General features: G+C 43.8%; 8 protein-coding genes, 2 long non-coding RNA genes and 3 other non-coding genes across 23 annotated transcripts in view; 6 read left to right on the top strand and 7 right to left on the bottom strand.

Annotated features, from left to right (window-relative positions):
- The first annotated feature begins 6,482 nt into the window (after positions 1-6,482).
- LOC129604338 (uncharacterized) lies at positions 6,483-13,345 on the top strand. Its single transcript, XR_008695135.1, has 2 exons — positions 6,483-8,785; positions 9,671-13,345. It is a non-coding gene; the product is annotated as an uncharacterized LOC129604338 (long non-coding RNA).
- A 50,470-nt stretch (positions 13,346-63,815) lies between these two features.
- Positions 63,816-66,159, bottom strand: LOC129604337 (cellular tumor antigen p53-like). Of its 3 annotated transcripts, XR_008695134.1 has the most exons (7): positions 65,679-66,159; positions 65,422-65,533; positions 65,055-65,179; positions 64,890-64,972; positions 64,734-64,804; positions 64,397-64,512; positions 63,816-64,209 (listed from the first exon to the last, which is right to left on the bottom strand). XR_008695134.1 is itself a non-coding variant. In XM_055510306.1 (6 exons), the coding sequence occupies exons 1-5, from the start codon at positions 65,820-65,822 to the stop codon at positions 64,425-64,427; spliced, it is 768 nt and encodes a 255-aa protein (XP_055366281.1). In that variant the 5' UTR covers positions 65,823-66,159; the 3' UTR covers positions 63,816-64,209; positions 64,391-64,424. The 3 variants fall into 3 exon arrangements, 2 of the variants coding, with proteins under 2 accessions (XP_055366281.1, XP_055366280.1); XM_055510306.1 differs by having other exon boundaries at positions 64,391-64,512; positions 65,422-66,159; XM_055510305.1 differs by having other exon boundaries at positions 65,422-66,159.
- A 41,036-nt stretch (positions 66,160-107,195) lies between these two features.
- LOC129604322 (uncharacterized) lies at positions 107,196-303,562 on the top strand. Its single transcript, XM_055510199.1, has 2 exons — positions 107,196-109,625; positions 285,119-303,562. Exon 2 carries the CDS (start codon positions 293,502-293,504, stop codon positions 295,908-295,910), a length of 2,409 nt encoding a protein of 802 aa, XP_055366174.1. The 5' UTR covers positions 107,196-109,625; positions 285,119-293,501; the 3' UTR covers positions 295,911-303,562.
- On the top strand, positions 161,336-161,408 carry trnav-aac (transfer RNA valine (anticodon AAC)). Its single transcript has one exon. It is a non-coding gene; the product is annotated as a tRNA-Val (tRNA).
- Positions 162,749-162,821, top strand: trnav-aac (transfer RNA valine (anticodon AAC)). Its single transcript has one exon. It is a non-coding gene; the product is annotated as a tRNA-Val (tRNA).
- LOC114858799 (uncharacterized) lies at positions 171,594-177,509 on the bottom strand. Of its 2 annotated transcripts, XM_055510200.1 has the most exons (9): positions 175,457-177,509; positions 175,104-175,248; positions 174,304-174,991; positions 174,143-174,219; positions 173,926-174,062; positions 173,620-173,823; positions 173,293-173,531; positions 172,994-173,212; positions 171,594-172,886 (listed from the first exon to the last, which is right to left on the bottom strand). In XM_055510200.1, the coding sequence occupies exons 5-9, from the start codon at positions 174,060-174,062 to the stop codon at positions 172,666-172,668; spliced, it is 1,020 nt and encodes a 339-aa protein (XP_055366175.1). In that variant the 5' UTR covers positions 174,143-174,219; positions 174,304-174,991; positions 175,104-175,248; positions 175,457-177,509; the 3' UTR covers positions 171,594-172,665. The 2 variants fall into 2 exon arrangements, with proteins under 2 accessions (XP_055366175.1, XP_055366176.1); XM_055510201.1 differs by lacking the exon at positions 175,457-177,509 and having other exon boundaries at positions 175,104-175,430.
- LOC114859332 (uncharacterized) lies at positions 201,716-204,342 on the bottom strand. Its single transcript, XM_029157393.3, has 4 exons — positions 202,572-204,342; positions 202,347-202,475; positions 202,002-202,146; positions 201,716-201,892 (listed from the first exon to the last, which is right to left on the bottom strand). Exons 1-4 carry the CDS (start codon positions 202,823-202,825, stop codon positions 201,716-201,718), a joined length of 705 nt encoding a protein of 234 aa, XP_029013226.1. The 5' UTR covers positions 202,826-204,342.
- trnav-aac (transfer RNA valine (anticodon AAC)) lies at positions 205,726-205,798 on the top strand. The gene has a single exon. It is a non-coding gene; the product is annotated as a tRNA-Val (tRNA).
- LOC114859061 (synaptotagmin-2-like) lies at positions 235,173-308,060 on the top strand. Of its 3 annotated transcripts, none has more exons than XM_029156934.3 (9): positions 235,173-235,191; positions 262,009-262,224; positions 268,399-268,559; positions 271,585-271,722; positions 272,149-272,316; positions 272,803-272,970; positions 273,634-273,751; positions 274,047-274,180; positions 303,569-308,060. In XM_029156934.3, the coding sequence occupies exons 2-9, from the start codon at positions 262,029-262,031 to the stop codon at positions 303,782-303,784; spliced, it is 1,299 nt and encodes a 432-aa protein (XP_029012767.1). In that variant the 5' UTR covers positions 235,173-235,191; positions 262,009-262,028; the 3' UTR covers positions 303,785-308,060. The 3 variants fall into 3 exon arrangements, with proteins under 3 accessions (XP_029012767.1, XP_029012766.1, XP_029012768.1); XM_029156933.3 differs by lacking the exon at positions 235,173-235,191 and adding an exon at positions 252,846-252,992; XM_029156935.3 differs by lacking the exon at positions 235,173-235,191 and adding an exon at positions 252,847-252,992 and having other exon boundaries at positions 271,594-271,722.
- Positions 259,736-262,013, bottom strand: LOC114859062 (uncharacterized). Its single transcript, XR_003786461.2, has 2 exons — positions 261,215-262,013; positions 259,736-261,138 (listed from the first exon to the last, which is right to left on the bottom strand). It is a non-coding gene; the product is annotated as an uncharacterized LOC114859062 (long non-coding RNA).
- Positions 308,061-308,449: 389 nt separating the features above from the next.
- On the bottom strand, positions 308,450-333,333 carry LOC114859059 (protein phosphatase 1 regulatory subunit 12B). Its single transcript, XM_055510202.1, has 12 exons — positions 333,193-333,333; positions 328,592-328,707; positions 326,562-326,652; positions 326,311-326,490; positions 326,111-326,207; positions 325,942-326,030; positions 314,127-314,143; positions 313,874-314,003; positions 313,531-313,635; positions 313,393-313,443; positions 313,258-313,308; positions 308,450-311,152 (listed from the first exon to the last, which is right to left on the bottom strand). The coding sequence occupies exons 2-12, from the start codon at positions 328,609-328,611 to the stop codon at positions 311,018-311,020; spliced, it is 966 nt and encodes a 321-aa protein (XP_055366177.1). The 5' UTR covers positions 328,612-328,707; positions 333,193-333,333; the 3' UTR covers positions 308,450-311,017.
- A 1,915-nt stretch (positions 333,334-335,248) lies between these two features.
- On the bottom strand, positions 335,249-354,864 carry LOC114858754 (immunoglobulin-like and fibronectin type III domain-containing protein 1). Of its 3 annotated transcripts, none has more exons than XM_055510190.1 (27): positions 354,507-354,862; positions 353,780-353,843; positions 352,121-352,180; positions 350,327-350,449; positions 350,078-350,217; positions 349,906-350,005; positions 349,736-349,778; positions 349,468-349,639; positions 348,948-349,068; positions 348,479-348,754; positions 348,031-348,399; positions 347,807-347,917; positions 347,409-347,546; positions 347,063-347,170; positions 346,290-346,414; positions 344,828-344,969; positions 344,408-344,701; positions 343,655-343,951; positions 342,644-342,823; positions 342,431-342,559; positions 342,052-342,360; positions 341,697-341,782; positions 341,432-341,624; positions 341,041-341,337; positions 340,639-340,965; positions 339,517-340,539; positions 335,249-335,387 (listed from the first exon to the last, which is right to left on the bottom strand). In XM_055510190.1, the coding sequence occupies exons 2-26, from the start codon at positions 353,823-353,825 to the stop codon at positions 340,535-340,537; spliced, it is 4,191 nt and encodes a 1,396-aa protein (XP_055366165.1). In that variant the 5' UTR covers positions 353,826-353,843; positions 354,507-354,862; the 3' UTR covers positions 335,249-335,387; positions 339,517-340,534. The 3 variants fall into 3 exon arrangements, with proteins under 3 accessions (XP_055366165.1, XP_055366166.1, XP_040927433.1); XM_055510191.1 differs by having other exon boundaries at positions 335,252-335,390; positions 344,408-344,659; positions 354,507-354,864; XM_041071499.2 differs by having other exon boundaries at positions 335,252-335,390.
- A 63,622-nt stretch (positions 354,865-418,486) lies between these two features.
- Positions 418,487-576,716, bottom strand: part of LOC114858214 (metabotropic glutamate receptor 4-like) — a 168,978-nt gene continuing 10,748 nt past the window's right edge. Inside the window, exons 2-13 of one of the 4 annotated variants that reach the window (XM_055510197.1) lie at positions 559,418-559,519; positions 535,335-536,294; positions 473,944-474,160; positions 440,395-440,530; positions 439,064-439,186; positions 438,475-438,629; positions 438,164-438,304; positions 432,633-432,833; positions 427,348-427,484; positions 425,684-426,619; positions 423,249-423,495; positions 418,487-422,532 (exon numbers count right to left, since the gene is read on the bottom strand). In XM_055510197.1, the coding sequence (XP_055366172.1) occupies positions 422,495-422,532; positions 423,249-423,495; positions 425,684-426,619; positions 427,348-427,484; positions 432,633-432,833; positions 438,164-438,304; positions 438,475-438,629; positions 439,064-439,186; positions 440,395-440,530; positions 473,944-474,160; positions 535,335-535,880 (2,877 nt within the window). In that variant the 5' untranslated portion in view covers positions 535,881-536,294; positions 559,418-559,519 and the 3' untranslated portion in view covers positions 418,487-422,494. The remainder of the gene's footprint in view (positions 422,533-423,248; positions 423,496-425,683; positions 426,620-427,347; positions 427,485-432,632; positions 432,834-438,163; positions 438,305-438,474; positions 438,630-439,063; positions 439,187-440,394; positions 440,531-473,943; positions 474,161-535,334; positions 536,295-559,417; positions 559,520-576,716) is intronic. The other 3 variants (XM_055510196.1, XM_029155137.3, XM_055510198.1) reach the window with 3 other exon arrangements.

Here is a 576,716-nt window from a genome sequence, read left to right as displayed (position 1 = left end):
GCTCTTTTGGGCCGATCACGTCTGAAGCCTCTCCTGTTGTTTCAGCCAGTGTCTTTGTCAGAGCACGTCTTCTCTGCTGTTGCTCTTTCCTTGTTTTCCTTTGCTGATTGTCATAAGCAGGTGTCTGTGTCGGACACACATGCTTGTATGACGGTTTCACGGCCTCTGAAGCTTCAGACACAGTCTTTTCCTGCTGGTGCAGAGCTTGTAGTAGCTGGTTCATCTGATGAGCCCAGAACGTGATGGCTGCAGACGTTGTGGGAGTCGCTGAGGCCTCCATGCTGTGGTCTGTGTCCTCCAGCTGCTGTGGTATAAGAGCTTCCACCCTGTTCTGGTTGTTGGTCAGGCGCTTCTTCTCCTTCGGTTCTTCTGCTGATGGTGGGAAAGGAGTCCAGATTCGGATTTACCCTCATCGCGCTCAGTTCTGCATTAGGACAGAGAGCAGAAACAATGGGAGTGTTTGCTCTTGACATGATATGTGTGTGTGTGGTATGTGTGTGTGTGGCAGAGTGCAAACAATTCTTCCCCAGAGTTGTTATCTCCTTTCTTTTTTCTGGTACTCTCATCACTCTTTTGTTTCTTTTAGGGGTTTAGTTTCAATAGTCTTTGTTTTTTCAAATCTTTTCTTTTGTCTCTAACTTTTCTTTTAAAGGTGCATATGTCTTTTACACTAAGCGATTCTCCTTTTGAACCCATAACCAGTTTCCCACTCGTGGAAACATGAAACGCCCTAATAACCATATTTACTTTTTACTTTTAATTACTTCTACTTTTATAATGCTGCAGTCTGGTGGTGGAGACTTAGATCACCCCGAACCCATCTTTCAGAGTCCCGGCGGTTTCCTGCCTTAGACTTTTTTGTGTTCCGGCCGGAACCTTTTTTCGAAATTTCTCTTCCACGGACGTCTCCGTAGAAAGGGAACCGCTCAGATCAGCGACAGCGTTCTCGGAAGTGCTCCCTCACCGTCAGGCCCCTCTAAGACCCGGGTCCCTCGTATCTCAAAAACACTTCCCCCTGCAAACGCGCTCCGTATTTCAGAAGCCGTCTTTATTTCCTTGTCCACTCCCGTTGGACTGCGCTCAGATCTGCACACTGGTCTGTATCCTCAGTACAGACAAAACAAGCTCGGTTCCACGAGCCAACCCTTAGCAACCACCGTCTCGGCCACCAGGGCAGACTTTGACCTAATTAATTTTACCCGAATAATAAATTTTAATATTGTAATTTTTTCCCTAATATTAAATTTTGAATGTTTTCAGCCAAATAGTCGTTTTAGAAATATTATCATCTCTAGTCCTAATTATGTTCTCTTTTATGTTTTAGTCTAGTAGGGGATGCTTTAGAATTAATTGTAATTTGCCTTACTTTCCCTAAACCAAATGATCAGAGACAAAATACCTGAAACCAATTTCAAACCCGTTTTCTTTTTTTTCTTTTTTTCTTTTTTTTTTCTCCAATAAGTCGCGACAAAACGGAATCTCTCTCACCAGGCCAAGTAGAGGTTGAATTTTGTGTTTGTTGGATCTCGTCAGAGGCGATCCAGACGGGTGAGCAGTCCTCCCACTCAGAACAGCTGTAGAGGTTTGGAGGCTGAGCGACCCTAGTCCTCAGGACTATCGTCCTTGGTCACACCGTCCAGACGACCTGCAGCGGATCCTGTTCGTAGACGCCAATTTCTGTGGTGGAAATTTTCCATAAAGAAGCAGATGAGAAAGAGTTGTCCTTTTGTGCGATTTATTGAAAAAATAAAGAAAATAAAAATAATGGGGAAAGCAAATAAAAAGCATGGATGTTGATCGTGCACATCAACAAACCAAAAACCAGCTGGGGAGATCAGTGCACACACCACTACCACAGGTGTGATGCAAAGAGCCCACGATCCTCAAGTTGTTTCTGCCTTTTAGCTTCTCTGTCCAACTAGGGTGGAATGTCTTTCTAACCCAATCAAATTACATGCACCATCTCCTCCCTGTCGCAGTGTGTGTGAAGATATTTACATTCTCACACCTGCATTGCTGACGTCCAACTATCTGTGAGAAAGGAGCACCAAGTCTCAACAGACAGAGACACAACTCCCTGACCTTGGGTTTGGGAGCTAGAGTTGAGAGTCTATCAGGCAGAGACAACCATTGAACAATCTAGGTCAAATGTCAAATGCATGCAGTAAGACAAAACATTAGATATTAATTGCAGAACATAAGTCATAAATCATATAATAACTGCATAGAAGTAAGGAAGACACATAGAAATAAGGAAGAGACAATTTTTGCCATAACAACCACGGCATATGCAACTGTACATTTAGGACGCATTGAGCTGTTTGACAGTGTTCTGGCATCAGAACATGACCATTGGAGGCTGTTCTGAAGGAAACCAATGCTTAAACACTAAAACATAGTTTTTGAGGTTTTCTGGTCATACGAACACTAGTTTAAACCAAGGCAATTGAAACTGTGCTTTTATGGTGTATTGAGCTGTTTTAAAGTTGCCTGGCATCAGAACATGACCATCTTAAGCTGTAATGTTAGAAACCAATGCATAAACACTAAAACATCTTTTTTTAGCTTTTCAGGTCATAAGTACACTAGTTTAAACCACGGCATATGCAACTGTGCTTTTAGGGTGTATTGACCTGTTTTAAAGTATTCTGGCATCAGAACATGATCATTAGAGGCTGTTCTGATTGAAACCAATGCATAAACACTAAAACATTGTTTTTGAGCTTTTCAGGTCATAATGTGGTAAATTCTGTTCCTCCTATGGAGTTATTTCTGCCCATTGCAACAAATGTCAAGTTGACCGTGGTGTCAGATTGGCCACTAAAACAAATAAACTGCTGCAGCTGAGTAAACATGGACTTTCGATGGACACGTAGGCACTTGCTGGTTGCATAAACAGCACAGCTTAAAAAGTGGGCATTGGGAGATGTTTCTTAGAGTGCTTCGCAGAGGGTCTGCTGCAGACACCCAGCTGACCTTTTTCGACCTCTCAGTTCTTTCTGCAGAAGAACAAGCGGGTGAATTCGGCCACCACCTCTCTCATGATTATTCTGTGATTGTACTATTTCATTCTATGTAATAAATTCATGTGTTAATGAAAATGTGTTATGTGTTAATTTGAGCATAAAAGTTGAGTCTGTGTGAACTCTCTAACAATGTCGGAACATCAAAATACACGACAGAATGGCGTCACGAACACAGGCGTGAGGAGCCGTGTCCAGAACCAACATTTGTCCGGACTGGCCCGGACGCACGACCGTCGTCATCATTGAAGGTAAATAGCGCTTAAAGCTTTTACATGACGATTCTCTGTGTTCGTGACAGTGTGAGCAAATGTTGGTAAGATTAGAGAAATCTGATCATTAAATTCTGATTTGGCTGCTTCTAGTAAAGTATCTGTGTGGGAGAGACAAAGAGAGGCGGTGGAGAATTTACCTGTGCCTATATTGCTGTAAATAGCTGCTTTGCATAACCAACTGCTGTGTGTGTATGTGCTATCTTGCGCTTGGGGAAAAATGACATGGCCTATTGACCTCTAGAAGTTACGTAGGTTAACGTGAGGCAGGCGACGTTGGGAAAATCTAAAGTATGGGCGTTGTAGTTTGCATTCGGATAAAATAAATTTAAGGCTGTGTAAGTTCTGTGTCGACGCTGGAAAATTTGGTCCAGGTATTTAGCAGGGTCACTGAACCATACCTCGTTGAGCGGCTGTTAAATTAAAGGGAAAGACGTACGGTACCGGCGTCGGTGGACAGTGCGGCCTCGGTGCAACGGGTTGTGGAATTCGGTAAATTTGACCTGCTCGATAGAATCGAAATTTATTAGGCACTGTAGGCTTGTGTAATGTATTGGGGATCTACATTAAGCTTGAAACGGATCAATCCAAGTGTAGAGCTTCCCAAGGTTTGTGAGGCCTGGTAACATAGGGATAACCGGTAAAAGCGCTTTTTGTTTATTGTGTGTTGAACTGCAGTGTGTTGATGTGTCAGTATTGCGCAAGTATAGTTAAGTTGGGGTGAGTATATGTTTAGTATATGTTAATGCATTTAAGGATAGTGTGATAAGTGCTAAGTTGTTGCGGTGTTAATAATAATTAACAGGTGTCGAGGTAATAACATTTGAGTTTGTGTCGGTAAAAAACCTTTAGTGTGTGTTAATAATTGACAGTGTGCGTTCCCTTTTGGTCCTTTGGAGCAGAGAGTGTGTGTGTGTGTAACGGGGGAGATAAAACCTCGCTGTTCAGTGTCTGTGTGTGTGTTTGTTTGTTTTTGAACAGTCTGGGGAGAGCCGTGGGGTAAGTGCTGTGTAGATTACACTTTCGAACGTTTTGATCATTCTATCATTTTTGATAATTCTAATATTTTTTAGTGTCCTGTGTGGACATTGGGGTAATCATTGTTTGAAATAATCTGCGTATTTTAGAACGATGTTTCCACACTGTGGTTGGGACTGGTCAAGCAGGTCACAGAGTGTGTGCAGATTGCGGCCTCCTGGTTTGGTTAAAAAAGAAAAAGGGGGGAGGAGTGAATTGGGACTCCAAATTGGGCCCGGAGACGTTAGTTTTGTTCCTCTTCGCGTGTTCACTTCTCATGTGTGTGCGTGTGAATGTGTGTGTGTGTGTGTGAATACTGCCCAGAGCAGGAAGTCAAATAAGTCAACTAAGTAGGATAAAACACCTATAATAAGTCCATTAACATTCATTCCTGGTCGGTCCATTTAAGTATGTCATATACTCTTTTCTCAGGAGATTCAGAAGTATTCAAAGAAATAGAATAAGCGGACGCATAAAGCTACGTCACCCTGGCCAACAGAGGGGACATTTGATCTGAGGCAGTGGGTTAAGATCAAATCTGTGAAGTTAAACGGGAACGAGAAAATGCAGTGTTGCATTTTATTAGCTGTGTAAAAATGATGGGCAAAAAGACGGCCCAATGTTGTAATAATCAATCTAATCAGATCACTATAATTAAGTCTCTTTCAGATGCGTCCCAGATGGATGCAGAAGAAACAAAACCTGGAAGGACAAAGAAGCCAGTTCACCCAGTAGCTGGTCTAGAAGGGACAGACAGGGCAGTGAAAAGGGATGAATTATTAGAACTGCCCGACGTTTTTTAAAAAAACAGAAAATATCAATTGGAAATTCCTGCAGTGAAAGTGACCTGTGTGACAGAGCAGTTAGATCACTGTGGGCTGGGTCAGATGAGGAATTAGTGTGTGTGGGTGACGAACAGGTAAATGAGGTTTCTGATGGACGTCCTCCGCTGGTCAAAGGGGCAAAGCGTCAAAATCTGCCCTGGCCTTCAAGACCGTATCAGAAGGATCTGAATGACACTGTGAGACTGTGCAACATGTCAGTAGAACAAATAACTGACCATGTGATTCATGCTGTTGAGCTGCATCAAAAACAAGCAAAGGAGGCAGTGAAAGAAGCAACACGCCAGCAGCAGCGAAAAGAGGGGGAGAAAAGAGCTCAACCAACCAGCGTGCCTCAGAGCCCACCTACACCACCAGGCATGGCCACACCTCAGGTGATGTACATTCTAGCAGGAGGGTGGACAAGACGACCTCCTATGAGGAGAGGAGGGACTCCTCCAGGCCGAGGAGCAAGACGAGGATGCTGTGGAAAAACTGTGAACTGCTTCCAGTGTGGGAGGTATGGACATGTGCAATGCCAGTGATGGAACAAGAGTCCACCTGGACGGCCAAGGAAGGCTGAGGCTGAAGCAGGGCCACTGAGACAGTGCAGGCTGTCAGATATGAACTGTGTCAATGGACGTTATCAAAAGCCAAAAAGCCAGAGGCCTCTGAATCTGTGTTCTCACCTTGCTGCACACTTTAGTACTTTGAGACAAATATCTAAATTTTTAAAAACAAAATAAATAAGTCGAATTGGTGAAAATAACTCAGTCCTTAAAGCTGCCAAAAGCTTAAAATAAATAAATGAATAAAATAAAATAAAATATTTCAATTTTACAAGGAAAGGGAGAGGTATGGAGAATATTTATATTAATAAAGTTCAACTTTATTTCAAAATAAAGTTCCCAATTCACTCACTCTGCTGTTCAAATGCTTCACCTGATGCTCAGTGGTTGACTGTGTTTTATCCTCCAAGAGGTTTGGCTGTATGTGGGTTTATATGAACTTTCTTTAGTAAGTTAAAATATTTTAGTTGTAGTTTTTATCCATAGTTGTTACAGTATGGTGTCATTAGAGACTCAGATAGTCACGGGGGAAATTACAATTAGATGCAGTAGTTATTGTGGGGTTGTTTGTGTTTCTAGGTTTATTGCTTTGTGCAACAGGTTCAACAGGTTGTGTTATGTCTAATGTGTCATCTCTGATAGGTTGTGAGAATGCAGCTTATTTAGTCTGTATGTTAATTTCGTCATAGAGTCACTTAGTGCATGCATTTACAGCAATTCCTGAATTAAATAAGTTTTATCGCAGTGATTCTGTGTTCTTCATCAGGTTAGTCACTGTAATGGAAAAATTTTACCTTAGTGCTATTTCTTATCCAACACACTCATCATGTGCTGGTTAGATGCAATACTGAACATTCTTACACAAACAAATAATCTCTTGTGCCCTGACGTACATCAAGTCTAAACATCTGATGTTCCATTTGACTGACTAATAATTTATGATATATGTTTCTCTTTTACACCCGGACTCTGGCTCCTTCCTATCTGACTCCCCACCAGACCCAAGGCTATTAAAGCGAATGCATCTTGTCTTGGAAGCTCGGTGTTCCTTCCTTTGGATAACAAGACATGATGATGCAGAAGTGAGAAAGCAAACATTCTCACTCACAGCAAGATAAGGTGGCACAAACAATGTCATTGCTGCAGAGAGACATTCCACCAGAGCCAGAGAAAGGGGTTAAAAGGGGTTTTTGGTTTGTTGATGTGCACGATCAACATCCATGCTTTTTATTTGCTTTCCCCATTATTTTTATTTTCTTTATTATTTCAATAAATCGCACAAAAGGACAACTCTCTCTCATCTACTTCTTTATGGAAAATTTCCACCACAGAAATTGGCGTCTACGAACAGGATCCCGCGGCAGGTCGTCTGGACGGTGTGACCAGGGACGATAGTCCTGAGGACTAGGGTCGCTCAGCCTCCAAACCTCTACAGCTGTTCTGAGTGGGAGGACTGCTCACCCGTCTGGATCGCCTCTGACGAGATCCAACGAACTCAAAATCCAACCTCTACTCGGCCCGGTGAGAGAGATTCCGTTTTGTTGCGATTTATCGAAGAAAAAAAAAAAAAGAAAGAAAACGGGTTTGAAATTGGTTTCAGGTATTCGGGTTTACTTGGTTCTGATCATTTGGTTTAAGGAAAGTAAGTGAAATAACAATTAATTCTAAAACATCCCCAACTAGACTAAAACAACGACAAAAGAAAATATAACTAGGACTATAGATGATAATATTTCTAAAACGACTATTTGGCTAAAAACATCCAAAATATAATATTAGGGGAAAAAAATTATAATTTTAAAATTTAATATTTGAGTAAAAAATTAATTAGGTCAAAGTCTGCCCTGGTGGCCGAGACGGTGGTTTCTAAGGGTTGGCTCGTGGAACGGGCTTGTTTTGTCTGTACTGAGGATACAGACCAGTGTGCAGATCTGAGCGCAGTCCAAAGGGTGTGGACAAGAAATAAAAGACGGCTTCTGAAATACGGAGCGCGTTTGCAGGGGGAAGTGTTTTTGAGATACGAGGGACCCGGGTCTTAGAGGGGCCTGACGGTGAGGGAGCACTTCTGAGAACCCTGTCGCTGATCTGAGCGGTTCCCTGTCTACGGAGACGTCCGTGGAAGAGAAATTTCGAAAAAAGGTTCCGGCCGGAACACAAAAAAGTCTAAGGCAGAAAAACGCCGGGACTCTGAAAGATGGGTTTGGGGCGATCTAAGTCTCCACCACCAGACTGCAGCATTTCAAAAGTAAAAGTAATTAAAAGTAAAAAGTAAATATGGTTATTAGTGCGTTTCATGTTTCCATGAGTGGGAAACTGGTTATGGGTTCAAAAGGAGAATCGCTTGTGTAAAAGACATATGCACCTTAAAAAGAAAAAATTAGTTACAAAAGATGAGATTTGAAAAAGCAAAACTATCAAAACTAAAGCCCTAAAAGAAACAAAAGAGTGATGAGAGTACCAGAAAAAAAAAAGGAGATAACAACTCTGGGGAAGAATTGTTTGCACTCTGCCACACACACACATACCACACACACACATGTCATGCCAAGAGCAAATGCTCCCATTGTTTCTGCTCTCTATCCTAATGCAGAACTGAGCGCGATGAGGGTGAATCCGGATCTGGACTCCTTTCCCACCATCAGCAGAAGAACTGAAGGAGAAGAAGCGCCAACCAACAACCAGAACAGGGTGGAAGCTCTGACACCACAGCAGCTGGAGGACACAGACCACAGCATGGACGCCTCACAGACTCCCACAACAACTGCAGCCATCACGTTCTGGGCTCATCAGACTCACCAGCTACTACAAGCGTGTGTGTCTGACACAGACACCTGCTCATGACAATCAGCAAAGGAAAACAAGGACAGAGCAACAGCAGAGAAGACATGCTCTGACACAGACACTGGTTGAAACAACGGGAGAGGCTTCAGACGTGATTGGCCCAATAGAGCTGCATCCGAAGATCCAGGAAAGGTCTGTCAACAACTGTCCCATTGAAAGGCTTCACCCACTGGCGCTCACATGAGACTGATGGTTGGGGAAGGAGGAAGGTGACGGTTCCTTTTCACGTGACGTACAAGACGGTACCGCAGACACACACACACACACATTCATACACGCAATGAAGAAACACGCTTACAGCTGATACACGCTCAAATTCATGTTCATGCTTATCTGCTCGCAATGAAGAATCGCTTTTTGCTTAAAAAAATCCCACAGAGTGATTTTAAAATGATGACAAACAGCTAAATGACAACTGCTGCATGACTTTACAGTCTGATGGGTTTAATCTATTTTAACTTGCAACAAATTCAGTAATAAAATCCTCCATGTTTCTAAAAAGATTTGCGCACACTATAGGTTTCTCTGGCCAGACTAGAAGACTGAAATCAAAACAAAAAACAAAAAATTGAAAACAAAACAGACTATAGAAAAAAACAAAACCAGACCATAGGAAGACTGAAACCGACTGAAACAGACTATTAATGACTATTAAATGGAAGACGACTATTAGAGAGAAGTAATAATAATTACTGTACGTACCAGACTATTAAACTATTAAAAACTTATTCTTTCACTGTCTTGTGCAACATCTGACAGCAAGACACCTTAAAATTCATTTTTGATTTCAAACTTATGCCCAGAAAAATTTTAAGGAAGAGATCTCATGTGTAGTTTAGGTATTTGATTGATTTCCACTCCAGACGGAGTGCAGGTTACATCTACAGACATTCTAAATAATCCCTCTTTTGTTGGTGTTAACTTCAGCTCAGCTGTGCTCTCATCATTGGCTGCTGAGGGGGGGCTGTCTGAGGCCCTCACACAGGCTGCATCACAGCTTGTTTATGATTTCACACACACACACACTGACAAACTGACCTCAACTTCCCTTTTTGGGATGAACACAGGTCTGCGCTTGCGATTTCTTTTACTAACGAACAAAAAGATTTTTGATGTTTATTCTACAGTTCCACACGTCCCTCTGTGAAAACATGATGGAGACAGATGCAGGACGTGGGTCCTTTCGTGAACAGATGTCAACGGGGTGGAGACTGGTGAACGACTTCCGACCCCATGTGACGTATTTACCCACACTACATGCTTTTGTTTTTTTTTTTATTTTTCAGAGGACGCTCTGACCCAACACTCAGCCTTACAGGAAGCCCTGCTTCCCTGTGGCTCACACACAGACATGATGTAGGTTCGATCAGAGGATGTGAACCAGTGGTCATCACACCTGAATCTGACCACAGACCATGTAAACAACATCCATCCATCCATCCATTTTCTGAACCGCTTACTCCCTAGTGCGGGGTCACGGGGGTGTTGGAGCCTATCCCAGCTGTCTACGGGCGAGAGGCAGGGTACACCCTGGACGGGTCGCCAGTCCATCGCAGGGCAACACATAGACAGACAACCATTCACTCACACACTCACACCTACGGGCAATGGAGAGAGGCCAATCAACCTAATGCACGTCTTTGGACTGTGGGAGGAAGCCGGAGAACCCGGAGAGAACCCACGCAAACACGGGGAGAACGTGCAAACTCCACACAGAAAGGCACGAGGTCCGCCTCCGGGAATCGAACCCAGAACCTTCTCGCTGTGAGGCGACAGTGCTACCCACCGCACCACCGTGCCGCCCTCATGTAAACAACACCACCCTCTTAAAGGAAGCCATAGATGGCGTTACTGCAGACACCACTAAGCTACTGAAACATTGGATGCTACAGGCCACAAAGAGAGCCTGTCTAAATTACAGTTTATTCAGACAAAATTATTTTCTGGGTCATTGTAATTACAGCTGATGGCAAATCCATCTCACCCAACAGAGTTAAAGCAATTTGAAACCTGCCTAAACCGTGCACGTTAAAACAGCTGATATCTTTTCTAGGTCTTTGTTCTTATTGTAGGAACTTCATTCCTAACTTTAATGTCTTTGAGGCCCCACTCAGGGTTCTGATGCAGACGTCTTCATCGTCCACTTCTTGTCTCACGTGGACGTCTGAGGCTGAACAACGTTCACTGACCTCATGCTTCCTCTTCAGTCGGCTCCTACTTTGGGTCTTCCTGATCTGACCCTACGCGACCTTTCACTCAAACAGTGGATGAGAAATCAGGTTGTACGACTTCTGTTCTTTTGTCCTCATACTGTGTCTTTGATTCTTTTGGAATAGATCACATCTTTCTACAGCCCGATGGCTTAGATGCAACACCACCTTGCTCAACATGCTGAACGTTACTATCAAGAGGCCGTCTTGAAGTCTAGTGCTTTGCTAAGACACTACTCTGCTCAGGCTGCAGAGTTGATCGCGTTGACTGAAGCTAGTAAACTAGCAGAAGGAAAGTCTGTTACCATCTACACAGACTCTACAGATGCTCTGTGGAAGCATAGGAAGTTTTTGAAGTCCGATTGCAAACCTATTTTACATCATGATTAGGTTCTGCTTTGCTGGACGCTGTCCTGCTGCCTACAGCTAATGCTGTTTGTAACCGTCCGACTCACAACATCAGTGACGACTTTGTTTGTGCCGACATGCAGCTGGTCATGTCACTGCCCAACAACCCCTCCCTCTCCTGATCCTCATTTCCCTCTCCAACTCTCTCTACCTTTCCTCCTCTCTCTCCCTGTGCTTTAAACATTTTCTACCTCACAGGAACGCAGACTCTGGCAGACGAATAGTTCCACCTGTAGCCATGGTCTGGTTTGGGCCTGATGACAAGCTGTGCCGCCCAAACACCTTTTCCCCATAATTCAGATTTCCCAACAGGTGAAAGCAGGTGACAAGACCATCACACCATCCAACCAGGGCACTGGGCGATCGTTAAGGACTTCAGGAGGAAGCATTGGGACTCCAAACGGTGGCAAGGTCCCTTCCAGGTCCTTCTGACGACCCACACGGCTGTGAAGATTGCAGAAAGAGCAACTTGGATCCACTCCATAAAGGAAGGTCCCGGATCCGACAGACGACCCTCCATCTACATCTCACGGAGAATTCACCACTAAAGAAAAGAATTAAGAAGGACGACCCTCGCTGTGCTCACACACGCACTGAGGCGAGGCTGCGTTGACCATTCAGCTAAAGGTGTGAGCCAAGCGCCGCCTGAAGCTGCACCGGTGAATCACACTATCAGACCATACATCTACACACACGTTCCTGAGAAAACACACACACGAGCAGCCTTGAGTTGCCGACGCTGGACGACGTGTAGACTCTTCACATCACAGGAGTGACAGTGACTCAGACGACATTGGGAGGAAACCTGGCGGTGATAATGAATCCCAAGTGTCTCTGTGATCAGCTGATCACAACCTGAAGAACTCCAACGAACTGTCAATACTTCAACACACAGGTTGGAAACAATCTAACGCTACTGTTCAACAGGATGAAGCAGATTGTTACAAGACATCAATTGTAACCATGCTTTGTTAAACTTACATGGATTATTGCCTTGATCATATGATGTTTCCATGTAACTTTACACAATACTTTTGAATGAGAAAATTCACAACAACAACAACACTGAGTTAAATATCCTAAAGTTGACTTGGTGTTTAATTTGCTCACAATCACTTTATTCACTGCTACAATTAGTTTTATCCTTCATATTTCTATGTTCTATCCTACAGATGAAAGACAACACAAGCGGCAATATGCATCATCATTCTGGTTAAATCCCTGATTCTCTTATTCATTCTAGACCCAAATCTACAATTAAAGATCTGAAAGTTATCCCACTGGTTAGAGGTCTCATCATGCGTGCGACCTCAGCAACACTCTCGTATCAAATGGCACAATGAACTATGTTCAAAAACCCCAACTCTAATTCACGTAATGACTTTGACGATGGTCTTAGGCTATCCGATCACAAAATATAATCTGATACAAATATGATTATGGGCTTATTTTCTTCACATGCTCATACAGAGGTTATTCTTGTTTAACTACCCACCAAAACAGTTCCCAACCTTTGTCCCTAAGTTACTTGCATTTTATGTGAAGGTGTATTTTTGAATTTTGACTTAATAGACTTACTGTTTCATTTGTAAGGGTTGTTACTACAAAATGCAATGTTTGAAAATTTTTATTATTTTAGTGTTTGATTAATGTGTAATCAAAAGGGGGGAATGTAATGGAAAAATTTTACCTTAGTGCTATTTCTTATCCAACACACTCATCATGTGCTGGTTAGATGCAATACTGAACATTCTTACACAAACAAATAATCTCTTGTGCCCTGACGTACATCAAGTCTAAACATCTGATGTTCCATTTGACTGACTAATAATTTATGATATATGTTTGTCTTTTACACACAACTCGGTGTTCCTTCCTTTGGATAACAAGACATGACGATGCAGAAGTGAGAAAGCAAACATTCTCACTCACAGCGAGATAAGGTGGCACAAACAATTCTATTGCTGCAGAAAGACATTCCACCAGAGCCAGAGAAAGGGGTTAAAAGGCAGAAGCAACTTGAGGATAGCGGGCTCTTTGCATCACACCTTCGTGGTGTGTGCACTGATCTCCCCAGCTGGTTTTTGGTTTGTTGATGTGCACGATCAACATCCATGCTTTTTATTTGCTTTCCCCATTATTTTTATTTTCTTTATTATTTCAATAAATCGCACAAAAGGACAACTCTCTCTCATCTACTTCTTTATGGAATATTTCCACCACAGTCACTAAATCTTAATCCTTCTTGTTTAGCTGTCAGCTGACATCGAGGGTGTAACCTTGAAGTTTAGATGCTGTATAAGGTTCTTAATTTCACTTAGTTTATTAAGTCCCGGTAAGGATAGATAAGTAAGGGTAAGAAATGATTTTTAGGGGTTGTACTAATGTGCCCATCTTAAGTTAGCGATTCGATTGTCCTCACTTTCTAAATTAGTAATATGTATAATCACTTGGATGCAGTATGTGTGTATGGGAAGTATGAAAATGAAAATGAATGACAGGAGACTTGTATGTGTGGCGTCTGCTGTTAGACTATTCTTCTATTCTGTTTCTGTTGTGTCTCATCCCAAGTTGGCGAACTTATTCGAAGGAGGCCTATTGGTTCAAAAGTTGGTGTTTGAGTCGGTTCATATGTTGAATTGGAGTGTAAATAGCTTGCGAAGAGGATGATCTCAGCAGGATTCCTAGTGGAGTGAGAGAAAAAGAGATGGTAGCATGGTACAGTATGTGAGGGAGGAAAGGAGGTCAATGAGTGAAGGAAAGGGAAAGTGTGAATGTTGACAATAGAGAGATGAAACAGTGCTGTGTACCTTGCATTTCAGGGTGTAGCTTGTAAAAAATATGCAGAACGCATAAAACTAACATTGCATAAAGCTTTGCTTGACAGAATAGTGTTTAATGCATCAACCAGTGACCTACGTTTTTATGTAAAACAGATAATTAACAAACGCAGGAGTGCTGTGCTGTTCCATTGCAGGAAAGAAGAGGTCAAAGAAGATCAAACTCCGGATCACTGATGGGCCCTGAGTGACACTGCTGACTCATTTAGCAGAACAAGGTCACAGGCTAGCCTTTCTAAATTATAGTTCTCATAGAGCAAGAGGTTTCTCTCTTAGCTCACGTGCACGATAAAAACCCTGAGCTCATGACAATGACATGACTGACTGATATATGCTCTATGGACTGACCATGACACGTGTCAATGATGTTTTTTTGTTGTTGATTTTATATAATGAGGATTTAACCATTTTCATTCTGCATCTCAGTGTGTTGTTGTACACAGGAAGCTCACATTAACAACTTCAACCCTTCTCTTTAGGCGGAGCAGCAGTGGAGAAACTGTGTCAGCATAAACACCTCGCTTAAACTGATTTTCTTGCCTAACCGAACCGATTTCTCTCCTAACCCTAACCTCTGTCCACAGGTTACTTCAGTATCAGAAGAGGGTCTTCTATCTTCTGACCTGCTACAAATTGGTTATTTTATATTCTCTGATTTTCTGATTTCTACATGACGGCCTGGGATAAAAAGTAAACTATATGTTCTATTCAGTCTAACCCTAGCTCTGTAGGATGGTTTATGCTGCACTATGGTGCAGAGCTTTCTGCCTCTCAGCTATCAGCTCTCAGGTCAAGCTGGAGCACCAGTCTGAGGGGGACAGAGGATGACGCAGCAGAGGAGTGCTGAAGCCCTGGACAGTCTGGAAGCGAGTGACTCGGTGTGAGGGCCACAAGTGAGCTGGGCCAACTGGGTCGGCTAGCAGAGAGGCTAGGCATCAGATGAGCTTCCTAGGACAACGCAGAGGGTGCAGTGCCACAACTTCCAGAACAACCATGATGGAAGAGCCACTGGAGCCGAAGGAGCCGATGAAGAGTCCAATTAAACCAATTCCAGCTAGACCAAGACTTCTCACCCACCTAATATTGTGGGGCTGCACGGACCAACACATCTATAGGAGGCGGAACGACGTGGCAGCACAGACCTTCATGACTGACTGTTGCTGTGTATGAGGATCACCTGTTGGAGCTGAAAGAAGAGCCTAGGCAAAAGGAGACGTCCTAGGCAAAGGACAAGCTGGAGCTGAAGTTAAAACCTGGGGATCCGGTGTATATCAAGGGGTTTTAGGAGAACATGGGACCAAGCCAGACAAGAGACCTCAAGAGAAGTTCAAGTTAAAGGCTCTCCCACCTGGTATCATCTGAACCACTGTGTTAAAGTATCAGAGGGGGAAATGGGGAACCCTAAGATTGATGTTTAGTAAAAATGGTCCAAGTGTGTTTGTAAACTTGTCAGTAATTTGTTTTTGTGTTTATTTTTAGAGGCAGGTACCGGATTCACCTGTGAAATGTTCGGAGGTCATCAAGCTGGCTGCCCTGAAAATTCCTGTATTAGCAGTAGGATAAGTTTGGCTATTTTAAGTGATTTATGTGTCCACATTGCTAAGGTTAAACGAAACTTAAAATGGGTTGGGACCTTGCTATCAGTGCTTATCACTGGTTTAAGGCAGTAAAGTAAATTGGGCTTAGCTTTAATGGACGTTTGTCTGTCCATTGAGGGGGAAAGTTTGTAGTAAATTCTGTTCCTCCTATGGAGTTATTTCTGTCCATTGCAACAAATGTCAAGTTGACCGTGGTGTCAGATTGGCCATTAAAACAAATAAACTGCTGCAGCTGAGTAAACATGGACTTTCGATGGACACGTAGGCACTTGCTGGTTGCATAAACAGCACAGCTTTAAAAAGTGGGCATTGGGAGATGTTTCTTAGAGTGCTTCGCAGAGGGTCTGCTGCAGACACCCAGCTGACCTTTTTCGACCTCTCAGTTCTTTCTGCAGAAGAACAAGCGGGTGAATTCGGCCACCACCTCTCTCATGATTATTCTGTGATTGTACTTTTTCATTCTATGTAATAAATTCATGTGTTAATTTGAGCATAAAAGTTGAGTCTGTGTGAACTCTCTAACAATGTCGGAACATCAAAATACACGACAATAAGAACACTAGTTTAAACCACGGCATATGCAACTGTACATTTAGGATGCAATGAGCTGTTTGACAGTATTCTGGTATCAGAACATGACCATTAGAGCCTGTTCTGAATGAAACCAATGCATAAACACTAAAACATCGTTTTTGAGGTTTTCAGGTCATACGAACACTAGTTTAAACCAAGGCAATTGAAACTGTGCTTTTATGGTGTATTGAGCTGTTTTAAAGTTGCCTGGCATCAGAACATGACCATCTTAAGCTGTAATGTTAGAAACCAATGCATAAACACTAAAACATCTTTTTTTAGCTTTTCAGGTGATAAGTACACTAGTTTAAACCACGGCATATGCAACTGTACATTTAGGATGCATTGAGCTGTTTGACAGTATTCTGGCATCAGAACTTGACCATTGGAGGCTGTTCTGAAGGAAACCAATTCTTAACACTAAAACATAGTTTTTGAGCTTTTCAGGCCGTAAGAAAACTAGTTTAAACCACGGCATTTGCAACTGTGCTTTTAGGATGCATTGAGCTGTTTGACAGTATTCTGGTATCAGAACATGACCATTGGATGCTGTTCTGAGGGAAACCAATGCAGAAACACTAAAACATAGTTTTTGAGGTTTTCAGGTCATACGAACACTAGTTTAAACCAAGGCAATTGAAACTGTGCCTTTATGGTGTATTGAGCTGTTTTAAAGTTGCCTGGCATCAGAACATGACCATCTTAAGCTGTAATGTTAGAAATCAATGCATAAACACTAAAACATCGTTTTTGAGCACTAGTTTACACCACGGCATATGCAACTGTGCTTTTAGGGTGTATTGACCTGTTTGACGGTATTCTGGCATCAGAACATGACCATTAGAGGCTGTTCTGAGGGAAACCAATGCAGAAACACTAAAACATCGTTTTTGAGCTTTTCAGGTCATAAGAACACTAGTTTAAACCACGGCATATGCAACTGTACATTTACAACACATTGAGCTGTTTGACAGTATTCTGGCATCAGAACATGACCATTGGAGGCTGTTCTGAAGGACACTAATGCAGAAACACTAAAACATTGTTTTTCAGCTTTTCAGGTCATAAGAACACTAGTTTAAACCACGGCATATGCAACTGTACATTTAGGATGCATTGAGCTGTTTGACAGTGATCTAGTATCAGAACATGACCATTAGAGCCTGTTCTTAATGAAACCAATGCAAAAACACTAAAACATCGTTTTTGAGCTTTTCAGGTCATAAGAACACTAGTTTAAACCACAGCATATGCAACTGTACATTTAGGATGCATTGAGCTGTTTGACAGTATTCTGGTATCAGAACATGACCATTAGAGCCTGTTCTGAATGAAACCAATGCATAAACACTAAAACATTGTTTTTGAGGTTTTCAGGTCATACGAACACTAGTTTAAGCCAAGGCAATTGAAACTGTGCTTTTATGGTGTATTGAGCTGTTTTAAAGTTGCCTGGCACCAGAACATGACCATCGTAAGCTGTAATGTTAGAAACCAATGCATAAACACTAAAGCATTGTTTTTGAGCTTTTCAGGTCATAAGAACACTAGTTTACACCACGGCATATGCAACTGTGCTTTTAGGGTATATTGACCTGTTTGACAGTATTCTGGCATCAGAATATGACCATCTTAAGCTGTAATGTTAGAAACCAATGCATAAACACTAAAACATCTTTTTTTAGCTTTTCAGGTGATCAGTACACTAGTTTAAACCACGGCATATGCAACTGTACATTTAGGATGCATTGAGCTGTTTGACAGTATTCTGGCATCAGAACTTGACCATTGGAGGCTGTTCTGAAGGAAACCAATTCTTAACACTAAAACATAGTTTTTGAGCTTTTCAGGCCGTAAGAAAACTAGTTTAAACCACGGCATTTGCAACTGTGCTTTTAGGATGCATTGAGCTGTTTGACAGTATTCTGGTATCAGAACATGACCATTGGATGCTGTTCTGAGGGAAACCAATGCAGAAACACTAAAACATAGTTTTTGAGGTTTTCAGGTCATACGAACACTAGTTTAAACCAAGGCAATTGAAACTGTGCCTTTATGGTGTATTGAGCTGTTTTAAAGTTGCCTGGCATCAGAACATGACCATCTTAAGCTGTAATGTTAGAAACCAATGCATAAACACTAAAACATTGTTTTTGAGCTTTTCAGGTCATAAGAACACTAGTTTAAACCACGGCATATGCAACTGTGCTTTTAGGGTGTATTGAGCTGTTTGACAGTATTCTGGCATCAGAACATGACCATTAGAGGCTGTTCTGAATGAAACCAATGCAGAAACACTAAAACATCGTTTTTGAGCTTTTCAGGTCATAAGAACACTAGTTTAAACCACGGCATATGCAACTGTACATTTACAACACATTGAGCTGTTTGACAGTATTCTGGCATCAGAACATGACCATTGGAGGCTGTTCTGAAGGACACTAATGCAGAAACACTAAAACATTGTTTTTCAGCTTTTCAGGTCATAAGAACACTAGTTTAAACCACGGCATATGCAACTGTACATTTAGGATGCATTGAGCTGTTTGACAGTGATCTAGTATCAGAACATGACCATTAGAGCCTGTTCTTAATGAAACCAATGCAAAAACACTAAAACATCGTTTTTGAGCTTTTCAGGTCATAAGAACACTAGTTTAAACCACAGCATATGCAACTGTACATTTAGGATGCATTGAGCTGTTTGACAGTATTCTGGTATCAGAACATGACCATTAGAGCCTGTTCTGAATGAAACCAATGCATAAACACTAAAACATTGTTTTTGAGGTTTTCAGGTCATACGAACACTAGTTTAAGCCAAGGCAATTGAAACTGTGCTTTTATGGTGTATCTAGCTGTTTTAAAGTTGCCTGGCACCAGAACATGACCATCGTAAGCTGTAATGTTAGAAACCAATGCATAAACACTAAAGCATTGTTTTTGAGCTTTTCAGGTCATAAGAACACTAGTTTACACCACGGCATATGCAACTGTGCTTTTAGGGTATATTGACCTGTTTGACAGTATTCTGGCATCAGAACATGACCATTAGAGGCTGTTCTGATGGAAACCAATGCAGAAACACTAAAACGTCGTTTTTGAGCTTTTCAGGTCATAAGAACACTAGTTTAAACCACGGCATATGCAACTGTACATTTAGGATGCATTGAGCTGTTTGACAGTATTCTGGCATCAGAACATGACCATTGGAGGCTGTTCTGAAGGAAACCAATTCTTAACACTAAAACATAGTTTTTGAGCTTTTCAGAACGTAAGAAAACTAGTTTAAACCATGGCAAATGCAACTGTGCTTTTAGGGTGTATTGACCTGTTTTAAAGTATTCTGGCATCAGAACATGATCATTAGAGGCTGTTCTGAATAAAACCAATGCATAAACACTAAAACATTGTTTTTGAGCTTTTCAGGTCATAAGAACACTAGTTTAAACCACAGCATATGCAACTGTACATTTAGGATGTATTGAGCTGTTTGACAGTATTCTGGTATCAGAACATGACCATTAGAGCCTGTTCTGAATGAAACCAATGCATAAACACTAAAACATCGTTTTTGAGGTTTTCAGGTCATAAGAACACTAGTTTACACCACGGCATATGCAACTGTGCTTTTAGGATGTATTGACCTGTTTGACAGTATTCTGGCATCAGAACATGACCATTAGAGGCTGTTCAGGTGGAAACCAATGCAAAAACACTAAAACATCTTTTTTGAGCTTTTCGGGCCATAAGAAAACTAGTTTAAACCACGCCATATGCAACTAAGCTTTTAGGGTGTATTGCCCTTTTTTAAAATATTCTGGCATCAGAACATGACCATTGGAGGCTGTTCTGAAGGAAACCAATGCAGAAACACTAAAACATCGTTTTTGAGCTTTTCAGGTCATAAGAACACTAGTTTAAACCAAGACATATGCAACTGTACATTTAGGACGCATTGAGCTGTTTTAAAGTAGCCTGGCATGAGAACATGACCATTACAAACTGTATAGTTAAAAACCAACGTACAAACACTAAAACATCATTTTGGAGCTTTTCATGTCATAAGAACACTAAATTAGACCACGGCATATGCGACTGTGCTTTTAGGGTGTATTGACCTGTTTTAAAGTATTCTGGCATCAGAACATGATCATTAGAGGCTGTTCTGAATAAAACCAATGCATTAACACTAAAACATCGTTTTTGAGCTTTTCAGGTCATAAGAACACTAGTTTAAACCACAGCATATGCAACTGTACATTTAGGATGCATTGAGCTGTTTGACAGTATTCTGGTATCAGAACATGACCATTAGAGCCTGTTCTGAATGAAACCAATGCATAAACACTAAAACATTGTTTTTGAGGTTTTCAGGTCATACGAACACTAGTTTAAGCCAAGGCAATTGAAACTGTGCTTTTATGGTGTATTAAGCTGTTTTAAAATTGCCTGGCACCAGAACATGACCATCTTAAGCTGTAATGTTAGAAACCAATGCATAAACACTAAAACATCGTTTTTGAGCTTTTCAGGTCATAAAACACTAGTTTAAACCACGGCATATGCAACTGTACATTTAGGATGCATTGAGCTGTTTGACAGTATTCTGGCATCAGAACATGACCATTGGAGGCTGTTCTGAAGGAAACCAATTCTTAACACAAAAACATAGTTTTTGAGCTTTTCAGAACGTAAGAAAACTAGTTTAAACCATGGCAAATGCAACTGTGCTTTTAGGGTGTATTGACCTGTTTTAAAGTATTCTGGCATCAGAACATGACCATTAGAGGCTGTTCTGAATGAAACCAATGCATAAACACTAAAACATCGTTTTTGAGCTTTTCAGGACATAAGAACACTAGTTTAAACCACGGCATATGCAACTGTACATTTAGGATGCATTGAGCTGTTTGACAGTATTCTGGTATCAGAACATGACCATTAGAGCCTGTTCTGAATGAAACCAATGCATAAACACTAAAACATCGTTTTTGAGCTTTTCAGGTCATAAGAACACAAGTTTACACCCGGCATATGCAACTGTGCTTTTAGGGTGTATTGAGCTTTTTGACAGTATTCTGGCATCAGAATATGACCATTAGAGGCTGTTCAGGTGGAAACCAATGCAAAAAAAACCTAAAACATCGTTTTTGAGCTTTTCAGGCCATAAGAACACTAGTTTAAACCACAGCATATGCAACTGTACATTTAGGATGCATTGAGCTGTTTGACAGTATTCTGGCATCAGAACATGACCATTAGAGCCTGTTCTGAATGAAACCAATGCATAAACACTAAAACATTGTTTTTGAGGTTTTCAGGTCATACGAACACTAGTTTAAGCCAAGTCAATTGAAACTGTGCTTTTATGGTGTATTGAGCTGTTTTAAAATTGCCTGGCACCAGAACATGACCATCTTAAGCTGTAATGTTAGAAACCAATGCATAAACACTAAAACATCGTTTTTGAGCTTTTCAGGTCATAAAACACTAGTTTAAACCACGGCATATGCAACTGTACATTTAGGATGCATTGAGCTGTTTGACAGTATTCTGGCATCAGAACATGACCATTGGAGGCTGTTCTGAAGGAAACCAATTCTTAAAACAAAAACATAGTTTTTGAGCTTTTCAGAACGTAAGAAAACTAGTTTAAACCATGGCAAATGCAACTGTGCTTTTAGGGTGTATTGACCTGTTTTAAAGTATTCTGGCATCAGAACATGACCATTAGAGACTGTTCTGGTGGAAACCAATGCAGAAACACTAAAACATCGTTTTTGAGCTTTTCAGGTAATAAGAACACGAGTTTAAACCACAGCATATGCAACTGTACATTTAGGATGCATTGAGCTGTTTGACAGTATTCTGGTATCAGAACATGACCATTAGAGCCTGTTCTGAATGAAACCAATGCATAAACACTAAAACATTGTTTTTGAGGTTTTCAGGTCATAAGAACACTAGTTTCAACCACGGCATATGCAACTGTGCTTTTAGGGTGTATTGACCTGTTTGACAGTATTCTGGCATCAGAACATGATCATTAGAGGCTGTTCTGAATAAAACCAATGCATAAACACTAAAACATCGTTTTTGAGCTTTTCAGGTCATAAGAACACTAGTTTAAACCACAGCATATGCAACTGTACATTTAGGATGCATTGAGCTGTTTGACAGTATTCTGGTATCAGAACATGACCATTAGAGCCTGTTCTGAATGAAACCAATGCATAAACACTAAAACATCGTTTTTTAACTTTTAAGGTCATAAGAACACAAGTTTACACCCGGCATATGCAACTGTGCTTTTAGGGTGTATTGACCTGTTTGACAGTATTCTGGCATCAGTACATGACCATTAGAGGCTGTTCAGGTGGAAACCAATGCAAAAACACTAAAACATCGTTTTTGAGCTTTTCAGGTCATAAGAACACTAGTTTAAACCACAGCATATGCAACTGTACATTTAGGATGCATTGAGCTGTTTGACAGTATTCTGGTATCAGAACATGACCATTAGAGCCTGTTCTGAATGAAACCAATGCATAAACACTAAAACATTGTTTTTGAGGTTTTCAGGTCATACGAACACTAGTTTAAGCCAAGTCAATTGAAACTGTGCTTTTATGGTGTATTGAGCTGTTTTAAAATTGCCTGGCACCAGAACATGACCATCTTAAGCTGTAATGTTAGAAACCAATGCATAAACACTAAAACATCGTTTTTGAGCTTTTCAGGTCATAAAACACTAGTTTAAACCACGGCATATGCAACTGTACATTTAGGATGCATTGAGCTGTTTGACAGTATTCTGGCATCAGAACATGACCATTGGAGGCTGTTCTGAAGGAAACCAATTCTTAAAACAAAAACATAGTTTTTGAGCTTTTCAGAACGTAAGAAAACTAGTTTAAACCATGGCAAATGCAACTGTGCTTTTAGGGTGTATTGACCTGTTTTAAAGTATTCTGGCATCAGAACATGACCATTAGAGACTGTTCTGGTGGAAACCAATGCAGAAACACTAAAACATCGTTTTTGAGCTTTTCAGGTAATAAGAACACGAGTTTAAACCACAGCATATGCAACTGTACATTTAGGATGCATTGAGCTGTTTGACAGTATTCTGGTATCAGAACATGACCATTAGAGCCTGTTCTGAATGAAACCAATGCATAAACACTAAAACATTGTTTTTGAGGTTTTTAGGTCATACGAACACTAGTTTAAGCCAAGGCAATTGAAACTGTGCTTTTATGGTGTATTGAGCTGTTTTAAAATTGCCTGGCACCAGAACATGACCATCTTAAGCTGTAATGTTAGAAACCAATGCATAAACACTAAAACATCGTTTTTGAGCTTTTCAGGTCATAAAACACTAGTTTAAACCATGGCATATGCAACTGTACATTTAGGATGCATTGAGCTGTTTGACAGTATTCTGGCATCAGAACATGACCATTGGAGGCTGTTCTGAAGGAAACCAATTCTTAACACAAAAACATAGTTTTTGAGCTTTTCAGAACGTAAGAAAACTAGTTTAAACCATGGCAAATGCAACTGTGCTTTTAGGGTGTATTGACCTGTTTTAAAGTATTCTGGCATCAGAACATGATCATTAGAGGCTGTTCTGAATAAAACCAATGCATAAACACTAAAACATCGTTTTTGAGCTTTTCAGGTCATAAGAACACTAGTTTAAACCACAGCATATGCAACTGTACATTTAGGATGCATTGAGCTGTTTGACAGTATTCTGGTATCAGAACATGACCATTAGAGCCTGTTCTGAATGAAACCAATGCATAAACACTAAAACATCGTTTTTGAGCTTTTAAGGTCATAAGAACACAAGTTTACACCCGGCATATGCAACTGTGCTTTTAGGGTGTATTGACCTGTTTGACAGTATTCTGGCATCAGTACATGACCATTAGAGGCTGTTCAGGTGGAAACCAATGCAAAAACACTAAAACATCGTTTTTGAGCTTTTCAGGTCATAAGAACACTAGTTTAAACCACAGCATATGCAACTGTACATTTAGGATGCATTGAGCTGTTTGACAGTATTCTGGTATCAGAACATGACCATTAGAGCCTGTTCTGAATGAAACCAATGCATAAACACTAAAACATTGTTTTTGAGGTTTTCAGGTCATACGAACACTAGTTTAAGCCAAGTCAATTGAAACTGTGCTTTTATGGTGTATTGAGCTGTTTTAAAATTGCCTGGCACCAGAACATGACCATCTTAAGCTGTAATGTTAGAAACCAATGCATAAACACTAAAACATCGTTTTTGAGCTTTTCAGGTCATAAAACACTAGTTTAAACCACGGCATATGCAACTGTACATTTAGGATGCATTGAGCTGTTTGACAGTATTCTGGCATCAGAACATGACCATTGGAGGCTGTTCTGAAGGAAACCAATTCTTAAAACAAAAACATAGTTTTTGAGCTTTTCAGAACGTAAGAAAACTAGTTTAAACCATGGCAAATGCAACTGTGCTTTTAGGGTGTATTGACCTGTTTTAAAGTATTCTGGCATCAGAACATGACCATTAGAGACTGTTCTGGTGGAAACCAATGCAGAAACACTAAAACATCGTTTTTGAGCTTTTCAGGTAATAAGAACACGAGTTTAAACCACAGCATATGCAACTGTACATTTAGGATGCATTGAGCTGTTTGACAGTATTCTGGTATCAGAACATGACCATTAGAGCCTGTTCTGAATGAAACCAATGCATAAACACTAAAACATTGTTTTTGAGGTTTTCAGGTCATAAGAACACTAGTTTCAACCACGGCATATGCAACTGTGCTTTTAGGGTGTATTGACCTGTTTGACAGTATTCTGGCATCAGAACATGATCATTAGAGGCTGTTCTGAATAAAACCAATGCATAAACACTAAAACATCGTTTTTGAGCTTTTCAGGTCATAAGAACACTAGTTTAAACCACAGCATATGCAACTGTACATTTAGGATGCATTGAGCTGTTTGACAGTATTCTGGTATCAGAACATGACCATTAGAGCCTGTTCTGAATGAAACCAATGCATAAACACTAAAACATCGTTTTTTAACTTTTAAGGTCATAAGAACACAAGTTTACACCCGGCATATGCAACTGTGCTTTTAGGGTGTATTGACCTGTTTGACAGTATTCTGGCATCAGTACATGACCATTAGAGGCTGTTCAGGTGGAAACCAATGCAAAAACACTAAAACATCGTTTTTGAGCTTTTCAGGTCATAAGAACACTAGTTTAAACCACAGCATATGCAACTGTACATTTAGGATGCATTGAGCTGTTTGACAGTATTCTGGTATCAGAACATGACCATTAGAGCCTGTTCTGAATGAAACCAATGCATAAACACTAAAACATTGTTTTTGAGGTTTTCAGGTCATACGAACACTAGTTTAAGCCAAGTCAATTGAAACTGTGCTTTTATGGTGTATTGAGCTGTTTTAAAATTGCCTGGCACCAGAACATGACCATCTTAAGCTGTAATGTTAGAAACCAATGCATAAACACTAAAACATCGTTTTTGAGCTTTTCAGGTCATAAAACACTAGTTTAAACCACGGCATATGCAACTGTACATTTAGGATGCATTGAGCTGTTTGACAGTATTCTGGCATCAGAACATGACCATTGGAGGCTGTTCTGAAGGAAACCAATTCTTAAAACAAAAACATAGTTTTTGAGCTTTTCAGAACGTAAGAAAACTAGTTTAAACCATGGCAAATGCAACTGTGCTTTTAGGGTGTATTGACCTGTTTTAAAGTATTCTGGCATCAGAACATGACCATTAGAGACTGTTCTGGTGGAAACCAATGCAGAAACACTAAAACATCGTTTTTGAGCTTTTCAGGTAATAAGAACACGAGTTTAAACCACAGCATATGCAACTGTACATTTAGGATGCATTGAGCTGTTTGACAGTATTCTGGTATCAGAACATGACCATTAGAGCCTGTTCTGAATGAAACCAATGCATAAACACTAAAACATTGTTTTTGAGGTTTTTAGGTCATACGAACACTAGTTTAAGCCAAGGCAATTGAAACTGTGCTTTTATGGTGTATTGAGCTGTTTTAAAATTGCCTGGCACCAGAACATGACCATCTTAAGCTGTAATGTTAGAAACCAATGCATAAACACTAAAACATCGTTTTTGAGCTTTTCAGGTCATAAAACACTAGTTTAAACCATGGCATATGCAACTGTACATTTAGGATGCATTGAGCTGTTTGACAGTATTCTGGCATCAGAACATGACCATTGGAGGCTGTTCTGAAGGAAACCAATTCTTAACACAAAAACATAGTTTTTGAGCTTTTCAGAACGTAAGAAAACTAGTTTAAACCATGGCAAATGCAACTGTGCTTTTAGGGTGTATTGACCTGTTTTAAAGTATTCTGGCATCAGAACATGATCATTAGAGGCTGTTCTGAATAAAACCAATGCATAAACACTAAAACATCGTTTTTGAGCTTTTCAGGTCATAAGAACACTAGTTTAAACCACAGCATATGCAACTGTACATTTAGGATGCATTGAGCTGTTTGACAGTATTCTGGTATCAGAACATGACCATTAGAGCCTGTTCTGAATGAAACCAATGCATAAACACTAAAACATCGTTTTTGAGCTTTTAAGGTCATAAGAACACAAGTTTACACCCCGGCATATGCAACTGTGCTTTTAGGGTGTATTGACCTGTTTGACAGTATTCTGGCATCAGTACATGACCATTAGAGGCTGTTCAGGTGGAAACCAATGCAAAAACACTAAAACATCGTTTTTGAGCTTTTCAGGTCATAAGAACACTAGTTTAAACCACAGCATATGCAACTGTACATTTAGGATGCATTGAGCAGTTTGACAGTATTCTGGTATCAGAACATGACCATTAGAGCCTGTTCTGAATGAAACCAATGCATAAACACTAAAACATTGTTTTTGAGGTTTTCAGGTCATACGAACACTAGTTTAAGCCAAGGCAATTGAAACTGTGCTTTTATGGTGTATTGAGCTGTTTTAAAATTGCCTGGCACCAGAACATGACCATCTTAAGCTGTAATGTTAGAAACCAATGCATAAACACTAAAACATCGTTTTTGAGCTTTTCAGGTCATAAAACACTAGTTTAAACCACGGCATATGCAACTGTACATTTAGGATGCATTGAGCTGTTTGACAGTATTCTGGCATCAGAACATGACCATTGGAGGCTGTTCTGAAGGAAACCAATTCTTAACACAAAAACATAGTTTTTGAGCTTTTCAGAACGTAAGGAAACTAGTTTAAACCATGGCAAATGCAACTGTGCTTTTAGGGTGTATTGACCTGTTTAAAGTATTCTGGCATCAGAACATGATCATTAGAGGCTGTTCTGAATAAAACCAATGCATAAACACTAAAACATCATTTTTGAGCTTTTCAGGTAATAAGAACACTAGTTTAAACCACAGCATATGCAACTGTACATTTAGGATGCATTGAGCTGTTTGACAGTATTCTGGTATCAGAACATGACCATTAGAGCCTGTTCTGAATGAAACCAATGCATAAACACTAAAACATCGTTTTTGAGCTTTTAAGGTCATAAGAACACAAGTTTACACCCCGGCATATGCAACTGTGCTTTTAGGGTGTATTGACCTGTTTGACAGTATTCTGGCATCAGTACATGACCATTAGAGGCTGTTCAGGTGGAAACCAATGCAAAAACACTAAAACATCGTTTTTGAGCTTTTCAGGTCATAAGAACACTAGTTTAAACCACAGCATATGCAACTGTACATTTAGGATGCATTGAGCTGTTTGACAGTATTCTGGTATCAGAACATGACCATTAGAGCCTGTTCTGAATGAAACCAATGCATAAACACTAAAACATTGTTCTTGAGGTTTTTAGGTCATACGAACACTAGTTTAAGCCAAGGCAATTGAAACTGTGCTTTTATGGTGTATTGAGCTGTTTTAAAATTGCCTGGCACCAGAACATGACCATCTTAAGCTGTAATGTTAGAAACCAATGCATAAACACTAAAACATCGTTTTTGAGCTTTTCAGGTCATAAAACACTAGTTTAAACCACGGCATATGCAACTGTACATTTAGGATGCATTGAGCTGTTTGACAGTATCCTGGCATCAGGACATGACCATTGGAGGCTGTTCTGAAGGAAACCAATTCTTAACACAAAAACATAGTTTTTGAGCTTTTCAGAACGTAAGAAAACTAGTTTAAACCATGGCAAATGCAACTGTGCTTTTAGGGTGTATTGACCTGTTTTAAAGTATTCTGGCATCAGAACATGATCATTAGAGGCTGTTCTGAATAAAACCAATGCATAAACACTAAAACATCGTTTTTGAGCTTTTCAGGTCATAAGAACACTAGTTTAAACCACAGCATATGCAACTGTACATTTAGGATGCATTGAGCTGTTTGACAGTGTTCTGGTATCAGAACATGACCATTAGAGCCTGTTCTGAATGAAACCAATGCATAAACACTAAAACATCGTTTTTGAGCTTTTAAGGTCATAAGAACACAAGTTTACACCCCGGCATATGCAACTGTGCTTTTAGGGTGTATTGACCTGTTTGACAGTATTCTGGCATCAGTACATGACCATTAGAGGCTGTTCAGGTGGAAACCAATGCAAAAACACTAAAACATCTTTTTTGAGCTTTTCAGGCCATAAGAAAACTAGTTTAAACCACGCCATATGCAACTATGCTTTTAGGGTGTATTGACCTGTTTGACAGTATTCTGGCATCAGAACATGACCATTAGAGGCTGTTCTGAAGGAAACCAATGCAGAAATACTAAAACATCGTTTTTGAGCTTTTCAGGTCATAAGAACACTAGTTTAAACCACGGCATATGCAACTGTACATTTAGGATGCATTGAGCTGTTTGACAGTATTCTGGCATCAGAACATGACCATTAGAGGCTGTTCTGAAGGACACCAATGCTTAAACACTAAAACATAGTTTTTGAGGTTTTCAGGTCATACGAACACTAGTTTGAACCAAGGAATTTGAAACTGTGCTTTTATGGTGTATTGAGCTGTTTTAAAGTTGCCTGGCATCAGAACATGACCATTAGAGGCTGTTCAGGTAGAAACCAATGCAAAAACACTAAAACTTCTTTTTTGAGCTTTTCAGGCCATGAGAATACTAGTTTAAACCACGCCATATGCAACTTTGCTTTTAGGGTGTATTGACCTGTTTTAAAGTATTCTGGCATCACAACATGAACATTAGACGCTGTTCTGAAGGACACCAATGCAGAAACACTAAAACATTGTATTTGAGCTTTTTTTAGGTCATAAGAACACTAGTTTAAACCAAGACATATGCAACTGTACATTTAGGATGCATTAAGCTGTTTTAAAGTAGCCTGGCATGAGAACATGACCATTACAAACTGTATAGTTAAAAACCAATGCATAAACACTAAAGCATTGTTTTTGAGCTTTTCAGGTCATAAGAACACTAGTTTACACCACGGCATATGCAACTGTGCTTTTAGGGTATATTGACCTGTTTGACAGTATTCTGGCATCAGAACATGACCATTGGAGGCTGTTCTGAAGGAAACCAATTCTTAACACTAAAACATAGTTTTTGAGCTTTTCAGAACGTAAGAAAACTAGTTTAAACAATGGCAAATGCAACTGTGCTTTTAGGGTGTATTGACCTGTTTTAAAGTCTTCTGGCATCAGAACATGATCATTAGAGGCTGTTCTGAATAAAACCAATGCATAAACACTAAAACATCGTTTTTGAGCTTTTCAGGTCATAAGAACACTAGTTTAAACCACAGCATATGCAACTGTACATTTAGGATGTATTGAGCTGTTTGACAGTATTCTGGTATCAGAACATGACCATTAGAGCCTGTTCTGAATGAAACTAATGCATAAACACTAAAACATCGTTTTTGAGCTTTTCAGGTCATAAGAACACTAGTTTACACCACGGCATATGCAACTGTGCTTTTAGGGTGTATTGACCTGTTTGACAGTATTCTGGCATCAGAACATGACCATTAGAGGCTGTTCAGGTGGAAACCAATGCAAAAACACTAAAACATCTTTTTTGAGCTTTTCGGGCCATAAGAAAACTAGTTTAAACCACGCCATATGCAACTATGCTTTTAGGGTGTATTGACCTGTTTAAGAATGCCTTTATTAGTCCCACAGCGGGGAAATTCCCATCAGCAGCCAGGTTACCCGGCGCTAGTCCGACAGTGGAAGCAAATTGCAGTACAAACAGTAATAAAACGCACACACATACAGTATCACACAGTACAAGTGGAAACCTTGCTGGAATTTTTTCTTGGGTTCATCAGGACAGATAGATAAGGTCGGAGAGCAGACAGTGACACTGTAAGGAGGGGAGGGGGGGGGGGTGTATCTGAATCAGTGTAGTGAAGTGTTGTTTATAGAAGTATGACCGAGGCCGACCAAGATCTTTACAGGTCAGTCCAACAGTTGTCCTTGAAGGGAGTCACAATAAGGGGAAGAGGATAGATAGAGGCACAGCTGGTGAGCTAGACTGGACCCGGGAAGGGAGGGGTGAGGGAGAAGGGACAGAGTAATACACAGCCAAATTTAATACATTTTAACAATCCATGACTAATTTGTCTAGATCAATACTCCAATCGGTCAGAACTCAGGGCTTCTTCGCCTCTTGTGGGACCATGGGTCACCCGTGACATCTCCTCAAGCCTGTCAGACAAGGCTGTCACCATATTCACCAAGTGTTCAGTCTGTCTGCAGATGTTATCCCTCAGTCTCTTGTCTTCCTCCGTACGGGCTGAGATCTTATTAGTCAGTCCTGTAATCCGGGCATCCGAACGGGCTGAGATGTTACAGATCAGTCCTTCAATCCGGGCAATCCTCTGGTGTAATTCCGTCAGCCGAGTAACCATGGCCCCCGTCGGTGTTTGCAGCTCCACAGCCGGTGGACACGCCAATGAGCCGGCCACAGATTTTCCAATCTTTCCAATCTTCCGATAAAGCAGGGCACCACCAAAGCCAATCATGAGTAGCCCTGTTATCAAAGTCCAAAATATGAATAGATCCTCTGCATCCTCGATGGACAGAGGCTCCAGACACAGGGGGCACCAGGAATCCCACGCGTCCCGCACGTAGCCGGAGGCAAAAGTCCCCAAGGGGCAGAGTGGTTCTCCCGGAGATTCTTTCCTTTGTGAAAACATTTTGTCCAATGCGCTGAGTGACCAGTTGATTAGCTCCATGTTCAAAAATGTTATTCCAGAATAGCAGATCAGGGTGCTCAGAAAAAGACAAGACAAGGACACTGCAAGCAAAAGCAGAGTGGGAGCAGAGAGAAAACACGTCTGCACTCCTCGAGAGGCGGAAGTAGAAGAGAAGTTTGACAGTATTCTGGCATCAGAACATGACCATTAGAGGCTGTTCTGAAGGAAACCAATGCAGAAATACTAAAACATTGTTTTTGAGCTTTTCAGGTCATAAGAACACTAGTTTAAACCACGGCATATGCAACTGTACATTTAGGATGCATTGAGCTGTTTGACAGTATTCTGGCATCAGAACATGACCATTGGAGGTTGTTCTGAAGGAAACCAATTCTTAACACTAAAACATAGTTTTTGAGCTTTTCAGGCCGTAAGAAAACTAGTTTAAACCACGGCAATTGCAACTGTGCTTTTAGGGTGTATTGACCTGTTTTAAAGTATTCTGGCATCAGAACATGATCATTAGAGGCTGTTCTGAATAAAACCAATGCATAAACACTAAAACATCGTTTTTGAGCTTTTCAGGTCATAAGAACACTAGTTTAAACCACGGCATATGCAACTGTACATTTAGGATGCATTGAGCTGTTTGACAGTATTCTGGCATCAGAACATGACCATTGGAGGCTGTTTTGAAGGAAACCAATTCTTAACACTAAAACATAGTTTTTGAGCTTTTCAGGCCATAAGAACACTAGTTTAAACCACGGCATATGCAACTGTACATTTAGGATGCATTGAGCTGTTTGACAGTATTCTGGTATCAGAACATGACCATTAGAGGCTGTTCTGAATGAAACTAGTGCATAAACACTAAAACATAGTTGTTAGGGAAATTGTTAGTTCCCTTTGTAAATCCTAAATAAAGCAGACACAATCAGTTGAGACCTTCTTCAGGATTTTACTTGCAAGGAGTGAGCAGTTTACAGCAAAGGCAACTTCCTCTCACTGAAGAGAAGACAGGGATTCAGCTCATAATAAGGATTGCATTCTGGGAGGTGCATCGTCACACAGAACGTGGGAAATATTTCCTGCACAAAGCAAGCATTGGGCAAATCAGATAAGGATACTACACACCTGTACTCCCTATTTCTTGCAGAGCAGAAGGGAGAAAACTTCAAGGCAGCTAACAAGGCTTGAGCAGATCAGCAAAATAAATTCCAACAATGTTTCAATGATTAAATGCAGTATTTCTCCAACATTTCCCTCCTGTTTAACATTGAAACATTCATTAAACAATCATGTATACATTTGAACAGCACAACGTCTTTTGATTTTGAGTGCAGTCATCATAAAACGTGGAATAAATGTTAGAACATCGGAGGTAGGGTCAAAAGCACAGAAGCACATATTTACAGCTTAGGGTCCATTTCCTTCGACATCGTGGAGGTTCTCTTCACAGTTATCAAGCTTTAAAGGTGTGTATAGTGTATTTGTCCAGAGTGCATGACTGCGCACACCCCGAGAAGGCCTTGATTCACCAGCCTGATGATCATGGCCCTCAAACAGGGAATTACGCATAACACAATCAGTAACAGAACCAGGAGAAACATGAGAACCGGTCCAAAGATCTTCAGAATGTCAGTCCTTGTGCCAGACCTAAACCAATCAGAACAGGATTTGTCCTTCATTACGTCAGCCGCCAGCACATTGGATATGTGCTGTAGGTCACGGAGTGCCTGTTGAGTCATTCAGTAATTTATGGTTTCAGCTCTTAGCATGTTTGTTCCTACCCCCAACCTTGGAAATAGGGATAGTGCCACTTTCTGGCCTGTAGTCCAGAGCTTTTTGTCCATGGGAACGTCTGATCCCCAGATCCGATCACTTTCCTTCAGGTCGATCTCTCGCATAGTCGTCCCTTGGAAGTCGTCTGCTGTGGTGTCATCACGTAGGAGCCATCTGAAACATAAACAGGGGCACAGCGTCCTACCCAATTGGGTGGAAGATGCACATAGATTGTGTGCCTACAAACATAGTTGATATCAGACTGTGGGAGGGTCCCTATGAAATCAGTACCATCATAATAAGTGACACACTGAACCAGTAAAGTTAAGAGTGCTCTGTCTTCATTTAACAATAACACAGATTAGTGTGATACTGGTCAGAAGGTCTCTCCTCATCCTCGATGAGGTTTGGGAGTGGCCTAGCATCAATCAACAGTACAAGGGCAGTTAGTACAACTCCTGTGGCTGGACAGTGTCCCCTCATAGTATCTCTTTATGAGAATGTCCCCTAAGTGAGAGAAGGTACCGCTGGTTTCTTCACTGCCGTTGAGACGACCAGTGCTCTAAATGCTGCTGACCCCCTTTGTAGGCAGACTTTTCCCCTCCCTCGGTTGGGTTTTTTCTCACGGACAATACTACTCGGTTGCCTGTACCTGTTGTCTTTTACAGTGTGTGTTGTGTATCCACCGGGAGATGCCTTCGACTTTGCAGGCTGTAGGTGTTGTCAGCGTCACTCTATACGGGCCTTCCCACCGGGGTGAGGTCCAGTTCTTGCGCTTTATGACTCTGGTGAACACCCAGTCACCAACCTGCAGTGGTCCCTCCTGTGGGCAAGGCACATCTTGAAAAGCATTTTCAGAAAACATTTCTTGTGATGTTTTAACACCTTTGACATATGGAAGGCATTGGAAGGGTTGTTCGAATCACCTTCAAGGTTTTCACCCCTAGTGTTCTTTAATTAGCTTCACTACGAGGATTGAGATCAACGATCAGTCACAGTGTTCACAGAGATCATCAACTGTGCCAGGCTTCTACAGGAACTAGTTTCCTGCGGACACAGCTGTCTGAGCAAACCAACCTCTCAATTTTGATCTCAATCAGACACACAACACAAAAGGTCTCTGAGACTTCCTCTAAGAAGTTAAAATTCACTTAGAGACCAACAAACAATAACACTTATTTATATAGTCTGATTTACTTCAACTGATCACAGAGTTTACGTTAACACCGTTAGGTTTCCACTTTGCCGCTGCTTCAATCAGACAAACTATCATTAATCTATTTTACGAGGACCCCGTCTTCTTTTACCTCGTGACCTTGTCACGGAACTTTTCTGAAGACCCAGTCTTCTTTTACCTCGTGAGCCACTCACGGAATTCTTATGAGGACCCGGTCCTCTTTTACCTCGTGACCTCATCACGGATCTTTCTGAAGACCCAGTCTTCTTTTACCTCGTGAGCCACTCACGGAATTTAAGATACCTTAGGATTTACTCTTTTCATACTCGCCTGATCTGTGTCCTGGCCCTGGTTCAGGATCCCGTCACCTCGCCTCGTCGGACCACCAGCCGACTTCTGACCTGGGCAGGAATTCACCTCCCAGGATTTTCTGCAAGTTCCAAACCTGGCTGTGCACAGACTTCAGTCGCCGACTCGATGTCCCGGCAAAGAGAGGATCTTGGGATCCCGGACGAGCCCCCAAATATGTTAGGGAAATTGTTAGTTCCCTTTGTAAATCTTAAATAAAGCAGACACAATCAGTTAAGACCTTCTTCAGGATTTTACTTGCAAGGAGTGAGCAGTTTACAGCAAAGGCAACTTCCTCTCACTGAAGAGAAGACAGGGATTCAGCTCATAATAAGTATTGCATTCTGGGAGGTGCATCGTCACACAGAACGTGGGAAATATTTCCTGCACAAAGCAAGCATTGGGCAAATCAGATAAGGATACTACACACCTGTACTCCCTATTTCTTGCAGAGCAGAAGGGAGAAAACTTCAAGGCTATAGCACAGCTAACAAGGCTTGAGCAGATCAGCAAAATAAATTCCAACAATGTTTCAATGATTAAATGCAGTATTTCTCCAACAATAGTTTTTGAGCTTTTCAGGCCGTAAGAAAACTAGTTTAAACCATGGCATATGCAACTGTGCTTTTAGGGTGTATTGACCTGTTTTAAAGTATTCTGGCATCAGAACATGATCATTAGAGGCTGTTCTGAATGAAACCAATGCATAAACACTAAAACATCGTTTTTAAGCTTTTCAGGTCATAGGAACACTAGTTTAAACCACGGCATTGGAAACTGTACATTTAGGATGCATTGAGCTGTTTGACAGTATTCTGGCATCAGGACATGACCATTGGAGGCTGTTCTGAAGGAAACCAATGCTTAAACACTAAAACATAGTTTTTGAGGTTTTCAGGTCATACGAACACTAGTTTAAACCAAGGCAATTGAAACTGTGCTTTTATGGTGTATTGAGCTGTTTTAAAGTTGCCTGGCATCACAACATGACGATCTTAAGCTGTAATGTTAGAAATCAACGCATAAAATCTAAAACATCGTTTTTGAGCTCTTCAGGTCATAAGAAAACTAGTTTAAACCACGGCATATGCAACTGTACATTTAGGATGCATTGAGCTGTTTTAAAGTAGCCTGGCATGAGAACATGACTATTACAAACTGTATAGTTAAAAACCAATGCACAAACACTAAAACATCGTGTTTGAGCTTTTCAGGCCATAGGAAAGTTATTTTAAACCACGGCTTATGCAACTATGCTTTTAGGGTGTATTGACCTGTTTTAAAGTATTCTGGCATCAGAACATGACCATTAGAGGCTGTTCTGGTGGAAACCAATGCAGAAACACTAAAACATTGTTTTTGAGCTTTTCAGGTCATAAGAACACTAGTTTAAACCACGGCATAGGCAACTGTACATTTAGGATGCATTGAGCTGTTTGACAGTACTCTTGCATCAGAACATGACCATTTGAGGCTGTTCTGAAGGAAACCAATGCAGAAACACTAAAACATCGTTTTTGAGCTTTTCAGGCCATAAGAAAACTAGTTTAAACCACGGCATATGCAACTGTGCTTTTAGGGTGTATTGACCTGTTTTAAAGTATTCTGGCATCAGAACATGACCATTAGAGGCTGTTGTGAATGAAACCAATGCTTAAACACTAAAACATAGTTTTTGAGGTTTTCAGGTCATACGAACACTAGTTTAAACCAAGGCATTTGAAACTGTGCATTTATTGTGTATTGAGCTGTTTTAAAGTTGCCTGTCATCAGAACATGACCATCTTAAGCTGTAATGTTAGAAACCAATGCATAAACACTAAAACATCGTTTTTGAGCTTTTCAGGTCATAAGAACTCTAGTTTAAACCAAGACATATGCAACTGTACATTTAGGATGCATTGAGCTGTTTGACAGTATTCTGGCATCAGAACATGACTATTACAAACTGTATAGTTAAAAACCATTGTACAAACACTAAAACATAGTTTTTGAGCTTTTCAGGCCATAAGAAAACTAGTTTAAACCACGGCATATGCAACTGTGCTTTTAGGGTGTATTGACCTGTTTGACAGTATTCTGGCATCAGAACATGACCATTAGAGGTTGTTCTGAAGGAAACCAATGCAGAAACACTAAAACACCATTTTTGAGCTTTTCAGGTCATAAGAACACTAGTTTAAACCAAGGCATTGGAAACTGTACATTTAGGATGCATTGAGCTGTTTGACAGTATTCTGGCATCAGGACATGACCATTGGAGGCTGTTCTGAAGGAAACCAATGCTTAAACACTAAAACATAGTTTTTGAGGTTTTCAGGTCATACGAACACTAGTTTAAACCAAGGCAATTGAAACTGTGCTTTTATGGTGTATTGAGCTGTTTTAAAGTTGCCTGGCATCACAACATGACGATCTTAAGCTGTAATGTTAGAAATCAACGCATAAACACTAAAACATCGTTTTTGAGCTCTTCAGGTCATAAGAAAACTAGTTTAAACCACGGCATATGCAACTGTACATTTAGGATGCATTGAGCTGTTTTAAAGTAGCCTGGCATGAGAACATGACTATTACAAACTGTATAGTTAAAAACCAATGCACAAACACTAAAACATCGTGTTTGAGCTTTTCAGGCCATAGGAAAGTTATTTTAAACCACGGCTTATGCAACTATGCTTTTAGGGTGTATTGACCTGTTTTAAAGTATTCTGGCATCAGAACATGACCATTAGAGGCTGTTCTGGTGGAAACCAATGCAGAAACACTAAAACATTGTTTTTGAGCTTTCCAGGTCATAAGAACACTAGTTTAAACCACGGCATAGGCAACTGTACATTTAGGATGCATTGAGCTGTTTGACAGTACTCTTGCATCAGAACATGACCATTTGAGGCTGTTCTGAAGGAAACCAATGCAGAAACACTAAAACATCGTTTTTGAGCTTTTCAGGCCATAAGAAAACTAGTTTAAACCACGGCCTATGCAACTGTACATTTAGAATGCATTGAGCTATTTGACAGTATTCTGGAATCAAACATGACCATTGGAGGTTGTTCTGAAGGAATACGAACTCTAGTTTAAACCAAGGCATTTGAAACTGTGCTTTTATGGTGTATTGAGCTGTTTTAAAGTTTCCTGGCATCACAACATGACCATCTTAAGCTTTAATGTTAGAAACCAATGCAGAAACAGTAAAACATCGTTTTTTAACTTTTCAGGTCATAAGAACACTAGTTTAAACCACGGTATATGCAACTGTACATTTAGGATCTATTGAGCTGTTTTAAAGTAGCCTGGCATGAGAACATGACTATTACAAACTGTACAGTTAAAAACCAATGCGCAAACACTAAAACATTGTTTTGGAGTCTTTCAGGTCATAAGAACACTAGTTTAAACCACGGCATATGCAACTGTACATTTAGGATGCATTAGGCTGTTTGACAGTACTTTGGCATCAGAACATGACCATTGGAGCCTGTTCTGAAAATGATGGGAGGGCAGAAGGACGAAAAGGCCCAGAAGATCTGCTCCTGCTTGCTGTCTGACAACGTGATGGCGTACATGCAGTGCGCTTTGTTTGGCGCAATCTCCAACATGCTGCCCTGTCACGCAAACAGCGACTTCACAGAGGCCGTGATGGCTACCATCGGGAGTGACATGACCAAGTTCTCTGACGTCGTTCGGCACCAGAGCGCGAACCTGATGTTGCAGCTGAGTAAGATGACGGACAGCTGCCTGTACATCTCGGGGGTAGGTTTTGCTGGACAGGATGAAGGTAACTCTCTCTACTTTGGAAAGGTTTTTACCGGAACCGAAGACAAGAGACCCCCTCAGCATCAGACGACGAGGTTAGGGGTTTTTACTTCGGTGACGCTGGGACTCTCCCAGAACACCATGATGAGCTCCCTCTTGGCCATTGCCATGAAACAAAAGCACGATCAAACTGGCAGTAGCGTGCAGAGCACGCTGTCTAAAGTGTGCAAGTCTGTAATGGTTACTAAGGTGGCGATGGACATGTCATTCTACGCTCGCTATCATCACAGGTTTAACGCTGGCGAATTCACAGAAGTCGCTCAGGTGAAAGCGCTGAGTGACCCCCGCTACAATAACGTGATCCACGAGGAGACTCTGACCAGTAACAGCAAGTATCAGCTCACCGTGTCCCTCGGCGCGCTGCCCATGTGCCCGCTCACCCTGGCCATGAGCATGAGACAGGCGGTCATGATGACCATGGGATTTTTGTGCGCAGAACTGGCTCGTGTCATCTACGCGCCAAAAGTGAATGACTCCAATCTGTGCAAGCAGCTGGTCTCATGGCGGCTACATTCAAACACGGAAAAGATGAGGAAAGCACCAACGCATTTGAAGCGTCTTATGGCAACTTCCTAAAGCTGACAGGCTCGGCTTTCAGCCCCCCATGTAGAAACGGCATCAACTTTCACGAACTTGATGATATGGAGTGGTTGCAAGGGGACGACAGCAGTCTTCCAGATTACATACACAGGTCACTGAATATGATCGGCGACACTAAGAAGGAGGTACGTAGAATAATGCAAGAGAAGAACGTTTCCTACAACAGGGTTTTGTTCATGAGTGAGAATGGCGTAATGAAATTCGCCTCTGTGTTTGCCAATGAAGAATACATGATCCATGCACCCATGATGGCGGCTTCGAGCATGAGAATATTCTCAAACAACAGCAACAGCTACGGCTCTGTGAAACTGTGCAAGCAGGGTAGCTTCAACCCCGTGAAGGTTTTCAGCAACAGGTGCGTTGACACAAAGCTGTACAGTTCCCAGGGGTTCAGAAACTTCGGCTGTCTCTCCGAGAAGACCACCATCGATGACATGGTGGACAGGATAAAGAGAGAGGTTTCCTGTGTGATGCCCAGGATTGATGTGGCTCGTATCAAAATGATGACTCCTCAGTTCAATGAAAAGGATTTTGGACTGCTGGTGTCTGCCGTCAAAAACAACGACATTGAGGTGACTGGACTAGAGGAATCTTGTTTTTCTCACTGGTCTTCTACGGCTACGCCTCATTCAATTGCTGTTAAACGAGCTGGAGAGGAAATAGAAGATGGCCCAGAGAAGAAAAAGGCCAAGGGTGAGGGAGAACTGTTCATTTATGACACTGACACAGAGGATTTTGACTGAGTCAGATGGCTGTTGTGCCGGTGCTGCAGAGTGCATAGATTCTCTTGTGTGTTGAGCAGTAGGGATTAACTAAAAACACAACTAAATAATGTTACTTCTGTGCAGCTTGTTTTTTTTCACATACATACTAAAGAAACCAATTTGGTTTCGTTTTTTTTTGTTTCTACCCATTTGTTTTTTCTTTCAGTTTGGATATAAAATAAACATGTGAATGATGAAGAACGCTAGTGGAGGACTCTTTATTACATGTATAAATTCAATACACACACACACAAACACACAGAAGTTAACCTAGAATTTATTTTTGTCGCCTGTGACAACTTCCATCCACAGCTGGGACCGGCAGGAAATAGTCCAGCTACCTGCCGTTGGACTATTTAACTATAACCACTATACTAGGTTGGAAAAATACATTTAAATCAATCCAACCAAATATATAAAATAATGACGTGAATGATGAAGAATGCTATTGAAGTAATTACATTGTAATACAAAAAAAATTAATAAAAATAAAAAATAAATAATTTTTGTTACATTTGTTACCTGCATAAATATGTATGTAACATAATCGGTTTATAAATGCATTAAGAAACTGAATTTGTTTTGTACAATTTAGGCTTGGAGGACTGTTTACATGTCAGGTTCCATTCACAGTGATAAAAGCTAAATATTAAAAACACAGATAAAAGCTGTGAAAAACAGGCAGAAGAAAAAAGGGAAGCTCTGTCCACAACATTACATTCTAAGAGAAATCAGAAATGTAAACCTTTGCGGATGGACTATTTAACTATAACCACTATACTAGGTTGGAGAAATACATTTAAATCAATCCAACCATTTCCATAGCTGGGTCCGGTAGGAAATAATACCTTAGGTTGGTTCATTTGAGAAATATGAAAAAGAATCCAACCATATACAGCGGAGGGGGGGGGGGGGGGGGGGGTGGGGGTAGTCAAGCCGCCTCATCCAAAGTTGGATGAATTAATTTACTGGGCTTGTGAAAAAAAGGCAGAACAAAAAAGTGAAGCTCTGTCCACAATGAAGAGAATTGTGGAATGTTATATTATTGTTTCATTATTTTGTTCATTTTTATCTTAAAAACACTGCCCAAGTAAGAAGGACTTTTATTTTGCCTTGATTATAAGTCACTGGGTGAATTTGAGCCCGAACAGAAACAGGGTCCTGTGTTGTTTATAAACATCACACAATAAATAAGAACATTCTGAAAAATGTTAAAAAAACATTACATTCTAAGAGAAATCAGAAATGTAAACCTTTGCGGATGGACTATTTAACTATAACCACTATACTAGGTTGGAGAAATACATTTAAATCAATCCAACCATCCCCATAGCTGGGTCCGGTAGGAAATAGTACCTAGGTTGGTTCATTTGAGAAATATATGTTTCTCAATGTCCAATCTTGACAGAAAAACACAATACACTAGTTGGGTATGACATTATTTATTAGTATTGGCTGCTTAAAATATTAATATTACAGCTGTTCTTCGTTAGTTTAGCGTTTGAATGTTACTCATTCACAAAAGCAGAGTAAAAGCTTAAAGTAAGAAGCGTTGTCGTTTGTTGGGTGTCTAATTTGTGTTGGTGTGTTATCAAATTGATGAAGATTGTGTCTTCTTTAGCTATTGTTGTGTCTATTTGGTTGTGCTGCTTTTAGCCGCACTGTGTGCCGCTCTCAGGGCCAGACATCATTACCTACATTTACACCCACATTAACGGGTCTAACAGTGATTCAGAAGCGTTTCACGTGCCGAATCAGCAATCACAGAACACCAGCAGCATCAGACTCGTGGACTGAGCCGGCCTGGGACGATTCCATCCTGTAGCAACGGACATCGTGTCTTTGACCACTGTGAATATCTGTTACAAGGAACAAAGCAGAACCAGTCCGGCCCCAGTGACAGCATGTGAAATGATCAGATAAGAGCTGCGGGTGAGATTGGAGTGTGAAGCTGTGTGAGAGGCTGGGGGGGGGGGACCCTGTGAGCGGCGGTCTCCCCTGCTGCTGCCGCCTATAAGACCGCAGGCACCCAGAGCTCAGGCCACAGAGCCATGAAGGTAAGAGCTGCTCTCACGCCGCCGCCTGGGACCTTCAACCGAGAGGGTCCGGTCCTTTGTGTGTCCTCTGCTGTACGCGTGTTTCCCTGTCAGATTCTAATACAAAGAAAGTTATCTAATTATCTGGACATGGTAAAAAGTATGGAGACATTTCTGACAACACGGCTTTAAACCGTCCTTTTTTAATGTGACTGAAATTCCTGTACATTAGATGCTGAAAACTCTCAATGGCCCTAATGAGTTGCTGAGGCCCCGAGTGAGATGTCTGAACTGCTCTTTCAACAAAAGCCTCTAAAATCACTCCATTATTAGCACATAACAACATAATCTGAACATTGATCTTTCTATCATATAACCTGACTTTGAGTTCTCTGCTCCTCTTCAGGCGTTGTGTGCTCGCGTGTGCGTGTTCTACTACACCGTACTTCTAGCCAGCTGGCCGCTCTCCGCGGACGCAGCCAGGCTCCGCTGTGGCTCGGATCTTCTCAGCGACCTCATATTCGTGTGTGGGGACCGTGGCATCTATTTGGGTTAGTCTCACGTTCTACTCCTTCATTTGCATAACAATCACGTAGCTGTTAATAACACTTTTAAATCCACAGCTAAATGCTGATTCATCACATTCTTAAAAGGAATATTCAAACAAACGACTGCATTGCTAGTGTTTTCCCGGTTACTGTACCCTGCCAGTTTAGAGTCACACAACAGATACGGTCATGGTCATCAGGTCCATGCAGAAAGGCCGCAGCTATTCTGAACAAGTTATCAACAACAAAACATCATGTATTTACATGAACAGTAGCCTCAACACATCCGTGTTGCAGTGGGATGATGGGGACAAGCCCAGCTTTTATTAGCAACCTCTTTCTATACACTTTTATAGAGTAGAAGTGGGGCTGAGCCAAGCGGACCGTTCACTGTGACCCTCTTGAGAAAACTGTATTATTATTATTATTATTATTATTATTAGTCTCTAATTTCTCTATCCTAATCTCCCAGATAATTAAATACACTGAACCCTTTTACCTGTTTAACTTTTCCCCGTTGTGGCCAAGGCCATTTTCTCCATCTGCTATCAGCGCAGTGCCCATCCACCACCCGCGTGCTCACCAGGACACCGTGCCTCAGCCCGCGATAGCTTCACTGTTTAAAGTCTCGTTATCGTGCTGCGGCTCAAATGAGAGCTAAATCTTGATTTTGATGTATCTGGGACTTCACTGAAGCAGATGTGTGCAGATGTTGTCACTTTAGTATTGTACAGTTTTAGCAGTGTTAGTATTTTTTTTATACATGCTCTGCTCTCGCTGTGGAAAAATACATTTAAATCAATCCAACCAAATATATAAAATAATGACGTGAATGATGAAGAATGCTATTGAAGTAATTACATTGTAATACAAAAAAAATAATAAAAATAAAAATTAAATAATTTAAAGATTTTTGTTACATTTGTCACCTGCATAAATATGTATGTACTATAATCAGTTTATAAATTCATTAAGAAACTGAATTTGTTTTGTACAATTTAGGCTTGGAGGACTGTTTACATGTCAGGTTCCATTCACAGTGATAAAAGCTAAATATTAAAAACACAGATAAAAGCTGTGAAAAACAGGCAGAACAAAAAAGTGAAGCTCTTTCCACAATGTAGAGAATTGTGGAATGTTATATTATTGTTTCATTATTTTGTTCATTTTTATCTTAAAAACACTGCACAAGTAAGAAGGACTTTTATTTTGCCTTGATTATAAGTCACTGGGTGAATTTGAGCCCGAACAGAAACAGGGTCCTGTGTTGTTTATAAACATCACACAATAAATAAGAACATTCTGAAAAATGTTAACAAACGTTACATTCTAAGAGAAATCAGAAATGTAAACCTTTGCGGATGGACTATTTAACTATAACCACTATACTAGGTTGGAGAAATACATTTAAATCAATCCAACCATCCCCATAGCTGGGTCCGGTAGGAAATAGTACCTTAGGTTGGTTCATTTGAGAAATATAAAAAAGAATCCAACCATATACAGCTGAGGGGAGGGGATAGTCAAACCCCCTCATCCAAAGTTGGATTAATTAAAATTCAGTGTGAACATGAATTTATTTTTTCGTAAAATTTGGCCTTGAAGAACCTTTATAACAGCTATAAGTTCCATCTGAACCTTTTCGCTAAGATCGTCTCAAGCGTGCAATCGTGACTGACAATTTATAGGCAAACGAGGTAGCAGCAATGGAGAACTCCACCACGGCGCTGGACTATGATACACGACGACTTCACCGGGCTTGTGAAAAACAGGCAGAACAAAAATGAACCTCTGTCCACAATGAACAGAGTTGTGGAAGAATTATATATGTATAATTATCGTATACATAATGTACTATATACATAGTACACTGTATGGCATAGTTACAGCATGTCTGGTTGCGAGTTGCATTACAACGGGGGCTTCTGTTTATTAAATTCTAATGACCGATACATGAGGAGTCACTCATGGGACTGGAACAAATAACACCAAAGACTTGCTGACGTGTTACTCTTTTGCTGATTTGTAGCTCTTCTGTATTGTTAATCCTCAGCCTCTCCCAGCTCGCCCCCGCGTCCGGCTCAGTTTTGTGTCTCTAACTGTGCTCATGATGTGTTTCATTGTAGACCATGATCTTTGGCTTCTGTTTATTATATTCAAATGACCGATGCATGAGAAACTATGCTCCACTGTCTTTTATAACCTTCATTAGTTATACTTAGGCAAAATTAAAAGCAAAGGGGCTAGCTGCTGTTGGACCAGTCTGGTAAATTCTGATTTTGAATTTAAAATAAAGTAGAACAAAAATACATTTGTTTTGAGTGTCTTTTGTGTTTGATGATTTATTTAGAAATTAGTGATAAAATGTTGCCTTTACCATCTGTAATGTCTGTAATGTTTACTTTGGTTATACAGGAATTACAATTTGTCTATTCATCTTCTGTTGTAGACGTTGTGTAGGTTTGTAGCTATTATTTATTTGAATATATATTTAATTTATAACCAAAGACCAAGTTAGTCTCAATGTACAAAAATGCTGTTTCTAGCAAAAAGGACACAGGAGCCAGCTTGGCCTCAGACAACAAACTTTACATTACATTACAAGTTTTGGTACATATTAGTAGCTGTCAAGCAATTTCAATTTAAGTGACTACACACACACACACACACACACACACACACACACACACACACACACACACACACAAACACACAGACACCTGTAATATTTCAAGTGGGGTGTGAGGTGTATCAACACAGCGCTTTTTGGCTTTCGGCATATCTGAGTCGCTTCTCAGACTCTTTGAACTTTGCTTGAATGTGACCAATGTGCAGTTCCAGAGAACCCTCGTTTCTGGTCATGTTCCTCACTCTTGAAACGAGCATAGCCCTCTCGTACAGGACAGTCTTCACTGAGATTTCTCCTACGCCGACCAAGGCCTCCAGGACCGTGAGGTCACTGCGAATCTCAAAGTACAGCTCGCTTGCACAAGAATCCCAACTCCATTTCCCTGAATTTGAGTCCAGGTGGCGGCGGACGCACTCTATCGCCGCATCGATGACCCCTTTGCGTTGGTCAAAATTTTTAGGGGCTGACGAGAGGCTAAAATCTATCGTCTTTAGTGCATCGGCGCAGGCATCTCCAACGGCCCTGGGTGTGACAGAGTGCACCTTGTCTAGCATACGCGCCACGTAGGCTTTCGCCTCAGACCAAGGCTCCCCGTGGCTCACGCCCGGCCTGTTCTGAGTCAAGTTTATAAAATCCATCAAAGTGATGGAGTCGCTCTCCACCTTGGAACACATTTCTCGCCACACATCCATGTAACGAACGTACAGGTCAATGTAGCGCTGAAGGATCATCCTGAGCGCCTCGCCGTCAGTGTAGCACGTGTTCAGGGCTTCCTGGATCGATGCAGCAGCTGGGCAGCGCTTTCCCCATCCCCGATGAGGTTCCTCCTCCTGGTCTTGGACTGTCTCTTGCGCCTGTCTCTTTGCAGCCAGACGAACCATCTCCCGAACTAGGTTGTTTCGTCCCATTGCAGCCTGAACCATGTAGAAAACATGATCATCGCTCGCGTGGACCCGGAGCTCGGGGTACCTCTCCAGGACCTTCTTGAAGCCGATCATGAGTTCTGAAACGGTCTTGGTGTAGCTGGTCAGGACCCGTCTGTAGTTCTCAGCCGCGGATTTGCAATGCGCCTTGTAGGCCTCGCAGCGCATACACCTGATCGATGTATCAGAACCAGGCGTGAATTTACGGTCCGCGCACTTACTGTCTAAGGCTGTCCTTTTCCATCCATCCAGCGGGGCCTGAATTGTGACTCTCTGCCATGCAAGGTGGTCAGGTTTGGCTCCAGGAGCATCATCATCATCATCATCATCATCATCATCATCATCATCATCATCATCATCATCATAGTCTGATCCAAAGTGGCCTATTGACATGCTCTCCTCCGTGTCGCTGTTCTCAAAACGTACCATGTTACAATCAGGAGGGTTTGCTGGCGTGGAAACCTCTGTCGACCTCATACTGACATCATCGCATTCTTCGTAACCCACAGAGTGCGCTGGGCCTTCAGAAACCCCTGTGGACCCCTGTTTCACGGCGGACGTGGTTTCAACAGCGCTGTTGTTCTTATCATATTTGGTAAAGATCTCTTTCACCACCCTGCTCAAGGCGTCTCCCAAGGGAAGAGAGATAATATCATGGAACGCATCTCCCCTCTTCCAGAGCGAGAGGGGTGTACTTGGGGTCGCCATAGCGACGGCGAGAATAAACCAGAGTCGATCTTGTTGGTCCCTACTTGGTCCAAGGTAGCCGGACCTCTATTTCGCACTTGTGATAAGTACATCTTTTATGTCTACACTTGTCTCAGGATGGGAAAGTCGCAGCTGACGAGCGAGGAACTCTGCTACCTGTTTGGTGGCCGCTGCAATGTTTTTGCTCGCCTAGATCCAGAATGGGCACGGAGGTTCACAATTAGATGCCGCCTCTCATACCAGGCAAAATTAAAAAGGTGTCTCCTGCCACCCTGTAACACAGTTTCTTTAGACAAACTGTACAGGGTGCAGACTGCTGAAGGCGCGCTCTTGACGGTCGACGGCAGAGGCCGCGTGGTGCAAATTGAGTATTTTGAAGAACCCTGCGGCCCCAGCAGACTAGCTGTCTCCGGGGGTAACGAGCTCGCGGTTTTCAGAGAGACCCTGTGCGTGTTTTCGGACGTGGCTTTTAGGATGGAAAGCCACGGAGCAGGAGCCTCGCCTTCGCTGGTCATCTCTCGGCGCTCCGACTCTGCACACTGCACCTTGGCGGGCTTGTGCTGTTCACACTGGCGTGGGAAGTGTTACACGGTCAAGGAGCGTGACATTCGAGGCCTGAAAGTGGAAAGTGGTTACATCTACACGACGGACGGCCTCTCCCTGTATACACTGGTGGCCTCGTGGAAGACCGGGGTCCGTTTGATTTTTGACGAAGGCTGCAGACAGGAGATAATTCACACGCTGTGCGCTCTCGCCATGGGTGACCCCAACCTGGGGCTGGAATTTAAACTGAAATGCGTTCTGCCCGACGCGGCGAGAGCGTTAGACTTGAGAGACCTGGAGCCTCTGAAGCTGGGCTCTAAGCCGCTGGATTTCCGCGGCCCCTGGGGGCAATCAGCTGAACCTAAGGATCTTCCTTGTGATGCAGATGACGACAGCGGACCCCGTGGGTGCTGCATTCGCGAGGGCCTGGCGTCCCTCCGAGACGTGACCAGACTTCCCTCGGCGTTCGCCATCCTAGCCGAGAATGAGAACGTGGTGGTGCTGAGGCATTTGTTGAGAGATGCTGTGCTCATCGTGCCAAAGGAGAGAGCCAGCGTGGTCATCGATCCGGTCCAGCTAAAGACCAACGGCAGACGTACGCTCCCGGCTCCCGGCGGGCACATAACGGAATGGTTTCCTTGTGGACACTCGCTGTTCAGAGTCGAGAGGGGTCTCCCAGGCGTGCCGCCCGCAGTGATTCTTTGCAAGCCTCAAAGTGCAGAGGAGCAGCGTGGGAAAACGGCTCATTGCAGATCCAAAGAGGTGCCGACGCTACAGGTCCTAAGGAGCGCTGCCTATGACAGGGTTCTGCCTAAAGGGTTCAGGTCAAAGATTCACCTCTTCAATCAATCTGTGTGTCTGCTACCTGGGACCATGGATGTCATTGGCCCACGTGTGCTAGGATTTCCAGCGTGTGTCGCAGTTTTGTATGCGTTTAATGCCTTTGATCAGCTCACCGCCGAGAAGTCACGCAAAGTGAGCGGCCCCGTGCAGCTGTCGTTTGTGTCCTCGCTGAGCCTCAGAGAGTCCCAAGCCCTGCTTTTGTCTTACATGTGTCTGGAAGAGTCCTTTGTGCCCTCGGAGGCAAATTTCATCAGTTGGGAAGTGAAATCTCATTCTGTTCTCACAGAACTCAGAAAGCTTGTAGCAGCAAACCCGACCGTGCACTCTGGGCTGGGCGGTTTGAAGCTCTCCCTCGGTGAGAAGATAATGCGAGCAGACCTGAAAGATGAAATTTTACGCATCACAGACCAATTAGCCGACAGCGAGGCGAGTGTGGAGGACTCTGACGTGGAGGAATGCGAGGACAGAGGTGAAGAAGGCAGCGTCGCGAGCAGGGAGGATGAGTGGGACGGGAATGAAAGAGAGGACTCTGGCGAGAGAGAGAAGCAAAGGGAAAGGGGCTTTGAGGGTAATCACCATCCCAAACATTACCAAAACCACCACCAAAACTATAGCGAGGAACATGAGGACACAGAGGGCGACGACAGGGCTTTGTCAAACCTATCCAGACTCATCCGTGCCTCTCCGGGGGTCGGTCAGAGAACGGGACATTCGGTCCTGTTTGGGCGCGGAAGGGGCGGCGATGCAAGTTTTAAGTGGATCACAATCGGGATACGGACGCTGGGCCTGCTCAACTTGAAAATACTGAGGGCTTGCGGCCTGTTCGACACGAAGCACGGGTGCGCCAGAGCCGTCTTGAAGATACCAAACACCAACGGGGTTCAGCCAGAGCCCCGCTGGCTAGGAAAACCCACGTTGCTCACGGACGACTTGTGCGTCATCGTGCCGGGTCGAGAATCCCAGGATGCCCTGCTGCCGTGGCATCGCAACGGCTGCTTCTTTCAACTAAATTACTCTCCTGAGTCTTCTGAAACAAAGGGGACCGGCCACTGCGGCTCCCGCCTAGAAATGTCCAGGATAGAGCAGGCCATCCGTAGCGAGAACGCCAGAGGCTACGAGGAGCAGAAGCTCTCTCGTCTTTTCAGGGCCTGTCGCAAAAAAACCCATCAGTGGATGATTGACCTTGAGATGGACGAGCCCGCCTTGAGATATGTCCGTCGTGAAGAGCCCCTGTGCAGGAGCTCTCGGTTCCGTTCGCAGGGGCAAAGGTCCCCCTCAGCCGTACACTGCACCATTGGTGACGGAGAGTTTTTTCCTTCAATCGAGGTAGCGAGACAGGCCGATTTGGAGGAGAGCGAAGCGGACGCGTTATCCTACCCGCTGCCAGAGTACAATCTCAACCTCATCGTCAAATCTTCCCCCAGTCCTTACGCTGTTGCCAGGGCTGACAGGCACGGGGGCGAATGCGGCTCGGTCTACGAGGCGTGCTTGGATGAGGCTGTGCTGCTGGGACACTGCGCCAGAGTATCTGTCACTTGTGGCGCAGAGAAGAACGTGACGTGAGCGCATGTCTGAGTTGGTTCTACAGGTCTGTGCATCCTTGCGTGCCGGACATGAAGTTTGGAGATCTGATGCTGGACTACGAGTTCACCTTGCACGGCAGGGGTCGGCTGTCACCCGTGTACGCTTTGCTGAGCCATTTGGCGCAGAGTTGCCGGGTCAACTGCTTCCCTGCACACAAGTTAATCACCCTCACCAGACACAGGGGAGCGTCGGTGTGGACGCGGGGCACCGACGCTCCGTTCCACCACACGCAGAGACTGAGGACCAACACGATCGGAGCCTTCTTGTGCGCCCAGGATCACAGATTGGCACCTCTGCTCTCGAAGTGTTGTCACCCGACGCCAGTGGATCCCTGCGAGCTGCTGGAAGGTTGCGAGCTGCTGCCTCGCGGAGACGAAGAGGAGCTCCTCCTGCGAGCCTATTCTGGGACGCTCGGCCCCGTGTTTGAATTTGAGAAGGTAGAATGTTTCCCTAACAGGGTCAAGACCAGTCTGGGTGACTGGACGTTCCTCCGGCTAGTGAGTCGGTCCCGCGACGTCAACCGGCACCCGGGCACTACGGTGGCGGATGGCCACACCATAGCGTTTGCGTCTGAGTCTCCTCTGTTCTACCTGAGGCACAGCGGGCCCTTGGTGCAGAAACTGGAGTCTGTTGCTGTGGTGGTACAGAGCAGCTCCTTGTACCGAACCGACGTGCTGCTCAATGAGGACCCAGAGTGGCCCGATCCAGATTTGATAGCCGAGGGAGACCGAATAAAGTGTAGCAACAAGAAAACAGTCATTGATGCCATTTTTATGCGTAGCGGAGCACGGGATCCCCTGGAGGGCTTTGAGGCAAACGAGAGATCCTGGCATAAACTCATAGGAGCTCGGTGGACGTTCAGAAAATCTCCAGACTGTCAAGATAGAGACTGGGAGCTGCAGTACCCGCTGTCCGAGAGCCTGACTGCAATAGGGCGCCGGGCTTCCGGCGAGGCCACAGTAAAGTGGCTCTGCCTCGCTCCTCCTGTCAGTTTCACGAGGGCAACAACGGCAGACTGCCTCGATGAGCTCTGTCGCATGGAGCTGGACTCTCGTACGGCTCAAATCAAAGACCCTGTGGCGTGGCGAGGTTTTGCCATTCTCTGTTCCAGAGTACTCGCGTGCCCCACTGAAAAAGTGTGGACCAGAGGTGTTTGTAAGGTAACCAACAAAGGACTGCGCGCGTTCGCTTGTCACGCTCTGGTGCCTATCGCTAATCTGATAGTCATAGTCGGGAACGGACAGTGGTACGCTTCCTCCCGCTGTGCTGACACGCCGGATGACATGCTGGTCTTCAACAGTGAGGTGTGCTCGGCCTCAGAGTTTATCGCAGCCCTGGCGAGTAGAATGCTCTCTGGAGAGGTACACCTAGAGTTGGAGATAAAGTGCCTCCAAACCGGGCTGTACAAATATTTGCAGCGGGCATTGGCCTGGTTTGCTGGAGCTACTGGACCTTTCAGATCACGAACGGTGACCGTGTTTACACCCGAGGCAGACTTTGTGACAGAGACCTGGACTCACACTTTACCGCCCGGTTTAGATGTTCTGAAAACAAGCAGCTCGGGCTACCTGGTGTCCTGCCAAGAGCCTTGTGGAGACGGGGCGGATGTGACTGTTTTGCTAGCTAGATCCCAGGAGATCACGCGCGTCAACTCTGCCGGCAACCTGGTGTTACATTCAAACCCGGAGACCTTGAAAGTGTCTCAGATGAGAGGGCAGCCGGGGGTGCACGCCGTCATCAGGACTCCAGTGGACGACAACACGAGCAGACAGGAGATTCACGGCTGCGCCGAGGTGCACGTTCGCTGTGATCGCTCACTCAAAGAGTACTGCAAGCTCCACGGTCTGCCAAAGGGAATCCGAGGCCCAGAGACCTGGAAAAGACCACTGCCGTGGTCAAGGAGGGACCCCGGTTCCTTTTGCTCCAAAGTGGCTGAACTTAGGTACAGATGGGAATCGGGGAGAACTGATTTCACAGTGGCTCTTGCACGTGACAATGAAGGATGGTGCAGCGGAAGGAAAACAAATTGGTCTGGAGACTGGAAGAGGTCCTCTGATGGGAAATTGATAGCAAGGAGAGACAGGTTTTGGTACCTGATTGATGTAAAGGAATCTCTTGCCAGACAAGGCTGCGTGGAAGTCACTAGCTCAGCTGAATTCAACTCGCCTGAATGCCATAAAGAAAACCTGAACATTGAGATCAAAAACAAATGTGGTGAGTCTGAGGAGACTGATTCTGATTGGCAAAGTGACACGGCTGAAGTAGAAACTGAAAATGAAGAAAAAGAAGAACAAGAACAAGAAGAAGAAAAATCCCTGAAACCCATCACTGTCAACTGTGAGTGGCGTGAGATGGGAGTTTCCAGTTTCATCATACTCAATTCTCGTCTCCAAATTGAACTTGTCCCCAGTTTACCTTGCAGTGAAGGACACGTGTTTTTTGAACCTTTACACAACGAAAACAACCAAATTGAGATGAGATTGGATGACAATGGCAAGCTTGTAAGGTATTACAAACCTCACATGTTCTTGTCCCTGACTTATGACATTTGTACCGTGTTGTTGTTCGGGTGCGGCCTGAAACCCGTGTTTGAGTGCCACTCGTCTGACACCACGGAAACAGGATTCTTAACCTTGCGATGGCAACTCTCGCCCTAGCTGACAGACTGTCGCCCAGTGCGCACCCTAGCCGGCCCAAAATTGTGTTTGTGGTGCGGCAGGGGAGAGAGGAGATGCTGAAAGTGGCTCGTGAGATCAGTCGCTGTGTCATTGCGACAACCGGCCGTAGACAGAGAGCAGGTGCGCTGGCCTATGCATTTAGGGAATTGCCTCTCAGCCTAGAGAGAGGCATGTCAGTCTTGGACTGATACTGGACAGTTTACATTGTCACATTACGCCTCGCCCGAGAAGTTCACACGTGAGACCGGCGTAGCTGCCTTTGCTCAACTAACGAGACTCTGGCCGTCGGTTTACAATAGAAGCGACGTGAAACACCCCACGTGTTCACAGGACCCCAGATGGATAGGACTCATGGTGTGTCTAGCCGAGTGGCAATCCCAGAGACACATTGCAGACGCGGTTGCTCCAGGGGCGCTTGAGGCCCTAACGTTGAGTCTCGCAAAGACCAGAGGATGAGAGTGATTGAGCTGTACGACTTGGCTTGCAGAGCAAGGATGCTGGGAGAGCTGGACCCTGGGCCGCTGAAACACTTTGTGGACACCTTTGAGGAACCCAAACGTTCGTGCTCAACACCCGGCGAACCTGGAGATGAACAGGTAAACGAATACACAGTGTGGCTCACCGCGCGAGGCGTAGAGAATGTTCACTCTATACCTAAAATACCAAATCAACCGCTGACGCTCTCATATGTGTGCATGGCGATGATCGGCCCCGTACGCAGGTACACAAAGAGGTACAACTTTACGGCAGAGAGAGTGGTGTTGTTCAAGCACTTGATAGCTTCAGGCTTTCCCATTGAGACCGCGTCGAGCCTGGTGAAGAACGTGTCCACTTCCAAAAGAGTCTCTATGATTGATTTGCCGCTAAACGAGGGAGTTGAGCTACAGTTGAAAAAAACTGTTCAACCAACCACCTATAACAGAAAGATAGCTTCCCTCATATGGTTATTCTCACACATCACCGCCTACTGCACGCTACGCCAGCTAAGTCATGGATACGTGCGAATGGGAGACTCGCCAGAAGACATGGCCTGTGACGGTATCTACGTGTTTGACCAAGATCACTTGGGCTTCAGATTGTCCCGAGACCCTGAGCTCCTGCTTGCCTCCGGCGATCACAGATCATCGTCAACAACAGCAGCAGCAGCAGCAGCAGCAACAGTGGATTCTGCAGCAACAGGAGCTTCGGCATACATGCCCTTCTCACAAATTCTGGAACTGCTTGCACTGCGGGACAGCGCTCAGGAGAGACTTTGTCGATAAAGTTGTCAGAGCTGGCACTGAGCGTTCTTATGATGCTCTGGTGCAGTTTGGCCACGCTCCCATAACCAGTATTGTTAACCTACAATGGAAACACGAAGCTCTGGAAAAACACTACAAGAAACGTAAAATATTCTCAAGTCAATTACGAAAAGCTACTCAACGAATATGTGACAAAGACACGACGACTGAATTGTCAGAAGCTGGATTCTGATCAACAGCAGCTTGGGACAAAGGCTAAAATCAAGTGGAAAAGACCTGTCTGCATGCAGAGGAACAAAAACAAGAGATCTGGGAAATTGTCAGAGTGATAGAAGGAATGATTGTCTGTTTAAATTCGTTTCAATGTTTCTTATGTCTGTGTTTGATTAAAGATCTTGTGTGTGTCACATCTTATGCTTGTGTTCATTGACTTTTATTGTGTAGAATATTGGGAAAATAGCAGGAGTGGGAATAGCAGACAGGAGTGAAAGCCAACTCCCCATGTCTGTCTGTTCACAAAGCGATGAAATGACAACACAGGAGCATAAAAAGTTAGACCGCACAATTGTATTTACTTGAAAGCTAAACTAAAAAAAAAACATACAACAGAAGTTAGGCTTGTTCAATGCAAGGGGGTCCGTGTGGGTACCCGGGAGTATGTCCCCTAGCCTATGGATGTGCGTTTTAAAAACACCCCCCTCCAGTTTTTCAGCACTGGTGGTTTAGAAACTTGAAATATGCTTTTAACCCTCACGCAGCTCTCATTTTTAGACCCCACGAGGGCAACGGAGGAGGGTTTTACATCTGACCCCACAAGTGGGTGAGGATGTGCAGTGGGGGGTGGTGGTCGGGGTCACGCCGGACCCCACGAGGACACCGAAAGTGCAGGTTGGGAGGAGGGGGTCACGTCGGACCCCACGAGGACACAGAAAGTGCAGGTTAGGAGGAGGTAGCTGGGGGTCACGCCGGACCCCAGGAGGAAAGCGAACATGCAGGTTAGGAGGAGGGAGGTGGGGGTCACGCCAGACCCCAGGAGGAAAGCGAACGTGCAGGTTAGGAGGAGGGAGGAGGGGGTCACGCCAGACCCCACGAGGACACAGAACGTGCAGGTTGGGAGGAGGGAGGAGGGGGTCACGCCGGACCCCAGGAGGAAAGCGAACGTGCAGGTTAGAAGGAGAGAGGTGGGGGTCACGCCAGACCCCACGAGGACACAGAACGTGCAGGTTGGGAGGAGGGAGGAGGGGGTCACGCCAGACCCCAGGAGGAAAGCGAACGTACAGGTTAGGAGGAGGGAGGAGGGGGTCACGCCGGGCCCCAGGAGGAAAGCGAACGTGCAGTTCGCTTCCTGGGGTCACGCCAGACCCCAGGAGGAAAGCGAAGGAGAGAGGTGGGGGTCACGCCAGACCCCACGAGGACACAGAACGTGCAGGTTGGGAGGAGGGAGGAGGGGGTCACGCCAGACCCCAGGAGGAAAGCGAACGTGCAGGTTAGGAGGAGGGAGGAGGGGGTCACGCCAGACCCCACGAGGACACAGAACGTGCAGGTTAGAAGGAGAGAGGTGGGGGTCACGCCGGACCCCAGGAGGAAAGCGAACGTGCAGGTTGGGAGGAGGGAGGAGGGGGTCACGCCAGACCCCACGAGGACACAGAACGTGCAGGTTGGGAGGAGGGGGTCACGCCAGACCCCAGGAGGAAAGCGAACGTACAGGTTAGGAGGAGGGGGGAGGGGGTCACGCCAGACCCCAGGAGGAAAGCGAACGTGCAGGTTAGGAGGAGGGAGGAGGGGGTCACGCCAGACCCCAGGAGGACACAGAACGTGCAGGTTAGAAGGAGAGAGGTGGGGGTCACGCCGGACCCCAGGAGGAAAGCGAACGTGCAGGTTGGGAGGAGGGAGGAGGGGGTCACGCCAGACCCCAGGAGGAAAGCGAACGTGCAGGTTAGGAGGAGGGAGGAGGGGGTCACGCCAGACCGCACGAGGACACAGAACGTGCAGGTTAGAAGGAGAGAGGAGGGGGTCACGCCGGACCCCAGGAGGAAAGCGAACGTGCAGGTTGGGAGGAGGGAGGAGGGGGTCACGCCAGACCCCAGGAGGAAAGCGAACGTGCAGGTTAGGAGGAGGGAGGAGGGGGTCACGCCGGACCCCACGAGGACACAGAACGTGCAGGTTAGGAGGAGGGAGGAGGGGGTCACGCCAGACCCCAGGAGGAAAGCGAAAGTGCAGGTTGGGAGGAGGGAGGTGGGGGTCACGCCGGACCACAGGAGGACACAGAACGTGCAGGTTAGAAGGAGAGAGGTGGGGGTCACGCCGGACCGCAGGAGGAAAGCGAACGTGCAGGTTGGGAGGAGGGAGGAGGGGGTCACGCCGGACCCCAGGAGGAAAGCGAACGTGCAGGTTAGAAGGAGAGAGGTGGGGGTCACGCCGGACCCCAGGAGGAAAGCGAACGTGCAGGTTGGGAGGAGGGAGGAAGGGGTCACGCCGGACCCCAGGAGGAAAGCGAACGTGCAGGTTGGGAGGAGAGAGGAGGGGGTCACGCCGGACCCCAGGAGGAAAGCGAACGTGCAGGTTGGGAGGAGGGAGGAGGGGGTCACGCCGGACCCCACGAGGACACCGAAAGTGCAGGTTGGGAGGAGGGAGGAGGGGGTCACGTCGGACCCCACGAGGACACAGAAAGTGCAGGTTAGGAGGAGGTAGCTGGGGGTCACGCCGGACCCCAGGAGGAAAGCGAACGTGCAGGTTGGGAGGAGGGAGGAGGGGGTCACGCCGGACCCCACGAGGACACAGAAAGTGCAGGTTGGGAGGAGGGAGGAGGGGGTCACGTCGGACCCCACGAGGACACAGAAAGTGCAGGTTAGGAGGAGGTAGCTGGGGGTCACGCCGGACCCCAGGAGGAAAGCGAACGTGCAGGTTGGGAGGAGGGAGGAGGGGGTCACGCCGGACCCCACGAGGACACAGAAAGTGCAGGTTAGGAGGATCCACAGGTTGGAGGATGGAGAATCTCTGTCTGGAGAAACTGTGTGTGTGTGTGTGTGTGTGTGTGTGTGTGTGTGTGTGTGTGTGTGTGTGTGTGTGTGTGTGTGTGTGTGTGTGTGTGTGGGAATACAAGGAGGGCCGTGACGTTGTGTGTTTCCAAGTTGGAAACTTCCCAGGTTGGAGAAAAAAAAAAAAATACCCAAATTCAAATGCTTTGCTTTATTTTATTAATTATTGTTCTTTTACATATTACACTTTGTTTGTAAATAGTGTTACTACACTGACAACAACAAAAACATCAACAATAGTATAAAACACACGGAATATTATTAGTATTATGATTATTATTATTATTATTATTTCATTTGCTAATGAACAAACAAATTATCTTCAGGAGCGAGGGGCGCAGTCTGAACAGCAGAAGAGCAAATGTCTGTGGCAGATGTATCTCTCGCACCGATGGCAAACGTTGTTTGTTTTGCGGTCCCTCGCGCGCGGACAAATTTGACACCTTTTCCTCTTGCCCTTTTGCGCCCGGTCGCTAGCGGCGGAACCGAGGCCGTCGTGTTCTCCTCCGTCACCCTCATCGTCCCCGTCGTCACCCCAGACGAGGTCTGCGGTGAGGGCCTGCTGCCGCTGCCGCCGCTGCTGCTGCTGCTGCTGCTGCTGCTGCTGCTGCTGCTGCTGCTGCTGCTGCTGCTGCTGCTGCTGCTGCTGCTGCTCCTGCTCCTGCTCCTGCTGCTCCTGCTCCTGCTGCTCCTGCCGCTGCTGCTGCCCCGAGTCCGGAAGAGCAGGACAGGGAGCGGGAGGAGGACCCGCACCCCGAACCTCCTTCTGAAGCGTCCGCACGAGCGAGGCGGACGCTTCGCCGCGAGGCGGATGGCGCCTTCTGCGGATGAGAGGAGTCACGAGCGCCTTGCCCAGCTGCTCTAGAAACACCCTCCTCTTGCTGCGGTTGCCGGGCATCCAGTCCGGGTGGGCCTCCCACCACACGACGAAAGCGTTGTAACAAGACACGTCTAGGACGTTGTGAAACACCGCCACGGGCCAGCGCGCCGTCTTTCTCCTGCAGCTGTAGGTTCCTATCACCTTGTCCAGGTTGTCTACGCCTCCCTTGGTGGCGTTGTAGTCTAGGACGGCAAAGGGCTTTTTGTCCCGCCGTCCTGCGTCGACGAGGAGGACGTCGTCGGCGGCCGTGGCGGCCGAGTGTAGCGTGCTCATCAGGATCACGTTTTTGTTTTTCTTGGGCACGTAGGACACCAGGACGGTGCTGGGAGTGAAGGCAAACGCGGAGGAGAAGGCGCTCCTGCCCTTGACCGAGAGGAGCGCCGGCGGCAATTCCGGCTTGTTCTTGCGAACCGTACCGAGCATGGTGAGCTCCCTGCGCAGGAGCCGCTGGCCCAGTTCGTAGGAAGTGAAAAAGTTGTCGCACGTCACGTTGCGAGGCCCGGCGAGCCCTTCTGTGACGTCCAGCACAACCCGCTGGCCCTGCTTTTTTTCAGAAGCTCTCTTTTCTCCTCCTCCTCCTCCTCCTCCTCCTCCTCCTCCTGGCTTGCCTGTGTAAAGCTGCATCTTCCAAGCGTAGCTGGACTTGGCGTCGCACGCCACCCAAAACTTGAGGCCGTATTTTGCTGGCTTGCTAGGCATGTACTGTCTGAAAGAGCAACGACCTACAAAAAATAAAGGTGAGATTTTTAAAAATATATTTTTTTGTGTCTATGTGCCTGTGTGTGTATGTGTGTGTGTCTGTGCCTGTGTCTGCATGTCTGCGTGTGTGTGTGTGTGTGTGTCTGCCTGTGTTTGTATGTCTGTGTCTGTGTCTGCATGTTTTTTTTTTTTTTTTTTTGCTTTACCTCTGAAAGGTACCAGTTGCTCGTCCACCGTCACGTTAGGACCCGGGTCGTAGAAGCTGGGCAGCCGCTCCACCCACGCGTCCCAGACCTCTCTCACGGCTGCCAGTTTGTCCGTCGCTCGCCTGGCGGGTCTAGTTTGGCGATCGTCGAAACGCAACAGCTTCGAGTAAGCGTGAAACACCTTGAGCGACATCGTGGCGCGAAAAATGGCCCTGCCGCTCTCGGCGTCCCACAGGCTGGCCACGCCGGACAAAATCAGGAGGCCCAAGTAGGCTCGCAGGTCGACCTCGTCCATGCCCTTCCAGGCGCTCCCGAGCTTTCGAGAGCCCTCCAGGTTGGTGTTCTCCAGGACGATCCTTTCCACCGCCGGGGTCACAATCATGCGGAAGGTCGATTCAAAGTCGACCGCCTGAGCCGCCGCGTACTCTGTGGGTCCCTGGGCAGAAAGAGGACTAAGAGGGACGTTCCTCGCTTCCTCGCCGTTGCGAAACACAGCGGAGGACCATTTTATTTTCCCGTCTTTAGAGATAAAAGTTTTATCTTCTTCTTCTTCTTTTTCTTCTTCTTCATCCTCATCCTCGAGTTCTATTTGCTCCAGTCTTTGCACGTTTTCTATTATTTCATCATCATCATCATCATCATCATCATCATCATCATCATCATCATCATCATCATCATCATCATTATATTCTTCATCATCAACTTCTTCATCTGAAGTGTCCAGCCTTAGATCACATCCCTCGCTGTCTTTTTGTCCTTCATCTGTTTCTGGTCCTGCTGTATCTGCTTCTTCTGCTTCTCCTTTTTCTTTCTCTTCTTCACTTGACACGTCTTCCTCAGATTCCTCTTCTGGTTCAGAGTCGTCATTAGATTGGCTTAAAAAAATCTGCTCTAGAACCTGTGCGGCGGTGAAACGAGCAGCGGCCATGAAGAGAGAGCGCAAAGCTGGCAGACAAGCTGGCAGGCTGGCAGGCAGGCAGGCGTCTCCCTAACACCAACTCATAAGTAAGACCGGTTTTCTCTTTTTTTGTTTGTTTTTAGTCCAAGCTACGTGAGGGTGGTGAAATAATTTGCAGGTGAAAGCACACACAAACACAAGTTTCCAAGTTGGAGGAATCTCCACCACGTTGGAGGAATCCTTCTGGTGGGATAAACTGCCACGTTGGAGGATTTTTCACGTTGGACAAACCCAGGTTAGATGATTTTTTCCCACCACGCTGGAGGAATCCTTCTGGTGGGATAAACTGCCACGTTGGAGGATTTTCACGTTGGACAAACCCAGGTTAGATGATTTTTTCCCACCACGCTGGAGGAATCCTTCTGGTGGGATAAACTGCCACGTTAGAGGATTTTTCACGTTGGACAAACCCAGGTTAGATGCTTTTTTCCCACCACGCTGGAGGAATCCTTCTGGTGGGATAAACTGCCGTGTTGGAGGATTTTTCACGTTGGATAAAGTGGAGAAAATGTGTGTGTGCGTGTGTGCGTGCGTGTGGGGTCTTGTTTCCAAGTTGGAGGAATCTCCACCACGTTGGAGGCATCCTTCTGGTGGGATAAACTGCCAGGTTGGAGGATTTTTCAAGTTGGATAAAGTGGAGAAAGTGTGTGTGTGTGTGTGTGTGTGTGTGTGTGTGTGTGTGTGTGTGTGTGTGTGTGTGTGTGTGTGTGTGTGTGTGTGTGTGTGTGTGTGTGTGTGTGTGTGTGTGTGTGTGTGCGTGCGTGTGTGTGTGTGTGAGTGTGTGTGTGTGTGTGTGCTTGTGGGGTTTTGTTTCCAAGTTGGAGGAATCTCCACCACGTTGGAGGAATCCTTCTGGTGGGATAAACTGCTGCGTTGGAGGATTTTTCACGTTGGACGAACCCAGGTTAGATGATTTTTTCCCACCACGCTGGAGGAATCCTTCTGGTGGATAAACTGCCAGGTTGGAGGATTTTTCATGTTGGATAAAGTGGAGAAGGTGTGTGTGTGTGCGTGTGTGTGTGCGTGCGTGCGTGTGGGGTCTTGTTGAGGGACGTGAGAGTGGTGGTGAAATAAGTCCCCCCCCCAGGTTAGATGTTTTTTTTTGTTGGAGAAATCCTTCTGGTAGGATAAACTTGGAGGAGCTTGGAGGATTTTTCACGTTGGATAAAGTGGAGAACGGCTCCGAGTTCTTTCGTGGTGAGATGATTTTGGTTTGATGCCTCTGGCAGCGATGGAGATGTGGTGCCAGAGAATACGAAAAAAAAAACAAAACAAAACAAAAACAAGGTTAGGGTCGGGGATCGGACCCCCGGTCAGACCTGCCACCTTCCCACGGTCGGCGTCATATAAACCCCACAGAAGACAGAAGAGGATGGCTACTCTTCCCGTCCCTCTAAACTGAACAGAGCTCACCGACATGGACGCAGAGACCTCTAACTTCCTTAACGGACCGGAGCTCGTCGCCGTCGCTCAGATCTTAGAGACCTTCTCTAAAGGCACTGGAAAAGCCAGAGACAATGACAAGTTTGCTGTTTGGCGAGACGCGCATCCTCACGTCTCGCAACGCAGACCCGTGGGAAATTGGGCGCTCCTGAACGCCACCTGGGAGGAAATGGAGGTCCTAACGGGGAAGATCTGGGCCTCGTCCGGCAAGGGGCTGGTGCATCTGTGTCGCGCGCGCGTTACACCGTGCGAGGGAATAGTTTTGCTGGCCGACTGCAACCCCAGTCCCCGGAAAGAGTCGGGGGACGGCGTTGTTCTTTGGGGTGCAATCAAGACCGTGAGGGGTCTGAAATTTTTCTCTCTGGTGGTTTACAATGGAGTCTACAAGATCCTCTTCGAGCCGGTGGCTCGCGACGACACGGTCATGGACACCACCGCCCCATATTGGTCCGACCCTTACGGGACGGCGTTGGACCCCTTGAGGCTGATCGGCAAAGTTATCGCCGAGGACCGCGCCAGGCTTCTGAGTCCCCCCCAGGAAGACGGAGTGCGCTTTGAGGATCTGTCTGCCACGAGGTTGCTGAGTGAGGTGCGCAATATATTCAATAAATATTTAGCATTTAATCAAAAGTTTTGCTTATTTGGTCTTTATTTTCTCCCTCATAATATAATATAATATATATATAATATAATATATCAATCAGTGTGTGTGTGTGTGTGTGTGTGTGTGTGTGTGTGTGTGTGTGCGCGCGGAGCATGGGGTCGTGTTGGACCTAGGGAGGACGTGAGGGTGGTGGTGAAATAATTTGCAGGTGAAAGCACACACACACACACACACACAAACATCGAGTTTCCAAGTTGGAGGACTCTTCACCGCGTTGGAGGAATCCCTCCGGTGGGATAACCTGCCACATTGGAGGATTTTTCACGTTGGATAAAGTGGAGAACGGTTCCCGAGTTCTCTGGTGGTGAGATGATTTCGGTCTCTCTGAGGTTTTAATATGAATATGAATATGAGTGCATATGAATGCATTGTGTACCCCTTTCTTTGATTACTGTTTTATATTTAATAAATATTTAGTATTTAATCAAAAGTTTTGCTTATTTGGTCTTTATTTTCTCCCTCATAATATGATAATATTCAAATAATGTGTGTGTGTGTGTGTGTGTGTGTGTGTGTGTGTGTGTGTGTGTGTGTGTGTGTGTGTGTGTGTGTGTGTTTTTCTTTTTTATTTTACATGTATGGGGAGCGTGGCTGCTGCGGGCACTGAGGCCTGCGCTATTGTGTCAACGCTATTCCACCAGTCTCAATGTGAGGAGCGCTGCGGCGGAACCTATTGACCAGTCGCCGCCTCATTTCCAATTTTTACACAAGTTTACACAAGTTTTCCCTCGATTTCCCAGGTTTCCCAGGATTTTTCCGAGTTGGAGGATCCTCCTGGTGGGAATAAATTGCCCCGGTCGGAGGACTTTTTCCACGTTGGACAAAGTGGAGGACGGTTCAGGAGGAGTTGTTTGGCGGTGAGATGACGATGAGCCGGTTGGAGGATCCCTCGCTGGTTCAGATTTTGGGTTGGGTGCCTGTGTGTGTGTGTGTGTGTGGGGGGGGGGGGGGGGGGGGGGGGGAGGTGCGGCAAACCTTAAAAGTCGCAGAGAGAATACGTCGCAGTACCACTTCACCTGACAAGCTTGGAACGAGCGTTTATCCACAGTCTCGTCGAAAGGTTCCAACGCTATGGCCTCTCAAGAAGAAGGTGACCTGCAAACCGACGGCTGCGCGGTGTTCGAGCCGCGGCTCGAGCGGACCACAGACTGTCTGCGCCTTCGCGTAGAAGAAGAGGGAACCCCGTGCCCGTTGGATCATAGCGGATTCCCAGACCCGGAAGGAGGCCTAGGCGGAGGTCTGGAGTGCGACTGTTTGTGTGGGAACGCTCTGGCCTCTGAGGGTGCCTTGAGGGACTTGTTGGACAAACACATCCTGGCCAGCGACGGACGGTGTGCTCGCGTCAAGGCTCATTACAGACACCGCCACCTGCCACCGGATCAATTGGCCTTGGACCTGGGCGAACTCAGGTTCGCCCACGGCATGGTGGCGTTTCCGGACGCCCTCTTATTTGCCAGCGGTGGCAAATGTTACCTGCTAAACGTAAAGCGATGCGTCATCTGTGCCGGCGCGGGGAGACGACACCGCGACAGATGCAAAGAAGTTTGCGAGAGATTCACGGCGTACCTGACCGACACCCAGCTGGACGACGACTACGGGCGCAAGCCTCTGCTGTACACGAAAAGGCCGAGCGAGAGGAGCGTGGTCGGCCCTCGCACTGCGGACAACCTGTTCAGGGAGCTGGGCAGCCGTGAGGGCATGTCGTATGAGCTGGACACCATAGACACGTGTGTGATGCGTGCGGCGTCAGGCTTTCCCGTTTCGTAGCGGGTGACAACATGCTGAGAGAGCATGTGTATCACGTGCACGTTGCCGGAGTGGAGGAGTGTGACTTCCTGGCGAAAAAGTTCTCTGGCAGAGAAAGCGTCCGGAAAGCAATGATAGGCAAGGAGCGTTACAGAAGGGGCTACGTGGCGTTCCCCGAGTTGATGCTGAAGGAGGCCGTGGAAGGCCATGTCGGCTTTGGCTACGATATGCCCTGCGTCGCGTGCGGCTCGCGGCGGAGCGAGAGCCACAACCAACGCTGCGGGATACTGATGCTGGCGCTGCTGCGAAAGTTGCTTCGCGTCAAGTTTTGATGAGCCGAGAATCCCGTTGATGAAGATTAAAAAAAAAAAAAAAAAGGGCCGTATTCAATTTCTTTCTACGCCTGCCTCTGTTGCTTTACGCGTACCGATTAAATTATACTGTACGGAATGCGCCTTGTACTCCTTCATTTCATAACTGTTTTATATTATTAAATAAACTTTTGGCATTTAATCAAATGTTTTTGCCTGTTTGGTCTGTTTTATTTTTCGTTTAAAATGGTCAGCCCTTGCACGCAGCTGTCTGCTTGCATCATCATCATCATCATCATCATCATCATCATCATCATCATCATCATCATCATGTTCGTCATCATCATCATGTTCATCATCAGTGGGCCTGTGGCACGGGTGGAGGTAAAGGGGAGGAAAGGAGAAGGAAAAATAAAAAACAAAAAAAATGGACCCCGGCAAGACGCCTGACGGGGAGGTACAGGGGGCTGGGGTAGCGCCTGACCCCGGGAGGATGCGGGACGGGGAGGTACAGGGGGCTGGGGTCGCGCAGTTCATCTGAACTCGATGATCGTGCAGCCTCCTGCTGAGGGATGTTGGCCAGGAAGCAACACTGAACATAACCTGCAGGAGATAAAAAAAAAAAACTATTTAAAGGGCTTTGTAGTTAAAAATAGTAAAGCCCCACTGAATCGTTAATACGTTACTGCTCAACGTATGCCCTCAGACTGATGGCAGGAATTAATGTAGAAACATCAAAGGGAGGTAAACAATGATTCATAGTCATGATCGTAGATGTTCGTACTCGTACATGGCGGTTAAAAGAAGGCAGATTGCAACTAGTCGCTGTCGCTTCGTTCTGCTTTTTGCAAGACGCGCTTTCCACTGGACGGCAGCAGTTCCTTAGAAGCCCTGGTTTTGTTTTTACTGTGGAGAGAGGAAACAAACAGTGACCATGCAGAACAGAGATGGGACACGTCTGGTTTAAGGGAAAAAGTATTTAACACTACAGCTATGCAATGCTGAAAGTCTCATGCAGCTGTTCCGTAGCAGCTAATGTTTATCAAAGTGACATCCGATCACAGTTTCTGTGTGTGTGTGTGTGTGTGTGTGTGTGTGTGTGTGTCTTGTAGTTTAAAGATACTTACGCCTCTTTTTCAGCCAGTTCTAATGCATCATTTATCTTTTTTAACATGTTATAGCGCTCACGGCCTTTAACCTGCAGAAAAAAAAAGGATTTAAATTGAGAGCAGCAATTCTGTGACAACACTAGTTTTTTTTAAATACTTTGTGTGTGTACTAACTGGCAACATAAGTACTTCCTCCTCGTCTGTGCTTGAGCCAGACTTCCTTTTGCACATATCAGGATCTGTTGCTGGGGCACTTTCTAGAAAAGCAAAACGTGATCCGTAAGATAGAAGACAGTCAAGGTGCAAAGACAAACCCAGCATTAATAAACAAACACATACTTCTTTTCTTCACTTGTTTGGCCCCTGTCTGAAGTTTGGCACTATTTGCCTCCTCTGTTTTACGATCCCTGCCGGGACACGCGCAGACACGCACCTCGAAGCATCTTCGGCCCAAAAGTTGTCCGCTAAAAGACAGTAGAAAAACATTTACTAAGGCTGCAAAAGCTATCTTTGAGGTGGGATAACAGTGATGCACAACTTCAACTTCAAGTTACATTTAGAAACAAAATAAACATAAAACAGGCAAATACATAAAGCAGGAGATCAAGTTACACCACGTCCACCCTCGGTTTCCATGTAACACTACTCTTTATCCAGCAAATACATTTCAGCTCACACCAATCCTGGTAGATGAAACCATACGTACTCTGAAGTCTTAAGGGTCAGGATGTGGTGAGGATGGGTCTGCGGTTCATGCCTCCCATGCAGGAGCTGTTGCACATGAAGTTGAACAGGATTGTGGTGATCTCTGAGCCCGGCTGAAACACATGCAGGATAGTAGTCGTTTAGTGCACGGGTAATTTCAGGGATGACAAACCGTGAAAGCGGAACGAGAGGCACAACAGAATGATAACATTTAATTGCTACGTTAGGGGAAAGGTCAGAAGTGAGAGGCAGTGATACCTGGGGCGGCTCATAGGGAACAGTCACACTGTGCCTTTTTGTGTTGTGATCCTCAAGATACTGAGGCCTTTGGCTGCCCTCCGCTCTGATCAAATGACTGCAATGGTCTGCAGCTGAAAAGGAAAAACCAAAAAGCCAAAGCATCTCTCTCTCTCTCGTTTTCTTTTAACAAACATTTTAAAACAGAAGGTATTATTTCACTGAAACGCTTTTCTTACCGTCTTCTTGTAGACAGCCATTACTCTGAGAACCGCACCGTGTGGAGGTTTACAACCAGGCTCAACTCCCCCGCAGACCGGTGGACAAGTCGCAGGGGGCGGGAGCTCCTCGACAGACCACCCTAACCTCAACTAAACCTGCCAACAGCAGCGCGCTGATCAGTGACTCGCTGTGGAAACATCGATGCCACTGGCTCTTCACACGCAGCGACTCGCTCTGGGCACGAAAATTTAGCAAATGGCCACAATGAACAAGGCTGCACACGAACACCACAATGAGAGCTCTAAAAGAATGGGTTTCTAACGCGGCAGCAAGACCCCGGCAGGACGCTTGACGGGGAGGTTCCGTGGGCCGGGGTCGCGCCTGACCCCGGGAGGACGCCTGACGGGGAGGTACAGGGAGCTGGGGTCGCGCCGGACCCCGGCAGGACGCCTGACCCCGGCAGGACGCCCGACGGGGAGGTTCCGTGGGCCGGGGTCGCGCCGGACCCCGGGAGGACGCCTGACGGGGAAGTACAGGGAGCTGGGGTCGCGCCTGACCCCGGGAGGACGCCTGACGGGGAGGTACAGGGAGCTGGGGTCGCGCCGGACCCCGGGAGGACGCCTGACGGGGAGGTACAGGGAGCTGGGGTCGCGCCGGACCCCGGCAGGACGCCCGACGGGGAGGTTCCGTGGGCCGGGGTCGTGCCGGACCCCGGGAGGACGCCTGACGGGGAGGTACAGGGAGCTGGGGTCGCGCCTGACCCCGGGAGGACGCGGGACGGGGAGGTACATGGGGCTGGGGTCGCGCCTGACCCCGGGAGGACGCCTGACGGGGAGGTACAGGGAGCTGGGGTCGCGCCGGACCCCGGCAAAACGCCCGACGGGGAGGTTCCGTGGGCCGGGGTCGCGCCGGACCCCGGGAGGACGCCTGACGGGGAGGTACAGGGAGCTGGGGTCGCGCCTGACCCCGGGAGGATGCGGGACGGGGAGGTACATGGGGCTGGGGTCGCGCCTGACCCCGGGAGGACGCCTGACGGGGAGGTACAGGGAGCTGGGGTCGCCCCGGACCCCGGCAGGACGCCTGACGGGGAGGTTCCGTGGGCCGGGGTCGCGCCGGACCCCGGGAGGACGCCTGACGGGGAGGTACAGGGAGCTGGGGTCGCGCCTGACCCCGGGAGGATGCGGGACGGGAGGAACATGGGGCTGGGGTCGCGCCTGACCCCGGGAGGACGCCTGACGGGGAGGTACAGGGAGCTGGGGTCGCGCCGGACCCCGGCAGGACGCCTGACGGGGAGGTTCCGTGGGCCGGGGTCGCGCCGGACCCCGGGAGGACGCCTGACGGGGAGGTACAGGGAGCTGGGGTCGCGCCTGACCCCGGGAGGATGCGGGACGGGGAGGTACATGGGGCTGGGGTCGCGCCTGACCCCGGGAGGACGCCTGACGGGGAGGTACAGGGAGCTGGGGTCGCGCCGGACCCCGGCAGGACGCCTGACGGGGAGGTACAGGGAGCTGGGGTCGCGCCGGACCCCGGCAGGACGAGGGACGGGGAGGTACAGGGGGCTCGGGTCGCGCCGGACCCCGGGAGGACGAGGGACGGGCCTGTGACGAAGAAGAAGGGAGGGGTGACCGAGCCGCAGCGGATCCTGCGACGCGTAGGTGCCTTGTGGCCAAAAAACGTAAAAAGAATCAAAAGTTTCATTGTTTGTCTCGTGGGGTCAGACTGACCCCCTCGAAGGCTGCGTGAGGGTTAAACCACTGCATGATTATTATAAGCTGTAATGTTAGAATCCAATGCAGAAACACTAAAACATTGTTTTGGACCTTTTAAGGCCATAGGAACAAAAGTTTAAACCATGACACTTGCAATTGTGCTTTTAGGGTGGATTGAGCTGTCATACAGTAGCTTGGCATCAGAACATGTCTATTATAAGCTGTAATGTTAGAAACAAATGCAGAACCACTAAAACATCGTTTTGGTGCTTTTCAGGCCATAAGAAGACTAGGTTAAACCACGGCATTTGCAAGTTTGCTTTTAGGGTGTATTGAGCTTCATACAGTAGCTTGGCATCAGAACATGTCTATTATAAGCTGAATTGTTAGAAACCAATGCAGAACCACTAAAACATCGTTTTGGGGCTTTTCAGGCCATAAAAAGACAAGGTTAAACCACGTTATGACCATTATAGGCTGTAATGTTAGATACCTATGCAGAATCACTAAAACATCATTTTGGAGCTTTTCAGGCCATAGGAAAACTAGTTTAAACCACAGCACTTGCAATTGTGCTTTTAGGGTGTATTGAGCTGTCTTACATTAGCTTGGCATCAGAACATGATCATTATAGGACGTAATGTTAGAAACGAATGCAGAATCACTAAAACATTGTTTTGAAGCTTTTCAGGCCATTAGAAGACTAGTTTAAACCACGGCATGACCATTATAGGCTGTAATGTTAGAAACCAATGCACAATCACTAAAACATTGTTTTGGAGCTTTTCAAGCCATAAAAACAAAAGTTTAAACCACAGCATTTGCAAGTGTGCTTTTTGTGTGTATTGAGCTGTCCTACAGTAGCTTGGCATCAGAACATGTCCATTATAGGCCGTAATGTTAGAAACCAATGCAGAACCACCAAAACATCGTTTTGGACCTTTTCAGGCCATAAGAACAATAGTTTAAACCACAGCATTTGCAAGTGTGCTTTTAGGGTCTATTGAGTTTTCATACAGTAGCTTTGCATCAGAACATGTCTATTATAAGCTGTAATGTTAGAAACCAATGCAGAATCACTAAAACATCGTTTTGGACCTTTTCAGGCCATAAGAAGACGAGGTTAAACCACGGCATGACCATTATAGGCTGTAAAGTTAGAAACCAATGCAGAATCACTAAAACATCGTTTTGGACCTTTGCAGACCATAAGAACAAAAGTTGAAACCACAGCATTCGAAACTAGGCTTTTTGTGTGTATTGAGCTGTCTTACAGTAGCTTGGCATCAGAACATGTCTATTATAAGCTGTAATGTTAGAAACCAATGCAGAACCACTAAAACATCGTTTTGGGGCTTTTCAGGCCATAAGAAAACAAGGTTAAACCACGGCATGACCATTATAGGTTGTAATGTTAGAAACCAATGCAGAATCACTAAAACATTGTTTTGGAGCTTTTCAAGCCATAAGAAAACTAGTTTAAACCACGGCACTTGCAATTGTGCTTTTAGGGTGTATTGACCTGTCTTACAATAGCTTGGCATCAGAACCTGACTATTATAAGCTGTATTGTTAGAAACCTATGCATAAACATTAAAACATCGTTTTGGAGTTTTTCAGGCCATAAGAAGACTAGGTTAAACCATGGCATGATCATTATAAGCTGTAATGTTAGAATCCAATGCAGAAACACTAAAACATTGTTTTGGACCTTTTCAGGCCTTAAGAACAAAAGTTTAAACCATGACACTTGCAATTGTGCTTTTAGGGTTTATTGAGCTGTCTTACAGTAGCTTGGCATCAGAGCATGACTATTATAGGCTGTAATGTTAGAAACCTATGCATAAACACTAAAAAATCGTTTTGGAGTTTTTCAGGCCATAAGAAGACTAGGTTAAACCACTGCATGATTATTATGAGCTGTAATGTTAGGATCCAATGCAGAAACACTAAAACATTGTTTTGAACCTTTTAAGGCCATAAGAACAAAAGTTTAAACCATGACACTTGCAATTGTGCCTTTAGGGTGGATTGAGCTGTAATACAGTAGCTTGGCATCAGAACATGTCTATTATAAGCTGTAATGTTAGAAACAAATGCAGAACCACTAAAACATCGTTTTGGTGCTTTTCAGGCCATAAGAAGACTAGGTTAAACCACGGCCTGACCATTATAGGCTGTAATGTTAGAAACCAATGCAGAATCACTAAAACATCGTTTTGGACCCTTTCATGCCATGAGAACAAAAGTTTAAACCACAGCATTTGCAAGTGTGCTTTTTGTGTGTATTGAGCTGTCTTACAGTAGCTTGGCATCAGAACATGATCATTATAAGCCGTAACGTTAGAAACCAATGCAGAATTACTAAAACATCGTTTTGAAGTTTTTCAGGCCTTAAGAAGACTAGTTTAAACCACGGCATGACCATTATAGGCTGTAATGTTAGGAACCAATGCAGAATAACTAAAAAATCGTTTTGGAGCTTTTCAAGCCATAAGAACAAAAGTTTAAACCATAGCATTTGCAAGTGTGCTTTTAGGGTCTATTGAGCTTTCATACAGTAGCATTGCATCAGAACATGTCTATTATAAGCTGTAATGTTAGACACCAATGCAGAACCAATAAAACATCAATTTGGGGTTTTTCAGGCCATAAGAAGACTAGGTTAAACCACGGCATGACCATTATGGGCTGTAATGTAAGAAACCAATGCAGAATCACTAAAACATCGTTTTGGACCTTTGCAGGCCATAAGAACAAAGGTTTAAACCACAGCATTTGAAACTGTGCTTTTTGTGTGTATTGAGCTGTCTTACAGTAACTTGGCATCAGAACATGATCATTATAAGCCGTAATGTTAGAAACCAATGCAGAATCACTAAAACGTCGTTTTGAAGCTTTTCAGGCCATAAGAAGACTAGTTTAAACCACGGCATGACCATTATAGGCTGTAATGTTAGAAACCAATGCAGAACCACTAAAACATCGTTTTGGGGCTTTTCAGGCCATAAGAAGACTGGTTCAAACAACAACACTTGCAATTGTGCTTTTAGGGTGTATTGAGCTGTCTTACAGTAGCTTGGCATCAGAACAAGACTATTATAAGCTGTAATGTTAGAAACCTATGCATAAACACTAAACATCGTTTTGGAGTTTTTCAGGCCATAAGAAGACTAGGTTAAACAATGGCAGGATCATTATAAGCTGTAATGTTAGAATCATATGCAGAAACACTAAAACATTGTTTTGGACCTGTTCAAGACATAAGAACAAAAGTTTAAACCATGACACTTGCAATTCTGCTTTTAGGGTGTATTGAGCTGTCCTACAGTAGCTTGGCATCAGAACATGACCTTTATAAGCTGTATTGTTAGAATCCAATGCAGAAACACTAAAACATTGTTTTGGACCATTTCAGGCCATAAGAACAAAAGTTTAAACCAAAGCATTTTTGCAATTTTGCTTTGAGGGTGTATTGACCTTTCATACAGTAGCCTAGCATCAGAACATGTCTATTATAAGGTGTAATGTTAGAAACCAATGCAGAACCACTAAAATATCGTTTTGGGGCTTTTCAGGCCATAAGAAGACTAGGTTAAACCACGGCATGACCATTATAGGCTGTAATGTTAGAAACCAATGCAGAAACACTAAAACATTGGTTTGGACCTTTTTAAGCCATAAGAACAAAAGTTTAAACCACAGCATTTGCAAGTGCGCTTTTTGTGTGTATTGAGATGTCTTACAGTAGCTTGGCATCAGAATATGATCATTATAAGCCGTAATGTTAGAGACCAATGCAGAATCACTAAAACATCGTTTTAAAGCTTTTCAGGCCATAAGAAGACTAGTTTAAACCACAGCAGGATCATTATAAGCTGTAATGTTAGAATGCAATGCAGAAACACTAAAACATTGTTTTGGACCTTTTCAAGCCATAAGAACAAAAGTTTAAACCATGACACTTGCAATTGTGCTTTTAGGGTGTATTGAGCTGTCTTACAGTAGCTTGGCATCAGAACATGTCTATTATAAGCTGTAATGTTAGAAACCAATGCAGAACCACTAAAACATCGTTTTGGAGCTTTTCAGGCCATAGGAAGACAACGTTAAACCACGGCTTGACCATCATAGGCTGTAATGTTAGATACCTATGCAGAATCACTAAAACTTCGTTTTGGAGCTTTTCAAGCCATAGGAAAACTAGTTTAAACCTTGGCACTTGCAATTGTGCTTTTAGGGTGTATTGAGCTGTCTTGCAGTAGCTTGACATGAGAACATGACCATTATAAGCCTTATTGTAAGAGACCAATGCAGAATCACTAAAACATCGTTTTGGTGCTTTACAGGCCATAGGAAGACTAGGTTAAACCACGGCATGACTATTATAGGTTGTAATGTTAGAAACCAATCCAGAATCCGTAAAACATCGTTTTGGAGCTTTTCAAGCCATAAAAAGAAAATTTTAAACCACAACATTTGCAAGTGTACTTTTTGTGTGTATTGAGCTGTCTTACAGTAGCTTGGCATCAGAACATGATCATTATAAGCCGTAATGTTAGAAACCAATGCAGAATTACTAAAACATTGTTTTGAAGCTTTTCAGGCCATAAGAAGACTAGTTTAAACCACGGCATGACCATTATAGGCTGTAATGTTAGAAACCAATGCAGAACCACTAAAACATCGTTTTGGGGCTTTTCAGGCCATAAGAAGACTGGTTCAAACAACAACACTTGCAATTGTGCTTTTAGGGTGTATTGAGCTGTCTTACAGTAGCTTGGCATCAGAACATGATCATTATAGGACGTAATGTTAGAAACGAATGCAGAATCACTAAAACATTGTTTTGAAGCTTTTCAGGCCATTAGAAGACTAGTTTAAACCACGGCATGACCATTATAGGCTGTAATGTTAGAAACCAATGCAGAATCACTAAAACATTGTTTTGGACCTTTTCAGGACATAAGAACAAAAGTTTAAACCACAGCATTTGCAAGTGTGCTTTTAGGGTGTATTGAGCTGTCATAGCGTAGCCTGGCATCAGAACAAGACTATTATAAGCTGTAATGTTAGAAACCTATGCATAAACACTAAACATCGTTTTGGAGTTTTTCAGGCCATAAGAAGACTAGGTTAAACAACGGCAGGATCATTATAAGCTGTAATGTTAGAATCATATGCAGAAACACTAAAACATTGTTTTGGACCTTTTCAAGACATAAGAACAAAAGTTTAAACCATGACACTGGCAATTCTGCTTTTAGGGTGTATTGAGCTGTCTTACAGTAGCTTGGCATCAGAACATGACTATTATAAGCTGTAATGTTAGAAGTAAATGCAGAACCACTAAAACATCGTTTTGGAGCTTTTCAGGCCATAAGAAGACAAGGTTAAACCACAGCATGACCATTATAGGCTGTAATGTTAGAAACCAATGCAGAATCACTAAAACATCGTTTTGGAGCTTTTCAAGCCATAAGAAAACTAGTTTAAACCACAGCACTTGCAATTGTGCTTTTAGGGTGTATTGAGCTGTCTTACAGTAGCTTGGCACCAGAACATGACTATTATAAGCTGTAATGTTAGAAGCCAATGCAGAACCACTAAAACATCGTTTTGGAGCTTTTCAGGCCATAAGAAGACAAGGTTAAACCACGGCCTGACCATCATAGGCTGTAATGTTAGATACCTATGCAGAATCACTAAAACTTCGTTTTGGAGCTTTTCAAGCCATAGGAAAACTAGTTTAAACCACGGCACTTGCAATTGTGCTTTTAGAGTGTATTGAGCTGTCTTACAGTAGCTTGGCATCAGAACATGACTATTATGAGCTGTAATGTTAGAAGTCAATGCAGAACCACTAAAACATCGTTTTGGAGCTTTTCAGGCCATAAGAAGACAAGGTTTAACCACAGCATGACCATTATAGGCTGTAATGTTAGAAACCAATGCAGAATCACTAAAACATCGTTTTGGAGCTTTTCAAGCCATAGGAAAACTAGTTTAAACCACGGCACTTGCAATTGTGCTTTTAGGGTGTATTGAGCTGTCTTACAGTAGATTGGCATCAGAACATGAGTATTATAAGCTGTAATGTTAGAAACCTATTCATAAAAACTAAAACATCATTTTGGAACTTTTCAGGCCATAAGAACACTAGGTTAAACCACGGCATGACAATTATAAGCTGTAATGTTAGAAACCAATGTAGAATCACTAAAACATTGTTTTGGAGCTTTTCAAGCCATAAGAGAACTAGTTTAAACCACGGCACTTGCAATTGTGCTTTTAGGGTGTATTGAGCTGTCTTACAGTAGCTTGGCATCAGAACATGACTATTATAGGCTGTAATGTTAGAAACCAATGTAGAATCACTAAAACATTGTTTTGGAGCTTTTTAAGCCATAAGAACAAAAGTTTAAACCAAAGCATTTGCAAGTGTGCTTTTAGACTGTATTGAGCTTTCATACAGTAGCTTGGCATCAGAACATGTCTATTATAAGCTGAATTGTTAGAAACCAATGCAGAACCACTAAATCATCGTTTTGGGATTTCAGGCCATAAGAAGACAAGGTTAAACCACGGCATGACCATTATAGGCTGTAATGTTAGAAACCAATGCAGAATCACTAAAACATCGTTTTGGAGCTTTTCAGGCCATAAGAACAAAAGTTTAAACCACGGCACTTGCAATTCTGCTTTTAGGGTGTATTGAGCTGTCCTACAGTAGCTTGGCATCAGAACATGACCTTTATAAGCTGTATTGTTAGAATCCAATGCAGAAACACTAAAACATTGTTTTGGACCATTTCAGGCCATAAGAACAAAAGTTTAAACCAAAGCATTTTTGCAATTTTGCTTTGAGGGTGTATTGACCTTTCATACAGTAGCCTAGCATCAGAACATGTCTATTATAAGGTGTAATGTTAGAAACCAATGCAGAACCACTAAAATATCGTTTTGGGGCTTTTCAGGCCATAAGAAGACTAGGTTAAACCACGGCATGACCATTATAGGCTGTAATGTTAGAAACCAATGCAGAAACACTAAAACATTGGTTTGGACCTTTTTAAGCCATAAGAACAAAAGTTTAAACCACAGCATTTGCAAGTGTGCTTTTTGTGTGTATTGAAATGTCTTACAGTAGCTTGGCATCAGAATATGATCATTATAAGCCGTAATATTAGAGACCAATGCAGAATCACTAAAACATCGTTTTAAAGCTTTTAGGCCATAAGAAGACTAGTTTAAACCACAGCAGGATCATTATAAGCTGTAATGTTAGAATGCAATGCAGAAACACTAAAACATTGTTTTGGACCTTTTCAAGTCATAAGAACAGAAGTTTAAACCATGACACTTGCAATTGTGCTTTTAGGGTGTATTGAGCTGTCTTACAGTAGCTTGGCATCAGAACATGTCTATTATAAGCTGTAATGTTAGAAACCAATGCAGAACCACTAAAACATCGTTTTGGAGCTTTTCAGGCCATAGGAAGACAACGTTAAACCACGGCTTGACCATCATAGGCTGTAATGCTAGATACGTATGCAGAATCACTAAAACTTCGTTTTGGAGCTTTTCAAGCCATAGGAAAACTAGTTTAAACCTTGGCACTTGCAATTGTGCTTTTAGGGTGTATTGAGCTGTCTTGCAGTAGCTTGACATGAGAACATGACCATTATAAGCCTTATTGTAAGAGACCAATGCAGAATCACTAAAACATCGTTTTGGTGCTTTACAGGCCATAGGAAGACTAGGTTAAACCACGGCATGACTATTATAGGTTGTAATGTTAGAAACCAATCCAGAATCCGTAAAACATCGTTTTGGAGCTTTTCAAGCCATAAAAATAAAATTTTAAACCACAACATTTGCAAGTGTACTTTTTGTGTGTATTGAGCTGTCTTACAGTAGCTTGGCATCAGAACATGATCATTATAAGCCGTAATGTTAGAAACCAATGCAGAATTACTAAAACATTGTTTTGAAGCTTTTCAGGCCATAAGGAGACTAGTTTAAACCACGGCATGACCATTATAGGCTGTAATGTTAGAAACCAATGCAGAACCACTAAAACATCGTTTTGGGGCTTTTCAGGCCATAAGAAGACTGGTTCAAACAACAACACTTGCAATTGTGCTTTTAGGGTGTATTGAGCTGTCTTACAGTAGCTTGGCATCAGAACAAGACTATTATAAGCTGTAATGTTAGAAACCTATGCATAAACACTAAACATCGTTTTGGAGTTTTTCAGGCCATAAGAAGACTAGGTTAAACAACGGCAGGATCATTATAAGCTGTAATGTTAGAATCATATGCAGAAACACTAAAACATTGTTTTGGACCTTTTCAAGACATAAGAACAAAAGTTTAAACCATGACACTGGCAATTGTGCTTTTAGGGTGTATTGAGCTGTCTTACAGTAGCTTGGCATCAGAACATGACTATTATAAGCTGTAATGTTAGAAGTAAATGCAGAACCACTAAAACATCGTTTTGGAGCTTTTCAGGCCATAAGAAGACAAGGTTAAACCACAGCATGACCATTATAGGCTGTAATGTTAGAAACCAATGCAGAATCACTAAAACATCGTTTTGGAGCTTTTCAAGCCATAAGAAAACTAGTTTAAACCACGGCACTTGCAATTGTGCTTTTAGGGTGTATTGAGCTGTCTTACAGTAGCTTGGCATCAGAACATGACTATTATAAGCTGTAATGTTAGAAGCCAATGCAGAACCACTAAAACATCGTTTTGGAGCTTTTCAGGCCATAAGAAGACAAGGTTAAACCACGGCCTGACCATCATAGGCTGTAATGTTAGATACCTATGCAGAATCACTAAAACTTCGTTTTGGAGCTTTTCAAGCCATAGGAAAACTAGTTTAAACCACGGCACTTGCAATTGTGCTTTTAGGGTGTATTGAGCTGTCTTACAGTAGCTTGGCATCAGAACATGACTATTATGAGCTGTAATGTTAGAGGTCAATGCAGAACCACTAAAACATCGTTTTGGAGCTTTTCAGGCCATAAGAAGACAAGGTTTAACCACAGCATGACCATTATAGGCTGTAATGTTAGAAACCAATGCAGAATCACTAAAACATCGTTTTGGAGCTTTTCAAGCCATAAGATAACTAGTTTAAACCACGGCACTTGCAACTGTGCTTTTAGGGTGTATTGAGCTGTCTTACAGTAGATTGGCATCAGAACATGACTATTATAAGCTGTAATGTTAGAAACCTATTCATAAAAACTAAAACATCATTTTGGAACTTTTCAGGCCATAAGAACACTAGGTTAAACCACGGCATGACAATTATAAGCTGTAATGTTAGAAACCAATGCAGAAACACTAAAACATCGTTTTGGAGCTTTTCAGGACATAAGAACAAAAGTTTAAACCACAGCATTTGCAAGTGTGCTTTTAGGGTGTATTGAGCTGTCATAGCGTAGCTTGGCATCAGAACATGTCTATTGTAAGCTGTAATGTTAGAAACCAATGCAGAACCAATGAAACATCGTTTTGGGGGTTTTCAGGCCATAAGAAGACAAGGTTAAACCACGGCATGACCATTATAGGCTGTAATTTTAGAAACCAATGCAGAATCACTAAAACATCGTTTTGGAGCTTTTCAGGTCATAAGAACAAAAGTTTAAACCACAGCAATTGCAAGTGTGCTTTTTGTGTGTATTGAGCTGTCTTACAGTAGCTTGGCATCAGAACATGATCATTATAAGTCGTAATGTTAGAAACCAATGCAGAATCACTAAAACATCGTTTTGGAGCTTTTCAGGCCATAAGAAGACAAGGTTTAACCACAGCATGACCATTATAGGCTGTAATGTTAGAAACCAATGCAGAATCACTAAAACATCGTTTTGGAGCTTTTCAAGCCATAAGATAACTAGTTTAAACCACGGCACTTGCAATTGTGCTTTTAGGGTGTATTGAGCTGTCTTACAGTAGATTGGCATCAGAACATGACTATTATAAGCTGTAATGTTAGAAACCTATTCATAAAAACTAAAACATCATTTTGGAACTTTTCAGGCCATAAGAACACTAGGTTAAACCACGGCATGACAATTATAAGCTGTAATGTTAGAAACCAATGCAGAAACACTAAAACATCGTTTTGGAGCTTTTCAAGCCATAAGAGCAAAAGTTTAAACCGCAGCCATTGCAAGTGCGCTTTTTGTGTTTATTGAGTTGTCTTACAGTAGCTTGGAATCAGAACATGACCATTTTAAGCCGTAATGTTAGAAACCAATGCAGAATCACTAAAACATTGTTTTGAAGCTTTTCAGGCCTTAAGAAGACTAGTCTAAACCACGGCATGACCATTATAGGCTGTAATGTTAGAAACCAATGCAGAATCACTAAAACATTGTTTTGGACCTTTTCAGGACATAAGAACAAAAGTTTAAACCACAGCATTTGCAAGTGTGCTTTTAGGGTGTATTGAGCTGTCATAGCGTAGCTTGGCATCAGAACATGTCTATTGTAAGCTGTAATGTTAGAAACCAATGCAGAACCAATGAAACATCGTTTTGGGGGTTTTCAGGCCATAAGAACAAAAGTTTAAACCACAGCAATTGCAAGTGTGCTTTTTGTGTGTATTGAGCTGTCTTACAGTAGCTTGGCATCAGAACATGATCATTATAAGTCGTAATGTTAGAAACCAATGCAGAATCACTAAAACATCATTTTGAAACTTTTCAGGCCATAAGAAGACTAGTTCAAACCACCGCATGACAATTATAGGCTGTAATGTTAGAAACCAATGCAGAATCACTAAAACATCGTTTTGGAGCTTTTCAAGCCATAAGAAAACTAGTTTAAACCACGGCACTTGCAATTGTGCTTTTAGGGTGTATTGAGCTGTCTTACAGTAGCTTGGCTTTAGAACATGACTATTATAGGCTGTAATGTTAGAAACCAATGTAGAATCACTAAAACATTGTTTTGGAGCTTTTTAAGCCATAAGAACAAAGTTTAAACCAAAGCATTTGCAAGTGTGCTTTTAGACTGTATTGAGCTTTCATACAGTAGCTTGGCATCAGAACATGACCATTAGAAGCTCTTCAGGTGGAAACCAATGCAGAAACACTAAAACATCGTTTTTGAGCTTTTCAGGTCATAAGAACAAAAGTTTAAACCACAGCAATTGCAAGTGTGCTTTTTGTGTGTATTGAGCTGTCTTACAGTAGCTTGGCATCAGAACATGATCATTATAAGTCGTAATGTTAGAAACCAATGCAGAATCACTAAAACATCGTTTTGGAGCTTTTCAGGCCATAAGAAGACAAGGTTTAACCACAGCATGACCATTATAGGCTGTAATGTTAGAAACCAATGCAGAATCACTAAAACATCGTTTTGGAGCTTTTCAAGCCATAAGATAACTAGTTTAAACCACGGCACTTGCAATTGTGCTTTTAGGGTGTATTGAGCTGTCTTACAGTATATTGGCATCAGAACATGACTATTATAAGCTGTAATGTTAGAAACCTATTCATAAAAACTAAAACATCATTTTGGAACTTTTCAGGCCATAAGAACACTAGGTTAAACCACGGCATGACAATTATAAGCTGTAATGTTAGAAACCAATGCAGAATCACTAAAACATCGTTTTGAAGCTTTTCTGGCCATAAGAAGACTAGTTTAAACCACGGCATGACCATTATAGGTTGTAATGTTAGAAACCAATGCAGAATCACTAAAACATTGTTTTGGAGCTTTTCAAGCCATAAGAACAAAAGTTTAAACCACAGCAATTGCAAGTGTGCTTTTTGTGTGTATTGAGCTGTCTTACAGTAGCTTGGCATCAGAACATGATCATTATAAGCTGAATTGTTAGAAACCAATGCAGAACCACTAAAACATCGTTTTGGGGCTTTTCAGGCCATAAGAAGACTAGGTTAAACCACGGCATGACCATTATAGGCTGTAATGTTAGAAACCAATGGAGAATCACTAAAACATCGTTTTGTAGCTTTTCAAGCCATAAGAACAAAAGTTTAAACCACAGCATTTGCAAGTGTGCAAATTGAGCTTTCATACAGTAGCTTTGCATCAGAACATGACTATTATAAGCTGTAATGTTAGAAGTAAATGCAGAACCACTAAAACATCGTTTTGGAGCTTTTCAGGCTTTTTGTGTGTATTGAGCTGTCTTACAGTAGCTTGGCATCAGAAAATGACCATTATAAGCCGTAATGTTAGAAACCAATGCAAAAATACTAAAACATCGTTTTGGACCTTTTCAGGCCATAAGAACAAAAGTTTAAACCAAAGCATTTGCAAGTGTGCTTTTAGAGTGTATTGAGCTTTCATACAGTAGCTTGGCATCAGAACATGTCTATTATAAGCTGTAATGTTAGAAACCAATGCAGAACCACTAAAACATTGTTTTGGGGCTTTTCAGGCCATAAGAAGACTAGGTTAAACCACGGCATGATCATTATAAGCTGTAATGTTAGAATCCAATGCAGAAACACTAAAACATTGGTTTGGACGTTTTCAAGCCATAAGAACAAAAGTTTAAACCACAGCATTTGCAAGTGCGCTTTTTGTGTGTATTGAGTTGTCTTACAGTAGCTTGGCATCAGAACATGATCTTTATAAGCCGTAATGTTAAAAACCAATGCAGAACCACTAAAACATCGTTTTGGATTTTTTTAGGCCATAGGAAGACTAGGTTAAACCACAGTGTGACCATTATACGCTGTAATGTTAGAAACCAATGCACAATCACTAAAACATCGTTTTGGAGCTTTTTAAGCGATAAGAAAATTAGTTTAAACCACGGCATGATCATTATAAGCTGTAATGTTAGAATCCAATGCAGAAACACTAAAACATTGGTTTGGACGTTTTCAAGCCATAAGAACAAAAGTTTAAACCACAGCATTTTGCAAGTGCGCTTTTTGTGTGTATTGAGTTGTCTTACAGTAGCAGTACAGTAATGTTAGAAACTAATGCACAATCACTAAAACATCGTTTTGGAGCTTTTCAAGCCATAAGAAAATTAGTTTAAACCACGGCACTTGCAATTGTGCTTTTAGGGTGTATTGAGCTGTCTTACAGTAGCTTGGCATCAGAACATGACTATTATAAGCTGTAATGTTAGAAACCTATGCATAAGCACTAAACATCGTTTTGGAGTTTTTCAGGCCATAAGAAGACTAGGTTAAACCACGGCAGGATCATTATAAGCTGTAATGTTAGAATCATATGCAGAAACCACTAAAAACATTGTTTTGGACCTTTTCAGGACCAGAGAACAAAAGTTTAAACCGCAGCATTTGCAAGTGCGCTTTTTGTGTGCGCTTTTTGTGTGTATTGAGTTGTCTTACAGTAGATTGGCATCAGAACATGTCTATTATAAGCTGTAATGTTAGAAACCAATGCAGAACCACTAAAACATTGTTTTGGGGCTTTTCAGGCCATAAGAAGACTAGGTTAAACCACGGCATGATCATTATAAGCTGTAATGTTAGAATCCAATGCAGAAACACTAAAACATTGGTTTGGACGTTTTCAAGCCATAAGAACAAAAGTTTAAACCACAGCATTTGCACGTTGCGCTTTTTGTGTGTATTGAGTTGTCTACAAGTAGCTTGGCATCAGAACATGATCTTTATTAGCCGTAATGTTAAAAACCAATGCAGAACCACTAAAACATCGTTTTGGATTTTTTTAGGCCATAGGAAGACTAGGTTAAACCACAGTGTGACCATTATACGCTGTAATGTTAGAAACCAAAGCACAATCACTAAAACATCGTTTTGGAGCTTTTTAAGCGATAAGAAAATTAGTTTAAACCACGGCATGATCATTATAAGCTGTAATGTTAGAATCCAATGCAGAAACACTAAAACATTGGTTTGGACGTTTTCAAGCCATAAGAACAAAAGTTTAAACCACAGCATTTGCAAGTGCGCTTTTTGTGTGTATTGAGTTGTCTTACAGTAGCAGTACAGTAATGTTAGAAACTAATGCACAATCACTAAAACATCGTTTTGGAGCTTTTCAAGCCATAAGAAAATTAGTTTAAACCACGGCACTTGCAATTGTGCTTTTAGGGTGTATTGAGCTGTCTTTACAGTAGCTTGGCATCAGAACATGACTATTATAAGCTGTAATGTTAGAAACCTATGCATAAGCACTAAACATCGTTTTGGAGTTTTTCAGGCCATAAGAAGACTAGGTTAAACCACGGCAGGATCATTATAAGCTGTAATGTTAGAATCATATGCAGAAACACTAAAACATTGTTTTGGACCTTTTCAGGACAGAAGAACAAAAGTTTAAACCGCAGCATTTGCAAGTGCGCTTTTTGTGTGCGCTTTTTGTGTGTATTGAGTTGTCTTACAGTAGATTGGCATCAGAACATGTCTATTATAAGCTGTAATGTTAGAAACCAATCTTGGTTTCTAACATTGCTGTGGTTTAACCTTGTCTTCTTATGGCCTTTTCAGGCCATAAGAAGATAAGGTTAAACCACAGCATGACCATTATAGGCTGTAATGTTAGAAACCAACTGATGCCAACTGACTGACGGCTGACTGACGGTAAGCGTATCGCGTCACTTCCGGTTACTGAGGTTTGCTGCCGCTGTGTGTGTACAGCGTTACTCTCCGCTCTTTTCTAAATATTATCGTTTTATATCCGATAGCGACTGCTAAAAGTTTCAAAACAAGCTTGTAACAACTCAAGCATTCTTTTCCTTTCATAAACGTCCTGCTAATTTACACTGTTATCTAAGTGTTTTCTCCGCTAGCGTAGCTCCTAGCTTACTTTCCTGCTATGGCTTCCCCCTTTTCCTCTCCCTCTCGCTCTGTTCGGTGCTCGGTGTGTCTTATGTTTAGCTTATCCTCCGCCTCCTTTAGTGATGGTAATGGTATCTGTAATAGGTGTACGCTAGTTGCAGGGTTGGAGGCGAGGGTTGTTAGACTTAGAGTCTCGGCTTCGCACTTTAGAAAACAGGCCAGCTAGCCAGGTCCCTTTAGCCGGTGCGGAGCCTCCTAGCTTAGCTGCTACCAGTCCCCCGGCAGGTCCCAGGCAGCTGGGCAACGACTGGGTCACGGCTCGTAAGAAACGTAGCTTTAGGCAGGCGCCCATGGTGCACCACCAACCGCTTCACGTTTCACAAACAGATTTTTCCCCACTCAGCGACACACCCGCTGAGAAACCCACTCTGATCATTGGTGACTCCATAGTCCGAAACGTGAAGTTAGAGAATCCAGCGGTCACAGTTAGGTGTTTGCCTGGGGCCAGAGCGGGCGACATTGAGTCTTATCTTAAGCTCCTGTCTAAGGATAAACGTAAGTACGCTAAGATCGTAATACACGCAGGAGCTAATGACGCCCGGTTACGCCAATCGGAAGTCACTAAAACTAACATTGAGTCGGTTGTGTTCGTTCGCCAAATGTCGGACCTCCGTAGTTTTCTCTGGACCCCTCCCCAATGTGACCAGCGATGACATGTATAGCCGGCTGTCATCGCTCCACCGCTGGTTGTCTAGGTGGTGTCCTGCAAACGATGTGGGCTTTGTGGCTAATTGGAGCACTTTTTGGGAAAAACCTGGGCTGATTAGAAGAGACGGCGTCCATCCCACGTTGAACGGAGCCTCTCTGCTCTCTAGTAACATGGGCCATGTTGCTTAGTCCCCCCACTCCGTGACAACTCAGAGTGGAGCCCAGGACGCAGAGTCGCAGTCTTACACGCCCTCTCTGCATGTTCTCTACAGCCGCGACCCACTCTTAGTCTTAGTTATCGCATAGAGACTGTGTCTGCTTCTCGACCACCTAAACTATACAAGTCACAAACAAATCAAAGAGGAGTGACTTACCAGAATTTAATAAACATCAAAACAGTTCCTCTTACGGAACAAAGTAATAGTAAGCTAATGAAGTGTGGTTTATTAAATATCAGATCTCTCTCATCTAATCCTTTTTAATAAATGACTTGATAAGTGACCATCACATAGATCTGTTCTGTCTCACTGAAACCTGGCTGCAGCAGGATGAATATGTTACTTTAAATGAGTCGACTCCAATGAGTCACATCAACTATCATGTTCCAAGAAGTACAGGTAGAGGTGGAGGAGTAGCAGCAGTTTTATAAATCAGATTTATTAATTACTCCTAAACCTAAACATAGTTATAACTCATTTGAGAGCCTCACTCTGAGCCTTTCTCACCCAGACTCTAAAACTCAGAAACCAGTTGTGTTTTGTATTGTTTTACCGTCCTCCTGCTCCATATTCAGAGTTCTTAACTGAATTCTCTGAATTCTTATCTGACTTAGTTCTTAGCACAGATAAAGTCATTGTAGTGGGAGACTTTAACATTCATGTAGATGTTGACAGCAACTGTCTCAGCACTGCTTTTAACTCCTTAATAGACACTATTGGTTTTACACAGCAGGGTAAATGAACCCACTCATCGTTTTAACCACACTCTAGATCTTGTCCTGACATATGGAGTTGAAATTGATAATTTAATAGTTCTTCCCCAAAACCCTCTGTTATCTGACCATTTCTTATTAACTTTTGAATTTAGCACAACTGACCCTATAACAGCTGGAAAGAAATGTTACTATAGCAGATGTTTATCTGACAATGCTGTTGCCAGATTCAAGCAGATGATTCCATCATCTTTTGCCTCAATGTCTTGCAGATACACAGAGAACAGTCACCTTAATCCTTATGAACAGGTTGACTGTCTTGTAGATGATGCTGCAGCTTCTCTACGTACAATGTTAGACACAGTGGCTCCTCTGAAAAAGAAGACAGTGAATCAGAGGAGGTTAGCTCCGTGGTATAACTCAGACATCCGCAGTCTAAAGCAAAGGACTAGACAACTAGAAAGACAGTGGCGTTCCAACAAAATAAATGTAAACTGCATTGCATGGAAGGACAGTCTAATGAAATATAAAAAAGCACTTTGTGCTGCTAGAAAAACATATTATTCCTCCCTAATTGAGGAAAACAAAAACAACCCCAGGTTTCTTTTCAGCACTGTAGCCAGGCTGACAAAGAGTCATAGCTGTATTGAGTCTACTATCCCCTTAAATCTCAGCAGCAATGACTTTATGAACTACTTTACTAATAAAATTATTATCATTAGAAAAAACATTCAGCAGCGACTTCTTCCAAATGACAGAAAGCACTGTCTAGATCCATTAACTTTAAATTTATTAAATCCTCTGTCTTACCTAGACAGCTTCTCCCCCATAACTCATATGGAGTTAACCTCAATAATCAACTCTTCCAAGTCGTCCACTTGTCTTTTAGATCCAATCCCAACCAGATTACTCAAAGAAGTTCTACCTTTAATCAGCTCATCCATATTAAATCAAATCAACCAATCTTTACAACTAGGCTATGTACCACAGGCTTTTAAGGTGGCTGTGGTCAAACCTCTATTGAAAAAACCAACCCTTGACCCTGGACAACTAGCCAACTATAGGCCCATTTCAAATTTACCCTTTATTTCCAAGATTCTGGAAAAAAATCGTGGCTAAACAATTATCTGACCACCTTAGTGGGAATAACCTGTATGAAGATTTTCAGTCAGGATTTAGAAAACATCATAGCACAGAAACAGCTCTGGTTAGAGTCACTAATGATCTTCTATTAGCTTCGGACAATGGTCTAGTTTCTGTCCTTGTCCTGTTAGATCTTAGTGCTGCATTTGATACAATTGATCATCACATTCTATTACAGACACTAGAACATAGAATCGGGATTAATGGAACAGCATTGGGATGGTTTAAAATCCTATTTGTTGAACAGATTCCAGTTTGTTCATGTTAATGATAAATTCTCCACACGCACAAGGATTAGCTATGGAGTTCCACAGGGTTCTGTGCTGGGTCCAATTCTGTTTAGCTTATACATGTCTACTCTAGGTGAGATTATTAGAAAGCATTCTATTAATTTTCATTTTTACGCAGATGATACTCAGCTATACATGTCCTTGGAACCAAATGAAACAGATCAACTAGTCAAAATTCAGGGTTGTTTAAAAGACATCAAATCCTGGATGTCCCAAAACTTCCTTCAACTAAACTCAGATAAAACCGAGATTCTTATTGTTGGGCCTAAAAATCTGAGAGAGACACTATTGAGTCAGATAGCCACCCTGGATGGCATAACATTAGCTTCAGATTCTACTGTGAGGAACCTTGGTGTCATGTTTGACCAGGATCTCTCTTTTACATCATACATTAAACAAATCTCCAGAACCGCCTACTTCCACCTTAGAAATATAGTTAAAATCAGAAGCATCCTCTCTCAGAGCGATGCAGAGAAACTGATCCATGCATTTGTTACCTCTAGGCTGGACTACTGTAACTCCTTACTCATAGGATGTCCTAACAGCTCCTTAAAAAACCTACAGCTCATTCAAAATGCTGCAGCCAGAGTTCTGACAGGACTTAGAAAGAGAGATCACATTTCTCCTACATTAGCTTCTCTGCACTGGCTGCCTGTAAAATGTAGGATAGAATTTAAAATTCTCCTACTCACATACAAAGTACTCAATGATAAAGCTCCTTCTTATCTTAAAGACCTTATAGTTCCTTATGCTCCCAGCAGAACACTTCGTTCTCAGAGCGCTGGGATACTTGCGGTTCCTAGAGTGTTTAAATGTAGAACAGGGGGCAGAGCTTTTAGCTACCAAGCTCCTCTCCTCTGGAACCAGCTCCCTCTTCAGGTTCGAGAAGCTGACACACTCTCCACCTTTAAGATTAGGCTTAAAACCTTCCTTTTTGATAAAGCTTATAGTTAGAGATGGTTCAGGTCACTGGCAATTATTGTTAGTCACAGGAACCATCTCTTAGTTAAGCTGCAATAGACATAGACTGCTGGGGGACTTAATTTATACACTGAGCTCCTCTGTTTCCTTCTACCTCCTCTGTCCCATAACCTCCCATCATTGTCCCATGTTTAACTAACCTTGTCTCTTTCTGTCCAGTAGTTGTGCTTCTCTCCTCTCTCCCCCCCCCACCCCCACTCTTTCTCCCTCTCTGTCCTCACCCACAGGTATCATTGGACTCAAAGTTTGGTGTCTGTGATGGGCAGCTGCGGATCCAACCATCCTGCCTGCATCCAGTCCCTGGTCCTACCATCCTGCCTGTGCTCTGTTGTTGCTTGTTGTTGCTTGTTGCTGTTGCTGTGCTTTTCTATCTCTCTATCCTCTCACCCAACCGGTCGAGGCAGATGGCCGCCCACATCCAGTCTGGTTCTGCTGGAGGTTTCTTCCTCGTTAGAGAGGGAGTTTTTCCTCTCCACTGTTGCTGTCAAATTAAATGCTTGCTGTATGTGGGATTTGTTGGGTTTAGTTGTGTGAGGTTTTAAACCTTACTTTGTAAAGTGCCTTGAAATAACTTTGTTGTGATTTGGCGCTATATAAATAAAATTGAATTGAATTGAATTGAAAGTGTGCTTTTTGTGTGTATTGAGCTGTCTTACAGTAGCTTGGCATCAGAAAATGACCATTATAAGCCGTAATGTTAGAAACCAATGCAGAATCACTAAAACATCGTTTTGGACCTTTTCAGGCCATAAGAACAAAAGTTTAAACCAAAGCATTTGCAAGTGTGCTTTTAGGGTGTATTGAGCTTTCATACAGTAGCCTGGCATCAGAACATGTCTATTATAAGCTGTAATGTTAGAAACCAATGCAGAACCACTAAAACATCGTTTTGGACCTTTGCGGGCCATAAGAAAAAAAGTTTAAACCACAGCATTTGAAACTGTGCTTTTTGTGTGTATTGAGCTGTCTTACAGTAGCTTGGCATCAGAACATGATCATTATAAGCCGTAATGTTAGAAACCAATGCAGAATCACTAAAACATCGTTTTGAAACTTTTCAGGCCATGAGAAGACTAGGTTAAACCACGGCATGACCATTATAGGCTGTAATGTTAGAAACCAATGCAGAATCACTAAAACATTGTTTTGGACCATTTCAGGACATAAGAACAAAGGTTTAAACCACGGCACTTGCAATTGTGCTTTTTGTGTGTATTGAGCTGTCTTACAGTAGCTTAGCATGAGAACATGACCATTATAAGCTGTAATGTAAGAGACCAATGCCAAAACAATAAAACATTGTTTTGGGGCTTTTCAGGCCATAAGAAGACTACTGTAGGTTAAACCACGACATGACCATTATAAGCTGTAATGTTAGAAACCAATGCATAATCACTAAAACATTGTTTTGGAGCTTTTCAAGCAATAAGAAAACTAGTTTAAACCACAAGACTTGCAATTGTGCTTTTAGGGTGTATTGAGCTGTCCTACAGTAGCTTGGCATCGGAACATGACCATTTTAGTATATGCTGTATTGTTAGAATTCAATGCAGAAACACTAAAACATTGGTTTGGACCATTTCAGGACATAAGAACAAAGGTTTAAACCACAGCATTTGCAAGTGTGCTTTTAGGGTGTATTGAGCTGTCATAGAGTAGCTTGGCATCAGAACATGTCTATTATAAGCTGTAATATTAGAAACCAATGCAGAACCAATAAAACATCGTTTTGGGGCTTTTCAGGCCATAAGAAGACTAGGTTAAACCACGGCATGACCATTATAGGCTGTAATGTTAGAAACCAATGCAGAATCACTAAAACATCGTTTTGGACTTTTCAGGCCATAAGAACAAAAGTTTAAACCACAGCAATTGCAAGTGTGCTTTTTGTGTGTATTGAGCTGTCTTACAGTAGCTTGGCATCAGAACATGATCATTATAGGCTGTAATGTTAGAAACCAATGCAGAATCACTAAAACATCGTTTTGGAGCTTTTCAGGCCATAAGAACAAAAGTTTAGGCCACAGCATTGGCAAGTGTGCTTTTAGGGTGCATTGAACTGTCCTACAGTAGCTTGGCATCAGAACATGTCTATTATAAGCTGTAATGTTAGAAACAAATGCAGAACCACTAAAACATCGTTTTGGTGCTTTTCAGGCCTTTAGAAGACTAGTTTAAACCACGGCATGACCATTATAAGCTGTAACGCTAGAATCCGATGCAGAAACACTAAAACATTGTTTTGGAGCTTTTCAAGCCATAAGAACAAAAGCTTAAACCACAGCATTGGCAAGTGTGCATTTTGTGTGTATTGAGCTGTCTTACAGTAGCTTGGCACCAGAACATGACCATTATAAGCCGTAATGTTAGAAACCAATGCAGAACCACTAAAACCTTTTTGCTGCTTTTCAGGCCATAAGAAGACTAGGTTAAACCACGACATGACCATAATAAGCTGTAATGTTAGTGTTGTGTATTTTCTTCAACCACGGCAGAGGTTTCACAAGAATTCAATTTCGAAGTTTAAATCAATAGCATACAGGTTTATTATATGACAAATTAAAACAATCAGATAATGATTACAAAAGAGTAATAGCAAGAGAGGCAGAGATCAAATTCACCCGTTTGTTCCTCTGCAGAGAGAACTGAGAGGTCGGAAAAGGTCAGCTGTGTGCTACCAGCGGACCCTCTGCGAAGCGCTCTGAAAACCCCAGCCTGTGCATGCCTGCTTTTAACCACCACCTAAAATCTTTCCACATTTCCAAATAAGGACGTGTAGATGTTTTTCTCGGCTACTCGGAAAGTCCTGGCGCTGGGCCGTGTTATCTGTCCAGCTCCTGGATCCATCTGGCCCACGATCAACCTCCTAGTTCCTTTCCCAGGTCGGCGTGACATTTTGAATATTTCCTTAGGAACAGCTCGGATAAACATTGTTAGGCAACAGATTCTGCGAACACAGATTCTGCGAACCCAGTTTAAGCAAACTCTTTAACCCCAGTCAATGAGGACACAGATGAACCCCTCTACTCTCTGTATTTCTCCCATAAGCAAGGATCAACTTTACTGCTAAAAGTAAATGTAAATAATATGATATGACAATGATACATAAATATACTACAAATCTCCTCCTCATGGGCATTTTAATGCCCATCAATCTTGAAAGCGAGCAGCCAAGAAAGCTCCTCTTTGACTCATCATGCTGCATTATATTAAATACACATGAACTTCAACATTAAGATGACAAAGCAAAGTTAAAGATTCACAAAATCTGTAGTAAATAGAACACCTAAGCTCTTCTTTTAGCTCCAACAGGTGATCCTCCCACGCTGCCTGTAAACAAGTACATTCAGTAACAAACCTCACATTTTCATTCTACATAAGTGCCCTCTTTATTAAGTGCCCCACGCTGCCTGTAAACAAGTACATTCAGTAACAAACCTCACATTTTCATTCTACATAAGTGCCCTCTTTATCACAACAGATTCTTCACAGACTCCACACCAACCACAGTCAATCATGAAGGTCTGTGATCCCACGTCATCCAGCATCTGCAATTCAGCTCATGCATGGGCAAATTCAAACATCAGTGTATATCAACGATGCAGCTATTGGACTCTCCATCAGCTCCTTCGGCTCCATCGACTCCTCCTTCGTCCGTCACGGTTGTTCTGGAAGCTGTGGCACTGCACCCTCTGCGTTGTCCTCGGAACCTCATCTGATGCCCTGCCTTTCCGCTAGCGATCCAGTTGGCCCAGCTTGCCTCCACGTAGAACACCGATTCCTTCATTTCTGGACCGTTCGGGGCTCCAGCACACTTCTGCTGCACCATCCTCTGTCCCCCTCAGACTGGTGCTCCAGCTGTGACCTGAGAGCTGATAGCTGAGAGGCAGAAAGATCTGCACTATAGTGCAGCATAAACCATCCTACAGAGCTAGGGTTAGGGTTAGGCTGAATAGAACACATAGTTTGCTTTTTGTTCCAGGTTGTCGCTGTAGAAATCAAAAGATCAGAGAATATAAAAACCCACAGTTGTAGCAGGTCATAAGGCACACCCTCCTCTGATATTGAAGTAACCTGTGGATGGAGGTTAAGAGTAGGAGAGAAGTTGGTTAGGAAAGAGGTTAGGAAAGAAAATTAGTTTAAGCGAGATATTTATGCTGACACAGATTCTCCACTGCTGCTCTGTGTAGAGAGAAGGGTTGAAGTTGTTAATGTGAGCTTCCTGTGTACAACAACACACTGAGATGCAGAATGAAAATGGGTAAAGCCTCATTATATAAAATCAACAACAATAAACATCATTGACATGTGTCATGGTCAGTCCGTAGAGCATATACAGTATCAGTCAGTCATGTGATGAGCTCAGGGTTTTTGTAACCTTGGGTTTGGGAGCTAGAGTTGAGAGTCTATCAGGCAGAGACAACCATTGAACAATCTAGGTGAAATGTCAAATGCATACAGTAAGACAAAACATAAGATATTAATTGCAGAACATAAGTCATAACTCATAATAACTGCATAGAAATAAGGAAGACACAATTTTTCCCATAACACTCCCCCCTTTTAATTACACATTATTCAAACCATAAAAGAATAAAAATTGTCAACATCACATTCTGTAATAAAAGACCCTTGCAAATGAAACAATAAGGGTATCAACTCATCAAGATTCAAAATACACCTTCACATAAAATGCAAGTAACTTAGGGACAAAAGGTGTTTTTTGGTGGGTAGTTATACAAGAATAACCTCTGTATGAGCATGTGAAGAAAATAAGCCTATAATCATATTCATATCATATTATATTTCGTGATCTGATAGCCTAAGACCATCGTCAAAGTCATTAAGTGAATTAGAGTTGGGGTTTTTGAACATAGTGCATTGTGTCATTTGATACGAGAGTGTTGCTGAGGTCGCACGCATGATGAGACCTCTAACCAGTGGGATAACGCAAAAACCAAACAAGAGAATCACAGCCATCTCAATGATAAAGGAAACAGCTGCGGACATGAGAACAGATTTCCATTTTCCAGACATTTCGTCTAGCCAATTCCAAGGGAAAGAACCTATACCAGAGTTAGCTGAGACTCTGAAGGCCGTGTAGCGCCTTCGCCACAATACCATTAGAATCAGTGTTATTCAGGATGTAAGTACAACATGCGTCTCCAAACATAACACAAACGCCTCTTTTTCTCTGCTAACAACATGTCTACGGCCATTCAATTGTAATGTAATAAAGACAATTAATGTATGATAGCCATGGTTTCCGATTGGTTTTTGTTTCATATATTCTTAAGATAGATTTCATGCTTTCGGATCTTTAATTGTACATTTGCGTCTAGAGCGAATAGGAGATTCAGGAATTTAACCACAATGATGATGCATATTTCCGCTTGTGTTGTCTTAATAGATAGATAAAAACTAATTGTAGCAGTGAATAAAGTGATTGTGAGCAAATTAAACACCAAATCAACTTTAGGATATTTAAACTCTGTTGTTTTGTTGTGAATTTTCTCATTCAAAAATAGTGTGTAAAGTTACAAGGAAACATCATATGATAAAGGCAATAATCAGAGTAACATAAAATGTCTAACACAACAAGGTCACAATTGATGTCTCATAACAATCTGCTTCGGCCTGTTGAACAGTAGCGTTAGATTGTTTCCAACCTGTGTGTTGATGTATTGCCAGTACGTTGGAGTACGTTCAGGTTGTGATCAGCTGATCACAGAGACACTTGGGATTTGTTATCACCGCCAGGTTTCCTCCCAATGTCGTCTGAGTCACTGTCACTCCCGTGATGTGAAGAGTCTACACGTCGTCCAGCGTCGGCAACTCAAGGCTGCTCGTGTGTGTGTTTTCTCAGGAGCGTGTGTGTAGCTGTATGGTCTGATAGTGTGATTCACCGGCGCAGCTTCAGGTGGCGCTTGGCTCACACTTTTAGCTGAACGGTCAACGCAGCCTCGCCTCTGTGCGTGTGTGTCTTTTCTTTAGTGGTGGTTTTCTCCGTGAGATGTAGATGGAGGGTCGTCTGTCGGATCTGGGACTTTCCTGGATGGAGTGGATCCAAGTCGCTCTTTCTGCGATCTTCACAGGTTGGTCGTCAGAAGGACCTGGAAGGGGCCTCGCCATCGTTTGGAGTCCCAATGCTTCCTCCTGAAGTCCTTAACGATCACCCAGTCCCCTGGTTGGATGGTGTAATGGTCCTGTCGCCTGTTTTTACCTGTTGGGAAATCTGAATTGTGGGGAGAAAGTGTTTGGCGGCATGGCTGCCATCAGGCCCAAACCAGACTCCATGGCTACGTGGAACCATTCGTCTGCCAGAGTCTGCGTTCCTGTGAGGTAGAAAATGTTTAAAGCACAGGGAGATGAGGAAGGAGAGGGCAGAGAGAGTTGGAGAGGAAACAAGGATCAGGAGAGGGAGGGGTTGTTGGGCGGTGACCTTCGCAGCAGCTTCTGCAGCTGCATGTCTGCACAAACAAAGTTGTCACTGATGTTGTGAGTCGGACAGTTACAAACAGCATTAGCTGTAGGTGGCAGAACAGCGTCCAGCAAAGCAGCAACCTAATCATGATGTGAGATAGGTTTGCAATCAGACTTCAAAAGCTTCCTATTCTTCCACAGAGAACCAAAGTGTGACAAGCATCTGTGGAGTCTGTGTAGATGGTAATAGACTTTTAGTTAACCAGCTTCAGTCAACGCGATCAACTCTGCAGCCTGAGCAGAGTAGTGTCTTAGCAAAGAGTCAGACTTCAAGTCGACTTCTTGATAATAATGTTCAGCATGTTGAGCAAGGTGGTGTTGTATCTGTATGTACAGATGTGATCTATTCCAAAAGAATCAAAGACACAGTATGAGGACAAAAGAACAGAAGTCGTACAACCTGATTTCTCGTTCACTTTTTGTGTGAAAGGTTGCGTAGGGTCAGATCAGGAAGACCCAAAGTAGGAGCCTGAGGTCAGTGAACGTTGTTCAGCCTCAGACGTCCACGTGAGAAAAGAAGTGGACGTTGAAGACGTCTGCATCAGAACCCTGAGTGGTGCCTCAAAGACAGTAAAGTTACGAACGAAAGTCCTACAATAAGAACAAAGACCTAAAAAAAGCATAAGCTGTTTATACGTGCACGGTTTAGACAGGTTTCAAATTGCTTTAACTCTGTTGGGTGAGATGGATTTGCTATTAGCTGTAATTACAATGACCCAGAAAATAACCTTTGTCTGAACAAACTGTAATTTAGACAGGCTCTCTTTGTGGCCTGTAGCATCCAATGTTTCAGTATCTTAGTGGTGTCTGCAGTAACCATCTATGGCTTCCTTTAAGAGGGTTGTTGTTGTTTACATGGTCTGTGGTCAGATTTAGGTGTGATGACCACTGGTTCACATCCTCTGATCAAACCTACATCATGTCTGTGTGTGAGCCACAGGGAAGCAGGGCTTCCTGTAAGGCTGAGTGTTGGGTCAGAGTGTCCTCTGAAAAATGAAAATAAAAACAAAAGCATGTAGTGTGGGTCATTAGAATGTGGAGGTACCAAGTTCACTGTTTGCTGCACATGACGGGCAGAAGTAGGTAAATACGTCACATGGGGTCAGAAGTCGTTCACCAGTCTCCACCCCGTTGACATCTGTTCAGTCATCTGTCAGATGACCCACGTCCTGTCATCTGTCTCCATGTTTCACAGAGGGACGTGTGGAACTGTAGAATAAACATCAAAAATCTTTTTGTTCGTTAGTAAAAGAAACCGCAAGCGCAGACCTGTGTTCATCTCAAAAGAGGGAAGTTGAGGTCAGTTTGTCAGTGTGTGTGTGTGAAATCATAAACAAGCTGTGATGCAGCCTGTGTGAGGGCCTCAGTTACAGCCCCCCCTCAGCAGCCATTGATAAGAGTACAGCTGAGCTGAAGTTAACACCAACAAAAGAGGGATTATTTAGAATGTCTGTAGATGTAACCTGCACTCCGTCTGGAGTGGAAATCAATCAAATATCTAAACTACACATTAGATCTCTTCCTAAAAATTTAACTGGGCATAAGTTTGAAAGCAAAAATGAATGTTAAGGTGTCTTGCTGTCAGATGTTGCACAAGACAGTGAAACAGTAAGTTTTTCTTTAATAGTCTGGTACGTACAGTAATTATTATTACTTCTCTCCAATACTCGTCTTCCCTTTAATAGTCATTAATAGTCTGTTTCAGTCGGTTTCAGTCTTCCTATAGTCTGTTTTGTTTTCCTACAGTCTGGCCAGGCAAACCTATATTGTGCACAAATCTTTTTAGAAACATGGAGGAGCATGGAGCAGTAGTTGTCATTTAGCTGTCATTTAGCTGTCATCATTTTAAAATCACTCTGTGGGATTTTTTTTAAGCAAAAAGCGATTCTTCATTGCGAGCAGATAAGCATGAACATAAATTTGGTGTAAGCGTGTTTCTTCATTGCGTGTATGAATGTGTGTGTGTATGTTTGCGATACCGTCTTGTACGTCACGTGAAAAGGAACCGTCACCTTCCTCCTTCCCCAACCATCAGTCTCATGTGAGTGCCAGTGGGTGGAGCCTTTCAATGGGACAGTTGTTCTTCGATGACAGACCTTTCCTGGATCCTCGGATGCAGCTCTATTGGGCCAATCACGTCTAAAGCCTCTCCTGTTGTTTCAACCAGTGTCTGTGTCAGAGCACGTCTTCTCACACTGCTGTTGCTCTGTCCTTGTTTTCCTTTGCTGATTGTCATAAGCAGGTGTCTGTGTCAGACACACACGCTTGTAGTAGCTGAGCCCAGAACGTGATGGCTGCAGACGTTGTGGGAGTCGGTGAGGTCATGCTGTGGTCTGTGTCCTCCAGCTGCTGTGGTATCAGAGCTTCCACCCCGTTTTGGTTGTTGGTCAGGCGCTTCTTCTCCTTCGGTTCTTCTGCTTATGGTGGGAAAGGAGTCCAGATCCGGATTTACCCTCATCGCGCTCAGTTCTGCATTAGGACAAACAGCAGAAACAATGGGAGCATTTGCTCTTGGCATGATATGTGTGTGTGTGGTGTATGTGTGTGTGGCAGAGTGCAAACAATTCTTCCCCAGAGTTGTTATCTCCTTTCTTTCCGTTACTCTCATCTCTCTTTTGTTTCTTTTAGGGGTTTAGTTTCAAAAGTCTTGTACTGTAGTCTAGTACTTTGTTTCAATAGTGCTTTTTAAAATCTTTTCTTTTGTCTCTAATTTTTCTTTTAGGGTGCATATGTCTTTTACACTAAGCGATTCTCCTTTTGAACCCATAACCAGTTTCCCACTAATGGAAACATGAAACGCACTGATAACCATATTTACTTTTTACTTTTAGTTTGTACGGTTGCTGTCTGGTGGTGAAGACTCAAATTGCCCTGAACCTGTCTTTCAGAGTCCAGCGGTTTCCTGCCTTAGATTTTTTGTGTGTTCCGGCCGGAACCTTTTTTCGAAATTTCTCTTCCACGGACGTCTCCGTAGAAAGGGAACCGCTCAGATCAGCGACAGGGTTCTCGGAAGTGCTCCCTCACCGTCAGGCCCCCTAAGACCCGGGTCCCTCGTATCTCAAAAACACTTCCCCCTGCAAACGCGCTGCGTCTTACAGAAGCCGTCTTTTATTTCTTGTCCACACCCTTTGGACTGCGCTCAGATCTGCACACTGGTCTGTATCCTCAGTACAGACAAAAACAAGCTCGGTTCCACGAGCCAACCCTTAGCAACCACCGTCTCGGCCACCAGGGCAGACTTCGACCTAATTAATTTTTACCCGAATATTAAATTTTTTTTAAAATCAAAAATTTTTGTTTGTTCCTAATTATTATATTTTAGATGTTTTCAGCCAACTAGTCGGGTTAGAAATATTTTTGTCTCTAGTCCTAATTATGTTTTCTTTTGTTGTTGTATGTTTTAGTCTAGTAGGGGATGTTTTAGAATTAATTGTTATTTGCCTTACTTTTCCTAAACCAAATGATCAGAGCCAAGTAACCCTGAATACCTGAAACCAATTTCAAACCCGTTTTCTTTTTTTTTTTTCTTAACAAGTCGCAACAAAACGGAATCTCTCTCACCGGGCCGAGTAGAGGTTGGATTTTGTGTTCGTTGGATCTCGTCAGAGGCGATCCAGACGGGTGAGCAGTCCTCCCACTCAGAACAGCTGTAGAGGTTTGGAGGCTGAGCGAACTTAGTCCTCAGGACTATCGTCCTTGGTCACACCGTCCAGACGACCTGCCGCGGGATCCTGTTCGTAGACGCCAATTTCTGTGGTGGAAATTTTCCATAAAGAAGCAGATGAGAGAGTTGTCCTTTTGTGCGGTTTATTGAAATAATAAAGAAATAAAAAATAATGGGGGAAAGCAAATAAAAAGCATGGGTGTTGATCGTGCACATCAACAAACCAAAAACCAGCTGGGGAGATCAGTGCACACACACGAAGGTGTGATGCAAAGAGCCCGCTCCTCAATTGCTTCTGCCTTTTAGCTTCTCTGTCCGACTAGGGTGGAATGTCTTTCTAACCCAATCAAATTACATGCACCATCTCCTCCTTGTCGCAGTGTGTGTGAAGATATTTACATTCTCACACCTGCATCGCTGACGACCAACTATCTGTGAGAAAGGAGCACCAAGTCTCAACAGACAGAGACACAACTCCCCAACCTTGGGTTTGGGAGCTAGATTTGAGAGTCTATCAAGCAGAGACAACCATTGAACAATCTAGGTGAAATGTCAAATGCATACAGTAAGACAAAACACAAGATATTAATTGCAGAACATAAGTCATAACTCGTATAATAACTGCATAGAAATAAGGAAGACACAATTTTTCCCATAACAGTCGTGCACGTGAGCTAAGAGAGAAACTCTTGCTCTATTAGAACTATAATTTAAAAAAGGCTAGCCTGTGACCTTGTTCTGCTAAGTGAGTTAGCAGTGTCACTCAGGGCCCATCAGTGATCCGGAGTTTGATCTTCTTCGTCCTCTTCTTTCCTGCAATGGAACAGCACAGCACTCCTGCGTTTGTTAATTATCTGTCAGGGAACGGCAGATGAAAGGACCCACATGCACAGCACGGAGACCACAGGCAGAACGTAGGGTTAAACGGTTTATTGCAGAATCACAGGCGGTCCGGATCATACACAGTCAGTCACGGGGCGTAAGGGAGTAGGCTGTCTCGTAGTTGAGCGGTCAGGTTCGTTAATCCAGAGTTATCCAAGCGACAGTACAGATCAGGGAGCAGGCGAGAATCAGAAGTCAAAAACAGAGCAGGATCAAAACACGCGAATAGAATAACTAAGTGCTGGGAATGGATGTCTGGCATACGAGCGACGATCTGGCGGGGAACTGAGGAAACAGGTGGTGGTTAAATACAAGAAGTGATTACTTGATACGGAGCAGGTGTGACTAATGGGGACCGGAAGTAAAGCTGGAACCGAAAACAGAAACCGGGAGACTACCAAAATAAAGACAGGAAGTGGAAACTGGAACCCAAAACATGATGATATGACCGAAAAACAAGGTGTCTTCAAAATAAACCTGATAACGGAGCCAGAACCTGACAGTACCCCTCCCTCTAGGGCGTCTTCCACGGCGCCCACGGAAGCCCCCCCCCCCTCCAAACCAGGGCGGGCGGAGGGCGGTCACAGGAGGAGGGACCGAATCCCCCCCCCTCAAGGCAGACAAGCAGGGTGGGCGGAGGGAGGACTGGAGGAGGGTCAAATCAGGAGTTCATAAAACCGGAAGCAGGAAGCTCAGAGTCCATCCCCAACGGTCCCATGGGGCCCAGAAAACCCCCCCCCTCTTTTGGAGGGTGGCAGCAGGGGAGTCCCAGGATCGTGGTGGGCGACGGCGGCAGAGGCCTCGCCATCGTCGTGGCAGGAGGGGGCGTTCCCCAGGCGAACGGCCGTGGCGGTGGCGGAGTCGAGGCGGACGGCGCCGGAGGAGGCAGCGCCATCCAATCACCAGGAGAAGCCGAGGGCGAGGCCACCAGTCCGGCAGCCGAGACCAGGACGAGGCAGGAACCAGCGGCGTCCTCCTTGGACCACCGCGACGAGGAACCGATGCAGGTGCGGCCAGAGCCGGGCCGCCAGGAACCGATGCAGGTGCAGCGGGAGCTGCGACGGGAGCGACCCCCTCCTGGAGGTCCGCCGGGACTGCGACGGGCGCGACCCCCTCCTGGAGGTCCGCCGGGACTGCGACGGGCGCGACCCCCTCCTGGAGGTCCGCCGGTACTGCGACGGGCGCGACCCCCTCCTGGGGGTCGACAGGAACTACGACGGGCGCAACCCCCTCCTGGAGGTCCGCCGGGACTGCGACGGGCGCGACCCCCTCCTGGAGGTCCGCCGGGACTGCGACGGGCGCGACCCCCTCCTGGAGGTCCGCCGGGACTGCGACGGGCGCGACCCCCTCCTGGGGTCGACGGACTACGACGGGCGCGACCCCCTCCTGGAGGTCCGCCGGGACTGCGACGGGCGCGACCCCCTCCTGGAGGTCCGCCGGGACTGCGACGGGCGCGACCCCCTCCTGGAGGTCCGCCGGGACTACGACGGGCGCGACCCCCTCCTGGAGGTCCGCCGGGACTACGACGGGCGCGACCCCCTCCTGGAGGTCCGCCGGGACTGCGACGGGCGCGACCCCCTCCTGGAGGTCCGCCGGGACTACGACGGGCGCGACCCCCTCCTGGGGGTCCGCCGGGACTGCGACGGGCGCGACCCCCTCCTGGGGGTCCGCCGGGACAGCGACGGGCGCGACCCCCTCCTGGGGGTCCGCCGGGACTGCGGCGGGCGCGACCCCCTCCTGGGGGTCCGCCGGGACTGCGGCGGGCGCGACCCCCTCCTGGAGGTGCGCGGGGTCTGCAGCTGGCGCGACCTCCTCCTGGAGGTGCGCGGGGTCTGCAGCTGGCGCGACCTCCTCCTGGAGGTGCGCGGGGTCTGCAGCTGGCGCGACCTCCTCCTGGAGGTGCGCGGGGTCTGCAGCTGGCGCGACCTCCTCCTGGAGGTGCGCGGGGACTGCAGCTGGCGCGACCTCCTCCTGGAGGTGCGCGGGGACTGCAGCTGGCGCGACCTCCTCCTGGAGGTGCGCGGGGACTGCAGCTGGCGCGACCTCCTCCTGGAGGTGCGCGGGGACTGCAGCTGGCGCGACCTCCTCCTGGAGGTGCGCGGGGACTGCAGCTGGCGCGACCTCCTCCTGGAGGTGCGCGGGACTGCAGCTGGCGCGACCTCCTCCTGGAGGTGCGCCGGGACTGCCACCCCAAGACTGACAGGGACAGGAACGGCATCTACTTGGCCGACAGGGACAGGAACGGCATCTACTTGGCCGACAGGGACAGGAACGGCATCTACTTGGCCGACAGGGACAGGAACGGCATCTACTTGGCCGACAGGGACAGGAACGGCATCTACTTGGCCGACAGGGACAGGAACGGCATCTACTTGGCCGACAGGGACTGGAGCGGCAGCTACTTGGCCGACAGGGACTGGAGCGGCAGCTACTTGGCCGACAGGGACTGGAGCGGCAGCTACTTGGCCGACAGGGACTGGAGCGGCAGCTACTTGGCCGACAGGGACTGGAGCGGCAGCTACTTGGCCGACAGGGACTGGAGCGGCAGCTACTTGGCCGACAGGGACTGGAGCGGCCGCTACTTGGCCGACAGGGACTGGAGCGGCAGCTACTTGGCCGACAGGGACGGGAACGGGGACTGGAACGGCCGCAACATGGCCGACTGGAACGGCCTCAACATGGCCGACAGGAACAGGAACAGGGACTAGAACGGCCGCAACATGGCCGACAGGAACGGCCTCAAAATGGCCGACAGGAACAGGAACAGGGACTGGAACGGCCGCAACATGGCCGACTGGAACGGCCGCAACATGGCCGACAGGAACGGCCGCAACATGGCCGACAGGAACGGCCGCAACATGGCCGACAGGAACGGCCGCAACATGGCCGACAGGAACTGGGACGGCGTCCCCTCCGGAGCCGGCATAACTGCTTACAGCTGCCGAGCTCGACGGAGGAGACGTCGGGCCTGATCGGGTGTGCACAGCACCCGTTCGACAGGTGGAGTCCTCTGACTGGGATAAGACCTGCGCGTGACTGGACTGAACTGGGACAGGAGCGTGACTGGACGGGGCTCGACTGGACGGGGCTCGACTGGACGGGGCTCGACTGGACGGGGCTCGACTGGACGGGGCTCGACTGGACGGGGCTCGACTGGACTGGAACCTGAACGGGGCTCGACTGGACGGGGCTCGACTGGACTGGAACCTGAACTGGGCTCGACTGGGCTGGGCTCGACTGGGCTGGGCTCGACTGGGCTGGGCTCGACTGGGCTGGACTGGAACCTGAACTGGGCTCGACTGGGCTGGACTGGAACCTGAACTGGGCTCGACTGGGCTGGACTGGAACCTGAACTGGGCTGAGACCTGGACTGGGCTCGACTGGGCTGAGACCGGGACTGGGCTCGACTGAACTGGAACTGGGCTCGGCTGAACTGGAACTGGGCTCGGCTGAACTGGAACTGGGCTCGGCTGAACTGGGACTGGGCTCGACTGAACTGGAGACGGGACTGGGCTCGACTGAACTGGGCTGAACAGTGGACTGGAGACTGAACAGGGCGCGGCTGGACTGGAGACTGAACAGGGCGCGGCTGGACTGGAGACTGAACAGGGCGCGGCTGGACTGGAGACTGAACAGGGCGCGGCTGGACTGGAGACTGAACAGCGCGGCTGGACTGGAGACTGAACAGCGCGCGGCTGGACTGGAGACTGAACAGCGCGGCTGGACTGGAGACTGAACAGCTCGCGGCTGGACTGGAGACTGAACAGCTCGCGGCTGGACTGGAGACTGAACAGCTCGCGGCTGGACTGGAGACTGAACAGCGCACGGCTGAACTGGGGACTGGGGACCGCACGAGTGCAGGCAATCCTCCCAGCGGAACAAACATGGAGCTGGGCAGGTTGGTGCAGACACAACGGTGCGACGGGGCGGGGAGGAGGAAACCGAAACCTTCGGCGGTGCGACCGGCGCTGGCGTGGTGCGGAGCGCGTCGCTTAGCTCGCACAGCCGCTCATAGAGGCGACGAACACTGGGGCGCTCCAACACGCTGTCATCGTCCTCCAGCGTTAATATCGCCACCTCCACGGCGCTGCGCTGGTTCTTCGGGTTAACCGCCCGTCGGTAATCCTCCGCGAGGATTTGAAAATAAACGCGTAGGTCGCTGGGTAGCTCGGCGCAGGTGAACTCCATACTTCCTCGCAGGTGAAGGAGACTCGCCGCCAAAAAAACCAAGAAACAAAACAGTCACTGACCTGGGCGACGGCTGAGTGCTGGCTGGGTCCAAGTCTGGCCAGATCGTTCTGTCAGGGAACGGCAGATGAAAGGACCCACATGCACAGCACGGAGACCACAGGCAGAACGTAGGGTTAAACGGTTTATTGCAGAATCACAGGCGGTCCGGATCATACACAGTCAGTCACGGGGCGTAAGGGAGTAGGCTGTCTCGTAGTCGAGCGGTCAGGTTCGTTAATCCAGAGTTATCCAAGCGACAGTACAGATCAGGGAGCAGGCGAGAATCAGAAGTCAAAAACAGAGCAGGATCAAAACACGCGAATAGAATAACTAAGTGCTGGGAATGGATGTCTGGCATACGAGCGACGATCTGGCGGGGAACTGAGGAAACAGGTGGTGGTTAAATACAAGAAGTGATTACTTGATACGGAGCAGGTGTGACTAATGGGGACCGGAAGTAAAGCTGGAACCGAAAACAGAAACCGGGAGACTACCAAAATAAAGACAGGAAGTGGAAACTGGAACCCAAAACATGATGATATGACCGAAAAACAAGGTGTCTTCAAAATAAACCTGATAACGGAGCCAGAACCTGACATTATCTGTTTTACATAAAAACGTAGGTCACTGGTTGATGCATTAAAACACTATTCTGTCAAGCAAAGCTTCATGCAATATTAGTTTTATGCGTTCTGCATATTTTTACAAGCTACACACTGAAATGCAAGGTTCACAGCACTGTTTCATCTCTCTATTGTCAACATTCACACTTTCCCTTTCCTTCACTCCTTGACCTCCTTTCCTCCCTCACATACTGTACCATGCTACCATCTCTTTTTCTCTCACTCCACTAGGAATCCTGCTGAGATCATCCTTTTTTTAGCGCAAGCTATTTACACTCCAATTCAACATTTGAACCGACTCAAACACTTTTGAACCAACAGGCCTCCTTCAAATAAGTTCGCCAACTTGGGATGAGACACAACAGAAACAGAATAGAAGAATAGTCTCACAGCAGACACCACACATACAGTACAAGTCTCCTGTCATTCATTTTCATTTTCACTCTTTCCATACACACATACTGCATCCAAGTGATTATACAAATTACTAATTTAGAAAGTGAACACAATTGAATCGCTAACTTAAGATGGGCACATTAGTAAAACCCCTAAAAATAATTTCTTACACTTACTTATCTATCCTTACTGGGACTTAATAAACTAAGTGAAATTAAGAACCTTATACAGCATCTAAACTTCAAGGTTACACCCTCGATGTCAGCTGACAGCTAAACAAGAAGGATTAAGCTTTAGTAACTAACCTGATTAAGAACAAAGAATCACTACGATAAAACTCATTAAATTCAGGAAGTGCTGTAAATGCATGCATTAAGTGACTCTATGACGAAATTAACGTACAGACTAGATAAGTTGCATCCTTACAAACTATCAGAGATGACACATTAGACATAACACAACCTGTTGAATCTGTTGCACAAAGCACTACTGCATCTAATTGTATATTCCCCCGTGACTATCGGAGTCTCTAATGACAACATACTGTAACAACTGTGGATAAAAACTACAACTAAAATATTTTTACTTATTAAAGAAAGTCCATATAAACCCACATACAGCCAAACCTCTTGGAGGATAAAACACAGTCAACCACCGAGCATCAGGTGAAGCATCTGAACAGCAGAGTGAGTGAATTGGGAACTTTATTTTGAAATATTCTCTATACCTTTCCCTTTCCCTTGTCTTGTAAAATTGGAATATTTTATTATTATTATTTATTTTATTTTATTTATTCATTTTTAACCTTTCGGCAGCTTAAAGGACTGAGTTATTTTCACCAATTCGACTTATTTATTTTGTTTTTTAAAAATTTAGATATTTGTCTGAGTCTCAAAGTACTAAAGTGTGCAGCAAGGTGAGAACACAGATTCAGAGGCCTCTGGCTTTTGGGCTTTTAATAATGTCAATTGACACAGTTCATGTCTGACAGCCTGCACTGTCTCAGTGGCCCTGCTTCAGCCTCAGCCTTCCTTGGCCGTCCAGGTGGACTCTTGTTCCATCACTGGCTTTGCACATGTCCATACCTCCCACACTGGAAGCAGTTCGCAGTTTTTCCACAGCAGCTTCGTCTTGCTCCTCGGCCTGAAGGAGTCCCTCCTCTCCTCATAGGAGGTCGTCTTGTCCACCCTCCTGGTAGAATGTACATCACCTGAGGTGTGGCCCCGCCTGGTGGTATAGGTGGGCTCTGAGGCACGCTGGTTGGTTGAGCTCTTTTCTCCCCCTCTTTTCGCTGCTGCTGGTGTGTTGCTTCTTTCACTGCCTTCTTTGCCTTCTCCTGACGCAGCTCAAGAGCATGAATCACATGGTCAGTTATTTGTTCTACTGACATGTTGCACAGTCTCACAGTGTCAGTCAGATCCTTCTGATCTGGCCTTGAAGGCCAGGGCAGATTTTGACGCTTTGCCCCTTTGACCAGCAGAGGAAGTCCATCAGAAACCTCATTTACCCGTTCGTCACCCACACACACTGATTCCTCATCTGACCCAGCCCACAGCTGCTCTGTCACGCAGATCACTTTCACTGCAGGAATTTCCAAATGAGATTTTCTGTTTTTAAACAAACGTCGTAACAACTCATTTCTTTCCACTGCCCTGTCTGTCCCTTCTAGATCAGCTACTGGGTGAACTGGCTTCTTTGTCCTTCCAGGTTTTGTTTCTTCTGCATCCATCTGGGACGCATCTGAAAGAGACTTGTTTATAGTGATCTGATTAGATTGATTATTACAACATTGAGCCGTCTTTTTGCCCATCATTTTTGCACAGCTAATAAAATGCAACACTGCATTTTCTCATTCCCGTTTAAGGCCTAACTTTATTAATTTATTAATTCTAACTTCTCTAAGTCCAATTCTTTACCCACTGCCTCAGATCAATTGTCCCCTCTGTTGGCCAGGGTGACGTAGCCTTATCCGTCCGCTTATTCTATTTCTTCAAATACTTCTGAATCTCCTGAGAAAAGAGAGGATGTTTTCTTATTATTCCTATATCTGGAGAAGAAAGCAACCGGAGAGATACATAATATGAATATAGGGCATATGTATAGGTATGTATGTGACACACTTAAATGGACTGACCAGGAATGAATGTTAATGGATTTATTATACTTTTATTTTTTATCATACTTAGTTGACTTATTTGACTTCCTGCTCTGGGCAGTATTCACACACACACACACACACACACAGGAGAAGTGAATACCAGAAGAGGAACAAAGCTACCGTCTCTAGGCCCAATTTGGAGTCCCAATTCACTCCTCCCCCCTTTTTCTTTTTTAACCACACCAGGAGTCTTCAATCTGCACACACTCTGTGACCTGCTTGACCAGTCCCAACCACATTACGGAAGTGTTGTTCTAAAATACGCACATTATTTCAAACAAAATTACCACAATGTCCACACCGGACACTAAAAAATATTAGTATTACCAAAAATGATAGAATGAACAATCGAAAATGTAATCTACACAGCACTTACCCCCCATACTCATCCCAACTTAACTATACTTGCGCAATATTGACACATCGACACACTGCAGTTCAACACACAATAAATAAAAAGCACTTTTACCGGATATCCCTATGTTACCAGGCCTCACAAACCATGGGAAACTCTACATTTGGATTGATCTGTTCCAAGCTTAATGTAGAATCCCCATACATTACACAAGCCTACAGTGCCTAATAAATTTTGATTCTATCGAGCAGGTCGAATTTTCCAAATTTCACAACCCGTTGCACCGAGGCTGCACTGTCTACCGACGCCGGTACCGTATGCCTTCCCCTTTAATTTAACAGCCGCTCAACAAGGTATGGTTCAGTAACCCCGCTCAATACCTGGACCAAATTTTCCAGCATCGACACAGAACTTACACAGCCTTAAATTTATTTTATCCGAATGCAGACTACAACGCCCATACTTTAGATTTCCCGATCCGTCGCCTGCCTCAAGTTAGCCTACATAACTTCTAGAGGTCAATAGGCCATGTCATTTTTCCCCAAGCGCAAGATAGCACATACACACAAAGCAGTTGGTTATGCAAAGCAGTCATTTACAGCAATATAAGTACAGTGGCAGCGGTTCAAAGTGACTAGGGTTTTTACTGCAGTACCGCCGCGTCGCCACGGTGCAGCGAGTGCATCGCTGACTAAAGATTTTTAATCCTGCAGCCGGCTGGAAAAAATCAGGACGCTAGTCTCGTTTTAACCACCAGGTGGCGCAGCGTTGATTAGAAGCCTCCAAAGCACTACAGCGTAACTGAGGTCCGACTGTTCATTTCTACCTGTAACACACATATATTACACCAGACCTATTCTACTATTAAGTCTTTACTATTAAGTATCTGTTGTGTGCTAAAACATGGGGAGTGTGAAGGGCAACAACTTGTTGATGGCTTAGCTGTTTTCTGTTCACTGCAAAGTTATAATTGTTCTGTGTGGTTTAAAACAGGCAGCGCCACAGCAGCAACACATTCTTGTTTTCATTCTCCTCAGCTTTTCGTGTCTTTAAATAGAAGGCGTCTCTTAAAAATATGTACACACCCCACCGCTCTAACATCTGATACAACATATTGGCTTCACATAATACCATGATTATGCGTCGCGGTTTATTTAATATAATTTGAATGCGCAAGTAAAGACGTAGAGCGCAGTCCATCTGCGACTACAGCCGCTTATTTAGGTTTTAAACTTCCACAACTTGTTAATGAATGTTTTCCAATAGTCGTAGATTTTACGTAAATAACCGTAATAATCATAGGAATTTGTTTTACAGCAGTTGTCGGTCGTAATTTTGACAGGACGCCAGAAATCAGCAGATCTACAGCGACGCATTACAGCAGCATGTTTGTTCCTACGCGTTTATTCTGTGTCTGCAGAACTGCAGTTTGACTTGTTTTGACTGTGCGTGTCATTGTAACTGAGTGGCTGAGAGACTTGTTCGACCCGTGTACGTTTCAACATTTTCATTTCCCATCCGTCCATCCAGCCACTTTCACCGGCGTTTTCGTTTCTCTTTCGATGAGCGGCAAACGGATTTTAATCAAAAGCACCGCCTTACAAACCAATAAAACAGGCAAAATATTTGTTTTTTACAAAAAGACACGGAAGTGGAGTTAATATGTTTTATTGTTTAGAGACAAACGGAAAACAAAAAGTCGTTCTCTCGTTACCTCTGCTTATAATTTGGTGGAGACATCAATCTCTTACACAAACACGTGACGTGTTTCGGAGTCATGTGTCCAGACAGAGAGTGACCAATACACAAATGTATGGATGTGCAAATGCAGGCTACGAGAGGAACGGGGCAGTGGTGCACGAGATGTAGCGAGAATTTGTTTTGACTGTGCGTGTCATGTAACTGAATGAGTGGCTGATGTGACTTATTCGCCCGTGTACGTTTCAAAACTTTGATTTCCCATACGTCTATCTATCCTGAATAAAAGCACCGCATTACAAACCAATAAACTGAACAAAAATATTTTTTAACAAAAACACACGGACTTGAATTTTAAGCTGTTTTTTTCGTTTAGAGAAAAACGAAAAACAAAAAACCTCTGCTTTTAATTTTTAATCGAAGCTCATCCGTGGACGGGTCGCGGGGCAGCAGTCGTAGCAGAGAGCTCCCGACTGCCGCTCGAATGAAACACGAGATCGAATGAAATGTGATGTGTTTCGTACTCAGATGACTTGGATCTGAGTTCGACCAAGCTTTTGCTTGTCTCATGTTTGCTCACAGTCGCAAAGGAAATCTACACACCCCTCCCCCCTCCTTTGTAGAGGCGCATAGACATGCTAATGTGTTGCTACTACTCGATCAGCAGGTGAGAAATACCTCAGCTCCAGACAAAGCTCCGTGGGAGACAGGGCAGCATCGGGCGGCGTGATCAGCTGCAGGTCTAAGACTCATTTATGCAGCAAGTAGTTTGTTCTACATACGTTTACTCTGCAAAAATAAACGTATGTATTTATCGTAGCTTTCTGATCTAAGTTATTTGTAGCACTTCGACATTCGTTTAAAATATGCAGTGCTTTTTAAAATGAAAATACTAATATTATTATTTATTACCTTTATTGTAAACACAGTATTAATTGCACAATTTGGACTGGAGAAGATTTGCGCTTCTTTCATAATAATCATGGATAATCAAGGAAGAAACTGCAGTTCATATTTGTTATTCAGGGACGGTTTAATAAAGATTCAGTATGGTTTTTGACTGAACTGTCAGCCAAGGTACGTGCATTATCAAATGAATGCGCCTGTCAGCGGGGAAGACATCAACTCTATTCAGTCGCTCTTCAGTCGCTGCTGCCGTCTCCTCCCCAGTTCACACACCTTAACACTAGGACTACTGCGTTTTCTAAATATACCAGTTCCTACTACAAGGTGTTCCTACGAAGTTAACCAGCTGTTTATTTCGTTATTACTCCTTTCACCTGTACCACATAAAGTCATTGCAGAGCTACAGCCATGTTCCCACGAAGTTAACCAGCTGTTTATTTCGTTATTCCCTCTTTCATGTCCGTCTGTTGAATGAAAGTGGGCGTGGCCATCCACGTCCCAGAGCGGTGACACTGGGGGATGGGAAACGCTCATCAACACGCAGGACAAAGATCTGCGTTTCTCTGCTGCTACAGCCTCGGCTGCGTTGTGTTGTTAGTCTCCCTTTCACCTGTACCATATGAAATGTGTTCCTACGAAGTTGATCAGCTGCTTTCAGAATTCCCCATGCAGGTTTGAACAGGGCAAACATTATTTTTATTTACAAAAAAAAATTAATACGTTTACAGATTGACCGGTGATGCCGCACAGGTTGCTCTCAGTTACAGCAGCTGTTTGAAGCAGGGAAAAGCGAGTTAGCTGTCCTTGTCGATGCCTTGACAATGTTTTAGCATCGGTTAGATCTCTGAGCCCCGACTTTTATGTCTTCTTTGGATTAAAAAACAAATGTTGAATGTTCTCAAATAATATAATATTGCCGCCCTCCGCGGCTCCCAGTGTTTGTTTTTTTCATTTAAAACGTGGGTGTTACCGGTGGCAGACCTCTGGTCTAGATCATCCTTATTCACTTTTTTAAATTGTAGTAGTGTAACCTTAGTTAGTATTCCTTTTTATTTTTTTAATTTTATGTTTGGGAAACGTGACATTTCAGCTACTGTGATTTTATTTGTCATCAACATTAGTTCCTACCTGTCCTTGTTGACGGGGGACAGGAAAAAGGTGACGCGCGTTGGATAAGCGCGGCGTAAAGAAAAAAGTGTACATGTGCCGTACTGTCTTGCCGTGTGGTGCATTAAAGAAGCATTCCACGTAAAGAAAATTGCCCGTACCAACAGCAAGAAATCAGGGTTACAGTAGCTTGTCTGCCATAAATCGAACGCTGCACGCGGGAGGGCGCACCGTTCAGCTTCTTATTTTCGGTTTTAAACTGCCATAATTTGCCATAATTTACTTACGTTCATAACTTCATACTATAACGCGACCAGCGGTTCATGGTCTTGGCGATTCATGCACTAAGTAATACAACGTTGTCATCTCGTGATCACATGATGATGATAAGACGCTGTTTTTCCAATAATTAAAATAAAAAAACTGCTTCCACTCAGACTCGAACCCCGGACAAAAAAAAAACGTTGTGGCCATGCACGTTAACCACTAGGCCACCCAAGACCTGATCATTGGTTGTTCTACAAGAGGCTATATGACGTAAGCAACTACGATGTTTCAGGACCAAAAGTGGGAGTCAATCGCCACCTACAGGCCAGAAGGACGTAACACACTCCTCCCGCAGTACAAACCCGGCACTGACGCGGCAGATTTGAAACCCAAACACGGTGGGGGTAGACACTTTTACCGGCTGCCTCTGTAAGCACAGGTAAATTCTTCACCGCCTCTCTTTGTTTCTCCCATACAGATACTTTACTTGAAGCAGCCAAATCAGAATTTAATGATCAGATTTCTCTAATCTTACCAACATTTGCTCACACTGTCACAAACACAGAGAATCGTCATGTAAAAGCTTTAAGCGCTATTTACCTTCACTGATTACGACGGTCATGCGCCCGGACCAGTCCGGACAAATGTTGGTTCTGGACTCGGCTCCTTTCTGCCTGCCCATCGTGACGCCATTCTGTCGTGTATTTCATGTTCCGACATTGTTAGAAAGTTCACACAGACTCAACTTTTATGCTCAAATTAACACATAAATTTATTACATAGAATGAAATAGTACAATCACATAATAATCATGAGAGAGGTGGTGGCCAAATTCACCCACTGGTTCTGCAGAAAGAACTGAGAGGTCGAAAAAGGTCAGCTGGGTGTCTGCAGCAGACCCTCTGCGAAGCACTCTAAGAATACATCTCCCAATGCCCACTTTTTAAAGCTGTGTTGTTTATGCAACCAGCGAGTGCCTACGTGTCCATCGAAAGTCCATGTTTACTCAGCTGCAGCAGTTTATTTGTTTTAGTGGCCAATCTGACACCACGGTCAACTTGATATTTGTTGCAATGAACAGAAATATTTCCATAGGAGGAACAGAATTTACCACGATATAAGGCTCATTCTTGTGTGATCGTGTCCTGCTGAGAGACTGGCATTCTAATACTACCATTCATAGGTTGACAAGCTGACAGTCAGTCAGAGTGGTGAGCACTTGTGGTGCAGCTATCAGCATCTCAATTTTTGAACTTAGCCATAAAGTGATTTTTTATGTTCTATTGCTTTTAAAAGAGGGGATGGGCAGACAGGAGCCTCTGTAAGCTCGTTCAGAGTGTGAGGATCTGACAGGCGCAGGTGTCCAAGGCTGTGCGAAGTCTGCCAGTTTTAACATAAACGGACATGCGCGGTGCCCTCTTTGGCTTGGTATCTTCATAAGGCTGAACTTCAGGGCTTTGTACAGGCTAAGCAGCACAATGTGGATGCAAAGCCTAGACTGAAAGCTTTCATTTGCTATGCCATTTGTTGGTATTAGGCAACATTCATATGTTGACAAGCTGACAGTCAGTCAGAGTGGTGAGCGCTGGTGGTGCAGCTATCAGCTTCTCAATTTTTCAACTTAGCCATAAAGTGATACAACCACTTTCTGTTGCTTCTGAGAGCCCGGCTGGGCAGGTAAAGAGCATCTGTAAGCTGGCTGGCCAAAGCAGGCAACTAAAATAACAGACAGACTTTTATATGTGAGACCCTGATACCTGACAGAGATGTTTGGCCTGCTGACTGCCAGACAGATAGAATCAAGCTAAGCAGGACAATGTGGATGCAAAGCCTAGACTGAAAGCTTTCATTTGATATGCCATTTGTTGGTATTAGGCAACATTCATATGTTGACAAGCTGACAGTCAGTCAGAGTGGTGAGCGCTGGTGGTGCAGCTATCAGCTTCTCAATTTTTCAACTTAGCCATAAAGTGATACAACCACTTTCTGTTGCTTCTGAGAGCTCGGCTGGGCAGGTAAAGAGCATCTGTAAGCTGGCTGGCCAAAGCAGGCAACTAAAATAACAGACAGACTTTTATATGTGAGACCCTGATACCTGACAGAGATGTTTGGCCTGCTGACTGCCAGACAGATAGAATCAAGCTAAGCAGGACAATGTGGATGCAAAGCCTAGACTGAAAGCTTTCATTTGATATGCCATTTGTTGGTATTAGGCAACATTCATAGGTTGACAAGCTGACAGTCAGTAAGAGTGGTGAGCACTGGTGGTGCAGCTCTCAGCTTCTCAATTTTTGAGAGTGATAAAGTGATTGAGAGTGACTTATGATATTATTCACAATTTTTTGTTATTTTAATTAATGAACAGACATTAAAACATAAATACAACAAACCACACGGGGATAATCTAAAAAACTACAACAAACCACACAAGAATATTAAAACAAAAAATACACACAACACTTGAATAATCTAAAAAACTACAACAAACCACTGACTGAATGAAAATATGGATGAAAAAAAAGATGGTTGGGGTTAGGGAATGAGATGAGGGGGGGTGGTTAGGATTAGGGGATGAGGGAGGGGGAAGGTAATAAAAGTTTGGATATAATGAGGGAGAGTGGTTAGGGTTAGTGAATGGGGAGAGGGAAGGTAGTAAAAGTTTCAAAAATGAGGTGGGGAAGAGGAGGTAAAATAAGATGAAGAAGGGGAGGAGATAAGAGATGGTTGGGATTAGGCACTGGGTTGGGGGGAAGAAAGTCCAGGTGGTGCATGATTGGCTCCCAGTGATGCTTAAGGATTGCAGGGGGTAAGTATTGAAGTGCTGCACCAGGGGGGTCGACGTTCTGGCTGTCTCAATACTTCGGATGTGCTGCTGAAGCCTCAAAAGTAAAGTCTGACCTGTTTCCCCCACATACAGTTTCCCACCGGTATCACAAACGATGCAATAAACCAGGTTGGAGCTTGTAAGGCTGAAGTTATCTATAATTGGTGCTCCAGCGCCCCCGTGTGGATTAAATATGAACTTCTTTTGTTTAAACGCCCAGTGCGTGTCCCTTGTTTTTAAAGAAATTTTGTAACGGAAGATATGGTTTCGAGTAGGTTGTAACTAGTGGGACGATCGCTCTGTAGTCCGTGCCCTGCTCATTTGCTCTCAGCTGATGTCGGTCGGTCCCGATGGAGGATGGAGATGTGGACTGAGGTAAGCGGAGAGCGGTCAGCGTCTGGGACTTGATGGATCTAAGAAGCCCTCTGGAGTAGCCTCGCTGTCTGAGGCTGCGGAACAGAGTGGAGATGGCATGCTCTACGCCCTGCTCTCGTGAGGAGATCCTGAAGAACCGGATAATTTGAGATTTTATCAGACCTTTAAATGTGTGTTTTGGATGATAGTTGCATTTATGAAGTAAGGCGTGCGTATCCGTCGGTTTGAAATAAACACGAGTCAATATTTTTTCGCTATTGTTATTGATGTTTTCAAAAAAAACGGTGGTATCTAAAAAATTAACTTGGTCCGGGTGTAATTGATATTTAACCTTAATAGAAGGGTGATGATTATTTAGAATGTGAATGAATGTGAGAAAAAACTCTCCTCTCCATGTTCCCAGGCTCCAATGATATCGTCCAAGAAGCGGAGATAGAAACTGGGTTTTAAACTGGTTTTCTGTAGAGCTTCTCGTTCCCACTCGCTCATGTAGATGTTAGCATACGAAGGGGCGTACCGGTGTCCCATTGCTGTGCCCTCTACCTGCAGGTAATGTGTGCTATCGAATTCAAAATCATTACATCTTAAGCATATTTCCAGAAGTTGGAGGATCTCCGCATCCGGTCTTGTCTCATCCTTATGGCGCTGAAAAAGAGATTTGACTGCCTGTAGGCCCATTTCAGTATTGATATTTGTATAAAGACTATCGATGTCTATGGTGAATAACTGTGCATGGTTTGAGGTAACTGGGATGTTTGCATGAGAGAGGGCCCAGAAAATAATCTATAAATAACGATACATTGTAAGTGGCACTGCTGCAGTCAGACACAATAGGTCTACCAGGAGGGACTAAATGAGGAATTGTCCAGGTGGATGGATCTTTATGTATTTTTGGAAGGAGGTAAAACTGTCTGGTCCGCGGTGGATCCGGTCCAAATAGGAAATCCCTCTGTTTGGCCGTAATGAATTTATCGAAATAAAGCCCTTGTATAATTTCACGGATTCGTGTTTGCCTGCGGGCCTGATTGCTATTGCTAATAACTTTGTAATATTTGGGGTTGTTAAGTTGTCTATGGGCTTCAAATGCATATTGTTGTGAATCCATTATTACTATCTTGGAGCCCTTGTCTGCTGGCTTAATGACAATGTTGGGGTTCCGCTGTAACTCCCGGATGGCGGATGGAATTATGGTATTATTCACAATTTTTTGTTATTTTAATTAATGAACAGACATTAAAACATAAATACAACAAACCACACTGGGATAATCTAAAAAAACTACAACAAACCACACAAGAATATTAAAACAAAAAATACACACAACACTTGAATAATCTAAAAACCATGAAAAAAGGAAATAACACCACACTAGAACAATTTAAAAGACTTGGAAGAAGAATAGAATCATCACTATACACAATTAAAACAGTAAATAAAAACAAGTTTAGAAGACAGGCTTGTGACTTTAAAAAGAATATCTGCCTAAACAAAGAATGTCAGCTTTTTTTTTTTACACAGGTCAATCATCAAGCCATTCCAGGTCCAGTCCCTCTCCACAGAAGGACTTTCTGTTCACCCCATAATCGAATCTGAACTCCTCTCCTACTTTGATATCCTTTGTTGCAACTAACAGCAATGTATCTATTTTCTCATTAGAGAACTGTATGTTGCAATGGAATGGTTTGAGGTTTGGATTTTTTCTAGAATGGTTGATTTTTCTACCGACTGTCTCCATGTTTGGGTGACATTTACAGGGGTTTGTCTGTGCATCGATGCACAGACGCCTGCTGCCAGCAGTGAAAAAGAACAAGTAGCCCATCTGATCATTTGCCCTTTTTAAAATCTGGTGGCCTTCCTCACTGGTGATGAGTTCACCATGATAATCACAAATGATCGAGTCTTTGAGGAAGTTCTTTGTTGCAACAACACCTGTGCAAAATAAAATATCTTTCTTAATTTCTTGCATGTCATTATGTCGGTAATAGTTTGTATGCCAAGTAATTGCAGCCTGTTCCAAAATAAAACGCTGTTAGCACCTTGTCCGCGATTGTCCTCAAATGTTTTGATAGCCACCCCTGACCATTTTTGGAGTTTTATGCATCGTCTAATGTTGTCATCTGTTTCAACGTCGATTTTTTTAGGTGGTCTCCATTTCTGGACTATTGTATCTGGAGATGGGTAATTTGCACTCCATCCCTCAGATTCAATAATTTTTTTTTGTTTTGGCCGCTGTGGGCTGCCGCCTGTAACATTTGGCTGTGAGTGAAAGACAAGTCAGTTTATTGGTTCACATTATTTTTTTAGGTGTTAGGGTTAGGGTAGGGGCAAATAATTTTAAAATTTTGCCACGATGTGGATCTGTTTGCGCTGGCAACAGGGGTCCGCACTACCAGAGGCCTGAGGACTTGATCCCATCTATTTATGCTCTGTGGTTAAACCTAATATTTTGTAATTTTATTTGTTTTAGATGTTTGTCCAGTGGTCATGAGAGGGAGAGAGAGCCAAGCATCTCAGCAGCATCTCCCTACCAGTCCGAGGGAGGAGTGTCTGGGTTTGAGGATCTCCACAATCAAAAGTGCCATCAATGCGGAAAAAAGTGCATTAATAAATAGAGGTCATGCATATACAGGAACACATAACAAATAAATAGACAAAAAACTCACAACATCATTACAGATACCTAAAATTTTATAAAAAACACTCCATGCAATAGTAAAAGGTAATTTCATTTCAAGAAAAATTCATGTAGGATGCCTGGATTATGTGTGCACTCGACCACAAACATTGTACTCATCATTCATGGATGCTGGCCCGCATACACACACACGCACACACACACACACACACACACACACACACACACACATATATATATATACGTAAGCAGGCCATATATATATATATATATATATATATAGAATAAATATAGTTAAATAGACAAAACTTGTTTAATAAGTGCCTGTGATGTATAGTGGAGATAATCATTTTGCTGTACTCCATCATGGGTAGAGGACGTCCAATGACATAAAATTACGTACATCCCTTCCAGTGGCTGCTCTAAAGTAGACAAATATGAATGAAAAAGAAGATGGTTGGGGTTAGGGAATGAGATGAGGGGGGGTGGTTAGGATTAGGGGATGAGGGAGGGGGAAGGTAATAAAAGTTTGGATATAATGAGGGAGAGTGGTTAGGGTTAGGGGATGGGGAGAGGGAAGGTAGTAAAAGTTTCAAAAATGAGGTGGGGAAGAGGAGGTAAAATAAGATGAAGAAGGGGAGGAGATAAGAGATTGTTGGGATTGGGCACTGGGTTGGGGGGAAGAGAAGAGAGGTGGTGGGATAAGAAGAAATAAGAAAACTTTTAATAAATGCTATTACACATTCAACCCTGATGGAGTTTTAGTGTTTAATCTCTCCATCCATAGTTTCTCTTGTCTCCTGCGTTGACCCTCTGTCCAGGTGGTGCATGATTGGATCCCAGTGATGCTTAAGGATTGCAGGGGGTAAGTATTGAAGTGCTGCACCAGGGGGGTCGACGTTCTGGCTGTCTCAATACTTCGGATGTGCTGCTGAAGCCTCAAAAGTAAAGTCTGACCTGTTTCCCCCACGTACAGTTTCCCACAGGTATCACAAACGATGCAATGAACCAGGTTGGAGCTTGTAAGGCTGAAGTTATCTATAATTGGTGCTCCAGCGCCCCCATGTGGAATTAAATATGAACTTATTTTTTTTAAACGCCCAGTGCGTGTCCCTGTTATTGGCCTGAATGTGTCTACAAAATCTAGTCTTAATGAGAAGATCTTTTAGACTGTTATTTTTCCTAAAAGCAGAAATTATTTTGATGTCTTTGAATGGGTCCTGTTTTGTCATTACTGTATAAAAATTGTTTTTTAAAGAAATTTTGTAACGGAAGATATGGTTTCGAGTAGGTTGTAACTAGTGGGACGATCGCTCTGTAGTCCGTGCCCTGCTCATTTGCTCTCAGCTGATGTCGGTCGGTCCCGATGGAGGATGGAGATGTGGACTGAGGTAAGCGGAGAGCGGTCAGCGTCTGGGACTTGATGGATCTAAGGAGCCCTCTGGAGTAGCCTCGCTGTCTGAGGCTGCAGAACAGAGTGGAGATGGCAGAAGCGGAGATAGAAACTGGGTTTTAAACTGGTTTTCTGTAGAGCTTCTCGTTCCCACTCGCTCATGTAGATGTTAGCATACGAAGGGGCGTACCGGTGTCCCATTGCTGTGCCTTCTACCTGCAGGTAATGTGTGCTATCGAATTCAAAATCATTACATCTTAAGCATATTTCCAGAAGTTGGAGGATCTCCGCATCCGGTCTTGTCTCATCCTTATGGCGCTGAAAAAGAGATTTGACTGCCTGTAGGCCCATTTCAGTATTGATATTTGTATAAAGACTATCGATGTCTATGGTGAATAACTGTGCATGGTTTGAGGTAACTGGGATGTTTGCATGAGAGAGGGCCCAGAAAATAATCTATAAATAACGATACAGTGTAAGTGGCACTGCTGCAGTCAGACACAATAGGTCTACCAGGAGGGACTAAATGAGGAATTGTCCAGGTGGATGGATCTTTATGTATTTTTGGAAGGAGGTAAAACTGTCTGGTCCGCGGTGGATCCGGTCCAAATAGGAAATCCCTCTGTATGGCCGTAATGAATTTATCGAAATAAAGCCCTTGTATAATTTCACGGATTCGTGTTTGCGTGCGGGCCTGATTGCTATTGATAATAACTTTGTAATATTTGGGGTTGTTAAGTTGTCTATGGGCTTCAAATGCATATTGTTGTGAATCCATTATTACTATCTTGGAGCCCTTGTCTGCTGGCTTAATGACAATGTTGGGGTTCCGCTGTAACTCCCGGTTAGCTTTTCGATCTGTCGCTGTAAGAGGATCTATTTTATTGAGCGGATGGGTGAAGCGATTCAATCCTCGGATATCCTGAAGGATGAGATATTTCATATCGTCACTGAGTGAATTCCACGGAGGCTCCCAGGTAGATGGTAAGGTAAAGGGTGTCGCTTGTGACTCCTAGTCTTGGTAATACTGCATCAGCTTCAGACGTCAGTAATATTGATGTAAGTCACGGCGTAATGCTGGCCGATCAAAAGCTGTCGGGGTGGGAACGAAAGTGAGACCCTTCTCTAATAAGCAAATTTGTGCTAAATTAGGCTGGAACAGTGTGGATAAGTTTAAGATGTTTGAATCAATAATACGGGGCGGAGCAGCGCCGCCGAGTGTCTGGAGCAGAGCGGGGCGGATGCAGAGCAGACGCGTCCGGCTCAGAGCACCAAGACTGGAACATGCGTCGGGCTGTGTCCAGTGGATGCCATCCTGCGTTGTGGAGAATTGGCCTGGCGGTAGCGGTCCCAAGAAAGGCAGGTGAGTGGAGATGAAGTTGTTGATAATATTCAAATTAGCTTGTTGTTGTCGTGACAAAAGTGGTGAATAGTTAATTGAAGGAAAAGCGATTCTAGCGTTCAGAAAGACTGTCTGAGCTCTCTTGTAAATAAAACGTAGTTGTTTAATAGAAGTCTTGTGAGGTTCCTGATCCTTATTGTTAATTCCCACTGATAAGACGACAACTTTGACTAGCGGGTGCTCAGGTGTTTTGTCTAGGATCTGTTGGAAATGATAAAACGCTGCTCCCGCATAACTGTCAATTTGAATATTTTTATTAATATACGGTGGTATACGAGACAAATTAGAGTCTCCTAGTAGCCAGATCGGTTTTTTACCCCTGAAGTGCCAATCTAGGATCTTTCTGCCTGCTCTGGCCTTGTGCTGAATAGGGAGGTAAGTTCGTTTTGGATTTTGGATCTGTGTGCTTTGTGTCTCCTCCTGTCGCTGGTCTAAACTGCATGTGCGACCCGAGACTGTTTTGTCCACACATCCTGTATGGGTGATTTGAGTGGGATCAGATTGAGTCATTCTAAGGGTTAGGGTTAGGGTTAGGAGTATTGAAATAGACACAGATGACTCTCCCCGCTTTCGTCCGTGGACTAGGCAGTTTGGTGTGGAGAGCCAGCGGCAATGCACGGGCCGACGCATGTCACTCATGTTCCCTGATACTTGAGTCACTTTTCAAGAGTAATAGAGGTACATATGGAAAGGCACAGATAAGATTTAAATGTACACATGCTCTTAGATGTTTCAGACTAGTTCCTGAATTGGTTGAGTTTAGAAGGAGCTATGGGTTGGGTTGTAATAGTGACTAGGTTTGGTCAACAACAGGTTTAGGCATGGGGACACCATGGTTAGGTTTAGGAAAGAGCTCAGGTGGGGGTTAGCTGTAAGTAGAGGTTCCTGGTTTTAGGTTTAGGCATGGGTTAGGGTTAGGTTAAGGGAAAATAATTATAAAATCAGCCACAATTGTGGTTTAAGTGCACTGGCATGCAGGGGTCCATGTCAGCTTATCAAACAATTACACATCAGTCTGTTTATTTTTATTTTATTTGTTGGTTTTACCTTTGTTTGTTTTCCTTTTGTATACATGTGTTTACTTTCTTCTCCCTGCTCTGCTTTTGTTTCTTCCCCAGAAAAGGTAGAGATTACCGGGTCCCTTGCTGATGCTGCCAGGAGGAAGAGGAGGAGGAGAAGAAGAAGAAAGAAGGAGGAGGAGGGAGAGGATCCCAGGGTGGCATCCCTGCACCCGAGCCAAGCAACAAGGTCATGGTAGGTAATAATAAATACTGTAATAAATAGGAATAAATAACATTCTTATATACACGTAGAAATTCATGATGGGGATCAAGTGCCAAGGTAAGTGCTTTTTTTAAAAAGTGCTTTTAGAGGTTATAAAATCATGCATAACCATATGAAAGTGGAATAAATATACAGCGATATATAAGAGAGGAGACTAGGGTTGTGTGTAATTCATATACAGACCCCATCAATAAAACCACACAAGAAAATCATGCAAAGTCATGTACAGTACTTTGACCCGGCTCCCTATTAGGTGGGTGCCCCTCCCGGTCTCCAATGGACCCCTTCAGTTCATTTATGAAAAAATAAGTAGGTGTAATTGTAAATACAGGCATGTGTGGGTAAAGTAGGTGTATAAGTGATTATATTACACCCACTTGTGTATATGCAGATATATGTACACTCGCACTTGTATATATACTTGTAGATTCATGTGGCGGAACAGAGTGGTTGAGAGGAGAAGAAGAAAAGGAAGGAGAAAAGAAGGCTAAGGTAGGGAAAGAAAGGTTGTGGTAGAGGAAGGAGATGCAGAGAGGGTGTGTTGGGGTCAGGAGCAAGATGAGGGTGAGGTTAGGGTTAGGAAAGGATGGAGATGGAGGTTGGGGTTAGGGAATATTGAAGAGAGACTTTAGGGTTAGGGGAGGGGGAGAGGGGAGGTTGTGGTTAGGGAGGGGGATGAAGCGAGAGGTTATGGTTAGGAGAGGGATGAAGGCTGGGTTGACATTGGGAAAGAGATGAGACTGGAGTAGAGATTGGAAAGCAAAGTGGAGACCGAGTTTATGGTTGGGGAAAGAATAGAGGTTAAAGGTTAGAGGTGAGATGGTGACAAGGTAGAAGAATTGAGAAAGGTCAAAGTTCCTGACCGATTGTAATTGCCAAGTAAATACTGATTAGAATCAACACCATCCAGCATAAAAGAGAAGAGGCAGCGTCTTTTACCATAGGGGGAAGAAACACACCAAAACCTTGGTAGTTACATTTTTATTTTTTATTTTCTAAAACCTCCAATTAGTCATACGGACCTTGCTGTAAATATAATTAAAAGTTCAGACGTACGGGAACTGTAGTTTTAAGTTTCCCTATCCATATTCTCTCCTGTCTCTTTCGCTGGCCCTCCGTCCATGTGGCACATGTCTCAACGCCTGTGATTGATAAATGATGAAGAGGATGTGTTTGAAAGTGTTGCACCAGAGGAGTGGACAGTCTACCTATTTCAATGCTGTGAATGTGCTGTTTGAGCCTTGTCAGGAGGGTCTTGCCTGTTTCTCCCACATACATCTTCCCACAGGCTCTGCAGACAATGCAATAGACTAGATTGGAACTGTAAAGGTTGAAGCTCCCAAGTGTTAGTGAACTGGCGCCCCCGTGTGGGTTAAAGAGGAACTTCTTCTGCCTGAAGGCCCAGTGGTGGTGAGGATGCTTCTGCGTGATGGCATGTCTGCTGAACCGTGCATTAACAAGCAGATCTTTTAGGTTTTTGTTTTTCCGGAAGGCTGAGATGATTTTGTAATCTTTCAAGTGTTTGTGATTAGACATTGTAGTCTGAAAGTTGTTTTTCCAGAGGTTCTGCAGGTGAAGATGAGGTCTAGAGTATGTTGTGACCAACGGAATGAATTCTTTGGAGTCCGTGCCAGATTTGTCTTCTCTGATGCTTCGTCTACTGACCTTGTTCGGTGAGAAAGCAACAGAGTCCAGGGTGGTAAGTGATGACAATGTCTGCTTTTTGATGGATCTTAGGAACCTGCTGGAATATCCCCATTTCCTGAGGCTGCTGAATAAGGTGAGGATGGCATGATTTAAGTCCACTTCCCGGGAAGAAATTCTATGGAATCGTATGATTTGTGACTTAATTATGGCTTTGAATGTGTGTTTGGGGTGATAACTAGCTTAATGGAGAAGTGCATGTGTGTCCGTTGGTTTGAAATGCACCCGGGTTAGCAGTCGTTTTGTGCCAGATTTTGTGTGCTCAAAGAAGACTGTTGTGTCAAGAAAGTTGACTTCATCCGGCTGCAGGGTGTGCTTCACTTTAATCGAGGGATGGTGGTTGTTTAGTATGGCGATGAACGTGGAGAAACTCGCTTTCCCATGCTCCCACGCTCCGATGATGTCATCGAGGAAGCGAAGGTAGAAGGTAGGTTTTAGATTACACTTTTCTAGTGCTTCTCGTTCCCACTCGCTCATATATATGTTTGCGTAGGAGGGAGCATATCTGTGTCCCATCGCCGTCCCCTGCACCTGTAGATATTGTTTATTGTCGAATTCAAAGTCGTGCATTTGAGGCAGAGTTCCAGGAGTTGAATGATTTCTGTGTCTGGTCTGTTCCTATCCGGGTGTCGGTGAAAGGTGCGCTGCACTGCCTGAAGACCCATCTCCGTGTTGATGTTGGTGTACAGGCTGTCTATGTCTATGGTGAAGAGGAGCGCATTTGTGGGTAAAACCATAGAGCTGATTATGTCCAGGAAGTGGTATGTGTCTCTAAGGTAGCTGGGATGCTTAGAGGACAGTGGGCCCAGAAAAGAGTCAATGTACTGTGAGATGTTATAGGTTGCGCTGCTACAATCAGATACTATTGGTCTGCCAGGGGGGACTGCATACGGGACCGTCCAGGTCTGTGGATCCTTGTGGATCTTTGGGAGGAGATAGAACTGCCTATTGCGTGGGGAGTCTGGTCCATAGAGGAAATCCCTCTGTTTAGCTGAAATGAAGTTTTTATGATGAAGTTTTTGCCATGTCCCGTATCTGTACTAGCATGTGATTTTGGATGCTATTATCAATGATTCTGTAATAGGTTTTATTGTTTAATTGTCTGTGGGCCTCGAAGGAGTATTGTTGCCGGTCCATAATGACAATTTCAGAACCTTTATCTGCCGGTTTGATAATGATGTTAGGGTTGTTCTGCAGGCTCCTTATGGCTCGTTTATCCTGCGCTGCGAGGTGGTTCATTTTATCCAGCGGAGGCATAAGGCGATTTAGGGCTTGGACGTCCACAAAAAAGGGGGGACCTGGTCTCCATGCTCAGCTTTGCCCAAGAAGGCTCCCAGCTGGATGCCAAGGTGAATGGTGGTGCCTCGGAATCCTTGTCCTGAATGTGGTCGGCTAGTTTTATTCTCCTGTGGTACCTGTATAGGTCCCTGCGCAGTGCAGCCTGGTCAAAGGAGTCTCCAGCAGGCCCACCTGAGCGCTGTTTGGCTGGAAGAGTGTGGAGAGGTTCAAGATGTTAGAAGAGGAGTCCCAGGATACATCAGCTGTCGGATTGAAGTCCCCACGGGTGTCCAGACAACAGTGGCTGGGCGGAGCCTGGAGGTGAGTCAGGTTGGAGAGAGGATAAACCAGGGAGAGAGGTGATGGGCGAGCGGAATCAGAGGGGGGGCCGAACTGAGTTCAGGGTCCGTGGTTGATGAGTGGTGGTCGTTTGAGGGTATCCTGATTAGGTTCTGAGCATGTTATAAATTTATCTGCAGTTCCGTGCACCAGGTTTGGAAGATGCGTCCAGCTGTATCCGGTGTCCAGTGCACGTCATCGTGGGTTGTGGAGAACAGGCTACTTGGCAGTGGTCCCAAGAAAGGGAGGTTGCTGGAGATAAAGTCATTTATTATATTGAGATTGACCTGCTGTACCCATGGAAGAAGTGGTGAGTAATTTATAAAAGGAAATGCGGGGTGCTCTGGAGTTTTATGGAGAAGGTGTTGGAAATGATAGAATGCAGCCCCAGGATAGCTGTCAATCTGGATGTTGTTTTTGTTATGAGGTGGGATGCGAGCGAGATTAGAGTCACCTAGGAAGCAGATGGCTTTCTTATCTCTGAGGTGCCAGTCTAAGATCTTTCTGCCTTTCCTTGCTTTGTGTATGTTTAGTAGGTATAAAGCTCTGGATTCTGGATTTGGTACTGGCATGAGGCTCTCTCACTAGTTCCCTCACCTACATCGTGTGTATAGGCCGAGGCAGTGACATCCACATGTCCCGTAAAGGTGGTTTTGGTGGGGTTAGGGGAAAAGGGTAAGTGCGGGGTCTTCTTCTCCAGGACCCCTGAGCTGCACGGTCCATCGCCTGGCTCCCTGGCTCCCTCCTATTCCCCCACTGCGGATCACCAGAGGTCCCAAGAGAATGACGTCCTCTCCTGCCATACCGGACCTCGGTCCACTCCTCACGAGTCCTGTAACTCATGGCAAATGTAGGCTTTGTTATATACTAATAAAAAAATTAAAATGAACTGAAACAGCAGCACTGTGCTTATTTTAATTATTTTTGTGTTTTTAACAAGGTAAGTCAAATGAGAAAATCAAACTGTGAGTGCTTGTGTTTTTTCCTTTTTTCAAAGATGAAATATTGAATAAAGTCATTTTTTTTAATTATTTATTTATTGAACCAGGTAAATAAAATAAAAAATGTTGAATGGTTTTGTTTTTTTATAAGTCAAAAATCAAATCCAATAAGTGGATATTAAATAAACTAAAATGTGCCCGCACGTCTGGCGTTTTGACCTCTCCAGGTCTTCTTCAGGGAAGGGCACCAAACAAATGAAAAACAGGCCTTAGGCAGTGAGTGATGTGTTGCCTGCTCGCTGGTCAAAACAGAAATGAGCTTTCCTCTGTGTGCTGTGGCTTTTATAGGCAAGTTTCACTTTCGTTAACTCTTTGCATCCCGGTTACTTTATAAAGTTTTGTTACAGTCCATCCCTATTTCCCAACTACTTTTTAGCGTTCCATATTTGTTCACCCCTATATCCTGATCACTTTTTAATCCCCTAAATCCCTATTTGAAATAAAATTTCTCTTTTCCCAATTAAGGCTTGTCCTCTATATTTTTGGTTCCAATCCACATCTCATATGTATTGCCCCATTACTTCACTATACAAATTATTAGAGTTAGTGCTAGAAGTAACTAAAAGGTTAGGGTTAGGGCAAAAAGATGAGGTTAGGGTGTAGATAGGAAAATAAACAAAAGGGTTAGGGGTTAGGGTTAGGGGGTTAGGGTTAGGGGTATTGAAATAGACACAGATGATTCTCCCCGCTTTCGTCCGTGGACTAGGCAGTTTGGTGTGGAGAGCCAGCGGCAATGCACGGTCCGACGCATGTCACTCATGTTCCCTGATACTTGAGTCACTTTGCAAGAGTAATAGAGGTACATATGGAAAGGCACAGATAAGATTTAAATGTACACATGCTCTTAGATGTTTCAGACTAGTTCCTGTATTGGTTGAGTTTAGAAGGAGCTATGGGTTGTAATAGTGACTAGGTTTGGTCAACTCTTTAGGTGAGATTATGAACTGAGGTTGTTGGGGTAGGAGAGAGACCAGATCGGAGTTGGTTCTGGAGTTGGTCCCTAGGTTTGGTTAGTTTAAAGGATTAGGCAAATAGACACAATGGTTAGGTTTAGAAAGGAGCTCAGGTTGAGGTTAGCTGTAAATAGAGGTTCCTGGTTTTAGGTTTAGGCAAGGGGACACCATGGTTAGGTTTAGAAAATAGCTCAGGTGGGGGTTAGTTGTAAATAGAGGTTCCTGGTTTTAGGTTTAGGCATGTGGACACTATGGTTAGGTTTAGGAAAAGGCTCAGGCGGAGGCTAGCTGTAAATAGAGGTTCTTGGTTTAGGGGATTAGTCATATAGACCCGATGGAGAAGTTTGGGAAGGAGCTCGGGTGGAGATTAGTCAAAGATCCTTGGTTTTAGGTTTCAGCATATAGAGTCTCTGGTTTGGTGTGGTTAAGCATTCATATTGGGTTTGAGTTGTCTAGTCTGTTTTGGTAAATTGGGTGAGGTAGTTCAGTATATTTGAGAGGACATATCATCAGTAGTGTACCTAAGGGTCATTAGGTGTTTCGGCCTTTTATCACTAGACACCTTCACCTAAGGCGGCCCCCTGGGGTGATCAGGTCCCAGGGTATGTCCTCATAGCCAGATAGGTTGGTGAAATTGAATTTGTTGTGATAAGATTCTTTAAAGTTTATTAGTTGGACTGTCAGTTTGATATTTCATTATTATTGTTGTTGTTGTTGACAGGTCAGAAGGTCAAGGTTATGATTCTGATTCTGTTGTGCTGTTTGAGCATTTTCGATTTATTTCCACCCTTAGGATTTTAGGCTGATGCGTTTTGCCTTTGGATGGTAAGCAGATCATTGAGCTAATTTTCCTTTTCTTTTTGTCTCAGGTTAAAGCGTCCTCTTCCATTGCTGTCAAGTCTTCCTGTGTGGTCCCGAGGTGAGGTTATGATCATAATCCAATATTATGGTGAAGCTAAAGTAATTTCAATTTGTAAATTCATAATTTATAGTTATTAGTGGTCAATTGCTTGGTAGGTGCATTTGTTTTTAAATACAGGTCGAGGTTAACAGGTCAAGATTATGATTAAGATCTAGTTATACTGTTTCCAAATTGAATTGCTGTCCTTAAGATTCTTGAGTTGCTGTATTTTGCGTTATGATGAAGTCAGAATAGAACTAATTTCTCTTTCTTCTTGTTTCAGGTTGAAAACATCTTCTTCCATGGCTGGCAAGTCTTCTTGTGTGGTGCAACATGTGCTGTGCATGAGCGGAGCTATCCTCCATAGAAGACTTGGCCACGTTTAAGGTCCTTGACGCCATGGACCACCACATCCCGCGTGCTGTCCTGATGGACCCGCGAGTGCCGTCTACTTACCCCTTGTTCAGGTTGAGATTGGTTGTTGACACTGTTAGGTTGCTCCAATCTGCCCAGACAAGGTTGAGAGGTATGTTTTAGATTCTTCTGTTTTGCTGTTAATGGGAGTGTTGCAGACAAACAGGGAGCTCCGGGAAAAGCTGTCGCCCGCCCGGCTCGACCCAAATGCCAGCACACCCCCTCCCAGAGCACTTCTTGGTGGAGAGAGTGCCCATTCTACTGTGACTAGGGAAAGCAGGGCCACTCAGAGCAATGCTCTGAATGGATATGCCTGTTCCCATCCCCGAGTGCTCCTCTGGAGAACTACCAGGTTCAGCATGGGCTGCTTCACCATCATTCCCCAGTGGACGTCACTCATTCTAATGAGTCTAGGTTAACCACCCTGGAGGAGTATTCCTGGTGGTGGAGCGTACCTCCGGCTAGTCTGAAGGCCCCCACGACTTCGACCAGGCTCCTCCCTATGCTAGCCTGTCTGCCTGCTCCAAGCTAACTAGAGTCTCTGTCAGGTTTTGGCAGAGCTCGGACCCACATGCACAGCACAGAGACCACAGGCAGATCGTAGAGTTTAACAGTTTATTCAATATCACAGACAGTCCGGGTCATGCACAGTCAATCACGGGGCTTCGGTACCGGTGGGGCAGGCTGGTTCAGATCCAGGGGCAGGCAGAGGTTCAGTAACGGAAGATCGCAGTTTACAGTACCGTAAGGGAATAGGCTGTCTCGTAGTCGGGCGGTCAGGTTTGTTATTCCAGAGCTATCCAAGCAATAGTACAGGTCAGGGAGCAGGCGAGAATCAGGAGTCAGAAAACGGAGCAGGATCAAAACACGCGAACAGGATAACTAAGTGCTGGAAAGTGTAGTCTGGCATACAACGATCTGGCAAGGTGTTCTGGGGCTGATGGTGCTTAAGTATACTGAGGATGATTACTGATGCGGAACAGGTGAGACTAATGATGACCGGAAGTAAAGCTGAAACTAATGCGAAGTGGCAGGAAACCGGAAATGTTATGCAATAAAACAGGATGTGACTTGTACACGTGACAGTACCCCCCCTCCTAGGGCGGCAACCACAGCGCCAACGGCAAGCCCCCCCCCCCCCCCCCCCAGCCAGGGCGGGCAGAGGGAGGCCTAGGAGGAGGGACCGGAACCCGGACCCCCCAGCGGCAGGCTGGCCGAGCTGCGGCGCATCCCAGGAACCATGGGATGCGCCGAGTGATTATCCCGGATGAGGGACTTGTCCAGGATGTCCCTGGCCGGAACCCATGAACGTTCCTCAGGACCATACCCCTCCCAGTCCACGAGGTACTGGTACCCCCGGCCACGTCGTCTGCAGTCCAGGAGCTCCCGGACCGTGTATGCTGGGGACCCATCCACCACCCGAGGTGGTGGGGGTGGTTGATGGGACAGGAACGGAACGGCTTGACACGGCTGACATGGAATGTGGGATGGATCCTCAGTGACCTGGGTAGTGACAGCCTCACCGATACGGGGTTAATTATTTTGGAGATGGTGTAAGGACCGATGAATCTCGGTGCCAACTTACGTGGTTGGCCCTGCAGCTTGAGGTCCCTGGTCGAGAGCCAGACCTGGTCCCCGACCTTGTACCTAGGTCCTGGAGCCCTCTTACGGTCTGCCGACGCCTTGTAGCGGACCTGAGCCTGCAGCATGGTCCTCCTGGCTCGCATCCATGTCTGCCGACATCTGCGGACCAATGCATGGGCGGATGGGACGCGGACCTCCTCCTCTAGGGCAGGGAATAAGGGAGGCTGAAACCCATACGCACACTGGAAAGGGGTTAGACTGGTCGATGCGCACGGCAGGGTATTGTGTGCGAATTCGACCCATACCAGCTTCTGTACCCAGGAGCCTGGACTCCTGGATGCCAAAAGGTGCAACCCCACCTCCAGCTGCTGGTTGACACGCTCTGTTTGTCCATTAGACTCCGGGTGGTACCCTGAAGATAGGCTGACCTCTGCCCCCACCAACGCGCAGAACTCCCTCCAAAACCGGGAGACAAATTGGGGACCCCGATCTGACACAATGTCACTGGGGAACCCGTGGAGGCGGAAGACCTGCTCCAACATGACCTGGCCTGTCTGCTTCGCGGTGGGCAGCTTGGGCAGAGGGATAAAGTGCACACACCTAGAGAACCGGTCTACCACGGTCATCACAGCAGTCTTACCCTGAGATGGGGGGAGACCGGTTACAAAGTCCAGCGCAATGTGACCAGGGCCGACCTGGCACTGGCAGAGGGTGTAACAATCCGGCTGGCCGCTGGTGCGCGACCTTGCCCATGGCACAGGTTGGACAGGCGGTGACGTACTCCGTCACGTCCTGCTTCATGGAAGGCCACCAGAACCTTTCTCCCACCCTGAACGTCGTCCGGGGAGCGCCTGGGTGACCGCTGACCGCGGAGTCGTGTGCCCACTGAATGACTTCCCCTCTGAGCTCAGGTGGGACGAACAGACGATTAGGGGGACATGCTGGAGGTACCGGGAGATCCCTTACCGCTTCTCTGACGTGCCGCTCCACCGGCCATGAAACCGCCCCCATTAGGCACCTCGCCGGCAGAATCGTCTCTGGTTCCGTGGCCTCTTCCGGTGCCTCGTGAAGTCGGGACAGCGCGTCGGGCTTCGTGTTTTTGGACCCTGGTCGATACGAAAGATGAAAATTGAAGCGACTGAAAAACAGAGCCCACCTGGCCTGGCGTGAATTCAGTCGTTTGGCGGTCCTCAAGTATTCCAGATTCTTGTGATCCGTATACACCATGAATGGTTGTTCGGCTCCCTCCAACCAATGCCTCCATTCTTCCAGCGCCACTTTGACCGCCAGCAGTTCTCGGTCCCCGATGCCGTAATTTCTCTCCGCTGATGACAGTTTTCTGGACATGAAGGCACACGGGTGGAGCCTACCTCCAGCCGGGTCCCGCTGTGATAGAACGGCTCCCACTCCCGTGTTGGAGGCGTCTACCTCCACGATGAATTGTTTCCCTGGGTCCGGCATGTGCAGAATGGGGGCGGACGTGAAGCTCTCCTTCAGCCGTCGGAAAGCGGCTCCTGCGTCCGCCGTCCACTGAAACGAAGATTTGGCAGACGTTAAGGCATGTAGTGGTGCTGCGATGCTGCTGAACCGCCAGATGAATTTGCGGTAAAAATTGGCGAAGCCCAGAAACCGCTGGACATCCCTGCGGCACTGGGGCTCCAGCCATTCCTCCACCGCCCGCGTTTTGGCCGGGTCCATCTGGATCCGGCCCTGGGAAACGATGAAGCCGAGAAATGCCACGGTCTCCACGTGGAACTCGCATTTCTCGGCCTTCACAAACAGCCTGTGCTCAAGCAGCCGTTTGAGCACCTGACGCACGTGAGAGATGTGCTCCTCCTTGGAACGGGAAAATATGAGTATGTCATCTAGGTATACAAAAACAAAACTGTTGATCATAGGCCCCAGTATCTCGTTGACGAATGCCTGGAAGATCGCTGGTGCGTTAGTGAGACCGAACAGCATAACGAGGTACTCGTAGTGCCCATTGGGTGTGTTGAAGGCCGTTTTCCACTCGTCACCTTCCCGAATGTGCACCAAGTGGTAGGCCTTGCGGAGGTCTAGCTTGGTGAAACAGGTGGCTCCAGACAGTAACTCGAAGGCAGATGACAAGAGAGGTAATGGGTAAGAGTCCCTGATGGTAATATTGTTCAGCCCCCGATAGTCAATGCAGGGTCTCAGTGATCCATCCTTTTTACTCACGAAAAAGAACCCTGCTCCTGCAGGGGACGAGGATGGCCTTGTGATCCCAGACGCGAGTGCTGAGTCCAAGTACTCCTTCATCGCCGCCCGTTCCTTAGGTGACAGGTGGAAGAGCCTGCCCTTGGGTGGCGCTGTACCTGGTCTCAGATTAATTGCACAGTCATGCTTTCGGTGCGGAGGAAGGGATGTGGCTCTCTGACCTTACTGAAGACCATGCGAAGGTCATGGTAGCACTCCGGAACGTCCTTAAGGTCAGCCGCCTCTTCCCATTCCATGCCCAGCCCGCTCTGCAGGGCCTCTGGTTCAGGGTTGGACTGGAAGCAGATGCGCCGACACTCCGGGTCCCACTCGCGCACCTCCCCACTCCTCCAATCCAGCGTGGGGTTGTGTCTCCTCAACCAGGTGTGGCCTAAAACAATAGGGTGATAACAGGATTCCACAACTAAAAACGTGATTGTCTCTGAATGTCCGTCAGCGAATGACATGGAAACAGGGGCAGTGTGATGCGTGACTCTCCACAGTCTACGACCATCCAGCGCCGCCGTCTCCACAGGCGACGCTAATGGTGCGGTGTGGATGCCCATGCGATCGACCAGCCCTGCGTCCATCAGGCTGGCGTTCGCGCCCGAGTCGATCAGCACCCCCTGCTGGATGGAACAGGCATTGCATGTCAGCGTCACGGTTGGAAGCGATAGTGCAGAGGCACTGCCAAGCATGGTCCGGCTCATCGCTACCCTCCGCGCTAGCGATGAGCCTGGTCTTTTAGCGGGCACCGCGCAGCAAAGTGCCCTGCCTGTCCACAGTACATGCAGAGCTGCTGGGTGCGGCGTCTGCGTCTCTCCTCCTCGGTGAGTCGTGTGCGACCAATCTGCATCGGCTCTTCCGTGCCTGGAGGTGCTCCCGTGCTCCTCTGGCCCGGCTGGTCAACCACCTCCCGCAGCGGTCTCCTCGGACTCTGGCCCCGGTAATGAGACGGTCCCCTCGCCCGCTCCTCGTTGTGGTGCTCACGTTCACTGTTTGCCAGCCGACGATCAATGCGGATGGCCAGTGCGATTAGCTCATCCAATCCGCTGGGTAATTCACGGCTCGCCATACAGTCTTTAACCCGGCGAGATAATCCGCGGATGAAAACGTCCCCTAGAGCCGTCGCGTCCCAGCCAGCCTCTGCCGCCAGGGTCCGGAACTCAATGGCGTACTTAGCAGTCGTTCTCTTCCCCTGTCGGATATTCACCAGTCTCTGAGCCGCCTCGCGGCCCGGGATGATCTCCTGAAATATCTGCTTTAAAGCTGCTGAGAAGGCGGAGAATGTGGCCACACAGGGAGAATGATTCTGCCACTCGGCGGTCGCCCACGCCTCAGCCTCTCCTGTCAGGTGGGAAATGGCGTAGGCTACGCAGGATCTCTCTGTGGGAAAGGCGGGTGAGTGCAGCTCAAAATGGATCTCGCACTGAGTAATGAACGCTCTGCAATCTCCGGTCTCGCCCGAGAAGCGTGTAGGCGCTCCCAGACGAGCGTCGGGTGCCGGGGTGGCAATCACGGAAGCCGCGGTGATCGCACTCGCCGCGCCGGCAGCGGCCACGGGAACCCGAATCGGCGTCTCCTCGCCGACTGTGTGCTGAGCCAGCCGACTCACCGCCTCCGCCAGGTTGGTCATCGCTGCCTCTTGCCGCAGAGCGCAGTCCGCCAGCTTCTGCAGCGCGTCATGGGTCTTCTCCTCCTGCTCGCTGAGACGCTGTCCCTGGGCGAGCAGCGCAGCACGGAGGGTCTCTACGCTGGCTGGGTCCATGTCTGGCCAGATCGTTCTGTCAGGTTTTGGCAGAGCTCGGACCCACATGCACAGCACAGAGACCACAGGCAGATCGTAGAGTTTAACAGTTTATTCAATATCACAGACAGTCCGGGTCATGCACAGTCAATCACGGGGCTTCGGTACCGGTGGGGCAGGCTGGTTCAGATCCAGGGGCAGGCAGAGGTTCAGTAACGGAAGATCGCAGTTTACAGTACCGAAAGGGAGTAGGCTGTCTCGTAGTCGGGCGGTCAGGTTCGTTATTCCAGAGCTATCCAAGCAATAGTACTAATAGAACAGGATAACTAAGTGCTGGAAAGTGTAGTCTGGCATACAACGATCTGGCAAGGTGTTCTGGGGCTGATGGTGCTTAAGTATAGTGAGGGTGATTACTGATGCGAAACAGGTGAGACTAATGATGACCGGAAGTAAAGCTGAAACTAATGCGAAGTGGCAGGAAACCGGAAATGTTATGCAATAAAACAGGATGTGACTCGTAGACGTGACAGTCTCCAGTCTTTGCAGGCTTCAGTCCTCGTGTGGTGGACGTCTGGTCGATCGTGCAGGCATCAGTCTTCATGTGGTCGAAGTCTGGTGGATCTGCTCTGGAGATCTCTGGTTCAAGAGTTCTGAAAAGAACTCAGAGATCGTTCTTCAGAGGGCTCTGTCCAACTCTTCTGTCTTCAACACAGAGGCTGGAGTGCCCCGAGGTGAGTTTTAATGAAAATTTTGCGGGGGTGTCTATTTTTGCACTAGCATTTTGGGTCATGGTGCTGAATTTGGCAGATGCATCATGTGTAGTATGCAAATTAAGGGGGCGTGTCCCACATTTTGTGCTGAAGTTAGGTTTAGGGTTTTTTTTGTAATTGAAAGATGAATTATGTATTGGGTGCTCCAGTCCATTGTTTTACATGTGTGTGAGAGAGGTGTTGCCAGTCATGGCTAGACCAGAGCCAAGCCCTATGTCCTAGATGTGTAAAGTCGCCCATTAAGGCTGGACAAGAGCCAAGCTCTAGGTCCTGTTTTATCAAGGAAAACTCAGGGTGGGGCACCCAATCTAATTTGAACTATTTGTTATTAGGTGCCTGAGTCCATTGTTTTCCCCAGGGCCAATGGGTCGCCGGTCAGGCTGTACCAGAGCCAAGCTCTAGGTCTTGGTCCCAAAGAAAAACTCAGGACAGGGCATCCCATTAAGTAGGGGTTGTAAGATGCTACACTTTATTGTTCACTGTAGATCTGATGGGTCACAACTTGTGACTAGTTTAGTGTTTATTAATCTATTTTCTAGGGACAGAATTGGAAAGGAGTTCAACAGGGAAGGAAGCGGGAGCACATGGTTATGCTGAGCCGCACCCTTGCCGGGTTAGGCGTGCCCTGGTACCCCTCCTCCCTCTTCTGCCCCACAGAGGAGAAAGAGGGAGGCTGGAGGTGAGTATTTTGAAGTCCAGTTTTTTTGCAGACGTTTGTTGGTCCAGAGGGAGTAGAGAGTGGAAAGGAGTTCAACAGGAATAAGAAGCAGAGGCACATGGTTATGCCGAGCTGCAACCCCACCGGGTTAGGCGTATCCTGTATCCCACCTCCCTCTTACATCCCGTAGGGCAAAGAAGGAGGTTGGAGGAAAGTGTTAAAGCTAGAATTTAGATGTGTGTATTAGGTGCTGCGTTTTATGCTTGAATCCAGGTCAAGCACAGGTTAATAGATCATAAAACGAGTCTAAGTAGGATTTTCTTATCATTTGTTGTTATTATCATTGTAATTGTTATTCAGTTCCCAAATCCATAGTTCTAGGTAGGTCAGCAGATTTTGCCTGTATTAAATTGGAAGGTTTAATTTGTAGCCGAGTTAGCCTATATTTTTATTCGATCTATTTATTTGTTTGTTTTTTAGGGTCAGAATTGGAAAGGAGTTCAACGGGGAAGGAAGCGGGAGCACATGGTTATGCTGAGCCGCAACCCCGCCGGGTTAGGCGTGCCCTGGTATCCCTCCTCCCTCTTCTGCCCCACAGAGGAGAAAGAGGGAAGCTGGGTTAGGGTTAGGGGGTTAGGGTTAGGGTTAGGTTAGGTTAGGGGTTTAAGGGAAGATTTCGAAAAGTTTAGGGCCTACACTTTTTGTAACAGAGGGCTGCAGCCTCTGTGCATGTGGATGCAAAGTCTAGATTGAAAGCTTTCATTTGATATGCCATTGGTTGGTATTAGGCAACATTCATAGGTTGACAAGCTGACAGTCAGTCACTGTGGTCAGCGCTGGTGATGCGGCTAGAGTCAGAATTGTATTTTCAGAACTGTTAGTAACACCTCAGCAAGCTACTGTCAGGTATTAAGTTGACTGTGACCTTTTCCCTAGTGGCTGCTTGCTGCCTCATATGCATATCAATAGCAGTGCCACAGGCAGGAGACAGACTAAGTGACTGACTTTCTGGTCAGCAGCTGACTGGAAGGGATTATAGCATCACTCACTGAGCTTTATTGATCTGTATTTGGCTTGTGCTATAATCAGAGTGTTATAATGCCAAGAGTGGCTATTGAGCCACATGCATCCCGAGTGTGATGTGTTGTCTAAGGAGCCCATCCTGACGGGATGGAAGGATCCGTGCACTCTGCATCCAGGTGAGCTCCAAGAGACCCGCATTCACCGTCCACATCCCCACACAGTATCTGTCCTGGCCCTCATAACAGCAGTGATGAAATAAAATAGCATTCATTGTAAAACTGAAGTCTGAGATACACACACACACACACTCACGTGTCCCTTTTGTTGAAATGGATAAACATTTTATACAATTATAATACAAATAGGTTGGGCCTGTGTTGAGAGCTATATCCAAAACCAGGAAGCTTCATTAATTATTATCTCGAGAACGGCTGATCCGATCGCCACAGGACCTGCACGAATGGATTCAGCGCGAAATTCTCTTGCGACTAGATGCCAATATGTCCTTTCATCCGCATATTTCAGAGATGTCAAAAATTATAATTTTAATAAATCATATCTCGGGAACGGCTGCTCCGAGCGCCACGGGACCTGCACGGATGGATTCAGCGTGAAATTCTTATGCGACTAGATGCCAATATGTCCTTTCATCCGCATATTTCAGAGTTGTCAAATTTTATCATTTGAATAAATCATATCTCGGGAACGGCTGCTCCGAGCGCCACAGGACCTGCACGAATGGATTCAGCGCAAAATTCTCTTGTGCCGAGATGCCAATATGTCCTTTCATCCTAATATTTCAGAGATGTCAAAATTTATTATTTTAATTAACCCTCACGCAGCCTTCGAGGGGGTCAGTCTGACCCCACGAGACAAACTATGAAACTTTTGATTCCTTTTTTTTTTTTGGCCACGAGGCACCTACGCGTCGCAGGATCCACAGCGGGTCAGTCAACCCTCCCTTCTTCTTCGTCACAGGCCCGTCCCTCGTCCTCCCGGGGTCAGGTGCGACCCCAGCCCACGGAACCTCCTCGTCCCTCGTCCTGCCGGGGTCCGGCGCGACCCCAGCCCACGGAACCTCCCGTTCCCGCGTACTCCCGGGGTCAGGCGCGACCCCAGCCCCCTGTACCTCCCCGTCAGGCGTCCTCCCGGGGTCCGGCGCGACCCCAGCCCACGGAACCTCCCCGTCCCTCGTCCTCCCGGGGTCCGGCGCGACCCCACTTTTTTTGTTTTTTTATTTTTCCTTCTCCTTTCCTCCTTTCTACCTCCACCCGTGCCACAGGCCCACTGATGATGAACATGATGATGATGAACATGATGATGATGATGATGATGATGCAACCAGACAGCTGCGTGCAAGAGCTGACCATTTTAAACGAAAAATAAAACAGACCAAACAGGCAAAACATTTGATTAAATGCCAAAAGTTTATTTATTAATATAAAACAGTTATCAGAGAAAGGATTACAAGGTGCATTCCATACAGTATAATTTAATTGGTACGTGTAAAGCAACAGAGGCAGGCGTAATAAGAAAATGAATACGGCCCCTTTTTAATCTTTCAACGGGATTCTCGGCTCATCAAAACTTGACGCAAAGCAACTTTCGCCGCAGCGCCAGCGTCAGCATCCCGCAGCGTCGGTCGTGGCTCTCGCTCTGCGGCGAGCCGCACACGACGCAGGGCATCTTGTAGCCCACGCCGACATAGCCTTCCACGGCCTCCTTCAGCATCAACTCGGGGAACGCCACGTAGCCCCTTCTGTAACGCTCCTTGCCTACCATTGATTTTCTTTGCCAAAGAACTTTTTCGCCAGGAAGCCGCACTCCACTTCGGCAACGTGCACGCGATACACATGGTCTCTCAGCATGTTGTCACCCGCTACGAAACGGGAAAGCCGGACGCCACACGCATCACACACGTGAGTGTCTATGGTGTCCAGCTCATACGACATGCCCCCATGGCTGCCCAGCTCCCTGAACAGGTTGTCCGCAGTGCGAGGGCCGACCACGGTCCTCTCGCTCGGCATTTTCGTGTACAGCAGAGGCTTGCGCCCGTAGTAGCCGTCCAGCTGGGTGTCGGTCAGGTACGCCGTGAATCTCTCGCAAACTTCTTTGCATCTGTCGCGGTGTTGTCCCTCCGCGCCGGCACAGATGACGCATCGCTTTAAGTTTAGCATGTAACATTTGCCACTGCTGGCAAATAAGAGGGCGTCCGGAAACGCCACCATGCCGTGGGCGAACCTGAGTTCGCCCAGTTCCAAGGCCAATTGATCCGTTGGCAGGTGGCGGTCTTTGTAATGAGCCTTGCCACGAGCACACCGTCCGTCGCTGGCCAGGATGTGTTTGTCCAACAAGGCCCTCAAGGCATCACGTCTCCCTTCCGGTCCACGCCCGGCGATGACACAGACGCCGTCGCACTCTATGCCCTCAGCGACCAGAGCGTTCCCACACAAACAGTCGCACTCCAGACCTTCGTCTAGGCCTCCTTCCGGGTCTGGAAATCCGCTATGATCCAATGGGCACGGGGTTCCCTCTTCTTCTACGCGAAGGCGCAGACAGTCTGTGGTCTGCTCGAGCCGCGGCTCGAACACCGCGCAGCCGTCGGTTTGCAGGTCACCTCCTTGAGAGGCCATAGCGTTGGGACCTTTCGACGAGATTGTGGATAAACGCTCGTTCCAAGCTTGTCAGGTGAAGTGGTACTGCGATGTATTCTCTCTGTGACTTTTAAGGTTCGAGGCACCTCCCTCCCCCGCACACAGGTACCCAACCCAAAATCTGAACCAGCGAGGGATCCTCCAATCGGCTCATTGTCATCTCACCGCCAGACAACTCCTCCTGAACCTCCACTTTGTCGAACGTGGAAAAATCCTCCGACCCGGGCAATTTATTCCCACCAGGAGGATCCTCCAACTCGGAAAAATTTTGAGAAACCTGGGAAATCGAGGGAAAACTTGTGTAAACTTGTGTAAAATTGGAAATGAGGTGGCGACTGGTCAATAGGTTCCGCCGCAGCGCTCCTCACATTGAGACTGGTGGAATAGCGTTGACACAATAGCGCAGACCTCCGTGCCTGCAGCGGCCACGCTCCCCATACATGTAAAAAAATTTATTTCACCACCCCGTGAACACCGCGTCCTCCCGGGGTCTGACGCGACCGGGTACACAATGCATTCATATGCACTCATATTCATATTCATATTAATATTCACATCATATGTATTCATAATCCAAAGGTGTCCGGACAGCTCAATCGGCACGCGTAACGACAGAGGCAGGCATGGCGGGGAGAAGCTCAATACAGCCAGCGATGTAAGCCAAGAGTTCAGAGACAGACTTGAACGATATATATGATATATATATATATATATATATATATATATGATATATATATATATATAATATAAATAATATATTATATATATATATATATATAGGCGGCACGGTGGTGCGGTGGGTAGCACTGTCGCCTCACAGCAAGAAGGTTCTGGGTTTGATTCCGGGAGGCGGCCCTGGTGCCTTTCTGTGTGGAGTTTGCACGTTCTCCCCGTGTTTGCGTAGGTTCTCTCCGGGTTCTCCGGCTTCCTCCCACAGTCCAAAGACGTGCATTAGGTTGATTGGCTTCTCTCCATTACCCGTAGGTGTGAGTGTGTGTGTGAATGGTTGTCTGTCTATGTGTTGCCCTGCGATGGACTGGCGACCTGTCCAGGGTGTACCCTGCCTCTCGCCCGTAGCCAGCTGGGATAGGCTCCAGCACCCCCGTGACCCCGCACTAGGGAGTAAGCGGTTAAGAAAATGGATGGATGGATATATATTATATTATATTATATTATATTATATTATATTATATTATATTATATTATATTATATTATATTATATTATATATATATATATTATATTATATTATATTATATTATGAGGGAGAAAATAAAGACCAAATAAGCAAAACTTTTGATTAAATGCTAAATATTTATTGACTATAAAACAGTAATCAAAGAAAGGGGTACACAATGCATTCATATGCACTCATATTCATGCACCTTCATTCATATTCATATTAGAATTCACATCACATGTATTCATAATCCAAAGGGGTCCGGACATCTTAATCGGCACGCGTAACGACAGAGGCAGGCATGGCGGGGAGAAGCTCAATACAGCCAGCGATGTAAGCCAAGAGTTCAGAGACAGACTTGAACGGGACTCTCATAGTGCCATTCACGAGCACGTATTGGAATCCCAAAAAACAAAACGCTCCGAGTACACTCGTCGGTAGCGATGTCAAACAGGTATCCCGCGTCGTATAACAAAAGACTATCCCCGCGTTCGGCTTCAGCTCGGGCAGCTTTTCCGGATCGGAGTACAGCCCCCACCAGGTGTCGCCCAGTGCCGTTATCGCGCCGTGCACCTCACTCAGCAACCTCCTGCCAGACAGATCCTCAAAGTGCACTCCGTCTTCCTGGGGGGGACTCAGAAGCCTGGCGCGGTCCTTGGCGATAACTTTGCCAATCAGCCTCACGGGGTCTAACGCCGTCCCGTAAGGGTCGTACCAAATTGAGGTGGTGGTGTCCATGTCCGGGTCGTCGCGAGCCGCTGGCTCGAAGATGATCACGTGGACTCCATTGTAAACCACCAGAGAGAAAAATTTCAGACCCCTCACGGTCTTGATTGCACCCCAAAGAACAGCGCTGTCCCCTGACTCTTTCTCGGGACTTGGGACGCAGTCGGCCAGCAAAACGATTCCCTCGCACGGTGTAACGCGCGCGCGAAACAGATGCACCAGCCCCTTGCCAGGCGAGGCCCAGATCTTCCCCGTTAGGACCTCCATTTTCTCCCAGGTGGCGTTCAGGAGCGGCCAATTTCCCATGGGTCTGCGTTGCGAGACGTCAGGAGGCGCGTCTCGCCAGACAGCGAACTTGTCATTGTCTCTGGCTTTTCCAGTGCCTTTAGAGAAGGCCTCTAAGATCTGAGCGGGACCTGTCACCGGTTCGTCCAACTTGAAAAATCCTCCAACCTCACAGTTTATCCCACCAGAAGGATTCCTCCAACGCGGTGGAGATTCCTCCAACTTGGAAACTTGTGTTTGTGTGTGCTTTCACCTGCAAATTGTTTCACCACCCTCACGTAGCTTGGACTAAAAACAAACAAAAAAAGAGAAGACTGGTCTTACTTATGAGTTGGTGTTAGGGAGACGCCTGCGTGCTCGCGTTTCCTGCATGCTTGCGTGCCTGACCCCCTGATCATTGGCCTGCCTGCCTGCCTGCCTGACAGCTTGTCTGCCTGCCTGCCTGCCTGCCTGCCAGCTTGCCTGCCTGCCTGCCTGCCAGCTTGTCTGACTGCCAGCTTGCCTGCCTGCCTGCCAGCTTGTCTGCCTGCCAGCTTGCCTGCCTGCCTGACAGCTTGCCTGCCTGCCTGACAGCTTGTCTGCCTGCCAGCTTGCCTGCCTGCCTGCTAGCTAGTCTGCCAGCTTTGCGCTCTCTCTTCATGGCCGCTGCTCGTTTCACCGCCGCACAGGTTCTAGAGCAGATTTTTTTAAGCCAATCAAATGACGACTTTGAACCAGAAGAGGAATCGGAGGAAAATGTGTCAAGTGAAGAAGAGGAAGAAAAAGGAGAAGCAGAAGCAGCAGCTTGCCTGCCTGCCTGACAGCTTGCCTGCCTGCCTGACAGCTTGTCTGCCTGCCAGCTTGCCTGCCTGCCTGCTAGCTAGTCTGCCAGCTTTGCGCTTTCTCTTCATGGCCGCTGCTCGTTTCACCGCCGCACAGGTTCTAGAGCAGATTTTTTTAAGCCAATCAAATGACGACTCTGAACCAGAAGAGGAATCGGAGGAAGATGTGTCAAGTGAAGAAGAGGAAGAAAAAGGAGAAGCAGAAGCAGCAGATACAGCAGGACCAGAAACAGATGAAAGACAAGAAGACAGCGAGGGATGGGATCTAAGGCTGGACACTTCAGATGAAGAAGTTGATGATAAAGAATATAATAATGATGATGATGTTGATGATAAAGATGATGATGAAATAATAGAAAATGTACAAAGACTGGAGCAAATAGAACACGAGGAGGAGGAGGAGGAGGAAGATGAAGAAGAAGATAAACTAACATTAACATTTCTAACATTGCAGACTATAATGGTCATGCCGTGGTTTAACCTAGTCTTCTTACGGCCTGAAAAACTCCAATACGATGTCTTAGTGTTTATGCATAGCTTTCTAACATTAAACCTTATAATAGTCATGTGCTGATGCCAAGCTACTGTATGAAAGCTCAATACACCCTAAAAGCATAGTTGCAAATGCTGTGGTTTAAACCTTTGTTCTTATGGCCTGAAAAGATCCAAAACAATGTTTTAGTGTTTCTGCATTGGATTCTAACATTACAGCTTATAATGGTCATGTTCTGATGCCAAGCTACTGTAAGACAGCTCAATACACACAAAAAGCACATTTGCAAATGCTATGGTTTAAACTTTTGTTCTTATGGCTTGAAAAGCTCCAAAACGATGTTTTAGTGATTCTGCATTGGTTTCTAACATTACAGCATATAATGGTCATGCCGTGGTTTAACCTAGTCTTCTTATGGCCTAAAAAGCACCAAAACAATGTTTTAGTGGTTCTGCATTGGTTTCTAACATTACAGCTTATAATAGACATGTTCTGATGCCAAGCTACTGTAAGACAGCTCAATACACCCTAAAAGCACAATTGCAAGTACTGTTGTTTAAACTAGTTTTCTTATGGCTTGAAAAGCTCCAAAACGATGTTTTAGTGATTCTGCATTGGTTTCTAACATTACGGCTTATAATGGTCATGTTCTGATGCCAAGCTACTGTAAGACAGCTCAATACACACAAAAAGCACATTTGCAAATGCTATGGTTTAAACTTTTGTTCTTATGGCTTGAAAAGCTCCAAAACGATGTTTTAGTGATTCTGCATTGGTTTCTAACATTACAGCATATAATGGTCATGCCGTGGTTTAACCTAGTCTTCTTATGGCCTGAAAAGCCCCAAAACGATGTTTTAGTGGTTCTGCGTTGGTTTCTAACATTACAGCTTAAAATAGACATGTTTTGATGCCAAGCTACTGTATGAAGGATGAATACACCCTAAAAGCACAATCGCAAGTGCTGTGGATAAACTTTCGTTTTTATGGCCTGAAACGGTCCAAAACAATGTTTTAGTGTTTCTGCATTGGTTTCTAACATTACAGCTTATAATGGTTATGCCGTGCTTTAACCTAGTTTTCTTATGGCCTGAAAAGCACCAAAACTATGTTTTAGTGGTTCTGCATTGGTTTTTAACATTACAGCTTATAATAGACATGTTCTGATGCCAAGCTACTATAAGACAGCTCAATACACACACAAAGCACACTTGCAAATGCTGTGGTTTAAACTTTTGTTCTTATAGCTTGAAAAGCTCCAAAACGATGTTTTAGTGATTCTGCATCTGTTTCTAACATTACAGCCTATTATGGTCATGCCGTGGTTTAACCTAGTCTTCTTAAGGCCTGAAAAGCCCCCAAACAATGTTTTAGTGGTTCTGCATTGGTTTCTAACATTACAGCTTATAATAGACATGTTTTGATGCCAAGCTACTGTATGAAGGATGAATACACCCTAAAAGCACACTTGAAAATGTGGTGGTTTAAACTAGTTTTCTTATGGCTTGGAAAGCTCCAAAAAGATGTTTTAGTGATTCTGCATTGGTTTCTAACATTACAGCATATAATAGTCATGCCGTTGTTTAACCTATTCTTCTTATGGCCTGAAAAGCACCAAAACGATGTTTTAGTGGTTCTGCATTGGTTTCTAACATTACAGCTTATAATGTACATGTTCTGATGCCAAGCTACTGTATGACAGCTCAATACACCCTAAGAGCACAGTTGCAAATGCTGTGGTTTAAACTTGTGTTATTATGGCCTAAAAAGGTCCAAAACAATGTTTTAGTGTTTCTGCATTTGATTCTAACATTACAGCTTATATTGGTCATGCCGTGGTTTAACCTAGTCTTCTTAAGGCTTGAAAAGCTTCAAAACGATGTTTTAGTGATTTTGCATTGGTTTCTAACATTACAGCCTATTATGGTCATGCCGTGGTTTAACCTAGTCTTCCTATGGCCTGAAAAGCCCCCAAACAATGTTTTAGTGGTTCTACATTGGTTTCTAACATTACAGCTTATAATAGACATGTTCTGGTGCCAAGCTACTGTATGAAAGCTCAATACACCCTAAAAGCACACTTGCAAATGCAGTGGTTTAAACTAGTTTTCTTATGGCTTGAACAGCTCCAAAACGATGTTTTAGTGATTCTGCATTGGATTCTAACATTACAGCATATAATGGTCATGCCGTTGTTTAACCTAGTCTTCTTATGGCCTGAAAAGCCCCAAATTGATGTTTTAGTGGTTCTGCATTGGTTTCTAACATTACAGCTTATAATAGACATGTTCTGGTGCCAAGCTACTGTATGGAAGCTCAATACACCCTAAAAGCACACTTGCAAATGCTGTGGTTTAAACTTTTGTTCTTATGGCCTGAAAAGGTCCAAAACGGTGTTTTAGTGATTCTGCATTGGTTTCTACATTACGACTCATAATGGTCATGTTCTGATGCCAAGCTACTGTAAGACAACTCAATACACACAAAAAGCGCACTTGCAAATGCTATGGTTTAAACTTTAGTTCTTATGGCCTGAAATGGTCCAAAACAATGTTTTAGTGTTTCTGCATTGGATTCTAACAATACAGCTTATAATGGTCATGTTCTGATGCCAAGCTACAGTATGGACAGCTCAATACACCCTAAAAGCACAAATGCAAGTGCCGTAGTTTAAACTAGTTTTCTTAAGGCTTGAAACGCTCCAAAACAATGTTTTAGTGATTCTGCATTGGTTTCTAACATTACAGCTTATAATGGTCATGCCGTGGTTTAAACTAGTCTTCTAATGGCCTGAAAAGCTTCAAAACGATGTTTTAGTTATTCTGCATTGGTTTCTAACATTACAGCTTATAATGGTCATGTTCTGATGCCAAGCTACTGTAAGACAGCTCAATACACACAAAAAGCACACTTGCAAGTGCTGTGGTTTAAACTTTTGTTCTTATGGCCTAAAAAGCTCCAAAACAATTTTTTAGTTATTCTGCATTGGTTTCTAACATTACAGCTTATAATAGACATGTTCTGGTGCCAAGCTACTGTATGGAAGCTCAATACACCCTAAAAGCACACTTGCAAATGCTGTGGTTTAAACTTTTGTTCTTATGGCTTGAAAAGCTCCAAAACGATGTTTTAGTGATTCTGCATTGGTTTCTAGGATTACAGCCTATAATGGTCATGCCGTGGTTTAACCTAGTCTTCTTTTGGCCTGAAAAGCCCCAAAACGATGTTTTAGTGGTTCTGCATTGGTTTCTAACATTACAACTTATAATAGTCATGTTCTGATGCCAAGCTACTGTAAGACAGCTCAATACACCCTAAAAGCACAATTGCAAGTGCCGTGGTTTAAACTAGTTTTCTTATGGCCTGAAAAGCTTCAAACGATGTTTTACTGATTCTGCATTGGTTTCTAACATTACGGCTTATACTGGTCATGTTCTGATGCCAAGCTACTGTAAGACAGCTCAATACACACAAAAAGCACACTTGCAAATGCTGTGGTTTAAACTTTTGTTTTTATGGCTTGAAAAGCTCCAAAACGATGTTTTAGTGATTCTGCAGTAGTTTCTAACATTACAGCCTATAATGGTCATGCCGTGGTTTAACCTAGTCTTCTTACGGCCTGAAAAACTCCAAAACGATGTCTTAGTGTTTATGCATAGCTTTCTAACATTAAACCTTATAATAGTCATGTGCTGATGCCAAGCTACTGTATGAAAGCTCAATACACCCTAAAAGCATAGTTGCAAATGCTGTGGTTTAAACCTTTGTTCTTATGGCCTGAAAAGATCCAAAACAATGTTTTAGTGTTTCTGCATTGGATTCTAACATTACAGCTTATAATGGTCATGTTCTGATGCCAAGCTACTGTAAGACAGCTCAATACACACAAAAAGCACATTTGCAAATGCTATGGTTTAAACTTTTGTTCTTATGGCTTGAAAAGCTCCAAAACGATGTTTTAGTGATTCTGCATTGGTTTCTAACATTACAGCATATAATGGTCATGCCGTGGTTTAACCTAGTCTTCTTATGGCCTAAAAAGCACCAAAACAATGTTTTAGTGGTTCTGCATTGGTTTCTAACATTACAGCTTATAATAGACATGTTCTGATGCCAAGCTACTGTAAGACAGCTCAATACCCCTAAAAGCACAATTGCAAGTACTGTTGTTTAAACTAGTTTTCTATGGCTTGAAAAGCTCCAAAACGATGTTTTAGTGATTCTGCATTGGTTTCTAACATTACGGCTTATAATGGTCATGTTCTGATGCCAAGCTACTGTAAGACAGCTCAATACACACAAAAAGCACATTTGCAAATGCTATGGTTTAAACTTTTGTTCTTATGGCTTGAAAAGCTCCAAAACGATGTTTTAGTGATTCTGCATTGGTTTCTAACATTACAGCATATAATGGTCATGCCGTGGTTTAACCTAGTCTTCTTATGGCCTGAAAAGCCCCAAAACGATGTTTTAGTGGTTCTGCGTTGGTTTCTAACATTACAGCTTAAAATAGACATGTTTTGATGCCAAGCTACTGTATGAAGGATGAATACACCCTAAAAGCACAATCGCAAGTGCCGTGGATAAACTTTCGTTTTTATGGCCTGAAACGGTCCAAAACAATGTTTTAGTGTTTCTGCATTGGTTTCTAACCTTACAGCTTATAATGGTTATGCCGTGCTTTAACCTAGTTTTCTTATGGCCTGAAAAGCACCAAAACTATGTTTTAGTGGTTCTGCATTGGTTTTTAACATTACAGCTTATAATAGACATGTTCTGATGCCAAGCTACTATAAGACAGCTCAATACACACACAAAGCACACTTGCAAATGCTGTGGTTTAAACTTTTGTTCTTATAGCTTGAAAAGCTCCAAAACGATGTTTTAGTGATTCTGCATCTGTTTCTAACATTACAGCCTATTATGGTCATGCCGTGGTTTAACCTAGTCTTCTTAAGGCCTGAAAAGCCCCCAAACAATGTTTTAGTGGTTCGCATTGGTTTCTAACATTACGCTTATAATAGACATGTTTTGATGCCAAGCTACTGTATGAGGATGAAATACACCCTAAAAGCACACTTGAAAATGTGGTGGTTTAAACTAGTTTCTTATGGCTTGGAAAGCTCCAAAAAGATGTTTAGTGATTCTGCATTGGTTTCTAACATTACAGCATATAATAGTCATGCCGTTGTTTAACCTATTCTTCTTATGGCCTGAAAAGCACCAAAACGATGTTTTAGTGGTTCTGCATTGGTTTCTAACATTACAGCTTATAATGTACATGTTCTGATGCCAAGCTACTGTATGACAGCTCAATACACCCTAAGAGCACAGTTGCAAATGCTGTGGTTTAAACTTGTGTTATTATGGCCTAAAAAGGTCCAAAACAATGTTTTAGTGTTTCTGCATTTGATTCTAACATTACAGCTTATATTGGTCATGCCGTGGTTTAACCTAGTCTTCTTATGGCTTGAAAAGCTTCAAAACGATGTTTTAGTGATTTTGCATTGGTTTCTAACATTACAGCCTATTATGGTCATGCCGTGGTTTAACCTAGTCTTCCTATGGCCTGAAAAGCCCCCAAACAATGTTTTAGTGGTTCTGCATTGGTTTCTAACATTACAGCTTATAATAGACATGTTCTGGTGCCAAGCTACTGTATGAAAGCTCAATACACCCTAAAAGCACACTTGCAAATGCAGTGGTTTAAACTAGTTTTCTTATGGCTTGAACAGCTCCAAAACGATGTTTTAGTGATTCTGCATTGGTTTCTAACATTACAGCATATATTGGTCATGCCGTGGTTTAACCTAGTCTTCTTATGGCCTGAAAAGCCCCAAATTGATGTTTTAGTGGTTCTGCATTGGTTTCTAACATTACAGCTTATAATAGACATGTTCTGGTGCCAAGCTACTGTATGGAAGCTCAATACACCCTAAAAGCACACTTGCAAATGCTGTGGTTTAAACTTTTGTTCTTATGGCCTGAAAAGGTCCAAAACGGTGTTTTAGTGATTCTGCATTGGTTTCTACATTACGACTCATAATGGTCATGTTCTGATGCCAAGCTACTGTAAGACAACTCAATACACACAAAAAGCGCACTTGCAAATGCTATGGTTTAAACTTTAGTTCTTATGGCCTGAAATGGTCCAAAACAATGTTTTAGTGTTTCTGCATTGGATTCTAACAATACAGCTTATAATGGTCATGTTCTGATGCCAAGCTACAGTATGGACAGCTCAATACACCCTAAAAGCACAATTGCAAGTGCCGTAGTTTAAACTAGTTTTCTTAAGGCTTGAAACGCTCCAAAACAATGTTTTAGTGATTCTGCATTGGTTTCTAACATTACAGCTTATAATGGTCATGCCGTGGTTTAAACTAGTCTTCTAATGGCCTGAAAAACTTCAAAACGATGTTTTAGTTTTTCTGCATTGGTTTCTAACATTACAGCTTATAATGGTCATGTTCTGATGCCAAGCTACTGTAAGACAGCTCAATACACACAAAAAGCACACTTGCAAGTGCTGTGGTTTAAACTTTTGTTCTTATGGCCTAAAAAGCTCCAAAACAATTTTTTAGTTATTCTGCATTGGTTTCTAACATTACAGCTTATAATAGACATGTTCTGGTGCCAAGCTACTGTATGGAAGCTCAATACACCCTAAAAGCACACTTGCAAATGCTGTGGTTTAAACTTTTGTTCTTATGGCCTGAAAAGGTCCAAAACAATGTTTTAGTGTTTCTGCATTGGTTTCTAACATTACAGCTTCTAATGGTCATGCCGTGGTTTAACCTACTCTTCTTATGGCCTGAAAAGGCCCAAAACAATGTTTTAGTGTTTCTGCATTGGATTCTAACAATACAGCTTATAGTTGTCATGTTCTGATGTCAAGCTACTGTAGGACAGTTCAATACACCCTAAAAGCACAATTGCAAGTGCCGTGGTTTAAACTAGTTTTCTTATGGCTCGGAAAGCTGCAAAAAATGTTTTAGTGATTCTGCATTGGTTTCTATCATTACAGCTTATAATGGTCATGCCGTGGTTTAACCTAGTCTTCTTATGGCCTGAAAAGCACCAAAACTATGTTTTAGTGGTTCTGCATTGGTTTCTAACATTACGGCTTATAATGATCATGTTCTGATGCCAAGCTACTGTGAGACAGCTCAATACACACAAAAAGCACACTTGCAAATGCTGTGGTTTAAACTTTTGTTCTTATGGCTTGAAAAGCTCCAAAACGATGTTTTAGTGATTCTGCATTGGTTTCTAACATTACAGCCTATAATGATCATGCCGTGGTTTAAACTAATCTTCTTATGGCCTGAAAAGCTTTAAAACAATGTTTTAGTGATTCTGCATTGGTTTCTAACATTACGGCTTATAAAGATCATGTTCTTATGCCAAGCTACTGTAAGACACCTCAATACACACAAAAAGCACACTTGCAAATGCTGCGGCTTAAACTTTTGTTCTTATGGCTTGAAAAGCTCCAAAACAATGTTTTAGTGATTCTGCATTGGTTTCTAACATTACAACCTATAATGGTCATGCCGTGGTTTAAACTAGTCTTCTTATGGCCAGAAAAGCTTCAAAACGATGTTTTAGTGATTCTGCATTGGTTTCTAACATTACAGCCTATTATGGTCATGCCGTGGTTTAACCTAGTCTTCTTATGGCCTGAAAAGCCCCCAAACAATGTTTTAGTGATTCTGCATTGGTTTCTAACATTACAGCTTATAATAGACATGTTCTGATGCCAAGCTACTGTATGAAAGCTCAATACACCCTAAAAGCACACTTGCAAATGCAGTGGTTTAAACTAGTTTTCTTATGGCTCCAAAAGCTGCAAAAAATGTTTTAGTGATTCTGCATTGGTTTCTAACATTACAGCTTATAATGGTCATGCCGTGGTTTAACTTAGTCTTCTTATGGCCTGAAAAGCACCAAAACTATGTTTTAGTGGTTCTGCATTGGTTTCTAACATTTCGGCTTATAATGATCATGTTCTGATGCCAAGCTACTGTAAGAGAGCTCAATACACACAAAAAGCACACTTGCAAATGCTGTGGTTTAAACTTTTGTTCTTATGGCTTGAAAAGCTCCAAAACGATGTTTTAGTGATTCTGCATTGGTTTCTAACATTACAGCCTATAATGATCATGCCGTGGTTTAAACTAGTCTTCTTATGGCCTGAAAAGCTTCAAAACGATGTTTTAGTGATTCTGCATTGGTTTCTAACATTACAGCCTATTATGGTCATGCCGTGGTTTAACCTAGTCTTCTTATGGCCTGAAAAGCCCCCAAACAATGTTTTAGTGATTCTGCATTGGTTTCTAACATTACAGCTTATAATAGACATGTTCTGATGCCAAGCTACTGTATGAAAGCTCAATACACCCTAAAAGCACACTTGCAAATGCAGTGGTTTAAACTAGTTTTCTTATGGCTTGAAAAGCTCCAAAACAATGTTTTAGTGATTCTGCATTGGTTTCTAACATTACAGCATATAATGGTCATGCCGTGGTTTAACCTAGTCTTCTTATGGCCTGAAAAGCTTTAAAACAATGTTTTAGCGATTCTGCATTGGTTTCTAACATTACGGCTTATAAAGATCATGTTCTTATGCCAAGCTACTGTAAGACACCTCAATACACACAAAAAGCACACTTGCAAATGCTGCGGCTTAAACTTTTGTTCTTATGGCTTGAAAAGCTCCAAAACAATGTTTTAGTGATTCTGCATTGGTTTCTAACATTACAACCTATAATGGTCATGCCGTGGTTTAAACTAGTCTTCTTATGGCCAGAAAAGCTTCAAAACGATGTTTTAGTGATTCTGCATTGGTTTCTAACATTACAGCCTATTATGGTCATGCCGTGGTTTAACCTAGTCTTCTTATGGCCTGAAAAGCCCCCAAACAATGTTTTAGTGATTCTGCATTGGTTTCTAACATTACAGCTTATAATAGACATGTTCTGATGCCAAGCTACTGTATGAAAGCTCAATACACCCTAAAAGCACACTTGCAAATGCAGTGGTTTAAACTAGTTTTCTTATGGCTTGAAAAGCTCCAAAACGATGTTTTAGTGATTCTGCATTGGTTTCTAACATTACAGCATATAATGGTCATGCCGTGGTTTAACCTAGTCTTCTTATGGCCTGAAAAGCCCCAAATCGATGTTTTAGTGGTTCTGCATTGGTTTCTAACATTACGGCTTATAATGATCATGTTCTGATGCCAAGCTACTGTAGGACAGCTCAATACACACAAAAAGCACACTTGCAAATGCTGTGTTTTTAACTTTTGTTCTAATGGCCTGAAAAGGTCTAAAACGATGTTTTAGTGATTCTTCATTGGTTTCTAACATTACAGCCTATAATGGTTATGCCGTGGTTTAACCTAGTCTTCTTATGGCCTGAAAAGCCTCAAAACAATGTTTTAGTGGTTCTGCATTGGTTTCTAACATTACAGCTTATAATAGACATGTTCTGATGCCAAGCTACTGTATGGAAGCTCAATACACCCTAAAAGCACACTTGAAAATGCTGTGGTTTAAACTTTTGTTCTTATGGCCTGAAACGGTCCAAAACAATGTTTTAGTGATTCGCATTGGTTTTCTAACAGTACGGCTTATAATGGTCATGTTCTGATGCCAAGCTACTGTAAGACAGCTCAATACGCACAAAAGCACATTTGCAAATGCTATGGTTTAAACTTTTGTTCTTATGGCTTGAAAAGCTCCAAAACAATGTTTTAGTGTTTTCTGCATTGGATTCTAATATTACAGCTTCTAATGGTCATGCCGTGGTTTAACCTACTCTTCTTATGGCCTGAAAAGGTCCAAAACAATGTTTTACTGTTTCTGCATTGGATTCTAACAATACAGCTTATAGTGGTCATGTTCTGATGTCAAGCTACTGTAGGACAGTTCAATACACCCTAAAAGCACAATTGCAAGTGCCGTGGTTTAAACTAGTTTTCCTATGGCTCGAAAAGCTGCAAAAAATGTTTTAGTGATTCTGCATTGGTTTCTAACATTACAGCCTATAATGGTCATGCCGTGGTTTAAACTAGTCTTCTTATGGCCAGAAAAGCTTCAAAACGATGTTTTAGTGATTCTGCATTGGTTTCTAACATTACAGCCTATTATGGTCATGCCGTGATTTAACCTAGTCTTCTTATGGCCTGAAAAGCCCCCAAACAATGTTTTAGTGGTTCTGCATTGGTTTCTAACATTACAGCTTATAATAGACATGTTCTGATGCCAAGCTACTGTATGAAAGCTCAATACACCCTAAAAGCACACTTGCAAATGCAGTGGTTTAAACTAGTTTTCTTATGGCTTGAAAAGCTCCAAAACGATGTTTTAGTGATTCTGCATTGGTTTCTAACATTACAGCATATAATGGTCATGCCGTGGTTTAACCTAGTCTTCTTATGGCCTGAAAAGCCCCAAATCGATGTTTTAGTGGTTCTGCATTGGTTTCTAAAATTACGGCTTATAATGATCATGTTCTGATGCCAAGCTACTGTAGGACAACTCAATACACACAAAAAGCACACTTACAAATGCTGTGTTTTAAACTTTTGTTCTAATGGCCTGAAAAGGTCTAAAACGATGTTTTAGTGGTTCTGCATTGGTTTCTAACATTACAGCTTATAATAGACATGTTCTGATGCCAAGCTACTGTAGGACAGCTCAATACACACAAAAAGCACACTTGCAAATGCTGTGTTTTAAACTTTTGTTCTAATGGCCTAAAAAGGTCTAAAACGATGTTTTAGTGATTCTTCATTGGTTTCTAACATTACAGCCTATAATGGTTATGCCGTGGTTTAACCTAGTCTTCTTATGGCCTGAAAAGCCTCAAAACGATGTTTTAGTGGTTCTGCATTGGTTTCTAACATTACAGCTTATAATAGACATGTTCTGATGCCAAGCTACTGTATGGAAGCTCAATACACCCTAAAAGCACACTTGAAAATGCTGTGGTTTAAACTTTTGTTCTTATGGCCTGAAAAGATCCAAAACAATGTTTTAGTGATTCTGCATTGGTTTCTAACATTACGGCTTATAATGGTCATGTTCTGATGCCAAGCTACTGTAAGACAGCTCAATACACACAACAAGCACATTTGCAAATGCTGTGGTTTAAACTTTTGTTCTTATGGCTTGAAAAGCTCCAAAACAATGTTTTAGTGTTTCTGCATTGGATTCTAACATTACAGCTTCTAATGGTCATGCCTTGGTTTAACCTACTCTTCTTATGGCCTGAAAAGGTCCAAAACAATGTTTTACTGTTTCTGCATTGGATTCTAACAATACAGCTTATAATAGTCATGTTCTGATGCCAAGCTACTGTAAGACAGCTCAATACACCCTAAAAGCACACTTGCAAATGCTGTGGTTTAAACTTTTGTTCTTATGGCCTAAAAAGGTCCAAAACGATGTTTTAGTGATTCTGCATTGGTTTCTAACATTACGGCTTATAATGATCATGTTCTGATGCCAAGCTACTGTAGGACAGCTCAATACACACAAAAAGCACACTTGCAAATGCTGTGGTTTAAACTTTTGTTCTTTTGGCTTGAAAAGCTCCAAAACGATGTTTTAGTGTTTCTGCATTGGATTCTAACATTACAGCTTCTAATGCTCATGCCGTGGTTTAACCTAGTCTTCTTATGGCCTGAAAAGCCCCCAAACAATGTTTTAGTGGTTCTGCATTGGTTTCTAACATTACAGCTTATAATAGACATGTTCTGATGCCAAGCTACTGTATGAAAGCTCAATACACCCTAAAAGCACACTTGCAAATGCAGTGGTTTAAACTAGTTTTCTTATGGCTTGAAAAGCTCCAAAACGATGTTTTAGTGATTCTGCATTGGTTTCTAAACATTACAGCATATAATGGTCATGCCGTGGTTTAACCTAGTCTTCTTATGGCCTGAAAAGCCCCAAATCGATGTTTTAGTGGTTCTGCATTGGTTTCTAAAATTACGGCTTATAATGATCATGTTCTGATGCCAAGCTACTGTAGGACAGCTCAATACACACAAAAAGCACACTTGCAAATGCTGTGTTTTAAACTTTTGTTCTAATGGCCTGAAAAGGTCTAAAACGATGTTTTAGTGGTTCTGCATTGGTTTCTAACATTACAGCTTATAATAGACATGTTCTGATGCCAAGCTACTGTATGGAAGCTCAATACACCCTAAAAGCACACTTGAAATGCTGTGGTTTAAACTTTTGTTCTTATGGCCTGAAAAGGTCCAAAACAATGTTTTTGTGATTCTGCATTGGTTTCTAACATTACGGCTTATAATGGTCATGTCGTGGTTTAAACTAGTCTTCTTATGGCCAGAAAAGCTTTAAAACGATGTTTTAGTGTTTCTGCATTGGTTTCTAACATTACAGCCTATTATGGTCATGCCGTGGTTTAACCTAGTCTTCTTATGGCCTGAAAAGCCCCCAAACAATGTTTTAGTGGTTCTGCATTGGTTTCTAACATTACAGCTTATAATAGACATGTTCTGATGCCAAGCTACTGTATGAAAGCTCAATACACCCTAAAAGCACACTTGCAAATGTAGTGGTTTAAACTAGTTTTCTTATGGCCTGAAAAGGTCTAAAACGATGTTTTAGTGATTCTTCATTGGTTTCTAACATTACAGCCTATAATGGTTATGCCGTGGTTTAACCTAGTCTTCTTATGGCCTGAAAGGCCTCAAAACGATGTTTTAGTCGTTCTGCATTGGTTTCTAACATTACAGCTTATAATAGACATGTTCTGATGCCAAGCTACTGTATGGAAGCTCAATACACCCTAAAAGCACACTTGAAAATGCTTTGGTTTAAACTTTTGTTCTTATGGCCTGAAAAGGTCCAAAACAATGTTTTAGTGATTCTGCATTGGTTTCTAACATTACGGCTTATAATGGTCATGTTCTGATGCCAAGCTACTGTAAGACAGCTCAATACACACAAAAAGCACATTTGCAAATGCTATGGTTTAAACTTTTGTTCTTATGGCTTGAAAAGCTCCAAAACAATGTTTTAGTGTTTCTGCATTGGATTCTAACATTACAGCTTCTAATGGTCATGCCGTGGTTTAACCTCCTCTTCTTATGGCCTGAAAAGGTCCAAAACAATGTTTTACTGTTTCTGCATTGGATTCTAACAATACAGCTTATAGTGGTCATGTTCTGATGTCAAGCTACTGTAGGACAGTTCAATACACCCTAAAAGCACAATTGCAAGTGCCGTGGTTTAAACTAGTTTTCTTATGGCTCGAAAAGCTGCAAAAAATGTTTTAGTGATGCTTCATTGGTTTCTAACATTACAGCCTATAATAGTCATGCCGTGGTTTAACCTAGTCTTCTTATGGCCTGAAAAGCACCAAAACTATGTTTTAGTGGTTCTGCATTGGTTTCTAACATTACGGCTTATAATGATCATGTTCTGTTGCCAAGCTACTGTAAGACAGCTCAATACACCCTAAAAGCACACTTGCAAATGCTGTGGTTTAAACTTTTGTTCTTATGGCCTAAAAAGGTCCAAAACGGTGTTTTAGTGATTCTGCATTGGTTTGTAACATTACAGCCTATAATGGTCATGCCGTGGTTTAAACTAGTCTTCTTATGGCCAGAAAAGCTTCAAAACGATGTTTTAGTGATTCTGCATTGTTTTCTAACATTACAGCCTATTATGGTCATGCCGTGATTTAACCTAGTCTTCTTATGGCCTGAAAAGCCCCCAAACAATGTTTTAGTGGTTCTGCATTGGTTTCTAACATTACAGCTTATATTAGACATGTTCTGATGCCAAGCTACTGTATGAAAGCTCAATACACCCTAAAAGCACACTTGCAAATGCAGTGGTTTAAACTAGTTTTCTTATGGCTTGAAAAGCTCCAAAACGATGTTTTAGTGATTCTGCATTGGTTTCTAACATTACAGCATATATTGGTCATGCCGTGTTTTAACCTAGTCTTCTTATGGCCTGAAAAGCCCCAAATCGATGTTTTAGTGGTTCTGCATTGGTTTCTAACATTACAGCTTATAATAGACATGTTCTGATGCCAAGCTACTGTATGAAAGCTCAGTACACCCTAAAAGCACACTTGAAAATGCTGTGGTTTAAACTTTTGTTCTTATGGCCTGAAAAGGTCCAAAACAATGTTTTAGTGATTCTGCATTGGTTTCTAACATTACGGCTTATAATGGTCATGTTCTGATGCCAAGCTACTGTAAGACAGCTCAATACACACAAAAAGCACATTTGCAAATGCTATGGTTTAAACTTTTGTTCTTATGGCTTGAAAAGCTCCAAAACGATGTTTTAGTGATTCTGCATTGGTTTCTAACATTACAGCCTATAATGGTCATGTCGTGGTTTAACCTAGTCTTCTTATGGCGTGAAAAGCCCCCAAACAATGTTTTAGTGGTTCTGCATTGGTTTCTAACATTACAGCTTATAATAGACATGTTCTGATGCCAAGCTACTGTATGAAAGCTCAATACACCCTAAAAGCACACTTGCAAATGCAGTGGTTTAAACTAGTTTTCTTATGGCTTGAAAAGCTCCAAAACAATGTTTTACTGATTCTGCATTGGTTTCTAACATTACAACATATAATGGTCATGCCGTGGTTTAACCTAGTCTTCTTATGGCCTGAAAAGCCCCAAATTGATGTTTTAGTGGTTTTGCATTGGTTTCTAACATTACGGCTTATAATGATCATGTTCTGATGCCAAGCTACTGTAGGACAGCTCAATACACACAAAAAGCACACTTGCAAATGCTGTGTTTTAAACTTTTGTTCTAATGGCCTGAAAAGGTCTAAAACGATGTTTTAGTGATTCTTCATTGGTTTCTAACACAACAGCCTATAATGGTTATGCCGTGGTTTAACCTAGTCTTCTTATGGCCTGAAAGGCCTCAAAACGATGTTTTAGTGGTTCTGCATTGGTTTCTAACATTACAGCTTATAATAGACATGTTCTGATGCCAAGCTACTGTATGGAAGCTCAATACACCCTAAAAGCACACTTGAAAATGCTGTGGTTTAAACTTTTGTTCTTATGGCCTGAAAAGGTCCAAAACAATGTTTTAGTGATTCTGCATTGGTTTCTAACATTACGGCTTATAATGGTCATGTTCTGATGCCAAGCTACTGTAAGACAGCTCAATACACACAAAAAGCACATTTGCAAATGCTATGGTTTAAACGTTTGTTCTTATGGCTTGAACAGCTCCAAAACGATGTTTTAGTGATTCTGCATTGGTTTCTAACATTACAGCCTATAATGGTCATGCCGTGGTTTAACCTAGTCTTCTTATGGCCTGAAAAGCCCCCAAACAATGTTTTAGTGGTTCTGCATTGGTTTCTAACATTACAGCTTATAATAGACATGTTCTGATGCCAAGCTACTGTATGAAAGCTCAATACACCCTAAAAGCACACTTGCAAATGCAGTGGTTTAAACTAGTTTTCTTATGGCTTGAAAAGCTCCAAAACGATGTTTTAGTGATTCTGCATTGGTTTCTAACATTACAACATATAATGGTCATGCCGTGGTTTAACCTAGTCTTCTTATGGCCTGAAAAGCCCCAAATTGATGTTTTAGTGGTTTTGCATTGGTTTCTAACATTACGGCTTATAATGATCATGTTCTGATGCCAAGCTACTGTAGGACAGCTCAATACACACAAAAAGCACACTTGCAAATGCTGTGTTTTAAACTTTTGTTCTAATGGCCTGAAAAGGTCTAAAACGATGTTTTAGTGATTCTTCATTGGTTTCTAACATTACAGCCTATAATGGTTATGCCGTGGTTTAACCTAGTCTTCTTATGGCCTGAAAGGCCTCAAAACGATGTTTTAGTGGTTCTGCATTGGTTTCTAACATTACAGCTTATAATAGACATGTTCTGATGCCAAGCTACTGTATGGAAGCTCAATACACCCTAAAAGCACACTTGAAAATGCTGTGGTTTAAACTTTTGTTCTTATGGCCTGAAAAGGTCCAAAACAATGTTTTAGTGATTCTGCATTGGTTTCTAACATTACGGCTTATAATGGTCATGTTCTGATGCCAAGCTACTGTAAGACAGCTCAATACACACAAAAAGCACATTTGCAAATGCTATGGTTTAAAATTTTGTTCTTATGGCTTGAAAAGCTCCAAAACAATGTTTTAGTGTTTCTGCATTGGATTCTAACATTACACCTTCTAATGGTCATGCCGTGGTTTAACCTACTCTTCTTATGGCCTGAAAAGGTCCAAAACAATGTTTTACTGTTTCTGCATTGGATTCTAACAATACAGCTTATAGTGGTCATGTTCCGATGTCAAGCTACTGTAGGACAGTTCAATACACCCTAAAAGCACAATTGCAAGTGCCGTGGTTTAAACTAGTATTCTTACGGCTCGAAAAGCTGCAAAAAATGTTTTAGTGATGCTTCATTGGTTTCTAACATTACAGCCTATAATGGTCATGCCGTGGTTTAAACTAGTCTTCTTATGGCCTGAAAAGCCCCAAAACGATGTTTTAGTGGTTCTGCATTGGTTTCTAACATTACAGCTTAAAATAGACATGTTCTGATGCCAAGCTACTGTATGACAGCTCAATACACCCTAAAAGCACAATTGCAAGTGCCGTGGATAAACTTTTGTTCTTATGGCCTGAAAAGGTCCAAAACAATGTTTTAGTGTTTCTGCATTGGATTCTAACAATACAGCTTATAGTGGTCATGCCGTGGTTTAACCTACTCTTCTTATGGCCTGAAAAGGTCCAAAACAATGTTTTAGTGTTTCTGCATTGGATTCTAACAATACAGCTTATAGTGGTCATGTCCTGATGTCAAGCTACTGTAGGACAGTTCAATACACCCTAAAAGCACAATTGCAAGTGCCGTGGTTTAAACTAGTTTTCTTATGGCTCGAAAAGCTGCAAAAAATGTTTTAGTGATTCTGCATTGGTTTCTAACATTACAGCTTATAATGGTCATGCCGTGGTTTAACCTAGTCTTCTTACGGCCTGAAAAACTCCAAAACGATGTTTTAGTGTTTATGCATAGCTTTCTAAGATTAAACCTTATAATTGTCATGTTCTGATGCCAAGCTACTGTAAGACAGCTCAATACACCCTAAAAGCACAATTGCAAGTGCCGTGGTTTAAACTAGTTTTTTTATGGCTTGAAAAGCTCCACAACGATGTTTTAGTGATTCTGCATTGGTTTCTAACATTACGGCTTATAATGGTCATGTGCTGATGCCAAGCTACTGTATGAAAGCTCAATACACCCTAAAAGCATAGTTGCAAATGCTGTGGTTTAAACCTTTGTTCTTATGGCCTGAAAAGGTCCAAAACAATGTTTTAGTGTTTCTGCATTGGATTCTAACATTACAGCTTATAATGGTCATGCCGTGGTTTAACCTTGTCTTCTTATGGCCTGAAAAGCTCCAAAACAATGTTTTAGTGTTTATGCATAGGTTTCTAACATTACAGCTCATAATAGTCATGTTCTGATGCCAAGCTACTGTAAGACAGCTCAATACACCCTAAAAGCACACTTGCAAATGCTGTGGTTTAAACTTTTGTTCTTATGGCCTAAAAAGGTCCAAAACGGTGTTTTAGTGATTCTGCATTGGTTTCTACATTACGACTTATAATGGTCATGTTCTGATGCCAAGCTACTGTATGACAGCTCAATCCACCCGAAAAGCAAAGTTGCAAATGCTATGGTTTAAACTTTAGTTCTTATGGCCTGAAATGGTCCAAAACAATGTTTTAGTGTTTCTGCATTGGTTTCTAACATTACGGCTTATAATGATCATGTTCTGATTCCAAGCTACTGTATGAAAGCTCAATACACCCTAAAAGCACACTTGCAAATGCCGTGGTTTAACCTAGTCTTCTTATGGCCTAAAAAGCACCAAAACAATGTTTTAGTGGTTCTGCATTGGTTTCTAACATTACGGCTTATAAAGATCATGTTCTGATGCCAAGCTACTGTATAACAGCTCAATACACACAAAAAGCACACTTGCAAATGCTTTGGTTTAAACTTTTGTTCTTATGGCCTGAAATGGCCCAAAACAACAAGGTGTTTCACGCTTACTCGAAGCTGTTGCGTTTCGACGATCGCCAAACTAGACCCGCTAGGCGAGCGACGGACAAACTGGCAGCCGTGAGAGAGGTCTGGGACGCGTGGGTGGAGCGGCTGCCCAGCCTCTACGACCCGGGTCCTAACGTGACGGTGGACGAGCAACTGGTACCTTTTAGAGGTAAAGCAAAAAAAAAACAAAAAAAAAACATGCAGACACAGACACAGACATACAAACACAGACAGACACACACACACACGCAGACATGCAGACACAGGCACAGGCACAGACACACACACATACACACACAGGCACATAGACACACACACACACACACACACACACACACACACACACACACACACGCAGACATGCAGAAAACACGTAGCAAGCAGGCTTTCTTTTTTTTACCTCTGTAAAAAAATATATTTTTAAAAATCTCACCTTTATTTTTTGTAGGTCGTTGCTCTTTCAGACAGTACATGCCTAGCAAGCCAGCAAAATACGGCCTCAAGTTATGGGTGGCGTGCGACGCCAAGTCCAGCTACGCTTTGAAGATGCAGCTTTACACCGGCAAGCCAGGAGGAGGAGCAGGAGGAGGAGGAGGAGAAAAGAGAGCTTCTGAAAAAAAGCAGGGCCAGCGGGTCGTGCTGGATGTCACAGAAGGGCTCGCCGGGCCTCGCAACGTGACGTCCGACAAGTTTTTCACTTCCTACCAACTGGGCCAGCGGCTCCTGCGCAGGGAGCTCACCATGCTCGGTACGGTTCGCAAGAACAAGCCGGAATTGCTGCCGGCGCTCCTCTCGGTCAAGGGCAGGAGCGCCTTCTCCTCCGTGTTTGCCTTCACTCCCAGCACCGTCCTGGTGTCCTACGTGCCCAAGAAAAACAAAAACGTGATCCTGATGAGCACGCTACACTCGGCCGCCACGATGTCCTCCTCGTCGACGCAGGACGGCGGGACAAAAAGCCCTTTGGCGTCCTAGACTACAACGCCACCAAGGGAGGCGTAGACAACCTGGACAAGGTGATAGGAACCTACAGCTGCAGGAGAAAGACGGCGCGCTGGCCCGTGGCGGTGTTTCACAACGTCCTAGATGTGTCTTTCTACAACGCTTTCGTCGTGTGGCGGGGGGCCCACCCAGACTGGATGCCCGGCAACCGCAGCAAGAGGAGGGTGTTTCTAGAGCAGCTGGGCAAGGCGCTCGTGACTCCTCTCATCCGCAGAAGGCGCCATCCGCAGAAGGCGCCATCCGCCTCGCGGCGAAGCGTCTGCCTCGCTCGTGTGGACGCTTCAGAAGGGGGTTCGGGACCCCCGTGCGGGTCCTCCTCCCGCACCCTGTCCTGCTCTTCCGGACTCGGGGCAGCAGCAGCAGCAGCAGCAGGAGCACCAGCAGCAGGCCCTCACCGCAGACCTCGTCTGGGGTGAAGACGGGGACGATGAGGGTGACGGAGGAGAACACGACGCCCTCGGTTCCGCCGCTAGCGAACGGGTGCAAAAGGGCAAGAGGAAAAGGTGTCAAATTTGTCCGCGCGCGAGGGACCGCAAAACAAACAACGTTTGCCATCGGTGCGAGAGATACATCTGCCACAGACATTTGCTCTTCTGCTGTTCAGACTGCGCCCCTCGCTCCTGAAGATAATTTGTTTGTTCATTAGAAAATGAAATAATAATAATAATAATAATAATAATAATAATAATAATAATAATAATAATAATAATAATAATAATCTGTGTGTTTTATACTATTGTTGATGTTTTTGTTGTTGTCAGTGTAGTAACACTATTTAGAAACAAAGTGTAATATGTAAAAGAAAAATAATTAATAAAATAAAGCAAAAGCATTTCAATTTGGGTATTTTGTTTTTTTTTCTCCAACCTGGGATTTTCTCCAACCTGGAGAACCCCTTCAACTTGGAAACACACAACGTCACGGCCCTCCTTGTATTCCCACACACACACACACACACACACACACACACACACACACACACACACACACACACACACAGAGACACACACACACACAGATTCTCCAGACAGAGATTCTCCATCCTCCAACCTGTGCATCCTCCTAACCTGCACTTTCTGTGTCCTCGTGGGGTCCCGCGCGACCCCCACCTCTCTCTTCCCAACCTGCACTTTCTGTGTCCTCGTGGGGTCCGGCGTGACCCCCAGCTACCTCCTCCTAACCTGCACTTTCTGTGCCCTCGTGGGGTCTGGCGTGACCCCCTCTTCCCTCCTCCTAACCTGCACGTTCGCTTTCCTCGTGGGGTCCAGCGTGACCCACACCTCCCTCCTCCTAACCTGCACGTTCGCTTTCCTCCTGGGGTCCGACGTGACCCCCACCTCCCTCCTCCTAACCTGCACGTTCGCTTTCCTCCTGGGGTCCGGCGTGACCCCCACCTCCCTCCTCTTAACCTGCACGTTCTGTGTCCTCGTGGGGTCTGGCGTGACCCCCTCCTCCCTCCTCCCAACCTGCACTTTCTGTGTCCTCGTGGAGTCTGGCGTGACCCCCACCTCTCTCCTCCTAACCTGCACTTTCTGTGTCCTCGTGGGGTCTGGCGTGACCCCCTTCTCCCTCCTCCCAACCTGCACTTTCTGTGTCCTCGTGGGGTCGGGCGTGACGGGCGGGTTGTTATCACGTTTGCTTCACACGCAAAAAGGTCCATTGTTTGATGCCATGCCAAAAAAGGTAAGTTTTTCTTTTCAACTTTCTCCATGCAGGGGCAATTTTTATGCCACTGTAGCCATGTTCAAAATATCTTTATACTAAAAATGCATGACACATGATCTGTCGATTCTTCTAAAAAGCAACAAATGAAACGTGAGGACATGGTTGCGCTTTGCATCTCAGAGTTTGGACATCTGTTGCTGAAACCTGGGATGGACCGAAGGCTGCAGATCTTCAGTCTAACACTCTTCCTGCCTGAGCTACTCCAGCAAAAAAGAGGTACTTTGTGGTGGTCATAAGCAGCAATCCCCAGCTGTTATTTATAAAAGAAAGTAAATTCATGCGGCGTGTGGAGGGATGACAAAGAAAAACACTCCTCATCAGGGAATCGAACCCTGGTCTTATGCGTGACAAGCGGAGATACTGGCCACTATACTAACGAGGACCAAATTTCTCATCTTGTGGTCTGGGGATCACCAAGTCACAAAAGACACATAATTTATGTGTGGAATTTTAGCTGCAACAAAGCAAGTTTGTGGTTCAAGTATTTTCCAAAGTGACCAAAACCCCTTGGATGCTCCGCTTTAGCTCCATTGATTCACATGTACCCATGGAAGGCATAGTCGGCACTTGCAACAAGTTTTTTTGGAACGCTCCTTCCTCAAGTACTGTCTCACTTGACCTTTTGAGGTTTCTGTAGTTTAGTGGTTATCACGTTTGCCTAACACGCAAAAGGCCCCTGGTTCGAAACCAGGCAGAAACTTTAAAGTAATGTTTAGTCCGATGTAGATAATCAATGTGTGTGACAGTCCATGAGCGTACACAAGATGGCCAGTCGGTACTGCATTTCCTGTGAAAGAGTCCCAGGATATGGCAAAGTGCACTGGCAAGTCTATGTTCACTAAAGGACTGTCCTGTCAACATTTCAAAAAGACAGGCTATCATTGGTCGCTTTCCCCGTTAAACGCACCTAAACACAAAATGGTGACCTGGCAGGACTCCAAGGCTCATAGAGACACTGCAGAGGAGGGTTATCAATGGCTCCACTTTTTGCTAGCATGCTCTGGCGCACTAATTTGGACTTGAGAAGAATCTATAATTAAGGGGGCAAAAGGGGCTCGAGAAGAGAGCAGTCAGCTGTTGCAGCCATCTTGGGTGGCTGTCATTGTTGGTGTGTCTGGCCAGAGCAGTGTGTGTTGGAATGCAGATCATAGAGCTGTTAGGGTTTAAGGCTGCACTAGACCATTTCCTGTCGAGGAACCTCCACGTCTTGCTGACAAGGCAAGAGCAACACAAAGTCATGTTGTTCAAAAAGTGAGTCGAAGATTCTGCTTAAAGAGGAAGTCAATGTGCAACATGGCATGGGTTTCTGTCATGTAGTGGTTATCACGTTTGCTTCACACGCAAAAGGTCCGTTGTTTGATGCCAGGCAGAAAAAGGTAAGTTTTTCTTTCAACCTTCTCCATGCAGGGGCAATTTTTATGCCACTTTAGCCATGTTCAAAATATCTATATAGTAGAACTGCATGGCACATGATCTGTTGATTCTTCTAAAAAGCAACAAAACAAACGTGAGGACATGGTTGCGTTTTGCATCTCAGAGTTAGGACATCTGTTGCTGAAACCTGGGATGGACGGAAGGCTGCAGATCTTCAGTCTAACACTCTTCCTGCCTGAGCTACTCCAGCAAAAAAGAGGTACTTTGTGGTGGTCATAAGCAGCAATCCTCAGCTGTTATTTATAAAAGAAAGTAAATTCATGCTCTGTGTGGAGGGATGACAAAGAAAAACACTCCCCGTCACGGAATCGAACCCTAGTCTTCCGCAGACAAGCGGAGATACTAGCCACTATACTAACGTGGACCAAATTTGCCATCTTGTGGTCTGCGGAACACCAAGTCACAAGAGACACATAATTTATGTGTGGAATTTTAGCTGCAACAAAGCAAGTTTGTGGTTCAAGTATTTTCCAAAGTGACCAAAACTCTTGGACGCTCCGCTTTAGCTTCATTGATTCACATTTACCCAACGAAGGCATAGTCGGCACTTGCAACAAGTTTTTTTGGAACGCTCCTTCCTCAAGAACTGTCTCTTGGTCTTTTGAGGTTTCTGTAGTGTAGTGGTTATCACGTTTGCCTAACACGCAAAAGGCCCCTGGTTCGAAACCAGGCAGAAACTTTGAAGTAATATTTTGTCCGATTGTAGATAATCAATGTGTGTGACAGTCCATGAGCGTTCACAAGATGGCCAGTCGGTACTGCATTTCCTGTGAAAGAGTCCCAGGATATGTCAAAATGCACTGGCAAGTCTATGTTCACTTAAGGGCTGTCCTGTCAACATTTCAAAAAGACAGGCTATCACTGGTCGCTTTCCCCTTTAAACGCACCTAAACACAAAATGCTGACCTGGCAGGACTCCAAGGCTCATAGAGACACTGCAGAGGAGGGTTGTCACTGGCTTTACTTTTTGCTAGCATGCTCATGCACGCTAAGGAGGAGAGAAGCACAACTACTGGACAGAAAGAGACAAGGTTAGTTAAACATGGGACAATGATGGGAGGTTATTGGACAGAGGAGGTAGAAGGAAACAGAGGAGCTCAGTGTATAAATTAAGTCCCCCAGCAGTCTATGTCTATTGCAGCTTAACTAAGAGATGGTTCCTGTGACTAACAATAATTGCCAGTGACCTGAAACATCTCTAACTATAAGCTTTATCAAAAAGAAAGGTTTTAAGCCTAATCTTAAAGGTGGAGAGTGTGTCAGCTTCTCGAACCTGAAGAGGGAGCTGGTTCCAGAGGAGAGGAGCTTGGTAGCTAAAAGCTCTGCCCCCTGTTCTACATTTAAACACTCTAGGAACCGCAAGTAGCCCAGCGCTCTGAGAACGAAGTGTTCTGCTGGGAGCATAAGGAACTATAAGGTCTTTAAGATAAGAAGGAGCTTTATCATTGAGTACTTTGTATGTGAGTAGGAGAATTTTAAATTCTATCCTACATTTTACAGGCAGCCAGTGCAGAGAAGCTAATGTAGGAGAAATGTGATCTCTCTTTCTAAGTCCTGTCAGAACTCTGGCTGCAGCATTTTGAATGAGCTGTAGGCTTTTTAAGGAGCTGTTAGGACATCCTATGAGTAAGGAGTTACAGTAGTCCAGCCTAGAGGTAACAAATGCATGGATCAGTTTCTCTGCATCGCTCTGAGAGAGGATGCTTCTGATTTTAACTATTTTTCTAAGGTGGAAGTAGGCGGTTCTGGAGATTTGTTTAATGTATGATGTAAAAGAGAGATCCTGGTCAAACATGACACCAAGGTTCCTCACAGTAGAATCTGAAGCTAATGTTATGCCATCCAGGGTGGCTATCTGACTCAATAGTGTCTCTCTCAGATTTTTAGGCCCAACAATAAGAATCTCGGTTTTATCTGAGTTTAGTTGAAGGAAGTTTTGGGACATTCAGGATTTGATGTCTTTTAAACAACCCTGAATTTTGACTAGTTGATCTGTTTCATTTGGTTCCAAGGACATATATAGCTGAGTATCATCTGCGTAAAAATGAAAATTAATAGAAAGCTTTCTAATAATCTCGCCTAGAGGAGACATGTATAGGCTAAACAGAATTGGACCCAGCACAGAACCCTGTGGAACTCCATAGCTAATCCTTGTGCGTGTGGAGAATTTATCATTAACATGAACAAACTGGAATCTGTTTAACAAATAGGATTTAAACCATCCCAATGCTGTTCCATTAATCCCGATTCTATCAACTGTATCAAATGCAGCACTAAGATCTAACAGGACAAGGACAGAAACTAGACCATTGTCCGAAGCTAATAGAAGATCATTAGTGACTCTAACCAGAGCTGTTTCTGCGCTATGATGTTTTCTAAATCCTGACTGAAAATCTTCATACAGGTTATTCCCACTAAGGTGGTCAGATAATTGTTTAACCACGATTTTTTCCAGAATCTTGGAAATAAAGGGTAATTTTGAAATGGGCCTATAGTTGGCTAGTTGTCCAGGGTCAAGGGTTGGTTTTTTCAATAGAGGTTTGACCACAGCCACCTTAAAAGCCTGTGGTAAATAGCCTAGTTGTAAAGATTGGTTGATTTGATTTAATATAGATGAGCTGATTAAAGGTAGAACTTCTTTGAGTAATCTGGTTGGGATTGAATCTAAAAGACAAGTGGACGACTTGGAAGAGTTAATTATTGAGGTTAACTCCATATGAGTTATGGGGGAGAAGCTGTCTAGGTAAGACAGAGGATTTAATAAATTTAAAGTTGATGGATCTAGACAGTGCTTTCTGTCATTTGGAAGAAGTCGCTGCTGAATGTTTTTTCTAATGATGATAATTTTATTAGTAAAGTAGTTCATAAAGTCATTGCTGCTGAGATTTAAGGGGATAGTAGACTCAATACAGCTATGACTCTTTGTCAGCCTGGCTACAGTGCTGAAAAGAAACCTGGGGTTGTTTTTCATTTTCCTCAATTAGGGAGGAATAATATGTTTGTAACCTCCTCTGATTTACTGTCTTCTTCTTCAGAGGAGCCACTGTGTCTAACATTGTACGTAGAGAAGCTGCAGCATCATCTACAAGACATTCAAACTGTTCATAAGGATTAAGGTGACTGTTCTCTGTGTATCTACAAGACATTGAGGCAAAAGATGATGGACTCATCTGCTTGAATCTGGCAACAGCGTTGTCAGATAAACATCTGCTATAGTAACATTTCTTTCCAGCTGTTATAGGGTCAGTTGTGCTAAATTCAAAAGTTAATAAGAAATGGTCAGATAACAGAGGGTTTTGGGGAAGAACTATTAAATTATCAATTTCAACCCCATATGTCAGGACAAGATCTAGGGTGTGGTTAAAACGATGAGTGGGTTCATTTACCTGCTGTGTAAAACCAATAGTGTCTATTAAGGAGTTAAAAGCAGTGCTGAGACAGTTGCTGTCAACATCTACATGAATGTTAAAGTCTCCCACTACAATTACTTTATCTGTGAACTAAGTCAGATAAGAATTCAGAGAATTCAGTTAAGAACTCCGAATATGGAGCAGGAGGACGGTAAACAATACAAAACACAACTGGCTTCTGAGTTTTAGAGTCTGGGTGAGAAAGGCTCAGAGTGAGGCTCTCAAATGAGTTATAACTATGTTTAGGTTTAGGAGTAATTAATAAATCTGATTTATAAATTGCTGCTACTCCTCCACCTCTACCTGCACTTCTTGGAACATGATATTTGATGTGACTCATTGGAGTCGACTGTTTTAAAGTAACATATTCATCCTGCTGCAGCCAGGTTTCAGTGAGACAGAACAGATCTATGTGATGGTCATTTATCAAGTCATTTATTAAAAAGGATTTAGATGAGAGAGATCTGATATTTAATAAACCACACTTTATTAGCTTACTGTTACTTTGTTCCGTAAGAGGAGCTGTTTTGATGTTTATTAAATTCTGGTAAGTCACTCCTCTTTGATTTGTTTGTGACTTGTATAGTTTAGGTGGTCGAGAAGCAGACACAGTCTTTATGCGATAACTAATACTAAGAGTGGGTCGCGGCTGTAGAGAACATGCAGAGAGGCGTATAAGACTGCGACTCTGCGTCCTGGGCTCCACTCTAAGTTGTCACGGAGTGGGAAGGCTAAGCAACATGGCCATGTTACTAGAAAGCAGAGAGGCTCCGTTCAACGTGGGATAGACGCCGTCTCTTCTAATCAGCCCAGGTTTTCCCCAAAAAGTGCTCCAATTAGCCACAAAGCCCACACCGTTTGCAGGACACCACCTAGACAACCAGCGGTGGAGCGATGACAGCCGGCTATACATGTCATCGCTGGTCACATTGGGGAGGGGTCCAGAGAAAACTACGGAGTCCGACATTGTTTTGGCGAACGAACACACTGACTCAATGTTAGTTTTAGTGACTTCCGATTGGCGTAACCGGGCGTCATTAGCTCCTGCGTGTATTACGATCTTAGTGTACTTACACTTATCCTTACGCTATTGACCTGCAGACTAAGCTAAACCAGATCAGGGAAGAAAGACACTTGCAGAATTTGGGCTTCAACCGCAATTCCCATTGCATGCTCAGCAAGCTCTCATTGGAAATATTGCTGTGAAGAATGTGATTCTCCTTGGAAGAAAGATGAGGTGGCCCGAGTGGTTAAGGCGATGGACTGCTAATCCATTGTGCTGTGCATGCGTGTGTTCGACTCCCTTCCTCGTCCGCCTAGTAAATTATTTATTCTAGTTGGTTTTCAGACACATTTGCTGACAATTAAAGAAAAAAAAGAAAAGTATAATATCAAAGAAACCATTAGTGAGAAGAAACAAAGACAAATGGAGAATGTGGGCATCAATCCCACTGCCTCTCGCATGCTAAGCAAGCGCTCTACCACTTGAGCTAATTCCCCTGAGTTTCATGCATCATTGCGGAACACTTTACAGGTCAATAGTAGGGTTGTTGTACAAATCGCTGCATGGTGTCGACATCCATCTTGGTCGACGCTGCCAATTTCGCTTTCAATTTTTTTAGTTGGGTATACAACACATATACAATATTGATCGTAGACGCAAAAGCTGTCTCATCGTGTTATGTACCACTGATTTAAGCATGTCACAATGCAGAGCATTAAATCAGACTATTGTTACATAGCTAAACTAGGTAGGCGTAAAAACATTGCCGGTGTGAGCTTCTTTGGAGAGAAAGGAAAGAAGCATTTACTGGTACAGCGTTTTGTTCAATTTAAGGAGCAAATCAAGCCCACCAGAGATAAAAAAGACTACTTTCGTTCAACTCAGGTCTTGACTGCTCTAGGTCAAAGGTCACTTGATCTTTTTACCGTTGAACTTGCCATGTTAGAGTGCACTTGATCTTTAACCCCGAGTGTCAGAGTGCACTTGATCTTGAACCCCGAATGTTAAAGTGCACCTGTTCTTTGACCCCATGTGTCAAAGTACATCTGTTCTTTCACCCCGTGTGTCAAAAGGTACCTGTTCTTTGACCCCGAGAGTCATAGGTCCGTCTATCTTCCATCCTTCGCGTTAAAGGGGCGTTGTGATCCTCAGAACGCAACTGTTGTGTGACACGTCCTCTATCAGTCACCTCCTCGAGCGTGCGGCTTTATAAAGACGTTGCTATGGGGGGTTTTGTATTGATCAGAGACTGTCGTGTGTGGGAGAAAAACAGGAAAATGGCCGATTCTCCGGTGGTAGAGGATTTTGACAGCATCATCAGCAGCGTGAACGTTGGGGTTGCGGTGGAGAATCAGTTTCAGCGCGGAGCTCCTAAGAAAACAAAGTTGTGGTTGTGCAGAGTGCAGCGTCTCTCAAGGGCGAGCTTAAGCTAGCGTCGGGCTCTTTCAGCTATGTGTTTTGCTACCCCACGGGGGAGTTGCGTCTTTACCAGCTCAAAGTCAGAGATGTTTTCTCCCCCGACACTGTAACGATGCCCGTCACTGCAAATGACTGGAGTGTTTTGCGCGACGTAGTAGCGGGGTATCTGAGTAAGCTTTTTCAAAGAATGGACGAGGATGAATCTGACGAGGAAGATGAGCCCATTAAGAAGAGGATGCGAGCGGTGCCGGATACCGAGGAGCAGAGTCTGAGCGACGCTATGCAAGTGTTTGACATGGAGGACCCCGACCCGAAAATACTAAAGTTTGTCTGGGAAACCAGCGGCTCCGCCAGCGACCATTGGTACTACAGAGTGAGCATACACGCTCCCGGAGGCGCCGACTGTCGGCTGCTCGTAGCCCGCTTCAACACCGAATGTGGTGTTTTCCAGCAAATTATGAATGTATCCTGCAGAGAGTGGCTGAAAATATTTGATGAATGGGGAACCTCGATTGCGCAGTTGTTTCGAATGAGCCAGGATTATAAGGAGTTGATTGTAGTTTGAAAAGCCCTCTTCCCCTAGACACACCCACCCCGCCCCCTCTCATCTCCGGGGATGAATAGAGACCCTCTGCTCCAGTCCTCAGCAAGCAATCAACCAAGCAAGAAACCGGGCAAGCATGGCTTCTCTGCATTAACTCACACCTTGTCCTTCTCCGACCCAGTTGATGGATAGCGCCTGCTATGACAGGGATGACGACGATGACACTGCTTCCACATCAACGCGGATCAGCGACTGGCCCTCAATGGAACTGGGCTCAGCTTAGTCGTGGCGGCGAGTAGACTGCTTGAGAAATATAACATCCGTGTGTCGGCGGAGAGAGTGCTACAGGTCGGGAAAGCCGTTCTGCACAGCTTGAAAGATACAGAGAATGTCGTGGAGGTTCTGGGTGATATACAAGATGAACTGACCGAGAGGGCTATGTCAAAACATGAGCGACATGACCTGCAGGAGGCGGTGGATCTCTGGGAGGGGAGCATTTGTGATGATAGCCTGTAATTCATTCTAGTTTAATTTATTCATCGTGTGTGTGTGTGTGTGTACTCATTCTAATTTCATTTATTCATACTGCATCTACATTTTGCCTGTATCACTTTGCGCAGTCACGTGTATTGTAATCACATTGTATGCATTTATCCATTTTTGTTTAAGCGATGTAACATTTATTCTTTAAAAAAAATAAATAAAAGCTTGTGAAGTTGTAAAAAACACTACTCATTACTGAAGCGACCGAATAACCTCATAATAACGTAAAAAGCGTGCTGGGTGTTCAGAGCTGAGGTTTTTGGCGAGGAGAGACGATGCCTCCTAAACTTGAAAACCTGATGAAGAAAATTTATTACAACCCTTCTCATCCGGGCAGTTATGGCGGTGTGGCTCCTTTACACAGAGCCGTAGAACAGGATTCTGGCAACAAAATTAGTATGGATCGCATAAAAGAGTTTTTAGCAAAACAAGACGCGTACACGCTGCATAAGCCTGTAAGGATCCATTTCCCTAGATATAGGGTGTTTGTGTCCAGACCTCTGAACCAATTTCAAGCCGATCTCTGCGACATGAAGGCCCTAGCGTCGCACAACGAAGGTTCTAAATTTCTGCTGACTGTTATTGACGTATTTTCTAAAAAAGCGTAAGTTAGGCCTATTAAGAATAAGGGTGCAAAAGAGGTGGCGACCGCTTTTGAGTTCGTTCTTGCTCAGAGTGGAATCCCTAAACGTGTTCAGACAGATCAGAGTTTTACAACAAGCTATTTAAGGCTCTGATGAAAAAACATGAAATCACGCATTTCAGCACATCCAGCGAAGTCAAAGCGTTGGTCGCGGAGCGCTACAATAAAACCTTAAAATATAAACTGTACCGTTACTTTACGGGTAAAAACACCCTTAGATATGTGGAGGTTTTGCAGCAGATTGTCAAAAGCTACAATAACGTGTATCACTCCAGTATTAAAATGAAGCCCGTTCAGGTGACGTCTGAAAATGCTTTAGAGGTATTTCAGAATCCGCGGCACCTGCCCGGAGAGCATTGGCTCACGCTGATTCTTGAAGAGAGCGGAGATGCCGCGTTGTTTGACAGTTACGGGCTAGCGCTGGACTGCCCCTACTACCCTCAAACTATTTTACAATTTCCGGAGAAGGACTCTAAAGCCGTTTATTATCACAATAGACAGCTGCAGCACCCGTTATCCGTCGTCTGTGGGGAGCACTGTGCGTACTTTCTGTTCCACAGGGCCAGAGGCTTATCCGATCGAAATGTATTGAGTTTGTATGGGAATAACGTGTCCGAGAATGACTCTATGGTAGCTGATTTTGTGAAAGCCTACCAAAAGTGTGTAAAATCCTGCGCGGCCTCACCCGACTGCATGCGGGCCTGCTCTTAAAAAATGTTTTCGAAATGTTATAACCTTAGTCTATAGTTGTTTTTCTCCTGTCATGTGTTTTTTTTCATATAATAAAAGAAAATAATACTCTGAGATGAAAAAATGCGGTTCAATAAAACTTGAGTCAGACAGAGTCGCCCTCGTCTTCTTTTTCCTCTGTCGGCCCCCCAGTGGAATGTCGGGCGGTGAGCCGCTCTTTACGCTAGAGGGCAGGACACCCCTGCGCTTATACTCGTGCAGGAGCTCCCTGGCGTGTTTGTTAGGAAAGCTGGATAGCGGTATGTTTATTCTGGACAGAGTTTGCAGAAAAGAGTCCCACCCCGCCGGTTTGTCAGAAACTTTGTGCGTGGAGCTTAAATGTCTAATCAGATCCATAATGTGCGAGCCTTTCACGGGTTTGTCGTTGAAGACAAACTCTCCCGAGTCGTTCCAGCTCACTGGGCCCCCGGAAGCTGCCATCTTTTCCAAAATGTAGCCCGCCTTCTTTTAAGAACGAGGGTTAACGCCCGCCACAACATCACGCACAATTTTATCAGGGGGTTTCTAGCGAGAGGATCCCGCTTCAACGTCAGCCGGCTCCGCCTCCTTTGGCAGAGGCAGCACAATCCTGCGAGAGGCCCTCTTTTGCTTTTCCAAATTAAGGTAGCGATGTAACAGGAGAGTGTAACCCTAACCCTAACCCATTCCCCCCAGCTCTAAAACCTGATAGAAAGGTCACAGCTGAATTGTTCTTATATCTCCTTAAAGCGTGAATACAGAGCTTTGTGCAGATGTAAGGCCCATCTGTCTGTGACCTTGTCCTGCTGAGAGACAGGCGTTCTAATAGTACATATTTCTGGAAGCGCGAGCCTGTCCTGCAGCTGCACAGAAAATGACACCTTCCCCCCAGCTCTAAAACCAGATAGGAAGGTCACAGCTGAATAGTTCTTATATTTCCATAAAGCTTGGATTGAGAGCTTTGTGCAGATATAAGGCCCATCTGTCTGTGACCTTGTCCTGCTGGGAGACAGGCGTTCTAATACTACATATTTCTGGAAGCGCGAGCCTGTCCTGCAGCTGCCCAGAAAATGACACATTCCCCCCAGCTCTAAAACCAGATAGGAAGGTCACAGCTGAATGGTTCTTATATCTCCATAAAGCTTAGATTCAGAGCTTTGTGCAGATATAAGGCCCATCTGTGTGTTCCCTTGTCCTGCTGAGAGACTGCCGTTCTAATACCACCATTCATAGGTTGAGAAGCTGACAGTCAGTCAGAGTGGTAAGCGCTGGTGGTGCGCCTATCAGCTTCTCAATATTTGACCTCAGCCATGAAGTGATTTTTTTTTATGTTCTATTGCTTTTAAAAGAGGGGCTAGGCAGACAGGAGCATCTGTAAGCTCCTTCAGAGTGTGAGGATCTGACAGGCGCTGGTGTCCGAGGCTGTGCAAAGTCTGCCAGTTTGCACACAAACGGACAGGCACAGTGACCTGCTTGGCTTGGTATCTTCATAAGATTGAACTTTAGGGCTTTGTACAGGCTAAGCAGTATAATGTGGATGCAAAGCCAAGACTGAAAGCTTTCATTTGATATGCCATTTGTTGGTATTAGGCAACATTCAAATGTTGACAAGCTGAAAGTCAGTCAGAGTGGTCAGCGCTGGTGGTGTAGCTATCAGCTTCTCAATTTTTAAGAGTGACAAAGTGATTGAGAGTGAAATATGATATTATTCACAATTTTTTGTTATTTTCATTAATGAACAGACATTAAAACATAAATACAAGAAACCACACTGGGATAATCTAAAAAACTACAACACACCACACGAATATTAAAACAATAAATACACACAACACTTGAATAATCTAAAAAAACTACCACAAACCACACTGGAATAATCTAAATAAAAAGGAAAATATCACCACACTAGAAAAATTTAAACAACTTGGAAGTATACAAGCATCACTATACACAATAAAAACAGTAAATAAAAACAAGTTTAAAAGAAAGGCTTGTGACATTAAAAAGAATATGTGCCAAAAACAAAGAATGTCAGTTTTGTTTTTTGTTTTTTTTTTACACAGTCAATCGTCCAGCCATTCCAGGTCCAGTCCCTCTCCGCAGAATGACTTTCTGTTCACCCCATAGTCGAACCTAAACTCCTCTCCTACTTTAATATCTTTTGTAGCAACTAAGAGCAATGTATCTTTGTTCTCATTAGCGAACTGTATGTTACAGTGGAAAGGTTTGAGGTTAGGATTTTTTCGAGAATGATTAATTTTTCTTCCAACTGTTTCCATGTTTAGGATGGCATTTGCAGGGGTGTGTCTGTGCATCGATGCACAGACGCCTGCTGCCAGCAGTGAAGAAGAACAGGTAGCCCATGTGATCATTTGAACTTTTTAAAATCTGGTGGCCTTCCTCACTGGTGATGAGTTCACCATGATAATCACAAATGATTGAGCCTTTTAGGAAGTTCTTTGTTGCAACAACACCTGTGCAAAAGAAAATATCTTTCTTAATTTCTTGCATGTCATTATGTCGGTAATAGTTTGTATGCTGAGTAATTGCAGCCTGTTCCAAAATAAAACACTGTTACCACCTTGTCCGCGGTTGTCCTCAAATGTTTTTATGGCCACCCCTGACCATTTTTGCAGTTCTATACATCGTCTGATGTTGTCATCTGTTTCGACGTCTATTTTTTTGGGTGGTCTCCATTTTTGGACTATTGTTTCTGGGGATGGGTAATTTGCAGTCCATCCCTCAGATTCAATTAGTTTTTTTATTTTGGCCGCTGTGGGCTGCCGCCTGTAACATTTGGCTGTGAGTGAAAGACCAGTCAGTTTAATTGGTGTTATATTATTTTTTTTAGGTGTCCTAAATTCTTTAATGTCTACTTACACAGCAGATGGTCTTCTCTGTTTTGGAACTGGGCGATCCGCCACTTATCGTAAAACGTTCTGTCCACTGGAAACCCTGCATTTATCCTCGCCAGTTTTGACGGAGGCTTACCATTGAGGGTGACTGGAAAGACCTCCAAAAACTCAGCGAAGTCCTTCCTGACATCTTGAAGGGTGTCCTCATCAATGCTGGCTCCTCTTTTCTTTTTGGATGGTTTTTCGTTTGACTCATCTGAGGAGCTGTAACATAAACCCAACCCGAAGAGGAATCACTTTCATACATTAGCAATTTACAAACATTATCGTTGCTATCTGACCAGTCACTGACCTGTAAGCTGTTAAACTGGCCAGAACGTTAGCAGTGGCTACAGTTTCTTCAGCTGTTTTCATCCTATAATGGGCCTTGGCAACAGCGGTGGTGTGGGCCATATAATGAGCAAACTTGTCCTTTTGTTCTTCTGAGAACATTGAGGAAACCGTTGTTACTATGACCCTCCTGAGCTCCTGACTTGTTATGTTTGGGAGCTTGAAGCTATAAAATAAAAATGATAGATAATAGAGAGCGATAGAGATAGAGATAATAGGCAACATTCATAGGTTGACAAGCTGACAGGCGGTATATAAAAATACTCACTGTTCGTAAAAACGGGCCATATCATTTGTGGCACTGCAAAGGGTTTTTCCAGTTTTGCTTAAAAAGAACCTCCCCTTGTCGTCTACGTCTTGTTTAACAAAATGCGGGCGCACGTGTTCAAAGTAGGCCTCTAGCATCTACAGAAACAAGATGTGAATTCATGTAAACAAGGTGCTAGGAACAACATACACAGCCACTTTCCTCTTAGATGACTTACAGCTTCTTCCTCTGCTGTGACTGCTATTGAGGCAACTTGATAAGTGGCAGTCTCTTTCGATTCAGCCACTCTTCAATCTGAATTAAACAAATCAGTTGCTATGTTAAACACAGAATCAATAAGGTTAGTTTAACGTGTTAATATGTGGGCAAATAACTTACTTTGAAGCCCTCAACAGCTCCAGGCCTCTGAAAATGGCCAAAAATAAGAATGGCCTCACAGTAGTATCTGAACAGAACCTTTTCCTCAATCTTCCTATTAATAATAGGAAGGAATATTAATATTAGGGATATTAGGAATATTAATAATATTATTAATAATAATAATAATCTTCCTGGAGGTTTGCATAGACGCCAAGCATCTAAGGTTTGCTTTCATGCAAAATCCTCACACACTGGGAGAGTGACCTTTGCCCGTCCATCAAACGTTTGTATCTGCAATGGAAATACTAACTAAACCATCAGTTGAAAATTGTAACTTTCCCAACAGCCAGTGTAGCGGGATGAAATGTAATGTGTCATTGTTAAGAATTTAGTAGTAAATTACTGACCGTGTTCTGTTCACCACTTTTGTATGGGCCTTGGACACTGGCTTCCTGAGGTCATTCAGGAAGCTCATATACAGGTCACAGCGGGAATGTTGCTCGGTGTCAAAGTAATGTCTGCTTTTCAGGAATGTCACAAACCTAATCATGCTCTTTATGTAATTTAAAATTGTTGCAGGTTTGAGTGTGGCCTTCTTAAGACTCATAATAAAGTCCTGTGTTTCAGTGCTTTTGGTCAAAAAACCATAGTCTATATCTTCACCTTTAGGCTGCATGAATCGCAGCATCCTGGAGACATTGTCTACCTGCAGTAAAATATCAAATTATCATTAGATGGCACACACTTCCTGTCTCAAACACTGAAAAGATATCAGAATGAGTCTGCAGGCTGGAAAAAGCAAAATAATCTGAAGTCACCTCCTGTTGACAGTTCAGATATTCAAATTTCTCAATAAGCTGTTGCTTAAAAGCTTGCAGGGTGGCATTTTCTGTGGGAAATTTTTCATAGAGTCCCATCTCCTGCATTGTGCACCGAACACCTTTATAATCAGGGAATGCAGAGCTGTAAAAACAAACAGAATAGAGGCAGGTTTATGGCAAGGCAAAGCAATCATCCATCCATCCATCCACGGGGAGAACGTGTAAACTCCACACAGGGCCGCCTCTGGGAATCGAATCCAGAACCTTCTTGCTGTGAGACAACGATGCTACCCACGGCACCACCACAGCAAAGCAATCAATGTAACGCTTTTGTGACAATTTCAATTTACTTTTGCCATGTCAGGTCAGATGAGTCATCCTCTTCCTCTCTTTCTGAGCCTGAGCCTGTTGTTGCAGGGACATCATTAGGCATAGTGGCTGACTCTGCTGGCCCCTCAGAGGTCCCTCTGGCATTAACACTACAGGTGACAACAGGAATTCAAGCATTAAAAAGTTTAAGGTTTGCTTCTGTGTGCTATGTCTTCTAAAACAAAAGAAAAGAATAGTCTCACTACCTGCTGCTGAGACCACTGGTGGTTGGAACTTCATCATCATCATCATCATTCTCCATGTCGTCCGACAAAGGTGCATTATCAACATAAAAGTCGTTCTCCCGCAGAAGACGGACCAAGGTCCACCGGCAGGCCTTATGGGGGAAATACTCACATAGTTTTTTGTAGTCCCAGTTGCGGCCATTCCGGGTCCAGACTTTTGTGGACTCTTTTGCTTTTTTAATCTCCTCCAGTCGCTCCTCTGGAGATGCCATTTTCATACAGACCCTTGCAAGATGAGTTGGTAAACTGTCTTGGGGTTTATGGCATAAACGGCAGTGGACAATTCTTCTGTCCTTGTCGCTGTGTAGGGAGGTAGGCAAACAAATTTAGCATATTTACCACAGCCACATACCACAGATGTTTGGCCTGCTGACTGCCAGACAGATAAATTCAAGCTAAGCAGTATAATGTGGGTGTAACAAATTTAGCATATTTACCACAGCCTGAAATGATCAAATCTATTTAAGGACTAATTTCACGTGAAATGACAAACTGCTTAAAGAAAAGATACACATCAGATATAATTTGTCATACACAGTACTTACTTCTTTTGTTCAGGCTGCATTTCAGACAGTTTGATTGATGTGTACTACTCTCAAAGGCACAAGACAGTGTGTGTCTGCCATCCAATGCCAGAGTTTTATACTCAATTCAGGAAGTGGAAACAGCCCACAGCCAATCACAGCTGTGCAATAGCACAGGGTGACAGGCTGACAGTCAGTCAGTGAGCGCTGGTGGTGCAGCAGGTGGCAGACTAACTGACTGTATGCTCAGCAGCTGACTGGAAGGTTAATATCACCTCTATCCCTCACTGAGCTTTATTGATCTTTATTTTGCTTGTGCTATAATCAGAGTGTTATAATATAAGTGAGTCCTATCTACTAAGATAAAAAAATGATTCCTAAAGAGAAAATACTAGGTGTCACCTGTGGGACTTGAACTACAAACCTTATGCTTCAAAGGTAGCACATTACCAGCTACGCCATGAGAGCACTGCTTCAGCAACCCTAATATGGCATTCTAATCCTGCCTCTTAGGTTTTCAGACTCACTGAGGGCTAACTTCATTGAATATACTGCCTTTTTCAACTTAGCCATAAAGTGATACAACCACTTTCTATTGCTTCTGAGAGCCTGGCTGGACAGGTAAAGAGCATCTGTAAGCTTGCTGGCCAAAGCAGGCAACTATAATACCAGACAGACTTTTATATATGAGACCCTGATACCTGACAGAGATGTTTGGTCTGCTGACTGCCAAACAGATGGATTCAAGCTAAGCAGTATAATGTGGATGTAAAGCCTAGACTGGAACCTTTCGTTTGATATGCCATTTGTTGGTATTAGGCAATATTCATATTTTGACAAGCAGAAAGTCAGTCAGAGTGGTCAGCGCTGGTGGTGCAGCATTCAGCTTCTCAATTTTTCAACTTAGCCATAAAGTAATACAACCACTTTCTATTGCTTCTGAGAGCCTGGCTGGGCAGGTAAAGGGCATCTGTAAGCTAGCTGGCCAAAGCAGGCAACTATAATAACAGACAGACTTTTATATATGAGACCCTGATACCTGACAGAGATGTTTGGCCTGCTGACTGCCAGACAGATGGATTCAAGCTAAGCAGTATAATGTGGATGTAAAGCCTAGACTGAAAGCTTTCATTTGATATGCCATTTGTTGGTATTAGGCAACATTCATATGTTGACAAGCTGAAAATCAGTCAGAGTGGTCAGCGCTGGTGGTGTAGCTTTCAGCTTCTCAATTTTTCAACTTAGCCATAAAGTGATACAACCACTTTCTATTGCTTCTGAGAGTCTGGCTGGGCAGGTAAAGAGCATCTGTAAGCTTGCTGGCCAAAGCAGGCAACTATAATAACAGACAGACTTTTATAAATGAGACCCTGATACCTGACAGAGATGTTTGGCCTGCTGACTGCCAAACAGATGGATTCAAGCTAAGCAGTATAATATGGATGTAAAGCCTAGACTGAAAACTTTCATTTGATATGCCATTTGTTGGTATTAAGCAACATTCATATGTTGACAAGCTGAAAGTCAGTCAGAGTGGTCAGCGCTGGTGGTGTAGCTTTCAGCTTCTCAATTTTTCAACTTAGCCATAAAGTGATACAACCACTTTCTATTGCTTCTGAGAGCCTGGCTGGGCAGGTAAAGAGCATCTGTAAGCTGGTTCAGAGTCAGAATTGTATTTTCAGCACTGTTAGTAACACCTCCGCAAGCTGCTGTCAGGTATTAGGTTGACTGTGACCTTTTCCCTAGTGGCTGCTTGCTGCCTCATATGCATGTCAATAGCAGTGACACAGGCATAAGGCAGACTAAGTGACTGACTTTCTGGTCAGCAGCTGACTGGAAGGGATTAATGCATCACTCACTGAGCTTTATTGATCTGTATTTGGCTTGTGCTACAATCAGAGAGTTATAATATAAGTGAATAAAAGTAAAGACCTAAAGTGGTTTTGCACCCATTTAGCTTGTCTCACCAGGAATAAGATATAAATTGAATTAGTGTCATTTCAGGTTCCACCCAACTGGAGCCTGTAACTACAGCTCAGAGATTGGCAAACTAAATGACGGCTCTCTCCTGTTAGGAACAACACACACAGACAAGCTTGGTATCATTGGAAAGCAATAATTAATCTAAGCTTTAATTTGATATATGGTATGTCTTATTACGTTAAAAATTTACGGAGTTGTGCTTCCAAAAGCTCTGCTCATTTCTGACTGCCACAGCTCCGAGATTTACAAACTAAATCACGGCTCTCTCCTGCTGGGAACAACACACACAGACAAGCTTGGTATCATTGGAAAGCACTTTATCTAAACTTTAATTTTATATAGGGCATGTCTTATTATCTTTAAAATTGACGGATTCATGCGTCGTGTGGAGGGATGACAAAGAAAAACACTCTCCGTCAGGGAATCGAACCTTGGTCTGCCGCATGACAAGCGCAAATACTGACCACTATACTAACAAGGACCAAATTTGCCATCTTGTGGTCTGCGCAAGACCAAGTCACAAGAGACACATAATTTATGTGTGGAATTTTAGCTGCAACAAAGCAAGTTTGTGGTTCAAGTATTTCCCAAAGTGACCAAAACCCTTGGAGGCTCCGCTTTAGCTCCATTGATTCACATGTACCCATGGAAGGCATATCGGCACTTGCAACAAGTTTTTTTGGATCGCTCCTTCCTCAAGAACTGTCGCTCATGGCCTTTGGAGCTTTTTATAGTGTAGTGGTTATCACGTTTGCCCAACTCGCAAAAGGTACCTGGTTCGAAACCAGGCAGAAACTTTGAATTAATGTTTTGTCCGATTGTAAATAATCAATGTGTGTGACAGTCCATGAGCGTTCACAAGATGGCCAGTCGGTACTGCATTTCCTGTGAAAGAGTCCCAGGATATGGCAAAGTGCACTGGCAAGTCTATGTTCACTAAAGGACTGTCCTGTCAACATTTCAAAAAGACAGGCTATCATTGGTTGCTTTTCACTTTTAAACGCACCTAAACACAAAATGCTGACCTGGCAGGACTCCAAGGCTCATAGAGACACTGCAGAGGAGGGTTGTCACTGGCTTTACTTTTTGCTAGCATGCTCATGCACGCTAAATTGGACTTGAGAAGAAATTATACTTAAGGGGGCAAAAGGGTCTTGAGAAGAGAGCAGTCAGCTGTTGCAGCCATCTTGGGTGGCTGCCATCTTGGTGTGTCTGGCCAGAGCAGTGTGTGTTGGAATGCAGGTCATAGACCTGTTAGGGTTTTAGGCTGCACTAGATCATTTTTTGTCCAGGAACCACCACATCTTGCTGACAAGGCAAGAGCAATTCAATGTCATGTTGTTCAAAAAGTGAGTCGAAGATTCTGCTTAAAGAGGAAGTCAATGTGCAACATGGCATGGGTTTCTATCATGTAGTTGTTATCACGTTTGCTTCATACGCAAAAGGTCCCTTGTTTGATGCCATGCCAAAAAAGGTAAGTTTTTCTTTTCAACTTTCTCCATGCAGGGGCAATTTTTATGCCACTGTAGCCATGTTCAAAATATCTATATACTAGAAATACATGACACATGATCTGTCGATTCTTCTAAAAAGCAACAAATGAAACGTGAGGACATGGTTGCGCTTTGCATCTCAGTGTTTGGACATCTGTTGCTGAAACCTGGGATGGACCGAAGGCTGCAGATCTTCAGTCTAACACTCTTCCTGCCTGAGCTACTCCAGCAAAAAAGAGGTACTTTGTGGTGGTCATAAGCAGCAATCCTCAGCTGTTATTTATAAAAGAAAGTAAATTCATGCGTCGTGTGGAGGGATGACAAAGAAAAACACTCCCCGTCAGGGAATCGAACCCTGGTCTTCCGCGTGACAAGCGGAGAAAATGGCCACTATACTAACGAGGACCAAATTTGCTGTCTTGTGGTCTGCGGAACTGTGACAAACCGCCGGTTTGTTTCCCACTGAGCAGCCCCGGACTGTGCGCACACACAAACACACACACACACACCACCATTACATCTTGTTACGCCTAACCACATACACTTGTCACTTTTGTTGGTTTTGGTTGCTTGGGTCAGTACTTACGTGTCGGGAGTAGTCGGACTCCCGCGTCGTGCCGGCAAAACCGGACAGCTGGGCGACGCTCACTTTTGACGTCATTGCAGTGTCGCCTCGGCGCGAGGCGCGGGTCCGACGAAACCATTTTGTTTGTTGTTATTCTTTGGTCCTAGTCATTATTTGGGGGGTATTCTTGTGTTATGAATCTGAGAATTATTGTGGGAATATGGGTGATTGATTTATACTTGTTTAAAGGTGAATATTGGGATTATAAATGTTTAGTTTCCAGAACGTTCTGGAGAATGGTTCCACCCAGTTGAAGGGGGCGGGGCCAGGCCTTTAAGAAGAGTGGCCAAACTCCCTTGTGGGGGAGAGTGGACTGGACGGAGAGCGAGTTGGTTGGTGAGAGAGTGTTGACGAAGAGAAGAGAAGAGACATTCCTTTTATTTGAGCAGTTTTTTTTTCAGGTTGACTTCCACATCCATAGTTGTCCTTATCATTCTGTTTTTCTTTTTTGTCTGTTGCACCCGCGGGGTTTTTGGAGCAACTGTAAATACTGCACCTGATTCTTTTCTGCACTATACTTTTGGACTGAATAAACTCACTATCTGCGAGCAAGCCATCTTTTTTTTGGTTGTTTTTTGCACGGCGTTCCACGTCTCGAGTGAGCAGCAGAGCTCACTCACCACAGTTGGTGTCAGAAGTGGGATGGCTACTCGCAAGACAGCACCGAAAGGCAGAAAACCTGGACGTAGGCTGTGGTCGCAGGGTAAGGTGACAGCTGTGATGCAGGATGATGAGGACTGGAAGTCGGACGGGAATGCAGAGTCGGTGATTCCCGGTGCCAAACCTGAGGAGGGAATGGTCTCTTTGATGCAACACTTCTTGAACGCACAGCAGCGCAGAGAAGAGCGGTTTCTGCTGGAGCTCCGGGGCCTACGGGAGTCCATTGTGGAAGCAGCTAGGCTGGACTCAGATAGAGAGAGTCCACGTTTAGAGCTGCCAACGCCAGCTGCTTCGAGGGTAGCTAGTCAGCGCAGAGCGGGCTACCACAGAGACTCCCCAGGTGTGCCAGTGCTGAGAGGGCCGCCCCAGCGGATGGAGCCAACGATGCCATCTCTCCAACCTGGCGATGACATCGAGAACTACCTTCGACGGTTTGAGCGCCTAGCCGGAACCTGGAGGTGGCCTGAGGAGGAGTGGAGTTGTCGGCTAGTTCCACTGCTAACAGGACGAGCATTGGAGGCTTACCTGGCGATGGACGAGGAGCAGGCAAAGGTGTACGACGAGCTGAAGAAGGCTTTACTTGAGAAGTACGACATTTCACCTGAGACGTACCGACAGAGGTTCCGGTCAGCCACAGTTCCAGCAGGGGAATCGCCGACGGAGACCTACCACCGCCTGAAGAACCTGTACGAGCGTTGGGTTCGACCGAGGGAACACTCCAAGGAGAAGATTGGTGAGGCCATAATCCTGGAGCAGCTCCTAAGGGTTCTTCCGGTTGAGACACGCACCTGGGTTTGCGAGCATGAGCCAACGGCAGGAGTGGCTGCAGCGAAACTGGCTCAACAGTACCTGAACGCTCATCGCGGGACTCTTTGCACTCAACCACCATCAGGTACTGGGCGCACCCACCCGGGGGTGGAACGGAGAGGTGCGATGCCAGCAGACTCTACACCAGGCTGGAATCCGCCAGGAGGAAGGCCCAAAGAACTGGTGTGCTTTTACTGTCAGCAGACAGGGCATAAAGCATCTGTGTGTCCAGTGCGCAAAGCTAAACTGTCGGGGTACTGCTATGTCCCAAGAGAAGGGGATGTTGAGCTGCGCAGGGGCCGTGAGAGTCTCTCAGCATGTCATGTGACTGTGAATGGATGCTGCCTACAGGCTTTATTGGACACGGGGAGTGCATTATCAATGGTCAAATCAGGTTTTGGGTCAAATGTAGACTATGTGAATATAGTTGGGGTGCAGTGTGTTCACGGGGATGTGAAGCGGTATCCGCAGGCCGAAGTACTATTAGAAGTACAAGGGCAGATATACCTGCTAATGGTGGCTGTAGTGGCTAGTCTACCGACAGACATGATTTTGGGCCGTGATTTGCCAGTGTTGTGTGACTTATTACAAAGCACCGAGAGGAGCACGGGAAAGGTTGACTCTGTGTTACCAGGTCATCTGTCATGTCCGGCCTTTACGCGGGCACAAGCCAGGGCAGGACTCCAACCTCTACCAGACATGGATGAAAGTCTGTTGCAGGGTGGAGACAGAGGCCCAATAAAATCACGCAGACTGAAACGTCTGGAGAAGTACCTGGGCACACCAACCTCGGAGGTTGCTGCAGAGCACCCGGAGGGTATTGGTTGGCAAGAACCAGAAAATATAGCGGAGCTACAGAAAGGGGATGTGACGTTAAAAGCTATGTTTGAAAAAGCGATGTCTGATCAACCCTCTAACCTGTGTGAAGAAAAATGTGTGGTTAAGAATGACATTTTGTATGTACAAGCTGGGGATAAATCTCGCCTTGTTGTCCCGGCTAGCTGCCGCCCACTCGTCTTACACCTAGCACACTCTGTCCCGTGGGCTGGTCACCTGGGCAAACAGAAAACATTTGCACGTGTTAGCTCTCGGTTTCATTGGCCAACATTGTATGCTGATGTTCGCACCTACTGCAACTCTTGCCCAACCTGTCAGAAGACCAGTGCTGTGCCGCGGCAGCACAGGGCCCCATTGCACCCTCTCCCTGTGCTCTCTGAGCCCTTTAGGCGGATCGCCATGGACATTGTGGGACCGCTGGAGAAAAGCAGTGCGGGACATCGATACATCCTTGTCATCAGTGATTACGCAACAAGATATCCGGAAGCTTTTCCACTGCGCAAAGCAACTTCACCAAACATCGTCCGTGCCCTGGTACAACTTTTCTCCCGAGTGGGAATACCTGAAGAGATCCTGACAGAGCAAGGCACCAACTTTACATCGCGGCTGATGGGGCAGTTGTACCGGCAACTGGGCATCACTGCCATCAAGACAACCCCATACCATCCACAGACAGACGGACTAGTAGAAAGGTTCAACCAGACACTGAAAAACATGCTACGGAAATTTGTGGTGGATACTGGAAAAGACTGGGACAAATGGCTGCCATTTGTCCTCTTCGCTTACCGAGAAGTCCCCCAAGCATCCACCGGGTTCTCACCATTCGAGCTTCTCTATGGTTGGCAGGTACGGGGACCGCTGGATCTACTGAGGGAAAGCTGGGAAGAGGGTACGACAGCCAAACCAGAGGAGCGAGGCATCGTGCAATACATACTGGAGATGAGGGAGCGACTCGAGCAGTACAGAGACCAGGCAAGGGAGAACCTGCAGGCAACACAACGATCCCAGAAGCGGTGGTATGATCAGCATGCACGACTACGGCAATACCAACCAGGCCAGAGAGTGCTACTTTTGCTACCTACCTCAACGAGCAAACTTCTGGCAAAATGGCAAGGCCCATATACCGTGGTACGCAAGATGGGGCCAGTAACATACGAGGTCCATCACCCAGACAAGGGAAAGGCAAAGCAGACCTATCATGTCAATCTTTTGAAGGAGTGGAAGGAGTCACCGGAGAAGAAACCTGCGTCAGCCATGCTGGTACGGAAGGTGACAGGTGAAGAGGAAGAGGACGGTGTGGAAGGTGCGGAAAGGAAGATGTCTGTGTTGGATTTGAATCACCTAGACGACATCAAGCGCCAGGAGTTGCAGGGTCTATTAGACCAGTTTCCAGCGTTGCTTCGTCAGAGGCCGGGGCGCACAGCGCTGATCCACCATGCCATCCACCTCACAGATAACACGCCGGCCAGGCAGAGGCCGTACCGGGTACCGGAACGTTTGGTGGATCCATTGAAGGAAGAAATTAAGATGATGAAGGAGCTGGGAGCGATTGAGCCATCTACAAGCGAGTGGTGCAGCCCAGTGGTGATTGTCCCGAAGAAGGACGGGTCTATCCGTGTCTGCATCGACTTTCGGAAGCTCAACGCCCAATCCCAGTTTGACGCCTACCCAATGCCACGGGTAGATGACCTCTTGGAAAGAGTGGGAATGGCAAAATTTATAACTACCTTGGACCTCTGCAAGGGCTACTGGCAGGTTCCCTTGGATACAGCATCGAGGCCTTACACAGCTTTCAGGACTCCGCGGGCCTTTACCAATTCACGGTCCTACCGTTTGGGCTGCACGGGGCCCCAGCCACGTTCCAGAGGCTGATGGACAGGGTCCTACAAGGATGTGAGGAGTGGGCCGCTGCCTATCTGGACGACGTTGTCGTCCACAGTAGCTCATGGGAGGAGCATCTGTCCCACCTGCAACAAGTGCTGCAGAAGATTGCTGAGGCTGGCCTGACCCTAAACATGGGGAAATGCGAATGGTCAAAACAGGAGGCACAATACCTGGGGTACCATCTGGGCAATGGACAGCTACGACCCCAGGTCAATAAGGTGGAATCCATCTGCCAGAGCTCAAGGCCGAAGACCAAGAAGGAGGTGAGGTCATTTCTGGGCCTGGTGGGATGGTACCGGAGGTTCATCCCGGACTTCGCCTCCATAGCAGCACCCCTAACGGATCAGCTGGGTAAGGGGGTACCAAACCCCATTCGGTGGACTGAGAACTGCGAGGCAGCATTTAGGGCCCTGAAGGAGAAGATGTGCTCCAGGCCAGTGTTGCAGAGCCCGGACTTCTCCCAAGGTTTCCTGGTCCAAGTAGACGCATCAGCGGTGGGTCTAGGAGCCGTGTTGGTCCAGGGGCCCAAAGGAGAAGAAAAACCGATAGCTTACCTTAGTCGCAAGCTATTACAGAGAGAGACCCGCTATTCAGCGGTAGAGAAGGAGTGCCTGGCCATCAAGTGGGCCTTGGAAAGCTTGAGGTACTACCTCTTGGGAAGGACATTCGACCTTGAAACGGACCACAGAGCGTTGACTTGGCTGCATTCCACAAAGGACCAGAATGCCAGGGTCATGAGATGGTACCTGTCGTTGCAGCCGTTCAACTTTAAAATTCGGCACAGACCTGGACGCCTGAATGTGGTAGCAGACTACCTGTCAAGGAACCCGACAGGCACTCTGCCAGGAGAGGGGGAAGGTGGTGTGACAAACCGCCGGTTTGTTTCCCACTGAGCAGCCCCGGACTGTGCGCACACACAAACACACACACACGCACCAGCTGATTGGCCGCAGAGAGCGGGTGCACACGCAATCGTGCGGCCATTTGGACATTTCACCACCATTACATCTTGTTACGCCTAACCACATACACTTGTCACTTTTGTTGGTTTTGGTTTACTTGGGTCAGTACTTACGTGTCGGGAGTAGTCGGACTCCCGCGTCGTGCCGGCAAAACCGGACAGCTGGGCGACGCTCACTTTTGACGTCATTGCAGTGTCGCCTCGGCGCGAGGCGCGGGTCCGACGAAACCACTTTTGTTTGTTGTTATTCTTTGGTCCTAGTCATTATTTGGGGGGTATTCTTGTGTTATGAATCTGAGAATTATTGTGGGAATATGGGTGATTGATTTATACTTGTTTAAAGGTGAATATTGGGATTATAAATGTTTAGTTTCCAGAACGTTCTGGAAAATGGTTCCACCCAGTTGAAGGGGGCGGGGCCAGGCCTTTAAGAAGAGTGGCCAAACTCCCTTGTGGGGGAGAGTGGACTGGACAGAGAGCGAGTTGGTTGGTGAGAGAGTGTTGACGAAGAGAAGAGAAGAGACATTCCTTTTATTTGAGCAGTTTTTTTTCAGGTTGACTTCCACATCCATAGTTGTCCTTATCATTCTGTTTTTCTTTTTTGTCTGTTGCACCCGCGGGGTTTTTGGAGCAACTGTAAATACTGCACCTGATTCTTTTCTGCACTATACTTTTGGACTGAATAAACTCACTATCTGCGAGCAAGCCATCTTTTTTTTTGGTTGTTTTTTGCACGGCGTTCCACGTCTCGAGTGAGCAGCAGAGCTCACTCACCACAGGAACACCAAGTCACAAGAGACACATAATTTATGTGTGGAATTTTAGCTGCAACAAAGCAAGTTTGTGGTTCAAGTATTTTCCAAAGTGACCAAAACCCTTGGAGGCTCCGCTTTAGCTCCATTGATTCAAATGTACCCATGGAAGGCATAGTCGGCACTTGCAACAAGTTTTTATGGATCGCTCCTTCCTCAAGAACTGTCGCTCTTGGCCTTTTGAGGTTTCTGTAGTGTAGTGCTTATCACGTTTGCCTAACTCTCAAAAGGTCCCTGGTTCGAAACCAGGCAGAAACTTTAAAGTAATGTTTTGTCCGATTGTAGATAATCAATGTGTGTGACAGTCCATGAGCGTTCACAAGATGGCCAGTCGGTACTGCATTTCCTGTGAAAGAGTCCCAGGATATGGCAAAGTGCACTGGCAAGTCTATGTTCACTAAAGGACTGTCCTGTCAACATTTCAAAAAGACAGGCTATCATTGGTCGCTTTCCCCTTTAAACGCACCTAAACACAAAATGCTGACCTGGCAGGACTCCAAGGCTCATAGAGACACTGCAGAGGAGGGTTGTCAATGGCTTTACTTTTTGCTAGCATGCTCATGCACGCTAAATTGGACTTGAGAAGAAATCATACTTATGGGGGCAAAAAGGTCTTGAGAAGAGAGCAGTCAGGTGTTGCAGCCATCTTGGGGGGCTGCCATTGTTGCTGTGTCTGGCCAGAGCAGTGTGTGTTGGAATGCAGGTCATAGACCTGTTAGGGTTTTAGGCTGCACTAGATAATTTTTGTCCAGGAACCACCACGTCTTGCTGACAAGGCAAGAGCAATTCAAAGTCATGTTGTTCAAAATGTGAGTCGAAGATTCTGCTTAAAGAGGAAGTCAATGTGCAACATGGCATGGGTTTCTATCATGTAGTTGTTATCACGTTTGCTTCACACGCAAAAGGTCCCTTGTTTGATGCCATGCCAAAAAAGGTAAGTTTTTCTTTTCAACTTTCTCCATGCAGGGGCAATTTTTATGCCACTGTAGCCATATTCAAAACATCTATATACTAGAAATACATGACACATGATCTGTCGATTCTTCTAAAAAGCAGCAAATGAAACGTGAGGACATGGTTGTGCTTTGCATCTCAGAGTTTGGACATCTGTTGCTGAAACCTGGGATGGACCGAAGGCTGCAGATCTTCAGTCTAACACTCTTCCTGCCTGAGCTGCTCCAGCAAAAAAGAGGTACTTTGTGGTGGTCAGAAGCAGCAATCCTCAGCTGTTATTTATAAAATAAATTAAATTCATGCGTCGTGTGGAGGGATGACAAAGAAAAACACCCCCCATCAGGGAATCGAACCCTCGTCTTCCGTGTGACAAGCGGAGATACTGGCCACTATACTAACGAGGACCAAATTTCTCGTCTTGTGGTCTGTGGATTACCAAGTCACAAGAGATACATAATTTATGTGTAGGAATTTTAGCTGCAACAAAGCAAGTTTGTGGTTCAAGTATTTTCCAAAGTGACCAAAACCCTTGGAGGCTCCGCTTTAGCTCCATTGATTCACATGTACCCATGGAAGGCATAGTCGGCACTTGCAACAAGTTTTTTTGGAACGCCCCTTCCTTAAGAACTTTCGCTCTTGGCCTTATGAGGTTTCTGTAGTTTAGTGGTTATCACGTTAGCCTAACTCTCAAAAGGTCCCTGGTTTGAAACCAGGCAGAAACTTTGAAGTAATGTTTTGTCCGATTGTAGATAATCAATGTGTGTGACAGTCCATGAGCGTTCACAAGATGGCCAGTCGGTACTGCATTTCCTGTGAAATAGTCCCAGGATATGGCAAAGTGCACTGGAAAGTCTATGTTCACTAAAGGACTGTCCTGTCAACATTTCAAAAAGACAGGCTATCATTGGTTGCTTTTCACTTTTAAACGCACCTAAACAATTCAATTCAATTCAGTTCAATTTTATTTATATAGCGCCAAATCACAACAAAGTTATTTCAAGGCACTTTACAAAGTAAGGTTTAAAACCTCACACAACTAAACCCAACAAATCCCACATACAGCAAGCATTTAATTTGACAGCAACAGTGGAGAGGAAAAACTCCCTCTCTAACGAGGAAGAAACCTCCAGCAGAACCAGACTGGATGTGGGCGGCCATCTGCCTCGACCGGTTGGGGTGAGAGGATAGAGAGATAGAAAAGCACAGCAACAGCAACAAGCAACAACAAGCAACAACAGAGCACAGGCAGGATGGTAGGACCAGGGACTGGATGCAGGCAGGATGGTTGGATCCGCAGCTGCCCATCACAGACACCAAACTTTGAGTCCAGTGATACCTGTGGGTGAGGACAGAGAGGGAGAAAGAGTGGGGGTGGGGGGGAGAAGCACAACTACTGGACAGAAAGAGACAAGGTTAGTTAAACATGGGACAATGATGGGAGGTTATGGGACAGAGGAGGTAGAAGGAAACAGAGGAGCTCAGTGTATAAATTAAGTCCCCCAGCAGTCTATGTCTATTGCAGCTTAACTAAGAGATGGTTCCTGTGACTAACAATAATTGCCAGTGACCTGAACCATCTCTAACTATAAGCTTTATCAAAAAGGAAGGTTTTAAGCCTAATCTTAAAGGTGGAGAGTGTGTCAGCTTCTCGAACCTGAAGAGGGAGCTGGTTCCAGAGGAGAGGAGCTTGGTAGCTAAAAGCTCTGCCCCCTGTTCTACATTTAAACACTCTAGGAACCGCAAGTAGCCCAGCGCTCTGAGAACGAAGTGTTCTGCTGGGAGCATAAGGAACTATAAGGTCTTTAAGATAAGAAGGAGCTTTATCATTGAGTACTTTGTATGTGAGTAGGAGAATTTTAAATTCTATCCTACATTTTACAGGCAGCCAGTGCAGAGAAGCTAATGTAGGAGAAATGTGATCTCTCTTTCTAAGTCCTGTCAGAACTCTGGCTGCAGCATTTTGAATGAGCTGTAGGCTTTTTAAGGAGCTGTTAGGACATCCTATGAGTAAGGAGTTACAGTAGTCCAGCCTAGAGGTAACAAATGCATGGATCAGTTTCTCTGCATCGCTCTGAGAGAGGATGCTTCTGATTTTAACTATATTTCTAAGGTGGGAGTAGGCGGTTCTGGAGATTTGTTTAATGTATGATGTAAAAGAGAGATCCTGGTCAAACATGACACCAAGGTTCCTCACAGTAGAATCTGAAGCTAATGTTATGCCATCCAGGGTGGCTATCTGACTCAATAGTGTCTCTCTCAGATTTTTAGGCCCAACAATAAGAATCTCGGTTTTATCTGAGTTTAGTTGAAGGAAGTTTTGGGACATTCAGGATTTGATGTCTTTTAAACAACCCTGAATTTTGACTAGTTGATCTGTTTCATTTGGTTCCAAGGACATATATAGCTGAGTATCATCTGCGTAAAAATGAAAATTAATAGAAAGCTTTCTAATAATCTCGCCTAGAGGAGACATGTATAGGCTAAACAGAATTGGACCCAGCACAGAACCCTGTGGAACTCCATAGCTAATCCTTGTGCGTGTGGAGAATTTATCATTAACATGAACAAACTGGAATCTGTTCAACAAATAGGATTTAAACCATCCCAATGCTGTTCCATTTATCCCGATTCTATGTTCTAGTGTCTGTAATAGAATGTTATGATCAATTGTATCAAATGCAGCACTAAGATCTAACAGGACAAGGTCAGAAACTAGACCATTGTCCGAAGCTAATAGAAGATCATTAGTGACTCTAACCAGAGCTGTTTCTGCGCTATGATGTTTTCTAAATCCTGACTGAAAATCTTCATACAGGTTATTCCCACTAAGGTGGTCAGATAACTTTTTAACCACGATTTTTTCCAGAATCTTGGAAATAAAGGGTAATTTTGAAATGGGCCTATAGTTGGCTAGTTGTCCAGGGTCAAGGGTTGGTTTTTTCAATAGAGGTTTGACCAGAGCCACCTTAAAAGCCTGTGGTACATAGCCTAGTTGTAAAGATTGGTTGATTTGATTTAATATAGATGAGCTGATTAAAGGTAGAACTTCTTTGAGTAATCTGGTTGGGATTGGATCTAAAAGACAAGTGGACGACTTGGAAGAGTTAATTATTGAGGTTAACTCCATATGAGTTATGGGGGAGAAGCTGTCTAGGTAAGACAGAGGATGTAATAAATTTAAAGTTGATGGATCTAGACAGTGCTTTCTGTCATTTGGAAGAAGTCGCTGCTGAATGTTTTTTCTAATGATGATAATTTTATTAGTAAAGTAGTTCATAAAGTCATTGCTGCTGAGATTTAAGGGGATAGTATACTCAATACAGCTATGACTCTTTGTCAGCCTGGCTACAGTGCTGAAAGGAAACCTGGGGTTGTTTTTGTTTTCCTCAATTAGGGAGGAATAATATGTTTTTCTAGCAGCACAAAGTGCTTTTTTATATTTCATTAGACTGTCCTTCCATGCAATGTAGTTTACATTTATTTTGTTGGAACGCCACTGTCTTTCTAGTTGTCTAGTCCTTTGCTTTAGGCTGCGGATCTCTGAGTTGTACCACGGAGCTAACCTCCTCTGATTTACTGTCTTCTTCTTCAGAGGAGCCACTGTGTCTAACATTGTACGTAGAGAAGCTGCAGCATCATCTACAAGACATTCAAACTGTTCATAAGGATTAAGGTGACTGTTCTCTGTGTATCTACAAGACATTGAGGCAAAAGATGATGTAATCATCTGCTTGAATCTGGCAACAGCGTTGTCAGATAAACATCTGCTATAGTAACATTTCTTTCCAGCTGTTATAGGGTCAGTTGTGCTAAATTCAAAAGTTAATAAGAAATGGTCAGATAACAGAGGGTTTTGGGGAAGAACTATTAAATTATCAATTTCAACCCCATATGTCAGGACAAGATCTAGGGTGTGGTTAAAACGATGAGTGGGTTCATTTACCTGCTGTGTAAAACCAATAGTGTCTATTAAGGAGTTAAAAGCAGTGCTGAGACAGTTGCTGTCAACATCTACATGAATGTTAAAGTCTCCTACTACAATGACTTTATCTGTGCTAAGAACTAAGTCAGATGAGAATTCAGAGAATTCAGTTAAGAACTCCAAATATGGAGCAGGAGGACGGTAAACAATACAAAACACAACTGGCTTCTGAGTTTTAGAGTCTGGGTGAGAAAGGCTCAGAGTGAGGCTCTCAAATGAGTTATAACTATGTTTAAGTTTAGGAGTAATTAATAAATCTGATTTATAAAATGCTGCTACTCCTCCACCTCTACCTGTACTTCTTGGAACATGATAGTTGATGTGACTCATTGGAGTCGACTCATTTAAAGTAACATATTCATCCTGCTGCAGCCAGGTTTCAGTGAGACAGAACAGATCTATGTGATGGTCATTTATCAAGTCATTTATTAAAAAGGATTTAGATGAGAGAGTTCTGATATTTAATAAACCACACTTTATTAGCTTACTGTTACTTTGTTCCGTAAGAGGAGCTGTTTTGATGTTTATTAAATTATGGTAAGTCACTCCTCTTTGATTTGTTTGTGACTTGTATAGTTTAGGTGGTCGAGAAGCAGACACAGTCTCTATGCGATAACTAATACTAAGAGTGGGTCGCGGCTGTAGAGAACATGCAGAGAGGCGTATAAGACTGCGACTCTGCGTCCTGGGCTTCACTCTGAGTTGTCACGGAGTGGGGAGGCTAAGCAACATGGCCATGTTACTAGAAAGCAGAGAGGCTCCGTTCAACGTGGGATGGACACCGTCTCTTCTAATCAGCCCAGGTTTTCCCCAAAAAGTGCTCCAATTAGCCACAAAGCCCACACCGTTTGCAGGACACCACCTAGACAACCAGCGGTGGAGCGATGACAGCCGGCTATACATGTCATCGCTGGTCACATTGGGGAGGGGTCCAGAGAAAACTACGGAGTCCGACATTGTTTTGGCGAACGAACACACCGACTCAATGTTAGTTTTAGTGACTTCCGATTGGCGTAACCGGGCGTCATTAGCTCCTGCGTGTATTACGATCTTAGTGTACTTACACTTATCCTTACGCTATTGACCTGCAGACTAAGCTAAACCAGATCAGGGAAGAAAGACACTTGCAGAATTTGGGCTTCAACCGCAATTCCCATTGCATGCTCAGCAAGCTCTCATTGGAAATATTGCTGTGAAGAATGTGATTCTCCTTGGAAGAAAGATGAGGTGGCCCGAGTGGTTAAGGCGATGGACTGCTAATCCATTGTGCTGTGCATGCGTGTGTTCGACTCCCTACCTCGTCCGCCTAGTAAATTATTTATTCTAGTTGGTTTTCAGACACATTTGCTGACAATTAAAGAAAAAAAGAAAAGTATAATATCAAAGAAACCATTAGTGAGAAGAAACAAAGACAAATGGAGAATGTGGGCATCAATCCCACTGCCTCTCGCATGCTAAGCAAGCGCTCTACCACTTGAGCTAATTCCCCTGAGTTTCATGCATCATTGCGGAACACTTTACAGGTCAATAGTAGGGTTGTTGAACAAATCGCTGCATGGTGTCGACATCCATCTTGGTCGACGCTGCCAATTTCGCTTTCAATTTTTTTAGTTGGGTATACAACACATATACAATATTGATTGTAGATGCAAAAGCTGTCTCATCGTGTTATGTACCACTGATTTAAGCATGTCACAATGCAGAGCATTAAATCAGACTATTGTTACATAGCTAAACTAGGTAGGCGTAAAAACATTGCCGGTGTGAGCTTCTTTGGAGAGAAAGGAAAGAAGCATTTACTGGTACAGCGTTTTGTTCAATTTAAGGAGCAAATCAAGCCCACCAGAGATAAAAAAGACTACTTTCGTTCAACTCAGGTCTTGACTGCTCTAGGTCAAAGGTCACTTGATCTTTTCACCGTTGAACTTGCCATTTTAGAGTGCACTTGATCTTTAACCCCGAGTGTCAGAGTGCACTTGATCTTGAACCCCGAATGTTAAAGTGCACCTGTTCTTTGACCCCATGTGTCAAAGTACACCTGTTCTTTCACCCCGTGTGTCAAAAGGTACCTGTTCTTTGACCCCGAGAGTCATAGGTCCGTCTATCTTCCATCCTTCGCGTTAAAGGGGCGTTGTGATCCTCAGAACGCAACTGTTGTGTGACACGTCCTCTATCAGTCACCTCCTCGAGCGTGCGGCTTTATAAAGACGTTGCTATGGGGGGTTTTGTAGTGATCAGAGACTGTCGTGTGTGGGAGAAAAACAGGAAAATGGCCGATTCTCCGGTGGTAGAGGATTTTGACAGCATCATCAGCAGCGTGAACGTTGGGGTTGCGGTGGAGAATCAGTTTCAGCGCGGAGCTCCTAAGAAAACAAAGTTGTGGTTGTGCAGAGTGCAGCGTCTCTCAAAGCTAGCGTCGGGCTCTTTCAGCTATGTGTTTTGCTACCCCACGGGGGAGTTGCGTCTTTACCAGCTCAAAGTCAGAGATGTTTTCTCCCCCGACACTGTAACGATGCCCGTCACTGCAAATGACTGGAGTGTTTTGCGCGACGTAGTAGCGGGGTATCTGAGTAAGCTTTTTCAAAGAATGGACGAGGATGAATCTGACGAGGAAGATGAGCCCATTAAGAAGAGGATGCGAGCGGTGCCGGATACCGAGGAGCAGAGTCTGAGCGACGCTATGCAAGTGTTTGACATGGAGGACCCCGACCCGAAAATACTAAAGTTTGTCTGGGAAACCAGCGGCTCCGCCAGCGACCATTGGTACTACAGAGTGAGCATACACGCTCCCGGAGGCGCCGACTGTCGGCTGCTCGTAGCCCGCTTCAACACCGAATGTGGTGTTTTCCAGCAAATTATGAATGTATCCTGCAGAGAGTGGCTGAAAATATTTGATGAAAGGGGAACCTCGATTGCGCAGTTGTTTCAAATGAGCCAGGATTAGAAGGAGTTGATTGTAGTTTGAAAAGCCCTCTTCCCCTAGACACACCCACCCCGCCCCCTCTCATCTCCGGGGATAAATAGAGACCCTCTGCTCCAGTCCTCAGCAAGCAATCAACCAAGCAAGAAACCGGGCAAGCATGGCTTCTCTGCATTAACTCATACCTCGTCCTTCTCCGACCCAGTTGATGGATAGCGCCTGCTATGACAGGGATGACGACGGTGACACTGCTTCCACATCAACGCGGATCAGCGACTGGCCCTCAATGGAACGGGGCTCAGCTTAGTCGTGGCGGCGAGTAGACTGCTTGAGAAATATAACATCCGTGTGTCGGCGGAGAGAGTGCTACAGGCCGGGAAAGCCGTTCTGCACAGCTTGAAAGATACAGAGAATGTCGTGGAGGTTCTGGGTGATATACAAGATGAACTGACGGAGAGGGCTATGTCAAAACATGAGCGACATGACCTGCAGGAGGCGGTGGATCTCTGGGAGGGGAGCATTTGTGATGATAGCCTGTAATTCATTCTAGTTTAATTTATTCATCGTGTGTGTGTGTGTGTGTACTCATTCTAATTTCATTTATTCATACTGCATCTACATTTTGCCTGTATCACTTTGCGCAGTCACGTGTATTGTAATCACATTGTATGCATTTATCCATTTTTGTTTAAGCGATGTAACATTTATTCTTTTAAAAAAATAAATAAAAGCTTGTGAAGTTGTAAAAAACACTACTCATTACTGAAGCGACCGAATAACCTCATAATAACGTAAAAAGCGTGCTGGGTGTTCAGAGCTGAGGTTTTTGGCGAGGAGAGACGATGCCTCCTAAACTTGAAAACCTGATGAAGAAAATTTATTACAACCCTTCTCATCCGGGCAGTTATGGCGGTGTGGCTCCTTTACACAGAGCCGTAGAACAGGATTCTGGCAACAAAATTAGTATGGATCGCATAAAAGAGTTTTTAGCAAAACAAGACGCGTACACGCTGCATAAGCCTGTAAGGATCCATTTCCCTAGATATAGGGTGTTTGTGTCCAGACCTCTGAACCAATTTCAAGCCGATCTCTGCGACATGAAGGCCCTAGCGTCGCACAACGAAGGTTATAAATTTCTGCTGACTGTTATTGACGTATTTTCTAAAAAAGCGTAAGTTAGGCCTATTAAGAATAAGGGTGCAAAAGAGGTGGCGACCGCTTTTGAGTTCGTTCTTGCTCAGAGTGGAATCCCTAAACGTGTTCAGACAGATCAGAGTTTTACAACAAGCTATTTAAGGCTCTGATGAAAAAACATGAAATCACGCATTTCAGCACATCCAGCGAAGTCAAAGCGTTGGTCGCGGAGCGCTACAATAAACCTTAAAATATAAACTGTACCGTTACTTTACGGGTAAAAACACCCTTAGATATGTGGAGGTTTTGCAGCAGATTGTCAAAAGCTACAATAACGTGTATCACTCCAGTATTAAAATGAAGCCCGTTCAGGTGACGTCTGAAAATGCTTTAGAGGTATTTCAGAATCCGCGGCACCTGCCCGGAGAGCATTGGCTCACGCTGATTCTTGAAGAGAGCGGAGATGCCGCGTTGTTTGACAGTTACGGGCTAGCGCTGGACTGCCCCTACTACCCTCAAACTATTTTACAATTTCCGGAGAAGGACTCTAAAGCCGTTTATTATCACAATAGACAGCTGCAGCACCCGTTATCCGTCGTCTGTGGGGAGCACTGTGCGTACTTTCTGTTCCACAGGGCCAGAGGCTTATCCGATCGAAATGTATTGAGTTTGTATGGGAATAACGTGTCCGAGAATGACTCTATGGTCGCTGATTTTGTGAAAGCCTACCAAAAGTGTGTAAAATCCTGCGCGGCCTCACCCGACTGCATGCGGGCCTGCTCTTAAAAAATGTTTTCGAAATGTTATAACCTTAGTCTATAGTTGTTTTTCTCCTGTCATGTGTTTTTTTTCATATAATAAAAGAAAATAATACTCTGAGATGAAAAAATGCGGTTCAATAAAACTTGAGTCAGACAGAGTCGCCCTCGTCTTCTTTTTCCTCTGTCGGCCCCCCAGTGGAAAGAGACTGCCGTTCTAATACCACCATTCATAGGTTGAGAAGCTGACAGTCAGTCAGAGTGGTAAGCGCTGGTGGTGCGCCTATCAGCTTCTCAATATTTGACCTCAGCCATAAAGTGATTTTTTTATGTTCTATTGCTTATAAAAGAGGGGCTAGGCAGACAGGAGCATCTGTAAGCTCCTTCAGAGTGTGAGGATCTGACAGGCGCAGGTGTCCGAAGCTGTGCAAAGTCTGCTAGTTTGCACACAAACGGACAGGCACAGTGACCTGCTTGGCTTGGTATCTTCATAAGATTGAACTTTAGGGCTTTGTACAGGCCAAGGAGTATAATGTGGATGCAAAGCCAAGACTGAAAGCTTTCATTTGATATGCCATTTGTTGGTATTAGGCAACATTCAAATGTTGACAAGCTGAAAGTCAGTCAGAGTGGTCAGCGCTGGTGGTGTAGCTATCAGCTTCTCAATTTTTAAGAGTGACAAAGTGATTGAGAGTGAAATATGATATTATTCACAATTTTTTGTTATTTTCATTAATGAACAGACATTAAAACATAAATAAATCTAAATGTCATGTAAAAAGGAAAATATCACCACACTAGAAAAATTTAAACAACTTGGAAGTATACAAGCATCACTATACACAATAAAAACAGTAAATAAAAACAAGTTTAAAAGAAAGGCTTGTGACATTAAAAATAATATGTGCCAAAAACAAAGAATGTCAGTTTTGTTTTTTTTTTTTTTTTACACAGTCAATCGTCCAGCCATTCCAGGTCCAGTCCCTCTCCGCAGAATGACTTTCTGTTCACCCCATAGTCGAACCTAAACTCCTCTCCTACTTTAATATCTTTTATAGCAACTAAGAGCAATGTATCTTTGTTCTCATTAGCGAACTGTATGTTACAGTGGAAAGGTTTGAGGTTAGGATTTTTTCGAGAATGATTAATTTTTCTTCCAACTGTTTCCATGTTTAGGATGGCATTTGCAGGGGTGTGTCTGTGCATCGATGCACAGACGCCTGCTGCCAGCAGTGAAGAAGAACAGGTAGCCCATGTGATCATTTGAACTTTTTAAAATCTGGTGGCCTTCCTCACTGGTGATGAGTTCACCATGATAATCACAAATGATTGAGCCTTTTAGGAAGTTCTTTGTTGCAACAACACCTGTGCAAAAGAAAATATCTTTCTTAATTTCTTGCATGTCATTATGTCGGTAATAGTTTGTATGCTGAGTAATTGCAGCCTGTTCCAAAATAAAACACTGTTACCACCTTGTCCGCGGTTGTCCTCAAATGTTTTTATGGCCACCCCTGACCATTTTTGCAGTTCTATACATCGTCTGATGTTGTCATCTGTTTCGACGTCTATTTTTTTGGGTGGTCTCCATTTTTGGACTATTGTTTCTGGGGATGGGTAATTTGCAGTCCATCCCTCAGATTCAATTAGTTTTTTTTATTTTGGCCGCTGTGGGCTGCCGCATGTAACATTTGGCTGTGATTGAAAGACCAGTCAGTTTAATTGGTGTTATATTATTTTTTTTAGGTGTCCTAAATTCTTTAATGTCTACTTACACAGCAGATGGTCTTCTCTGTTTTGGAACTGGGCGATCCGCCACTTATCGTAAAACGTTCTGTCCACTGGAAACCCTGCATTTATCCTCGCCAGTTTTGACGGAGGCTTACCATTGAGGGTGACTGGAAAGACCTCCAAAAACTCAGCGAAGTCCTTCCTGACATCTTGAAGGGTGTCCTCATCAATGCTGGCTCCTCTTTTCTTTTTGGATGGTTTTTTGTTTGACTCATCTGAGGAGCTGTAACATAAACCCAACCCGAAGAGGAATCACTTTCATACATTAGCAATTTACAAACATTATCGTTGCTATCTGACCAGTCACTGACCTGTAAGCTGTTAAACTGGCCAGAACGTTAGCAGTGGCTACAGTTTCTTCAGCTGTTTTCATCCTATAATGGGCCTTGGCGACAGCGGTGGTGTGGGCCACATAATGAGCGACCTTGTCCTTTTGTTCTTCTGAGAACATTGAGGAAACCGTTGTTACTATGACCCTCCTGAGCTCCTGACTTGTTATGTTTTGGAGCTTGAAGCTATAAAATAAAAATGATAGATAATAGAGAGCGATAGAGATAGAGATAATAGGCAACATTCATAGGTTGACAAGCTGACAGGCGGTATATAAAAATACTCACTGTTCGTGAAAACGGGCCATATCATTTGTGGCACTGCAAAGGGTTTTTCCAGTTTTGCTTAAAAAGAACCTCCCCTTGTCGTCTACGTCTTGTTTAACAAAATGCGGGTGCACGTGTTCAAAGTAGGCTTCTAGCATCTACAGAAACAAGACGTGAATCCATGTAAACAAGGTGCTAGGAACAACATACACAGCCACTTTCCTCTTAGATGACTTACAGCTTCTTCCTCTGCTGTGACTGCTATTGAGGCAACTTGATAAGTGGCAGTCTTATGCTCCTGCACCCCGATTAAAACTCTTCCGTCGACTCTCTTTCGATTCAGCCACTCTTCAATCTGAATTAAACAAATCAGTTGCTATGTTAAACACAGAATCAATAAGGTTAGTTTAACGTGTTAATATGTGGGCAAATAACTTACTTTGAAGCCCTCAACAGCTCCAGGCCTCTGAAAATGGCCAAAAATAAGAATGGCCTCACAGTAGTATCTGAACAGAATCTTTTCCTCAGTTGAGACTTTTTTTTATCTTCCTGGAAGTTTGCATAGATGCCAAGCATCTCAGGTTTGCTTTCATGCAAAATTCTCAAACACTGGGAGAGTGACCTTTGCCCGTCCATCAAACGTTTGTATCTGCAATGGAAATACTAACTAAACCATCAGTTGAAAATTGTAACGTTCCCAACAGCCAGTGTAGCGGGATGAAATGTAATGTGTCATTGTTAAGAATTTAGTAGTAAATTACTGACCGTGTTCTGTTCACCACTTTTGTATGGGCCTTGGACACTGGCTTCCTGAGGTCATTCAGGAAGCTCATATACAGGTCACAGCGGGAATGTTGCTCGGTGTCAAAGTAAGGACTGGTCTGCTTTTCAGGAATGTCACAAACCTAATCATGCTCTTTATGTACCGTATTTTGCGCACGAAAAGACGCACCGCATCAAAAGGCGCACCTTCAATAAATGACGTATTTTAATTATTTTTACATATATAAGGCGCATCGCATCATAAGGCGCACCTTTAATAAAACGCTTCGCATAAGGCGCTAAAGTAGAGGCTGGAGTTACGGTGCGTTATGCATCCATTAGATGCATAACGCATCCATTAGATCAGGGGTCGGGGACTTATGGCTCGCGAGTCACATGTGGCTCTTTTGACGACTGCATCTGGCTCTCAGATAAATCTTAACTTATATTCCTTAACACGATATGTAAGAAATAATTCCGCTGGAAATCACAGTGTTAAAATAACGATCACACTGTAACTTAGAGCTTTAGCTGCTTGGGCTGTTTCCGCAGAGATTTTGACTCTTACAAAGATCATCGCTGTATGAAACGATGCCACACTCTGTGATATTTCCTGACAATAGAACGCTAGTCACGCACAGAGAGAGAGAGAGTGTGACATCCTCACTGCAGAAAGGATCTGTGTTCACACAGACACAACAGCGCTGAACCAAACAGGTGACAGCGTCTTAGCAGAAGTGGAGCGCATTTCACTTTTCCTGCGTTTTACTCGTTTTTAATTAATTAAGTGCAAATAAATCTTGTGCTTATCAACGATTAGCGCCAATTTGTGATTTCAATAAATATACTTAAAATATTTTGGTCCTGTGGTGTGCCTCGTGTGTGCCTGACTGATGGATGCGTTATGCATCTAATGATTAGCAGTCAGATAGGTCAGTCAAACTTTATTAACAAGAAAACAAAACAACAAAGCAACAAGCAACAAGAACAATAATAACTCTGTAAACGTAAAGCTCACTTTCTCAGTTCCTTATCTAAAATCCCTCGAAAACTTCTTCTTCCGTGTCCGAATTGAACAGCTGGGCTATTGCGGCATCCAAAACGCCTGGCTCCGTCTTATCAAAGTCATCATTAACCGAGTCAGTGTCGCTGCTGTTGTCTGGCAGTTCGGTGACAATTCCTGCCTTCCTAAAAGCTCGGACCACAGTTGTGACTGATATACCAGCCCAGGCATTTACTATCCACTTGCAGATATTAGCATATGTCGTCCGGCGCTGTCTCCCCGTCTTGGTGAACGTGTGTTCGCCTTCGGTCATCCACTGCTCCCACGCAGTTCGCAGTCGAGCTTGAATGCTCTGTTGACGCCAACATCGAGCGGCTGGAGTTCTTTTGTTAATCCACCCGGAATGACGGCGAGCACTGAATTAGTGTGCTTCACTTGTTTTTTGACATGCTCGGTGATATGTGCGCGCATGGAGTCATAGATCAATAGGGACGGAGCTGTGTGAAAAAAACCACCCGGTCTCTTCACATAAATTTCTCTCAACCACTCACTCATCTTTTCTTCATCCATCCATCCCTTCGAGTTAGCTTTTATGACAATGCCAGCTGGAAAGTTTTCTTTCGGCAAGGTCTTCCTCTTGAAAATAACCATGGGTGGAAGTTTGTGGCCATTAGCCTGGCAGGCGAGAACTACAGTGAAGGACGTTTTCTCATTCCCTGTGGTGCGAATATTCACCGTACGTGCTCCTGTTTTATCCACAGTGCGGTTTACAGGGATATCGAAGGTGAGTGGAACCTCGTCCATATTGATGATATGCTCTGGCTGGATCTTTTTTTCAGTTATCTTGTTTCTGCAGTATGTGCGGAAAGTGGCCAACTTTTCCTGATAATCAGCTGGTAGTTGTTGTGACACAGTAGTGCGCGTACGGATGGAGAGATGACGTCGTTTCATAAAACGGAAGCACCAAGAAGGACCGCCTCTGAATTCACTGATGTTATGTTCGCGAGCTAGCGCTATTGCCTTCATACGAATTGTGACTGTACTAACACTTCTGCTTGCTGCTCTTTGTTCAGCAACCCACTGTTCAACTTTGTCCTCTAACTGTGGCCATCTCGCTTTGTTCCCGCGGAAACTCTGTGTTGTCTTCTTTACTTGGCGGAGCTCATCCTCATACTTCCTCCACTTCCTCGCCATTGATTCATTGATATTAAATTCTCTCGCTGCTGCTCTATTGCCGTGTTCTTGTGCGTGGCTTATCGCCTTGAGTTTAAACTCAGCGTTGTACGCGTGTCTTTTGGTAGGAGCCATTTCAGGGTATTTACAAAAATATTAAAATGGAAATGAAACGCCAGTTTCCCGGTATCCCAGCATGCACTGCGCACTATTACGGGGGAAAATCGAGTCGCGGCTGCTTACCGTAACTGAGACCTGTATGCGTTTTAATACTGGGCCATATACAAGACGCATTGTATTATTAGGCGCATGATCAGCTTTTGAAACGATTGAAGGCGTTTAGGTGCGCCTAATCGTGCGGAAAATACGGTAATTTAAAATTGTGGCAGGTTTGAGTGTGGCCTTCTTAAGACTCATAATAAAGTCCTGTGTTTCAGTGCTTTTGGTCAAAAAACCATAGTCTATATCTTCACCTTTAGGCTGCATGAATCGCAGCATCCTGGAGACATTGTCTACCTGCAGTAAAATATCAAATTATCAGATGGCACACACTTCCTGTCTCAAACACTGAAAAGATATCAGAATGAGTCTGCAGGCTGGAAAAAGCAAAATAATCTGAAGTCACCTCCTGTTGACAGTTCAGATATTCAAATTTCTCAATAAGCTGTTGCTTAAAAGCTTGCAGGGTGGCATTTTCTGTGGGAAATTTTTCATAGAGTCCCATCTCCTGCATTATGCACCGAACACCTTTATAATCATGGAATGCAGAGCTGTAAAAACAAACAGAATAGAGGCAGGTTTATGGCAAGGCAAAGCAATCATCCATCCATGGGGAGAACGTGTAAACTCCACACAGGGCCGCCTCTGGGAATCGAATCCAGAACCTTCTTGCTGTGAGACAAAGATGCTACCCACGGCACCACCACAGCAAAGCAATCAATGTAACACTTTTGTGACAATTTCAATTTACTTTTGCCATGTCAGGTCAGATGAGTCATCCTCTTCCTCTCTCTCTGAGCCTGAGCCTGTTGTTGCAGGGACATCATTAGGCATAGTGGCTGACTCTGCTGGCCCCTCAGAGGTCCCTCTGGCATTAACACTACAGGTGACAACAGGAATTCAAGCATTAAAAAGTTTAAGGTTTGCTTCTGTGTGCTATGTCTTCTAAAACAAAAGAAAAGAATAGTCTCACTACCTGCTGCTGAGACCACTGGTGGTTGGAACTTCACCATCATCATCATTCTCCATGTCGTCCGACAAAGGTGCATTATCAACATAAAAGTCGTTCTCCCGCAGAAGACGGACCAAAGTCCACCGGCAGGCCTTATGGGGGAAATACTCACATAGTTTTTTGTAGTCCCAGTTGCGGCCATTCCGGGTCCAGACTTTTGTGGACTCTTTTGCTTTTTTAATCTCCTCCAGTCGCTCCTCTGGAGACGCCATTTTCATACAGACCCTTGCAAGATGAGTTGAAAACTATATTGGGGTTTATGGCATAAACGGCAGTGGACAATTCTTCTGTCCTTGTCGCTGTGTAGGGAGGTAGGCAAACAAATTTAGCATATTTACCACAGCCACATACCACAGATGTTTGGCCTGCTGACTGCCAGACAGATAAATTCAAGCTAAGCAGTATAATGTGGGTGTAAAGCCTAGACTGAAAGCTTTCATTTGATATGCCATTTGTTGGTATTAGGCAACATTCATAGGTTGACAAGCAGAAAGTCAGTCAGAGTGGTCAGCGCTGGTGGTGCGGCTATCAGCTTCTCAATTTTTCAACTTAGTCATAAAGTGATAAAACCACTTTCTATTGCTTCTGAGAGCGTGGCTGGGTAGGTAAAGAGCATCTGTAAGCTAGCTGGCCAAAGCAGGCAACTATAATAACAGACAGACCTTTATATATGAGACCCTGATACCTGACAGAGATGTTTGCCCTGCTGACTGCCAAACAGATGGATTCAAGCTAAGCAGTATAATATGGATGTAAAACCTAGACTGAAAGCTTTCATTTGATATGCCATTTGTTGGTATTAAGCAACATTCATATGTTGACAAGCTGAAAGTCAGACAGAGTGGTCAGCGCTGGTGGTGCAGCATTCAGCTTCTCAATTTTTCAACTTAGCCAAAAAGTGATACAACCACTTTCTATTGCTTCTGAGAGCCTGGCTGGGCAGGTAAAGAGCATTTGTAAGCTAGCTGGCCAAAGCAGGCAACTATAATAACAGACAGACTTTTATATAGGAGACCCTGATACCTGACAGAGATGTTTGGCCTGGTGACTGCCAAACAGATAGATTCAAGCTAAGCAGTATAATATGGATGTAAAGCCTGGACTGAAAGCTTTCCTGCTAGGAACAACACACACAGACAAAGCTTTCATTTGATATGCCATTTGTTGATATTAAGCAACATTCATATGTTGACAAGCTGAAAGTCAGTCAGAGTGGTCAGCGCTGGTGGTGTAGCTATCAGCTTCTCAATTTTTGAACTTTGCCATACATTGATACAACCACTTTCTACTGCTTCTGAGAGCGTGGCTGGGCAGGTAAAGAGCATATGTAAGCTGGTTCAGAGTCAGAATTGTATTTTCAGAACTGTTAGTAACACCTCAGCAAGCTACTGTCAGGTATTAGGTTGACTGTGACCTTTTCCCTAGTGGCTGCTTGCAGCAGACTAAGTGACTGACTTTCTGATCAGCAGCTGACTGGAAGGGATTAAAGCATCACTCACTGTGCTTTATTGATCTGTATTTGGCTTGTGCTACAATCAGAGTGTTATAATATAAGTGAATAAAAGTAAAGACCTAAAGTGGTTGTGCACCCATTTAGCTTGTCTCATCAGGAATAAGATATAAATTTAACTAGTGTCATTTCAGGTTCCACCCAACTGGAGCCTGTAACTACAGCTCAGAGATATACAAACTAATTGATGACTCTCTTCTGCTAGGAACGACATACACAGACAAGCTTGGTACCATTGGACAGCACTTAATCTAAGCTTTAATTTGGTATATGGCATGTCTTATTACCTTAGAAATTGACGGAGTTGTGCTTCCAAAAGCTCTGCACATTTCTGACTTCCACAGCTCCAAGATTTACAAACTAAATCTATATGGCAAAGTGCACTGGCAAGTCTATGTTCACTAAAGGACTGTCCTGTCAACATTTCAAAAAGACAGGCTATCCTTGGTCGCTTTTCACTTTTAAACGCACCTAAACACAAAATGCTGACCTGGCAGAACTCCAAGGCTCATAGAGACACTGCAGAGGAGGGTTGTCAATGGCTTTACTTTTTGCTAGCATGCTCATGCACGCTAAATTGGACTTGAGAAGAAATCATACTTATGGGGGCAAAAGGGTCTTGAGAAGAGAGCAGTCAGCTGTTGCAGCCATCTTGGGGGGCTGCCATTGTTGCTGTGTCTGGCCAGAGCAGTGTGTGTTGGAATGCAGTTCATAGACCTGTTAGGGTTTTAGGCTGCACTAGATCATTTTTTGTCCAGGAACCACCACGTCTTGCTGACAAGGCAAGAGCAATTCAAAGTCATGTTGTTCAAAAAGTGAGTCGAAGATTCTGTTTAAAGAGGAAGTCAATGTGCAACATGGCATGGGTTTCTATCATGTAGTTGTTATCACGTTTGCTTCACACACAAAAGGTCCCTTGTTTGATGCCATGCCAAAAAAGGTAAGTTTTTCTTTTCAACTTTCTCCATGCAGGGGCAATTTTTATGCCACTGTAGCCATGTTCAAAATATCTATATACTAGAAATACATGACACATGATCTGTCGATTCTTCTAAAAAGCAACAAATGAAACGTGAGGACATGGTTGCGCTTTGCATCTCAGTGTTTGGACATCTGTTGCTGAAACCTGGGATGGACCGAAGGCTGCAGATCTTCAGTCTAACACTCTTCCTGCCTAAACTACTCCAGCAACAAAAAGGTACTTTGTGGTGGTCAGAAGCAGCAATCCTCAGCTGTTATTTATAAAAGAAAGTAAATTCATGCGTCGTGTGGAGGGATGACAAAGAAAAACACTTCCCGTCAGGGAATCGAACCCTGGTCTTCTGCGTGACAAGCGGAGATACTGGCCACTATACTAACAAGGACCAAATTTGCCGTCTTGTGGTCTGCGGAACACCAAGTCACAAGAGACACATAATTTATGTGTGGAATTTTAGCTGCAACAAAGCAAGTTTGTGGTTCAAGTATTTTCCAAAGTGACCAAAACCCTTGGAGGCTCCGCTTTAGCTCCATTGATTCACATGTACCCATGGAAGTCATAGTCGGCACTTGCAACAAGTTTTTATGGAACGCTCCTTCCTCAAGAACTGTCGCTCTTATGCTTGTGAGGTTTCTGTAGTGTAGTGGTTATCACGTTTGCCTAACTCTCAAAAGGTCCCTGGTTCGAAACCAGGCAGAAACCTTAAAGTAATGTTTTGTCCGATTGTAGATAATCAATGTGTGTGATAGTCCATGAGCGTTCACAAGATGGCCAGTCGGTACTGCATTTCCTGTGAAAGAGTCCCAGGATATGGCAAAGTGCACTGGCAAGTCTATGTTCACTAAAGGGCTGTCCTGTCAACATTTCAAAAAGACAGGCTATCATTGGTCGCTTTCACCTTTAAACGCACCTAAACACAAAATGCTGACATGGCAGGACTCCAAGGCTCATAGAGACACTGCAGAGGAGTGGGAGCAGGAGGACGCTAAATTGGACTTGAGAAGAAATTATACTTAACCCTCACGCAGCCTTCGAGGGGGTCAGTCTGACCCCACGAGACAAACTATGAAACTTTTGATTCTTTTTACGTTTTTTGGCCACAAGGCACCTATGCGTCGCAGGATCCGCTGCGGCTCGGTCACCCCTCCCTTCTTCTTCGTCACAGGCCCGTCCCTCGTCCTCCCGGGGTCCGGCGCGACCCCAGCTCCCTGTACCTCCCCGTCCCTCGTCCTCCCGGGGTCAGGCGCGACCCCGGCCCCCTGTACCTCCCCGTCCCTCGTCCTGCCGGGGTCCGGCGCGACCCCAGCTCCCTCTACCACCCCGTCAGGCGTCCTCCCGGGGTCAGGCGCGACCCCAGCTCCCTGTACCTCCCCGTCAGGCCTCCTCCCGGGATCCGGCACGACCCCAGCCCCATGTACCTCCCCGTCCCTCGTTCCTCCCGGGGTCCGGCGCGACCCCAGCTCCCTGTACCTCCCCGTCAGGCATCCTCCCGGGGTCAGGCGCGACCCCAGCTCCCTGTACCTCCCCGTCCTGCATCCTCCCGGGGTCAGGCGCGACCCCAGCTCCCTGTACCTCCCCGTCAGGCCTCCTCCCGGGGTCCGGCGCGACCCCGGCCCACGGAACCTCCCCGTCAGGCGTCCTCCCGGGGTCCGGCACGACCCCAGCCCCTTGTACCTCCCCGTCCCTCGTCCTCTCGGGGTCCGACGCGACCCCAGCTCCCTGTACCTCCCCGTCAGGCATCCTCCCGGGGTCCGGCACGACCCCAGCCCCATGTACCTCCCTGTCCCTCGTCCTTCCAGGGTCCGGCGCGACCCCGGCCCCATGTACCTCCCCGTCAGGAGTCCTCCCGGGGTCCGGCACGACCCCAGCCCCCTGTACCTCCCCATCCCTCGTCCTCCCGGGGTCAGGCGCGACCCCATTTTTTTGTTTTTTTATTTTTCCTTCTCCTTTCCTCCCTTTTACCTCCACCCGTGCCACAGGCCCACTGATGATGAACATGATGATGATGATGATGATGATGATGCAAGCAGACAGCTGCGTGCAAGGGCTGACCATTTTAAACGAAAAATAAAACAGACCAAACAGGCAAAAACATTTGATTAAATGCCAAAAGTTTATTTAATAATATAAAACAGTTATGAAATAAAGGAGTACAAGGCGCATTCCGTACAGTATAATTTAATCGGTACGCGTAAAGCAACAGAGGCAGGCGTAGAAAGAAATTGAATACGGCCCTTTTTTGTTTTTTTAATCTTCATCAACGGGATTCTCGGCTCATCAAAACTTCACGCGAAGCAACTTTCGCAGCAGCGCCAGCATCAGCATCCCGCAGCGTTGGTTGTGGCTCTCGCTCCGCCGCGAGCCGCACACGACGCAGGGCATATCGTAGCCAAAGCCGACATAGACTTCCACGGCCTCCTTCATCATCAACTCGGGGAACGCCACGTAGGCCCCTTCTGTAACGCTCCTTGCCTATCATTGCTTTCCGGATGCTTTCTTTGCCAAAGAACTTTTTCGCCAGGAAGTCGCACTCCTCCACTCCGGCAACGTGCACGTGATACACATGCTCTCTCAGCATGTTGTCACCCGCTACGAAACGGGAAAGCCTGACGCCGCACGCATCACACACGTGACTGTCTACGGTGTCCAGCTCATACGACATGCCCTCACGGCTGCCCAGCTCCCTGAACAGGTTGTCTGCAGTGCGAGGGCCGACCACGCTCCTCTCGCTCGGCCTTTTCGTGTACAGCAGAGGCTTGCGCCCGTAGTCGTCGTCCAGCTGGGTGTCGGTCAGGTACGCCGTGAATCTCTCGCAAACTTCTTTGCATCTGTCGCGGTGTCGTCTCCCCGCGCCGGCACAGATGACGCATCGCTTTACGTTTAGCAGGTAAAATTTGCCACGGCTGGCAAATAAGAGGGTGTCCGGAAATGCCACCATGCCGTGGGTGAACCTGAGTTCGCCCAGGTCCAAGGCCAATTGATCCGATGGCAGGTGGCGGTGTCTGTAATGAGCCTTGACACGAGCACACCGTCTGTCGCTGGCCAGGATGTGTTTGTCCAACAAGTCCCTCAAGGCACCCTCAGCGGCCAGAGCGTTCCCACACAAACAGTCGCACTCCAGACCTTCGTCTAGGCCTCCTTCCGGGTCTGGGAATCCGCTATGATCCAACGGGCACGGGGTTCCCTCTTCTTCTACGCGAAGGCGCAGACAGTCTGTGGTCCGCTCGAACACCGCGCAGCCGTCGGTTTGCAGGTCACCTTCTTCTTGAGAGGCCATAGCGTTGGAACCTTTTGACGAGACTGTGGATAAACGCTCGTTCCAAGCTCGTCAGGTGAAGTGGTACTGCGATGTATTCTCTCTGCGACTTTTAAGGTTCGCCGCACCTCCCTCCCCCCCCGCACACAGGCACCCAACCCAAAATCTGAACCAGCGAGGGATCCTCCAGCGTCCTCCCGGGGTCTGACGCGACCCCACGCTCGCACACACACACGCACACACACACACACACACACACACACACATTATTTGAATATTATCATATTATGAGGGAGAAAATAAAGACCACATAAGCAAAACTTTTGATTAAATACTAAACATTTATTAAATATAAAACAGTAATCAAAGAAAGGGGTACACAATGCATTCATATGCACTCATATTCATATTCATATTAAAACCTCAGAGAGACCGAAATCATCTCACCACCAGAGAACTCTGGAACCGTTCTCCACTTTATCCAACGTGAAAAATCCTCCAACGTGGCAGTTTATCCCACCGGAAGGACTCCTCCAACGTGGTGAAGATTCCTCCAACTTGGAAACTCGGTGTTTGTGTGTGTGTGCTTTCACCTGCAAATTATTTCACCACCACCCTCACATTCCGCATCCTCCCTAGGTCCAACACGACCCCATGCTCCGCACACACACACACACACACACACACACACACACACACACACACACACACACACACACACACACACACACACACACACACACACACACACACACACACACACTTTCTCCACTTTATCCAACGTGAAAAATCCTCCAACGTGGCAGTTTATCCCACCAGAAGGATTCCTCCAGCGTGGTGGGAAAAAATCATCTAACCTGGGTTTGTCCAACGTGAAAAATCCTCCAACACGGCAGTTTATCCCACCAGAAGGATTCCTCCAACGTGGTAGAGATTCCTCCAACTTGGAAACAAGACCCCCCCCCCCCCACACACACACACACACACACACACACACACACACACACACACACTTTCTCTACTTTGTCCAACGTGAAAAATCCTCCAACACGGCAGTTTATCCCACCAGAAGGATTCCTCCAGCGTGGTGGGAAAAAATCATCTAACCTGGGGGAAGAGTCGGGACCTGTCACCGGTTTGTCCAACTTGAAAAATCCTCCAACCTGGCAGTTTATCCCACCAAAAGGATTCCTCCAACGTGGTGGAGATTCCTCCAACTTGGAAACTTGTGTTTGTGTGTGCTTTCACCTGCAAATTATTTCACCACCCTCACGTAGCTTTGACTAAAAACAATCAAAAAAAGAGAAAACTGGTCTTACTTATGAGTTGGTGTTAGGGAGACGCTTGCGTGCCCGCGTTTCCTGCATGCTTGCGTGCCTGACCCCCTGCTCATTGGCCTGCCTGCCTGCCTGCCTGCCTGCCTGCCTGCCTGCCTGCCTGCCTGCCTGCCTGCCTGCCTGCCAGCCTGCCTGCCTGCCAGCTTGTCTGCCAGCTTTGCGCTCTCTCTTCATGGCCGCTGCTCGTTTCACCGCCGCACAGGTTCTAGAGCAGATTTTTTTAAGCCAATCAAATGACGACTCTGAACCATAAGAGGAATCTGAGGAAGACGTGTCAAGTGAAGAAGAGAAAGAAAAAGGAGAAGCAGAAGAAGCAGATACAGCAGGACCAGAAACAGATGAAGGACAAGAAGACAGCGAGGGATGTGATCTAAGGCTGGACACTTCAGATGAAAAAGTTGATGATGAAGAATATAATGATGATGATGATGTTGATGATGAAGATGATGATGAAATAATAGAAAATGTACAAAGACTGGAGCAAATAGAACTCGAGGAGGAGGAGGATGAAGAAGAAGAAAAAGAAGAAGAAGAAGATAAAACTTTTATCTCTAAAGACGGGAAAATAAAATGGTCCTCCGCTGCGTTTCGCAATGGCGAGGAAGCGAGGAACGTCCCTCTTACTCCTCTTTCTGCCCAGGGACCCACAGAGTACGCGGCGGCTCAGGCGGTCGACTTGGAATCGACCTTCCGCATGTTTGTGACCCCGGCGGTGGAAAGGATCGTCCTGGAGAACACCAACCTGGAGGGCTCTCGAAAGCTCGGGAGCGCCTGGAAGGGCATGGACGAGGTCGACCTGCGAGCCTACTTGGGCCTCCTGATTTTGTCCGGCGTCTACAGGTCCTGAGGGGAGGCCGTGGCCAGCCTGTGGGATGCCGAGAGCGGCAGGGCCATTTTTTGCGCCACGATGTCGCTCAAGGTGTTTCACGCTTACTCGAAGCTGTTGCGTTTCGACGATCGCCAAACTAGACCCGCCAGGCGAGCGACAGACAAACTGGCAGCCGTGAGAGAGGTCTGGGACGCGTGGGTGGAGCGGCTGCCCAGCCTCTACGACCCGGGTCCTAACGTGACGGTGGACGAGCAACTGGTACCTTTCAGAGGTAAAGCAAAAAAAAAACAAAAAAAAAACATGCAGACACAGACACAGACATACAAACACAGACAGACACACACACACACGCAGACATGCAGACACAGGCACAGACACACACACATACACACACAGGCACATAGACACACACACACACACACACACACACACACACACACACACACACACACACACACACGCAGACATGCAGAAAACACGTAGCAAGCAGGCTTTCTTTTTTTACCTCTGTAAAAAAATATATTTTTAAAAATCTCACCTTTATTTTTTGTAGGTCGTTGCTCTTTCACATGCCTACATGCCTAGCAAGCCAGCAAAATACGGCCTCAAGTTTTGGGTGGCGTGCGACGCCAAGTCCAGCTACGCTTGGAAGATGCAGCTTTACACCGGCAAGCCAGGAGGAGGAGGAGGAGGAGGAGGAGGAGGAAGAGAAAAGAGAGCTTCTGAAAAAAAGCAGGGCCAGCGGGTCGTGCTGGACGTCACAGAAGGGCTCGCCGGGCCTCGCAACATAACGTGCGACAACTTTTTCACTTCCTACGAACTGGGCCAGCGGCTCCTGCGCAGGGAGCTCACCATGCTCGGTACGGTTCGCAAGAACAAGCCGGAAATGCCGCCGGCGCTCCTCTCGATCAAGGGCAGGAGCGCCTTCTCCTCCGTGTTTGCCTTCACTCCCAGCACCGTCCTGGTGTCCTACGTGCCCAAGAAAAACAAAAACGTGATCCTGATGAGCACGCTACACTCGGCCGCCACGGCCGCCGACGATGTCCTCCTCGTCGACGCAGGACGGCGGGACAAAAAGCCCTTTGGCGTCCTAGACTACAACGCCACCAAGGGAGGCGTAGACAACCTGGACAAGGTGATAGGAACCTACAGCTGCAGGAGAAAGACGGCGCGCTGGCCCGTGGCGGTGTTTCACAACGTCCTAGACGTGTCTTTCTACAACGCTTTCGTCGTGTGGCGGGAGGCCCACCCGGACTGGATGCCCGGCAACCGCAGCAAGAGGAGGGTGTTTCTAGAGCAGCTGGGCAAGGCGCACGTGACTCCTCTCATCCGCAGAAGGCGCCATCCGCCTCGCGGCGGAGCGTCCGCCTCGCTCGTGCGGACGCTTCAGAAGGGGGTTCGGGACCCCCGTGCGGGTCCTCCTCCCGCACCCTGTCCTGCTCTTCCGGACTCGGGGCAGCAGCAGCAGCAGCAGCAGCAGCAGTGGGAGCACCAGCAGCAGGCCCTCACCGCAGACCTCGTCTGGGGTGAAGACGGGGACGATGAGGGTGATGGAGGAGAACACGACGCCCTTAGTTCCGCCGCTAGCGACCGGGCGCAAAAGGGCAAGAGGAAAAGGTGTCAAATTTGTCCGCGCGCGAGGGACCGCAAAACAAACAACGTTTGCCATCGGTGCGAGAGATACATCTGCCACAGAAATTTGCTCTTCTGCTGTTCAGACTGCGCCCCTCGCTCCTGAAGATAATTTGTTTGTTCATTAGAAAATGAAATAATAATAATAATAATAATAATAATAATAATAATAATAAAAATAAAAATAAAAATAAAAATAATCTGTGTGTTTTATACTATTGTTGATGTTTTTGTTGTTGTCAGTGTAGTAACACTATTTACAAACAAAGTGTAATATGTAAAAGAAAAATAATTAATAAAATAAAGCAAAAGCATTTCAATTTAGGTATTTTGTTTTTTTTTTCTCCAACCTGGGATTTTCTCCAACCTGGAGAACCCCTCCAACTTGGAAACACACAACGTCACGGCCCTCCTTGTATTCCCACACACACACACACACACACACACACACACACACACACACACACACACACACACACACACACACACACACACACACACACACACACACACACACACACACACACACACACACACACACAGATTCTCCAGACAGAGATTCTCCATCCTCCAACCTGTGGATCCTCCTAACCTGCACTTTCTGTGTCCTCGTGGGGTCCCGCGCGACCCCCACCTCTCTCTTCCCAACCTGCACTTTCTGTGTCCTCGTGGGGTCCGGCGTGACCCCCACCTCTCTCTTCCCAACCTGCACTTTCTGTGTCCTCGTGGGGTAGTCATAATTACCCATCTAAAAGTTGAAATATTGCTATTAAGCTAATTATTTGGCTTGGTGCTTTATTTTGAAAGGATTTTAGAGGAAGTGTGTGCTTAATTACTACACAATCCAATAGTGTATTGAGTAATCAGTAATAAGCATGGAACTGCTGTCTACACTGAGCATCAGCAGTTTGACCTGTCAGTGAAATCTGCAGCTGCGCCGTCGCCATGGAGACGAAAGGCGGGAAAATCAGGCTCACTCTGCTCTGTAAAAGCAGAGTTTCACCCTGTATAAACAGGCTTGTTCCAGCTAAACCATGATGGTTATCACAAAAATTATTTCATTTTACGAGTCCCAAGGCTTCAATGAGCAAATGGTGTGAATTTTATATTTGAGGATAAAAGATTGTAGCCACAGTGGCAATTTCAAAATATGTCTCCTCTGTTTTTCTCCCCAGACGTGTGCCAAAAATTATCATTAGAGTCTATGGGAGAATTTCGGGATCTCTCTGCACTTTGAGGTTGATAGCAACTAAAGTATAGGTCTGAGGGTATATCCAGACACATCATTAGAAAGAAGACAAGTATGACTACGATTTAGTGAAGTAATTATGTTGATAGAGTAAAAATTGTGGCTGTAGTGACGAGTTAGAGACAGAAGTTCTGTCTTAAAAAAGCGCACCTTCTCACTGTAGCTGTGACATCACGCACTCTAACTCACCCAATACACACTAATGGAAAAGCTGAAAATTTAACAAAAACCACACAATATTTAAACGCTCACAAGTCGAAAACTATAAAAGATACGAGGACGCTGATTTACAAGGAGAACGTTGAAAGATGATAGACGCTTTTGACGTTGAAATGACGTTTCTACGCCAAAGTATGACGATGATAGACGCTGATGAAAAGAGGGAAGTTGACAGAAAGTTGAACGATGATTCCCATAGACGACCATTATAAAAAAACGACGGAAAACGTTGAATAACGTTAAAAGTTGAAAAGCTGAAAACGTGAAAAGTAATAGCCTGCATCGTCTAACGATGACGCACGTTTAGAACGTTGAACGATGATTTTGCGATGAAGCGTTGAGAAGTAGATAGCGACCGAAAAACGGGGCGAAATAATAAGAATAATAATAATAAAGAGCGAAGATCTCAATAGTGTGAGAGCTGTTCAGCTCTCCCACTAATAATAATAAAGAGCGAAGATCTCAATAGTGTGAGAGCTGTTCAGCTCTCCCACTAATAATAAAGAGCGAAGATCTCAATAGTGTGAGAGCTGTTCAGCTCTCCCACTAATAATAAAGAGCGAAGATATCAATAGTGTGAGAGCTGTTCAGCTCTCCCACTAATAAAGAGCGAAGATCTCAATAGTGTGAGAGCTGTTCAGCTCTCCCACTAATAAAGAGCGAAGATCTCAATAGTGTGAGAGCTGTTCAGCTCTCCCACTAATAAAGAGCGAAGAGCGCTTTGAGGTTGATAGCGACTAAAGTATAGGTCTGAGGGTATATCCAGACACATCATTAGAAAGAAGACAAGTATGACTACGATTTAGTGAAGTAATTATGTTGATAGAGTAAAAATTGTGGCTGTAGTGACGAGTTAGAGACAGAAGTTCTGTCTTAAAAAAGCGCACCTTCTCACTGTAGCTGTGACATCACGCACTCTAACTGACCCAATACACACTAATGGAAAAGCTGAAAATTTAACAAAAACCACACCATATTTAAACGCTCACAAGTCGAAAACTATAAAAGATACGAGGACGCTGATTTACACGGAGAACGCTGAAAGATGATAGACGCTTTTGACGTTGAAATGACGTTTCTACGCCAAAGTATGACGATGACAGAAGCTGACGAAAAGAGGCAAGTTGACAAAAAGTTGAACGATGATTCCCATAGACGACCATTATAAAAAAACGACGAAAAACGTTGAATAACGTTAAAAGTTGAAAAGCTGAAAACGTGAAAAGTAATAGCCCCCATCCCCTAAAGACGACACACGTTTAGAAAGTTGAACGGCGATTCTACGACGAAGCGTTGAGACGATGAAAGCGACCGAAAAACGGGGCGAAATCATAATAATAAGAAAAATAAAGAGCGAAGATATCAATAGTGAGAGAGCTGTTCAGCTCTCCCACTAATAAAGAGCGAAGATATCAATAGTGTGAGAGCTGTTCAGCTCTCCCACTAATAAAGAGCCAAGATATCAATAGTGTGAGAGCTGTTTAGCTCTCCCACTAATAAAGAGCGAAGATCTCAATAGTGTGAGAGCTGTTCAGCTCTACCACTAATAAAGAGCGAAGATCTCAATAGTGTGAGAGCTGTTCAGCTCTCCCACTAATAAAGAGCGAAGATATCAATAGTGTGAGAGCTGTTCAGCTCTCCCACTAATAAAGCTTAGAAAAACAATACAGTGAATGCTTTGCAGCATTCACTCACTCATTCACACAGTGAATGCTTTGCAGCATTCACTGTGATAAAGAGCGAAGATATCAATAGTGTGAGAGCTGTTCAGCTCTCCCACTAAATAAAGAGCGAAGATATCAATAGTGTGAGAGCTGTTCAGCTCTCCCACTAATAAAGAGCGAAGATATCAATAGTGTGAGAGCTGTTCAGCTCTCCCACTAATAAAGAGCGAAGATAACAATAGTGTGAGAGCTGTTCAGCTCTCCCACTAATAAAGAGCGAAGATATCAATAGTGTGAGAGCTGTTCAGCTCTCCCACTAATAAAAACGAAATGATGAAATGATGGTTTGCTGCCCTTTGAGACATCAATACACTGAACATGTGTATGTTTTAACTTGTTGGAAACTTATGGAACAAAGGATATATACACGCTGTAGGATGAAGGTTAGATAACCAGAGTTACATTCTACAAAGCATTAACCTCTACTGCAGTTTTTATAAAGCTGAAGCCTTTGGCATCTTCAAGTACATGATTGAGGCGGCTGCAGAATCAATTCCCTCCCATGATAAGGCTGGTAATAGATGGCCTTTGCAAGAGGGACACTGCATTTATTGTATGATATTGATCAAAATAATTGCTGAGATCCTTTTGTCTGGTTCCATAAACCATCTTCCTGCAATATTATCTGGAGAGCCGTTCTTGAATACATTCTCCCAATCTTCATTTTCATTTAGAGATGTTTCTTTTTTCAGTTGCTATTCTGAGCTCCATGATACAGATATCTATGTAGTGTATCATCTTAGCAACTGTCTGTCCTAGGGAAAAGGAAGCCTTAGGAATTGTAGCATGACTGTTAATTGCCAAGAGCTTGAATGAGAAGGGATGTATAATATCTGACAGCTCAGAGAGGAAAATAGGTAAATAAATGAGATAGGAAGGCAAAGATGCCACTAAACCCAGCTCTGTGCTGGAGGCTACCTTCCACTAATTCGAAGCATTAGTGAATCATGACTGAGAAGGAAGGTATTTAGCACATGTCTGTCTATACATTGCTGTACTTTTCCTACCATTATTATACCCTTCACTGACAAAATCAGTTATCGATCTGTCTGACAGATTACACAGCACTGGTCTGATCTCTGGCCTCTGGACAGAACATCTTCAGCCGACTGTCTGTACAGTCAAAAAACCATCCGATGTTATCTCATTATTGATATCAGGAAAACACTAATCTAGTGTCCATGCTTATAAATGGGTGTGTGGTTTATGGATGATGGCCAGGCAGTGTTTTAGCCTCTGTGTGTCGTGCGTTAACATACGCAGATGTGGTGTGCCTCCGCCTGCTGTTATGTAAATCTGGCTGCTGTAGAGTCTTTCCATGCAGTCTGGGGGCCGTTTTTGTACAGTACGGCATAGCTGGTTTGTGCCCCCTAATTGAAAGGCATCAAAGGGTGTAAAAGCAGGTTAAATACAGAGGCAGCCGTTAATAGTGTCTACCCCCACGGTGTTTGGGACCCGAATCTGCCGCGTCAGCGCCCAGTTTGCACTGCCGGAATAGTGTGTTACGTCCTTTTGGCCTGTAGGTGGTGATTGACTCCCACTTTTGGACCTAAAACATCATAGTTGATTATGTCATATAGCCTCTTGTAGAAAAACCAGTGATCAGGTCTTGGGTGGCCTAGTGGTTTAGATGCATGGCTGCAAAACTTTTTGTCCGGGGTTCGAGACTGAGTGGATGAGATGACCACGTTGTATTACTTCGCCAAGACCATGAACCGCTGGTGGCGTTATAGTATTTAGTATAGTTATAAACATAAGTAAGTTATGACAAATTATGGCAGTTTAAAACCGAAAATAAGAAGCTGAACGGTGCGCCCTCCCGCGTGCAGCGTTTGATTTGCGGCAGACAAGCTACTGTAAGTACAGTGAAGGTACGGCACATGTACACTTTTTTCTTTACGCCACTCTTACCCAACACACGTCACCTTTTTCCTGTCCCCCGTCAACAAGGGCAGGTAGGGACTAATGTTAATTACTAATAAAATCACAGTAGCTGAAATGCCACGTTTCCCAAACATAAAAGGAATGTATAAGAGGAATACTAACTAAGGTTACACTACTACAGTTTTAAAAAGTGAATAAGGATGATCTAGACCAGAGGTCGGCCACCGGTAACACCCACGTTCTCAATATTGCCGCGGAGGGCGGCAATATTGTATTATTTGAGAACATTCAACATTTGTTTTTTAATCCAAAGAAGACATAAAAGTCAGGGCTCAGAGATTTAACATTTTATATTTTATTGACAGAGGATCGTAGCAATTAACAGCATACCTATTCAGTCCTCGTTCTCTTTTATATGGAATACGAGCAACGATCAAACGTAAGCGTCATATTACGCCTTGTAAAACTATAAAAACTGTTCAGATCATTTACATACAATAAAACATTGTCAAGGCATCAACAAGGACAGCTAACTTGCTTTTCCCTGCTACAAACAGCTGCTGTCATGAGAGCAACCTGTGCGGCATCACCGGTCAATCTGGAAACGCATTTATTGTTTCGGACGCTTTAAGGTGTGAATAGACTGCCTTCCCCGCTGACAGGCGCATTCATTTGCTAATGCACTTACCTTGGCTGAAAGTTCAATTGAAAAACACACTGAATCTTTACAAACCATCCCTGAATAACATCTATGAACTGCAGTTTCTTCCTTGATTATCGATGATTATTATAGAAGAAGCGCAAATCATCGCCAGTCCAAATTGTGCAATTAATACTGTGTTTACAATAAAGGTAATAAATAATAATAGTATTTTCATTTTAAAATGCACTGCATATTTTAAACAAATGTCAAAGTGCTACAAATAAATTAGACCAGAAAGCTACGATAAATACATATGTTTACTCTTGCAGAGTAAACATATAGAACAAACTACAGTACTTGCTGCATTAATGAGTCTTAGACCTGCAGCTGATCATCAATCAATCAAGACAAACAGGGCGGAGGCAATTATACAATTGGCCATCCCTTAACTCAGACATAAGCAACAGCACTTCTTCTAGGTATCAATTTAAGTCTGATAGCACAATAATCACTGCTACATACTAGATGTTAATATACACTGCAAAATGTAGTTGTAGCTCTGACAATTAAAGCAAAACACTGAGCGTGAATATCGTTACAGGTGGATGTGTAGTTTGTGGACTGCTTCAGGAGGAAAGACAACGACTTGCTCAGAGAAGTTCCTAATCAAAAAGATGGTGATGTTATGCCTCAGCCTAAAAGAGTGTTGCAGTGCGTATTTTTGAACAAACTGTCTCTGGTCCAAGTTCAGACAGCAACAGTCCATCATTAAGGAGACCAGATGGTAATGCTAATTCAGGTGTTTTGTAACAACTCACGAGCACATTAATTGACGACCAACCGAATGCCACACTGATTGCTCCTGTTTGTGCCAGGAAGAACAAGGTTTGCACGAGACAAACCTTGAATTGCATCTGGTTTGGCTCCGTGTTTTCATACCAAACATTAATTATTTACATAATAATTAGAGTTATATACATTATTTAAATAAAAACAAAAGAAAATGTAGAATACAAAATTGTTGCACACATGTTTTCACTTAGTCCTTTCTCTATGTGATAGTCTGAGTTCAGCTCGGACACAGCTTGGGAGAAGAAGCTGGCTCTGTGTCTAGTGGTTTGGGTGGCCATAGTTCTGTGGTGCTTGCCAGAGGGGACAAGCTTGAACAGATTATGTGAGGGATGTGCGGGGTCAGAAGTGATACTGACAGCCCGTTTTTTTGAGTCTGGCCTGGTACAGGTGCTCAATAAAGGGAAGCTCCGTCCCAAAGATCTTCTGTGCTGACCGGACCACCATCTCCAGTCTGTGTCTTACCTGCTTGGAGGCTTGGAGCCAGGTGCTGCAGGATGTAGTGTTTAACTGCACTTTTGCATTTACTTTGCGCGCAAGTAGCCGGTAGCTTCTCATTCTTAAGTCTGGTCTAGTAATAAATATAAATACACAAGTTACTGGTTTTTGTTTTTGTGTCTGTGAGCACTTCTGCATGAAATCAAACTATTTAGTGGAAAAGATAAGATGAAAATTGAAACGTCAAAGTGCAGCAACGAGGACACAGGTTATACAGGAAAGACGCATCGTAGAGCCATATAATGTGAAATCACCGTTTATGATGGACAAAAGAGCTAACCATCCAGTAAATTATTTGCACAAAAACACTACAGGTTGTCTTTAACATTACCCCATTAAACATAACACACACCATATGTCACATGTGGTTATAATTGAATGTATTAAGCCAATGAAACAATGGCAGTCAGTAGTGTAAGTTTCCAGTCAAAAATCACAAGGAGAGGTGGAGAGGTCACAAGATTCTGTGAGAACAGCGTGACAAGAAGGCGGCGCAACACCAGCAGTAAACAATAGCTCGATAAACCGCCATAAATATATATACGTAAATAACTACTTCATCCTATGGAAAACAATCAACCATCTGACCCTTCTGGATAACATCGGAGAAAGTTTTGAGTACATAAACGAGTGCTTAGAGCGTCTGGTAATGGGGAAAAACATCCCATCCGCGTGACTTACCTGAGTCACCTGGAGCTGGCTCAGCTAATAAAAACATCACGGACATCCTGGAGTCCAAAACTAGAAAGTTTCTATGCTTGTCTGGCGCTAGTGGAAGTTCTCCACAAACAGTTCCAGGCCCTCCGTGATTCCCTGGAATTCAGCCAGCAGCAGGTCGTTTTCCTCGCCAACGAGAACGAGGCCCTTAAGGGAACAGTGCAATCCCTGACGGAGGATGTGGCTCAGCTATATCAGCTAAATGTAAAAAGAAAAGAAAAGCATCATCGATCTGCAGGCTTGTAGCATGAGAGACAACCTGGTGTTCTCTGGGATTCCAGAACAGGCAGAGGAAAATGCGGAAACCACCTTTACAAACTTTCTGAAGCAAAAGATGCAGCTTCCAGCTGATGTTGTGGACAACATCACGTTTTATCACGTCCACCGGCTGGTCGTCTTCCTCCTAGCCCGTGGATGTGATGAAACTTCAGCCTCCATGACCCATCGTTGCCAAGTTTCATGATTTTAAGTAGAAGGATACGGTTAAGACAACTGAAGGGAACTGACTACAGCATCAACGATCAGTTCCCAAGAAGATCCTCAACCGCCGACTGTTCCCCATCCGTAAGAAGGTCATGGCGGAAGTCTGCAGGGCTGTCATCAGTGTAGACAAACTGTACGTCAACAGAGAGCTCTACTGAGACCGGGAAGCAACTCTGTGGCTGTACTAGCAGGTGGTATGTAACACAAATTGTTTAATATAAAAGGTTTGTTAAAAGAAAATTACAGATGCAAAGGTAACTAGTATTATAACTTTACATCCAATATTCAAACTCGTTCTCTCTCGCAGATGTTTCAGTTAAATGTTTATTAAATGTCACTCACTCCACAGTTTGCAAACTGCTCATCGAGCTTGAATCACTCACTTTACTACCACGTTAATTTTCCTTTCCTTTTCTCTTTTTTTCCATTACCTATTTTTACTCCACACTGTGTACATCCCTCTCTTCTCTGTACTTCTCCCACGTAGTCAGCCAGTTATGTAGCCCTTCAGCAGCCACACACAAACATCTACTGCACAGGCAAAACATGTGCACATACATAGTCAACACACAAATCAGAATACACAGGTACTCAAGTTCAGTCACACCCCTAAAGTCTGTCACACTACATACACACAAGATTAGTGATCCAGAGCAGCCACTGAAGATTGTCACTTGGAATGTACATGGAATAAATAAAGAGAAAAGATATAAAATATTTAACTATTTGAAAACCCTGCAAGCATCCATTGCTTTACTACAATAAACTCAGAACTATAGTTCCCACAGGCTTACTTAGCCGGTTACAATTCCAAACAAAGAGGGGGTCGCCATCCTGATAAATAAAAAGATTAAATTTATTCATAATTCATTATTCGGTTACAATTCCAAAACAAAGAGGGGGTCGCCATCCTGATAAATAAAAAGGGATAAATTTATTCATAATGATATTATTGTAGATTCAGAGGAAAGATATATACGAACGAACCCTCTTTCTTTCATAGTTTTTTCACATCACTATCTGCTCACACTGGTAAAAAGAAACTCATAGTAGGAGGGGACTTTAATTTAGTAGAAATGTAAAGCTGAAATTAAATATTATAATTGATTGCAGATAGATATTTTTAGCCAACCAATTATAAAATAATAAAGAAAAACAAATCATCCATTCATAAATTAATAAGAAAGGTAACATCACTCATGATCCCCACCAAATAAATAATACCTTTAAATACTTTTACCAAGAGTTATATATGTCCCAAATACACCCATCCACCTCAGCTATAGAGGTGTTTCTGAATAAACTAGAACTACCAAAGTTAAAGGAAAAACAAACCACAATGCTTGACTCATTGTGGTAGAAGTTGTAGAAGGAGTTCTGCTCCATGCTGGCACCCAGCTTTTACAAAATGGTAAATGAAGTTAAACAACAGCATTCATTACCTACAAATATGCATTTAGCCTGCTTCAAAAACCAGGAAAAGACGCTATGCTTTCATCAAGTTACAGACCAATTTCAAAGTAGTGTGTGAAGCACTTGCTAGAACATTAGAAAAAATCACTCCATATAAAATTCACTCTACAGAAAACCACACAAACAGGCTCCATGAAAGGTAGACAGTCAACAAACAATATGACCAGATTAATCAACTTAATTGATTATGTCACCACCTATAAACTAGAGTCAGCCATTGTCTCCTTAGATGCAGAAAAAGCTTTCAATAGAGTAAACTGGAAGTTTCTTTTAGCCACTCAGCATAAATTTGGCATTGGCAAATCATTCATAGACTGGATCCAGATATTATACAGCTCAGCAAACGCCACAGTCAGAACAAATAACCAGACCAAGGTTTAATCTGCATAGAGGGACCAGACAGGGCTGCCCACTTTCTCCTTCACTATTTGCAATATTTATTGAACCTCTAGCTGCAGCATGAAGGAATTACTGGAATATCGACCAAATCAGTGACTCATAAAATAAGGTTATATGCCGATGTGTTACAGTTTTTCCTGGTTTTTCCTACAACTATCAGCCTCATAGATGAAATCTCAGTACTTTCAGAATACTAATACTAATAATAATATTAACTGAACAAAATCTATAGTGCTATCACTTAACTTTAAGTTGTATAGCATCTCTACCACACTCCACTCAGGGAACATGAAATACTTAGGCATTAAATTATTGCCTAGGCTATCAGAGTGTATTGATCTGTTGGGGATATGCGAGGAGCACAAATTATAATAATTGGATTTATAGCTCCTGAGTTGAGATACCTATTATGTCTATAATTTCGATTCACAAATTTGGTCATCGCTTAAATATACATAACTATATGACAAATGTCTATAGTTTAATAAGTGAAACACTTAACTATTATTGATTTTATAATTATTAATTGAATTAATAATTACTTAATTTACGGGGCACCACCCTGTTTCCAGGGACCAATAACTAATTTGGAATAGCCAATACAGTCTCAATTGTATTCAAGGTAGTTGAAGGATGAGCTCCGTACCATAGCCGACTCAATTCACCAGTGCTGCAAGACCATATACAAATAATCACAGACAACGACCAATTAAATTATGAACGCTTTATTAATCAATATTAACTCTAGTCTCAACACTATCTTGAATAGCTCAGCAAATCACAACTTAATCTTATGGTGTGTTCGTCTTGACGTACTGTATGTGTATGCGCGTTACCTGAGATAAGAGGAGTGTGTGTGTGTGTGTGTGTGAGAGAGAGAGAGAGAGAGAGAGAGAGAGAGAGAGAGAGAGAAAGGAGGAGGAGCGCCCCCCCCCCTTAGGGGCGTGGTGAGGTGGCACAGCTGCGCGCGTGTGCCGGTGAGCCCTTTGAATAGAGTAAATAAGGCTTGTGGTCACACAAACACGTGGGGCTATATTCGGTGATATAGTCACGTGATCGCGGAAGCGTGCAGTGGTTGAATCGTGCGCTTGGCGTGGTCACAGCAGAAACAGAGCACCGCACAGTACTCATCCACGTCTGTGAGGTGCGTCCTACTGATTGGGGAGACCGGGGCTACTGGAAAGTGGTTCCGTCCCTCCTAAGTGGGATGCTCTGCAGTTTTAATTGCATTAGTCATAGGACTTTGAAGGCTGCCGGCGGAGGGGGGGGCAGTTAAATTTTTATTTTTTCCATTCAATTTTATTTATATAGCGCCAAATCACAACAAAGTTATCTCAAGGCACTTTACAAAGTAAGGTTTAAGACCTCACACAACTAAACCCAACAAATCCCACATACAGCAAGCATTTTATTTGACAGCAACAGTGGAGAGGAAAAACTCCCTCTCTAACGAGGAAGAAACCTCCAGCAGAACCAGACTGGATGTGGGCGGCCATCTGCCTCGACTGGTTGGGGTGAGGGGATAGAGAGAAAGAAAAGCACAGCGACAACAACAAGCAACAACAAGCAACAACAGAGCACAGGCAGGATGGTTGGACCAGGGACTGGATACAGGCAGGATGGTTGGATCTGCAGCTGCCCATCACAGACACCAAACTTTGAGTCCAATGATACCTGTAGGTGAGGACAGAGTGGAGGAGAGAGAGAGAGAGAGAGAGAAGCACAACTACTGGAGAGAAAGAGACAAGGTTAGTTGAACATAGAACAACTATGGGAGGTTATTGGACAGAAGAGGTAGAAGGAAACAAAGGAGCTCAGTGTATAAATTAAGTCCCCCAGCAGTCTATGTCTATTGCAGCTTAACTAAGAGATGGTTCCTGTGACTAACAATCATTGCTACAGTAGTGACCTGAACCATCTCTAACTATAAGCTTTATCAAAAGGATGGTTTTAAGCCTAATGTGGCTTATCTAAGGTGGAGAGTGTGTCAGCTTCTCAAACCTGAAGGGGGAGCTGGTTCCAGAGGAGAGGAGCTTGGTAGCTAAAAGCTCTGCCTCCCGTTCTACATTTAAAGACTCTAGGAACCACAAGTAGCCCAGCGCTCTGAAAACGAAGCGTTCTGCTGGGAGCATAAGGAACTATGAGGTCTTTAAAATAAGAAGGAACTTTATCATTGAGTACTTTGTAGGTGAGTAGGATCATTTTAAATTCTATCCTACATTTTACAGGCAGCCAGTGCAGAGAAGCTAATGTAGAAGAAATGTGATCTCTCTTTATAAGTCCTGTCAGTACTCTGGCTGCAGCATTTTGAATAATGCAACCAGCTGCTGAAACCAAGCAAATCTGTTAAGTAAACAATCGGAGCAAAATAAATAAGAAGCAGGGATGTACCTTAGGCTAACACATTCATAACTAAACAACTTTTGTACTGTGGTTTACCTTGGAGATTAATACTAATACCAATAATAGTGTTAAGGCATGTGCACATACTCATACAAACATATACATATCATATACATACATATGTGCATTGTTATACATATCCCATACCACTTAATAAAAGTCATGACATACAACACCACAAATTCCATATTCACACATTATTGATATTGGTAGTGATAAGTATCATTAATACTTACAGTTTGATTTGGAAAGTGTCCCACTACAAGGTTAGTAAGGCTGTAGCTTGATATTATTCACCCAAAGGGTGAGGCAGACATTGGTGCATGAACAATGCCACTTGTGGAAGCCAGGGTGATGTGAGGGGCTCGGCCACCACGCCAATCCAGCAAGCAGAGGAAGGAATCCTAGCAGATAGGGAGCCCACACACCTTCAGTTCCAGGAGGGCAGGTGTTGCGACCCAAGCCACCCACACAGAGCCCCCCAGACAGAGCTGCAGCAGCCACAGAGACAGAGACAGCACCCAGGGTCAGAGTGGGCCACCGTGGGTCAACGCTGTTCGCCCCATGAGAACCAGGGGCAAACACTCCCCCCGGCGGGAGGGTCGGCCTGAAAGAGTAGAGCCTGAGGACCCACGGTCCGTAGGGAGCCCGCCAGAAGATGCCCCCGCGCCCAGAGTGGGGCCCGCCCCCAGTCCACCACCCCTACACGAGCGGAGCAGAGCCAACCCCATCGGCCCGACCTCATCCCATGGCACCACACCGGCCTGCAGCACAAGGCCAGCAATTGGTGGGGGTCAGCAGAAAAGAGACCACCCAGGCAGACGATCATCGTACCCCGGGCGGAAAACCGGACCCCCCACACTCCAACCGCACCACACGCATACCAACTCACACAAACACAGACGCATACACCCACCGACATGTGCAACACACATCATCGGTGTGTCCCCCGCACAGTGCCCCCCTCACCCTAAGTGTCTTTTTGCAGTTAAAAGGTTGGTTTGTTGGGGGTACCGTTTTCCGACCAGGGTACGTGGATCTGCCTGGCTTTATGCAACTCTTACGTTCATATCATTTGTTGGTGTTTGAGTTTTTGTGTGTGCGTGCTTTGTTTTTCGCGTTTTCCTTTGCTTGAGTTCAATACACTATTTTCGTCTAATGCGCACGTGCATGAGATGAAAATACTGGAAAGTGCTCTGAAGACAGGACTTAAGTAAAAGAGTCTTTTAATAACGATTGGTCCAGAACGAAAGAGAAAAGCATGGTGAGGCAGGCAATGGTCAAAAACAGAAAATCCAAAACACAGGCAGAGGTACCGACAGGTAGAAATGTCCAACTCCAACAGGGCCGTTTAGCACAGCATTGATCTTTTGAAGCAGAAGTGTTGCGGAGTAGTGTCTCGAGTATGTATCAAATCACGTGACCAATGCAAGTGAGAGGCGTCGACACGTCACGTGACAGCTTAGCTGCTTATCTGCCATATAAATGGACTGGTTGTTTTAATACGTCAAAGCTTTATAAACATGGCAAGCGTACTTACTGTAACATCTATAAGATAGAAATGTTTCACATTACAGATATCTGTAATGTATTAACGACAAGTGAACACTAATTAAAAACTACAACTACATTTTAACAAGTCAGACATCAGTGCCGTGTGAAGAGAGGTAGTGAAAGCCACGTTCTGTGAAAACAATTTTAAAGTAAAAATCTTGATTTAATAAACATGTCTCCTCGATTTAATTAAAAAAACTAAGTTGCAGCAGCACAATATACATTACATCTGACTATCCTATTTACCATATCAGGGCTACTGATATATTATTACTATTATTATTTAGAGAAACACAATTATACACTTTTGAATAAATAACATTTATTTGATAATAATTCACGGACTGTGATCCTGAACTACCACGTGAGGGTTTGATGGTCAGTTTGCGCTGATGCAATTCTCAACAAGAGCTGGATCTTACACGGACTGGAAACCAACGTGGACGCTGGATAGTGGTGACAACACGCAACAATCTGGTGACTGATACAGGTTAGCATTGGAGTTTAAACGGATGACAGCATTACTGATGAGGAACAGCTGGTGGTGACTGGGAAATCAAGCAGGAATGAAACCGGTCCGGAAGTGGTCCAAAATTAAACAGGAAATGGCAAAACAGTGACCACTAAAAGTCCAGGTTATGACAAGTTTATATATTTTTGTTGAACGTAATGGCAAGCCATTTTGCCTTACAGTATAAGTCAGGTGTCATTAGTGCATTTCAAAGCTTCAAATCCTCAGCACTACTTCAGCTCAATCCCTGCTAATATCAACCAGGAATTTCCAAAAGGGACTGAAATTCGCAGGTCAAAGTTAGTCACTTTGAAAAGGCTGAAAAGGATTAACAGTTTTTCCCAAAAACGCTCCGAGATCGTAACACTTGCATCATATCAGCTGGCTTGGAACATTGCACGGGCTAAAAAGCCATACAATGAAGGGCAGTTTGTTAAAAATGCCTCAGTGATTGTCTCTTGAAAACGACAAACTAAAATGCACTGTATCAGACACTCAACTGTCCCGCCATACTGTTGAACACAGAATATCGGACATTAACCCGGCTATTGAAATCCGTGAACGAGCTTGTGGGGCTGTGCAAAGCTGAGCAAACATTTCCCAAGTTTTGAATTTCCACTGCCTCATCCACACGGAGCAACTTATGTCTAAATCATTGAATTTACACAATGTCACAGAGCCTGTAACAGAAATAGGCAACTACATCCACATACATGCGCTTAACCACAGTCAATTTAAGAATCTAATCACTTAGCTGGACCAAGGGGTTCCAGGTGACCTGCCGCTGCACTTCACTGTGAGGTGGCTGTCAAAAGGCTAGGTACTCTCTCGTTTCTTTGAGCTTTTGGATGTTCTATATTTTATTTTGAAAAATTATGAGAATCTCCACTAAATCCATCTACAACGCATGTCAAGACGCTTTCTTCGGTCACGTGGCTTACCTAAAACCGTTATATCTATGAAGGGAGAGCTCAGGCAAGTAACACATAATAAGTTACCACTGAATTAAAACCCCCAAGCTAGGAAACGAACGTCATTGGAAAGTACTTTGGAAAGTAAAAGACCCAGTGACGAGACATTGCTGTAGCTACGTGATGAACATTGTCGAGCAGAAACAGTTCACCACCTAAAGCAGGGTGACAAAGTCAAGCACTTGTCAATGTTGGCGATTGATTGATTGATTGATTGATTGATTGATCGATCCTTATTTTCTTATGTCATCCACCAAAATCCACCAATGTCCACCGTCAAACTAAAACATATATGTAACACACTAAGCATTTATCATGTAAAGAAAAAAGCATAAGTACATAAATTAATGAACGACAGAAAACAAACATAAAATAATCATACCTCACTGGCTGCATACACACATAAGAGGTATTGGAAACGCCAAATACATCAAAACAAACACTGTGCAACTTTAGCCTCTTGTCTTGCCTGCTTTCTTTCTTTCTTTCTGGACCAGCATTAAATTAAATAAATACATTAAATAAATACAGACACAATAACTATGCAAATAAAAAATGTAAAGATAACATTTATGTCAGTTAAATATGGAATCACCAATATTAACACTCACACTGTCATTGAAAACGACAATCACTAAACATGAATCAAACTAACTTACCAAACCCAATCCCACATGTGAAACAAGTTACTGCGATTACAAATACGAATCAAACCTGGAAATCACGTGACACCAAAAATAAACAAACACTGGATAAAACAGTGCTACGTGGCTCCTAGAAGACAAAGTGGAACAGTAACACTTAAAGTTCTATTTTTCTTCCGCCACTACACATATGTGTTCATTGTTTTCTATACATTCAGTGATGTAGTATGATAAGTTGGGATGACAGCATCTAGGGACAAAAATCAAAACACACATTTAGATAATTTTGATAAATTCAGCATATTTGAACCAATGTTACGTTAAGGACATTTAGGTTCAAACATAACCATGCACTTACAGTCTACTAATTTGTTTAAATAATTTTGACTTGCGTTTTAAAAATAGTTGCTGCCGTCCTTTTTTCAAAACAGTTGCTCAGTGTGTTCTCTGCTGCAGCACACACTTTTCCATGACCCTTTGATTTATTTTATCAAGATAATAGTCTAGATAGTGGATACATTATGAGAACCACATACAATCTATGAAGAGAACTCTAAATAGAAATAAAACAGCTAAAAATGGAATGCATGATGACCAAAACTTAATGAAAAAAATAACATGATTAAATAAAATATTAATTTAAATAATTATTTACATCTACACTTAGGAAAGTGTGGCTAATAATATATGTTGAAGACAAGCTGTCATTTTAAATTCTATAATTAATTCTTCTTTTGCCTTTTAACAACCATTAGCATTAAACATTGTCTCAACAGTTCATTAACACCACAAAAACAGCTGACATTATTTCCACCATATCTCAACGTTGATTTATTAGCATTTTGTCAAAGTTTTTACAACCGTTTAAACCGTTTAAACAATGTTTTGTCGTCATGAAAACAACTGACCTTTTTTAAACCATATGTCAACGTTGATTTATAGGTATTTTTTATTATACAACAATTATACAACCGTTAGCAATAAACGTTGTTTCAGCATTACATCAACGTCCTATCAAGTGACATTATATATATCAGTATTTTGTTAACCTTTTTACAACCATTAGAATTAATGTTTATCAACATTATAATAACTTAACATTATTTCACCCTTATTTTAAAGGTCCATTCACACGCTTTTTTCATGCTACACAATGCTAAACAATTGGACCTTGATGTCTCAGTAAGGTGCCTGTATTTATGCCAAAAAGCTCTGTCGATCGCCCACACAGCCCGTCTGAAAATGTGTGTTTTAAGCTCTCGTCCACAAGCTCTGTTTTCGGAGTGTGTCGGAAGCGAAGTTGATCGCCACCCTCCTTTGAGAAAGCGTATAGCCATGATCCTCGGCGGGGATCAAAAGTCACGGTCACTGAATCCACTGTAACAGCGAAACTGGCTACCTCGTCCTCGTAGTGGAGTTCAACCATACGTTTGATCCAAAATCTGACTCTGCAGTCGAATGGGAAGCTGTTGAAGTGGTTACACTTCGAACGGCACAAGGTACGTGTAACTGGCAATTTCACATTTAATTTATTAATTTATATAATACGCAACTTGATTAGCTGCTAACGCTAATACTAATGGTTGCCAAAAGGCAGCCTGAATTAATACAACAGAATATTCAAAACACAACTACAGCCTGTTTGTGAGCATAGCTCGATAATAAACCAATATAAACTAATTTTTACATGTTTTTTTCTTTCTCGTGTTGCTGTTGTGTCAAAATAACTTTTCCATAATGGGGTCTTCAGCTGCATCCTATATTTTGCCGTATTTGTCTGTAATTAAGTGCCAATGTGGGAACGGTGCATGCCTACAGAGACATGGTGTGACAGCAACTATTGCTGTCAAGATATTGTATGTGTTTATTAATTTTATTAATTAATTAATTTAAAATTTCGATAAATCTTACCTGAGGACGCCTGAACGAGTTGCCAAACCTACTGTCATGTATGGCTGATGATCCAGGACTGGAGCCAGTAAGATTGAATGTGTATTTATTACAGAACACATTATATTAATATACAGTATATCAGACAATTACACATGCATGGAATATATCACTATGTCCGAAATTAAACAATTTTAGAACATTTTACTATTTACAGATTATTCATAACGTACCCGGGAACTGGTTTACAAACATAGTTTTGGTTCTAAATACATATTGACCTAATATATTTTAATTGCTTTTAGTAAGGTTTATGATATATCATATGCTAATATACAGTATAACTAATAAAAATTTAGGTATTGTTTTTTTCTTTATAAATTTGACAGTACTATGTCTGTGTGTATCTCAAGTCACAGCCGGTATCTAGTCTAGAGAAGTCTTGTCAGCTGGTGCTGGGGACTTCTAGGGTGAAAAGTCCAAGTTGTCATCCCATTTTCCCTGGTCTAGATCAGGACAGTGTTTCATGAGGGACAGGGCACTAGAGAATAGAATAGTAGATTAATGAAATGTCCAGTATTTCCTATGTATCTCACAACCCTTACAAATGTAAACAATATATAGAGGTAGTTAGATCAGATTTAATGTTGTTTGGAGCAAACACGTTTTCAACTTAGCTTAACTTAGCTGGTTGGTTAAATCTTGGCATGACATTAATGACCTTAATGATGCCGGTGGGACAGGGATGTTCACAAGGTCCTCCATATAATGACCTGGGTCCAGCAGGAAGATGGTCTCCATCACATTTTCCACATAATCTGCACCATAACACGAGAATTACAAATTACCCATCAACAGACTAAAATGTCAAAATAAATTGACCAACTGCATACAGAGTAAATATATAGACAATAATATAGATCAGATTATATATACTACAACTACTGAAATGTGAAATGCAAAATCTCTGTCAAATAAAACTGCCTATTGGCCAACAAATTATCATACTGCTGTTAAATGTACATACCTTTGCTCCTGAGGTGAGCAAAAATTCCAAAACTTCTACAAGGTAGCCGCGGGTCCACAGCCTGCAGTGGCGTGTCAGTTTGAGAAACAACCTCCTTGCCTTTTGGTAGATAGGATGCGTCAGCCTGTATAAAAAAAAAACAGTCACGTTTACAGATAGCTGACTAGATAAGCAACACATACGAGAGGACAGCGACAACATACATGTTAGACTTAGATAGAACTTGCCATAACCCAAATTCACACGTCTACTTGGGCTACGACATACACACAACAGGCTCGGTAGTAATTAGAAACACAGCTGACTCTCACAACTTACTATCGCAGCCAAACCCAAGTTGTACGTCATGTGGAGGCTAGCGCTAGCCGCTAATGCTGCATTACCATCGCGCTAGCGGCTAACATGACGCTAGCAGCTAAAATGTGAGCTGAGTGAATGACCTCAGTACCATATATCACACAATTCAAACCGGAAGAATGCTGGAGAGGCTTGGACTCAACCAAATTACGTGGCAGCACCTTGCAACACTCTCTCTCTGTCGCTGTAGCTGTTAGATTCAACTGTTCTAGCAATTAGCATTCCTTACACAGGAGGGAAGCTAAATTATAAACATAGAAACTTCTGGAGTAGTTGAACATCATATTCATCAAATAATTTATGGGTCTTTTGACTGGCCAACACTAATTCCAACCCTCCAACACACGGATGTGTCAAACCAGAGTGTTTCTCAATAATTTTGTAAGACGAAACATTTTAAAGGGTTTTAAATGTTTTCATTCCTGTTTTGCACATAAGAGCACAGAGCTCTTATTTTGTGATGACACCAGTTACTGAGGGTTGGAAAAATGATGAATGAATGATGTTTACGACTGGCTCTATCTCAGCTGTCAGACTTGTTGTTTGACGTGTTGACTGGGCTCTCCCAGTGCCTCAGCTCAATGAGAAATAAATGGACCGATTGCGCTGCTCTCAGCTTAAAGGTACAGTGAAACTCCACGGTGCCATTATAGAGTAATTCATATATCTGGTTCCTAGCGTGTAGCTAAAAATTTTAAGAATCTCTCTCTCATCCTTTTCATATTTGCATTTTCAGATTACAAAACCAACCCATGAATTCAAATTGGAAAGTTAAGCTGCAAAAGGAGTCAGACAAACTCTGCATTATGTGGGGTTGTCCTCTTACTAGAATGCAGAATACCCAGAATGCATTGCATGGTTACATTTCTCACTTTTGGAATTACGTGTAGAATCAAGGAAACAAATTCCTGCTGTTGAGGCTTTTTTGTACAGTTGTGTTTCCTCCACTACTGTGAAGCGAGTGTAATTAAAGAATCCCTATTTGTGTAATGTTTATTTAAATTATTACTATTGAATCTGACTTCAAAAGGAAAATAAGTGAATGAGTTTGGGGAAAAGAGCAAAAAGTCTTGAAAAATGTTTAACTCTGTAACTCTGTTTAAATGCTTATTTGAGCCGCGAATGAATGTCTTAGTACAGTAGGTAGAAGGAAATGGTACATAAAAAACTTGCATAGTTTGTATGTATAGAAAAATATTTTTTTTGTCTAGGTGAATGAATGAGAAGATACAATATTGAGTTTGACTTGCAGAAAAACATAATGAGACCACATTGTTACTTGATGGTCACATTATAGCTGCAAATTGGGTCATAATGAAATGGAATGGAATGAATGTTGCTGCAGCAACCGTGTCGAACCGAACCCACATCAGCCTTCATCAGAACAGAACCAAAGTTAATACTGAAATACTGTCCTGTATGTTTACTACTGTTGAAGAAATCAGAATATCAGAAATAGTAAATCAGTCAGTTTAAAATTAGAACCCATGGACTCGTTAGCCGACAAACAAAGCAGTAGTTATGCCTAGAAACAACACTTTTTGTGATTCACTGTCAAAGCCAAGCCATAGCTAAGGATCAGCGCTGCTCCTGTGCAGCAGATGCTCTGCTGTGCACTGAATTACTGCAGTAATTTATGCAGTTTTTATGAGCTGTTCTCCTCCTGAATAATTGATAGAATAACGTCAGCTGGCTGTGTAGAGTCTTACATTCAGTCATTTGAGTGGAAATATTTGGCTCGTGTTATGTTTTTCTTTAAGGCTTTTAGGGTGGTACATGTAAGTCACATCAGGTAGGAAGCAGTAAGAGCAGAAATTATGGTTACAGTATTTCACAAGTGAAGGTGATTTAGTGGAGTGTGGCAAACCTGTGGCAACCTGTAAACCTTCATGAGCGGAATTAATCTTTTTAGAAGTAACAAGCTGACAGTATTATTTTCTACATTGTCAATAAAGGGAACATATGTCAGATCTCCAGTTTCACTTCCTGTTTTAGTTTAGCAGTTTCCGGTTTGTCACATCACTCTGCCTGCGCTAACTTTACTTCCGGTTTCTATTCACGCACCTGTACCCAATTCATCATCACTCCCCAGGACATTTAAGCACCACCTGTGACAGTTGTTATTCGCCAGATCGTTGATTCATTGTTCTCACGTTCCAGCATTTCTCTAGTTCAGCTTATCCTGTTGTCGACCCTGTTACGTTTTTGACCATTGCTTCTCGCCTGATCCTGACCAATCTCGTAAGTCATTCTGTTGCTGAACTCTGCTCGTTTCTGGACCTGTCTAAGCCCGCCGATTCTGTTCCTGAGATCTGAGCCCTTTCTGGTATTGACTCACGCCTGTCCTCGGACCCGATTTCGCCTAGCCCCTGTGGTGTTGTTAACCTGTGTCTACCTGTGAATGACCTGGACCGTTTTGTGACCTGGATTCTGTCATTAAATACTTCTTTAACTATATCCACTGTCTACCGCGTCATCGCTGTGCATGTGGGTCCGATCCTTGCCGAAACCTGACAACATAGATGTGCTCAACCAGTTTCTGTTGGACTGTTGACTGCTGCAGTTGTTATTTGCAGTTACAGAGGTGATTATTAATAACTGTATGTCTTAACATTGTACGATTTTGCTTTGATAGTGTGATGGGCTCTCAGATCGGTCAGCAGTATGAATGCAATAATCATCTCTTAATTTTTGTTTGTCTATGGCCTTTTGTAATCAATGCTCAGTAAGGAATTCACTTATTTCTGTTGTGAGTTTTTTAGGACACCGCCACTTATGTCAACTTACAGTCTAATGAATTAGATGTAGCAGCTACAGCCAAATCGAGCAGAAGATTTATCTAATGAGTGGTCGTCCAAGTCAGGCTCCTTAAAGATCATAGCAGCCGGCTGCTCCAGGCTGATAAGTGCAGAATTACCGTAGTGTTTGTAACAGGCATCGATTGGTTTCGTATTCCCATTCCCTCCTTCTATTGATTTTTGATGCCTTTCTCAGATTGCAGGGCTTTGTGAGGACAGGCGATAATACACCCGTTTCTGGATGCTGGATCACACCCAGTGTTCTCTTCTGGTCCTTCTGACTGTGTCTGTGTTGATGGAAGTCAAACATGAGACATTTCATTGTTGAATGCATTTATTCATGGTCATATATATAGAACCACAGTACTGTTGAGAATTGTGCTGTCTTACACCAGCACATTAAAAAGGCCAATATGTTAATATATTCTGCATTACACTATTAGCTCTGGCCTGGATGATGACAGTTTGCTCAGGCTTTTCATTAACAGACAGGAGGACATTCCCATTTTCCCATCACAGACAGATGTGTACGACTTTAAGCAAGGCTTTCTCCCCTCTTCCCTTTGCTCATTCAAAGGTCACTGCTTAATTTAGTTTTAATGAGTGCTTAATTGAATAAGACTCTTTTTCTACTTTACAGATGACCTCAGTTAAATATCGAAGAGTTCTCAGGTCAAATCTTTCCATCACTCAGATAGAGACAGTGAGTGTTTGAGATGAGCTGAAAAGTAACCATTAACATTAAAAAGTAAGTAACATTCGTTTTTACGCAGATGACACGACTATTGAGCTGTTACAGCTGCTGCCATTTTCACAACAGAGGACCTGTAAACGCATGTCCATTAGGGACTTGACTTAAGATCATCACTGTTGAAGGCAACAATGTGCATTAACTTTGTTAGAGCCCAGCTGTTTGAAATGACATGTTACAGATTCGATAGTTTACCTTCTTACTATGATGTAAAAACTATGTAACGCAATAACGTAACATACAAGACGTAAACATATGGTTTACTGCTATAAGGTACATGTCTGCAGTGAGAATGATTTGAATTATGTAGCACTGCAGCACCAGGAGTCCACAGAGTGAGCTGCCACACTCGATCTGTGTTTGACTAAGGCCACAGCAGTTTCCTAGATATGGGCCTGCCTTATAATGGAGTTCAGTGACAACGTGAAGGTGAATGATCCCCATGAGCAGCTGCCGTGTTGGCCACTTGTGGCTTGTCTGTCATTTGTCCTACAACCTGCTTGACAGCGTTGCAAGGAGAAAAAGAGCCACTGTCCTCCAAGTTCATCATCTCTGTAGCTTAATAATGAGTCTGGGCTCTTCAGAAACACATGTCTTGCTACTTGACGACACAAACACATTACATAAAGGGTGTTGAACTCAAAGGCGACCAGTAAGGATGTGGCTATTCCTCCAGCCAGGAAGACCTTTGTAGGGAGTACGCTTCATTATGTTGAGAGACCCTGTCTAAAAGAAATATCTGATTCCATTGCACATTATTAAAACCTACCTGATATTTGTAGGAGCTTGTTGGTCCTCTGGGGGGTTTGCTGTTTTTCTAGAAGATCACCATTCTTAGGAAGCATGTAATTCAGACACAGGGCAGCATCTCAGTGTTTCTGCTCAATTTGTTTTATCCTCATCCATAAAGGCCCACCCAATTATTTCAATCAATAAACTCAAATAAGACGCTGCCTAAGTAGATCTGTCTAAATGTCATTGAGATCTGCGCAGGGCAAATGGCTAGAGGTGTTACGGACTCCCCCTGTACTGGTTCCTAACAGAGCTTGATGAGACAGGGGAGGGGAAGAACATTAACGAAAACACAAACTCCATATCTTCAGAAAACTCCACCGTTTACCTCTCAATCTAACAGTTGTGCCTACTACTTAACACACCGGCAAACAATGAAACAAAAAACAGGGCTTAAATACGAATAAACACAGGTGTACAAAATTAACCATCACAGGAACAAAAAACACAATAGGGCCATGGAGCAAAACAAATGAAGAGCGCCTCTAGTGGCGTGAAATGCTGATTGTGACAAGAAGGTGAAAGAAAACCACTGCATTTCTTTTTTTTTCCTCAATATTATTAAATCATTCCTAACAACAAGTGTGATTTGCTGTGTTTTGTTTCATTTGCTGCAGTAATAGAGGAAGGAGCAATAAATCTGGAAGTGTGTGCAGCTTCTTCTTTGCTACTGCCCATTTCTGAGACCAGATGATGAATCGCCTTATTTCTGCACATAAACACAGGACTTGTCTCCCAGGTAGCTGGAGAAAGCAGACACGCCAGGATTTATGAACAGCAGCTTTGTGAACATGAAATGTTTCCAATAAGTAAAGGGAAATCAAAATTTTTTTAAAAGCTGAAAAGGATTGTTAGACTTGAGCTGTTTCAAGTGACCTTGGATATAACTGTTAAAATAAAATAATGCATCTAAATCACACCATCCACCTTGTTTAACACTCTATCTGAAGATTTTGTTTATTATTGTGTTGAAACAAATTTGTTGCATCTGTAGTTATATAGCGTAGTTTTACTGGCTGAGTGGATTATACAGATCACGTAAATGCCACAGTTCCTAGGAAGTTTGATCATCACACAGCCTTCTTCCCATAGTTAATTTAGGTGTAATCTTCTCCCCTGATAAATAATGCACATGCACCCAGCCGACCTTGTAATGTAAAAGAAAATGTGATTCCTCTCTGATCTGTAGTTCCAAGTGGCATTTTGTCCATAGCAACCGCTGCGAGGTGCATATTTACATCCTCTACTGTTCCGAGGGGCAGAACCATCATGGAGGACATTTTCAATTGCCAATGTTTTATAGAGCAGCACAATGACCACATAATCTTATATGTTATAGATAAACCTGAGGATGCCAGGGCAGGAGAGGGCAGCGGGGGTAGAGCAGAGTGTGAAGCCACCAAAGTGTTATCAATTGTTTATTTCTGCTGACTGTAAAATACTCCCACAGTCAGCAATCTCTCATGCAAGCATGTTCTTCATCTCACACTCTGGGGAACTGCACGGACCGGCAGCAGAGCCCACAGCAGGCTCCATCTTGATTTATATTCAGCCAAAGATTTATAGATTAAACTTGGAACACAAACCATTGGAAAAGGTCCTAAAATACATCTTTTGACAGCATATACTGTACTTTTCTACTTTAGCTACCAATCTTAGATCCAACTGGTTATTTTGGGTCTACGTGTACCTGTGTGTTACCTGAAGATCACATCTTTAATGTTTTCGCCTGCCTCCTGGCTCCATGTTAAACCCTTGCATTCCAGCACTGCCAGTGGGTTTTCAGCAGGCACTGCTCTTTTTGCCCTCTAAGCCTTCATCCTCACAGAGAGAGAGATTAAATTTGGGCCAGATCTCTCCTGTGTGGAAAGCTCCCAGCTCACACATGCAAATCTTGCTGTGTTCATACACTTTGCTTCAGAGAGCACAGATTGGTTGAGAGCCTCCAAATGTCTCCTGTACCGTAGGCTCCCTTTGCATGGAACCCCTACCCTCTGCTGTCTGAGGGTGGGGGTTCCATGCAACCGTCACAGGGTGGCATGTGACCTGGAGATAGACACAGGCAGAGAAACATGGTTTTCTTGAGGGCTGAGCAATTCAAGTGCTGTCTGAGAAGCTGTAGAATAATCTTGTTAAAAAATTGAGCTGCTGCTGAGTGACTTTTCCAGTGGTTTGCTTTACACGGTCGTCTTTATAAGAGCCAACACAAGTGAGGTGATTCTTTGTTTTGTGCAGAAGTAATACTACTACTACTAAGTACTATAGTACTTAGCTATTCAGAAATGGAAGTTCGTGTCTCTAATGCATGCATGTTACCTCTTTCTGTATGAAGATGCATATCATCTATGTTTCCTCCTACAATCCAGAACCATGAAGGTTAAGTTAACTGATGACTGTGAATGAATGGTGAGTCTGTGACTCCCTCCCAACCATCAAGGTTAAGCACATACAGTTGATATTATTTTTTTTTTCAGAAGTCATTTGATGCACAGATCTTTTACTGTGGGTGCATTATGTTATATAACCATGAGGCATGATGCTCAGCTTTCACCCAAGTATGAGTGTTTGTGCTTTGTTCTCTGGCCCTTTTAGTTGAAACTAAGAAAATACCACCGTGTGTTCCTGGAGTGCTGCAGAGTGCTGCTGTGTTGATGCTTTTCACCTCCCTGTCACTGTGGTCTCTCAGGTCTCAGCAAACAACTCACTGTGACAGATTCATAGGGCTTCAGAGAGGACTACAGATATTTCACAAAGCAGAAACCTGAAGAGACCTCTGTTTATTCACCTCTATGTATCTTTTTGTAGTGCAGATATTTGCCTCACCTTATTGACTCCATGCCTAGGTGTGCTTGAGTTAAAAGGTCAAGTTGAATCAAGTAGGATGGGGGACACTAATCAAAGAAAGAAACAGGAAGAGGCCTAAGATCCCGAATGATACACAGATTAGAATTTTTGCTACATATATACTGTAGTATATAATATAAACAAGTCTAATGTCAAGACCTTTCTCTCACAGGAGGCACAGCTGCAGTACAGAAGCTGGTGGTAGTGAGACACACTTGTTCAGCTTTCATGTTTCCGTGATGTTAAGTGTCGTCATTAGTCCAACTTGGATTCAGGCTGGGGCGAGTTTTGAGAAGCTTTGTGTTTCCACAGCCACATGGAGCAGAGGATCATCAGTGTAGTAAACACAGAACCAAGGCAAAGGCCATGTTTACGTTATGTGTGTGTCAGGCGGTGCAAGGCTACAGACCCACATGCACGGCTCGAGAGTCTTAAATCAGTTACAAGGTTTTAATCAGCAGGCAAATGCAGGTCACAGGTGCTGAGTATCTGATCACTGCGTAGTGATCAGATACTCAGCAGTTACAGAGGTACGGGCAAGGAGCAGGCAGGAGGCGGTCAAAACAGGCTAGATCAAAACACAGGCAGGCAGAAGCCGACGGTACAAAGGGTGCAGGCGAGGTCGTAGTCAAAACAAAAACTGGGTCAAGGAAAAACGCTTGAATGCTGGCAATAAAGACCAGACAATCTGGCAACTGGTCACTGTGAATACTGGAAGTTAAATACTGGGTAAATGACTAACAGGAAACAGCTGATGAATACTGAACCGGAGGTAAAGGCAGAGGCAAAACTGGTGGACTAACTGAAATCTTAAACCTAAGGACAAGGTGAGGATTCTCGATTTCTGACAGAACCTCCCCTGTCCAGGGTGGCTTCCAGACAGCCCAGGCTAGTCTGGATGGGCTTGATGGAACCCAGCAACAAGGCCTGGTTCAAGAACGTCCGTAGCCGGGATCCAGGATCGTTCCTTTGGGTCGTACCCCTCCCAGTCCACCAAGTACTGCAGACTGCAGCCCGATGGCAGCTGGCCAACAACTCCTTGACCGTGTACACCGGGTCCCCCTCAATGATGCATGGAGGAAGCGGAGGTGGCGTTGGTGAAACCAAGGGACTGGTGGGTGCTAGCTTGACATGCTGACATGGAAGGTGGGTTGGACTCTCATGGTTCTAGGTTAGGTGAGACAAACTGGATTATAACTGGGGATTACCGGAGGTTGATAAACGTAGGCACACTGGAATGGAGACAGTCCAGTCATGGAGCAGGGTAGAATGTGCATATTCGATCCAGACGAGCTGTTGATTCCACAAGGACGAGTTTGTAGAGCAGAGGAGACACAGTTCGGTCTCCAAATGCTGTTTGGTGCATTCGGTTTGTCCACTGGACTCTGGGTGATAACCTGAGGAAAGACTGACCTGGGCACCCAACAGGGAACAGAACTCCTGCCAGAACCTTGATACAAACTGGGGACCCTGGTCTGACACCACATCACGGGTGTTCCAGCACAGCTCGAGCAGTGTGCTTGGTGGAGGTGATCTTGGACAGAGGAATAAAGTGAGTTAGCCAGGGAAACCGATCAGTAATCCTCATGACTACAGTGTTTCCCTAGGAAGGAGGTCCACGCCGATGTGTGACCATGGTCTATAGGGAACGGTGAGAGGTTGCAGGAACCCTGGTGATCTTTGGTGAGAGACCTTGTGGGCTGAACAGACAGGGCAGGCGGCTACATACTCTTTGACATCCCCGAGGACCGAAGGCCACCAGAATCGCTGACCAATAACAAAAGCTGTCCGGCGGATGCCTGGGTGACCACTGAAAGAGGAGGTATGGGCCCAGTGGATTACCTCTCTATTCTCTATTCTCAATGGCCCACGTAACTGCTCCAACTAGACACAGAGGCAGGCAGAATGGGTTCTGGGGTCTCGACATCCTCCTCGACCTTGTGGAGGCGTGACAAAGCGTTCAAATGGCCAGGAGCTCCTGATTGCTGATGATGTAGTTTTGTTATGCTGGAGACAGTTTCTGGGACATGAAGGCACGGGGATGCAGTTTACCACTCTCGATGTCTTGTTGGGAAAGCACTGCACCTATCCCAGAGTTGGATGCATCAACCTCGCCCGCAAACTGGTGAGTCAGATCTGGCATGTGAAGGACCGGTGCCGTTGTGAAGCAGTGCTTAAAGGTGCCTGCACATGCAAAATTCACTTTTTGGAAATTCTGGTACATTTATATGACTCCCTGGGTCACGTTAAGACACTCCTGGTGTGTTAGAAGTACGCCCCCTACTTATTTCACATTTTTGAAAGTTTATCCAATCTGGTTCAAGAACCATCGTCTCAAATTTGGCAGACTGGGTACGTCTGCATTCTCTTGACCATCACAGAACCAGCTTCGGCCCCGCCTAGACAAACCTGAACCCCTAAATGTACCTGCAACATTGCGTTTTAGTCACTCACTTCAGTCACAGACAAAAGAAGAAGTTACTCACTGTGACATGAACTGACATGAGACCATTAGGTTCCAGAAAGTGCTCCGTTGTTGGTTGTTCCAACCAACATTGCAGCCTTTTCATTTTACCAGCGGAGCGAGAAAGAAGAACTTTATGGATTAATTTTATTGTAAATGGACCGGTGCCGGCACCGCTGAATAAATGCTTCTTTGTGTGTGGACACCATTTCACCCTCATCCTCTTTGAAAGTGAGGGTATATTACTGGGCTTGAGGTTGAAGAAGCGCTCCGTTCCTACAAGACATGATCAACTTGCTGCTTCCCCAAACGTAAGTACATGCTTGATACTCTTTGGATGTATGTAGAAGTTTCTTTGGTTATAATCTAGCTTCCCTCCTGTGTAAGGAATGTAGCTGAACAGTTAAATCTAACAGCTACAGCGACAGAGAGAGAGTCTTGCAAGGTGCTGTCACGCAATTTGGATGGCCTCCACATGACATTAAATAAAACTTGGGTTTTGCTGCGATAGTAAGTTGGGAGAGTCATCTGTGTTTCTAATTACTACCGAGCCTGTCGTGTTTATGTCGTAGCCAAAGTAGACGTGTGAATTTGGGTTATGGCAAGTTCTATCTAAATCTAACATGTATGTTGTTGCTGTCTTCTCGTAAGTATTGCTTATTTAGTTCGCTTATTGTAAACGTGACTGTTTTTTTTACACAGGCTGACGCATCCTAGCTACCGAAAAGCAAGGAGGTTGTTTCTCAAACTGACGCCACTACAGGCTGTGGACACGCTGCTACCTTGTAGAAGAGTTGTTGCTCACCTCAGGAGCAAAGGTATGTACATTTAACAGCAGTATGATCATTTGCTGGCCAATAGGCAGTTTAATTTGGCAGAGATTTTGCATTTCACATTTCAGTAGTTTTAGTATTCATAATATAATTGATATTATTGTCCATATATTTACTCTGTATGCAGTTGGTCAACTTATTTTGACATTTTATTTTGTTGATGGGTAATTTGTAATTCTCGTGTTATGGTGGAGATAATGTGGAAAATGTGATGGAGACCATCTTCCTGCTGGACCCAGGTCATTATATGGAGGACCTAGTGCAGATCCCTGTCCCACCGGCCCTCTGAACAGAATTTGAGCAACCTGACAGTAAAGAGGTCATTAATGTCATGCCAAGATTTAACAAACCAGCACTATAAAAGCTAAGTTGAAATTGTGTTTGCTCCAAACACCATTACAACTGATCTAACTACCTCTATATATTGTTTACATTTGTGAGGGTTATGACATACATAGGAAATATTGGACATTTCATTAATCTACTATTCTATTCTCTTTACCTTCTAGATCGGTATCAAGGAAAACAACTGCATCCTCCATCTGTACAGCAGCTGCACTGCTTCCGATGTCTTCCAAAACGTGATGAAGACAAAAAAGACCTGTTCCACTCCAAAAACTATGCTTTCAACATAGCTATGCATCCTACCCAGTCATTTTGTGGTCTGCACATTGAGCTGTGAAGGTAACTTATCCAGCAATATAGTGCTGGTGCATTGCTTGACAATAAAGTTGGCTTTGAGTATTGCTGTTTCACTGAACTAGTTTTTATGAGGGATAACAGACAAATGTTTAATAATATTTCAACTTTTATTGAGGTTTTGCCACGAAAACAATAATTTAGGTATTTCACAGGTGGTCTACATTAAGTCCAACATAGGTGCCTTGTCCCTCAGGAAACACTGCCCTGATCCAGACCAGGGAAGATGGGATGACAACTTGGACTCTTTACCCTAGAAGTCCCTAGCACCAGCTGACAAGACTTCTCTAGACTAGATACCTGCAATGGTTCGAGATACATAGACATAGTACTGTCAAATTTATAAAGAAAAAAACAATAAATACATTTCTATTATATATTATATATATTAGCACTTGATATATCATACACCTTACTAAAAGCAATTAAAAATATATTAGGTCAATATGTATTTAGAACCAAAACTATGTTTGTAAACCAGTTCCAAGGTACATTATGATTAATCTGTAAATAGTAAAATGTTCTAAAATTGTTTAATTTCGGAGATTCTGATTTATGCATGTGTAATTGTCTGATATATTGTATATTAAATGTGTTCTGTAATAAATACACAATCAATTATACTGGCTCCAGTCCTGGACCATCAACCATACATGACAGTAGGTTTGGCAAGTGGTTCAGGTGTCTTGAGGTAAGATTTATTGAAATTTTAATTTAATTAATTAATAAAAGTGAGCAACACATGCAATATATTGACAGCAATAGTTGCTGTCACACCATGCATCTGTAGGCATTCATATTCGCTGGTAAAAATGAGTTTAGTTTATCGAGCTATGCTCCCAAAAAGGCTATAGTTGTGTTATGAATATTCTGTTGTATTAATTCAGGCTGCTTATTGGCAATTATTACTATTAGCATTAGCAGCTAATCAAGTTGTGTATTATATAAATCAATAAATTAAATTAAATGTGAAATTGTCAGTTAGACGTACCTTGCGCCATTCGAAGTGTTACCACTTCAACAGCCTAACATTCGACTTCAGAGTCAGATTTTGGATGAACGTATGGTTGAACTCCACTACGAGGACGAGGTAGCCAGTTTCGCTGTTACAGTGGATTCAGTGACCGTGACTTTTGATCCCCACGGCGGATCACGGCTATGCGCATTCTCAAAGGGGAGTGGCCATCAACTTCGCTTGCGACACAGCCCTAAAAAAGAGCATTGTGGTTGAGAGCTCAAAACACACATTTTCAGACAGGCCGTGTGGGCGATCGACAGAGCTTTTTGGCATGAAAAGTAACAGACACCTTACTGAGACATCTAGGTCCAATTCGTTAGCATTGTGTAGCATGAAAAAAGCTTGTGCATGGACCTTTAAGCTGGAAGAAGGCATCGTCAGCCTCTGCGACCACTGCAACTGAACCTTGGACGAGGTTAGGGCATGAAAGGGGAAAATAAGGGGGTTCTTGGTGGCCCAAGAATTGCTGGACATCCTATCGTGGCTGGGGAACTGGCCTATCCTCCAGACTCCGCCTGAGTCTTAGTGGCTCCATTTGACATTTCACTGTGAAGGGGAGAGGGAACGTGCTCACTCCGAGCCTTTCCACCACTCATCCATTAAACTGACGTCAGCCCCGGAATCAATAAGCACGGCTTGCTAAAAGGAAGTGGAACCTGCTGGGATCATGACAGTACCTTTAGACAACGAGCAAGAAGGAGCGTTAAATATGGAAGACTAGTTCACCTCTAGCCTTCTCTTTAAAGGTGAGCCTGATCTTTTACCAGGCACCTAACGGCGACATGGCCGGCTTGACCGCAATACCAGCATAGACCCAAGGCATGACGTTGCTTGGGTTCTTCGGCTGCCTGTTCATTAGTCGCCACATTTGAGGTAACGGAGATGAGAAATTAGCTCGAGGACATACATCATGGCGGCTCCTCCGGTCGTCTTGGAACACAGCTTGTCCGACGTCTTGCGCATGGCCTCGTGGTCCACCTCTCCTCGTGCCCTTCTTCCCAACACTATTGGCTTCTGAAACACAGCCGTCGGTCCACCTTGATGTCCAGGGCAATCAAAGTATTGAGCTCAGTGGGTAATTCCTGGGGCGCAAGAGCATCCTTAACCCATCAAGAAAGTCCATGCACAAGACATCACAAAATGCGATAGATCCCACCCGGCCTCGGCTGCCAGCTTACTGAACTCTACAGCGTACCTAGAAGTCGGGCGCTTATCCTGCCGTAAACCCATTAATCTCTGCGTCGCATTATGCCCAGAGGCGATCTCTTGGAAGATCTGCTTGACGGAGAAGTTCTGGAATGAGGTCATGCATGCAGACCCGTTCTGCCACTCGGCAGTACATTGCGCTTTAGCCTCTCCGGCCAGGTGGGACACCGCGTATGCTATCTTAGGAGGTAAAGGCAGAGGCAAAACTAGTGGACTAACTGAAACTGGAAATAGACAAAAAAAGACTGCTGGAACTGGCTAATAACAAGGTGAGCATTCTCGATTCCTGACAGTGTGGGCTGGAGACACCTTATGCACATCTCCTTTCCAGTATATCAGACTATGGATAAAGAGGCTGGAAATAGTGAAAAAAAAACTTGCCATCTCACTAATTTCATGCATTTTATTCATTATATCAATGCAAGAAATGTTAAGGCCTAAAGTTTGTGTTGAATTTAGATATGATTAGATTTTTAAACAAGTTCAGACTTAGATTCTTTCAACTTTTTTTGTTTTTCTATGGCACCAAGGGGCCTAAAGGATGGATGGTCAATACTAAAAATAATTCACAATCTGTATTGGTGATGTCAGAGTAAAATGATGTGAAGTGTTTTCCTTCACTGAAGTGCACAAATTGAAGTTGGTTATCTCTCCCTGTAGATGAGTTTCATGATACAATTACAATAAAGCAATTAAGTCCAGTGAGTCATGAAACTGATTGTTTTGCCAAAATAGAAGAAGAAAATTGGGCCACAAATAGAACATCCGCAAAGGTCCACAGAGGAACATGGAGGGAATTCAATCATAAATCTTCCCTAATTCTTTCATCAGGAAATTGTGATTCACAAAGGTAATAAAGGGCACAGGGAAAATGACGTCATAGCAAGTGGGCAGGAGAAGGGGGAAGATAACAACGTACGCCTCTGTGCATTGCTTAAGGTTATTGATTTGGACCGTGGCAGAAGTCAAATCCTTTAAAACGTCTTCTTAACAGCATTTTGTTGTATAGTGATGTTAATTATCAACTTGGCACTTAGGATGTATTTAATACGACAGCCAAACGGATGGTAGTGAAAGACGCCTGCACACAAATGCCCATAAATGCAAAAATTGTTTTTTTAACATTTTGGGCTCAAAGGATGATCAGTTCTGTGAGGTGGTTTAAAGAGCTGTCATCAGGGCACTACAGCATTAAAGAGGATTAAATCAATAACTGGTGAGCCGTCATGTGCAGCTGATAGTTATTAGTGATAATTCATTTGTCCTGCGGTGTTGTGTGTCCAATCAGTTGACAGCAGGTTGTTTATATCAGAGGCATCTACAGTAATATTTATAATAAACTGAAAGCTTTGTTTGTTGTTATTCTCATTCATAATTTTTAAACACATCAGCTGTTCTATTTATTAAATAACTAAATTGTATTCAAATGTGTCAAAGTACGCTTGATTTGTACTCAGTTCAGTCAGAAGTGAAAATATCCAGCAATCTTTGATTGAGTGAACTGTCTGAGTTCATTATGTTTCTCTTTCAGGGTTTCTGACTGACAATATTGTGAATATTGTCAGTGATTACCTCCAATCATTTAGAAGGATTCAAGATTTTGGCTTTAAGTATCTCAGCGCCAGTGACATGCGGTCAGGGTAGGCAGGGGAAGCGGGGCCTCACCTCGCCTGACAAATACCATAATATGAATACATATTATACATACATAAATACATATACAAAATAGGAATCAATATCTTTCCACTGATCTGTGTTATAAATGTATTTCCTCTACATTTTTCAAAATTTCTTTCCACAAGTAAAATCGCTAAATATGCGCATTTCTGGAACCTAATATGGGGAGAAACGCTAAAAGAGGCATCAATGAGCTGAGCCTCGGCCCAGGGCTTGTCATCAACAAAATGCAGATTTTGTTCTTTATCATCACTTTCTATAAGCTCATCAATGCGTTTATCGATGTGTGTTTAACATAATTACTGTACTTCCTTGATCAAAAAACGGGCAAAGAAAACTCGAAAAGAGGCACTCAAAACAAAAGCTCATAACTGATGGAAGACCAATGCTGGAGCTTAAAAGTTTGCTGCAAACTACGGGACAGAAGACAACTCGCTCCTTTCAAATGGACTGGTACACCCAAAAAGACTGGCTGTGCAGCCATGCTGCCACAAACCGACTGTACTGTTTTCAGCCTGTTATAACGTCTGGACTACAGTAAAACGGGATATTGTATAAAAAAGATAAAACTAAGACCACAAATGGTAACAACTTTGACAAGTAATGTCAAAGTCTTTGCGTTACATGACTACCTGACTAAAAGTACCAGTGCTGTGTTAACTAAATAAGGCAGGAGTCTGAAAACAAAGTCTCATGTTTTTATTAATGTCCATTGTAAGTGTGTTAGGTCCAGTGGTAAATCCTGTGGTATTTTTCAAAGTCAACATTCTGTTTTATGTGAGTAAAGCGAGCTAAAGCCAGTATCACTGTTTGGTACCCTCTGTTCCTGTTATAATTAAAGTAATTATATTACTATAATTTGCCCATGGTGAACATAAAGATACTCATTCAAGTTTTCTTGAATCTTTTATTCTTTTTTTATTGTAAGTCAGTCTGGAGAAGTCAGTGCCTCACCAGCCATGAACCTGACCGCACGGCACTGCTCAGCGCCTAAGACTCATAGGGCATAAGGTGAGGAGACGAGCCAATAGCTCAGAGATGAAGAGAGAGGCGAGGAGGAGGAGAGATTCTCCTCTTCATCCATGCAGCCAAGTGTCATTGCTTCGACTGTCCTTTTAAAGAGCACACAAATCAATGCACTACTCTCCTATCTGTTCCTAGAATAGCGCTTCCTGTGCCAGGGAGGAGGGAGCTCACTGCAGCGTGTAGTGACCAAAGACGCTGTGAACGCGAATGACTTACTGTAGGACGGCCTCTTTTTACACCATAGCACTCAGCTGATTAATCAGAGTCATTACCATGAGTGATGTCAGCTGCACAGCCTCAAGGGCTGCAGAAGCTTATAAAGCCCACTACGCCTAGAAGGACGACCACTGACTCCTGCTACAGAGCAACTCTTGCTTTATCCAGTCCTGCCTTGGCTCTGCCCCATTATTATCACCATTGATCAACATCAGCATCCACTAAATGACATCTCAGACCCTGGGGATTGGTGCTGCACCAGAAAATGTAATACAATACAAGGGGATGTTTTCAGCTTCATCCCTTCTTCAATCAAGACCTTGATTTTTTTTCAAAGTCACTTTAGCAAACACTTACATATCTATGTAATGTGTATGTGTAGAATTTGCAGAGCAACATTAGAATTCATTGGTAAATGTCTTTTGGTACATTCAGTATTTCTTCTCTGGGCTCAGTTTTTGGTCTCTACCAAAGCAAAGGCTGCTAAATGTCCCACTGTAGCTACTTGTCATATCCATCCATTTTCCAAGCCGCTTATTCCCATATGCGGGGTCACGGGGGAGCCTAACCCAGCTGGCTATAGGTGAGAGGCAGGGTACACCCTGGACGGGTCGCCAGTCCATCGCAGGACAACACAGAGACAGAAAACCATTCACACACACACTCACACCTATGGGCAATAGAGAGCGTCTTTAGACTGTGGGAGGAAGCTGGGAACCCGGAGAGAACCCACACAAACACGGGGAGTACGTGCAAACTCCACACAGAAAGGCACCAGGGCCGCCTCCGGGAAACAAACCTAGAATGTGGAAACGAACCTAGAACCTTCTTGCTGTGAGGCGACGGTGCTACCCACCGTGCCACCCCTTGTCATATCCCTGTACTTTATATAAAAAATAAATAAATGCAAATGTATAAATAAATAAATGCAAATGTTATCAGTTGAATAACAAGCACAGGGAGAAATTAATATTTCTGCTCCTAGTATCAGCAAAAGCACTTTCTGAACCATAGTGTGACAGTAAACATGGATCTGTGGTTTATCATTATATCTGCCAGATCCCAAAGGGTTAACACAACGATTGACTAAACCTGACTCCTTCACCAGCATTGTCTAAATGTCACCCACACTGTCAATGAGGAGGGAATGACCTGAGCCTGATTTAGTTCAAGCTGCCATTTTATTTCGACTATACACCTGCCTAGTTGTGTTTCAATTATGCTAAATGTAGAATTTTGTAACTTAAAGTCAACAAACTCCCAGAAGCTTCGCCCTCTATGACTGTTATTATAGACACAAGAACTGGAGGTCATTGTGAATCACACTCCACGGGTCAACACCTCATAATGCTCTTTCATTCACAAGGAGAGACAACACACTCATGCTTGTTTTAGTATCATTTAATAAAATGTGCAATACCCCAACAACTTTATGATCTGGTGGTAAATAATTGTATCTTTAGTAAGATGAAAAGGCTTGAAGCTGAGTAGCACAGCAAGCCAAAAAGTTTACTACTGTAGCACCTAACTACAAACAAAACAGTTTTTGGTCTTTTGTATATTTTAGTTTCCTAATAATACATCACAACATTTTTTCTCCTCTTCTACTCTTAACAATTAAGGGCTCCACAGTGTCTGGTCCAGCACTGGCACCCCTGTCATTAAATAGGCTGATTAGGGACTTTGCTGAAAAGCAAGCTATAAAAATCTGACATTTTATTAGCCAAAACGTGCAAAAAGGTTTAACGTTGATGGACTATGTCTAGAGAAAACAGTGAAAAGTGTGAGTTTTATTTGTTATTTGCTGAAAATGGTCTTATTCTACGACACCCAGAATGCACTGCGCTCTGACGAATCTCCCGACCTGCAGTGATTGGACCTACCTTATCCACCGCCTGTGCGGCGTGTTACCCCTCCGGTTTACAGACAAATGTTCGGACATTGCTTTACATTTTTAGGAAAAGGTTATTTTTAAGTGTGTTTGAATAAAGACATAATTTCTATGTCATTTAGCAGGCTTTTATTTTAAATCAAATTGTTGGAAAGCCACAGATTCCTTCCTTAGCCAAACACTCTTTATTATTAGATATTCATCCTGAAAGTGCATTTTATCAGACGGAAATGAAAGATTTTGCCTTTTTTATTATTTATAAACATCCCATCAGTAACACTTACACTGATTTTTACACCTCATATCACAGCACACAAGTGTCCCTTATATTATGACATTATCTGAATTAAACTAGACTTTGGGGTTGCAAAGATAAATTTATCTGACAATAAATAACGTGGATTATTATTGTACGAGGAATGTACTGGTAATGAATACTGTGTGATGTGATTAGTAATGAATACTAATACAGTGCTGGTCCGGTGTAGATGGTGTAACCCATGTCATTGTCAAGGAGCCAGCGAAAAGACTTGCTTTTATAATTGCCAAATTGGAGAATGTATTCTCCCAGCAGCAGGTCCTCTGTTGCGTCCCGTCCTCTCTGACGGATGACAGTCAGGGTATTTTGTCTGACCAGCTCCTCCTTCATCCTTGCAGAATAGGTCTGCACCGGTCTGATGCTTGGCTGCATCAGAGGGATCTTGTCGCAGGTAGCCATGTGGTCCCTTTGTAAACACCACATTGACTCTCCCAGGGAAAAAAATGTTTCTTTTCTGAATTTTACCTGTTGGGATAGAATATAATTCAGTATAAATATAAATAGGTAATGAAACATAGATCAACAGTGATAACAAACCAAAAATAAGTGTAGTTCCTTTACAAATGCTGAAACCTTTCACATGTAAAACACACTGTGTCAACTAGTGTAACAAAGACACAGCCTGTGTTATATGCATTTGAATTAATTCCTCTACTGAGATAAAATGCATTACCTTGCTGGAGCATGTTACTTGGATTTGTTTGTCTGTGTTACTGGCTTTGTGTTTGTTGTTTATTACATGACCATTGAGTCAGCGTCTTTGTCCTGCAGCCTGGCCTACGTGTTCTTCATTGTTCATTGATTGTGTGTCAACTTTGTTTTGCTACCTGGTTTAGCATTGTATTAGACGGTGATTGACCGTCAACACACCTAATGAAACCGTAATACACGTTTTGATGGCCGAAGAAACGGACAACACATCAAGTTTGCACTTAATTTAGTAAACATCTTCCTCAAATAAATGCCTAGAAATGTGTTAAGTTGCCTGAAAATGCCGAACTCCCACCTACAATCCGACACACAGTTAACTTTAAACCTTTACGTCGTTACCGCACGTAATTTATAAAACTATGAATGAAAGTCGTAAGAAAATCCGCCTTCACGTTGTTTCGCTGACATGTTTTAATTCGCCAACTATTAAATAAAAACTTACCGCTTGTTGTTGATCAGATTGCCTCCTCGTTCTGCTTCTATCGCTACCGCTCACTATGCAATATCTGAGAAAAAGGACGTCACGTCCGGTAAAAGCAGAAACCCCGGGCCGGTATGGGGTGCCGAATGTAAAAGGAGCACCTATAACTAGTTTTCTCACATTTAACTAAATTACACAACATGTTTTCTCACATTTAGTTAAATGGCAAAAGTCTAAATGTAAATGTTAAATATAAATGTTAAATGTAAATGGTAAATGTTCGCCGAGTGTTAACTGAATATTCATGAATGTGCAAGTAGACTCCACCCCTACCCTCAAACAGCGCTGGTTTAAGATCAGAGACGCGAACTCAATCACCTCAAACAGTGCGCGCAAACCCCGCCCACATCTGATCTGGAAACTTTTGTTTTTAACCTGGACGTAACTTTGGCTAGCTAGTATAGTTAGCCAACTAATTCTCCACCGGCGCCACAGAAATATTCTATTTAAACCTACTTAACTCCCCATTAATGGTGTTTACGACAGAACAGCAGTTTGAAGCGGAGCGTCAGCCCGCACACCTGCCGTTACAGCCCGTTTAATCTCCCCCAACGGGAGGAAGTCGGAGCTGGCGGCCATGATGGCTTCGACTTCAGGCTTCTCTCCGGTATTTTCGTGCACCAATCCAGAGTCAGATGTGGGCGGAGCTATGCGTACTGTTTGACGTGTTTGAGTCCGCGTCACTGATCTAGGATAATAGGGGGTGGAGTCTACTTAAATATTCAGTTCAATCATTTAACATTTACATTTAACATTTACATTTAACATTTACATTTATATTTAACATTTAACATTAAGATTTAACATTTAACATTTAGATTTACATTTAACATTTATATTTAACATTTATATTTAACATTTATATTTATATTTAACATTTACATTTATATTTAACATTTACATTTATATTTAACATTTACGTTTAGACTTTCGCACATTTACTAAATGTGAGAAAACATGTTGTGTCATTTTGTTAAATGTGAGAAAACTATAAGTGCTCCTTTTACATTCGGCACCCCATAGGCCGGCGCACACTAGCGGCCAAAAGTATAGTTACATCCGTATCGGGGCCCATAGGGGTGAATTTATACAGAGGAATAAGTAATATTTTACCTTCATTCTTAGATACTACATGTTTTTGGTCCACCCCATTGAAAATTGGTAAAGTATTCATTAAACAGTGTGAGCTAATAGGCTTGGGTGGCTCTTTTTACTTATTTACATGTTTTTCATGCAGCTGCCACTTTGTAGTGTAAGCTTCCTAAGCAGTTTGAACAAGAGAGAGGGTGGTTGTCAGACAGACAGAACATATGGTTTCTTTTTGGATGTGTTTGACTGGAGCACAGATTGCTGCATACAGCACCACAAATCAGCCGAAGAAGGAAAGGAGGAGGGCACTGGGAGGAACAGCGGTGGGGGGTAGTCACACGGAAAATGAATGAGTGTATATGGGGGACAAGTAGTGCTGCAGTGGAAACAGTGCGAAGAAGAGCGCTGTAGTTGCTGGTGCTGATGGGAAAGCAGTCGAGGGACTTCACCACGGCATTGTAACGTTATCCCCAAGTGCCTGTTTGGAAATAGGTTAGACTGTTTTGGAGAACAGGATTCTGGAATAGTGTTGGTAAGGGTTGTTTCATCTAGTGTCCTGTAGATGTTGTGTGTATTTGACTGTAGCTTTACTTTGAGCTGAGCATCCTCTTGCTCCAGAGCTGCTCTGGAATCCACTGACTGGCCTTGTCTTGATGCAGTTTGAGTGCAATATGTTATGATTAGGTGTGAGTATGAGCTGTGTGCAGCTCTGTATCCATTATTCTCATTGATCATGCTTCATTTAGTTTGCCTGCTGGGTGTAATGACTCATTGCTGGAGAGTGTCCAGGGGGCTGCCCTACTGACAGATGCTGTGTAGCAGCTCTCACAACCTTACCTAAAGCTGTGGAGCCAAAAGACTGCACGCTACTAAAGCGTCTACTGTAGGGCGGTGAAACTGACACAAGCCACAGCGTGATTTATCTTCTGAGTTGTCAGACATAAAAGGAAGCTGACAGTTATGCTGAGGAGAATAGCGAGAGGAGTGTGGGGGTAAATAAAGTGCCTCAGGATGCTCTTTTTTCTGCTGTCTCTCATGGGACGTATAGCACTGGCAGCATAGCGGCGACCCCAAGCACAAAGGACAAACCTCTCCTGGTTCTGCTAGCGTAATGTGTTGCTTACTCTTGCATTTCTACATCAGTCTATTCATTAGCACAACAGAGAGTTGAAGTCTAAATTTCTGTCTATTTCTGTTATTGGGAGCGCACGGATTCTAGCCTGGTGTGAACTACAGTTTAATTTCTTGTCCTCATCGTTGTGTCCTGAGGTAACATTTAAAATATAATCCAGGTTTTCTTTCTCTGCGTTTCTTTCGCTCGTTCACTCACTCACTCACTCACTCCCCAGAGTCTCTGGTGTAATTATCACCACCGCTAGTCAATGACTTGTATTTTGTGTGCTCACATAATGACTCATGTTTCAGAAGAATAGTAAACAACTGTATTGTGGCATTTGTTAGTCGCTGCATATATACTTCACCTGCGTGCTTACTCTTCCCGTAATCAGAGGCCAAGAGACCATTTGATACTGAGCATGCTCTGTGAGGCTTTCCTTGTTAAGCACTAAAACATTCAGACAGGCTCATTAAGTCTGTACCCCAGGCTGCTGCTCCCAGTGGCGCCCACATTGAGAAATACTCTCAGACTTTATCATAAATAACCAGAAAAATAAGAGGGTGCTTTGAAGTTCACCAGTCATCTTTCTTCCTGTCAGCTCCCTCCAAGAAGGCAGCTGCTGCCATACTGGAACTGATCGAAGTATAAGAGAATGAAGAGACCCTTGTGTTGCTTGAGTGGGTATGACCTCCAGCATCCCCATGCATTTACCTTGCATTTTAATTGGCTTGACACTCTCTGACCCTGTCAATGAATCAGGGATTTTCCTTGACAAAACACAAGTATTGTTGCAGTTGCTCAGCTGCTTCTCCCTCCAAGTGAAAGCTGAGTCTCCTCCAGTCCGGGCTTCATGTTTTGCTGAGCTTCAGCGCTTCACGGTTGGAGGCTGTCACCAGTCGCAGCTCCTTGCTGAGCTGATGGGGTGTTTTCATCACCCTTCACTGATAGTGTGAGAAAAAAAGCCAATTTTGTTGTGAGGTTTTTAGCAGCAATTTATATTCTCTCTCTCGCTCTTTAGCTTGATCTTTGAGGGAAGGCGATGTGATAGGTAGAGACAGTGAGCAGAGAAACGCTTTGTTCTAGAGAATGATTCAAATTACTCTCCGCTTGTTTCATCATGCAGCAGATTATCTCTGCAATGCCTACAATGCTATACCAAGCGTTAGAGTTAATGCAGATCATGAAGTTAGAAGGATAGTCAGTAATTAGTTAAATTACTGAACTTTTTGAAATTACTACAACCAGCCACTATGTTGGCTTTTTAACATGGGTTTAGGTTATAACTTTCATTGTTAGACTAATATAAGCCAACTGAGAAGATTTCCAGCAGGTGCAACTACTATCAGTTATTAATATTAGCCATTTTGCTCAAAAGGAAATCTGCCAGAACCATTACACACTGACGCACTTCCCACCACTTTCCACATCCTGATTTAAACAATAATGTCTGTAGCCTATTACCTTCACATTTTGGCCATGCAGCCTCACTATGTAGATGTCACTATGTCACTACAGTGTACAGAATGATTAATGGACCTATCAGGGGACAGGGGAAGGGGCTGTGATAGGAAGGTAGATGGAGGGATGTATGGCAGCTGGCTGTAAATGATCCCTGCAGTTCCTTGCTCAGAATTCAAACCCTGGTGCCTTCCACTTCCGTTTCACTGATCTCTCATATTTGGCTGCAGGTGAGAATGAGCAGTGTTTTATCTCCACAAGCAAATTTGTGAATGAGCCTCTCTGGGTGGGTCAGCGCACAGGAGACACGTGATTTCTGTTCTGTTTCTGATATGCTTATCTCAGACACTATCGTCAGATTAGCAGTGACATCAGCAGGATTACTGCAGGCACTTGCACTTTGTTGACATGAAGGTGTAATTGTCATGTTTGTATCTGAGTGATAGCCCCAGTTTTTAGTTGTTGCTGCTAGCATGGTTTATGTTTGCATTTGTGCAGCTTCTAGGCTCAACACACAGTGTTGCAGTGCAGCTCTGTTGTCATCTAGAGTGTGGATGAAGTTTTAACGTAAGACTGACCTCGTTAATTTGAGTTTTAATCAAGTTATACCTGCCCACCTGCAGTAAAAGATGACAGTCAAGAGTTTTGGAGTCTGGCTCTGCACCATATGCTTATTTGAAGTTTGCCAGAGCCTTTGTCAGTCTCTTGGCTTGGAGCTTCCCAAAATCTGTCTCTGCCAAACACTTACTGTAGCTTTTATCTGACTGTGCATGCCAGCTGCCTCATCTGTAAGACTGCACAATGAGTTCATGTGTGCGTGATGAGCAAGACAGTGATTTTGTCTCACTTAGGTCAAAGGTCACCAGTCAGTGACATAAAGATTTACTTCCTGGTAAAGGAAACAAACATTTAAGCGATCTATAAAAGTACCGTTCCACAGTGTCTCATCCTTGAGTGGTAAATAGGAAGCGACACAGCATCAGTTTACTGATATCCCTGCCATATTTAGCCAAAATAAGACATTTATGAGTGATGTAGCCTTAAGTCCATTACTGCAGAGGTTAAACAGGAAGGGGTCAAGAATAAGGCTACACATTAAGTCTAATTGACTTAACTCTGCAACTCCGCAGTAATGTTTTGTATAAAATAATATACCCATTCTCTCTAAATGCTGCAGTGAACATTTCCATCTGAAACCGAGTCCAGATGGATCAGAGGTCATCTGTGATTCAGCACCAGTGGAGCTGATTCCTTCTTCCATAAGTGTAGTTATCATAAATTTACGACGTGGCTCACACCTAAAACAGCTCAGTTGGATTCAAATAAAAGAGTAATTCAACTTCAATTCAATTCATGAAAAGAACTAGAGTACATGGAAAGGAATACCAGCTGTATTTTGTGTTAATCTGGGACGATCAAATTAGGAGTCCCTCTGCTGCTACTTGGATTAATACAACCCATCTCACTTCATCTATCACACTAGTTACAGTAGATGTAAGGAAATTAAGCTGGACAGGATGCACAGCCAGATCAGTTGGAGGCCAAAACCTCCACCCACACAAAACCTGTAATGTCACAGATAACAGCAGCCTCAGTGGGGGTCCAGTGATTTAGTCATATACTTCAGGTTCTTTCATATCTTCAAGGACTGTGGTCATCTAGCGACCGGCCAGTAAGGAGCCACTGCTGTTGTTTTTCTTTTAATCCACCAAGCTTTTTTCAGTGTCTCTATTTAATACTTAATTTGCCGCCCCACCGCTCCTGACTGCCCTCGAGCTGCAGTCATGTGACCTTGTAACCAGTTTTCTCTCCATGATTCAGAAGCCATTTTAAAAGACATTTATACTGTAGTTTTTTGAACTCTGTGCTGTGCCATATAATTATGAATAAAAATGTAAATTCAGGTTAAAAACATAGTTCATAGTTGTAGTTTGGACACTGACAGACGGCTGTGAGCTACCATAGGCAAGTTGTTGAAGCCTGGGGATCAAAGGACTTGGCGCTAGATTTTTAATTAATTGTTGTCGGGGTACTTCTGAAACAGCTGCATGACTTTAGCTCTCTTGGAAGCAACCTGGATTCTGATAAGCTCTTAATAACCACATAACACTCTTCATCTGCAGGCTAGGGTTTCCTGACAGCAGGGGGCTGTCACACCGAAGGTCAGTAGGTCGTCGCACATGATGTCACATGAGGCATGACCAGTGTGGACCTGTGTATTCATTGATAAGGAACAGATCATGCTGCTACACAGTAGTTGCTCTGCTGTGAGCCTGTGGTGCCATGATTTGCATGGTGAGAGAAAATAATAAATAAAACAGGTGCAACACAGTACAGGTTTGGTGAGCATGACTCACAGCTGCACACATTCACACCTCAAAGCTGCCGAGTACTACTGTATCTGATCTGTCAGCCACAGCCTCCACTGGAGCAGATGGAGGTTAAAAGGCTGCCCCAAGGACATCTTAGTGGTGTCAGCAAAAAAGGGGCAAATACTGTGTTTCCTCTTTTCCAAGATTTTATCAGTTGGTTCAAGAACTTAATCACCAAGCTCAGCTTGAAAACAGCTGCATTTATCTGGTATACTCTGAACGTTATGGTTATGTTAAGTTTGTGTTGCCCTGGCTTCTAGCTGTCCCTATGATGTGGGATATTTGTCTTTGTTTTTGAGTAATTAGAGAATTTAGTTGAAAATATTGTCCTTCCTAATGTTGTTATTGAGAGCTTGGTTAAGCCCAGAATTTACCTCGAGCTCTTGATTTTGGGAATATTAAACTATGTTCATCTTACCATTCAGTAGGTTGAATGCAATAAAAATGAAAATCTTGGACCAACATGATTTTTGTGTCATCATGTATGTACTGTAAGTGTAAGTGGTCTAGTTTCACCATCATGACAAACAGGATGAAGAGCTACAAAGCTCATATGTGAGTTGATTCTTTTAACAGTATTTCCTGTACAATGATGGATTCCGCAGCATGGTTACAGCGAGGACTATGATCGCTGTTTTATTAAGCAACCTACACATTGTGAAGTAGTAGTGCAGTTCATTGTCACAAGATGTTTTTAACATCAGCACCAGACTTTTATTTTTCAGATGGAGAAACTGGTGCTGCGCTCTGAATAATAAAAGCCCATCTTTCCCGCTGTCAGCCTTTATTTGAATAATTTATATGTAGCAATAAATAGAGACAAACTTTCTGGCACCATCTTGAAGTGTAGGAAACTGGAAAATCTTCTGTTTTTGTCTGTTGTCTTCGACTGACTTCAACAGCCTTTTGTTGTTCATGTCGTCTCTCTGTGCTTCCTCAGACAAGGTCTCGTCCAATCACTCATCACTCTATCGAAATGCTACTTTCAGCTGCACTCTTCACACTGTAATTTCTTGAACTGCAAACAGGTCTGACTGAAACACCACAGGATAAGGCTCGTAGTTGTTTATTCTCAGTATAAACCCAGATTACTTGGGTTAACTTAAAAAAATTGAGGAAACCGTTTGCCTTAATCAATGTAAGTAATGGTAAATGAATTCAATCTATTAAGTGAACTCAACCTAAAATATTAGGAGACTAAAATGTTTATTTTGAGTTCAATACACTAAATGTATCAACTTATCCGCAAGTTTAATCCACCATTCAGTGAACTAATTACCACATTGATTTAATTTGAAAACATTTATAGTATCAACTATGTTATCCATTTGCTTCAGTTTATATCTTAAATTTATTCAAAGCAAAACTTCAACAAAATCATCCCTGATTTCTAATTCATTTGAAAGTATTATGGGGGTGCAGTGTGTTTTACAGGATAAACAAATGCATAAACAAATACCTATGTCTAACATCAACATCAGCAGAATGAGGGCTACAACACTATATAAGTGTTGTTTACTGTATGTACATCAAACACAGACGATGATATGATACAATAAACTGTTTGCATTTAGTTAGCATTATAGCTCAACCTGGGCTAGTTTGCCACCCATTTATATGTCTACCGCTGTGATACTTTATGTAACGCACATAGACAAGGGCTCAATTTGAAAAGCAGTGAAAGCTCTAATCTAAATCTATCTAATGATATGCACCAATGCATGCTAGCAATTACATGTGAGTTATAAGCCAAAGAATGACATATGCTAAGCTAATCACTAGCTAAATAAATAATGTACACATTCAAATATCATCACACAAAGTCCATATTACTGGCAAATTGATTAAATTCTCTGTTATTCCTATCTTCTGGGAGTTTACCCACTCACTTTGGTACTCTCTAGGCTTCCCACAGAGCTTCTCTGTAGTGATTTATAGGAGGGTCATTTGGTGACCTTTTTTACTGGCAGTACCAGTTCTGTCACTCTTGTGTTGGTGTCTTCAGGCCAATTCCATAGTTTATAAAGTAAGTATAATTAAAAAGACACCTCACTGGCCACAGTCAGTTGTAGCTAGGCATAGATATGGCTGCACAAACTGTACAAACATTTACCAATAGTAAACAAAACCAATCAAAAGCATATTCTTACACAAGTACACACTAAAACCACAAATAGTTAAAATAGTCACTGAAAAAATCACTGACGATGATTACCCAGAAGGCTTAGTGCATCTGATTTACCTGTTTGATTAAAGGAAAGGTATGCGTTTTACACACTGCTGTAAGTTAACCTAACCTTACAAAAGCACAAGGTCAATGAAAAACAGTAACAGTATAAACAATAAACATGTATTTTGCTTCGAATTCATCATTTAACAATACGATTAAAGTAAAAGTGTGCTCATTTAAATTATACATTTGTTTAACATAACATTACAGTAGCTGCTGAAAAAAGGAAAAAGGGTTTTTCATGTATTTAGGGTAGTCCAGCTGGAGGGCAGGTTGGCCAGTTCATACATCACCACACTCTCTTCCAAGATGATTCCCACACAAAGTATATGAACATAAGTTGTTTTTGTCTTTACTAACATTAAACCACACAAAGCTTCCTTTGATATTTTAAATCAATTAGCTTACATGGGTACCCGTAGTTAAAACTGTTTTTTTTACAGCTTCCAAATTGTAAAACCTGACTAGTGGTTAACTTTACTTAATAAGAAAAAATACACCATTCAGACAGTGGGAAACGCCACACTCACCAGGTTTTACGTTGAATTATTGTTCAAGCTGTTCTTTGGCTGAAGCCTGTCTGTGATTGTAAATCTGTCTGTGGTGCTTTGCTTGTTGTCTTGCCAGACATTCAGTGTTTGTAGTGCATGTTAGAGGACTGTTTGTGTGTGTGTCTCTAATGAGACAAAGGACTATTAATTAAAACGGAAACAGCTACAGTCAACTAGCAGTCAGTGAAGCGGTCACAAAGTTTCAAATCCTGTCTCCATGGGGATATAGACACGTGATATCAACCAAAACCTAGGTGTTTTGTAGGGATACTTCAACGCTTAAGTGCAAGTTGTGTTTTAAAAATCTGACATTTTATCAGCCAAAATGTGCAAAAACATTTAACATTGATGGTCTATGTTAAACAAAAACAGGGAAAAGTGGCAATATTATGTGTTGTGTTTAAAAATGAGTATATCCTACAACACACAGAATGTGTATTGTAGGATATACACATTAGTACACAGTCCAGAACAAACAGGCTGGGGACTAATGCTTGTTTTTCGTAACTGCTTTCAAATCATTGTCCATTGACCTGAAGGCTGTTAGAAGTACAAGTGTAGATGATTGTAGAAAATATTAAAGGGAAGAATAAGCATTTTATGTTTATATTATGTGTTGTAGCTGAAAATGGTCAAATCCTACAACACACAGAATGCATTGCACTAAGACAAACCTTCCAAGCTTCAGTGTGACCTGCTACTGCGGGGCGTGTTACTTCCTCAGGTTCACAGACAAACGTTATTTGGGATTGCTTTACATTTTTAACAAAACTTATATTTTAACAGTGTGTTTGAATAAAGACATATGCCTTTTATTTTGAATAAAAACAGACAGTTATCTGTCATTTAGCCAAAACCCTCTTCTTTTCTTCATCTGCTGTTAGTGGCTGGCAAAACAAAACGGTTCTTTCCAAGAGTCTTTGTGACAATATGCGGCCAGCCGATATTGCCTACAAAATGATAAAATTAATTATTAAATTAGTATTAGAGTTGCTAAAACAATAAACGGTCGAATATATTACTTACTCTGTGCTCATTCAACCGTCCTGTCCTGGCTGTTTTTTTCGGTTTGCCCATGCCACCCTTAAGCTAGTTCCGACTGCTTTTTTTTATATGCAGCAAAACGTAACACGTTCCCCTGTCAGCAGTAGATTCATTACACCTCTGATTTATATTCAGTTGTGTTTCTATTGGCGCGCATTGCAGAGACACGATGCAGCTGGCTCTCTGCTGCCAGTTCTTGGCTCAGGGATGCCGGGCCCCAGCTCTCTATTAGGGCTCCGGGCGTCTTTTGGCTGGATCTTCTCCAGACGTCATAAATCGTCTGTGCAGCACTTTTGCCCATACGAGTAACCATGAATATCAGACTGCACTAATACAGGGTAGAACTCGCTGTATCATAAATAATCCACAGCAGGTCCTTCGGCCATTGAATATCAGTGCTGTATGCATATTCGAGGAAAAAGAGGCGGACAGAGCAGTTTCACTCCAACAGCTGGGCTCCGCCTCCCTCTCAGCCGGGCTCCCCCTCCCTCTCAGCCTGACCATTGCTGGGGCAGGTACAGAGAAAACCAGGAAGCACTAGTGGTGGTCTGTGAGCCCATGGAAAGTTTATGCAGAGGAATAAAGCATAATTTCTCTGCATTAAAATTATGGAGTGTTCCTTCATTCTTAAATATTACACAACATGCTTTTGGTCAACCCGCATAAAAAAAATTGGTGAGGTATTCCTTTAATTTTAATGTCATTAAAAAATTTTTCTTGTTGCTTCTGGAGTTCTTCTTGTCAGGCCTAAAGATATTATTTATTCTGCCTGTCAGGGACACCGCGTGCAGCATAAATGACGAAGTGGAACTTGTTCCGGCATCAGACAACGCCCATGGTCGCTGCCAAGCCAACGGGGGCCAGTACCTTGAGTGTGACTCCAGCCCCCGTCGCCCTAGTGTCCGCTGACAACTCCACCGAGCCGGTCAGCAAGAACGACGCCTTCGACGAGATCAAAAACAAGTTCCTGAATGAAATTGACAAGATCCCACGTGAGTACCGTTCAAGATCTGTCGTATATATATATATATATATATATATATATATATATATATATATATATATATATATATATATAGCATCAGTGATCCTAGAGGTGCTTGGCTATAAGAGCAACCATGGGAGCCATGAGAAACAATACCCACCATGGAAACAAAGGTTGGAGGCAAAAATCAAGGCAGCTCGGGGGGAAGTGAGCCAAATGACAGAGGCCCAGAGAGGTGCAATGAAAAGACCGATGCCCAAGAGGTACAGCCAGATGCCCATACCTGAAGCACTCGAAACTGCCAAGCAAAGGCTACAAGCCTTGGCCAGCCGCCTAAAGAGATACACCAGAGATAACGAAGCCAGACGAATAAACCGGCTGTTCGCAACACAACCTGCGAAAATGTACTCTCAATGGCAGGGTAATAACAGCAGAGCAGGCTGGAAACTGAACAGTACTGGAAAGGGATATGGGAGAGGGAGGCATCACACAACAGAGATGCACAGTGGCTGGTGGATCTGAGGGAAGACCACAGCAACCTCCCTGAACAGAACCCAGTGACTATCACAGTGGCAGACATCCAACAAAGAGTCTCAGGTATGAAAAACTGGACAGCACCTGGCCCTGACATGATCCACACCTACAGGCTAAAGAAGCCCACTGCACTCCATGAGCGCCTGGCAACACAAATGAACCAGCTGCTGAGGGATGGGACTCACCCTGAATGGCTAACCGAAGGGCGAACGATCCTGATAATGAAGGATCCCTCAAAGGGTGCAGTCCCACCCAACTACCGGCCAATAACCTGCCTCTCCACAACATGGAAGCTCATGTCAGGCATCATCGCAGCTAAGATAAGTGGGCACATGGGTCAATACATGAGCAAAGCACAGAAGGGCATTAGTAAGGATACCAGAGGAGCCAAACACCAACTCCTGGTAGACAGAACAGTCGCCCAAGACTGCAGAATGCGACACACCAACCTGTGCACAGCCTGGATCGACTACAAGAAAGCCTATGACTCAATGCCACACACATGGATCACTGAATGCTTGGAGCTGTACAGCATCAACAGAACTCTAAGGGCCTTCATTGCAAACTCGATGAGGTTGTGGAGAACCACCCTTGAAGCCAATGGGAAGCCACTTGCCCAAGTATCCATCAAATGTGGCATATACCAAGGAGATGCACTGTCCCCACTGCTGTTCTGCATAGGTCTGAACCCCCTCAGCCAAATAATAAACAAGACTGGCTATGGATACCGACTCCGGAACGGGGCCACCATAAGTCACCTCCTCTACATGGATGACATCAAGCAGTACGCCAAGAGTGAGCGAGACATCGACTCACTGATCCACACCACCAGGATCTACAGCTCGGACATCGGGATGTCATTCGGGCTCGAGAAATGTGGGAGGATGGTGACAAAGAGAGGCAAGGTAATCCACACAGAAGGGGTCTCACTCCCAGAAGGAACAATAGCAGACATTGAGAACAGTTACAAGTACCTTGGAATACCACAGGCAAACGGCAACCTTGAACAGGCAACAAGGAATGCGGCAACAGCCAAATACCTCCAACGAGTAAGGCAAGTCCTAAGAAGCCAGCTCAATGGCAAGAACAAATCCCAGGCAATAAACAGCTACGCCCTGCCAGTGATCAGATACCCTGCGGGAATAATAAGGTGGCCAAAGGAAGAGATACAGACCACAGATGTTGAGACACGAAAGCTCCTCACCATGCATGGAGGGTTCCACCCCAAATCCAGCACCCTGAGACTGTACGCTAGCCGCAAGGAAGGAGGCCGAGGACTAGTGAGCGTGAGAGCCACTATCCAGGATGAAACATCCAAAATCCATAAGTACATCAAGGAGAAGGCCCCGACAGATGACGTGCTGAGTGAATGTCTCAGGCAGTGGAGAACAGAGGATGAGATGCTGGAAGAGGGACCATCATGGGAGGACAAGCCCTTACACGGGATGTACCACCAGAACATAACTGAAGTGGCTGATCTCAACAAATCCTACCAATGGCTTGAAAGGGCTGGGCTGAAGGACAGCACAGAGGCACTCATCATGGCCGCACAGGAGCAGGCCCTGAGCACCAGAGCCATAGAGGCCCAGATCTACCACACCAGACAAGACCCAAGGTGTAGACTGTGCAAAGAGGCCCCTGAGACGGTCCAGCACATAACTGCAGGGTGTAAGATGCTGGCAGGGAAAGCATACATGGAACGCCATAACCAAGTGGCTGGCATAGTATACAGGAACATCTGTGCAGAGTATGGACTGGAAACCCCAAGGTCAAAGTGGGAAACACCTCCCAAGGTGGTAGAGAACGAGCAAGCCAAGATCCTGTGGGACTTCCAGATACAGATAGACAGAATGGTAATGGCGAACCAACCAGACATTGTGGTGGTGGACAAAGAGCAGAGGAAAGCCGTAGTGGTGGATGTGGCAATACCAAGCGATGGCAACATCAGGAAAAAGGAACATGAGAAACTAGAGAAATACCAAGGGCTCAGAGAAGAACTGGAGAAGGCTTGGAAGGTGAAGGCCACAGTGGTGCCTGTGGTGATTGGAGCACTGGGGGCAGTGACCCCCAAACTGGAGGAGTGGCTACAACAGATCCCTGGAATAACATCCGACATCTCAGTCCAGAAAAGTGCAGTCCTAGGAACAGCAAGGATACTGCGCAGAACCCTCAAGCTTCCTGGCCTCTGGTAGAGGACCCGAGCTTGGAAGGTGGATGAGACCACCCGCGTGGGGTGAGAAGGGAGGTTTTTTTTTTTTATATATATAATCATATATAGTCATATATAGAGGGGGTACATGAAAAGAATGTGCGGCGAATGGGAACGGAGAAACCCACATAGATAGATATGCTGAGCGAGGCAGCGACTGACCTGAAAGTTAAGATCATGGCGAGATTGAACAGGCAACCCCGAACCCCACTACAACGACTCAGTGAAGTACCATCAGAAAGTCTCATGGAAGATGTGAATGCAGCATTGAGAGTGATCCCTACCACAACAATCACAGAAACCAATGAGCTGATATACGCTATAAGGCTTTAAGAGCAATCATGGGAGCCATGAAAAAAACAATACCCACCATGGAAACGAAGGTTGGAGGCAAAAATCAAGGCAGCTCGGAGGGAAGTGAGCCAAATGACAGAAGCCCAGAGAGGTGCAATGAAAAAAACGATGCCCAAGAGGTACAGCCAGATGACCATACCTGAAGCACTCGAACCTGCCAAGCCAAGCCACTGCCAAGAGATACACCGAAGACAACGAAACCAGACGAATAAACCGGCTGTTCGCAACACAACCTGCGAAAGTGTACTCTCAATGGCAGGGTAATAACAGCAGAGCAGACCCACCAAGGCTGGAAACTGAACAGTACTGGAAAGGTATATGGGAAAGGGAGGTGTCACACAACAGTGATGCAAAGTGGCTGGTGGATCTGAGGGAAGACCACAGCAACCTCCCTGAACAGAATCCAGTGACTATCACAGTGGCAGACATCCAACAAAGAGTCTCAGGTATGAAAAACTGGACAGCACCTGGCCCTGACATGATCCATGCCTACTGGCTAAAGAAGCTCACTGGAATCCATGAGCGCCTGGCAGCACAAATGAACCAGCTGCTAAGGGATGGGACGCACCCTGAATGGTTAAGCGAAAGGTGAACAATCCTGATAATGAAGGATCCCTCGAAGGGTACAGTCCCATCCAACTACCGGCCAATAACCTGCCTCTCCACAACATGGAAGCTCATGTCAGGCATCATTGCAGCTAAGATAAGTGGGCACATGGGTCAATACATGAGCAAAGCACAGAAGGGCATTGGTAAGGACACCAGAGGAGCCAAACACCAACTCCTGGTAGACAGAACAGTCGCCCAAGACTGCAGAATGCGACACACCAACCTGTGCACAGCCTGGATCGACTACAAGAAAGCCTATGACTCAATGCCACACACATGGATCACTGAATGCTTGGAGCTGTACAACATCAACAGAACTCTAAGGGCCTTCATTGCAAACTCAATGAGGTTGTGGAGAACCACCATTGAAGCCAATGGGAAGCCACTTGCCCAAGTATCCATCAAATGTGGCATATACCAAGGAGATGCACTGTCCCCACTGCTGTTCTGCATAGGTCTGAACCCCCTCAGCCAAATAATAAACAAGACTGGCTATGGATACCGACTCCGGAACGGGGCCACCATAAGTCACCTCCTCTACATGGATGACATCAAGCTGTACGCCAAGAGTGAGCGAGACATCGACTCACTGATCCACACCACCAGGATCTACAGCTCGGACGTTGGGATGTCATTCGGGCTCGAGAAATGTGGGAGGATGGTGACAAAGACAGGCAAGGTTATCCACACAGAAGGGGTTCCACTCCTAGAAGGAACAATAGCAGACACTGAGGACAGTTACAAGTACCTTCGAATACCACAGGCGAATGGCAACCTTGAACAGGCAACAAGGAATGCGGCAACAGCCAAATACCTCCAACGAGTAAGGCAAGTCCTAAGAAGCCAGCTCAATGACAAGAACAAATCCTGGGCAATAAACAGCTAAGCCCTGCCAGTGATCAGATACCCTGCGGGAATAATAAGGTGTCTAAAGGAAGAGATACAGACCACGGATGTTAAGACACGAAAGCTCCTCACCATGCATGGAGGGTTCCACCCCAAATCCAGCACCCTGAGACTGTACGCTAGCTGCAAAGAAGGAGGCCGAGGACTAGTGAGTGTGAGAGCCACTTTTCAGGATGAAACATCCAAGATCCATACTGTAAGTACATCAAGGATAAGGCTCCGACAGATGACTGAGGGAATGTCTCAGGCAGTGGAGAACAGAGGATGAGATGCTGGATGAGGGACCATCATGGGAGGACAAGCCCTTGCACGGGATGTACCACCGGAACATAACTGAAGTGGCTGATCTCAACAAATCCTACCAATGGCTTGAAAGGGCTGGGCTGAAGGACAGCACAGAGGCACTCATCCTGGCTGCACAGGAGCAGGCCCTGAGCACCAGAGCCATAGAGGCCCAGATCTACCACACCAGACAAGACCCAAGGTGTAGACTGTGCAAAGAGGCCCCTGAGACGGTCCAGCACATAACTGCAGGGTGTAAGATGCTGGCAGGGAAAGCATACATGGAACGCCATAACCAAGTGGCTGGCATAGTATACAGGAACATCTGCGCTGAGTATGGACTGGAAACCTGATCACTGACGAGCCCAAACTGGAACAGCAAGGATACTACGCAGAACCCTTAAGCTTCCTGGCCTCTGGTAGAGGACCTGAGCTTGGAAAAACGGATGAGACCACCCGCGTGGGGTGAGAAGGGATTTTTTTTTTTAATATAATAAAAACACAAAAACATTATGTACACAATAACACTACACACGTCTACAACAATCAAAGACCACAAATTAATTATGATTCAATGAATAAATAATGTGTGTGGTATGTCAGGTGACAAAAAAAAAGAACATCAGATATCAGACATTGTTCATTTCCTTGTTTCTAAGTTTACACAACCCCGTAGCTGTGCTACAGCTGTCACGTGACAAGTGAACGAACAAACGATTCATAGGGATCTGTATGAACGAATCGCAAATGAACTGGAGTTCTTCTTCGCCACAGAGCCTGAGGGGCCTGGCTGTCACATGATAAAAAAACGAATCCCTGAGGACGGAAGCTCAATTGAGTAAATTAATCATTTCTGCTTCCTGCCCTGCTGACTGAGCTTAAGCAGCTGCTGCCATGTAGCAAGAGAAGGTACTGCATGAGAGGACTTGTTCCTCCTGAGTCATATAGAAGATTAGTTCATATTGAACAAATTGTTCATGAACGACACATCACGACCTGATCACTGACGAGCCCAAACTGGTTTTGATCAAACAGCTCCTATTGACTTTAGGATTAGATTCTCTGGTTTGCTGCAGGCATCAGCAGCCTCATAATGTCTTTATTTGGTATTGATCACTGGCTGCCCTCCCTAATGGCAAAGAAACCTAATTTCCACCCAATCTAATTTAACCTAGCACCTCCTACTAAATATATAGGACCCATGACAATGATTGGCTCAAATGTCAAAGTATTTGCCTCTTGTCTTGTTTTGTTGATGTTCCATCTTGGCCTGTGTCTCCTCCTCAGTGCCGTCCTGGGCCATCATCGCCATCGCTGTGGTCGCTGCATTGCTCATTTTAACATGCTGCTTCTGCATTGTCAAGAAATGCTGCTGCAAGAAGAAAAAGACCAAGAAGGGAAAAAAAGGGAAGGGTGAAATGGGAATGAAGAACCTGAAAGGGGGGGAGGTAGGTTGCACTGTGAGGTTGCTGTGTATACCCCAAACATGCAAATAGGTAATAACCAGATTTTAGCTCATACTGTTTAACCAAAACGAATGTCTTCTCTGCAGGTGTTAATTACATTCTTTAGCTGCCATAAATATTTCTTATTGTTTTTATTCTTTCTTTTTATTTGATGTATATGTCATGAATGTTACTGTTGCTCTTTCTTTCACTTGTGCTTTGGGGTTTGAGTAGAAAATGAAAGGGCTCTTATCTGTTCAGCCAAACCATTGTAATGCTTTATTGTCGCAATTGTAAATTATTAGTTAGCACTACCTCATTATTTTGGACCCTATATTTATTGTTTTTCCACACATATTGATGATTGGATAAGCTACGCTAAAAATAAGAATTCCAAAGTGGGGTTATTTTGAAACCCCCAAGCCGTGCTGCACAAGATATGATTGTGCTGATGAGGAAGCTCGTCTGTTGTCTGTCATCTTCCTGACTGCCTTTGCTGTGATTATCCTTCTTTGGTGTCTGCTGTGAGTTCAATATCTTCCTTTGTCTCTGCTCTCCTCCTTCCTGCTTTGTGTCTTATGTGTGCTCCGTGTGTCTTGACTGTGGTGGACTTCTCTGCCTACGGTAGGTTCAATAGCACGCGGTGCCCCTCTCTGGCCTCCCTGTGTAAGCGCAGATGGGGGCAGGGGGATGACGATTGGTGGTGCGGGTGGGCTGGTCTGTGTTTTGGAGGGGTTGGTTGTCAGTGATGTTGACACAAGTGTGATGGCTTCCTTAGCTTTGTGCAAGCTTAGGTGCTGCTGGTGCTTGAAGAATCAATGGGAGTGTATAAGCTGCTTCGCAAAATCCACTCAACTGATCCTGTATGCCGCACCTACTGCTCTGTCTTGACTATCCTCATATTGCAACTTTTGGCAGAAACAATAGAAAACTTTTTAATATTGGTTTGAAATTAACATTAAACATATCCTACAGTTGAGCCTTTGAATGATGAGTGCACTGAAAAACCCACTGAGATCACTAACATGCATGTGCAAGGGCTAAGCTGGACATTTGTCAAATAATGGCTGCAACTTTCCCTGGGAGCTGAAGCGTGTTTCCACCACAGCAATTAGTCACAATAAAAAAATGGGAATCACACAAAGGATTCCTCTCCAAAGAGACACAAGCCTGAAATCTGCACATGTGCAAACACACTGTGAGTTCAACGACAGATGCTGTTAAGCCGTTTGTGTGTTGACAAAGACCAGCTTATGCCCACACAGTAGGTACCATCGAATGGCCACAACTTGACTTGAGAGTAACTTTCCTGGATGACCCATTCAACAACAACTAGGGCACAGTCACTTAGGAGATGATGAGCCAGTTACCTGATTTCAGTTGATCCATAGTTAAGGCTACAATCAGCCGACATTTGATATCTTAATACATTTGAACTTGAAGTCCAAAATGAAAACAACACAAAATTACTCCTTTGAAATGTAATTATTCAAATGCAGTTTAAGTCAATGTGCAGAAATTTTTGAACCTGACAAAAAATTGTTGTACAGGTTTTAAACAATATACATACGTTATGTTTTACCCTGTTTTGAAAGATTATAAGGTAACTCATACTCTGCATTGTGTGGCCTGGCATGCTGGGATGAAAAGCATTTACCACAGTGAAGATGGAGAATGCCACATATACTGCAGGAGTAGGTGTGCGTGCGTGTGTGAGAGACAAGGCGAGTAAATGGGTTTTTAAGCATGCACAAGAGCTTGCATGTATATGAGTGTGTTTTATCTCTGCGTGTGCCCTGTTCCTTTTCCAGCTCATCACTGAGTAGCTTGACCCTCCAGTCATGTGAAGATGTCAGTAATTTTTCATGAAGACTGTACCGTACCGAGATATTATCTGACACCATGCAGTGCCCCAAATGAAAGTTTACTTTAATATTCATATCAAGGCAAATTGCCCTCACTTGATTAGCCAAGGCTGCCTCTAAAGAGGTGAAACGAGTCACTGGATGTAACATAAAGAAAAGATAGAAGATAGGAAAGTTCATGAATTATCATTTTATCACGCTCTCTGATTACATCAGGAGCAGTTGGCTGTTAGTAAATTGCTAGATTGTGTTCTAGCACAAGGGACTCAGTAATTCACATTGGAGTATCAGCCAGGAAATCTGGACTCAACTTGGAATGAAAGATTAGTTACTGTAGTAACCATCCTCAGGGTATCGTACGTTGACCTGTAGAAACCCTTCACTAGTAACTGTAACAATCTGTAAACACATAAAGAGAGTTTCAGATGTAAAGAGGAGAAAAAGAGCAAACAGTGATTATTTCTTGAGGATTTTGGCCAAAGGTTTTAGAAAGTGTCTGGACTCAGCAATGTGTCGGATCACATCTTCTCCTACTGGCTCTTCTCAGCTCGTTCTGTACAAGCAGGTGAACAAAATAACACAACAACTCCACGTTATGAAGCAGCTGCTTGAATTTAAGGGTACGTCATGCTGCTTTGTAGCCCGTGAAGCCCTGCAGTCTATGCTGATGCAACTTTTTATATCGTCTCCTTAGACGATGAATTATATTTAGTGTTTTGATAACTGCCTGTGGGATCTCAGCACATTCTCTTCTGTTTCCTATTCAATTATTATTATTATTATTTTGTGTATAATTGAAAAAGTTTTTGTTTTTACAGATTATTGAGTGTCTTTATTCTGTTGTTTCTGTTTTCTCTTTACACAGTATTTCTTTTAAATCTCATTAAACAAAAAAAACACTGCCTGTGATAATGGGACATTTTCACATAGTAGTAATAGTCAATGGGAATGTCAATAGGAATGTCACCCAAGAAAAAGTGAAATCAAGTCAGGTTGCAACAGTGGTCATCGATGAACTGATCGCATTAGTAACACAAGGGTAGCGGGGGCGAGTGGCAGGTAGGTGCTGTAACTAACCCAGCTTCTGACGCCCGAGGCTTGGTGTTCAGCAGGCGCTCCTCTCACTCCTTCTTCTACCTCCTGCTCCCCTTCTGTTTTTGCAGAAACCACAGGATGACGATGATGAGGAAGATGATGTTGAGCCTGGCCTGACTGGGGATGAGAAGGAGGAAGAGGTGAAGGAGAAAGAGAAGCTTGGGAAACTTCAGTACTCCATCGATTATGACTTCCAGGAGAACAAGGCAAGAACTTTGTTGACGAGTTGATTTTTCATTTAAATGTAATCAAAAGAGGGCGGCACATTGGTGCAGTGGGTAGCACTGTCGCCTCACACCGAGAAGGGCCGGGGTTTGATTCCTGGGGTGGTGCCTGTCTGTGTGGAGTTTGCCTGTTCTCACCATGTTCCCCATGTCCAAAAACATGCATTAGGTTCATTGATCACTCTGGATTGCCTGTAGGTGTGAGTGTGTGTGTGTGTGTGTGTGTTGCCCTGCGATGGACTAGTGACTTGTCTAGGGTGTACCCTGCCTCTCCCCGGAGATAGCCTGAATAGGCTCCAGCACCCCCGCGACCCCACATGGAAGTAAGCGGTAGAAAATGGATGGATGGATGTAAGCAAAAGAAGAGTTTTGACCAGTTGTCTGCTCCCTTCTACCTCCCCATTCCAGCTGACTGTGGGCATCTTGCAAGCAGCAGATCTCCTCTCCATGGACAGCGGCGGCACCTCAGACCCGTACGTCAAAGTGTTTGTCCTCCCGGATAAAAAGAAGAAGTTTGACACAAAGGTGCATAAGAAGACACTCAACCCTGTCTTCAATGAGACTTTCACCTTCAAGGTAAGTGGAACCACTTTAAAGTCACTTGTTACTTATTACTTATTAAAACAAAGTTGTTTAAAGTGTTGACACCTCTTGTAAAAGGTGAACTGTCTTCCATTTCTTTCTTTTCCTATCAGAACTGTTGATGTCTTTATTACTCACACATCTGACAGGTGTGATGAAACACAGCATCTAGATTGAAGGTGTCTCACAAATAGAATGTAGAAATGAAGTCAGAGGTTGAGGTTGACCTCATGTGAACCCTGGCTGCTGACACAGCTCATGACCATACCTCCTTTAATGGACGTTTATGGTTCTGCTGAAACAGCATCACATTAAGTCAGGCAAATTTAGCTCCAGGCCAAGGGCACAAACCATGATTCTACATGTCTGATCCTGCTTCTTTTGATTCTGTTATGACTGTTGAAGTAAAGAAATTTATCAATGCAATTTATTTCAGAATTATCAAAGTGCCTAAAGTGGACTTGGATTATTTTGTTCCAGATTCCGTTTCAGGAGATGGGAGGGAAAACTCTGGTAATGTCTGTATACGACTTTGATCGCTTCTCTAAACACGACGTCATTGGAGAGATTAAAATACCTATGAACACGCTGGACCTGGCGAAGCCAATTGAGGAGTGGAGGGACCTGGATAGTGCAGATCAGGAAGAGGTGAAGACAGTCACACCAGCAGCAATGTCATGTTCTAGAGTACTGTATATTAGAAAATACTATGTTCCTAAGCAAGCTGACAGTCGTCACTATAAACAGTCTTCAGGAGGAGCAAGTGGAGCTGCTCACTCATCGTCTGATATGAGAGCATAAAAATACCAATGAGCACATGGCACATCCACCTGCCTAATGTGATGCATTCACTGTTTTACTGGCAACATAATAATAATCATAACAAAAATTAAAGCCACTGTGAAACGGAACATGAGTAACTTGATTCTGCTTTGAATCTACCAGATCCTGTAGATGTAGTTAGAGAATATTCCTGCTGGCATTAACTATGACTGAATTGTACACTCAAAAAAAAAATCAGGCCTAAAACATGCTATGTTATAGTCTCTGTAATAGAATGATCCGACCTAAAACGTGGACTTTATGTCTTGGACTATATGTCCACGTTTTACATAGAGAATACAGTAAATATAATACTTCATTGATTCTCTTGAGGAAGTTGTATTATCTACATCTAACCTTACGATACATACTCAGGGATATTTTGTGTTACTGGTTAATTTACAGTTTACGTATTTGTATTAAGGAGAAAAGAACTGTACGGTACTTGCCAGACCTCCTTCAGCATTCTCTCTGCTTTCCTCCTCGCAGCCAGAGAAGCTGGGGGACATTTGCATTTCTTTGCGTTACGTCCCCACAGCTGGAAAACTCACCATTTGTATCCTGGAGGCCAAGAACCTGAAGAAGATGGATGTGGGTGGACTGTCAGGTAGCATCTATATGTGCAGTCGAGCGTTACATTGTGCACTTCATTATCACTGGACATTATTTTAGCCCCTTCTGTGCTTACTGACTGTGGCTGCCTGCTGCGGTGCTGCAGTGGATGAAGGGTGCCTGTGAGCGCAGCCTTCAGCTCTGTCCTGCTCTTCTCACGTGCTGACGCTGCAGTGCTCATCATGCAGCAACACTGCGTTCCTGGCTTCAGCGTTGGCCCCATCTGTTGGAGCCTCACAGCATCGCACAAAAAAAAAATTATCACCATTCAGCTATTTTTTTCATCACAGATCCATATGTGAAGATCAACCTGCTGCAGAACGGGAAGAGGCTGAAGAAGAAGAAGACGACGGTGAAGAAGAACACGTTGAACCCTTACTACAATGAATCCTTCAGCTTTGAGATTCCTCTGGAGCAAATGCAGGTGAGGACCTGGATCCTTCTTTAAGCCTTTACTTACTGCAACTTAAGATAAGATAAGCAAAGTTTGTGTTGGCACAGTACAATACAGCACAAGATTGAGTATTAGGTCATTGGAAGGGTTCTTGCACAAAGTTTAAATGTAAATCTTGTACCGGCTTGCACAAATGTGACTTCTCCAGGTGAGAATGAGCTTGATGTACATTAGGAGGAAGAGGACGGTGTCCTCTACTCCTATGCCAGTGTCTTCATCAGATGCTGAGGTCTTTGGTATGTGGTGTCTTAGGCACTGGTACAACGCAGGAGGTTTTCTAAAGCCGTGGTACCACCCTCAGCTTGAGGCTCAGATTGAAGACATGCTCCATAATTCCACACAGTTCACCTACGCAGGACTTGAGGAGTCTGGAGCTGATGCCACCTGGTCCAGCTGCTTTCCTGGCCTTGATCTTCTTAAGCTCTTTTTTCACCTGGGTGCTGGTGACCGGGTACTGGTCTGCAGGGGTGACGGACACATCTTTTACATGTCGAGTCTCTGGCTGTAAGGCTGTAATTAAAAATAGACATTATCTTACTCGTAAAAACCTTTAAAAGGCGAAAATAAAAACCATAACATTAGATAATTATATACAGTTGACCTAGCAAAATGAATTATTTAGCAGGATTCAATAAAATAATCAATTCTGTCACTGCAGAATAAAAAATAAACATTAGGAAAAGTCAATCAACAGTCTCCATCAAGATGTTCCATCTACTGTAGATGTTTCTGTTACTACTGTTATTTAAGTTTTTATTTGCTCAGTAACCAGCTTCTTAATCAGAAATACAACAAGAGCATCTGGTTTGTGAGTTTACAACATAGCAGCAAAACACAAATAATACTGGAATGTTTCCATCATGTAATGAACAATTGTAATCTGCTCAGCAGCAACAGTCCCACATGACAGACAGCAGTGCTCAGTTCACGATTCATTATGACTCATTCCACTTTTGCTTTATATTGGATCCACTCCTAAAAAAATACTTTAATTAAGCACGGTTTGATTTGTAGATCCAGGGCTTCACAAATCAACTTGTTGTGCTGTATGTGTATCACAGTAAAACAGAACCCGTATATCACCGCTTGGTGTTTACAGTTTTTATTAATTCAATTCAATTTTATTTTATTTTATTTTATTTACATAGTGCCAAATCACAACAAGGTTATCTGAAGGCACTTTTCAAGGTAAGGTTTAAGACCTTACACAACTAAACCCAACAAATTTCACATACAGCAAGCCTTTAGTTACAGTTTGACAGGAACAGTAGAGAGGAAAAACTCCCCCTCTAACAAGGAAGAAACTTTCAGCTGAACCAGGCTGGATGTGGGCGGCCATCTGTCTTGACCGGTTGGGGTGAGGGGAGAAAAATCACAGCAACAACAACAAGCAACAACAAAGCACAGGCAGGATGGTTGGACCAGAGACTGGATACAGACAGGATGGTTGGACCCGCACCGTCACTGACATGTAGCTCTTACAGGTAGTTCGATTCTATCTGTAGGTGAGGACAGAGTGGGGGAGAGAGAGAGCAGGGGAGAAGGAAGGGACAACTAATGGAGAGGAAGAGACAAGGTTAATTAAACATGGAACAATGATAGGAGGTAGCATAAGGAACAATGAGGTCTCTAAAATAGGAAGGAGCTTTATTATTAAGTGCTTTGTAGTTGAGTAGGAGAATTTTAAATTCTATCCTACATTTTACAGGCAACCAGTTCAGAGAAGCTAATAGGAGAAATGTGATCTCTCAACGAGAAAAGAGTTACGGTAGTCCAGCCTAGAAGTAACAAATGCATGGTTCAGTTTCTCTGCATCGCTCTGAAAGAGGATGCTTCTGATTTTAGCTATTGTTTTAAAGGTGAAAGTAGGCGGTTCTGGAAATTTGTTTATTGTATGACGTAAAAAAGAGATCCTGGTCAAGGAATCTGAAACTAATGTTATGCCATCCAGGGTGGCTATCGGACTCAATAGTGTCTCTCTGTGATTTTTAGGCTAGAGGAGACATGTATAGACTGAACAGTATTGGACCAAGCACAGAACCCTGTGGTATTCCAAAACTAATCCTTCTGCATATACAGGATTTATCATTAACATGAACAAACTAGAACCTGTTCAACAAATAGAATTTAAACGATCCCAGTGCTGTTCCTTTAATTCCGATGCTATGTTCTAGTTTTTCTAATAGAATGTTATGATCAATTGTATTAAATGCACTGCACAACACTAAGATGGACAGAAACTAGACCATTGTCTGAAGCTAAGAGAAGATCATTAGTGACTCTAACCAGAGCTGTTTCTGTGCTATGATGTTTTCTAAATCCTAACTGAAAATCATCATACAGGTTATTTCTACTCTGGTGGTCAGATAACTGTTTATCCACGATTTTCTCAAGAATCTTAGAAATCAAGGGTCTCATCTACAGTATCTATTCTTGGCTTGGGCCTCGGGTGCTGTCTCTGTGGCTGCTGCAGCTCTACCTGGGGGGTTCTGTGTGGGCAAAACACCTGCCCTCCTGAAACTGAAGGTGTGTGGGCTCCCTGGCTACTGGGTTTCTTCCCTCCACTCGTTTTTTTTTTTTTTTTTGTTCTGTCCAGCAGTTTAACAAGCAGCATATATTATGCTGAATGCCATATTGTGACGGACAGCTTTGCTGGGGGTATATATAAAATATACTGTATATACTCTTCTTGATTTACAGTTTATTTAATGGTTTATTTTGCTAATCCCAAATATGTGTGATGTTGCTGTGTTGGTGGACAGGTAAGGTTTCTGGGTGTGTGTGCGGGGGGGTCTAGGGGTGCAACTAGCTGCTGAAACCAAGCAAATCTGTTAAGTAAACAATCGGTGCAAAATAAAATAAATAAGCAGGGATGTACCTTAGGCTAACACATTCATAACTAAAGAACTGTTGTACTGTGGTTTACCTTGGAGATTAATGCTAATACCAATAATAGTGTTAAGGTATGTGCACATACTTATACAAACATACACATATTCAATTCAATTTCAATTCAAATGTATTTATATAGCGCCAAATCACAACAAAGTTATCTCAAGGCACTTTACAAAGTAAGGTTTAAAACCTCACACAACTAAACCCAACAACTCCCACATACAGCAAGCATTTAATTTGACAGCAACAGTGGAGAGGAAAAACTCCCTCTCTAACGAGGAAGAAACCTCCAGCAGAACCAGACTGGATGTGGGTGGCCATCTGCCTCGACCGGTTGGGGTGAGAGGATAGAGAGAAAGAAAAGCACAGCAACAACAACAAGCAACAACAAGCAACAACAGAACACAGGCAGGATGGTTGGACCAGGGACTGGATACAGGCAGGATGGTTGGATCTGCAGCTGCCCATCACAGACACCAAACTTCAATGATACCTGTAGGTGAGGACAGAGTAGAAGAGAGAGCGAGAGAGAGAGAGAGAGAGACAGAGAGAGAGAGAGAGAGAGAGAGAGAGAGAGAAGCACAACTACTGGAGAGAAAGAGACAAGGTTAGTTAAACATGGGACAATGATGGAAGGTTATTGGACAGCAGAGGTAGAAGGAAACAGACTATGTCTATTGCAGCTTAACTAAGAGATGGTTCCTGTGACTAACAATCATTGCTAGTGACCTGAACCATCTCTAACTATAAGCTTTATCAAAAAGGAAGGTTTTAAGTCTAATCTTAAAGGTGAAGAGTGTGTCAGCTTCTCGAACCTGAAGAAGGAGCTGGTTCCAGAGGAGAGGAGCTTGGTAGTTAAAAGCTCTGCCCCCCGTTCTACATTTAAACACTCTAGGAACCACAAGTAGCCCAGCACTCTGAGAATGAAGTGTTCTGCTGGGAGCATAAGGAACTATGAGGTCTTTAAGATAAGAAGGAGCTTTATCATTGAGTACTTTGTAGGTGAGTAGGAGAATTTTAAATTCTATCCTACATTTTACAGGCAGCCAGTGCAGAGAAGCTAATGTAGGAGAAATGTGATCTCTCTTTCTAAGTCCTGTCAGGACTCTGGCTGCAGCATTTTGAATAAGCTGTAGGCTTTTTAAGGAGCTGTTAGGACATCTTATGAGTAAGGAGTTACAGTAGTCCAGCCTTGAGGTAACAAATGCATGGATCAGTTTCTCTGCATAACTCTGAGAGAGAATGCTTCTGATTTTAACTATATTTCTAAGATGGAAGTAGGCGCTTCTGGAGATTTGTTTAATGTAAGATGTAAAAGAGAGATCCTGGTTAAAGATGACACCACGATTCCTCACAGTAGAATCTGAAGCTAATGTTATGCCATCCAGGGTGGCTATCTGACTCACTAGTGTGTCTCTCAGATTTTTAGGCCCAACAATAAGAATTTCGGTTTTATCTGAGTTTAGTTGAAGGAAGTTTTGGGACATCCAGGATTTGATGTCTTTTAAACAACCATGAATTTGGACTAGTTGATCTGTTTCATTTGGTTCCAAGGACATATATAGCTGAGTATCATCTGCGTAAAAATGAAAATTAATAGAATGCTTTCTAATAATCTCACCTAGAGGAGACATGTATAGGCTAAACAGAATTGGACCAAGCACAGAATCCTGTGGTACTCCATAGCTAATCCTTGTGCATGTGGAGAATTCTTCGTTAACATGAACAAACTGGAATCTGTTCAACAAATAGGATTTAAACCATCCCAATGCTGTTCCATTAATCCTGATTCTATGTTCTAGTGTCTGTAATAGAATGTTATGAACAATTGTATCAAATGCAGCACTAAGATCTAACAGGACAAGGACAGAAACTAGACCATTATCCGAAGCTAATAGAAGATCATTAGTGACTCTAACCAGAGCTGTTTCTGTGCTATGATGTTTTCTAAATCCTGACTGAAAATCTTCGTACAGGTTATTCCCACTCAGGTGTTCAGAATAACTGTTTAGCCACGATTTTTTCCAGAATCTTGGAAATAAAGGGTAAATTTGAAATGGGCCCATAGTTGGCTAGTTGTTCAGGGTCCAGGGTTGTTTTTTTTCAATAGAGGTTTGACCACAGCCACCTTAAAAGCCTGTGGTACATAGCCTAGTTGTAAAGATTGGTTGATTTGATTTAATATGGACGAGCTGATTAAAGGTAGAACTTCTTTGAGTAATCTGGTTGGGATTGGATCTAAAAGACAAGTGGATGACTTGGAAGAGTTGATTATTGAGGTTAACTCCATATGAGTTATGGGGAAGAAGCTGTCTAGGTAAGACAGAGGATTTAGTAAATTTAAAGTTGATGGATCTAGACAGTGCTTTCTGTCGTTTGGAAGAAGTCGCTGCTGAATGTTTTTTCTTTTAATGATGATAATTTTATTAGTAAAGTAGTTCATAAAGTCATTGCTGCTGAGATTTAAGGGGATAGTAGACTCAACAAAGCTATGACTCTTTGTCAGCCTGGCTACAGTGCTGAAAAGAAACCTTGGGTTGTTTTTGTTTTGCTCAATTAGGGAAGAATAATATGTTTTTCTAGCAGCACAAAGAGCTTTTTTATATTTCATTAGACTGTCCTTCCATGCAATGCAGTTTACATTTATTTTGTTGGAACGCCACTGTCTTTCTAGTTGTCTGGTCCTGTGCTTTAGGCTGCGGATCTTTGAGTTATACCACGGAGCTAACCTCCTCTGATTCACTGTCTTCTTCAGAGGAGGAGCCACTGTGTCTAACATTGTACGTAGAGAAGCTGCAGCATCATCTACAAGACAGCCAACCTATTCATAAGGATTAAGGTGACTGTTCTCTGTGTATCTACAAGACATTGAGGCAAAAGATGATGGAATCATCTGCTTGAATCTGGCAACAGCGTTGTCAGATAAACATCTGCTATAGTAACATTTCTTTCCAGCTAAGGTCAATTGTGCTAAATTCAAAAGTTAATAAGAAATGGTCAGAAAACAGAGGGTTTTGGGGAAGAACTATTAAATTATCAATTTCAACCCCATATGTCAGGACAAGATCGAGGGTGTGGTTAAAACGATGAGTGGGTTCATTTACCTGCTGTGTAAAACCAATAGTGTCTATTAAGGAGTTAAAAGCAGTGCTGAGACAGTTGCTGTCAACATCTACATGAATGTTAAAGTCTCCTACTACAATGACTTTATCTGTGCTAAGAACTAGGTCAGATAAGAATTCAGAGAATTCAGTTAAGAACTCAGAATATGGAGCAGGAGGACGGTAAACAATACAAAACACAACTGGCTTCTGAGTTTTAGAGTCTGGGTGAGAAAGGCTCAGAGTGAGGCTCTCAAATGAGTTATAACTATGTTTAGGTTTAGGAGTAAGTAAGTAAGTATTATTTATAAATTGCTGCTACTCCTCCACCTCTACCTGTACTTCTTGGAACATGATACAGTAGTTGAGGTGACTCATTGAAGTCGACTCATTTAAAGTAACATATTCATCCTGCTGCAGCCAGGTTTCAGTGAGACAGAACAGATCTTTGTGATGGTCACTTATCAAGTCATTTATTAGCAAGGATTTAGATGAGAATGATCTGATATTTAATAAACCACACTTTATTAGCTTACTGTTACTTTGTTCTGTAAGAGGACCTGTTTTGATGTTTATTAAATTCTGGTAAGTTACTCCTCTTTGATTTGTTTGTGACTTGTATAGTTTAGGTGGTCGAGAAGCAGACGTCAGTCTCTATGCGATAACTAAGACTAAGAGTGGGTGGCGCCTGTAGAGAACGTGCAGAGAGGCGTGTAAGACTGTGACTCTGTGTCCTGGGCTCCACTCTGAGTTGTCACGGAGTGGGGAGACTAAGCAACATAGCCATGTTACTAGAGAGCACAGAGGCTCCATTCAACGTGGGATGGACGCCGTCTCTTCTAATCAGCCCAGGTTTTCCCCAAAAAGTGCTCCAATTAGCCACAAAGCCGACATCATTTGCAGGACACCACCTAGACAACCAGCGATGGAGCAATGACAGCCGGCTACATCGCTGTGTCATCGCTGGTCACATTAGGTAGGGGTCCAGAGAAAACTACGGAGTCCGACATTGTTTTGGCGAACGAACACACGGAGTCAATGTTAGTTTTAGTGACTTCCAATTGGCGTAACCGGGCGTCATTAGCTCCTGCGTGTATTATGATCTTAGCGTACTTACGTTTATCCTTAGACAGGAGCTTAAGATAAGAGTCAATGTCGCCCGCTCTGGCCCCAGGCAAACACTTAACTATGACCGCTGGATTCTCTAACTTCACGTTTCGGACTATGGAGTCACCAATGATCAGAGTGGGTTTCTCAGCGGGTGTGTCGCTGAGTGGGGAAAATCTGTTTGAAACGTGAAGCGGTTGGTGGTGAACCGTGGGCGCCTGCCTAAAGCTACGTTTCCTTACGAGCCGTGACCCAGTCGTTACACTGCCTGGGACCTGCCGGGGGACTGGTAGCATCTAAGCTAGGAGGCTCCGCACCGGCTAAAGGGACCTGGCTAGCTGGCCTGTTTTCTAAGGTGCGAAGCCGAGACTCTAAGTCTAACAACCTCGCCTCCAACCCTGCAACTAGCGTACACCTATTACAGATACGATTACCATCACTAAAGGAGGCAGAGGATAAGCTAAACATAAGACACACCGAGCACCGAACAGAGCAAGAGGGAGAGGAAAAGGGGGAAGCCATAGCAGGAAACACTACGCTAGTGGAGAAAACACTTAGATAACAGGGTAAATTAGCAGGACGTTTAATGAAAAGGAAAGGATGCTTCAGTGTTACAAGCTTGTTTTGCAACTTTTAGCAGTCGCTACCAAATATAAAACGATAATATTTATTTATTATTAAGAAAAGAGCAGAGAGTAACGCTGTACACACACAGCGGCAGCAAACCTCAGTAACCGGAAGTGACGCGATACGCTTACCGTCAGTCAGCCAACACCTAGCAGTGGTTTAGGTCAAGCTGGTTTGCTGGACCTAAATATATGTATAATATGCATTGTTTTACATATTCAATACTACTTAATAAAAGTCATGACATACAACACCACAATTTCCATATTCACACAATATTGATATTGGTAGTGATAAGTATCAGTAATACTTACAGTTGGATTTGGAAAGCCTGTTTATTAGCTCAGGTGTTGAGTGTCCCACTACAAGGTTAGTAAAACTGTAGCTTAACATTATTCACCCAAAGGGTGAGGAAGACGTTGGTGCATGAACAATGCCACTTGTGAAAGCCAGGGTGATATGAGGACCTCAGCCACTAAGCTCATCCAACCAGCAGAGGAAAGAATCCTAGTAGCCAGGGAGCCCACATACCTTCAGTTCCAGGCCCACACAGCCCCCCAGGCAGAGCTGCAGTAGCCGCAGAGATAGCCCCCGAAGTCAGAGTGGGCCACCGTGGGTCAATGCTGTCCGCCCCATAAGAACCAGGGGCAAACACTCCCCCCGATGGGAGGGTTGGCCTGGAAAAGTGGAGCCCGAGGACCCACGGTCCGCAGGGAGCCCGCTAGGAAATTCCACCGCGCCCAGAGTGGGGCCCACCCCCAGTCCACCACCCCTACACGAGCGGAGCGGGGCCTACCCCATCGGCCCGACCCCATCCCCTGGCACCACACAGCAGCACAAGGCCAGCAATTAGTGGGGGTCAGCATTAAAGAGATCACCCAAGCAGACAATCAACATACCCTGGGCGGAAAACCGGACCCCCCACACTCTAACCGCACCACACGCATACAAACTCACACAAACACAGACGCATACACCCACCCACACGTACAACACACATCATCACATCAACACACATACACCATAAACTCTCTCACAACAAACAAGTCAATCATACGTGAACCAATGCACTCTCAGATACATTCTCGCACCCACATCATTTGCTTGATCTCGTTCATGGGGAGCGCCCCAGTGAAAAAGCCCACCCCCGGCCCTAAATGTATGTGTATGTGGCTAAGTATGAGTAACTTTGGGAGATCACCAATTGTCCGAGGGGTCCAGCAGACAGAGCCATCAATGTGAAGGCTCCGTCCACTGGCCCCCCCCGGAAGGAGCCGCCAGATTCCTGGACGAGTGTGTATGACTAATGCAATTAAAACTGCAGAGCATCCCACTTGGGAATTCTCGCTCAAGTATGCCCATGCTCTCCCGGTTTAGTGCTACACTCAAACCTACACACATACTCTGCGGTTGTGCATTGAGGGCCATCCTCCGCCCAGGGCCCAATGAAGGTCGTAGCCCGAGTAGTCCGCCACCCCCCCCCCCCAACAGGCCCGAGCTGTTACCAGACAACGTCGGACTGCTAGGGCAGGCAGCGCCCCACCCGAGCAGGGGCAGCGCCCCAGGGGAGAGACACCCCTCCGGACGCAGGCAGGCACACCTGGAGGGACTCCTCCGGACACAGGTCACCCAGGTCTCCACCCCCAGATCCGCCCCCCGCACCCCGGCAGAGAGGCCCGCCTCCGCTCCCCGGAGACAGGCACACGCCAACCCTCGAAATGGCCCTACTCCGGCACAGGACCACGGGTCTCAGCAGCCACCACACCCCCGCTGCAGAAACCCATGCGGCCAGCTCAGAATCCACCAGTCCCGTTGTACCGGTTCCTTAGGTAGGCAGGCACCCCCAACCACCAGTCCCCCCACCACCACCACTGTGCCAGACATGACGCAGCACCCAAGCTCCACGCATCCTTACCTGGAAATGGAATCAATCAGAGTATAGTTTTGGTCATTGATTTGGCGAAGCAGACAATGTCTCTAAGGTGGTGTAATCTAGCAAGCTGTTCAGGTACTGGGTAATGCTTAATTTATTTTTAGTTCTCCAGTTCATAAGGATGATTTTCTTTGCGACACAGAGGGCAGAAAGAAGTGTGTGTGACGAGTTTGTCTCTAGATCAAGGCCACTTAGATCTCCTAGAAGACAAAGTGCAGGAACCGCTGGGATTGGACAGCTTAACTGGGTTGACAGGTGTTCACGTCTTTGCCAAAATTGCTGCATAGGTGAACATGACCAGAATGCATGTAGGAATCTATCTGCTGTGTTATCTGTACAGTGAGGGCAAATATTTGAGTTTGTGCGACCCATTTGGAACATCCTTTGTCCTGTATAGTGAGTTTTATGAAGAATTTTATATTGTTTTAGTTGTAAATTGCATGTGGATAGGAGTATTCTTACTTTTTGCATTAAGTATTGACTTTAGTTGTTGCTATTCTAAGAAATTGGCACTAGTGATTTCATAGTGGGACACTAATTCTTCAAAAGAGGTAAACTTGTCTCTTGTGAAAACATGTTTCAGATGTGTTATCCCTTTAATATGCCAAGTTAGAAAGTGTATTGCCTTTTTGTTCTGTATGATGTCTGGAATGTTCCAGAGAGGTGTGTTTTGGCAAATAGTAAGCGAAGACCCATTAATTTTAAGAAAATCCCACCAGGCTGTCAGAGATGCTTTTATGCTAATGCTCTAGTAACAACTATGATGTTTGATTTGATGCTAATAAATGGCAGATCTGCAACTTTAATATTTCCACAAAATGTTCAATGTTATTGTGGAAATTTTCCATAAAGAAGCAGATGAGAGAGAGTTGTCCTTTTGTGCGATTTATTGAAATAATAAAGAAAATAAAAATAATGGGGAAAGCAAATAAAAAGCATGGATGTAGATCGTGCACATCAACAAACCAAAAACCAGCTGGGGAGATCAGTGCACACACCACGAAGGTGTGATGCAAAGAGCCCACGATCCTCAAGTTGCTTCTGCCTTTTAACCCCTTTCTCTGGCTCTGGTGGAATGTCTCTCTGCAGCAATAGAATTGTTTGCGCCACTTTATCTCGCTGTGAGTGAGAATGTTTGCTTTCTCACTTCTGCATCGTCATGTTTTGTTATCCAAAGGAAGGAACACCGAGCTTCCAAGACAAGATGCATTCGCTTTAACAGCCTTGGGTCTGGTGGGGAGTCAGATAGGATGGAGCCAGAGTCCGGGTGTAAAAGACAAGAGGTTAAGTGGTAGCACTATAGATTTGGTCCAGTTGATAGAGTATTCTGAAAGTTCTGAGAATTCATCTATGAGGCTTATAGTTGTAGGAAGAGACGTCTGTGGCTCCAGGAGAAACAGTAATACATCATACATGTTCAGTTCAGTATTGCACCTAACCAGCACATGATGAGTGTGTTGGATAAGAAACAGCACTAAGGTAAAATTTTTCCATTACATTCCCCCCTTTTGATTACACATTAATCAAACACTAAAATAATAAAATTTTTCAAACATTGCATTTTGTAGTAACAACCCTTACAAATGAAACAGTAAGTGTATTAAGTCAAAATTCAAAAATACACCTTCACATAAAATGCAAGTAACTTAGGGACAAAAGGTTGGGAGCTGTTTTGGTGGGTAGTTATACAAGAATGACCTCTGTATGAGCATGTGAAGAAAATAAGCCCATAATCATATTTGTATCAGATTATATTTTGTGATCAGATAGCCTAAGACCATCGTCAAAGTCATTAAGTGAATTAGAGGTGGGGTTTTTGAACATACTGTAGTGCATTGTGTCATTTGATACGAAAGTGTTGCTGAGGTCGCACGCATGATGAGACCTCTAACCAGTGGGATAACTTTAAGATCTTTAATTATAGATTTGGGTCTAGAATGAATAGGAGAATCAGGGATTTAACAGAATGATGGTGCGTTTTGTCTCATAACCTCTGTCATCTGTGTGTTGAAGTATTGACAGTTTTTACGTGCACGGTTTAGGCAGGTTTCAAATTGCTTTAACTTTGTTGGGTGAGATGGATTTGCCATCAGCTGTAATTACAATGACCCAGAAAATAACCTTTGTCTGAACTAACTGTAATTTAGACAGGCTCTCTTTGTGGCCTGTAGCATCCAATGTTTCAGTAGCTTAGTGGTGTCTGCAGTAACACCATCTATGGCTCCTTTAAGAGGGTGTTGTTGTTTACATGGTTTGTGGTCAGATTTAGGTGTGATGACCACTGGTTCACATCCTCTGATCGAACCTACATCATGTTTGTGTGTGAGCCACAGGGAAGCAGGGCTTCCTTTAAGGCTGAGTGTTGGGTCAGAGTGTCCTCTGAAAAATGAAAATAAAAACAAAAGCATGTAGTGTGTCATTAGAATGTGGGGGAACCAAGTTCACTGTTTGCTGCACATAACGGGCAGAATAAAAAGAAGTTTTCTAAAAGTATGCAAAGTAGGTGAATACGTCACATGGGGTCAGAAGTCATTCACCAGTCTCCACCCCGTTGACATCTGTTCACGAAAGGACCCACGTCCTGTCATCTGTCTCCATCATGTTTTTACAGAGGGACATGTGGAACTGTAAAATAAACATGAAAAATCTTTTTGTTCGTTAGTAAGAGAAATCGCAAGCGCAGACCTGTGTTCATTGCAAAAGAGGGAAGTTGAGGTCAGTTTGTCAGTGTGTGTGTGTGAAATCATAAACAAGCTGTGATGCAGCCTGTGTGAGGGCCTCAGTTACAGCCCCCCCTCAGCAGCCAATGATAAGAGCACAGCTGAGCTGAACTTAACACTAACAAAAGAGGGATTATTCAGAATGTCTGTAGATGTAACCTGCACTCCGTCTGGAGTGGAAATCAATCAAATACCTAAACTACACATCAGATCTCTTCCTAAAAATTTAACTGGGCATAAGTTTGAAAGCAAAAATTAATCTCAAGGTGTCTTGCTGTCAGATGTTGCACAAGACAGTGAAAGAATAAGTTTTTCTTTAATCCTAAAAATTTAACTGGTACGTACAGTAATTATTATTACTTCTCTCTAATAGTCTGTTTTGTTTTGTTTTCTTCTAGTCTGGCCAGACAAACCTATAGTGTGCACATCTTTTTAGAAACATGAAGGATTTTATTACTGAATTTGTTGCAAGTTAAAATAGTTTAAACCCATCAGACTGTAAAGTCATGCAGCAGTTGTCATTTAGCTGTTTGTCATAATTTAAAAATCACTCTGGGATTTTTTTTTTGAGCAGAAAGCGATTCTTCATTGCAATAAGCATGAACATGAATTTGAGCGTGTATCAGCTGTAAGCGTGTTTCTTCATTGCGTGCGTGGAAATGTGTGTGTGTGTTTGCGGTACCGTCTTCTGCCTCACGTGAAAAGGAACCGTCACCTTCCTCCTTCCCCAGTCTGATGTGAGTGCCAGTGGGTGAAGCCTTTCGATAGGACAGTTGTTCCTCGATGACAGACCTTTCCTGGATCCTTGGATGCAGCTCTTTTGGGCCGATGACGTCTAAAGCCTCTCCTGTTGTTTCAACCAGTGTCTGTGTCAGAGCACGTCTTCTCACTCTGCTGTTGCTCTGTCCTTGTTTTCCTTTGCTGATTGTCATAAGCAGGTGTCTGTCAGACACACACGCTTGTAGTAGCTGGTTCATCTGATGAGCCCAGAACGTGATGGCTGCAGACGTTGTGGGAGTCAGTGAGGCCTCCATGCTGTGGTCTGTGTCCTCCAGCTGCTGTGGTGTCAGAGCTTCCACCCTATTCTGGTTGTTGGTCAGGCGCTTCTTCTCCTTTGGTTCTTCTGCTGATGGTGGGAAAGGAGTCCAGATCCGAATTTACCCTCATCTGCATTAGAATAGAGAGCAGAAACAATGGGAGCATTTGCTCTTGGCATGACGTGTGTGTGTGGTATGTGTGTGTGTGGCAGAGTGCAAACAATTCTTCCCCAGAGTTGTTATCTCCTTTTTTTTCTGTTACTCTCATCTCTCTTTTGTTTCTTTTAGGGCTTTAGTTTTGATATTTTTGCTTTTTCAAATCTCATCTTTTGTATCTAACTTCTCTTTTAAAGGTGCATATGTCTTTTACACTAAGTGATTCTCCTTTTGAACCCATAACCAGTTTCCCACTCATGAAAACATGAAACGCACTAATAACCATATTTACTTTTACTTTTGTAATGCTGCAGTCTGGTGGTGGAGACTTAGATCGCCCCGAACCCATCTTTCAGAGTCCCGGCGGTTTTCTGCCTTAGACTTTTTTTGTGTTCCGGCCGGAACCTTTTTTCGAAATTTCTCTTCCACGGACGTCTCCGTAGAAAGGGAACCGCTCAGATCAGCGACAGGGTTCTCGGAAGTGCTCCCTCACTGTCAGGCCCCTCTAAGACCCGGGTCCCTCGTATCTCAAAAACACTTCCCCCTGCAAACGCGCTCCATATTTTAGAAGCCGTCTTTTATTTCTTGTCCACTCCCTTTGGACTGCGCTCAGATCTTCACACTGGTCTGTATCCTCAGTACAGACAAAACAAGCTCGGTTCCACGAGCCAACCCTTAGCAACCACCGTCTCGGCCACCAGGGCAGACTTTGACCTAATTAATTTTTCTACCCGAATATTAAATTTAAAATTTAAAAAAAAAATTTGTTTGGTCCTAATTTTTATATTTTAGATGTTTTTAGCCACGTAGTTTTAGAAATATTATTATCTCTAGTCCTAGTTATATTTTCTTTTATGTTTTAGTCTAGTAGGGGATGCTTTAGAATTAATTGTTATTTGCCTTACTTTCCCTAAACCAAATGATCAGAGCCAAGTAAACCCTGATACCTGAAACCAATTTCAAACCCGTTTTCTTTTTTTTTTTTTTTGTTTTCTTTGATAAGTCGCAACAAAACGGAATCCCTCTCACCGGGCCGAGTAGAGGTTGGATTTTGAGTTTGTTGGATCTCGTCAGAGGCGATCCAGACGGGTGAGCAGTCCTCCCACTCAGAACAGCTGTAGAGGTTTGGAGGCTGAGCGACCCTAGTCCTCAGGACTATCATCCCTGGTCACACCGTCCAGACGACCTGCAGCGGGATCCTGTTCGTAGACGCCAATTTCTGTGGTGGAAATTTTCCATAAAGAAGCAGATGAGAGAGAGTTGTCCTTTTGTGCGATTTATTGAAATAATAAAGAAAATAAAAATAATGGGGAAAGCAAATAAAAAGCATGGATATTGATCATGCACATCAACAAACCAAAAACCAGCTGGGGAGATCAGTGCACACACCACGAAGGTGTGATGCAAAGAGCCCACGATCCTCAAGTTGCTTTTGCCTTTTAACCCCTTTCTCTGGCTCTGGTGGAATGTCTCTCTGCAGCAATAGAATTGTTTACGCCACTTTATTTCGCTGTGAGTGAGAATGTTTGCTTTCTCACTTCTGCATCGTCATGTCTTGTTATGCAAAGGAAGGAACACCGAGCTTCCAAGACAAGATGCATTTGCTTTAACAGCCTTGGGTCTGGTGGGGAGTCAGATAGGATGGAGCCAGAGTCCGGGTGTAAAAGACAAACATATCATAAATTATTAGTCAGTCAAATGGAACATCAGATGTTTAGACTTGATGTACTTCAGGGCACAAGAGATTATTTGTTTGTGTAAGAATGTTCAGTCCAGTATTGCACCTAACCAGCATATGACGAGTGTGTTGGATAAGAAACAGCACTAAGGTAAAATTTTTCCATTACAAATGTCTATACAGGAGGATTCTGCTGGCATGGGTTTTATCCATTTGTGGACATGGTTCAGTCTATTGGCAAGAAAATAGTGGTGGAAGTCAGGTAGTTCTAGGCGGCCGCAGCGTCTGGACTTTTGAAGGGGTTTTAAACTAATTCGTCTTGGCTTGGTTTTCCACAAAAACTGTGAAATGTAGGAGTCTAATGTTTAAACCACACCTGGGCTGGCTGAGTTGGAATCATTGAGAATATGTAATTAATTTTTGGCAGGATCATCATTTTTATGGTGGCAATTCTTCCCATAAGTGAAATGGGTAAGGACTGCCATCTTTTGAGGTTGGCTTCTATTTGTTTTAATAATGGTTTGTAGTTTAGATCAATAAGCTCTGATAGCCTATCAATTGGGCATTGAATTGACGACAATTCAATGCCCAAGTATTTAATGTTTCCTGAATGGAGTGTGGTAGAAGAGATGTTAGTCACCTTAAGGTTAAGTGGTAGCACTATAGATTTGGTCCAGTTGATAGAGTATTCTGAAAGTTCTGAGAATTCATCTATGAGGCTTATAGTTGTAGGAAGAGATGTCTGTGGCTCCAGGAGAAACAGTAATACATCGTCGGTATATAAACTTATTTTATGATTTACTGATTTGGTCGATATTCCATTAATTCCTTCATGCTGTCTTATTGCTGCGGCTAGAGGTTCAATAAATATTGCAAATAGTGATGGGGAAAGTGGGCAGCCCTGTCTTGTCCCTTTATGCAAATTAAACCTTGGTGAGATCTGGTTGTTTGTTCTGACTGCGGTGTTTGCTGAGCTGTATAATATTTGGATCCAGTCTATGAATGATTTCCCAATGCCGAATCTGTGCAGAGTGGAAAGAAACTACCAGTTTACTCTATCGAAAGCTTTTTTTGCATCTAAGGAGACGATGGCTGACTCTAGTTTATGGGTGGTGACATAATCAATTAAGTTGATTACTGTAATCTGTTCATATTGTTTGTTGACTGTCTACCTTTAATGAAGCCTGTTTGATCAGAGCGAACAATATATATGGAGTGATTTTTTTCTAATCTTCTAGCAAGTGCTTTACACACTATTTTTAGATCTACATTTAGTGAAACTGGTCTATAACTTGATGGGAGTGTAGGGTCTTTTCCTGGTTTTTGGAGCAGGCTTATGAAGGCAGAATTCATATTTTTGGGTAATGAATTCTGTTGTTTAATTTTAACTACCATTTTGTAAAAGCTGGGTGCCAGCATTAACCAGAACTCCTTTATTAATCATACGTTTTCCCTGGAGGAGTCCATCTGCTGACCCTCCGACTCATTCAAGCTCTCTAACAGCATTCAAGCGGTTCTGAACGGTGATATAAACTCATTTGGGAATCCATCTGGTCCTGAAGCTTTTTTATTGGGCATCTCCTTCAGAGCTTCATGTAGTTCTGCCAAAGATAACAATGAGTCTAGAGTTGTGGATTGTTCTTCCTTTAGCTTTGGCAGTTCTAGTTTCTTCAGAAACTCCTCTATGGCTGAGGTGGATGCATCTATTTGGGATGTATATAACTCTTGGTAAAAGTAAAAGATCACAAGTAATATTCCCTTTCTTATTAGTTATTGAATTGATGATTTGTTTCTCTTTATTTTTTAATTGGTTAGCTAAAAATGTACCACATTTGTGGATGGTCAAAGTTCTCCCAGCGTAATTGATCTATCTGAAACTGAATTTTGCAATCAATTATATTATTTAACATCAGCTTTAGATTCCTCTAGGATTCTATCATTGGTTGGTGAGGCAGCATATTTAATCTCTAGAGATTTTATTTTTTGCTCTAATTCTAATTCAAGTAGCATGTCCTTTTTTTCCTTGTGCGATGAATATGCAATTATTCTACCACGCATAACTGCCTTCCCAGTCTCCCAGTGAACACAGGGTGAGATTCCCGGTGTATCGTTGATTTCTATAAAGGTTACCCATTCTCTCCTGACATAACTGATGAAGTCTTGATCATTGAGTAATGATGTATTAAACCTCCAATTCCTGGTTGATGGTGTGACTGTCTTAATCAACGAAGACCGAAGTCAGCCATGTACTGTTTTAAGGTCTGTACTGATTGCCAGTTCCTGTTGCTCACAGCTTTGCTTAGCCTGTCCAGCTCTGGGTTAAATACTAAATTAAAGTCCCCTCCTACTATAAGTTTGGAACCAGAGTGAGCAGACAGTAATGTGAAGAAGCTGTGAAAGAAAGAGGGGTCGTCAACATTAGGACCATACACATTAGCTGTGCAATATTCAGTGTTTCCTATCAATATATTAATGATTATATATCTCCCTTCTGGATCTATAATGGTATCGTTATGAGTAGTTAAGTTAATCTTTTTATTTCTCAGGATGCCGACCCCTCTTTGTTTAGAATTGTAACCAGCTAAGTAAGCATGTGGGAACTCTGTTGATGCCAGAGTGTAATCTATAGTTTTGGGAATATGAGTTTCCTGTAGTAAAGAAATGTCTGCTTGTAGGGTTTTCATATGATTGAATATTTTAAATCGTTTCTCCTTCTTATTGATTCCACATACATTCCAAGTGACCTTAAGTACCTGTGTATTCTGAGTTGTGTGTTATCTATGTATGTGCACGTGTTTCATGTTTGTGTGGCTGCTGGAGGGCTACATAGCTGGCTGACTACGTGGGAGAAGAATAGAGAAAAGAAGGATCTACACAGTGTGAAGTGAAAGTAGGTGAAGGAAAAAGAGTAAAGGGAAGTAAAAATAAAGTGAAATGAAAGTGAGTGATTAAGCATGATGAGCGCTTTGCATAGTGAGTGGGTGAGTGACATTAGAATGACAAAAAAACATTTACATGAAACATCTGCGAGGGAACAAGTTTGAATACTGGATGTAAAGTTATAACACTTAGTTGCATTGCATCTATTATTTTTCAACAAACCTTTTATATTAAACCATTTTTGTTGCATACCACCTGCTAGTACAGCCACGGAGTTGCTTCCCGGTCGCGGGAGCTCTCCGTTGACGTACAGTTTGTCAACGCTGATGACAGCCCTGCAGCCTTCTGCCATGAACTTTTTACTATTGGGGAACAGTCGGCGGCGGCGATCGAGGATCTCCTTTAGGAACTGATCGTTGACGCTGTAGTCGGTTCCCTTCAGCTGTCTGCCTCTGCTCTTAACCAATTCCTTCTTCTTAAAGTCATGAAACTTGGCAACAATGGGTCGAGGCTGCTGGCCATCCGGTCGTCTTCCTCCGAGTCTGTGGGAACGGTGAAACGCCATCTTGTAGACAACTTCCACTGGAAGCTTTATCTGTTGTTTGTCAGGACTCGGGCAGGCGGCGGACCCACATGCACAGCACGGAGGCAGGATAGTGGTTAAACAGAGGTTTATTTCCCACGGCAGGGTCAGACGGTCCAGGTCATACCCGAAAGGTTCACGGCAGAAATACAGGCTGGGATCAGGCAAAACTCACGGTCAGTTAGTTAGTCCAGGTTCGGTAACAGATGGTGGTTACAGAGGATCAGGCATAGGTGCACGAAACAAAGAACACGAACGAAACTCGAGGAGCACGAAACACGGGAAGCACGGAACTCTGAAGAAACACGCGACACTGATGAAACACGAATACAACAATCTGGCAGCGAACTAAGGACACAGGTGGTGGTTAAATACAGTGATTTGATTAACTGATTACCGACAGGTGTGGGTAATGAACTAGGGAGAACAGAACTGATAACAGGAAGTAAAGCAAGAACGGAAACAGAAACTGGGAGTGCTACCAAAATAAAACCGGAAATGGAACCTGGAACCAAAATAAGACAAGGAAACAACAGGAAACAAAACCCAGATCGTGACAGTACCCCCCCCCCCTATGGCGCCTTCCACGGCGCCCACGGAAGCCCCCCCCCCGAACCAGGGCGGGCGGAGGGAGGTCCCAGGCGGAGGGACCGAATCCCTACCCCTCAAGGCACACGAGCAGGGTGGGTGGAGGGAGGACCGGGGGAGGGCCAAAACACGAGTCCACACGACAAAACCAAGGTCCATGAACGGGGAAAAAACACGAAGTTCAGGGATTCCTTCACGGAGGGTGAAGGCGCGGCGAGATCCTTCTCAGCCGCCGCTGAGCCAGAGTGGCACTCCTAGTGCCCTTGAGCTGGGCCGATGTCCCCGGGGACCACCCCGCATGGCAGCGTCCTCCAGGTGGACGCTGATCCCAGAGACTGAGGAGTCGAGGCGGGCGTCGCCGCAGGAGGCAGCGCCACCCACGCAGCAGGATGCGCCGAGGGTGAGGCCACCAGTCCGGCAGCCGAACCAAGGACGAGGCAGGAACCAGCGGCGTCCTCCTTGGACCACCGCGACGAGAGACAGGAACCAGCGGCGTCCTCCTTGGACCACCGCGACGAGAGACAGGAACCAGCGGCGTCCTCCTTGGACCACCGCGACGAGAGACAGGAACCAGCGGCGTCCTCCTTGGACCACCGCGACGAGAGACGGGAACCAGCGGCGTCCTCCTTGGACCACCGCGACGAGAGACAGGAACCAGCGGCGTCCTCCTTGGACCACCGCGACGAGAGACAGGAACCAGCGGCGTCCTCCTTGGACCACCGCGACGAGAGACAGGAACCAGCGGCGTCCTCCTTGGACCACCGCGACGAGAGACGAGAGACATAGGTGCGGCCGGAGCCGCGACGGGAACGACCCCCTCCTGGAGGTCGGCAGGAACTATGACGGGAACGACCCCCTCCTGGAGGTCGGCAGGAACTATGACGGGAGCGACCCCCTCCTGGAGGTCGGCAGGAACTATGACGGGAGCGACCCCCTCCTGGAGGTCGGCAGGAACTATGACGGGCGCGACCCCCTCCTGGAGGTCCGCCGGGACTGCGGCGGGCGCGACCCCCTCCTGGAGGTCCGCCGGGACTGCGGCGGGCGCGACCCCCTCCTGGAGGTCCGCCGGGACTGCGGCGGGCGCGACCCCCTCCTGGAGGTCCGCCGGAACTGCGGCGGGCGCGACCCCCTCCTGGAGGTCCGCCGGGACTGCGACGGGCGCGACCCCCTCCTGGGGGTGCGCAGGGACTGCGACGGGCGCGACCCCCTCCTGGGGGTGCGCAGGAACTGCGACGGGCGCGACCTCCTCCTGGAGGTGCGCAGGAACTGCGACTGGCGCGACCTCCTCCTGGAGGTGCGCAGGAACTGCAACTGGCGCGACCTCCTCCTGGAGGTGCGCAGGAACTGCGGCAGGCGCGACCTCCTCCTGGAGGTGCGCAGGAACTGCGGCAGGCGCGACCTCCTCCTGGAGGTGCGCAGGAACTGCGGCGGGCGCGACCCCCTCCTGGAGGTCCGCCGGGACTGCGGCGGGCGCGACCCCCTCCTGGAGGTGCGCAGGAACTGCAGCAGGCGCTGCCTCCTCCTGGAGGCTGGCGGGCGCTGCGGCTCCGAGGGTGACAGGGACTGGAACGACCGCTACAGGGCCGACGGGAACGGGGACTGGAACGACCGCTACAGGGCCGACGGGAACGGGGACTGGAACGACCGCTACAGGGCCGACGGGAACGGGACCAGAGACAGGGGCGACCTCTACTTGGTCGACAGGGGCGCCCTCTACTTGGTCGACAGGGGCGCCCTCTACTTGGCCTACGGGAACGCCCTCAACTTGGCCTACGGGAACGCCCTCAACTTGGCCTACGGGAACGCCCTCAACTTGGCCTACGGGAACGCCCTCAACTTGGCCTACGGGAACGCCCTCAACTTGGCCTACGGGAACGCCCTCAACTTGGCCGACAGGGACAGGAACTGGAACGACCTCAACTTGGCCGACAGGGACAGGAACTGGAACGACCTCAACTTGGCCGACAGGGACAGGAACTGGAACGACCTCAACTTGGCCGACAGGGACAGGAACTGGAACGACCTCAACATGGCCGACAGGGACAGGAACTGGAACGACCTCAACATGGCCGACAGGGACAGGGACAGGAACTGGAACGACCTCAACATGGCCGACAGGGACAGGAACTGGAACGACCTCAACATGGCCGACAGGGACAGGGACTGGAACGACCTCAACTTGGCCGACAGGGACAGGAACTGGAACGACCTCAACTTGGCCGACAGGGACAGGAACTGGAACGACCTCAACTTGGCCGACAGGGACAGGAACGGCATCTACTTGGCCGACAGGAACAGGAACGGCATCTACTTGGCCGACAGGAACAGGAACGGCATCTACTTGGCCGCCAGGAACGGCCGCAACATGGCCGACAGGAACAAGAACGACCCCTAACGGATCGACAGGAACTGGAACGGCGTCCCCTCCGGAGCTGGCATGACCGCTTACAGCTGCCGAGCTCGACGGGGGAGACGTCGGGCCTGATTGGGTGGAACTAACAGTTGTCAGACGGACGGTGCCCTCTGACTGAGACAAGGACTGAGCGTGACTGGACCGGACTGGGGCGTGACTCGACTGGACTGGAACATGGGCTAGACTCGGCTGGACCAGAGCGTGACTCAACTGAACTGGGACCTGGACTGGGCTCGACTGGACTGGGCTCGACTGGACTGGGCTCGACTGGACTGGGCTCGACTGGACTGGACTGAAACCTGGACTGGGCTCGACTGGGCTCGACTGGACTGAAACCTGGACTGGGCTCGACTGGACTGGGCTCGACTGGACTGAGACCTGGACTGGGCTCGACTGGACTGGGCTCGACTGGACTGAGACCTGGGCTGGGCTCGACTGGGCTGAGACCTGGGCTGGGCTCGACTGGGCTGAGACCTGGGCTGGGCTCGACTGGGCTGAGACCTGGGCTGGGCTCGACTGGGCTGAGACCGGGACTGGGCTCGACTGAACTGGAACCGGGACTGGGCTCGACTGAACGGGGGACTTAACAGGGCTCGGCTGGACTGGAGGCTGAACAGGGCTCGGCTGGACTGGAGACTGAACAGGGCTCGGCTGGACTGGGGACTGGGCAACACACGGCTGAACTGGGGACTGGGCAACACACGGCTGAACTGGGGACTGGGCAACACACGGCTGAACTGGGGACTGGGCAACACACGGCTGAACTGGGGACTGGGCAACACACGGCTGAACTGGGGACTGGGCAACACACGGCTGAACTGGGGACTGGGCAACACACGGCTGAACTGGGGACTGGGCAACACACGGCTGAACTGGGGACTGGGCAACACACGGCTGAGCTGGAGACTGGGCAAAACACGACTGAGCTGGGGACTGGGCAAAACACGACTGAGCTGGAGACTGGGCAAAACACGACTGAGCTGGAGACTGGGCAAAACACGACTGAACTGGAGACTGAGAACCGCGTGAGTGCAGGAAATCCTCCCAGCGGAACAACCATGGAGCTGGGCAGGTTGGTGCAGACACGACGGTCCGACGGGGCTGGGAGGAGGAAACCGAAACCATCGGCGGTGCGACCGGCGCTGGCGTGGTGCGGAGCGCGTCGCTTAACTCCTCGTACCTCGCGCACAGCCGCTCATAGAGGCGACGAACGCTGGGGCGCTCTAACGCGCTGTCATCGTCCTCCAGCGTCAATATCGCCACCTCAACGGCGCTACGCTGGTTCTCCGGGTTAATCGCCCGTCGGTAATCCTCCGCGAGGATCTTGAAATAATCACGTAGGTCGCTGGGTAGCTCGGCGCAGGTGAATTCCATGCTCCCTCGGGAGAAGAATATTCCCCGTACGAAAACAAGGGGAAAAAAGCAGTCACTGACCTGACCGGAGGCTAAGTGCTGGCTGGGTCCAAGTTTGGCCAGATTGTTCTGTCAGGACTCGGGCAGGCGGCGGACCCACATGCACAGCACGGAGGCAGGATAGTGGTTAAACAGAGGTTTATTTCCCACGGCAGGGTCAGACGGTCCAGGTCATACCCGAAAGGTTCACGGCAGAAATACAGGCTGGGATCAGGCAAAACTCACGGTCAGTTAGTTAGTCCAGGTTCGGTAACAGATGGTGGTTACAGAGGATCAGGCATAGGTGCACGAAACAAAGAACACGAACGAAACTCGAGGAGCACGAAACACGGGAAGCACGGAACTCTGAAGAAACACGCGACACTGATGAAACACGAATACAACAATCTGGCAGCGAACTAAGGACACAGGTGGTGGTTAAATACAGTGATTTGATTAACTGATTACCGACAGGTGTGGGTAATGAACTAGGGAGAACAGAACTGATAACAGGAAGTAAAGCAAGAACGGAAACAGAAACTGGGAGTGCTACCAAAATAAAACCGGAAATGGAACCTGGAACCAAAATAAGACAAGGAAACAACAGGAAACAAAACCCAGATCGTGACATTGTTTAGGAAGTTTTTAATGGCGGTTTCCGCGTTTTCCTCCGGCTGTTCTGGAATCCCCGAGCACACCAGGTTGTCCCTCATGCTGCGGGCCTGCAGATCAATGATGCCTTCTTTTATTTTTTTATTTTCGGCCGCTAGCTGAGCCACATCCTCCGTCAGGGACTTCACCGTTCCCTTCAGCGCCTCGTTCTCGGTGGCGAGAGAAACCATCTGCTGCTGGCTAAATTCCAGGGAGTTGCGGAGGGCCATAAACTTTTTGTGGGGGAGTTCCACTAGCGCCAGACGCGCGTCAAAGCTTGATATTTTTCTTCTCTATGGACTCCAGGATGTCCGTGATGTTTTTGTCCGCCGAGCTAGCTTTAGGTGACTCAGGTGAGTCAGACGGACGGGATCTTTTGTCTGGAGCCGTGTTCTTTTTCCCCATTACCAGACGTTCGAAGCACTCGTTGATGTACTCGAAACTTTCTTTAACTGGTGTTATCCAGAATGGTAAGATGGTTGATTGTTTTCCCTAGAATTAGGTAGTTATTTATTTATTTAAATTGGCGGAGAGTTTGTCGCGCTGTTGTTTGCTACCAGTGTTGCGCAGCCTTGTTGAATTTCTCATGCTGTTCTTGCAGAGTCTCGCGTTCTCTCACAGCATCGCGCTTCCCCCTGTAAGACCCTCCACCCATTTGGCTGGGTGTAGTGGCTGAGCTCCTCCCATCTGTAACGAGCTGTCGGGAACAGCGAGGAGAAGGACCCAAACACACAGTACACAGTTCTCAGTTTGGTGTGATTTAGTGCAATCCTTGGTCAAACAGGCATAGGTTGGTACACAGATTAGCAAAATGTAGGCAACGGCATAGACAAGAAACATGCAAAGGCAGGAAGACTCCAGGCGAGTTTCAAAACACAGGTAAACATCCAAGTAACAGAACCAAGGGGTACAGGCAAGACAAGGTCAAAACAGGAGCTAGGGTCAGTGCACAGATGAAGCTTACTGGTCATGAACGCTGGAGCGTTGACACAAGTGTGATTTAACAATCTGGCAATGAGTGTGGTGAGTGCAGGGATTTAAATACATGACTTGATTACTGATTAGATGCAGGTGGTGAATCACATGACAGAAAGTAAAGCAGGGATTGACTGGAACTGTCAAAGTAAAACTGGAAATGAACATGAACACTGGACATGACACTGAAACCATGACACCATCAGCCTATCTTTCACAAGTGGTAGTGTTCATGCATCAACGTCTGTCTCACCCTTTGGGTGAACAATGTTAAGCTACAGCTTTATTAACTATGTAGTGGGACACTCTACACCTGAGCTGATAAACAGGCTTTTTAAACTTAGCTGTAAGTATTACTGGTACTTATCACTATCAATATCAATAATGTGTGATAATGGTAGTTGTGATGTTGTATGTCATGGCTATTATTAAGTATTATTAGATTATGTATAATAATGCATATGTGTATGTTTATGATATATGTATATGTATGTTTGTGTATGCACATACCTTAACACTATTATTAGCATTAATATTAATTTCACAGGTAAACCAAAGTACAGCAGTTGTTTAGTTATGAATGTGTCTGCCTAATGTACATCTATTGAATTCCATTCACTTTAATTCAAATTTATTTCTATAGCGCCAAATCACAACAAAGTTATCTCAAGACACTTAACAAAGTAAGGTTTAAGACCTCACATAACTAAACCCAACAAATCTACAGGCAGGCTGGTTGGATCCGCAGCTGCCCATCACAGACACCAAACTTTGAGTCCAATGATACAGTACCTGTAGGTGAGGACAGAGTGGGGGAGAGAGAGCAGGGGAGAAGCACAACTACTGGAGAGAAAAAGACAAGGTTAGTTTAACATAAAACAATAATGGGAGGTTATTGGACAGAAGAGGTAGAAGGAAACAAAGGAGCTCAGTGTATAAATTAAGTCCCCCAGCAGTCTATGTGTATTGCAGCTTAACCAAGTGATGGTTCCTGTGACTAACAATCATCGTCAGTGACCTGAACCATCTCGGACTATAAGCTTTATCAAAAAGGAACAAAAAGGAAGGTTTGAAGCCTAATCTTAAAGGTGGAGAGTGTGTCAGCTTCTCGAACCTGAAGAGGGAGCTGGTTCCAGAGGAGAGGAGCTTGGTAGCTAAAAGCTCTGCCTCCCGTTTTACATTTAAAGACTCTAAGAACCACTAGCAGCCCAGCGCTCTGAGAACAAAGCGCTGGGAGCATACAGTAAAGAACTATGAGGTCTTTAAGATAAGAAGGAGCTTTATCATTGAGTACTTTGTACTGTAGGTGAGTAGGAGAATTTTAAATTCTATCCTACATTTTACAGGCAGCCAGTGCAGAGAAGCTAATGTACATGTAGGAGAAATGGGATCTCTCTTTCTAAGTCCTGTCAGAACTCTGGCTGCAGCACTTTGAATAAGCTGTAGGCTTTTTAAGGAGCTGTTAGGACATCCTATGAGTAAGCAGTTACAGTAGTCCAGCCTAGAGGTAACAAATGCATGGATCAGTTTCTCTGCATCACTCTGAGAGAGGATGCTTCTGATTTTAGCTATATTTCTAAGATGAAAGTAGGCACTTCTGGAGATTTGTTTAATATATGACTTAAGAGAAATTCTGGTCAAATATGACACCAAGGTTCCTCACAGTAGAATCTGAAGCTAATGTTACGCCATCCAGGGTGGCTATCTGACTCAATAGTGTCTCTCTCTGATTTTTAGTCCTAATAGTAAGAATTTCAGTATTATCTGAATCTCTATTTATTTACTTTGTGCCTATTGTTTCTTTAACTGATTTGTTGGTTTCAGCAGCTTTTTCACCAGGGTCCAGAGTAGTTTTTTTTAAATAAAGGTTTGACCACAGCCACCTTAAAAGCCTGTGGTACATAGCCTATACTGTATGTAAAAATTTGTTGATTCGATTTAAAATGGACGAGCTGATTAAAGGTAGAACTTCTTTGAGTAATTTGGGGAGGGATTGGTTGTAAAAAACAATTAATTATTGAAGGTAACTCCATATGAGTTATGGGGGAAAGGTCAGAGGTAAATTTATAAGAGCTGTTGGATCTAGTGATTTCTGTCATTTGGAGGAAGTCGCTGCGAAATGTCTTCTCTAATGGTGATGATTTAATTAGTAAAGTAATTCATAAAGTCATTGCTGCTGAGATTTAAGGGGACAGTAGGCTCAGCACAGCTATGACTCTTAGTCAGCCTGGCTACAGTGTTGTTGTGGAAATCTTCTTATAAAGAAATCAACCGTAGATCTTCAGTGTGATAAACCATCTCAAAGTTTACTCTTGTGTCGAGACAAAGTGGGTCACAATTATAGTACATCTAAGGCGCAAGGCACATCTTACTATGTACAAAGTATCCACTACAGGACTGAGGACACGAGACCTGTATTTTTACCCTGTTACAAACCCCCAAATGAGCTGTTGACTATTCTTTGATATACATGAGTGCAGTAAACCCCTCTTTATGTCATTTAACAAAGTTCCTTGGGTCACCAGAGTGAAACCCCTACCATTTGATAACCAAATGCTTGACGACCCCCCCCCAGAAACAACCCTCACACAGTGTCAGGAACACACGGCTGAGGACCCAAATGCACAGCGCACTCAAGAGCTTGATGATCGTTAACAAACAATGTTTATTACTCCAATCGTAGTCAGGCGGTCCAGGTCATACACGCTAAGGCTCAGTACAAAGGCACAAAAGAGGCAGGCAAGATCAGGTCCAGGAAACAGGCAGGAGTTCAGTACACGGTTAAACACGGCAGAGGTACAGACGAGGGCTAGACAAGACTCGATGGTCAGACGATCAGTAACGTTACCACAATATCCACAGTGAAGGTACAGACGAGGAATCGGGGGTCAAAGACAGGCGCGATCAGCAAACAGGACACTCGATACGAACGCTGGAATGCGGTACAAGAACTCGACAATCTGGCGAGGTACTGGGGTGAGAGGTGAAGTTTAAATACACGGTGATCTGATTGCTAATGAGGTGCAGGTGTGGATAATGACCGGGTGAAGCAGGGAACAGCTGTGACAAGACGTAAAACGGAAGTAAAGCTAGAATAGAAACAGAAACCGGGAGTGCTACCAAAATAAAACAGGAAATGAAAACTGGAACCAAAACATGACATGGCTGACAAACAAAGTCCTTACAAAATAAAAGCAGAACTAGAACCGGATCGTGACACAGCATCTCATAATAACACAAAATTTCCCACAAGTGCTGAAAAGAAGCCTGTTTGTTTTCCTCAATTAAGGAGGAATAAAATGTTTTTCTAGCAGCAGGAAGTGCTTTTTTATATATTATTCAACTATCCTTCCATGCAATGCAGTTTACGTTCTTAAAACACCATTGCCTTTCTAGTTGTCGTGTCCTCTGCTTTAGGCTGCAGATCTCTGAGTTATACCATGGACCTAAGCTCCTCTAATTTGCAGACTTCTTCAGTGGAGCCAGTGTGTCTAACATTGTACGTAGAGAAGCTGCAGCATCATCTACAAGAAATTCAACCTGTTCATAAGGATTAAGGAGACTATTCTCCGATGTTTAGCTACGATGACGATGAGGCAAAAGATGATGGAATCATCTGCTTGAATCTGGCAAGAGCGTCCTCAGAAAAAACATCTGTTATAGTAAGATTTCTTTCCAGCTGCTGCAAGGTCAATTATGGTAAATTCAAAAGTTATTAAGAAATAGCAAGGTAACAGAGGGTTTTGGGGAAGGACTATTAAATTACCAATTTCAACCCCATATGTCAGGACAAGATCGAATGTATAGATAAAACAATGAGTGGATTCATTTATATGCTGAGAGAAACCAATAGTGTCTATAAATGAGTTAAAAGCAGTGCTGAGTCAGTTGCTGTCAACATCTACATGAATGGTAACATTTCCCAGTACAATAACTTTATTTGTGGTAAGAACTGAGGCCGATAAGAATACAGAATTTACTTAAGAACTCTGAAAATGGAGCAGGAGGATGGTAAACAATACAAAACACAATTGGCTTCTGATTTTTTGGTTGGGTAAGAAAGGCTCAGAATGAGGCTCTCAAATGAGTTCGAACTATGTTGAGGTTTAGGAGTAATTAGTAAATCTGTTTTAGCTTTGGTGACAAATAAGAAACCATCTGTTCCTAACTATTAGAAACCAGTAAGACCAGTATGAACCCCATAGCACCTGTTTGACACTCGTCCACAAAAATCAATTTGCTCTCAATAGTGGCTGTGTCTTATCCTTGAATAGGTTTGACTGTATTTTAGTTTACATGTATTTTCAGTAATATTTACAATATTTTAGTTTTCAGCTACAGTTTGGAAAATGAATGTCATATTTTGCTGTCCACTGTGTTATGACTTATTGGTTATGTTCATATACAATTCATATTGTTTGAAGGCGAAATGAGTTTTTTTCTTTTGCAACAAAGCGTGTGTTTTTGGCATTAGAGCAGCTGTTTAGACCTATATGCGAACTGTTAAGAGAATGTGTTTCATTGAACTGCTGCGTCAAAGCAACCAATAAAAACTGTAATTCCACAAAGATGAATAATGGGTATTTTAACCTTGCTCCACTACTTCCCCTCTGTCTTCCTAGAAAATCCAAGCCGTGATCACTGTGCTGGATTATGATAAGATTGGCAAAAATGACGCCATTGGGAAGATCTGGGTGGGAAGCAAGTCCACAGGAGCCGGGCTGAAGCACTGGTCCGACATGCTGGCCAATCCCCGCCGCCCTATCGCCCAGTGGCATCCACTGCAGCCAGAGGAGGAGGTGGACGCGGCCCTTGCAGCCCTGACTGCCAAGAAGTAACCCATCAGCCACACCCACACCCCCCATCATGTCCCCAGGTTCTAGAAGAACAAGCAGTCCACACACACCCTTCCTCTGCCCCCTTCCCACAAAGATCCATAGAGATCCATAGATGCCATTTGACATAGTGGAAAATATAGTTTAAAACAGAATTGTGTAATATTAAATCATGTTATTGAAAAAATAAGAGAAGTAACAGGATGGACAGGTACTGCTGATTTCCTTTAGATCTATTTTTGTATTGGGGTTGTGATTCTAATAAGGTTGCAGAGCAGACTCTGAAGAACAGTAGGAGAACTGTACAGGAATCTGGTGACGGAGGGGATAAAACACAAGTCGGCTCATGTTGTACTTCTCACCCTGTCCCTTTAGTGACACAGTTTGCTTAGACTAGTGCTTAATAATAAAATGCTTTATACTGCCATGTACTAGAGATATAACACAAGCAGGTCCATTCCTTAGGTGTGTCGTGCACCATGTTCCTCACCTGCCAGTTGTCATACTAGCTGATTCTGTTGGTTTGAAGTACATTCCTAGAGCTGGGCCATGACCCACAGACACTCTGCCTTCTTGATTAGTTCCCCCTCCACCTTCGTCTCAGGAAAACGTTCTGAGAGGAAACTGAAGCACCATGCCTTTGTTTCCCTTTGGGTTGTTGTGATGAGAGAGAAGTTGGCTCCAGAAGCTTGCCCCCTTTTTACAAGCACTTTGGTTTGCTTACGGTTTTGGTGACACAAGGCTTTCAATTACTGTTATTGCACCTGCAGCGCGGTTCGTCAGGGGAAAGGGAGGAAACCACATGTTTCCAGCTTCCAGTTTGAATACAGGTATTTTTGATACAAGGCTGCGTTTATCATCCCAACAGCAAAAAGCAAGGGAATATCAGAGCGGGGCCAACATCGTTCCGGTTCAGACCGCCTGACATCGATTACTGCCTGCCTCCACCTCCTCCCTCCTAACGCCTCTAGTTCTGTATCTCACTTGTTCACTGCCATTAGTCATGGACTTGACACAAGGGTTTTACTTCAAAGGAATCCCTATAACAGTCTTACAGTCATAAAGGAGACAAGCCTTCCAAGTAACAAAATAAGCAATTCTCAACTACCAGGGACGCCTTCCAGTTAATGGTGTTGTTCTTTGGTTTTATTTTTATTTTTTTTCTTATTTTCAGGTGTTTTATTTTTACTTCACTTCGAGCACTTTAAATCCAAATGTTCCATTTAAGTACCATCAGAAACCAGAGCTTTAATTAATGACTCCTGTCAGGAGGAGCAGCTGGTTCAACAGAGTAGCGTTGTGCGTCTAAGCTTCTCTGTTGTTGTTGTTGTTGTTGTTGTTGTTGTTGTTGTTGTTGTTGTTGTTGTTGTTGTTATTGTTGTTGTTTTGCTTTGCTTTGCTTTGCTTTGCTTTGCTTTGCTTTGCTTTGCTTTGCTTTGTTTTGTTTTGTTTTGTTGATGATTTTTGATTGTTTTGTTGTTTCCTTTTCTCACTTGATTTGAAGATTATGGTCTGGAAGGAGCCACTGATCCATGTGTATCTTATACACAGCTTACCAAACTGTTAAATAATTGCACTACTGGGTATTACTCTGTTGTTTGGTCTGTGTAGGGTTACAACCCATGCGGCTCCTTGGCTTGTCCACAGACTGTAATTGTTATAGTGTGTTTGTGAATTAATAATCTGCTGCAGAGAAACTGGAGGGTGAGCTGTTGAAGTGTTTGACCAGAACCCATCGGCTGTGAATAATCTGGTAAAAGCTTAATTAAAACCCTGATGTTCTCCAGGGGGGTAAAGCCCTTATTTTACTTTCTTGGAGGTCTAGTTATTAATTAAAATCGGCAATGCCTGCAAACGTCATTAGAAAAAAGTACCCATTGATTGTTTTTAAAATAATGCAGATCACCTTTTAAACAGCAAGTTTATGAATGTGGGCTTCATGTCGTTAGTTGTGATTTTTTTCTTTTATGATCAACACAGACCCTGTTTAAATTTCAGTTTCTCATCTCACATCCTTCATTCATTGATTTTTAGTTTTGTTGATGCAGCAACACTAAAGACAAAGGCATCATGGAAGCAATCAAGCAACCCATTGGTGTGTAGTTCTGCCTATATACATAGTTCATACACATTGATACTGCATGTTTATACAAAATACTGTAAATATGAGCATGTTTTAGAGACGAGGCAGAAATATCCTGTGTACGTAAATGGGTGTCATTTGTCATTTTAATGAGGGAAAAATATGCACTGTATATTTTCTAAATAAACAATGTGTATTTATTTTCCATGAGGGTCACTGGCGAGAATGTCGTACAAATATTAGACTACTGAGAAGAAACTGTCCGTCCATCTCTGAAGTGTGTCGTCTAGTTCCATGTGTGAGCTCTTGTAGGATGAAATGTGGCCGCATGCTTGCTATCCAATTCCTTGTGCTTAGTTATTTTCCTTTGATGCCATTTATCTGCCACAAATGTTGTTACAGATCTAATGTAAAGGCCAGTTTTGATTATGCTGGATTTTTTTATTATTATTATTATTATTATTATTATTATTGTTTATTGTTAGCAATGGGAGGTTCTCTAAGTCTGTGGAATAACTTTTAATTATTTATCATTTGGTTTTGTGCTCGTCTGAGATAACACATAGAAGTGAATAATTGTACGATCTGTAGGTAGGTTGTACGATTGTAGGAGTTGTTATCGGATCTATTATTGCTTTGGGGGAAAGTCTGACGGGGAAGTGTGAAAATCCCATGTCCTCCCACGCAAACGACTTGGAATCTTTTCTTGTTCTTGTTCTTATGCTTCTTGTTCTTTCTTTCTTTCTTTCTTTCTTTCTTTCTTTCTTTCTTTCTTTCTTTCTTTCTTTCTTTCTTTCTTTCTTTCTTTCTTTCTTTCTTTCTTTTTTTACTTTTGACTTCTGTTTAAATGACCTGAAACCCTTCACGACTGTGTCTCTTTTGTTTATCCTACAATACGTGTATGTGTATACAGGATACATGAATAAGATAAATCTAAAGCCATAAGACTCAAGCACTAACTGTTAACAGCTCAGCTGAGTAACTACAGTTTATTTGTGAACATCTTGCACATGGAAATGCAGTGTAAAATCTCCTTGTTTCCCATTAACGCTACTGACTGTGACCAAATCCTGCACTGAGAGTAGTTCAGTTAAAGCCTAACCTAATACTTCACCTAACCACTAACCTAAAAATTCACCTAATACTGCCAGGACCTGTTACACTTGCCTGCTTTGGTCACACAAGGATCCAATGACGAGGCAAACAGGTGAATTTATAGCACATCCACATTTTTCTATTCTTGCCTGAGGGACCACTGGTATCGCTCCATCGTGTGTGTGTGTGTGTGTGTGTGTGTGTGTGTGTGTGTGTGCGTGCGTGCGTGCGTGCGTGTGTGCGTGCATGCGTCCGTGTGTGCGTGTGTCCTCAGATAAATAAATAACAAATGTCCGTTAAAGACAGGATGACCCTGTCCTGACCCATCCCTATATGTACATGTATCTCTGACCCCTAGTAAAGCCTAATGCACAACTGTACCTGAAGCTGTGTCAGCAGCTAGAGGTCACCAGCCACAGCTAGTTTTGTTTTCTTTCAGAAGGCACAGACACCACTACTAACGCTGTTTCTTCTTTTTGTTCTTTTGTATATGTGTAAACACTTAGTTTGTCTTTTTGTTTGTTTGTGCTCTTCTAACTCATGCGACTTTAAGTCATCACCCTTACCTGTTTGCTTTAGTTTGCATCTTTGCCGTATTTATATGTTATGACACTGAATAGGACACAGACTCATCAACTTCTCTACTGAATCTAGTTTCTCTGAGTGTAAACAATACATGTTTACAGCATGGACATACTGGACACTGCCAACCATGCAGGAGCGTATCAGTCCCCCCTTTCTCAACCTTGCTGCAGCACTACTCTCCAGACTCTTTGATTTCTGCTTGGCTGCGCCTCTTTTTTCTTCTCAACATCCTTTAAAGCATCAGAGGACACCCAGGTCATGTCCTCTAGCTGTGTTTCTTCGTGTCTAATGTTGTGGTGCGTGTGTTCATGTCAGTACTTGTTTCTGCTGTGGATCGCATGCTTTAGCCCTTGACTGGACACAAACGTTGCTCACATCTCCTTCTGACCCTTGTGTGGACAAACGTTGGGGATCCTTATAAGTTACCAGGGGAACCAAATAACTTAATACAAATGCATCATATGTGTTACCAGTTCTGTAAAAATCAAATAGGAAATAAAGGCCTTTTAATTACCATGATGTGTTTGTGTTTTATATACTTTTGATTAATTTAAAGAAATGTGAGTATACCAATGTGTGCATGTTATTTACAGCATTCTGCAAATAGCCTAGCTCAGTGTCTGTGGAGAAATATAGCTGCACCCATCTGTGTTTCACTTGTACCTTTGACTAAACCAATTTATTTAATGTGACCAGAGGAACAGAAGCCTTTACTCCAAAACTATCACACAAATGCTGGTGCCACCAAAGTCATGCATGTCTTTAGTTCACCATTTATAGTAGCTCCACAACTGAAGGACTTTTAAATAGGTGGCTATTTAGGCAAGTGAGTGTGTTTCCACTGTTTAGATCTCCAGCAATGTTTGCCAAATAAGGAACAATTGATTATCAGCAGTCTTTCAACGTTTAATTGTTTCACTTACAGCTTTTAATTCTCATTGTTCCAAAAATTACAGAAAACATTTTTTAGGTAAATATTGCCCCACAAATGATGTGTACAAAGGCTGATGCATGTTGATACTGTTCAAACGAAAGCAGAACTAGCTCAACATTTCAACGATGAATTGTTTTGAACAGTTTTGCTGACGTAGAAGTGAACACAAAGATCAACTGAACTGCAGTCCTTAAAAAACTAATATATGCATGAATAAATAATTACAGTATATCTAAATTATAAAAAACATGTTATGATTTTAAGAGTTTAGCAAACAAAGAAAAAAACAAAGCAACCGAATCTGAAAACCCTAAATAATGTAATGGAAAGTGTAACATTCAGAGATGAAGGTAACACTGTCCTTACATGTGCATGAAAACTAAACACACTGGGGACAAAATCATCACTGGACACTTTATTAGGAACCTGCAACCTAAGCAATAGAAAACCCAGACATCGCCAGAACATTACTGACAGATCCATGAAGGTGATCTCAACTGCCCTGAAATGTACTGCACCCAGCAGCCATTTTAACGTTAAATCATGGTTGAATCAGCATTATAATTATTGTTGAATTACAATTGGATTATGTGTTGATTTTGAACGTTGAATCAACATTGATAGGGCAACATTATTTCAATGCCTTGCTGTCAACATTACATAGAAACAAACGTTGTTTCATATATTTCATACAGTATATCATCTTATTTCAACGATATTTTAATGTTGAAGGTCAGTTGAGTGCCTGCTAGGATATATACATGTACTTATGTACTTACTAATGTTTAAAAGAAGGTTTTGATTTGATAACACTTGTTTTTAGATGATTGTGTCTGGATCAGAGGTTTGCCAATTAACAAACTGACCTTTGAGGATCCCAATGGATGCATGGTCACAGTGATGCAGTAGATTATATCAGTAATATAATGCATATATAATATATTAGTACTACCAAAAATAGACGTTCAGTCACACAAGTGACATTAAGGCAACATTAAAAAGAAAATGTACAGTGCATGATGCAGCAACAAACGTGATGTCACAATGTGATGATATAGTTTCTTCATACAGACCTTTAACACTGCAACAAATTGTCTTTACTGGTAAAGGTGTACATCAGTGTATTGTATATGCTAAAGACCAACAAAACATAACGCTCCTTTTTTAGTCCTGGCTGGTCTTTTTCAGTAAAAGTTAAAGCTTGGTCCATCTCCGAAAGTTAAATGGCTGCATCCACAAAACAGACACACCTCTGGAGCTCGGGTTGTTTCATTTGCACAGTTTGCTGATGACTCGGATGAGCGCCCCGTTCTCATCCTTTAATCTCTGGTTGTCGGACTTCAGCTCTGTTAAAACCTGGAACAGCCAAAAGGTAAGTTTGTAGCATCATGAGAATGTACAGTATTTGAATCATAGAGATGCTTTGTAACTGAAAATTACAGGGGGTGCAGTTCATTTACCAGGACATTAATAATCATGTTTTTTTGAGGCCAGGCATCGAGGACATGTTATATAGCCTGATCATGCACTGTGGTGAGAAAAGTCAGGAAGGGAAACGGAGAGCGGGTCAATTTCTTAAAAGTAGGTCATGTGTCTCACGAAAGGTCATCTTTAAAAATAGCCACCCTCTTTGTCAAATTATTTCCCCTATACCAGAGAGAAACATCTTTTTGCTCTGTGACAAAACAGAGGACGATCTGGCATTGACATGTTTGTGACCTGTGGCACATAACATGATTGGATTCTGCTGAAATTCCAGATTTTTGTTGATTTATTCTATGGGTAATGCTCTCAAAATGCAGATCTTTGACAGCTTGCACTATTCAGATCAGATTTTATGACTCAAATAAGAAGGGAGGAAAACCATCTAAGTAAGAAGCCGTGGCCATTGCTTGGGTTAATGTCCTGACACACTGTGGTACAGTAGAGTAACAGCTCACCAGTCTCCATACAAAGACATCTTATTATGCTTGCTTGATATGTGCAGGATTCAAAGCTGCAGTTTCACGGGGGGGTTCTGTGCTGGAACTACTTTTTGGCTGGATGCCAAAAATGACTTGCTGTGAAGTTGCCACATTAACATAGATGAAACTGTAGCTGTAGTTTGTTTGACCTCCAGACCACATCCAGGCAGGAGGGCACTTATCATCCTTGTACTCCAGCTTCATCACTTTAGCTAATGGGAAACAGATTTAAATTGATCATGTGTGTCACTGCTTCAAAGTTTTCTATAAATGCTAAGTTTAGATTCATCAAAAGAAAGACTCTTAAGAGATAACGATAACTGGAACTAAAAGTACGCTTCAAAGGAAGCGTGTGAGGAGTGTTTTGTGACTGTGAGGTGGGAGCAGCTGATTGATGTACAAGAGAAGATGCAGGAAAATGTAATAAAGCGTGAGGGGGGGGCTGAGCATCGGCACGGTGCAGGACGCACGACCTGCCTGAGAGGAACAGGGGCTGTGGAGGCACCAGGAGGACAGAGGAATGTGTCTGAAGAAGGGGACAGCGTGGGGGGAGAAGGACAGACAAGGTCAGGGGTTCAGAGGTCCTCCGTTTCCGGCATGGAGGCTGTCTCAGAGAGGCGGGCAAGGGCGCGTAGCATAGCTCTGTTCTCAGCCAGGAGACACTCATTGACCCGTCGCAGGGCCTGGACCTGAGCCAGAGCAGGGACAGCCTGCACAGAGGACAAAGGACAGAGACAGGGGCAGACAGAGAAAGCATGCAGGGAAGCAGGCCTTGTGTAGAAAGCGAAATACATGCTTCCCCACATGACTCAGGCCAGAAGAGAACAACAGATGAAGAATTTATAGAAACAAACAGGAGGCAGAGGCAGGAGCTGCAACGAGCAAAGCTAAGTCTAGAGCTACTTCTAAAGCTGGTTTCCCCTGGGGGCATGTGGAGAGTACCGGAGTATTTATTATTTAGTATTCAAATTCATAAAACTCCAAAAGTCCCAGTGCATCAGACTCTGCACAGGGGCCTGGAAACAGGCATGATCCATTTTCCACTGTGTTTGGCCTGATTTCAGTGTGGTTAGACTGTGGTTTGATGCTATTCCTGAGGTTAAGTCACAGAACACGTATGTTTTCTGCCTCTTGGTTTCTGCTGCTTCGTGTATTGTACGTGCAAAGTGTAACTGTATTCATATTTATATGTGCGTACGTGGGTGTGTGCGTGCGTGTGCGTGCATGTGTGTGTGTGAGAGAAGCTCCACTGTTAGTTGGACAGAAACAATGGAACCTCTTAGATCTGTATTTACACAATGTGCTACGAAGTTTTCTGTACAACATTTTTGCAAACCAGTATAAGATTTATATTTATTACTGTGCCCTCCCAATGACCTCATGCTCACTCTACCTGTACTGTACTGTACTGCACTGTACTGTGCCAACACAAGCTGTTTTGTCGCTGTATTCTCTAAATCTGTACTTGCTGTTGTGTGAAGTTATTTCCCCACTGTGGGACTATTAAAGGTTTTTCTTACCTTATCTGTCTTATCTTACATCTCCCTGTACTACACGTGTGTGTGTGTGTGTGTGTGTGTGTGTGTGTGTGTGTGTGTGTGTGTGTGTGTGTGTGTGTGTGTGTGTGTGTGTGTGTGTGTGTGTGTGTGTGTTGTAGACACTGTAGGACAGAGTGAAGTGAATAGAGAACACACTGCCTCCAGAATCATTCATTTCACTCTCTTAACGAACGCTTAGATATGAAATTGTTTCTGACCACAGCCCTGAGCCCTGCAGATGATTCTATCCAGTTAATTATAACCAGGTTTCAAAGGCTCTTAGGGCTCATTTTGCTTCTCTGCATGAAATGTACAACTTCACAGCATGAAATGTACAACTTCACATGTTACTGATGTGAAACACCTGAAATACCTGATATTAGGTGCCACCTAATATCCTATGCAAATTTGTCACTGTGTGGGTCTACATGTTACTGCTACTGTCCACTAGGTGGCGATCTTGTGTGTAAACCTAGGTATGTGTGGAATTGATTGAAAAGGCTGAAGCACTCTATCTCATGGAATACACCAGTAACATATTAACATGACCCAGTGAGTGTGGGTGAGTAAACCTTTTCCCTGCAGTGCTTTACATCAGAGGGTTCAGCTTGTAACATTAATGCATGTCCTACAGACAGGATGACGTGAGGTGACAGGCAGGTGTCCGCTGCTACCACTCACCCTCACACAGCCTGCCCTCAGGGCTGGTACCCACAGCGGAACCGCAGTGGGGTGTCCTGCTGAGGGAACCACGACAACATGAAAGTTAAACATCTGCTGCTGCGTCTGCCCCACTTCTTCTGTTCTCATTAGCATCAAACCTCGTGAAGAAGACAATTTGTCTCATCTGATTCCACAAACTACCCAACTGATCCAGCGCACATCACGAATGTGTGGACATTGCTCAGCTGGGCTTTCTTTGTGAAGCAGAATACACACAGTGCAGTTGAGGAATGTTTCATAAAAAGCAGGTCTTTTGCTTTTGGACAGGGTTTGGTATTCAGCTGGAACTAGGTCACCATGTTCACTCCAAAAGTGGGATAAGTGGAGCAGCTACAGGCTCCTCCTTAGCCTGGCAGGAAGCAGCCTGGCAGAACACTGTGGTTAATGAGCCTGGACCATTATTCTTCCTTGTCCTTGAGTCCAATCCTACCTAGCTAACCCTGGCCTGTGTGTATGGGGAACAGCCACTATGAGACATGTTACTGTTGGCCTGTTTCTTAGCCAATAGTTTACATGTATGTGATTTTGTACATGGAATGGAAGCGTGAACTGACCTTCAGATCCTCCTCCATGTCTGACACTCTCTTTTCAAGCACCTGTTTTTCCTGTAAAATAGAAAGTCATGATACTGACTATAATTAAACAGAAAAATAGAAGAAAAATAAAATAAATTAGCTTTTGTCTCCTACCCTTTTCTCAGATTCTAGTACTGCTGATCTGTCTGATATTCTGTTGTGCCTCTAGAAGTTAGAATGACACAATGAATGTCATATTTTCAGCATAACTTTCTGATGAGTCTTCTATGAGAGATTAAACTGGTTCTGTACCTGAGTTACTTTCTCCAGCTGGCAGCGTATCTTGACCAGCTCCTGTTTGCTGTCCTGCAGTCTGGACTTGAGCCTCTCATTTTCATGCAATGCATCTGTGTACATCTGAACCGGAAAGATAAAAACAGACAAAGTCTATGTCAACTTTTTGTTTAATCCTCTAGCTTTGAAATGGTTTCTGTAAAGTCTTGTTGTGGCTGTGTTGTCTTTGTGGCTCAGCTGTGTGTGTAACCATTTGAGTGAGATGTATCAGATCACAGTGATGCTCTTAATTTACAGTTAGTCTCAATTTTTTTTCTCTGATGCAACACTTATATTGAATTGTTCAGAGTGACTACAGTACCTTCTTGTAGTCTTTGGTAGCAGAGTCCTGCACTTGTTTGCTCAGAGAAGCCAGCCTCGCCTCCCTCCGTGTGTACGAGCTGATGTGGCCTAGTGGTTTATCTGCTGCAGTCTCTCCGCTGGAATCATATCTAGAAAAAGCACAGATGACAGTCACTGCACATGCACAGTCATGTTGTTCCATTGACCATTCCATGACCACTTTCAGGAAGTACAGTTGTTGTATGAGATGAAAAACAATTCTGAATCCTTACCTTGACAGTCTCTCGTGCTGAAAAACAAAGAAGCAGTGTTAGCTTGGGAGCAGCTGACACCATGGTCTGTCAAGCTCACTGTAGACGTAAATTGTCTGATAAGAACCAAGACAAGCTTGGCCTGTGAGATCGTTTCCATTTTAAGATGAAGTAGAACAAAAATCAAAGCCTCCCAGTGAATTAACACAGTGCGTTTAGGGTGCCAGGGCGAAGCGGACCATTCATCTCTGCACTGACAGGGTTCACACGGGTCGAAGCTCAGTTAATCATTTAGAATAGGTCTAGTTTAGGGATGACATCAGAAGTTAAACACCCTGTGAGGGACGGATCAGCAGTAGACCACTGGTCTAAGTTTCTGCCAGCTTGTCTGCTCTCATCACATATTTAGTGTGTTTCCATTCTCCAGCAGTCTGGCTGCTGGAGAATGGAAACTCAACCTGGTGGTTGCACAGTGCTGTTGGCTACGAACCCACTGTAGACACAAACTCTAATAGAATGATTTCAGTCCATCTAGATGTTCAGTTAGATTCATCTCAGCACTGAAACACATGGGCGGCTGTTGTTACAGAATGAATGCAATATACTTAAGAGACATTTGACATACAGACATACAGTAGTGTCAGATGGAGAGAGGGTGCCAGAGTATGGGGACAGGCTCAGAGATGTGCGGCTTCTCTCACCAGTGAAAGATGTTTTTCAACACTTTTGTTTTGTTCTGTTTAGAAACATGTGTGGTGGGTTGAGACACAAGGCAGATGTTTTATATTGTAGGAGGAAAATGCACTGTACATCAAAAGAGTGTAGTTGTTCCTCTTGCTCACGTTTGGAAAGCTGATGGATATTTCAGCTCAGTGTTTACACAAACCAGCGAGCTCTGCCTGTCCTTATGTGGTCATGTGCTTCAGCAAAGCTGTTCAGGAAATAACAGACCTCTGTGACCTCAGACAAAAAATGCCCAAGGATGGAGCCAAGGAGAATCTCACTCACTGATCTCTGCGAAAAGCTTAAATCAGCTTGGCTATATGCTCAATAATCAGCTTGAATGATTAGCCACATAATTTTTTGATTGATTCATGGTAAAGTTTACTTGTGGTAATATGAACTTTTCCTCATCCCTGTATGCAAACCTATTTCACACTAAGGGCTTAAGAGATTGGTGAACATTGAAAACATAATTCCAGTAAAATGGTGACTGAGCCCACAAACTGAGGTTTACCAAACTGGGATTACAGAATTGCAGGATTCATCTCTGCATCATCAAACAACTTATTCTCTTCTTATAAAGAATAGACTGTGTCAGAAGCAGCACATGTGTTTTCAGCAACTCCTTTTGGCCAAAGTGGATCAGGAGCCAATCAGCTGGGGGGAGCATAAAGTGGCTTAAGTGGCGGGGGGACGGGGCCGCTGTCTGATGGTTCCTGCTATGGCATATACCAGACACTGAACTGGCCGTCACCATCCATCTCACTACTTCACTTCCTTTTGTCAAGGTGTATCCCCCTTAGATCTAACGTGATCACTGCAGCTGGTAAATCTGAGCTCCCAGACTTCACTACCACTGCTGGAAGTCACACCGCACACAGAACCATAAAAATACAACAGTTCTTCTACATTCACTCACCTTTAATCCTCCTCCTGTGTTAACTCTTTATAGCACATCAGAGCTTCTGGCTGCCATTTTCTCACTCTAAAAGCATTGACGTAACACACACACACACACACACACACACACACACACACACACACACACACACACACACACACACACACACACACTATATATATAGCCAGCCTGTTTCTTTCATTCATTTTTTAGATGATTTTTTATTCATTTTAGATTTGCTTATATTTATTTTAAAAAAACACATAATTTTGAAATTCTATTTTTAATGTATATAATACTTAAAAACTATAATTATAATATATTTCATGTTATAAATATATTTCATTAGGGGCAAGAATAATTTAAGTATAAGGACAGTACATGTGTTAATTCTCTTAATATTATTATTGTTATTTTCCACCACAGCTCACATTTGTCTAACGATGAGTGGGATCCAATAATGCAAATGTGTTGTTTATTCCACCCCCTGTTGCATACACTGTACAGCTGCAGCACACATTGCATTTTAGAGGCTCTGAAAAACACTTCAAATATCAGAACAATACAACCTGACTCAACTCTCCTGCATTGTACTTCCTCTGCCAAATTCAATCTGCACTGTCATCATGGGAAATTAACATTTAAGCTTCACCACATGAAAAGAGAGACGGCACTTCTTGAGAAGCATCCACTGCCAGCACCTGGACTGTCACCGTGTGTGAAGTGACTTTACGTGGTTCTGACATTTCATTTTCTTTAGCTTTAAATGTGACAGTCTGATGCACTACAGTCAAACAACGTCCATAAGAATAAGACACTAAGAAAAATAAATACAGGAAATTACAGAAGGCATGTTTCCATCTAATCATCCTGATCATACTTTTAACAGATAAAGTCAAATGATGACTAACAATAACAACCTGGCAAATTTCTGCAGTGATCACACTAAACATATGGAAAGTAGATCTGAACATGGTTTAAGGTTCAGCTCCACCTCCAGGACATGGAGCTTACTTTAATGTTGTGAATAAAGGTTTTAAAGAATATTAACAGTTTGAACTGTGTCATGTAAATAAATCATACATACAGGTTCATGTTCTTACTCTGTAGTTTTTGTCTGAAGGGGATGGAGACGAAGGTGGAGACTCTGTCAGTGACTTCCTGCTGCGTGTCAGGTCCTTCCGTGGGTAGTAGGATGACATTTTCCTCCTCTGACCTGGTCCTGAGGCTCCCGTCAGACACCCATGAGTGTGACTTCTCTACAGCAACAGGTGTGTAACGGTGGGTCACACTCCCCTGAGCTATGGGGATGGATTGTGTGTTCACTCCGCTTAGCACAGACAATCAAGTAACGGAAGAAATCAAAAAGCTCTGTAATAAGGAAATTACCTCTGAGCTTCCTCTGTCCGTACCAGAAGAGAAAATGGTCTTCAGAAAGAAGTTTGCTCTCTGTGCTTGCTCTTCATAGGTTTCCCAAAGTTATACTGTGCATCTCCCTCCCTCTATGGCTCTCTCTCTCCATCCCTTGGTCACCCTCCCAGTTCTTCCTAACCCCCACGTCTCATTTCTCTCTTCTATTCTCAGCTTTGGCAGCTCTCCGTGGCAGCCTGCCAGGGGTTCTGCAGTGACCAGTCTTAAAGCTGAGGGCTAAAATTGCTAACTGATGTGGATGAGGATAACGGGAGGTGGAGCAGAGTCGGAGGACTGCAGTTAGTTAGAGTGCAGTTAGACTCTTAGTATTTTGGGACGTCAGGAGACACAGCTTGTCCTGTGGCCTTACGAGGTTTGTTGATGCTAAAGACCTTCATGCTAACTAGAACAAGTAATTTCTCAAGAAATTACTTGGGACAGCTGTTCTGTTGCCGAAAAAATGCCAAAGCCTTATAGGTTGCTGATGTCAAGACATTGACTACAACAAAACGATGACAAAGATTAAAAACATTACAATGATTAAAACGCTAAAAAGGGGCAGCAGTCTGGGCAAAGAGTTCCACACTTCCTCCAGCTCTTCCGGTGGTACCCCAAAGCGTTCCCAGGCCAGCCAAGAGACATAGTCTCTCCAGCGTGTCCTGGATCTTCCCCGGGGCCTCCTACCGTTGAGACATGCCCGGAACACCTCCCCAGGGAGGCATCCAGGAGGCATCTGAACGAGATGCCCAAGACACCTCAATTGGCTCCTCTCGATGTGGAGGAGCAGCGACTCTACTCCGAGCTCCTCCCGAGTGACAGAGCTCCTCACCTTATCTCTAAGGGAACGCCCAGCCACCCTACGGAGAAAGCTCATTTCGGACATTTGTATCTGTGATCTTGGGCTTTCGGTCATGACCCAAAGCTTATGACCATAGGTGAGGGTAGGAACGTAAATTGAGAGCTTTGCCTTTTAGCTCAGCTCCCTCTTCATCACGATGGAACACCAACTGCATTGCTGCAGCCGCCGCACCGATTTGTCTGTCAATCTCATGCTCCTTCCTTCCCTCACTCATGAACGAGAACCATGGCCCAGCCGCAACACACTCAGTTGCAAACCCCCTGGCGCCCGATGAAGCCAACAGGACAACATCATCTGCAAAAAGCATTAACGAAATCCTGTGGTACCCAAACCAGACCCGCTCCGGCCCCTGGCTTCGCCTAGAAATTCTGTCCATAAAAATAATGAACAGAACTGGTGTGAAAGGGCAGCCCTACCAACATGCCCCGGGAACAGGTCTTACTGCCGTCAATGTGAACCAAGCTCCAGCTCTGGTTGTACAGAGACCGAACAGCCCTTAGCAAAGAGCATTGGACTCCATACTCCCGTCTACGAGGGACACGGTCAAATGCCTTCTCCAAGTCCACAAAACACATGCAGACCGGTTGGGAAAAACTCTGCCCAAAAACTCTGAAAGACGAAAGTGACTAAAGTGTAGATCTGATGGCTTAGCCTGACACATCATTAAAAAGAAGACAAGCATGACTACGATTTAGTGAAAATTACGTTGATAGAGTAAAATTTGTGGCTGTAGTGACAAATTAAATACAGAAGTTCCGTTTTAAAGAAAGGAGCCCTCGCACTTTAGCTGCGAATAGAATAGAATATGAAAAAAGTTAAAAAGCTGAAAATGTGAAAAAGGATAGCCCCCATCTCCAAAAGATGACACACGTTTAGAAAATTGAACGATGATACTACGATAAAGGCGATAAAACCGAAATACAGGGCGAAAAAGGAATAATAACCAGAAAAAGCATTTCTATAAGAAAATGCACAGTGAATGCTTCCATGCTGAATGTATTGCTGAAGAATTGCTGTAAGTAGCTTAAGCATTGAAAACAGCTGGAAGAGTTTGCATATTCTCTTAATACTTTCATGCAAATCATATAATTTCCCCATTTTACTGCTGCTTTAGTCAGTACTTGAACCAGAGTCTTCAAGGTCAGAGCAACATACTGTGGCTGCTGATAGTACTTCTCTAAGCGGCATAATACATACTTAACTAAGTGTCTTGCTAAAGAATTGCTGAAAGTAGCTGAAACATTGAAAACATAGTTTAAAAGCTGAAGAGTTGTATGCATAGACAAAGATATCTAGCATTTTTTTAAAATGAGCTGTATGTGCACAAAGGAAACAAAAATTAATATTACAACTTAGTTTTACATCTTGCAGGGGCCATAATTGGGAATTGAATCTGAGACCCAAGGATATTATCCACTCAGCCACAGGAGCTACTGCCTTTGTTTTACATGGCTGCATTACACATCATAGTGGCAATGGTATAAATCTTGTTTGTTTTGATAGGGAGACTAAAAAGCTTCATATTTACAAAAGTATAAAAGATATGACTAAGAAAACTAATAGCACACTGATCCCCAAAAAGCTGAACATTTTTATATTTGAACAGTTTCTGTAGCTCAAAGAGTGTAGGAAGAGGTAGGTGCTGGCAATTGTCGAAAGGACGTACTGTAGAAGGGAAATATCAATGCTAACACTAGAAAAAGCATTTACATGAGAAAATGCACAGTGAATGCTTCCATGCTGAATGTATTGCTGACAAATTGCTGGAAGTAAATGAGCTGAATTGAATGTAGAGCTTGTAGAGCTGTATATATCTGAAAGGGTGTTTTAAACATAACTGAATGTACACAAAGGAAGCATGAAGCATAGATGAATGTATCCAAATACTGTAGATGTAGGAGTGGTTTAAACAGAGTTGAATATTTGCAGAAGAAGCTTAAGTAGTTGCATTTCAAAATGAGGAACTTGAAAAAGACTTGTTGAAAGAAAAGCTGTAATGATCAAATTGCTCAACGCTAAAAAAGGCTCATTAAGTAATCATAATTAACCAGCCCAAAGCAGAAAAAGTGCTATTTAGGCTAAAGAGTTGGATTGTTCTTATTTTGAAAGGACATGGAAGAAAACTGTAAAGCAGTGTCATGAACTAGTCATAATAAACAGCAAAAATATTTCTATATTTCTTTAGTATAATGAAACATTCATAATATAGCTAAATGATGCTGATGCATTAAAAATATGACTCAATTTATTATAGTTTTATTTGAGTTATATATGAGGGAGGGAGTCAGGGTATTTAACATACTGTAAAAAAAACCTAATTAACTATTTGTAATTAACCAGTTGAAACATTACTGAAACTAGCTGATGAGTTGAATCCATAGCTGATTGGATCTGCAAAGCAAACGGTGCAGAGCTGAATGTAAATAAAAAACTACTTTTGGATATTATAAGAATCTGTGGGCGGCACGGTGGTGCGGTGGGTAGCACTGTCGCCTCACAGCAAGAAGGTTCGATTCCCGGAGGCAGCCCTGGTGCAACGTGTGTGGAGTTTGCACGTTCTCCCCGTGTTTGCGTGGGTCCAAAGACATGCATTAGGTTGATTGGCTTCTCTCCATTGCCCGTAGGTGTGACTGTGTGGTTGTCTGTCTATGTGTTGCCCTGTGATGGACTGGCAACCTGTCCAGGGTGTACCCTGCCTCTTGCCCGTAGCCAGCTGGGATAGGCTCCAGCACCCCCGTGACCCCGCACTAGTGGGTAAGCGGTTAGGAAAATGGATGGATGGCTAAGAATCTGTTATAATATATAATAATATAAGAATAATAATATAAGAATTTATTGAGATACTTGTTCCAATCTGGTATTAAACCAGGATCTCCAGAGTCAGAGTCAAGCTGCTTAACCACTCAGCCACAGTATATGCTACTGTAAGAGTAGCACTATACATACTAAATTAAAAGACTAAAAATGAAAAAAGGGGTACATTAAGCATATAACTTAATCTATCTGGAAAATACATAAATATAATATTATGTCATTGCATGAACATGATTGAGACGGGATTCAAACCCACTCCAGAGTCAAGGACTTCAGCCATTGCGCCAAGCATTTCAAAGCTATGAGAGGACAAAGCCGAAAGGCTTTCTCTCTTTCAAATGTTTAGTAATTAATATATTAACTTTATTAGCAACAGTCTCAAAGGTGTAAACCCAAGTCAAATATATTTTTTCAATACAAAATCATATGTCAATTATTGTATCTTTAAGTAAAAGGACAAAGCTGAAGATCCTTAAAATATTTTTGTTCAAAAATATTTTAAGTTTTTAAGTTTCTGTTATGGTGTATGGTTGCATATATTGCTTTATTCATTCCTTAAAAGAAGATTAAAAACATTCAAATAGCTGAAAGTGGTTGATACAATATAAGTATAGCTAAATATACCTATTCAAGAAAGATCAGGTAGTATAAAAAAAGCTTCCAGCTGTCATGGAAACAGCTCTCCAAAGGCAGGAAACTCTACAGAACAGCTCAATGAGCTGTAGTGAAGCTGATTTCCAACCCTGCTTAACAGGCTTGTTACCGCAAAACAATAAGGTTTATCACAAAAATAATTGTTCTATATGAATCCCAAGGCTTCAGTGTGAAACTGGTGAGTTTTATTTTTGAGGAGTGAAAATTGTGGCCACAGTCACGATTAAAAAATAACAATCCTCTGTGACTCTCGCCAGAAGCCAGCGAAACATTTCCATTGAAGTCTATGGGAGGATTTTTGGACTCTGCACTTTGAGGCAGCTACAATCTAAAATATACCTCTGAGGGCTTAACCAGAAATGTCATTAAGTATGACTACGACTTAGTGAAAAAATTATGTTCATACAGTGAAAACTGTGGCTTTGGTGAGGATTTAAATAGAAAAGTTCTGTCTTAAAAAAACATGTCCTCACTCTAGCTGTGACATCACACACTCTAGTTCACACATTACACACTAATGGAAAAGCTGAGATATCCTCAAAACCACCCTATGCTTAAACTGCTATAACTGAGAAAGTATTAACGATATCAAAAAGCTGAACGATAGATTAATAGTTGAATAGTTGAAGATTATTTTGTAGTTCAAATGGTGTCTGTAGCTCAAAGTATGCAGAAGTAGTCAAAGCTGAAAGTAAACAAAGCTGAAGAGGATTTGAAAAGTTATTTCCATTCATTTCAATGGGAAAAATATGAAACATATAAATGAGAAAAATAATATGGTTATTCCCGTCCTGAACCACTTAGGCTTATGTGTAAAGTAACGTTCTTGTGTTTGTAGTGTTATAGTTAAAGTTAGGATTTAAGTAATGTTATAACTTTGGTGAAATTAATTTAGCATTTTGTTCATGTGTATGTGTATTGTGTTCTTGGTTTTTGTGTGCTGCACCCTGAGGGAGGAGAGTGTGCTGTGTAAAAATTAAAAATGGGATTTGCACTTTGCTGAGGGAGTGTCCATAAAGAGATGATATCTTGTTGTGCCTAGAAGTACCTTTCTGATGTTTACTTTTTTTTCTGTCCAGCAGTTTAACAAGCAGCATATATTACACTGAATGTATATGGTGATGGACAGCTTTGCTTTATATAAAAAATATATATACTCTTCTTGATTAATGGTTTATTTAATGTTTTATTTAGCTAATCCTAAATATGTGTGATGTTGCTGTGTTGGTGGACAGGTTAAGTTTCTGCTTTGGGGTGTGTGTGTGTGGGGGTGCAACCAGCTGCTGAAACCAAGCAAATCTGTTAAGTAAACAATCGGTGCAAAATAAATAAGCAAGGATGTATCTTAGGCTAACACATTCATAACTAAACAACTGTTGTACTGTGGTTTACCTTAGAACCCTAGATTAATACTAAAACCAATAATAGTGTTAAGGTATGTGCACATACTCATACAAACATATACATATCATATACATACACATATGCATTGTTATACATATCCCATACTACTTAATAATAGCCATGACATACAACAATCACAATTTCCATATTCACACATTATTGATATTGGTAGTGATAAGTATCAGTAATACTTATACCTTACCCATAGTTGGGTTTAAAAAGCCTGTTTATCAGCTCAGGTGTTTTACTACAAGGTTAGTAAAGCTGTAGCTTAACATTGTTCACCCAAAGGATGAGGCAGACGTTGGTGCATGAACAATGCCACTTGTGAAAGCCAGGGTGATGGGAGGAGCTCTGCCACTACGCCCATCCAACGAGCGGAGGGAAGTACTCTAGCAGCAGGGGAGCCCACACACCTTCAGTTCCAGGAGGGCATGTTGCGACCAAAGCTGCCCACACAGAGCCCCCCAGGCTGCGCTGCAGCAGCCACAGAGACATCACCCGAGGTCGGAGTGGGCCTCCGTGGGTCAATGCTGTCTGCCCCATGAGAACCAGGGGCAAACACTCTTTTCTGTTCTGATGTTTACTTTATTAAAGAAAGACATGAATGTTGCAACAGTCTCAAAGTTGTAAACTTAAGGCAGATGTCAATGTTTTAGTACAAAATTGTGTCTCAATCATTATATCTTTAAGTAAGACGACAAAGCTAAGGAGCCATCTACGCTTTTAATAATATATAATAGTATAATAATATACTTAATAATATATTTTTCTCTGCTGAGGGAGCGTTGTGTCTAGAAGAACCGTTCTGACGTTTACTTTATTAAAACTTTACTACTTACTTTATTAAAAAGGTTTAAACCTACTGTAAGGCAAATGTCGATGTTGCCAACTCTCCCACTAACCAGGTCCAAAATTATCTGCAACATTTTCTCAGGATTAATACCTAATTATGAAAACTGAATTTCCTGACACAAGGGGAGGAGAGTCTGTTTTCAGGTCCACACTGGTGTCTGTGGTGCACTGAAACCTCAGCTCAGCCATAGTGAACTGTGGGATCAGAGAACGTAACCAATGCAGCTGTATTTTTAATTTTCTCACATCAAGCATCAGCATATGTAAATATGAGCATGAGCAGACAGGCTCCAACGACAACCCAAATTTCATAATTCATCTTTACCACACAGAAACAAGAAGGAAGCATCAGTATAGATTAATAAGGTGCTTTTCAAAAAGAAGGTGGCCAGTGTATTTTCTCAATATTGAACTATTCCTTCTAACAACTCTAGTCTTTCTTCCTATCGTCTGCACCAGTGAGCCAATAACTACTGAATCTTCCTTTAATAGTGAGTTTTGCAGCTCCTCTCTGTTCTTAAACTGATCCTGCCTCATCTGGCTCAGAGTACAGACACAGATAAGACAGAGTGAAGTAAAAGTGAAACTTAGTCAAAAACAGAAAGACGAAGCTGCCAAGATGCGATGAGGAAATGTTCATTTACGTTCTAGCACAATTTATTTTCCATCTTCAGCTCCTCCTGTAAAGTGAATGATGATAGTTTTATCCCTGATATATTTTGTCTTGCATCAGTGATTTGCTGTTTGAGTGTTTATGACAGATGGTTGAGATGTGACAATGTAACTTCCAAGAATCTAAACTGGCTTCAGTAGGTTTATACAAACAGTATATTTATGTGCTGCAACTATCTGCTAGTAGCAGCGAACACACTGGCTCTGCTGCTAGAGACTTTTATTAAGAGCTGATCCCAGATGGAGTATATCCCCAGTCTGATCCTTAGCCTTACTTTAGGACTTTCCATATATGATATTGTCTTTGTGTTTTTTTTCTGAAGATAAAACAACATTGTAACAACAACATTAATATGATCACAAGACTCTGAAGTAGTATCACTGGCTACAGACAAAGTCTTCTCTGATACTCATTAGTAACCATATCCAGCTTCGTAGATGTCGCAGAATGTCTGATCTACTCTGCACCTGCACCTTTCTTGTGTGTTACTCTTGAGAGGTCAGCTGCGGTGATGGACAGGCTGGGGTGCTTTTGATGAACCCTTGCTGCTTAGTATGATTGTCACAGACAGATATAGTCTGCCCACAAACACTAAAAGACTCTCATGTTACTAACACAGCTCTGTTTTCAGATTCCACCGTGGGTGACAGCTGAACCACAGACCTGGAGTCAGCTCACAGGGACTTACATTCAGACGGAACTACACATTGAACGTTGATGATCCTCTGCTGTATAATGTTGTAAAAGTCACCTGCCATTAGGTGATAATCCCTTGACTCCCTTCTTATAGCAGTCTGAATTTCCATATTCCTATTAAAAGTATAAACACCATCAGTAAAACTCCAGTGACTTACTAGATTGCACCCAGTAGGTGAACCTGATTCAGGGTCACGTAAACCCACAGGTGGACGACAAAGCTTTAATTAAGACAAACATTGAAGATCTCTCTAAATCCAAGACTATAACTAAACAGTCATAGCATCTGTTTCGCCCAATATGGTATGGAATGCTGAGACACCTCAGCCATGTGATGTGAAGAGGCAAAGTGACTCTGAGGGAGCAGGGAGGAAGGCTCTGGGCCTCCTGCACTGTCTTTCTATGAGATAGAAAAACAGCACACCCTCAACACACACCTCACATCTACCATTGCAGCACAACCCAGGTCGTTGCATCACAGCTGGGCTGCCTTTGAAGCTTCAGAACCTTCGGGTGAGGCAGAACACGAACATGAAACAATGGCACTAATTAATATTAATTCACACACAACAGGAACATCTTTGTGGCAGCTATGAAGGATGTGATAGTTCAACAAAATCACCAAGATTAGTCCAAGCTGCTCAGTGAAACAGGACTGGACATCAGATTGTTCCTATAGGAACTTCAAATATGTAAAAGTGTTTTATATCAAGTGACTGTAGAAAGTTCACTTTCTGTTCAAAACTGTGTTGAAGACTTAATTGGATCCTTTGATGCCATCTAGTGGCATCAAGGGATACTACTGCTGCTGCTACTATCTGTGTATTAAAGCATGAACCTGCAGTACCTCACACCATGTACCATCACAGTAACTCTGTTGGTGCTCTGCTTCTTCCACAGGGTTATGGTTTTTATCCGTCTGCCATCTCTCGCCAGCTGCATGTACAGAGTGATGGTTGACTCATCTTTGACAGCTGTTGAAGATAAGAATGGAAGCTATGAAGTGCTTTTCTAACCTTGGTAGGAGTTGTTGCAGTGCTGCAGACCGCAGGATGAAAGGTTTGTTGTTGGAGACTCAGTGAGAGTTTGTAACCAGGGTTCAATGTTCCCCTGCTGTTCATACAGAAGAAACAAATATCAATCCTGCATCACAAATATCTTCCAAACTGACAAACCAGTACTAATAATTATTTTCTATTAATAATAAATGAAACACCTCGTCCAGTTGGCTCCATTTTGGCCTGATCTCTGTTAGTGTGGACTTCAGGCTGGCTGTGACTCTCCTCTCATCTGTCAGACAGAACCTGTCATCTGCACCTCCCTCCTCTGTCTGTGTGTCCTGAGCTGACAGGCTGATGGTCTTGTGAGCCTCCTTCAGGTCTGTTAGAGTGACCCCCTGCGGCATCCATTCAAAACCATCACCGACATTTGCCATACAAACATTAGATTATTAATGTCAGCACATACCTGTGTTGACCTGCGGGTCTGTCTGGCATGGCGAGACTTAGCTTTCCTCTGAGACTCCGCTTCCTCATCTCTCACTGGGGTCAGATACGACCTTTAAATATATGTGAATACATCCAAACCAAGGCAGTAATACACACATGGCACCGCTTTCCATGCTTTTAGTATTTTTTTTTTCAGATTTGTATTGTATTGATATGTGTTACTGGTGAGAAGTAAATCGACTTGACACATGGTTCAAATGAACATTAAGGTGAATATTTCTTTGAAATGATGCTGAGTCCGGCCTCCAAAGGCACTTTGGTTTCATCTTGTCTGGCTGGTATGGCATCACTTCCTGTTTTTTTTTTTTGGTTTCCTGTCTGGGTTAATCCTTGTCATTACTTTTACAGCAAAAGTAGGAGACAATGTACATTGCTTGCCCAGGGACCAAAGTCCTGTTGAGGCCGTGTTTGGCTTATATCACTCCACTGCTTTTTTCCTCATGCAAAGCATGGCATAGATGGCATTACTTTAGAACACACATGGTTATTGCATCATTACAATTTTTATATGTATCCTATCAGCATGTTGCATCAGCAGCTTTTTGGAATCTGGATGGTCTCTGATAGAAAGATGAATTTCTGATTTTGAAAGATATAGATGCTCAGTCATAATTACAGATGCTTTTATTACACATCCACTGTACAAATACAAGTCTGTTGTACAAGTAAACATGCATTTGACTGATTTTTTGTGCATTTTTTACTGTATTGTTACTGAAGCATTCTGAAAAGTTTACAAAATAAGATGCTGTAGATTCTGTTTGTGTATTAGCCTTACTAATTACCTTTTCTATTCTTGTTTCGTTTCGTTTCGATTTGATTCAATTTATATAGTACCAAATCACAAAAAGGTTATCTCAAGGCACGTGAGGTAAGGTTTAAGACCTTACACAACCAAACCCACTTGCTTCGGATGTTATCACCCGACCTAAATCAAAAACTTTGATCCTCCCGTCTGAGGAGAGGATAACCAGTCTGCTGGTTAAATCATCCGAGCCGTGATCAACCTTATGGATCAATGACGACGACCTACTGCACCTATTCACCGCTGCCAGCAGGTAGGTAGGCACCTAAAAAAAAACCTCTCTAACGAGGATGAAACCTCCAGCAGAACCAGGCTGGTTGTGGGCAGCCATCTGCCATGACCGGTTGGGGTGAGGGGATAGACAGAAAGAAAAGCACAGCAACAACAACAAGCAACAACAGAGCACAGGCAAGATGGTTGGACACAGTCCCTGATCCCCAAGTTTAATGCCAACACAACTAAATAACAGGATTCTGTGTAAAATCACCTCTACATCCCTCCATCCTTGTCCTTATCCTGATCTAAAGGATCAGTCCTGTCCTGCTTTAACACCACTTTCGGTTCACATTGCTTTGAAGCAGCCATCAGAAAAAAGGATGCTTACAGCGGAAGATGCTCTGGAAGCGTCAGTGTGACTTTACGTAAGCACGTCTTCCATAGAAGGAAAGGCCTGAGCAAGCATCTTGTCTTACCCAGAGTCACCTACTTCCCTCAGACAAGCTTTTACTGCTATTGATCTTGAATCTTGTCTGAGAACAGAGTGGTCAGCAGCAGCATAGTGCAAGGGACAACAAGGAGAATATGCATTCTATGTGCATATTCTCATGTGCAGGAGCTAGAAACTACACAGGGAAATAATCAACATCTGCACAAGACTCAGCTAAAAAACAACCAAACACTCCACTAATCCTAACTAAAATAGTTCTCTGAGACCTAAACATGAACCAGTTCAAGTTGTTGGTGAGGAAGTCTTTAGCAGTAACTACTAATGTGAATGAGAAGCTTATTGAGTAGATCAAAGAGGCAGACTAATTATCAATCCTCAAAGATACAACCTCATATAACACGACTTGCAGCATTTGCACAGCAGCATTACTCGACGTCAGGATGACCCACACACATAAAGGCTTGACAAACTGGTGAAATAGGAATATAGAAATGACTTAATTGTTCTTAGAACCTACCTGGGAACAAACGCCTGCATGGTCTCTGCAGAAGGTCAGTAATGGAAGCACTGAGACACTGCAGCAGTGATAAGAGGACAAGAGGGAGAGAGTGGACCAAACGATTCTGTAACCAGCTATAGGAGAGAAAGAGAGAGAGAGAGACTTCCTGTTTTTCACTCGTCATGCACACGCAGTCAATTTAGACTTTTTGTCGACACACAGCTTCAGCTCGAGCTGTGAAAACACAAGATGTGAACAGATTTTCTTCTATGTAATATTATGTGTTTACTTTGCAAGATTATTTATAGTGATGTGTCCACTGTTCAAGTCTGCCCTTGGTGCAGATTAACACAACTCTGACCTTAAGATGGCAAGGTGTCACAATTATATTTCTTTAAAAAAAAGCTATTAGTCATTTATCCTGTTGTGGGATTAGATCAAGTACAGTACAAATATACAACCTGATAAGTATCACTATTCACTATCACTATCATCTCCTGCACACTTTCTGCCACTACTCAAACTGTCTCTTCTGGTTTGACACTGAGGTTGTGAAGGTCAGTATTGCATTTTGGTTTTCATATAATAAGAATAAGGTCTCAGCATGTCAACAGGTAACCAGTCCATCGCAGGGCAACACACAGGCAGACAACCATTTACACACACCTAAAGGCAATTTAGAGTGACCAACAAACGAATGAATGTTTTTGGACCGTGGGAGAAAGCTGGAGAGCACACGCTGCACATGGGGAAAGGCCCCAGGAATTGAACCCAGTTCCTTCTCATTGGCAGGCAAGCAACAGTGCTACCCACGGCACCACTGTGCCACCCCAAAATTATGTAATTTTATCAGTATTGTATATGAATATTTTCCATTCTCTAAAAATGTAAATACAGCAAAGGCAACTGAGAATTCAGAAGCATTAAAGTACAACAAGAGAGACATATGTAAGAGCAACACAAAGTAAATCATACAAAAGGGAAAGAACCAAGTTTTTATTATTAAAATGAGAGTAAATACATGAGAGAAGTATCCCAATGCAAAACATGTTTTAAAGATGAATAAAAAGTAAAAAGGCATAGCAGGGGTTGAGTCTATAATGTCCTAACTTGACCTTGGTCTGACCTCATCAGGAACATGTTGCTCTGAAAACACGAAGCATGTGGTACATTCAGGATTAACTGAGGATTCACATTCTTTAAGGAATCTAAGTGAAACTGATGTGACTGAGGGGTGGACTGAGATCAGGCGACTGTAGCAATAGCTCCTCCTCCACACAGTGGTGGTATTGCTTAACGTCAGTGGTCTGCTGTAAACATGCTGAACTTCAAACTATCTGTCATGTACTGTCTCCTCAAGTCAAGTAAATTCACATGTTTACTGTAACCCAGGGGCGCCACTTGCAGTAAGGGCCCTATGAAAAAAAATACGGTCAGGCCCTACGCTTTTCTAATAGTATTGACCACTGCCTTCTAAAGTACACTGCCTGGTTGGTGGAATTGCTTAGAGTGCAAAGCTGGTAATCTAAAGCAGGGGTGGCCAATCCTGGTCTTCAAGAGCCACAGTCCTGCTGTTTTTCCAACTCTCCCTGTCCCAGCTAATACTGACATCCTTAACCAAGTGTGTTCAGTCAATAAGCACCTAACTGACACACCTGATCAAGGTAAATCAGCAGGGAGAGTTGGAAAACCAGCAGGACAATGACTCTCGAGGACCAGGGTTGGCCACCGCTGATCTAAAGGTTGTGATTTTGAATCTAGCTGTGGTTAAAATTAGTATTTGTTTTGACAATAACGTATCAGTATTCAGTCAAAATAATAATAATTTCATTTTCAATAATGAAAAACACGTGCTATTAAATTAGTGTGATTCCGTTCAGATGAGGAGGCAAAGTGTTAAAAGATAGATTCTGTAAACCTGTCAGAGTGAGAGCTCTGCACTTGGATCTTGGAAAGTAGTTTGAGCGAGTGCTCTTACCGCTCTCGTTAAATAGCACATCTTGGACGTATTTTCACCGTTTGTAAGCTAGCTTCAGCAGTAAGGAGAAACGGTAGCAGTTCATGTTTTACTACTTGTAATATAATTCAAGGAACGAACGCCTTGTGTGGACATGTTTTTATTCTGTTCGCTGGCTGTCTAGAAGCACATACTGTAGGGCACGCGCTGCGATGACAGTACATGGAGTGTCGGCTTTGAAAGCACCGCTAACATTATACTGCAAGGAAGCTCCATGTATAAAATTTGCAAACCCTTCTTTAATTAAAAAAATGAAACTTATTGTGGGCCCTTCTTCTCTCTTTCTGCTTTGGTAAACCATTCTTTCAGTTTCTGATGGACAGATTTATGCTTCATTGACAGCGAGGACGTTGACGATAGAGATGTGTCGTTCGCGAACGAGCCGGTGGTAGTGCCAAAAAGTGACTCACTGCCAGAAATCGATTGCCGAACGCAGAAGCGCACCGGCTCGTTAAGACATCATCGTAATTCTCTTTACAGAGATCCTCGACCGTGACTCTTTAACTCTATGACATGGCGCTTGGACTCATATGTACGACCCAGCAACATTTTTGTACTTTTTCTGTCTGATTGAATTTGCAGTGTGACCACTGAGCTATTTTACCACTTTTAGTGTCTGCATGATACTATAGTTTCATAGTTAAACCAGTAAGATGTTTTTTAATGTTGCCAAAACGTGATTTTACATCCAAAGCTTTTGATAAATTATTATTATTATTATTATTATTATTATTATTATTATTGTTTTCTAAATACATTGAGCTATGCTTTTTTATATTTACATTTGTAATAAATATCCAGCCCATCTTATCTTTGTCTGTTCTTGCCTCAGACCAGTAGAACCAGTAGCATGCATAGATGACAATGAAGTTAAAATGAGACAAAAACAAGCTTCTGATTGAAAGATATTGGCATGAATCACTTTTTGGCAACGTAAAACGAGCATCATACTGGTTATAGTGGTGTCCGCCAGGTACAGACAGTGGTCAGATGAACTGGATGCTCATTAAACCTGGTAATATAACCAAGAAGAGTTTGATGAAGTTAAATGAGGCAGAAATTAGCTTCTCATCAAAAGATATTGGCTGTAATCACTTTTTGGCAACGTGAAACGAGCATCTTACTGGTTGTACTGGTCTCAGACAGGTAAAGAGAGTGGTCAAGTGAGCTGGATGCTCGTTAAATCTATTAATATAACCCAGCAGAGGACAATGAAGTTAAAATGAGGAATAAATAAGCTTCTTATGAATATTTATTGGCTGTAATCCCTTTTTGGCAACGTGAACAAAGCCTCATAATGGTACTACTGGTCGCAATCGATTTCTAGCAGACAGTCACTTTTTGGCACGACGGCTGTAAGAGCCGATGCTTTGTAGCAAAGGAGAAGAGCCGACTCCCGCCGGGGAGAGCTAAATCTTCAGCCACCATTGGTCAGCTCTGCTGAAAAGTAAAAACTGCATTAAAATAAAGGTTTTGAAAAATTTTAAAAATTTAAAAACTTTGAAAACACAGAATAAAAATATGCTTAGAAATAGACAAACCATTTATAATTGCTAAATGCGGCTAAAATTTAAGGCGCACAGATTTGGCTCTTTTGCCTACTTCATATTGAAGTAGGCAAAAGAGCCAAATCTGTAAAAAGAGCCGGACTTCCCATCACTAGTTGACGATCTGATCGTCTCACTCAGTAGGGATCTTTGGTATCCAAATGGACGGACAGAACCATGCAGTAAATGGGAGGACGGGTCTAATTTGACTAGAGAGGCAGAAATAAGATGTAATTTAGTCTTAGTGGCAATTGTTTTGTAGATGAATTCTTGAAATCTCATATATTACTGATAATAATGTTATTATTAATAAATCCGATCTCTGTGGGCCCCTCAGGGTTCGTGGGCCCACAGAATTGCCCTAATCGCCCCCAAGGGCACTTCTGCTGTAACCATATGCCAATGTTTTCAACCTCTTAAAAACGTGCAGTCATGTTTTGATCTAGACTCGTACAGGACAGTACGCATAGAGTCTGTCTGGCTGGTTAATAAAGCACCTGGTAGCTCAAAATACAGTTTATTCACCAAAAATACTTGTTTCTAAGATATAATTTTCTTGGTTGAACTTAGTTGTTGTTTTTGAGTAAACAACTGCCATGTACATGTGGGTGCATCAGTCAAATATCATCTCATACTGTATCAACGAAAAAGATTATTATGGCTCACTGATTACTGATGAACACTTTGTATTTTGTTCTGATATCACTGGCTTTAGGTTCCAGCTTAGCACAAAATCTGGCCCTGACACAAGTGCGTACTGTATAAACAGTCTCTCTGATGGATTAAGGCTTCTGGGTTTCTTTTTGTCAGATAAAACCTGAATGAGTCCCAGCATTTAAGGCTGATTCTTATCTCAGTGTAGACTGAATTCACCTGATTGGACCTTTTCCTTTCTACCTAATGAGCAGTAACGTCATCCTACAGTATTTGTTACAGTGTGGACAAAGCTTCCCTTCCTTTCTGTGTGGTACAGTACTATTCAGAAAAAATACTCCTTTGGTGAGATTACCTCTGCAAAAACATTTAAATTAGAGTCAGTCAATTAAGTGACTTACAGTCTTCATTTTCCTCTTCAACGTTGAGCTTTTCTCTCTGCCATTTTGCTCCTTCCTCCTCTGCATCTTCCTCCTCTATACTCTTCTCACCTTCAGATGCCACTTCCCCGTCTGCTTCGTGCTCGTCCTCCTCAGTCAGTAACCCCTGCTCATCTTCCTCTTCTTCAGACACTGTCTCCCCATCTGCCTCTTCTGTTTCTAAAGCCTCCTCTTCTAGTGGTAACTCCTCCTCGTCTTTTTCTCCTTTAGATGCTGTCTCGTCCTCTGATTGATTTTCCTCTTCTCTTTCTGGTGCCTCCTCTTCTTCAATGATGCTTCTGTCTACAAGTGATGACTCCTCTTCAGGTGCTGTGTTCTTCTCTAGCTGATTGTCCTCATCTCTTTCTGGTGCCTCCCCTTCTAGTGGTGACTCCTCTTCATGTCCTTCTTTAGGTGCTGTCTCCTCCTGTGATTCGTTGTCCTCTTCTCTTTCTGGTGTCTCCTCCTTTGCAGTGTTACCTCCCTGTTCAGGCAGTGACTCCTTCTTAAATCCCTCTCTGTTAGGTGTTTTTTCTTCTGGCTGCTTGTCCTCTTCTGTTTTGGTTGCCTTCTCTTCCACTTCATGGTTCTCCTCCTCTAGCTGTGACTTCTCAACCTTCTCTCCTTCAGATACCCCTTCTTCTGGCTGAGCTGGGTCCACTTCTGAGTTGTCTGACTTATCACCCTCCATCTGATCCCCCATTAGTTCCTCCCCCTCCTCTCCTGGAGTCGTGTTTTCACTAACGGCATCCTCCTCTTTGATGGGAGCCTCATCTAGTAAGGAAGAAGTTGCCTGTTCACGTTCCTCTGCCTCCACATCTGTAAGTGTCTCCTGTTCGGCTGATGTTGCTGCTGCTTCCTGCTCACCAAGAGGTTCTAATCGACCCATTAGCTGAGGCAAGAAATTAAAGAATGCATTACATCACAAGACGTAAGAATACTTACATACAAAACAATGACAGTTGATACATGATTTATTCAGATAACACATGGCTGAGGCTCAGGCTGCAGGAGGTGCTTCACAGAGCACCTACAGTATTTGCCCTTCCTAGACTAAAAGTCATCAGAGACACAAAGGCCGACTACAGATTGAAATACAGGCAAAACACCCACATTAAAGCATAGAACACGCTTTTAATAAAATATGACTCACTACAAAAACTGGGGATTTTAAGATTTTATATTAATATAAACATATTCCATTTATCTATTATATTCTTGTTTGACCTTATAAGGGTCAGGTCATTAGGTGCAACCTGGAAAAAGTTCCATTCCATTCATTTTAATTTCCAGGATGTAAAGACAACTTTAGACTCGTAGCAGCTGCAGGTTTGATGTCAGTCTGCTGTTGGTGGGACACTGTGTGTATGATTATGAAGTTGATCAGCAGACAGCATCTGGTCAACATGTGTGATCGTTACCTCAGTCAGCTGCTTCTGTACGTTCTCCGGCTGAGCCTTGAATTCAGACTGAACACTGTGCTGATGCTGCAGACTCTGACGCAGCGAGTCCAGCTGCTCGTCCACGCTGACCTGGTGGAGCCGCTGCGACGGTTCTTCCTCCAGAAACTCCCTTAGTGACAGAGAGAACCAACAGTGAGAGGTCCTGAAAGTGCCAGCTTCAAAGTATGTTGTGTTATAAAGTACAGTATTTACATGTAAAGATGAAACCTGACCATCGTTATAGAATTCATTGTGATACAGTATGATAATGCGACTAATGGCGGCAGCTGAAATTTACCTGACAGTAGCCATTTCCAGCTGAGTGTGATACTCGTCCAGCTGCTGTTTAAGTCTGAACACCTCTGTGGCATGTTGCTCCAGGGTGTCGCTCATCACAGAGATTTGCTCTTCTCGTTCCTCCAAGACCTCGACCTTCTCAGTTAGCTCAGCACTCAGCAAGGTTAGAGCCTCCACCTGAAGCTTGATGTCGTCAAACTCCTCGCTCTGACCCTTCAGCGTGCTCTGCAGCTGGCTTAGTTGCTCCAGAGACAATGTGGCCTTCTTTGTTTCTGCCAAGTGGGCTTTCATTCCTGTGTGGAGCGCCAGCACCTGAGCAGGGAGGTCAGACGTCTTGAGCTGCTCTGCAGTAGCCAGGGCTATGCCCACCTGCTTCTGTGCCAGTGCATAGGACTCCTCCAGGGAACGTATGCGAGTCTCCAAGTTTCCTGATATATGCTGCTGCAACAAGCCACAGTAGCAGGATGTTAAACTATTAATCCTCAGTTGTTCACTTAATTATAGAAAACAGAGACATGGTTTTAACAAAGTTCTGACATGAACAGCACATTTTTATGTTTGGTTTAAAACTATTATAAAGAAACTCCACAGCTTTTACCAGTTGCTGCTTAGCAACCCAGAATCAACATCCATTGTTTAATATTTATTTTGATCATAATTACTGTACATTGCAACTCCCAGCTATTAATATTAGGGCTGCAACAACGGATCGGTAATAATCGATGGCGGAAATTGATCGATAATGGTTTGACGTTATCGATTAGTCAGGCTGCTCATTTGCGTACAGCTTGATGTCATCCATGTAGAGGAGGTGACTTATGGTGGCCCCGCTCCGGAGTCGCTATCTATAGCCAGTCTTGTTTATTATTTGGCTGAGGGGGTTCAGACCTGTGCAGAACAGCAGTGGGGACAGTGCATCTCCTTGGTATATGCCACATTTGACAGATACTTGGGCAAATAGCTTCCCATTGGCTTCAAGGGTGGTTCTCCACAACCTCATCCAGTTTGCAATGAAGGCCCTTAGAGTTCTGATGATGTTGTACAAGCATTCACTGAGCCATGTGTGTGGCATTGAGTCATAGGCTTTCTTGTAGTCGATCCAGGCTGTGCACAGGTTGGTGTGTCACATTCTGCAGTCTTGGGCGACTGTTCTGTCTACCAGGAGTTGGTGTTTGGCTTCTCTGGTATCCTTACTAATGCCTTTCTGTGCTTCGCTCATGTATTGACCCATGTGCCCACTTATCTTAGCTGCGATGATGCCTGACATGAGGGGCAGGTTATTGGCCCGTAGTTGGATGGGACTGTACCCTTTGAGGGATCCTTCATTTTTAGGATCGTCGCTACTGCCTACAGTACCTCATAATGATGGGAGACAATGAACCACATGAGATACCGGCTCAGACGTCGCCCGGTCTAACAAGGTCTGCGTCAGGTGTTGGGGAACCAGAGCACCTTGCCGAGAAGTGGGCTACTGTCGCTGAGCGAGGCAACGACTGACCTGAAATATCAGCATCATTGCGAGATTGAACAGCATTGACAGCAATCATGGGAGCCATGAGAAACAATACCCACCATGGAAACGAAGGTTGGAGGCAAAAATCATGGAGGCCCAGAGAGGTGCAATGAAAACCACACCAGAGACAACGAAGCCAGACGAATAACCTGCGAAAGTGTACTCTCAAGGTAATAACAGCAGAGCAGACCCACAAAGGCTGGAAACTGAACAGTACTGGAAAGGTATATGGGAAAGGGAGGCGTCACACAACAGTGATGCACAGTGGCTGGTGGACCTGAGGGAAGACCACAGCAACCTCCCTGAACAGAATCCAGTGACTATCACAGTGGCAGACATCCAACAGAGAGTCTCAGGTATGAAAAACTGGACAGCACCCGGACATGATCCATGCCTACTGGCTAAAGTAGCTCACTGCAATACATTAGCACCTGGCAGCACAAATGAACCAGCTGCTAAGGGATGGGACTCACCCTGAATGGCTAACCGAAGGGCGATCAATCCTGATAATGAAGGATCCCTCAAAGGGTACAGTCCCATCCAACTACTGGCCAATAACCTGCCTCTCCACAACATGGAAGCTCATGTCAGGCATCATCGCAGCTAAGATAAGTGGGCACATGGGTCAATACATGAGCAAAGCACAGAAGGGCATTGGTAATGATACCAGCGGAGCCAACACCAACACCAACTCTTGGTAGACAGAACAGTCACCCAAGACTGCAGAGTGCGACACACCAACCTGTGCACAGCCTGGATCGACTACAAGAAAGCTTATGATTCAATGCCACACACATGGATCACTGAATGCTTGGAGCTGTACAACATCAATAGAACTCTAAGGGCCTTTATTGCAAACTTGATGAGGTTGTGGAGAACCACCCTTGAAGCCAATGGGAAGCCGCATGCCCAAGTATCTATCAAATGTGGCAAATACCAAGGAGATGCACTGTCCCCTCTGATGTTCTGCATAGGTCTGAACCCTCTCAGCCAAATAATAAACAAGACTGGCTATGGATACCTAAGTCACCTCCTCTACATGGATGACATCAAGATGTACACCAAGAATGAGCGAGACCGCCAGGATCTACAGCTCGGACATTGGGATGTCATTCGGGCTCGAGAAATGTGGGAGGATGGTGACAAAGAGAGGCAAGGTTATCCACACAGAAGGGGGTCTCACTCCCAGAAGGAACAATAGCAGACATTGAGGACAGTTACCTTGGAATACCACAGGCGAATGGCTGAAACATCCAAGATCCATAAGTATATCAAGGATAAGGCTCCGACAGATGACGTGCTGAGTGAATGTCTCAGGCAGTGGAGAACAGAGGATGAGATGCTAGAAGAAGGACCATCATGGGAGGACAAGCCCTTACACGGGATGTACCACCAGAACATAACTGAAGTAGCTGATCTCAACAAATCCTACCAATGGCTTCAAAGGGTTGGGCTGAAGGACAGCACAGAGGCACTCATCCTGGCTGCACAGAAGCAGGCCCTGAGCACCAGAGCCATAGAGGCCCAGATCTACCACACCAGACAAGACCCAAGGTGTAGACTGTGCAAAGAGGCCCCTGAGACGGTCCAGCACATAACTGTAGGCTGTAAGATGCTGGCAGGGAAAGCATACATGGAACGCCATAACCAAGTGGCTGGCATAGTATACAGGAACATCTGCGCGGAGTATGGACTGGAAACCCCAAGGTCAAAGTGGGAAACACCTCCCAAGGTGGTAGAGAACGAGCGAGCCAAGATCTTGTGGTACTTCCATATACAGACAGACAGAATGGTAATGACGAACCAACCAGACATTGTGGTGGTGGACAAAGAGCAGAGGAAAGCCGTAGTAGTGGATGTGGCAATACCAAGCCATGGCAACATCAGGAAAAAGGAACATGAGAAACTAGAGAAATACCAAGGGCTCAGAGAAAAACTGGAGAAGGCTTGAAAGGTGAAGGCCACAGTGGTGCCTGTGATGATCGGAGCACTGGGGGCAGTGACCCCCAAACTGGAGGAGTGGCTACAACAGATCCCTGGAAAACATCCGACATCTCAGTCCAGAAAAGTGCAGTCCTAGGAACAGCAAGGATACTGCGCAGAACCCTCAAGCTCCCTGGCCTCTGGTAGAGGACCCGAGCTTGGAAAGTGGATGAGACCACCCGCGGAGGGTGAGAATAGAGTGTGTGTATGTATATATTTATATATTTATCTGATTATTACAATTAATCGAAAAAAAAAATTATTGACAGATTTTTTGATTATCAAAGTTGCAGCCCTAATAAATATTACAGACCTTAACCTGAACAGCCAATATGCACAGGTCCACTACTGGTAGCTGAAGCATTAAACAAACTGAACTGCTTCACCTAACTCCAATAGAAAGTTAATCAACTTTCCATTCGTATACAAAAGGAGCAAAACTTATATCAGCTGCAGATGTTTGCTGCAGTAGTAACAGTTCACAGAACGTTTCCTAAGAAGCCCCAACTAGTACAGATCAGCTGTACTCGTGTACAGCTTGTGACACATCAGCTTGAGAAGGAAGGAGCGAGAGGAAAAGATTAAAGCAGCCAAGAATCTCAATGGGTCTTAACATCTTACATCTACTGATGTTTTATTTGACCTGCTTAGTTACAACCACAGAATAAATTTAACCTTGGCACACTGAAGTCTTATTTATTGTTACTTTGGCATCCTCTAAACAGCTGTGATAAATAAACAGCAGGTCAGTCGCCTCATATGATAAAACTGAAGTTTTATGCATTTGAGTGTGTGTCCCAGTGAGTGTCATGGTAGGTCAACAGTGATCCCCATTACAAACGTCAGCAGCTGTGTGGTGATGGAAATAGCAGCATTTTCCAGTGAAGCTCTTGGCATTTTGAAATCTGATAGTGCCCTGCAGTCCTGAGCTGTCCTGACTTATCAGCGTTGGTGACATGTGCTGAGGCCTTGTCTTATTCTATGTGTAATAATGTAAATATAACAGGCTATGGATTGATGGAAGAGAAGCTTTGGCCTGAGACGTATCATCCTCACATGTTAGTTTCTTACCTTTCCACTTGACTTTCGCAGCTCTTCGTGTGAAGACTGTAGTGTTACTATCTTCATCTGCATGCTAATGACATTGTCTGTTAAGAATGTCAAAGTTTGGTGCTGCTGGAAACAGAACCATGCACCAACTGCTCCCCCAATAACAAGCATTAGAAATAAAACCAGCACAAGAACGGGATGAATGGGATTATTAGGACTATTGAGATTATTCCCTCCAGCGCGAATTTCTGACTCAATAACTTCATTTTTGAAATAGTTGTCTTCAGGTTTGTGGTTCCCTTTCCCTTTACGATGCTTGGCAGTCATTTTCACGATGACACGATGTTCTGTCCGAGCAGAGAGCTGGTATTTGAGGAGCCAGTAGTTCCAAAATGAGCGGCGATCGTACTTATGGCTTCTGCTAGTGCCGCTTTAAACTTACAAATTTACAAATCCGCCTGCAGTGAGGTTCAGAGGAGCCGTAGCGGGCTCTCGTTGAGGAGGCGTGGACCGTAGGTAGAGCCAGCGTCCATTGGACGCTGCGCCCTCAGCGCCATGTGCTGCTGTCATGGAAAGAGAGACTACGGCAGCAGAGCACAGAGTTGCGTACGTTGGATTCACTGAGCTTTAGGAAGCAAAATGTGATTTGAGCTGAACTTGATGTGAACTGATAACTGCAGCTTTATCTATCAGCTTTAGAAAAGGGCACATTCACGTTCTAAGCTCCTGGTATCGTTACACACGTGTACGTGCAGTGTAAAAAGCTCTGTTACACTTACTGCACCATGTGTTCATTTTGCTGTCAGCAGGTTTCTGAATTTCTGCATTCTTTCCTAACGTGTAGGAATTAGATATCAAGCTTATTTTAGAACAATCACAGTTTAATTTGTGTAATGACAGCATTTTTTCAGTATCATAATAATATAATATTATTGATAATATTCAGTATCTTCCAGTCAAATCCAGGAAAAAAGAACAAGAAATTCAGACGTTCTTTATATGATATATTTGGAAATATTGTTTGTGTTGTCCTGGTTCCTTAGTCTAGTGAAAGAAAGAAGAAAAGACAACTTAATTGGCTTTTTGTCAGCTTCAGTATTATTTTAGTCAAAGTGTATGTGTGGGGGGCTCTCACTCTCTCACCTATGACACTGAGGACAGTGGAGCACTCAGCTCGCCCTACGCCGTTCTCTGCTCTGACAACGTACTCCCCTGTGTCTTTGGGTCCCACACAGAGGATTAGCATGGTGCACACTCCGCAGGTGTTGGAGATGTAATAGTTGCTGTTTGTGTTCACGCTGATATTATTTCGATACCACGTTACACGAGGTTTGGGATTTCCCTGCACTGCACAGCTCATGTAGCACTCATAGCCTTTGGGTGCCGTGTGGAGCTTCAGCGGCACGATGAAGGTGGGGGCACATCGCAGGTCACAGTCCTCTCTGGTTTTTACATTTACGATAAACTTTTCTACAAACGAGAAACACAAACATAACATATGGGCTAAAGAAGTGACTATCTGGTCTTTTGGCTCATTTCACAGACCTTTCTTCTTCTCTGTCCACCATGTTGGTGACTCAGAAGGTGCAGATATGCCCATGTCATTCTTGGCGTAGACCCTAAAATGATATTCCCTCCCGTGCATTATGTTACAGGCAGTGAACTTGTTGTTGAAGAGCCTGTCAGCCACTGTTGTCCATGTCTGTTTGGTAGAATCTAACTTGGACACTAAGTAGTGGAGGCGGTCATCACGCTTCTCATCAGGAGACGGCTCCCAGGTTACTGTCACTGTTCCAGGCACGTTTTCCTCCAACTCCACTGGTCCAGGAGGTTTTGGATCATCTTAAGAACCACAAAGTTTATTGTTATTAGAACCATTAACAGATGTAAGTCAAATGAAGGTCCAGTAGTAAACAGCTCTTTGTGTTTGATTTACCTGTTACTCTGACCTCTGTGCTGAATGTCTCCTGCCCAGCAACATTTTTTAGCAAAATGGAGTAGATGCCAGAATCAGAGCGCTCGGAGCATGGGATAAGCAGCTGGGACGAGCCCTCAGAGTTACTGATTGTAACTCTCTTTGACACGGGGGAGTTGTCCTTCAGCCAAATAATGTCTGGCTGTGGCAATGCCTGGTAAAAATGATTAGATTTTAGCCTGGAACAGAGAAAACCATTTGTTTTCTGTAGTTTTGTTTTTCTTACTTCAAAGTTAATTTGGATCCTCACAGAGTGTTCTGCCTTCACTACGATAAAACTTTTCATCTTGTGGCTTGTGAACGTTGGTCTCACTAAAGTAATGTACAAAAAAAAAAAAATATATATATATATATATATATATATATATATATATATATATATATATATATATATATATATATATATATATATATATATATATATATATATATATATATAAGGTCTAAAATAGCCAGCACTTTAGAATGTGTATATATATATATATATATATATATATATATATATATATATATATATATATATATAAGGTCTAAAATAGCCAGCACTTTAGAATGAATAGAATAGAATAATAATAGAATACCAGGTGAGGGCATAGCCACAACATAGCTGGTCAGCTCCTTTGGTTCGCTCTCTCCTCCGTCATTAATTGCAATCACTCTCACCCAGTACATGTTCATGGACTTTAGCCCTTTCACACTGAAGGAGGTTGTGATGATGGGAGCGCTGTTACATCGCGTCCATTCAATGCAGTTTGACTGACGAATTTCAACTAAATATCCTTTCGCTTCATCCTGTAGGTCCGGCTTCTCTTCAGGTTTGGTCCAAGTCAGAACCAAGTGGCTGTAAGATGTTTCTGTCACCTTCAGCCCTGTCACTTTCCCAGGAGGCTCTGGAGTAACAGGAAGACAATGGTAACACAGAACCAACCCTGAATCTGCCATTGTAGGATAAGATCTTACTCTTAGGATCCCGTGCCACAACAAACTCTGAGGGGTTGCTAAATTCACCAATCCCTGAGACATTTATTGCTGTAACTCTGAACTCATATTCCATACCAGCCACGACATCCTTCACACCATAGCTCTTCTCTGGAGAAACCAAACAACAATGACATGTCACACCGCTGCAGGTTACGGCCACTGTTTCACTTAAGCTGAACTACAAACGCAGACCTTTGATAGGCTCATCCATAGCATTGACAACGCTCCAGAGGTTACTTCCCTTTTTGCGTTTCTCCAGGATATAGCCCAGGATGCGTGAGCCTCCGGTGTTACTTGGTGGAGCCCAGCACAGGCTGATGCAAGTGTCAGAGGCGTTAATCACCTTTGGAGGAGTTGGAGGCCCAGGAAACGCTGGCAAATATATATACAGCACATTACAATATAGTACATGTCCTGTTACACAACACATTCATTACTAACTAATCACAGTACCAGACACAGCTGATAGAAGTTAATTCAAAGATTTGGATTCAGCGTCCTACTAACTTCTTGTTCTGTCAGTATTTTATACTGCAATATTCATTTGAACAGTGGTTATAGTGCAATATTTAGGCCAAGAGAGTGAATGCTGGTGCGCATGTTTTATTAGAGCACGGCCAGGGCAGGGTGGCCAGGCTCTAAATAACCTTACTGTGAGCAAAATGCTAAACAGCAGCATTGTTAAAATGGCAGCTTGTGTGGTTGTAAAGCATAAAAAAAAACATAAAAAACAAAAAAATAAAAAAAATACAGAACCAGGTAGAGATGCTCTGTCAGAATATTTGAATTATTAACAAATGATAGTGTGGTTGAGCTCTGAATGAAAAGCACATTACATACATTGTCACTGCAGAGACCTGAGAACATTTGGAGAAAATATTCATACTTCATAGTGCTTTACTCAGCCTGGATAACTTCTATTATAGCCACAGCTAGAATATAAAATTCCTATTTAATAAATTAAATAGAATTCCATACGACCCTTAAACCGTCCGCTCCGTCTAACGGCATGTCCAGAGTTACTGTTTTTGCATTATGCTCGTACTGTCAGAGATCAAAATTAAGCCACAGTGAGTGGTTTGAGGTTTTGTGTTAATTTATAGTTTTAAAATGTTCCCTTTTAATGAAGCTCATTCATATGAAGTGACTGTAGCAAATTTAGGGTTGTTGTACTTACATACTGTAACAACCAATGACACATACCCAGTGTACCTGCTTGCATTTCATCAGTCTCCATTGGTTCACTCTGACCCTCTGCAGTCACTGCTCGGATGCGGTAACAGTACTTCCGTCCGTGGTCCACGTCCGTGTCGCGGTAGCTGGGCACAACTGGAAGTTCTTTGAGTTTCTTCCAGGTGTTTCGTCCAACTTGTTGTCGCTCAAGCATGTACTTGATGACCAGTGAGCCCCCATCATCCTTTGGTGGCCTCCATTTAAAGTCAATGCATGTAGCACAGCTGTTTATAACCTCTGCAGGACCCAGGGGTGGAGTGGGTTTGTCTAAACGTCAGCAAAGGTTATGGTTTAAAAATTATCTAGAAATAAGAATGGATTCTGCATTCAGTGTTTTACAGTTCTGCTGCCGGCACTGTTGGCAGTGCCTTGAACTATATTTCTAAAACACATCTCCAACTTGTCACATTATACGAACCTGGGAAGTAGAATAAAAGCCATTTATATCGATTGTACAGAAGAAATATAATGGTGTGACAGCAGCATTTTCAAAAACTACTAAGGTACAGATGGGGCATGGTGAAATGTGCTACAGTTAGAAACAGACCTGCTTCTTATTTAAATAAATGAGACATTAAAATAAAGCTTTTGTAGAATTAGAAATTGTACTGTAGCACGTTATGATTAACAGCTTATTGCACATACTGTCGTTTCTAATCCCTTAATATAAAAAGAACTCATGCCATCTTTGTGATTTATTTTCTTTGTCTCTCATTTACTCACCGAGCACAATTAGATGTGAAATGGCTTCAGCGAAGCCGTGTTCATTTTTTAGCTTGATCTTAATTTCTCCTATGTCTTTTCTCTGGCACCTCATCAGGAGCAACCGGCTGTGACCCGCAGATGTCTCTATCTTCATGTTGTTGTTGTCTTGGAGCTGCTCTCCCTCTCGGTACCACTGAATCTTAATGGGTTTGTGGCCAACAAAGTGCAGTCTGAAGATTGCGTTGTGCCCGACTTTAACTGTCAGAGGCTCTGTGAATGAGGTCAGGTATTCAGGATCAAACCTGGGAGGATCTGACAGTGGAGAATTGGTCATTCTTTAATTTAGAAACATATTCACCTTTGACTCGTCAGTTATCACACACAAGTTTATTCAGGTAAGCTAAATAATATCAAATATCATTATGGTTATTCTCTAACCTTGAACAAAGACCATTGCTTCTGTTTTACGACCATCAGCTTCAAAGCGATATTTCCCAGTGTGCTCTTCTTTACACTTGATTATTACTAATTTGTGGATGGCGCCGTCTTTAGTGATGTTGAAATTATCATCATGGATTATCTGATGATAAACATGATAGAGAAGAACACACACACACACACACACACACACACACACACACACACTCACGCACGCACGCAAGCACGCACGCACGCACGCACGCAAGTACACACAGAGTGAATCTACAGACAACCTAAATTCTGTTTGCTTTAAATCTAATTTACACTCACCTGGAAATGGCTGTTTGCTTGCACTTGGACTCTTATGTAGCTTTCTCCTTCTCCCACCTACTCACCTGAGTGCCAGCTTAAAGCATAACAACCTTGAGTAGTGTTACAGACTCTCTTAAGATTGTGTGGTAAGATTTAGTTCCTTCAAGCTGCTCAGTAGTGACTGACTGACTACAGTATGTTTACAGAAGCCCTCAGGGTTTACTACAGCTGTCCTGTGTGTGCTCGCTGTCAGTACTACACCTACTCACTTGACTCTGGCTGATTTTTTTAGACTCTGTGTTTGCTACCTTCTGGCTCTAATTGCTAATGTGTGCTGTTTACTTGAGAGGTTACTGCTGCAGTTTGGTCTAGCCACTCATACTGTATTTAAGCATAGCTATTCAGAAAGATAATGGGTAGCATTGTGTAACAATGTTGTCCACCAGGGGGCAGGCTCAGACCTAATTATCAATGGCTAAACCACACGGGGAAGGCGGGAGTGGGGAGTGTTACGTTATGCGGAACAGTTGAACACCAAATCACAGTGGTGATTGTGGTGACAGGTTGATCTGGCTACTACTGTTCACAATATTCACAAACATCTATATCACAATATTTGAGAACATTTAACAGTTAGGTTTAAACCCAAACAGAACCTTTAACACTGGCAGTGGTGAGGACACGTTAGGCGTGTAAACTAAGGAGGAGCGCAACAGAGGCATCAACTGCGATGCGATTTTAAATGACAAAAAATAAATTTATTTTGAAAAGAGTTGCATTCAGCTGTGGGGCCGCGTGTTGCCTGCCCCTGGACTAAACCATCTAGACCCTGAGAAGCATTGAGATGTGGCTAGTTGTGGACATCAACATCATAGCATCTACTGTTACACTACTATAACACCGAGTATCTTAATTAAGAGAGGCAAGCCTATGTTAAGTAAAAGCAATAATCAGTATAGACCAGATTTGGAAGCAGTGTCCTAGAAACAACCAGTATATGAACTATGTTCATAGAATTATGTTCATAGACTGGTGCACAATTATGCAGCTTTGATGACGCAGGAACTGCCGAATAAGATGCACTTTTGTTTAATTGAATGTTTATACAGTATCTGTTGTTCATGAAACAGTTGTTTTAGTGTTTAGAAAAATTATTCTGATGACAAACCTGTCTTCCGTCTCTGAACCAGACTCCGCTGCAGTCCTCACTGCTGAGTTTACACGTTAGCTCAGCAGATGTGTCAATGATGGCGCTGACATCAGATAATCCACATATGAACTGAATCCCTGGATCTCAAATATGTAAACAGGACAGGTTAAAGTTTTGACCTTCAGCCCAATTTTGCATCATAGGCAAATATGCATTAGTATAATATAATAATGACAATAGAACTTTATGGATCCAACATTGGGAAAATTAACCTCTGCATTTTTACCCAACCCCTGGGGGAACCATGGGCAGCCACAGTGCAGCACCCAAGGAGGTAGTGTAAAGTATCTTGCTAAAAAGAACAACTGGTGGCTTAAACCTGAGACCTTCAACTTCCCAGGTTAATGCTCTACCAACTAAGCTGCAAGCCACCAATTATTGAAAGTCTAAATTTTGTGTTATAATTATTGTATTTCATGACAGAATTAGTAGCACCAGTGAAACGCTGAAGCCATATTGATTGGTCAAGCATTTCCTTGAGTGATTTAATGTCAATGATATTACAGTGAAGTGTTTGTTGCTGACTACAGGACTACAGTGCTACTGTGCTGTGAAAGTGTTAAAGTAAAACCAAAAACACACAAATCTACTATTTGTGAAAGAATGTGAATGACTAGAAGTAAACCATAATAAAGCTTTTCTATCATCTTTACATGTTATATGTTGAGGGGCAAAATACACATTATACATTGAGGTTAGTTTGTAAATACTTTTTCAGAAGAGACACTTACCTGTTACCATTTCTTCTATCAGGGGTCCCTGCCTTTTACGCCTGTGATGTGGAGCAGAGCCAGTGGCATGTTGAGCCTCATCACCCTCACTGTGGTCTTTGCTTTTACCTTTAAATTAAATTAAAATGTGAGAGTTAATCCTTCCAACATAAGAGTTGGAAGGATGATTGAGCACATACTGGACAGTACTGTACATTGTACAGTATGTACTCTTCACCAGCTAATCGTGCATCTGCTGACTGTGTGGCTCAGTGCAGGAACATTCAGTACATTTTAGTGACTATCAACGTACTCCACATAAAGCACAACACACAAAGGCAACAATGCACCATTTGCAGCTTCTTACCTTTGTTTAGTGTACCGTTGAGCTGCAGCTGGCTCTGCTTTAAGCAGGTTGGATGGTGAGCTTGGCCAGTGGAGTCGTCACCATCATCTCTGTAACCTCCTTCACAATCACTTGCTTGTTCGTTTACATCCTGTGGAGCTAACAGAGCCAACATGACTATTAGTTAATAAAATGAATCGATCCACAATTTAAAACATTAAGTAAATTATTCATCCTTTATTTGTATCTGTTTTCATGCTAAATATTAAATCTTCTGCGCTCGCTTCGATACTTAAAGTGCTTTGACACATCGTTATATTCATCAGTCAGGTACAGTATCTTTATTGTAATATTAGTATTATGTATGGACATCACAGAGGCCTGGCTATAGTTCATAGACTACAGCAGTTGTTTCTTACCAGACAGATGATGTGTCCTTTGGTTCTGCCTTCTGTGTTTGACAGAGCCAGTGGACATCTCATTGTCATCACAATCAGACACTTCCACAGCACCACTTGCATTGTTAGACCCTGGGTATTTACACGAAAAAAAAGCAAGTATGAAATGGTAAACTGTTCTGACTCTCACCAGTGCAATACTTTATTCGGTAAAGTATACTGAGTGTGTTTGCTCCAAACAATACTTGTTACAATGCTAGCCTCCATTTGGGCAGATCTAGGCTCTGTCTTCTTGCTGTTCTCTGCATCATCTTTTTGTGAGTGCCTCGCCTTCAACGTCGGACCTGCTTTTTCAGGATCTAAATCCTTGAACGCATCCAAGTTTTCCTCTGATTCATCGATTGCCATTAGTTTATCGTTAGCGGTTAATATCTTCAGTTTTCTCAGTTGTCCTACTTCGTTCTTTGCTTTTACAGCTGATAGAATCTTCATAATCTCTTCTTGGTACTTGATCTTTTGCTCTCTGGCCACTTTCTCAAGGTCAATCTGTTCGCTTTGAGCCATGGCACCTTTACGCAGTTTCTTCTGATCAGTAGATGTTGGGTCACTATCAGCTTAGAAGGTGTGATTAAAAATTCAATTCATTATTTATTTTTAAACTATTTAGATCACTGTACTGTACATAAGTATTACCTTCCACAACTAGCCATGCGCTGCACGACTTAGTGCCTGCCACTGCTGAATAGATGCCTTTATTTTCTTGTTTGCAGTCCTTGATCAACAGTCTGTGGATCAGTTTGTGGTCCGACACCGATATGTTGTATTTGTCTCCATCCTCCAGGATGGTGCCCTTCCAGTCCATCCACTTGATCCTGGTTAGTGGGTGTGTAAGAACACACTCAAAAAGGGCGTCCTCACGCTCCTGGGCTTTAATCTCCTGTATTTTGACGACAAAGTCTACATTGGAAACTAAAAAAGCAGGCACACAGAAAAAAAGCTGTTAGAAGGGTGAGGACCATTATAGGACTCGAAGATAAAGTAAATTACATTACTTTAAAACCCAAACCAAACATGTTGACCTCTCTTATAACCCAGAAAATGGAATGAACCTGTTTAGATACTGTATAAACAATTTTTTGTTTAGCTTTCTTTTTAAGCTCACATTTAAACTCGTTCAGAAGCAGGTTGACCTCTGCATCCAACTGACTGGACCTGATGTCCTTCTCTGACAGGTCCTTAGAACTGATGCTTTCATTTTCACCTTCAGGTTGAATAACACTGTTCTGCCAGATACACAAGAGAAGTTACAAAAATGGTCCAGCAACAAATATTGAATGTGTATTTTGTCTAAATTTTCAACGAGGCAGCTAACCAAATGATTATGCAGAAACTGTTGCAATGCAATACAGCACCTTCTTTGATTGATTGATTGATTCTACTTAGTTTTTTAAGTAGTTAGTTTTTTAATTGAAACTGTCAGATAATAATTCATTATGATTGTTATTGAGCTCATTGTGGCTTCTGGAGTTAACATTTTTACACTGTAGTATATGCTACTTTTAATGTTTTGGCCACCATTTTTTAATTAATGTGTTTTGCTTGGAGCTGCCAGCATGCGAGTACTGGGTAATGCTTACGTGCAGAATGAAGACTTGCGAGACATTACATTTGTCATATAGTACCTTAGTCTTATTAAGAGCTATCTCCCGCTTCTTCTCCTTCAGTTGCTTCAGAATCAGATTTAAATCTCGAACACCAAACTCAGCACAGATGCGCTCATAGTCTGTCCTGTCGGCTTTCAGCATTGCCTCCCAGAATCTTTCATCAGTTTCTCCATCCACCTTCTCAACTTTACTAAAGAAAATGAACAGCCGAGGGAGAATCAGTGATTAAATGCACTATATGTCAAAAAGTATTTTATTACTGCATATAATTTTACTATCCGCTTACCTTTTCCTTAACAGTTTTCTGAAATCTGATTCATATGTTATAGCTGAAAGGGACAGATTTAGTTTTATTTTTCTTAGTAGATAGAATATATTTTGCACCTGGACAAATTTCTGAATAACAAAATATTAAACTATTTCTTTTGATTCTGTGAGAATCAAGCCTTACGCTACCGCCAGTGAGGCTCAGTGATGCTGTGCAGACAGCTTTGCCATATTCGTTCACAGCATAGCACTTGTATATATCGACTTCATCAGCAGACACCTGACAAACCTACAAACACAAATGGATGCACAGATTGTATCCGCACGACACATGGAACCCATTCAATGTATGAGCAATTACCTTTAATATATGCTCTCCGGTTGATTCATCATATTTACTCAGAAACCTCTGAGAATCTGAAATGTTGCCTTTAGCTCGTGTCCATGACACTTCTGGTTTTGGATCCCCCTTAACCACTGCTTTAAAAATGGCAGATTTTCCTATCAAATGTGAGACAATTTAATATTTATTTGCATCGTTCAGACGTGCCATTACCAATTTAAAAAAGTTTTTTTTTATATAAAGTTGATATCATTCTGTAAAACCCACCTTCCTGGATGGTCATTGGCATCGGCCTGCACCGGAAATCTGGGGTGCTTTTCCCCTCTGGTATGTTTATCACATACTGAGTGATAACCACCCCGGGCGTAATGGATCTCCTGCGTATGGTAGCTAAGTCCACAACAAAACACATCATTCAATCATGAGCTTAGTGAAGAACCCTCCATCACAAAAGCAAACAAGCCAATTAGAGGACTGAAAAACATCTCAGGCCCTGGTGAGTGTGCAGACCAGCTCAGTGAGGTGATCCTCTCCATATTCTGAGCCTGAGCCTGGAGAGAGTACCAGTATTCTGGAAGACTTCCTGTCTGGTTCCGGTTCCTTAAGTACCCGTCCTACAGAGCCGAACCACTTCAGACCCGTCGCCTTAACCTCCCACCTCAGGAGGAAGCTGGAGGTGGCAGGCGTGGACTAACATCTGGTTGGCTGGACCATTTCACAAGGGACTTCCAGTACAACTCCCACCACTGTCACCTCCAGACGTTTTCTGATGACACTGCCATTGTTGTATGTGCATCGGGGGGGCAGGCATGAGTACAGGGGGATCATCACTGACTTTGTGGCCTGGTGTGAAAATAACCACTTAACCCTTAACACCAGCAAGACAAAATAGCCTGTTCTGGACTTCAGAAGGTTACCTCCACCACACACAATGGTGAGCATCCAGGGCTCAGACATTGAGAATGTGGAAGCATTTAAATACCTGGGCGTTCACCTCAACAATAAACTGGACTGGTCAAACAACACAGATGCTCTCTATAAGAAGGGCCAGAGTTGCCTTCACCTGCTGAGGAGACTGGGGTCCTTTGGTGTGTGCAGACAGCTGCTAAGGACTTTTTATGACACTGTGGTAGCCTCAGTAGTCCTGTATGGACAGGTTAAAAAAGCTGTCTCTGTCCTGGGCTGCACGCTGGAGGTCATCGAGGAGGTGGCGGACAGGAGGATGTTGGCTAAACTAATGTCCATTATCGATAACCCCTCCCACCCCTTGCACTACACTGTAGAGGCTCTGACCAGCACCTACAGCACCAGACTGTTACACCCCCAGTGCAAGAAGAAGCGCTACCGCAGGTCATTCCTCCCCACAGCCATAGGACTATACAATACAGTACTACAGTGACACACCTCTCTGTTGGTGTTTTACTGGTATTACTGTTGTTTACTGGTGTTTTTCTTGCACTATTATTATTGTTGTTTTTTTTTCTTGCATAATTTTCTTACTGTTGGTGTTTATTTTTCTGTTGGTGGTTTACTGGTATTACTGTTGTTTACTATTCTTACTGTTATTTCTATTTGCACAATTTTTTACTGCTGGTGTTTACTTTTTTTTTGTCCATCATGCTGCTGCTGTAAACACAAATATTTCCCCATTGTGGGTCGTATCCTATCCTATCCTATCCTATCCTATCCTATCCTATCCTATCCTATCCTATCCTATCCTAGTTTTGTCAGCTTGACCTCAAGAATGGAAATGAGCGTTGTGCAGAGATAGAGAATCACACACTAGTTGAAGAACAAGATTAATCCAGACATTGATTGTTGTAAGACAGACAGAAATAAGCAGATGACCACACTGTTAAACATGTGGCTGAGGGAAGCAAAGTATTAAACTGATAATTCAGGTTATAAACACAAAGGGTTGACGGGTTGTAGGCAAGCATGGCAATCAATAATATATTATACATGTTATTCAATACATTATGTGCTCCATTATTTATAATATATATACAGTAATGTAGCATTTTTTTTCAGAGAGTAACTCAATGTTTTCTTTCATTTCACCTGTTTTGTTGCCAGACACCTCATTAAAATGTTGAATGTACTGATGAACAAGAGAGAAACCTAAAAGAGAACAAAGATAAAATAGGTAAGAGTGAATACTGTGCTACAACATGTAACAATGTTCTGCATGTGAAGAACAGAGTTCAATAGAAACAGTTTCTTGCTAATTGACTCAGAAATTAATGCATATGTTTTGCAGGCATGTCTTATACTTGACTACTCTGATACAAGATCAAAAAGTGAGCGAAAAACTGACAATAGTTGACAAAGGAAATAAGTGAAGCTGGAAGTGAAGAGCCAGCCAAGCATAATGTGAAAGAGGAAAAGCTCATAGAGGCCTGAACTAAAGCTCAGGGAGGGTCACCGTAAAGGGCATGAGTCAGGCATCTAATCCATGCTCGTTTTCTTCTCATCCTTCATTTATTACTAAAGCCTGAGAAAAAAAACCTTCAGTCAACTCTGTTGAAATATAAAATATATGAGCCACTCGAGATATTGTTCATTTAGATTACTGCACATTACATTCATATGTTATTGTTTTTGATCAAGACATGCATATTTACATCCCTGTACAGTACCTACAGTACGAATGTACTTTAAGCAGTTTTGAACTGACTACACATAGAATCTGCATTACCTTCTGTAGTCCTTTGGTGGTAGCAGAGACAAGTTTTGAAAACATCACTGAAACATCACTTTTTAAAGCTGAACTTCTAGTAAACAATTGTTATATGTTATATGTTAAATATTTTCACAAATTTTAGTCTAGGTTGCTTTACAGCTACTATGATGTCTTGATTGACTATCTAGCAATGTACTTTGATCTACAAGGAGCGGTTTTATATTCCAGATATGATGGGATCAGGGATTTACTATACTAATAACAGTATGCACATCTACACTGTGGAGTTTACTGATACCAACACAAACATACCAAATTACAGCAACAGTAATCTCAAATTTATTTAACAGGCTAACATAATGACATACATTTTAGAGGTTTTCTGATATTTTTAAGTTAAGATGTAAAAATTAAAGTCGACTGAGTCTTCTGTTTCCTCTACTATGACTTTGTCAGAAGGAGACAGCAGGAACAGGTAGGCACTTGTGCAGAAAGCAGCTTGTGTTTGTCTCTGGACAACATTGCTTTAGAAGAAAAGATTCCATGATGGCAAAATCGGCCCATGGTCAAATCTTATGGCCCCATTTTCACCCACTAAACCCATATGGTGCATGCTATGCTAATAGATGTAAATTCTAAATGAGAAGAAAACAAACACTAATTTTATACCAACCCATGTAAAATTTGAAAAATACTGTGTCCTGGCAGGATGTGCTTGGTCCAATGCAACACAATTTTGAATGACCACAGCTCCTCCATATACTCCAGAGTCATGGTATTCACATACATTCATATACACAGGTTGTCTTTTGGACTTTGGCTACCATTAGAGAAAGATTATTGTTTTATTCGATATTTACCTGTAAAGCCAAGCTCACCTTTATCTACCTTTGTCAGACATTTTCAGACTAAATAACTGGGGACAATTTATCGATCTCACTGATTTCAACACCTTTGAGTTAGTGGTATAATCTTAAACTACAGTGTTTATTGTAAAACAGCAAAAAATATTGGGGTGAAAAGAACGGGTACTTTACAGTGTCTGTTGGTTGAAGGAATCGTGCTCCTTGACCTGTTCCACATTCTGTCAAAATGGACAATCTGTAAATGAAATATGAATATAACAAATGATTACAAAACATTTGATATTTATGATATAATTATGTTCTTACTGTCGGTCACTGTTGCTCAGAAAACATTCAACGCTTTTGTGATTATGTTTAATGACCTGTCCCCCCCATGCTCTCTTTATTATACTGTAAGAAAGAGACATTGTCATCCTATCTTCTGTCATAGAAATGATAATTTTTTCTGGCATCTGATGGTGAGTTCACCAGTCATTTGAATTTAAAATTTAATTTATTCAGACAAGGCAGTAGCAGTATTAAAACTTTTACAGATGATACATACTAGTAACCTGAGCAGTTCTCAGCTGTAGTTGAGTACAGACTGTGTAACCCCACTATAACTTTATTACTACTTATTTTCAGAACTGCAGACTGTTTGTCAATTCTTAGACGTCACATACTCTCTCAGCCAAGCCAGCCTGTTTTTTTATTACATATTAAGAGAAGGCTTGCATGCACCATTGTGTTCACAGTGACATCAGTTGTTTTATTAGTAGAATCCATTGATCACCATAGAGCTCCCACCACACTTTATACTTCTGCCTCTTTTTATTTCAGAATCTGTATCTGCCTGGATATGATGCAGAATTTACAATTGGCCACACACAGACGCAAACAAAGAGGAAGAGTAGTTTACCTGTCTAGATCTCTGTCTTCACTCTGAATGACACTCTCAGACTTGTTTATCCGTGTGGAAAAACGTGCGTCTTGAGTTTACTGACTAATAAATCCTTTGGGAACGCCTGTCTGATTCCCCTGCCTGCAAATTCAGACTTCTCAGACTTTACTTTAGGCAGACGGATGTTCCAAGTTTGTGGGGTGTTATTAAGGGGGGAGTGGTGAGCAGTGAATGAGGTAAGGAGGGATTAAAAGTGAGAGGAGGCGAGAAAGGGCTAACAGTTACAAGTTAGTGGTGAAGGTTTTCTCTGACTGTGATCATTTACAACATAGTGCAGTGCTGACAATAAACTCATTGTTGAGTTTTTTTTACATGTGCCACATTTACACTACAGTGTGAGAGGAGAAAAAACAGGAGCGTGTTGTGTAGTAGCAGGTCAAATTAAGTGTTGAGGTGAGTGTTAATTGCTGAAGATACTGTACAGACAAATAATATTCAAAGACAAGGATTAAAAGTGTTTGTGATTCATACGGTCATTGAAACTCAAAGCAATGTTGAGACAAATGGAATGGACTGAGCTCTAGCCTTACTCTGTTATTGGTCCAGATCACATGACAAGGTTTATCCCTTTGTATGTAACGCACCTCTCGAACTACAGGATATTACATAATCAAAGTCACAACATTAATGTGCAAACTCTTGCCTTGCCTTGCCTTTTCTTGCCTTCAAGGCAGTAGGTTAATTACCGCAGCATCAATTACATTCCTCACATCACAGACAGAAAGTTATTGCTACTGTATAAAACATGCAGTGATGCATCAGCAAATACTTACTTTCTTGTGCAGTACCTTGTTTTTGCAGTTGTTGATGCAATCTTATGAGGTCACTATATTTGTTGACTTTTATATTCTCATTTTTTTTGCACATTTAGACATGTGCCACAAGGTAAAGCAAATTTTGGCTACAATATCTCTCCAATGTTTAAATTTGTTACCAAAGGATATGGTTTAGTCCTTGTGTCAGTAATTATTGTGTAAGTCAGAAAGGCTGAGCCTAAAAGTAAAAAGAGTCTGAACTTTTAATTAACTAACAACCCAGGCTTTTCTCCATGACGGTGGGATGCAAGTGCAAGTCTTCTGACTTCATTTTTCTTTACAGTACATGAAAAAGTTTTCAATGCCAGACCAACACCTCAGATAAATCTGTCTCAAAGACAACCAGAAAATTCTTCAGCACTAGATCCAAATGGTGCCAGTCTGCTGTCATGCTTGTCCTTCGACATGCGGTACCTGTAATGCATCTCAATAGGCTCTTGAGCGAGCCTGAGCTCACATAAACCAGCTGGATTAGGAATTAAACCCTCTCAGCCTGCCCTCCTTATATTGATGAAATGCCATGCTGCATAGCTTTCATTCCAGTCATGGGGATCCACTGAAAGCCGCCGCTGAGGTGTTAACTAGGCGGCCTACTCTTTGTATGTCTCTGTGCTGAGGATTCATTCTCTGACAACCTCAACAGTATTGCCTGAGGCCTTGTCTTTCAAACTTTGGTGAAGAGTGACAGAGTGAGTACTGTACATGCTATTCAGTGTTACAAATACAAATATTTACAAATAACTTATCTTATTTGGAATAAGAGTTACAGTAGTAACACATACAGTCTTTGGGTGGCACTCAATGTGTAGCCCTAGCTGTACTGTACTACTACAGATGAGTCCAACTCAGACTGATAAACCCAATGACAATGTGATCGACTGGGCACAGAACTGAAAACAATGACACTGACTAAAATACGCTCAAACCACAAATGGCTCAAAAGGGGGAAGCAGGGTTTCATCTTAATTTCAAAGTGACTGTACCGTAAGGGAAGAGACCTCTCTAATATGCACGAGGCATAAGGAATAACAGACCCCAGGTGAGCAGTTTTCTGCCATGAATTGGATTCAAAATGACACCTTCCTGCTGGGCCATCCTCATTTTGGGACTCTGATTGTGCTCCCTCAGCACAGCTGACTATAATATAATCGTTTTATATTAATAATAATATTAATAATGTTCAGCATACTATGCTTATTTTTTCTATGCCTCCAAAAATTAAATGTAGAGTTGTGATCCAACTGGTGATACCGTTGCTAGTAACGTCTGGCGTCTGTTACTCCATGTCTAATAAAAACATCATCAATCAACCAACAGAACACGCTTCAGAGAGACTGATACTTAACCATCTACTTAACAAGACGCTACAGCACTGGCAATTTGGAAGGGGGATGAGAGTGCCCATCAGAACTGCTGCTCTGCTTCACTACAGCAAAGCCCCACTTAATACAGAATATGGCAGAAGCCGTCTCATATTCTGGGGCCATGAGTTGAACATCTGAAGCTCTGCCAGCGGGATCTACATGTATATTGTTGTTTCAATATGAATTGCACTCTTTCAACATCAGAATTATTGAGTAGGTTTTTAATAGGCTTGTCTGGGTAAATCATCTGCAGGTTAGAAATGTTGAAGTGAAGGTCATAGCATAGTAATGATGGTGATGGCAAACAGATTTCTTTTTAAATTTTTATCATTTATCTCACAAGGTATTCAGCAACTCCTGTTTAACACAGCTGTGGCATTATAAGTGGGACACAATTCACCACCTCTCAGTTGTCCCAGTCAGCTGTAAGTTACTGTAAATTGACAAAGAATGAATCCGACATAGCACACCTCCCCTCAAGACAAATTCAAATATCATATTTTATAATATCTTATCTATTTTGGGGCTAAATTCCAAACCAGTGAAGTTGTCAAGGAAAAAAAAACAGCTTCGCCAGTGCTATCACCAACCTGCATCCCCTGCTCATCTGTTCCTGTCATGGGTCACAAGAATCAGACCAATCTAACACTTTCTAATCAAGCGGTCACCCTTTATCATCTTCAACTGACAGCTTTAAGTAGCCATAAATAAGCCTGGGCCCAGCTTCTCATTTGTCATATGAGGCTCTGCCTGCCGTATACAGTACCTCCCCTTTTAGAAAGCATAACTCTTCTTTACAGCTCCTGCCTTTGGTGGGCAATGCTGGGGAATGACTGCAACAAATAATCCAGTGATAATGATAGACATTTTCTCTTTAGTGATTCAAGAAACCCCGTCATACAAAAACTTTTTTAAGCTGTTGTGTGATTAAACAACAGTGCCTCCATTGGCATCAAATAATTTATTTTGTTTCTAGCCTGCTACAGGAAAACATGTCTCAAGCTATCTGTGTAACTGTATAGTGTAAAAGTATACCAGCCATCCATTTTCTACCACTTAGTCCCATGCGGGGTTGTAGGGGGTGCTGGAGCCTATCCCAGCTATCTACGGGCAGGGTACACCCTGGACAGGTCGCCCAGTCCATCACAGAGCAACACACACAGACAGACAACCATTCACACACACACTCACACCTACAGGCAACCTAGAGTGACCAATGACGAGGAAGCCGGAGAACACAGAGAGAACCCCCGCAAACACGTGGAGAAAATGCAGAGAAAGGCACCCAGTCCGCTGCCCACTGCACCACTGTGCTGCCCTTTGTACTACAGTATGTTATCACGGACCAAAAGACCAAAGATGTTTCATCTTCAGGACGTTTTTCAGCTTGCCCTTCTGTTTCCCTCACCATGCCACACCCTGCTCTGGAACATTCCTGCTCCTTATTTCTCTCAGTGAACTCTCCCTCTGTAATCAGTTTAATTCCATACACCTGTGCCTGCCCTCTGCTCCCTTCAACTACTCTATCAGCCTATCAGTCTGTGCTGCGTCATTGTCAGTGCATGACGCTCATTGTCATTCATAGACCTCTTCTGTCATTGCTAGATGTATGCTGTCACTGAGGTATACGGTAGTCACTGTTTGTTTTTGTTCATGTCAACCATTTCATTAAGTCAAGCTACAGTATGTTTGAGTAGCTATTATTACGCAAAGCCATGTTTTTAGTAGCCACAATAAGTTAGCCATGTTCTGTCGCCATAACTCCCTTTAGCTCGCTGTTCCCTTCACACCTCCCTCTGCTTCTCCAAACAAATGAGCATCAGTCCACCTGCCAGATATCGGTCAGCCTATAACAAGATAAGATGTATCACCATCTTATATAGGGCTCCACTTAAAATTATTTAACTCCAATTACAAACTGGGCCTAGTGGTATGTTTAGCTGAAGCATTGTTGTTTAATAAACCAATTTAAAACAACTTAACTAGGTCAAAATGGACAATACAATGTTGTTTTTTTCTGCATTTTTTTCTGCCTGGGACGTTTTTTTTTTTGCATAGAATGCTTTGTAACTGGACCAGGAGTGAAATAAATAAGTATTAAGTCCGGTGGGTGAATTGTAGTCTTTGATACCTTGGCAGGAGTTTCATAAACCTCCAGGCTTACTCCAAATTGGAGTACCTTTAATCAAAACTTTCAAGAGTATGTGAAGTCTTCTACTGTCCATCCATTTTCTTTTTGCTCACTTTTATTCCCATGCGGTGGTGCTGGAGGTACTGTCTTTGGGCGAGAGGCGGGGTACACACACCTATGGGCAATTCAGAGTGACCAGTCAACCTAATGCATGTCTTGACCGTGGGAGGAAGCCGGAGAACTTGAAGAGAACCTACTGCCACTGGTTGCGATGAACTGCCTTCAGTTCAAGCCTTTCTTCATCACTGGATTCTCTTCCAGCTGCCCTGCACATGAACTGTGATTATTAGCCGTTTGGATGAATGATAAGTTTAATGATTTCCACATCTCGTCATACTAATAAAACAGAAGAGGACATAAGAGGACAGAAGGCAAACACGGTGAGAACATGCAAACTCAACAGGCATGTACCTGGTACCGGAATCGAACCCAGGACCTTCTTGCTTTCTCTTTGCTCTCTCCAGGTTGGAGGAGAGTTCCTGCCCCAAGTGGAGGAGTTTAAGTATCTTTGGGTTGTGGGAAATTTTGTGTTTGTCATGAGATGCTGTGCCTCTGGCTAAGGGTTGTTCCTGGGGGGTCATGAAGCATTTGGTTATCAAATGGTGGGGGTTTCATTGTAGTGACGACGGGAACATTGTAAAAGGAAGTAAAGGGGGGTTTACTGCACTCATGTATATCAAAGACCAGTCAACAGCTAATGTGGGGGTTTGTAACAGGGTATAAATACAGGTCTTGTGTTCTCAGTCCTTCAGTGGATACTTTGTACATAGTGAGAGGTGCCTTATGTCTTAGATGTAATTGTGATCCACTCCGTGTCGACATGAGAGTAAACTTTGAGATGGTATATCACACTGATGATCTGGTGGTGGATTTGGTGTCAGAAGTGGGATGGATGTTCTGTTGAACGATGCCTGGCCCAGACTGAAGGTAAATCACCGGTGGGAATCTCATAGGAGATTCAGGGAAAATTCTGCTCCAACAAATGGAGAGCTGGAATCCCGCCTTATGGTGGGTCCGGCTGGCGGACAACGGATGCTCCATTCAGTTTGTGAGTACAGTGTTATGAATCATCTCTGTTTACGGAAACACTTTGGGTGTTGTAGCGCTTGGTATTGGTTAAGTCACGTTTGTTTTTTTAAATTCTGTAATACCTTGATGGTGAGTGAGAGCCCATTAGTCTGTGAAGGACTGTGTGAGTAGCAGACGCCAGTGTGAAGAAAAAACAAAAATACAAACAAACAGGGAAAGGTAACTGATTGATCACTGGTAGGATTACGAAGAATTTGTGAAGCCATGAGGTCTTATAAGGGAAACCACCGTACGAGTAAAAATTAGGCAAGATTGTGAAACACTTTAAGCTCAGCTTGTGTGTTATATGTCACTTTGTGTCAGATATAGCTTGTTTTTTGTTATTGTTGGTTTTTAAGTCTAGGTTAATTATAACTGTTATATAAGATAACTATTAATTATACTTAAGTATGGAGATAGTAGATCTATGGATGTCCCACTGGAGTAAAAGGGATATGATTGATCTAATAATATAATGCTATAAGCTTGTGATGACTCCTTCAGTGTCTGTGTGCAGCATGATAAACACACCACAGGGTACGTTGCTGAATGGATGGATTGTGGCTGGATTCTTTGTACATAGTAAAATTGTCACGGTCTAGATCATTTAGTCACTGTAATTACTCATTTCCGGTTTTATTTTGTCACCACTTCCTGTCGCAGTCATTGTTAGTTTCAGTCAGCCTTGCTCCCGGTTCTAATCTACTCACCTGTCTGTCATTTAGTCATCACCATTTAGTATTTAAGCACCACCTCTAAGCCCAGCACCTTGCCAGATTGTCTCGTTGTGTTATAGCCAGCAGTCCAGCATTCATTCCTGTATTGTCTCGTTACCGATCCTGTTTTCCTGACCTTGCTTTCCGCCGCACCTGTGATACCGCCTTGCCGTAAGTCCGACCGAAGCCTGTCTTTTGACCACCGTTTGCCAGATCCTTGCCTGTACTGAAACCCGCCGTCTTTGTGTACCGACCCTTGCCTGCCTGACCACGAGCTCGAATAAACCCTGTTGTTCACTGAGCCTTGTCTCCGCTGTGCGTGTGGGTCCGCTTCCTAGAGCGCCGTGACAGTACAATCTGGCCACACTCGGACCCAGCCGGCGTCTTGCATCTGGTTAAGGTCTGCAAGGGATTTTGTTATTGTGTTCTTGGACACCGCAGAGTCGCGATGGTGTTTTCCTGCTCGAGGCTGCCGGAGGACCTCCGCTGGTGCTTCGGGGAGCTCGCGAGGAATTACGCGGAAGCCCCCAGCCTGAAGGCGCGGCTCCGCGTCATAAAACAGGCGATTGCTATCCTGGAGGAGGAATTCTGGTGGCTTGACTACCCGGAAGTGCAGACGCTTTTTGAGAGGCTCCAGGCAGTGCGGAGGGATTTGGCCCGCGCTCTGCGCGCGGCGCCCGCCAGCGTCATATCAGCTGTTCCTGCTGCCCCGGAAAGAGATCCTGTCGCTGCTCAGTCAAGCCAAGCTCATGTTCCTGTCGTCGCTCAGTCAAGCCAAGTTCACGTTCCTGTCGTCGCTCAGTCAAGCCAAGTTCACGTTCCTGTCGCTGTTCAGTCGAACCCAGCTCACGTTCCTGTCGCTGCTCAGTCGAACCCGGCTCACGTTCCTGTCGCTGCTCAGTCGAACCCAGCTCACGTTCCTGTCGCCGCTCAGTCGGCCCCAGCTCACGTTCCTGTCGCTGCTCAGTCGAGTCAAGCTCACTCCCCTGTTGCCACTCAGGCAGATCCAGTCCCTGCTCCAGACGCCGCTCAGGCAGATCCAGCTCCTGTTCCAGACACCAGCTCATCGGACCCAAGTCCATGCCCACGCTACCGCCATAGTTCCCCAGTCCAGTTCAGTCTGTACCGTGGCCCCGGCTCCTGCTTCAGCCCTGGCGGTTGAGGAGGTGAAGCCCACAGCTAGTCGTCGGAGGTCCAGACGGCGTCGACGACGGCCGGATTCCCCTGTCCAGGCTCCAGAGGACTCGGCCACAGAAATCAAGCGGCCCTCTCCGCCAGCAGAGGGCACTCTCGCTCCATCATACGACATGCCCATCTCCATCGCAGGCATCCCGGACAGCATCTTCCGGCGGATCCGTGCCCAATGCGCCCCTCCGGTCCTGTTCCTGTTTGCACACTGGCTGAACTCCGCTGAGGCAGAGACCGACCCGGTAATCAAGGAGCGTCACTTCCGTGAAGCCGCCCTGCTCATCGCCCGGAAGCCTGCGCTGCGCGAGGCCCTGGGTTTCATTGAACCCCCGTCAGAGCCTGCACCCGTTCCTGCATCAGAGCCTGCACCCGTTCCTGCATCAGAGCCTGCACCCGCTCCTGCATCAGGGCCTGCACCCGCTCCTGCATCAGAGCCTGCACCCGCTCCTGCATCAGAGCCTGCACCCGCTCCAGCGTCTAAGCCTGCATCACTGGCCCCAGCGTCTAAGCCTGCATCACTGGCCCCAGCGTCTAAGCCTACATCACTGGCCCCAGCGTCTAAGCCTACATCACTGGCCCCAGCGTCTCTGGCTGCTTCACTGGCCCCAGCGTCTCTGGCTGCATCACTGGCCCCAGCGTCTCTGGCTGCATCACTGGCCCCAGCGTCTCCTGCGTCTCTGGCTGCAGCAACTCCCGCCCTAGCCTTACCTCAGTCATGCCAAGCCTCAGCCCAGCCTGCAGCAGCTCAAGCCTCAGCCCAGCCTGCAGCAGCTCAAGCCTCAGCCCAGCCTGCGGCAGCTCAAGCCTCAGCCCAGCCTGCAGCAGCTCAAGCCTCAGCCCAGCCTGCGGCAGCTCAAGCCTCAGCCCAGCCTGCGGCAGCTCAAGCCTCAGCCCAGCCTGCAGCAGCTCAAGCCTCAGCTCAGCCTGCAGCAGCTCAAGCCTCAGCTCAGCCTGCAGCAGCTCAAGCCTCAGCTCAGCCTGCAGCAGTTCAAGCCTCAGCTCAGCCACGTCAAGCTCAAGCCTCAGCTCAGCCTCGTCAAGCTCAAGCCTCAGCTCAGTCACGTCAAGCTCAAGCCCCAGCTCAAGCTCAAGCCTCGGCTCCGCCACGCCAAACTCAAGCTCCATCTTTACGCCAGCTAGCGGACACCCCTGGCCAGTCACACCAGGCCTCAGTTCCTGTTCCTGTCGGCCATATTGAGGCCGTTCCTGTTTCTGTCGGCCATATTGAGGCCGTCCCAGTCCCTGTTCTCGTCTGCCATATTGAGGCCGTCCCAGTCCCTGTTCTCGTCGGCCATATTGAGGCCGTTCCAGTCCCTGTTCCCGTCGGCCATATTGAGGCCGTTCCAGTCCCTGTTCCCGTTGGCCATATTGAGGCCGTTCCAGTCCCTGTTCCCGTCGGCCATATTGAGGCCGTTCTAGTTCCTGTCGGCTCCTCGGAGGAGGACGCCGTTCTAGTTCCTGTCGGCTCCTCGGAGGAGGACGCCGTTCTAGTTCCTGTCGGCTCCTCTGAGGAGGACGCCGTTCCAGTTCCTGTCGGCTCCTCTGAGGAGGACGCCGTTCCAGTTCCTGTCGGCTCCTCTGAGGAGGACGCCGTTCCAGTTCCTGTCGGCTCCTCGGAGGAGGACGCCGTTCTAGTCCCTGTCGGCTCCTCGGAGGAGGACGCCGTTCTAGTTCCTGCCACTGTCGGCTCCTCGGAGGCCGCAGTTCCCGACGATCCCCAGGTGGGGGTCGCTCCCGCCGCAGCACCTGTGGCAGCCCCTGCCGACCTCCCGGAGGAGGTCGGTCCAGCTCTGTCTCCTGCCGACCTCCCGGAGGAGGTCGGTCCAGCTCTGTCTTCTGCCGACCTCCCGGAGGAGGTCGGTCCAGCTCTGTCTCCTGCCGACCTCCCGGAGGAGGTCGGTCCAGCTCTGTCTCCTGCCGACCTCCCGGGGGAGGTGGTCGGCCCGCTCCTGGTCCCTGTGGTTTTTGTGCCAATGTGTGCAGGTGCAGTTCCTGGTGGTCCGGTCCCGGACACGCTCGTCTCTGCTCCTGGTGGCCCGGTCCCGGACACGCTCGCCTCAGCTCCTGGTGGTCCGGTCCCGGACACGTCTGTCTCCGCTCCTGGAGGCCCGGTGCCGGCCACGTCTGCATCGGTTCCTGGTGGTCCGGCTCCGGCCACGTCACCACGTCTGTCTTCGCCTCTGGTTCCTGCCTCGTCTCCACGTCTGTCTTCGCCTCTGGTTCCTGCCTTGTCTCCACGTCTGTCCCCGTCGCTGTTCCCGGCTTTCCGCCGGCTCTCGCCTCACCTGCCTGACGGAGGGTCAGGTCCTTGGCGCATCCTGTGGCGGGGATGGCGCTGCCTCCTGCGTCGTCGGCCGCCTCGACTGGCCGGTTCCGGATGTGACTCCCTGGCTGGAGGTCGCTGTTTACTGCCACGACGATGGCGCGGCCTCTGCCGTTGCCGACCACCACGCCTCCTCAGCCCCCTAGAGCACCGCCGGGCTGGAGAGCACCAGCACATGGGTTGGACCGCTGGAGGCGTCGTGTTTCGACGTCGGCCTCCTAGAACTCTAGCCTTGTCTTCGGGCATAAGATGTGCCGTCTCGGCCTGGCGGCTGCACGGCCGAGACTCTCCGCGCATCCACCCTCCTTGAGGAGGTTTCTGGACTTTGTATGTTCTTGTCATGGACTCACCTCATGGACTTTGTTCTGTTCCCTGCCACTCAGTTCTTGTGCCTTGATCATTATGTGTCGTTCTAGCCCGTCACCCATCATGTTTAGTTGTGTTTTCCTCTTTTTGGTTTTCTGTGGGACGTCTGGGAATCCGTCCTAGACGGGGGGGTTCTGTCACGGTCTAGATCATTTAGTCACTGTAATTACTCATTTCCGGTTTTATTTTGTCACCACTTCCTGTCGCAATCATTGTTAGTTTCAGTCAGCCTTTCTCCCGGTTCTAATCTACTCACCTGTCTGTCATTTAGTCATCACCATTTAGTATTTAAGCACCACCTCTAAGCCCAGCACCTTGCCAGATTGTCTCGTTGTGTTATAGCCAGCAGTCCAGCATTCATTCCTGTATTGTCTCGTTACCGATCCTGTTTTCCTGACCTTGCTTTCCGCCGCACCTGTGATACCGCCTTGCCGTAAGTCCGACCGAAGCCTGTCTTTTGACCACCGTTTGCCAGATCCTTGCCTGTACTGAAACCCGCCGTCTTTGTGTACCGACCCTTGCCTGCCTGACTACGAGCTCGAATAAACCCTGTTGTTCACTGAGCCTTGTCTCCGCTGTGCGTGTGGGTCCGCTTCCTAGAGCGCCGTGACAAAAATGTGCCTTACGTCTTAGATGTAATTGTGATCCACTCTGTGTCGACATGAGAGTAAACATTGAGATGGTTTATCACACTGATGATCTCCGGTTGATTTCTTTATAAGAAGATTTTCACAACAGGGTCTTTTTCACGTGTGAGAAAAGGAGCGTGAGATTGACAGACGGATCAGTGCGGCGGCTGCAGCAATGCGGTCGGTGTATCGGTCCATCATGGAGGAGCTGAGCCGAAAGGCAAAGCTCTCAATTTACCAGTCAATCTACATTCTTACCCTCACCTATGGTCATGAGCTTTGGTTCATGACCGAAAGGGCAAGGTCACGAATACAAGCGGACAAAATGAGCTTTCTCCATAGGGTGGCTAGGCGCTCCCTTAGAGATAAGGTGAGGAGCTCTGTCACCCGGGAGGAGTTCAGAGTAGAGTCACTGCTCCTGCACATTGAGAGGAGCCAGTTGAGGTGGCTCAGGCATCTGGTTCGGATAAAGCGGTTTAAAATGGATGGATGAGTATGGATGGATGAATGAATGAATTATGATGGCACTTGTCAGACATCTGTAAGTTGGGTGAATGCATCCTTCAGAATAAATGGACGGAAATGATACACTGCTGCCAGTCAGTAAGAACACTTCAGAAGGACCAAAGAATGTGTTTGTGGCCTCTCTGTCACTTCCACTACAGCCATTTACCTGCCATCCTGGTCTGATGGATCTGAATGCAAATCTAGTTTCAGCACAATCAGTGTGTTGTGTCAGACCTGACCAGAGTCAGGTTTTTACACAAACAAGTCATTTTCCTCATCGATAACATAAAATAAGAAATGGACATCTTATGGACATATTTTGGTATTTTAGGACATACACTAGCATCATTCCACAAATGGCTATAGAAATGCTAGCATTTCATACTGTGGACAATAACTGTAACAGCCTTTACATGTAGTTGCACAGTAAATCAATACCAACAGGTTTAGTAATCATTGGGAAACAAATCATTGGGAAATATTTGTTAGTCTTATGAAAAATAATTTTATTAAGTAAATTATTTGGAAATTTGAAATTTATTTGATCAGTTATGATGCAGCAGCAGATTACACTGTAAATATGAATTTTATTCCTTTAGTGATTGTCAGCTGAGTAAGTTGCAGGTCACCCGCTTGGGACGTTATCACACCATTCAGTGGACACTGTTATCAACCCATACTGTACGTATGAGCCGGTAGGTACCTGCTCTACGTCCATCCATCTGCACTCGCTGATACCTGAGAACAAAGGGAAAGGGGTTTGAGTATTTTACTTGGAACATGACGGACAGCCTGAAACATGATACATAATTAATGCGTAATGCATAACGTTCTGTAATTGGTTTGTATGAGCAGATGGTTTATACCTAAACAAAGAAGTCAGCATAAATATACAGCCTATTTACAGTGATGATTAGGGCTGCATTGTTGAGCCAGGCCAGAGAAGCGGAGTCCAGAGACAGTTTTTCATCCTGTCTTATGGCACAGGTTCATAATAGCTCAGCTTAATGAGCGCTGATGATATACCTCCACCACTTTATTGGCAAGACCTGGAATCGTTCCCTGTACAGAAAATCATTATTAGAAAAAAGCTGTGGCACCAAACTAGCCTGATGGACACACTGCAATGACCGCAGAATGTTGAATGAAAATAGAAACATAAAATTGAATTTACTCTTCCCTTCCTACACACAGGGAAATTACAGGATGAGTACTTGCACTGTAAAGGTATGAGAAGGCACTGATTGGCCATCCTATACATAAAACCATAATAATTTCTCTTGTAATGACGAGGAGGATCAAATGTTTTGATCTATCGGTTTGTCCCAATACTTTTCCATACAAAGTCACAATACACATTTTTTTCTCTTTGCAAAAACAGTTTTAAAAGTTTATAAATTGTTAATAGTAGTAGTAGTAGTAGTAGTAGTACTAGTAAACAAAGCAAATGTTTCCTCCAGGTTAGTTGTGCTGTCGACTTCGGCCCGCTCTGAGCTTGAGTGCCTTTATCTGCTCAGCCTCAGCTTACATTCTTGCTGTGCTGTCTTAAAACCCAGGTGGTTGTCTCTTTGTGCGCCGTTGTAGGTTGTATTTGATTTTTATATCACGTAGTGAGACATTTCACTTTCCCACTTTACTGGGTTTGGTGACCAAGATAGGCTTTGCAAACAGACACTAATTTACCAGGAGTTACACAACCAACTCCAAAGCCTCCAAATCCTTCATATCCTTTTTGAAGAAATACAAATGTCCCTTTTATTAAGAACAGATAACATATTCCAGTCAAAAAAATAAAATTCACTTTCTATATATTTAGTTGTTTTCAATTTAAATACTGGGTGGGGTGTTATTATATACAGTAACATCTGTAAACAGCAGATATTTTCCTGTTTTTTCCCATCAGATGTGCATTTTAACTCTTAAAAGCAAAAGACAGTTTACTTGAAGGTGTTTTGGTTATGTTGACAGGCATTTAATAACTTTAAAAGGATTACCTTGTGGCTTATGGCCATGAAATTGAAACATCACATCCGTTTGTTATTTCTGTCACTGATTAATTTTAGTATGCAGAGTTGTACAACATTCTTGCAGTTTAATGGTGGTACATCCTCTACATTTGATCCTGGGTCCTGGGAGAAAGAATATGCCATCACCACTGCAGCAGTGATTCTTGTCAGTGTTGCTGGCCGCCGGCTGGGTGTTGATGTTCTGTGCCATCAATCAATCAGTTGTATAGCAACTATAAAGGATCTTCAGTATGTATACAATTAAATAATAATCAACAATAATAGAAAATAAATAAAACTTTATTAGCTGGTCACATACAGATGGAGTGGCAAATTTTTGCTGCCTCGTTCCTGCCGGATTTCTTGCTGATCTCTTCATGACATTTGCATGACTTAGGCACTCCACCAAGCACCCCTACACCAGTCATGACCCCCACTGTGATGTACTTAATGCATAGCTGCCTTGTTAATGCCCCATTCCATGTATGCTTTCCCTGCCAGCATCTTACACCCTGCAGTTATGTGCTGGTATGTCTCAGGGGCCTCTTTGCACAGTCTACACCTTGGGTCTTGTCTGGTGTGGTAGATCTGGGCCTCTATGGCTCTGGTGCTCAGGGCCTGCTCCTGTGCGGCCAGGATGAGTGCGTCTGTGCTGTCCTTTAGCCCGGCCCTTTCAAGCCAATGGTAGGATTTGTTGAGATCAGCCACTTCAGTTATGTTCCGGTGGTACATCCCATGTAAGGGCTTGTCCTCCCATGATGGTCCCTCTTCCAGCATCTCATCCTCTGTTCTCAACTGCCCGAGACATTCACTCAGCACGTCATCTGTTGGGGCCCTATCCTTGATGTACTTATGGATCTTGGATGTGTTGGGGATATGCGAGGAGCACAAATTATAATAATTGGATTTATAGCTCCTGAGTGGAGATACCAATTATGTCTATAATTTAGATTCACAAATTTTGGTTATTAGCTTAAATATATATAACTATATGACAAAGTCTATAGTTTGGCAAGTGAAACACTTAACTATTGTTGATTTAATAATTATTAATTGAATTAATAATTACTTCATTTACGGGGAACCACCCTGTTTGCAGGGACCAATAACCAATTTGGAAAAGCCAATACAGTCTCAATTGTGTTTAAGTTAGTTGAAGGGTGAACTCCGTACCACAGCCGACTCAATTTACTAGTGCTGTAAAACCATATACAAATAATCACAGACAATGACCAATAAAAATAAGGAAGGCTTTATTGAACAATTAATATTAACTCTAGTGTCAACACTATCTTGAATAACATAGCAAATCACAACTTAATCTTATGGTGTGTTCGTCTTGACGCACTGTATGTGTATGCGCGTTACCTGAGATAAGAGGGGTGTGTGTGTGTGTGTGTGTGTGTGTGTGTGTGTGTGTGTGTGTGTGTGTGTGTGTGTGAGAGAGAGAGAGAGAGAGAGAGAGAGAGAGAGAGAGAGAGAGAGAGGAGGAGGAGCGCACGGTGGCACAGCTGCGAGTGTGCCGGTGAGCCCTTTGAATGGAGCGCGCGTGTCTGGCGCTCACAGGGAAAGAAGCTGGTAAAGGAGTGTAAAGTGGGACTAGCGTGAAAAAGGGCTTGTGGTCACGCAAACACGTGGGGCTATATTCGATATAGTCACGTGATCACGGAAGCGCGCAGTGGTTGAAACGTGCGCTTGGCGTGGTCGCAGCAGAAACAGAGCACCGCACAGTAACACAATAAGGCACTTAATAAGCTAGAGAAATCACAGGTTACAACACTTCAATGTGCACCTCTTAGATTCACGTAGATCTGTAACAGCGTTACAGTCACGTGATCGCGGAAATGCACAGTGATCAGAGCGCGTGTTCCAGAAAATAAAACAACACAACAATAAAACAATTACTGATACCCTAAAAGTTCTACTCTGCTCAGAATTAAGAATGCCTCTGCCTTACTGCCCAATCCTGGTGAGAAGATTCGGCGTGGCGTGCGTGCGTGCTTGCGTTGTTGCGGTCCGGTCCGTTCCAGGTGTGCGTCGCGCTGATCGCGTCGTGATCAGCTGATGCGGCAGCGAGCGAGGCGGTTAAGCTGGCGGTTTCCTGCCGGATGGCTGGAAGTAGCTGGGTGATCTGGCCCGTTCTCTGTGACGACGTCCCCGTTTGTTCAGCTGCTGGCTGCGGTGGAGGTTCCAGGCGTGCCGGTACAGAAGAAATGATAAAACTGGAAACTGCCATCGGGATGCAAACAACCAGAGGTGCGACATGTGGTCTCACACAGGAGGCAGACGTACATTGTGCTGAACAAAAAGGATGAGGACCTGAACCTGGTCCTCAAGCTAAAAGTTGATGGTTTTGATTATATTCTTTTTGTAACATCTGAGACCATGAATCCGGTGGAACGTGTTAAGAAGTTTTTACTGAGAACAAAGAACATGAAGCGTGTAAAATTTGAGGACTATTTTTCTGATAAGGAGCTGTTTGCTAGGTCGGTGTGTACACAGATGAGGAGCACCGGCAGAGGGGGATACACCAACCAGGAGTATTACAGGCTGAAAAAGATTGCTTTTAAACTGAAGCAGGAGCTTCGTCATGAAGATGATGATGATGGTGTCTTTTAAGTACCCTTTTTTTGACCTTAGAGTTGTGCTTTTGCTCTGCATTGTTTTTTTACCATCTCTCATCATGGTCCACGTTAAAGTTGGCACTTTAAACCTGTATGGGACAGAGAATTAAAAAAACGGATGAGTTTGTACAAACTGAGGAAACTCAACCACATTGATGCGATGTTTGTTCCAGTACTGGTGTGGGCATCTTGTTTTCTCAATTTTGCCCTCCAGTTTCCCTCACTGTGTTTGAAATCATCCCTGGCAGACTGTTGGTGGTTCGGGCCATGTTTTCTAACAGCAGTTTGGTGTTAGTGAATATTTATGCTTCTGCTATAGGCGCAGAGAGACTCCTGCTGCTGAATAAAGTAAATGCTGTTTTAATGGATTTTAACTCTGAGGATTTTTTGGTTTTAGGCGGTGATTTTAACTGCACAGTAAACGATAATCTAGATAGAAACCACACGGAGCCACATTCTCCATCGAAGCAGCTTTTAAGCCGAGTCCTAAAGAGTCACGAGCTGGTGGATGTATGGAGGAGTCTTCATGGGCAGGACAGACAGTACACATGGTCTCACATTAGAGACAACATGGTCTCTTTAGCAAGACTTGACCGGTTTTATGCTTTTAAGCAACATCTGAACGTTTTTAGGTCCTGCTTCATCAGACCTGTTGGTTTTAGTGATCATGCCATGGTTTTAATTCATGTTTTTATTAATAACATAAAGCATAGCAGTGCATACTGGCATTTTAACAACTCACTGCTGCTGGACCAGTGTTTTAAGGATGGTTTTAAGTTCTTTTGGAATTTTTTTAGAACCAGACAGACTGATTTTGAAAATCTGAGACAGTGGTGGGATAGTGGAAAAGTTGAGATAAAACAGTTTTGTTTACAGTATACTCTCAATGTCACAAGGGACATTACCAGGTCAATGAAAGATCTAGGGAATGATATTGTGGAATTACAAAACATGGTGGAGTCCACAGGAAACGAGAGGCACACCGAAGTCCTCAAATTCAAGAAGGCAACTCTTGACAACCTATTGGGCACCAGAACACAGGGGGCGCTGGTCCGATCTAGGTTTCAGAGCGTGACTGATATGGATGCCCCTTCCAGATTTTTTTTCAGCCTGGAGAAACCTAATGGTCAAAATAGGTCAATCCCCAGCCTGCGATCTGCTGCTGGAGTCATTCTGGAAGAGCCTGGTGACATCAGGAGGTGGGCGGTGGAGTTCTACAGGGATCTTTTCCAGAGTGAGTACACTGAGGATAAGGAGGGCATAGACTTCTTCTGTGAGGATCTTCCCCAAGTGTCTGTGGAGACCAACGATGCCCTGGACATGGACATTTCTCTGCAAGAGCTGTCTACAGCCTTGCAGGGCATTAAGGGAGGGAGAGCTCCAGGGCTGGATGGCCTCACCGTGGAATTTTATAAGACATTCTGGTGTGACCTCTGAGCAGACTTTCTCTCTGTGGTTCATGAGAGTCTAGCAGAGAACCTCCTGCCTCTCAGCTGCAGACGGGCCGTCCTGACGTTGCTGCACAAGAAGGGTGACCTTCAGGATATCAAGAACTGGCGTCCTGTTTCACTGCTGTGTACCGACTATAAAATCCTGTCCAAGACTCTGGCTAACAGGTTGCGGGAGGTGATGGACCAGATCGTCCATCAGGACCAGACGTACTGTGTGCCTGGTAGGCTAATCACTGATAATTTCATGTTAATTCGAGATATTCTGAATCTCTCTGGTTCATCGGGCATAGACTTGGGTTTGATTTCACTTGACCAAAATAAAGCTTTTGACCCAGTTGAACACCCATTCCTCTGGAAAACTCTAGAGAAGTTTGGACTCAGCTCTGGACTTATTGCTATGATCAGGGTTCTGTACAAAGGTAGTGAGAGTGCACTGAAGATCAATGGTGGGCTGAGTGCTCCTTTTAAAGTCGGCCGAGGCATCAGACAGGGCTGCTCCCTCTCAGGGATGCTATACGCCCTCTCTATTGAGCCTCTTTTATGTTAAATCCGGTCCTCCGTTGATGGTTTGTTTTTACCCGACTGCACATTACGTCATGTTTTATCAGCCTATGCAGATGACGTTGTTGTTCTTGTCAGAACACAACATGACATACAGATGTTAGAAGAAACTGTTAAACGTTTTAATGAAGTATCCTCTGCCAAGGTGAACTGGAACAAGACTGAGGCCATAGCAGTTGGAAGCTGGAAAAAAGGTTGTCCCAGACTTAGAACTGGGATGGTGTTGTAGAAAAGGTGGAAGGAAGGCTTCAGAAGTGGGGATGGTTGGTGCCACAGATGTGATACAGAGGGAGAACTCTCATTGTCAACAACTTAGTGGCCAGTGGACTCTGGCATTGCCTGGCCTGTGTAGAGCCTCCTCCTGACCTCCTGAAACTGCTCCAGTCTAAGATTGTGGACTTCTTCTGGGACCGGCTTCACTGGCTGCCCCAGTGTGTCTTGTACCTGCCTAAGGATCAAGGGGGCCAGGGGTTAGTTCACCTGTCTAGCAGGGTGGCAGCCTTCAGGATACAGTTTCCCCAGCGGTTCTTGTGTGGCCCAGCTGACCTAGTTTGGAGACCTGTGGCTTCTGCCATTCTTAAAAAGACTGATGACCTTAACCTGGACACAGCCCTGTTTTTAATGGACAATAGTGTTTTTAATATTACAATTTTGCCTGCTTTTTATCAGAGTGTTTTTTGGTCCTCGTTTGGAGGTTCAAGACAGCAGAATTCCTGGAATAACACATGCTCTCCATGTTGCTGGGGTAACAACGCTGCGTCACCTTGTGGATGTAGCTGGCTCTGATTTGCGGGACGTACAGGCTGTGGCCTCTGCCTTGGGTTTCAGATCGACTCACGTTGTTGGTAAGTTCCTGGAACTGCTGCTAAGGAAATTGACTGCTGATGTGTGTGAGATGCTGCAGGACTACTATGGCGGTGCTGAGAGCCCGGATGAGGGAGATCCTTTTCCTGAGCTTGGTTTTAGCTTGTTTTTTAGGGGCTTCAACAATGTTTATGATTTACACACTCAGCAGTGTCATGAGGAGAGACAGTATGGTGGGTCCCGTGCCACCCCTACACATAATGCTTTTACCAGTTCTGTACATAATTCCCCACAGCAGCAGCAGGGAATGTCTCCGACCCCAGAACCGATGCAGCTGGGGCGACAGCGCCTCACCACGGGGGAACGAGAGCGACGCCGTCAGAAAAAACTGTGTTACTACTGTGGTGTTAGCCTCCGTGGAGGTGCTACTGAGCCGTTCTTTGGTGAAAGCCTCCACCATCAGACCACGGACCCAGGTGGTGATCGGTTCAGGACCATTCCAAAGGACTGTGACTGTGTTGATCGATTCAGGAGCTGACGCTAACTTCATCACGGAGGCCCTGGCCAAGGAGCTTCACCTAACCCCTGAACCACTGAGTCAGGCCTTACAGGTCAGATCACTGAACATTTTTGCACAACGTTTTGAACTGTTGAAGGGTGCACGGATTTTTACAAAGTTAGACCTGCATAATGCCTATCACCTAGTGCGCATCAAGGAGGGGGACGAGTGGAAAACTGCTTTTAACACACCCACAGGTCATTTTGAATATCTCGTCATGCCATTCGGCCTAACGAATGACCCAGCAGTTTTCCAAAACATGGTTAATGATGTCTTAGGGGATATGTTGAATAAGTTCGTTGTTATATACCTCGACGATATTCTCATTTTCTCAAAGTCTGAAACCGAGCACTTTCAGCATGTCCGAGCGGTTCTTCAGCGTCTCCTCCAGAACCAGCTCTATGTAAAGACTGAGAAGTGTGAGTATCATGTGTCCAAGACGTCCTTTCTGGGTTTTGTTATTAGCCCAGAGAGGATTACTATGGACCCTGATAAAGTGCAAGCTGTTAGAGAATGGCCGGTGCCCACAGATAGGAAGCAACTACAATGGTTCCTGGGGTTTGCAAATTTCTATAGAAAGTTCATTAGGGGCTACAGCGGGGTAGCAGCACCACTACACAAGTTGACATCATCTAAGACAAAGTTCTTGTGGTCCCCAGAAGCCAGAGATGCATTTGAGGAACTGAAGAATTTGTTTACAACTGCTCCTATTCTCGCACTCCCCGACCCAAATCTACCATTTGTCGTCGAGGTTGATGCCTCGGACTGTGGGGTGGGCGTAGTACTATCCCAGCGTTGGCCTTAGGATTCGAAAATTCACCCATGCGCTTTTTTTTCAAAGAAACTTTCCCCCACTGAAAGAAACTACAATGTGGGCAACCGGGAGCTGCTGGCAGTAAAGTTGGCCCTGGAGGAATGGAGACACTGGCTAGAGGGTTTGACTCACCCCTTCACTGTTCTAACAGACCATAAGAACTTGGAGTACCTCAAGTCAGGCTAAAAGACTGAATTCCCGCCAGGCTAGGTGGTCGATCTTCTTTGAGCGTTTTGCTTTCACCCTGTCTTTCAGACCGGGTACTTTGAATAATAAGGCAGATGCTCTGTCTCGTCTTCATTCCCCTTCTGACCCTCTGGATAGGTCAAAGGTCATTCTCCCAGGCTCAGTTAGGTTGGGCGCTGCACGCACCGGTTAGGAGAAGAGTGTCATCGGCGCGAATCAAGGTAATCCAGCACCTTCAGGTTGCCCTGATCGCTGTCTCTTTGTCCCTGCAGAACTCACGGGTCTTGCAGGTCTGTCACGACTCTCGCCTCGCTGTGCATCCAGGGGCAGCACGCACCTTACGAGCGGTGCTCCAACGTTTCTGGTGGCCTACATTGCGGAAGGATGTGTGAGAGTATGTTCCTGACTGTCCCGCATGCTCCAGGTCGAAGGCTGGCCAACAGGCTCCAGCAGGACGCCTACGTCCCCTGCCCGTGCCCAAACACCCATGGTCTCATTTATCCATGGACTTTGTCACTGGGCTGCCTCCTTCCAATGGGAACACTGTGGTCCTCACGGTTGTGGATAGATTTTCAATGATGGTGCACTTTGTTGCACTCCCCAAGTTGCCATCGTCCTCTGAGACTGCTCAAGTGATGATTGACCATGTTTTCAGGCTCCACGGCATCCCGGAAGATGTGGTCTCAGACCGGGGGCCTCAGTTCACCGCCAAGTTTTGGAGCGAGTTTTGTCGGCTGCTAGGTGTGTCTCTCAGCCTATCATCTGGCTACCATCCCCAGTCCAATGGGCAGGCCGAGCGTTTGAACCAGGAACGGGCCTTAGACTGTTGTGCTCTGACAATCCGGGAGCGTGGTCCAAGAATCTGACCTGGGTGGAGTACGCTCATAACGTCCAGCCTTCTGCCTTTACTGGGCTGTCTCCTTTCCAGGTAGTTTATGGCTATCAACCACCGTTGTTTGAACCGCAGGTGTTGGACGCCATGGTCCCCTCCGCAGCTACGTCTGTCCGCCGTTTTCACTTAGCCTGGCGTAAGGCACGCCAGGCTTTGCTTTCCTCTGTTTCACTCTATCAGCGTCAGGCTGACCGCAAACCCCGTCCTGCTCCCGCCTATTGCCCAGGTCAAAAGGTGTGGCTGGCCTCCAGGGACATTCCTCTGAAGGTGGAGAGTCCCAAGCTGCCGCCACATTTTATTGGGCCCTTTCCAATCTCTAAGGTGATCAACCCTATGTGTGTCAGATTTCGTCTTCCTAGATCGTTGCGTATCCATCCCACGTTTCATGTGTCTCGTATCAAGCCGGTGCAATCCTGTCTATTGGTTTCCATTCTGGTTTTGGGCTTTTATTGTGGTGGATTTTGTTTTGCATCCAGTTGTTTTGTTCCTGATCCTTGGCTTGTTGATTGTTTACACCGGTGCTTCATTAGTCGGTCTATTTAGCTCTTCCACTTCCGCCGCATCCTTGTTGGTTTATTGTTCGCCCACAGCTGTTTGAAGCCGTCCAGGTTTGACCAAGTTATTGCCTTGTGATCATAGTTATCGCTGCTGTATTTTGTTTCATGGTGACTTTTTTTTGTTTGTTTGTTTTGGCCACGCCAGTTTTCCGTACTTAGTACGAGCTTTTAGTTTCCTGTTTTTCTCCGTGCGCAAAGTGAGCATTTTGCCCGTGCTATTTCTGACTAAAACAACAATGACGTGAGGACGGTCCTCCGCGGATCACGCGCTATTAGCCGTCGGACCTGGAGTTGTTACGTGAAGCGCCGTGCGCGCACCATTGTGCTCCTCCACAGACACCGTGGGCATTAACTTCTGGAGTAACGCTGGAACGCGGACCCGGTCTCCACAGCCACGCCATCGCTGTACCTCAACCTGCCTCATGCTCGGAGCTTCTCCTCGCGTTTGACATGTTTCACCAGGTAGAACCATACAGTGAAGAGAATTCTATGTGTATGCTGAACGCGGTCCATTGTATAACTTACCTTACTGTATCATTTACCTTCTCTCTTTCCCTCTCTCTGTACTCAGGGACGCTAGTACCTAGGATGAGTTTACGCCCACGCACCCTTGTTTCCTTTTCTGTAAATAAAACACTTTGTGTGCATACTAGGTCTCTGACTCGGTTCTGTGGAACACTTCCTGGGGGTCCAGCTGCGCACTTTATTGTGCGCAGGGTAACATTTTCGTGACACAGGGGCTTTAAGAAAAGAATGGCAGCTTTTGAGCTCATGAAATTAAATCACATTGATGTTATGTTTATACAGGAGACGCACAGTGACAGCAGCAATGAAGTGGACTGGCACAAAGAATGGGACGGGCAGGTGACACTGAACAATGGCAGCAGTAGTAGTGGAGGGGTGGGCATTCTGTTCTCCAGATCTTATCTTCCAACCTCCCTTACTGTTTTTAAAGTAATTCCAGGCAGACTATTGGCAGTGCAGGCAGTGTTTGAGCACCGCACAGTTAATTTGATTATTGTATATGCTCCAACTTTTGGGACAGAGTGAATTTTGTTCCTCTGTGAAGTTAACACTGTTTTAAATCTTTTTAACTCTGGCAACCTCTTGTTTTTAGGCGGTGATTTTAACTGTACTGAAAATGACTTGCTGGATCGTAACCACATTGAACCTCACTCTGCATCGAAGCGTGTTTTAAAACGGGTTAGAGAAACTCATGAGCTGGCAAACGTTTGGAGGAGTCTCCATAATGCTGAAAGACAATACACATGGTCACATGTGAGACAATATTGTTTCGCTGGCGAGATTGGACAGGTTTTATTGTTTTAAACACCAGCTAAACGTTTTTAGATCCTGCTCTATCTCACCTGTTGGTTTTACTGATCATGCCATGGTTCTGTGTCACGTTTATATTAACAAGATCAAGTATAGGAGCCCTTCCTGGCATTTTAATACTTCCTTACTGCTTGATGAAGGTTTTAAGGATGGTTTTAGGTTCTTATGGGAGAATTTTAAGACCAGACAATCGGATTTTATAAATTTGAGACAGTGGTGGGACTGAGGGAAAGTAGAAATTAAGCAATTTTGTTTGCAGTACATTCTCAATGTCATTAGGGACATTACCAGATCCATTAGAGATCTAGAGACCGACATCGTGAAACTGCAACAGCAAACAGAGTTCACAGGAAACAGAGGAAACATTGAGGTCCTCAAATCCAAACAGGCAAGTCTTGCCAGCCTATTCGGCACTAGAGCACAAGGGGCACTAATACAGTCCAGGTTCCAGAACATCACGGAGATGGATGTCTCCTCCAGGTTCTTTTTTGGTATGGAGAAGAACAGCCAGAGCAGATACATCCACAGCTTGCGGTACTCTACTGGAGAGAAGCTGAGGGAACCTGCTGACATCAGACAGAGGGCGGTGGCTTTTTAGAAGGATTTGTAAAATTTTCCATTTTCCACTGTTTTATGGAGTGTAACAGACTTCACCGTCTTTTTAGGTTATTATCTGTTGTTTTAAATTGTTTTAAGGTAGACTGGATCATGTTTTTTTTTCATCTTTGGCGCCGGCTACAGTAAGAATGATGCCAAAAAGTGGCAGCTGCTAAACCTCTTGTCAGGGCAGGCAAAGATGGTGGTCTCTATCTATTTGGTCAGGGCCAGAGTTTGGGTAGATTTTAATTTTTACAAGACTATGAACAATTTGTCTGGTTTTATTGATGATGCTGTTGGTGCTATGGAAACATTATTTGCACTGTTATAGATGATGAATTGGTCTTTAGTTAGGGCAAATAAGCATCCAGTGTGGGTCCTTGGGCAAAACCCTTCAAGCTACCGTTCTAGTAGCTATAGTTCTGAGGCTGGAGCGGCCTGTGGTTCTGTGGCTGGGGCAAGCTGAGTCTTCGTAACTGGCGCGAGCTGAGTCCCTGTGACTGGCGCGAGTTGAGTTTCTATGACTGGGCAGGCGATGCACGCAGGCCGCGTGCCAAATCTCTCCGCATCAACTGGAGTCTCTCAAAAAGCCCCTGCACTCCGGGGTATGCACGCCACCAGAATTCGTTCTCCAGGATCTTAAGGTCCGTGCAGAGCTGTGGTGGTTGAAACAGGAAGTCCTTCAAAATAAAACCGGAATTATGACCAAAACATGACATATATATGTATAGCTCAATCGGTAAAGTTGCAGGACCCCCCCCTGCATTCAGGGGTTCGAATCCCCGTTAGGGCGGAGTGAGTGAGGAAGACCCTTCAAGCTACTGCCTACCTCATATGATAATGAGAGACAATAAACCACATGAGATACCGACTCTTCCAGTTTCTTCCTCGTTAGAGAGTGAGTTTTTCCTCTCCACTGTTGCTGTCAACTTGTAATTAAAGGCTTGCTGTACAGTATGGGAGATTTGTTAGGTTTAGTTGTGTAATGTTTAAACCTTACCTTGTAAAGTGCCTTGAGATAACCTTGTTTTGATTTGGCACTATATAAATAAAATTAAACAGAACTAGAGTTCAGAAAAAGGATGACAATTGGCATAAAAGTAGCTCTTTTTTGAGTCTTGTACAGTAGGAGGTGAAGTGAAGCCATTGTCCAGAGGGGAGATCTTCAATGATCTTGCCTGATAGTCTGAGTGCCTGCTGATCATGGATTTGGGACAGTGTTTTAATTGATGGACAATAATTTTGACAGTGTTCTGTAGTCTATTCTTGTTCTGTAGGGTGGTTGGGTGGAGCCAGCAGCGGGTTATGGAGAATGTGATGATGCTGTCTTTGTAGGAGTTGTAGAAAGTTGTCGAAATGTTGACTCCAAAAGAGCTGAGTTTCCTGAGTAAAGGATTAGAACTTCAAAAGTGTTAAAGACAGTTCTGAGATATTTGTACTTCTTGACTAGTTTTACTGGTTGCCCATGGATGATTGTAGTGGCCTCTGCAGCCAGATCCCTCTGTTTGGTGGAGAACATCACGAGTAGGTGGGGTTGCGGATCTTAAAGGTTGAGAAAAAGTCAGCAAACAGTCGTCTGGCTTAGTAGTTGGATGTTCCAGATGTTTGTGAGCTGTTTCCAGGATAAAGGTTTTTGCATCATCTACTTCTCTGCCTGCATGATAAGCAAACTGAAGTGGGTCCATCAGAAAGTCTGTTACACTAATTTACAATTAATATAAAATTCTTTTTAGAACACACTATACAGTACAAAGGATGTTCCAAATGAGTCTCACAAACTCGAATATTTGCCCTCACTGTACAGAAAACACAGCAGATAGATTCCTACATGCATTCTGGTCTTGTTCACCTTGTCAACCTGGTTAAGGTGTCAAATCTCAGTAACCCCTGCACTCTGTCCTTTAGCAGTCCCCAACCCACAGTGAAGTCAAGTGACTTTTTTAGGACTTCCCACAGAATAGTCAAAAGACTGACACACTTCAGCTAACATCCTTTAAACAACTAATATTTTTCCATAAACGGGGCCGTTACCCCTACGGCGAGGGGGTGTTCACGCTGAGCCACTTCAACGGTATTACGAGGAAGGTGTCAGGGGCAGATAGAAAATCTGACTGTATCAGGATCAGACAGGCACAGTGTCTGCTTTGGCAAGCGCAAAATCTTTTGGATGTTTGCTAAAGTGCGTCAGTCTCGTGACTTCCCTTTTTTAAATTAGGCATTACTCAGTACTTAAACAGCTTGTTAGATTACGCCAACTTAGACACATTCTCTGCTTGTTAAAATCTATAACAAAAACTACACTCTGATTGATTCCACTTCTACGTAGGAATGCATGAGGGCTTGGGTGCAGCCCAAGTCTGGCACAATGGGGGAAGTGATGTTTGGGGAATGCCTGCTGTCCCAAAGGGATTGAGGTGTCGGGGGTTTCCATTCTGGGTATATGACTCTGCTGCCTGGGTGGTCTCTTCTGCAGGACCCCCCAGCAATTGCTGGCCTCGTGTTGCAGGCACAATGCAGCAAACTGGGGGCAGACCCCTCCCTGGGCACAGAGGCTACTGGTGGGATCCTTACAGACCGTGGATCCTTGAGCATCACTCTCTCAGGCTTACCCTCACTTGCCCCTAGTTTTCCTGGGGTGGACACCTATGACCCAGAGTGGTCCATTCTGACCTCAGGTCTTGCTCTATGGCTGCTGCGGCCGTAAGTGGGAGGTTCGGTGTGGGCGTTTTTGTAAGCGACACCTGCCTCTCTAAACTAAAGGTGTGTGGGCTCCTTGGCTACAAGGTCTCTTCCCTCTGCTCACAAGTGTCATTGTTTATGCACCAACATCTGTCTCACCCTTTTGGTGGACAATGTTATGTTACAGCTTTACTAACCTTGTAGTGGGACACAACACCAGAGCTGATAAACACGGTCCCTGAACCTACAGTAGCTGTGAGTACTACTGTTACTTATCACTATCAATAATGTGTGATTATGGTAGTTGTGATGTTGTATGTCACGGCTATTATTAAGTATTATGTGATTATGTATACTATTGCATATGCATAGGTGTATGTGTATATGTATACTTGTGCACATACCATAACACTATTATTATTATTAACATTAATTTAACAGTTAAGCACAGTACAGCAGTTATTTAGTTATGAATGTGTCTGCTTAAGGTACATCCTTTTTTTAATTTATTTTATTTATGGCTTTCATTGCTAGTGATGTGATAGCCACGGGTCTGAAGTCATTCAAGGTTTTCATGTCATTTTTCTTGGGGATGGGGATGACTGTGGTGTGTTTCCAGTCCTGGGAGTCTGTGCCACTAACCAAGGATCTCTGGAATAGTGTCTGGAACACATTGCCTAGCTGCTGCGTGTAGTATTTCAGAACTCTTTCGCTGATGTTGTCTGGTCTAGGTGAGCTGCTCTCTCTCATAACCTGGATTGATCAGTGGCCATTTCCTGTGTTATTTTCATGCACTTCCAGTTTTGTTTTGTCATGTTGAGTTTCTGCCATTCACACACACCTGGGGGGAAGCTACTAGCTAGCTTCACTCTGGGTCGTAGCTGTGTTAAGTTCTAGTTCCTGCTTTACTTTCGTCAACTTCCTGTTTTGTTCCTGTTCAGCTCTGATTTCCTACGGTTTTACGTTCCAGTCATGTGGTCTCTCAGCTGTTTCCCATTGCTCATCTCGTCTTGTATTGATCACCATTTCTGCCATAGCCCGTTGCCAGATTGTTGAACTTCATGCCTACTCTCCAGCGGTCTTGTCTTGTAAGTCCTTGCATGTGAACTGAACTCTGCTCTTGTTTTGACTCTGCTTTGCTTAATCTCTTGGGACCTGTATTTGGACTATTTTTGACCTCTGCCTGAATCTGACTGCCGTGTGCCTGCTCCCTGCCTGTACTGCTACTCCTGCTAACCTGTTTACCAACCTTTGCCTGTCTGACCACAATCTGAATAACTCCACTACATTCAAGATCTGTCTGTGCTGTGCGTTTTGGTCCTTCACCGTGTTGATTCCTGACACTCTCTCTGGTCTTTATGAGAGCTTTTACCAAGTTGGCAAGTGGTGAACGGGACCTCCACTTTGCCCTTTATAGCTCAGCTTGGCGATTTTGATTTCTTTGCTGACCTCCTTTTTTCATATTCCATACAGTCGTAGCACTTCAATGTGTCAGCCTTTACGGCAATCTGTTTGCATTTTCAGCGCAGTATCACCGGGTTTTTAGCGCGTTGGAGTTGTGTTGCGTCTATTTGGCCTATAGGTGGCGATCAGCCCCCACACTGGCCTTTATGACGCTGTCCTATACTCGTGTTATATAGGCCCTTGTAGAATTACGCATCAACGCCTCTGTGGTGTAATGGTTTGTTTATTGTTAACAGCCTTGATGTGTTAGTTTTTTACACCGGGTTCGAATCCTGGTGGAAGCAGAAGTTGTAATTACTGAGCATTTTTATATTTTCGCCTACAAGAAAATAACAAATGATTAATAGGGCTGGCTGCCTGTATTATTTAGCAGAGCTACAGCCATGTTCCCAAGAGGTTCACCAGCCGCTTTCAGCAGTGAGTCATAGACGGACGTTGTTCTGCCCGCTTTCATGTAAACACGGAACTCTTCACAGTTTTTTCAAACGTAGATTCTGTTAATTTCGTTATTCATTTACAACAACATGCACATGCTAAAATTTTTCTGAAAAGATGACTGTACACCCATCAAGTTTGGGTGAACAGAAAACGCTTGAAAGCGTTTCCGTTTAATATTCCGTTTATTTCGTTATTACTCCTTTCACCTGTACCACATAAAGTCATTGCAGAGCTACAGCCATGTTCCTACCAAGTTAACCAGCTGTTTATTTCGTTATTTCCTCTTTCATGTCCGTCTGGTGAATGAAAGTGGGCGGGGCCATCCACGTCCCAGAGCGGGGACACTGGGGGAAGGGGAAACGCTCATCAACACGCAGGACAAAGATCTGCGTTTCTCTGCCTGCTACAGCCTCGGCTGTGTTGTGTTGTTAGTCTCCCTTTCACCTGTACCATATGAAATGTCTTCCTACAAAGTTGATCAGCTGCTTTCAGAATCAGAATCGTTTATTCCCCAGGTTTGAACAGGGCAAACAATATTATTATTTATTTTTTAAAATCCCATACGTTTGCACTGTAACGTCACCAAAAATTACGAAAAAACGACAGTGCAGTTTTAATAAATGTGCAATAAAAATATAAACAGAAAACGCTTGAAAGCGTTTGTTTTATATTTCCGTTTCTTTCGTTATTTCCCTTTCACCTGTACCACATAAAGTCATTGCAGAGCTACAGCCATGTTCCCAAGAGGTTCATCAGCCGCTTTCAGCGTGACACACGCATGGACGTTGTTCTGCCCGTTTTAATGTAGACACAAAACTCATCAAAGTAAAAGAGAGCTCAGTGCAGCATTTGCAATTACATGTATATATATAACAAAATAAACAGAATGAAAAGTAAAATTCTTTATAGAGTTTGGTGTCTACATGCAAGCGGCTGGTCAACTTTGTCAACATGTGGCACCAGTAAGTGGGGGAATAACGGGCCAAAGCAACAGGCCGAAAGAGGAGGCTGTGGCAGAGGAACACAGGTCTTTGTCCTGTATGTTGATGCGCCCAGCCCCCACAGTCAGCGCTTACCTTTGCTACGGGACTGATAGCCCCGCCCACTTTTATTTATCAGACAGATATGAAAGTAGGAATAACGAAATAAACGGAATGTAAAGTAAAACGCCTTCAAGAGTTCTGTCTACATCAAAGCGGACAAATCACATGTGAACGTTTTAATTTTTTTGTAAATAAAAATAATGTTTGCCCTGTTCAAACCTGGGGAATAAAAACGATTCTGATTCTGAAAGCGGCTGATCAACTTCGTAGGAACACATTTCATATGGAACAGGTGAAAGGGAGACTAACAACCCAACGCAGCCGAGGCTGTAGCAGGCAGAGAAACGCAGGTCTTTGTCCTGCGTGTTGATGAGCGTTTCCCTTCCCCCAGTGTCCCTGCTCTGGGACGAGGATGGCTCCGCCCACTGTCATTCACCAGACGGACATGAAAGAGGGAATAACGAAAAAAACAGCTGGTTAACTTTGTAGGAACATGGCTGTAGCTCTGCAATGACTTTATGTGGTAAAGGTGAAAGGAGTAATAACGAAATAAACGGAATATAAAACAGAAACGCTTTCAAGCTATTTCTGTTTATATTTCTTATTGCACATTTGTTAAAACTTGATGGGTGTCTCTCTTTTGAGTTTTGTCTTCGGCTAAATAAGTGTAAAACAGTCCTTATTACTCATGCAGAATCAATATATGCAGAACAAACAACTTGCTGCATTAATGAGTCGGAGGTCTACTGAGTCCTGGCGTTCTGGCATACCACAGAGAGAGTTTATTATAATTTATTTATTTTTATTATATGATATTCTCTACAAGTTAGCAGTGGTAGTCTGCCAGACCTGCGTAAAATACCATAAGAAGAGCATTTAAAAAAAGTCAAGTAAAAGCTTTTGGCGTCTCACAGCTACGTAGGTGCAGCTGATCACGCTGCCCGATCTCCCATGGAGTTTTTCTTTGTCTCAGAGGTAAAGTATTTTACACCTATTGACCGAGTGGAGACAATATGTTAATGTCTCTGTGCCAATACGTAGTAGGGGATGGGGTTTGAAGTTTGCTTTGCAACTGAATCAGCATCAGACGCCGTAACTCGCGCAGAGCGAGTTCCAAATCCACTGTGTTGCCTGTGTAATAAAACTTTGTTTTTCTGCAGATATTGTGGTAAATGTCATTAAGGTAAAGTATAATAATACAGCTTCCGTTTAAAGGGCACATTGCCTATGTCTTAGTGTTTTAACTGTTTAATTGAGCACCTTAAAAGTGGTCAAAGTGGTTTATGCTGCAGATGCCGTTTGTTTCTTTTTAATTGAGAAACGGAAAACGGTCCGTGTATGTTTCAACTGTTTGATTTGTCCCCCAGAATAAAATCTTTTTTTCCACCATACGAGAAAACGGGAAACGGCTTCAAATCTAATTCCAGGTCTAGTTTTGAAAACACTGTTTTCAGGTCGTTTATTGGGTTTTAACACGGTGCAGGGATTAAATTCCGTTTTTCGCTTATATCAAGAGAAATAAGGAAGCGGATGTTCTTTGTATTTTTCTTTCTGGACAATTTACCTAGAAAACGGCTTGATTTATTCTAGTGGGGGAAATCAAACGTAGAACGTACACAGACCCGACACAGTAATTACACACGAGGACATACTGTATAAAGGCAGCAGCGAGATCAGCATTTGACAACAAACACTAGCGCGCATTGACAACTTGATCCAAGTCATCTGCCTATGAATAAGCGGCTCCTCAGCACCATCGTTGGAACGTCACATCACGTCTGCTTCAGACGGTGATGCCACTTCCCCGATTTTCTCGTTGCCTGCATTATGACATGCATACATTTCTGCTTAAGCTTTACCTGGACACATCATCTGTCATTCGGGCTTTTCATTCAGAGTCAGAGCAAACTATAGGTCATTGCGTCAGAGTAAATGTTAAGCATTTGGTTAACCTTAAAAGCTGCTATAACGAGAGAACGACTTAGTTTTTCGTTCTCTGCTTTTTTCTCAAAACGAAAAATCAGCTTTAAATCCAACTCTGTGCCTTGTGTCGAAAAAACAACAACACTTGAATTCAGTTTGTCGCTCAAATGAAACAAATCCAGTTTGTTTTGTATTTTTTCCTCATGATCAACAAACCAGAAGACGATTACAGATATACATATAAAATACATTTTAACCTCGATTGATGAATAAATATAGATTCTTATTTTATGTTATTATACTTATATTATTCTATTGGATTGGCTGGAGGAGGGACTGTGTCTCTCGGCTGGCCTGAAAACTGTAAAAACATCAGCAGCTTCGGCAATTGACAACAAACACTAGCGCACTAGCAAGCAAAGACACATAATAATCTATAATATTTAAAAATGAACTACTCTACATTTAATGATACAAAACAATGACATCGTCTTTTGTGCTTAATGTGCAGACACAGATAGAAATGAACAGTCGGACCTCACATCTTTGCGCCACCTGGTGGTTAAAACGAGGATAGCACCCTGATTTTTTTCAGCTGGCTGCAGGATTAAAAATCCTTAGTCGGGGACGCACCCGTGGGGCGCTGGCGACGCGCACGTACTGTGGTCAAAAAGGTGGTCGCTTTGAAGTGCTACGACTGTATGAATGATTCCATGTTGCGCTACTAAAAACACTTGGTTTAACCTTAACGCTTCCCTGGCCGCAAACAAACTCACTGTGAGACAGGACTAAAGCTCAAACAAAAACTTGAGAGCTAAAGATCACTGCTATGCAGGAAAACAAAACACTACTACTTGAATAAACCAAAAACGCTCCGTTCACTACAGGCCACATAAACTCTAAACATGAGAACACAAGACGATGACACCGGACAACTTAAAGGGATCCATAACCATTATATTTGCAGGACCAATGCAATTTACAGTAAATGTAACATTGTCTTTTTCTATACTGTAGGGGGGTACATTCCAGTTACCCACATGCAAGGAGGTGGTCAAACAGAGAAATCACTGCAAACTCTTGATACACACAAACAGTAAGATAAGCAATAAAATATTTTAATTGGTATATACTGTTTAGATTTTATATTTGAAAGTAAGTATATTTGAACAACAACATGTTTATCTGTTGTCTTAGCATAGGCAGGCCTGTCCTGTTGTTTGGTTTAATTTTTTGTCTGGTATTGTGTATTGCTACATTAGAGAAGGTTTTGACCTACATAATACATTTCACTTATCTACTATTCTGACTGAAGTACCATTTTTGATGAGGTGACGGTGAGGACAGCCAAGTTTCCACCTGGTAGAGAACTGCTTCCGCTCATTGATGAGAACGTGGATCACCACATCTCCCTGGTCATCTGTCACGGACCGTCGGGTCGCGATCGTGATGCAGGACCCAAATGCACAGCCAGGCCAAACTCAGTCTAGTAATTTATTTAATAGACGGACTGGTTAACGCCAAAACATGGAACATAAAGTAATCAGACACCAGCAATAACGAAAACTGACAAAAGAACCAACAAGGAGAGAATAACAACAAGTACAAAGCAAAAACAGAAACTTACTAACTAGCGATGGGACATGGCACGACGGGATTCTCACAACCATCTGACAACGGAATAAGGTGCATACTGAGGCTAAATAAGGTGACTAATGATTAACGCAGAACAGCTGATGATCACGTGACGAATGACAGTTCGTGGAGCCTTTGACAGAGTGGTAAAACAGAACCCAGAACAGACAGGAAACTAAACAAAGGAGTGTCAAAATAAAACCGGAAAGCAAGGTAGAAAATAACAATGATGACCAGGTGCTGATCCATGACAGAACCCCCCTCTCTAGGGTGGATTCCCAGACGCCCAAAGCAACAACAGAAAACACGAGCAGGGTGGGCGGAGGGAGGACCAGAGGCGGGACAGACATACCACAACTCATAGCACCCAACCAGGGTGGGCGGAGGGAGGATAGGAGGTGGGCGGAAACAGAACCAAGGTTGCACAATGTAAACACAAGTCCACTAGGTGAGTCCATCGCGAAAAAGGTGCACCAAGTCCAAGACCTCAAATCACCAAGGAGACCCCACTGGGCCTAAAACCCCCTCTCATGGAGGGTGGTGACGGGGAGAGTGTCCCGACTCAACAGCCGCTGGACGAGGACGGCACACAGGGTACCCAGGGATGAAAAACGGGCTCTGGGAGGCCGTCGCCGAGGCCAGCTTCCGCCAGAACTCCACAGGGAACGACGGCTTCCTCCAGGCGGTCGATGCTCCAGGAGGCTGAGGGGTCGAAGCGAGCGGCGACGGCAGAAACCGCGCCACCGCAGGACAGGGCGCAGAGGGCCCCTCCGGAGGCAGGATCACGGAGGTGGCCGACGACGCCAGAGGCAGCGCCACCCCCGCGGCAGGCCGCGCCAGGGGCGAGGCCACCAGTCCGGCCGACAAGACGAGGACCGACGTGGAACCAGCGACGAAGACAGAAGCGTCGCCAGAGCCAGGACCAGAGACAAAGCTGGGACCGGAGACGATGACGGGACCGGAGGCGGAGCCAGGACCAGAGATGATGACGGGACCGGAGACGATGACAGACGTGGCGCCAGAGCCGGGACCAGAAACGATGACGGGACCAGAGACAAAGCCGGGACCGGAGACGATGACAGGACCGAAGACGATAAAAGACGTAAAGACGGAGCTGGAACCAGAGACGAAGCCTGGACCAGCGACGGAGACAGACGTGGGGATGAGACCGGAGCCGGGCCGCCAGGAGCAGATGCAGAGGCGACCGGAGCCGGGCCACCAGGAATCGATGCAGAGGCGGCAGGCACCGGGCCACCCGGAACCGATGCAGATGCAGCAGGCGCCGGGCCACCAGGAATCGATGCCGATGCGGCCGGAGCCGGGCCACCAGGAATCGATGCAGAGGCGGCAGGCACCGGGCCACCCGGAACCGATGCAGATGCAGCAGGCGCCGGGCCGCCAGGAATCGATGCAGATGCGGCCGGAGCCGGGCCACCAGGAATCGATGCAGAGGCGGCAGGCGCCGGGGCAACCGAAACCGATGCAGATGCAGCAGGCGCCGGGCCGCCAGGAATCGATGCAGATGCGGCCGGAGCCGGGCCACCAGGAATCGATGCAGAGGCAGCAGGCGCCGGGCCAACCGAAACCGATGCAGCAGGTGCCGGGCCGCCAGGAATCGATGCAGATGCGGCCGGAGCCGAGCCGCCAGGAACCGATGCAGAGGCGGTGGGCGCCGAGCCGCCAGGAGCTGAGACGAGCGTGGCCGGGACCGGGCCACCAGGAGCTGAGATGAGCGTGGCCAGGACCGGGCCACCAGGAGCTGAAACGAGCGTGGCCAGGATCGGGCCACCAGGAGCTGAGACGAGCGTGGCCGGGACCGGGCCACCAGGAGCTGAGACGAGCGTGGCCAGGACCAGGCCACCAGGAGCTGAGACAAGCGTGGCCGGGACTGGCCCACCAGGAGCTGAGACGACAAGAGTTAAGACGGTCGTGGTCGGACTGCTGGGAGCTGCCTCTGCGGACCTGGTCGGACCACTGGGAGCTGCACCTGCAGACGTGATCCATGGCAGGCCACCAGATGTAGATGCACCTCCCGGAACGGAGACAAAAACAAAAGTCTCTGCAGGACCACCAGGAACTGCAGCAGGAACGACCCCCTCCTGGAGGTCGTGGGGAACCGCGGCAGGAACCGCGGCAGGCGTGACCTCCTCCTGGAGGTCGGCGGGGACTGCGGCAGGAACTCCAGCTGGCGCAACCTCCCCCTGGAGGTCGGCGGGGACTGCGGCAGGAACTCCAGCTGGCGCGACCTCCTGCTGGAGGTTGGCGGGGATTGCCCCTCCGGGGCTGATGTGGTGGAAATTTTCCATAAAGAAGCAGATGAGAGAGTTGTCCTTTTGTGCGATTTATTGAAATAATAAAGAAAATAAAAATAATGGGGAAAGCAAATAAAAAGCATGGATGTTGATCGTGCACATCAACAAACCAAAAACCAGCTGGGGAGATCAGTGCACACACCACGAAGGTGTGATGCAAAGAGCCCACGATCCTAAAGTTGCTTCTGCCTTTTAGCTTCTCTGTCCGACTAGGGTGGAATGTCTTTCTAACCCAATCAAATTACATGCACCATCTCCTCCCTGTCGCAGTGTGTGTGAAGATTTTTACTTTCTCACACCTGCATCGCTGACGTCCAACTATCTGTGAGAAAGGAGCACCAAGTCTCAACAGACAGAGACACAACTCCCCGACCTTGGGTTTAGAGCTAGAGTTGAGAGTCTATCAGGCAGAGACAACCATTGAACAATCTAGGTGAAATGTCAAATGCATACAGTAAGACAAAACATAAGATATTAATTGCAGAACATAAGTCATAAATCATATAATAACTGCATAGAAATAAGGAAGACACATAGAAATAAGGAAGAGACAATTTTTCCCATAACACTGACAGGAACACGAACGGCGTCCTTGCGGGAGCCGACAGGAACGGGAGCTAGAACGGCGGCCTCGCGGGAGCCGACAGGAACGGGAGCTAGAACGGCTGCAGCAGGATGAATATGTTACTTTAAATGAGTGGACTCCAATGAGTCACATCAACTATCATGTTCCAAGAAGTACAGGTAGAGGTGGAGGAGTAGCAGCCATTTATAAATCAGATTTATTAATTACTCCTAAACCTAAACATAGTTATACCTCATTTGAGAGCCTCACTCTGAGTCTTTCTCACCCAGACTCTAAAACTCAGAAGCCAGTTGTGTTTTGTAGTGTTTACCGTCCTCCTGCTCCATATTCGGAGTTCTTAACTGAATTCTCTGAATTCTTATCTGACTTAGTTCTTAGCACAGATAAAGTCATTGTAGTGGGAGACTTTAACATTCATGTAGATGTTGAGAGCAACTGTCTCAGCACTGCTTTTAATTCCTTAATAGACACTATTGGTTTTACACAGCAGGTAAATGAACCCACTCATTGTTTTAACCACACCATCGATCTTGTCCTGACATATGAGGTTGAAATTGATAATTTAAAGGTTCTTCCCCAAAGCCCTCTGTTATCTGACCATTTCTTATTAACTTTTGAATTTAGCACAATTGACCCTACAATAGCTGGAAAGAAATGTTATTATAGCAGATGTTTATCTGACAACTCTGTTGCCAGATTCAAGCAGATGACTCCATCATCTTTTGCCTCAATGTCTTGTAGATACACAGAGAACAGTCACCTTAATCCTTATGAACAGGTTGACTGTCTTGTAGATGATGCTGCAGCTTCTCTGAAGAAGAAGACAGTGAATCAGAGGAGGTTAGCTCCGTAGTATAACTTAAAGATCCGCAGCCTAAAGCAAAGGACTAGACAACTAGAAAGACAGTGGTGTTCCAACAAAATAAATGTAAACTGCATTGCATGGAAGCACAGTCTAATGAAATATAAAAAAGCACTTTGTGCTGCTAGAAAAACATATTATTCCTCCCTATTTGAGGAAAACAAAAACAACCCCAGGTTTCTTTTCAGCACTGTAGCCAGGCTGACAAAGAGTCATAGCTGTATTGAGTCTACTATCCCCTTAAATCTCAGCAGCAATGACTTTATGAACTACTTTACTAATAAAATTATCATCATTAGAAAAAACATTCAGCAGCGACTTCTTCCAAATGACAGAAAGCACTGTCTGGAGCCATCAACTTTAAATTTATTAAATCCTCTGTCTTACCTAGACAGCTTCTTCCCCATAACTCACATGGAGTTAACCTCAATAATCAACTCTTCCAAGTCGTCCACTTGTCTTTTAGATCCAATCCCAACCAGATTACTCAAAGAAGTTCTACCTTTAATCAGCTCGTCCATATTAAATCAAATCAACCAATCTTTACAACTAGGCTATGTACCACAGGCTTTTAAGGTGGCTGTGGTCAAACCTCTATTGAAAAAAACCAACCCTTGACCCTTGACAACTAACAAACTATAGGACCATTTCAAATTTACCCTTTATTTCCAAGATTCTGGAAAAAATGATGAATTCTCCACATGCACAAGGATTAGCTATGGAGTACCACAGGGTTCGGTGCTGGGTCCTATTCTGTTTAGCCTATACATGTCTCCTCTAGGTGAGATTATTAGAAAGCATTCTATCAATTTTCAATTTTTACGCAGATGATACTCAGTTATATATGTCCTTGGAACCAAATGAAACAGATCAACTAGTCAAAATTCAGGGTTGTTTAAAAGACATCAAATCCTGGATGTCCCAAAACTTCCTTCAACTAAACTCAGATAAAACCGAGATTCTTATTGTTGGGCCTAAAAATCTGAGAGAGACACTATTGAATCAGATAGCCACCCTGGATGCCATAACATTAGCTTCAGATTCTACTGTGAGGAACCTTGGTGTCATCTTTGACCAGGATCTCTCTTTTACATCATACATTAAACAAATCTCCAGAACCGCCTACTTCCATCTTAGAAATATAGTTAAAATCAGAAGCATTTTCTCTCAGAGCGATGCAGAGAAACTGATCCATGCATTTGTTACCTCTAGGCTGGACTACTGTAACTCCTTACTTATAGGATGTCCTAACAGCTCCTTAAAAAGCCTACAGCTTATTCAAAATGCTGCAGCCAGAGTTCTGACAGGACTTAGAAAGAGAGATCACATTTCTCCCACATTAGCTTCTCTGTACTGGCTGCCTGTAAAAATTATCCTACTCACCTACAAAGTACTCAATGATAAAGCTTAAAGACCTCATAGTTCCTTATGCTCCCAGCAGAACACTTCGTTCTCAGAGCGCTGGGCTACTTGTGGTTCCTAAAGTCTTTAAATGTAGAACGAGGGGCAGAGCTTTTAGCTACCAAGCTCCTCTCCTCTGGAACCAGCTCCCTCTTCATGTTCGAGAAGCTTACACACTCTTCACCTTTAAGATTAGGCTTAAAACCTTCCTTTTTGATCAAGCTTATAGTTAGAGATGGTTCAGGTCACTGGCAATTATTGTTAGTCACAGGAACCATCTCTTAGTTAAGCTGCAATAGACATAGACTGATGGGGGACTTAATTTATACACTGAGCTCCTCTGTTACCTTTTACCTCCTCTGTCCAATAACCTCCCATCATTGTCCCATGTTTAACTAACCTTGTCTCTTTCTCTCCAGTAGTTGTGCTTCTCTCCCTCTCTCTCTCTCTCCCCCCCACTCTCTCTCCCTCTCCGTCCTCACCTACAGGTGTCATAGGACTCAAAGTTTGGTGTCTGTGATGGGCAGCTGCGGATCCAACCCTCCTGCCTGTATCCAGTCCTTGGTCCAACCATCCTGCCTGTGTTCTGTTGTTGCTTGTTGTTGTTGCTGTGTTGCTGTGCTTTTCTTTCTCTCTATCCTCAACAGGGGCAAGACTGGCGTCCTGGCTTGGCTGGGCGGCAGCGGAGCTCGACGGGGCAGAAACTTGGCTTGAATGGACTGGAGCTGGGCACGACAGGGCAGCAACAGAGGTAAAGACAGGTGAGGAACCAGTGGTAGCTGTGGCCTGAGGCACAGAGACAGGCGCGGACTGGAGCACAGGGACAGGCACAGACTGGAGCTTAGGGACAGGCGCGGACTGGAGCACAGGGGCTTAGAACGAGACGGGGCTGGGCGGCCGGTGCAGCCAGGTTCAGACGGGGCTGGGCGGCCGGTGCAGCCAGCCGTTCAGACGGGGCTGGGTGACCGGTGCAGCCGGCCGTTCAGACGGGGCTGGGCCCTGGGAGCAGGAGCCGGTTGCGGTGCTGGAGCAGACTGCGTTTCTGTGGCCAACTGTGGTTCTGGGGCCGGAGCACGCTGTGGTTCCGCGGCTGGGGCACGCTGAGAGAGGTGGAGCTGGGGCAAAAACTCAGAATCTTCTGGATTCTGACTTGGCCGCCTTCGGTGCCGGCTAGAACGCCGACGGCTTGGTCCAGGCCCCCTCCCACTCAGGCGTCAAGGTGGGAGCCCAATAACGTCAGGACCACTCTGAGCCTTCAGCTCCGGTGCCGAGGTCGTAACAGGAGATCGCAGCAAAGCAGGAACAGACTTCTGAACCGGGTTACGAGACCAACCGGGAACTGGAGACCGACTTTGAGTAGGGGACGCCGCTCGTCCTGTTAATGGCTTGGACGATGGAGGAAGTGCAGAGGCTGGTGTTCGCCGGGAGGCCGGTGTGTTGGTGGGTGCGGCGCCCTGCGCGCGCTCCAGCTCCTGGTCGATGTCGCCCAAGCTGTACCACCACTCCTCCACCCCGGGGTAGTCGAGCCACCATTCGCCCTCCCATGGCTCTATCCAGGAGCCATCCGTAGCACCTCCGGAAGTCCTCAGGCAGATCCGGCCACCGAGACATGGACATAGCCGCTAAACAATCCTCCTAACCGTGAAGGGAAACAAAAATTGCTGGACGAAAACAAAATTAGGCCCGCAAAACGGGGAGCTGGCTGGGTCCAGGTTTGGTCAGATTGTACTGTCACGGACCGTCGGGTCGCGATCATGATGCCGGACCCAAATGCACAGCCAGGCCAAACTCAGTCTAGTAATTTATTTAATAGCCGGACTGGTTAACGCCAAAACATTGAACATAAAGTAATCAGACACCAGCAATAACGAAAACTGACAAAAGAACCGACAAGGAGAGAATAACAACAAGTACAAAGCAAAAACAGAAACTTACTAACTAGCGATGGGACATGGCACGACGGGATTCTCACAACGATCTGACAACGGAATAAGGTGCATACTGAGGCTAAATAGGGTGACTAATGATTAACGCAAAACAGCTGATGATCAAGTGACGAATGACAGTTGGTGGAGCCTTTGACAGAGTGGTAAAACAGAACCCAGAACAGACAGGAAACTAAACAAAGGAGTGTCAAAATAAAACCGGAAAGCAAGGTGGAAAATAACAGTGACGACCAGGTGCTGATCCATAACATCATCTGTCTACAACTATACCTGTCCTGCTGCAGAAACACATCTCCAACATGACCAAGTTTACCCCCTACCCTAAGCTTCTGTCCTCAAACCCCCAGACTTCTTAATCAACTCAGTAACCTATACATTGCACATTGGAGTGTGAAGATAAGTTTTATCTAGCTTTGGAGTAGTGGTGCATTTTTTTGGTTGGCAATAAAGTTGGCTTTAACTATTACGTATTTCACTCAACTCTGTTTTTCTGAGGGGAAAACACTTTTATTCAGGAAATCATAGTATTGAAATTACATGTTTTTCTCTTTCTAATGTGGTAAGCTATAAAGGTAAACCAGACATAAATAAAAAGCATGTGTAAATATAAATAAAAATAAAATTAATTCTTAATTAGTATTGCACACACAAAAAACACATTTCTACTCAAATGGTAAAGAAGTTGAACCAATGCTTTTGGTTCCTAGATAGGTCATGCAGGGATTGCTCTAAATATTAATGCACATTTTTTAAATAAAAATATGTCAGAGCAGCAGCACAAGTAAGACAAAAACAGTGAAATGTGTAAATGTAAAATGTATTTATATTATTTCAGCTATGCTCTCTGACCTTTCTTTATTTGTATAATGTAAGCTAAAGTAGTGTTTTCTATTAACGAGAGTTTTCCAGGTAAGTCATGTTCTGAATATTCAAGGTGCATAGGCCATTTAGCATAAGCATTAGCAACCGCGAGTCACTTTGCAAATTACATGAATCAAATTAATTGAAGTAAATGTGACCAGTTACCAATGAGACACGTCTTACATCAGCCGAAATGGGGTGACTTCAACAGCCTCCTCTTCACCTTCAGGGTCAGACTCGGGATCATAGATGTATGGTTGTATTACCATGCTACTGCCACCTATTGTATCCTAACCGTGTGGTGGCTCGTATCCATGAAGGCAATTAAAAAAAACAAATAAAACAACAAAAAAGGTATGCGCTTCAGCACAGTGGTGTGGCGGGCAGCATCGCTTGCGACACAGTTTTTACTGATGGGGAGTGAAAACCACACATTGACAGGGGCAGTGTGGACGATCTAAAGGGTTTTATGGAATGAAAATTTACAGAGACCTTAAACACAGGTGTATGGCATCAAAACTAATTACACACAGCCCCGAGACTGGAAATGATTTCAACAGAAACTAGGCAGAGAAAAAAAAAAAACAGCGCCCCAAGCGGCGCAAAGGCTGATTGTCACACTATCGGCATGTAGATGTATGATGTAAGTGTTTCTACCTGTGTGCTGTACCAGCCTTGTAACAACACAATGCCGTGAGCTTTTCACACTTTGATTGTCTTAACAACGACATAAAGATTGGAATATAAGCAGCGGTGAGCAGAATGGTATGGTGTATGTATCTGGGATAGAACCAAACCATTTGTCCAGTGTCTTCCCCAGGCATGTGTTGCATGTGATATTTTGCTGAAAGCCTTTTAGTGAATTGTCAAGTGAACAATGATTAAAGTCTTTTGGGGTGAACTTAGGGGAATCTGGTGGTAACAGCATGTTGGTGATGTGCTCAATGGCACAGTTGGCATTACCTCTGGGATGGATGTAGACCAGTATGAGAGAAGGTTGTAGAAACTCTCTGGGCAGACACTGTAAGAAGGGTGTAGGAATAGAGCAAGAAGCTCAATAGAATGTTAATTTGTTATAGGAAAAAAAACATTCAGCCCATCAAGACCAATTTAAAGAAAAAAAGTTTAACATGGTCACCTTACTTCCTTGCTTTTATATATGCACATGTGGAATCTGACCCCAGTTCTATGCTTGGTTGTAATATTGCAAGTATATTGAACTTTACAAATACCTTCTGCCATCTTCATAGTTACAAATCTACAAACAATACTTGTCAACAGAAACAAATGTAACTAATGAAATTATATTGCCAGAAAAGGAGATTCTAGTCATGGTCATTTCTGTCAGTTGCTGTGTCAGTCATCGTGTTGACACAGCCTGATTGCAGCAGCTTTACTCCAACTGCAGTAATACACCAAGGACTAATCTTAAGGGTAAACCCCCTATCTTTCTAATAGATTTCGACATGGAACCAAGGGCACAGGTGGTAGACAGAAATGCAAACTGTTTCACTGTATGACGGCCATGCAATTTACATGCAAGCTGTTGTTTGCTGACAGTGAAGAACTGCTTGGTATACGTACAGTACAGGACATGCAATGTAGAAGAGTCTTTGATTTTTCTTTTTGTACCTTTTTATTTCCTGGTCTGTTCATTTTCTAGGATTAAATAATAACTTGGTTTCAAACGAAAAAGCACAGAATTTGCTGATAAAACTTTGGGCCATTGGCAGCTCACCATAGTAAGTGAATTACTTACCATAAAGACAAATGGGTGTCCGTGGCAGCAGGTGCTCTGCTGAGGAATCCAATAATGCTATTGGATGATTGCAACAGGAGCTGGGAAGGGAGAAAAGCTGACTCTTCTGCAGTAAGTCATAGCACTGCTCTTTAATTTTCACTTATTCACTAGCTGGTGGTGATCAATGAAGCTGGTTCCACACCAAGTCGTTGTTAGAGCCATTTGCTTGATAAAGGCTCGAAGAACAAGAACTGTGGTGAACATTTACCAGATCTGATAATAACATAGATTTAACAGCATAACTGAGCACATCCAATAACAACTGCAATTACAAACTGCACAGGAGATCTGACAAAATATGAGTTTAATGTGCGCAAGGGCAGGAGTTTAAAAGCCTGCTGTTAAATCCTTGTTTCTATTGTACCCTCTCACTGTTGTGAAGTTAAGAATCAGATTTTGGAATAATAAACATAAATGATTTGTTCTTTTTGATATTTTGTTTGCAATAATAAAGCTGCATTTATTTTTTATTCTGCTTGATTAAATATTAGATTCAGGGAAAGTGATAAATGGCAGAACCAGGGTTTATTTCAATAGACACATGATAGAGGATGGTAATTCCAGTGTTTGCTATTATGAAAAGCGTCATCCACTTTCCTCATGTAATTACTCTGTCTATTTGAACAAAATAGCCCTTGTGTTTGCAGATATTAATGTTGGATAATCATATTAAACAAATGAAATCCAGTTGCCTCTCAGTGGCTTGGATTTTATGGTGCAGGACCTGGCTGCCTCTGAAAGTAGAAACTTGTTCATAAATGGGTGTGAGTAAAAGTGCAAATTTTAATGTGAACAGGCTGGTGTTCCTCTTTTTATCCATTCTTTGCATTTACTGTTGGTACAGTAAATGCAGCCCTTCATAATGTGATCCAAATGGTGGAAGGCGGTTCATTAATATAGACAGGGTTTTGGTAAGAATGTCAGTCAGTTAAATTATTCAGAGGGTTCAGGAAGGGGAATGGGTTGGTTGTCTCTATAGCACAGCTAAGTGAACATGCAACATACTTTAGTACAATATTCTGTTAAAGCAGGCAAATAGACACTACTCCCAATAAGTTAGGTATATTGTTATTTACATAAGTGCTTTTCCACAAGTGCTACACGCAGTTCTGCAAGGTCATGTGGGGGTGGGGTACAATCGTGCAGTCTCAACTGGTCCCAGACGTGCTTTATTGGGTTCAGGTCAGGGGACATTGATAGCCATACAACATGAGGAACTCCAACTTCCTGAAGTCCAGCTATAACAATTCTGCCACGATGTGGTGGAGCATTATTATCCATGAACAGCAAGTTGGGGCTGTGCTGGTAGAATTGGGGGATGATGACGGGTTTTATGATGTCTCTGAGGTAAAAACGTGCAGTGACTGAGCCATCTACAATAACCAAATCTGTTTTGCACTGACTGGTGATGCCTGCCCAGACTGTTGCACCTCCTCCGCCAAAGCTAACCCCTGGGACCATGTTGAGCTTGCTCACCTTGCCTTCTCCAGCAACGGTGATGACCATAATATCTGTGTAAGGTGACCCGACACTTATCAGTGAACAGGACAGTAGACAACGGCTGTATTGTCCAGGTCACATGGTCTTGTACCCACTGCAAACGTTTACAGCATCGATATCCCTAAATTATTGTTAGTAGTGTATGTGTATGCTTCCAGCAATCACTGTATTGTTTTTTGCGGCAGCCATTTTCTTTATTATAGTATATTATAGTTCTTCAATCTGTGCATAACTAGTCCCACATACTTTAAGCTACAGAAACCATTCAAATATCAACATATTCAGCTTTTAAAAGGAGATGTGGGCTATTATTTTTCCACATTCATATCTTTCATATTTTTTGAAATATTAAGCATTTTTCAACTTTTTTTCCCAAACAAACACCATTTCAACTACAAAACAATCTTCAACTATTCATACATTGTTCAGCTTTGTAATATATTTAATAGTTTCTGAATTATAGCATAGGGTGGTTTTTGAGGAATTCTCGGCTTTTCCATCTGTGTGTGTGGCGCGAGCCAGAGTGTGTGATGTCACAGCTGGAGTGTGAGGACACGTCTTTTTGAGCCAGGACTTTTCTATTTAACAGCCACAGTTATCACTCTAATAACATTTTCATCATCAGTCATTTGTAGTCGTACTTGTCTTCTTTCTAATGATGTGTCTGGTTAGGCCCTCAGAGCTCACCAGTTGCTCATTAAAGCCTTGGGACTCATAAAGTGATAATCCTTATGGTTTTGCTGTAATAAGCCTGTTAAGCAGGGGTGCAATTCAGCTTCACTACAGATGATTGAGCTGAACTGTGGAGTTTCCTGCCTCTGGAGAAGCATCTCTATGATAACGGCGCAACTGCAGTAGGCATTCTAAAAGTGACTGAGCTCAGCAACAATTTGACTGAGAAGTGAAACTCAGTGTCCACAGCAGCTCTATGCATATTACTCACGAGTTCATTACACTGTTGATTCCTGATCAGAGCAGGTGTACACATTCACCTTTTTTTTAACTGATGTGATCTTTCTTACACAGGTATATTTAGCTATACTTGTATTGTATCAACAACTTTCAGCTATTTAAATATGTTTTAAATAGCTTAATAATTTAAAAATGCAAAGCGCAGACACAGACATCAGTTAGAACAGGCTTTAATCTTTTGGTCGTGGTCAAGCAAGATTCGGTACACAGAAAGGCAATGGCAACAGTACAAGCAGGGAGCAGGCAGAGACGATCGAAGACAGGCCCAGTTCCAAACACGATCAGGCACAAATCAGGCAATATAATCCGGTGGACAGACAAGGCAAAATCATGGCAGAGAGCTATGGTCGGTACACAGGCTGCAATTACGGTTGTGGAACGCTGGAATTAAGGCATGGAGCATGACAATCTGGCAACCGGGCAAGGTGAGTAATGGAGCTTAAATACAACACTAATGAGTGATTGACTACGGCTGATGAGCCACATGACACGGTGGGAAGCTGAACATACACCGGTCTGAACTAAACAGAAAATGCTAGTTAAACCGGAAACTAGGCTAGACATTGACTTCAATGAGTTGGAACTGTGACATGTTTAAGGAATGAATTCACCAGTATATGCAAATTTATAGCACAATGGGTAATGCACACATGCCCCATAACAAAAACTGGTGTAAATTTACCCCTGCAATGATTGGTGAATGACTTTTGCATTAGACTCTTCACATTTACATCTGTTGTAAATATCAGTATTTTGTTTTATGTATATAATTTTTTTTCTTCACGTATGTTAATATTATTTACATTAGTTTTTTTAATCAGAGAAGGCTCTTCAGCTTTGTTCTTTTGCTTATAGATACAATGATTTATGCTAATTGCCTAACTGTGCAGCTAATTCCTATTGTCAGGGCGTTGTAAATGGCGGACCCACATGCACAGCACAACACAGCGTTTATGATGTTAAGAGGACAGTTTATTCCAGATACAGAATCCAATTCAGGCAGAGTCATACACGGGAGATCAAACGGGGTTTAAACAGGATCAGGCAGAGACGGCGTCAGGGACAGGCAAAGTCATACACGAGAGATGGGTTACAATACCAAATCGTCGGGCGTCAGATCGTGGTCGGGCAGGCAAGGTCGGTAACAGGCAGCGGTAGATAATCAAGGCAGACAAGGCAGACAGGGACTAGGCAGGCTCGGAATCAGAGGTCTAAACGGGAGGCACAATACACGACAATACTAGACAACGAACGCTGGAAAGTGGTGATTACACGCAACAATCTGGCGGGTAACAGGTGTGAGAGGTGGAACTTAAATACGGAGCAGACAAATAGCAGATGAGATGCAGGTGTGGGTAATGAAGACCGGTACAGACAGGAAACAGCTGAATATGTGGTGTTTAACAGGAAGTCCTTTCACAATAAAGGCGGCTATAAAGCCCGGACGTGACACCTATGCTAATCTATAAATGAGAATATTACAACCCCAAATAGTTCTGTGCTTGTGGAGTGATAAGACGAGATTGTCTCTTTTTGGGTGCTCCCTTAGCAATGTGCAAACACCATTTATTTTTCACACATCCAATGTATGACTACGCCCTAAGGGTCACTCACACACACACTCTCTTCCCTCAGGTTGCAGTACAGAAAACATCATTAACACATTACAAACACATAAACCGAAAAACCAAAAAGGCTAACTTAATTTCAATAATCACCTTATCACCTTATTTAAATTGTAACTTTAACTATAACACTACAAACACGAAAAACAGTTGCTTTACCCATAAGCCTTATGGGTCCTTATGGGGCCCAGGAGGGAAAAATCCCCCAGGGCCCCAGGAATTAGGAATTGTTTAAACAGTGCTGAATATTTGCAGAAAAAGCTATAGTAGTAATTTCAACTGGAGGAAACTTGACAACGATTTGCTGAAATTAAAGGAGACTGATCATACTTTTCATTCTAAAGAATGGACTTCAATGTCTCCGTAAGGTGTCTGTAAATTTTCATTCCATAAAACCCTTTGGTTTTCATTCCCCATCAGTAAACGCTCTGTTTTCTGGGTGTGTCGCAAGCGAAGCTGCTCGCCACACCTCTGTGCGGAAGCCCTTTTTTTTTTTTTATTGGCTTCATGGATAAGAGCCACTGCACGGTTAGGATACAATAGGTGGCAGTAGTGCGATATTGAAAATGCAATCCAACGCAATCCTCCACAGCACAGAAGACCCACTAAAGAACTGCACAACAATGGCCAGCTGGTCTGGTAGCGAAGTACAACTATACAGAGGCAGCCGGTAAAAGTGTCTACCACTTTTGGGACCCGAATCTGCCGCGTCAGCGCCCTGTTTGCACTGCGTGAAAGAGTGTGTTACGTCCTTTTGGCCTGTAGGTGGCGATTGACTCCCACTTTTGGATCAGGTCTTGGGTGGCCTAGTGGTTAAGATGCATGGCTGCAAAACTTTTTGTCCGGGGTTCGAGGCTGAGTGGAAGCAGTTTTTTAATTTTAATTATTGGAAAAACAGCGTCATCATGTGATCACGAGATGACAACGTTGTATAACTGTACTTAGTGCATGGATCGCCAAGACCGTGAACCGCTGGTCGTGTTATAGTATTTAGTATAGTTATGAACGTAAGTAAGTTATGGCAAATTATGGCAGTTTTAAAACCGAAAATAAAAAGCTGAACGGTGCGCCCTCCCGCGTGCAGCGTTCGATTTGTGGCAGACAAGCTACTGTAAAAGCCATGATAAATACATATGTTTACTCTTGCAGAGTAAACATATAAAACAACACCCCCATTTTAGCACCAAAGACGCAATTCCAGGGTAAAACCAAAAAGGTGGAGCTTTAGTATTTGACCTGTATAGTTGGGATCAAAAACCAAGTATAGGCACAGTTCTGAGAAGAGGACATAGATCTGATAACGTCAGTTCTACACTGTTTGCTAGGGCAGACAGACAAACAGACAGACAGACAGACAGACAATAGTCTGTCTAAACAGTCAACTAAAAAGTTGAGGAAACTTGAAAAGTTGACTTCATGTCAGAATTGAATGTTGTACTTACTTTTTTAAAATCATATATAAGCATCGGCAGCTCACGCTGCCACAGCTGCCAAACTACCTTCTGGAGGTTAATCAGTTGCTGGCTGTATTAGGTTGAATTGGACTTTACAAATGTACCTAATGAAATTCTTAAATTCTCATTCTATATATTCTGTCATGTTCACTTGAATGTAGTGTGTGTCAGTCTGCCTGCTTCAGGAGCTGTTTTAAATTAAATAAAGAGCATTGGAATCTTCTAATCAAGCTTAGATGAACATAACAATAGAGAGCCTCTTTTCAGACAGAATGACCAGTCCTGCAGTGCAGATGTAACCAGATACATTTGTGAACTACTTAAACATTCTTTAGAGATCCATCACTTCACAGAGCCTAGTGGTTAAAGCATACAACTTCCCACCCACAGTTTTTTAAACAAACCATTTTTGTTAGTTGGTGGTTTAATATAAGTTTTATTTACAGATTTTATAAACATCCAGTTCATTTGACCATTTTCTAAACCAAATACTCTGAAAGTTGGGTACATTCTTTCAGAAATGTTTTTCAAGGAGCTTCTACAGTGAGGGAAAAAAAAATTTGAACCCCAGCTGACAAAGAAATGATCAGACTATAATTTCTATGGTAGTTTTTTTGAACAGTGAGAGACAACAATGACAAAAAAAAATCCAGAAAAAATATTATTATTATTATATTATATTAAAAATCATAAATTAATTTGAATTTCCATGAAGAAAATAAGTATTTGCTTCCTTTGAAAAACGTGCTTTAGTACTTGGTGGCAGAACCTTTGTTGGCAATGACAGAGGTCAGCCGTTTCTTGCAGTTGGCCACAAGGTTTGCACACATCTCAGGGGGGATTTTGGCCCACTCCTCTTTGCAGATCCTCTCCAAGTCATTATTGTTTTGTGGCTGATGTTTGGCAACTCGAACCTTCAGCTCCCTCCACAGATTTTCTATGGGTTTAGGGTCTGGAGACTGACTAGGACACTCCGTGACCTTAATATGCTTCTCCATGTGTTTTGGATCATTCTCATGCTGGAATACCCAACCATGACCCATTTTAAATGCCCTGACTGAGGGAAGGAGGTTCTCACCCAACATTTGACGGTACATGGCCCCATCCATCCTCCCTTTGATGCGATGCAATTGTCCTGTTCCCTTGTTTAGGTCCACAATCTTGTCCCTGACATCCTTGGAAAGCTTTTTGGTCTTGGCCATGGTGAAGAGTCTCTTTTATATAGGTAACGAGCTGAGAGGGCTGCCAATGTCAGCTTGTTACCTGTATAAGATCCACCTGGGAGCTAGGGATCTTGCTGACAGAGAGGGGATCAAATACTTGTTTCCTTTATGGAAATGCAAATTAATTTATAACTTTTTTTTTTAAACGCATTTTTCTGGATTTTTTTGTCATTGTTGTCTCTCGCTGTTCAAATAAACGTACCATAGAAATTATAAACTGATCATTTCTTTGTTGGTGGGCAAACTTAAAAAATCAGCTGGGGTTCAAATAATTTTTTCCCTCACTGTACGTATAAATGCTGAGGCAGTGTTTCTGGCACCAATCCGTTTAAAATAAGTGACCCACAAAGTCCTTACTTGTTGATCCTTTGGTAAAGTGAATAGCCTTTGGTGTTGGTTAAAACACCCAAGAACCGAACTATTTCTATGGTAGGACCTGGGCGCTGCCATGCTTGCCTGTTCACGGTGAATGAGAGGGTGGAAATGGCGGAAGTCCAGTTTTGGTTCGGTATCATTGTGGGGGTGGTGGTTCAGGATTTGCAGGGAGGACTTCCTGCTTCTGTGACGACAGGGGGGGGAACGGTCTGAGAGTAGGACGAGGTCCGTCGTTATTGGATAAAGTCTCAAAATATAAAAAAAGGAGGAAATGCACTTCTTCCGTGCTCAGTGTGTGTAAATGTGACCAATAGAGTCATAGGATTGCTCCAAAATGTCTAAAAAGTGGATTTTGCATGATATGAGGCCTTTAAAGAACTGTGGAAAATGAAGTGTGTAAAGGTTTGCTTAATTTGTTGAAATATAGCCATATGTATTAAATGGCTAAATATTGTAATTAAATAGTTTTGATTTCAACAGCTGAATGGGTAGCTCAACGTTTTGGAAATATTTAATCCACCTGACATTTGCTGCAGAACAACTAGTTTAATTTAAATTGAAAAAAGTTCAAGCTGAACAGAAAAGTGTTATTTAGGCTACAGAGTTATTTTGAAAGGAATTTGAGAAAGTCTGTGTCCTAAATTGCTAAACTTGAAAAGGTGTTCATTAAGTAGTCCTAAATAACAAAAAAGCAGTCAAAAGCAGAAATCAAAAAAGTTTAGACCTTAATTAGTAGCACTAAAAGTTTAGTGCTCTTATTTTTAAAATGATTTACAGGAGGCTTGTGTGGGTAATTGTTAAATTGTAAAATTGTCTCATTAACTAGTCATAAGCCAGTAATTACTTTATCAAAAAATAGACTCAATACCGATTCACAATTGACCATTTGAAAGCAGAAATTATTCTATTAAAGCTAAAAATTTGGTTTGATATTTTTATTTTAAAAGAATTTAGAGATGTGTGTGCTTTATAGCTAAACTGTAAAATAGTATCCTTACTTGTCACAATTAACCATTCCATCCATCCATCCATTTTCATCCGCTTATCCGGGGCCGGATCACAGGGGCAGTAGTCTAAGCAGAGAGTTCCAGACGTCCTTCTCCCTGGACACTTCCTCCAGCCCTTCCGGTGGGACCCCAAGACGTTCCCAGGCCAGCCGAGAGACATAGTCTTCGCCTGAGCCACCTCAAGTGGCTCCTCTTGATGTGAAGGAACAGCGACTCTACTCCGAGCTCCTCCCAGGTGACAGAGCTCCTCACCTTATCTCTAAGGGAGCGCCCAGCCACCCTACGGAGGAAGCTCATTTCAGCCGCTTGTATTCGTGACCTTGCCCTTTCGGTCATGACCCAAAGCTCATGACCATAGGGGAGGGTAGGAACGTAGATTGACCGGTAAATTGAGGGCTTTGCCTTTCGGCTCAGCTCCCTCTTCACCACGACAGACCGATACACCAACCGCATTACTGCAGCCGCCGTCGCACCGATCCGTCTGTCAAACTCATGCTCCTTCCTTCCCTCACTCGTGAACAAGACCCCAAGATACTTAAACCCCTCCACTTGGGGCAGGAACTCTCCTCCAACCTGGAGAGAGCAAACTACCTTTTTCCGGTTGAGAACCATGGCCTCAGATATGGAGGAACTGATTGTCATCCCAGCCACTTCACACTCAGCTGCAAACCGCACCAGCGCACCCTGGAGGTCCTGGCCCAATGAAGCCAACAGGACAACGTCATCTGCAAAAAGCAGGGATGCAATCCTGTGGTCCCCAAACCAGACCCCCTCCGGCCCCTGGCTGCGCCTAGAAATTCTGTTCATAAAAATTATGAACAGAACCGGTGACAAAGGGCAGCCCTGCCGAAGTCCAACATGCACCGGGAACAGGTCTGACTTACTGCTGGCGATGCGAACCAAGCTCCTGCTCTGGTGGTAAAGAGACCGAACAGCCCTTAGCAAAGAGCCCTGGACTCCATACTCGCGGAGCACCCCCCACAAGATGTCATGAGGGACGCGGTCGAAAGCCTTCTCCAGATCCACAAAACACATGTAGACTGTTTGGGCAAACTCCCACAAACCCTCAAGCACCCTGCTGAGGGTATAAAGCTGGTCCAGCGTTCCACGACCAGGCCGAAAACCAAATTGTTCCTCCTGTATCCGAGGTTCGACTATCGACCGATTTCTCCTCTCCAGTACCCTGGCATCGACTTTCCCAGGGAGGCTGAGAAGTGTGTTCCCCCTTTAGTTGGAACACACTCTTCTGTCCCCCTTTTTGTGAAGAGGGACAACCACCCCGGTTGTCCAGTCCAGAGGAACTGTCCCCCTCGTCCACACGATGTTGCAGAAGCGTGTCACCCAAGACAGCCCCACAACATCCAGAGACTTGAGGTACTCAGGACGGATCTCATCCACCCCCGCTGCTCTACCACCGAGGAGCTTACTAACTACCTTGGTGACCTCAGCCTGGGTGATGGGCGAGTCCGCCTCTGAGTCACCTGCCTCTGCTTCCTCAGCAGAAGGCATGTTGAAGGGGTTGAGGAGATCCTCAAAGTACTCCTTCCACCGTCCAATAACATCGCCAGTTGAGGTCAACAGCTCCCCACCTCCACTGAAAACAGAGTTGGTAAAGGACTGCTTTCCTCCCTGAGGCGCCGATTGGTTTGCCAGAATCTCCTTGAGGCCGAGCAATAGTCCTCCTCCATGGCCTCCCCGAACTCCTCCCAGGCCCAAGTTTTTGCCTCCGTAACGGCACGGGCTGCAGCACGCTTGGCCTGCCGGTACCCATCAGCTGCCTCAGGAGTCCCACAGGTCAACCAGACCTGGTAGGACTCCTTCTTCAGCTTGATGGCGTCCCTTACCTCCGGTGTCCACCAGCGGGTTCGGGGATTACCACCACGACAGGCAACGGAGACCCTGCGCCCACAGCTCCGAACTGCCGCGTTGACAATGGAGGCGGAAAACATGGTCTCCAGCCTCCCTCGGAATCTGGTCGAAGCTCTCCTGGAGGTGTGAGTTAAAGGGCCGAGTGTTCAGCCAGACCTTCCCAACAGACCCTCACAATACGTTTGGGCCTGCCAAGTCGTACCAGCCTTCTTCCCTGTCAGCAAATCCTACACACCACCAGGTGGTGATCAGTTGACAGCTCACCTCCTCTCTTCACCCGAGTGTCCAAAACATATGGCCGAAGGTCAGGTGAAACGACTACAAAGTCTATCATCGACCTCCGGCCTAGGGTGTCCTGGTGCCATGTGCACCGATGGACACCCTTATGTAAACTCCAACACATGGCGACTAAGCTGGGGAGCTTTGAGCAAGCCCACATCAGCCCGCCGCCTTTCACCGCAGGCAACTCCAGAGTAGAAGAGGGTCCAGCCCCTCTCAAGGAGTTGGGTTCCAGAGCCCAGGCTGTGTGTAGAGGTGAGCCCGACTATTTCTAGCCGGTACCGCTCGACCTCCTGCACAAGCTCAGGTCCCCCCCAGTGACGTGACATTCCATGTCCCAATTGCCAGATTGGTTATCCAGGGATTGGCTCCCGCCTTCGACTGCTGCCCAATCCACTTTGCACCGGCCCCCTAGGGTTCCTCCTGCGGATGGTGGGTCCACGTGAGAAAGGTCCCATGTCATTCTTTCGGGCTGTGCCCGGCCACCAGGTGTTGCATACAAGCCCCAACCCCGGGCCTGGCTCTAGGGTGGGGCCCCGACTGCGCCATACTGGGCGACGTCTCGGTCCTTGATTGTCTGCTTCTCATAAGGGGTTTGTGAACCGCTCTTATTATGGCCCCTTGCCCAGGACCTGTTTGCCTTGGGAGACCCTACCAGGGGTGGCGGTTCAAGGAGGAGTAATTAACCTTTCAAAAACAAAAAATTGTGCTATTAAAGCTAAAAAAATGGACCAATGGATTGGTGCTTTTATTTTGAAAAGATATTGAGGACACCTGTTCAAGTGATTTCTAAACATTAAAATAGTCTAGTCACACCATCTGAACACAGAAATATTGTTATTTTTAGCTAAACATCTGGAATGGGGCTCTTATTTTAGGAGGAATTGGAGGGTCTGTGTATGCTTAATAGCTAAATTTAAAAGCAAAAATAGTGCTATTAAAGCTTAAACTTTGGATTGGTGCTGTTATTTTCAAAGGATTCAAAAGAAGCAAACAGTGTAATGAACTAATCAGTAATACTGTATGCATAGAGTTGCTACACCGAGCATCAGGAGATTGACCTGTCAGTCAAAGGTGCAGCTGTGCCGTTGTCATAGAGACGAAAGGCGGGAAAATCAGGCTCATTCTGCTCTTTGAAAGCTTTGCATCGCTGCTAAACAGGCTTCTTACAGCAAAACCATAATACCTATCACAAAAATAACTAAATTTTTTGAATGCCAGGGATTTAATGAGCAACAGGTGTAGGTTTTATGTTTGAAGTCAAAAAAGTCTGCCTCTCAATTAATTAACGTCTATGGGAGAAATTGTGGAACTCCCTGCGCTTTGAGGCATATACAGACTAAAGTATAGGTCTGAAGGCTTAACCAGACACATTATTAGAAAGATGATAAGTATGACTTTGAATGCGTGAAAAAAATATATTTATATCTTAAAAGCTGTGGCTGTAGTGACGAGTTAAAGAGAAAAGTTCTGTCTTAAAAAAAATGTTGCTTCACACTCTAGCTGTGACATCACGCACTCTAGCTGTCGCAATACACACTGATGGAAAAGCTTAAAATTTACCAAAAACCACCCAATATTTAAACTGCTACAGATCAACAACTATTAAAGATATTAAAAAGCTGAAAGGAAGATTAATAGTTAAATAGCTGAAGACTCTTTTAAAGTTTGAACAGTGTCTGTAGCTTAAAGTATGCTGAAGTAGTTAAAGCTGAAAGAAAAAGAGTATTTGAAAATGGTTTTCCATTCATTTCAATGGAAAATTTTATATGGAAATAATAATAATAATAACTTAAAAAATATGAAAGATATTAAAAAGCTGTACGTAAGCACACTTCTCCTTAAAAACTGAATATTTTGATATTTTAATGGTTTCTGTAGCTGAAAGTATGCGGGACTAATTAGATGCAGAAAAAAAATACAGAATAAAAATAATAACTACATAAATCATTTCCAAAGGAAAATGCACCGTGAATGCTGCCATGCTGAATGTATTCCTGGAGAATTGCTAAAAGTAGCTGAAACACTTAAGACAGCGGAAAATAGCTCAAGTACGTAAGACAACTGCTGAAAATACAGGAATACACAATATACATAAATATACCAAAAACAGCCAAATCTCAAATAAATAATCTTAAGTTCAAAAGATAAAAGAATAGCTTAAAGTTATGAAAACATTTAATACACCTAAAAGTAGCTGCAGAGTCTTAATTTGTCATAATAAATCAGCTGAAAGCAGGAATACTGCTATTTTTAGCTAAGAATTTGGATTGGTGCTTTTATTTTGAATTGATCTTAAGGAAGCCTGTGCAGGTAATTGCTACTAATGAGACACAGGTGAGTTAACTAGGGACGGAGGTAAAGCTGGGACTGAAAACATGGACACTGAACAGGAAGTGGTAGCAAAATAAAAAACGGAAATGAATGGAAACAGTAACTGAATGACCTGGACTGCGAAACACTCTAGCTGTGACATCAAACATTCTAGTTCACGCAATACACACTAATGGAAAAGTTTAAAATTGATCAAAAATGACACATTATATTTAAACTGCTATAGATCAGAAAGTATTAAAGACACCAAACTTTGAGTCGATGATACCTGTAGGTGAGGACTCGTCAGGGAGGCCGACTGGGGCTCAAGCCTGAGCGCGACATGGCTGGACTGAAACTTGAGCGTGACCCGACTGGGCCGGAACCCGAGCATGACCTGACTGGACTGGAACCCAAGCGTGACCTGACTGGACTGGAACCCGAGCGTGACCTGACTGGACTGGAGCTTGAGCGCGACATGGCTGAGCTGGAGCTTGAGCGGGGCCAGGTGGTTGAGCTGAGGCCAAGGCAGGACTGGCTGCAGGAACCAATGCAAGCTCTGACGGTGGTTTAGTGAACTCCAGGGCCTCGCGCAGTGCGGGCTTTCTAACGATGAGCGCGGCTGCTTTACGGAAGCGATGCTCCTTGGTGACTGGGTCGGTCGTTGCCTCAGTGGAGTTCAGGTAATGGGCAAACAGGAACAGGACTGGAGGGGCACATTGAGCACGGATCCGCTGGAAGATGCTGTCCGGAATCACGCGATGGAGATGGGGATGTCATCTGGTGGAGCGAGCAGGCCCTCTGCTGGAGGAGAGGGTTGCTTGGTTACAGGGGCTGGGGCCTCTGGGGCCTGGGCCTTGCATCTGTGCTTTCACCGGCGTCGTCCGCACCGCCGATGACTGAAGGTGGACTCCCTCTCCTCATCCGCCATGACTGACACAGAAGATGGGACCAGGGTATGAACTTAATCAGACTGACCAGTGTCTGGGACGAGGGCTTGGCTCGACTGAGCAGCGACAGGAGAGTGAGGTTGGCTCGACTGAGTGGCAACAGGAACGTGAGCTTGGCTCGACTGAGCGACGACAGGAACGTGAGCTTGGCTTGACTGAGCGGCGACAGGAATGTGAGCTTGGCTCGACTGAGCGGCGACAGGAACGTGAGCTTGATCTGACGGAGCTGCGACAGGAACCTTCCCCGGCGAAGCGGGAGCAGCTGACGAGACGCTGGCGGGCGCCGCGCGCAGAGTGCGTGCCAAATCCCTCTGCACTGACTGGAGTCTCTCAAAAAGCGTTGGTACTCCGGGGTAGTCAAGCCACCAGAACTCCTCCTCCAGGATCCCAATAGCCTGCGTTATGATGCGGAGCCGGACCTTCAGACTGGGGGCTTCCGCTTAATTCTTTGCGAGCTCCTCGAAGCACCAGCAGAGGTCCTCCGGCAGACTCGGGCAGGTAAAAACCATTGCAACTGCGCGTCCACGCACACAAAAGCAAAATCAGCTACTGACCTTAAACAGATGCAGGGCGCTGGCTGGGTCCGAGTCTGGTCAGATTGTTCTGTCACGGCGCTCTAGGTAGTAGACCCACATGCACGGCGGAGAGAAAGCTCGGTGATGAAAAGGGTTTATTAGTACTCGTAGTCAGGCAGGCAAGGGTCGATACACAACTGAGGCAGTAGCGGTACAGGCATGGATCAGACAGTCGGTGGTCAGGAGACAGGCTTAGGTCAGACTTACGGCAAGGCAGGATTACAGATGAGGCACGCGGCAAGGTCAGGGAAAGCAGGGTCAGTCACGAATCAAGATATGAAATAATGCTGGAATGCTGGCTATTACACAAAGACAATCTGGCAACTGGGCAGGGGAAGAGCTGGTGCTTAAATACAGAGGTGATATGCTGCTGGATTACAGGTGAGTAGAGTACTAATGAGACAAGGGTGAGTTAACTAGAGACGGAGGTAAAGCTGGAACTGAAAACATGGGCACTGAACAGGAAGTGGTAGCAAATTAAAAAACGGAAATGAATGGAAACAGTAACTGAATGACCTGGACAGTGACACACTCTAGCTGTGACATCAAATACTCTAGTTCACGCAATACACACTAATGGAAAAGTTGAAAATTGATAAAAAATGACACATTATATTTAAACTGCTATAGATTAGAAAGTATTAAAGACACTAAATTTTGAGTCGATGATACCTGTAGGTGAGGACAAAGTGAGGGAGAGAGAGAGAGAGCGGGGGAGAAGCAACATAAGCAACTATGAGGTCTTTAAAATAAGAAGGAGCTTCATCATTAAGTACTTTGTGTTAGGAAACACACGGTGGAGGACCCAAACGCACAGCGCAGACACGACGTAAGGGATCGGAGGATTTATTTAAGCTCTTGGTCGGACAGGCAGAGATCGTACATGTTGTGGCAGCAAACAGGATCCGACAGGGAGTAGGCAAAGGCAAAGTCAAAAAACAGGTGGTGGTCAGACTTACGGCACAAGGTTGTCAGAGGCTGGGCTAGAGGCAAGATCGGTAGCAGAACGAGGTAAAAAACAACAACAGGAATCCAAGAATGCTGGAATGCTGGTCAAGACATGCAAACGTGAACTGACAATCTGGCAAACGGCTAGTGTGTGAGGTGGAGGCAAAATACCAAGGCTGATTGCTGATTGTTGTCAGGTGTGAGTAATGAGGACCGGAGGTGACACGAAACACAGAGTGTGGCAGGAAGTATTTCAAAATAAAACAGGAAACAGTACAGGTCGTGACACTTTGTAGGTGAGTAGGAATTTTAAATTATATCCAACATTTTACAGGCAGTCAGTGCAAAGAAGCTAATGTAGGAGAAATGTGATCTCTCTTTCTAAGTCCTGTCAAAACTCTGGCTGCAGCATTTTGAATAAGCTGTAGCCTTTCTAAAGAGCTGTTTGGACATCGTATGCGTAAGCAGTTACAGTATTCCAGCCTAGAGGTAACAAATGCATAGATCAGTTTCTCTGCATCGCTCTGAGAGAGGATGGTTCTTATTTTTTCTATATATTTCAAGATGAAATTAGGTGGTTCTGGAGATTTGTTTTATGTATGATGTAAAAGAGGGATCCTGGTCAAAGATGACAACAAGGTTTCTCACAGTAGAATCTGAAGCTCATGTTATGCCATCCAGGGTGGCTATCTGACTCAATAGTGATTTTTAGGCCCAACTATAAGTATTTCAGTATTATCTGAATTTAGTTAAAGGACGTTTTGGGACATCCAGGATTTGATGTCTTTTAAACAACCCTGAATTTTGACTAGTTGATCTGTTTCATTTGGTTCCAATGACATATATAGCTGAGTATCATCTGCATAACAATGAAAATTAATAGAATGCTTCCTAATAAACTCATGTATAGGCTAAACAGAATTGCACCAAGCACAGAACCCTGTGGTATTCCATAGCTAATCCTTGTGCATGTGGAGAATTTCTCATTACCATGAACAAACTGGAATCTTAACATTCCACACACACTCCACACCACATGTTTTTGTCGGAGGACGCTCTGACGCAAAATTCAGCCTTACAGGAGGTTTCCACCTCCCTGTGGGACACACACAAATATGATGTGTGTTTGATCACAGGATGCAAACCAGTGGTCATCACACCTAAAAGAACACAGACCATGCAAACAGCAATATCCTTTAAAGGATATTGGCTATTGGCTATTGAAGGAATAACACAGTGTTTAACTCTCTTTTGAAAGCAGGAGTCATGATCCCATATGACAACTCTGCTGTGAGGACTCCACTCTTCCCTGTTAAGAAAATCAGAGACAAGAGACAGCCAACAGAATGGAGGTTTGTCCAGAATCTGCAAGCAGTAATTTGGCAGTCTAACTACACGCGCCTACAGTACCAAACCCCTACATTATTCTTTCTCAGGTCCCGCCCAAGGCAAAATTTAGTAGTTGATTTGGCTAATGCTTTTTTCAGCGGGTTAGCAGTCTGTTTTGGTTTGCTTTTGAATTTAATGGAAACTCGTACACCTTTACCAGACTTTTCCAGGGGTACTCAGAAAGCCCTACAATCTAAATTATGGTGCTGAAAGACAGCCTGGATGATCTTGTTTTGTCCCCAGGCACCGCCAGACACGATCAAGCTGCTGAAACAAATGCATGTTGCAGGCCACAAAGCAAGCCTGTCAAAATTAGTTTGTTCAGACTAAGGTCACCTTCCTCGGTCACATCAATACCGCCAAAAAGGAAATCCATTTCACCTTAATGAGTTGAAGCTATTCAGAACCTGCCTAAACTGTGCACATACAAACAGCTTATGTCCTTCTTAGGCATGTGCTCCCATCTTGGGAGCTCCAATCAGAGCTCTGATGCAGACGTCTTCTTGGTCCACCTCTCGCCTCCTGTGGACATCTGAGGCGCAACCTTTCATCCAAACAGTGGATGAAAAATCAGGTTGTTTGACCTCTGTTCTTCTACAGGATCACGGAGGTCGTTCACGCCCTGTTGCTTACTTTTCCGCCAAACAGTCGCTGCGGGGCTTCTACTATGCCTCCAAGCAGTGGCTGTGGCAGAGAAAGCCATGCTGGCTTACATGACATAGTGACGTACTCTGACTATGTACTCTGACGTCACCTTTTTAGTGCCTCACGCCATGTCGACCTTTTGGTCTTGAACCAGGCCTGCACTCAGATCTGTCGGAGGTGCCAATTCCTAACTGCGACCTCGTTCTCTTTATTGATGGTTTCACCTCTAGAAACCCTGCTTTGGACCAATGTCAGGTTGGGTATGCAGTCTGCACCTCTTATGCCGTTTTACAGTCTGGCGCTTTGCCAGGCCACTACTCTGCTCAGGCTGCAGAGTTGCTCGCGTTGACTGAAGCCTGCAAATTGGCAGAAGGGAAGTCTGCTACCATCTACACCACGTGTCGAGCTCTGGTCCTCGAGGGCTGGTGTCCCTGCTAGTTTTCCAGCTCTCTCTGCTGATTACCTCTATCAGGTGTGCCAGTTGGCTTTTCCAGGTGGTCATTGACTGAACACACCAGGTCAAGGTAATCAGTTGGAGCTGGGCCAGGGAGAGGTGGAAAACCAGCAGGGCAGTGGCCCTTGTCGGCATTAGTTTGACACCCCTGATGCCTTTGGCGTCACACATGACTTCAGTGCTCTGTGGAAACACACAAGTTTTTAAAATCTGATGGTAAACATATCTTGCACTATGATAAGGTTGTTAAACTGCTAGACACTATTCTGCTACCTGTTGCTATTGCTGTATGCCCCCCACACACCGGGGGCACTGATCTCATCTCTGCCGGGCAGAAGCTGCTGCAAAGACAGCCACCCGACTCCTCCTACCCTCCCTGCCTCTTATCCTCCCTCTCAACACACCCTCCCTCTCCCCCCTTTCTTTATTATTTCAACAAATTGCACAAAAGGACACCTCTCTCATCTGCCTTTTATTAGAAAATTTCCTTAACACAATTTATTCAAAACAGGTTTTGTGTTGTAAACTGGTGTCTTCAGTTTGACATAGGTCCTACTGGGCTTTCCATTATGCTTCTGTGCAATGTCAAATTATTTGGTCCAGGAAAAGGTTGCTGTTATGCACAAAGAGCTTGTTCCTGAGTGATTTAAACATTTGTGCTGATTTGAATTTTAACCATCAGAGAGATTGCTTGATGGAGCATGCTCAAAAATTCTTCAGCCTTTTGAGAACAGTTGCATAAAGTTGTTATAGACACAAGATGTGATAAAATGCACCAAATCCCACTAACATGAACACGCACTTTAAACTTTTCACGAGCAGCTTCTTCTGTTTCGGAAGAACCTGATTAAACTGCTAATGGTTCCACGACGAACAGCCTGAGTAGCTAATTTAATATGAATGCTATTATATCTATACTATACAGTATATGCGTCCTCCTTGTACCTGAAGGGACTAATACAGTGTGGTCGGGCTCTACATACTTTACCCGTCAATGACTGGTAAATTAAAGTGAATAATTTGTGTTGTGTTGATGTTGACTGATGTTGGCCCAGGAACAGACCAACAGTATCAGACAAGGCACTTATTCACCATTATGTGTAAACATCACTTTGCCGTAATTCAAACATCGTTTGCACTTCTCCCTACTATAAATAAGACTCTGCGATTTGAGACAAATATTGAGTTTGGGCAGATGTACATAAGCATATGCTATATTTGGTCAAGGTCTTCTCTGATGCCTTATTCAGTGTGTGAAGGGTCAGGGGTAAAGAATTACATGCAGATGCAACACATAGATTACTACAAACTCATAGATGGACACAGATCAAGTGGTGTCTGACGTTCTGGAGATTTGTTTAATATAAGATGTAAAAGAAAGATCCTTGTCAAAGATGACAACAAGGTTCCTTACAGTAGAATTTAGTTGAAGGAAATTTTGGGACATCCAGGATTTAATGTATTTTAAACAACTTTGAATTTAGACTAGTGTAATGGAAAAATTGTGCCTTTGTGCTTTTTCTTATCCAACACAGTCGTCATGTGCTGGTTAGGTGCAATACTGAACTGAACATTCTTACACAAACAACAAATCTCTTGTGCCCTGGCGTACATCAAGTCTAAACATGTGATGTTCCTTTTGACTGACTAATAGTTTATGATATATGTTTGTCTTTTACACCCGGACTCTGGCTCCATCCTATCTGACTCCCCACCAGACTCAAGGCTGTTAAAGCAAATGCATCTTGTCTTTGAAGCTTGGTGTTCCTTCCTTTGGATAGCAAGACACGATGATGCAGAAGTGAGAATGTAAACATTCTCACTCACAGCGAGATTAGGTGGCACAAACAATTCTATGGTGCAGAGAGACATTCCACTAGAGCCAGAGAAAGGGGTTAAAAGGCAGAAGCAACTTGAGGATCGTGGGCTCTTTGCATCACAACTTCGAAGTGTATGCACTGATCTCCCCAGCTGGTTTTTGGTTTGTTGATGTGCACAATCAACATCCATGCTTTTGATTTGCTTTCCCCATTATTTTTATTTTCCTTTTTTTATAATAAATCACACAAAAGACAACTCTTTCATCTGCCTCTTTATGGGAAATTTCCACCACAGTAGTTGATCTGTAAAATGTTTCCTAATAATATCACCTAGAGGAGACATGTATAGACTGAACAGTACTGGAGCAAGCACAGAACCCTGTGGTACTCCATAGCTAATTCTTGTGCATGTGGAGGATTTGTCATTAACATGAACAAACTGGAATCTGTTCAACAAAGCCACTGCCGGCTCAGGCTACAGCTCAGCCACGTTTTTCCTCAAGCTCCAGCTCAACAATGTCTCGCTCAAGCTCCAGCTAAGCCACATCTCGCCCAGTCTGTGCTCTTAGTTACGGCAGCTGTTTGAAACAGGGAATATCGAGTTAGCAGTCCTTGTCAACAGCTAAGAGCAACCAGTGTGGCATTTGGCCTTGTTTTGCAGGCCCGGTATGCTGCCAGGGGATGTGGCCGATGGGGTAGGTCCTGCTACGGCCGGAGTAGGTGGGCACGGGGGCATCTCCCGGCGGGCTCCCTACGGATCATGGGTCCTCGGGCTCCACTCTTTCAGGCCGACCCTCCCACCGGGGGTGGGAGGGTCGGGGAGTGTTTGCCCCTGGTTCTCATGGGGCGGACAGCGTTGACCCACGGTGGGCCCACTCTGACCTTGCTGTCTCTGTGGCTGCTGCAGCTCTGCCTGGGGGGCTCTGTGTGGGCGGCTTGAGTAGCAACACCTGCCCTCCTGGAACTGAAGGTGTGTGGGTTCCCTGGCTGCTAGGATTCTTTCCTCTGCTTGTTGGATGGGCGTAGTGGCCGAGCTCCTTACATCACCCTGGCTTCCACAAGTGGCATTGTTCATGCACCAACATCTGCCTCACCCTTTGGGTGAACAATGTTAAGCTACAGCTTTACTAACCTTGTAGTAAAACACCTGAGCTGATAAACAGGCTTTTTAAACCCAACTGTAAGTATTACTGAACCTTATCACTACCAATATCAATAAATGGTGAATATGGAAATTGTGGTGTTGTATGTCATGACGAAGTAGTATGGGATATTTATAACAATGCATATGTGTATGTATATGATATGTATAGGTTTGTATGAGTATGTGCACATACCTTAACACTATTATTGGTATTAGTATTAATCTCCAAGGTAAACCACAGTACAACAGTTGTTTAGTTATGAATGTGTTAGCCTAAGGTACATTGTGATTGTTTACTTAACAGATTTGCCTGGTTTCAGCAGCTGGTTGCAAAGCTTCACCAATCACATCTTCTATTCTCCTGCTAAAAGGGCTGGGTCCATATCACATCGCCATCATTAGGCAGGAAACGAGAAGGTTTGTAGAGAAAACCTAATATGATGACCGTATACTTGTTTTCTACCAATGCAGCCTTAGCAGCCACGCTGCATTGGATGTTCATAAAAGGAAGGATTGGTTTTGTAACATTTTTGTCATTTTCATTATTTTTTAGTGTTTTGGAAATGCACGAGACCTGTGAAGAAAGATCCAGTCCAAAGAGAACATGGCTGCCTGTCTAGAGTTTGCTCAGTGCTGTTGATGAGCTAGATGGCGGTTGAAGAAATATTCTAAAGGCACGAGACATAAGCAGAGCACATGCCACATCCCAGCAAAGGAAACCCATCTTATCTGTGAAGCATGGTGACGGTGCTGTGATTTAAGCTTGTACCTTCTAGTTTATCACCTTGACTAAGGATGGAAAAAAAACTTCAGAGGTTTAATCACTGTAACAACTGATTCATTTTCTTGCTCATCTTGATTAGTTGCTAATGAAACAAAAAAGAAGCAATGATTAATTAGCAAAACATTCTTTTTATTAGAAATATCTTGTATAAAAATGAACATGCTCTACACATTTTTTTCTATAGATGATTCATAAATATTCAGGCACTGTATTTCTTTTTCTCTTTCTTTTTTATACAATAATTCAGTGCATAAAGCAAACATAGTCAATCCATTTTATTAACATACATTAACTTGCCATTGAATTTCAGTTAGCACAGTCAACATTTTCTATTTTGTAACATAGACTGTGTTTTAATAACATAAAAAGGCAGGGTTTGTGGCAAAACGCAGTAAATGATTATATTCACAAACACAATCTCACAAACAAATATTTTATCAAATCATGAGAAAACATTTGCGGCATCTCAGACTTTTGTTGAAGCTACAGTAAGAATCAGTTTAAACCCAAACATTTATAATTCTCTGCAGCAGATTTCCTTCCTGATGACAAACCCTTCTGTCAGATTGTTCATCTCGTGAGTTTTGACATGCAACATACAGATTTTTGCATTGCTGAGGATAACATTTACTGAGACAAATTCCAGAATTACTGCTCATTACGAATACTTTAGAGATTGGACACAAAGATGGAGGTTGCACACTTAATTATAATTTGTACATTTAGTCCTTTTCAGTCATATTTTTATAATGGATGACACAAACATAAAGAATAAAGAAAATAAAGACTGTAAAATGTGTATGAGGCACAGAATGAAGGCACTGGCCCTTAATTATCGAGCAGCTATTGTTCCTTCTTTTTGATTTAGAACTGAAAGATGTTAAAACTAAAAATGTCTCTAACATGAATTTGGTATCGTGTGAGTTTGGGGTTCTGCTTAATTTAGCAGACCAGACCCTGAGACAGCACTGACTGATCAACTTCATCAATCTCACTATTAGATGTCCAACTAAACAAAAATGATGAATATCCAGTACTTGCCAGCTACACATGCAGATTTCTGCTGCTTCCTGCCAGGAAGATGGTGTGGAGTCACTGTGTTTGTGTGTCTGTCTGTATTTGTTAATTATTCTGTGAAGAAAGTGCTGACAGGCTTCAGAGCCAAACATATGCACTGTAATAATATGCTTTATAGGTGTTAGCAGGTTGTTTTTGTTTTAAATCAGCTAGTATCAGGCTCTGCTTTTTTGCTCTGCTTTGTCATCCAACTAAAAATTTCTGAAGGTTTAGACTGAAGCATGCTTAAATGTGTTCTGATGGCAGCTGCATGAACCTGCTTTTAAACCCATTAATCATTTCAGGTCATCTATCTCATCCAGTCTAGCATCAAAAGTAGTAGTAGTATTTCTGCTTGACGTACTGATGATGTACTGAGACTAGATTATAGCAGCAGCAGTATTATTGCTTAACTGCAAAAAACAAACAAAATAACATTTGATTTTAAATGATCTGAGTTTTACATCCACACAATTCATGAATGTAGAATATGGGAACAACTTTGGCTGATTGCATAATTGTGTACATACTGTAACTGCACATTTATAATTGCCTGGCTTTAAGGTTAAACAGATGCAGTCACTCAGCTGGTTTTAACAAACGCTAGATAAGTAAGGGCCAATAAATCTTGGATGCTCAAGCTATGTATTGTCCTGGCGGACATTTATGGAGCGAGTGTAAACCACAAAGGTACGACTCTTTCTGCCCTTGAAACAAGTCTTTTTTTGTCCACTGATGTTGACAACACAGCACAGTATACATGATGCGCCCACTAGCATGCTCTGGGACTGTACACTAGGTTTGCTATGATGATGGCATACATTATTATGAAAAATTTATTTAAAAAAACAAAAAGCTAGAATGACCCACTGGTTGAGTTTCAGGTGTTGGTTCATGTAAGACATGTAAAGTTTGACGAGTACGTTAGTGTTAAACTCCAATGACAGCAGTAGCCAAAAATAACTTTTATAGATAAACCTCTCAGAACTGAAACTGTGCTATACACTTCAGAAAGAAAACACACTGGCACACCAGCTTCCAGGTGGTTCACATAGTCCACATCTTGAAACGTCACTGCTCAATCCCCACGTCTCAGGAAGGTCGGGAAGAAGAGGAAGAGTGTGTCCAACCTCTCAAACATCTCCGCATTCCCTGCAGGAAATCTGCTAGAATCTCATAAATGTGGCATCAAAGCCTTTACCTGATTCTCTAGAAAAATATGACGTCCTCTCTCTTTGTGGAGGGCCAAATTCCCATCTTTCTACCTCAGGCGTTTCGTCTAAAGTCATTCAGTAGTTCCCATTAACAGGTGATTTTTTTCTCACAGACCCTTGATCCTCTGGTGCTGTGTTAGATGGCATGGTTACTGTAACTTATGTATGTCTGCTTGGAGGACAGCACTGTCAGGGGTGGAAGACAAAAGGTAAGGGTTAAGAAGATTATTATAGGTGTTCTTCCTTCACTGCATGAATACAGGGTAAATCCAGAAATTCCTTTAAAACTATGATTCTCAGAACTCAGTGACTTCATCAGGTTGATAATTTTATTCCACAAGCCCCATTTTTCATCAACACTAACATTAAACATAGAAAGTCACATTTAAAAAACTGAAACCACAAAATTGAATTAGATTAACTGACTCAACTATAACTTGGTAGAACTTTCTATCTTATATTTTCAACTTCTGAAGAATCTTACACAAATTTAGTGCAGCAACTTAGCAATTTGTGTAGAAAAATGAATTCTGTTAAGAGTTGCTTGTAAATTTCTACTGAAATAAGGGACTGATGTAGTACATGTTAGTATTGTAAATAAAAAAGTGTCACCAACATGTCAAAATGATGCAGTCAAAAGCACTTCCTATTACAGTGTTTGTGACAATAAAGTCTCTGTTTTAATGTTTTCTTCACAGTCGACTATGTATGTAATGTATGTAAGATAGATATATAGATACTCTAGATATGAACAATAATTGCACCCTAATATGATACAAGACACCTCACAGCATCACTATAAAATAATAGAATCTATTACAGGTCTTTCACCACATGCAAATACTTCCAATTGTTCTGGGCTCCAAGCAAAGCATGCAGCAAACACCATGTTGCCATTTGGTGTTGTGTCAGACATCAAATGATCCTTAGACAATCTGTGATCTGCTCTGGCAATTTATGAGCTTCCATAAATATTGTATGGAATCTTATGTCAACTGTGAATAAAACAAGGCGGCCAGAGGCTAGAAAACAGTGACTATTACTGCTGCAGAGGGATCCGCTAACTGTGCTTTACATGCATTCTTGCCATTCTGCACACATGCGTCCGTGTGAAGGTGTCAGCATCCTGTCCTCAGCAAGCATGCTTATTGGTGGTAATTACACAGCCTATCTGCCAACAGCATCTTTGACTGATTCAATATGTCAGAGGGGATGAATCCAATCAGGTGACAGCTGGAAGCCAGAGTTGGGGCAAAAGTGCTGCAGGGGAGAGGTGTTTATATTTGTCAGTGCGATGTCGGCCATGGGAACGGGGGGCTCTTGCCATTTCATTGAAAGCATCTCTTCCAAGAGAAGCATTGATAAATGAACCTTATTTGAATATTTATGTGCTGTGAGGCCAAGATAAAGAATAGATAGTCCAGAAGTCCAGAAAGAATTGGAGCTGGCAGACCAATCTGTCTTTTCCTGTTCACACTTCTTGTTGTTGTGCTATTATGACAAATTCCTCCTTTTGTCAACAGATAAACAAATTACAGGGAGCACATGGCTATCGTTTGTTTCCTTCATTCAGCCAGACTGGTGTCATCTTCCAACATGTTTCACCAGGCTGATTGGCCATTTCATAGCACTGCACAATCAAAGTTAATGTGCATTGGTCAAGGGTGGATTTGTGAGGGATGGATTACTGTCTTGTGGCATTCAGAGTGCTATTTAGCCAGAGGCAGCTGGGAGTCTGCAGACATGGGCTGTTGTGCACAGAACACACAACAGAAATGAACTGCAACATAATTGGTCACAGATAATAAAAGGACAGAGTCAATTTCTAATCGTGTTACCTGAGAGTCTAAAGTCCCTCACAAGGCTCCCCTCCCTCAACACAGTCTGACACACAAGCACAAAGAGCAGTTGTTACATTCACACTTTAGTGAGCACGCATGAATTAGTTCAATATGAGATACCAACTTGTGGAGGAGGGAGACGTTTTAGCCCTGATACACATCATTTGCTAATAAAATCGAGTCGTGGGTTCAGGGCTGCCCCCACTCAGGGGGGCACTACCTTAGTGCCTCAGGGCACTGAGGTACAGTAGTGCCACTGTCAGTGGGCTTTCTGTCACACCTCTTGATCCACAAACCCAGTGTAGTAAAAGTCAGTGGTATTGGAAACAAGTTTTCTCATCCATTTTCAAAATGCAGAATTATCAAGCAGAACCTAAGGTTTTATTTGAAATTGCTAAATTATAGTGAATTGTGAAAACTAGTTCCTTGTAGCTTGAGGGTGATTCACAAACTCTTCTGTCAGATCTGTTAATTCACACAGTTCAGTTCAGTGTCATCTTGTGTTTAGACAGCACTCAAAAGCCCCACATTTTTTTACCCTTATGTTAACTAATTTCCTGAACTGCTCAAGTGCAAAATAACACTGCAATCAATTCTAGAAATGTTCATCCAAAGGATTCATTGCTTTTAAGTAGACATGTTTTCTATAACTGTTATAATTTTACACAGCAACAGCTCATTGCACCAGCGTAAAAATCACTTCTAGTTAAATTAATTTTTTTCTGTTTTCTTTATTGTTATGTCATGTGTGATACTAACCTTGCGTTTCCAGACTTTCACAAAGTTCTGATTTGGCCTCTCCGTTTGGCCTCAGGCCACCTTTCGAGTTGAACTTGTTGGACATGGTGGCTGCAGTGACCACAGCCTTCAGGCTACGCTTTCGCTTGGGTACGTTCTGCTCTGGATGGAGGAGAATGACATAGACCTTGGGCATGTAGAGCATTCCCAGGGAGACCGAAGCACTGAGGCTCACGGAAATGGTAAGTGTGGTGGTCTGGATATACAACTGTGGTGTGAAAGAGACAGAGTCGAATCATTAGACTCCACATCATACACATACATATGTTAAATAACTTAACATCAAGTTGAACCGAGCACTGAATAATAAAATTCATACCTGCACAATGAGACCAGTTTAAGTCAGAGACCGTTTCTGGTGCATGATGAGTCTTTTAAATTCTCCCATATACTTCAGACAGTACAAGATCCCAAGGTAGGAAGGTAACATTTCCATGTGCAGTTGTTTGGTCTCACAAAATGCAGATGAATCTCGCTATGTAAGTAAATTTAACTGAATTTAATTAAAGCATCCGCTGTGTTTGTACAGCATACACTAGCCCATAATCATGGCAGTTTCACTAATATGACTATGTGCTTAGTTTGCATATATGATTTAGACTTCATAGAAATTGTGTATTATTTAAAGTCAGTGACAGCTGCAGCTCACAGGACTAACACCCCCAGACACAAAAACTGCAGAGCAGAGAGAAACATGCTATAGTATATTAAAAGTGCCTCCAGTGGTTTTCTGTTGATGATAATAGTCCGAGACCACATTGAGTCTGTGTCTGTGCAAGGGGAGTCAAGAAATCACAGAAACATTAAAACATGAATGGAAAGTGAAGACTTGATACATGGTGGTGTTTTACATTATTGTAAGCTTGTAAAGAGAACAATTAAAACCCCCTAGGCTGTCTGAGACTGAGGAATATGAGTTGAACAGTGAACAAAGGAAGCACAGCTGGCAGATGCGCTTCAAAAAGATTTGTCTTGCATGGCGTTTTCAGGCGTCACAAATGATGAGTTGTTCGACACTGGAATAGCCCAAAGGCTGCTGAAGCACTGGTCTGTCAGCGGTTATGGATTATGTTTCTCCCATGAGGTTTGTACAGCAGCTTCTACAACTTTTGTCATTTCATGTGTAACTTTTCCTTCATCATCACCACACGTAGAACATTAACCAGTATCACAGTTAATTCCAGAATACATGAGCTATTGTACATTTTATCCAATATATGTTCAATAGGAATTTGTGTACCTTAACAGTTGTTTTGCATGAATAGCAAACACTGGGGAAGGTTTTGTTTTCATTAACATCATGGGCCTGTTTCATGTATATAAGGTTACTGTAACATGTCGCACATTAAACCCTCTGTTAAGAAAAACCCAACTGTGTAAACTGGGAGCACACTGTATTGCACCATCCTACAGGCAGCACATGAGCATTTCTTGACCCTCACCCACTTCCTCACCCATCTGCAACGGTGTCATGCATTTTACCTGACACACTGCTATGATTGCCAATCGGTTCCATCAGCACAGGGAGGGACCAAGCCAAATTCGGCTGACTCAGTGGGTTAAACTATTTTGAAATTTCTTCAAAGCAGGACTTTTATCTTTACGTATCAGATGTGCCCCAGACAACTTTACCTTTACATAAAACATGAATCTGAATGCAGTTACTGTATAGGCGGAATCGTACCTAGTAATGTTGGCCTGAGGGGGTTAAAGTTAAATATTTAACAAACAAGTCAGTGTCAGAAGAAAACTAGAAGATCATGTTATTTTACTGTACACACTGTAACACGGTAACTCTCGTGGGCTGTTGTCAGACTTGGATTACAGCCATAGTTATTAGTTGCATCCATGTTTGATTTTATTTGACATTCCTTTATAGGTAATTTTGCCTTGCGTATACTTAAATTTATACTCTGCTACTCTGTTAAATGGCTGTTAAAGCTTAACTTTGCGTCCATGTGGGTTGATAAAAGCTGATGCATGTGACCTTTCCAAAACACTTTTCTTGCTTTTAAGAAGTGAAGAATGTTATCAGCATTCTGTCTGCATGTTTCATCTCTGGCTGTGTTTACATGCATGATGAACCTCAGCTATTAGCTAAACTATCACATGGTGCTGATTACTTGAGTGATGCTCTGTGAACTCAGCTGACAGAATGTTTTGTTCTGCCTGTGGTGACAAGTCTCAGCGTTGGGCTCCTGCTTCCCCCGTCTTCCAGAGCTCTCTGATAAATTTTAGTAACTTTATAAGTAGGCAGCCTCAAATTGACAGTACAAAAGAGTAGATTTACAAATGATTAGTTTTATTGTCAGTGGATGCCTTATTATCTGAGAAAACATAGTAACATAAAAATGTAAACAAAAAACTTTTATCAAGTTTAAAAATGGGATGTTTACCTTTTCTGCTGACTGAGAGGTCCCAAAGAAAATGGGAATAAAGGCAAGCCACACGATGCAAGTGGTGTACATGGTGAAGCCAATGGGCTTGGCCTCGTTGAATGTTTCAGGAACCCCCCTGGTCTTGATGGCATACACTGTGCAGGTGACCATCAGCAGCATGCTGTAACCCAGCAGACAGATGAGTGACAGGTCTGATATGTCACATTTCAGGACGCCGCGGGCCATTTCGGGGTTGGTGGTTCGTTGGTCCTCGTAGTCGATGACTGCCTGTGACGGATCCACACCAAACCAGATGCACACTCCAAGCAGCTGCACTGATATCAAGCTAAATGTGATGACTAACTGGGAGGCTGGGGAGATGAATCGGGGGGCGCTGACCGACATCTTGCCCTGCTCAAAGATCCTGTAGATCCGATTCGTCTTGGTGAGCAGCGCTGCGTAGCTGATACTCATGCCCAGTCCCAGAAAAATCCTCCGCAGTGAGCACACTACCATATCAGGTGTGGAAATCATGAGGAAGGTTGTGGCATAGCACAGGAAGATGCCCGTCAGCAGCACGTAGCTCAGTTCTCTGCCTGACGCCTTAACGATGGGTGTATCGTTGTAGCGTACAAAGGTGACGACCACAAACAGCGTAGCCATGATGCCAGCGACAGCGATGAGAACGGGGATGACGGCCCACGGTGAGCTCCACTCTAGCTTGACTATGGGGATGGGCATGCAGCCGGTGTGGTTGTCGTTTGGCCGCAGATCAAAGCGGCACATCTTGCAGGTGTAAGTATCTGCCTGATACTGGTAACCGTCACAGCTCTCGCAGTGCCAGCAGCACGGAATGCCCTTAACTATTTTCTTGCGCTGGCCAGGACGGCAGGGATGGCTGCAAATGGAGGAGGGGACGTCTTGGATTCCGCCAGGCCACTGCATCTCGGGGATCTACAGGGACAGAGATGACAGGAGAGAATGCAGTTGGTTTACTCTCCCTTCTGAAACTGGGCACTAAACTAAACACACTGACTAAGCAACGCAGCATAATGCATGGGGGCATTATGCAGAATGGTTTAAATACTTGCTTCTACATTGTACGTAGCTTGTAAGCACTGTAGCGTGGAGGTTATTTACTTTAATTTATTGGAGAGAATGAGAATATTCAGGTATTGTAATAAACATCTAAATTGACCATTCAATATCTAATGTCTCCAGGATCTTCCTAGACATCCCTGACAGTGGTAGCTCTGTCTGGTGCAGCAGCACCACAATGTCTACAGCAATCTAATATTCCTGCTTCGTGTGCGTTGAGAAAATAAAAGTGCCTGGAGGGCCGTGTATAAATAATGCATGCAGACTATTCCTCAAAAAGTTTATTGAAAACAAAGGATTTTGGATGTTAAAACACTGCAGAATTGACACTCCACTCATATGTATGTGTAGGAGCTGTATGTGTATTGATGGCCATTGTTAAAATAAGGCCCCATCTCCTCACTCCTGTAAAGCTAATTATGAGTGACACTGAGCTGATGTGAATTACAGTAAGAAAGGTTCATTTTACAGTAGCTCTCTTGTTACCGTTGGTGTAGTGTGTGTGATGTCTGTGGATGACTTATTGGAGGCCTGGTCATGCAGCTGCAGCCTACCAGACGTGTTTTTATAATCAATTTCCGTACGTCTAAATGCAGCTGGTCGGTCCAGTGGCCAATGATCTTGTACTCCGTTGTGTTGTTCATCATCTGGTATTGGTAGATTTCGTAGCGACCAGGAGCATCTCCGTTCACATTGAAAACCACCGGCGTGCCAGCAATTCCTGGGAAGAGAAAAATCTACACATTAGACTTTGTCCAGCCATGTTGTCCTGTTCTTCGAGGAAGGCCAGTGATTCTGTCTGTTTGCGTTTGCAAATCATTTCACACTCTTTCATTCTCCTCATTGCCCTATTGCTTGTTATCCACAAACTCCCCACACTCAGCATTAATGAATGACAGCACTCTCTCAGTTTCTCTCTCTCCACTCTGCCTTCCACTTCTCTTCAACTCCAGAACAAGCCACCAATTTTGTAATGAGGCCATTCCAGGGCATCTGAGGGAAGGGCTGTTTCCAGTGCAGCCAGTTGTAAATGTTCTAAATACTCACCAGCTATATGACAATTTAACAAAGCAACTGGAAAGTGCAAAAATTATGCTGTGTTTTTTATTTGCAGTTATACTGTAGTACAGTAAATGTATTTTGCATTATTTTCAATGTTGTGTGCTAGGTCACAGTACTCACTATTGTCATAGTTTCTGGTCCTGTTCCTTGTTTTATTTTGAAGTCCTTCCTGTCGGTAATGTTCTGGTTCTATTCTCGGGTTTTATTTTGAAAGGACTTCCTGTTTATCCTGTCATGTCACAGCTGTTCCCTGCCATTACCGGTTCTTATTACCCACACCTGTAGCTCATCTGTAATCAGTCACCTAGTATTTAAGCACCACCTCTCAGCCCAGTACTTTGCCAGATTGTTGCGTGATATCCACCACATTCCAGCGTCTTGTATTCTAGCCTAGGCTAGCCTTGTTATCTTGAACCCTGCTACTGACCACCGGCACTGATTCTGTCTAGCGTCTGTCTGCTTTGTATGCCTTAGCCCTTGATCCTGTCTGGTAACGACCTTGCATGCTAGCTTGACGACGACCCTGCCTCTGACGGAACGGTACTGTAATCTTGAGCTCTTTGTTAACAAACCTTGCCTGTCCACGACACGGATTCTGCCTGATCCTTTGTATTACTCATTATTGCCTACCTGTGTATGACCCTGCCTGATCTGGACTCTGTCTATGGGAATAAATCCTCATTTATCATCGCCAAGTGTGTCTGAGCTGTGCCTGTGGGTCCAGCGTCTAGTATAACCTGACAACTATGGGCTGGACTTTTGAATCAGAGTTGAAAACATGTTACTCATGCTTCCCTTTTCTTCTTGATGTGCATTCACCTGGAGGTCTGATGAAAATAATGTAATACACACTGTACGCTGCCTCCTGCTGTTATCTGCAGGCTGGTCCAAGGCGCTGTAGCAGCTACAGTAGTTGGAAGCACACACATGAAGAACTGATGCGTTGCCAGCAGATATTGACATATTAAGAATCAGCGTCCTCCACATCTATATATTGAAATGTCCACTGTACTAAAGGGTTAAAGGTACAGTATGTAACATGAAGTACATTCTGGATTCTGAATGTACTCCACCCTCTCACTTACTGTCTCCCATTCTGAATGCTGCAGCCTTGAATGATGCTGCTTTCTTGAACTGCATACTTCATCTGTTCTGTCTCACTGAAACCTGGCTGCAGCAGGATGAATATGTTAGTTTAAATAAGTCGACTCCAATGAGTCACATCAACTACTGTATCATGTCCCTAGAAGTACAGGTAGAGATGGAGGAGTAGCAGCAATTTATCATGTGAGTTAGAGTTACTAACATAAACATAGTTATAAGTCATTTGAGAGCCTCACTCTGAGCCTTCTCACCCAGACTCTAAAACTCAAAAGCCAGTTGTGTTTGAGTTCGCTTATAGTCCTTCTTAGTTCTTAACTGAATTTTCTGAATTCTTATCTAAATTTAGTTCTTAGCACAGATAAAGTCCTTGTAGTGGGAGACTTTAACATTCATGTAGATGTTGACAGTAACTGTCTCAGCACTGCTTTTAACTTATTGTTAGACACTATTGGTTTTACTCAGCATGTAAAAGAAACCACTAGCTATGTGGAGTCTACTACCCCCTTCAACCTCAGCAGCAATGACTTTATGAACTACTTTACTAATAAGATTCTCACTATTAGGGAGGACATTCATCAGCAACTTCCTCCAAATGTCAGAAATCACTGTCTACTGTAGATCCAACAACTTTAAGTCCTCTGTCTTACTTAGAGAGCTTTCCCCCCATAACTCATATAGAGCTAACTTCAATAATTAACTCTTCCAACTCCAATTGTCTTTAAGACCAAATCCCAACCAGAGTACTCAAAGAAGTTCTACCTACTCTCAGCTCTTCCATATCCAATCAAATCAACCAGTCTTTACATATAGGCTATGTTCAGTACCACAGGCTTTTAAGGTGGCTGTGGTCAAACCTGTATTGAAAAAACGTACTCTGGACCCTGTTGAACTAGCTAACTATAGGCCAATTTCAAAGAAAATTTGTGGCTAAACAATTATCTGACCACCTGAGTAGGAATAACCTGTACAAAGATTTACAGTCAGAATTTAGAAAACATCATAGCACAGAAACAGCTCTGGTTAGAGTCACTAATGATCTTCTCTTAGCTTCAGACCCCTGTCCTGTTAGATATTAGTGTTGCATTTGGTACAATTAATCATAACATTCTATCACAAAGACTAGAACATAGCATCAGAATTAAAGGAACAGCACTGAAATGGTTTAAATCCAATTTGTTGAACAGATTCCAGTTTGTTTATGTTAACAACAAATTCTCCATATGCACAAGGATTAGATTTGGAATACCACAGGGTTCTGTGCTTGCTCTGATACTGTTCAGTCTATACACAGTCTATACACAATTCTCCTACTCACCTACAAAGCACTTAATGACAAAGCTCCTTCTGATCTTCTTTTCTAAGACCTCATAGTTCCTTATGCTCCCAGCTGAACACTTTGTTCTCAGAGTGCTGGGCTACTTGTGGTTCCTAGAGTCATCCTGCTTTGTTGTTGCTTGTTGTTGTTGTTGTTGTTGTGCTTTTCTCTCTCTCTATCCCCTCACCCCAACCGGTTGAGGCAGATGGCCGCACACATACAGCCAGGTTCTGCTGGAGGTTTCTTCCTCGTTAGAGAGGGAGTTTTTCCTCTCCACTGTTGCTGTCAAATTACAATTAAAGGCTTGCTGTATGTGGGGTCCATTGGGTTTAGTTGTGTAAGGTCCTAAACCTTACATGGAAAAGTGCCTTGAGATAACCTTGTTGTGATTTAGCGCTATATAAATAAAATTGAATTGAATGGAATTGAATAGCTGTGAATGAGTTTCCCTTTTTTTTACTGTTAAAATGAGAGTAGCTTATTGTTGTCTCTCAAGATGGCGGATCGCGGCTGTGGAAGTCCGTTCGGACCGAGTCAGAGCCAAGTGTGGGCAATGAATCCATGGGAACAGTTTATTGTAAATAAAACTCAAACACAAAACACTCCTCTTAAAACAAAATCAAATACAACAGAAGGCAAAACTTAAAAACGTGGCTGAGGCCTGGCCTGAAAAAACGAGAGCAGAACGAGGCAAAGGCACAGCATGAACAATGAGACTAAGACATGGCATGGCATGAACAATGAGACTAAGGCATGGCATGAACAACAAGACTAAGGCATGGCATTAACACGTGTTACATGTGGTGCAATGCGTGGCTAACATGGGCTACCTGGGCATGAACAAACAGAGAACTGGCAATCTGGCATGAACAAAGGAGGCTGCTGCAAAACATAAAACACAAGATGCCTTTGCACGTCTTACATGCCAAGCAACGCGTGACTGACCGGCAACAGGGCCCATCAATAGTCCAAAGCAGTAACCGACCTGACGTGAGCAGCGTAGAGAAGGTGTGGTCCAGGGTAAAAACAACAACAGGATGGCTAGCAGGGCCAGCCCAGGATCCTGACATTTTTTCTGTTGCTGGGAGAACTGATCTGTGTTGTAACTAAACTAAGCTTACTTTTTTATATAGTACAAATGCGAACTGACTGCTTACATACAGTAAAAACATGTATTCATGAGCAAATAAAAAAATATTTGGACTTTGAAGACAGGGTCTACAGTTACAGTAAATACTGTATATATACATGGAATGCTGCAGTCTGTTTTTTCGGTATACAGTATATAAGTTATGAACAAATAATTTCTGCAATGTTGAGTTACATTAACCTTTATTTTCCGCAGGAATAAAGGTTAAGTTGACTTCTGTATTATTTCACTAACAGATCCCCACTGACTTCCTATTGCTGTTAAAGTTAAATTCTAATAAATTTGCAGACGCTCCCCAGCTCCTGTCATGTTGTTTCTCCCCATAAAGATCCCATCGTGTATTCTTCATCAAAATAAATTTATACTTTATAGTGCAACAATCTGTGAGGGTGGAGCAGCTTTGAGACCGTGTCAAATTATTTGTGTTATTAGACTTGATTGCATGAGCACTGTGACCTTCAACACATATGTGACACAATTATCTGAAGTTGTTTTAGCTGCTAGAGCTGATCAGACTTTGACACCGTTCCACTTGCGTTTTCATTTAGTCTTTACAAGACCTTAGGTTGAAGGTATAAAATGCTGCCTTGATGACCTTATCTATTCTTGTACTTGTAGGCATGTAATCAGTTTCAAACATTTCAAACTGCATCTAACAGTAACTTGTGGCTACAGTATAGTTAATGTAACCTTATGCTCATGGTTTTAATTTAACAGTTTCTACCTTTATAATTTCATATATACTGTACAGTACTACTGCTAAATGCGTCTTATTGTCTCCATTTGTTGTGTAGGTATTTTATTTAATTACCTTCATTTTTAGTGTCAGGAGCAGTTTGTGTCCATGAATTCAAGAGAATACTTTCCATTTAAACAGTAAAAACTAAACATTCAAATCGTTTTCCATACAGTAAAACTACTGGAAACCACAGATGCTCGTTTTTGCCTGTGCTGTGTCGTGACCCCGTTAGTCCTTACTATATAATCATTACACAGCTCAGCATCCTGAAAATTTAACACAGAAAATGCACCTTGTGGGAAATTCAATGCAGAGAAGTTTGGTCATGGTCACAGTATAATTCTCAGCATTCTGATGGAAGTAATTTACTGTACATTCAGTAGCCTAATAACTGCAGACCACAATGCATTTCTGTTGACAGCTGCTGATTTTCGTTCAGTTCAAATCTTCTTTATGCGTAACTCATATTTTGTTCCCAACTAAAAACAGAAACACAAACCTGTGAAGTTCACATCGCGGATGTACTTGAGTAGCAACGTGCCGTTGATGGTATCCATCTTAGAACAGAGACCAACCTTTCCAGGACAGAGGTCTTTGTGCATGTTGTGCAGAGCGTGAGCCATAGCATAGACCGCGTCAATCACGAACTGAACTTTCCCCTCCTGCTCATAGGACGAGTCTTTCCCGATCCGCTCGTGATCTTAAAGAAAATGGCAAGAAAACAATCACAATGAATAAAAAGATGCCTTCTCCGTTTTAGTCAGTGCAGAATCATTTCAATGAGTTACTGCTTAATTTTCAGAAGAACCTACAATCAGTCAGTGAAACTGACTGACCACACACCTTGTGCTGTTTTCTCTAGACGTCAATCACAGAATCTCCTTTCACAAAGACCAAGGGGCCTCGTGTTTAGGCTCCTTAGGTTTGTTGATCACCAATTAGATCCACTCAACTTCAATCAACTCAATCTCTAAACCTAACCCTAACCCTACTCAACAGTAAGTCTTCTTTCGTTCATTAGACCTTAGCACAGTAAAGCAGCTTCCAGCATGTTTCAATAATTTAAACAAGGTCAAGATAAGCAAAGGTTGGTCAAAAGTACAAACATAAACAGGACATTTTGTCGTAACTCTATGAGTGTGGCTGCGTAGTGTTGGAGGCCATAAAAGGGCCGTGAGACAGGCCTCATCATTCCTCTGTATTGATAAAATTACTTATGACAGGTGCATATTGGTTATAAGCGGGGTTGTTCTATTTCTTCTTCTAATCGCCAGGCAGGGTTTCATTTGGAGCCTTAATCCTCTTATTGGTGAGTGAGCTGCCTGAGTGACAGTGAGATGCTGTTATTACTGCAGTAGGAAGAAGTGACAGCAAAGATGGAAAAGTTGTTATAAGCAAAAATATGGTTAACTGCTCCAAGGCTTCAGCCTTAGTTTTATACTACCTGGGCCAAGGTTTTAATTATTTCTTAATTACCAAAACAAACGGCACCAGCTGTGATAAAGAAGACAGAGTACACACAAAGAGAACATGTGGCGCATTCACTTAAGGCCTATTTGAACACTGCCTGTCATCTTCTATTGTGAATGCAAAGGCATCCCATCGATTCAACCTGAACGTATTTGTCTGCAGCCCTCAGTGTGGCAAAGTATTTCGAGAGGCACTTAATGATTTAAAAGTGTGTGAATTGCAAGCATCGCAAATATGTCCTCTGAGGAAATATGATCTCAATATACATCTGAAATATGAGTAATCAAAGACATGACCAGACAAGACAAGTGATTGTTGCAGCTGAAGAGAACGTTTGACGCTTGTTTTATTCTTAGTGTGTGACAGTATCTTAAGAGCATGTTAAAAAAAAGTCAAAGCAGAAACACTGACACCCTGCTAGAGGCTCATTTGCATCAGCTTCTTCTGTCTTCGAGGCTGATAAACATTTTCCAGTAATTAAATGGCCTAATTTTGATCTGTGCTTAGGTTGTGAAGGTAATGTATAGAAGCTAGGTTAATTAGTTACAACCCCTGCATGCATCATATCCTGGTAACACTGCTGCTTCTTGTCATTGCCTTACAGTCACTTCACTGCTTTCTTCTTTTCCAGGTGTTCTTCTAACAGCTTTGTGGCATGACAGTGACATAAACATTGCACAGTGGTCATATAAGGATTGAGCAGTTGATAGAGACAGTGGTGTTTTGATTGTGTGGCTTGTATCTGAGGCAGTGGGACTCTTATTTCAACCAAGATGCTTCACTTTATCAAGTGCTACATGTATGTGGATTGTATGGTAGTAGTAAGACTGCTGTACCTAGAGTGCCAGAAATCTGCCTTTGCTGACATTGCTTCCTTGCTAGCAAAACATATTGTGATGTTTGTAAGTGTATAACCCATGTTTGAAACTTGCCCAGCAACAGCTGGTTGTGACGAAGGTCGTCACAACCAGCTGGTCAGCGCATACGACGGTCCTCAACATCTAAGCAGCCTTGTGCTTGTTTCAGTCTACTACTCTCTCAAAATAAATCTACACATTCATTTATTGTCTGGCTTGAAAATGTATGAATTTATGTTAATGCTCCCGCACACAAAACCTGGAGGTGAGGTGGAGGCAAATTTTTCAGTAGGAACCTGAACAGACGTGTTTCATAAACAGATGTTAAATATTTAACCAGGAAAAAAAGAGACTTAAACATAATCTTCAAGATCTTACCTGCTGTAATCAGTTATTGAGAAATAGATGTTACAGTAGATTTCACCTTCTAAAATCAATTTTTTTATGTTGCATTGCATTGAAGTGAAATAGTAGGGATAATGAGGACAACACAGTAACCCTATTTCTATGTCAAACAATTTATGTCATTTATTTACTCTAGTGATATTATTTGGGACGGTAACTTCCTTCATTGATGCGTGATTTACAGTTTTAATGTACATATTTCTTATAATATGAATCTTAGGGAGACAACCTACGTATAGTAGTAAATATGTTAGAAATCACCATGCCTTCAAGCTTCAGGATGTTTTTTGTAGCAGTACAGCCAAGGACCAGACATAAAAGCAGAATGAAAACTAAGAGTTTATTTTAATTGGATACTTAATAAATCCCAGATATTACATCAATAGTATAATTTCACATGGATGAATTTTAGACTTGCTTTGAACAGATACTTTTGTCTTTATTACTTAACATGGAGCAGATGGCAATAATGCAGTAAGTAGTAGTAGGCAGTAGTAGGTTAGACATGTATATGTAGACATTAATTGCTGGCTGATAAATGAAGCACAATGATAGTAAGTCCGTGCTAAGATGTGCTGAACAAGACTGGCCAGTGGAGCAGAACCAGCACTGTTGGGAATGAGGACGAAACCTTGACGGTGTGTCTTTTTATGTGAGTTTCCATCATGGAAAACCTTGTGATTCTGAAGGAACAAAATGATCCCCTAAGCTCCAGGTCACACTGAATGCTCCTCCGTGCTGTTTTCCTTTGAACTGAGGCAAATAGTTTCTTTCTTGCCCATCTTTCATTTTCTGCAAAGAGGCGCAAAAAATATTCCATTACTCGTACACACTGTGATTTCTCTTTGTGTTGTCAACTAATGTGCTTAGAAGATACGTCACACAGGCTGGTTACTTTCATGGCCAGATATCTACTGTACGAGGCAACCATGTACTGGTCATTCACAATTCAGCATTGCCATAATAATTTAACCATTCTAGAATATACAGTAGAGAAGCCTCATTACCCTGCAGACATTCATCATGTAGAGTAATAGTTAAGTTATGACAGAGTGTTGTTCACTCCCATTTTGCCACAGTTTCATGATTCCAATTATTCAGAGAAACAAGCAAAAGCTTTGAACGTCTGCCTTTGGTTACACAGTCTGCATGCTTTTAAAATAAAAGTTAAATGTTTGGCTCAGTCTGGAGTGTAAGAAACTTCAGCTGACAACCATTGCAAGGCCCTCCTCTCTTCCTTTTTCTAATAAAGCATAGGGCACGCCATCACCCAGGGGACAAAAATAGACCCTGCTATTTGTCATCACTGCTTCCAAAGGCGCAGTCAGTCTGAGGCAAATTTCTCAAAATATGAGAAACACATAGGAAGAAAAAATCTTGATAATCAACAAGCTTTAATGCTGCTGAATCCTGGTGGCTTTGGTGTTTTCAGTAAGCAGTGGACATCAGACACTTGCGGCACACTTGTATCTGGCTGCCTTGATGACTCATGTCTGCAGGGATGCAAAGACACAGAGTGACTCCAGACAGTTTGCCTTTGTCAAATTGGGCACTTCAACTAGTGCTGAAATGATGTCAGCAAAAAGCACCACACCTGCAGAAGCTGTCACTGTGTGTGTGTGTGTGTGTGTGTGTGTGTGTGTGTGTGTGTGTGTGTGTGTGTGTGTGTGTGTGTGTGTGTGTGTGTGTGAGTGAGTGCGTGCATGCCTGCTCAAAATACATGTATGTTCTGCAGCCTCAAAATTGACCTTGGGCCTTTGGGCCTGTGTAATTCCCATACCCAGCGTGTATGGCACACGATGACTTAATTAAAAGCTGTTATTTGACACAAACAGACTAATTACATGCCTATCTGTTTATGTTGATACTTTAGAAGTATAATTTTTCACTTGCTGCTGGATGATTGCCTGCTATTATTACGGATTGACCATTTCTGCCCTAGAATTTGTGTAGATGTACTGTAAGATGTGGTCTTTACAATGCATTAGAGAGAAGTGTTGTGGAGTAAACAACGGCACAAATAGGGGCAGGAAATGGTCGTGATGATAAAGGAAACTGTCACGATCCAGGTTCTGTATGGTTATTTCCTGTTTTATTTTGTAGTTATTTCTGGATTCTGTGTCACCATGTTTCTTTCTCACTTTACATCCGGTCACATGAATAGTTGCCAATCTGCCTTCGGGTCTCGACCTCTGCCTGTACCCCGACTCTGAGTTCGTATTAAACCCCTTATACTGCCTGTCTGCCTCCGGTGTTGTGCGTTTGGGTCGGCCAGCCTAGAACCCTGTCTGTGACAGAAACAATGAGAATGACAGTGATAGCAAAAGGCTCGCAGTCAAAGGATTGTGCTTCTTGTCTGCACAAATGAAGGCCCTGATGCTACTAAGAGGGAGGAAGGGGCTGCAACAATTTAACCCAGAAGCAGCCACTGTGGCAGCTGATAGAGAAATTATTTAGGATTACGCCTTGTGTAAATTTTTAGGAGCACTTCCATCGTTTGTTAAGATCGATTTAATAGATTTAATTAAATCTACCTTTGACTGACTCGTATTCTACTTATCTGGTCCTTTTAATGGTTTAAGGTTGAAATATTCTGCACTACTGTACCAAGTGGCTTAGAAAACCAGGAGAGTTGTGCTTGTTCCACTGTGTGACCTCAGACAGAGGCCAAACTTCTAAACATTTTTTTGCCGTTTTCTGTTTTGCTTTCTACCCTTTCCGGTTTTCGTTCTGTTATGTTTAGTTCCTACTTGTCCTCCCTGTCATGTGCTTGCCTCAGATTTTTCTTTTTTGTAATTATGTCTTATGTCTTGCCTATCTGTCTCGTCGCCAGATTGTCTGTACTGTTACCATGTTTTGGTCAGCCATCTTTCTGTAAGTCGTACCGTTTCTGTTCTTGCCTGTCCTGATCTCATTTTTGCCCAGTTCTTGTCAGTACTTCAGCCTGTGTATGGATTTACTGTTTTTTGACCACTGCTTGTCTGTCCCTGAGTCTGCCTGCCGTTTTGGATTTGTCAATGTTAAAACAAACGTTTACTCAAGTCCTGTCTTGAGCTGTGCATTTGGGTTCTACATCTCCTCGCTCCCGCTCAGTCTGTGATAATAGATGTGACTTTTGTCATGTTCGGATTCCTCTAATGAATAATCATTTGCAGTATTACAGTAAGTGCCTAAAAAACCTCATTACTGTATGTGCAGCAAATAGAATGCACAGTAGTTCCCAAGTTAGCAGGCTCAGTCTTATTTACCTGATCAGACAGCTGACACTCCACTGAATTTTGTCTTCTTTAATACTTACTTGTGCATTTTTTGACGCCGGACCCTTTTTTTACAGCGTGGCGACTGAGCTTGCATTGGAAGTTGTTTTCCCAGAACTCTGCAAACCAGATATTCCGTCGGTTGTTTTCTAATGTGCGACTGATGAAGTAACGATCAAAACCTGAGAGAAACAACAGAAGTGACGGATGCTGTTAACATTTCACGTCTTACAAGTTCTTCTACCCTCAGTAGGTTAGTCTGAGTACCTACAGTAAGTGGAATGTTAAACAAAAGGTTTAAATTAATGATGCATTTCATTTCACTGCTGTGCTGAAACTAAGAATGCAGAACCTTTGATGGATTGTCGCTTGGGTAGGATGGTGACTGCGCCTTCTGCCATTTCTTCTTGGTCCAGGATAGGGGCGATTTTAGAGCCCCAGCTGTCTGAGCCAACCCAGATGAAGTGGCCTGTTTGATTGGCCTTCTTAGCTGCTTGGAGAAGTTGCCTTTGAGACAGAAAAGCAAAGCAATGTTATCTTGTCAGACATATTACAATTTCAAGAAGATGCTATTGCTGCTGTAGAGCTGATTAAGTCTGGTCTCAGTCTAGGCTGAGTTACACTGACTTAGAACTGAAAGCCGCCATAGAGACCGTGTTGAGTCCCAGCGGAGTGGAGCTTATCCCGGCTGAAGACAATTGATGCCCCCATCACATTCATCCAGGCTTGTTGCCAGTGAGTTTGGGGAGTCGTAAAAAAACTGCCATCAAGCTCTGCTGTAGCAGCAGAGCTACATCAAGAAAGCTTGAGCACAGCATCATAAAATTTAAACACAGCAACCTGCCAGGTGAAACCCTGCCAATCTTTATATTGCCTCAAAGATGCTACAGCAAAACATAAACACAAAGCATATTGTGTTGTGCACAGCATCAGCTTCTCACATGGCAGATTCCACTTTCTTCAGGATTTTTCTTGTTACTGTAGATTTGCACTTGTCAAACTTAAACTTTACAGGGTGATTCATCCAAGTTACACGAGGGATTAATGTTGGTTTTTGTGTGACCCTTGAAAGAAAAAAAAAGATGTTATCCCTGTCAGAATATTACATAAGCAAGATGTGTCTAGAAGGGTTGACAAGCTGGGTGTAAAAATACCACAATGTTGTGTCAGGGTTAGAGGGTTGGATTTCCCTGGCAGACTGGGCTCATAACTCTCATTTGTTCTTTTTCCTAAGAGTAAAGTAGTGAATTTACAGTATGTTACTCATCTGTTATAGTATAACTTCACCTGAGGTTAGGGGTCGTTTCCTGTCACACACTGTAGTATTGTTATCCAGGAGTCATGTAAATACAGTTATCTGAAAAATTACCAAGGATGCTTCTTTCTACTGTATATGCTATTTCAATGGTGAGACTTTCCTGAATTACCGTATTTGTATTCCTCATAACACTAAGATTAGGCTGAATGTATAATAATCGGTTAAATATCATATTAAAGGGATCCAAAAAGCGAGTCAAGGTGTCTCTCACACTGCTGCCAGCTCCCAGGGCTGAGGTTCAAGGATAGAGCATGCAAGCATGTGGCTCTGAAATCCCTCTGGCTTTCTGTAATTACTATATATCCAGACTATTAAGCATTATAAGGAGTGGATTAAGGTGAGCAGTGGGGCCCATGCCCTGGTCATCATGAAACCAGTGCACACTTCCACTAGAAAAACATCAACATATTAACTGGTTGCTGGGAAACATTTTCCTCACTAAGGTACAACAGAGCTGTGTTTGTTGATTCAGCCTGCGGCTAATGAAGCTGTTGTTTAGCCAAACTATCAATCTTAATTGTACAGGAACAGTGTGTACATTTAGCAGCAGAGTCCAATTTAAATATGGAGAAGCCATCATGAATGATGGCTGAAGAACACATAACATAGTTATTTAATATTAAGCAGTGTAAAAATGTTAATTTAATAATAAAAAATCTATATTTCCTGATTCAAATTTAGTTTTGTGTTGTAGGACTCCAAATTGTTTTATTAGCTCTGTCTTGTGTCATTTGCCGTAATCCAACAAATGCACACAATACAAATGACTCTAAACATATTTGCCATTGTCTAGCTCAATGTCGTCTAGCTCAAAGGCAGTAGAAAAACATCACTGACTTCATAGCTCACCGTTCACACTAAAGTCTTATACATGTATTAGCAGGCGTTTATACGAAGCTGTGTAAACACTGTTTGACAGTTAATTAATGGTCATTAGGATTCCACTGCACTCACCTGATGTCGTCCTCGTTGGCAAATATAATCACTACTCTGGCATTTGGGTTCTCACTGAGTCTGCGGACAATCTTGTCAAATTCGCCACCTCGTGGTTCTCGTGGTATTTTCACTGACTGTGAAATGCACAGACCACCTTGAAAAGAAGAAACATTTACAAATCAAGCTGAGATTATTAAATTTCTGTAAAACATTAGCAGTTATTTTATCTTCAGCTGCACATGTGTTTTCCAGTGCTATGTGTTCTCTTTTCTAGTTTTTGGTTCATGTTAGTTTTAAAAAATATCTTTTTATACAGTACAACCTTGCTTAGATTTCAATTCTCTCCACCTTTTTTTCCCAGCGTGAAAGACACAAGCAATTATTTTTCTTTCCTTGGTTGCCGATGGGCAATTTTGAGACATGGAAGCCAGTCAGCTAGGTTTATAGCTGTGTTGGTGATTTTAACTTCTAGTTCCGACATTCAGTTGGCAAATTAGATAGTGGAGATCCCGACCAGATTCTAGACCAGATTGATTAGTTTAGTGCAGATTGTGACCAGCTGGCCAGCACAACTCCTGCACCCACAGTCCTGCAGTAGTTCCCTACAGCCTGAATTAAAGTATTTTTACCCTGTCAGAGGTTTTCTAGTGAAGTCATATCTAAAGCCAGCAGGGGACATCCCTACTTAACACAAAGTTGCTGTAGGGCTTTTTAATTCCCAATGGGAGCATTTCAGGATAAACATTCTGTCGCTCTGCCAAAATGCCATAGAGAGTATGTGCATGCTAATGAATTTCCTTTTATGAGCCAGTGCAAAGACAGCCCACCGAACAATCACTGCAAGAATAAAACCATGCAGTCAAGTTCATGGCAGACTGACTCGCACTATAAAACGAACCAAAGAAAGGAAACTAGATCTGTGGATGAAGACAAAGAGGATCTTATTACATTAACACTGATGTTGGGCTTCAATGAGCACCCTGCACTTTTATTATATAATAATAATAATAATAATAGTAATAATAATATATGATAATAAAAGTGCAGGTTGTTCACATATATATATATATATATATATATATATATATATATATATATATATATATATATATATAGATATATATATATATATATATATATATATATATATATATATATATATATATATATATATACATATATACCCTCCGCGGGTGGTATCTTCCACTTTCCAAGCTCGGGTCCTCTACCAGAGGCCAGGGAGCTTGAGGGTTCTGCGCAGTATCCTTGCTGTTCCTAGGACTGCACTTTTCTGGACTGAGATGTCGGATGTTTTTCCAGGGATCTGTTGTAGCCACTCCTCCAGTGCACCACTGTGGCCTTCACCTTCCAAGCCTTCTCCAGTTCTTCTCACTTACAGTGTTACTGCTAAAATAAGTATTGACACCATGACCAACTGCTGCCAAAGGCTAGTAAGGCCAGTAAGAATAGAAATGAAAAACCAAGACGTAAAAAGACACGCTTTACAGTAAGTGTCTTGCAGGACAAGAGGTATCAAATGTATGAGTAAGGTAAACATTTCAAACTTGACAGAGTTTGTGTAGCTGTGGAGTCTACAGTACGTGCGCCTGGTTGTGGAGTCATTGATTAAAGTCAAGCAGAGGGTTTATCCGTCTGCCTTCCTGTGCCATTACACTTACAGTTCCTAGACAGGCACATGGGAAATTTAGCAGCAACACTATGCTCTCAGAGACTCTATGAATCATTAGATTCTAGGTCTTTGCCTCGCTGGAATTTCGGTCCCTCACTCCCTCAGACTTTTTTCTCACATCGCTGGCAGCATGCTGCAGCGATTCTTCACCTCTGGAGAGAAGAGGGAGAAAACCAGGGCATAAGAACCCTGCCTACGGGAGACTGAGCATAATGAACAAGGCCCTTTGTGAGTCTGGTAGAAGTAGGGTAAACCCAGCAGTTTGTTTTTGTTGATTTTTGCATCTGCCTCATCTTATGCATCAGTGTGACGTGTATGATTGGGGTTCCTATGCTCTTGCACCTTTACCTTACCTGCAACCTGGAACCTTCATTATGTCGCATTCATGTATTTTTCAGTTGTTTAACTTGGTACCAACATTTTCATTATTTTAGTGGTTTAATTGAACTTGGTAATTATGGCCCGTATCTATGTAATAATTTTAGTGTTAACCACTGGATGAGATGTTCAGCTGGTCAGAGATTCCTCATTTCACCTCCACAGTCATAGTCAGAATTATAATATTTGTAATTAGTTACAATGGTGTCTCAGCCCTGAAAATCAATGACATGGGCTTTAGTTTAATGTGAATCTGGCTACTATAATGTGGTGTCTCTCTCTCTCAACCATTTTATATAGTACCTCTCCTAGCATCTGAGCCATATCTAAAAACCACTTCCTAAATACCTGTTGCTGAGGAAACTGCAGGCCTCCTCTCTGGTGTTTTCCAATTTCAGTCTTAATCTCTGCCTTCTAATACCCCAGAATACTAATATTCCTTCTCGTTTGACACCCATGGGAACGACTGTGCTGCCATAAACATTAAGTATTCCCTGACACCATTCCTGATTGCAATATACAGTAGCTTCTCTGCTTTATGTACAGTAGTGCAGAAACACAGAGCACACCCAGAAGGGCCACATGGTAGAGGTGAAGGTATATAAAAACTGTATGTTTTTAATTGAAATAATAAATCGTGGCTAAACAATTATCTGACCACCTGAGTGGGAATAACCTGTACGAAGATTTTCAGTCAGGATTTAGAAAACATCATCACAGAAACAGCTCTGGTTAGAGTCACTAATGATCTTCTATTAGCTTCGGACAATGGTCTAGTTTCTGTCCTTGTCCTGTTAGATCTTAGTGCTGCATTTGATACAATTGATCATAACATTCTATTACAGACACTAGAACATAGAATCGTGATAATGGAACAGCATTGGGATGGTTTAAATCCTATTTGTTGAACAGATTCCAGTTTGTTCAAGTTAATGATGAATTCTCCACACGCACAAGGATTAGCTATGGAGTTCCACAGGGTTCTGTGCTGGGTCCAATTCTGTTTAGCCTATACATGTCTCCTCTAGGTGAGATTATTAGAAAGCATTCTATTAATTTTCATTTTTACGCAGATGATACTCAGCTATATATGTCCTTGGAACCAAATGAAACAGATCAACTATTCAAAATTCAGGGTTGTTTAAAAGACATCAAATCCTGGATGTCCCAAAACTTCCTTCAACTAAACTCAGATAAAACCGAGATTCTTATTGTTGGGCCTAAAATCTGAGAGAGACACTATTGAGTCAGATAGCCACCCTGGATGGCATAACATTAGCTTCAGATTCTACTGTGAGGAACCTTGGTGTCATGTTTGACCAGGATCTCTCTTTTACATCATACATTAAACAAATCTCCAGAACCGCCTACTTCCACCTTAGAAATATAGTTAACATCAGAAGCATCCTCTCTCAGAGCGATGCAGAGAAACTGATCCATGCATTTGTTACCTCTAGGCTGGACTACTGTAACTCCTTACTCATAGGATGTCCTAACAGCTCCTTAAAAAGCCTACAGCTGATTCAAAATGCTGCAGCCAGAGTTCTGACAGGACTTAGAAAGAGAGATCACATTTCTCCTACATTAGCTTCTCTGCACTGGCTGCCTGTAAAATGTAGGATAGAATTTAAAATTCTTCTACTCACCTACAAAGTACTCAATGATAAAGCTCCTTCTTATCTTAAATACCTCATAGTTCCTTATGCTCCCAGCAGAACACTTCGTTCTCAGAGCGCTGGGCTACTTGTGGTTCCTAGAGTGTTTAAATGTAGAACAGGGGGCAGAGCTTTTAGCTACCAAGCTCCTCTCCTCTGGAACCAGCTCCCTCTTCAGGTTCGAGAAGCTGACACACTCTCCACCTTTAAGATTAGGCTTAAAACCTTCCTTTTTGATAAAGCTTATAGTTAGAGATGGTTCAGGTCACTGGCAATTATTGTTAGTCACAGGAACCATCTCTTAGTTAAGCTGCAATAGACATAGACTGCTGGGGGACTTAATTTAATTTATACACTGAGCTCCTCTGTTTCCTTCTACCTCTTCTGTCCAATAACCTCCCATCATTGTTCCATGTTTAACTAACCTTGTCTCTTTCTGTCCAGTAGTTGTGCTTCTCTCCTCTCTCTCTTTCTCCCCCCACACACACACTCTCTCTCCCTCTCTGTCCTCACCTACAGGTATCATTGGACTCAAAGTTTGGTGTCTGTGATGGGCAGCTGCGGATCCAACCATCCTACCTGCATCCAGTCCCTGGTCCTAACATCCTGCCTGTGCTCTGTTGTTGCTTGTTGTTGCTTGTTGCTGTTGCTGTGCTTTTCTATCTCTCTATCCTCTCACCCCAACCGGTCGAGGCAGATGGCCGCCCACATCCAGTCTGGTTCTGCTGGAGGTTTCTTCCTCGTTAGAGAGGGAGTTTTTCCTCTCCACTGTTGCTGTCAAATTAAATGCTTGCTGTATGTGGGATTTGTTGGGTTTAGTTGTGTGAGGTTTTAAACCTTACTTTGTAAAGTGCCTTGAAATAACTTTGTTGTGATTTGGCGCTATATAAATAAAATTGAATTGAATTGAATTGAAATATCTACTAAAGCCGTCTTAATTTGCAGCAGGATTAGTAAGATTCATTAGTAGCATTGACAATGTGGAGAACTATCCAAACTGGCTTGTGCTATAAATAAATGTATGTGAATCTTTCATTGGTAAATGCTTGAATAACAGACAACGTTCTTCAACAGTGAACTGAATCACCATCAAGCTGCTGCTTCTGTTGGACAGTCACTACATGTTAAGCAACATAGAGATATTCATCACAAAACTGACGGGTTTGAAGCCGTTTATGGTTCAAGCAGGCTTTAACAGCAGCGTTTTTCCATCTGTACCTTGGTGTGACCCTCCTGCGAGGGTCTGGTTAAAAGACATCAATAAATACTAATACCAGGTTGAATAAATTCATGCAATATACACTTTAAGGCTAGACCAGTAAAAGGGACAACTGTAGCCATTTTGGGCAAGAACTTTCACTGAGCAGAATGTTTAAAATAATCTGACCCAACATTAGGAGCTGGCAGCAGATTGCGATGATGTGCACATGACTGGAGGAAGGCAGCAGAAGACGTTGATCATGTCACGTTGTAATACCAAGTTTCATTTTTACTTAAGTAATGATGAAACTATTATAGATTGCTAAACTACCTAATAGCCTTTATTTCTGCAGTCTTATGAGGATGGATCAGATAAATTTCAGGACTATGCCGCGCCTGCTTGCAAAATGGAAAAAAAAGGCTTGTTCTGTGACAAAGTAGTTTAGAAAGATTTGAAACCCCCAATTCCAGTTTCATATATTTTTGCAATTTGTCCTTATTATGGCTGAGTTTCTGTCTACCCAGCTTGATAATAACAATCTTTCCGCAGGAAACTGTGCATCTACTCTGATAGCATGTAGTGAATCTTCATCTAAAATTCATTTCTAAAGCCAACTGTATTTTCGTGCACGTGTCAGTAACTAGCATGGACTTGCTGAGTCCGCGGGTTAATATTAGTGGATCTGTGCTGCATGTTGAGTTCACCACTGGGAGGTTCAGGCTGAGCTGTGCTTTAAGGTGACTGAGAGTCAGGTTTCTCCTCTCAGATGTCACATAACACATGCTTCCTGTTTGGCTTCGCTCTGCGAGTGAATGAGTTCAGTCCTGGAGAAAAGAGGAAATGCAAATGCCCCAGAAGTATTGATTGTTCATGGAGGCTGTTGTTTGTGCAGGTATTGCATTGCAATGGACGGGATACAGTTTAATACCAGGTGCTCCTCAAAAAAAAAAATCTCAAATACACAAGAAGCATGTGTTCTTGCTTGTTACCAGTGTTTTTTTTAAATCCACGAAGACATCACTTTGTAGAGAGTCCAACATCTGCTGTATCTGAACAGAACCTGAATGTGTTACAGTATATATCCTCTGTTGTTGTAGACAGAAACAAGGGTTTGATGCTGACAGTGTGAAAATCTCTCTCTCTCTCTCTCTCTCTCTCTCTCTCTCTCTCTCTCTATATATATATATATATATATATATATATATATATATATATATATATATTATTCATTAATTGTTTTTATAGCTAAACATGTAATTCCTCTAGTGTTGATGTTTTTGAGAGGAAGTGATGCTTATCAGAGGAGTAGAAGACGACACAAATTGATGGAAAATAATTTTCCCGCTGCTGTGCATTTGGTCCTAATAGGTTTCAAACGTGCTCATGGAGAGATGATCTGCAGTAAATAAAAGGCACAAGAATGATGATGTGTGTAATGAGATTAAAGTAGACTGTGATTATTATGATCCATCGACATAGCTTTGGTTTCCTAGAAAAGCTTCACCACAAACATGAAGTAAACTTTGGGATACAGCAATAAAGACCGAGCATAGTTTTATTACAGTTATTTAGTCTCACTACTATTAAATTGTGATCCTTTAAATGCTCCCTGACAATACATACTGTAATTCCATAGTTATTAATGGTGATAAAAATCTGCCAGAGATGCCATGAAAAAGATGTTTTGTTGTGCTGGATAGTTATCATGCTGATAGAATTGCGGGGGAATATTCTATGTTTGGGGAGGTGATTGAAGGCCTGAATATTGTTTTTTTGGGGGGGTGCGAAAGAGGTGTCAGGAAAAAAGAAAGAGGCAGGTGCGGTTGAGAAGTTGGTTGCGGAAAGTGTTGAAAGCAGCTGGTTTAGCAACAGTCCAAGTGGGGCTGTTGTTTGCTCCAGTGGACAAAAAAACAAATTGGGAGTGGTAAAAGTACATTACCGATGAGGAGCTAGCTTGGCTGCACGGTGCTAGCAGCAGCAAAAAATGGACGGCATGTAGGGAGAAACGCTCAGAGTGAACATATACAGATGCGACCTTACCTGCTGGGTGTAGTACTCAGGACCTACACAGCTATCCGAGGCTGACCTTACAACTGGTTGCCAGATTTCATCGTTGGCCTGGAAGCTCAGTGGGTAGAGTGTCAGCCTCGGAAGGCAAAAGGTCTGCGGTTCAATCCCCCACCTCGGCATCAGGTGTGTCCCTGAGCAAGACACTTTGCCCTCTGGGCACCAGCGCGGCTTACTGCTCTCATAAGGGGGATGGGTCAAAATTGAGAACAAATTTTATCCAAAAAAGCGAGGGTGGATCAGGGTCAGTCAGAATACCAAAGACAGTGATTAGCCATACTGTAAATCCGTAAAGCAGGAAACACGATATGGTACCATAGACTGCCACATTGTGTTTATTTGTTGTTTGAAAACCTAAGAGAAATTGTTTAGAATAAACATATTTTATTATTATTTTATTTACATCTGTATTTGTGTGTCCATTAGTTTAAACCCAAGAGTGTATTAAGAAAGCGAGGGAGTGAAACTCCTCCTTGAACCGGCGCCTTATCGTGGTGGAGGAGTTTGTGTGCCCCCGGGAGCTATGTCGTCGGGGGCTAAATGCCCCTGGTAGGGTCTCCCAAGGCAAACAGGACCTGGGCGACGGGCCAGACTAAGAGCGGTTCACAAACCCCCTATGAAAGGCAGACGACCAAGGCCAGAGACGTCGCCCGGTGACGGGGCCGGGGGCCCCACCCTGGAGCCAGGCCCGGGGTTGGGGCTCGTATGCGAGCGCCTGGTGGCCGGGCCAGGCACAGCCCGAAAGAGCAACGTAGGGCCGTTCCCCAAGTGGACCACCAACCGCAGGAGGAACCGTAGGGGGCCGGTGCAAAGTGGATTGGGCAGCAGTCGAAGGCGGAAGCCTAGGCGACCCAATCCCTGGATAACCAATCTGGCTATTGGGACATAGAATGTCACGTCACTGGGGGGAAAAGAGCCTGAGCTTGTGCAGGAGGTCGAACGGTACCGGCTAGAAATAGTCGGGCTCACCTCCACACACAGCCTGGGCTCTTGAACCTAACTCCTTGAGAGGGGCTGGACCCTCTTCTACTCTGGAGTTGCCTGCGGTGAGAGGCGGCGGGCTAGTGTGGGCTTGCTCATAGCTCCCCAGCTTAGTCGCCATGTGTTGGAGTTTTCCCCGGTGGACGAGAGGGTCGCTTCCCTGCGCCTTCGGGAGGGGTCACTCACTGTCATTTGTGCTTACGGGCCAAATGGTAGTGTGGAGTACCCGGCCTTCTTGGGGTCTCTGGAGGGAGTGTTGGAAAGCGCTCCAACTGGGGACCCCATCGTTCTTCTGGGAGATTTCAATGCCCAAGTATAACATAGCAAACACAATGTTTGAACACAAGGTTGTCCATCCGGTGCACATGGCACCAGGATACCCTAGGCTGGAGGTCGATGATAGACTTTGTAGTCGTTTCACCTGACCTTCGGCCATATGTTTTGGACACTCGGGTGAAGAGAGGGGCTGAGCTGTCAACTGACCACCACCTGGTGGTGAGTAGGATCCGCTGACAGGGAAAGAGGCTGGAACGACTTGGCAGGCCCAAACATATTGTGAGGGTCTGTTGGGAACGCCTGGCTGATCCCTCTGTCAGACGGACCTTTAACTCACACCTCCGGGAGAGCTTCGACCAGATTCCGAGGGAGGTTGGAGACATAGAGTCAGACCTGTGGGACTCCTGAGGCAGCTGATGCGTACCGGCAGGCCAAGCGTGCTGCAGCACGTGCCGTTGCGGAGGCAAAAACTTGGGCCTGGGAGGAGTTCGGGGAGGCCATGGAGGAGGACTATCGCTCGGCCTCAAAGAGATTCTGGCAAACTGTTCGGCGCCTCAGGAGGGGGGAGAAGTTCTTACCAACTCTGTTTTCAGTGGAGGTGGGGAGCTGTTGACCTCAAATGGGGATGTTATTGGACGGTGGAAGGAGTACTTTGAGGATCTCCTCAACCCCTTCAACATGCCTTCTGCTGAGGAAGCAGAGGCAGGTGACTCAGAGGCGGACTCGCCCATCACCCAGGCTGAGGTCACTGAGGTAGTTAGTAAGCTCCTCGGTGGCAGAGCAGCGGGGGTGGATGAGATCCGTCCTGAGTACCTCAAGTCTCTGGATGTTGTGGGGCTGTCTTGGGTGACACGCCTCTGCAACATCGCGTGGACGAGGGGGACAGTTCCTCTGGACTGGACAACCGGGGTGGTTGTCCCTCTTCACAAAAAGGGGGACAGGAGAGTGTGTTCCAACTATAGGGGGATCACACTTCTCAGCCTCCCTGGGAAAGTCTATGCCAGGGTACTGGAGAGGTGAATTCGGCCGATAGTCGAACCTCGGATACAGGAGGAACAATGTGGTTTTCGGCCTGGTCGTGGAACACTGGACCAGCTTTATACCCTCAGCAGGGTCCTTGAGGGTTTGTGGGAGTTTGCCCAACCAGTCTACATGTGCTTTGTGGATCTGGAGAAGGCATTCGACCGCGTCCCTCGTGACATCCTGTGGGGGGTGCTCCGGGAGTATGGAGTCCAGGGCTCTTTGCTAAGGGCTGTTCGGTCTCTGTACAACCGGAGCAGGAGCTTGGTTCGAATTGCCAGCAATAAATCAGACCTGTTCCCGGTGCATGTTGGACTTCGGCAGGGCTGCCCTTTGTCACCGGTTCTGTTCATTATTTTTATGGACAGAATTTCTAGGCTCAGCCAGGGGCCAGAGGGAGTCTGGTTGAGGGACCACAGGATAGCATCTCTGCTTTTTGCAGATGATGTTGTCCTGTTGGCTTCATCGGGCCAGGACCTTGCAGCTGAATGTGAAGCGGCTGGGATGAGAATCAGTTCCTCCAAATCTGAGGCCATGGTTCTCGACCGGAAAAAGGTGGTTTGCTCTCTCCAGGTTGGAGAGAGTTCCTGCCCCAAGTGGAGGAGTTTAAGTATCTTGGGGTCTTGTTCACGAGTGAGGGAAGGAAGGAGCGTGAGTTTGACAGACGGATCGGTGCGGCGGCTGCAGTAATGCGGTCGGTGTATCGGTCCGTCGTGGTGAAGAGGGAGCTGAGCCAAAAGGCAAAGCTCTCAATTTACCGGTCAATCTACTTTCCTACCCTCACCTATGGTCATGAGCTTTGGACCATGACCTAAAGGGCAAGGTCACGGATACAAGCGGCTGAAATGAGCTTCCTCCGCAGGGTGGCTGGGCGCTCCCTTAGAGATAAGGTGAGGAGCTCTGTCACCCGGGAGGAGCTCGGAGTCCCTGCTCCTCCACATCGAGAGGAGCCTGTTGAGGTGGCTCGGGCATCTGGTTCGGATGCCTCCTGGACGCCTCCCTGGGGAGGTGTTCCGGGCATGTCCCACCGGTAGGAGGCCCCGAGGAAAACCCAGGACTCGCTGGACAGACTACGTCTCTCGGCTGGCCTGGGAACGTCTTGGGATTCCACCGGAAGAGCTGGAGGAAGTGTCCAGGGAGAGGGAAGTCTGGAACTCTCTGCTCAGACTGGTGCCCCCGCGACCCGGCCCCGGATAAGTGGATGAAAATGGATGGATGGATGGATGGATGGATGGATGGATGGATGGATGGATGGATGGATGGATGGATGGATGGATGGATGGATGGATGGATGGATGGATGGATGGATGGAAGTGAAAGATCACATATTAGTGAAGCTGCCTAGTACCTAACCAGGCCTCTCTGCATCTTAGTCAGAGTCATACCTATTATTTTGGTATTGGGTAGTACTTTTATTTATTGTTTATTAACATTTAGTAGACCCTCTACTCATTCTGCTCTCGGGTGTGAAGTCTAGAGGTGAAGATAGACCTGTACATAAGTCTGTAACCAAGTGAGTGGGGAGGGGGGGTACACATATACCAACACACAGCTAATATTGATGACCTGGAAGCAGCATATGGGCGACTGCAGCAGGATAGAACTGTAGTTGCACTCTAGCCTTAGAGTTGATGGATCAACTGAAAGTATTTGTTGGCATAGCTATTTTTCTTCAGCCAAATGGCAGCCAGTACTGGCGTGACATCTGTCAGCATATATGCTCTGATGTCAGCAAGCTGTACTGTACTGTAGGTCCCAGAGGAAAATGGACCTGACCTCCATCTATCCCCACAGCGTAGGGAAACCACAGAGAGCAAGTCGGCCGCAGGGTCGGGGTCTCGTTAGTTCAGCCCACTGCACAAAACAACACAGAACTAATGTTGCAATCTCTTAAAGATATTTACCCTTTATACGTTTAGATGGTAGTAAATATACATACAGTAATATGCAGTATTTCTGGGGGTGTATGGGGTGCCAAATGTAAAAGGAGCACCTATAACTAGTTTTCTCACATTTAACTAAATGACACAACTTGTTTTCTCACATTTAGTTCACATCATTTTTTTAATTACTTCTATTTTGTTATATGCATCAGTGGAGATTTGTAATGAACATAGATATCTGATATCTAAACTTGATTTGAGTTTAGTTTATATAGATATTAGAAAAAAATAAAAATAAAAATTAGCTTCACAAATCACAGTTTCCTGATCTTTTCATCACCAAAATTAATTTGACATGAAAATTTCAATGCTACTTTATTTTCAGGGGTCAGACTAAACTGTGGTGTACAGATGGAGCGGTTCGTTTTCGCTGATTTCAGTCGACTGTCAGTCACCTTTCTAACGCTGATCACACACTTATCACACCCTCATCAGCCGACTGTCAGCAGCCCCCCTCCTTGGTCTGTCTGGGGAAGGTGTTAAAAATGTTAATGAGGCCACCCCCATTTTAGCACCAAAGACGCAATTCCAGGGTAAAACCAAAAGGTGGTGCTTTAGTATCTGAACAGTAGAGTTAGGGTCAAACAGCAAGTATAGGCAAAGTTCTGAGAACAGGACATAGATCTGATAACGTCAGTTCTACACTGTTTGCTAGGGCAAACAGACAAACAGACAGACAGACAATAGTCTGTCTAAACAGTCAACTAAAAAGTTGAGAAAACTTGAAAAGTTGACTTCATTTCAGAATTGAACGTTGTACTAACTTTTTTTTAATCATAGATAAGCATCGGCAGCTCACGCTCATTAGTTACTGGCTGTATTAGGTTGAGTTGGACTTCACAAAAGTACCTAATGAAATTATTAAATTCTCATTCTATATATTATTCTTATAGACTTGAATGTAGTGTGTGTCAGTCGGCCTGCTTCAGGAGCTGTTTTAAATTTAAAAAAGAACATTTCAATGTTCTAATCAAGCTTAGATGAACATAACAATAGAGAGCCTCTTTTCAGACAGAACGACCAATCCACAGCACTAGTTAGACTGGTTTCACACCACCCCCTTCTCCCCAAAGCACCAGAGTCCTGCAGTGCTGTTACCTGATGTGAGCTAACCAGAAACATGGATGAACTACCTTATCCATCCATCACTTATAAGAGCCTAGTGGTTAAAGCACACAACTTCTCACCCACAGTTTTTAAATAAACTGTTTTTGTTAGTTGGTGGTTTAAAAAAAGAAACTTTTATATCCTAAAGACATAGATTTAACACTTTCTTTTTAACAAGCTTTATTTACAGATTTTATAAATGTTCAGTTCATTTGACCATTTTCTAAACCAAGTTGTCTGAAAGTTGGGTCACTACATTCTTTTAGAGCAGAAATGTTTCTCAAGGAGCTTCTACATTATATGTCCTTCATGGGGGGACATGGTCTTCACACCTTCTCACAGTCCTTTGTTCAACTGATGAGCCAGTTCTTTACAGGTGTGAAGTGAAGCCTATTGTAAATAGAGGATAGTGCCTAACTTTACTCAGACTGAAGGTTCCTGCACTTTTGGTAATGTTTCAGCTTTAAGAAAAGTCTGTAAGTTAACTTGAAAATTATTGAGCAGTCACAATCAGCCGATTGCGGTGACATTTGGCAGTAAAAGGTGACTGAAATGACACAGAACTGAAAGAATATCAGCTGGCATAACTCATAAAACATATGTATGCAGATCTCTGTATTTTGTGTCACTTGTATTTGTGTAGTAAACAAAAGACACCAGAGGCAAGTTTACACCAGGAGTCTCTAGCTGGGAGCTTCTGTGCCTTAACCACTAGGCTGTTGGTCCTCTGAGGGAGACGTACTGTATGGACAGTAACTAAATACTTCATACAGCATTATGTTAACAGAGCCTTGATTTGAGTGGAACCTTTAAAGTTATGGATCCATGAAGAATTTTCTTTTTAAGCAGTTTACAAATATATCTAGTTTTCATGGCTCAGGTGAAGTTGTGTGGAAGTTGACTCATGTCAACTCTTTCAGTCTGGTGTCCTTCTTGGGGGAGGGTTCATCACACCTACTCACATTTGTGTCTTTTGTTCACGTAACGAGCCAGTTCTTTGCAAGTGTAAAGTGAAGCCACACTGGAGGATAATATGGAACTTCCCTCAGACTGAGGAAGCTTTTGGTCTTTGTCAGTTGTCAAAAAATGCCAGGAAATTTAGAGCTAAACATTACAATACAGTAATACACACAACACAGTATAATTAAAACAAATAAAATATCCATGTGTTGACTGAATGTTTGACTAAAGGGCATTGTATTCATAACAGCTGTAATTTTCTACTTGCTTAGACATAAATAACTTTAAGTTCAGTTATTAACTACCTTACATTTAAGACGCTCATTTCTGTTCTCTCTCTCTCTCTCTCATATATATATATAGTTAGAATTAAAATTCAATTATATATATATATATATATATATATATATATATATATATATATATATATATATATATATACATACATACATACATACATACATACATACATACATACGGTTATATATATATATATATATATATATATATATATATATAATATATATATATATATATATATATATATATATTATATATATATATATATATATATATATATATATATATATATATATATATATATATATATATTAACCGTTTGTCTATTTAATTCTAACTATAACCTGTGTGATAGTTAGAATCTCTCAAAATTTGATCTCTCAAAATTGGGTAGCTCCGCGGGTGGTCTCATCCACTTTTCCAAGCTCGGTCCTCTACCAGAGGCTAGGGAGCTTGAGGGTTCTGCGCAGTATCCTTGCTGTTCCTAGGACTGCACTTTTCTGGACTGAGATGTCGGATGTTTTCCAGGGATCTGTTGTAGCCACTCCTCCAGTTTGGGGGTCACGGCCCCCAGTGCTCCGATCACCACAGGCACCACTGTGGCCTTCACCTTCCAAGCCTTCTCCAGTTCTTCTCTGAGCCCTTGGTATTTCTCTAGTTTCTCAGGTTCCTTTTTCCTGATGTTGCCATCGCTTGGTATTGCCACATCCACCACTACGGCTTTCCTCTGCTCTTTGTCCACCACCACAATGTCTGGTTGGTTTGCCATTACCATTCTGTCTGTCTGGATCTGGAAGTCCCACAGGATCTTGGCTCGCTCGTTCTCTACCACCTTGGGAGGTGTTTCCCATTTTGATCTTGGGGTTTCCAGTCCATACTCCGCACAGATGTTCCTGTATACTATGCCAGCCACTTGGTTATGGCGTTCCATGTATGCTTTCCCTGCCAGCATCTTACACCCTGCAGTTATGTGCTGGACCGTCTCAGGGGCCTCTTTGCACAGTCTACACCTTGGGTCTTGTCTGGTGTGGTAGATCTGGGCCTCTATGGCTCTGGTGCTAGGGGCCTGCTCCTGTGCAGCCAGGATGAGTGCCTCTGTGCTGTCCTTCAGCCCGGCCCTTTCAAGCCATTGGTAGGATTTGTTGAGATCAGCCACTTCAGTTATGTTCCGGTGGTACATCCCGTGTGAGGGCTTGTCCTCCCATGATGGTCCCTCTTCCAGCATCTCATCCTCTGTTCTCCACTTCCTGAGACATTCACTCAGCACGTCATCTGTCGGGGCCTTATCCTTGATGTACTTATGGATCTTGGATGTTTCATCCCAGATAGTAGCTCTCACGCTCACTAGTCCTCGGCCTCCTTCCTTGCGGCTAGCGTACAGTCTCAGGGTGCTAGATTTGGGGTGGAACCCTCCATGCATGGTGAGGAGCTTTCGTGTCTTAACATCTGTGGTCTGTATCTCTTCCTTTGGCCACCTTATTATTCCCGCAGGGTATCTGATCACTGGCAGAGCGTAGCTGTTTATTGCCCGGGATTTGTTCTTGCCATTGAGCTGGCTTCTTAGGACTTGCCTTACTCGTTGGAGGTATTTGGCTGTTGCCGCATTCCTTGTTGCCTGTTCAAGGTTGCCGTTTGCCTGTGGTATTCCAAGGTACTTGTAATTGTCCTCAATGTCTGCTATTGTTCCTTCTGGGAGTGAGACCCCTTCTGTGTGGATTGCCTTGCCTCTCTTTGTCACCATCCTCCCACATTTCTCGAGCCCGAATGACATCCCGATGTCTGAGCTGTAGATCCTTGTGGTGTGGATCAGCGAGTCGATGTCTCGCTCATTCTTAGCATACAGCTTGATGTCGTCCATGTAGAGGAGGTGACTTATGGTGGCCCCATTCCGGAGTCGGTATCCATAGCCAGTCTTGTTTATTATTTGGCTGAGGGGGTTCAGACCTATGCAGAACAGCAGTGGGGACAGTGCATCTCCTTGGTATATGCCACATTTGATGGATACTTGTGCAAGCGGCTTCCCATTGGCTGCAAGGGTGGTTCTCCACAACCTCATCGAGTTTGCAATGAAGGCCCTTAGAGTTTTGTTGATGTTGTACAGCTCCAAGCATTCAGTGATCCATGTGTGTGGCATTGAGTCATAGGCTTTCTTGAAGTCGGTCCAGGCTGTGCACAGGTTGGTGTGTCGCACTCTGCAGTCTTGGGCGACTGTTCTGTCAACCAGGAGTTGGTGTTTGGCTCCTCTGGTATCCTTACCAATGCCCTTCTGTGCTTCGCTCATGTATGCGCCCACTTATCTTAGCTGCGATGATGCCTGACATGAGCTTCCATGTTGTGGAGGTTATTGGAGATACTGGAGACAGGTTATTGGCCGGTAGTTGGATGGGACTGTACCCTTTGAGGGATCCTTCATTATCAGGATCGTTCGCCCTTCGGTTAGCCATTCAGGGTGAGTCCCATCCCTTAGCAGCTGGTTCATTTGTGCTGCCAGGCGCTCATGGATTGCAGTGAGCTTCTTTAGCCAGTAGGCGTGGATCATGTCAGGGCCAGGTGCTGTCCAGTTTTTCATACCTGAGACTCTTTGTTGGATGTCTGCCACTGTGATAGTCACTGGATTCTGTTCAGGGAGGTTGCTGTGGTCTTCCGTCAGATCCACCAGCCACTGTGCATCTCTGTTGTGTGATGCCTCCCTCTCCCATATCCCTTTCCAGTACTGTTCAGTTTCCAGCCTTGGTGGGTCTGCTCTGCTGTTATTACCCTGCCATTGAGAGTACACTTTCGCAGGTTGTGTTGCGAACAGCCGGTTTATTCGTCTGGCTTCGTTGTCTCTGGTGTATCTCTAGGCGGCTGGCCAAGGCTTGTAGCCTTTGCTTGGCAGTTTCGAGTGCTTCAGGTATGGGCATCTGGCTGTACCTCTTGGGCATCGGTCTTTTCATTGCACATCTCTGGGCCTCTGTCATTTGGCTCACTTCCCTCCGAGCTGCCTTGATTTTTGCCTCCAACCTTAGTTTCCATGGTGGGTATTGTTTCTCATGGCTCCCATGGTTGCTCTTATAGCCAAGCACCTCTAGGATCACTGATGCTGAAGCGTATATCAGCTCATTGGTTTCTGTGATTGTTGTGGGAGGGATCGCTCTCAATGCAGCATTCACATCTTCCATGAGACTTTCTGATGGTACTTCACTTAGCCGTTGTAGTGGGGTTCGGAGTTGCCTGTTTTATCTCGCCATGATCTTATCTTTCAGGTCAGTCGCTGCCTCGCTCAGCGTATCTGTGCTCATTGGGGTTTCGTACCCAATTTCCGGTTGGGGAGATGGTGAAGCCTCCCCTCTGACCTGGCGTCCTGGTTCCCCCTTGCCGTAGTATTTGTGTTGTACCTCGCAACTATCTGCGCTTCAAAATAAAAGAGCCACATAACACAACACGAACTGGAACAGTCAACCAAACTATGTACACCCCCCCCCCCGGATTGCTACACAGCCCCCCGCCAAGAGGTTTAAGTGTCCCCACTAACCTCAGTCCCGGTGACAAAGTCCCTTAAATGATCAGGCCGGCGCCGTTGCCGCACCGGCCTCCCCCGATCCCCACCCCCAGGGTCCAAAATTGTCCCAAGTCCATTAGTGTCTCTGTCACTGTCACCAGAAATGACAGGTGGAGGGTCGTCCTCACCCTCGTCATCATCTCCAATCGGGGCAAGCGGGTGGTAGGGTGCCAGCTGATCCAGGTGCAACGCGACACCACCACCCTCTGCGGAGGCGGAGGGTGGTGGTGTCCGCGTGGCTACTTAGTGAAATAATCCATTGCAACAAGTACGTAGCGGTTACCGGACTCCGTGAGGGGAAACAGCCCTAAAACGTCCACCTCTCCATCAGGGCCCCCACCAAGTACTGCTGCAGCGGACCCTTGGAGCGCTGACAAGGGTCCTTTCTGAGCGGTGCAGGTGTCACAGCACTAGACGTGGAGCTCCACATCCTGACGACAGCCAGGCCAGTAGAACTTCTGCCTCAGACGGCGAATCGTTTTGGTGTTGCCGTAGTGACCAGCCCCTGCCGTTCCATGGACCAGTTGGAGGACCTCGGGCCGCAGGGCGCGAGGAACCAGAAGCTGTAGTTTGTCCGATCCTTGGTCTGTCGCTCGCCACTGTCGGTACAGCACTCCGCCGTACAGCTCCAAGTTGCCCCACTGAGAATAGAGGACCTTTACCTCAGGCTCCTCTGCAGACACTGCTGTCCAGTCTGGACGCTGCCGAGCTTCCAGCCAGGCTCTCCCCATTACTAGCACGGGGTCGGCCCCTTGGTGATGGCGTAACTGTTCCTCAGTGAACAATTGCTCTGCCTCTGCGCTGTCGACTCCTAGGCGGGCGGCGGCTGCCTCAGGTGCCCGCTCCCTCTCTTCCTGACGCTGGCAGTGATGACACTCCTCCGCAGCGCAGGGTCGCCTGGAGAGGGCATCAGCATTTCTGTGCTGTCGCCCCGGCCAATGTTGGATCTCGAAGTCACACGTGACTTCCCCAAACAAGTGAGAGAGGCATGGTCAGTGCGCAGGGTGAACCGATTGCCAAGCAGGTAGGGTCTGTAGTGCCGCACAGCCAGGACCACTGCCAGCTACTCCCGCCTGGTCACACAGTAGTTGCGCTCTGCTCGGTTCAGACTGCAGCTGTAGAAAGCCACCGCTCTCTCACCTGCCTCTCCCCCTTGAGAGAGGACAGCTCAGACCCCCACATTGCTGGCATCGGTGTCAAGGATGAAAGGCTGCTGGGGGTCGGGGAGGGCCAGGACCGGAGCATCAACCAAGGCCGCCTTCAGTTGCTGGAAGGCAGTGGTGCAGGTGCTAGACCACTCAAACTGCTTGCACTTCTCCGTCAGTCGATGTAGTGGGCTGGCGATAGTGGCGAAACCCTGAACGAACCTACGGTAATAGGAGGCTAGCCCCAGGAAACTCCTCAGTTTACTAGCGGTGGTGGGCGTTGGCCAGTCCCGGACAGCCGATACCTTGGCCTGGTCTGTGGACACCCCACATGCGCTGACCACATGCCCCAGGAACACCGTTTCTCTGGCCAGCAGATTGCACTTTGCCGGGTTCAGCCGGAGCCCAGCCTGATGGATGACGGTGAAGACCTCCCGCAGATTTACAAGTGCACCCTCAAAGTCTCTGGCGTGAACAGATCGTCCAGATACACCACACAGCGGCTCCGGGGAATGTCCTTCAATACCCTCTCCATGAGGCGCTCAAAGGTGGCAGGGGCATTACACAGTCCAAATGGCATGACTCGGAACTGCCACAGTCCTTGGCCGATGGTAAAAGCCGCTTTGGCTCGATCCTCCGGGGCCAGCTCCACTTGCCAGTAACCGCTCCTCAGGTCCAGAGAACTGAACCAGCACGACCCTGCCACATGATCCAGAGCGTCATCGATGCGGGGTAGTGGGTAAGAGTCTTTCAGAGTGACAGCGTTAAGGCCTCTATAGTCCACACAGAGTCGCCAGCTACCCCCTTTCGTCCTCACCATCACCACCGGGGCAGCCCAGGGGCCGTCCGACGGTTCGATGATGCCGTTTTTGGCCATGGCGGTAATCAGCTCTGCTGCTGCTTGGCGTTTGGAGAGAGGCAGCCGGTGGGGTCGCAGGCAGATGGGCTGCGCCCCAACGGTGTTGATGTGGTGTTACACCAGCCCTGTCCTGTTGCAATCTTCATCACGTGCAGCGAAAATATCCACAAACTCTGCTAACAACTGCTGTAGCTGCTTTCTCTGCTGCTCTCCCAGATGTGCGCCGCTCCGCTGACCCAGCTCCCTCACAGCGTCGGCGGTCTCTGTTGTTGGGATGCTGGCTAATGGAGGTGACGACTTGAGTGCGTTGGCCTCAGTGCGCCGGCAAGCCCGGCGTCCCCTGGGTTTGACGCTCCCTCCCCCGCCCGACTGAAGTGGCACGGTCTCCGTGCCGAAGCATAGGGCAAGCCCCGACACATCAACACACGCACCCCAGCGGGTTAGCAGGTCTAGGCCAATGATGCAGTCGTCGCGGATGTCAGCAAGCCAAAACTCATGGCTCACCTCTAGCTCCCTCACAGTGACCTGCAGCGCCCGTTTTCCTGGCATCACAGTCTTTTCCCCAGTAACAGTCACTAATTCTGTTGTAGTGGGGGTCCACCCCTCCAGGAGTGGACCGGTTGTCCCCGGGAGAAACCCCCTGTGCAGCAAGCAGATGGTAGACCCTGCATCCACTAGGGCCTGACATTGCTGATCCTCTATAACACAGTCCACATATAGTCCTTTAACAATTCCACAGTGACCCACTGTGTGAAAGTTCCCAGAGAGGGGTGTGTCTGATTAGAGTGAGTGTCCCCTCACCACCTTACGCCGCTCCCGTTTCCGGACGGTGACCCGGCTTTAGCTTTCGGTGAGGGGGCGGGGCAATCACGAGCAAAATGTCCCAGTTCGCCACAACGGAAACAGCCGCTGTCCTCCCGGCGAGGTCGACGTGCCGGAACTGCAGCTGGTTGGGCTTGGCTGACGTTCTCCTCTGACACCTCCGTCTCATCGCTGCACTCGGCCACCCTCGCCAGTGATGGCTGGTCCAGGAGCCTTCGCTGTGATGGTCTCAGGCTCAGTACCTCCTCGGCCCGCTCCGCTTCGCGAAGCGCCTCTTCCAGAGAGCCAGGCATGGAGAGTCGGACGTGCTGGCGGAGCCACTCCGGCAGTCCCCGCAGGAAAGCGTGCAAACTCAGCTCTTCCCGGGCGGCGGCAGGAAATGAGGGGTAGCCGCGCCGCTAGTGAAGTTGTAGATCGGCGGCGAACGTCCCCAGACTCTCCCCCTCACTGCGCCGACGAAGGGCTAACTGCTCGCAAGCCTGCTCTGTCGATGTCTGCTGTCCGAAGCGTCTCTCCAGCACCGCGGTGATCACCGGTAACTCCTGCCATTGCTCCGGTGCGACATCAATTAGCACCTGCAGAGCGGGACCCTCCAGAGACAGGGCCAGCTGCGTCGCCGTGTCTTTGCCGCTCCAACCACCGTGCAGCGCTGCGAGCTGGACCTGAGCGAGGTAGGGCTCCAGGGGAGCCAGCCCGGTGTTTTGGGTGTCGGGTTCGGTGCAGCGCTGTCCGGGACTGTCTCTGTTCGTGACGTTGTTTATCACCGTGGGCTTTGCTCGTTTTATGCAGAGGAAACCTGGGGACGCTGGAGCCATTGGGTGCGTCTGGATCGCGGCCGAACCGCGTTGGCCTCACCCGCATCAGGTTATTCAGAAGCAGGCTGCTTTCCAGCACAGCTCGCTCCAGCTCCCGCAGTTCTCCTTCTATGACTCCCCTTTCTGGTCTAACAAGACAGGTTAAAGATCCCACTTCTGACACCAATGTTACAAGCCTCGGTGTGAACAGCACTCCTTTATTTTCTCAATCACAACAGCGGGGTCACAACAGGTCTCCCAACAGTCTTTTAACACCCGGAACTACACAGAACAAAAACTCCCGCCTGTTTCTCCCGGGTACCCTCCCCCCCGGAAGCACACCTGACGTCACGCAACTATCTTCGCTTCAAAATAAAAGAGCCACCTAACACAACACGAACTGGAACAGGCAACCAAACTATGTACACCCCCCCGGATCGCTACAGTATTAACACACACGGGCTAACGTTAGCAACGCTAATGCTATCCCCAACAGTCCAAAACACGAGAAGCAGCAGCTCGTAACTGTGCTCCAACTTCACAGCGCAAACTAAAACAATAGACGGCTGCATATATTACTTACTCGGTGCTCATTCCACTGTTCTGTCCCAGTTCTGTTGAACCATTGATCCATAACACACACAGATTCCTGTGAATGAATCGGCAGCAATGAAGCTGATATTACCTACAAAATGAAGTAGTAATATTGATTTTGTTGCTGCCAGCCACTCAGAGCTAATACACAAGCTAGCATTAACAGTCTAAAACAGCACAAACAGCAGCTTGTAACTTACACTGTGGAATATATTACTTACTCAGTGCTAATTTAACGGTTCTGTCCCGGCTGTTTTTCCAGTTTCTTCCGGGCTTCCTGAAGCTACTGTGTAGCTCCTCTGTCAGTCCACATGAAGCAAAACTTTCTCCTTTCTCTGGATCTCACAAAACTTTCTTGGGATCTCGAGATAATTCACCTATTTTTTTTCCCACTATTTTTTTTATATGTCCTTTCGGGTGCTCCGTTGAAATGAGCTTTTCTGCATGGTGGCAAAATGACTTGCCTGACAAAACAGTTTCTCCTAACAAGGAGAATCTACGCAGCAAAGCGGGAATGAAAACGTTGAATCTTAGTAAGAGTGTAAAGTGTGAACTGCTGCCTCCCAGGAGGCACAGTAAACATTAATGGCACTGTCTAATCAGGTGTGGGCTCAGGTGAAAAGCCTGACTCAGGGGGCCTTAAGGCCTTTGCTGAGCTTGCTGCTACTCCTTGTGTGTGTATGGGTTAAATGAAGAAAAAACAATTTCCCCAAGGTGATTAATACAGTCACTTATCTTATTTTATATGTATTTTATGTGATCTGGTCTCTGATGATGTGTGATGTGATGTGATATGATCTGGAGCAGGTGAAATGTGACTAAAGGACACAACAACACTACATGTTACCTGAAAATATTGAAGATGCAATACACTCATGTTTAATATAGAATACGTGCATCAGATTTTCATTAAGCGCTGACAGGAGTTTCCAGTGTTAGCCACGCTGAACCAGGGGGACACAGACTCTCCTAGTCATCCTTTCTTTTACCTCTGTTCATTCCTTTTTTCTTTTTTGATCACAGACCATAATTAGTGTAATCAGACATAAGGTTTATTCAATTTTTATTTTTTGCTGCTGACTGACATCTCATCACACTGTACATGGTGGTGCATGACGCAGTTTTGATAAATGACTGCAGTATGGGGTGCCGAATGTAAAAGGAGCACCTATAACTAGTTTTCTCACATTTAACTAAATGAAAGTTAGTTAAATGTAAATGTTAAATGTAAATGTAAATGTTAAATGTAAATGTTAAATGTAAATGTTAAATGATCGCTGAGTGCAAGACTGAATACTCATGAATGTGCAAGTAGACTCCACCCCTACCCTCAAACAGCGCTGGTCTCAGATCAGAGACGCGAACTCAAACACCTAAAACAGTGCGCACAAACCCCGTCCACATCTGACCTGGAAACTTTTGTTTTTAGCGTGGAAGTAACTTCGGCTAGCTAGTGAAGTTAGCTAACTAATTCTCCACTGGCGCCAAAGAAATATTATATAATATATAGAAAATATTTAAATCTACTTAACTCCCCATTAATGGTGTTCACGACAGAACAGCAGTTTGAAGCGGCGCCTCAGCCCGCACACCTGCCGTTACAGCCCGTTCAATTTCCGCTAACGGGAGGGAGTCGGAGCTGACGGCCATGAAGGCTTCGACTTCAGGTTTCTTGCCAGTATTGTCGACCACTGATTCAGAGTCAGATGTGGGCAGAGCTTTGCTTACTGTTTTAGGTGTTTAAGTCCGTGTTACTGATCTAGGATCATAGGGGGTGGAGTCTACTTAAATATTCAGTTCGATCATTTAACATTTACATTTAACATTTACATTTATATTTACATTTGCACATTTAACTAAATGTGAGGAAACGTGTTATTTAGTTAAATGTGAGAAAACTAGTTATAGGTGCTGCTTTTACATTCGGCACCCCATACTGCAGTGCCGTTTACAAACATTGGCTATGGATGTAGAACATGATAAAAATGACTTAAACTGTCTCTAATAATACAAGCATCCACAGCACGGCTGACTTGCAAACGTGAAATTTTGCATCCTGCATTTGAATTTTAAAAAACAACACATGCCATCATACTAACATCAGACTAACATTTCAGCAGGACAATGCTAGGCCTCATTCTGCATGTGGGTTGGCTTGGACCTGAAAATTCATATTGTACGGACCCACACACGCTGCAGGATAATCTGTACAGACATCATGCACACTATAAATGAGGATTAAAGACACACAGGTACAGATGGAGCGGTTCATTTTCGCTGATTTCAGTCGACTGTCAGTCACCTTTCTGACGCTGATCACACACTTATCACACCCTCATCAGCCGACTGTCAGCAGCCCCCCTCCTTGGTCTGTCTGGGGAAGGTGTTAAAAATGTTAATGAGGCCACCCCCATTTTAGCACCAAAGACGCAATTCCAGGGTAAAACCAAAAGGTGGAGCTTTAGTATCTGACCCGTAGAGTTAGAGTCAAACAGCAAGTATAGGCACAGTTCTGAGAACAGGACATAGATCTGATATCAGTTCTACACTGTTTGCTAGGGCATACAGACAAACAGACAGACAGACAATAGTCTGTCTAAACAGTCAACTAAAAAGTTGAGAAAACTTGAAAAGTTGACTTCATTTTAGAATTGAATGTTGTACTGACTTTTTTTTAATCATAGATAAGCATCGGCAGCTCACGCTGCCACAGCTGCCAAACTACCTTCTGGAGGTTTATCAGTTACTGGCTGTATTAGGTTGGGTTGGACTTCACAAATGAAATTAATAAATTCTCATTCTATATATTATTCTTATTCACTTGAATGTAGTGTGTGTCAGTCTGCCTGCTTCAGGAGCTGTTTTAAATTAAAAAAATAACATTTCAATGTTCTAATCAAGCTTAGATGAACATAACAATAGAGAGCCTCTTTTCAGACAGAACGACCAATCCACAGCACCAGTTAGACTGGTTTCGCACCACCCCCTTCTCCCCTAAGCACCAGAGTCCTGCAGTGCTGTTACCTGATGTAACCAGATACATTTGTGAACTACTTCATCCATCCATCACTTATAAGAGCCTAGTGGTTAAAGCACACAACTTCTCACCCACAGTTTTTAATTAAACTGATTTTGTTAGTTGGTGGTTTAAAATAAGAAACTTTTATATCCTAAAGCCATAGACTTACCACTTTCTTTTTAACAAGTTTTATTTACAGATTTTATAAACGTCCAGTTCATTTGACCATTTTCTAAACCAAGTTGTCTGAAAGTTGGGTCACTACATTCTTTTAGAGCAGAAATGTTTTTTTCAAGGAGCTTCTACATTATATGTCCTTCATGGGGGACATGGTCTTCACACCTTCTCACAGTCCTTTGTTCAACTGATGAGCCAGTTCTTTACAGGTGTGAAGTGAAGCCTATTGTAAATAGAGGATAGTGCCTAACTTTACTCAGACTGAAGGTTCCTGCACTTTTGGTAATGTTTCTGCTTTAAGAAAAGTCTGTAAGTTAACTTGAAAATGATTGAGCAGTCACAATCAGCCGATTGCAGTGACATTTGGCAGTAAAAGGTGACTGAAACGACACGGAACTGAAAGAATATCAGCTGGCATAACTCATAACACATATGTATGCAGATCTCTGTATTTTGTGTCACTTGAATTTGTGTGTTAAACAAAAGACACCAGAGGCAAGTTTACACCAGGAGTCTCTAGCTTGGAGCTTCTGTGCCTTAACCACCAGGCTGTTGGTCCTCTGAGGCAGACGTACTGTATGGCCAGTAACTAAATTCCTTCATACAGCATTATGTTAACAGAGCCTTGATTTCAGTGGAACCTTTAAAGTTATGGATCCATGAAGAATTTTCTTTTTAAGCACTTTACAAATATATCTGGTTTTTATGGCTCATGTGAAGTTGTGTTGAAGTTGAGTCATGTCAACTCTTTCAGTCTGGTGTCCTTCTTGGGGGAGGGTTCATCACACCTACTCACTTTTGTGTCTTTTGTTCACGTAACGAGCCAGTTCTTTGCAAGTGTGAAGTGAAGCCAAACTGGAGGATAATATGGAACTTCTCTCAGACTGAGGAAGCTTTTGGTCTTTGTCAGTTGTCAAAAAATGCTAGTAAATTTAGAGCTAAACATTACAATACAGTAATACATACAATACAATATAATTAAAACAAATAAAATATCCATATATATATATATATATATATATATATATATATATATATATATATATTATATATATATATTATATATATATATATAATATATATATATTTACACTCTATTCTCACCCTCCGCGGGTGGTCTCATCCACTTTCCAAGCTCGAGTCCTCTACCAGAGGCCAGGGAGCTTGAGGGTTCTGCGCAGTATCCATGCTGTTCCTAGGACTGAACTTTTCTGGACTGAGATTTCGGATGTTTTTCCAGGGATCTGTCGTAGCCACTCCTCCAGTTTGGGGGTCACAGCCCCTAGTGCTCCGATCACCACAGGCACCACTGTGGCCTTCACCTTCCAAGCCTTCTCCAGTTCTTCTCTGAGCCCTTGGTATTTCTCTAGTTTCTCATTTTTCCTGATGTTGCCATCGCTTGGTATTGCCACATCCACCACTACGGCTTTCCTCTGCTCTTTATCCACCACCACAATGTCTGGTTGGTTCGCCATTACCATTCTGCCAGTCTGGATCTGAAAGTCCCACAAGATCTTGGCTTGCTCGTTCTCTACCACCTTGGGAGGTGTTTCCCACTTTGACCTTGGGGTTTCCAGTCCATACTCCGCGCAGATGTACCTGTATACTATGCCAGCCACTTGGTTATGGCGTTCCATGTATGCTTTGCCTGCCAGCATCTTACACCCTGCAGTTATGTGCTGGACCGTCTCTGGGGCCTCTTTGCACAGTCTACACCTTGGGTCTTGTCTGGTGTGGTAGATCTGGGCCTCTATGGCTCTGGTGCTCAGGGCCTGCTCCTGTGCAGCCAGGATGAGTGCCTCTGTGCTGTCCTTCAGCCCAGCCCTTTCAAGCCATTGGTATGATTTGTTGAGATCAGCCACTTCAGTTATGTTCCGGTGGTACATCCCGTGCAAGGGCTTGTCCTCCCATGATGGTCCCTCTTCCAGCATCTCATCCTCTGTTCTCCACTGCCTGAGACATTCACTCAGCACGTCATCTGTCGGGGCCTTATCCTTGATGTACTTATGGATCTTGGATGTTTCATCCTGGATAGTGGCTCTCACGCTCACTAGTCCTCGGCCTCCTTCCTTGCGGCTAGCGTACAGTCTCAGGGTGCTGGATTTGGGGTGGAACCCTCCATGCATGGTGAGGAGCTTTCGTGTCTTAACATCTGTGGTCTGTATCTCTTCCTTTGGCCACCTTATTATTCCCGCAGGGTATCTGATCACTGGCAGAGCGTAGCTGTTTATTGCCCGGGATTTGTTCTTGCCATTGAGCTGGCTTCTTAGGACTTGCCTTACTCGTTGGAGGTATTTGGCTGTTGCCGCATTCCTTGTTGCCTGTTCAAGGTTGCCGTTTGCCTGTGGTATTCCAAGGTACTTGTAATTGTCCTCAATGTCTGCTATTGTTCCTTCTGGGAGTGAGACCCCTTCTGTGTGGATTACCTTGCCTCTCTTTGTCACCATCCTCCCACATTTCTCGAGCCCGAATGACATCCCGATGTCTGAGCTGTAGATCCTTGTGGTGTGGATCAGCGAGTCGATGTCTCGCTCATTCTTAGCATACAGCTTGATGTCGTCCATGTAGAGGAGGTGACTTATGGTGGCCCCGTTCCGGAGTTGGTATCCATAGCCAGTCTTGTTTATTATTTGGCTGAGGGGGTTCAGACCTATGCAGAACAGCAGTGGGGACAGTGCATCTCCTTGGTATATGCCACATTTGATGGATACTTGTGCAAGTGGCTTCCCATTGGCTTCAAGTGTGGTTTTCCACAACCTCATCGAGTTTGCAATGAAGGCCCTTAGAGTTCTGTTGATGTTGTACAGCTCCAAGCATTCAGTGATCCATGTGTGTGGCATTGAGTCATAGGCTTTCTTGTAGTCGATCCAGGCTGTGCACAGGTTGGTGTGTCGCGCTCTGCAGTCTTGGGCAACTGTTCTGTCAACCAGGAGTTGGTGTTTGGCTCCTCTGGTATCCTTACCAATGCCCTTCTGTGCATCGCTCATGTATTGACCCATGTGCCCACTTATCTTAGCGGCGATGATGCCTGACATGAGCTTCCATGTTGTGGAGAGACAGGTTATTGGCCAGTAGTTGGATGGGACAGTACCCTTTGAGGGATCCTTCATTTTCAGGATCGTTCGCCCTTTGGTTAGCCATTCAGGGTGAGTCCCATCCCTTAGCAGCTGGTTCATTTGTGCTGCCAGGCGCTCATGGATTGCAGTGAGCTTCTTTAGCCAGTAGGCGTGGATCATGTCAGGGCCGGGTGCTGTCCAGTTTTTCATACCTGAGACTCTTTGTTGGATGTCTGCCACTGTGATAGTCACTGGATTCTGTTCAGGGAGGTTGCTGTGGTCTTCCCTCAGATACACCAGCCACTGTGCATTGCTGTTGTGTGATGCCTCCCTCTCCCATATCCCTTTCCAGTACTGTTCAGTTTCCAGCCTTGGTGGGTCTGCTCTGCTGTTATTATATATATATATATATATATATATATATATATATATATATATATATATATATATATATATATATATATATATATATATATATATATATATATATATATATATATATATATATATATATATAGTACACAAACCTCATGCACTTCCAATCTGCCTATGGGCCTGCATTACACATCACTGCTCCACCTGGTGCACATGCAGGTCATTTCTTAAAAAAAGGTTTAGGGGGCGTTAACAAGGCAGCCACGCATTAAGTACATCACAGTGGGGGGTCATGACTGGTGTAGGGGGGCTTGGTGGAATTATACCTAAGTCATGCTAATGTCATGACAAGATCAGTGTGAAATCCTGCAGCAACGAGGCAACGAAAATTTGCCGCTCCATCTGTAAAGGAACACAATGGTTAACATGATTCGTCTGACCTTTTTGTGGGAGGGAATAGAATGCTTTAATTTTGCTGTGTTCCCACTTTTGTGAAACTTTAGTTGAGTTGGTCACATCTGTAGTATGTAACGGGTGAATAATTTGGGGCAAAATAATTCCCACTAATTCTTGCTGTTGCCCTTTAAGCTGCAGTTGGATCTAGCTACCTGAGGAGGAGTCGTCTGTTTTGTGATGGTGTCTCATGTTGCCTCAGGCAGACCCCAGGACAACATCCAGTCACACTAAGCTTTCTTGAAAATCCTATTACTTCCATGTATTTGGTAGACAAAACACTAGTTAAATACTACGTATCTTGCTCACCACATTGTGTTTTCCCACCCAGCAGAATAAATAGTCGGCGTGTGAACAGAGCCAGTAGTGAAACACCAGGATGTAGGTGAATGCACAGCCAGAGTAAATTTCCCTAATGTCTTTTTTAACCCTCACAAACCTAACACAGTGAGTCATCAGGACTCAATGAGGCCTTAAGCAGGAGAAACATCTGTTTAAGAGCTGACAGGGATTTCCTGTCTTCGACACATTCATGAACTCTTCTCTCCTTTCCTTTTAAATAAAGGCATATTTAGAGTAATCAGACTATTATGAAACAATACATTTGCAAGCAATGTTACATGATCATAATCTGGGGAGGTGCACTTCCATCTTCCATTGTAGACCATCAGACCATCCATCCATCCATTTTCCATATCGCTTCATCCCATATGCGGGGTCGCGGGGGTGCTGAAGCCTATCCCAGCTGGCTATGGGCGGAGAGGCAGGGTACACCCTAGACAGGTCGCCAGCCCATTGCTAGGCAACACAGAGACAAACAGCCATTCACACACGCACTCACACCTACAGGCAATGGAAAGAAGCCAATCAACATAATGCATGTTTTTGGACTGTGGGAGGAAGCCAGAGAGCCCAGAGAGAAGCCATGCGAATACGGGGAGAACATGCAAATGAACATGCAGAAAGGCACCCGGCCACCCAACAAAGGGTGGCCAGGCCCTTCTTGCTTTGAGGTGATGATGCCGCCCTCTTCTTCAGACCAGTCGTCTAATTTTAATGAGTATTCAAATTATTGCCTTTTCCATTTCTAGCATAATCTCCTGCCTGCGTCTTTGCTTTGCTATTTCTTCTGATTCATTGAAGGACTAATTCATGAACCTGACTAATCTTACTATAGGTGCTTGTCTGTGTTGGCATCTCTGTAAGGAAAATATACAATTTAGTCATTTAGTTTTAGTCATTAGTTTTTATCGCTGGCGAATGATTTAAATTGTGCAATAAAATCTATTATTTTAAATCACCTTTTCTTTTCATTTTCTGACCCGTGGTGGTCTTCTCTTTCCGACGGGCCTACACCGCCCTGTCACAAAAGGGACACTAGAGGCTCAGAAGAACATACAGATCTACTGAGGGAGCAAACACTTGTCCATCAAGGATGGTTTTTCATGGGCACCAACCAAAAGTAACTCCTTTAGGCTTATTCCATCAGGGGTTGCTACAGTGAATGATTCGCATCATAGATTTGCCACGTTTTTACACTGGATGCCCTTCCTGACACAATCCCTCTCTGAATCCATTGAACCCACAACCTGGGTGACAGATTTCCATTTGACAAATTGTCATGATGATGACATTATTCGGCGTGCCCACATTCAGGGGCTGACACACTTGGGAGACCATGCAAAAAGGCCATTTATGTGTAGCTCGCGTGGTCTACCATTAAGAATTCATGTCTCTCTTCCCTTTTGTGCATCCTCACCGCTGAGACTTCTGCTGGATCTGCTGTGTCCTGTTCCACTGACACAGACCTTCTTTCCTCTGAGTGTATGACATAATTTGTTAGGACACTTACAGGCTGTCTAAATGGACAGCATCATTTTTTACCAATGCCTGTCAACTATAGACAGGTTGGTGTTTCTACCTTAATTTAAATTATGAAAAATGAAATGAAAAAGCAATAGTCAGAATGTCTGCACCTACATCTAATCCAAACTAGTATAAACAATATTGTCCTTATCATTACTGTCTGTCGAGAATTTGCCTAAATACTTGATACTAAATACTATGGTACATGACACCCACACAGTAAAACTGCTCTGCCTGACGTGCTGTCTGTTACTGGCAGGTGGCTACAACAAAGACAGAGAATTTATGAAGGTGTTTAAAAAACACAAAAAAATGTTTTCTCTCTTATGCCCCCTAGAGTTTTCTGAACAAATGAAGTAGGACAAGTGGCTTTTAGGAGCCACGGCAGACATACAGTACTAACCCTATGTGTTCACATACAGGGCCCTGGCCAAGTTGGCGCCCTAGGTGATCATTATTTTGCGCCCTCTTCTCACTATCCCATCCCCCTGGCTCGCCATTGCGACTATGTGCCCCCTCCGGCTCGCAAACGTACTGTTATTTTGCGCCGGGGGGGCGCAATTTTTTCTGTGCTATAGCCGAGATCGTGATTTTGCGCAATTCTCTTCCTCTTCTTCCCCCCCCAGCAGGTGGCACCCTAGGTGACCGCCTAGATCGCCTGTGCCCAGAGCCGGCCCTTTTCACATACATGTAAAACTACATGATGCGGGACATGTGGGAAGTGTAATTTACATGTCAGAAAAGAGAGGAGTGGCTCTACACAGAAGTTGAGAGTCTTTGCGTTGGTACGGTGTGGTCCCTATATTGTCCCCTATACTGTAGGTGGTGCTGTAGCTGCCTATGACTGGCAATATTCAAGTTCAAGGTTGCACCTCTGACATCATCACCTGCCACAGGATTTTTTTCCTGGTCTGAAGTAGCCAGAGTAGGTGCAAGGATGGTGGTAAAAATACTTTGAAAGTCCACAGAACCTGGAAATAGTCTTGCTTGCTTATTAATATACCTATAATAGGTCCGGTAAGCTAAAATTCCTGTAGAATAGTTCTATGTGTGCTGATTTAGGTTATTATTTAATATACATGACTGTTTGATTCACTGTGTGCTTTCTTAACTTTTTTCCGAATTCCTTATCTATCCAGAGGGGAGATAAGGCCTGTCAGAGTGAACTGAATTCCACATTAACTATGTGCCATCGCTGAAGTAGGTATGTATTCGTTGGTGGATTTTATTTTCAGAGATTTTTATTGTAACTGAATGTATTTGCACTTTGATATGATGTGTTTAAACAACTATTCAGTGGTACTAGCTCTTATTAGTATTGTTTTATAGGAAAAGACCACCGCTGTTTCTGTTTTTGCAGTACTGTTGTTTTACCCAGCCAAACAAGCCCAGTGCTCAGGAGTTAGTAACGGATTAGGACCAGAAGGAGTGCACCAGTTGCACGTTGTCATCACTTTAGTTGTTTTATTGAATATCTGAGGAATAGATGAGTTTTCTTTTTTTTTTAAGATTATTGTCAGAAAAGCTGTTTTCTCCAAACTCTGCTAATTCAAACTACATTAACGCTGTTCCCTCTGTAGGAACAGTAGGGGAATAAAGATCCCACAAAATTTAGAGGTGACTGTACCTGGTCTTTTATTTCACACTTGGCCACATACATATTTAAAATAGGGCAGCATGACATGGCCAACAGCTTCACTGCTGAACCTCTATGTAATCGCCTCACTCTTCCATTATTTTGCCCTGCTCTTCCAGTTACTGTACATTTTGCAGCTGAGTTTGTAATAGTTTCTAGTTAAAGAAGTCAGCAACAAATCTGTTCTTTTGAGGTGTATTAGGTTCTCACCAACAATCTTTAATGCGATCATATCACACACAGCATCTGGCAAAGAAGTTATGAACTCTGAATATAGTATATACTGTACTGTACATATCCCTACTAAATACTATTAAAGATGTAGCCCTCGAAGGCATATTGGATTGTGATGTGATAGCAACATATGTGCTACATCCCCCCTCAGAAAGTGTGGGATGTCTGAAAAACAGGGTGTACAGGCTCGGTGAGGGTGGCGTGTGGATAGGAAACGAAGGCTCCTTCAAAGAATCCTCACTGAGCACAAACTGAGACATTTTTAGCATAAGAAAACAAGAGATGCAAAAAAAGAGCTGTGAGTTCATCTCCAAAACTAAAGGTTTTGTTTATATATATATATATATATATATATATATATATATATATATATATATATATATATATATATATATATATATCACTAAAAATGCATTGTATATTTCCTGCCCTCAAGGGCAAATGGAATGCTTGCATATGTTTCCTTTCTGACAGAAATCAGAATTTTAACATTCTGAGTTGTTTACGAGGGCCTGTCTGTCTCCAAGCACCGTCACAATAATGTGATATTTCATTCCTACCAAATCATGCATACTTTAATCGTTCGTTTACTGTAAATGCCAAAAGGCCACAAAACAACTTTGATTTTCAGGATACTTCTCACCTCTTTATGCATAGGTTGGTAAACACCATTGTCTGTCCTTGTAGCTATAATTTAACTGATGATGGGCAGCAGCTTGAATCTGGAGAATACAGACAGCTGCTCAGTGGCAGATACAGTAGACTACTGGACATGTCAGTAGTGATTACGATCTGCTTCGAGAAGGTCAGAGGTAAGGCATGCATGTGCTAGCAGCTTCCCCACAGTATTTCCAACACGCTGCCACCTCCTCATACTTGGCTCTGGGCTGTGTAGCAGCCTTAGCTTCACACTACCACTGCCTATCAATATGTGAAAATTGTATTCAGTGCCTATAGTCTATAAACCTGTGTAGCAAGTACTGTAGCTGCTATTTCTCAGAGGTGCACATGTACAGAAAATCCACATTTCTGGTAGTAAAGCAGTTCAGATATATTCATAGCCACAAAAAATTCACATTTGCTGGACCTGCCTTTAAATCAAGGATGGATCCATGCATCAGTCCTTTTTCTACCGCTTATTCCCATGCGTGGTCACAGTGGATAATTGTGTGCAGCACACAGCTAACCGTTTACTGGTTTGTCTTCGATCAAGTTGCAGCTGTACAGTAATTAAAATGATTAAATACAAAAATATGAGATACTTGTTCATTTTCCATTTGTCAAATCTAAAAAAAAGGTTCACTTCATCACAAAAGCAAGAGAGGCCCTTGAAAAACAAACATAACAACTAATCTGCCTTCTAAATAAAAACTGAGCTGTTCACATACATGTAAAACTACATTTTCCACATAACTCACCGTCCTCTCGAGACTTTTGGATGAACGCATCCACCCCACTCTCTCCGTAGTTACCCTCTGAAGCTACGGTAGACACGTAGTTCCAGCGCATGGCTTTGACTATGTCCACCATGGCCTGGGCCTGGTAGGTGTCTGGAGGCACCACCCGGGAGAAGAAGTCGTAGCGGGTGTTGTCACTGAGCTCTGGAGCCGTGGAAGCGTAGCTCACTTGGGGGATCTGTTAGAGGCATAAGTAGAGATGTGGTTACAGTCGGTGCTATACGTGAATTATAAACTTTGTGTGTAAATTAATTTTGGATGTAGTGGGAAGGTTCCTCACTATTATACATGCAAATACTTGATTATAATATGACAGCTCACATCTGCTGCTGATGATTATTCAGCCTGTGATGCTGTTTTCTTTAAATAGTCCTGATGATCTCAGCTTTGGGCCAATATGAGAAGCATCTTCCCCCAGTCAACCAAAACTAATGTGTTTGTGAATTCACACTTGCCTCCAACATAACGTAAGATTCATTTTATGTTGGAAAAACAGGATGGCTTGTCTTCACAGGTACAACATGTATAGTAACTGGCACAGAAAATTGTTAAACCTATTGGTCTGTCTGAAATCTGGAGATTCTCAGTGGGTGAGAGCGCTGCATATTCTAGATAAACGTGTTTTAAATGCTGAGGTGTCGACTTGGCTAAAGCTGCCAAGTCCAATTCTCAAGCAGCTGTTTGAAACAAATTAACTCCCTCTGTTCCAAAAGCTACATGTAGCAAAAAACCCTAGCTGGTGTAAGCTCAACTTCTGCTTGCTCAAGTTGTTTCAGATTTATGCCTATAATTGCTTTTGCGATCTTCCCATCGCTTCTGTGGTGCACAGTTTGAAAGTTAACTGACCAGAGTTTATGATGCTCAATACTGTGTTTCATGGTTTAACTTTTAATATGGACACACTTTTTATGCTGATGCCCAAACTTTTGTCCAGACTTCCCAGCACTGAGAAACCTGAGCAGCCAATGTAAAGCAAACCAGAATAAAGTTTGATGGCATCAGAATAATGGAGTTTCTATGAACCAGGAATCTTACTTCTGTGGAATCATCTTGTAGTAATTCACAACAAAATAATGCTCGCAATTATTTATTAAAGTTTTTCATTGGTTTTATAGTACAGTATTTGCCGACTGACTGCAGTCAAACTGCTGTAGAGCTGATATTGTCCCTTGTTCTCTCTCACAGCAGAGGCCTTTCATGCTGCTGCTGCCTGTGTTAGAAGCACAGCTGTTCAGTCTGTATCTGTGACCTATAGCTCCAAACAACATTGACTTTCTTTTTGCCAGAAAAGGGCCCTGAAGTTTGTTCACTTTAATTTGACAGTGGCTTTAACTTTTCTTTATTGCATCTGTGCCTTTTGCGTTTTGTTTCCTCCTAACACTCGATTGACGTCACGAGGCGGGATCTCACAATCTGAAATTAAAGTGTTGAGCGAAGGTGTTTGCTATGTGTTAATAATGTCTAGTTTTAGTTTGTTTCCAGCAGCACATGGGAGCTGTGTGATTTAACAACCCACCTCCCCCTTTGCTCCTTGGCTCGTGTTTTAGACTGATAGGTGTGCTTACATTTGTTAGTTTAGCAAATTCAATGTGTTCTTTAGAATAAAGGTTATAACATGTAAAATTCCCTCAGTTTCACCCAACAGCTTTATTTAAGCTCTTCCTCATAAGGGCTTTAAAACCAAATGCTGTGCAGAAATGACTGTATGACTTACTGTATGTCCTTGCTATTACAGAACTCCAACAGAAAGCTTAAAATAAAGTGTTTTATTGGCCAAATTGATTAAGCAATGCTTAAACAATGCTCTAAGTAACAGACCTTTCTCTGATTTTAACGTTTTCTCTCTGATGTGTGTGTTTAACTTTGCTGCTGTCATGTATTGTAATGCTTCCACAATGTCTAGTCCCATATCTGCCGTATGTTGTATTTCTCACCTGAGGGATTTTTGCTGCTGCAACAATCACACAATTTCAGCGTTGTGTCAAGAACCGTGACAGGCAGAGCTTATCATGTTTGTGTTGGTGAGATTTCCTGCTCGCTGGACTACAGCAGTGCCCGTGAACATTCTCATAGAACAGCCACGTCTTGTTGACTAAAGAAATTAGATTCTTTAACAAAGCCCCCTCTGATTCCCCTTTAAAGAATCAAAAAGAAGGATTGGGAGGAAAAAAAAAAGACGTGCGCCATATGCAGGAGTATCTTGGCAGCGGCTGGATGTATTAACTGAAGTGAATTCAGGATGGCTCACTATGGAGGCAGCACACCCAGTCTAAAGATCTTTAGTTGTTTGAGATTATGTTCTCGTTGCTCCATTGTGGATGTACTCCTACCATCTGCTCAGGCTATGATGAGCTTCCTCTCCTCTGATGTAAGCCCTTTGTGACCCAGTCGCTTCATACCGACTGTACAAACACAGAGCGCTGCTTTAATCTGCTCACCCCACCCCAGCACTATCCATTTAATTTCTAATGGACTTGGGAAATGTGCTTAATTACTGTGATGTGAGTCTCAAGCAGATTTTTGATGCAGATTTAATGTTCAAATCACTTTCTTTAAATAACTGCGCCTTTTTAAAAATTCAATAAGCTCATTTGGCATTGGCGCAGGAGTAATGACACTCATTAGAAGTGCACATAAATATCATACATCTGTACGCTTTGAAAAAATCTAAAGTTCTCTAGTGGACGAGGAAAACGTTCAGTAAACACTTATAATACTGCAAATATATTAGAAATATATTTGTAATACATGAAAACTAAAAAGGTTTAGCATTAGCCAATGCGTAGGTTTACTGAAAGCTACTGTGCTCAAGTTTGTCCTTTTTAACTGAAAAACAATTAAGAAGTAAATAAATTGTTATAAATTATAAAAATATAAATTGTACAATGCTAAGAAACAATAATGGATTTTCAAAATTGAGGGCTGCAGAATATTTTAAATAACGTAGGGGTGGCGGCAACAAATAGTATAAGAAGGAAGAGTTTATGGCCCAACTAATTAGTCCAATTAAAACAGGTCAGCTCATTAGAGAGTCGGGGTACAGAGGTTCTGTAGTCTGTGAAAAACAACCACTTCAGAATAATGAAAAAATATCACTGCATCATCTACAGTACATAATAATAAAATAGTAATTTTAAGAACACATGTGCGAGATAATCACCAACCAGCGCTTCTGTAGAACAGATGATCTGTTTGGGAACTGTAGCGTGCATTTCTTATAATACTGAGATGCAGTAACAAATAGGCAGCCTGCACATCTGGAATCATGTGTGCTCAAAGATGTATAAAAGGGGCACATGCTCCCACCCAAATAATGGTGCATATTTCAGCAGGACAGTGATGACTTGCACACTGCACTCCAGACCTCTTTGGGTCTCTAAATATGACAAAGAAGGTCCAGACAACACACCCTGTACTGTATCAAATACTGGTCTCCCAAATCTCCAGCAACTGGTCTACTCTGTTCCCAGATGTTTAAGGGTTGTTGTTAAAATTCTAATCCGTGCTAATCTGTGTTAAAGTGTCCCTGTCTCAACTTTTTGAGACATGTGGCTGCTACAGTATCATGTACCTGTCAGCTTTTTCAAACATTTAAAATGTTTGTGTTTTATTTATAATGCTAGGATATGAATGCATGCATTCTGATCCTATCATGTTAAAGTTGAGCCAAAGTTTTCATTCTTTTCAATGTACAGTAATAACCAAGTGCCAAAGTGTTAAGTGTGGCAGAACCTGTCTCTCAGAGGCATGTGGCCCCTGTAGCCTCCCCCCCGGCATAGTGAGGAAAGGAAGCTTTAGCGTAACCTCCCCCCATCGATGAGTTTCACAAAAAAAAACTTTAAACTTAAACTAAACTAAAGACAAAAAAAGTCTCTATGGATGGTCCATTTGGTACTACTTAGTGTCAGGAATCAGGGTGAAGGACCCAAATGCACAGCACAGCACGCAGATACCGTTTTGTGGAGGTTTAATGCAGGCTCTTGGTCAGACATGCAGAGGTCAGTACACAGAGTGGCATGTGTGACAGGGCGGCAAGAGCCCGCACGGAAAGGACGCCAGGGGAGGCAGAGGAGGACGTGTCGCCTCACAGCAAGAAGGTTCTGGGTTCGATTCCCGGAGGCGGCCCTGGTGCCTTTCTGTGTTCTGTTCTCCACGTGCTTGCGTGGGTTCTCTCCGGGTTCTCCGGCTTCCTCCCACAGTCCAAAGACGTGCATTAGGTTCATTGGCTTCTCTCCATTGCCCGTAGGTGTGAGTGTGTGTGTGAATGGTTGTCTGTCTATGTGTTGCCCTGCGATGGACTGGCGACCCGTCCAGGGTGTACCCTGCCTCTCGCCCGTAGCCAGCTGGGATAGGCTCCAGCACCCCCGTAACCCCGCACTAGGGAGTAAGCGGTTCAGAAAATGGATGGATGGATATATGTCTCAATTAAAATACACCACATGAGGTAAGTTAAGTAATACAAACACCAAAACAAAACCAACCAACCTAGATTAACAAAAATAGAGATGAATCAACAGTTAGAATGCACAGACACACACACTCACCCACACACACCTCCAAACACACGCCAACAGAAGCCAGAAACAGCAGCGTCGGGGAAGGGCACAAACCCATGGGTGCTGAACATCTGATGCAAACACCCAAAGTTCTTCGTCTGAAGGGTCATCAGGCTAATCCTGTGCGGCTGGTGGCAGCTCTGGTGGAGGAACAACCTCCACCGGCCTGGCAACGCACTTCAACAAGTCTCTATGCACAGTTCTCACTTTGAGCAGGTGGTGTACAGGTGCCACGGTGTAAACTGCTCCACCCTCAAGAGGAGCCTTGACTACCTGATGTACCTCAGGATTCCACAAGTCCTAGATCTTATGGCGCCCTCTGACACCGCACTCTTTAACATAGACCCGCTGACCAACTGGCAGGGGTTGATCCTGTACTCGCTGGTCATACCGCTCCTTCCTACGGGCCGCAGCGACGAGTACCTGCTCTCGTGCACAGTTAAAAGCGATCTTCATTCGCTCTTGATGCTCAGCCACCCAACCCTGCACCTCCCCTGGATGTGGTTCTTCCACTCGCCCCAAGAGAAAATCAATCAAACATCAAGTAAAATGGGGACTCCCCAGTTCTTTGATGAGGCGTTGTGTTATAAAAGAAGAGGACCTGTGGTAAACAGGAAACCCAGTCCCGATTCTGTGAACGTACGCAGAAGATCATGAAGTGTCCAGTTGAAACGTTCGCACTGCCCATTCCCTGCTGGATGGTAGGGGGTGCTGCGAGATTTAGTCACACCGTACAACAAGCAAAGCTGCTTAATCAAAGCGATCTCAAAACGTCTACCTTGATCGGAATGTATCACCAACTTGTAGAACCACTCCAGAACTAGTACCTGGGCCACCATGCAGGCTCGTTGGTCACGTGTAGGAACCGCTACCGTACATTTTGTGAAGACATCTGTCATCAACAGAACATTCTCCCGCCCACACGAGAAGGCTCAAGTAAGGTGAAGTCGATAGCAAGGATCTCATTGGGTCGGGAGGCAAGTAGGTGCCCCATAAAACTACGAGGTGCCTGTCCTGTGTCTTTAGCGACCTGGCACCGCTCACACGCCTGTACCCAGTTCCTGATGTCAAGAGACATACCTGGCCAGTAACACCGCTGCCGAACTAGTTCCATGGTCCGCTCCCTACCCTGGTGGCCATGTTGTTGATGCAGCTGGTGCAAGGTCTCTTGCTTAAGAGCGTCAGGCAAAAGTAGCTGCAGAAATTCTTCTCCATCAGGTCGATAGACCCGCCGGAGTACAACCCTGTCCTTTTCTACTAGGCGGTCCCACTGGCGCAATAGCGCCCGAGCTGGCTTCGAAAGGGACTGCCGTTCAGAAGGAGTGGGTTGAGTTTTCCGGTGCCAAAATGGAAGAACCTCTCTCAACAAAGGATCACTCTCCTGCAACAAACGCACGTCAGAGGCAGAGTGAGATGGGAGAACAGAAATCACTGATTGGCTGACTGATGTAACTGGACCTGCGGGCAAGCCTCCTTGCAACTCGGTGCCAGGCAGCCACCTAGTCTCAGGCTCCAGCTTGGTGGTGTATTGCCGGGAAAGCGCATCTGCATTTTTATTTGTACGGCCTGAGCAGTACTTGTTTTCAAAATCAAATGCAGCTAACTGAGATGCCCAACGCTGCTCGGTTGCCCCCAATTTGGCAGTCTGCAGGTAGCTCAATGGATAATTGTCTGTATACACCACACACTTGTGGCCCAACAGACACTCCCTAAACTTCTCGGTCATGGCCCACTTGAGCGCAAGAAACTCGAATTTCATAGAGCTATAATTATCCATAATGCGCTCTGTGGGCCGAAGGCCTCGACTAGCGTACGCCACCGGTTTCACCCCGCTGTCAGTCTCTTGCGAAAGTACAGCCCCAAGCCCATCATGGCTTGCATCGATCTCCAAAATGAAGGGGCGACCAAAGTCTGCGTAGGCAAACACTGGAGCAGACACAAGCTTGGCTTTAGGAGCCTTAAAGCTCTGTTCACACTGAGGGGTCCACTGAGGCTAGAGCTTGGCCTGAGCCTCTCTTAGCCCCTTTGCCCTTCAGCTCTGCTACCACACAATGCAAGGGACCTGCCAACTCCGCAACTAGGTGTCGCTCTTTCTTCTGCCACCCCTGCAGGGAGGCTAATTACCTGAGCCTCGCTAAGATTACCGAAGCTTGTTCGAGGATACAGAAGGACAGCCACTGTTCCCACGTTCATCACAGGCACATATGCAGTGCTCGCACCACCCGCACTTCACACGATGACACCAGCAGTCCAGCCTGTAACCCAACCTCAGGGGTCTCTAGCAATACAGTTCCATTTGCAAACTGCTCTGAGCAGGTGCTGGCAACCAATTTCATAGTTCCTAGTTCCTCGGTGCACACGCACCGCTGGTCTGCCTCGAACCCACACCATGCCATTGAGAACATTGGGCCTGCTATCTCCTAGCCCATGGCATCTCTGCAGAGCATCAAGTACGGAACGAGGTGCCTGCAGCACATCCGGTGACTCAAACAGGGAAACCCCCAAGGACCCAAAAAGCTCCTTATAACACCGCCTTATGACATTCATCCCCAGGACACCTGGGGTGAAGGGCACAGGGCCAGGTGGATCTTTTACGACCAAGATCCCACAACAAGGCATAACCTTCCCACACAGCTCTACGTCCAACTCCAAATAGCCTATGTAGGGGATAGCCAAGCCATTTGCTGCCCTTAGCCGCAGCTAATTACAGGAACAAAGACGCTCCTGCCCCCAGGAGGCGAACTGTGCTGCAAACAAACTCTCAGGGATGGTAGATACCATAGAACCAGAATCCACCAGACAAGTAACTGGAACTCCTCCAACGGAGACACTAGTATATGGACATGGACCAACTGAATCCCCCACTACCCCAACCTGTGAGCCTAAGGATTCTCCTCCTGAGTTGTGGCTCTGCAGCTCAGTGGGATCTAGTTTTCCGTTTGCGGTGCTGCCTGAACCGGTCTGTCTCTAGTGGGGCGCTGACCATTTACTACACCTGGTTGTCGATGAGCTTGTTCGCTAACACACTCCCTAGCAAAATGGCCAGGTTGCTGGCACCTTCTACAAATCACCGGGCCAGGCCGACAATTTCTACCGGAAAGGCGCAGGGCTTGTAAGGATGCTACATTTTCCCCAAGTTGGTTCAACTGTTGTTGCTGTAATTTCATCAGATTAATCACATCTCCCAAAGTGGGTTCCCCTGACCGGGCAGAAGAGACAGTCTGAACGCCACCCTGCACGCTGTATTGAAGGCCATATGCTGAGGGCAGAGATGAACTCCTCTCCCGCCATGACAAAACTGGTTGGCAAACCCTCTCGTTCCCATGTCATGGCCTCCAAACGCAACTCCAACAATGAAATCGTAGGCTGTCGGCGAACACATTGTCTAAGAGTCCTACGCAGGGAACCATCGAGGACATGCTCCATAAACTGGTCACGAAGCAGAACCTCTGCGTTAGGCATCCAATCTGGAGCCTGCTGCTTAACTTGTGCCATGAGAGCCATAAGGGCCAGAGAGAACTCCTGTAGAGTCTCGCCCTCAAGCTGATGCCGGGAGAAGAACTGCTGCTGTAAGGCAATATAAGACTGGTTACAGCCGTAGAGTTCTGTTAAAATGGCGAGCACCTTTTTCGAATCCCCCCGCTCTACGCTTGAGCGAAACTTAATTTCCTCTCGAGCCTCTCCTTCCAAATGATCATAAATAAAAAAGAGCCTTGTCAGCAGCGGATAGATGTCGAGCACGCACACATGCCTCAACGTTCACAATCGACAATATTTATTCTTTAAAATATATGTCTCAATTAAAATTTAAAGCGATTGGGAAGGGCACAAACCCGTGGGTCACTCGTATCCAGACCCAAAGCAGTAATCTGGATTGTAGCGCTGCTGTGCTTCCCGGTCGCTGCCCCCGCAATCGTCGCCTACCAGCGAGGCTCCGCTCTCCCCAGCTGCTGGGGCGCTAAATTAAAAACAAGGTAAACTACCAGGCAGGGAGAAACTGAGGGATTTAAAGGCAAGATCAGTACAGTATGTTACCTGAACACCACCCGCCGCGACTCGAGCTAATGCCAATCCGGATAGCTTTTATTATGACGCCGGCTCTGTGAAGGGGTCCGGCTCTGGAAAGAGTCGCTCATAAGCACTGCGCCTGAGGGGGGGGACTCAAAACCCTGCATCACCACACAGACACCAGCTCCCCTTACCTGTAGCGATTGTACACAGGCGCACCACTGCAGCCATGGATAAACCACAACGATCTTATTTGGGTGCTCACCTGCGCTCATGGGCACCAGCCACAGGCCAACAAAGAGCCCTAAACAGGTGTTCACCTGTACTTAACGGCACCAGCCTGGCTCGCCTCCCAGGGAGCCAATATATTCCAATCTTGGCTGGAAGGTGGGTGGGGAAAACCTCCACACCACCACACATGGAAGTAGCCAATGGTACAGACAGGGATCAGGCAATGGCAGTCAGTCTCCAGTCAAGGCAGAGTCCAAAACAATATAGACAGGGAGGAAGCAAGGCACAGTCAAAAACAAGATCCAAGGTCGGTACACAGAGAACTTACTTGAGTGAATGCTGGAGAGGGACATGAACAAACAATCTGGCAACGGAAATAAAACAGGAAATGGCAAAAAGGCAGTAATAACGGTGGTGACCAAATGCTGAGAAATGACACCCACTGGTAGTCATGGATACAGATGCATCATTATACAGATTGTACTGTGTGTGTAACAGCTGAGTGAACAGCTAATACCTCCATAATGGACCCGAAGCTTCTAATTGACAGTCTCTCAACTCTTGTATGTTTAGTTGGAGAAAAATCACATTTGTTCTGTCACTCCTCTTCAAACACAGAGAGTGGTGTTCCCTGTTCAATTAGGACTTGACTGGATTCAGTCAAGGAGTGCGTTCATTCAGTGTGTACTTCCTGTCCGTGCCCTGGATGGTTCCACAGGGTCTTCCTGGCACACGGGTAGAAAAAACATTGTTGTATTGCTGAGAATTTTTAGGTGCTTTCTTATTTTGAGCTGCTCAAATGGCGATGTCATTAAAACGGCTCCCCGCTTCCTCTACAGCTCGGCTTGACCCTGTAAGTAATGGCAGAACCAATCTGCTGAGTCATAAAGCATATTGAGACCTCTCCACCCATTGTTACTGAGATCAATACAGTGAGAATAAAGTGAACATTGCAACTTCTACACAGATGCTTAGGCCATGAATTAGACTGATCAGCCTTTCTGCAAGGTGCAGCCAGCACTGACTCCTACTGACTGCTACTGTCGAACATGTCTTTAGTGTTTAGTCGTGTAACTGTGAAGGGCTTCAACCAATGCAGGAACCTTTCACACTGTTTTTACTGAGGTTCTGTTCTAAAAATACATTATTACACAATATTCCATAAACCCTACAGGGGTCATCGTGCAGTAAATGCATTGAAACATTGTTTGAAGTTATATGTCAGTGTATTAAAAAATGCTGTCTTTAGTAGGCCTGATAGAATATGTGAACAGAGATTTTAAACACTCTGCTACTCTCCATGCAGCAATCTTTGAATCCAACCAACTCTGAAGGTGACTTTACTAAAGATTTCTCAAATACAACAAGAAAAGGTAAAAATAATAACGTGCTTCTGTACATCACTCTCCTCTCTCTTTTGTTGGGGCCAGAGCTTTTCAGATCTGGAGGTGTGACAGTCATGGCAACAGGCACTGACAGATATTTCTGCATGCAGTATGTTGGATCGAGGTCCTGTTTTTGTGGATAGTCAATGTTCTGTCATGAACTGGAATGTAGAAACTGAATCAACATTTGAGTGTTTGTTGACTTTGTAACACTCCTTTATTAGCTGTCTATGACAACCAGTAAAGCAGTAAATACTGGTAAATTTAACTCCGTTTCTGGAAAAAATGTTAAATGAGTTTGTTGATATTGTGGAAACATGTTTTTGTAGTTTTCCTCCATCTATTAGAAAACAATATGAGCAATATAAATTAGTAAGTTATGTACGTTGGGTACTGCTGGACTAAGCATCTCTGGCTCTTCTCCCTTTCAGTGTTCTACCACCTGGGTTACTGGATTTGCGCTTGTCAAGGCCCTAGGTGAGATCTGGTGCATGAACCAGTCTCTACAACAGGTTTTGTCCTTTTCAGTCGTACACTCTTACACAGCCGAGCGGAGCCGACCAGTAATCAGCAGCCATGTCTGCAGTTACACTTTATATAATTTGCTGTATCTCTGGAAAGCGCTACATAAGAGTTTCTTCCAGGGCAGTTGCACTTAATTTTAAACCTTTTGTGATGAATAGGCATCTTATTTTTCTAACAGTGACTTTGACTGACAAACAAAAGTTTGTGGTTAAATGATATACTCACAGAGCTATTAGGCGCTGTTGTGGAGGATGCTCTTTAATGAGTCTACATGTGTTGTCTGTTTGTTGAGCTCTGGAAACTGTGATAAATTATCTCATTACAGATTGAATCATTGCTTGTGTTAAACATGCAAAGGATCTCAGTGAAAGGTTGAGAATTTTGTGAGATCAAAATGAAAGGACACATTAATTAATTGCTGCATAAAAAAATCACGTGACTGTTTACTGTGGAATCTGGAAAGGTGCAGTTAAAGATGAAGTACTGTAGCTGACGTTTTATCAGATGTGATAAAAAGCAACAAAAGCAGCAAACAAAATTAACCAACATCTGGGAGAATCATGAGAGATGACTGGAGTGAAATATGCTGAAACGTCTGAAACGGGACATGAATACATTTTATATCAGAGTACGAGGGAGGACATATACAGTATATGAACAGGTACTGCACTTTCTTCTGCATTTCAGGTTGGCCTTAAATTTGCTGTAAACATTAGAGCCAATCAATACATGTAATCTACTCTGGTGCTGTTATTCCTGCAAATGAACCAGAAACACTGGGAGAATTTCAAGCTCACTTTATTATGATCAGCTCTGCCACCGATGGCAGCTGGGAATTGAACTACAGACAATGCAGCAGTGACTATTGTGTTTTTTCCTCTAAGCCAGTTCACGGCTTCCTTCTATAATTATATGCCTGGTTCATTCGACTGTATCACTGATTTATAACCTAAAAGAAATCCAGTCAAGCCCATTAATTAGACCCTTTGTATTTAGTCCTCTAGTTGCTTGGCAGGACCCATTAACATTATCAGCAGACATAAACATCTTTTGACAGACAGGAGTGCTACAAGGAAAGCTGGTGATAGCAGGAAAAGATGGAGCTAATTAAAAATAATGAGTTCACAACAAATCATATCTTCCTGAGTACACCTTAAACTGATGATCAAGTTAAAAATAAAGGCATGTGTCCCCTACACATTTAGGCTCATTTACAGTTTTTTCATTTCAAATGTTCCCTGCTAAGCATGAAATAAATTCTAAATTTTCTTTAATGCAGCCACCAGTACTACAGTACAGAACTGTACAGTATGTACAGTACTTGTGTTTCTTGTTTGTTCAACTGTTTCTTCAGAGTGTTCTGACATTGTCATAAGAAAGGGAGTTAATGACGTGTTAATTGTAGTTCTTTAGGTCTGATGTGAAGTGAAGACTACTTCGCTCACTGTTCATTTTAAAGTGACTGAACTTCTATAGTGAGGAAAGAGAAAAAAAATCTAGATCTATGAGTGGAAACCAATTTAAGTGGCCTTATGATGAGCAGTAATTGTGGCTGTGTTGTTGTCTGAGATCCTAAGATGAAAGGAGCTGGTGGATTGGTGCTGGGAGTGTCTGGTCCTTTATCATGTGATGGTGCAGTATAAAGCAGTATATAAGTGTTGGACCTGCAGCCGTTTTGAGATGATTTGTCACAACAGCCTTGTCTTTGGAGAAGTAGCTGCATATAAGAAGTGTCTGGATTTTGTCATTTAAACCTCATTTAAAGCTTATTTTGGTTCCAGTCACTTGTTTTTTTTAATTACATATGGTTCATATTCTTAAAATATACTGTTATTCAATCCTATTATTATTTACAGTGAAGTGTGTTAAACTGTTTTTCTTTTCATTAGTATCAGACTGTGTTGTTCACCAAAGGCTTGTGCCCAACATGGTTCTACAAAAAATTTAATCAAGTTTGACGCTTTACTTTTTTGCCATGATTTCAATTACATGGCTGTACCAACATAATCCACCTGACTGGATTCTGGATTTAATCCAATTTTGTTCGACCCTAGTGGTGATTTAAAGAACTGGCAGAGACTCTACAAGTTTTCTCCACTAAAACATATGGGGTGCCGAATGTAAAAGGAGCACCTATAACCTATACCTACAATGTTTTCTCACATTTAGTTAAATGTGCAAAAGTCTAAATGTAAATGTTAAATAAAAATGTAAATTTTAAATATAAATGTAAAATGTAAATGTAAAATGTTAAATATAAATGTTAAAAGTCGTAAACACCATTAATGGGGAGTTAAGTAGGTTTGAATAGAATATTTTTTTGGCGCCAGTGGAGAATTAGTTAGCTAACTTTACTTGCTAGTCAAAGGTATGTCCACGCTATAAACAAAAGTTTCCAGGTCAGATGTGGGCGTGGTTTGAGGGTAGGGGTGGAGTCTACTTGCACGTTCATGAATATTCAGTCTTACGCACGAAGATCATTTAACATTTACATTTAGGTTTTTGCACATTTAACTAAATGTGAGAAAACATGTGTGTCACAGAATGCAGGTATGCGCAGGTATTGGACCCACATGCACAGAGTGGAAACGTTACGTTTGTAGAATTCACAGTCTTTATTTCACAATGTTTGTCACAGAAAGTCCGGGTAATACACAGGGGATCTCAACGGTAAGTACAGAAGGCTCGGGCTAAATCTGGTCCGGGGGCAGGCTAGGGTTCGGTAACAGATAGACACAGCAAAGGTACCGGTAAGGAGCAGACTTTCTTAGGGTCAGACGATCAGGTATATTACCAGCATTTTACACAATGAAGGTACAGGCAAGAGACAGGCAGGAGTCATGAGTCAGATTCAGGAACAAGGTAGACAATCTCGAGAACGCTGGAATGTGGTGTATGCACGCAACAATCTGGCGACTGTGTGCTGGATGAGGTGACTAAATACTACTGGTGATTACTGATTATTGTCAGGTGTGCATAATAAAGACCGGAGATGACACAAAAAATACAGGTGTGGTGTGAATGGAGCAGAAAGTCCTTCAAAGTAAATCAGGAACAGAAACCAAAACGTGACAATATGACAATTAGTTAAATGTGAGAAAACTAGTTATAGGTGCTCCTTTACATTCGGCACCCCATAAAAACATGTGTTAATGTACAGTACTGTAAGATGATAGATTCAATCTGTAAAAGTGACATTTATCTTAGAGTGGGTAGAACATCACGATTCAAAGTGCCTGGGAATCCACATAAGTGGTCCCTGCAGGAGGACCACAGGGAGCCCAGCAAAATTAGACATGTGTGTCTGTCCTGCCAGTTGCAACTTCATCGAACCTTTAAATATCTGCCCGGACCCAATTAGAAGTGGACTTTGGTTTAATGCATCTTCCATGCCAACTACTAAACCACTATGAAATTCCCTCTGTTCAACTTCTATTTATACAACCTGTCTTCTGTTTCTGCTTCTGCAGAAGACTTGCAATGAAATGTTTAAGCTCCATCTTAGCCTTTACCCACATGTTATCATACTAAAACATTCCTACAGTACACCAGCCGCTCGCTCTGATACAAACCAATAATAGAACGAAAGGGGTTTTTCATCTTGTAGGAAGGTTTAGGAATGATGACTGTTTTCCACACTCTGTCATTGTTCCATGGTTAATCAGTGAGACTGAAGGTGGTTCTTAGTGTCACATTTACATTTGGAGGTTGTTCACTGGAATAGTCAACATGAAGTCCAGAGACTCTGCAAGTGGAGGGGCTTCATTAGACTGAATAAAAAATCATTGAGTGGCCAAGAAGAAGTCAATTACACGGCATCGCAGCCACAGCAAAAGGCCAAGGGGAGCACGGATAATCACAGAATCACAAAATTCTGTGTTGAAGCTTTGAAAACATCTGATCATGTCTAGAGGAGCTGGACATGTCAACGTCTGACCTTTGATGACGTAGATCGCTGTGACGTGTTAGTATGAAAAGAAGAAACTGAGAAGGGGGAACTTTATGCTGCAGATATATAATGACCCTGAACAGCAAGAAAAGCTAAAGAAAATTAGACATTCTGCAGGATGCATTCAAGGTCATCCTTAGTACTGTAGTTATTAGTTTGTTGCATTATTCATGAAAGCTGGCGGTGACTACTAAATGACTAATGCCACCGTTTGAAAGTCCTGACTTTACCTGCGTCGGTATGTTTTATTTCAGATTTTATGTGATCTTTGTTCCATTATTTAATGATTTGCTTTCTTGGGAACCAGAACAACTAAACAGTTTTGATTTCCTTTAGTTCTTTAAATGTGAGGATACTAGCTCTAAGCAATATCCTGCCTTTTGTGCCATTCCATGAAATTTTTTTTGTTTTGCACTGTGGTACTAAAGCCTTTAGAAACGTGGGGTTTTATTTCTGTGGTAGTTGAATCAATCACGTGTTTATGTCATTATTATTATTATGTTTAACACATGTGGCTATTGTATATTTATACTTTCTATACACATCCTTAATCCTTCGTGACAAACCAATAAATGGGGAAAAATGGCTTTACTATTTCCAGCAGTTTCTTCTTTTAAATGACAGTGTGAAGCGAGTTGCCTGTCGAAGCTAAAGAAAAGCAACGCATCCATCCTCACTCATTAGATTGTCTCCTGACTGCAGATCATTTAAAACAAGCAGTTTTTATTTGAAACTAAATTGATCAGCTGCCAATCTTCATGTGTCAGACAAAGGTTTAGGTGTTCTTCCATAATATATTCATAGAGAAAACCACAGCTTCTATTCTTCAAGCCTTCAGAGCATGAGCCAGTAACTTTGTGTTTATAACTTACTCTATAATTTTTGGGTGGCCGTCACATCACCTCACGGGGGGAAGGCACAGTGTGTTGTTATAGCTCTTTGTTGTTGCTACTAAACAGCAGCAGCAGCTCATCAGTGTCTATTGCTACTAGAATTGGCCTCATACAGTAGTAACATAACTTACTTACTGTACTATAATAACACACAATGACATGTGGCAACCATGACAGCATCACTTACTGGCTGCAGCCAGATAGTGGCGGATTCAACCTGTTGCATGAGGCCCAATCTTTTTGCCGCTGCTGCGGCGTTCAAGTGGTGTCAGACATTACAGTGTAAAAGGTCATGTGTTTGTGAAAAATTGTGTATGTCATCTTTTGAGTTCAGGCAAAAAAATTCATTTTAACTTTCAATAAAGAAGGGTTCGGTAAATGTGCATATGAAACTGGTGGGGTTTAGTACCTCCAACAAGGTTAAGATCCACTGCATTAGATTTCATTTTGAAAAAAAAAAAAAAAAAGATTTCATTTTGTCATAGTTTTGGGTTTTTCTGTATGTTTCCGGTCTTATTTTGAAGTCACTTCCGGTTTTGTGTTAGTCATTTCATATTCCGCTTTATGTTTTTAGTCACGTGACACATCAGCTGTTTTCTATCCGGTCATTAACATTGTATTTAAACACCAGCACTTACCTGAGTTCTACGCCAGATCGTTTTGACTTAGTCCGACTTAAATTTCATTTCAATTTATTCAAATAACATTTACATAAACGTTATTGCTAAGCAATTCTTATACACACATTACATATAATAAGTGATACATAACCTTAGTCTTAGCAGTATAATATTATATTGTTATTGTGGATGCATGTTATTACACCACACAGCAGGTGTGCTTCAAGCTCAGGTTCTCACCTAAAGTAATTGTTGCAATTAACATCTACTGTAAAATTAAGAAGCCCCTTCAGCTAAATGTATACACACAAACACGTTTGTTTAACTTAAACTGAACATGAACCTCTTGTCTGTATGGGGTGCCAAATGTAAAAGGAGCACCTATAACTAGTTTTCTCACATTTAACTAAATGACACAACGTTTTCTCACATTTAGTTAAATGTGCAAAAGTCTAAATGTAAATGTTAAATGTAAATGTTAAATGTTCGCCGAGTGTAAACTGAATATTCATGAATGGGCAAGTAGACTCTAGCCCTACCCTCAAACAGCGCTGGTCTCAGATCAGAGACGCGAACTCAATCACCTCAAACAGTGCGTGCAAACCCCGCCCACATCTGATCTGGAAACTTTTGTTTTTAGCCTGGACGTAACTTCGGCTAGCTAGTATAGTTAGCCAACTAATTCTCCACCGGCGCCACAGAAATGTTCTATTTAAACCTACTTAACTCTTCATTAATGGTGTTTACGACAGAACAGCAGTTTGAAGCGGAGCCTCAGCCCGCACACCTGCTGTTACAGCCCGTTCAATCTCCCCCAACGGGAGGGAGTCGGAGCTGGCGGCCATGATGGCTTTGACTTCAGGCTTCTCTCCAGTATTTTCGTGCACCGATCCAGAGTCAGATGTGGGCGGAGCTATGCGTACTGTTAGACGTGTTTGAGTCCGCGTCGCTGATCTAGGATAATAGGGGGTGGAGTCCACTTAAATATTCAGTTCGATCATTTAACATTTACATTTAACATTTAACAGTTACATTTAACATTTACATTTAGATTTAACATTTAAATTTACATTTAACATTTACGTTCATATTTAACATTTAGATTTAACATTTAACATTTAGATTTAACATTTAACATTTAGATTTAACATTTACATTTAGATTTAACATTTATATTGAACATTTACATTTAGACTTTTGCACATTTAACTAAATGTGAGAAAACATGTTGTGTCATTTAGTTAAATATGAGAAAACTAGTTATACTGTAGGTGCTCCTTTTACATTTGGCACCCCATATGTCTGTTTCATCTTGTTTTGTTCTGGTGTGTTTTCCCGTTAGGTAAAAAGCAAATGACCGAGTACTGACCACTAACATGGACTTCCAGGAGCTTTCAACATAGGATTGTTGACAGTGTTACTGTATACTGTATATTGTACCCAGAATTGTTTCAATATCTCAAATATGGTTAATTCTCTGCATATATCGATTGTATAAAACCAGGAACATTTACTAGTTCAAACATAGCGGCTGTCTCACTGTGAAAGACTTTGTGTTCTTCACACTCTTGTGTAACTTGCAAATACCTATACAATGATCTACCTTTGTACAGATGAACCACCCGCACCTCAAGGGCTTTCAAGTTCTGGCGAAACACACTAACTCAGCGAAATCATCTGAGATATAGTTCTAAATAAGAAAGTGATGCAGAAACAAGGAGGAGTGAGCGCCCACAGGCAGGCACAACCCTTCTTACAAGACAGTTCATTAAACAACTTTCACTGCTACCATGGCAATGCGCCTGGAATGACAAGTGCAATCCAAGTTTGTGTGGGTCAACCTGCAGCTGATAAATGCTGAGACAGAATTCTGGTGTGAACAACCACACACAAAGTGTCATGTTTCACGCCATGTCCTGTTGTCTGTCATGTTTCACGCCATGTCCTGTTGTCACACTACTTCCTGTTTTATTTTGTTAACTTCCTGTTCACCCAGTCGTCACTCTCCGGTTCCCAGTATCCACACCTGTTACCAATCAGTAATCTGTGCCAGTATATAGTCCCACCACTCACTGACTCCAGTTGCCAGATTGTCGAGTTTCATGAGTTTCGTGAGTTTCCCGAGTTTCTTGTGTCTCTCGAGTTTCCTGAGTTTCCTCGTTCCTGTGTTTCGTGTCCGTGCTCCTCGTGTTTGTTCCTGTTTTGCTTTGCACCGTGTATCCTGCCTGATCCTCGCTTGTACCGCCACCTGTAAGAGAACCTGGACTAACTAACTGACCGTGAGTTTTTGCCTTATCCCTGTCTGTACTTCTGCCGAGACCGCCTGTGTACGAACCCTGCCTGAATATCGGACTCGAGATTGCCTGCTCCCCTTTGTACCTTTTGCTGAGCTTTTTGTGTACGACCTGGACCGTCTGACTCTGCCTTGGAAAATAAACCTGTGCTTAATCATTATCCTGCCTCTGTGCTGTGCATGTGGGTCCGCCGCCTGCCCGAGTCTGACACAAAGCAGCCCGAGGTTATCGAAGCTACCGACAGCAGCACATTCATCAGGTGACCACTGCCAGACATCTGCTGCTTCAACCTTCTTTTGTTCTTCATTACTCACCTATGTACAAAAGAGAACTGTGGAGCATCACTGGGGTGCAACATTAAGTTGAGGAGTAGAAAAAAAAAACCTGTCACTGGATAATTTCCATTTGTCTCCAACAAAAACACAAGAAGTAGGTCATTTGTCTTATGAGCTTCCTCCGTTTATCGCTACGTGGTAATTAAATGACCTCATTCTAAGAGGAATTCACATGGCTGTAATTTCTAGAGCAGCACATTTAGCCATATAGATAAACCAGTGTGCACATTTTGATGGACTTTTTGTGGGGCATTTCACTGACAGGGAGGCAAATTAATGACTTCCCATGAGGGAAGAGCCAGTGTATAAATAGTGCGATGGTTTGATGGAACGTCTGCGATAGCTGTGTACGATGGCCTCTGATTCGACACAAGCCACCAGATACAGTAAATATTAATGCATTCAGCATTCACTGTATTGTTTTTCTAATCTTTATTATTAATGCTGCAAAGCACTCACTGTATTGAGATTTGAATCTTTATTAGTTCTTCCACACGTTTTTCAGCACTTAACTGCGGGACGCATACTATAAGCTATCAAAATCATTCAAATATCAAAATGTGCAGCCTTTTCAGATTTAGTGCAGATCCAATTAACTTTTTCATATCTTTGATTAATTTCTAAGTTATTATGCTTTTTTCAATATATTTTTCCCATTGAAATAAATGGAAAACCATTTTCATATACTTTTCAGCTTTGTCTTCATTAAGCCTTAACTACTTACTTTAAGCTACAGGCACCATTTGAACTTGTGTGACTAGTTAATGAGACTATTTTACAGTTTAGCTATTAAGCACACACAGCTCCTCAAAAGCACCAATCTAGATCTTTAGCTAAATATGTCAGGGCTCGACGTGAGCGGACAGTAGTGAGGGACCCAAATGCCCAGCTCAGGAGACAGGACTTGGAAAAAACTAGGTTTATTAAACATAAACCAAAAACAGCAGGCAAAAACTTGAGTCGGGCAGGCAATAGTTAAACCAGTAAACACAATTCCTAGCAGAGGTACAGGCAGGGACAAGGCAGAACGCAGTTGAAAACAGGCACAAGTAAACACCATGGACTTACAGTACACAAGGATTGCTTGAAGGCTGACAGATCGGGTGCTTGACAAAGAATAACTGGCAAACAAAACAGAAGAGTACTGGAGTTTAAATGCTGGAAACTAATTACTTAATGGAGACAGCTGACAGGACATGTGATCAGAAATGTAAAGTAGACAAAAGACATACAGAACAGACAGAAACCAGAAACACTACCAAAATAAAACAGGAAATTAACATGGCAAACCACAAAGACAACACAGGAACAATCCTGGTTCATGACAAAATATAGCAATATTTCTGCTTTCTACTGGTTTATTGAGTAGGTAATGCGACTATTTCACAATTTAACAATTATTTTCATATGCTTCTTCAATATCCTTTCAAAATAAAAGGACCAATTAAATTTATCAGCTTTTGTAGTCATTCTTATGCCTCTGAGTGGGTAATGACTGCTAATTAATAAGAGTGTTTGATAGTTTAGCAATTATCCATACACCTTTCCCAAATACTTTCAAAATAAAAGTTTCAAATTTTAGTTTTGACTGGTTAAATTTGGCTACTTTATGAGACTACTTTAGTAATTACCTGCACGTTTCATCCAAAATCTTTAAAATAAAAGCACCAATCTTTAGCTAAATATGGCAATATTTCTGCTTTCAACTGGTTTATTGTGAATAGTTATTATCCATTGAGTCTATTTTCCAATTCAGCAATTACCCACACCATCTTTGTCCATATACTTTCATAATAAAGCACCAAAAAAATAAAAGACCTATACTTTAGTCTGTAGTTATCAGCACAGAGTTCCAGAAATCTTTCCATAGACTCTAACTCATTTGTCTGTGAGACTTTGTTGGAGAAACACAGAGGTACTACAGTCTTAAAACATAAAACTCAAAACAGTTGCTCACTAAAGTCTTGGCATTCATAAAGTACTTTTTTTTTGAGTTACAGTATTATGGTTTTGCTGTAACAAGCCTGTTTAACAGGGGTGCAACTCTGCTTTCACAAATCAGAATTAGCCTAAATTTCCCCTTTTGTCTCCATGACAATGGTTAAGCTGCAGCTTTGACTGACAGGTAAAACTCCTGATGCTCAGTGTAGCAGCTCTATGCATATTACTGATTAATTCATTACACTGTTTGATTGTTTAATAATTAATCACACGCTTCCTCTGAATCCTTTCAAAATAAAGCACCAATCCAAATTTTAAGCTTTAATAGCACTATTTTTGCTTTTGATAATGAAACTATTTTACAAATTAGCTATAAAGCACATACATCTCCTCTAAATAATTTCAAAATAAAAGAACCAAATAAAATCTTTTAGCTTGAATAGCATAATTTCTTCTTTTGGATGGTTAATTGTGACTAGTTAATGCTAATTTACTGTTTAGCAATTACCTGCACATGCTTCCTCCACATCCTTTCAAAATAGAATCTGTGTGGAGCTTGCATGTTTTCCCTATGTTTGCATTCTCTCCGGGTTCTCCGGCTTCCTCCCACAGTCCAAGACATGCATTAGCTCTAAATTGCCTGTAGGTGTGAGAGTGTGTGTCTGTCTGTGTGTTGCCCTGAGATGGACTGGCGGCCTGTCCAGAGTGTACCCTGCCTCTCGCGCAAAGACAGCTAGGATAGGCTCCAGCACCCCCCGGGACCCCGCATGGGAATAAGAGGTAGAAAATTGATGGATGGATGGATTTCTGATTTTGACTGGTTAAATATGACTACTTTATGAGACTAATTTATACCCTTAACACTTATACAAAATCTTTTAAAAATAAAAGCATCAATCCCAATCTTTTGCCCTAATAGCCCCTTTTCTTTTTTTGACTGGTTAATTATGATTACTTAATGAGCCTTTTTTATAGTTTAGCAATTTAGAACACACATCTCCTCAACATCCATTCAAAATAAAAGCACCAATCGAAGTATTTAGCTTCATTAGCACTATTTTTACTTATGACTGGTTAATTATGACTAATTAATGAGACTATTTTACTGTTTAGTAATTTCCTACACACATTTCATCCTAAGCTCCAACTTTTCAGTTTAAAATAATTACTTCCTTTGTGGCTAATTCCAGCTATATTAAAAATTTCCACAACTTTGAGCTATTCTTTCAGCTGTTAAGCTCCATCCATCCATCCATTTTCTTAACCGCTTACTCCCTAGTGCGGGGTCACGGGGGTGCTGGAGCCCAACCCAGCTGGCTACAGGCGAGAGGCAGGGTACACCCTGGACAGGTCGCCAGTCCATCGCAGGGCAACACATAGACAGACAACCATTCACTCACACACTCACACCTACGGGCAATGGAGAGAAGCCAATCAACCTAATGCACGTCTTTGGACTGTGGGAGGAAGCCGGAGAACCCGGAGAGAACCCACGCAAACACGGGGAGAACGTGCAAACTCCACACAGAAAGGCACCAGGAGCTGTTAAACTCAAATCTATTTAATTATATTATTATTTTGTTACCTTAAGCTATGTTCCATCAAACTAAGCAAACCTTTACATACCTTCATATTCAGCAATTCTTTAATTTCAGCAAATCTTTTTCAAGTTTCCTCCATTTGAAATTCAACTACAGTACTTTAGCTTCTTCTGCAAATATTCAGCTCTGTTTAAACAACTCCTAATTCTTTACAGATATAATCATCTATGCTTTACATGCTTCAGCTATTTTCAGCTGTTTTAAACGTTTCAGCTACTTTCAGCAATTCGTCAGGAATACATTCAGCATTGAAGCATTCGCTGCATTTTCTTGTGGAAATGCTTTATCTAGTTTATATTCATGTTTAACTTTGCTTCAACTCATGTTCACATTTGCTTTAGTTCAATTTCATGTTTCACACTGATTTTGGGAAATTCAGCCATCGCGCCGCTAGAGACGCTCCTGGGTTTTTGGTGTGGGTCATCACTTGAGTTTAATTTCCTGTCTATGTAATTAGTTGACCCTTCTGGTATTATTTAAGTTGTCCTGTTCATCCATCCATTTTCCAAGCCGCTTATTCCCTAAGGCGGGGTCATGGGGGTGCTGGAGCCTAACCCAGCTATGGGCGAGAGGCAGGGTACACTCTGGACGGGTCGCCAGTCCATCGCAGGGCAGCACGGAGACAGACAACCATTCACACACACACTCACAGCCCAATCAACCTAATTCTCCACACAGAAAGGCACCAGGGCCGCCTCCGGGAATCGAACCCTTCTTGCTGTGAGGCGATGGTGCTACCCACCGCACCACCTTGCCGCCTTTGTCCTGTTCATGTCACACATTATTGGTGTGTCCATGGTCGTAGCTGGATGCTACGCCAAGTTACCCGTCAAAGAGAGAAGCATTAGGAGGTGGAGTCCTTTTGGTTTCTTTTGATGTCTGTCTCCAAGGTTTGTGAGTGTCTTGTGTTCATGTTTAGGTTTTGCCCGTAGTGCTACGGAGCATTATAGGTTTATGTGAGTGATAGTGTTGGCCTGCATTGCAGTGATTTTTAGTACTTGCATTTTTGTGTTAGAGCTGAGTCCTGCTTTGCAGTGGTTTTATGTTTAATAAACTGTCTTACGTAAACTTTAGATTCTCTTTGTGGGTCGTGCATTTAGGGTCTTCTCTCACTCCCTTTGTTCCTGCGACCTGGTTAGCCGGTTGCGGCCAGGTGTGCGTGAAGGGTTACTCTCAGAGGGTTTTATTACCGTGGCGTGTCCGCAGCGTACTGCTGGACGCACGTTGGCCGCAGTGCCAAACTCCTCCACTCAGTGAGAGCGCAGTAGCAGGAGTGTTTTTGGTTTTTGTGGTTTTCTGATTTTGTTTATTATAGTGATTTTAATTTTGACCTTTGCTCCCTGGCTTTGACTTTAGCCTCAATGACCTTCCATGGACTCGAATATCCAACAGAACAGTTGGATATTTACTTGGCCAATACTGGAATGCATCAAGCACTCGCAACTCATTAAACATGACCTTTGCTTCAAACTGGAATCAATCACTTCAAAGCCTTCTCTTATCAATACTTAACCAAATTAATCTATTAGATTCCCGCTGCTCTGTAGGATAAGCTCTGGACCAAACAGTTATTGAAGTAACGCATCTCTTTGTTCTGTTGTAGCTAATGGATGGTACACAAACAAAACACAAAAGGTTTATTGGTGATTGGTAATGTAGAGCAACGAATGTGAAGTTACTTTAGTTATCATGTGGTGCTGCTTTCAGTAGTAAGGAAGATGGGATGTTGTTTGTTGGCTTATGGATACAGAAGATTACATGTGTGGGGCCCTTTTACAAAAAGAGGAACTGGAGCTACAGTAGAGCAAAATCCAGTTCGATATTTAAATTCAAAAATCATAAAAGCTACAGGAGGACAGTCAATGTACTGTATGTGATCTCAGTAGCTACAGTACATGACAAATATGTAGTTCAGCTGGTAGAATCCTTTCACATGGTAACAAAGCATCCACGAACCTGATTCACCATATAGAAATTACAAAGAAAGAAAGAAAGAAAGAAAGAAAGATATTACAATTTGAGTAAATCCTTCTCCAAAAATCCAGCCTTCATTCTACTGGTTTGTTGTGTGGAAAAGCAAGACTAGCAAGATGCAACTTTATTTAAACGTCCCAGTGCATCTATGACAGCTTTCTCTGTTCCTTGGGTCCCTCTGTAAGTATTAATAGCCCTGAACAGTACTGATAAATAGGCTTGGAAAGGTTTTTGTTTCACAGGGATGAGAAGGAACTAATGTAGATCAACATTGTGTTGAGCTGCCAAATGCACTTATGCAATCACATTATGAAGAGGTTGTGACAACGGATAAAATTTGAGTTAGTAAGAAATTTAAATAAATTAAAAGAGTGAAAATAAATTCCATATTTTTCCGTAATATATGGATTTTCTTTTATTGCTACCACATCGTTACAAATTTAAGCTCTATTGGTGTCTTTTCTGCCACAATATACCACCAGGGTCCACGTCACTGTCCTCGGCCTGATGCCTGATTCATGCTGATCACTGGTCAAGTAGTTTCATGTTCTAGAAACTGACTGGTAAAGCACAGCCTTTCCCAGATATTCATGTTTTATTCTCCACAAAATGACCAGGCAGCCTCTGCACTCCACTGTATGAGTATTCTGGGACAGCCACCACCATGTATCACTTACAGTAGTTGTCATCATAGCGAACACAGCTTTAGTGCAAATGGAGACTCCTTAATCAATACCCTCCCATGCTTCTGTTTTTCCCTGAGCCATATTACGCCTCTGTGCTCTGCACGTGCAGCAGCAGCAGCCTGTCTGGGTCTGGTCAGCACACGATGCCATCCTCTACCTCGTTTCACTGTAGGCGCTGAACACTATATGTTGTGTACATAAGATGAGAATAGAAACAATAAAACAAACTAGAATTAAATCATCGTACTGGACTTTTAAGAATAACTTTCCTGGTTTAGCCTGACCAGCATTTAATGTGCAACACATGTGCTTTGTCAAACAGCAGTAATAAAGCTGTTCTTTCTGCAGTTTTCTCCAACATAACCTTACAGTGACCTTAATCACGCCCACTGCTGCGTCTTTGTTTATGGAGTGATAAAGGAGAGAGCGAGGGAGGTTCATGGAGGTGGAGAGAGTATGTGGTCAGAGCAATCCCTCCACAGCTACAAAGAGCGATGACATGTTTGATTACATTTCTGTTTGATTGAGTTTAGTACTCCCTTAAGCTAGCTTGGAGAAAATGAGATTTCCCCTCCTCAAAATATTATCCTGCATCTTTCATCCCAGCCATCCATCAAGGTCTGATACAGTTTACCACCTTGCTCTGATCCCATCAGGCACTCAAGGCTTCACCCACTGTGCCACAGTCATCTGACCAAGAGAAGCCACTAGGACCTACTGTAGTAAAGATAACATTGCTATTGCTCTGGAATGACTGATGCCAGCTCACACTGTGAAACCAACCTTCCACATGATCCTAAGCTCTGCAGAATGAACACATCCTGTTAATTATTTACATAGCAAAGTAAATACCAGTAGAAGTATGAGGACATGTGCTGGACGCTGCTGGGATGCAGTAATACATTGTATGTATGTGACAGCGTGAACGTATCACATTGCCACTCATGCTGTGGCTGCTGGCATCCATCATTAGGACGAGATAAAAGCTGCCAAAACAAAGACTCGCCAACATTTTCCGCTTGATTCGTACTTTTACTTTTGCCTTTTCAACTGAACAAAGCGCTGAAACATACGTTGCCTTAGATTGAGAGCACATACATACACAGCCTGATGAAATCAGTCAGCGCTATTGCAAACATCCATCTGTCTCTCACTGTGAAGACTTTGAGAAGAGCTTAGTCTATTACGTCCCGCTCATGTGTGTTTATTGATTCTGCAGTTCAATACATCTTATTGTGTTTCGTGGCACTTGAACTATGCTCATGTGCTGTCGAGCCCCACATACAGATATCATCTGTCTCACGTACTGTACATGCAGTAACGTATGCTGACAGGATGACAGTTTTTTTTCTCATAACACATGAGAATCTACATTTATGTGTTCTAGCATTCCACCATAACACCTTTGTCACCATAAAGCCACCAAAGTGTTCCATTGAACCTTTGCTCCATGTATAATTTATTGACCTACGCATTAATTGTGTTATTTTTCTGTACAGGTTTGTGGCAGTCTTTAATTTTACTACTACAGTACAATGTAATTCTTTGATCAAATGATGCACAAATTAAAAAAAACATATGAACCCAATTTTGAAATTTCTCATACCACCATCTTTTTGGTACATTTTTAATGCTTTATGTGGAAATGAAGGTACATGTTTGAGCCTTTAGCTCAGCATCTACTCTCTGGATCCTCTCTTCACTCTGTTCTCATTGGCCTGATGTGTGTCTCTCCCATAAAGCTGGATGTTGCTGGTTACCTTCACATGAAGGACGTACATAAAAAACACATTAGTCTGGGTTATGGCTTTTTGTTCTGTGGGCTCCTGCAGGCGGTGTGGAAATAATTTTGGCATTTAGCCTTCAAACAGTTTCTTCAGAAAAAAAGGACAGAAAAATAATTTCTCACGCTCAGCATCGAATGGAAACCGTGAAAGAAGACAATAACAAAGCATCACACAACGATTGGTCGAGAAATGAAACCGCCTCTGTAAAGCCAACCAACAAAATAGAATCGTGAAAAATGGTTTACATGTACATGTGCTGACATTGAAAGTCTACTGTATCTCTATTCCATCTTTGACACCTTTGACTTGTGTAGTAAACTGCAGCTCTCGTTTGTGTCTTAGCTCCCTGGCTCTTTGCAGAAACCCCCTCTGGACTACTTGGGAAGGGGATTCGATTAGCTTAGCATCTGTGTCAGCAGCCTTGGGTGTAGCCTGAGTCCAAACATCAGAACAATACAGATGGAGCTCCCATACGATGTTGTGATGTTTCTTCAGTGTCATTATCAAGCCTGTTGGGCTTTAGGGACAAAACAATGCTCACAAATATCACTTTAGGAACCTGCGTTAGCATTGTAGTGCTCCCTATTAATCACATTCCATTCTATTATTTTACACTTCTGCCGAGTCAAGAAGCACCACAGACAGGCTGGGTGAACAAATGACTACAAATTATGCAATCTATCAATTCAATCTGGAAATACCAAGCTGTCAGATCCAAATGGAAGCCATTAGTCTACAGCGAGCAGAGCCTTTGAATACCTCCATCATGACCTGCTGCAGTGCCGTTAGCAGCTAATTGCTAAATAGCTTTGGAAACACCTGCTACGTATGTGGTGCCGAATATAAAAGGAGCACCTATAACTAGTTTTCTCACATTTAACTAAATGACACCACATGTTTTCTTACATTTAGTTAAATGTGCAAAAGTCTAAACATAAATGTTAAATGTTCGCCGAGTGTAAAACTGAATATTTAAGTAGACTCCACCCCTACCCTCAAACAGCTGATCCCAGATCAGTGACTCAATCACCTCGAACAGTACGCATAGCTCCGCCCACATCTGCCCGTCAGCTCTGACTCCCTCCCGTAGATTGAACGGGCTGTAACGCCAGGTGTGCGAGCTGAGGCTCCTCTTCAAACTGCTGTTCCATCGTAAATACCATCGTAAAAAAGGTTTGAATAGAATATTTCTGTGGCACCAGTGGAGAATTAGTTAGCTAACTTTACTAGCTAGCCGAAATTACTTCCACGCTATAAACAGGTTTCCAGATCAGATGTGGGCGGGGTATGGCGCACTGTTTGAGGTGTTTGAGTTTGCGTCACTGATCTGAGATCAGCATTACAAGAGCTGTTTGAGGGTGGAGTCTACTTGCATATTCATGAATATTGAGTCTTACACTCGGTGATCATTTAACATTTACATTTACATTTACATTTAGACTTTTGCACATTTAACTAAATGTGAGAAAACATGTTGTGTCATTTAGTTAAATGTGAGAAAACTAGTTGTAGCTGCTCCTTTTACATTCGGCACCCCATAGCTACGAAGATGCAGTGATCAAGAGCCGACAGGTGTTCACTGGAATTTGCTCCTCGCTGTGGTAGCTTAGTGGAGCATAACTTGAAATACTTTTGTTGAATACACTTAAATAGTAAATTTAATGTAACTGCACACACAAAAGAGACGTGCTAAACTTGTGACTTTACTAGACATGAACGAATACTGTCAACCTACCATCAACTGGAAATCATCCCAACTGCATGTCTCTAATGTCTCCGGGGCTCAGTATCCAGTTCACCATTTTGAGGTCCTCATCTAACGCTGCTCCTATTTTCTTTCCACATTTTTTGATTTAATTATGTTATTTATATTTGTCTTGTCTGGGTTCTGTGTGTGCTGCAGAAGATAGTCTTTGTTAAAGTTGGGCACCTCTCTCATTATACTTGTCCAGTTTAAAATAAAACTGAACTTCATTATGATTGTTACTCTTCTTTGGTCCTGAATGAATAAGCAGGTCTTTTGGTTTATTGTATTTACCTGCACTGCTTTCAGCTGCTTGTTTTGGAGTCATTAGTGGAGGTGGAGACAAACATGGCGCTAGCATTTAAACAAACACGTCAGACTTTTCCCAGCATCATACCATTTCTTTCATTGAGGGGTCCTGGCAGTTTATCATCAGCCAAGATGCAGCTTCTCATTCATTTAATTCAAAACATAACACGAGTGACACAAGCTGTAATTGCATTACACAAGATTCCAATTCAATATGCGGTTACCTAATTAATGAGCAAACTGTTGGCATGAGCAAAAAGGTAAAGTAGAAAGGGAGTCCCTTGAAAGTGATTATGAGACCTAACTACTCATCAAAAGAGACAAAGGAGAGAATGTTGACTAGATTAAACACTGGAGGATTTAGATGTGACAATGTTAACTAGTGTTTTAATGAATGCAGGAGAAGGAAGCTGAAGAAAAGATGATTGAGCTGAGAGCATTTAATAAATTCAAGCTGGCATCTGGGTTATGTTCGGTTCTGATGGCCATTATACACATATGTGTACCCTGAACACAGCACTGCAGTGAAGCCAGGGACAGGATGGGTTGGTTGTATACCGGGACTATCTGGGATGTCTGAGAGTCAGAGACTGACAAATCAAAGCAACGCTGTCACACTGGGCTCAACAACATCTGCCCCCTCAGCCAAACATTCCAAGCATATCTAAGCTTATAGGGCTTCCCAGAAAGAATTATAAGTCTGAAAAGCTCTAAAAGATGGAAGAAGAAGGGCCACTGCTCATGGCTATAAAAAAGTATAGATCCCAGCTCTGCCACTGATTTACATTCCAGCATCGGCAGAATGCTGAGTCAAACATTTGCCTGGGTAGCAGTCGCTGTTATCTAACTTTGGTAATACCCATGTGAGAGGGACTTTAAATGTATCAGCTAGTATTTTTTACTATTCTTTGTATCATAAGGTTTTCCAAACCAAATTTTGAATAGGAATTTCCCTGGGGCCCATCAAATGAAGAGCTTGTATTCATTTCCTTTTGATATGCTACCTGTGCGTAAGTACTGTAAATACGTAGAGAGAATGACACACACAACGTAGAATTCTATCCACTGAGCAGCGTTGTCTAGTGAGACTAAACCATGAGTCTATATACTCCTAAAGACCACCATTTCTTTATAAATTCTCCTTCCCTGTAAAGACTTTTGCAATTTACTCTGAATTGATTTGATTAGCAAAAAAAAACACTGAAATGGTGAGACTTTTGCTACCAGGAGAATGGGAGCAGTAATGTCCAAACACACAGATATGCAGCAGCATCAGACCAGACGTTGAAGCCTTTACTAAATACCAGCAGAGTTGCTGTGATTGTTTTGTGCTGTTGTGATTCTTCTGGTTATTTAATCATCTGAGCCTCTGTCATACACTGAGCTGCTTCTCATCACGTGTGTCTATGATACATCATGTTTGTGATACACCTTGTTTGATACACCTTGTTTTTGTTTGCTTTGGTTTATCCTTTAGTCCATCAGTCCCATAGTTCCATGTTGGTCCTATGAAGCATCTCTTTATGCTTGTAGTCAGGTTTTAGAGGGATACCTGATGTAGCATGTAATTAGCAAAGCTTCCCAGGGCTTAGCGTTAATACAGCCCTTCTCATAATGGTAAGAGAAATGTCACCTGCCAATGCTTCTCACTGGTTTTATAAGGTTACAACAGCTTGTTGTACCAAATTGTATAGTTTATATATGATGAGTATCAACAATATACATTACTTTACTCAGTCACAATAATATTAGAGGGTTTGCATACATCAATGACATTGAATGAGGCTAATATCTGTCTAGTGGAGAAAGAATGAATTGTTCCCCTGTAAAAATATACACTCAATGCAATGATGGTTTATCATAGATTTAGTCTAAAGAATAGAGACAGAGGATCAACCATAAATCCAAGAAAAGGGGATAAAGCTATTTCAATAAATAAAATTAACATTTGCCAGAACCAGTGCTTTTGGTACCTACATTCTCAGTATGCGTCCACATACACAGATTAGCCTTGTCGGTTACAAAAAACAACCAATTATGTGCAGTGATGATGAACAGGCCAACAGTGGGCATGTCATGTCTTTTTTTATTTGCAAGTGAACAAAATTTCTAAATCAGAAAGGGATCAAATGATTCTTAATAAAAATGGTTCAACTTCTGTCTTAGTACAGTATCTCACATGTTTCTCCCCAGGGAGGTGAGTAACAGAGCACAGATAACAGGTGCTGTAGCTCCATCATGAATCAACCTCCACCTAAACCCCTAGGAAGCAATGTCTTGTGTCATGACGAGAAGCATTTTGTGTTCCAGTAGTTTCCTGAAATCACTTTATATTTGCATTTGGCCCTTTAATTAATGCATCACAACAGATCTGTGAACAGGGTTTGTGCCATCTTCACAGTATTTCAAGGGGGGACTTTTACGATGAGGATGTTTCGATGGAACACCTCCATCACCCTGTTGAACCTGTATCAGCCCCAGTGGGTCCCATGTGGTGCTGAAAGCATGAATGAATAGTTCTTGTTTACAATGTAAGCGCATGCGAAGGTGGCTTTGAAGGAGCGTTTACATGCCGGCTGTGTTTTAGATACATATACAGACCAGGCTGATAGGAAGGTTTTGGTATTTGGTGGTTTATTAAAGATAATACACACGTTCCTTCCTTTGTTAATATTCAAACTCATCATTTCCAATAATGTGTTTGTTACTATAATTAACCTTAATGCATTATTGCTTGTTTATTGCTTGGTCTTTCTGCTGTAAAGCTTAATTTGTTGTTTGATTAATTGATTTTGATGATGAGATTTACTGGCTCCCAGCTGGAAAGTTGACTGGGGAAAGAGGGAAAAGCAAACTCTGCTGATATATCTGCTGAAGGGCAGAGAATATAAATCCCTCTCTACAAACGCACGACTGCACTGTCATTGCAGATCATGACTCGATGCTTACATTTGTTGAGCATGAACAAAGATTAATTATGAAGAGGAGCTGATTGTCCGTGTAGATGCACATTGTTGTGTTTTTTTATGTGTGGAGCTTTCCCAGTAAATACATAAAAAGGTGAATCTATTTGTGTCAGCAGGGTCACAATTTAGACTATTCTCCAACTTGGGTTCATATGTGGCATATCGCTGCTCAGAAACAAATGAAAAAAAACAAATGTCGTCCGGTGCCTCACATTAGACCAGCAGATGCTCGTCTTTGTCGCTGCTGTAGGTCTCTGGAGCTTGGGGCCAAACAAAAGAACAAATATGTAACTTTTGTCTTTGTCTTCCAATACTGGTGCAGATTAAAATACACAAAGTATTCCAGCAAGCGCTCTAGTTCATTCCTGATATATTCATTCTTTCGGTCTTTTGTCAGGTGACAGCTACTGTGCTGTGTGGATCGATAAACAAGGAATCATAATCATAAACTATAAAAAGGAAATGAACGATGTCTGATTTTTGACATTTATGTATTTGTCACCTGACAGCCGACATACATTCTTTATTTATAGAATCATGATTAATTAGTGGTCTTTGATTCTTGTCAATGTGTGTTTTATTGTTTATATAATGTTAAGTGTTTTTGTAAAAAAATACTGTTACGAGCCTCGGTGTGAACAGCACTCCTTTATTTTCTTCATCACAACAGCGGGATGACAACAGGTCTCCCAACAGTCTTCAATCACCCGGAACTAAAACAAAACAAAAACTCCCGCCTCTTTCTCCCGGGTCCCTTCCCCCCCGGAAGCACACCTGACGTCACACAACTATCTGCGCTTCGAAATAAAAGAGCCACATAACACAACACGAACTGTAACAGTCAACCAAACTATGTACACCCCCCCCCCCCCCCCCCCGGATCGCTACACAGCCCCCTGCCAAGAGGTGTCCCCTATAACCTCAGTCCCGGTGACAAAGTTCCTTAAATGATCAGGCCTCCCCCGATCCCCACCCCCAGGGTCCAAAATTGTCCCAAGTCCATTAGTGTCTCTGTCACTGTCACCAGAAATGACAGATTATAATAATATAAACACATTCATAACTAAAAAACTGTTGTACTGTGGTTTACTTTGGAGATTAATACTAATACCAATAATAGTGTTAAGGTGTGTGCACATACTCATACAAACATATACATATCATATACATACATATGTGCATTGTTATACATATCCCATCATATACATACATATGTGCATTGTTATACATATCCCATACTACTTAATAAAAGTCATGACATACAACACCACAATTTCCATATTCACACATTATTGATATATCACAAACAATCCCCCCGGTGGGAGGGTCGGCCTGAAAGAGTGGAGCCCGAGGACCCACGGTCCGTAGGGAGCCCACCAGGAGATGCCCCCGCGCCCAGAGTGGCCCAGTCCGCCACCCCCACACGAGCGGAGCGGGGCCTACCCCATCGGCCCGACCTCATCCCCTGGCACCACACCGGCCTGCAGCACAAGGCCAGCAATTGGTGGGGGTCAGCAGAAAAGAGACCGCCCAGGCAGACGATCATCGAACCCTGGGCAGAAAACCTGACACCCCACACTCCAACCGCACCACACACATACAAACTCACACAAACACAGATGCATACACCCACCCACATGTACAACATGTTTTTTTACGGTGGTTTCCGCGTTTTCCTCCGCCTGTTCTGGAATCCCCGAGAACACCAGGTTGTCCCTAATGCAGCGGGCCTGCAGATCAATGATGCCTTCTTTTATTTTTTTATTTTCGGCCGCTAGCTGAGCCACATCTTCCGTCAGAGACTGCACCGTTCCTTTCAGGGCCTCGTTCTTGGTGGCGAGAGAAACCACCTGCTGCTGGCTAAATTCCAGGGAGTCGCGGAGGGCCATAAACTCTTTGTGGAGGAGTTCCACTAGCGCCAGACGCGCGTCGAAGCTTGATATTTTTTTCTCGATTGACTCCAGGATGTCTGTGATGTTTTTGTCCACCGAGCTAGCTCCAGGTGACTCAGGTGAGTCAGACGGACGGGACCTCTTGTTTGGAGCAGTGTCCTTTTTCCCCATTACTAGACGCTCGAAGCACTCGTCGATGTACTCGAAACTTTCTTCGGTGTTATCCAGAATGGTAAGATGGTTGATTATTTTCCGTAAAATAAGGTAGTTATTTATTTATTTAAATTGGCAGATAGTTTGTTGTTTACTACCCGTGTCGTGCCGCCTTGTTGAATTTCTCGTGCTGTTCTCGCAGAGTCTCGCGTTCTACCCGCTTGATCTGCAGCCTACAGTATGCTTCCGTACCTCTTGCCTGATGGCAGGAGAGAGAACAGTCCATGAGAGGGGTGCTGAGGATCCCCCATGATTGAAGCTGCTCTGTGTGTGCAGCAGAGAGGAGCACCAACAATCTTGCTGGCAGTACTGACAATGCTATAGAACCATTCTGGGCTCTGCAGATTCCAAACCAGGATGTGAAGCTGTGTGTTAGGATGCTTTCTTTGGTGCCCCTGTAAAATGTGATTAGGTGATCAGTAGGATAACAGCACCTGTTGTGAAGATTATTGTTGTTGTTGTTGTTGTTGTTGTTGTTGATTGCTGTCATTACTGAGAAAATCAGTCTAGTGCGAATTGCTTGCACTTGAGACGTGACTTTTTGGAGACAGTTTATAATGTCTCCAGTCTCTGGAAACAGAAAATATGTTAAATGTTAAAAGTAACAACTTTTAGTGTGGAAAACCTGAACCAAAACACCTTAACCAACTATCTCCACACATTAATATATGGGGTGCCGAATGTAAAAGGAGCACCTATAACTAGTTTTCTCACATTTAACTAAATGACACAACATGTTTTCTCACATTTAGTTAAATGTGCAAAAGTCTAAATGTAAATGTTAAATGTAAATGTAAATGTTAAATGTTCCCTGTGTCACGGAACGGCAGATGAAAGGACCCACATGCACAGCACGGAGACCACAGGCAGAACGTAGGGTTAAACGGTTTATTGCAGAATCACAGGCGGTCCGGATCATACACAGTCAATCACGGGGCTACGGTACCGGTGGAGCAGGCTGGTTCAGATTCGGGGACAGGCAGAGATTCGGTAACGGAAGATCACAGTTTACAGTACCGTAAGGGAGTAGGCTGTCTTGTAGTCGAGCGGTCAGGTTCGTTAATCCAGAGTTATCCAAGCGACAGTACAGATCAAGGAGCAGGCGAGAATCAGAAGTCAAAAACAGAGCAGGATCAAAACACGCGAACAGGATAACTAAGTGCTGGGAATGGATGTCTGGCATACGTGCGGCGATCTGGCGGGGAACTGAGGAAACAGGTGGTGGTTAAATACAAGAAGTGATTACTTGATACGGAGCAGGTGTGACTAATGGGGACCGGAAGTAAAGCTGGAACCGAAAACAGAAACCGGGAGACTACCAAAATAAAGACAGGAAGTGGAAACTGGAACCCAAAACATGATGATATGACAGAAAAACAAGGTGCCTTCAAAATAAACCTGATAACGGAGCCCGAACCTGACAGTACCCCTCCCTCTAGGGCGTCTTCCACGGCGCCCACGGAAGCCCCCCCCCCCTCCAAACCAGGGCGGGCGGAGGGTGGTCACAGGAGGAGGGACCGAATCCCCCCCCCCCAAGGCAGACAAGCAGGGTGGGCGGAGGGAGGACTGGAGGAGGGTCAAATCAGGAGTTCATAAAACCGGAAGCAGGAAGCTCAGAGTCCATCCCCAACGGTCCCATGGGGCCCAGAAAACCCCCCCCTCTTTTGGAGGGTGGCAGCAGGGGAGTCCCAGGATCGTGGTGGGCGACGGCGGCAGAGGCCTCGCCATCGTCGTGGCAGGAGGGGGCGTTCCCCAGGCGAGCGGCCATGACGACGGCGGAGCCGAGGCGGACGGCGCCGCAGGAGGCAGCGCCACCCAAACGGCAAGAAGCGCCGAGGGCGAGGCCACCAGTCCAGCTGCCGAAGCGAGAACAGACGTGGCAGTCTGGCCGGGCCGCCAGGAACCGATGCAGGTGCGGCCGGAGCCGGGCCGCCAGGAACCGATGCAGGTGCGGCCGGAGCCGGGCCGCCAGGAACCGATGCAGGTGCGGCCGGAGCCGGGCCGCCAGGAACAGATGCAGGTGCAGCGGGAGCTGTGGCTGGCGCGACCCCCTCCTGGAGGTCCGCCGGGACTGCGGCTGGCGCGACCCCCTCCTGGAGGTCCGCCGGGACTGCGGCTGGCGCGACCCCCTCCTGGAGGTCCGCCGGGACTGCGGCTGGCGCGACCCCCTCCTGGAGGTCCGCCGGGACTGCGGCTGGCGCGACCCCCTCCTGGAGGTCCGCCGGGACTGCGGCGGGCGCGACCCCCTCCTGGAGGTCCGCCGGAACTGCGACGGGCGCGACCCCCTCCTGGAGGTCCGCCGGAACTGCGACGGGCGCGACCCCCTCCTGGAGGTCCGCCGGGACTGCGACGGGCGCGACCCCCTCCTGGAGGTCCGCGGGGACTGCAGCTGGCGCGACCTCCGCCTGGAGGTGCGCGGGGACTGCAGCTGGCGCGACCTCCTCCCGGAGGTGCGCGGGGACTGCAGCTGGCGCGACCTCCGCCTGGAGGTGCGCGGGGACTGCAGCTGGCGCGACCTCCTCCCGGAGGTGCGCGGGGACTGCAGCTGGCGCGACCTCCGCCTGGAGGTGCGCGGGGACTGCAGCTGGCGCGACCTCCTCCCGGAGGTGCGCGGGGACTGCAGCTGGCGCGACCTCCTCCCGGAGGTGCGCGGGGACTGCAGCTGGCGCGACCTCCTCCCGGAGGTGCGCGGGGACTGCAGCTGGCGCGACCTCCTCCCGGAGGTGCGCGGGGACTGCAGCTGGCGCGACCTCCTCCCGGAGGTGCGCGGGGACTGCAGCTGGCGCGACCTCCTCCCGGAGGTGCGCGGGGACTGCAGCTGGCGCGACCTCCTCCCGGAGGTGCGCGGGGACTGCAGCTGGCGCGACCTCCTCCCGGAGGTGCGCGGGGACTGCAGCTGGCGCGACCTCTTCCCGGAGGTGCGCGGAGACTGCAGCTGGCGCGACCTCCTCCTGGAGGTCCGCCGGGACTGCAACTGGCGCGACCTCCTCCTGGAGGTCCGCCGGGACTGCCACCCCGAGACTGACAGGGACAGGAACGGCATCTACTTGGCCGACAGGGACAGGAACGGCATCTACTTGGCCGACAGGGACAGGAACGGCATCTACTTGGCCGACAGGGACAGGAACGGCATCTACTTGGCCGACAGGGACAGGAACGGCATCTACTTGGCCGACCGGGACAGGAACAGGGACTGGAACGGCCGCAACATGGCCGACTGGAACGGCCTCAACATGGCCGACAGGAACAGGAACAGGGACTAGAACGGCCGCAACGTGGCCGACAGGAACGGCCGCAACATGGCCGACAGGAACGGCCGCAACATGGCCGACAGGAACGGCCGCAACATGGCCGACAGGAACTGGGACGGCGTCCCCTCCGGAGCCGGCATGACTGCTTACAGCTGCCGAGCTCGACGGAGGAGACGTCGGGCCTGATCGGGTGTGCACAGCACCCGTTCGACAGGTGGAGTCCTCTGACTGGGATAAGACCTGCGCGTGACTGGACTGAACTGGGACAGGAGCGTGACTGGACAGGGCTCGACTGGACAGGGCTCGACTGGACAGGGCTCGACTGGACTGGGCTCGACTGGACTGGGCTCGACTGGGCTGGGCTCAACTGGACTGGAACCTGAACTGGGCTCGACTGGGCTGGGCTCGACTGGGCTGGGCTCGACTGGGCTGGACTGGAACCTGAACTGGGCTCGACTGGGCTGAGACCGGGACTGGGCTCGACTGGGCTGAGACCGGGACTGGGCTCGACTGGGCTGAGACCTGGACTGGGCTCGACTGGGCTGAGACCTGGACTGGGCTCGACTGGGCTGAGACCGGGACTGGGCTCGACTGAACTGGAACCGGGACTGGACTCGACTGAACTGGAACCGGGACTGGGCTCGACTGAACTGGAGACTGAACAGGGCGCGGCTGGACTGGAGACTGAACAGCTCGCGGCTGGGCTGGAGACTGAACAGGGCGCGGCTGGACTGGAGACTGAACAGCGCGCGGCTGGACTGGAGACTGAACAGCTCGCGGCTGGACTGGAGACTGAACAGCTCGCGGCTGGACTGGAGACTGAACAGCTCGCGGCTGGACTGGAGACTGAACGGAACATGGCTGAGCTGGAGACCACGGAGACAGGGGACCGCACGAGTGCAGGCAATCCTCCCAGCGGAACAAACATGGAGCTGGGCAGGTTGGTGCAGACACAACGGTGCGACGGGGCGGGGAGGAGGAAACCGAAACCTTCGGCGGTGCGACCGGCGCTGGCGTGGTGCGGAGCGCGTCGCTTAGCTCATTGGACCTCGCGCACAGCCGCTCATAGAGGCGACGAACACTGGGGCGCTCCAACACGCTGTCGTCGTCCTCCAGCGTCAATATCGCCACCTCCACGGCGCTGCGCTGGTTCTCCGGGTTAACCGCCCGTCGGTAATCCTCCGCGAGGATTTGAAAATAAACGCGTAGGTCGCTGGGTAGCTCGGCGCAGGTGAACTCCATACTTCCTCGCAGGTGAAGGAGACTCGCCGCCAAAAAAAACCAAGAAACAAAAACAGTCACTGACCTGGGCGACGGCTGAGTGCTGGCTGGGTCCAAGTCTGGCCAGATCGTTCTGTCACGGAACGGCAGATGAAAGGACCCACATGCACAGCACGGAGACCACAGGCAGAACGTAGGGTTAAACGGTTTATTGCAGAATCACAGGCGGTCCGGATCATACACAGTCAATCACGGGGCTACGGTACCGGTGGAGCAGGCTGGTTCAGATTCGGGGACAGGCAGAGATTCGGTAACGGAAGATCACAGTTTACAGTATCGTAAGGGAGTAGGCTGTCTCGTAGTCGAGCGGTCAGGTTCGTTAATCCAGAGTTATCCAAGCGACAGTACAGATCAAGGAGCAGGCGAGAATCAGAAGTCAAAAACAGAGCAGGATCAAAACACGCGAACAGGATAACTAAGTGCTGGGAATGGATGTCTGGCATACGTGCGGCGATCTGGCGGGGAACTGAGGAAACAGGTGGTGGTTAAATACAAGAAGTGATTACTTGATACGGAGCAGGTGTGACTAATGGGGACCGGAAGTAAAGCTGGAACCGAAAACAGAAACCGGGAGACTACCAAAATAAAGACAGGAAGTGGAAACTGGAACCCAAAACATGATGATATGACAGAAAAACAAGGTGCCTTCAAAATAAACCTGATAACGGAGCCAGAACCTGACACCCTGAGTGTAAACTGAATATTCATGAATGTGCAAGTAGACTCCACCCCTACCCTCAAACAGCGCTGGTCTAAGATCAGAGACGCAAACTCAAACACCTCCAACAGTGCGCGCAAACCCCGCCCACATCTGATCTGGAAACTTTTGTTTTCAGCCTGGACGTAACTTCGGCTAGCTAGTAAAGTTAGCTAACTAATTCTCCACCGGCGCCACAGAAATGTTCTATTTAAACTTTTGTTCTTATGACGGTCCAAAACAATGTTTTAGTGTTTCTGCATTGGATTCTAACATTACAGCTTATAATGGTCATGCCGTGGTTTAACCTAGTCTTCTTATGGCCTGAAAAGCTCCAAAACGATGTTTTAGTGTTTATGCATTGGTTTCTAACATTACAGCTTATAATAGTCATGTTTTGATGCAGCTTATAATAGACATGTTCTGATGCCAATCTACTGTATGACAGTTCAATACACCCTAAAAGCACAGTTGCAAATGCTGTGGTTTAAACCTACTTAACTCCCCATTAATGGTGTTTACGACAGAACAGCAGTTTGAAGCGGAGCTTCAGCCCGCACACCTGCTGTTACAGCCCGATCAATCTCCCCCAACGGGAGGGAGTCAGAGCTGGCGGCCATGATGGCTTTGACTTCAGGCTTCTCTCCAGTATTGTCGTGCACCGATCCAGAGTCAGATGTGGGCGGAGCTATGCGTACTGTTTGACGTATTTGAGTCCGCGTCACTGATCTAGGATAATAGGGGGTGGAGTCCACTTAAATATTCAGTTCAATCATTTAACATTTACATTTAACATTTAACATTTACATTTAACATTTACATTTAGATTTAACATTTAGATTTAACATTTAACATTTAGATTTAACAATTAGATTTACATTTAACATTTACATTTAGATTTAACATTTACATTTAGACTTTTGTACATTTAACTAAATGTGAGAAAACTAGTTATAGGTGCTCCTTTTACATTCGGCACCCCATATTAATCAACTCATTTACATGTCCTGATTTAGAGTTGACACTTTCAAGTTCATAGTAGATACTGCTGCAGATCAATTAGGTGGAACTGGAGAGAAATCGGCATTTAACATCTGTAAGGATGTTTACTGGTCTGTTTTTGCCTGGAGCGAATTACAGTGAAACCTCATTGGCTGCATGCCGGTAGAGGGTGTTCTGTTGTGCCGTTCTGACACAAATTGTTGAACACACACCGAGTAAATCATACTCAAGCCAGTCATGTTTATAGCACACATGGCTACATACTTAGCCTAACACAATGCGTTCCTCTACCGGACGCTCAATAGTCCTTACAATAAAAGTCTTTAACAAAAATGTCTATTGTTACAAAGGGAATGAATGATCTCCAGGACGTAACCAACGCCGCTCAAAACTATTATCTTTTACACTTATATAATATACTTATATAAATATAAGCATAATCCTTACGCCTACACCACAAAATGATTCCTTAAGTTTTGTTTTGACCATGGGGCTTCTTAATGTAACTTCAAAATAAAGTACAAAAACACAAATGGAACTTAACTACTTAATAGTGTTATGGTATCTTACAGTTACACTATGTAATTGTGATAACTAAGATGACAACGTATTTTAAAGCAATGACATCACAAAAAAAGGACGGCCACGATGAGTGATGTGTTTGACGTATGGGTGGATATGATTATTGACATATGTTATGGAGTCTCGAGAAAAAAAGTACCGCTCAAATAAATATGCATGCGGATATGACAGAAAATTAACTCGTGGCGTCAAAATCCTCTCGCGCCGTGTGAATTATACAGCATCCTCTAGAAACGGACATTTTGGTCTCTGCGTGAAGGAAACAGGTGAATTCTATGAATGTACTGAAAGATCAAACAGGGTATTTAAACACTGTTCACTTTAAAAAGGGGCAGGGACCGAAGGAAACTCTGGGTTTCCCGAATAAAACCTGCTCCCGACCAGGTTAGGTTCACATAGTACTGTAAGTTGCCAAAGTAACTGACCAACTCCGAGTTTTAAATACCTCGCTTCTTGCAACGGGTTTAAACTTACCCCGCTTTACGGGTTTAAGTAACCTCGCTTTCTGAAACCGAAAACTCAGAGTTTACCTCATTTCGAGGTTAACAAACTCAGAGTTTCCACAAAACCTCCTTCTTGAAACGAGCCCCTGGTGAAGTCAACATTAGCATTAGCTTCCAGTGCGTGCGTGCATGTTACCAACAGATGCAACAGAGAGTGAGCGAGTGAGTAGGTATAAGTAGGTTGACGAGCAACACCAAAACGTGATAGATGGTACCGTATCAATTTATATTCAGTGAAGAGTGTGATTTATTTTTTCAGGCTGGATAAACAGCTCCAGTGTCAACACACATCTGCTTATGTTTACCTTTGTTTCCTTCACTCATACGGTGCTTATTGACTCCAAGATGGCGCCGCAGATGGCAGCCATGGCGCTCCGCTCTTCAGGACCCTCTACTTTTTTGGTGCTTTTCGTGTTTTTAATTTATTTTATGCAGCATTCATCTCCCGGAAACTTTCCCACGGCTTTTACAGAGTCAGAAAGTTTCGCGAAGATCCTTCTCAGAGGTGGAGCTCTGCACCTGCCAGACAGGAGGTGGGGCAGCTGGCACCAGCTGGAGCTCAACATTCTCAAGACTGGAGATGACAGTGGACTTCAGAAAGAACAACCTGCCACCCCTCCCCCTCACCATCCACAACAATACAGTGTCTACTGTAGGTTTAGGTGGGTTAAGTGCCCCCCCCACATAGACACTGTCCGCAAAAAGGCCCAGCAGAGGTTGTACTTCCTGAGACAGCTCAGGAAGTTCAACCTGCCCCAGGAGCTGCTGACCATCTTCTATTTTCCACCATCTAGTCTGTCCTTTGCACCTGTGTGTCTTGGTTCAGCCACCAAACAGGACAGACACAGACTGCAGCAGGTGGTCCGGTCAGCAGAAATGAATATTGGGACTGAGCTTCCATCCATCCATAATTAATCATTAATATATAATTATTTATTATTTTTTTTTTTTTTTGTCACAAGAGGGAACAAAAACGGAGTCAGACCACATGAAGTATACTTCCTTGGTTGTTCTGTGCAAACTTGGCCATTAAAGCTGATTCTGGTTCTGATTCTTAACTTTAATATTTGGATGGAAGTAAAAGTGTGATAGTTCTGAAACAGCTGCTGTAGAGCGGTTACTGCTGAACCGATTTAGAATACCACTGTCTGTTATGCGTTTCTCAGTTACACATATACCCCATAGTAAAACACAACAACAACAACATTGCTTCACTGTTGCATAAACACAAAATGCTGAATGCTACAGTACAGTTTTTGTGTGTACAGCATTTAGAAATAATGGCCAGAGCTTCATTCAATCTTATACACGTCAATTTAATTCAGACTAAGCTTTCCGCTTTTCAGCATTTCCTGATCAAGCCTTGTTACCAGTTCTGTTCCGTTGCTGACCTTGTCTCTAGTCTAGTCCCTTTGTACTTTCGCCAAGTTTACCTGCTATCGACTACTGTCTGTTTGCTGGTTTTGTATGCTGAGCTTCTCCGTTACTAATCTTTGCCTGTCTGACCACCGTTGTTTGCCTAGTTCTCATCACAGAGTCTTGTATTGTACGTGAGTCATCTGCCTGCATTGAAACTGTACCAAGACTGTGCACAATAAAACTCTGTCTCTGGAACCTGTTGGTATCTGTGCCATGCATGTGGGTTCGTTTTGTCAAGCCATCTGCCAACCCTGACAATTGTCAGTGCAAGCTACTGAACTGCAGGATTCTTTTATACATACTGCAGTAGGATTGCAACTCAATTATGTTTTCTATTAACACAATGACCATATGTACACAATAATATGATGGGCACTCGCTCTGATAAGTGCAACCTCTATTATGTTTAGGCTGGTGTGGACTTCCATCTGACGGAGTGGATTATGGACTACTGTACAATATCTCACAAAGAGAGATGTCTGATACTCTGACCTGCAGTGTTCCTCTTCACTTTCTATACGTCAGACTTCAGACACAACACATACAGCTGTGTCCTGCATACGTTCTCTGATGACTCTGCCATTGTCAGATTGATGAACGACGATGAACTGGTGTCAGCGGAACTACCTCCTGATCAATGCAGGAAAAACGACGGAGAGGGGTGGTGGATTTTTGCCGACAGCAGTCTGCTGTCATTTCGATGCACATCCAAAGAATGGACATTGAGAAAGTAGACTCTTATAAGTTCCTGGGTGTGCACCTGAACAATAAACTGGACTGGACTCTTAACACGGATGCACTGTAGAAGAAGGGTCAGAGCAGACTTCTGTACCTCCTGAAGAGACTGCGGTCTTTTGGGTTGAGGGGGCCACTTCTGAAGACCTTCTGTGGTCGCATCAGCCATCCTGTATGAGAGAGACTGGCTAGGGTCATTAAAAAGTCCAGCTCGGTCCTGGGCTATACTGTGGACACGGTGCAGGAGGTGGGTGAGAGAAGGGTCCTGGCTAAACTCACATCTATTATGGACTAGGACTCACCCACTGGAGGACTCAGTGGGTGAGTGCTACTCTGCTACTGAAGCTGCTGGACAGCAGCTTCAGTAGCAGACTAATCCACCCTTGTTGTGTAAAAGAGGGATCTTTCCTACCTGCTGCTATCAGACTGTATAATCAAACCTGTTAACTACCTCCGGTCCATAAACTCACCCCACTGCATCAGTGACTATGGAGGAAGTGCGCAGGTGCGAGCCTTGCTGCAGCACGCTTTGATTGCTATGTCTTGCCACCTTGTCTTTTCTGTATTTTTCCTTAATTTTTACCTATTGCATGTGATTTTCTTTAATTATTTATTTAAAGTGCACCCTCTCTGATCATGTTGTTCGAGAGAGATTTTTGTTTGTTTTTTCGCTTGGATTTATACTTTCCCTCACCTCTAATGCCCTTATCTGTAATCTGTAATGCCTGTGTGCTGGAGACCGGGCAAGCAAACTTTTTTTGCATTCGTGATCAGCTGATCTTACTAAGATTGGCTGCAAAATACTTAACTCCGCCAGAAACGTCAAGCTTCCCTGAAAAAATAAGGAAGAAATCGAGGGGATGCAGAAAAGGCAAAACAGTTTGTGGAGGGAACAAAGCCCGAAGAAAGGCGCTGTGCAAAGAGGTGAGAAGATTCATGTCGCATCTCCCTTCGCTGATTATGGGCAACGTGAGGTCACTGAACAATAAAATGGACAAATTGACAGCTCTAGTGAGAGAGGAGAAAATCTTGAGTGCAGTTTGATGTGTTTCACGGAGACCTGGCTGCATGACAGTACCCAAGACTCCAGTGTTAATATTGACAAGTTCAACGCCTTGCGCTTTGACAGAGACCGGGTGGGGACCAGGAAGAAGCGAGAAGGGGGGGGGGTTGTAGTTTTTATTAACAATAAGTGGTGCCATCCTGGTCAAAGAGCAGATCTGCAGCCCTGACATCGAACTGCTGCCCGTGGGCCTCCATCCACATTATTTACCCAGAGAGTTTCCACACGTTATACTGATCTGTTAACACCCCCCCTTCGCGAACGCTGCCATGTAGATTTGTTAGCATTCTTTTTATCTCCCTACCTCCTTGTGTGTACCTCCAACTATAATAGCGCCAGATAAACTTTAATCCCTCTGGGATTAAAGTTTTTTGAATCTTTATTCTTGAGTTTATAAAATTTTCCATGTGCAATATTTGTGCAGATGGGCAGATGGCCTGTAAAACAGGAAAAGGGCATGACTGAACAGAAACTGGAAGTGACTACTAAATAAGACCAGAAACATACACAAAACCCCAAACTATGACACTCTTCCCATTACTCCATACTCACTCTATCTAACTGTATATTGTTTTACTGTGTTAATTCTTGTTGCTGTATTTTATTTTCTTCTCTGTATCATGCTGTTGTGTCACGTGGGACTAGTAAAGGTTTTCTTATTATTCTTATTCTTAGTTTATAGATGGATCAATTAATCATGAGTTTCTGCTTCAAATAAACTAACCCAGACAACAAGTTTATTAAATCAATAATAAGGACAGGGGTAGAGACCATGTCAAGAGATTACATGATATTCATAATCTAATACTGGAGGTGTTTACTGCAGCCAAGCGCAACGAAACACAGTCTGAAAGACAAAAATGTTGATGCTAATAGCTAATTACGCCCTGATTGCTCCACTTTAATTCTGTCTGGATGTTCCCCTTCACAACATTTAAGTGCCCACATTACCTGGATGTGTATGTCTGTGAAGTGGCATATTAAAGCTGACAGAGGTACCCAAACCAAAGAAGTAATGAGGAATACCCTCACAATGTGTCCACAGTGAGGAGAACAAATATGAGGTTAAGTGGTGAATGTAAATGTTAATTTTAGTCTAACAGCTGTGAAAAATCTAACATGAAATTAATTTGTGTTTTACACTGGCTTGGTATCACGGCAGCTGGTTCCCCATTGATTACTCTTTAGAAATGCTGGCCTGAATGATCAGCAGAGTGAGAATCTGTGCTGTCAGATTGTGAAGATGTCCTTTTAAACTTTTTAAAAATGTGATTTGTGGGCGTGGGGGAAAATAGTGAATGAAGGCGGCATTCTGGCTGAACACGAGCATCGGGATGTGAGGTGTAGCATACAGTATTAATACTAACAGAGTAGAGACAGGGCCACTTGACTTTGTAAAAGGTAAAACAGCAGCACTGGCCTGGGATCAGCAGGCCCAGTGTGTCTGACTGAAGGCACAATCTAAGTTTTCTGAGTGAATGGTGGCTGTGATTTCCTCCCTCATACGGTGAATCACTGTCGTATTGTGTGAATTAGTTCAGTAGCTTTCCTTTTCTTTAAGTCTTACTCATGTGCTGTATAATTATATGTATTGCGGGCTGTCGCAATTTTTGAAAGTTGACAAAAACGCTTTTGTTTACAACCGGCACATGCTGCATATCACGGGTGTTCAAGTCTAACTTGTTTCTAGATTAACTGGTGACTGACTTCCAAACGCCGCACTGGTTGCACTTAGTGGCGGCAGATGTTTGAAGCAGGGAAAAGTAGGTTAGCTGTCCTCATCGATGCCTTGACAATGTTTATCAATGTTTTGTCATCTGTACATGATCTAAACAGTCTTTACAGCTTTACAAGGTGTAATCTGACGCATCATTGCTCGGGTGGTAGATGCGGAAGTAGCCAAAAGGAAGTAAGGACTGAATAAGTCTGCTGTTAATTGCTACGATCTTTTGTCAATAAAATATCAAATGTGGAACCCTGTGCCCTGTCTTTGGAGTCTTGTTTGCTAAGCTTCGCTTATAAAAAAATCTTAAATAATATTTGACATACTGTAAGCAAAAAATTCCATTTAACGGGATTTGATTCTGCCACTGCAACAAAATAAACCAAGAGCCATGGCCTTCAACAATGAACTATCAAGCAATCATTGAAATCCTTGTTTCATAAGACGTATCTATCATGTCTGTAGACACTCTTTGTAAACGGTGGAAACCAGATCAACTTGTGACCACTGTGTCTTGGTGTTACATAAAAATTTGCATTTTTTATAAGATGTCTACATTTTAAAACATTTGTGTCAGCAGCTGTCTGTTGTTACTGCGTTGTCAGATCACACATAACTTTAACTTGGCTTTTGTGTCATGTTTTGGTAAACGAGTCACATTCCCTTTCTCCGTTGAGAGGAAGAGGAGGAGCAAGTAGCTGTTACATTACATCAGGTTGACAGTCACAGGTTGATGCGTCTGTCAGGTTGATGCAGGCCAGAGTTGTAATCTATTAGGGTTACAGGGCCCAGGCAGATTTAGAGTGAATTAGAATGAAATATCATAAATCTATAATAAATAGGTCCCATACATTGTTTTTTAACACTATTTGATTTATTTCTTCAAATATAAATGCATTTTGCTTCATTTCTTCATTTTTGGATCTCTTTTGTCCCATGGAGATATTTGCATGTAATTATAAGGGAAAAATCCAGATTATTCTTCTACAGTGTATAACTATTTACCATTTAGATCTACAGTGAATCTGACAGCTATGGAGAAAACAACAGTGTTACCTTTCCAAAGAGCCCAATCATTTACATGTACTCCAAAGGGTTGAAGAACAGCTTTCATTTGAATCTCAGTTTGTTCAGACGCAAAAAACCCAGTGAGCAAAACAAAACCTGCATTCTCCACAACCACATTCCATGGGCCAGAACCAGAATAATTTCTTACTTGACAAACTCAGGAATCAGGCTGCGTAACTGTGGCTGCTCGGGATGTGAGGTGTAGCATATTAACTATCTGGTTTCCCACAGTCCAGGGTGACAGCTGAGCTAAGATCCTTCATCCCTTGTGATGATGAGTGAGTGAGTTCTGGCAGGTATTAGTATAAAGTATTCCATTAATAGCTGCTGCACCAGGCTGAGTATTCTATGTAAACTGTTCCTACAGCCAGAAACTTTCCCCCCTCCCTGCACAGACTGTTACTCCTCTGTGCTCCACACCTCGGGGTTCGCCAGTATGGTTCCTCTACAGTATACTCACACTGGGCCTCTGTGCTGGGGGGTGCCAGTAACAGTTTGGCACTCTAGTGGAACACACAGGCCTTACATAAAGACAAAAGAACATTAAAATACACAGTTCTCTCTCAAGCATGATATCACTGGCACCAGCACTTTAATCCATTACCCTAGACGCCTACACTGGAAGGGATCTGTGGAGGCCTGATAAACACAAACAAAGCCCAGAGACTCTGCCCACATTTTACTCTATAGTACGTTTTCCTGCTCAGTGCTGTTGTGGGGGGGAGTAGTCATACATGACGACCTCTTTTTGCTTGGAGCAATGGGGGGGGGTTGTCGACAAACAACTGGGAGTGTTCTTCTTAAAGGCAGCTAATTATCTGACCACTTAATAATTGGTCAAGAGCTATTACAGACAGCTAATAAAACTGGTAGCTGATAATTAATGTTCTGTCATGGAGTGCCAGGAAATGAGGGGTAGTTGCGTTTAAGGAGTGAAAGTTAATTAGATCTGGTCCCTCCGAGCTCTGTCAGACAGGCCTGAGTGTCTCAGTTTTCGGGAATAAATGGGAACAGGTGTCGACTGGAGTGGAGTCGACGACGTTTGTGTGAGCTGCACTTAGAAGCATTTCTTCAAACAGTGCAGTAAATCTAAGGATTTACCTGTTAGGAAATCCTGTTGATTTCAGGACACATCCTTTTATATTAACATACCCCACACCAGCTCTAGTGAGTGATTGCACTAATGAGTAAAATGTGAGTAAAAATCGTTTCATTTTTTTTTTTTTTATGGTGAGGCATTATTTTGTTTTATTTTTTTCTGTGCTTTAACTAAGTCCTGAAATATGTATAAAACGAAAATGTGACTTCATGTCTCTTTTTAATTAAACAGTGTAATGGAGGTCGTCTCCATTGCCAATAAACTCCACACAGCATAAATTCATTAACTGTTTAATTGTTTGGAAATATCAAAATAATACAACCCATAATCATAGTTTAAAGTATTTTTATTTTACAGGTTTAAATGAATCAGATGGACATTGATTGACTCACCTCATGTGCTCCTGTGGCTAAAGAGAGTGACCCCAGAGCCGGGTGCCATTTTGAAATCTCTAGCCTCAGCCATTAGTGGGAAATGATTAGTGGGAAAAGGGGAGTTTGTAGTAGATTTTGCATTTAATTTAGAGTTTTTTGCATTTAATTTAGAGTTTTTAGAGAATTACTGATTCGTGGAAAAGGAAAAGTTTTCATGTTGGTCATGGGTGTGATTCTTGCTTAGGGAGATTCTGCGTTCAAATCCTGGAAAGCCATTACAGCCACTACCCAATAAAGAACAGCCAGATAAAGGCCTAAAGGTCTTTCTTTAAAATCCTTTTCCTGCCATCAACCTACAGTAAAACCAGTTTGTGGCCTTTTACTTCTCTTCTGCTTTAGTTTTCTTCATTCAGAAAACGATCCGGTCTCCATGTACTTCCCTGGTTGTTCATTTCTACAGGGACTGAACAGAATCGTGTCGTGTCATTCATATGTGTCACCTCACCATCGATATAGAGAAAGGTGCCAATGATGAGAATCATGCTCTACCTGTACAGTAGGTACTAATGGCACACAGATGGAAAATTATAAACGAAAAACATCTTTTCTAATATCTGACATCTCGGCCGGTCTACTTTAGAAGGTAGCAGGGTAAACAGTCCGGTCAGCTCAAAAGAGACTGACGAATCCACAGCGCCATTGAATAATTCAAAGCACTCGGCCAACCATTCATCCTGGCAGCTTTTAAAGCCTCTGACTCTACCATCGATCTGTGTGCTTTGGCGGTGCAGTGTCGGACGTGTATTGAAAGACCAAAATCAAATGAACAAGTGTGTTGGAAAAGAAAAGTTTTAAGAATTTAAACTGGTACAAAAGAGAAGCGTTCTATTATATTTTATCTATACATCTCCAGCACAAAGCTTCTTGGCAGGAACATATTCCAACCACCTAGTCATCCACTAACGCTAAAAGTTAGGGTAGGTTTTATCTCTTTATTTGAAATAGAATCTCTGTAATTTAGTAGCAAACAGTTCACAACAAGACACTTTCAAATAAATGCTAACTATAAAATACTAACTAAACTAAATGTTTAAACTCCTACTGTATCAGTATCTGGATGCCTTCAGGGTCAGCTCAGTAATTCGAACGTTGTGTCTAGGGGGTCATTTTCTTTATGTTCTATAGCATTCAAACCAGTACATGACAATGCTAAAAGAAATGTAAATTTGCTTAATCTGTTTAAAATTATCTAATTATTATCCAAATTCTAATTTTATCTTCCCTTTTAACTTGCTTAAAAGGGTCGTTGCTTAATAGTGAACTACATCAAGGTCAGCTTACATACACTGTACAACTTAACTGGGAAAGCGAGAGAAAAGCCTCCTCTGCAAACCCCAATAGTTGGTTTTAAATATTTTAAAACTCTTTTTTACAGCTTGACTTGCAGAAAAGAGAAGTGGGGCGGTGGAAAGCATTGATGGTACATGGAGCTTGCAGCAGTTATGAGACAACAGAGTGGGCTGAGTGAATGTGCCTGCAGTCTGTGCTGCTCAAATCAAGCTGTGCCTAGCTAATATCTGTAAGCAGAGCAGCCTGATTGCCAGAGTGTTTCAATCTAGTCATTCCTGTGTGTGCTTTGACACTGATGCCAACAGACAGCCAACTTCTCTGTGTGTAAGCAAACTAGGCTTTTCACCTAGGACTGATCTTTCAAGTTGAAGACCTGCAAATGGAAATAGGAAGAAACGCTGGTAGAAGACTGACGGCAGCATGTAATATTCATAACAATAAGTGGATTTGCTGAAAATCATCATCAAGTCTGTCAACGGTTGTTACTTTGCTTCAACTTATTACTTTAACAGAACAGTGCAGATTTGTGGTAGTAGTACTTTCAGCTGACACTGAACAAAGCAGTATCCACAGACAGTACCTCTCAGTGACGTGTGGTCAGGGTAGGCAGGAGAGGCGGGGTCTCACCTCGCCTGACAATACCATAACATGACATGACCAAAAAAAACAAAAAAACATAGAAATTAATTTATGTTCATATATATTTTTTCCTATAATTTCAATTATCTTAACAAGTAAAAATCGATAGATTTGCTCATTTCCTGGTCTAATATGGCGAGAAATCGGAAGTGAGGCGTCAGCAAGGGGAGCCCCAGCCCTGATGCTGAAACTGTCAGTAAATGAGCTTATACAAAGCACATTCCCTTTCTGTTTCACATTTTGTCTCCAGTATAATGTTTGCAGCCTTCAGACGGATTTATTCTACACCATGACTTTGTACAACCTGCCTAGTGTTTATCAACGTTTTTTGTGACATTACTTTTTTATGTTCCTTCAAGACCAAATGTTCCTTTAGGTGAGATATGTATGATGATATGACCAGTAGTAATATGCATTTTGACAATTAAATCACTTTTAAGGTATTATGATTTAAAAATCTGACTCTTGAGGACTTTGTGCCTCACCAGCCATGAACCTCATCCCACGCCACTGGTACAGTACCTCGGCTTGTTTATCAATTAAACTGATGTTGCTAACAGAAAAGTAATCTCCCATAATTTCTGCAATAGGTGCAACATTAACATTGGTCCGGCTGCTCAGAAATTTGTGCTTTGCAGTAAAAAATTCACAAACACAAGGTAAAAGTAAAAACATAAAAAAAATTGTAACTGCAGACTCACTTCTTTATGTCACACAACTGATGATTTCATTGATGCCAATTACTTGATTAACTGTGAGAAAAAAAATCCACTGAGTGGATGCTAATGGCTTTTACACCTGTGACTGAATCACTGTATCTGTTTTAGAGGAAAACGCTGTGAGGAGACAGTTGACCAGCTGGACCCATCCCTTTTGTAATGTAACCACTGCTTTTGCTATTGAAATCATTTCTCCTCACAGGTTGAATTGCATCTAATTTCATAGCTTCAGATTCAATTAGTAAACTGTCATCCTGTTATCCTCCTTGTGTGGCTCTAACCTTTATGTTGTGCAGCTGTGCACCAAAAGGAAAACACACAGTTTAAAGCCAGCGTTTCCTCAGGGCTTCAGAGATGACTAAGTACCATTAAAACAAATTTCTGTTTGTGTAAAAGTGAGTTTCACCCTCGCAATAGGCATAACTACCTCCTGTCTTTAATTAAATATAATTATCTAAAGTTTCCCCTGCTTGGCTCTTAATTGCTTGTATTGAGGAATATTTTAAGTTATACTGAAAAAGCTAGTTCTCATTTACATGAAATACATGTTTTAAATGTCATTTTCATTTTAAGTCACATGTACAGTTTATAAAGTGAATTCATTTATATATTCATAAAATAACAGACAAGACATGATCTTGAGACAGACACTCTAAAGTGCCTCCACTTCATTAACTCTCACCATTGTATAGTGAATAGTCATCCTCCATCCGGGTCAGTGGGGTCTGCAGGTTTCTATTCTGGGCTGTTGACATTGCTGTGACACTGAGCCACACACAAAAGACAGGATGTGTAATATTAGGAGCAGTAAATCCTTTCCCTGATTTAGAGAGTCATAGAGGATGAAGTGGGGGACATGACACTGTTATGACATGTGGTTAAATGGCCACTCTATTGACATTTCATTTATTAGTGTTATAGCTTACAGCTCTGCTAAAGCCAAGAATCACATCTCAATTTACTGGACAACCTAGCAGGGTAGAGATGAATCGGAGAAGAAATTATCTATGAAAACAATAAAAGGAATGTGGGATGAGAAGCAGAAACCCCTTTACAATAACTATTGAGCTCCTGGAGTTTGAAAATGGTAATTTATCAAGAACATCGCATCATCTTCAAATGTGTATATGATATTTTTTCAAAAAGATAAAGAAAGAAAGTCTTTGTTGTCATTGGTTTTCTGCATTTAACCCAGTGGGCTGGCATGCAAGGAGCTTGTGCGAAGTGTCTTACCCAAGGACACACTTGGTGCTCTGGTGAACCTGAGACCTTCCGCTCCCCAAATCAGCACTGAGCCACCAAGCCAAAATAGTAACAGACCATGTTACCAATGATGTATAATGTTCAGGTAAGAGAACTCAACCTGTACAGTAGCATTTGTTATGTGGGCATATTGCATGTTAAGCAGTGGAATAAATAGATTTGAGTGAGCCATATCAGCAATCACTAAGACAAAGCACCTCAGGACACAAAACAGTGCTTCAACGGGAAACATCAAATGCTGGTTCCTAAGAAGATTTCACAAAATATCTGTGGCAAAGGGGGCCTCAATGGAAACAACTAGCAATCTTTTTTATAACTATTCTTATTACTGTTTTTGTCACGGGCGCTAACTAACGTACACAGGCAGGCAGCCATTTGAAGTGTGGGTAGAAGGAGTATTTTAGATGAATTTTAAGTCTGCCCACATGCTCAGAGTAAACTTACATCCCAATTTTTGCTAACAATAATTGTGCAAATTACCCTCAGAGCAGTGAACAAAGACAACTGCTGGACAATTTCTAGTGGAGAAAGTGTTTTATACAGGTGTAATTATGCTGCAGTAAACTAGCGTGTGTACAACACACAACGCCTGGCTGCACAGAATAGAACCTACACCCACACCCATCAGTGTCCCTGGGACTCTTTTGGTGTTTAGTCAAAAGTAATTAGAATGACAGGCAAGAAAATCTGTCTTTTCTTATAATTTCTGAAAATCAAATACAGTATATGGAGCCTCATTCTTTCTTAGTTGACAAAGCTCAACATAGTAGGAGCTCATAGAAAAACAAGACACTGTTTTATAATGTTGCCTGTCAACCACAGGGTGTTACTGCAGCATTGGTTATCAAGATAACAAAAAAGGAATAATGTGCAATCAATGAGAAAATGTTGCTCATGTATAAATATGTGCTGTAACTTTATAAAACAAATAAATAAACAAAGATGTACTAATTAATTGTTAAGATAAAGTTTGTCAAGTGTTAAAGTTTAGTTTGTTGACATGAAGTTGTGTCAAAGTGTATTGACCATCAGATCTATAAATCTGTCACTTTACACACTGAACAGAAAAAACAGTTTTATTCTAAATGAGTAATTTTACAACATTGTAGTTAATTAACAAAAGCAAGGTCACAAAGCTGAAGCGCTGAACTCCCCCAGAGTTATTTATTCCGAAATGATTACTTGAATGTCCTGTGTTCATGGTAAATCCCAACTGGCTCCAAGCACAAAGTCTCTGTGTGACACAGCAGTGACTCATGGTAGCCTCTGTGTGTCTTGTGTGCTGCAAGGCTGGATAACGCCTAAACTACTTAGCCTGAAAGAGGCCAAACTTTGTGTTTGTGTCCCTGCTGCTCGGCTGGCTGACAGAACAGTTCCTTTAAGATCTCAGGCAACCTTGTGGTGGCTGTATAAAAGTTTTATTATATTGACCTTTTCTTGTTTATATTTATTAGCAGAGAGATGTGCGAAGTCGGAATTGTTAAATAAGTCACTGTGCTTAGTAAGTCACTGGTCTGTTGTCAGACTAGTCAGTTCTTCTTTCATTCGTTAGATCAGGTTACACAGTGTACTTGCTGCCAGTGAGGCATATGGACAGGGAGATTCCAGATTCTCTGGAAGAAAGTTAACACTAGCATGCCTACAGAGCAGCCAAAAATCACTTTTGGCGTAGATAAACACATGGTTAAATGTATTAAGAAAGAAATAACTGCATTCTCCGGGTCATCACTGTCACGTTTTCTCTTTTCTCTTTTCCCACAATCAATAAGGAAGCTGTCATGGCGCTATCGACTGCTTTTAATTTAAACCTGTTTCAGGTCCTTGATTTCTTTGTTTTCTCAGACCATTGTTAAAGTGTGAGTGAATGTTAAGCAGGACAGTGATGAATCGGTGGGTTGAAGGGGGGATTATGCAGGTGAGACAGGAGAAAGCCTTCAAGCCCACACTCGTTCACAGGAAAAACCTGCTGTCTGTTGCTTTTTGTTTTTCGAGTTTGTTTGTTTCTGCACTTTTATAGAAAACAAAACTGGTCTAAACTGGTGTAGTGACAGCTCAAACTCAGACAATATAAGTAAGCATAGCTGGTGATTATGTCATGCTCTTTGCTGTCCCTCTTGGCTTTGAGGATTTCACAGCTGTGTTCAACACAATGAAATCTTACGTTTAAAGAAAGGAGACATTTCATTGTCTCCTGCCAGCTGCCGCTGTAATTCTGCTGCTGCTGCTGCACACTAATAAAATGCCAGAATTTAATTTTACTAAAACCCAACATGTCCAGAAAGAGAATGCACAGGAGGAGATGGTCACACTACAGTAGCTGTTTGTCAGTGTGCTCGGCGATCACCAGCAGTGGCTCAGATTGCCAGCAAAGGGATTTGCAAATGACAAGAGAAAGGGGATGAAATGGTGCCAGGAATCAAAGGTGAGGTTGTGGGCAACCTTCACTCACGGCCGTCTGGAGAACAGACAGTTTGAGCCTAGGTGGGCAAAGTGAGTTGAGTCTGAACTAATCCTGCATCGAAGCGGTCCTGTTCATGCTCCAGGTGGGGGGGCGTCTGCAATCTGGGTCTGAGGAGCTCCATGCTTCAGCTCCATTGATTGAGCCTGCTCAGACAGAACCGCGGAAAGCCCACTGGTCTGTAAAAACACTGAAAACAAAAGCTTGTTTGTTAGTGCTTCCTGGTTGTGTGTGTGTGTGTGTGTGTGTGTGTGTGTGTGTGTGTGTGTGTGTGTGTGTGTGTGTGTGTGTGTGTGTGTGTGTGTGTGTGTGTGTGTGTGTGTGTGTGTGTGCGTGGGAGGGGGGGTTCAGAGAATGAGTTGGTTATGGAATTGCCCTGTCCCAACCTAGTTCTCCTTAATTAATCACCACCCAGGTCCAAGGTGCTGTGATGAGGGGATTATGATCTATCTGCAGTGATGTGTCTCAGCTCCATAATTTCTTTTGACTTACAGTATATAGATTCATAGCTAAAACCTATTTAGTCTAAAGCTTCAGTGCATCTTCACTGTCAGCTGATCCAATAAAAGCCCTGTCTCCACATGGTGGAATGCTGAAGGAAAGTCAGAGTCAGGTACTGTGCCTGGGGGCTTCCTGCTCGCTCTCTAATGAAAGAAGAGAGAGGCGGCTGGAAAGTGTGTGTTTCACAGACAAAAGGCAACTAGTTACCTCGATACGTCTTACCTGGATTCCAGCTCTGCTTTGTCTCCACAGCTCAATTCTCGTCATACGAGAGACTGACTGCGTGTGTTTGTAGCTAATTTAGATGGATGTTGTGTTTGAGTCCATGCCACCCCACCTACCCTTTTGTTTGATTAAGTATGTCAGATTGGATACCTGAAACACAGCGTGTGCTGCTGCAGAACCATCCCCCAGCAGCTAGTCAGTGCAGCCATTTTCAGTAAGACACAATCAGAAGCCTTTGGCTTTAATTACGCTCAATGTGTCCTGAGTATCATAAGCAACCAACCTCTAATTACTTCAAGTGCAAGTGCACTTTGCTCCTGCTTACAGTATATAGCATTATAAAGACCCAAATTATAAAAATCAGACCAAGTGCTGGACCCAATGATTAGGGGAGGCAGGGAGGGAGCTTTCAACCCCAATCCCTGGGCGTAAATTACGTAATATAGTAAAATATTCATGACACGCTATGGGGATGGTGGTATCCTGCTCTGAAGCGCTGAGCAAACACTTCACTCAGCCACTTTAAGACTGTAAGGAGGATAAGGAAAAGCCCAAACGGAAGGAGCTGCACAACAATCGCAAGTATGAAGCCAATTACAGTTTCCCAGTGAACAAAACAGTGAAACAAAGTCTGGTCTCATGAGCTCTTTGAACAGCGTAGGCTGCAAAATTCCAATGGTGGTGGATTATCTTTACTAGATTGAGTGACCGAATGTACGACACAACAAACTAAACACTGTATAATCTGCAAACTTACTGTTCAGGTGAGAAAAAGAAAAATAAGACCAGACTTTACGCCATTAGGGAGAAGCGGTGAGGACTAAAACCTTCTTAGCTACTCAGAGGAGTCCTACTTATAGTTTTATGTGATGTTAATGATGGAGAAAAGAACCAGAACCATACTACATTAGCTTTACTTATCAGTCAATAGCCCAAAGCGCAGAGGATTACGCTTAACTGCAGCAGAGTGATGTTTGAAGAATATTGCTGATGTTTCCATTCTCATACTTCACAGTATTACAGTCGTCTTGTGTCCACGTCGTCCTTGACTCGTCTTCTGCTTCAGTTCATCATTATCCCACTACTAAAAACTAAGAGAAAACAAAAGCAACTTCCTTCTGTTTTTGCATTTTAATAGTTACAGTACAGACTTTCCTTTATGCACAAGGTTGTTGTTACTGCAAAACTCCATTATCCAATCTACATTATAAAATATTATTAACATTTTTACAGTTTTATGCCCAAAGCATCGTTCTTCTCAAACCCATCTCATCTAATCAACTAAATAATTAAGATAAAGCCATGTATAAAAGCAACAGTAAAGGCATGTTTTAAATTGTTTCCATTATTTCATTAGTTTGCATAATGTTTACGGGCACGTTTTAAAAACCAAAACAAGCAGAGATGTTCATGGACTACATTCAAAGAAATTACCTCATATGTTTTCATTTTATGACATTGTGTAGTATTAATATAAAAATATTAAAATCTGTACATTCTTCTCACCTGAGGCTACTTCCAGGCCCCACATTTCCATGCTTTCTTGTTTTGGTATCAGTGCGATTCATAAAAAACATGTTCCGTCTATCAAGTGCAAAACAGATTGGGTGATTAAAGCCTTTCAAGCTTCCTGGTTCATCACTATGTTCATTTAAAAACCTACAGGAAATAAATCCAGAGGATGATCCTTAAAGAGGCGCCACTGCCAATCTCTTCCTTCTTCTACGTCTGTGGAAACTTTAGGGGGAAGCATTAGGGAAATGCTGACAAAACGGCAAAGCTTCTGTGGATGTTTGCTATTTTGGGTTCAGTGTCTATTGATTAAATATTTACCAGATTTTAGCTCCTTGTATAGATACGTCTGATTAGGTCCTACCTTACTCTTACCTAGAAGAGCTCTGTCCTCTCACCTCCTTCCAGCTGATTCCAGTGATTGTGCAAATAGGAGCAGCGTATTGTTATTCTGCACTGTTGTGATATTTAGGACCTGGTCAACTAATGACTTCTTCTAAAACCACTCACTGCACAGGTGATTGTGTGAGCAGTTGACTCACAATCTCCATTTCTCTGCTGACGACGGCATTGGCAGTTCAAGTATCAGAGTCTATGTTTCTTGTCATTAATGGTGTTCAGAGAGGTATTTTTAGTAATTTCTTGCTCAGAATAAAACATCCTGTCGCTTTCTACTTCGTCCCTCTGTGGGATTTGTCAGTTGTGCCCAAGGACCTGTCGACGCAGCTGTTTAAGTCCATTGGGCTGATAGCTTTAAGGCCTTTAAGGTCCATTAAAAACCTCCTGCTTGATTTGACCTCAGACCAGAGGATGAATAACTTGTGCATCCTCTCAGTCCATCTACTGTAGGACCAATCAGAATCTAAGTAGCACCACGTTTGTTTTATTTCTTGCCCAGGAGCACAATGTCTTGGTGCAGTTTAAAGGGAAAAGCTTAAATAATTTGCTTTTACTGAAGGATTTGGCATGCGGTCCTAAGAACACAACTCACTGGCAATATCCTTCTCAGGCAGAAGCTTGCCAATTAGCTGTGTGAAGACGTCTCACAAGCCTGTGAGTGGACAGGCCCTCCTCTGGCGGTTCATGTGCCCTTCACAAGGAGCTTGGCGGCACTAAGAGCCTCGTCTGGTGGAACAGTTGGGGCTGGAGCAAAAGCTGGAGCAGTCACATGATTAGCACTGTCATTAAGAAGTGTGTGCAAATAGTTTTGCTGCAATTGAGCTTGGTGATGGCAAATAAACCTGCATGAGGATTTTCAAGATGTCTCCTCTACATGTACAGTAAAAGGCTGCAGTGGCTACACTTGAAGTGTTTATCGATATTCATAGATGTTTGGCGTTTCTTGCTTAGATGCTTTAAAGAGAGAAAAAGTAGGACTGAAGATTCTGGCAAACATTGTCCACTTATCATAAACACTGTATATCATATGAATAAATATCTAAATATCAACGTCCAGACTGGTATGAGGACAGAATGAGGGACAATGTGCTAGAGGAGGTACGTGGTTGGTTGGAACTCAGTGTGCTTCCATAATTTTAAGAAATGAGACCATCATCTTCTTTTCTTTCACTCTTTTCTCATCACCCACTTTTAATCCACACTCTGTACATCCGCCTCTTCCCTATTCCCATTTCACATAGTCAGTCAGCTGTGTAGTTCTAATGCAGCCACACTTTTACATCTACCGTACAGGCAAAAACATGTGCACATACATAGACAACACACAGGTACTCAAGTTCAGTCATACACCTAAAGTCTGTCACACATTATGCACACAAGACTAGTAATCCATGCCAGTCAGGTAAGTTATGGGATCACAAGTGACAACATTGTCACTTGGAATGTACTTTTCTTACATTGCTTTACTACAATAAACTCATATTCCCAAAATTATACTGTAGACTACACTCTGGCACCTCCAGAGTTCCCACATGCTTACTTAGCCGGTTACAATTCTAAACAAAAAGGGATTGCAATCCTGATAAATAAGAAGATTAACTTTATACATAACTGATACTGTTGTAGATTCAGAAGGATATATAATATATATATATTTATATAATATAATATAGAACATTCTGATACAATACATTGAATATTGCATATCTAGTGTATACGGTCCTAATGTTTCTTTCACACTTTCTTCACATCACTGTCTGCTCACTCTGGTTCTAAACTTATAAGAGAGTTTTTCCTCTCCACTGTTGCTGTCAAATTGTAATTAAAGGCTTGCTGTATGTGGGATCTGTTGGGTTTAGTTGTGTAAGGTCTTAAACCTTACCTTGTAAAGTGCCTTGAAATAACCTAGTTGTGATTTGGCGCTATATAAATAAAATTTAAATCAAAACAAAAAAACAAACCAATAATCAAGAGGAGTATATATTTTTCTTATATTCTTTTCTAAAAGCAAAACTGTCCATCACAACGGTAACAAAATGTGATGCACCTCACCAGCTTCCTATTTGCTCAGGGGGAAGGATAATGTGCACAGCACTCGAAGAAGTGAGACGCCAGATTTGTGTCAGAAAGTCTATGCATCTGATAAAAAGCAGAGCAGATGGAGTGCAGCGCTTTATTAGAGTTGACATGTGGCACATCGGTCCGGCTTGTGATGCTGCACTCTTCACCTTTGTGCCCTCGGCTAAGTGGTTAGTCAGCCCTTGAATTACAGTAGACACAGAGACATTGTTGAGTCAATGTCACAGCAGGTGATTCAAACCTTATCTCCTCTGTATCCTTTCAAAAGATGAAGCGTGGGTGAATACTAGGGCTGCTTATTGTGTTCAAGCCTATTTGAAAACCAATGGATTTCTTTGCCTTTTCACTTATTTACCAAAGTTAAGAATTAGAAGTAAAGTCGCAACTTTGTATGATTCATTCTTTCATTCTAACTTACACTGACCTCAGACAAACATGTTATAATTATTTTCCTATTAAACTATTATTTATTTGACAAATAAAAAGCTGGTGTGTGTTAGCTCAATGCCAAGAGCTAACTCATGAGCAGTGGTCCGAGTGAAGCAGTTGTCATTATAAAACACATGTTGGTTGTGGGTTCACTGGGCACTTCTTCACAGACAGCTCTAAGGCAGACGTCACATGTTCAGCCCAAGGTCAGATCCTTCAATGCTCCAAGAAACATGAACCTAACAGTGAGCTGTGTTTCAGACCATCACAGGCCTCACTGAGCATGTAAAATGCTTAAGTCCATGACAGGCCAAGTACAACAAGGACGAGTGACTGAAAACTGTTTGGAACAGTATGAGGCTTTTCTGCCAAAAGGCATTAAAGCTACTGTGGGTTTGCAAAACTGTATCTGAACAAAACCACTCCCGATGGAAAGACAAAACAAGTGGAGCTGTTTGGCCTAAATGCTCTGCTCTGAACCAGAAACCTCTCAAAACAAATTTGAGGTCATTTTTTCCTGACAGGAAAGGCAAGAGGACGCCAGTAAAACAATAATATCATAAAGAAGAAAGAATTCACATGTTAGAGAGTCACCAACATTAAATTTAAAACTGGTGGAGACAGAACTGTGCAAAAGCAAATGCCTTAAAACTTAAGGAACTGAACCAATATTGGGCCCAAATCAGAAAATCATATCAAGCTGTTAGTACAAGCTGAATCATGGGGGCTGTTTTGACTTTGATTGTTTGATGTTTGTGTTTCTGAATCTACAGTATATCTGCTTCATGCTGAGGCTCAATTATGATCAGATGTTTTTTATTGGTCTTTATATCAAAGGACATAGAATAAAACCAGGCTGTAGTAACTTTTCCACTTTACTGTGTTACACATCATGTTAGCTGTATGTAGTCTTTCTTTCTAATTGCACAATACAGTATATTCAGTAGTAGTGGAATAGGCTCATGGTTCCATGCTTGTAAATGTAGAACGAGACTTAATGCTGTGACACAGTCTTTGTTTAAGTAAAATAAAAAACCTTGAAGTAAAGAGCCAATATGTGGAAGCGACTGACCTTGAAGAGGCGAAGGATGTTGGCCACCATGATTGACACGGAGCTGGCAGACGCACCTATCACTCCCACCACTCGCTCAGGCTTTGTGATGATGGGCGGCCCTCCGCTGAGACACTTGACATCCGTTGAATCTTTCTCAATCAGCGCCTGTACAAATGTCAGCGACTGCTCCAGAGCATGTGTGTCCCGGGAGCAGGTGTCCAGGATGCGCGCCCCCAGAGTGATATTAGGCAGAAGCTCATTGTCATTATTTATACGGTCCAGGGCAAACAGCATGGCCTCCAGCCGGTGAATCCCTTTCTCCTTCTTCAGCTCTCCGCAGGCTTTGCCATCGTTCCCCCTTGCGTGCACGGGGAACAGCCCACCTAGTGAAATGTCCCCGTCAATGCGTATCGAGTTGAGGTGTGTGTGGCCTGGCATTTTGGGTTTGGCTGTCAGGACAACTGAGAAAAAGCTAGTCAGCAGCAGTAGCAGCTGCAACACCCGGCAGCAGATGCCTCTGTGGCAGCCAGTCCGCACTCGCTCAAAGCCTTCCTGTACAGTCATGATGAACGGCTAAATCTGCATCCAAATACAAATTCAGATTCTTTGAAAGTGAGAGAGGACTGTACACACACATACAACTCTCCTGAAGGTTGGCGGCAGCTGTTTTCAGAGCGCAGACATCTTCAGAAGTCTCCTCTGTCTTCTCTCTCTGACGCAAACCATGTAATTCTAATTTCACATGCAGCCTTGTTTTATTGTCTCTCCCACCGTGTTCTTTCTTCTACAGTATGTTGCACCTGTGTGTAGTGGCTATATGCATTAACCAAACTTTGTCCACAGAGAGTTCTTAAAAAGCAATAACAAAAGCAGCTGCGCCTCTATTCTCTGCTTTTACCCAACCACTTGGGAGCATTTCATTTCTCCTTATGGTCCTTCAAGCCAGCCAAAAGTCCCGGTGGGCTCCACAGCAGGAATCTGCAAAGAGAGGAGACCTGTGTGAGATTGTGAAGAAACGGTAATAGGACCTGAAATAAAATAATGATTCTTATTTCAGTAGTGGTGTGTAGAGGACGTGGGAGTTTGGCTCGGGCAGCTTTTGTCTCCTTTATGTAATTATCCACAAAGTCTTACTTAGATCAATGTAAACAATACAAGCTCAGAGGTTGCGCCCCATGTTTTAATTAAAATCACATTCTGAACCGTGCAGCATGATGGCACCAGAAAAGTAGTTTTAGTCTCGTAGTCGAAATAATACCCAGCAGTGCACAGGAAATCTTTTCTGTCCCTCAGCTGCTTTCTGCGCACTACACTGAATTATTTCTATGTGCCTTGAGCATAACTGATTTGCTGCTGTTTGGCACCTTTCCATCGACTTTATAACCTTTATAACGAGCATTAGATCTGCGCACAGTGGGAGAAGCCTGCAGCTCTCAGCTGACCATCAACGCAAACGCACCTCTCTGTCATACCCGGCTTCATGCTGCCTCTGTATGCTAACACGCAGACTCCTGCTGCGTTGTAACAGAGGACACAAAGGGAAAAAGGCCTTCAGAGTCAGAACACTGTGCATCAGCTGTCAAACACATCACTGTGGAGCTCTGATACAGCGTTGTTCATTTACTTCAATTAGGATTAAGTAGGCATCAGTCAGGACTCTTTTACTGACATTCTTTTCTTTATGTTTAGTAGCAAAGTACAGTTAAACATATATTTGGAGAACTATTGCACTGAAGCATCAAGAGATTTGCCGTGACTCATAAATTATCCACAGCTCAGCTCTCTAAGTCGCGTGTGTTCCTATGTTCTTTTACTTTGCACATCAGATCAAATAATAAAGATGCCCCACTCTAACACTGCAGAGTGGCCCCGTCTTGTGCTGTTTCTCTCATCCTGCTGGGAACCAGAAGGAGATATTTATATCACCCTCCACAGATCATCCTCCTAAAACATAGCATCCATAATGGATGAAGACCTACCAGTCACGGCAAAGCATCTCGTTCCAGGGGAAACCCAGACGAGAAGGAATGATGTGCAAAGGTAAAAAAGCAACGTGTCTGATTTGTGACGATTTGATTCAACTTTGTGCAATGACACAATGGAAGAAATAGATTTGATACACATGAACTGGGATCGAAGCAGCCTTGTGTTAGGACCATAATAGTTCTGCAGAACATTCTGTTTTGTCTTTAGAGATTAGCAGCATGGGCGGTTGGAAATAGCTATTTAATTTGACGATGTGATTGCATTCCTGTTTGTGTAGATAATAATGTTATATGGCAATATACTGTGAGATCATAATCTGAGAACCGAAGGCAGAATATTTAGGTTTGAAATCAAACCGTTCTTCATCATTGTGATTACAACTCGATGAAGTCACACAAGCAGAAAGCTGTGCTGAGAGCTGGACAATCCTCTGGTCGGAGGTAAGAACACAGCTCGTCATCGCTCTGAAGCACTGCCTGCAGACTGTCTGAGATAAACAGATAACATCAGCCGCCTGCAGTGTTTGAGGTAGAGAATATACAGTAGCAACAATGGGTGTGACACAATAGTAGACAACCTCCAATTGATGTTAATGTTACCATTCAAGTTACAGAAATAATCAAAAATGTCATGTTTGTCAAGTGACATTATAATTAAAGCTGCATTTGAGTAATCCTTACTTTGACCCTTGTTTTGTGGTGGAACCTGAAATTATTCATTTTGTTGAGTTACTTTAAAAGACCACTGAAGTTAAGTGACGATTGCCATCAAATGAAAATTGTGCTGCTTTATGACTCGATTTTTAAAGAAGTTGTCTTGCTAATGTGGGAACTAGTTTTGTCTGTGAACTCTTTTCTTTCATCATTTGAGCAGCACCACACACACTGCTCTGATGTTTCAATTGAGGACAAATTGCTTAAATTTGTTACAAGCATAGAAAAGTTTAATGGCCACAAGAGAATTGGTGATTTATCTATGTAATAATAAAAAATATTCAAGAGCTAGTAAGAGATAAAATGCTGAAATCAAGAGACATAAGAACACTTTAAAAAAGGTACAAACAGTTTTACTGCCATATGATCAAAGGTTGATGCAGGCAAATTGCAAATTCTGAATCAGCCACCATCTCCTCGCCAGCTGCCATCCAAAGTCAGCAACCTCACACCACAGTGAGTGCACCTCACTGTAAAAACATTATGATTAAACCAAGCTTGAGGTTTACATTATATCAAACCTGTCAATCAGTAAAAGACGTTTTAGCTTTTGTTTTAGTGTTTTCTGAAGTAAGTGCCTAAAGCTGCTCAGTTAGTGTTGACTGTTCAAAGCATTTCAGTGGAACTAAAAAAGCCCAGAGCTAAAATCTGCTCCCAGCTGTCACAATCTCGAATATGGCGGACCCACATGCACGGCTCAGAGACAGGCAGATGAATGATAATGAGATTTAATTCAGTCATCTTGGTCAATAGACAGGCAGAATTCAGCACACAGAGAGCATTCAGCAGAGGTACAGGTAAGTAGCAGGCAGAGATTGGTCTTAAAGGTTTCCAGGTTGGCAACTGATCGGTTAGGCTTTCGCTACGGTACAAGCTCAATTACTAGCAGGATATACAAACTTTAGAGTAACATTCAAACGGTGGTGGATAACACACGACAATCTGGCAGAGGACTGAGGTGAATAATGGTGACTATATTTTTTGGCGGCGCCCCCGAGTGGCAGCCTTTTGCAGCAGCTCCCCGTTTGTGTGAATGTGGGTACTGCACTATGGGGGTAGATGTAGATTGCTCTGGTCTTTTTAATTGTTTCTATACTTTTCGCTCTTGCGTCTCGGAACCCCGCATACAGCCATGGTCCCATTGTTTACACCAGGGACCAGATGTTAGCATTCTGTGACGCGCCAACGCTACACCAAGGAAGACCTGAGGTTCCCCGTGAGCTGAAGCGGAGAAGACGGGGAACCCGAGCTGCAGCTCTGTGTTGGGCTAAAAGGAGACGGTACCAACCCACCCTGCCATCCATTGTCATGGGGAACGAGAGATCGCTTCCTAACAAGATGGATGAGCTAACCGTTCTCACCCAGCATCAGAGGGAAGTCTGGCAAGCTAGCGTCATGGTGTTTACAGAGACATGGCTAACAGCGCCGGACATGGCCGTGGCCCTGGACAGATTCCAGCTGACGCGAGCGGACAGGACAATGGAGGGAGAGAGGAGGACTGGCAGTATTTGTGAATAACAGATGGTGTAAATCCACTCACACCACTGTTAAAGTACAGATCTGTAACAAGGACATTAAACTGTTAACCATTAGCATGAGGCCATTCTACCTGCAGAGGTACACCACATTATCACGATAGCTGTGTATATTAGCCCCCCTCGGCTAACGGTGAAGCTGCGTGTGATGTTCTGCACTCAGTGGTAAATAGACTCCTGACCCAGAGCCCAAATGCCCTTCTCTTCAACTCGGGAGACTTCAACCATGCCCCTCCATCGTCCACACTGCCAATATTCACCCAGTATGTCTCATGCCTCACCAGAGACGACAGAACATTGGATTTACTGTATGCCAAAACCAAGGAGGCATACACCTCAACTGCACACCCCCCCTTGTTAAGATCTGACCACAACCTGGTTCATCTCCTGCCCGTGTACAAACCCTTTGTATGCAGGCAACCAGCTGTCTCCCACACAGGTGAGGCAGCTGTGGACTAATGAGACTGATGAGACCGAGTAGGCTCTGAAGGACTGTTTTGACACTACTGTGTGGGAGGAACTGTGTAGTCCACATGGGGACATTGACTATTGAACAAACTACATCAATTTCTGTGTGGAGAACACAGTACCCACCAGGACAGTATGGCACTTCTCCAACAATAAACCCTGGATTACTCCTGAGATAAAGGCCCTCCTGAAGGAGAAGATGAGGGCTTTTAAATCAGGCAACAAGGTGGAGCTGAAAGCTGTGCAGAAGGAGATGAGATGCAACATCAGGCAAGGAAAGGCAAGCTACAAGAGGAAGATGGAGGAGCATCTGCAGCAGAACAATGTCAGCGGAGTGTGGTGGGGGGTGAGAACCATCACTAAATACAAGGAGCCCGGCACTCAGGCTGAGGGAGACCAGAAGTGGGTTTACGACCTGAATCTGTTTTTCAATAGATTCGACCAGTTGCCCACCCCCACCCTGTCTCCACTGCTGCATTCAATGACCTCTACCCCCACTCTGAGCCATTCCAACACCTCTGACTACACAACCCTCAGACAAGATGAAATAAAACTGGAAGTGACTACTATAATAAGACAGGAAATGACCTGTCATTCACAGGAAACGCTGTGAAACAGAAACAATGCTGCTGCAACCTTTCCACATTTCTGTCATGGTTTGCAGTTTTCTACATTTTCTATAAAGTTAGAAGCAAAGAATACCCAGAAGGACAGAACCCTCAGTTTTCTATCCTGTCATCTGTGCAAGCACATGCATCCTTCTAATAAGTCAGTCAGAGTGAAGCCGGCATGTGCGAGGGTGACATCCTAATCCGACACACAACTGATATTTTGGCTGCTGTAGCAGAGGAGAGACTTGGGCCCAAAAGGCCGATAGACAGAGTTAACGTCAGCACAAGACATGTTGCTGCTGCATGTTTGTCTGTGTGTGAATCATGCAGCTTGCTCTAGGTGGGGCATATAAACAAACATACCTGCATGTGACATTAGTTTCCTCCTTCACAACCAGCTTCAAGTTTAAAAAGGTTCATGTTTAAAAGTGAAGAACTCCCTCACAGGGAAAAATCTGAATGTTCAGCTGCCTCATCTTAGCTTAACACTGACAATTCTTGTGTCAGTATCGGCTGAAGTACAAAAGGAACGGGAGTTTAATTATTATTGACGTCAACCTGATGCTCGACTGTTGTTGTCAACAATGAAGGCATGTCTTATTGCCAAGAATAGTAGTGACTGATCCTCTGAAACGAGTGAGTCACTGGTGTTTGAGAGAGTGCATATGAAGTCAAATTAGGGTCAAATTAGATTTGGGTGTGCGTAAGCCAAGCTGTGCGTCACTAACCAGATTTGTGTGTCCACAAATTAATCTGTGCATGTTAAACCAGATCTGTGTGTGCACAACCAAATTTGTACCTGTAGACTTAGTAGGGCTATACCATGCTTACACATAAATTGGGACGTTAAAATTAAACTCTAACAGATCTGTAATGTAAAACAAGACATTAACAAGGGCAGCTAACAGGATTTTACCCAGGTAGACAACTAACCGGAAATCAATCACCAGTTAACATGGTCACTCTTTCATATGGAACACCAGTTTACGTTAGCTTTCTGTTAGCATTTGCTCTCAGCGACAGAATAATCTATGGACTGAGCATGGCCCGAGTATTTGGTATCGGTGTCATCTTGAGAGATTCTGCAGCAACACTGGGCGTGAAGCACCTGTAGGACGAGATCATGTAATGTTACAGTATCATGTGAATGGGTAGTTTGCTTTCTTTGCTTATGTGGTAGATGTGGGCGGATCCTAATATTGATAATATTGATACCAACGCAAGATTTGATATCGTTCGATACCTTGACAAAAATATTGATACTTTGACTGGATTTTTACCCCTGCTGCAATTTTTTTTAGAGGCGAACTAACTATCTCGTCTGTCTGCGTCTCTAAGTGCTTGCGTGTGCACCTGTATGCCAGAAAGCAGACCAGACCAGGAAGCAGACACGCACTAACAACCCCCCCCTGTTGCTTTGAGATCTCACGTGAATCATCGACTCGGGCCAGCAAATAAACAAGCATAAGGAGGACACAGACGAAACAGAAGGATGCAATTAAGTAGAAGAGAGTAGCAGTGTGTGGCTATATTTTCAAGCTGAAAATGAAACAACGACAACCTGTATAATCTGCAAAAAGGTTAAATATAGTGGAAACACCACCAATTTATATTATATATTTATATTTACTGTTGGGATTTATTAAATTAATAATACAATTTAACACACCTGAAAGTCATAAAAATGTATTTAAATTTGATAATGTAGTAATTATCAAAAAGTCCAGTATTTACTTGGTATCTGATCGACACCAAAGCTTGCAGTATCGCCCACCACTATTATGTGGACTATAGATTAATACATTTTCTCAATGTACATATGACTTGTGTTGCTATTATTAGTCCTCCACTGACTTGCCCTAAGTTCTGAAGCTTCAGCCTGTGTTTGTTTACCTTTAACCATGCAGGACCCAGTGTCTATAATTAGCTATTAGCATCCTCATTACACCAGTGGAGGCGCAGACTATTACTGGAATCCTTTGATCATGAAAAACTAAAATCAGGTTAACTCTCAGGGAAAGTCTGGGTTCATAAGTGAGGTAAGTGTTTTATTTTTTTCTTACTTTATATTATGGCAGAATTTAGCATGTTTGCTTGCTGTGAGTCACTTTTTCTAAAATATGATCTGAGCTTTAGTCAGGACTAACTCAAATTGCAGCAATCTTCCACAGAGAGTGTTAATACATTAATTGTCTTTCATGTCACGCAGTATCGTTGCTTCCTATGCCTCCCCATGGAGGAGCCCTACATCACCTCTGTTAGACAACGGGATGATGTGAGATGAAGCATAGTTTTCCTTTAAGAGTGCACAGTAACCTTTGTGGTAAAACCACAAATCACAATTGATGGATCATACTGTGAGTCAGTGTCACATTAATTTTAAGTGAAATGTTCCTTGTATAATGTCACATTCAAGGTGGTGAGGACAAAATCAAGGCTAGGAGGCTGCAAGCATAGAAAACGCTTGAAAGGAATAGAGAGAAGGCAGCGTGTGCACACAACTGCATTACATAGTAGCTCTAGACACCAGACTCCAGCTCCATGACGGACATCAGGCACCTCAAGACTCTCTCTCGTCAACCAAAATGTAGAATCAAGCAGCTGTAGCTGTCTATACTGTAGCTCAAGACAATAGAAATAATTACATTAGCCAAATTGAACTGGCTGAAGCCAAAGTAGCATCAGTGACACAGTGTCTTCTGCATGTACCAAATATGTAAATTAAGTGTAGACAGTAGTCAGCAAGGCTCTGTCATGTTCCAACATGTCAAGGAGATGCAGGCCACTGTGGTTTTGTCGTTGTTTGCTTCATTCCTAATTGAGGACTTTTTTTCTCATACAATATGTGTTTGAGGCAGTGGAGCATTAAAAGACAAGGAGGCCACAGTACGTGTGTGTCCCACTTTGCTTGAACTATTTTTTCATGTCTCACCACAGTTTACAACATCAATGCAAACTGTAGCTGTGCTGCTAAGGAGCTCAGTCTGTGGATCAGAACGTCCTAAATGTGCCAAATGAAGTAGCCACATGAACATTCATGCTTTTGACCAGCTCTTCACAGATGTATTATTTCATTATGATACATGTATAACCCAAATGCAATATGCAATGTGTGTGTGTGTGTGTGTGTGTGTGTGTGTGTGTGTGTGTGTGTGTGTGTGTGTGTGTGTGTGTGTGTGTGTGTGTGTGTGTGTGTGTGTGTGTGTGTGTATACACACAGTTTGCAGTAAACATTATGATATAAAATTAAGTATAACATCTGGCAGCTTTATGATATTACCAAAACCCTCCATGCTCATGTCCACAACTTCCACAAAATAATTTACAAAAGTAGAATAAAACAAAATACAGTACAGGTATGCATACATCTTCATTTACCATCATAACCTACCTATAACAAATCGGAAAAAAGGGGGGTATGGTCAGCACACCGTCACTCGCCTCCCTTCACCGTTCTCCTATTGTGAGCAAGGCAGTATGTACAGTACAGTAGATTAGATTAATTCTTCGGTAATTTACGGTCTTCATTTTGTCCCGCCAAAGTAAATATGATATGCCAGATAAGATAGCAGCAACATAGTTACACCACAAAAAATTTGTTCCCTAATTTCAAACACTGTACTTAGCTTCTAAGCCCACTATCTTACGAAGAGCAGAGAGCAGCTGGGAACGTCCTACCTTTAGCAGCGCAACCAGCTTCTGCCGATTGCGCGCTGCCACCCCACGTGTGACAGGTTCATCACCGTAATTGGGGTGACATGTAACCTGGAAGTATTATATGAGGGAAAACAACATACACCAACAAAACAATAACACACATACAGGCAATTGTGCCCATTGTTTTGAAAAGGTTCAATTACTAAATTAAACTAAGCTGGCCCAGCCAAATGGGCAGCTATCAAAGACACACGACAGATATAAACAATATGTATGTAGCTCTTCATTTTCCAACCTCTTCATTTATACTGAAGCCAGATATTACTAGGAGGAAAGAAGGTAACAGGCATGTATTTCTTAAGCTTGATCACCACAATGAAACACTGTTTGTGTCTGCTGCACAAGAATCAAATGAAGCGCAATTGTGGCAGCTGCCATGTACAGTACAACACTCTCTGAATCCAATGCATCTTTCCCTTAGAGCAGCACCTAATAGTGGGGTAATGGCTGGCAAACAGAGCTGAGCACATTTCAGAGTGTGCAGTGGATATAGTTTTATCACAAAAAGCAAATGCTCAGAGAACACCTCCCTCTGTGGTGACAGAGGAGGGCAAAGACGTATTTGTGAGGAATCACATATTTCAAATCACACATTCAGCGTCTAAGTATAGCCCGGTTTATCTACGCTTCTGGAGACAGAAGCCAAGAATACCGCAACCCTCTGGTTGCTGCCACCCTGTCAAAGAGGGTTTCAGTGTTGAGGCATGCTTGAATGGATAAAGTGTTTTTTTTTTATTATGAGAACACCACCATTCACTTCTCTTGTGCGTTGCAACATGCAGACGTGGGCTGCAAAGGAAAGCTGCCTGTTCCAGAAGCACTTAAAGAAGACATTATGTTTGAAAAGACGAGCGGAGAACGGGAGCATTAGAAGCTCCTAAATATTTCTCGCAGCTCTAAGCATCAGACAGTGATGTCTGACTGTCTGCACCAGTCCCAGTTTCAGAATCAGCTCCAACTACTGAACAGGAGGCAACGTGTTGACAGTGTCTGCTCATGTTTTGGCTGCGAGATCTGACTGACTATTTCTACTTTAATACCAAAAGATTGTTTCCAGGACAAACCAAGCAAAGTGAGACAAAGCCTGATAGGGGTCCACTGTTGAGCAGCTGGACGTTGTCAACCAAGAAACAGAGATAATAATCTGTGCCACCCAGCCTGACCTACCATGCTTTATTCAAACTGCTTTACCTGTATAACAAAACAAGTTATTCAGCTTCTATTTCTAAAGAAAAGCTCCCAGAGCAGTGTTGGTTTGTCAAATACACTGTGATTTACTTGGTGTCAGCAGGTCACAGCAGCAGCACCTTAATAAAAACAGAAAACAGTTTAATTTTGACTATCTATCTGTGTGAAAATTCTCAGTATCATATCTGCACTTCTGATTACTGTAATATGGAAACACAAATGATCAATGGTTATAATAAACTGCAATTTTCATACAATGTCCACTTTGCAAACAAACGTTACACCAAATGTTGGATAATATTTAAACTCATTCAGTTTCCTTTTGATTTTTTCTCACCCTTCTCTACTGTATCTTACATGTTCACAAGACTATTTCCTGCCTAAGAATGTCTTTTAACATTGAGGCAGCAGAAACATCTGTCTTTGATATACAGTAGAAGGTAACTCTGGTTTGAGCCCAAATGGAAATGTTTCTGGCTCCACCTTCACCAGTGGTCTCTGCCAGTTGCTGAGCAACTAATTTCAACCAAGAAACAAACGAAACGCAATGGAAAAGATTTTTTTTGTGCAGATTAAAGAAACAAGCTAGAACATGTTAATTAGTGAGCCTTTGAGGTTCTGGGAGCAGGATTGGAAGGTAGCTGTTTTCAGCTTTGTGCTAAACTAATCCCAGCCGCTTCCTTTGATGGTCACCCTCCCCGTTTATATGCTCAGAGCACAGACTGCAGAGAAAATTTCAAAAAATAACATATTGTTTGTGAACAATATGTTATATATATATATATATATATGACCACAACAGTGCACTGTTGTGGTCATGAAGACTGTACCACATGTGTCTCTGACAGTAACCCAACAGCTGCGTTGCATCTTGGTACTGTAACTGTATGCATTGTGTTGTGTAATGATTTATTGATGTTAAGCTGCTTTAGCATAAGGTCACACACTTCTGAGCTGGAATCAAAGGTCTCTGTCTACATCACAACAGAAGCCTAAGAAGCACTCGCTTCTTCACACTGTCGTCTTTTCTTTTTAGTGGCATCATTACTAAGAAACTAGAGATCAGTCTATTTGTGCTCAGTGCTCAAATCTTTCACTATTTTACCATTCATCTCTTCTTAGAGGGATCTCTACAGCTTCAAAGGAGGCTCAGCCAGCCTTTGGTCCGATGACATGGATTTAATCCCCAGACTAAAGATTTTATAAAAGTCAGTTTTCTCCCTTTTCCTAATCTCATCAAACATGCTCACTGGGCAGCGAGGAGGAAACTGTGAGATGAAAACAAGAAGGCAAACAGTGAATAAAAGCGTGTGGTAGGTTGTAAGCTTTGCATCATGGCTAATTGGGATGCCAGTGTGCTCTTTTTAAAGTCTGCCACTTCTCCAAACTGTATTCTGCGAGTCTTGGCAGAAAGTGTCCTTCAAACCATTAGAGGCTAGAGGGCTGCAAAGAAGTGGTGCACGAGGACTGTTACAGTTCAACAAATGTTACAGCAAGTTGGAAGATATTTGTATGTTTAAAAGATGCTAACCATTAAAACATCAAGACGCAATGTTGCTGTTTGTGTGTCCTTCCTTTAGCCTTTCACTCATCTGTCTAACTCATGTCGTCTTATAGCAGCTGTTCCTTCAGCAGCATGATGTTGGTATGTGTGTGGGTGGGATTATAAACCTGCTGTTCAAGATCATTATTATGATGAGCAGCTATGCAAATATACTTCACTTGACTCTGTGAACTCAATTTCGAAAAAACGTTGACCCCACAATCACAGTATGTCTTTCGGAAAACATCTGCGGGTCAGTAGCCCTGAGTTCAGCCACAGGGTGGTCTCTGTGGTCCACCAAGCCTCCGATTCACAGGCAGTTAAGTAAGTGACAGGAGCCATGGTCCAAGGCATTAATGGCCTGTCTACCTGTCCATCACTCACACCACAAGTCAGTGTCCAGTCATTACCTGTTACACAGTCCAAATTTTGTTTACTTAGATGCCAACTTCATCATTAGAAATCTTTCATTGACTGTATTGTCAGACTCATTTTCACAGTATTTTATTGTCCCAGCTTCTCAAACGTGACCATCATAAATCCAGTAATTTAAGTAACTAAAACTGTTACTTAATGACTGTGGGATTTGGCATCAGACCAAACAAACGGGTTAAAGTTCTGTTGGATGATCGTCTGAAGGTTCAAGTTAAATGATCACAGCCGTCTAACATGTGCTGATATACTTATTGTACTCATCTGTTTATGTGGTTCACAGCAAAGAATTCATGTCCTAGATCACAGAAATGCATATTAAACCCAACCCATAATCTCGTTACTAAAAACGAGGCAATGTTCCATACAGTATCCAAACAGAAAAAAAAACATTGAGGCTGAAATGAGTCATTGCTCTTTCCTGCCGACTCTGTCCAACATCGTTATGCTGTAACAGTAGCTGTGGCCACAGACTTTGTGGCTTTGAGTGGGAAACATGCAGTATTGGATTCTAGGCTTCTTTCTGTATGAGGCTAACTGCTTACACAGAGTCATGGTCTCACAAACATAATTTCCACATTGATGAAAGCCTCTTAATTCCAGACTCCTTTGTTGTACTTGAAAAATGAAAAGCTATGATTTCTCTCCTTTCCAATTTGCGTATTTACCGTCTTGTGTGCATCTTGGGTTTTCACAATTGAATACAGCCCATTAATTATTCACCCCTCCCTGCTTCATCACAGCCTCCTTAATTCTCTTTATCTCTCCCTTCAGTCTCTTTCATCGCATCCTCAGCACCAGATAGTGGGAGAATGTAAACCTCTCTTTGTAGAGAAGCTTAGCATTACCCAAGCTACTGTACATGTGTTTGAGGCATGGGGTCTGATAATTTATCCTTTCATCTGTCTTGTTAATTTGTGGATCAAAGCAGATGAGGCAGAGCATAAAGGGACAGGCCACAACTAGTTGGATGTTTAGCATCCCTCTAACATCACTAACCGACCGAGATCAAGACCACATTTTTGCTAAGTGTCTGCTTCATGTTTCTCTTTACAACAATGCTTTTACAGATCGTCTCCAAAGATGCTCAAATACTAACTACTACTAATACTAATAGTTTGAGCAAAACTACATCTACAGGCCCTGCGTGTGCGTAACTCTTTAGTCATCTCACATCTGCCTAAATTAAAATTTTTTTCTTTTAGTAATTGTGCTTAAAAATTAATGCAGGTTTTTACTACTAGCATTCATCATGCTCTGACAGCTTCCACCGAAGATTAAGCATTCGCGCTCAACTCCAGAGGATAGACGTTTCCCAGATGAGAAACAGGGTCATTAACTTGAGGCTCCTCTCTGAAAAAAGTGTCTGACTGAGCAATTGGGATTTTGTGGAGAAATTAGAGAAAGACTTTGATCCATAAAGGGATCATGTCAAATATGTGTCTGAGTGTCTGGTAAATATGGGACATCTGGAGTTGATCCTTCCGTGAAGCACTGAGATTATTTGTCTTCCTGTGATATAATAATCTTCTGGTTCTTGATGGAAAAACAAAAGCTGGTCACTAAGCTCCTCAGGTGCTGTCTGTGCTAATCAAGTGCATTTGAAATGGATTGTTTAGCCGCTTATTGACTCAACTTCACACTGAAGTCAACTTATTTAGGAGATTACCTGCTAAAGATGGAAATGATGCCACTTTCCACGTGAAGTACTTTCACTTTTTAACTTTGAGGAGACAAGTATTCCAATGAATGCAGGATATAACAAGCGCTACCCTCGAGTTTGCTCTCAGACATTTACATGTACCTTGTTCCTGCTTCTTTTCTTTTCAGAAATTCTGTTTTTGTTGATAAAAATATCCATTGAAGACAATTTGAAGTAATTGTTTAAACAGCTTCATTTACTTAGACTGATTTATGCCTGTGCATGTTCATGAACCCTGGTCTCAGCAGCTTGACCCATGGCTATACCTGACATCTACCTGAACTGTCAGAAACTAGTTTGTGCCTCTACAGGGGATCAAACGACAAACTTCTGAATCCACTGTGTGCTCGTTATGGTGGATTTGTGTTGCCGTTGTATCTCACCTAATCTTCTCCACACTTTCAGAGTTTTATACACATACACACCTCTCACCTGTGGGCTGCTCAGCTTTATCTGCTGGTCAGTGAGCCTCACAGGACTTGTTGCTTTTGTTATGTTTGAAAGTAAAACCTTGCAAGAACTAACAGTGACAATAACACTGAACCACAGAGGGAAGCAGCGGAAGGATGAACTGGCCCAGGTCCTGTTCACATTTTGCATTCAACAAGCAAATGTTGAATGCAAAATGTGTCTTGTTGCTAATAAAGGTTCTGTGGAGCTCCGTCTTTGCTTGCGAGGGGGCTGCTTTGCAGTGCTAGTGCATTTTTGTGCAGGTCTCTCTTGTTTACTCTTCGAAGCTCACTGGACTTGACACGAGGCATCCCAGCAAGAGAACAAGGGTCAAAACCACTAGACATATCATTAATCACAGAATCTGTGGGTTTTAGGTTGGGATTATCCATTCCTTAGGGCTTGGAGTCTGTGACGGAGCCCCGCGTAGGTGCTGCAGCCAGAGGGAAATGTCAGTCTGGTGGTGCCTGATAGACTCTGCCCCGGTTGAGGCAAACTACAGCGAGGATGAAAGAGCCGGAACATTGATTTCAGTTCAAGAAGCAGGTGGGAGGAAAAGGGAAAATGAGGGAGGGAGAGAAAGCTTCAAACTAGCCATTTATACCCAGCTATAGGAAATGTAGTCAGCTGAAGTGTGGCAGTACGCATGTGGATGCAGTAGAAAAGTGGAAATGATTGAGGTCACCTCATCATTTATCGTTACTTGTGCCTCTATTTTAAACTATTCACCTTATATTTCAAAATGAAGGTAACCAGAACAGGCCTCTGTTGTGTCAAGCTGTACTGAACCACATCACATTTCTACAGTGTGTATTGCAGCACTATAAGTTAAATGACTGATGAGGGAGCTGGTTGTTTCAGATACCAACTCTATTTTACTTTTAGAAACGATCCCCTGCCTGGCGTCTTCCAGGCCCATGTGATGAGGAGAACAGGTGTCCAGTATTCTGACTCCACCTCTCTAAAGAGATGATGGTCAACTACCCCTGAGGCCGTGGTCCTAACACGTGTGATTAATGCATTAAGTGCGTGCATTAAGGAGACGAAGACGGTCTTTGAACACATCACAACTCGCACATCACCTCTGCATTATTAATGGCAGCACAAAGAGCCTGTTTAATGAGCCAGAACTGTCTAAGAGGATGTTGATTAAGCATGGAAAGATATAGAAGCTCAGATGACACAAGGCATCTACATTTCCTGGTGCTTACATTTCAGCTGCATATTTGACACTTTTATCTTTAAGCGACGTTTGAGGCAGAGAAGCCTCAAGGTTGAAGAGGTAAATGATGTGAGTCAGACCAAAATAAACAGACGCAAGTTACCAGCTACATTAACTTTGATTCTCTCAAGTCAAATTTAAGTGATTGCTTGTACAGATGAATGCAATGCCACAACCAAACAGGCCATTGTCTTTGCTGTGTCTTGTGACCAGTCAGTCCTATTCACTTTGCCACCTTATTTGCTGCACGAACAGAACCTTCGCTCCCCATGGGCCTCAGGAATTCTTGGAGCTCTTCATTAGGTACTGATCACTGCTTACTGTCTACGCAAACATCTCGCTGTTTGATGATGCCATGTCCCAGTTGTCTAGTCATTACTGTGTCACATCCTAATGGTTAATATTTGCTCCTTCGAACACATTAATGCCAGAACCAGCTCATAACAATATTCTGCAACCACCTGTTTCAGTGTGTGACTCAGGTTATCGCAGCTAGAACATAGTTATACGTTATCAGTCTGTCTCCAGCTCGAAACCAGGCGTCAGTACATCAGCACATGATGACACACGTCATGTCCTCTGCTTTAATTTCTATTCTACCACGTTCAATTATTTGTTGCCTAAACTGCATCTATTAAAATATGACTTACATCCTGCAGACAAAAAAATCCAGTCAGACTATTAGTTTTGGTCCAAAAGACAAATGTCTGTCTCCTGCATTTACAGCCTTTCTACCTAAATCTGCAACAATCCATTTACATTAGATTAAAATGAGATAGATTCTGCTGTCAGAGAGCCTTTATGTGAGGCCATATACGTGAACAAGAGCAATGTAGCGCTTTAACGACAGTTCTGTGAAACAAACGCGTTATCTTAGGTTAGTAAAACACGACAGCGAGGTTGGAACATGTCTGCTGAAGGCGAGTCACCATCAATGCCAGCTTGTGTGCTTTACAGGGCAACATGTCTCCAAACCTAAATAACATGATGAATGGCACTGATTCACACACAGCTTTGTATCTTTGGGAAGGTTTGTAAAATTCTAAATCTTGCCTGAAAACAATTCTTTCACTCCTTCATCTGTATGTCTTTGCAGAAGCACATTAGCATATTTTTGCTCAAGCAACATAATTTAGCAGCATTTTTGCAGCAGCAGCAGCAGCAGCACAGCTTTGAGTGGAGCCCAATAACCGCTTTCAAGGGAGAACATTTCAGTCCAACACGACAAGCCCATTCATGAAGCCACAATTACTCTGACGGCCTCTTATTATTGCTTCAAACAGCAACAATGTTGCCACAAAGGTATCAATTAAAAAAACATCCTCTTTTAAGACCAAGCTACAGATCTGAATGGCTCTAATTACAACAGGGAATGAACCTGTTCTATCTGCGGTGCTCGTGAAGCTCTGCTCTGGTGCAGCTTCTGTTGGGGTGAGAGAGGTCACTTCTTAGTCATCTGTTAAATTTTGTTGCATATCAGCATCTTAAGATGCAACTTTTTTTGCACAGGTCATGTCACAGCATCAACACTTGATGGTTGTTCATAGACAAAGACAACAACAACCTGCAATACATTTGTGTATTTCTAAATCTGGATAAATGTTCTTCCCTGCATTTTTCTTGAGCGATTTATTTGTGGTCTACTGATAGCGCTGAAAGTCGAGGCACAATAATGACAAAAGAGAAAGTGCCCCAAGCGTTGTTGTTCATCTCTTTGAAGTGAGGCTGCCTAGTGATTCTCAATTGTAAATGGTTGCTCTTGTCCTTAAGCAAATGGGCTGCAGTTTTTTTTCTCCTTATCTGTCACTTTCCACTGGACACCGGAATTTAACCATCCATCTCAGTGACTGCAGCAGATAGATGGAGCAGACACAGACACTAATGCTTGCCCAGTCAGGCAGCACACCTCACCAAACAGTGTCAATATGTCAGAGACATATTTTAAATGGTTCTATCAGCAGTTTGATATCTGCCACAGTAAAGATTGTGTCAATCTTTCAGGCACCTGCTTAAAGACCAAAGACTGTTTAATGTTAAATTAGCAGGAAGGCTTTAGCCAATTGAGTCTGAAGCAGCACATTAGAGTCTGACAGGCTACGCCAACATCTGCCACTGTATCTAGTAGATTTCAACACATACAGTTTTTGAAGATCATTTAATATATTTTTAAAATTAATTATAAAATATAAGAAAATGATTATTTTAAACAGCCTTTAATACAGAATTCAGATCCTGTACAGTACATAAAGGTAACAAACAAACAAAACAAACATAAAGAAATTGTAGAGGCTTAGAAATGATGATGTGTCCAAAAGAACAATATCACTATTAATCATAAAACATAAAACAATCAAAGTTATTTGAAAATTCTAAAGGAAAAGGACACGCAATGCCTCAATGATTGACAAAAGTATATTACAGATCAGAGCTATATCAGGGTGTCTCATGCAACAGTTGAAGTGGGGTTGCATAGTTTATTTGACTCCTAATAACATAACATATGCTGTTATAATACTGCATGACAACTTAGTTGCGCCTGCTTTTTGCGCGATTACTGAGGGCCATCTGTAGCCAGGCTGACAGTGCGGGACCAATCCACTTCGACCATGTCCACGAGTGAATATATCCATTGCTTTCGTTGCATCTGTCATCCGCACCAATTCCACAAAGTCTTCAGTGACGGTCAACGTGTCATCAACTCCACGGATGAAAATGACCAGGTGTGCTACATCTGTAATGTCCATGCTTTTATCAATTGCAAATGAAACCGCACTACTGTAAATGACTTTTTTAATCCAACTGGTTGACCAAATCCACTGAAATATCGGGAATTCTATGACTGTGTTTTTTGACAGGCTGATATTTGCAAAAGCCTGGCGCTTTTCAGGGCACACAAACTTCGTTGCCTTCAATCATGTATGTTTTTACAAATTCACCCTGACTAAATGGTTTTGAAGCCACTGCGATTTCATTAGTGATGAGGTAGCTAGTTTTCACTGCAGCATCACTGATGTGTCAGATGAGATTAAATACAGATCCACCAAAAGTTCATTCACCTTCTGTCTTCTCCGCTGTCCTTGAAAGTTGTCATACAGTATTTGTCGGCATGAAGACTCACATAGTGGCAATGAAGGTTATATTCTTTTGCACTGCAAACATGCAAATAAATAAGATGATGACCATTTTTCTTGAAACACTCTGCATCCACTTTTCTTTGAGACAGGTAAGTATAGAAGGTTTAATAGCACTCTCGTAATCCAGGCACTGGCTACGGTCAGTTGACAGGCAATCAATCAGCAAAAGTACAGGCAAGGAGCAGGCAGAGGCAGGAACAGCCGGCTGGCAACAAGGTAGTCAGGTAAGGCAACGGTACAGACTGGGCTTAGGCAGTAGAAAACAAGACTCGGTAACTGGGTTGACAACAAGACTGGACTACAGATAACACTGGAAAGTGGTGAGAACACGAAACAATGTGGCAGAGGAATGGGGTGAGTACTGGAGACTAAATACCATGATTGACAGCTAAAGGATCATGTGTATGGAAGTAAGGCTGAAACTAAACATGGGAAGTGCAGAAACTGGAAATGGCGCTACTAATGACTAAAAAATCCGGAGTTATGACACCTTTCTTTTATGTAAATAAAGCACATGAAACATGTTCTCTGATTATTCTTTTTCCAGGTTAGCAGTACTATATGGTAAGGGTTGTGATGCAAACAGCACAAGTATATGAGGTCAGAGATGATATTCGTTCATGTGTGATGGAGTGTGGCGGGTTTTAGATTGAAATTTTGGGAGCAAACAACGAAATGTGGTTGAGCTAATGCTCACGGCCTAGTGGGGGGAATACCAGGTGGAAAAAGCTCCCCCATTTATAGATTAAAAACCTTTCTAACATTAAAATATAAATGGAACTATTTAATTCAATTATATCTTTGTGTTTCATTCGTTATTAGGACATGTAGAGGTATGTATTGTATTGTATTTATATATTGCATAATATATTGTGGAAGTGTAAAGTACTTTGTCATGTTCCAAAGCTTAGGGGTGCCGTCATTGAATATTAAATTAATAATATTACTATTTTAAAAAATTGCCCAATTGCGTGAACATTGGTCATTTATTGTTTTGTTACTGTATTTGTTAGTTAAATGGACAGAAAGAATCCATTCTCTTCTGTGATAATGAAGCGCATGAGTTTCCTTTCCTTTTACACTTTATCCCAGCACACCGTATGCCCTCTGAACTGAGAAACACTTTCCCACCATATTCTCATTTTGTTACCTTAGTTGCTGTATGTTCAACACATACCCTTGCTTTGTAAAGTGCAGTTTTAAGTATTGGTAAACCAATCCCCTGTTTTGCTGCATCTATCTGTTTGAACTGCATCCTGTCTGTGCATCTGTTTTTTTTTTTTAAATGTCCACAGATGTTGAAACTCTCTGAAAATGTGATTTAACCGTAGAAGATGGAGCATCTGCTCCCCCTCCACAGAGACCAAAAACCTCTGTGACACTGAATGTTTCATTACATTCAACCTGCATTAGATTTACTAGGCGACAGGGCTGCACTCCTTAAATGCTTTGGATGCAGTGCTGCAAGGTGCATCCTGCCGCCCATGCTCTTCTGGTTATCAGCGTACTGACATTTGACAGTAGAAGTGAGAAGAGCAGGGAGCTAATGTGCTCACAGTGACATTTCCCTGTGGACATGTCAGATGAACTCTCGTAACCACTTTTGCTTTTCTCATCTCTAAGAGTGCTGTTGGAGTGGGGGTCAGGTCACCTCTTCCCTTTCTGTCACAGAGAAACCGGGGGATGGAAACTGGCAGACTAGAAACATCTGCTGTTCCTGCTGTGTTCCCTGTAAGCAACCGCATTATTTCACTGGAAAGCTTTCAACTGGCTCATGTTTGAGAAGGGGAGTTTTTGTATGCATCTGAACTATGTAAACAAAAACACAGTTTCATCAAGTTACTGGTTCAAGATTCTCTCTGTTGTCAGCGAAGGGAAAGCACAGAAAGTAATTTCTCCAGCTTTACCAAGTTTCACTGAGGCGAGAAGCTTTGACCCAGAAAATGAAACGTTCATGCCCCTGTGAAAACACCATCGTTGACATCACAGTATCAGACCAGGTGCTCTGAAAGGGTCAAAGGGTCTACGTTCACAAGGCTTCCATGTGAAGAAATTCTATTCAAATCCTCGTAAATGTGCAGGTCTTAAAGATAAAGACCTTCTCTATTATAAAGATAATAGAGAAGCCCCTGTGCCCTCATAATGTGATAAAAGTTGGGATGGTTCTAGGGCTTTCATTGATCTCTAAATAAAACGGAGAAGACGGCTGCACAGAAGACTAGAAAGTTAGCAGGCATAGATTATAATTATATAAAGATATTTGTGCTTAATCTTCATCTCATTGGGGAAGAGTTAAAGCCTCACTCAATAAATCAATGCTATTACACCACTAACAATGTTTAGCTTCAATTAATCTCATTACCATGGAGACAGCTCGTGAAACAATGAAACAGCTTAATGCAGGAAATAAAGTTCGCAAAGAGGACACGGACCTGTATCATCAGATGAGCCGGCAGTGTGTTGATACAGGCAGGTATAGCAGTGACAGCTACGACTCATTCCTCATCGTCTGACTATAGTGTATCTACACAAACAAAAGCCAGTTCCATACTGTTTGCAATCTAAAAAGCTATTAGGAAATCTAGGTTTTCATCTTGGCAGTATTTTCTTTGTACTATGTATGTGCAAAAACATTAATATAGATATGATAGGCTGATCATGTAAGGTTCTGGCTCTGTTATCAGGTTTATTTTGAAGGCACCTTGTTTTTCTGTCATATCATCATGTTTTGGGTTCCAGTTTCCACTTCCTGTCTTTATTTTGGTAGTCTCCCGGTTTCTGTTTTCGGTTCCAGCTTTACTTCCGGTCCCCATTAGTCACACCTGCTCCGTATCAAGTAATCACTTCTTGTATTTAACCACCACCTGTTTCCTCAGTTCCCCGCCAGATCGTCGTATGTATGCCAGACTACCCTTTCCAGCATTTAGTTATCCTGTTCATGTGTTTTGATCCTGCTCCGTTTTCTGACTCCTGATTCTCGCCTGCTCCCTGATCGGTACTTTTGCTTGGACAGCTCTGGAAATACGAACCTGACCGCCCGACTACGAGACGCCCTGCTCCCTCACAGTACTGTAAAACTGCTAGCTTCGGTTACTGAACCTCTGCCTGCCCCTGGATCCGAACCAGCCTGCCCCACCGATACCGAAGCCCCTTGATTGACTGTGCATGATCCGGATTGTCGGTGATTCTGAATAAACCGTTTAACCCTACGTTCTGCCTGTGGTCTCCGTGCTGTGCATGTGGGTCCTTTCATCTGCCGTTCCCTGACAGATCAAAGTCAATGTGTTCTACTGTATGCAGGCAAGCAGTGATAGTTGTACTTTATATAATGTGTCAGGGAATCAAAGTGTCATATTGACCCTTTTTAGGCTTGATTTATGTGGCAATTCACAGAATTCATCTCTCCTGGCCAAATCAGTATATAGCAGTGCTTTATAAGAGCCAGGGTCAGTGTGCTCCTGCAGCTTTTATCCACAGATGCATCTGTAGATGTGCAGAAATCCATCCATTCATTGTCTCTAACAGGCTCAAAAGTTTTGTCTCACCTCATTACTCCCATTTCCGCTGCTTCCTCAGCTGCTGAGGCCAGTGGGTAAATCACACATACAGTAACAGAGTGGATCTGCTTTTAACAGCATGAAACACTTTATGTGGGACCAAATGTGTTGAAATGGCTGCAGACAGTTTGATGTGGTTTTAATGAGGCTGATTTCAGCAATTTCAGAGTGACTTGAGCTGCCATTATTACAATGGAGATACACAGTCAGTAGCTATTTCCACAGACTGCTGCACTGGAAGGAGTCAACATTAGGGATGTGTTTCTGACAAACAGCTGCATGCAGATGTTTTTTATTAAACACCTTAAATAATGGTTCAAACAGTTATTTTTTGTTATCAGATCCAACCAAGGAGCAGAATTAGAAAACACGCTCAAAACATGGTCCTGATGGTGCTCCAAGGCTGGATCACCTAAGCTATTCAGTTCAAACATGGCAGAAACAGAACAGAACAGTAAACCAAGGTTGTTGAAATCTGTGTGTGTCCCTGGTGTCATCATGTTTCTAGATATAGGAATTTGCATGTGCTCAAACACCAGACGGCTGAAAGGAAGGAGGATCCCTGGGGAAGAGGCTGTAACTTCGCTGCTGTGCCTTTCCTCGTTATTATACGTTCTTAATGAGGAGCTCCTTTTCTTTAATATTTGATATTTGCTATGGGGTGGACAATGTGACAATCGAAGTTGGCAACAACATTGAAATGCCTCTCTTAATTCATACATATGGGGGGCAATTGGAAGAAGAATGTAAAGAGATGCTGCATAAAAGCGGATAGAGCGGGAGCTGTGTGGTACTGTAAGTAGTGGAAGGAGGATTCACAACTTTGGACCCCACACTGACAACAAATTAAAGTTGTTAGGTCTTTATTTATCAATTTTAGAGATGCACTCAGCAGCTTGTTGTGTTTTTGCCTTGAATCCAATTTAAAGGCCGTCTGTCATCCTCCACTATTAAAGCAAGAGACGTGTTTTACATCCCTGCACTAATAACTCTGGGGTCCAATTTGTAGCTTTTTTACATTTTAAACAAAGACAAATTTGCACATATTGATTCGACCTGTTTTACTCATCAAGTCAAGGACATGTAGGTATACAGTAAGTGTATAAGAGGAGGACTGAGGAGCGAGAGAATGGGTAAGTGAAACAGAAGGGTGAGGATGGTTCTGGCTGCGCTGCATGTGGTGCCTGGGCAGTAGTACTGCGGTCCCCAAGTCTCGTTTATCTCGTCCTGGCTGGGGTTTGTGGGGGGCAATGGGATGGGTAGCAGAGCTAGTCGGGAACCTGGCTCTGTGGACCCCGGTGCCTCGCTTCGCAACTACATTTCTCCACATTCATCCAATTAGTTCTGCGAGGGGCGTCCTGCTGATGGAGGGACCAGGGCTACCGGAAAGTGGTTCCGTCCCTCCTTAGTGGGATACTCTGCAGTTTTAATTGCATTAGTCATACACACTCATCCAGGTATTTGGGGGGGTCCCTCCGGGGGGGGCCAGTGGACGGAGCCTTCACTTTGATGGCTCTGTCTGCTGGACCTCTCTAGGAACTGGTGATCTCCAAAAGTTCCTCATACCTAGCCACATATTCATACATCCAGGGCCGGGGATGGGCTCTTTCACGGGGGCCTGGGGGTGAGGGTAGTTGTGGCCTCGCCGACTGGCCCTGGTGGAGACATGACCACCTAGTTTTAACTGCACAATAGACATTTAGGGCGGGGGGGGGGGGGGGGGGGCACTGTCCGGGGGTCACGCCGTCAGCCAGCAGTCGTGCTCCTGGAGGTGCCCCCCACTTTCAGTGCACTCTAGTTCCACACACGCACGTTCAAGCTGGGTTGCAGTGTTCTGGGGTACCTTTTCCGCTGCCCCCTGCTTCTCCCGGGTTGGGGTGGGTGGGCGGGGCTCTGGAGGAGCTGCTGTCCCTGCCTGGGGCCACATCGGCGGCAGGCCGGAGACCTGTAAATATGGAAATTGTGGTGTTGTATGTCATGTCTATTATTAAGTAGTATGAGATATGTATAGCAATGCATATGTGTATGTATATGATATATGTGTATGTTTGTACGAGTATGTGCACATACCTTAACACTATTATTGGTGTTAGTATTAATCTCAAAGGTAAACCACAGTACAACAGTATTTTAGTTATGAATGTGTTCGCCTAAGATACATCCATGCTTATTTATTTTGCACTGATTGTTTGCTCAACAGAATTGCTTGGTTTCAGCAGCTGGTTGTACCACCAACCCCCACCCCCCCTACCGCACACACACCCCAAAGCAGAAAATTAACCTGTCCACCAACACAGCAACATCACACATATTTAGGATTAGCTAAATAAACCATTAAATAAACCATTAATCAAGAAGAGTATATACATTTCTTATATACACCTTGACGTCAACAATTTAAATGTCGTGATGGTAAATGTTAGTCCTGTAAATTGCACCAATCTGATTGGTGATGATGATGTTGTTGATAATGTCAGGAGTGTGCTTACACTCACGTCCTTCATACAATTAATCCTCAAATGCGTTTTGTTGCCATGAATCCCATTGTTTGCTAGAACTGCGTTGTAAAAAATATTACAAGCAGAAACAATGTATGAAAAGCGCTTAACTGTAAATGCAGTCATTCATCCATTTATCTATGCACGACTGAAACAAGAGTGTACTACATGGGTGGAGACAGCTGGATCTTCGGGCTGCACTGTGAGGGGATGATCTTTTTATAGATTATTCTCACATGAGAAGTTTCTCCCAACAGCCTTTAATTGGCTCATTTAGTGTACAATGTTTGGTACTGTATCCATCAATCTACCGTCGATACAGCTTATCCTGTTATTTGCCTGGATCGGGCAAGAGGAGGCATAGACCATGAAGGCATTAGATCAGGGTGACTTACAAACATTCACACACATATACAGTCCAGTAGTTGAAAATAACCAATTCATTTAGCTGCATTTTAGGATGAAACTGGAACATCCAGATAAAACTCACACTAGCACAAGGAGCAGGATGCAGAGAAACTGACAGGTACAGTATCATCGGACTCAGCTATGTGTCTGTGATGGGCAGCTGTGGATCCAACCATCCTGCCTGTGTCGAATCCCTGGTCCAACCATCCTGTGCTTGTGCTGTGCCTGTGCTTTGTTGTTACTTGTTGTTGTTGCTATGCTCTCTCTGTCTATCCCCTCACCCCAGCCTGGTTCTCCTGAAGGTTTAGAGGAGTTTTTCCTCTCCACTGTTGCTGTCAAATTGTAATTAAAGCTTGCTGCATGTGGGATTTGTTGGGTTTCGTTTTGTAAGGTCTTAAACCTTGTAAACTGCCTTGAGATAACCTCGTTGGGATTTGGCGCTATATAAATAAAATTGAATTGAATTGAAATTTAATTTTCTTCAGCATCATCATCATCAACACACAGAGAAGCTTCTCCAGAGTCCTTCACATAAGGCATGTTAAGCATATACAGTAAGTAATAACAGTACTTGTATGTATTGTATTTGCAGTATTTGCAGCAATACCTGCTACTCAGACCAGGTTACTAGGTCTCACTGGGTCCAGTCCAAAATGTGTGTGATTTTTTTTTATCATTAAAGCTCCATGTGATGCTTGACTTCCTTGTTCACAGCGGCACCATTTGTCTGAATGCTGCCTTACAGTAACATAGCTGTAGGTAGTGGTGGCTTTCACTTTCCTTCAAGAAACGGGTTGACGGGGTGCCTGCTTTATGCTCTGCTCTCTACAACATCTCATAAAGCCTGTGGAGTTCACTAAAGTCTTTGTAAAGGTAGCGCACTGCGCATGGCGATGCTGTTATCTTAGATGCTTGACAACAAGCAAAGAGAACAGCCAAGATTTGTCCCCATGTGTTTTGTAAAAATGCTTTACAATCTGCGGCTGCTAAACAATCAGTGTGACTAAACTGCTGCCCAGACCCTCATAGATCCAGGGGTGCTTTTAGCTTTAGCCAACATTTTTTGCATTGTGGGTTAAAATTGTCATTTGGCTTTTGTGTCATTTTATTCCCATTGTGATTCATCATGTTTTTCTCCCAATGTTCCAAATATCCATCCACACACATGCAGCGTTGAACACGCTCCAAATGCTTGCTTTTCTTTATACTGTAAAACAGAAGCGCTGTTGTTTAGGGCATGCTTTTATAAACTAGCAACTTCCAAGATGATTTGCATTTTTAAACTTTCAGTCAATTAGACTTTTCAACAAACTAGAGGTAAATATAAAACATATCACATCACTGTTTGCTTTTAAATGTGGATATGTGAAGCTGGTTTCAGAAGCTACAGTCAACTTTTGTTTGAAGTTTGAATTGGCTCATCTGTATGGATGAACTGAAAGATCTCTGTGAGATGAGTCATCTTAATGAGAGTAAACAGAGGTGACATGGTTTGACTCACCTGTCCAGATAATGTGTGTTTAAAATGTTTTCCAGTAGTTTCTAATTCAGTTGACATTGAGCATCTCTAATGGCGAATTGATGTGGACCATGCAGTGCTCTGCATGCAGCTACTGTATGTTTGAAAATACATACATTCAAAAAGGTGCAAAGTTGTTGATCTAAGCAGAGTGTAACTCAATGTTGTGGTGATTGGCAGCTACAGTATTTTCATTTAGCATAATCCTTCAGATTAGCTCTAAACGGAGCAAATTGACAAGAGTAGCAAATGAGATAGTAGCGAAAGAGTAACAGAGGCAGACAGGACAAGGATCTGATCTTTTAACCACCATTGTAAATAGCTGTGTCTCTGAAAATCCAGATTCAATCCATTAAAGTGGCAGTTGGCTCACCTCTGTACAGCCCAGAGTGCTTCAAAGCACAAGATACATCCTGATGCTCTCTCCAGGCTCTGATCCCACGGCTGAGTGAGGAGCCGCTGCTTTGTTTCAGCCGATTCAGAGAAAGTGACGGTTGAGGCCAAGTGTCCCAAATGCAAATACGTGATTAGGAAAAGCTGCAACTAACCAGGTTAATGTAATTAGGAAACAATAGGGTCCCAGCAAAGCATGTCTCAACAGAGACAATCTTATTACTACAGTACATGATAAGTGCAGAACATACCCCCGAGACAGTCATAATTACTTTGTCAGTGTCACAATGCTCAATGTTCATTTCAAACACTGATTGATGTAAAAAGTGCAAAAACATGATAGGACAGCAGAATGGTTATTTTTCAAGGCTCTGCCCAAAACTGAATGTTACACAATGCCCCAAGGATCACTTATGTTGGAGGGTTTAAGTGTTCTGCCATTTTTAATCAGGGGGGCATCCGGGTGGAGACAGGCATCAGACCAGCCTGGGCTCACGTTGCTCTGTCACTGCTCCCAGCGAGCCCTTCAACATGACGAGTGTACGTCTGCCACTCTAAGATGTTTCACTGCTTGCAGGAAAACAGTAGTTGCTTTAATGTAAAGGTCAAGACAGATGTAAGATTAGATCGCTTCATATCCCCCTCAAGCAACTCTTAAAGCTTGTGTCTTATCTAAATAAAAGTCCTACATTAGCTTTGTTACGAGGCTCGAGACTAATCTCTGTAACCCTGGGTTTTCTATCTTGGCACCTACTCAGAGCAGAGAGCAAGGGCCCTCATGTCGGCGCAACCTCTGGCAAGAAGCTTTGTTACATAACCACTGGCACAACCTAAAATATGCAGCAAACCTACAAAAGGAAAGCAGCACAGATACTGTTGCAGTGAAAGCAAGCTTTGATCCAGACATGTGAGAGGTGAGACGTGAGCTCGTCATCTGGTTTCATTTACACCAGATGCTCTGATTGTGTGGTTTCACTGTTTTGTCTCAACATCTATCTGTGTATGAAAATTTGTTATTAGCCTTTCTAAAGTAGCAGGAAAATAATCAGAGACTAAAAAACCTAATGTTTCACATTTTCTACATTGTTTAACCGTTTAATACTTTTTAACCTGGTGTCACTGATTCTCTCATATTTAATTACTACTTCCCTTCAGTTCACTGTGTTCTATATTCTGCTACAGTATGTGATTAAAGTCAGTATTGGTATAACTAATATGACTAGAGTCACCAACAATATTTCTTTGGAATTTTGGATAAAAAAGCCTGATGCTGCTGCTGTACACAGTGGTGACACACAGGTAGTGTCCTTACTTTGTTTGATCTTTATTTTGTAACTAACAATATTGTTTCATCATTATTTATTTTACCTAATCACATGAAAACTGTATCTGAGCCAAATGTAAACATGAAGAATGAAGCAGAATGTGATGCTTTACTCATTTCCCACCCACTTCCCATTGTTTAGCAGACAACACTTTGAGCTGTCAGTTTAAACCATTTGTGTCCTTTTCTATACGTCTCAATTGCATCAATAGGACACCATGTCTAGAGGATCCAAACAGAATCACAATCACCAGCTTGAAGTGACTTGCAAAATATATTTGCAACCAAAGCTTTCCCTTCTCCTTCAGCTGTTGTGGGATAGAAAACACACCAACTGGAAAACTCCTGTGGCTGAAACAGTTTGCTAAAACTAATAAAAAGTGAGGTTCTTTTGAAACACATTCACCATAGCACCTCCTGTGATTCAGTAATTTCACCCAACTTTATTGACTAAAGGATTTGTAAAAGTATTGTGACAAGGACCAGAGGCAAAAAGAGGAAACATAATTGTAAGAATTATGTCTGACCTGGATCACAATCTTTAAATTGAGCTTGAGTATGTTACATGAAACCTTCCCTGGATACATAGAACCTTCACTTCCATTATAAGAGCAGTTTATAGTCTAACAATGGTGGTGAGTTATGCATGCAGCTCTCCTGGGGGCTCGCTCCGCTGCTGTTATCTTTCAGACTGTTATTACGCCTGCAGAAGAGACAAAAAATGATGACCCACATCTTTGATAGTAACGTGCAAAGTAAGAGGAAGCTAGGAAGAGGAGTAGCATCCTTTACCTTCATTAGCCAGGAGCTCACAGAGGAAGTTTCAGCGTGTCAGAAGCTGGATATAATCTTCTCCAGCGTGACGCGTGAGGTGATCATGGTGCGCTGTCACTGCCAGTCCTTGTTGTTGATTAAGGCTTTTCATTTTCCATTGGGCTTAGCTCTGAGGCGCAAGCGCCTTGTCTTGCGTAATTTCCTCCTCGCAGTCTCCCCATCGAGATAGCGAGCTAATAGAAATCCACTCCTAATGAATCCTCAGATTGGCAAGCAGTCTCATTTACATAACATATACTATTTTAAGAAGATTAGGCATGTTTCACATGACACGCAGAAGGTGAGAACCACAGGCGTGTCAGTATTTTCATTTAAGCCACATCGTTGCACTGCAGAAGATGCTTCATCTGCAGACAATGAGGATCCTAGAGGCAGAGGGAATGGGATCAGATGGTTGTAGATATACAGTGTGTTGAGGTTCGTAACTTTAAAGTTTCATTTAATGACCCTAATTATTTGGTATTTACTTGGTATGGTATAGTATGGTTTGATTTTAACCTTCTTCTTTCCTTTGGCTAAATCAAGCATTTAAGAGCAGTTCACGGGGCCCATGGAGTGTAGGTGGTGGATGTTGTCTGCTGAGTTGTGTTTTTATTAATACAGCACCTGACCTTAACCAGACCGACATCCCACTCAGTGAGCATGAAGGGAGCAGGCGAGTCTCTAACAGAACCACTGGATTGTGGGGTTTTAACACTTGGAGATGTACAGTACATGTTTAGTTACATGTAAACTAACTAAAAGCTCATACTACAGTTATATTTTATTATAGCTGCAACTGACACTTGTTTGTATTGATAAAGAGGCCAATAATTCTTTTAATCACAATATGTATCTTGTTTTGAACGGAGATTTGCTCATCTCGAAAGAAGCATTGTTTAATGTCAACCCGTCCCAGAGACAGACAATCAAATGATACATTGAGGTTAAAGAGCTTAGATTATCGAACTGCTGACTGATTAATTACTACATAATTTCAGCTTTACATTGGAAAATAATAATAATGTCGGAATGCAAATTAATGTAAAACGCTGGATAAACTATGAGGTAGTAGGTAGTAGTACTATGTATGTGCTCTATGAAGTGCTTGAATCCTCCCTGGATCCCATCAGACTGCATTAAAGTGTGTGCGCCGTGGGAAATTAGACCATTGTTTAAAAGGGAGGGCCTTCGGGTGTTATTCATAAATGTTTAATGACGTGTGAATGGAAACGAAGTGAAAGGGGTTTGACTTCATTTAGACGGTTGTGATGGCACTCAGGTATGTTGAACTGGGCATGTGTTGATTTAATTACTGTATGTGATTCCTAGAGGATTGTGATGTAAACAGTTTCACTGTCTCACAGCTGCAGTCATTAAAACAAATGACACACATAATACGACTTTCTTTATCACTGCATAAAGGGATATTAAACCATAGATGTAAGAGATGCTCTGAGGATGGAAATCTATAGATTAAAAGCTGTCAGGAATAACAATTCTCATGTCATATTAGTGTGTTATTTGTGTTGCCAGTTGTGGCAGCCTGATAAACTCAGGTTGTTGACAGAATTTAATTTCAAAAATTTGACATATTAACAATATTGCAAGAACATCGGGTTCAGTTTTATGTATGTTATGGAGTTATGGAGGATGTACTAATTCATTTCCTTTTAGTGAACTACATTAAACAAGCTTGTTTCCATAGCATTTAAAAAACTTGATTTAATATTTATTATTATCTAACTATTACCTAACATAAAGATTTATGTTAGGTCTGCAAGCTGTCACATATATGGTCCAAGGAGCAGGAAAGCAAACATATTTTTGTAGCTTTTGGGCAAATACATTGGTTAAAATTCCAATAAACATCCAAGCAATGCCATTAAATGCAACCCAACAACTCTGTTAGAGGAGATTATTCCAAAATCCAGGCCTGTGGTCATTTGTGTGGAGTGCAGCCTTACAGGGACTGTGCAGTGTGTTGGACTCAACAGATGCCAAACTCCGCAAAGATACTCACATCAAAGAAAACTAAGCAACATGCATACATTAAACGCCGCCAACTGATCTTCATTTATCACTACCGCCTGAGTTGCAAAATAAATGTCAATTTTTTTATTATTACAAAGGAAGTAATATTGAAGAGAGATGGGAAGTTCGATTATTTTAACTGACTCGGATCTAAAGGAAGTGAAATGAACAAATTATTTCGAGTCATTCGTTCATTTCATTCGAAGGCGGCGCTGTGGGCGTAAAAATGGTTCATCTTCCCTGCCATTGTTGTCGAACAGCATGCTGCTGTATGAATGAATCATGAACGAACTGGAGAGATGCTGGTCAACACAGCCTCCGTGGCCTGGTTGTATATATTATATTAGATTTTATAATAATTAACATGTTGATATAATGTTCGCAGTATTGGTTTACAAACACACTTTACATTATATACACAATGACACTAGACACATCTACAAGAATCAGAGACCTGTAATTAATTATGATTTCATCAAGGAAGGATACATGTGAACGAATCACGTCACAGAGCCTGGGTGGCCTGGCTGTCACGTGACAAAAGAACGAATCCCTGAGTACAGATGCTCAGTTGAGTGAGTCGCAAACGAATCATTTCTATTTCCTGTTTTTCTGACTAAGCATATGAAGCTGCTGTTATGTGGCGAGAGAAGGTACTGCATAAAAATGAACAAATCGTTTAATGAGAGGACTCGTTCCTCCAGACTCATTTAAAAGATTAGTTCACATTGAACGAATCGTTCATGAGGGCACATCATGGAAAATCATGATATGATTTCTTAATGAAGGTTCAGGAATGGCCTATCTTTCTATCCTCCTCATAATTGAAATAATACTGTGGGAAAGCAGAAGGTAATGGCACATAATGCATAACACTGCAATGAATGAAAAGTTTAATAGATGGAGGAAATGGCAGAGATGGAACATTTCATTAGGGAACCTGAATAAAGTTCGTATGTGCTTCATGTCCGGCTCTAATCTGCTGTGATGAATGAATCACAGTCCTCCTGGATGAGATTCGCTGGCCTAAGAGCTGTGGCTAAAACCAACGTCTTAGGATCAAATCTTAGGGCCTCAAAACTATGAATCTGAAACTCTATAATGGAGCCTTCTGTCCTCTTCTGTTTTATTAGTATGACGAGATGTGGAAATCATTAAACTTCTCATTCATCCAAACGGCTAATAATCACAGTTCATGTGCAGGGCAGCTGGGACAGAATCCAGTGATGAAGAAAGGCTTGAACTGAAGGCAGTTCATCGCAACCAGTGGGCAAAGGAAGATTCAAAGGAAGATAAAAATAAGACAGGCGGTTGTGAATGAGAACACAACTGGAAGGTTTTATCTTCGATTTGTTTTTGTAATAGCCAAGCATGTTTTCAGATTTTGCCACATCCCAGATAAGTTGATCAAATCTAGACACGTATGAGATTTTCCTGTGGCTGTTTTCTGTCCAGTAAACTCCAGCCTCCTCAGGCTGTGTAACAACAGTAACTCTGTGTGTGTGTGCGTGTGTGTGTGTGTGTGTGTGTGTGTGTGTGTGTGTGTGTGTGTGTGTGTGTGTGTGTGTGTGTGTGTGTGTGTGTGTGTGTCATGCTATCAAGTTACAAAGCAGCCAAGGTCTGGAAAACTGTTTATATTGACCAATGCAGAGCCCTCATTACAGCCACCCTGTAAACATGCAGCATGCAGGACGCTATGTGTGAGTCAGACGGAGAGAGGTGTGAAAAGAGGTGTCTGGAATCATAAAACCAGTGCAGCTCCTTAAATCTGGAGGACACAGCAACACATGGATAGATACCTACAGAACTATCATGAGCCCATTTGTGTTACTTTAAAGTGGTTGGTGGTTTAAAGTTGGTCTCTGCGGTGATCGTTATAGTTTTTTTTTACTGAACTGACAGCGGAAGCAGCAATCAATGCAATAAGAGGAACATAATATAATATAATAATATAATTACTTAAAATAATTATGTAGGGGAGTTACCTTAGGTTTTACAATATGTTCGTGTCAAAGTGTTTGTGGAAACATAGATTCCCTGATCCAACATGGCGGCATAGGACCCAGTGATGGTGCTGTGTCTGTGCAAATCTACAGCTGCTGGCAAATGTAGCATAGGAAAAGACCATGAAAAGGAAAACACACCTACTGTAGACTGTGACCACAGATTCAAAGAATCCAGTCCCAATAAGGTTACTTTACATTAAATGTTGATTGTTTACTCCATGTAATAAAGAAAACATCTTGAGGCAGACAGTGAGAGATAATGACCTGCATCTAGAACCCATTCACGGAGCCTAGCTGCCTGAAGGATGGTAACAGTGAGTGAATCAGTAAATGTACACGCCAAAACAGCAAAACAATCAAGCTGGAATTTGTTGTGGGCAGCTGCAGATCCCGGCAATAGCCTGGTCCATCACTATCAGTGACTTTCACTTTGTTGTCATATGGGTATTTGATGCACTGTTAGTGTCAAAGCGTGAACTGAATCCACTTTAACCAAAGGTAACTACATGTGAAATGCGGTACGTGGGTTTGGAGCATCCTCCCATCCATCACCTCAGTGTTATGTATGAACAGCGGCCATGGGGCGTGTATTAAGTGTGTCTCCTTTGAAGTACTGCTCTACAACCAGCGTCTGAAGAACAAAGTGGTTCTTTGATTTGATATTTACCCTAGAACTTACAACAGGTACACATTTATCTGTGCACTATTTACTCCCTTCAATTTATATGTATATTTCTGCAGTCAGGATACCACATCCCGGGGCTTCTTTTTCAATTCCCCACTTACAGGTGTCAGACACAAGAGCAGGGAGCGGTACATGTGGTCTCGCTCAGCGCTGGCGGTGTATGCGTAATCAGTGGTGCAAATACAGATGTATCATTACCAGTGAGCTGTGATATCGAGGAAGGCCAAGGGCAATGACAAGGATTCACTCAGTAATGGGCTCTAACAGATCAGCAAACCATTAAGTGGACCTGCGGTGCACCTAGTAGCCCTACACAGCCATTATGAAGCAAAACACAACCAAGTGAGATGATGACAGCTTCTAATGACGCTTTCCCTTTACAGTGTAATGCTGTTAACATAAGGGGGCAGTGTCATTGCTGGGCCCAACCATTGGCAAACAGAAGCGGAAACACATAGAGCGATTTGGATTTTCTTGTAACTTGAGCTGCTTTGCATCAGCTGCTCCACGGTGACCCGAGGTGCAGTGTGTTCCATGCACTCCTCACAGAGTCAATATGTTAATGCACTTTGCTCAGAACACTGTCATTATGCTTCCCCTTGTTTATCCCCAGCTTCCGCTTCTGCTTGGTTCATATTTGATTGTGGACGGAGCGAGGAGAACGCAAGATGCGATCAATCATCTGCTCCTGACAATGATGCCTACACATGGATCTGTCTTTGAATGTAGGTTAGAGCAGGAACACTTCTAGCATCTAGCTTCCTTTGAGTTATTGGCAGGCTAATAAGAAAATCAGATTTAAATGGTGGATCTATAAGCAGAACAGCCGCAAAATGAGATTACCTCCGGTTCGCTGCGTTTCTACAGGATTTGCAATGTTTCCTTTCTAAAACCTTCCACATCGTAACAATGGCCAATTTAAAATATTCTTTAACAGCTGAATTTGTACTAAATTTGAATGTTCTAAATCAACGTGAAAATCCTCCACCACCAACCGACTGCACATATAATTGAATTTCCATGGGGCCCTTTTTTTGGAACCAGTCACTGTAGTACACAAATTGCAATCAAGGCCAGGAATAGTGCTCAGAGAGCTGGGTGGCTGTTGACTGCAGGATTTAGGAACTCGGCTGTGCCTTCCCACTGCTGCTGGCAAGAGATTTCTGCCAGGCGCTAGTGTGCAGAACAAGAACTAATTTGGAGTCGTCTGTTGCAGCTAAAAGGAATCGGCCCTGAAGTCCTGCATTATGGGAAAAGTGGGGTTAATTTCTCCCACTCGGTTCTACAGTTTCTGTTTAAAACTAGAGCTTATGCTGGATGTTGATTTCCATCAACAGCAGCCTTCTCATTGGATTTACATCATTCTTAGTCATATCTGTTAATAATTCCATTTGTGCAAGCAGGAAAATCATTGCTCTCATAAAGCTTTAAACCTTGACTCGCATAGAATTAGTTTAAGGGCACTGGGTAGTGTATGAGCTGCATGTCATACATATTCATAAATAGTGGGAAGGTCTTAGCAATGAAAAAACTTTTGAAACTGCCTCAACTCGTGCTTTGGGAATTAAAAATGCAGATGTGAAACATCTTTTTAGAACATTAATAAGCTCCTAAACATGGAGACAGCAAAATTTTGGACTGTACTCGACTAATTCAGCAAATTAGATTTTATAGTGACATTTAACACAGGCTTCGTGGAACCTTTCGTATTCTTTACCAAGTGGTTATTATTGTTACCATGACAATGAAGCCTGAGGCAACACAAGTTTCACTCGCAGAAATGCATCTATTCTCATTTCAGCACAGGAGCCAGTAAACACATCAGGGATCAGCAGCGCTGGTCTGGAAAAATAATACGGCTGAAATGTTTTTTGAATGCAGGTCACATGATGCTGCAAGATCCTGCTCTGGCCAGTCGCACACATGCAAACTGTCAGGTTTTCGTTCTTGGTTTTATTTTGAAAGGACTCTTCTGTTTTTGATCCCAGTTTCCGGTTTTATTTTGTAAGCACTTCCGTTTCTCATCACACCACAGCAGTTCCCGCTTCACTCCCGGTCCTCATTACACTCACCTGTTTTGTATCAGTGATCTACTCCGTGTATTTAACCACCACCTGTCACATTAGTTCTCGGCCAGATCGTTGTTTACTGATTCCTGACTCTCACGTTCCCACAGCTCCTTACCGACCCTGTAAGTCTTCGTTCCGTTATTGACCACTGCCTGTTTTATGACCTGTCTAAGCCTGCCGATTTGGATTCTGAGACCTGAGCCTTTTCCCGTATTGACACCTGTGTATGACCTGGACTGCCTTGTGACTTCGTTTCTGGAATAAACCCACCTTTTTCACCATCTGCATCGTGTCCTGGCGCTGTGCATTTGGGTCCTCATCCGAGCGCCTCCCGTGACAGAACGATCTGGCCCAACTTGGACCCAGCCAGCGCCAACCTGCACCCAGGTCTGTTACGCGTTTTTTGTCCCTTGTTTTTTCCCCCGTTTTTTTTTCTCTGTTCGTCGGCTCCGCGTCTAACTCCGCACCGGAGCGATGGAATTTATTCCCCCGGGCTTACCGGAGGACTTCCGCGGGGATCTCGAGAGGCTGGCCAGAGAATACACGGAAGCGCCCAGCCTTACGGCCCAGCTCCGAACAGTCAAATTAGCCATCGAGATACTGGAGGAGGAATACTGGTGGCATGAGTACCCCGGAGTGCAGGCGTTTTTCGATAGACTCCGGCTAATGCGGAGAGACCTGACACGCGCACGGCGCGCATCGGCTGGCCGCGGCTCCGCCGCCACTCCGGTCGCCGCTCCGGCGGTTCGCGTCTCCAGCTCAGTCTCCAACCCAGTTGTGCTCTGTTCAGTCCCAGCCCAGCTGCGAGCTGCTCAGTCTCCGGTCAACACGCGAGCTGTTCAGTCTCCAGCTCAGTCGTGTTTTGCCCAGTCTCCAGCTCAGCCGTGTTTTGCCCAGTCCCCAGTTCAGCCATGCTCCGCTCAGGCTCCAGTCGCAGTTCAGCCTCGCCACGCTCAGTCATCAGCCCTAGTTCAGCCATGCTCTGTTCAGACTCCAGTCGCAGTTCAGTCGTCCCCCGTTCAGGTTCCAGCTCAGCCTTGCCATGCTCAGGTCTCAGCCCAGTCACGCTCGGTTCAGTCTCCAGTCCGGCCGCGCGCTGCTCAGTCTCCAGTCCGGCCGCGCGCTGCTCAGTCTCCAGTCCGGCCGCGCGCTGCTCAGTCTCCAGTCCAGCCGCGCGCTGCTCAGTCTCCAGTCCAGCCGCGCGCTGCTCAGTCTCCAGTCCAGCCGCGCGCTGCCCAGTCTCCAGTCCAGCCGAGCCCAGTTCAGTCTCCAGTCCAGCCGAGCCCAGTTCAGTCTCCAGTCCAGCCGAGCCCAGTTCAGTCTCCAGTCCAGTCGAGCCCAGTTCAGTCTCCAGTCCAGTCGAGCCCAGTTCAGTCTCCAGTCCAGTCGAGCCCTGCCCCGGTTCTAGCACAGTCGAGCCCTGTCCCGGTTCTAGCACAGTCGAGCCCTGTCCCGGTTCAGTCCAGTCACGTTCCTGTCCCGGTTCAGTCCAGTCACGTTCCTGTCCCGGTTCAGTCCAGTCACGTTCCTGTCCCAGTTCAGTTCAGTCACGCGCAGGTCTTGTCCCAGCCAGAGGGCACCACCTGTCGGACAGGTGCTATGCACACCCGATCAGGCCCGACGTCTGCTCCGTCGAGCTTGGCAGCGGCAAGTAGCCATGCCAGCTCCAGAGGGGACGCCGTTTCAGTCCTTGCCGGGTCTAGTGTAGAGCCTGAGGGCAGCGCCGCCGGCTCTAGAGTAGATGCCGTTCCTGTCCCTGTCGGCCAAGTAGATGCCGTTCCTGTTCCTGTCGGCCAAGTAGATGCCGTTCCTGTTCCTGTCGGCCAAGTAGATGCCGTTCCTGTTCCTGTCGGCCAAGTAGATGCCGTTCCTGTTCCTGTCAGCCAAGTAGATGCCGTTCCAGTCCCTGTCGGCCAAGTAGATGCCGTTCCAGTCCCTGTCGGCCAAGTAGATGCCGTTCCAGTCCCTGTCGGCCAAGTAGATGCCGTTCCAGTCCCTGTAGGCCAAGTAGATGCCGTTCCAGTCCCTGTAGGCCAAGTTGAGGTCGTTCCTGTTCCTGGTCCGGTTCCCGTCGGCCCTGTAGCGGCCGTTCCCGTTCCTGTCGGCCCTGTGGCGGTCGTTCCAGTCCTCGTTCCTGTCGGCCCGAGAGAGGTCGTTCCAGTCCCTGTCACCCTCGGAGCCGCAGCGCCCGCCGGCCTCCAGGAGGAGGCGGCGCCTGCTGCAGCTCCTGCGGACCTCCAGGAGGAGGCGGCGCCTGCTGCAGCTCCTGCGGACCTCCAGGAGGAGGCGGCGCCTGCTGCAGCTCCTGCGGACCTCCAGGAGGAGGCGGCGCCTGCTGCAGCTCCTGCGGACCTCCAGGAGGGGGTCGCGCCAGCCGCAGTCCCGGCGGACCTCCAGGAGGGGTTCGCGCCAGCCGCAGTCCCGGCGGACCTCCAGGAGGGGGTCGCGCCCGTCGCAGTCCCGGCGGACCTCCAGGAGGGGGTCGCGCCCGTCATAGTTCCTGCCGACCTCCAGGAGGGGGTCGTTCCCGTCGCGGCTCCGGCCGCACCTGCATCGGTTCCTGGCGGCTCGGCTCCGGCCGCACCTGCATCACCTGCATCGGTTCCTGGCGGCTCGGCTCCGGCCGCACCTGCATCGGTTCCTGGCGGCTCGGCTCCGGGCGCACCTGCATCGGTTCCTGGCGGTCCGGCGCCGGCCGCATCTGCACCGGTTCCTGGCGACCCGGCGCTGGCCGCATCTGCACGACTGTTCCCGCCTCATCGGCCGGACGGGTGGCCTCGCCCTCGGTGCCTCCTGCTGATTGGATGGCGCTGCCTCCTTCGGCGCCGTCCGCCTCGACTCCGCCACCGCCACGGCCGTTCGCCTGGGGTGAGTCCCCTCCTGCCACAACGATGGCGGAGCCTCTGCCGCCGTCGCCCACCACGATCCTGGGACTCTCCTGCTTCCACCCTCGTTAGAGACCCCTGGACTCTGTTCTCCCGGTCATGGACTTTCGGTTTCGGTTCTGTGGACTCTTGTTTTGACCCTCCCCCGGTCCTCCCTCCACCCACCCTGCTTGTCTGCCTGGAAGGGGAGGGATTCGGTCCCTCCTCCTGTGTCCACCCTCCGCCCGCCCTGGTTCGGGGGGGGGGGCTTCCGTGGGCGCCGTGGAAGACGCCCTGGAGGGAGGGGTACTGTCAGGTTTTCGTTCTTGGTTTTATTTTGAAAGGACTCTTCTGTTTTTGATCCCAGTTTCCGGTTTTATTTTGTAAGCACTTCCGTTTCTCATCACACCACAGCAGTTCCCGCTTCACTCCCGGTCCTCATTACACTCACCTGTTTTGTATCAGTGATCTACTCCGTGTATTTAACCACCACCTGTCACATTAGTTCTCGGCCAGATCGTTGTTTACTGATTCCTGACTCTCACGTTCCCACAGCTCCTTACCGACCCTGTAAGTCTTCGTTCCGTTATTGACCACTGCCTGTTTTATGACCTGTCTAAGCCTGCCGATTTGGATTCTGAGACCTGAGCCTTTTCCCGTATTGACACCTGTGTATGACCTGGACTGCCTTGTGACTTCGTTTCTGGAATAAACCCACCTTTTTCACCATCTGCATCGTGTCCTGGCGCTGTGCATTTGGGTCCTCATCCGAGCGCCTCCCGTGACACAAACACACATCAGTGGCACATTAGGAATTTCAGATGTTTGCCTCCGGCTCGTCACAATCAAACACGAAACAGATGATGTAACTTGAGGTTATGGTTTTACAAGTGTCTTTTGTTGTTGGTGCAGAACTTGCTGCCCAACCGTTGCTGTTTATCAATTAGTTCCTATCTTCAGCAGGGGTTCAATATAGTCATGACTTGTCAGGGCTTGTGTTCATTCAGCAGAATACCAAGAGCTAGAAGACAGATGCAGGGGTGGAAGCAGCAGCAGAAAAAAGTTTTGAGTTGGAGAACGATGATTGTTTGCCAGTAGCAGTAAATCTGAACGCAGATGTTTTCAGTGCGAGGGAAGGGTTTTCAGAAAATGCAAAATCTAAACATGAAACCCATGAATTATACTCGCTGGTTAAAAATCTTTGCTGTTTGATTAAAATACAAAGGGGATGTGTACAAGCAGATCTAGGCTGCAGGCGGGTCGTACACAGGAACTAACATGTCATCAGTAGCAGCGTACAATATGTCTCCAGTTCACCTAGGGTCTCTTATATGAAGGGTACTTACGCAGGAAAACACGGTGTAAGCACAAAAGTCAGATGTATCAAAAGTTGCAATGTGTGCAGATCTACAGTAAGTACTTTTCTACAGCTATTGGGACAGCGACACTAAGAGGTGAAACTGGGAAGGTGTTAATCGTGTGAAAATTATAAAAAATTAATATACAGCCACGCGTCTGCAATTAGATGAGATGATATAAAAATATGAGCAAAACGGTGCAAACATATAGAGGATCTATTAGATTCTGGTAGAGGTGCCCGGTTTTGGATTGCGATGCAGCAAGAACCCACGCGGCTAGCACACGTACAGCTGTTGACACAGGGGTATCCAGAAGGAGCTGCAGACCGGTCAGGTAGTGGACCCTGAGCTGAGCCATGGCATCTGTGTCGGATGAAATCATTTGTATTTCAAGAAAGGCATCAAGTTCCCATACAATGGAAATGCAACAACTTCTGGGCAACATTAAAGCGCAGTTTTCAGCAAGAGATGGTTTACCTGATGTGATCAGACCCATCGACAGAACACATCGCTATATTGTAAATGCACCATACCAGGATGAAACATGAGTCAACAGGAAACATTTTAATTGCATCAACTGCCCAAATACAGTCCCGCTCAGCGTACTGCGCAGACCGTTTTTAAATGAATTAACATATTTATATGGAGGCGTGTCATGGGAGGAGTCTGCAACCCAATCATCTGTGCTTAATTCTATGTTAATTGTGATGTACAAAGGAAACACGCATAGATTTGTACTTTTTTGTACTGTACTGTTTTCTGGATTTTAACTTATGCAAACTTTAGTAGGAAATTCTTTGTACATGAGGCCCCAGAGCTTTACTGTGTATTTAAGTTTGAGGGTAAGCACGGGGTGGCACGGTGGTGCAGTGGATAGCACTGTTGCACTACAGCAAGACGGTCTTGGGTTTGATTCCTCCAACGGTCCAAAAACATGCATTAAGTTGATTGGCCACCCTCAATTGCCGGTAGTGTGTGTACCCTGCCTCTCGCCTATAACCAGCTGGGATAGGCTCCAGCCCCCCACCCCCCAATATACGGGAAAGCGGAATAGAGAATGGATGGATGGTAAGAACTGAACACATTCCCAATGTGAAGCTAACGGCCTGTTTAATAGTGACCTCAAATAGTGACCCACGTAGATTTCCTAGTAGTTTGGCATACGTTCAAA

The sequence above is a fragment of the Betta splendens genome, chromosome 7 (assembly GCF_900634795.4).
Source record: "Betta splendens chromosome 7, fBetSpl5.4, whole genome shotgun sequence".
Classification (NCBI taxonomy): Eukaryota; Metazoa; Chordata; class Actinopteri; order Anabantiformes; family Osphronemidae; genus Betta; species Betta splendens.
The sequence above is the reverse complement of the archived record's forward strand: the minus strand, read 5'-3'. Positions and strand labels throughout refer to the sequence as shown.

Coding starts and splice junctions, on each gene's coding strand:
- LOC129604337 (XM_055510306.1), bottom strand. CDS start 65,822: ATGCTTTGGCTTTTTGGTTTTTCCTTTTCAGCTGCAGACCATTGCAGT. Junction 64,973..65,054: donor CAAACAAGTGAAGAAAAGAA/GTATGTGTTTGT, acceptor TTGCTTTTCTAG/AAAGTGCCCCAGCAACAGAT. Junction 64,513..64,733: donor GAACTGGCTGAAAAAGAGGC/GTAAGTATCTTT, acceptor CTCTCTCCACAG/TAAAAACAAAACCAGGGCTT.
- LOC114858799 (XM_055510200.1), bottom strand. CDS start 174,062: ATGCTAGAGGCCTACTTTGAACACGTGCGCCCGCATTTTGTTAAACAA. Junction 173,824..173,925: donor ATGGCCCGTTTTTACGAACA/GTGAGTATTTTT, acceptor TTTATTTTATAG/CTTCAAGCTCCCAAACATAA. Junction 172,887..172,993: donor TGAGGACAACCGCGGACAAG/GTGGTAACAGTG, acceptor TCTTTTGCACAG/GTGTTGTTGCAACAAAGAAC.
- LOC114859332 (XM_029157393.3), bottom strand. CDS start 202,825: ATGAAAATGGCGTCTCCAGAGGAGCGACTGGAGGAGATTAAAAAAGCA. Junction 202,476..202,571: donor ACCAGTGGTCTCAGCAGCAG/GTAGTGAGACTA, acceptor TGTCACCTGTAG/TGTTAATGCCAGAGGGACCT. Junction 201,893..202,001: donor ATCTGAACTGTCAACAGGAG/GTGACTTCAGAT, acceptor ATTTTACTGCAG/GTAGACAATGTCTCCAGGAT.
- LOC114859061 (XM_029156934.3), top strand. CDS start 262,029: ATGACGAAGTGGAACTTGTTCCGGCATCAGACAACGCCCATGGTCGCT. Junction 268,560..271,584: donor AGAACCTGAAAGGGGGGGAG/GTAGGTTGCACT, acceptor CTGTTTTTGCAG/AAACCACAGGATGACGATGA. Junction 272,971..273,633: donor ATAGTGCAGATCAGGAAGAG/GTGAAGACAGTC, acceptor TCCTCCTCGCAG/CCAGAGAAGCTGGGGGACAT.
- LOC129604322 (XM_055510199.1), top strand. CDS start 293,502: ATGGCGCCTTCCACGGCGCCCACGGAAGCCCCCCCCCCGAACCAGGGC.
- LOC114859059 (XM_055510202.1), bottom strand. CDS start 328,611: ATGCAGGCGTTTGTTCCCAG. Junction 326,031..326,110: donor CTGCAACAACTCCTACCAAG/GTTAGAAAAGCA, acceptor CTGTACATGCAG/CTGGCGAGAGATGGCAGACG. Junction 311,153..313,257: donor ACATGGAGGAGGATCTGAAG/GTCAGTTCACGC, acceptor TCCTCTGTGCAG/GCTGTCCCTGCTCTGGCTCA.
- LOC114858754 (XM_055510190.1), bottom strand. CDS start 353,825: ATGTGGAACAGGTCAAGGAGCACGATTCCTTCAACCAACAGACACT. Junction 350,218..350,326: donor GCCAATGACCATCCAGGAAG/GTGGGTTTTACA, acceptor CACATTTGATAG/GAAAATCTGCCATTTTTAAA. Junction 340,966..341,040: donor GTGGACAGAGAAGAAGAAAG/GTCTGTGAAATG, acceptor TCTCGTTTGTAG/AAAAGTTTATCGTAAATGTA.